Source organism: Corythoichthys intestinalis, chromosome 20, assembly GCF_030265065.1.
Source record: "Corythoichthys intestinalis isolate RoL2023-P3 chromosome 20, ASM3026506v1, whole genome shotgun sequence".
NCBI lineage: Eukaryota > Metazoa > Chordata > Actinopteri > Syngnathiformes > Syngnathidae > Corythoichthys > Corythoichthys intestinalis.
In genome coordinates this window covers 22,965,260-23,507,500 of record NC_080414.1, presented here as the reverse complement: position 1 = coordinate 23,507,500, position 542,241 = coordinate 22,965,260, and the positions used below count along the sequence as shown (strand labels likewise).

Sequence of the window (542,241 nt, the reverse complement as noted above, 5' to 3'; positions counted from 1 at the left end):
GTTAACACTTTCAAAATAAACCATTACCACGCCACTTAAATTTTGTTGTTTCGAGTATTCGTTTAATTAAACTCGAATATTTTTTTCTAATCGAATACTCGAGTTAATCGATTAGTCGTTGCAGCACTAATATACAGTGGAGAACAAATACTTGTTCTCCCCACTGTGTATATGAGTGTATATACATATATATATATATATATATATATATATTGTTCATATACCGATATAAAAAAAAAAAACAATTCATCCAATTGCCGATATCCAAAGCCGATTTTGTAAGCCGACAGAATTTTTTTAAGCACATCGATTATAAAGGCAATTTTTTAATAAATGCTTCAACAGCTTCAAATTTACAATGATGACCTGAGTCTTAAAGGATTAATTCAGTAGAGGTGTGTGAAATTTCTGATTCTTATATTATTCGCAATCCGGCCGTGGAAGATTCGTGAATGATTCACAAGCATCCAAATTCCGATTATTAAAATATGCCAAGTATAGCGAAAGTAAAACACAGCGCGGTCTTCGGGATTCAATGAGGAACGGACCAAGAGTAAACATCATGCTCAACTCACGACACCAATATTCGATTTACAATCGAATCGTAGCCTCGTAATCGAATCGTTAGGTGCCCCAAGATTCCCACCTCTGTAATTCAAACTAGTGCTACCTCACTAAAAAAACACAGAAATTAACTTTATGATTATACACACTCAGCAAGAACAGTACATTATTTTCAAATACTTAAACCCACCAGGACGTCAAGACGAAATGGAAACAAGTGAGAATTTAAGAGAATGCTTGCCATGCTAAAGATAATGCTAACAATACAAGTTACATTTAGAGTGAAAGGATCACTCTGTAAACACATTAAAAGGCTAAAACAAAATTGCATATTCTATCATGCAAGATAAAAAAAAATCTTACAATATTTACAAAACAGGCAAGCCTGGACCTTCCTGAAGCAGCTTGCCTTCAAGCTGCTGTGGGGTCCTTCTGGGGTCCTACTGCCAGTCAGCGGCGGCCACAGTTGCCCACACAGATGCCTGATCAAAATCCTTTTTTTATTGGCTTATTTTTGTGTTAATGGCCCAAGTGCCGATGTTGGAAAAAAGTCCATATATCGGCCGACCTCTTTTTATAACATTATTTATATATTTTTTCATATTTATATTAAATTTACGGCGATCCATAATTTGCTTTCATCTTGGTGATATATCATCATTTCGCACTACTACAAATACAACTATGCTCAACACAGCACATTAGTCACAAATGTTGGAAATATTAGCCTTTTGGGTGAAACTGTCATCAATCAGGATGAGCCTAAAAACACTATAGACATAACAAGTGAAGTTAAATTGACCTTTTAGTTGTTCAAGGTTTCGAGGTACTCGAAGTACCACTCTGTTATGATGACAACAGTTTGGATTGTGTTTGACTTAAGATGTTCCACTCTATCATTTTCATTTTATACAAAGTGGACTATGTATTCAGTTTGATGGATTGACCCCTCCTGCCCACTCCCTCGACACCCTCCTTGGCACACAGTTTGACCAGTGTAGTATAGACATGTGAAACTTAAGTTCCAGGCAGCCAACAAAGGTGCTAAAAGCCCCCACGAAAACCTCAAAATTCTCCAAAATAGAATTCCCGCCTCATGTTTACCCGAAACACGTCTTGCGTCCAGGCGAGGAATGCGCGGGCCTCAAACATCACCGTCCAAAAAGTGGAGTTTGTGCCCCTCCCGCATGTTTGTCGTAGTCCAGCTGTATTTGTCATTTGCTGGAGCTCTGTTTTTTTTATTGACATGCACCCGCTCCCTTTCCCTCTCTGTGCATTTGTTGATTACAATATTGATGTTCTTGCAGTGATTTTTTTTTTTTTTTTTTTTTGCTTTGCTCACTGCTCTCCTCTCCTTACTTTTCTGTGTTTACCTCTAGTGTGACCAGGTGCAGACTGCTCCCATCCCCAGTGTATGTATTTTTATTATTATTACTATTATTATTATGTTATCCCGTCTCTTGCTTGCTTATAGGATTGTCCTTCACCATTGCGGCTTCTTGTTTGCACCCATTCGTTCCGATCAATCCTATACTCCCAGGAGACTAGTCGATCTTTCTTTGTTTGCTTGCCATTAAACTTTATGGAAGGGTGTGGTTTGAGGAAAACACAAAAAGAATGGAATCAGCCTTTATTAGTTCCATAATGGGAAAATTCCAGTTTTAAAGCAGCAACAAAAGTGGTTAGGGCACTAAAAGAATGTCAATTCCTTCAACATCTCAAAGTTTCGGTGTGCACATTTAGGACCCCAGAATGAAAGCAGCAGTGCCCGTGGCAACTGTATATGAATAAATGCGAGATATGTAGAAGTGAAGCTAGTAGTCACCAGCGTTATATGGAAAACTATACATGAATCAACAAATGACTGGTTACATTAATGACATACGACATGAATAAATACACAGAAGTAAATGTGACCAGTAGTGAGAATTCATGTATCACCAGTAGAGGTGTGCAAAATTTCCGATTCTTAGATTATTCGCGATTCGGCCGTGGAAGATTCGAGAACGATTCACAAGCATCCAAATTCCGATTATTGAAATATGCCAAGTAAAGCGGAAGTACAACACACTCAGCGCGCCGCGCGGTCTTCGGGGCGCAACGAGGAAGAACGCAGCGAGAGTAGCTAAACATCATGCTTCTCATTACCCGGCCCCTCGGGTAATGCCAATGCTCAACTCACGGCTCTAGCTCAACTCATCCCACGAGATAAAAAAACACAACAACATACCTGACTGTACTAACGGCCGCCATCTTAAAACAGTACACTTCCCTGCAAGGCTGTTGTAGCGAACCTTCCAAGCAAACCTAATTAACTTTTTATCTAAAATACTCCTAAATCGGTAAAATATTGACTTGAATCTATCTTTAAAATAGTTTTAAAACTTTCACATGTCGAAAGTAGAAAAAAGGGAAATTATGGAATAACGGGAGCAATTTTAACAACTTTAACAGTTGATTCACAACATTAAATTAATTGAATGTAGTTTAAAGCTACTGTTACAGAATGGGGACTGGAGTTTTTTATTTACTGTTATTTTTGTATATTTGTTTACTGCTATATGTTAACTTGATACTGAAATAGTAGTTTGGTTTAGCCTGAGAGGATTTTTGAACAATTTTGGAACTAATGTACAAAACATTTAATTAAAAAAAAAAAAAAAAAAAAGGAGGGGGGGGAGGTGCATCAATAATCGTTTTATAATCGAATCGGAGCCTCTGAATCGTAATCGTAATTGAATCGTTAGGTGCCCAAAGATTCCCAGCTCTAATCACCAGTCTAAAATGAGGTTTGAACAACAAATTACTGTATACGTGATTAAATCTTATCTACAATATACACAAGTGAATGTGAACAGCTGAATCAATAGTCAGCACTATTGTGTATGGCAAAAATGTAATCTATAAACAATCTATACCGTGCACAAGAATTTAATGACAAATTATATGTGAGTAATTAGAGACTCAAAATGGGATTAGAACTGCAAGAATGATCTCTGCTATTTTATGTGACGATAATTCATGGATCAACAGTTCTACCGTGTATTAGCAATGAAATGGCAATAGAAGCATTGTGCTGATTTCAGTTTGGATGGTTCGGCCTTGGCGGAACTCAGTGCCGTTGTAGTTATTATATGATAATATATATTGATTTTCCTTTGAGCTCGCCTGCTGTCTGGCTTCACATCGCATCAACAAATGGATCTTCTTACAAGACTTGATTAAATGCGATCGGTCTGTTACAGCATAATCAATGATCAGTAAAGCGTATTAAGACAAGTGTCATTTTTTTTCTCCTGCTTATAAATCCTAGATGAGGTTCTGCAGTTTACCCTAATTTGGGATTTTCACACTCATAGATGTGAATAACTACGAATGTAGGGGACATAAATACAGTACTAATGCCACATGGTTTTCTGACTTTCAAACGGTATAATAAAAACCAGTGTTGTTTTTGGCAGCCCTTTACATTTTCGTCTTGGTGTTTTGGATGACAATACGCATTGGTCTTAGTCATATTTTAGTAATCTCAAAATGTGTTGGTCTTCGTCTAATTTTGTTGACAAAAACTGAAGACTAATTTTGTCTAGTTTTAGTGGATGTTTACTAAAAAATGGTTTCGTCTGTAAAATTAAAAATTTTTACTCCAAAAATAAATCAATAAATGTTTCCAATTATTTTGAATGAACATTGACAGACGAGCACATATTGTAGCATCTACAAGGACAACGCCAACTTGGTGATAATACACATTCAGCATGAAAACAGTACATTATTTTCAATTAATTATACCCTCCTGGACGCCACGAACTGTATGTATTTAAAAAAAAAAAAAAAAAAAAAAAAACGCTCGCTGTTAGCACTAGCCTAATGCTAACTTGCAAGTTACATTTAGTGTGCGATGATCACTCCGAAAAGTAAGCAAAGACTTTTAAAGGCAACATTGCATATTCTCTCTGGCCAAGAAAATAAATCTTAACGTGTGTGCAAACGTGCATGGAGACTGGAGACTGGGATGGATGGAGTGGCGCAGCACAACACGGGTGACACAACCAGACACTGCTACGATGCAGGCTAACTACGCATAAAATGTCACACATTTTCGTCTCGTTCTCGTCAGACGAAAACTGACATTCATGTTGTAATGTTTTAGTCTCCCAAAACACGTTTTCAGCCCATTATCGTCTCGTCATCGTCATTAAAAAAATTGTTCGTTGGCGAAATATTTTCATTAACATAGGCATTGACTAAAAGAACACCGATTTAAATAACTATAGTTAATTGTCTTCGACCTGCATGTGTTAACCGCATTCAACACGATAAAACATGATTTCATTCGATATCATTACTGTGCAGTTGTATGTAGTAATTCCCTTTCAATAAATAAAAAGTGCATCATAGATTCATATATTTCAGAATGTGCGTGCACTTCTGTGCGTGCACCCTGTGGGTGTACCATCTGTCCCGTCACGCTTGCCTGTCAGTCTGCGGCCTGTTGGGCAGCCAACCCAAGTGCTCCTCGTTTTTTCTTTCTTTCCCTGCTCTGTCCCTAAAGGCAGCACAGTCATACAGTCAACATGAGGTCACTTGAAGCAGCCACTTTGCAAAGTAAAATGACAACAGACCTACAACAATAAGTAGTAGCTTGCACATACAGTTAAATTTAGTGGTATAGGAAATAAACGAATACGCAAGTCAGAATTAACCCCTTTAAGTACCACCAAATCTCAAAATAACCATCCAAAAACATGTATTATACGTCATTGTACTGTCCTCGTCAAGGCGTTGGAGCTAAGTCCTAGCTAGACAGCGAGCTAAGCTCCAAAATGACAATGTCAGACGTCTGTGTGGGTTGCTGACTTTATTCAGCTGCTCATGACATCAACACTTGCAGAATGAAACTAAAATGAAATTAAATCTGTTTCATCTTCAATAACAGCAATTTAAATTTGTGTTTATAACTAGTTGCTGATACAGCAATAACAATCCACACAAACGATTAGCATGTCTCAGTTAGCGTCCGCACATCATCAGAAACAATCACATAAACTCGCCCCAAGTATTCGACCACAATTGAAAACGCACAATGAACAGTAACAAAGGTGTTATATACACACGTTGCCTCTATGAATTCTTCACAAGCAACAAATGTGCACGCAGGCTTGCAGCTGTAAACTATTCCCTCTCTCTCTCGTCTCTCACCCACTACTTCCTGGACGTAAATGCGCTCTTCCTCCTGTGTGCACGTGCGTTCTCTTCGGGAGTACATGCGCTCTTACTCACATGCGGAAGTACTACCTGCTCTGCGCTTCCTGCGCCAACATAAAAGCATGTATCACAAAACAAAAGTCAACATTATAATTTTTATTTCTTTTTTTAATAAACGACTAGAGACACAATGGCCGACGAGACTCCGACGTAGTAAAGTCAAAATCACCTAAATCAGTGAAGAAATCTGACCTTTCAACCAGATTACCGGAATCACGCCAGCCTAACCGCCGAAACCACGCTAGCGCAATTCCAACGACCCAGGCCGGCGGAACCCGACGACCCAGCCAAAAGGCCAAACTCTGTGCGTCAACTTACTTGTAACCCCTTGTACTGACTGAAAAGGCTTCGAAACACAATTTACAATTCATTCCAAGTCTGCAGCAATCATACAGCACAGAGAGACCCAGGCGAAGAAGCAAACTGGATCCAGGGTCACCATATCACAAGTCGACAAAAGATTCCTGACAAAAATGACAACGATTAGTTAAACATTGAGTCTTTTAAAGGCTCCGGTGAGGCGGGCTGTGGTCTGGAAGAAGAGTGTGTTTGAGCGTTGTTTAGAATTATTGTCTATGTGGATTGGGGAGGAGGGTTTCGGGCGTTACTGTTGTCAGGGCAACAAGAGTTGAAGATTTTGCCATCTCAGCGCCATGTGAGTGCTGAGTGTCAACTTCTCAGTCGCGGGTTTCTCGCTATCAGATGTTCCTTGTGGCAAGACAAGATGTCCCGCCATTTGTTCTGGACTGTCCAGAAGAGGTGATTACTGGATTTGGTGGTGCAGACATGAGCTTGTAGGTGTTTTGACTCTCACCTGCTTGTCAGCGTCAATCTTGCTCAGTCAGCTGTATGATGCGTGCGTTGGGCTTCCGCGGTCAGAAGGCGTCCTGTATCTGTTCTGCGCTTATCTGCCCGTTGTCTTGGCGCTGCAAATTCTAATCATTTCAAGTCCAACTGTTTATAATATGAAATATAGGGTGTTCCAAAATGGTTGACACCATTCTAAATCCCCATATCTCGTAAGTTACTTGATGGATCTTAATGAAACAAAATACACTTTATGTTGAAGGTTATAAATTTTGTTGGTTAAATTTACAAAGAAAAGTACTAATATTTGTTGGTTCTATGACAAATTTTCATAAATGTTCAATATGAGCGCCGCCTGTGACTCTGCACACGTCGAGTCGGTATTCCAGCTCGTGCCAAACTCCCTGGAATTTCTCGAAATTTTTGGTGCCAAGTCCTAATTTGTTTTGTTGTTGGTGCCTTTTTTGCAAAATTTGTGAAGAAGGCACGCTGAACTGTCTTCGGTCACTGAGTCCGAGTATACTCTAAAACGTAAAATGCCTTTTCTTTTGAAGTGAACGGCATTTCTTAACTTGTCTTGATAGAAATGCCAAACGTTACACACAAAAACTTGAAATGTTTCTACACAAGCTATGAAAATTTGTGGTCATTCTGTCGAAAATTGTCAAAATTATTGGCCTACAAAATGGGGTCAAAAATTTTGGAACACCCTGTATATTCTGCTTGTTTTTCTTAAACTATAATATAAATGCTATTTATTTTATATTGGGTGTCTTAAAGTAATACAAACAGTCAAACGGTAAATACGAGAAAAGATACTACTGTATTCCCTGATTGATATTATGTATTAAGTGTGTTAGAGTAATACAAACAGTCAAACAGTAAATACGAGAAAATATGCTATTCCCTTTGTCGGATACGTCGGTACCCGGACTACCTGTAGGTATCATTTTAGACCCAAACCTAAAATAACTAAAATCTATGTGTAGAAATGCGATTTTTTTTTTTCTTCTTTTTTTTTTTTTTAAATCTCATTTGGACCATTTAAAGATGACACGTGATATAATTTCGACGTAATATTTTGTTCTCTCTAAAACGGCATATTTCTGTGGTTTGTCAGTGTGTGACAGCCGTTTCCTCTGATGAAATTGCGTGCATAATTCATTCAAGTATATGTGTGTATGTGTGTTCCTTACACAGCCTCCAGCCAAGTTCCTCCTGCCTGAGGTCAGTATAGCCGACTATGGCAGGAACTGCGTGGTGATCGACCTGGACGAGACGCTCGTTCACAGCTCTTTCAAGGTACGTTTTCTCTGAAACTGCATTGAATTTGAACTAGGGCTGCAGCTATCGAATATTTTAGTAATCGAGTAATTGACTGAAAATTCTATCGATTAATCGAGTAATAGGATAAAACATTTTTTTTTAGGTAAAGAGCAATTATAAATATACTTGAGAAAAAAAGACATTTAATCCAATATTGAACCATTTTCAGTCAATCAGTGTCTTTATTTTCGATGTACATTGTTGAAAACAGCCAACAATTGCATCTAAGATGTGACTAGAAAAAAAAATTCACTGCTTTCACTCAAAAGACTTCTAGATCTTATAAAAAAAACTGTTTCTTACCTAAAAATGTAATCACGCTTGATAACACACATCACTTGAAATCTACGTGTTTTTCCCACGTGTTTCAATTTTATTTCCTTTTGTGTCAAGCTATTTTTTTAAGTTCTACTTAAGTTTTAAGTTAGTCTAAATTGTTAGTACTGATAGGATTTTGAGTTTTTGCAGTGTTCAAAATGTATGATACCTGCTGTATTGGAGCACATTAGGGACCAGTGCTACTTGTTTTATTCAGCAATGACTACTGAACTAAAACTGACAGTTAGCTTTATTATGTTTTAATTTTACACCCTCATCACTCTACAGCGCTGTGTTTTTACAGATTAAATAAAGCCTGTATGTAAGACACGTTAGCCACGCATCGACAGTGGTCATAATCAATAGAAACCTAGCCCTCCAAAGAGCTAACGTTACGTTAGCGAGTGACAGTAACGTTATATTTATTAGCGATGAGAAGTCTACTGCTTAAAGATGGCGGCTGTTTACTAACACTGCCCATACGCGGCCGAGTCTGTCATTTCGCATCTAGTCCTAAATGCATGCGATATCTATGAGATGCATCAGACACTACCTGCTACCACACTAGCATCCTGCGGGCGTAGTTTTTAGCAACGTCGGCGTATTTTTTAGCGGCTGTCGGCTGCGGTAAGGTTTTTTTTTTGCTTCTTCCTCTACGCACGTGACGTCAGCGTGTCGTCCCGCATTAAAAGTAGTCCCGGCAAAACGTGATGCTTAGAGCTGGCAAAATTAAACAATTCCTTGAGGTGAATAAAATTACTCGGATCAGTTTTTAAACTCGAGTTGCTCGAGTATTCGTTTCAGCTCTAATTTGAACACTTTCTAACAGCACTCATTGGCAGCCTCTGATAGTAGACATCCAATCCATTTAGACTGGGAGAGGTTGGTAGTGAATGAGCATGTATGATTCTGAAACATGAGCATTCACTGCCAGTGCTCCCAGTTTAAATGTATTGGATGTCAACTGTTGTCAGTGGCAGGCAATTAGTTAAATACTATGATTTTTTCCCCCATTAAAATTAATTATACAAAAATATGTAAAACTAATGTTTAAAAAGAATGTAGTTGGTGTAATTTACACCTGGTGTACACATACTGTTTAATATTGTGCCCTATATGACCCAAAATGTGATTTCTTAATGGGGTTAAGTTGTATTTTTTAAATGACCAAAAATAGTCACTTGCCATTGAAAGGTAGAAAAGTGTTTTTCTTTTTTGTTTTCCATATGTTGTCATTTGTATGCAAAGAATGTCAACATAAGAAATTGCAAGGCCTCCTTGTTATCGGAAGTTACGGTAGTTCACCCAAGCATTGCACCCTTCACCCCTTGTACAGACTAATCCCATGAAAATGATTGGAAATATCCCGTCCGCCATTGCTGAGGTGTGCCACCCGCAGCATGGAGCCAACATCATCCAACAGCAGCTAACATTACTGTTTACATTGAGTGACGCTGGACTGCTATAGGTGGGCAAACACCCCAGTAATGGCGTACATATATCTCTACTCGGATTAGTAAATATCTGCACAGTTTTCCATGGGATCTATAGCTTTTCTGGTGATCATCTGTTGTTTATTACGTGTCAAGATACATCAAGGGCACACTATAACGGCTCACCATACATCTGAACAACATTACAAAACGGTGAACTCGAAATTCAGTAGTGGGTAGAGAGTAATTATCAATACAGCCACTCTGTAAAGGAATGTTGTAAAAGAATTGTCAAGGCACTTCACATAGAAGAAAAATGCATTGTTAAAAGGACAAATACTGTATCAGTGGCATAAAAGAGGCAAGATAACACAATTTTTCCTTGTGATTGTTGTGAACGACGCTGACGAAGGGGGAAAAAAAGTGTAAAAATACCTTAACATAAGAAGAAAACATCCTGTTTTTGGTCTAATTCCATTAAAAATATAACACATTAGACAAATACATGAGACTTGTCTTTATAATTTGATGAATATACTCTTCAAGATGTTGACTTTCTGCAGTTTTTCATGCTGGATGACAGCAAAGTACTGTATGTACGCACAGTGTAGCGGGTCCGCCCATTAGTCACAGTCACATGTAAGCAGCACGAGGTCACGCGCAAAAACACACATGGGAGTGTCCGGCAGGCTGTTTTGCTCTACGGAGCCGTCAAACATCACTCAAACTAAACAAAACTAAACGAGTGACTCACACTGCGGCTTCTAATTTACAGAAATGATTCCCAAATAAATGCACGCTCCTTCATAAATCAACAGGAAATGGCTTCGGGCCACATTATCAATCAAAAGCACTCAAACTGAAAAGCCTGCGGAACTTCCTGTTGATTGACGTCTCTTTGGAAAGGTTCATACGTTCAAGCGAGCTGTTTAAATCCATGCAAATTACAGTGATGGACTAAAAGGAGATTTGTATAGAATGGCTGCAGACAGAAATAGTCATGTTACATAACACACGTATAGAAATGTATACTGCGTGCAATGTATGAGAATGCCAATGGGTGTGCTCAAAATATCATGTGATATTATCATGTGACATTAACAATCAAACGACATTGTGGAATTTATCCATAAAGGTTGAGGGAGCTGTCAGCTGGTGGATATTTTTGATGCCATTATGTAATAAAAATATTGTCATACATTCATTCATACATTCACAAGCTGTGGTATTATTGTTTGGATTATTTTTGTTTTGGATTATTTTTCTTTTTTTAATCATGATGTTTTTGTTTCGTTTTTTTGAATTGTGAATGATTTTCATTTCATCTTAATTCGGATGAAAAAAATCTTTTTCCATTTTATTTCCTTTCATTATTTTTGTTTTTGTTACATATTTTACGAAGTTATGAATTTTTATTAATATTTTGACTGTGTTGTTCCAGTCATTTGTTTCATTATTTGAATTTTATAGTTTATTTTTATTTGACTTACCATGTATAGGAGTAGTACTGCTTTTTGTTTTTTTTTTTTAAAATTTGAATTGTATGTATTTACTTGAACAGTGGTACCTTGACATACGATCGCTTGGACCACGATCTTTTCAATATCCGACGTTAAATTTGACTCGCCATTTGTTTCTTCATCCGACGACTTGCTCAAAATACGACGATTTATAACCGCGCCTATTTGTCTTCCCGCAAGATGGACGCATGGCGGATTTTCTTGTGAGAGAAATCGACAGTTTCCAAAAAGGTTAGTGCAGGTGGTGAAAAGAGGAAAAAGGTGATGCTTACCGTTAAATGAAGATGGATATGATAGAAAAATATGAGCGTGGCGTGGCCATCCGTGAACTGGCTCGACAATACGGCCATATAATGTCGGCGATCTCGATGGTCTTCCTCCGACCTTCGTTCGCCAGTCTTGTCAGTTAAGGTGACAATTATTATGATTGTAACATCGCCAAAAAATCGCCTGCTTCGTCAGGTTTCAATAATTTATTTCTGAACTTTTGCAACACAACATGCCTACTGTCCGGTTCAACTGAACATCAAAAGTGAACGTAAAAAGTCAGCGTAAGAGACACTGTCACATCAGCCACGCGGTGCGTTCAGGTATTCCACGCAAAACACATTTGCCACATTAGAACCCGATTCATTACATTATTTTTATTATTGTTATTGTACTATTATTCCTATTTTTATTTTTGTTTGGCTCTGTGTAATTGCTATTTGCAATAGTACCAGCAATATTAATAAGGATTTAGTGTAGGTTTTTGGGCTGTGGAATGAATTAATGGCATTATAATGTATTCTTATGGGACAATCCTGCTCGACAAACGACCATTTTGACTAACAAACAAGGTCCTGGAACGAATTAACTTCGTATGTAGAGGTACCACTGTATATTTTTTTAAAGATACTATGTTTTCATAATGTTATTTAAAATGTATTTTCTTCCATTCTAATTATACTATTTAAATAAGTTAAAGGGTACCACGGATAGAAACGCATGTGGCGGAAAACACAGACGACTGAAAAAGCAGTTTCAGCTGTTGCACTCCTCTTTAAAATTGCGGTATTTTAAGCCAAAACAACTGTTGTATTCGATAGAACAATATGTCTATATGCTGCCATAGCAGATTCTTGGCGCATTAAGCCCCCGAACTATTTTTAATTTGACCGTTTTACCCTGGAAACCCCAGTTTACGCTTTTGTTTTAACCTAGCCATAAAAAGAAGGTAAGTAATCATATTTATTATTCGAAATGTCTGTCATTTTTAGCTTAGAATCATTCATTGATGTCTAACATTTAGCTAAAAAAATATAACGACTTTAAAAAATTATTCAATTGAATATTTAAAACATTTAAACAAATTACGTCACAATGAAAAAATTGGTATCTGTAAATGGGTCACGGATATCTACCTCATAACTAACGCTTAATTGTATTTTTTTCGTTACTGTCGCATTTTCCCCAATATTTTAGATGATAAATATTCGATCCAAACAAAGAAAAAATGAAAAATAACATTTAAGAGGGTAAATGTATGAAAAAGAAAATCTCGACCACTCCTTATTGTCTGCGATTTCTGCATCGCGACCCTTTTTTCATTACCATGTTTCACCCATAAAATCCCCCCAAAATCCAGCTGTGGCTATTCACAGCTGTGTCTTGACACTCGGTGATACATGCTACATGGAGTTTTGGTGGGTTTGGTGGGTTTTGCTGTTTTGCCGTTTGAAGAACAAAATTTTTTTTTTTTTAAATGTTCTTCTGTTCAAAATTTTTCTTCCCCCAGAAAATTGAGATTTTAAGCTTTCCAATGATGTATCATACATGCTTATCAGACAATTTTGAAAGTTGGCCAAATTGGGGGTCTCAGAGCGGAACTTCAAGTCACCTGAGTGTTTTCCACCATGTAGTTCCTAAAAGATAAATGTCAGTACGAGTTATAATTATTTGATATTAAAAGCCCTCTTAATGCTTTCGTTTAAATTTAAAAAAAAAAATAAAGGAGTAGCTCGCCATTGTTGTTGACGTTGCTGGGCGGTGAAGTCACATGGCCACGCTTCACACTGTCACTCTTTAACTATGTAAGGTAGTGATTTAAATACACCACAAGGTGTCAATGGCGAGTTTTAAATTAAATGGAAAAGATCAAGCCAATGAGTGTGTTTTGTCCCTCAACTGACGCCACAGTTTCCTGTTTAGTGCGGGTCCATTGTGATTTACGTTCATTTGAGTGATGTCGTCACAACAAACAAGACTCCCGGTAATGGCTCCTAGCATCATAGTTTGTCTATTGTGACTAAATATTGCCGTCCAGTGTATTTATTGAGCTAAACGAGTTGCTAAAATGTTTGTAGTATGAGTATGTTTTATGTGTATTTTGAATATCTATTTTGATTGTGAATTTGTGAATGCCAGTTCTCTTCCCATTGTTGTTTAACTGTGTGAGAATAGAGCCTCATTAATAGATTAAAGCACTTTTCTTTTTGTGAACATTGTTTTGAGAGTTATGAATATTTTTTTGTTATATTTTCACTTTATGATACTTATGTTTGTTGTGAAGGAGTTGCCGAAGGCTACGAATCTGAACTTTGTCCACTCTTTCTCTCAGCTTTACACCCCACTGTGGATTAAAGGAAAACTACTGCGTCCATCAAGGGACAAAACGCATTCATTGGCTTGATCCCTAATTAATTTAAAACTTGCCACTGACACTTTGTGGCGTATTTAAATCACTACCTTACATACAAAGTGACACGTTTTTTTATATTTTTTTATTTCTTATTTTTTAAAAGATTGACACATGGAATTCCGCCAGCGTGGCCATGTGACGTCAACGCCCTGCGACGTCACAAAAATGTAGACCTATTATTTAAAATAATTTTACAAATTTTATTGAAACGAAAACAGGGGTTTTAACATCAAATCATTATAACTCGTACTAAGATTTATCTTTTAAGAACTACATGTCCTTCTATCCGTGGTTCCCTTTAAATATATATATATATTTTTTTCTTTTTTCTACAGATTATTTTCAAACACCGTTAATAACTGCTTTTATATACATAATTTTTTTATTTGCATCTACCTAACTCCAGCAGCTGCTGCATGTCAGATGACCGATTTGGGGGGTGGGGGGTGAATCAAAAGCAGCTGTAGCGCCCCCTGTTGTTTGAGTTTTAGACTATTTCATACGACTGTGCAGGAATGTTTAGTGGAAATATTAATAGAAATGGATAACTCTGCCAAGATCTAACAGTGACATTAATAAATAAATAAATAAATAAAAAAGGCAAAAATCAATCTTGTATTTCAGAGGAACACCATTAGACAACCATACTTTTATCGGGCCCATCTTTTATACTCCACTTCAAACTAACCAATCAGTTGAATTTTTCAACCCACATCTTCCGTCTTTCATGCCCGTTTTTATGTTGCCGAACTGCTTCTCCTTCACTTCCTCCCCAAAATCTCGCTTGTGTTTTTTACCAGTGAGTGTCCCCAACACTCATCGGATTGATTTGCTAACTCCACACGTTGCTCTCTTGTGTGCTCCACAGCCCATTAGCAATGCAGACTTCATCGTTCCCGTGGAGATTGATGGAACTGTTCATCAGGTACACGCTCACATGCATATTAAATACAGTTGAGTGCAGCAACTTTTTTTTGCTCCACCTCACAACAAGTAGGGGACAGTATGACTTCTATTCATTTTTATTTGTAGTAATTCATTTTGTTGACTTATGTATAATATTTTTGTTTGATTTTAGGCATTTTATTAAATTTAGAATTTTAGTTTTATTTAGATTTTATTTAGTTTAACATGTCATTTTGTTATTGAAAAGTTTAACTTATTTAATTACTTAATAGATATGTTATAGTTTGGGTTATTCACTATCATCTCTTGCATTTATACTTTTTATTATGTTATTTGTAGATTCTTATTTAGATTTTTTATTATTTAAATGTCTTGTAAAAAATTGCATTTATACACTAGTTTCTGTTATTTGCAATTCATGGTGTATACATTTGTATTGTCCTTCAAATGTAAATGATTTGTATTCATATATTTTCATTATTTCGTAATTATTTAGGTTTATGCCAAATTTTTAAATTGTGTGTTTACATTTTACATTATTGTTTCCATTCATGATTTTTTTTTTTTAATATTCTAAATGATAACTTTTAAAGTGTAGGTCGTAGTATTATGTAGTTGTATATTATTTTACCATTTTTAACGATCTCATGTTAAACTAAAATTATATTTATAAGGTAATTTTAATGTACATAATTGTTTGATTATTTTCATTGTAATGCTTCATATACTGTAGCTTTGTTTAACATTTTTCCAATTGCAATTCATTTAATGAATACATTTTCATCATTGTACATCATGAAATTTTATTGTGAAGTATCATTATTATTATAAGTTTCATTGTCATAAAATCATTAAATGAATTCGAATGTTTTGCGGCCCTCTGGAATCATCTGTGCTGAGTGTCGCCGCGACCCGGTTCAAGTAATCCAGGATAGGCTTTCTGCATCTAACTCGGCCTCTTCTTGATTACTTGAACTCGGAAGTGGCGGAATTCTTCGCAAATCCACACGGGACCACGACCGAGGAAATCTGAAATGCTGCAAAACCTGTCAATATTTCCATTAGTTCTCTGAAATCATGTCATGAATTGAATTTCAGGTGTACGTGCTGAAGAGGCCTCACGTGGACGAGTTCCTGCAGAGGATGGGAGAGCTCTTTGAATGTGTCCTCTTCACCGCCAGCTTAGCCAAGGTCGGCTCGTCCTTCAAATAGCCACATGAAATGAATCAAATGATGGAATGATGGTGTGTTTATGCAAAATTTCCCCTCACATTAATTAAGTCATTGGCTGCCATTTATGGCGATAGACATACAATCCAATTTGACTGGGATGGCTGGCAGCAATCATTCGATCAGTCAAAAATAAGATATTTACATGCCTAAAACTAGAACAAAGTTTACAGAACAAAGAGAAAATGTCCAGCCACCGCAAAAATGTCAAGAAAATCACAAGCACGATAGCTCAATTAATCACATTGGATGATTATTATTTTTTGTATTAATTCATCTATATTAACAAAATACTAGTGGTGCAACGGTTAATCGATTAATTCGATTAGGAAAAAGCTTCGAAACAAATTTCGCTCATTCGAGGATTAGTTTAGAGTCGCGTTGTAATGGTTTGCTTTGAAAGTGTTTGCATTTAGTTTTGTTCATTTGGATGGATTTACTGCCTTCGGGGCGGCTGGATCCAGCTGCTCCCTGTTAAGACCAACATAGTATGTTTTTGTTTGAGCTAATGTTATTTATGCATTCATTATTTAGTTAGAAGTATATTTTTTTCAGATTTTTGGTGGGAATATGTGTATATTGTTTAAAAAAAACTTAGCATTTTATAGCATTTAAGCTAACGGATTTTTGCTGTGCAATTTAGCCAAATGTTCTTTTCTTGTACTTCGATCCTCATTATTATTTCTTAAACCATTTGAGGCTTAGCTCAGGTATTTAAATTTTTTTTCTTGCGTGAAAGCACAATGCTGCATAGTTTGAAAAAACATAAAGGAGTTTTTATTTTTTATTTGCATTTAATGCTCTTTTGAAAGTGCAATCTTGGCAAGCAATCTCATCATCTGATTACTCGTTTATTTGAGTAATTATCCTAATTGATAGATTAATCGATAACTTAAATAAGCTGTATTTTCCGCACTATAAGACGCACCTAAAAGCCTTAAATTTCTTCAAAAGCCCACAGTGCGCCTTATAATCTGGTGCGACTTATATGTGAATTAATATTGAGCTGCTAAAGATCTTACAGCAACTCTGAGTGGAGCTCCATATAATGGATGCATAACGTAACCCCTAGCCTCTACTTTAGTGTCTATTCTACGCTCCTTATAATGCGGTGTGCCTTATATATGAAAAAAGTTTAAAAATAGCCCATTCATTGAAGGTGCGCCTTGCAATGCAGTGCGCCTTGTAATGCGGTGCACCTTATAGTGTGGAAGATAAGGTAATCCCGAAGGCTCATTATATATTTGTAGCCAACTTATCGGTAGTCATTTTGGTAATAGGCTTATATAGATACATACAGCATGTGTAGCCTTCATTATAAGGCTTTTAATTTTTGCGGCTCCAGACATCTTTGTTTTTTGTGGTCCAGTATGGCTCTTCCAACTTTTGTGTTGCCGAGCCCTGCCCTGACCAAATGGAGAGGCATTGTTTAAATAACTAGGTCCATCTAGTGTTAAATCTGAGAGTTGCAACTAGGAGTGGGAACCTCTTGTTACCTCACGATACGATACGATTTGCGATACAAAGCTCACGATAACGATGATCTGACGATATAGCGATACAACGATTATTGATACATTGGTCAGGAAATCATTCTAGGATATTCTTCAAAGAACTAATTAACAATAAAACAAGCTTCTGCTGTGAATTGGAATGAGTTTATCACTAGTAGACGTCCAATCCATTTGAACATTCCATTTGAACATTCGTTCATTCGCTGCCACTCTCCCACTTCAAATGGATTGAACGTCTATGGCCATCAGTGGCAGCCTCTGCCAGGCAATGAGATAATTTTGGGCCATTTAAGGACATTTACCTGTTGATTTTCAGTAACTTCCTGTCGATTTTGGGGTATTTTATCGGTCACTCCTGTTTATTTTGAGTTACAGAACAGAAAGTGACCTGGGAATCACCCAAATGAATAGGCAGTGACTCAAACTCAACAGGAAATGACCTGTAAATGCCTTAAAATGAACAGCAAGTGACCTGTAAATGCCCCGAAAATCAGACCGAATGACTTTGAAAGCTCTGGTTTTGGATGAACGAAGGTTCCCAGTCTAAATGGATTGGGATTGATGGTTATTTTTTTATTTATTTTTTTTTAAACATTGACACCTTGATAAATTATTATAGATATTTTGTCACACCCCTAGTTGCAACAGAATTTAGGTTGAACTCGAGTTTCTTGTGCAGTCAATATTCAGTGATATCTATCATCACTTGCCAATAAAATCACCAATAAAAACCTGTCAGCAGGTCGCTGTAGTTATGAACTGAAACAATTACATTACACTCAACAAGTATTTATCAGTGGAATAATACTAGTATTTTGCCAACATATGGTGTCAACATTATGATCATTTTTTTAGAACCATCCTGAAAAATCCTTATCACTTCTGAGCCAGGAATCCTTGCCGAGAGCAGGGCAAAGTGTGAAATGTAGTTGAATGATTTGAAAAGGAGAAGGTAGCACCACCTGGCGGACAAAATATAATCCACCTCTCCAGTTCTGTTGTGGGAAGAGGCTTGAAAATGATGCAAAATGTCCTCCGTGTGTTGCGTTTTCAGTACGCGGACCCCGTGGCAGATCTACTGGACCGTTGGGGTGTCTTCCGCGCTCGTCTCTTCAGGGAATCCTGTGTGTTCCACAGAGGAAACTACGTCAAAGACCTCAGCCGGCTGGGTCGCGAGCTCGCCAAGGTCATCATCGTTGACAACTCGCCCGCCTCTTACATCTTCCACCCTGAGAACGCTGTGAGTCCGCCAGATTTCTTTGCCAATGCTTTCCGCACGCAGTGATTAAACAAAGGGTCTCATTTTCAGGTGCCCGTGCAGTCGTGGTTCGACGACATGGCGGACACGGAGCTCCTGGAGCTCCTCCCCATCTTCGAGGGCCTCAGCAAGGAGGACGACGTTTACAGCCTCTTACAGAACCTGAGGGACAGGTAGCAGGGAGCGGACCCCCGCAAACCCCCCACCTGACCGGGGGTCTCACTCCCCTAAAGACTCTGTGTACATACTCCATGTTTCTAATACTTCAAACAAGTACTTTTTCTATCAAAGTCATATTTTAGTTACCGGAAAAATAATTTTGTTCCAGAGTGGGTGACTTTTTTTTGTTTTTGTTTTTTTGGGGGGGGACTTTCTCGTGCAAAATTGTTACTTTATCTTCTCTTTCAGAATGAAGTGCCTTCATTACTGTGCTGGTTTCCTCGTGTCGAGTAGGGAGCGCACTTTGTTACTCCAATACCACCCCCTCAAAAAACAAAAGTATAAGCCAAGCGCTAATCTGAATTATTGCCATACTATTTAATGAGAAAATCGGATTTCGTTGGATTCAATTAATGACGCGTTGCCGTTTTGAGTGATTTCTGTTCTTTCCAATGACGGAACATCAGCATCCACTGATTCAATGTTGAGAAAAAATATATTGATTAGCATAGATGATATGAAATTCTATTTATTGGGGGGGGTCAGTAAAGGGTTCTGGTGCATAGTAATATATTGAAAGAAAAAAATTATAAATCCAAAAGGTACTGTACAACATGATTAAAGCTGCAAGTTTGCACACACTCATTTTGTGTCAGTGTGTCTTGTTGTGGAAGACTTGTCATATGTCATGTTGGGGTAGACAATAAGGTAAATTAGCCACTGTCCCAGAGGGCCAGTGGCTTTTGAAGTTCACTGGCCCCACTATCCAAACCACTGGCAGTTCTTGATCACATTAATCACGAAAAAGAACAATTTGCTTGAATAACATTTATTTATTTGAGGTAGATTTAATGAACAGTGCAGCAAAACTGCAAAAACGCGAAACAAGTGCTAAATTATCAGATTCCAATTTAATAGTCACATCCATAATTATTCCATAATCACTCCAGCAGTGTTGTTTTCGTCAACGATGACGATAACGCAAATATTTCGTCAACGAACACTTTTTTTCATGACAATGACGAGACGATACCAAGCGTGTTTTGGGAGACTTAAACATAACGTGACGAATGCCAGTTTTCGTCTGACGAAACGAGAACGAGACCAAAATTCGCAATAGTTTCCGTCACACGTTAACAATGTGTGATATTTTAATGTGTTGTTAGCGTTCATCATAGCAGTGTCCGATTGTGTCACTCATGTGACGTGCTGCGCCTCCATGCAGATTTGTTTTCTTATCTTAGCCAAAAAGAATATGCAATGTCACTTTAGCCTTTAAGGTTTAGGCTGAGTTTAATCACACACTAAATATAACTCGTGGTGTTTGCATAGCATTCGCGTTAGCATTCGGCTAATGCTAACGGCGCGCGTCCTCTTTAACTCTCGCACAATTTTTTACACACAGTTCGTGGCATCCAGGTGGGTATAATTAATTGAAAATAATGTACTGTTTTCCTGGTGAGTCTGTATTATCACCAAGTAGGCGTTGTCCTTGTAGACGCTACAATATGTGCTTTTCTGTCAATCGAAATAGTCGGAAACATTTATTTATTTATTTTTGGATTGAAATAAAATATTTTTTATTTTATATACGAATTTTTTTTTTAGTAAACGTTGACTAAAATTAGACGAAATTAGTCTTGAGTTTTCGTCAACAAAAACTAGACGAAGACCAACACATTTTGGTATGACTGAAATATGACTAATACTAGTAAGTATTATTGTCAAAAAGACGAAAATTCAAGGGACAACACTGCACACCAGTATACACGAATTAACTCAAATCGACTCCACTGATCACTTAAAGCGGAAGTTCCGAATTTTTGACATTAGGCTTAATCTTGGGAGTTACTTATTTTAGTCATTATTTTATTATTTTTATTTCAGGGCTCCGGAGTGGCTAAGCTAGCGCGAGTCAATGGTCCCTTAGCATGCCAATAAAAAACGATATTCACAGATCGAACATAGTCAAATAAATTCAAAATACAGATCGTTGTTCAAAATACCCATGCGGCCAGAACAATGTCACACCAAACGTCTTTTTTTTTTTTTTTTTTTTAAGATGCGTAATGCGACCACAATATGGAAGAGTGCTTCGGCGACTCGACTCGTGCTCATGCTACATTCAAGGAAGGTGGGAAATCGGACTTCTCCTACTTGGATGGTACCAGTTGCGTTCCAAGCGCTTTTTTATTTTGGCCATCAAAAGACACGTTGACCTCCACCAAACATGGCTTCTCGTAAGCGATCAAATGGTGGAGGAAAAACGACAGCTAAGGTAGATAGACCACATTGTAAACTGCCTTTTTTAGTTTTACTGTTGACGGGCTATTACTATTTACTGACGGCTTTTCGATAGGCAGCGCATTTTGTCAAGTGGCGTCGGATTGAAGCAACTTGTGAAGTCAGGGTACTTTTTTTATGACTTTGCGACCAGTTCGAGTGGCGTTCCAATGATATTTATCCTGGTCGGAGGTTGGAAAACTCCCATTTCCCACCTTCCTCGAATGCAGCATCAGTCTACGGATTCTTGATTGAAGAACGGCAAGATAGTGAAACGTGCATTTAGAGGCTGTGGAAACAGACAGAAGAAATGGGCAAATGGGAAAATGAGAGACACAAATTCCTAATGAAAAACAACGAACAATGCAAACTGTGGATAATTAAGAAATCAAAGAAATGACTAAGGCAGTTATGGCTTACGATTTTCAAGTTAGACCATCGTTATGACATTTTCTCCGTCGGCACACGGATGAATTGTTATATTCACATGTTGTGTTCATACAACAGATTTCCTACTTGTTAACTTTTCTCTGCACAGTAAATCTTGTTTTTTGTCTCATCATAGCTGAGCCAATTCCAGCGGTCTCACCACCGGGTCTGAAACTTTCTCTCCCTTTTCTTTTCCTACTTGATTTTGCGTTCCCTCAACTCCTCCAGTGACTTTTTTTTTTTTTTTTTGAGTGGTCTTTTTCTTACCCGGTGCTTGGCCGGGTGCTTTGAGTTTCAGAAACATGTCATCTTGTAGTATAACGTTAGGTGGGTAGAAATACTGACAATCAGCAGCAATGTATGCTGTAAGGTTGTCTTTGATCGGGATTGCGTAACATTATTTAAATACGGAACCACTGGGAATTAATGTGAAATAAGACCTTTTTTTCTTTTTCTTTTTTTTTTCTTTTTTTTTTTAATCGGTGCATTATTTTTACTGGCCCACAGAGCCAGTGGATGGAGTATTCTCATGGCCCTGACGGTTTTAAACATACGTCCGGGCAGGGCCGCCCTAGCCTATACGCAGACTATGCAGCCGCTTAGGCCCCTGACCACTAGGGGGCCCCCAATCTGGCAATTGTTTAATTTATATTCTATTTTGTTTACTGCAGTTTGCTTTATTTGACTTTTGTGAGTTTTGATACTTGATTACAAGCTTGAAAAAATAAAAGTTCATCCTTCTTTTTTTTTTCTTTTAGAAAAAGGTTTGGCACTATCTACTGTAAGTACTGACAATCATTTGGGGTGAGAAGTTTGAAGTATGCAGTGCAACAAAATCTGATTAATATACAAAATATGGATGTATGGGTTGGATTGCATGTATGGGTTTCACAGTAAACTGTGACGAAATGGTGGGCCAAAAATATGGGCCCCTTTGCATTATTTTGCTTAGGGCCCCCAAATGGCCTGGGCCGGCCCTGCGTCCGGGCCATTTATATTGTCGACCCCTGTATCACTACTTTATTCTTATATGATTGAGATTTTATTTTTTTTTTTCGAATTATGTCATTTAATGGAGCGTTATTATCATAAAACTATGAATAATCTGATATTACAGAAATATTAACGCAATTGTTCTTTTTTGGAAAATTTTTGCATTTTTCTGATTATAATATTCCAACTTTATGATAATAGCACTGTTCTAAAAATTCCAATTTTTGGCTCAGATTTGTCCCTTATTTAAAGAACATCTATTATTTCTATTCAATATTCAAAGTGAGCATCCGTTAGCGGTATTTAAATCTGCATATCGTTTAATACACATTTTTGTGACGTTTTATATATTTTTTGGTCTGATAAAACGGAGACCATTAGGCAGCATTAGAGCTTAAGTGCTTATTTGGACAGCGACAATATGCTCTTCGAAACATGAACCCATGGTAATGCAGAATGTCCATAATCAAGGATGGCGCTGCAAGCCGCCTAAATCAAATGGATGTCAAGTGGTTAATGTGCAACCCAGAGGAGCTTAGGCTCCTCATGTGATATGCCTGGTGAACTTTTAGCTTTGGCTCTGCTGAGCCTATTGTTTTTTTTTTCAGCCCTCTTATTGTGCAGGCTTTTCATTTTTTGCCTCAGAAATGAAGTGAATGCATCATCATGGTCGCAACTTTGGAGGCAGCGTCCAAATCAATGAAGGTATGGCTTTTCCATTATTTAGGGCGTTTCATTTGAAAGTGGTGACTTTGAATCAAATTTACATTGTGACTTCACATCAGTGGTGGATGAAGTGAAGATGAAGGTTTTTTTTTGTTTTTTGTTGTTTTTTTAAGTAAAAGTACAGATACAGGTGCAAAAAAATTAAGTAAAAGTTTAAAGTAAAAAAAAGTATTTTCTGATGCAAAAAATTAAATATACAGTGTGTATATATTTGATATTCAATACATAGCTTTCAGAGAGTCAGTATTCAAAGAAAGAACCAGAAAATCAATTGACCGCTGTTTTATTTAAAACTGTGCAGAATGGTGAAACAAACAAGCAATAAAATTGACTGCACTGTAAACAGAAGCTTAACAAGCACAAAAACTCCAAAATTTACAGTCGTTGCTTATATATATATAGCGGTAAACACAGGCAAGGCTGAAAAAGCAGTTTCTGCTCTCGCACCCCTCTATAAAATAAACTGCTGTATTTTAAACCAAAAGAACTGTTTTGTCTGAAAGAACAATATGTCTATATGCTGCCATAGTAGATTCATGGTGCATGAAGTCCCCAAACTATTTTTAATTTGTCCATTTTACCCTGAATTCCCCCGTTTACAGACGTCGCGCAACCGCTTTTGTTTCAACCCAGCCATAAAAAGAAGGTAAGTAATTTATTATTCAAAATGTCATTTTTTGCTTATAATCATTAATTGATGAATATTTCGTTTAAAAAAAAAAACGACTTAAAAAATTATTTACTCGCATATTTATTAAGTTTTAAACAAATTACGTCACAATCGGCCCGATTTCCGATCACGTGATCGGATTGGGAACATCCCTGATTTATATAATTCTGTTTAATCCAGGCTTGTTGTATATGAAACGGATGCAGGATCTGCACACTTGCTGCTTTTATGAAGTAAAACATTTACATGTAAAACCTAGCGCTGTCAAAATTATCGCGTAAACGGGCGGTAATGAATTTTTTTAATTAATCACGTTAAAATATTTTACGCATGCGCGGAACGATCCACTCATGCATTGCCGCGAACAGACTACAATGGCACCCTTTTATGTATATTGAGACCTAAGTGGCAGAGACAAGTGAGTGGAGTGGACACAGGCATTTATTGGAGCCGCGCTATTTATTGGTATAAGCTTTGGCATCTCTTCCACAACAATGACAGGAGATGATCTTTTTCTTAACACCCTGTATTGAACACAACGCAGAGAAGATATACCATTTGCAGCCACCACTGACAGTTATGGCTGGCCAACTTCCCATCATGCATTTGGGCAGTTAAGAACAGTTAAGTCGCTACAGTATCATTTAGTGAAAGCACAACAAAAATAATATTCCTATCTCTCTCAAAAAAAAAAAAAGTTCACAAAAAGATAAGCGCTCAATGCAAAAAGAACTGGCATTCCCAATCAAAATAGCTATGCAAAATAATACTCAGACTTTGGTCAAACTCTATTCAAACATTTCGTTTAGCTCAACAAATACAGTAGGTGGCAATATTTAGTCACAATATACAAACTATCAAAATTACTATAACTTGTAATTAGGGCTGTCAAAATTATCGTGTTAACGAGTGGTAATTAGTTTTTTAAATTAATCCCGTTAAAATATTTGACGCAATTAACGCACAAATGCCCCGCTCAAACAAATTAAAATGACAGCACAGTGAAAGGTGTACTTGTTGTTTTTCGGAGTTTTGCCGTCCTCTGCTGGCACTTGGGTGCGACTGATTTTATAGGCTTCAGCACCCATGAACATTGTGTAAGTAATTATTGACATCAACAATGGCTGGCTACTAGATTATTTTTCGACTGAAAAATTTACAAATTTTATTAAAACGAAAACATGAAGAGGGGTTTTAATATAAAATTTCTATAACTTGTGCTAATATTTATCTTTTAAGAACTACAAGTCTTTCTATCCATTGATTGCTTTAACAGAATTTTAATGTTAATGCCATCTTGTTGATTTATTGTTATAATAAACAAATACAGTACTTATGTACCGTATGTTGAATGTATATATCCGTCTTGTGTCTTATCTTTCCATTCCAACAATAATTGACAGAAAAATATGCCATATTTTATAGATGGTTTGAATTGCGATTAACTGCGATTTATTACGATTAATTAATTTTTAAGCTGTAATTAACTCGATTAAAAATTTTAATCGTTTGACACCCCTACTTGTAATTCTTAAAAGATAAATGTGAGTCTTCCTATCCGTGGATCCCTTTCACAGAAAGAATGTTTATAATGTTAATGCCATCTTGTGGATTTATTGTTATAACAAAAGAAATACAGTACTTATGTACAGTATGTTGACTGTTTATGTCCGTCTTGTGTTTTTCTATTCCAACAATAATTTACAAAAAAATATGGCATATTTTAGAGATGGTTTGAATTGTGATAAATTACGATTAATTAATTTTTAAGCTGTGATTAACTCGATTAAAAATTTTAATCGTTTGACAGCCCTAGTAAAAACAGAACAAAAACAAAAAAACAATTGCACATCCCGCGATGCGACTATTTTACATGTAAACAATGTGATGGTGACGTTCAAACGAAATATTGTGCAGCCCTAGTTCAGGGAGATATGTAGCTGGATATTCTTTTCCAAGTTACAATGAGCAATAAGTGTATTTCATACAATGGAATCATCAGTCACGTGGAAAACAAATGTCTCCCCCTGTGGAATATCAATCAAATGTTCAAATTCTCCAGTTATCATTATAAATATTCCATTTTCATAGTTAGACAGTGTTTTCTTTTGTATAGCTTGCGTTTTTGCAGCGCCTCCCCGTGTATGAATGACGTGACAGGAAATTACAGGTGTGTTCAGGGAGTGGGCGTGGAAGTAAATACACTTCACACACATTCATTCAAAGCACATCAGGTAGAGCCAGTGATTTTTTTTTTTACCTGTACAGCTTCTAAGACAAAAAGGTAGGTTTGTCTTTTACTCATTTGCAAAGAGTACACAGTGTTTTTCATTGGCAGTGCTGTATATTCATAGTAATACTTCTATGGTAAGTACATTTGGATTGATTTATAATTGTAGCGGCAGAGTTGGCAGGTTTGTGTCAGTTAATTGAATTGAAACCCGTCCTGCCTGTTGCATGAATATGGTAGATTGTTTTTTATTTGTTCATTATGCTTTCAATGATATCAGCTTACAGTCCCAGCTGCTGTTCTTTTGTGTGCGCTAACAGTTAAGGTAAACACCACTTAATGAAAAGCCGCGCTTTATTGTTGACATTGCTATTGTGGACTTAGTGTATTCCCCTGGGAACAGAAAGTGGAAAGCAGTATACAGTAAGTATGTATGTACGCAAGTTCATTTTTTAATAGGGGCTTTTATACTGTGTACATATCAATGTTTACATGTATGATGCTTATATGTGTGTGTATAAAGGCATCTCAATACGTGTAAATGTATGTCTTAAACACATAGGCAAAAGAACAAATTCATGCCAAATTCTACAATTATTAACAGGGCTTATAACCTTTACAACTTAGTCTAAACATAGATAAACTCATTTCGAGGGCAATTAAAAACAAACAATTCAGATAATTTGGCTGCAGAAATTTGCACACCCTTTAAATAATGAGACTATTGCAGCATTATGTCAAATGTCAGGAAAGTTTGGGGTACTTAAAAAGTTGGCAAGTTTTTGCTGACCCGGCTTTATCATGGGTTTGACAGCCAAATCTCCATTTATAAGAGGGTGTGCACATATGTGAAACCATATAATCTCAGTATTTTTTTCCTCCCACCCCATTATTGAGTTGTATAGGTTATAGGTCATATTAGCTGTAGAAAGATTTGTAAATGATTCATCTGTGAATCAGTTTTTATTGCCACAAAATCTGACTTTTGGATTGGGGTGTGTAGAGTTTTTATAGAATTAATGGTATATATGCGAAGTTCTTAAGTTATTAAATAACTTGTATCCATTACTTTTAGCATTGCTTCTTATCATATAATTTCACTTGGTGTCATTTATGCCTTTTTTTTATGATATGATAACAGTTCAGCACACTATGATCCTAATGAAGGCGTGTCTGAGATGACCTCATCTCACCCTTACTTTCTCAGAATGGTGATGCAATATGCCACATTCTAGCTGGCGCATTTGCGTTGACTTTGCATTGAGTGCCGTTGCTTATCGAGGTTGCGATCACGAGCGAGTTGAGCAGTCATTAGTGACAATCAGAAGGTTTAATGCTTTACTACAACCATCTGTTCATGCCGGAGAATGATGATAATGGTAAGGTTGGACTAGAGCGGGGCTCAGCAACCCGCGGCTAGTGGCTCCCTGGAGCTTTTTAAAAAATGTTTGAAAATGGAAAAAAGACGCGGGAAGAAATTAGTTTTATATGGTTTTTGTAGGAGCACAAACATGACAAAAACATTCTTTTAATTCATTAATATTGTAATGAAGTTGAGGCGGCATCGTACAACTGAGTAGTCACATGGTGTGTCATTCTCTATAGAAACTGCAGGGAAAATAAACATTTACGGTATTTTCCGCATAATAAGGCGCATCAGAGTATAAGACGCACCTTTGATGAATGGCCTATTTTAAAAACGTTTTCATGTATAGGGCGCACTGCATTATAAGGCGCAATAGTAGTATTAGTAGTCGTAGTAGTGGTTGGCATTGCGTTATGCATCCACAAGATGGAGCTGAGCTAAATGGAATGTCACGCCATGATTAACCAATATTGATCCATTTATAAGGCACATCTGATTATAAGGTGTACTGTCAGCTTTTGAGAACATTGAAGGCTTTCAGGTGCGCTTGATAGTGCAAAAAATCCAGTAATTATTAAGGCTGTCAAAATTATTGCGTTAACGGGCGGTAATTAATTTTTTAAATTAATCACGTTAAAATATTTGACGCAATTAACGCACATGCCCCGCTCAAACAGACTAAAATGACAGTACATTGTAATGTCCGCTTGTTACTTGTTTTTGGGTGTTTGGCGCCCTCTGCTGGCGTTTGGGTCCAACTGATTTTATGGGTTAGTACCATGAGTGAGCATGGTGTAATTATTGACATCAACAATGGCAAGCTACTAGTTTATTTTTTGATTGAAAATTTTACAAATTTTAATAAAATGAAAACATTTAGAGGGGTTTTAATATAAAATTTATATAACTTTTACTAACATTTATCTTTAAAGAACTACAAGTCTTTCTATCCATGGATCGCTTTAAGAGAATGTTAATAATGTTAATGCCATCTTGTTGATTTACTGTTATAATAAACAAATACGGTACTTATGTACCGTATGTTGAATGTATATACTGTATCTGTCTTGTGTCTTATCTTTCCATTCCAACATTAATTTACAGAAAAATATGGCATATTTTATAGATAGTTTGAATTGCAATTAATTACGATTAATTAATTTTTAAGCTGTAATTAACTCGACTGAAAATTTTAATCGTTTGACAGCCCTAGTAATTATGAAAGGTCATTATGTATTGGTAGTAATTGGCTAATTTAGCTAAGATAGATACATACAACATATGTTTCCTTCATTATTAAGCTTATATAAGGCTTTTAATTTTTTGCGGCTCCAGACGTATTTGTTTTTTTTTTTTTTCCCCAATATGGCTCTTTCAACATTTTGGGTTGACGACCCATGGACTAGAGCAAAGAAAAAGTGACACTGTCACTGGTGAAACACTACCCCCAAAAAAGTTGTATTATTACAAATTTGGCAAATTTCTGAAATGGAAGCAAATATAACATTTTATTTGGATTTTCATAAATAAAAATTCCAGCTATTTTCACGAAAGGCTGATCTTGTAATCATGTAACTCTTGTAACAGTCTCATATTATGGTATAAAATTCTGGCTTTGTTTTTTGCATTTTAACCAAATATTTTTAGTATTATTATAGTTTCAGCATTCAAAATTCTTGAACTATCCCTAACCCCCCCACACCCCACAAAAATACCAACTCAACTACAGAAATTTTGGCACTATAAGGCACACCTGACTATAAGTCGCCACCCACCAAATGTGACACGAAAACGGCATTTGTTCATTGATAAGCCACACTCAACTATTAGCCACAGCTGTCCTCACCGTATTATGGAATATCTAAACCAAAGATATTAACCGGTAACACTTTATTTGACAGCGGCACCATACGACTGACATAAGGCCAAATGAACCACCATGAAGCTTTGAACCAATTGGCTGCAAAGCTTTATTGGTTCAAGAAGTTTCATTTGCCCATCACTGCTCCCTTGGGGGAGACGGTTAATCTCTGCTGCCACCTGTTGTCAACACTGTTGTTGTCCAATATGCCTTCTAGCATGCATTGCAGCGCAACAGATATGAATAACAATCAAAATTCATGTTCTGTGCTAATTATTTACTCAGTTACTGTTCCAGTTGTTTCATTAATTGCTAGTAATGGTATTTGGTAACACTTTATTTGACAGTGGTGCCACAAGACTGTCATTAGACAATCATAATTATGACATGACACTGTCATAAGCATTAATGAATGCTTGTAACATATGTCATTTAGAGTTATCCGGCAAATGATCGAACTTTTGAATGGATATAAAATATCCAGTATGGACATAGATGGAGTTAGTGACATAATTTGCCAGATGAAACTTAATGCTTATGACAGATGTCAGTGAGTAATGCCCATGATAGTGTCTTGTCATAATTATGACGTACTAATGACAGTCAACGCCGTTGTCAAATAAAGTGTGACAAAATACCATAACTAGCAATTAATGAAACAACAGGAACAGTTACTGAATAAATAATTTTCACAGAATATGAATTTTGATTGTTATTTACAGCTGTGGCGCTGCAATGCATGCTAGGAGGCATGAGTTACCTCTTAACCCAAATAAATCAACAAATAAGCCGCACTGGACTGTAAGCCACAGGATTCAAAATAAAGGAAAAAAGTAGCGGCTTATAGTCCGAAAATTACGCTAAAGATGTTACAGCATTATTTTTATTACCGTTACAAACATGAAACCAGGTTATCACAAAATTGTTTTTTATATTGCTGTATTGTAACTTTACACTGTATATACAACATTCAGAAAATTTAAATTTTCTTTTTACATGTGATATTAAAATCTTTTCACATAAATTTCGACATGATTCATTTCGGGAATTTACTGTGTAAAAATACAAGTTTATTCTGGTAGCATTCATGAATATTCTTGTGAAATATATGTATATCCCATACAATTGCAAAACCTAATCTGGCATAAACCAAATGATATTAAATATAATTCATGTGTGGTTCAGTCCACAGTACACGTTATGATGAATGAGACCAATAAGGATGCCTTTAGGAGTGTCAACAGAAAGCCCGGCTTGCAGATATGGACCATTAATGTGAGTCATCCTAGAAAGCAAACATCAACCTCCTTTTTTTTAATTTCATTTGAAGATTTTACAATTTGTACTTCTTTTTTTTCAATATCCAACAGAAGCTGCAAATGGTGCCCGTGCCGTCCCATAGTTTTGGCAACTTCTTTGAGGGCGATTGTTATATTGTTCTACATGTGAGTACTTAAAAAAAATCGAAGAGTGAAGTGATGCACTTTCTCGTCTCTAAATGTTTTTTTTTTTTTTTTTTTTTAGAATTTTTTTATATGGTGCCATTGTGTCCCCAGTATAGGTTAAGGTGTATTTTTACTAAATACTAAAATAATAAAAATAAAATAAAATAAAAATATTTACTAAATTTACTTCTGGTAAAGGGTTGATATGGAATTTTGCTATGTCCCCAGTGTGTCTCATTCAAATTCAGTCTATAAAATAACTTAATATACAGTGGGGCAAATAAGTATTTAGTCAGCCACTAATTGTGCAAGTTCTCCCACTTGAAAATATTGCAGAGGCCTGTAATTGTCAACATGGATAAACCTCAACCATGAGAGACAGGATGTGAAAAAAAATCACATTGTTTGGTTTTTAAAGAATTTGCAAATCATGATGGAAAAAAAAGTATTTGGTCTATACCAGTGCTTCTCAATTATTTTCTGTCACGCCCCCCCAAGGAAGACGTAAATGTTTCGCGCCCCCCCAAACTCTCTGCCGCCACTGTAAATATTATCATTTGTCTATAAAATTACTATTATAAATACGCATCTGCCTAACATTGTCCTTTTTTTCTAATAAAGAAAAAAAGTAACATAGATCAACTTATAATAAAGTATAACTTTATTAACATTGTTTTGTTTGTAACAGAGAATACTTGACGTGCATCAATTTGCCTGAATTTAAAAAAAAAAAAATCACATCCAAACTAAAAAATACACTCAAGGTACATTTTTGACCATTTGATACAGAAAAATAAAATGTAATAAAATCAGTAAATAATACCAAATTAAAATTGATTAGAAACATTCACTCATGAGGACAATGTGCCAAAAAATTTGACCGAAAAAACAAATCTGAATAAAAGGGGGAAAAAAGTGTCCTTGAACAGGACAGTTTTTATTTTTGCTGCTCACAGTATTTACCTCCTTTGCAATGGTGTGGAGTTATTTTGCAATTAGCATGCTAACAATGCTCACTGGCTTACTGATATAACACTGACAAAGCAGGATGATTGTTGGCAATATTCGGCACGTTTTCACTGAAAAAATCAAGCGGCTTAACAATGAGATTGGGGTCTAATGTCTTTAAGTGGCGTCTTAATCGATTTGGCTTCTTGCTGTCTGCTATAATTATTTTTAGACACAGTAAACAGTGGTCTTTCATCATCACCCACTGTATTAAAAGTCAAAGCTAAAAGGCAAACTGCACGAAAAAAGCGCATTCACGGCGACCGAGGTAGAACCGTAGGTGAGGGCAGTCGTCGTGACGATCCCAAGCCGAAAATGGCACTTCTCGGGCGGCGACGTGAGAACCAGACAAAACAGTGGGTCGCTGCGTGAGTGAGTCCGGTCGGAAAACGGCTTTCGAAAACGGCGGTGGCACACTGCTCTTCATATCTGTTGTCTGTGTGTGCTGAGTGCTCTTCCTTAGTTCAAAAATACTGCGCGCACTCTGAAAATGAGAGCGCCACTGCCACCTACTGAGTGGATGTGCAAGTACACTTTATTCCAGTACGGCAAAAAAAAAAAAAAAACATGTTCCCCGAGGTCACATGCGCCCCCCCTGGCATTGCTCTGCGCCCCCCCAGGGGGGCGCGCCCCACTATTTGAGAAGTACTGGTCTATACCAAAAGTTCATCTCAATACTTTGTTATGTACACTTTGTTGGCAATAACGGAGGCCAAACGTTTTCTGTAACTCTTCAAAAGCTTTTCACACACTGTTGCTGGTATTTTGGCCCATTCCGCCATGCAGAGCTCCTCTAGAGCAGTGATGTTTTGGTGCTGTCGTTGGGCAACACGGACTTTCAACTCCCTCTGCAGATTTTCTATGGGGTTGAGACCTGGAGACTGATGAGGCCACTCCACTGCACGAGGCTGGGAAGACTGAATCTGCAATAGGTAAAACGCTTGGTGTAAAGAAATCAACTGTGGGAGCAGTTATTCGAAAATGGAAGACATACAAGACCACTGATAATCTCCCTCGATCTGGGGCTCCATGCAAGATCTCACCCCGTGGCGTCAAAATGATAACAAGAACGGGGAGCAGAAATCCCAGAAGCACACGGGGGGACCTAGTGAATGACCTACAGAGAGTTGGGACCACAGTAACAAAGGCTACTATCAGTAACACAATGCGCCGCAAGGGACTCAAATCCTGCACTGCTCGACGTGTCCCCCTGCTGAAGAAAGTACACTTCCAGGCCCGTCTGCGGTTTGCTAGAGAGCATTTGGATGATCCAGAAGAGGACTGGGAGAATGTGTTATGGTCAGATGAAACCAAAATAGAACTTTTTGGTAGAAACACAGGTTCTCTTGTTTGGAGGAAAAAGAATACTGAATTACACCATACCCACTGTGAAGCATGGGGGTGGAAACATTATGCTTTGGGGCTGTTTTTCTGCAAAGGGACCAGGACAACTGATCTGTGTAAAGGAAAGAATGAATGGGCCCATGTATCGAGAGAGTTTGAGTGATAATCTCCTTGCATCAGCAAGGGCATTGAAGATGAGACGTGGCTGGGTCTTTCAGCTTGACAGCTTGATCCCAAATACACAGCCAGGGCAACAAATGAGTGGCTTTGTAAGAAGCATTTCAAGGTCCTGGAGTGGCCTAGTCAGTCTCCAGGTCTCAACCCCATAGAATATCTGCGGAGGGAGTTGAAAGTCCGTGTTGCCCAACGACAGCCCCAAAACATCACTGCTCTAGAGGAGATCTGCATGGAGGAATGGGCCAAAATACCAGCAACAGTGTGTGAAAAGCTTGTGAAGAGTTACAGAAAACGTTTGGCCTCTGTTATTGCCTACAATGGGTAAATAACAAAGTATTGAGATGAACTTTTGGTATTGACCAAATACTTATTTTCCGCCATGATCTGCAAATAAATTTATTTAAAAATCAAACAATGTGATTTTCTGTTTTTTTTCTGTTTTTTTTCCACATTCTGTCTCTCATGGTTGAGGTTTAACCATGTTGACAATTACAGGCCTCTCTAATATTTTTAAGTGGGAGAACTTGCACAATTAGTGGTTGACTAAATACTTATTTGCCCCACTGTAAGTATCAATATAAGGGAAAATTTTTTTTTTTTAATGTTATTATCCTTTATCATTGCTGTTTTAAAATTGAACTATATTCTTTAATTGGGGAAAAAAAATTCTGTTTATCCACAGTGACACTGTCCACTCTGTTGTGTTAGTGCCGTTTCCAACTAGCTGCAGCCTATTGTGAAGTGTTCAGCGGCAACCCATTGTGCATGTAGGAGCCGACTCCTCGGTGAAAGTGAGTGGTGGACGGCTGTTTTGGGTGTAACGGGAGGTTTGAATTAATTTGCGCTGAGAGACGAGGCCCAAAATACAGCCTTGCTCTAGTTTCAGATCACCGTGCGCATTCAATAGCAGAGGGGCAAGCGTACTTATATCTGTGCTATCAGGCAGTTTCGGAGGACGGATACACGCAAATCACGGCCGACGAAACCTTGATAAATGCGCTTTTTGTAATAGGAAAAGTCGCTGTTTTCTTGTGCAAAAATAAGTGCTTTGTTGTTTGGGACAATAGTAAATTGGGAAAAATGAAAAATCAGATTTTGCAGTTTTATGAAGTACGTTTAATGTGATTGATCATAATGTTTCCTCTCCCTTAAAGCTATATATCAAAGAAATTAATTGAATCATTTCAAAAGGTTTATTTGTAAAATGATAGATTTCTCATCAAGTGTCTAGACTCTAGAGGCATTTTAGTTACCATGCTAGCAAAGCTAGGCTGAGGGCTAACTTTAGTACAAAATGTCCCCTATGTTAGTTTCCACTATGTTAAGTCCAAATGGCACCCTATAAAAAAATGACCCAAATGTGATCTTTAAAAAAAACACCAAACTTAATGTATATGTGACGGTGTGCACCCACTACACTTTGTGATTTAACCGTTTTGACCAACCAGATGAGTCAGAACATGGGCACGGCCGACATCCACTACTGGATTGGTAAGGCGTCGTCACAGGATGAGCAGGGTGCGGCAGCCGTCTACGTCTCTCAGCTGGACGAGTACTTGGGGGGTGCGCCGGTGCAGCACAGGGAGGTGCAGGGATACGAGTCTCCTCGCTTCAAGAGCTACTTCAAAAATGGCGTCATGTGAGTCTATAATGTCAGATAGTATTCAAGATGGCCATGCCATTTTGATATTTAGTGGCTTTAAAGCAACACTAGATAGCTTTTCAACCTTTATAAAATATTTCCATAACATTTGTGATAATATGTCGACTGACAACGAGTTGAATGAAATCTTTAGGGGGTCTGTGTCGCTTTCACCAGCACTAATTAACTTCGAGGAGAGTGGCAGGAACCCTATCACGCAGAAAGAAAAAAAAAAAAAAACTACAAATGTTCTAACTTCTTTACAGCATACGTCACTTCCCCCTTTCCCCATTCATTACAAAGACAGAAGTCGATGCGAACGCGTTCGGTGGGTTGATGAAGTCACACGGTTGCCACCAGTCATATGCTATTGTTTAGCCACAACTGGATTCATTACTTTATTACAATTCATCCTTCACACAGCCGCTGGAAACAGAAATGTTTTTTTAATCCATCTGCAGGCGACCGGGAGATTGATTTTTGATGGATGATTTTACAACACTTTGCGGGTGTGCGCTGGTCCTCCTGGGAAACGCAGTCTTCCTCAAGGGCAAAACACTACCGCTTGTGTCCACCGGCGTCGCTAAAATTGACCAAAACAGAAAAACTACCAAGTGTTTGTTTAAAAAGAAGCCCCAAATTACCCTGGATAAGGGTATTACTGTATAAGGTGAATACACTGAAGAAATATATTCGATTTGATGTATTTTGGATATTTTTTGCTATAATTGTCCTAAAATATAATTTTCAGTATTGTGTTTATACATACATACATAATCGTTTTGTTATTGTTAAATACATTTTTAGGAATTATTTACTATAAAAATCTGGGAAATGGAATCCTTGTATTTCTTCATCCCGCCAAAACCAAACCTCCACAAAAATATTGTTTGTGTTGTGTTTTTTAAAAAAAGTAACTAAAATCATGCTAGCGGCTGAACCTTCACCCGCAATATTTATGTGTATTGAAACGTGTTGCCGGGTAAAATTGAAAAGTGTTTTGGATGTGGTAATGCAACCTTGAAAACCAAATGTGGGGTTAAGCAGCGACACGGTTCCTTCTGTGTTTTGTGTGCTTTGTTTTATTGCGCTTGAACTTTGCTCGGTGCTTTCTCTCTGCCGATACAGCTACAAAAAGGGCGGTGTGGCTTCCGGTTTTGACCACGTGGACACCAACACCTACAACGTCCAGCGGCTGCTGCATGTCAAGGGGCGGAAGCACGTCACAGCCACAGAGGTGCGCAAAAGGGCATTGTATAGCAGCAACAGTAGTAGTTGTCATGAGAATTAATGGGACTGTATTTTTTCATGTATATTTTTCCTTCAAAATTGACATTTTATGTACCATAATTTTCGGACTATAAGCCGCTACTTTTTTCCTTTATTTTGAATCCGGCGGCTTATAGTCCAGTGCCGCTTATTTGTTGATTGGAGGGGGTTAATAGGCAACACATGCCTCCTAGCATGCATTGCAGCACTATAGATGTAAATAACAATCAAAATGCATGCTCTGTGCTAATTATTTATTCAGTTACTGTTCCAGTGGTTTCATTAATCATTTGTTATGGTATTTGTTAACACTTTATTTGGAGCAGCGTCATAAGACTGTCATAAGACCGTCATAATTATGACATGACACTATCATGGGCATTACTGAATGCTAATGACAGATGTCATTAAGTGTCATTTGGCAAATTATGTTACTAACTCCATTTATGTCCAGCTCGGATCTTTTACATTTATTCAAAAGTGAGATAGTTTGCCGAATAACACTAAATGACATCTGTTATAAGCATTCATTAATGCCCATGACAGTGTCATTTCATAATGACAGTCTCATGGCACCACTGTCAAAGTGTTACCAAATAACATAACTAGCAATAATAAAACAACTCGAACAATAACTGAATAAATAATTAGCACAGAACATGAATTTTGATTGTTATTTACATCTGTTGCGCTGCAATGCATACTAGGAGGCATATTGGAAAATAACAGTGTTGAAAGAAGGTTGCAGAAGAGATTGACTGTCTCCCCCAGGGGAGCAGTGATGGCCAAATGAAGCTTCTAGAAGCAATGAAGCTTAGCAGCCAATTGGTTCAAAGCTTCATGGTGGTTCATTTGGTCTTCTGACCGTCGTATGATGCCGCAGTCTAATGAATTGTTACCGGTTAAATATTCCATAATACAGTGAGGACAGCTGCGGCCTATAGTCCAGTGCAGCTTATCTATGAACAAATTTTTGTGTCACATTTGGTGGGTTGCGGCTTATAGTCAGGTGCGCCTTATAGTGCGAAAATTACGGTAATTTTCTGTGTTTTTTGTGTGTGCAGGTGGATGTATCATGGAACAGCTTTAACACAGGTGACATCTTTTTGCTGGATTTGGGCAAAGCTATTGTGCAGTGGAATGGAGAGAAGAGCAATAGAAGAGAGAAGCTCAAGGTCAGTTGGAAAATTAAAAACAACTAAATGTATTTTAAATTATATTTCAACTTATTTCATATTCAATATTACATTGTTTTTAAAATAATTTTTGTTAGGCTTATGTAGCACGTCTACGGTATCTTAAAATTGCTATATTATACTAATGCAGAATTAAATGTCCAGCTGATCTGTTTAATATTTTTCCCAGGCCACCTTGCTGGCTCAGGACATCCGTGACCGGGAGCGAGGCGGCCGGGCTCAGATCGGAGTCGTGGAGGGCGCGGATGAGCGCGACTCACCAGAATTGATGAAGACAATGACTGAGGCACTGGGTCAAAGAAACACCCCGGTCAAGGCCGCCGTGCCCGACGATGACTCCCTCCAGGCACGCAATGCCATTGTCAGGCTCTACCAGTAAGCACTCTTTCTCAGAAATTGCTAAACTAATCATAAACTCTACTTAAAATCTGGTACGGTACCAATTTTCTCCTCAGTGTCTATGACGTCAGTGGGAATATGGTCGTTCAAGAAGTAGCGACACAGCCTCTAACCCAAGACCTCCTTCAGTCCTCTGTAAAAGCTTTATACACCTTCTATGGAACTTGGCCACCTCATTGCTGGTTTTATTTGACTTTATCTATGTGTCAGGACTGCTACATCTTGGACAATGGGGGCTCCAGTGTGATGGTATGGAAAGGAAAGCACGCCTCAAAAGAAGAGAGACAGGCCGCTATGAACCGTGCGGTGGTGAGTGACATGCCAGTCAAACTTAACTGTTCATAAGATTCTATTAAACTGAATCTATTTATTTGTTCTTTTGGCTGTTTGCTAGGGTTACATCAAAGCCAAAAACTACCCAACGAGCACCAGCGTGGAAGTGATGAGCGAGGGTGGCGAGTCAGCCATGTTTAAGCACCTGTTCAAGAGCTGGAAGGACAAGAATACAACACAAGGGCTGGGCACCACGCATAGCCTGGGAAAGATAGGTAGGCCCGTAACAATAAACTGCTAACGTAGTGACAGTGAGGAGATCAAAAATAAAATTAAATACAATTCTATTTTGTATTTGAAAACTAGAATAAAACATATATGAGTTGACATTAAATGAATAGGATTGAGTAGTCAAATTAAAAGAAACAAAATACAAATTGATTGGCTATTTTTGCACTGCAGTGTTGTTTTGCCAACAATGACGACAACGAAAATATTTCGGCGATGAGCGCCTTTTCATGACAATGGAGAAACAATAACAAGCTAAAAATGAGTTTCAGAAGATTAAAACATAACGAGACGAATGCCAGTTTTCATCTGACGAGACGAAAACGAGACGAAAATGCGCAATACTGTGATCCCTCGTTTTTCATGGTTAATGTGGGCCAGAACCTGCGAAGTAAAAAACCGCAAAGTAGCGGTTAAAAATGTATTTATTATTTTGTGTGTGTGTGTGTGTGTGTTCAATGTATTTATTCACATTTAGCATCGGAAAGATATATATGAATATAAGACGTGTTTTTTTTTCACTTTTTATAATAGTATAATTAAAAAAGTATAATTAAAAAAAAAACCTTTTATGTATACATATATATATATATTAATATTTTATAGCACTTCAAAGAAATAATTATAAGTTTTAAACATGTTACTGTCCCACTGAATTATTTTAAAATAGGAATAAAGCAGAAAATGCTTGGCTTTATTAAATGCTTCATTGAGTGAGTCCACTCAAATCGGCTCAAGCTGCTCACATACACACATTGAGTTGCCACAACAACTGTTTAGCAAGTTAGACAATGATTGACGCATGCAGCGCTTTGAAGTTTGCTTCTCTGGCAACATTAAACATCACCGTCTGTCAGTCATTGTTAACTTTAATAAGCAACTCCAGTGCACTCACTGCCTGACGGCTCAGGACAGCTCATGTGTTTTTTTTGTTTTGTTTTGTTTTTTTGAAAAAAATTGGCGATGGACTGAGGGCACGAAGTTTGAAGCGTGAAGTAGCGAGGGATCACTGTAGTTTCACTGTTCACAATGTGTGACATTTTATGTGTAGTTAGCCTGCATCGTAACAGTGTCTGGTTGTGTCACTCGTGACATGCTGTGTCCCCCCCTTCCTGACTTACCAGTGTGTTGTCACTTGTCTCCATGAAGGCTTGCACACACGGTAAGATTTGTTTACTTGGCTAGAGAGAATATGCAATGTTGCTTTAGCCTTTAAAGGTCTGTGCTGAGTCTTCTGAGTCATCATCACACACTAAATGGAACTCGTAGTGCATAGACGTCATAATATATTGACAGAACACGGGGCGCGGGGCCGATTCATAGGGGGTATATATTTTTTTTAAAAACTTAAAATTCAAATATTTTCAAAACCAAAGCTGCTACTGACCTAAAACCAAAACAGGCACCTACCTTAGGCATATATGAGTCTCCATGAGCAGTGGCATAAAAAAATGAGAAGATGAGAAAGAGAGATGGCCGCTTCTCCACCAGCTTGACCAGGACATCGAACATAACTGAGGGTGGGTCGCCCCTCTCGAGTTTCATGTCGATCTCCATGTTCTCTCACTGGGCAAACTCCTGCTTGGCCTGGACCTTCCTGGCCAGGTAGCTGTCGTTCGTCGGCGGGTCCGGCCAGTTCCCTGGCAAGCACGGCCAAGATATCTTCCTCATCCTCTTTCTCCTCTAACTTTGGGCGGTCCAGGTCGGCTTGCACGTCCCCAGGGAAGAACCCGACGAGCTTTAGCAAGTGCAGGCGCTGGGCCGGCCTATTGCTGACCATGAAGTTCTTTACACTGGTCCTGTAATTGATGCTGCACATGTTCATCGTTCTCGTCCCTCCCTCTGTATGTTCTTGAGACACCTGGCCCTCAGCTCATCATCCCTGGGGAATTTGTGGAGACTGATCGGGGTCCCCTGCTCCTGGTCAACCGCCTTGTTGGTCAGGTAGAAAGTCTTGCAGCTCCTTCCCCATGGTGGTTAAAAGGAAAAAAAAACCTGCCAGTTTTCATTCATTTTACGTAAATATTTCGAAGTAGCAAAACAAACAGCTTTTTAAGTTGAAAATTCTTTGAAAGCTTGAAAAAGAGAGCTAATTCGAATTGGGATCTCTGGATGCGTGGAATAAAGCCACATCAATATATTCTGAAGTCTATGCGTAGTGTTAGCATAACATTCGAGTTAGTTTTTATAGCTCGTGGTTTCTAGGTGAGTATAATTAATTGATAATAATGTACTGTTTTCCTGCTGAGTGTGTATTATCACCAAGTTGGCTCTGTCCTTGTAGATAGATGCTACAATATGTCCTTGTCTGTCAATGTTCATTCGAAATAGTTGGAAACCTTTATGTATTTTTGGAGTACATTTTTTTTTATTTTACAGACGAAGACATTTTTAGTAAACATCGACTAAAACTACACTGTAAAATATTAAAAGTTGACTTTACTAAAAAAATATATGCAAACTTGCTGCCTTAAAAAAATTAATTTATGTTGACTTAGATGAATTAGATTTGATTAACTTAATTATTGTGAGTTGGCAGTACTCAAATTAACTTAAAAAATTTGGATTATAGTCACTTGTTTTTATTGAGTTGGCAGTACTCAAACTAACTAAAATAACTGGATTACAGTAACTTGTTTATTTTGAGTGTACAGTACTCCCATCATATTCAGGTCAACTTAATTTTCTTGACCTAAAAGAATTCCACAATAGAAATTACATCTGCACATACTAATTTCATTAAAAACACATTATCTAACAGTAATGACCCCCAAAACACAATAAATGGAGAACACTCATTGGATTAATTCAATGGAATTAAAATTTACTTTAAAATGCTCAAAAGTGCATTTAATGAGAGACACTGGCTCCTGGCAGGCTGAACGGTGTTTGGTTAATGCTCAGTATCAATGAACAATCAGTGGATTAATTATAAACCTACTTTTGCAAACATTTTGCACCTCATACAAAGTATAAGTACCTAAAATAACCTTTTGCTACAGAAATTACTGAATAATACCTGAACTGCATCAATGTCCACTCCTATCCTGTAATTTCCAAAGACTAACAGGCGAGATCCTATTATCATAATTTCAGGACATTAACTCAGGATTGAAGACATGGCGTCAAACTAGTTTCCCATTACAACATGAGCTTGAGCTCTGGTAAAGCTAACAGTTCTGATTTCTCCAACAATATTAGTGATCAAAACTGGAACTACAATCAACATTGTGCCATGGTTTAAACTGTGCAGCAGTGATAAAATAAACATAAAAATACAGAACTCTTTTTAAAACACACAACTCAGTTCAAATTCAAATTTCACTTTAACACCTGATACAGTAAACAAGATACTTTGTTTTTTTCACATCACTAAAAGAGTAAATGCAAAACGTGTACTGGAGTTATACACCTGAGAAACCTAAAATCTTACCAAGAATATGTGTCTTATTTTTATTCAAATTCTAATTTCATATTAAGCTTTTTCCTCAAAAAAAAAAAAAAAAAAAAAAAAAAAAAGTAATTTCTATTCAAAAATATTTCATTAGTATACATATATTATTATTTTTTTTTCAATCAAAGAAAAAGTCATGTCAATCAAAAAAATTTGTTTGAATGCAAAAATAAATTTGTAAGTCAAAAAATATGTTTGAAAACTATTTTTCTTTGAAAATTAAAAAAAAAAAATTTAATTCTTTTTTTTTTATTGAAACAACTTTTTTGATTGATGTAATTCTGCGTTTGGACCACATTTTGGCTAGGACATTTGTGTCTTTATTATTCAATCCAAAAATAAGTTGCTTCAAACAAAAAATGTATATTTTCAAAATAAAATCACTTCAATTAAAAAAAAAAACAATTGTAGAAAAAAAGGTTTGAATGTGAAAAAATATTTGAGACTCAGAAATGTACGCTTTATTTTTCATTGAAACTGTTTTCTTTGATCGAAGCAATCCTTTTTGTTTTTGAGCCATATTATGGGTAGGACATTTGTGTCCAAATTATTCAATCCCAATAAAAGTTGCTTCAATCAAAAAACTATTTTTAATCAAAGAAAAAAAAAACTTTTGCAAAAATATTTTTTTGAAAAAAAAATTTTTTTTTTAATTTTTATTTTTTAATTGACGTGTCACTTTTTTTTGAAAAGCAAAAAGTTTTAAACTTTTTTTTTTTTTTTTTTTTAAGGTGGAAAAAGTTTTGAAGGCACTTTTTTTTTTGAAGTGGAAAAAGTTTTGAAGGCACTTTTTTTCGGTTGAATCATTTAGACACGAAGATCCAACTTCAACGCTACTTCTGACATGTTTGAGTGGCAGGTGATTACGCCAATGGCATAAAAGCAGGAAGCAAAAATAATGGCCACCAGGGCTCCATCCAGCCATCGGACTCTGCTCGAGTCCAAGCCGAAAATAGGGCACCGGTACGGGGGTGTGACATCGGCATCTCACCGGTGTGCCGGCGATGGTACGGTGCCCTGTTGCGGCACACTGGCGGACCCCGATATCACTACCCCGGCGCGGAGGCCGGCTGTTGAGTAGACGGCCCGCGACTGACACGACACTCATTCAAAGCTGAAGCGACGGGGCTCCCGGCGCGGGCTACTGGGCAGGCTAGTGTCGGGCCACTCGTCGGCCACTCCCATACCGGCGCGTCGCGACACTGCGGTTGGACCCCGATTGCCAACCGTCACGTCAGGGCAGTGGGTGAAGTTCCCCTCTTGAATCACATTAAGCAGCAGCGCACCATACCAGCGCGGGCACTCCGGTGAGATGCCGATGTCACCCCCCCGTACCAGTGCCCTATTTTCGGCTTGGACTCGAGCAGAGTCCGATGGCTCGATGGAGCCCTGGTGGCCATTAGTCATTCTTTTATGCCATTGGTGTAGTCACCTGCCACTCAAACATGTCGGAAGTAGCGTTGAAGTCGTATCTTTGTGTCAAAATGATTCAATCGGAAAAAAAAAGTGCCTTTAAAACCTTTTCCACTTCAAAAAGAAAAAAAGAAATGCGTTCAAAACTTTTTCCACTTTAAAAAAAAAGTTTTAAACTTTTTCCTTTAAAAAAAAAAAGTGACACGTCAATAAAAAAAATATATATTTAAAAATATATATATTTTCAAAAAAATATATTTTTGCAAAAGGTTCTTTTTCTTTGATTAAAAATAAGTTTTTTTTTATTAAAGCAACTTTTATTGGGATTGAATGATTTAGACACAAATGTCCTACCCACACTATGGCTCAAACACATTTCACATTTCTTTGCTTTTGTGTGCAGTGAAGGTCGAATAAATACTGCTCTGAAAGTTAGTCTTGATATGGGCAAGTAACCATTTGCCTCAGCTTAAGATGTCCTCGCAAATGGGTAAAGAAGTCTGCTTCTGAGCAGGGCTCCACAAAGTTGCACAACTGACGGTCAAATGCAGTTTCTCCACTTTTGCCTGCATCTTTTTGAGAGTGCCATGTCGATAGGTGTACTTTGAGTGCATTAAAAGATTTAAATGTGCAGAGGCAGTCCTTATGAAGACATGGGAGTAGGGCTGTCCGAGTGTGGTATCCATGTTTTAAGCGGTAATGCTTAAGCAAGTAGGCTCTTTTCAGCAGAAAATGTGCAGTACTTGCAAGTCCACTGCATTAGAGAATACTGCTTTGGTTGACCTGAAAAGACATGATAATTTCAGCATTGAGAACTTGTTAGAAAAAAAAAAAGTTACATTTTTTCTTAACAGTCACAAATTAAAATGTCCAATTATTTTTAATCACAAATTAAAATCTGCAATAAATTATTTTAATATTCACAAACTAAAATGTTTAACAATGAGTTATTTTTAAATTAATGTAATTGATTATTTTTGAACATTCAAATTGAGATGTACAATTAATTTCTTAATCCATCTGTAAAAACATTAATGCATGTTTGTTATCCCAACCCACGAAACAAATACAAATATTAAATGATTCATTGATCAGTGTATGAAACATACCTGTAATTGCTGAGACTGAGGTATGTGTGGACTTCTGACCATTTGCTTCAGCCTGATTGGGGGATGGTGAAAAAGAACACAAAATTAAGGCAACAATTTCAAAATATAGGCACATAAATGACCAACCTTAAACACACCAGGTTGTTATGGCGTCGAGTGTGATCTCTGCACTCTTTCTATCTGTATTCCTATATTAGGTTAGACCAAAGTTAAAGTGGTGAAATAACAGGGGGAAATGTGATCTAGTCCTCTGATTTTTGCGATTAATGCATTTTAAAACAATTTCAAATTATCAGTGCAGTTTGATCAAACATGGAGGGGGAGCACTGCACATGAAGAAAAGCAAATGGAAGGGCAGATGACAAACACTCTAAAGCAGGGGTGCCCAAACCTTTTCCTGTGAAGGCCACATGACTTTTCCCTTCTCTGATGAGGGGCCGGGTCAGTTTGTAACAGAAAAAGTGTGACGATTGCAGCAGTGCCTAAATGTAAAAAAATTATTGTTTTTCAGAAAGCCATAATTAAACAACCCTTTCTGAATTCTTCTTGGAACAAAATAAAATAAAAATAATTATAACATAATATAATATCATATAATAATGAATAATAATAACACAATTAATTAAATAGATAATAACCAAATAACCCTGTCTGGGTTCTTCACAGAAAAAAGCCAGGAAATAATAACACTATTGGGGGGGGGGGGGGGGGGTTCAGGGGGCCGGACCAATTGTGGAGGCGGGCCGTATCCGGCCGGCCCGCGGGCCGTAGTTTGGGGACCCCTGCTCCAACGCAAGAACCGATTACGTTGGCGCACATAAGGTCTGACTGTGCATTTAGTTCTTACCTGAGCCGAAATAGACAGGCTGAAGCTGACTTAATTCTAGCACTAACTCTGTAAATAAATCACTTTATCGACATTTCTAACATTTTTACGTGAGAAAGTAGCCGTTTAGATCCACAACGTGCAAATTCGGCGCTACTCAAGCTAGCCGTAGTGATTAAGGCACTTCCTGTTAGTTTCACAAAATAAAACACCCGCTAACGATAGAATTAGTGTTTTTATTTTTAAAACAGGAAGCGAACCTCCCCTCGGTCTAGCTAACTTAAAACCGCTCGGTAACTGTTTTAAATCGGTTTTAAAAACCTCTCCCATCGCCTAAAAACGTTACGAGCCCCGTCTGTCAAGAATTCAAAACGCCGGCCGGCATAAAATGGGAGTCTACCATAAACTGTAGTCTACATTTGTTTCTGAAAATGATGAGGTTCCTGTCACGGTCATATAGCATGCTTGCTAGCGGTGATATTTGATGTAATTGACACTTCTCCTCCCTGGCAGCACACAGGCTACTACACTACAACAAGACAAATCGACGGTTTACAAAAGAGTAAAATATGTACTTACCAAATCAGTGTGCTGAGGACAAGTAAACCCACAATGGCGAAAATAACTGAGAAAGGTGTTGGAAAGAGCGCGAAAGTGGGCAGGGCAGATCTGCGCATGTCTGATAGAACGCCCAAAGGACACTGGGGACAAGAAATTATTTTTTCTAATTTGACTTAACTGGGATATATCAAGTTAAGCAAGTTCTCCAACCCCAAATTACTACTTACTTATTTAAAAGTAGTGTTCACAACAGGTTGATGAAAATTGAGTTTAGTTCACTTATCACATTTAATTAATTTGAATGTTAGCATTTACAGTGTAGACGAAATTAGTCTTGAGTTTTCGTCAACAAAACTAGACGAAGACAAACACATTTTGAGATGACTAAAATATGAAAGACTAATAAGTATTATCATCCAAAAGACTAAGACGAAAATTAAAATGGCTGCCAAAAACAACATTAGTGCACTGAAATTGAACTGGCGACTAGTCCAGATTGTATTGGATTGCACACTGCCAAACTGAGATAGGCTACAGCACTCCCTCTAGTGGTGTATGAGAGCATCACTGCTTTACAACAGTTCGGTTGTATTTAACTTTTAAAGAGTAGTGTTTGTTTGACGTTAGTATGAATGATACATTTTCAAAATAAAGCTAATTTTTTAGCATTTATTCCATCGATGTTAAAAGTATTTTTCGTGGTAGGTTACGATAATGGTACACGGAGAGCTTAGTCATTTTTTTAGTTGTCAAAAATTTACGAAGCACGGTATTATACTAATATGTTTACCCAATTTTCCACCCCCAGCAAAGCTAGACCAGGTAAAGTTTGACGTGCTGCAGCTCCACGGGCATCCTGAGCTAGCAGCGCAGCAACGCATGGTGGACGATGGCTCGGGAGACATCAAGGTGCGATTATGAACACTAAATTGAATGGTATCTCCAAAACACGGCAGACATGATGCGTCCATCAGGTGTGGCGTATCGAGAATTTGGAGCTGGCGGAGGTCGAGCCGAGATCGTACGGACAGTTCTACGGAGGAGACTGCTACTTGGTCCTGTACACGTATCGTGTTTCAAACCGGGAGCAGCACATTCTCTACATGTGGCAGGTTTGTTTATTTGTCTAGCATATTTCTGCTTCTGTTTGTTGACCCTGAAATTATTTCTCCTCCACCAGGGGCGTCACGCCACCAAAGACGAGGTGACGGCTTGCGCCTATCAGGCGGTGCACATCGATAACAAGTATAACGGCACCCCTGTGCAAGTCAGGGTGGTTATGGGAAAGGAGCCTCGACATTTCCTGGCCATTTTCAAAGGCAAACTTATTATCTTTGAGGTGCACCTTATTGTCTTATAATGAGTTTTGTCAGTTTTAGGAAGTAACTAAATATGAGAACTTTTTAAAAACTGTTCTTAGGTAGGTAGCTGTTATATGTAAAATAATGTTTTTAATGTGTCAAAATAATCACATTGAAAATTGAAACTATCCATTTGATAATCTTTTTAAACTTTTACATAAGCACTTAAATCAAAATTTCGACTACTACTAAGTATACTACTTTGAGACGTTTTGTCCCCACTGTCACATGACAGTTAAATAATGTCAAAAATGTACTAAATGAATAAAACTAATACAATATGAACAAATTAACTAAACAAATTCATTTGTTAACACAGCTAAATGTATCAGTCACGATAGTGCATACATTAGTATAAGGTAATATTTAAATATTATTTTTTAAAATATATAAAGCAGGATGTGTAGTTATATACAGAGCCGGCCAAAAGTATTGGCACCCCTGCAATTCTGTCATATAATGCTCAGTTTCTCCCAGAAAATGATTGCAATTACAAATCTCATGGAAGTAATATCTTCATTGATTTTGCTTGCAATGAAAAAACACAAAAGTAAATGTGGGGGGGGGGGGGGGATTAAATCATTATAGTTTTACACAAAACTCCAAAAATGGGCCTGACAAAAGTATTGGCACCCTTTGAAAAATCATGTGCTGCTTCACTAATTTGTGCAATTAATAGCACCCGTTACTTACCTGTGGCAAATAATTAAATCACACTTGCAGCCAGTTAAAATGGATTAAATTTGACTTGGTCTCTGTCCTGACCAAAGAACTGTCTGAAGACTTGAAAAGCAAAATAGTGAGGAAGCATGGGCAATCTCAAGGCTACAAGTAGGGTTGTTCCGATCATGTTTTTTTTGCTCCCGAGCCGATCCCGATCGTTTTAGTTTGAGTATCTGCCGATCCCGATATTTCCCGATCCGATTGCTTTTTTTTTGCTCCCGACTCAATTCCAATCATTCCCGATAATTTTTCCCGATCATATACATTTTGGCAATGCATTAAGAAAAAAATGAATAAAACTCGGACGAATATATACATTCAACATACAGTACATAAGTACTGTATTTGTTTATTATGACAATAAATCATCAAGATGGCATTTACATTATTAACATTCTTTCTGTGAGAGGGATCCACGGATAGAAAGACTTGTGACTTTGTATATTGTGACTAAATATTGCCATCTAGTGTATTTGTTGAGCTTTCAGTAAATGATACTGTAGCCATGCTCCAATGCATGATAGGAAGTGGAACCATGACTGTGCGTAGTGCTATCAATTGATATATCTTCTCTGCGTTGGGAAATAACTTAAGGTGGTAAGAAAAAGATCATTTGCTACCTTGCTTCCCCACATTGCTTCCCATGATACTTCTAATCGTAGGGAGAGGGATTGTAAGGCTTTAGCCAATTAAAAAAAGGCTCCAAAGGCTGCCAAAATTCACTCTACTCATTTTACACTGCCTTTTATCTCTCTATATAGGTAAAGCGGTGCTATTACAGATTGAGCGCGACAATGCGTGGGTGGGTCGTGCAGGGCATGCATTAATTGCGTTAAATAATTTAACGTGATACAATTGTAAAAATATTAATTACCGCCATTATTGAGATAAATTTGATAACCCTACCTTAAGCCTAAACTAAAGACTCTGGATGAGTGTAACATATTATGTTTTTAACGTTAAATACAATTAGAAAACGATTACATTAAAAAATATACTGTATATATATTAAAAATAGGCATGGCCGATATTTTTTTGCCGATTCCGATACTTTGAAAATGACGTGATCGGATCGGGACATCTCTACCTACAAGTCTATCTCCAAAGACCTGAATGTTCCTGTGTCTACCTTGGGCAGTGTCATCAATAAGTGTAAAGCCCATGGCACTGTGGCTAACCTCCTTAGATGTGGATGGAAAAGAGAAATTGACGAGAGATTTTAACTAAACATTGTGCGGATGGTGGATAAAGAAACTCGACTAACATCCAAACAAGTTCAAGCTGTCCCGCAGTCAGAGGGTACAATAGTGTCAACCTGTACTCACCGTCGGCGTCTGAATGAAAAGGGACTCTATGGTAGGATCCCGCTTCTGACCCAAAGACATAAAAAAGCCAGGCTGTAGTTTGCCAAAACTTACCTGAGAAAAAAAATTTTTTTTGGAAAGAATGTTCTCTGGTCAGATGAGACAAAAGTAGAGGTTTTGGGGAAAATGCATCAACATAGAGTTTACAGGGGGAAAAAATGAGGCCTTCAAAGAAAAGAACACGGTCCCCACAGTCAAACTTGGCGGAGGTTCCCTGATGTTTTGGGGTTGCTTTCCTGCCGCTGGCACTGGACTGCTTGACTGTGTGTATGGCATTGTGAAGTCTGAACACTACCAACAAATTTTGCAACATAATTTAGGGCTGAATGTGAGAAAGCTGGGTCTCCCTCAGAGGTCATGGGTCTTCCAGCATGACAATGACCAAAAGAACACTTCAAAAAGCACTAAAAAATGGTTTGAGAGAAAACATTGGAGACTTTTAAGGTGGCCAGCAATGAGCCCAGACCTGAATCCCATAGAACACCTGTGGAGAGATCTGAAAATGGCAGTTTGGAGAAGAAACTCTTCAAAACTCAGAGACCTGGAGCAGTTGGCCAAAAAAGAATGGTCTAAAATTCCAGCAGAGCATTGTAAGAAACTCTTTGATGGATACTGGAAGCAGTTGTTCGCAGTTATTTTGTCCAAAGGTTGTGGTACAAAATGTTAGACTGAAGGTGCCAATACTTTTGGAGTTTTGTGTAAAATGATAATGATTTAATTTTTTTTTCATTCTCTTTTGTGTTTTTTCATTGCAAGCTGAATAAATGAAGCTATTATGACCAAAGCATTTGTAATTGCAATCATTGTCTGGGAGAAATTGAGCATTATCTGACAGAATTGCAGGGGTGGCAATAATTTTGGCCTGCAGTGTAAACAAGAACAAGTACATTCACAAATATAGAATAAATACAATAAAAACTAATTTAAAAGATATATTGTACAAGGTAAAACAACAAGATGGAAAAAAATGAAACCAAAATTGGTAAATGAGCATGGTGAGCTTATTTACGAGTGTAAACGAACACCTGCACATGTGTGTTTATGAAGGGTGGGACTGGTCGACCCGGTGTGGTCAACCCTGTGGACGGAGCCAGACTCTTTCAGGTCCGGGGGACTAATGAGCTGAACACCAAGGCAACTGAGGTACTGGCTAGGGCGTCGTCTCTCAACTCCAACGACGTTTTCCTTCTTGACGGCGAGCACTCGTGCTACCTGTGGTACGGAAAGGTGAGCACGCGGGTCACAGCCGTGTGGTTAGAATTCAAATGTATGCGTTTGAATGCAAAATAGCTGAATCTTTTGATTTCCAGGGTTGCAATGGGGATGAGAGGTTGATGGGCAGAGCCGTTTCTGACGTGCTCTCCAAGCGGGAAAAGCAGGTGGTAATGGAGGGTCAGGAACCTGCTGAATTCTGGGTAGCCTTGGGAGGGAAGGCTCCATATGCTAATGACAAGAGGTAAACATACAGCCTATTGAATTTGTAAATGAAATAATAATTTCATGGTCATCCAATAAGATACATGAAGAAAGTTATTCTTTATTCAGCTTCCAGATGGAGGAGCCTCTTCATAGCCCTCGCCTGTTTGAATGCTCAAATCAGACGGGTCAGTTTAGGATGACCGAGATGGCCGACTTTGCGCAGAGCGACCTTGACGAGGAGGATGTCATGCTGCTGGACACCTGGGAGGAAGTGAGCACTCACACATGTCTAAACATTCCTTGAAGTATTCAAATACTTAATACTAGGGTTGTTCCGATCATGTTTTTTTGCTCCCGATCCGATCCCGATCGTTTTCAACATACAGTACATAAGTACTCTATTTGTTTATTATGACAATAAATCCTCAAGATTTACATTACATTATTAACATTCTTTCTGTGAGAGGGATCCACGGATAGAAAGACTTGTGACTTTGTATATTGTGACTAAATATTGCCATCTAGTGTATTTGTTGAGCTTTCAGTAAACGATACTGTAGCCATGCTCAAATGCATGTTGGGAAGTGGAACCATGACTGTGCGTAGTGCAACCAATTGATATATCTTCTCTGCGTTGGGAAATAACATAAGGTGTTAAGAAAAAGATCAATTGCTACCTTGCTTCCCCACATTGATTCTCATGATATTTCTAATTGTAGGGAGAGGGACTGTAAGGCTAAATTTAGGCAATTAAAAAAAGGCTCCAAAGGCTGCCAAAATTCACTCTACTTATTATACACTGCCTTTTATCTCTCTATATAGGTTAAACATTGCCATTACAGATTGAGTGCGACAATGTGTGAGTGGGTCGTGCAGCGCATGCTTTAACTGCGTTAAATATTTTAACGTCATACTTTTTTTTTTTAATTAATTACCGCTGTTATCGGGATAAATTTGATAACCCTACCTTAAGCCTAAACTAAAGACTCAGGATGAGTGTAACATATTATGTTTGTAACGTTAAATAAAATTTAGGGCTGTCAAACGATTAAAATTTTTAATCGAGTTAATTACAGCTTAAAAATTAATTAATCGTAATTAATCGCAATTCAAACCATCTATAAAATATGCCATATTTTTCTGTAAATTATATATATATGTTCTGTAAAATGTTGGAATGGCGAGATAAGACACAAGATGGATATATACAGTGGGGAGAACAAGTATTTGATACACTGTAAATGGGAAAACCCATTGGCAGTGTATCAAATACTTGTTCTCCCCACTGTACATTCAACATACAGTACATAAGGACTGTAGTGGGCATTTCACTCTACTGTCATTTAAATCTGTCTATGCTGTCCTCACTCCGAAGCGTCTTTTTCCAAAGCTAGACAGCTAGTGAACGACGCCTTAATAATCAGACTTCTTCCTTTTTCATCTGATTTATTAATAAAATAGCCTCAAACCATTGTCCTCATTAGACCGTCGTAAAACTACCCCCAAAAAAAGTACACAAGCATTGCATTAGCAACAACGTTAGCTTAGCACGCTATACAGGTTCACTAAACATAAACAAAAAGCGTCTCATACAAAAAATAGAACATTTCGCTTACTAACATAATATGTACATTCTTTACAACAACCATACTTACGGACAAATCTTGTCCAAGGATCATATAAGCACAACATCACAACGTAGGCGTCAGCCCGAGACGTCCTGCAGCCATAATGAACTGACAAGAAAACAAACCATGTCGCAAAGCGACCACAAGAGTTCGCTGTTAGACAGCACAAAAGCATTGCTGTAAAACTTACCAAAAGGCAGAATAATGTCTGAGCGGGACATGTGCGTTAATTGCGTCAAATATTTTAACGTGATTAATTAAAAAAATTAATTACCGCGCGTTAACGCGATAATTTTGACAGCCCTAATAAAATTAGAAAACGATTTAATTAAAATATATATATATATATTTAAAAAAGGCATGGCCGATATTTTTTTGCCGATTCCGATACTTTGAAAATGACGTGATCGGACCCGATCGATCGGGACATCTCTACTTAATACCTTAATACCTAAATACTATACTTTTAAATGTGGAAAAAAGGAAAAATGAAGCCTGTTTGAACGTGTGCATATGAATCTCACCAGATTTTCTTGTGGGTGGGCAACTCTGCCAACGAGTATGAAACCAAAGAGGCATGGAACTGCGCCCGGGAGTACTTGCGTACTCACCCGGCAGGCCGCGACCTGGATACGCCTATGATTTCTGTCAAACAGGGCTTCGAACCTCCTACGTTCACCGGATGGTTTAATGCGTGGGACCCCCACAAGTGGAGTGTGAGTAAACAAGTCACATGAGGATTTAAAGCAATAAAGATAGTGAAACTGCCTTGCTTGGATCTTGCCAACAGGGGGGAAAGTCCTACAATCAGATTAGGAAGGAACTGAACGACGAGGCGACACTCTCTCAAGTCAATATTGTGAGTTGTGGGAAGTTTGCCGGATATCTTTCAACTCACTTTTTTATATATTACATATTTTAAAACAAAAATGTCTCGAGGCGATTTTTATGTTGTCGTCAAAAATCCTATGCACTATACATTGCACGGTAAATGGCGATATTTGGCTGAAAATGGCAAGGGCATAGGTTTGCATAGGGACGGTGGGGATATAACACTACCAACTTTTCAGGATGCTGAAATTATCCCCACCAACTTTTAAGCAACCTTATTAGCAGTATGACTTCAGTTATATAGGGCATTTAGATTGTCTTCCTATATGTTGTGAGGATAGAATTGATCCTACCATTATTAAGTGAACTACAGTACTTTCATTATGTTCAGACTTACATTGACCCCTTTTCACTCGCCAGTCCATTTTTTTTCCCTCACACGCACGTTTGATTGGGTCATGATTCCCCCCCCCCCCCCCCCCCACACACACACACACACACACAAATTCACAGCCTGATAGAAATACAACATGCCCCATCCTAATGTAAAAAGACATCAATATTGTGGAGGTGGGGAACACACCACTAATTTTGCATCTCCTACAGTGCTTCAAGTCAATTTTACTCACTTAGATTTCTTGACGTAAGAAAAATAGCTGGCTGAAAATAAGATTAACAGTCTTATTTTAAGCAAAAAGTTTGTATATTTAATCTTAAAATAATAAGTTGTCTGTCAGAAATGTTCTTAATGCAAGAATATTGTTCAAAACATTATTTGAAAGCAATTTTTTCTTGATTTAGGTGAAAAATGACCAACTTTTAGATGTATGGGCTCAATACGAATAAATAGTAATATTAACTTAAAGTAACTGGAAGAATCTGACACATTAATCTGTTAACTAGCCTTTAACACTCAAAACAAGATGGAAGAAAATATTTGACTTTATTTAACAAAAAATATCAGACTGAGATGTTAAAATTTTGCAGTGTGAAAGTTAGTATAGGTCAATACAGATTTATTTTGCATTAATCATTTAGCCTATCAATTAATTAGGTTCATATTGGTGAGAAGTGTAGCCCTGACCCCTGTTCACCAAATATGTTTGGTCTTATACTACATGTCCCGTCCCCAGCAAAAAGTGTACATGCAGGTTATGCTGTTATATCGTCCCTAACAATATTGAGACCAAACCTACGCCCTTGGAAAATGATGCAAATTAATACAACTGCAACTGTTGATATTAAGTGAACACCAGAGGTGGGTAGTAACGCGTTGCATTGACTTGAATAACTTTTTAAGAAAAATTTACTTAGAGTAGTTTTACCATGCAATACTTTTTTACTTGAGTAGATTTGTGAAGAAGAAACAATACTCTTACTCTGCTGCTACTTTGATGGGTTGATGTTTTATAGTGTTGTAGTGTTGTTCTGGTTTTGAATTTGATGATTTTTGTGTCATCGTTTTGCCGAAATATGGCCATAGGTCATAGTACGTAATAATAACAGTCCATGTAGGTGAAGTTATGCTGAGAAAAAGATATACCCTTAATAAAAAGAATCAGACATTGTAAGCAGTTACTCACAATGTTACTCGTTACTTGAGTATTCTTTTCAATGAATACATGTACTTGAGTAAATTTTTGGATGACTTACTTTTACTTGAGTAATATTACAGTGGTACCTCTACATACAAATTTAATTACCGTATTGGCCCGAATATAAGACGGTGTTTTTTGCATTGATACATGTATAGAAAACTAGATGCGTTAGTAAACGGCTGCCATCTTAAAGCAGTAGACTCTGTTGTAGAGAACCTTCATAGCGAACCTCAGTAACTTTTTTATCTAAGATACTCCTAAATTGGCAAAATCTTGACTTGAATCTATAAATGATGAAACAGTTTTAAAACATGTCGAAAGTAGACGAATGGGAATTAATGCAATAATGGGAGCAATTTTAACAACTTTGACAGTTGATTCACAACATTAAATGAATTCCAATCATAGCAAAGGTTACAATTTAGTTATCGCAATATCTGCAATACCCCTCTGTCTAGTTAAGTTTAGGATAAAGAATTGGGCAAGGGCCAACTGTCCCAAAATCCCTTTAAAATTCACGTAGTGTGACCTTTTTTTTTTGAGACAAAAAAAAACATGAAAATATCACCAGTTACTTTGCCAAGTAACTTATTATTCTTACTGTATTTTTCGGACTATAAGTCGCAGTTTTTTCATAGTTTGGCTGGGGGTGCGACTTATTCTCAGGAGCCACTTATGTGTGAAATTATTAACACGTTATTATATTATATTCACATGTTGTTTTGGTGTTTTGGAGTGACACTGATGGTTTGGTAAACTTGTTAGCATGTTCTTTATTGTTTAGTTATCTGAATAACTCTTAATAGCTATGTTACATTAACATACTCGCCATGTTTGCATTTGGTTGTTCATGCATCATGTAACATTATCATACTGTACACTTATTCAGCATGTTGTTCTCTATTGTATTTTTATTTTAAATTGCCTTTCAAGATGACATATCTGTTCTATGTGTTGGATTTGATCAAGTAAATTTCCCCCAAAAATGTGACTTATACTCCGGTGCGACTTATATGTTTTTTTTTTTTTTCCGTCTTCATTGGGCATTTTATGGCTGGTGTGAGTTCAGAGGTTGCGCTAGACTTTTTCGTTGTCTGTCATTTTGACTGACAGGGTCATAAAAATCCGGTCATAATCTATTTTTACCCGTCACTTAAATTTTTAAAATGATAATAATGACATATTCAATAGCAGTGTTGGTCAAAAGCGGTGCGTTACTTACTCAACTCTGAATAAATTGAAGAAACTACCAGCCATGTTGTGTCTACTCTCTGCTCTGTTGATTTGTCATCCAAGACTCGGGGTGCGTTCAGGTTTGAGAATAGCGCACGTACTTCTGACTCCAAGCTGTTTGTCCCTGCTCATTCAATTAGGCTACGTTCATACTACAGGTCTTAATGCAAAAATCCGATTTTTTTGTCATATCCGTTTTTTTGGCATGCCCGTTCAGACTGCTTTTGTCCATTGAGACCATTCAAGTATTACGCATGCGCTCTAATTCGCAGTCCGACACGCGCCGATGCGCAGAAGCATCAAAACAAATGACAAGTCATCCGTCATTCCAGGGATATCATATTTTGCTTTTCAAAAGGAGGAGACAAATAATCCCCGTTTAGGCTTATATTCACAGTTTATATGGATCGATAGCATGCACGCACTGTCCGTGCATGTCACACACACATACGGGCAGTTTGCCCCCACTCTCCAAGACGGGCTGCAGCCAGACCCCTCTCCCGACTCTCGGCCGTGTAGGAAATGTTGAAATATAGCTCACATAGAGCAGAGAGAAAACCGATCATTCTCATGCTTATCCTCAACCCATTTTTATTTTTTTATGACTGTTGTCAAGCCCGGCCCTTCCCCAAAAGCCGTGTTCGCTGCAAGCTAGGCGCTAATAACGCACAGCTGAAATCGGATTTGGGACACTGGACGGTACAGTCCGCCGCGACAGTCTGGGAAAATGTGGCCCAGATCGGATTTGAACCACATACAAAAATGACCCAGATCGGATTTGAAATGGTCCACTTCTATGCGACTTGTCCCGTTCAGACCGTCAAGTTAAAGCCTGACTCGAGTCGGAAAAACACGAAAAAATTGCATTCGTGCATTAAGACCTGTAGAATGAACGTAGCCTTAGACAATGCTCTCCAAAGCTTCCTAACGTTTCCGTGTTTGCTACACCTGAATGCTAGTTCGGATATTTTTCCGAGTGAGGCCAATGACGTCATGCATCAAGAGAGACAACAGCTAATTAATATGCTCACTCGCCATCCTGTGGTCTGGGGTGTGAATTGCAACCTGTCAAAATGACGGATGGACTTCAGTTTTTTCCGACACCGTTTTAAAAAAACCGGTCAACGACGGAAAATATTCGGTTAACGCGACCCCTGTGTGACTTATACTCAGGTGCGAATTATAGTCCGAAAAGTACGGTACATTCAGGTAACTGAGTTACTAACGCAATTACTTTTTGGTAGAAGTAATTTGTAACTAATTAATTACTTTTTTAAAGTAAGATTAACAACACTGTTGTCGAGGTAACACTTTACCATTATTAAAAAGAATCACACATTATAAGCAGTTACTCACAATGTTGCCGAATGCTTGAGTATTCTTTTCAATGAATACTTGTACTTGAGTAAATTTTTTGATGATTTTTACTTGAGTAATATTATTTAGAAGTAACGTTACTCTCACTTGAGTCAATTTTTTTTAGTTACTCTACCCACCTCTGATGGACACACATACTCCATGTTAATTCCAATTTCTTTGCCTATATGTACAGTGCCTTGCAAAAGTATTCGGCCCCCTTGAACCTTGCAACCTTTCGCCACATTTCAGGCTTCAAACATAAAGATATAAAATTTTAATTTTTTGTCAAGAATCAACAACAAGTGGGACATAATCGTGAAGTAAAACAAAATTTATTGGATAATTTAAACTTTTTTAACAAATAAAAAACTGAAAAGTGGGGCGTGCAATATTATTCGGCCCCCTTGCGTTAATACTTTGTAGCGCCACCTTTTGCTCCAATGACAGCTGCAAGTCGCTTGGGGTATGTTTCTATCTGTTTTGCACATCGAGAGACTGACATTCTTGCCCATTCTTCCTTGCAAAACAGCTCGAGCTCAGTGAAGTTGGATGGAGAGTGTTTGTGAACAGCAGTCTTCAGCTCTTTCCACAGATTCTCGATGGGATTCAGGTCTGGACTTTGACTTGGCCATTCTAACACCTGGATATGTTTATTTTTGAACCATTCCATTGTAGATTTGGCTTTATGTTTTGGATCATTGTCCTGTTGGAAGATAAATCTCCGTCCCAGTCTCAAGTCTTGTGCAGATACCAACAGGTTTTCTTCCAGAATGTTCCTGTATTTGGCTGCATCCATCTTTCCGTCAATTTTAACCATCTTCCCTGTCCCTGCTGAAGAAAAGCAGGCCCAAACCATGATGCTGCCACCACCATGTTTGACAGTGGGGATGGTGTGTTCAGGGTGATGAGCTGTGTTGCTTTTACGCCAAACATATCGTTTTGCATTGTGGCCAAAAAGTTCAATTTTGGTTTCCTCTGACCAGAGCACCTTCTTCCACATGTTTGGTGTGTCTCCCAGGTGGCTTGTGGCAAACTTTAAACGAGACTTTTTATGGATATCTTTGAGAAATGGCTTTCTTCTTGCCACTCTTCCATAAAGGCCAGATTTGTGCAGTGTACGACTGATTGCTGTCCTATGGACAGACTCTCCCACCTCAGCTGTAGATCTCTGCAGTTCATCCAGAGTGATCATGGGCCTCTTGGCTGCATCTCTGATCAGTTTTCTCCTTGTTTGAGAAGAAAGTTTGGAAGGACGGCCGGGTCTTGGTAGATTTTCAGTGCTCTGATGCTCCTTCCATTTCAATATGATGGCTTGCACAGTGCTCCTTGAGATGTTTAAAGCTTGGGAAATCTTTTTGTATCCAAATCCGGCTTTAAACTTCTCCACAACAGTATCTCGGACCTGCCTGGTGTGTTCCTTGGTTTTCATAATGCTCTCTGCACTTTAAACAGAACCCTGAGACTATCACAGAGCAGGTGCATTTATACGGAGACTTGATTACACACAGGTGGATTCTATTTATCATCATCGGTCATTTAGGACAACATTGGATCATTCAGAGATCCTCACTGAACTTCTGGAGTGAGTTTGCTGCACTGAAAGTAAAGGGGCCGAATAATATTGCACGCCCCACTTTTCAGTTTTTTATTTGTTAAAAAAGTTTAAATCATCCAATAAATGTTGTTCCACTTCACGATTGTGTCCTACTTGTTGTTGATTCTTGACAAAAAAATTAAATTTCATATCTTTATGTTTGAAGCCTGAAATGTGGCAAAAGGTTGCAAGATTCAAGGGGGCCGAATACTTTTGCAAGGCACTGTATCTGACATTTTGAATAAAGTAGATATCCAGGTGCTAAGCACCGCCCTCTGGCGGTCAGGAGGAATGAAATAGAAATATAATTAACATTCCTCTCGCAAAAACAATACTTAACACAATATTTTTCCTAAGATATCACCAATTTTCCACAGCATCTTAGTCAGACTCTCTTCTCTCACATACAACAGAATCTGAACAACACCACTTTGAAATCTGGAGGGGGTGGTTACCAGGCTCCCGGAGGCCCAATGAGCCCTCCGCCGGTCTACAAGAGTCATTTAGGGGAATCGTCCCCTCACGCCACTAGCCCGACCGCATCACACCTGTTCTCTGCAGCCCACGGGAAGCACGTGGCTCCCGAGGTCCTCATCAATAAGCCCGCCTCGGAGCTTCCTCCGGGTGTGGACCCTTGCCACAAAGAGGTCAGAAGGCAAAAAGTGCTTATGCAGTTTTAGGGGTAAGTGATCTCTAACCCAGTGTCCTTAATCTCAGAACTTCCTGTCGGACAATGACTTTGAGCGGCTGCTCGGCGTGGACCGCTTGGAATTCCAGCGCCTGGCGACGTGGCGACAGAATGAGCTGAAAAAGAAGGCGGGGCTTTTTTAACACTGTTGAACTGAATGACACTGATTGAGTTTTATTATAATATTTCAATTCTATCATAAGGGTTGTGACCAAAACAAGGTCTCCTCAAAGCTTTAATTTTTGCCTCGAAACATTTTATCAAAAGTTTTGTAGTATTTGTTGTATAAATATAGCATTTATTTCTAAAATTACTAAGAAAATTGTGTGTGCATTCGTAATAATAGTATTTTAATTAATTGCATGACATACTGTAATTTGTTGCTAATAATACTGTGACACCAAGGAGTGGGAACCTCCGGTTAACTCACAATACGATTTGCGATACAAGGCTCACGATAACAATAATCTCACAAATGATGATACAACAATTATCAATGGGTCAAGAAATTAAATTATATTTTAACAAAATAACTAATAAACAGAAAAATAAGTTCTTTTCGTCCTCCTGCTGTGAATTGGAATGAGTTTATCACTAGTAGACGTCTAATCCGTTTGAACTGGCGGCATCCCTCCCAGTTAAAACAGATTGGACATCTATGGCCATCAGTGTTGTTAATAACGGCGTTACAATATAACGGCGTTACTAACGGCGTTATTTTTTTCAGTAGTGAGTAATCTAATTAATTACTTTTCTCATCTTGGCAACGCCGTTACCGTTACTGAGGCGGGAAAGGCGTGCGTTACTATGCGTTACTAAGTTGGTTGAAGAAAAAAAGTCAGAGAGACGGACTCACGGAGACGAGAGAGCAGAGCAGGAGTGGGGAAGACGCCGTTGCTAACGCGATGCTAGGTGGCTCCAATAATACCTGACTGTAGCCTACAAACTACGCCCACATGATACGGTAGATATCACATATTATAGAACTAGATGCAAAAAATAGACACGGCTGCATTGGCAACATGTTTTAAGGACTACATGCGTTAGTAAACAGCGGCCATCTTAAAGCAGTAGACCTCTCAGGAAGGCTCTGTTGTAGAGATCCTTCCTAGCGAATCTACTTTTTTTTTTTTTTTTTTTTTTTTTTAAATCTAAAGTGGTCCTAAATCGGCAAAATCTTGACTTAAATCTATCTGTAAATCATGAAACAGTTTTAAAACTTACACATGTTGAAAGTAGAAGAGAACTAATGCAATAGCGGGAGCAATTTTGACAACTTTAACGGTTGATTCACAACTTTAAATGACTTCCACACATAGCAAAGGTTACTATCTAGTTATCGCAATACCCTTGTGTCTAGTTAAGTGGAGGGTAAAGAATTGGGATAGGGCCAATTGTCCCAAAAACCCTTTAAACTTCACATTGCGTAACCTTTTTTTTTTTTTTTTTTTGAGGAAAAAAAATAATAAAACATGAGAATTATCACTAGTTACTTTGCCAAGTAACTAATTACTCTTAAATTCAGGTAACTGAGTTACTAACGCAATTACTTTTTGGGAGAAGTAATTTGTAATTGTAATTAATTACTTTTTTAAAGTAAAATTAACAACACTGATGGCCATCAGTGACAGCCAGTGCCAGGCAATGAGTTCATTTTGGAGCATTCACAGGTCACTTCCTGTTGATTTTGGGTTACTGAACAGTATGTGACTTGAATATGTCCCGAAATGAATAGGAAGTGACTCAAAATCAACAGGATGTAGCCTGTAAACACCCTAAAGTGACCTGTAAATGCCCACAAAACTGGGAACTGGCTGCGAATGCTGTTTTCAGGACCATTGACGGCTGTAGCAGTGGCGGTTTTAGGGGTGGAGCCACAGGGGCATTGGCCCCACCTCTAATTTTAATGGCCCTGTTCCCATTTCAGAAGAAAGTTTGGCATTCAGTGAATCCTACTTTTATGAAGTTAGAGAGAATGATGAGAATGAGAAATGAAAGAATGAGAGAAAGTTCTTTGTAGAGTAGACCTGAACGATATAGACAAGTTTCCGAGGTTCGGGTACTTACGCTTTACTTCCACGTTTCTGCTCGTGACTTCCGTTTTACTCTTTCACCAACCAAAAAAATGGAGCTGGTGTGGAATTACTGATTAAAATCCCTCAAAAAGACAATGTGGAAATGTCGCATCCATCTGCCATCATCACGACATGGGAGGACAACATGAAGAAATGGCTGAGAGTCGCCATAACCAAAATAGATTTGTATTTTATTGATTTAATGGCATTGGATGGATCACAAACAGGGACCCCGAAAAGCTCAGAAGCATCCAGCTGAATGTGTCCTAATACGTGAATATGGGAATTTTTGGTTCATGAAGGCAGCTGTGGAACCAAGACAGTGCCAGCACAAAGCAATAACAGGTACAATTATGTTCAGTTTTACTACAATTCCGTGTTGCATCACAGCTGAGACATCATTAGCTTCAACGATAAAGAAATGGAAAGCACTCATCTACAGTTCCTGACAAAAATCTTGTCGCTTATCCATTTTGTAGAAACAATTGCTAATAACCTGACTTTTAATTATTCAATTGGTTTCAGAATTGGCTCATATAAAAGCCAAAACCCTCCTAAATGATGTTGAATGTACAAAAAATATATTTGTTTCACTGAAAAAAGATTTATCATTTAATGAAGACATAAAGGTCAAATTTTGGCAAGACAAAAGTTTGGTCGCCGACAGAAAGTAGTGTGAAAATTGAACAAAAATGTACTTCAAATACAAAAATATGTTACATAACATAAGCGAATTAAGTAGTGGTGCTGTGAGATCCAAATTTAATATTTTGTATGACTTCCATGTGCTTGAAGGACTGCATCCATGCGGTTCGGCAAGGATTCATACAATTTATTGATGAAGTCATCAGGAACATCAAAGAAAGCAGACTTGCATGCCTCCCAGAGTTCATCAACATTCTTGAGTTTCGCCTTCCATGCTTCCTCTTTCATCCTGTTCATGTCTGATGACTGGGCTGGCCAGTCCTGGAGGATCTTGATCTTGTTTGCCTTGAGGAACTATGAGGTCGAGATTAAAGTATGTGATGGACCACCATGCTGCTGCAGAATTGTCCCTTTTTATGGTTAGGAATGTAAGAGGCAGCTAAGATTTGTTGATATTTCAGACTATTTATGTTACCTTCCACCCTGCAGATCTCTCGCACACCCCCATACTAGATGTAACCCTAGACCATGATTTTGCCACCACCAAACTTTACTGTTTTCTGAGTGAATTTCAAATCCATGCAAGCTCCAGTAGGTTTCCTGCAATATTTGTGGTGACTGAAGTGTAATCCAATGGAAGATTCATCTGAAAAATTCTCCTTTTGCCACAAAACAGTCACCAGACATGAACAGGTTGAAAGAGGAAGCATGGAAGACGAAACTCAAGAATGTTGATGAACTCTGGGAGGCATGCAAGTCTGTTTTCTTTGATGTTCCTGATGACTTCATCAATAAATTGTATGAATCCTTGCCGAACCGCACGGATGCAGTCCTTCAAGCCCATGGAAGTCATACAAAATGTTAAAATTGGATCTCACAGCACCACTACTTAATTCACTTATGTTATGTAACATATTTTTGTATTTGAAGTACAGTTTTTGTTCAATTTTCACACTACTTGCTGTCGGCGACAAAACTTTTGTCTTGCCAAAATTTCACCTTTGTCTTCATCGAATGATAAATCTTTTTTTCAGTGAAACACATATATTCTTGTACATTCAACGTCATTCGGGAGGGTCTTAGCTTTCATATGAGCCATTTCTGAAACCAATTGAATAATTAAAAGTCAGGTTATTAGATATTGTCTCTACAAAATGGATAAGCGACAAGACTTTTGTCAGGGACTGTACAACAAGTCATGCACGGGCTTTTTTAACCTAAATGCTGTGTTACACGTTTTTTCTTCGTTTGTTTACAGATGGAAAATGCTGTTAGGCAAGGGAAGACAACTTGATGTGCCTCACAACAACACTTACGTTGATGGACGTATATTGAGACTGCATTCTACCTTGATTATGGAAGGCTCTTTTTATGCTCCACCTTCGTTAATATTTTTCTAATTTTATAAATTGTGATTTATTGACCTGTTTTGCACATGCGCCATTGTTTTATATAAGACAAGAAATAGAATTCTGTTATCCAAAAGTTTTATTGCGATCAATATCTGCAATAAAAAAAAGAATGACACACTATTTGTGTTTATACAGTGCCCTGCAAAAGTATTCGGCCCCCTTGAACCTTGCAACCTTTCGCCACATTTCAGGCTTCAAACATAAAGATATAAAATTTTAATTTTTTGTAAAGAATCAACAACAAGTGGGACACAATCGTGAAGTGGAACAAAATTTATTGGATAATTTAAACTTTTTTAACAAATAAAAAACTGAAAAGTGGGGCGTGCAATAGTATTCGGCCCCCTTGCGTTAATACTTTGTAGCGCCACCTTTTGCTCCAATTACAGCTGCAAGTCGCTTGGGGTATGTTTCTATCAGTTTTGCACATCGAGAGACTGACATTCTTGCCCATTCTTCCTTGCAAAACAGCTCGAGCTCAGTGAGGTTGGATGGAGATTGTTTGTGAACAGCAGTCTTCAGGTCTTCCCACAGATTCTCGACTGGATTCAGGTCTGGACTTTGACTTGGCCATTCTAACACCTGGATACGTTTATTTTTTTAACCATTCCATTGTAGATTTGGCTTTATGTTTTGGATCATTGTCCTGTTGGAAGATAAATCTACCTCCGTCCCAGTCTCAGGTCTTGTGCAGATACCAACAGGTTTTCTTCCAGAATGTTCCTGTATTTGGCTGCATCCATCTTCCCGTCAATTTTAACCATCTTCCCTGTCCTTGCTGAAGAAAAGCAGGCCCAAACCATGATGCTGCCACCACCATGTTTGACAGTGGGGATGGTGTGTTCAGGGTGATGAGCTGTGTTGCTTTTACGCCAAACATATCGTTTTGCATTGTGGCCAAAAAGTTCAATTTTGGTATCATCTGACCAGAGCACCTTCTTCCACATGTTTGGTGTGTCTCCCAGGTGGCTTGTGGCAAACTTTAAACGAGACGTTTTATGGATATCTTTGAGAAATGGCTTTCTTCTTGCCACTCTTCCATAAAGGCCAGATTTGTGCAGTGTACGACTGATTGTTGTCCTATGGACAGACTCTCCCACCTCAGCTGTAGATCTCTGCAGTTCATCCAGAGTGATCATGGCCCTCTTGGCTGCATCTCTGATCAGTTTTCTCCTTGTTTGAGAAGAAAGTTTGGAAGGACGGCCGGGTCTTGGTAGATTTGCAGTGGTCTGATGCTCTTTTCATTTCAATATGATGGCTTGCACAGTGCTCCTTGAGATGTTTAAAGCTTGGGAAATCTTTTTGTATCCAAATCCGGCTTTAAACTTCTCCACAACAGTATCTTGGACCTGCCTGGTGTGTTCCTTGGTTTTCATAATGCTCTCTGCACTTTAAACAGAACCCTGAGACTATCACAGAGCAGGTGCATTTATACGGAGACTTGATTACACACATTTGGATTCTATTTATCATCATCGGTCATTTAGGACAACATTGGATCATTCAGAGATCCTCACTGAACTTCTGGAGTGAGTTTGCTGCACTGAAAGTAAAGGGGCCGAATAATGCACGCCCCACTTTTCAGTTTTTTATTTGTTAAAAAAGTTTAAATTATCCAATAAATGTTCTTCCACTTCACGATTGTGTCCCACTTGTTGTTGATTCTTGACAAAAAAATTAAATTTCATATCTTTATGTTTGAAGCCTGAAATGGGGCGAAAGGTTGCAAGATTCAAGGGGGCCGAATACTTTTGCAAGGCACTGTATGTACATGTGCGATGAGATCATAATACAGTACTATAACTATAACCCAACGAGATGAAAATGACCTTGTAGTATTTCCTTGGAACAACAAAATCTGTGTCAGCCCTTCTGAACTCGACAACTGTAACGTTGGTTATTTCAGTCTCAGTCAATCGACATCTCACGTCAACACAGGCTGACAGGTTGTTAAAATTTTGTCCACGAATGATCAACAAAGTGGTAAGAACAAAAATACAATATTTAGCTAGATCTTTGGGTTTAAAGCTAACACATAATTAACTTATTGTCTGCAACTGGTTCCGATTTAAAGTGCCTATGACACCAAAAACATGTTTATTTCATATTTCACGCGGTATTTTATGCTCCTGAATGAAATGGACCGCTTGGATGTGTGTGAAAGCGATTTATATTTTCAATTTTTGAATCCCGCGCCATGAAAATGAATAACTTCCTTCCAAATGTGCTGCAGAATATTGTTGCTGCACAAGGGAGAGGCGTGTGAGCCTTTTTGGGTTTCAAAATGTTCCCATTCACCGCGGAAATTGGCCAAAACAAGCCCTACGAATGTGGGACCATTGGACTTACGAGGAACTGAGTAAACATCGTATTTTGTATTATGTCAAATACTGGGATCATGGCACACGTTTCAATACAGAGGTGGCTTGCATTTTGTGGCTGATTGTCCACCGGGAAAGCCACTCGGCCGGCGGCTTGTCGCACACCCCCCTCTATACTCGGCTTATTGCACTCTTCTTGTGCCCGGTGTTCTGTCAAGTTTTCAACCCCATCAGAAATTGCAACTTTGTGTTAAAAATAGCAGCGAACACAGCGGTTACAAAGTAAACACTACAAACTTTCTTTAAATAAAGGACTTTTTACTTTCGTTTGATCATGGACGGACAAGTAGAAAAGTTCTCCTCAGACACATCCTGCCATGTTAGCTGCACAACAACTGCACGCTGCTCTCTCACTGTTTACGTCTTTGCCATGAAGTAAAGCATTATTTTACGCCATCTTCGTTTTGACCATGTGCTCCTCCGACGTCGGCCGGTTTGTCCAACGGGCATTCTCCAGCTGCTTCCCCGGCAAACGAGCTCTCCTGCCCGCAGCAGTAGAAGAGCCCGACGAGCAGTAACTTGCTTGCCGCCAGGCGGGTTGCCGATCGGTGTAGACAATCGACAACCCCGCCGCCGTGTGACATGATCCTTGGTAGTTTTGTGTGATTTTTCGCTTTGAAAGCCGAGAATAAGACTTTGAAACATCACTCGGTTCAAGTTAGCATGTCGGCTAGCTGTCACGCTTCCTGGTTTGTTAACGCTCTCCGAAGCCGGGGCAGGGAAATGACAAAAGCCGGACTAACTACGGTGGCATAAAATATAGTTTGGGAGGTGCAAGAAGTGGACAGTTTTGACCATTATGGAGTAATTTTGCCATGTCGTACTGAATAAATGCATTTTTAATAGTTCGTACTCCATTTAGCACAAGACATATTTGTCATGACCATACCATTTATTTAGCAATTGGAGAAAAATACTTCGATAAAAAGAATATCCTGTAAAAATATTAGAGAGATTGAAACACTGACATTTTGCGGCTCTCTTTGTCTTATTTTCCTTGTTCTGAATGATTTCCCCTTCAATGGGCTGAATTCCAAATCGGATGAAACCATGACCCTGCGGACGTCATCCTCCTGTTGGGGACACTAGAGCCCTATAATGGTTGGCGTGGCTAAACAGCAGATTAAAAGACTAATTTCTCGTCATCTGCGCTTTACCAAATTGTTGTATATAGTCTTATTGTCTCAAAATATGATTCTATTCACATAATAATGCTATTTAAGACTTTTTTTATCTTGTCGTAGACACTTTAAGGCGTATAGCGTGGTAGATCCACTCTGGCGCTTTGAAGCTGGACGCTGTTCAAAACATTCCACTTCCAACCATTTCAGGTGCTTCCAGGACTTCACGCACAGCACAAAAAGTCTCGGAGTCTCTTCTACGTCATGCTGAATCCATTTTTTGAGATTCCATGGGTTCCTCTAGTTTGATTTTGAGTTTTATCTTTGTCAACACACTTTTTCAACTGGACTTCATGTTTAGAAATGATCAAAGATGGCACCGCCCATGTTTAGCTGAGGAAACTTGTCTCTATAGGTGAATTTTTTTTAAAAATGTGACCGATGTGAAAAAGAGTTCAATTCAATCAGTCAATATAAACATATTTAATGTGAAAGACTTTATAGAATGGGTCATGTAATAACATGTAGAACATTAAAAGTAACGTCAGTTACTTTTGCCGAGTAATTACTTACTCTTGGATTGGGAGAAGTAATTTGTAACTGTAACTAATTACTTTTTTAACACAGCTATTCAAGTCACCTGGTGAAAATTCTTCTAGTTTTAATATCGCAATGTATCCACAGATTTTCTATGGGGTTGAGATCTGGAGACTGGCTAGGTCACTCCAGGACCTTGAAATGCTTCTTACGAAGCCACTCCTTTGTTGCCCTGGCTGTGTGTTTGGGATCAATGTCATGCTGAAAGACCCAGCCACGTCTCATCTTCAATGGCCTTGCTAATGGAAGGAGATTTTCACTCAAAATCTCTCGATACATGGCCCCATGTATTCTTTCCTTTACACAGATCAGTCATCCTGGTCCCTTTGCAGAAAAACAGCCCCAAAGCATGATGTTTCCACCCCTATGCTTCACAGTGGGTATGTCGTTTTTCGGATGCAGTTCAGTATTCTTTCTCCTCCAAACAAGAGAACCTATGTTTCGACCAAAAAGTTCTATTTTGGTTTCATCTGACCATAACACATTCTCCCAGTCCTCTTCTGGATCATCCAAATGCTCTCTAGCGAACCGCAGATGGGCCAGGACGTGTACTGGCTTCAGCAGGGGGACACGTCTGGCAGTGCAGGATTTGAGTCTCTTGCGGCGCATTGTGTTACTGATAGTAGCCTTTGTTACTGTGGTCCCAGCTCTCTGTAGGTCATTCACTAGGTCCCCCCGCGTGGTTCTGGGATTTTTGCTCACCGTTCTTGTTATCATTTTGATGCCACGGGGTGAAATCTTGCATGGAGCCCCAGATCGAGGGAGATTATCAGTGGTCTTGTATGTCTTCCATTTTGTAATAATTGCTCCCACAGTTGATATCTTTACACAAAGCGTTTTACCTATTGCAGATTCAGTCTCCCCAGCCTGGTGCAGGTCTACGATTTTGTCTCTGGTGTCCTTCGACAGCTCCTTGGTTTTAGCCATAGTGTAGTTTGGAGTGTGACTGACTGAGCTTGTGGACAGGTGTCTTTTATACCAATAATGAGTTAAAACAGGTGCCATTAATACAGGTGCCATTAATACAGGTAACGAGTGGAGCCTCATTTGACCTCGTTAGAAGAAGTTATACCTCTTTGACAGGCAGAAATCTTGCTTGTTTGTCGGTGACCAAATACTTATTTTCCACTCTAATTTGGAAACAAATTCTTTAAAAATCAAACAATGTGATTTTCTGTTTTTTTTTTTTTTTTTTTGTGGCGTCTGGAGTGTGACTGACTGAGGTTGTGGACAGGTGTCTTTTATACCAATAATGAGTTAAAACAGGTGCCATTAATACAGGTAACGAGTGGAGCCTTGTTAGACCTCATTAGACCTCGTTAGAAGAAATTAGACCTCTTTGACAGTGCTTGTTTGTAGGTGACCAAATACTTATTTTCCACTCTAATTTTAAAATAAATTCTTTAAAAATCAAACAATGTGATTTTCTTGTTGTTGTTGTTTTTTTTTCCACATTCTGTCTCTCATGGTTACCCATGTTGACAATTACAGGCCTCTCTAATCTTTTCAAGTAGGAGCACTTGCACAATTGGTGGTTGACTAAATACTTATTTGCCCCACTGTATTAAAGCTGCTTAACATAAATTTAAAATGGCATCTCAAAAAAGTGATTAAAATTATTGTTCAATGTATTGTATCCTTACTTAGACAAATTATGTTTAAATATAATTTGTTACAAACTTTACTGTCTGCTTGACAGTGTCAAGCAAAGATGTTTTTTCGGGAGAAACCTTTTGGTTCCTTTTTTGTTGATTTTCTAAACAGTGACAACTTATGTGACAAACGATATATCGATTCTTCGCGGGAGCATCACGATCACCTTTTGGGCTACAGAGTATCGCGATATATCACCTTTTCGATATACAGTGCCTTGCAAAAGTATTCGGCCCCCTTGAACCTTGCAACCTTTCGCCACATTTCAGGCTTCAAACAAAGATATAAAATTTTAATTTTTTGTCAAGAATCAACAACAAGTGGGACACAATCGTCAAGTGGAACAAAATTTATTGGATAATTTAAACTTTTTTAACAAATAAACTGAAAAGTGGGGCGTGCAATATTATTCGGCCCCCTTGCGTTAATACTTTGTAGCGCCACCTTTTGCTCCAATTACAGCTGCAAGTCGCTTGGGGTATGTTTCTATCAGTTTTGCACATCGAGAGACTGACATTCTTGCCCATTCTTCCTTGCAAAACAGCTCGAGCTCAGTGAGGTTGGATGGAGAGTGTTTGTGAACAGCAGTCTTCAGCTCTTTCCACAGATTCTCGATTGGATTCAGGTCTGGACACAACAGTATCTCGGACCTGCCTGGTGTGTTCCTTGGTTTTCATAATGCTCTTATGCTCTTAATGCACTTTAAACAGAACCCTGAGACTATCACAGAGCAGGTGCATTTATACGGAGACTTGATTACACACAGGTGGATTCTATTTATCATCATCGGTCATTTAGGACAACATTGGATCATTCAGAGATCCTCACTGAACTTCTGGAGTGAGTTTGCTGCACTGAAAGTAAAGGGGCCGAATAATATTGCACGCCCCACTTTTCAGTTTTTTATTTGTTAAAAAAGTTTAAAGTATCCAATAAATGTTGTTCCACTTCACAATTGTGTCCCACTTGTTGTTGATTCTTGACAAAAAAATTAAATTTCATATCTTTATGTTTGAAGCCTGAAATGTGGCGAAAGGTTGCAAGATTCAAGGGGGCCGAATACTATTGTATTGTCACACCCCTATTGGCACCATATGCACTAGTTGAGTGTGAAGTGCTTTAATATAATATCATGACAACACCTTGCTGGTACTGATGGTTTTATTTCAGAAGTAGTGTAAAAGAATAGAAGTGCATGCAGCTGTGGGTGAATCTTAGAAGATTATTTCATTTTTAATACAGAATTAATTACTTGGCATTAATGTAAAAACCCAACAAAAAATGTGGCCTTGTTTGTTAGTGTAACAAAAATAAGTCATTGTTTGTTCAAATGGCCTTCTAATGAATAATGATATAATCTGTTTAGACAAAAATATTTAGAAACGCTATAAAAAGCTTTGGTATAGCTTTTCAGAAAAGATCATCCATATAAATTAAATACTTTTATCGTCAAGATTCTCCTTTCCAACCTGAGCTTATTGCCACCAGTGCGACTAATACATTTGAGTACTTTTTACTTATACATCTCAGCTTTGTTAGTCTACATTATCGCATAAAAAAATACGATAATTGGTAAAAACTGTAATATTTTCTATATACTATTCGGCATCCAGGAGCATGACATGCACGAAAAGGCCTGCTGATGAGATCATGTCGCCGTTCTTGTTCAGGAGCGGAACGTGGCGATAACCTGGAAAAAGAAAAATTAAAAATTAGAGGAAGCAAGATTTTGGATTTCAGATTGTAGTACCGTTCTGTATGCAGGTGAGCGGTAGGCAGTATTGGCCAATGAGATCGTTGGCCGACGCGGTGTCGTAGTCCTCCACCACAAATCGCAATATGGCCAACTCGGGGACGTAAATATGGAACTGGAAGCGCTCATTCCACATGGGGTTGAACCCTACACAGACATGTAAAATTAAGAGTGTAATACGGGACATTTTTGCATGTGTGGGAGAGCTTCTGACCATTGTTGGTGATGTAGTGAGTCTCCTTGCTGGCATTGTCCAACTGGACGCCGTGCACCTCCACCCTCACCAGAGGGTCCACAATGGATTTCTGTTTCTCCACGTTGAGTTTGGGCAGTTGTTGGGCTGAGATCACCTACATAATACAGTCAAGAAAATAAGTATTTGAGCACCATGCTATTTTGCAAGTTCTCCCACTTAGAAATCATGGAGGAGTCTGAAATTTTCATCGTAGGTACAGTGGGGCAAATAAGTATTTAGTCAACCACTAATTGTGCAAGTTCTCCCACTTGAAAATATTAGCGAGGCCTGTAATTGTCAACATGGTTAAACCTCAACCATGAGCGACAGAATGTGGGAAAAAAAACAGAAAAGCACATTGTTTGATTTTTAAATAATTTATTTGCAAATCATGGTGGAAAATAAGTATTTGGTCAATACCAAAAGTTCATCTCAATACTTTGTTATGTACCCTTTGTTGGCAATAACGGAGGCCAAACGTTTTCTGTAACTCTTCACAAGTTTTTCACACACTGTTGCTGGTATTTTGGCCCATTCCTCCATGCAGATCTCCTCTAGAGCAGTGATGTTTTGGGGCTGTCGTTGGGCAACACGGACTTTCAAATCCCTCCGCAGATTTTCTATGGGGTTGAGACCTGGAGACTGGCTAGGCCACTCCAAGACCTTGAAATGCTTCTAACGAAGCTAGTCCTTTGTTGCCCTGGCTGTGTGTTTGGGATCATTGTCATGCTGAAAGACTTCAATGCCCTTGCTGATGGAAGGAGATTTTCACTCAAAATCTCTCGATACATGGCTCCATTCATTCTTTCCTTTACACAGATCAGTCGTCCTGGTCCCTTTGCAGAAAAACAGCCCCAAAGCATGATGTTTCCACCCCATGCTTCACAGTGGGTATGGTGCAATTCAGTATCCTTTTTCCTCCAAACAAGAGAACCTGTGTTTCTACCAAAAAGTTCTATTTTGGTTTCATCTGACCATATCACATTCTCCCAGTCCTCTTCTGGATCATCCAAATGCTCTCTTGCGAACCGCAGACGGGCCTGGACGTGTACTTTCTTCAGCAGGGGGACACGTCTGGCAGTGCAGGATTTGAGTCCCTGGCGGCACATTGTGTTACTGATAGTAGCCTTTGTTACTGTGGTCCTAGCTCTCTGTAGGTCATTCACTAGGTCCCCCCGTGTGGTTCTGGGATTTTTGCTCCCAGTTCTTGTTATCATTTTGACACCACGGGGTGAGGAGGGAGTTGAAAGTCCATGTTGCCCAACGACAGCCCCAAAACATCACTGCTCTAGAGGAGATCTGCATGGAGGAATGGGCCAAAATACCAGCAACAGTGTGTGAAAAGCTTGTGAAGAGTTACAGAAAACGTTTGGCCCCCGTTATTGCCAACAAAGGGTACATAACAAAGTAGTGAGATGAACTTTTGACATATTGTCAAGGTCGCTAGTAAGATAATAGGCTGTCCACAGGTCTTCTTAACAGATATTTATGAGAGGCAGGTCATGAGGAAGGCAAAACACATACTGAATTGTGTACAACATCCCCTTCATTGCTCGTTTGAGGTCCTCCCTTCAGGCAGGAGATTCAGAGTCCCTTGTTTTAAGTTAAATAGGACAAAGAACTTCTTCCTACCCAGTGCAATTCGGTTGCTAAATTTGCACAATTTTTGCACTTAGATGCAAAACTGTCTATGGCATTTTAAATTTGTTGTCTGTGTTATTTTATTGTATGTGTATGAGTTGTTGTGTTATCTGTTATCTGTATGCTTACCTGCTGTAAGACAAGTTTCCCCTTCTTAGGGGACAATAAACTTAAACTGAACTGAACTTTTGGGATAGACCAAATACTTATTTTCCACCATGATTTGCAAATTAATTCTTTAAAAATTAAACAATGTGATTTTCTGGGGTTTTTTCCACATTCTGTCTCTCATGGTTGAGATTTACCCATGTTGACAATTACAGGCCTCTCTAATATTTTCAAGTGGGAGAACTTGCACAATTAGTGATTGACTAAATACTTATTTGCCCCACTGTAAGAGAGATAATCTAAAAAGCATAGTTTGTAGCTACGTTGGCTTAGTTTGTAGCGGCTGTCGGCCGCAGTCAGGTATTATTACTTCTTCTGTATGCACGTGACGTCAAAGCGTTGTGCCGCATTGGAAGTAGTCCGGGCAAAACATCATGCTCAGAGCTGGCAAAATTAAACGATTCCTAGAGGTGGAGGAAATGCCTGGATCAATTTTTAAAACCAGGTTACTCTAATTATTCGAGTAATCTTTTCAGCTTTAGTCTGTATCACTTTCACCGGCAATAATTAACTTTGAGGAGGGTGCCAGGAACCCTGCCACATACAAAAAAAAAATACAAATGTGCTGACTGCTTTACGGCATACCTCACTTCCCCCATTCATTATATAAATGCAATTCGATGTGCACGCTTTCGCATGAATTTTGCAAAGATGGCAGAGCAATAAGAGACTAAAAGTTTTGTCTGAAGAGGAAAAAAAGGAAGGCTACCGGGCAGGGCCTGCCCAGCCTATACGCAGACTATGCAGCTCCTTAGGACCACTAGGGGGTCCCCGATCTGGCAATTGTTTAATTTATATTTTATTTTGTTTACTACAGTTCGCTTTAGTTGACTTTTGTGAGTTTTGATACTTAATTTCAAGCTTAAAAAAATTAAAGTTCTTCCTTAACTTCTTTCTTTTCCTCTTTTAGAAAAAGGTTTGGCGCTATCTACTGTATGTACTGACTATCATTTGGGGTGAGAAGTTTGAAGTATGCAGTGCAACAAAATTTGATTAATATACAAAATATGGACGTATGGGTTGGATTGCATGGATGGGTTTCACAGTACACTGTGAGGAAATGGTGGGCCAAAAATATGGGCCCCTTGGCATTATTTTGCTAAGGGCCCCCAAATGGCCTAGGCCGGCCCTGCTACCAGGATACACAGAATAAACATTGGCCTGGCTTTCACTCGCTGGCGTGATGTAAGCGCTGACCTTTCGGGTGGGGTTGGGGGGGGTTAGCCACAGGATGCTAACCATCATATGCTATTGTTTAGCCACAACTGGATTCATTAACTTATTACTATTCATCCTTCACACAGCCGCTGGAAACAGAAATGTTTAATAATTCTGCAGGTGAACGGGAAATTGATTTTTGATTGATGATTTTACAAAACTGCGGGTGTGCGCTGGTTCTCATGGGGAACGCAGTCTTCACTTAAGACTTAACACTACCGCTTTTGTCCACCAGTGCCGCTAAAATCGACTAAAACTGAAGTTACATAGTGTTGCTTTAAAGAGAGTTCGTTAACCACTGGGGGAAAAAATCTTAATTCTACAGGGTAGAAAAATTACATTGTGAAAATTTTAACTAATTTAGAATTTTTTGTTTAATTTTAATGCTTAAAGCTTCACCATGATATGGAGGATCATCCTCCTCAGCCAGGGTCCTTCAGTAAGGTCGTTGGGATCGAACTGAGAGCTGGGGTCTCGCTGGAATTCCGGCTTGAGGATGTAGCCGCACATGCCGTTGGGTAGGAAGCGTCCCTGGTTGATGTGCATTTCCTTTTGCGGCGTCTGAAAGTTGAGCGCCACTGCCAAGCCAAAGGAAATGTTACTTTCAATGGAAGCGCAGTGTTAGAATTGCGGGTAGGGTGTTCAAAGATGGGGGCACACCTATTTGGCAACCAGCGTTCCACAGGGGCACCGGATTGTAGTTGGATGAGTCTGTTCTGGAGCCGGCCGGGTAGGTTCGGCTCAGCTTGTCAATGTTGTGGTGGATGAAAGCGGTGGCTGTTAGGTTTGGTCGCAAAACATTTGTTTTCAGGTGACACATGACGGAAATTTTTTCGATTAAAAATTAAGAAAAGGAAACTCAACAAAAATTAAAAGCATCAAATGCTCAGTGATGAATGGTTTCTTCTACCATTAAATCATCAAGAAAAGTGTTAACCAAGGGCGTAGGTTTGCATAGGGACAGTAGGGCCATAACACGGACAACTTTTCAGGATCCTTATTTGCATTTTATACAGTAATAACTTCAGTTGTATCGGTAATTTTGATTGTCTTCCCATATGTTGTAGAATTGACCCTACCATTTTCATGATGTTAAAACTTACATTTGCCCCTTTTCACTTGCTGAATGTGTCAGTCCATTTCTTTCTTCCTCAACCCCCGAAACACACAAATACGCAATCACAGCCCTGACTGAAATACAACATGTAGACAAATTGCCGAGCCCTTTGAAGAGGAGGAATATTGGAAAGTTTTTTTGGGCCAGCAGCAGCCACTTTAAGTACAGTGGTCCCTCCCTATTTCGTGCTTCAAACTTTGCGCTCTCAGTCTATCGCAGATTTTTTTCAATTATGAAAAAAAAGATACGGTGTTTCATTTAGAAATGTTAAGATGTATGCATGTATGCATGTACAAATCATTGTTTTGTTTTATATACAGTTAATCTCATTTATCTTATTATTTGCAGTGAAAAAACACATATTAAAATATCCATATTTTTAAAATTATACTTTGGGGAGAAAAGGGAAAACATGTGGTTCACTTGGTTCAAAGCTTCATGGGGGTTCATTTGGTCTTATGACAGTCTTATGATGCCGCTGTTATATAAAGTGTTACCGGAATATGTCTTTTGGTGTAAATATCCCATAATACAGTGAGGACACCTGGGGCTTATAGTCTAGTGCGATTTATCAATGAACAAATGGCGTTTTTGTGTCAAATTTGGTGGGTGGCAGCTTATGGTTCGAAAATTACGGTAAGTCAATGCAGATTCATTTTGCATTGATCGTTTAGCCCAGGGGTCCCCAAACTTTTTCCTGTGAGGGCCACATAACGTTTCCCTTCTCTGATGAGGGGCCGGGGTCAGTTTGTAACAGAAAAGGTGTGACGATTGCAGGACTGCCAAAATGTAAAGATTTATTGTTTTTCAGAAAGCCACAATCAAATAACCCTTTCTGGATTCTTCACGGAACAAAAGTATATAAAATAATAATATAATATAATAATAAATAATAATAATAATACTATTAATTAAATAGATAATAACCAAATAACCCTCTCTGAGTTCTTCACAGAAAAAAGCGAGGAAATAAATAACACTATTGGGAAAGAAAAAAAAAAAAAAATCTATTTTTTTTTTTTCTTTTGTTCAGGGGGCCGGAACCTCCCCGTAGTTTGGGGACCCCTGGTTTAGCCTATCATTTAATTAGGTTCATATTCATTCGCCAAATCTGTTTGGTCTTTTTAAAGTCCCGTCCCCAGCAAAAAGTGTACATGCAGGTTATGCTGTTATATCATCCCTTCCAATGTTGAGACCAAACCTACACCCTTGATGTTAACATTTCGATCCGTTGGGGGTCACCTGAGTTCTCAGCCAAGTTGAAGGCTTTGCTTTCTTTGAAGGAGGACATCTCGTAAAAGTCCAACTTTTCCCTGGCATGTTCGAAACCATTGAAATGGACGCTCTTGCAGTAGACCACGATGTCCGACAGCTCCCTGGCCAGTTTAATTTTTGAATTCTGAAGGGAAAGTCGTGACCAAAGAAAATGTGTGACAAATTAAATTGACTTAAAATGATCATGTTGTAAAAGGTCAGGCTTTTGCTCTCCTACTCTTAAAATGCACTTTCAGTGTACAATGACTTTTTCCTTTTGTTTTAAAATGTTTAGTGAATTTTCGTCTCCAGTTCTAAAATGTTGAAAAAAAAAAAGTTTCCTTCTATTGCCTAAATATTGAATCTGTAGTTTTTTTAAAAGGGCTTTACACACCTTTTGGGGGGCACTTTGTCCGTTCTCTTGCTCCGCTGCCTCATCCTCCTCGGACACCGTCCCCTCCGAAATTGTGTTGTTATTGTTGAATGCGGCGTCCAGTTTGTTCAGCCGCTTTCCCTTGATCAGGAACTTGCCCTTGAGCTCCTGCAGGACATGGAAGCTTCAGTATTCTCCATAACCTGGTTCCAGTAAAACTCCTACTGGAGAGTCCCGAATAAGCAAAAGGACACAAATGCAACCTCACCTCAGGTGACGGGAAGTCAGAGGGCACAAAGTCCCCAAGGGGCTGCGAGACCAAGGCGTCCCCTAGAATGGAGATAATATAGTGGGCCATGAGCTTCTGTTGGTCCACGCTGCAATGGTTCTCCAAGGACAGGATGACCGGGTAGTCTGATGTCTGTGTGAAGGTGACACTACGTTAGTATGCAAGCAAAACAAACATGGAATTCTACAATTGACAGCAAGGGACAGAAAAAGGGTTCATTTAATGAATTGTAGTACCACTACAGTTGGGATAATGCCTGCTGCATTACGGTAAGCGCCAGTGACAGATGCTGGTCTTTCAATGAGAGGAAGCTCAAAGTGTGTATGCCTGTGAGTGTTTTATGATGGTGAAGGGGCTCAGCGGCACCTGCTGTTTGGTAGGGAAAGAAACTAGAGTGCCAGAAGTCAAGTGCCCAAACACAAGTAGCTACAATAGAATAAAATAGGGCTGCAGCTGCCGAATATTTTAGTAGTCGATTAATCGATGGACTAGTTAGTTCGAATAATCGAGTAATCGGATAAGGAACATGAAAAATTAAAATACCTGAGCTGAGCCTCAAACAGTATATTTTTTTCTAAAAAATGAGGATCTATGTACAACAAAAGAACAATTGGCTAACTTACATAGAAAAAGTCCGCTAGCTTAAATGCTGTAAAATGCTAAAGTTTTTTAGAAAGCTCTTAACATATGGTTCAGACAAATATACATATGAACTAAATTATGAATGCATTATAAAACATTAGCGCAAACAAAAACCTAGCTTACGTTGGCCTTAACAGGGAGCAGTTGGGTTCAGCCATGTGAAAAGAGGCAGACCGTAGGGCAGTGTATCCACCCTAATCAATAAAACCAAATGCAAACACCTATAAACCTTTACAACGCCACTTTAATTAAACGAATACTTGAAGCAACAAAATTTAATTTGAATATTTTTTGGGCTTACTTAAATAGAAAAATTCCGCTAGCTTAAATGCTATAAAATGCTAAAGTTTTTTTTAGAATGCTCTTAACAAATGGTTCAGAGACATTTTCCCGCAAAAAAATGGCTAAATATACTTACAAACTAAATTATGAATGCATTAAAAAAACATTAGCTCAAACAACAACTTAGCTTATGTGGGTCTTAACAGGGAGCAGCCGGATTCAGCCATGTGAAATGAGGCAGACTACAGGGCAGTGTATCCACCCAAATCAATAAAACTAAAAGCAAACACTTTCAAAATATACCATTACAATTAAACGAATACTCGAAGCAGCAAAATCTAATTCGAATATTTTTTTCAAATCGAATACTCGAGTTACTCGATTAATCGTTGCAGCACTAGAATAAAACACTAGAAATAGAAGCTCGATTTGTCGCTAGTCGTTTTTAACAAAGCAAGTGTCGCTAGGATAATTATGAAAGTCTCTGATTCAACTCAGAACAACGGAATGAAAATTGAAAAATGTCTCCCACGGTTGTTAGTACGACAAGATCACTGATTCGCTCATTTAGCTGTCAGGTAAAAAGGGATTCATCCTCAGACAGATCATCCAATCATCATGCAGAGAAACAGAGCGTTCGGGCCAGCTGAGCTCTGCCCACTGCCCGTAGACCCCCAGAGATGTACAGCGTCCGATGGGTGGGATAAACCCATCTTTTAGCCAATTACTCGTCTCGTTTCGCTGTAGTGGGACAACGCACTCTCAACTCATTGTTTAAAGGACTGTGAAGCTGTGCGAATGAATGAAAAGCAAGCCACCTCCTAGCCAGTGATAAGAAGCTAATTCTGAACAAACGTTCAGAGAATTGTAGCGCACATTTAAGCCCCTTTCACATACACCTAATCACTGTTAAAATCCCAGGATTCAAACGGGCAGTCCTTATATGTGAAAGCAATTTCCTGGGTCTACTGACACTGAGATTACGCGGACATTTAGCGTGTCGCGTCTTAGTATAATGTCCAGAACCTTCCCGGGACAAGGCGTATGTGAAAGCAAGCACGATGGCTGAGGACATAAATATCCTGGTGGGCCGATCGTCACTTCCTCTTTCTTCGCAGTAGGACAAAAAGCGGTAAACAAACATCACAATTATCAACATCGCAAGCTGGAAATACAGTAGATAAATTGAAAATATAACAAAATTAAATTGCTACTGGATCGTAAAGCCGAGGAAGAGAGTCCATCCTTCATCTTTGGAAATGTGCGGTTTATTTTGTTGCCGATATTAGGGTCCACAAATGCGGAATCAAGGTTGTACTTCAAACCAAAAAAACAACGGAGGAATCCGTTCAACGGTTTAACGGTTTATTAAATACAAACAAAAATAAATGCGATCGCGGAAAAAGGGGAATAACACAATGGATCTGTGACAGTAGGTCAACGGGGAGCCATAAAACTAACCAAAGCTGTAGGCAGAGAGCCGATAAGACAACAAAACAAATACTGTACACTCAAATACCAGCACAACATAGGGGATTTCAAAACAAGGGCGGCAGAGGTGTCGAATGGCGCTCAGTAGGTCTGAACGATATTAGAAAAAACTATTGTTGCGATTTTTTGGGGGGTTTGCGATATATTGCGATATTATATTTTGCGATATTAAAAAAATATATATTTTAAGAAATTTTCACTAGATGACTTGAATAGCTATTTGGAAAGACTTTGGATGACTCACCATCACCACAGTGTACAGCGATCCCTTGTTTTTCGCGGTTAATAGGGACCAGAACCCGCCGCGATAAGTGAAAAACCGCGAAGGAGTGCCCCCCCCCCCATTTTTTTGGTGTTTTTTTTGTGCTCAATGTATTTATTCAGATTAAGCATTGGAAAGAGATACATATAAGACATGTTTTTTCTCACTTTTTCCCCTAAAGTGATTTAAAAATTGTATATAAATAAAGGGTTTTCAAGCACTTCAAATGTCATAATTATGATCAGTTTTAAACATAACTGTGCAACCAAATCATTTTTTAACAAGAATAACGTTCTGTAGTAGAAAAATGCTTGGCTTTATTAAATGCTTCTCATTATCTACCGTAGCTGTGACTCTTGGAGTGACATGTAGAAATTTCAATTCCTCATGGTCACTTCTGGCATTTATTTTATATGTCTCCAACGTCTCCACATACACACACACACACACACACACATATTCATTCCAGGGCGGCTTCCTTGCAGAATCTGTTTAACAAGTTAAACGATGATTGACACATTACTCCGCTTTGAAGTCCGCTTCTTTGGTAAGATCTAAGACAACGAGCATCGTTAACTTTGATAAGCAAGTGCTGCAGTGACTGTGAGGAACAAAGGGCTGGGAGAGGGAGGGTGTGAGGCTGTGCTCAGAGCAGAAAGCAAGGCGTATATGGATTAAAAAAAAATAAAAACTATCGCACGTGCTTGCGATGGGACTATTGCGCACATGGCGATGTTTAAACGATATATCGTTCAGGCTTAGCGCCCAGCAAGTTAATATCTCGGCACCCTTCTTTTGGATCTCCTGGGCTTAAATACTGTACAGTCTTGATGAGCTTGAATTGGCTGCAGTTACGACGTTGGGAACGCTCCTCTGTAACAAAACACGATTTGACCAACATTGTAACAACCGACCAAAAATGACGTAATGTTCGGGTTATAAAATCACGCCAGCAGCCCTTCCACACAGAGAGCGCAAGTGGGCAGCAAAGGACATGTATGTGAAAGTGTCCAATCCGCGTCATTTGCCGGGATATGTTTTTGAAAGGGTCCAGTCAATGACGTACAGACAGCAGTATACATTTGATCACGATTTTTTGAGCTGAGCCTCCCTTGCAGTCTTAGAGCAACTGCCTCTGCTAAGCACTCTGTAGTTGGATAAGTAAATGCTCCAAGCTCTCCTGAGTAACATGATCCCACGCTAAAGAAGCATCTTGTCATTTCTGAGTAAAAACTACAAGGCACCTTGAATGCATAGTCTTTTATGGCCTTGATTGTATCCCTGAAGAGGATTTTGGACGTTAGTGTATATCCGTGGTAGATAACAGGCTCCCCGTTGGGCCCGTCCCAACAGTCCAGCTCTACGCAGCGGCAACTCTTCATCAGAGCTCTGAAATATAAATCAGAAACTTTACTTCAACGCATAGCACCCTCGACAATTTGTCAAAAAATGTGAGCTTTTTTAATTACCTGATGTAGGCTTCAGTGCTGCTTGGTCCTTTGAGCTGGTCTTTGGTCAGATACGTGTTATGTGAAGACGAAATGTAGTAATGATTAAGAGGCTGTGTCATGTCCTGGTAGACGTTCTTGTAGGCCGGGTTTAGAAGGTCACAGTCTTCATGTTGGAGGTACATCTGGAAGCCGTCTTTGCTCATGTGCCTATTCTGTTTGACTAAAGGGACAAACAAGGTGAAGATGAGGAAAATATTCCCGTTTTTACCGATGTGTACCCACTTGTTTCGTCCATCTCGTATTTTTCAATCAGTCTGAGAGCGTCCGACACGGTCGCCTCTTCCCTCTGCTCGTTCAGCAAAAAGTTGAGCAGGTCCCGAACACTCAGCTGACCGTCCGTTTCAGCGTAGTTCGAGTAGATAACGTCTATCTCTTCCCGGTGGGTCAGGAGCTCGTAGAACTTCTTGATCTCCTCGTCTTCCAAGTAGCCCGAGTTGGACTGGTCACATTTCTGCAAGACCATGCGTATTAGTTAGATACTCTCCCAAACAGCTAAATTCTAATATTTGTGTCCACCTTAAAAATTTCTTCTGCATACACGTCATCCACCTCGATGTTGACATGTCGCAGGAAGCGCTTCAGCTCCTTCAAGTTCATTTTGTTGTCAGCGTTCTTGTCAGCTTTGCGCATGCAATCGATGATCCAGCTGGCAATCGGATGCAAGGTTTTTCATTCCACTCACTTTTTAACTTAACATCTGAGGTCATTTGTCAAGGATACTGCTCGCTTTGTTGTTGCCGGCTAAGGTTGCGCATGTTGCTCATGATCTTCTCAAAGCCTTTGACCCACTGATTGGCGTCCTGCTGATTGTCGGCCATCAGGTCTAGGACTTTCTTGCGACCCTTGAAGACGATGGAGAAGCAGCGATCTTCCTCGCTCGGGTCGGTGTGCTTGTTCAAACCCTCGGACTGCCGGCCGTTGCGTACCGAGTCGATGTCGTCGATGGAGACTACATGGAGATGGTGGTGAAGAAAGGAATTGCGAATTTTAAGGTCAGCACAATTAAAGATCTGTCCACTGACATTGACAGTATAATTTTCAGGAAACTTCTTCATTCAAAACATGAAAAGCTGTCAAGGCTAGAAGCAGAAATACGCCATGGCGTTAACTTCCTTCCTCAAACTGGACATTGTCTGCCGTGTGTACAGTGCAGTGTGCCAGAAACTGGTTGTCTTGCCTATCAACAGGAAGCACTTTGTATCTGCTCTTGATACTGTGGCCTTAGACGCACAAGACACTCATAAAAAATGAAAATGGCATGTTGCTTTTTACCAGTAAATATGATAAAAACAGTATTGTATTTGCGTTCTTAGAGTAAAGGAGCAGTTTAAAAGAGAGGAGGACAAAATTGGCTCGCAGGTTGTTTTTTTAAATCGAGTCCACTGATTTACAAGCTCAAGAGTCTTATAATTTAAATAATAAAAATAAAAATAACTTTTCAATTTTTTTTTTCACCTAACATTTTTATTTTAATCTGTTCTAATGCACAAAATATTAGTAATTTATTTGATTTATTTAAAGATTTAATAAAATAAGAATAGGTTTTAGCAATTTTATATGTATTTATTAGGGTTGTTCCGATCATGTTTTTTTGCTCCCGATCGTTTTAGTTTGAGTATCTGCCGATCCCGATATTTCCCGATCCGATTGCTTTTTTTTTGCTCCTGATTCAATTCCAATCATTCCCGATAATCTTTCCCGATCATATACATTTTGGCAATGCATTAAGAAAAAAATGAATAAAACTCGGACGAATATATACATTTAACATACAGTACATAAGTACTGTATTTGTTTATTATGACAATAAATCCTCAAGATGGCATTTACATTATTAACATTCTTTCTGTGAGAGGGATCCACGGATAGAAAGACTTGTAATTCTCAAAGGATAAATGTGACTTTGTATATTGTGACTAAATATTGCCATCTAGTGTATTTGAGCTTTCAGTAAATGATACTGTAGCAATTTAACTGTTCTGCCCAAATGCATGATGGGAAGTGCACCCACTACTGTGCATAGTGGCACCAATTGATATATCTTCTTTGCGTTGGAAAATAACACATGGTGTTTAGAAAAAGATCAACTACTATGTTTCTTCCCCACACTGCTTCCCACAATTATTGAGAGGGGGATTGTAAGGCTTTAGCCAATTAAAAAAATGTTCCAAAGACTGCCAAAATTCACTCTACTCATCTTACGCTGCCTTTTAGCTCTATATATAGGTGAAACGGCGCCATTATAGATTGAACGCTACAATGCGTGAGTGGGTCGTGCAGTGCATGCGTTAATTGCGTTAAATATTTTGACGTGATTGAATTAAAAAAACATTAATTACCGCCGTTAACGCGATACATTTGATAGCCCTACTTTAAGCCAAAACTAAAGACTCTGGATGAGTGTAAGACATTTTGTCTGTAACGTTAAATACAATTAGAAAACGATTTCATAAAATAACATATATGTTAAAAAAAAAGGAATGTCCGATATTTTTTTGCCGATTCCGATACTTTGAAAATGACGTGATCGGACCCGATCGATCGGGATGACATCTGTACATGATGCTAAACGGAGTTTTTGGATCGAAGCAAGGTAAGTACGCAATAATATCTTGTTAAAATTATGGTGTCTTTGATTATGCTCTCTCATGCTCTCACCTCGAGTTAGTTTAGGGGTTTCAAAAAATATATATATATATTTTTTTTAAAATGCCCTCCTGTTCAAAATTTTTCTTCTACCAGAAAATAGATATTTTCAAGCTTTCCAATGTGGTATAACACATTAATATGGGACAATTTTGAAATTTGGCCAAATTGGGGGTCTCAGAGGGGAACTTCAAGTCACCTGAGTGTTTTCCGCCATATATACAATAAGTCACTTAAAAAATACAACAACAAAAAAAACAATAATTACCATCCCATTTTTATGACAGTCTTATTTGCTCTGACATCTTAATGTGGATATAAAAGAAGGCGTTGCTTAACAGGAGTGGTTGCATCCTCTGATGTGTATCGGTAAGCAATTACGCCCTGTCATTTGAGCTTACAAAGCGGCCCCTTGAGATGTTCTGCTTGTGGTCAAGCAAAGTATTAAATTCCCGCACAAGTTGAGATTTCATTACCCGCCCACTCTGCTGCCCTTGTTTGAACCGCTCAAAAGCAGACGAAAACAAGAGCTGACATTCGCAGGGATGAAAGACATTTTGTTAGATGAGAAAGTCTAGAGTCTGACTGTATTATGAAGCAGCTTGATGCACGGAAGAACACCCATGATATCACCCAGTAAGTCGTCAATGGCCGTTTAAAGGGCTGTCATGACTATAACATCATACAGATGAACAGACCGTTGAGTTTGACGCACGTGGTCCAATGTAAGTCTTTGTTTTGAGGGGAATCCATGCGGAGGCAATTCGAAAGGTCAATCATGAAAGGGGAGGGGCAGCATCGAGTCGGTGCTGGCAGGAGGTGCACTTGTAAGCTACCCAAAAATCTGGGCGGTGTACTCAGTTCTCAGCTGACTGCTCACACACATTGGAAGCTTAAAAGGCAGTATTTGTGTAACGATCGGGAATTTGGATGGAAAATCTTGATTCGGAGGCGAGGAAATATGCAAAGGAAAGTCAGCGGTCAGAAAGTCCCCTGTGCCATGAGAGTGAACAACAATCAAAACAAACCCGCATTAGGATTTTGATAGCAAATTTAGAAGCTCCGTTTTACAAAGCCTGTAAAATACGGCATTTATATATATATTTTTTTGTCCCAGTGGTGGTGTTTAAAAAAAACATTGAATTAGAGCCGAAACGAATACTCGAGCAACTCGAGTAACTCGAGTTTAAAAACTGATCCGAGTAATCTTATTCACCTCGAGTAATCGTTTATTTTGACAGCTCTAAGCATCACGTTTTGCTCGGACTATTTTTGATGCGGGACAACGCGCTGATGTCACGTGCGTAGAGGAAGAAGGGAAAAAAACTTACCGCAGCCGACAGCCGCTACAAACGACGCCGACGTTGCTAAATACTAGCCCGCACGATGCTACGTTGGTAGCAGGTAGCGTCTGATGAGTCTCATAGAGATCACATGTATGTTGAACTCGATGCTTAATGACAGACTCGGCCGCGTCCGGGCTGCGTTAGTAAGCAGCCGCCATCTTAAAGCAGTAGAGCGCTAAGCGCTAATGAAGAGCGCTAAGCGCTAATAAATAAGATTAACGGTACTGTCACTAGCTCAAGTAACGTTAGCCCTGCGGAGGGCTAGGTTTCTATTAATTATGACCACTTTCGATGCGTGGCTAACGTGTCTTACATGTAGGCTTGAACATAACATAGCGTTGTGGAGTGATGAGGGTGTAAAATAAAAACTCAATAATGCTAAATATCAAATTTAGCTCAGTAGTCATTGCTGGATAAAACACCAAGTAGCACTGGTCCCTAATGTGCTCCAATACAGCCTGTATCATACATTTATTTTGAACACTGCAAAAACTCAAAATCCTATCAGGACTTACAGTTTAGACTAACTTAAAACTTAACTAGAACTTAAAAATGGCTTAGCACAAATAGAAATTTAATTGAAACGTGGGAAAAAAATCCTAAGTCTCGTGCTAAATACGAGTAGAATATGAAATAATAAAAATATGGCATGACATGGCATAATTACTCCATAATGGTCAAAACTGTCGACTTCACCTTTACTGTCGCACCTCCCGACGATATTTTATGCCACCGCAGTTAGTCAGGATTTTGTCATTTCCCTTCCCCTTCCCGCTTTGGAGAATGTAAACAAAGCAAGAGACCTGACAGCTAGCCGACATGCTAACCCGAACCGAGTGACGTCTCAAAGTCTTATTTTTGCATTTCGAAGCGAAAAATCACACAAAATTTTTTTAAAATTAATTAAAAATTAAAATTACATTAAAAACTTTTAAGTGATGTGTGTTATCAAGCGTAACGATATATGTATATATATATTTTTTTTTTCTTTTTTAATAAGATCAAAAGGTTTTTTGAGTGAAAGCAGTGAATTAGTCTTTTTTTATTCTAGTTACATCTGAGATGCAATTGTTGGCTGTTTTCAACAATATACATCGAAAATAAAAACATTGATTGACTGAAAATGGTTCAAGATTAGATGAAATGTCTTGTTTTCTCATGTATATTTATAATTGCTCTTCACCTAAAAATATATTTGTTTAATCCGATTACTCGATTAATCCATAGAATTTTCAGTCGATTACTCGATTACTAAAATATTCGATAGCTGCAGCCCTACATTGAATAAGAAAACAAAGTCCCCAGAGGACAAACCAAATATTTTTGTGTACTCACACGTGTGCTTGCGATTAAAGAATTTGTTGGAATCGTGCCACACGGTCTTGCAGTCCTCCTGCAGTCGGTAGAAGCGATTCTTCTGCCAGGAACGGGACCGGACCTTGGTCAGCATGCCGCCGACTATAAGGAATTGCAGATCCGGGTCGCCATCTAAACCTAGGGAGAAAACGACAATATTTAAATCAATTTACAGTGATCCCTCGCTACTTCGCGCTTCAAATTTCGCGCCATCAGTCCATCTCGGATTTTCCATTAAAAAAAAAACAAACAAAAAAAAAACAGATGAGCTATCCCGAGCCAATCGCTTAGTCTCACTCTTGCTCCCTCCCTCCCTCCCTCTCCCTGCTCTTCGTTCCCCAGGCAGGCAGTGCAAGTGCACTGGAGTTGCTTATTAAAGTTAAAAATGTTGACTGATGTTAGTGTCTGATCTTGCCAGAGTCATGGGCTTCAAAAGCGCCGCATGTGTCAATCATCGTTTAACTTGTTAAACAGTTGCTGTGGCAACTCAATGTGTTTAAGAGAGACGATTTGAGAAGATTCACTCAATGAAGTGCTGCCTTGGAACAGACAGGCTCTGTGTGTGCATTAAGTGAGCGGGGGGATAAGGAAGCGCGTGCTGGAATGAACGTGTGTGTGTGGCAACGTTCGATAAATGCAACATGTTGAAAGTGATCCTGAGCAGTTTAAAATTTCCACATGTCACTCAATGAGTCACAGCCAAGGGAGGTAACAGAACGACAGTACAGTACAGGGTGTTCCAAAATGTGTGACCCCATTTCGTAGGCCAACAATTTTGACAATTTTCGTTGGAATGACCTCAAATTTTCACAGCTTGTGTAGAAAGGTTTCAAGTTTTTGGGTGTAACGTTTGGCATTTCTATCTTTTCAGGTTAAGAAATACTGTTCACTTCAAAAGAAATGGCATTTTGCGTGTTAGAGTATGCTCAGACTCAGTCACCGAAAACAGTGCAGCGTGCCTTCTTTACAAATTTTGCAAAGAAGGCACCAACTAAAAAACAAAACAGAGAATTACAGCTGCACTGGAACCTGTTACCGAAGACATGCTACAGTGAGTTTGGCACGAGCTCAAATACCTACTCGACGTGTGCAGAGTCACAGGCGGCGCTCATATATTGAATATCATATGAAAATCTGTCATAGGACCAACAAATATTTGTACTTTTCTTTGTAAATTTAACCAATAAAACGTATGACTTTCAACATAAAGTGTATTTAGTTTCATTAGGATCCATCAAGTAGTTACCGAGATATGGGCATTTAGAATGGGGTCAACCATTTTGGAACACCCTGTACTTTATCCTTGTTTAAAATAATTTGGTGGGACAATAAACAGTTTAAAACGTATCATAATTATTACATTTGAAATGCTTAAAAGCCATTTATTAAACAAAGAATATGGCGGAAACAGAGACAAGGCTGAAAAAGCAGTTTCTGCTCTTGCACCCCTCTTTTAAAAAACTGCTGTATTTTAAGCTGAAAGGACTGTTGTGTTTGATAGAATAATATGTCTATATGCTGCCATAGCAGATTCATGGCGCATTAAGCCCCCGAACTATTTTTAATTTTTCTGTTTTACCCTGGAAACCCTCGTTTACAGACGTCACGCAACCGCTTTTGTTTCAGCCCAGCCATAAAACAAAGGTAATAATTATATTTATTTTTCAAAATGTCTGTCATTTTTAGCCTAGAATCATTAATTGATGTCTAATATTTTGTTTAAAAAAAAAAAAAAACAGCTTTAAAAAATTATTCACTCGCATATTTTAAACTTTTAATTAAACAAATGACGTCACATTGAAAAAAATGGTGTCTGTAAAAAAGTCACGGATATCTACCTCATAGCTATCGCTTAATTCTATTTTTTTTGTTACTGTCGCATTTTCTCCGATATGTTAGATGATAAATAATCGATCCAAACAAATTATGTTTAAAAGGGTAAATATATGAAAATGAAAATCTCGACCACTCCTTGATGTCTGCAATTTCTGCATCGCGATCCGTCTTATAATACCATGTTTCACCAATAAAATCCCCCAAAACTCCAGCCGTGGCCATTCACAGCTGTGTCTTGACACTCAGTGATACATGCTACATGGAGTTTTTGGATCGAAACAAGGTAAGTACGCGATAATATCTTGTTAAAGTCATGGCGTCTGTAATTCTGCTCTTGCGTGCTCTCACTTCCAGATAGGGTTTTGCCGTTTAATTATTTTATTTATTTATTTATTTTAATGCCCTCCTGTTCAAAATTTTTCTTCCCCCAGAAAACTAAGATTTTAAGCTTTCCAATGATGTATCACACATGCATATCGGACAACTTTGAAATTTGGCCAAATTGGGGGTCTCAGTGTGGAACTTCAAGTCACCAGTCTTTTAAAAAAAAATTATACTTTGGGGACAAATACATGTCTTATTGAAATCTATTTCCAATGCTTAATCTGAATAAAAAACATTGAACAAACAAGCAAAAAAAACAGTTTTGTTTTTTTTTCGTGGGGGGACGCTACTTCGCGGTTTTTCACTTATCGTGGCAGGTGCTGGTCCCCATTAACAGCGAGTAACGAGGGATCACTGTAACGTGATAACCACCCATACATTTACTGATAGTTCTTGTTCTCTGTTAGGTCACTGATAACTGGTGCCTGTCTAAGCTGACACTGGTTAAGATGCTATGAACTTAACTGAGATTCGAACCCAGAACCGTGATGCAGACAAGTTCACCACCAGGCCACCCGACTGTCCAATTCCCAGTGAGTAGTTTTATTTTTACTAGCATTACATTGTGGTTCACGGCTTCACGCTGCATTATTTAACCTCTTGTTTTGGTATTAGAACAACATGACCCGGTCATACACTATAATGCATGAGTGATTCACATCTTGGGTTTAAAAAAAACACAGTCATGTGGCTTCAACTTAATTCTGCATTCAGCACTATGAGCATTTACTGTAGAATTAGAGATGAGCAGAGGTTTATGCTTAAAGCGCTGATCTCGGCGGTCTTGGAAGGGAGTGTGAGGCCTCTGATGAAAATGACTCAGACTAATCGACAATCACCGTTAGAACAGCATGATTGCTTTTGACTTAAGTGACACATGACTTTTGGGTGGATGTCATACAAACCCAAATAAATGTTCAGTGTCATTGTATGTTTCGAATGAGTTAACATTTTGGGATAGAATGGAAGTATTGTCTCGTCGAGGGCACCCACGGCTGCAAAGCGCTTCCTCGGGGAAAAAAGGCGTCAGGGTCGTAGGCAGAATAACAACATTGCTGACATTTTTCCCCCCACCTTGGCCGGTTAAACCGTCTCAGATTATCAACATGCAGCTGCACCGTGCATGTTGGAGAAAATCAAGCAAGGATGTGCTATTTGAATGCCGGGTTCATCAGAAGAGAATTGCATGCCTTTATACTCGTGTGACTCATGTTTAATACAAATCATATGAGTGTATTTTTTTCCTTCAGACTAACACCGGATTTAAAAATCATGCACTTTCAATCTGACAAATAGTTATAGACACTTAGTTAACACATGTCTTGACTTTTACTTCCGCATTTTATTTTTTTCTTTGAAGCTTGCAAAACAAATTCTGGAACAACCCTTTTTTGTGTCCTTTTTTACTGCTGCTTTTCTAAAGAAATGTTGGAAAATATGATTAGATCAGATCAGACACAACTATGTGCATTTCAGTCACTACAACTTGTTCACTATGCTCACTAATGTAATAAACATTATCGGACTCGGAGGTTGGTTAGGTTAAATGAACTATGTTGTTTGTAAAGTTGATTTTTAAAAAATATCTTTTCGAAAAAACTACAACTTGGAAGTCAACTAGACCTGCTAACTTCATAGCGCTGCATGCGTCAATCATCGTTTAACTTGTTAAACAGTTGCTGTGGCAATTCAATGTGCGTAAGTGAGCCGTTTGAGTGGACTCCCAAAATGACTCCCATTTTTCGACTACAGTACTTTATTCTTGTTTCAAAATAATTCGGCGAGATAGTAACGTGTTCAAAGCTTATCATAATTATTACACTCATTCATTCATTTTTCATGCCACTTTTCCTAACTATTACATTTGAAGTGCTTAAAAAACATTTATTAAAATAAATACAGTGGTACATCTACACACAAAGTTAATTAGATCCAGGACTTTGTAAGTCGAAATGGTCGTATGTCGAGCAGGATTTTCCCATACGAATACATTATAATTAGAGATGTCCCGATCGATCGATCGGGTCCGATCACATCATTTTAAAAGTATCTGAATCGGCAAAAAAATATCGGCCATGCCTTTTTTTAATATATATATATATATATATATATTCTTTAATTAAATCGTTTTCTAATTGTATTTAATGTTACAGACATAATATGTTACACTCATCCAGAGTCTTTAGTTTAGGCTTAAGGTAGGGTTATCCAATTTAACCCGATAACGGCGGTAATTAATTTTTTTGAAATGTACCACGTTAAAATATTTAACGCAATTAATGCATGCGTTGCACGACCCACTCACGCATTGTCGTGCTCAATCTGTAATGGCGCCATTTTACCTATGTAGAGAGATAAAAGGCAGCGTAAAATGAGTACAGAGAATTTTGGCAGCCTTTGGAGCTTTTTTTAATTGGCTAAAGCATTACAATCCCTCTCCCTTCGATTAGAAATATCATGGGAAGCAATGTGGGGAAAAGCAAGGTGGCAATTGATCTTTTTCTTAGCACCTTATGTTATTTCCCAACGCAGAGAAGATATAACAATTGGTAGCACTACGCACAGTCATGGTTCCACTTCCCATCATGCATTTGGGCATGGCTACAGTATCATTTACTGAAAGCTCAACAAATACACTAGATGGCAATATTTAGTCACAAAATACAAAGTCACAAGTCTTTCTATCCGTGGATCCCTCTCACAGAAAGAATGTTAATAATGTAAATGCCATCTTGAGGATTTATCTTCATTATAAATACAGTACTTATGTACTGTATGTTGAATGTATATATTCGTCCGAGTTTTATTCATTTTTTTCTTCATGCATTGCCAAAATATATAGGATCTTGAAAAATTATCGGGATTGATTGGATTGAATCGGGAGCAAAAAAAAAGCAATCGGATCGGGAAATATCGGGATCGGCAGATACTCAAACTAAAATGATTGGGATCGGATCGGGAGCAAAAAAAACATGATAGGAACAACCCTAATTATAATACCATTAATTTGTTCCACAGCCCAAAAACCTACACTAAATCCTTAATAAATGCTGCTGGTACTTTTACAAATTGCAATTACACACAGCAAAACAAATAAATTATAAATAAAAATTGGAATAACAATATAATAATATCAATAATTCCTGTAATAATGTAACGAATCGCGTTCTAATGTGGCAGAATTTTTTTGCTGTACCTGAACGCACCGCGTGGCTGACGTGACAAAGAGAGGGAGCGGTGCAGTTAACTTTCACTTTTAATGTTTTGTTGAGAAAACCTCAACTGCGGCGGACAGTAGGCGTTTTAAGTTGGACAAGTTCTGAAATAAATAATAAAAACCTGACGAAGCTGGTGATTTCTTTGGCGATGTTAGCACAATAATAATTATAAATATTATAAATACTGGCAAACGGTGGTCGGAAGAGGACCAGAGACATCGTAGACATTCCACAGCTGCAATGTTGAGCCAGTTCAAGGCTGCGCACCCAACACTCATTATTTTCTATCATTTGCATCGTCAGTAAGCCTCAACTTTTCCTAGTTTCACCACCTGTGCTAACCTTTTTGAAACCTGTGTTGATTAGCCTGGTACACCAGACTCAACGCTGTTCCAGCTATTGAGTCTGGCCACCCTTCCCACGGAAACAATTTCCAGGGCGGAGCAAGCCACAGCATACAGACAGCGGAGTGGACCAATCAGCGACGGGCAGACGTGACGTTAGTAAAATGGCGACTTCAGGATGACGGACTTGCGCGCGGAAGTAAACATATGAAGAGAGCGGAGTTTATTCGACATGGCTAGCGCGAGACAGATTGTTGTCAGTGACTCGTGTCGATGTGTTTTTGGTCATTTAAAACTGATTTTACCGTGGATTGGAACATATTCTCGGCTCTGCCGTTCACCGTCTGTGTTGCTGAAGGGACGACTTTCGACGCGCAAGAGTGACGTTGCTCGTGAAGAACACGTCACGCAAATAAACGAATCTGATTTGTCTATTGATTTTGTATCTGCTCGAAAAGGCCGTCAATGGGATGGGTCCCAGACTATTTCTCTCTGTTTGAAAAATACAGGGAGAATAGTCTGGCAGAGCCAGGCTATGTGTTGATTTCTCTCAGAAGAAAATCCCTCGTGCGTCCGTCTGTGGTGCTGTGATGTCGTCGTGTTTCGAGCATGTCGTCGGATTTAGGAACAAATGACGAGTCAAATTTTACATCGAATGTCAAAAAGACCGGGTGTCGAAGCGATCGTATGTCAAGGTACCGCTGTATATACATTTTGTAAAAAATATTTTTGGCAACAAAAGTGTAAAATTATCTTCTAAGTATGTCTTTCCAATGCTAAATCTGATTAAATACATTGAACATATCACAAAAAAAACAAAAACAAAAAAAAAATGGGGGGGTGGTGCTGGGGGGCGCTACTTCGCGGTTTTTTTTTTTTTTTTTTACTTATCGCGGCGGGTTCTGGTCCCCATTAACCGCGAAAAACGAGGGATCACCGTATAGCTACTAGGTGTTGTCTTGCGCTTTAATGACATGGTGTCTTCTGTCAAATCCAATCCACTGCTCCAGGCAATGTGGAGGTCGCCCTTAAGAAAACCTAATCTTCACTAAGAAGAAGAAAAAAACTTCCCAATGTCACCATATTGATCCTTGAATCGCTTTAAAAGCCATCCATTTCAAATACAGCTGCATCACCCCTGAATTTCGAGAAAAGTGTGGTAGTGAGGGGTGTGAGTGGGGTTCACTCACCGATACGCTTCCCGTTCTCTTTAGCCACCTTCCTCAAGTTTTCTTTGTGAGCCAGCTCCTCCGCAGGACTCATTTTCTGTCTATTTTTCCAGCACGACATTGCACAACAAAGTTTATCTATCTACGCCCGCAAGGAGACTTTAAAAAGTCCATTCTCGTACCGGGGTTGGTAAAAGGAGCAGAGAGCACGTAATAGAATAGCACATAAGAGCTCTGTCATTGGGCGGGTCCAGGTTCTTGTCTTTACCACGATTTTGTTGCAGCGAGAGTTGGAAAAAGGAAATGTATCAAAAATTCCTCATAGTCTGAGCCCATATTTGGAATCCGTTTGTTTGTATACACACTAGCGAGCAAGAATGCAGCAGTCTTGTGTCAACTTAGTACAAACAGCATAAACAAATGTGTCACGTGACCTAAGAGTATATGAATCACTTTCTATGACAACTGATGAGGTGGGGGAAGTGGAATATTGTGGGAAAAGGTCTAATCAATCAAACTGGTACGTCGTGGTAAAGTAGAATTCCTAATGTGTTGTGATTATATCAAGGGTGTAAGTATGGTCTCAACATTGGTAGGGAAGATATAACAGCATAACCTGCATATACACTTTTTGCATTAATAAGACCAAACAGATTGGGTGAATGTGGGTCATGGCTACATTTCTCACGAATATGAACCTAATTAATTTATAGGCTAAATGATACATAAAGCAAAATACATCTGTATTGACTATACTAACTTTCATATGTATTGGTTCAGGTGATACACCGTTCAATTCAACATTTGTTTTCAAAAACTACTAAAGAAACTTCCAGAATAAATGTCTGGATTTTATTAGCAAATCTAAATGGCAATAGGCCTATTTGAACATAAATTATATTATCATACAGAACAAATACAAACTTAATAATCTAGTAACTATCCAGGAATGGAAAAAATAAACATTTAAGACCACTCAACCATAGACTTCATAATATATTAACGGGACACGGGGCTGTTTAATAAGGGGCCGATCTCCGTCATAGCTTACCTAGTGGCAACACAGACAATGAGGTTTTTACGTTGAAAATTCTTGTGAATAAATGCTTAAATCCCTGAATTCTTTATAGATATGGATATGAAACAGTCTCGATTCTTGGTTCAAAGCAAATTAAAACGGGCAGTTAGCATTTATTTTACGTAAATATGTCAAATGAGCTGCTAGTCTTTAAGCCGCTGTGGCGCCATTCATCACCACAAAGAGGTTTTTACGTTGAAAATTTCTTGTGAATAAGTGCTTAAATCCCTGAATTCTTTATAGATATGAACGTAAAACAGTCTCGATTCTTGGTTCAAAGCAAAATAAAACGAGCAGTTAGCATTTATTTTACGTAAATATTGCGAATTATGACGCCAATGCCATAGCGGTTAATGTCTCCCATTGATTTTTTTCACAACATTTCAAAATTCGTGCATGGTACGAAAAATATAATTACCTTGAATTCTCGAAAAAAATCACTCCGAGACAATCCTTCCTGTTTGTATGCGGGACAGCTTTCGTACTTTTTCAACCTAAATCCGGCGTTGGATCGCTGCATGTGTTTGAGAAAACTGCGACCGACTTCAACCAACTGAAGAGGAGTGTGGGACGGCCCCCTACTTGAAGGCCTGGCACAGTGTCTGAGGAATGTGTCCCGTCAATGTCATTATGAAGTCTATGACTCAACATTGTTGAGAAATTAATATAATATATTTATAATGTATAAATTAGGGCTGTCAAACGATTAAAATTTTTAATCAAGTTAGTCACAGCTTAAAAATTAATTAATCGTAATTAATCGCAATTAATCGCAATTACGACCATCTATAAAATATGCCATATTGTTCCGTAAATTGTTGTTGGAATGGAAAGATAAGACACAAGACGGATATATACATTCATCATACTGTACACAAGTATTGCATTTGTTTATTATAACAATAAATCAACAAGATGGCATTAACATTATTAACATTCTGTTAAAGCGATCCATGGATAGAAAGACTTGTAGTTCTTAAAAGATAAATGTTAGTACAAGTTATAGAAATTTTATATTAAAACCCCTCAATGTTTTCGTTTGAATAACATTTGTAAAATTTTCAAACAAAAAATAAACTAGTAGCTCGCCATTGTTCAGCACCACCAATTCTCATGGTGCTGAAAACCATAAAATCAGTCGCACCCAAGCGCCAGCAGAGGACGACAAAACTCCCAAAACACAAGTAACAAGTGCACATGACACTGTACTGTCATTTAATCTGTTTGAGCGGGGCATGTGCGTTAATTGCGTCAAATATTTTAACGTGATTAATTTTAAAAAATTAAATATCGCCCTTTAACGGGATAATTGTGACAGCCCCAGTATATATATATAAATTAAATATAACTGAAAAAACCTCTTAGTCAGGGAATAACAAAAATAAATAAAATTCAGCCTTTCGTTAGGTAAGACACTACTGCTTTTGTCCACAGGCATAGCCAAACTCAACAAAAAAATGAAAGCTCCTTTGGGCTGCTTTAAAACCACATAAATAAAATAAAAATGAAAATTGGGGAGAAAGGGATAAACCTCAGTTCACTACATTACTCCCAGTTTAATTAACGTTTACAGTAGAAAACCCATACAGGAGAACACTTCTGTCCAAGTAGCTTCCTACTCAAGTTTTGCAGGTTAACAAATTCACACAGTTTAATGTTATGCTTGCGCTGATACAGGTGGGACTTTCAGTAACAAAATTAGTGGTGTCTTCCCCACCTCCACAGCACTGACACCTTTTTACATTACTTATAGTGGCTGCAGCTGCTGCTGGCCAAAAAAAAAAAAAATTCTAATATCCCTCCTTTTCGAAGAGGGCGGAGGAGGCGGCATGGGGCTGGAGCTGTGAGTGTGTGGTGGTGGGGGCGAGGGGGGTCAAGTCATCAGCCAATCAAATGTGCAAATGTGCAGTGAAAAGTGGTAAATGTAAGTCTGAACATAATGAAAATAATTCACTTAATATTGATAGGGTCAATTCTATCCTTACAACATATGGGGAGACAATCTAAATTACCTATATAACTGAAGTCATTATATAATGCAAATAAGGTTACTTGAAAGTTGGTGGGGACAATTTGAGCATCCTGAAAAATTGGTAGTGTTACTGTATGTCCCTCCCGTTCCTATGTAAACCTATGCCCTTGGATTATATATACAGTATATATACAGTACACGCCAGAAGTTTGGACACATCTCATTCAATGCAACACAAATGAAGGTCCCAACCCCATTGCTAAAGCAATAAATTCCACTAATTAACCCTGAAAAAGAATGCCTGTTAAGTCAAAAACCCTATTTGGTGACTCCCTGTTGAAACTAGTCAAGGGAATGGCAAGAGTGTTTAAAAATGTATTCGGAGCATAGGGCGGCTACTTTGAAGACACTAGAATATAAAACATGTTTTTAGTTATTTCACCTTTTTTATGCTAAGTCCATAATTTCACATGTGTTCACTCATAGTTTTATTACCTTCAGTGAGAATTTACAATGTAATTAGTCATGAAAACCAAGAAAACGCATGAATGAGAAGGTGTGTCCAAACGTTTGGCCTGTACTGTATACAGCCACTTTAAAAGCACATATACATTGATCCCTCAATTATCGCTGCTAATGAGGACCAGAACCGACCATGTAAGGTAAAAAATCGTGACGTAGCCTAATTTTACCCTAATTTTAACATACTTTTTTGTGTATATGTTAATATAACATGCATAAAATAATTTCTAAATAATATAAAAAGCACTGTACCTTCATTCTCTCACTCTCCCACTCATATGACAGGTGTGTGTTTGTGTGTGTATAGGTGTGCATACAAAGTACATACATAGATGGAAATGAAGTGTACATGAATATATTTTTAGAAATCTTTTTTATAATATATACAGTATATATTTTTTAAATCTACGATGTACTGAGGGCGTGAAAGTTGAACCGTGAAGTAGCGAGGGACCTCTGCACATACTGTATGTGGGAACCATTGTAGTGATTTGACTTAATGACTTAATTAGCTTCTCGTCAGTTAGGCTGATTAAACATTTATATTAGTAAATGTACTATATATGAATGTTTAATTAATTAGTATATTGTCACCGTCCAATTAATTCTGTTAAGTCAATTTAATTCAACCTAAAAAATATATATTTTGAAAAATGTACACGTCGGAAGAAAACGTAAATCATTATACTGACTACTACAAAACTTTTGATCCAGCACATCCCCAGGAAAAAACTAAGATCTAATGAAACATTTCATGTAGGAAATGTCGGTAGCCTTGTAAATGTGTGAGTGGAAAAGTCAAATTTCAAAACAATGTAATGTGTCATTATCATACCTGACCAGAAACTGTTTAAGTCATGCACACATCTAATTCTATTCCGGAAATCCTTATATTCAATCTTTTTTATTTTGTGAAAACAGAATCATTTGAAAATGTAGGCTAAATTATCCCATTAGTCTATCTTTGCATGCCTTGGTGGTCCACCAGAGTTTAGCAATCCCCAGAGCAGCACACAAAATTTATGCCATGAATCAATTCAGTTATTAGTTATTTTCTTACTTTTTTTTGTATGTTTTCTTAAAAGCTTAGATTGAATTTAATGTGAGCAGGACATCAGTAGGTGACGCTTTTTGGTCATGCCGAAAAGGCGCATATTTCTGGTTGAACAAACATTACTAAAAATCATTCAAGCTCTATATAACTTGTGAGTTGGGCAAGTCATGGGACCCAGTCACTCAGACTTTAAAAATATGTAATATTTTGCCAAAACAATGACCCAAGCTTTATGTTGGCCAACAATCCTCAAATTGGTAACCCTACCTTCTATTGATCTATGGGTACATTGTTAAATCAGAAGTAATATTGAGTTATAAAGCTATGTGTCACCCAACACAACTCACTGTGTCTCCCAGCAGTGCCGTTGGCCTCCATTCTGCCTTGGCTCCGAGTATCTGCTTGGGGCCGAAAGTCCACCACTCTGTCCTCCTCCACCCTATTCCTGATCGTAAAACGTGTGTGTTCTTCTATAGGGAGTTTACTTTTGCCCCTTTCTCCGCTCCTCTCTCTACTCTCTGAGCCGCAGTGTGCAACTGGTAACAGCCCCGTCTGCTCTAGATGAACCGGGTTCCGTCCACACCCACTACTGCCATGCCGGTCTGACAAGTACTTTCATGCAGGCGTGGAGAGGGAGCTCCTGGAATTCAATGCATTCTTTCATTGAAAATATTTTTTGTCACCTCATGTTTGGTGACATTTGGACGCGTGGGTGTGATTAGGGATTTCTCGATTAATACTCATGTTTTCTTTGCAGTCTTTTTTCTTTGTTGTTGTATGTGTACTAACATGTAAACATTTTATTGAAATGATAGGGCATTGGGAAAGGGAATAACACCGGTGGTGCATGAATTCTAAAGGTGATGCACATGAATGACTATTTCTGAAAAGGGTTATGATATTGCTGCTGCAGGTACCACAGACACTAAAAATGAAAAGTGGAGGCCAGAGACTCCATAATGATATTGACGGGTCAGATTTGACCTTCACTGCGCCACGCCTTCAAGTAAGGGGCCATTCCACGATCCGCTTCAGTTATTCGCAGTCTGTTGCAGCAGCACATGCAGCGATCCAACGCCGGATTTATGTTGAAAAAGTATGAAAGCTGTACCTCATACAAACAGGGAGGATTGTCTCAAGAGTGATTTGTTCGAGGATAGGTAATTATTAGGGCTGTCAAAGTTATCGCGTTAACGGGCGGTAATTAATTTTTTAAATCAATCACATTAAAATATTTGACGCAATTAACGCACATGCCTCGCTCAAACAGACTAAAATGACAGTACAGTGTAATGTCCGCTTGTTACTTGTTTTTTGGTGTTTGGCGCCCTCTGTCGGCATTTGGGTCCAACTGATTTTATGGGTTAGTACCATGAGTGAGCATGGTGTAATTACTGACATCAACAATGGCGAGCTACTAGTTGACTTTTTGATTGAAATTTTTACAAATTTTAAGAAAACGAAAACATTAAGAGGGGTTTTAATATAAAATTTCTGTAACTTGTACTAACATTTATCTTTTAAGAACTACAAGTCTTTCTATCCGTGGATCGCTTTAAGAGAATGTTAATAATGTTAATGTCATCTTGTTGATTTATTGTTATAATACACTAGGGCTGCAGCTATCGAATATTTTAGTAATCGAGTAATCGACTGAAAATTCTATCGATTAATCAAGTAATCGGATAAAACATTTTTTTTTTTTTTTTTTAGGTAAAGAGCAATTATAAATATACATGAGAAAAAAAGACATTTAATCCAATATTGAACCATTTTCAGTCAATGTCTTTATTTTCGATGTACATTGTTGAAAACAGCCAACAATTGCATCTCAGATGTGACTAGAAAAAAAATTCACTGCTTTCACTCAAAAAACTTCTAGATCTTAAAAAAAACAACAACAACATATTTCTCACCTAAAAATGTAATTACACTTGATAACACACATCACTTGAAAGCTACGTGTTTTTCCCACGTGTTTCAATTTAATTTCCATTTGTGTCAAGCTAATTTTAAGTTCTAGTTAAGTTTTAAGTTAGGCTAAACTGTAAGTACTGATAGGATTTTGAGTTTTTGCAGTGTTCAAAATAAATGTATGATACCTGCTGTATAGCACATTCGGGACCAGTGCTACTTGGTGTCTATTCAGCAATGACTACTGAGCTTAAACTGACAGTTAGCTTCATTATGTTTTAATTTTACACCCTCATCACTCTACAGCACTGTGTTTTTACAGATTAAATAAAGCCTGTATGTAAGACACGCTAGCCACGCATCGACAGTGGTCATAATCAATAGAAACCTAGCCCTCCAAAGGGCTAACGTTACGTGAGCGAGTGACAGTAACGTTATATTTATTAGCGCTGAGAGGTCTACAGCTTAAAGATGGTGGCTGTTTACTAACGCTGCTCAGACGCGGCCGAGTCTGTCATTTCGCATCTAGTCCTAAATGCATGCGATATCTATGAGACGCATCGGACACTACTTGCTACCACACTAGCATCATGCGAGCGTAGTTTTTAGCAAAGTCGGCGTAGTTTGTAGCGGCTGTCGGCTGCAGTAAGTTTTTTTTTGTTTTTTTTAAATTGCTTCTTCCTCTATGCACGTGGCGTCAGCGCGTTGTCCCGCATTAAAAAAAAGTCCGGGCAAAACGTGATGCTTAGAGCTGGCAAAATTAAACGATTCCTTGAGGTGAATAAAATTACTCGGATCAGTTTTTAAACTCGAGTTACTCGAGTTGCTCGAGTACTCGTTTCAGCTCTATAATAAACAAATACAGTACTTATGTACCGTATGTTGAATGTTGTGTCTTATCTTTCCATTCCAACAATAATTTACAGAAAAATATGGCATATTTTATAGATGGTTTGAATTGCGATTAATTACGATTAATTTTTAAGCTGTAATTAACTCGATTCAAAATTTTAATCATTTGACAGCCGTAGTAATTATTATATTTTTCGTTTTTTCACAAGAATTTTCAATGTAAAAAGCTCTTTGTTGTAAGGCTGCCGCCACATTGTCTAACAGACTAGCATAATTCTTCGACATATTTACGTAAAATAAATGCTAACTGCACATTTTTTTGCTTTTAACCAAGAATCGAGACTGTCTTACATCCATCTAGATAAAGAATTCAGGGATTTAAGCATTTATTGACAAGAATTTTCACCGGAAAAGCTCTGTTTGCATAAGGTGACCGCCACATTGACTAACAGACTAGCATCGTACTTCGACATATTTACGTAAAATAAATGCTAACTGCACGTTTTTTTGCTTTTAACCAAGAATCAAAACTGTTTTGCATCCATAACTATTTAAGCACTTATTCACAAGAATTTTCAACGAAAAAAGCTCTTTGTCTGTGATTCCACTCGGTCAGCTTTGACGGGCACGTCAACAATGCAGGCCCCCTATTAGTCGGCCCCGCACCCCGTGTCCCGTCAATATCAAGTCTTTGTGGAGGCTTAAAAATAAGAACTATTACTGTTGGTCTCTGTTTGCTTTTGAAGAAATCTGGTCCCCTTATCATGGAACTATTTGTGACATCATGTCTTCAAAATGTACCGGTGCTACTCCAAATTAAAATGTTTAAACCGTAAGCCACCCTATCATGGCTCATGTTGAGAGTCAACAGGTCTAAAAGGTGGTGTTCTTAGCACCTTCCACCTCTCATCTTTCTACACTTTGCTCCAACACTTACATCATATATTAAGGCAGTGACAGCCACATTTCAGCAAATCACAACATGTCTGCTGTGACCCCACACGAGGTCTTAACACCTTATTAGACTTGCTGACAGGACAAAATGTGAGTTTCGTAACACCAATTTGATCATGTGTGTAGTTTCGGGTTGTTGAATGAAGTTGCGCACCCCTCTAAAATCTCAATAGCGTACGGCATGAAAGCTATTTTTAGACCGCAAGGCTGCGTGACGTCATCATCGTAAACCGGAAAGGGGTCAACGTAGAAGCGCGCTCGTATACAACCTAGCTAGTACTGCTTGTTTTCTGCCGGTAATCTTTCAAAAAAGAACATGCCAAGTTAACACTGCTGCTATGGAACTTGTAGAAACGACACTAGGCATTAAGACCGTGATGACCGTCCACATATGAAGGATGTTTTCTTCATACTATTCCCAAAGCCAAAAACGCAGAGGGAAAAAATGTAAACAATGGATCGACTTGTGCGGGTGTCCAAAAGACCATTTTAACACCAGCAAGGTGAAGCCATTCACCTTCGTATGCAGTAAACATTTTGTTGGGGGCCATGGTCCTACAGATCGACAATCCTGATCCATTGCCTGCCCCGAAGAGGGAAGCCATATTGATATTTTGACTTATTTTTTTTAGCATGGTGTTTTGTCGTGCTGCTTCTGTCTGACAATGAATGACCTGAATAAGACAACAGCCATGTAGGCCAATTTTTCTAAAATACGGATATTTGAATAAATTAGCCATGTTTGGCCTTGGTCTTTTTGTAGTAAGCCTGTTCATGCCTACAGGTGGCTCTAGATTTAACAGCTTTACCTTTTCTGTTGTAAAGAAACAACCTTGGTAAGAGGGAAGTGTAAATAAGCTAATAGAATTAAGATTTGTTGTCAATGAAAAAAAAATAAGTGTTCGTTGACCGTCACTGAGCAGCATTTGCGATCGCTACACAAAAATAGCAATATAAATTATCCCCAAGAACGGTCAGAGACGTAAGACAACCAGAGGATATAATATATAAGAAAGACAGGGCATATGATGGTAAAGGATTGCTTGTTCAAAGGGAGAATCTCATTGTCAGTGGCGTAAGGCAATGCACACAAGAAAAAAGTGGCGATAAAAAAGCTACCTCTGGATCAGGTCGGCTCTTTTTCCCGTCTTTTTCAGCCCTCGACACTCAAGCCATCTCTTTAACTGAACCTTTGTATGTTTTCCACATGTTTACCAGTGAAATTGGACACAGGGACATCATTTTTGGACAGAATTGGTAGGTTTAGCTCAGTAAAGCATGAGGGACAACCGCAGTTTGTCAAAACTGTTTGGCAAAACAGTTGCTAACGTTATTGATATTAATGAGCAAAGGTGACGTGATACGTGCGGTATGCTATTGAGTTGGTGCACCCACTCTTTCTATAGACAAAAAATAGACATAATAAAGCCTTTTTGTAGCCACTAAGCGTTTAATCTAAACTAGCAGTATGACCCAGCATTGCTTGTGTTTCTGTAATGTGAATGCAATACAACCAAATGGCAGATAAAACACTTTCCTTAGAGATGTAACTATAAGGTAGTAATAGTAAAAGAACACCATGAAGAGGTTAATGCGCAATTGTTTTTCCATCACTGTATAAATGGTAAATGGAGTGTACTTATATAGCGCTTTATCTACATTGTTACAGTATTATGGCGAGTGACATAGAGAAGAATGAGAGAGACAGTTTTTATGTTTTACACTTGCTGCTCATGAACCCAAGAGAAAGTGCCTTTATTGAACAGAAAACGCCAGAAATTAACAACTGCAACCACCACTGTCAGTCATGGTGCGACAACTACCCATGAACCATTGCGGACGTAACACGTAATAAATAACAGTCACTACAATATGAATTTCCAGCTGAAATGAATCCCTTATTAATATTCCGAAAAATTGTACATTTTAAAAAAATTTAGTGTCTTGTTACGGAGAACTCAAAGCCGCAATGTATCATCACAGTACATTTAAATGTGTACATAAACCATTTGAAAATCAACTGCAACATTGCAATCGCAAGAAACTTGTCTTTTGCCTCCACAATCAATCAGGGCTTTTGTATGCACATTTTTGAGTTTGGAATAAATTGCCAGCACTAAAAACATTCCCAGAAACATATAGTACAACTGTGTAAAATTTTGTCAAACTCTTTCGAACTGTTTTGGAGTCCATAGAGAAACGAACACACGCACAGACACACACTAAGTTCCATTTACTGTAAATATATGTATTGATTTAATGTGAATTACTTGCCTGCAAAAGATTAAATTAAACTATACCAGACTACCCGTAGCAGAACGTTAATATAACATTCAAATATTAGAAAGGAAATACTTATTTTAACATTGCTGTGATGGGGGAAAAAATCACACAGGGGGCAAAAATAATGAAATTTTTATCCCAGAGGCAGACACTTTTCTATTTGCGTATCCCAGGAAGGGCACTAATCATAAAAGTCCAATTTCTTTGAACAAATGCTTTTATTTAGCCGTTTAATTGGATTAAAAAGAATCACACATGGGAAAAACACTGTGTATGTAGACATCCATTAATGTTTTTATTTTGCAAGCTCCCAGAAGTGCACGAATAGTCAAGCTCTAATTATGTCGAGAAAAAGCTCTATTAGATCATGTCATTGTGTAGGAGAAAAAAAGTTGCATTGTACATTTACACACTGTGGAAGGGCTGATGTTCAATCTTTTTATTTAATGAATAAGATTTTACAATTAGAAAATTATTAGAGATGTCCATCGGGTCCGATCACGTCATTTTCAAAGTATCGGAATCGGCAAAAAAATACTGGACATGCCTTTTTTTAATATATATATATATATTTTTTAATTAAATCGTGTTCTAATTGTATTTAACGTTACAGACATAATATGTTAGACTTATCCAGAGTCTTTAGGCTTAAGGTAGGGTTATCAAATTTATCCCGATAACGGCGGTAATGATTTTTTTTTTTTTAAATGTATCACGTTAAAATATTTCCCAACGCAGAGAAGATATATCAATTGGTAGCACTAAGCACAGTCATGAATGCACTTCCCATCATGCATTTGGGCATGGCTACAGTATCATTTACTGAAAGCTCAACAAATACACTAGATGGGAATATTTAGTCACAATATACAAAGTCACATTTATCCTTTAAGAATTACAAAAAAAAAGCAATCGGATCTGGAAATATCGGGATCGGCAGATACTCAAACTAAAACGATCGGATCGGGAGCAAAAAAACATGATCGGAACAACCCTAAAAATTATACCTTTCACATACACTTTAAATCTGCTGCACCACTGGGAGTGCACTACTTTTAAAAATAAAAAAAATAACAAGGTAAAAGCATTTCCTTTATTATTTAAGAATAATAGAATTTAAAAGTGTAATTATTACACCAGATTATGATTGACCTTATATTTCTCACACGTCCCTCATTGTTGTTCCACAATTTGGGATTCCCCTGATCACAGGGCAAAAATATGTAAGATGATTGAGTCATGTGCTGTTTTATTTCTATTTTTTTCTGTTGGCTGCTGTGCGTGCTTCCACTATAATGCTGGGTTTGATTTGAACAGCACTTCAGCCGTCGACGCATGGGGCCTCTTGGGCCTGATTAGATTGAGACATTATAAAGGCCCAGACACATGCTACTTTGTATGCCTTTATTATGAGAGTCAGCCAGCAGTTTGCTGTCTGATGAGGGTCCCTCGCTAGTTGCTGGGCTTGTGAAAACAAGCTAAAAGCTACAAAGTGGGCTCAAACAAAAGAGTCCCTCTTGAGTTTTTTTCTTTGTTTTTGCTGTAGTTGACAACCTCAGCAAATTGCGACATCTGCCTTATAGGTTTATGGCAAACAAATCAAATGACACAACTCTTGTAACAGTCCTAGCAGGTTTGAATGCTTATTTATTGTATTTGTGTTGTTAACAGCAAGTGATAGAGACCTCACAATAGAACAACATGGAACTGGTGATTGATAAGGTTTGGTTACACTTTGCAGCACTTGTGTACACAGTGACATCAAAAATTTGAAAAAATTTGAAAAAATTTGAAATTTGAAAAAAATAAGCAAAAAAACTGGATTTCTCTACCACATATCCACAGTTGGATCATTAGTGAACTACAGCCTGTGTCTAAATCCAAAGTCAATATTCCATCAAATGTCCACTTTAACATTGAGGTAATATTTTCCTTTGGCTCATGGCCACCCCTTTCCAAAATGTACAGTATGCCATACCTTGCTGCTCCACTCATTTTCCTATTTCCTATTCAACATTGACTAGCTGTTTCACGCAGAAAACTGCTATTTTGTCTGAACTAGACATACCGGTTTCAAGGTATACCGTGGTATGAAAACGTCATACAATACCCTACCGTAATAGCTATTTTTATGTCCCAAAAACGCATGGAGAAATCCCTCGCTTGCCCTCAGCTATCCTACACGATGGCTGGAGGAGGTGAAATTTTTTTCCCCCATCGAAGAAAACGAAATTGATGGTATGGGAATACTTCGGCAACAGAATGGTAACAGATGGCCGCAGCTTAGAGAAGGAAGGCCACCCGACATGTAAAACATGTTTGCGGAGAGTGGCTGCTGAGGAAGCCATACCTCCAATATCATTTCGCATTTATACAAAATTAAAGGTTAGTAAACACTGTCATGAACGTTGCCCAGCACCATCTAAGAGAGTTAACTCTAGCGTGTTTACTGTGTCTAGCGGTGATAAAACGTGGTGTTTTATTCTCTCTGGCAACTGTCTGTGTTGAGAAAGAGAGTGTGTGTGTATAATGTAAACATGTTAGTAGTCATACACATGTGCTTTTTATGGAAAATAATTCAATTATTTTGGTTCTGATGGTAATAATGTTGAGCTGTGGCTGTGGGACTGTATTAATTTTAATTTTTTATTTATTTATTTATTTTATTTTATGTTATTTTTAAAATGTATTTTAACTTAACATTATACTTGTGTTCTAATTTGCTAATGTGTTTTGAAAAATAAAAATCTTGTTCAATGGAAAAAAGCTTTTTTTTTTTTTTTTTTTTTTTTAACCCAGAGTTCAACCCGGGTTGCCAACTGGCCCTTGAAAAACGTAATCGTCCGGTAAACAGAAACGCTTCAAACTTCGCGCCCTCAGTCCATCGCGGAATTTTAATATAATAATTAAATAAATAAATAAATAAATACACGTGAGCTGTCCCGAACCAATCGCGTAGTCTCACTCTCCCTCCCTCTCCATGCTCTTTGTTGGTCAGGCAGTGTTCTGGAGTTGCTTATTAAAGTTAACGATGATTGACAAACGTTTGGGTTTGATTTTACCAGAGGCGAGACTTTCAAAGCGCCGCATGCGTCAATCATTTTTTAACTTAATAACAGTTGCTGTAGCTACTCATTGTGCATTAGTGAGCAGCTTGAGCAGATTTGAGAGGAGTCACTCAATGAAACATTTAATAAAGCCAAGCATTTTTCTACGATTTTACTGTTGTTTAAAAATAATTCGGTGGGACAGTAACATGTTAAAAACCGCAAAAAAACAAGGGATCACTATAACTGTTTATATTTTGTGTTCTTTAAAATTAATGAGGTTTTGAGCGATCATTTTCGAAAATGTTATTGCTGAGAGGACCTAAATTGTTAAAAAAAAAAAAAACTACATGAGTTTGTTTGCACTTAAAAAAAAAGTATTTAAAAAAGAAAAAAGAAAAAAACCACCAGAAATATACACTCAACCCAGATAGCAGACCGACATTTAATAAACGTTGATTTTCCATCAAAACCATCAGTATGGTTGACATCGAAATTTTCGACGTCAATAGACGTTGAAACAACATTGTTCTTTGGTATGTCAGGCAATTAACATTGTTTTATAGTTGATGAACTAATGTTGACAAATAGTTGATTTATGGTTGACCAGGAAATATGATTGAAAAGTCATTGAATTATGGATGAGCAGGCGTTTTTGTCGAAAACACTACATTGTTTCAGTGTTGTTCCAATATCATTAATATTCGAAATGATGTTTAGGTTTTTTAAGGATTTCAACGTTGAAACAACATTAATTGAAAGCGCAAAAGTGACGTTGGTTCAACGATACAAGATCGACAGCGGAATGTTGATCCAACATCTTTTCAACGTCGGTCTCCTATTTGGGAATAAGGCTCAGGACCTTAAGCGTTTAATTATCCAATTTAAAATTTTGTAGGCCAGATTTAATTCTAGTATATTTAGTATTAAAAATACATTGCTGATAATATTTTTTTCCTTGTGCTTATATAACTCAAATATTTTCATATGTAATTAATTCAGTTTTGAGTAAAATTAATATCATGTTAGAATAATTAAAAAAAAAAAAGACTTCACATACAAAAAATAAATAATTAAAGAGTGACGATTATCGGGCTGGCCCTCTCTACCAATGAGGTGTCCCTTATTTTATTTTTTTCAGGTAGTTGCCAACCCTAGTCTGAACATAAACGTTCGAGAACAGACCACATTTCTGGTGATTTGCTGCCCTCTTCAGGTTAAGAGTAGTGGCCTTCAAACTGGTCTTTCATTTTATTAATCACACGAGAAACCTTCATTACGTGTCAATAAAAATGATTTACAGAACCGTGACATTTGCCTTGGGATGGGCTCTAACTATGAAAGGAAGATAGGCTTTTATAACTAAATACCTACGAGAGAAAAAAATGGTCGTGTACTCAATTTCCCAGAATGCGCTACGCTGGAGGCGAAAATGGCAAATGGTAAATGGTGTTAAAGCTCGTTCCAGGATTGCCAGACTCACCGCTGTTCCAGCGATTATTTCTCACAGTGTTTGAAAAATACAGGGAGAATAGTCTGGCTGTGCCAGGCAAGTTCCAGGATAGCCTCTTTACAGTTTGTGTGTTTAGGAAAATTCGTTGGTTTCACTAAAACCGTAAACAGTGAGTCTTTGCATGATATTTCTTACATAACCGGTTTTTGAGGAGGAAAAAAAAAAAAAAAGCAAGACAAAAAAAACCAACATTTTTGTTGTTTTTGTTGTATGTATTTGGTATGTTGTATGTGTTTGTAGTTGTTACAATATTATTTATTTATTTATTTATTTATTTATTTTGAGTCTTTGGGCATTAGTTTAGTTTGTGTGTAGCGAATGGCGGTCTTTTCAAGCAGGTCGGTTGTCATGGCGAACGTTGTGACGTCACACAGTCAACACTGTCTGACTTCAAAGTACTCACTTTGTATGAACTTCATTTTCCACCAACAAGATTCACTTTTTTCAAACTTTTTCCCCCTCCAAACAAGCATGTAGCCGACTAGCTTGCAAGATGCCAACACTAACATTTGGTTGCTAAGTCCTCCGTTGACCTTTTTTGAGTCAATCATGCTGCAGGAGCAAGAGGAGGACAAGCAGAAGAGACCACCATCTCGATGTGATCTACCAGTGGATAGTCACACTCCTGCTTCTGCGAAATCACAGGTAAGCTTCAATGGGTTCTCAAACTTGAGTCTCTAAATGTGAAGATTTACTTCTCCTTTAAACAGGTCATGAAATTTAAAAAAAAAAAAATATATATATATATATATTTTTATTTTTTATTTTATTGATGGGGGCACTTAGAACATGAATACATCTATGAATAGGTATTTGTAGATTTTTCCTTGTAGTAAGGAGTAATTGGTCTCACAAAATATGAGGACAATGAGCTACAGACACAAATAAACACACATTTATTGACCCATTGATACTTTTTATGCAAAAGGACATTTCTCACGTGTTGGCCAGCACCTTTAAGGAGCTTTACACCAGAGTAACACCATGCAACCTTATGAAGGCAAAAGGGAGGAGCAGCTATCATAACAAATATGTCGAAGAACTCAAACGGGTAAGTACAGCTTTGTCAAAGCACCAACACATTAAGATTTTTTGGGTTTTAACTAGGGCTGTCAATTATTTAAAATTTTTAATCGAGGTAATCACAGCTTAAAAATTGAATAATCGTAATTAATCGCAATTCAAACCATCTATAAAATATGCCATATTTTTCTGTAAGTCATTGTTGGAATGGAAAAATAAGACACAAGACGGATATATACATTCAACATACTGTACATAAGTACTGTTTTTGTTTATTATAACAATAAATGAACAAGATGGCATTAACATTAACATTCTGTTAAAGCGATCCATGGATAGAAATGCTTGTAGTTCTTAAAAGATAAATGTTAGTACAAGTTATAGACATTTTATACTAAAACCCCTCTTGATGTTTTCGTTTTAAGAAAATTTGTAAAATTTTCAATCAAAAAATAAACTAGTAGCTCGCCATTGTTGATGTCAATAATTATACAATGCTCATGGGTGCTGAAACCCATAAAATCAGTCGCACCTAAGCGCCAGCAGAGGGTGACAAAACACCAAAAAAATACAAGTAACAAGTGGAAATGACACTGTGCTGTCATTTTAATCTGTTTGAGCGGGGCATGTGCGTTGATTGCGTCAAATATTTTAACGGGATTAGTCAAAAAAATTAATTACCGCCCGTTAACGCGATAATTTTGACAGCCCTAGTTTTAACAACATTGGTTAAAAGGTCCGAGCTGAGTACAACCAGCGTATTAAAGAGGCGGACATGCTGGAGAGCCACATCATCCAAGCCAGAGCTCAGGCGGCCTCCACAGAGCAACAAACAGCGGAACGCATGAAGGAGGATTTCAAGGATGTGCCTGATCTCCAGGGTCTCCCTCCAGGTGCCAAAAATATTCATCCGATCCTGACTTCATGTGTGCTACAACATGTCATTTCTACCTCTTACAGTTAAGTCAGCCTTTATCTGGCATGTTGATGAAGGTCTTCTCCAAATAAATGACCTGATTTCACCGCTGGACTATTTGAAGCCACCAAAAATACAAATGAAGGCTCCGGCAGTTGGTAGTCTTTCCCTCATAACATTTTCTGAAATGTTGATTCAAGTTGTTTTTGTCCTTTCGTCACATTTTTGCTCCTTGCCAACTCAGTGAAGCCAGATTATACCAGACCAACCATTGCATACACCATGCACGTGGCCACTGAGGCACACGAAAAAACCCAATGGAGGATGGAGTCTGAGAATAGCCAGACGATGGAGTGCAGCTCAATGGCTCTAAAACACAAGAAATCACCCAATGAGGTTAGGAGTAAGATCTTTAATATACAGTACTGTACATCTTAAACAAGCTACTTTCTCGTGGAGAAGATACCGAACAGACCCAAGCCAAAGTGGAAGGATGAGCCGAGTGCAACGGATAGAGCAGAGGGCAATGATAAACTCAAGAAGATGAAGGAACGGCAACACATCCTCCCAAACCCGCGCTTCCTGCCTCCAAAAGCCCATCATGGTGTCACCTCCCTCATCCGCCCACGTTCGGTGAAGAATGAGGACGGGGGGGATGGCACAGAATCGGCGGAAAGGTACATTTATATTTTTGTGTCATTTACCAGGAAATATCAGGAGACGTAAATGAATTTGACTAAATACCTCTGATAGAACAAGTTCTATGTGGCTTGAGGTTTCGCTATTTGTTGCCTAATCTAACTGTGCATTTATGAATAATTTGCCTGAGTCTTCTCTCATTGGAATCCAATTGTTCTACTCTTTCAAAGCCTTAAAGACAATCACATTCAGGTCTTCCTGGCCAAACCACCTGTTGTGCTCTTCACTGTTTACAGTGTTGGACTGGTGTATGAAGTACGCATTACTGTTTTCACTATTCTATTCCAGTTTCTTTTGAATGTGATTCCTAACTTTGTACTTTGTCTTCCTCTTGCTTAGACAACACTGGAGCTGAAAAATATGACCTTTTCCAGCCGCGACATCAGAGTCCTCCCCCCGAACACTTCTTACTTCACGATTGGTTTAGGTCAGTACTTCTCAAATATTGTCTGTGTGTGTGTCAGGAAGAAGTAAACGTTTTGCGCTCCCCCCAACTCTGCCGCCACTGAAAATAGTATAATTTGTCGATAAAATTATTATAAGTACTAGTGTTGCACTGATACCATTTTTTGGCCCCAATACCGATACAAGTTGGCTCTCAAAGGCCAAAATAGTGCTAAATTCGTGAAATTAAAACATGTATAATACTAGCCAACAGTAAAAGAAAAAATAAAATGAATGCATAATGAATAAACTTTTTAAAACTCCGAGTTTTTGCTCTCAAAGGCCAAACAGTGCACCTTTCATGAAATTATAAGTAATAATAATTGGCCACAGCATCCTGTCTCTCTATGGCTAGGTTCATATCGCAGGTCACGAATCCAATTTTTTCGTGTTTTTCCGACTTGAGTGAGGCATTAACCCCTTTCTTGCCAAATGTATCACATTTAATACTTAGAATTTCATGATTTTGAGACTAATTCAGAATTTTGAAATATCTTTCCATAAAAAAAAAAAAAAAATAGATGCAAGTCAACTCATAACATCTGCTGGTTCCTTGAGGAAAAAAACAACAGGATTTAGCAACATTAGAGCGCTTATTAGACATTTTTTTTTCTTTTTTACAAATTTGAAAAAGAAGTTTCATTAAGACCTTAGTTTTCAAATTTTGTGATTCTCTGACAATTGCTTCATATTGCAGGCATTAATTAACATGACGGTCTGTACGTCGCATAGAAGTGGAGCATTTCAAATCCTTTCGTATGTGGTTTAAATCAGATTCAGGCCACATTTGTATTGAATGTGGCGGCGATCTGAACTGTCAAGTCTCCCAAGGCCGCAAATCCAGCCAATGATTGTAATTGACAGGATTTCTATGCCGAAACATTTCCAGACTGCCGCCATTTCTCCTGGTTTGTTTTTCCTCCATATGAAAAAGCTGCCCCGGCAATGGTTAAGAGCGGCTATTGGCCCTCATTGGTCTGGAGAAGGCCAATATCAATAACTGCTTAGCATGCAACGTGATCACGTGTCATCATACAACACAGAGGGTAGTAAGCGTCAGGAGAAAAAAGGCTGCGGTCAAGTATTATAATACTGGACCGGTAAATGGTATCGGTGCCCTCTTTGTTGAAGAAGAAATACACCTCTGCATGACAGTGTTTCCTTGTTAACATTAGAGGAAAAAGTAATCTAGATCAACTTACAATAAAGTATAACTTTATTCAGTTTTTGTTTTTACCAGAAAAGACTTCAAGAGCATCAATTTGCCTGAATTAAAAAAAAAAGTTGCATCCAAACATGCACTCAAGGTACATTTTATGATAATTTGATAATGAAAAAAAAATGTACCTTAATAAAATCAATAACTAATAACAAATTTAAATCGATAAGCTACATTAACTCAGAGCACAATATGCCAAATAATTTGACCAAAAATACAAAAATTAATACAACAAAAACGACAGTGTCAATGAACAGAGGGACAGTTTTTATTTTCGCAGCGCTTGTATTGTCCAGCATGACCGAGACTATGTCTAATGCTCCAGGCGGTATTAGCTCCTTTGCTATGGTGTGGGGTTATTTTGCACAGAGTAACTTGGTATGCCACTTATATGATGCTAAAAGTGCTCGCTTGTTCACTGATGTAGCACTAACAAAGCAGGACGATTGTTGGAAATATTCGGCACATTTTCGCTGTTAAAAAACCTAGCGGCTTATCGATGTTACTGAGGGTCTAATGTCTTTAAGTGCGTCTTTATTGTTTTGGCTTCATGCTGTCCGCTGCCAACATTTTCAGACACAGTAAACATACCGGTATTTCCTCGTCTCCCATTGTATCAAAAGTGAAGCCAAATGCAACATACGCTTTGTCATATTTCCTCATCTTAGCTTTCGGAAGACATCTTCAACATTCCTGTCTAATATTTATTCATGTTGTCGCTGAAAGAACTAGGGGTGGGAACCTCTTGGTACCTCACGATACGATATGTGATACAAAGCCCACGATAACAACAATCTCACGATATAGCGATACAATGATTGTCGATACATTGGTTAGGAAAAAATTCTGGGATATTCTACAAAAAAATAATAAACATAAGAAACTGTTCTCTTTACCCCTCTGCTGTAAGTTTATCACTAGTCGACATTCAATCAATTTGAAGTAGGAGGGTGGCAGCAAATGAACCCCTCCCACTTCAAAGAGCTCCTCCCACTTCTATTGCCATCCGTGGCAGCCAGGCAACAAGGTAATTTTGGGCCATTTCAGGTCATTACCTGTTAATTTTCAGTCTCTTCCTATTGATTTTGAGGCATTTCATTTTGATTTTGGGTTATAGTCAGAACAGGAAGTGACCCGGGAATGAATAGGCAATAACTCAAACTCAACAGGAAATGCCCCGAAAATCGGAAAGAGTGACTGTGAATGTTGTGGTTTCAAACGGACGAACAAAATGCATTCGCCCTTCCAAATCTTAATGGATTGGGCGTCGAGCACCGTCAATGGCAGCCATAGAGTTAACTGAGACACTCCTATGGTTGAAGATTTTGGAAGCAACTTGTTGGTTCCTTTAACATTGACACCTTTTTAAAACGATATCTCGATTCTGGGCACGAGCGTATGGATAACCTTTTGGGATGCAAAGTACCACGATATATCACCATTCTGATATTTTGTCACCCTCCTAGAAAGAACCACTGGTGACAAAATATATTCAATACACTTCATAGTTCCTGCTCTTTGCTGTGTGCTCTTGTTTGGTGCATTGATAATGCGCACACTGAAAATGAGAGCGCCACTGCCACACACTGACTAGATGTGCAATTACACTTTATTCAATTACGGCAAAAAAAGTGTGTTCCTCATGGTCACATGCGCCCTACCCTGGTATCGCTTTGCGACTATTTGAGAAGGGCTGGTTTATGTGATTTCTAATTTAATACGGTTCTGTCTGTTAGCATTCTTTTTATTAGAGTTTATTAGAAATAAATATTTTCTGAGAAGTGAATTAAAACATTTTTAGAAATTGTCAGCTAACAAAATATGTACTAGGCTTCATGTGTGACATGTTTTTGACATTATTATTCCTCTGTTGAAGGGAGATTTCCTGGACAGGGCGGTGTTGTCGCTCCAGGCATGAGTTGTAAGTTCATGGTGCGCTTTGCTCCAGACTCTCTGGCCGACTATGAGGATTGCATAGTAGTGGAAAGTCAGGGTGACAATACCCTTGTGGTCCCCATCCAGGCGAGGAGACCACCTCCCATTCTCACTTGTGAGTCTTCTCTGACATTTAAATACTTTGAAAATAAGTCTTGACTCTTTTAATGCTAACAATTATGGAGTCATCTTTTGCAGTGCCAAGCATTCTGGACTGTGGTTACTGTCTCATCGGTGGAGTAAGATGTGTTGAAATCTATTGTCAGAACATCGGCCTCAGTGCTGGCACCTTCTGTATCTTGCCAAAGAATCAATGGCCAGCTACAAACCCCAGAGTATGCAAAAACATTTGACCTCAGTGGTTATTTTTCTCAATAGTTTTTTAAAAACTCTATTTTTAAAATAATCTCTGTTCACTTTTCTTTGTATCTATCTAGCTGGCGTTTGCAAATATTTATTCTGAACAGGCTCCTTTTGCCGTAAGCCCGTCTTTCTTCGCACTGCAGCCCGGAGAGACCACTGTAGTCGAGGTGAGGCTCTTACGTGATGAACACAATCCATGCTTTGACACTGTTTGATACTTTAATGACTTATTGCATCTCCTTGCAGGCAGTTTTCTTTCCCACCACCACAGAAAAGATTTCTCAGATTTTCACCATCGTGTGCGACAATTGCCAAGTGAAAGACATTTGTGTTCAAGGTGAGACCACTTTATTTTTACTCCCCCAGTGAAACTTAGGGGTGGGAAACTCTGGGTAACTCACGATTTACGAAACAAGGCTCACGATATGGCGATATAAACATTATTGATACATGGGTCAAGAAATCATTGTACGATATTCAACAATAGATATGTTTCCTGAGCGAAATATTGGCGGCGCCATCTTGAAGAATGTCTGCCCCGAACTTCCAGTTTAGAAACATCATTAGTTGCGGTTGAAGTAATCAGTGTGTTGAATTAGTTAAAACTGCAAAATCCAACCAGAGGAACCCACGGAATCTCCCAAAATGGATTCAGTACGACGTAAATGACACTCCGAGACATTCTGTGCTGTGCTTGAAATCCTGGAAGCGCCTGTATATGTAGTTTGAAGTGGAATGTTTTGAAGACCGTCCAGCTTCAAAGCATCAGTGTGGATTTACCTCGCCATACGACTTAAATGGAAACCAGCTGCAGACAAGAAGTTTAGGATGTGATTTAAACCTACAGATATACCTAAAAGATTGTATGATTGTTCTTATCACTTCGTTGATCAGTCGTGAACAAAATTATAACAAACTGTCAGCCTGTGTTGACGTGAGGTGTAGATTGATACGCCGCCCACTTAAGTGACCAAATTTAGGTGAAATTACAAATAACATTACATTTATTACATGACTGAATGCAGAAGGGCTGACACGGATTTTGTTGTTACTAGGAAATACTGCAAGGTATGTACATATAAAAAAAATAGTACCGGTTTGGCCCGAATATAAGACGGCCCTGATTATAAGACGACCCCCTCTTTTTCAAGACTCAAGTTTGAAAAAAGACTTTTTGAACACCAAATTAATTTTTATACAGAAAAGAATTACAGTACATCTGAAACAAATGATTATACTGTAACTATATATTTGAGAGAAAAAGCATGTTATTTTGCCTCATTCAAATCCAAATATCTAAACATTTTAATATGTAAACTAAAGTGCAATCACATTCTGAAATGAATGACTTCTGGTCTTTGAAATGTAAATAAACCAATCTATTGTGATAAAACAACAAAATTGCAATAACTGCATTAACTATCAAAGTGAAGTCTAACTGTAACTGTAGTTTTGAAACACATCTGAATAAGGAAAAACATTGCAATAAAAAATGCAAACTAGTTAAACTTGAGAGTAGCTGAGATCTGTCATGACAGAACATCGCTTCAATGATATCTGGCGCCATCTAGCGTCGTGAATGGGTATAACGTCTAGACTGCGAGTATAAGACGACCCCCACTTTTTCAGTCTTATTTCAATGCAAAAAACACCGTCATATATTCGGGCCATTATGGTATGTCATTATTTTTTTATTGAAGATTTTGATCGCAGTAAAACATTTGGACAACATGAGTCCATTTCTTGTTTTATTCAAAACGATTGGTGTATGTGCAAAACAGGTCAATAAATCTCAATTTATAAATTTTTTAGAAAAATAGCATACGAGAATGTGATATCAAGACAGTACAGCTCCGAAGCCTCGCTGGGTAGAATGCACGTAGTCTCAATATGTCCATCAACGTACAGTAAGTGTTTTTGACATTGTTGTGAGGCACATCAAGTGTTCTTCCCTTGCCTATCAGCGTTTTTTCACCTGTAAACAAACGAACAAAAAAACTTGCAACAATTGTATTTCTGCGTTGAAATCCTACACTTACTGATTAGCAACAGACTAGCAGCAGATAGCATATGTGTTGCAGTCACAGCAGTACAGCAGTTGTAGTAAATAATATTAAACATCATAATTACAAAGCCTCTTCGTAATAACTATCAAAGGCAACAAGTCGTTTCATGCGCAAGATTTTAGCTTTAGTATTTTTTTTAGCATCGGACACATGAAAATGCAGGGATATGACAAACATGTCGTCCATAACACCAGTGGAAACACAACTACTTAAACACCCGGTATTTGTGGTGGCACGAGCTTGGTTCCACATCTGCCTTCATGAACATGTTGCCCTCCCCTGTCTTGATGATGGCAGATGGATGCGGTACTTCCAAATCATCTTTTTAAAGGATTTGGATGAGTAATGTTACTCCAGCTCCACTGTTGTTTTGGAGGGAGAAATTCTAAAACGGAAATATCATAAGGAAATAAAGCGGAAGTACCTCGGTAACTTGTATATACAACTAATAAACAGAAAAATAAGCTCTTTTCATCCTTTTGCTGTGAATTGGAATGAGTTTATCACTAATAGACGTCCAATCTGTTTGAACTGGGAGAGTGGCAGCGAATGAACATTTGTTCATTCGTTTGTAATTGGATGTCCAATCCAGTCAAAATGAATTGGATATCTTGCTCCGTCAATGGCAGCCAGTGAGCTAACGTAGACAATATTCCAATGGAAGATTTCGATAGCAACCTCTTGCTTCCTAAAAAAAAAAAAAAAAAAAAAAAAAAGAAAAGAACAGTGATACGATTTTAAAACGAAATGTTGATTCTTGGCGGGAACATCTCGATAACCTTTTGGGCTAAAAAGTATTGCGATATATCACCTTTTCACTATATTGTCACACCACTAGTAAGACTCAGATACTTTATAATCTTCTGCTCGTAGGTGAGGGCCAGCTTATCGCTCTTGAGCTGTTGTCTGTTTCTGGCAAGAAGCAGCACTCCGTGTTGGGGGAACTGCACGACATCACCGCCGACCACTTTGTCCGATTCGAACCCTGCAACTCTCATTCGGTGCAGCAGAAGACTGTGGTCATCAGGAACAACGTGTACGTCTTTACACTGACTGAGAGATGTGTTATTTAATATACTAGTAATATTTTACCATTTTTTCTGAAGCCACTTGGAGCTTCCTTTCCACTGGCAGATCATGAAGCCTAACATACTGCCGCTGCTTTCGAACCAAGTCCCCGAGCCCTGCCACATCCAGTACCACCTTGACAAAGACAACATTTTTCAAGTTACCCCTGCAATGGGAATTTTAGCCCCGTGCCAGGATCGAGAGTTCACAATCACATTCTATCCCAAGGAGGTAAAAGATAAATATTTTAATCCACCAAGCTGCATAAGGGTTGCAAGTGAGCTGAGTCTTTGGAAATATATAGACGAAGACGAACACTCCAGAAAAGTGATTTGAAGGAAGTCTTTTTTTTTTTGTTATTTTTGAAGAGGCAGCATTACCACAGCGTGTGCCATTTGGTCCTGAGTGACATCCCCCAGCTGCCGTTGGAGTCTTGCAATGAGGGGTAATGCGTCATCCTAGTGATGCATGTTGGTTCCTGTGAAGCTTGTTTTTTCTGCTCGCTTTAATTGGCATTTTTCACGGCAGGTCCGGTTCCCTGCAGCCTGTGCGCATTGGCTCCAACGTAACTGACGCCACTGTCATGGAGATCGAAGTCAAGGGGACGACTGTGCCCTTCAACATCCTGCTGGAACCGTACGCCCTCATCATCCCTGGTGAAGTCTATATATTCACCACAATTCAGCGACATTTTAAGGTGCTTTGTTGTTATCAGTCAATCATGAATTTTCGCAACAGTATATTGTTTCACTGTTATTTTTTGGTCTCAGATGTGGAACCACAGCAAAACAACTGTGTTCTTCCAATGGGATGCAATGAAGGGCAGTCGTCACAAAATAGAAGTAGAGCCTGCATCAGGAAAAATAGGTGAGTCTAAGGCCGCATTAAAACTAGCACTGTTTGTTCCGTTTTAAACGGACCAGAGTTCTTTTTCTGAGATAGTCCGCTTCGTTTTGTAAATGTGAACGCACATCTGAACTCTGGTCCGCTGGAAGCAAGGCTACAGAGCAGACGCTATTCAAAATCAACAATGGCAAGATTACATACGATTAGCCATGGCCAAATGTTGTTTTGCTGTGCTAAGCAGTTGCATTAGATACACAGAATCGGGTTCTACTGTGGCTGTGGTTGTGTTTTGCATGCTGTTGCTGAAAGTACCTTGTGAAAGAGACAGTGGAATAGACAGACGTAGCCTCTCAGGGCAGCCGTTTCGTGAGTTTCACTCTCCTGGAAGTGTCGACAATTTGACAGTCCAAAAAGTCACGAAAGTGAGAACAATTCCGCGACTGTGTGACTTGGGGTACCACGCGGTTCTCCTTCGTGGTTTAATTTTCCACAATGCATTTTTTCATACACTCCAGTTCGCTCGGCATTGAGTCTGGAGTGAGCGACCCCGCTGCTGGCCGAGCGGCGACTTGCTATGCTATGTTACATTATGTACAGTGTCACAGCACCAGGCTGTGATGCGCCACGCTCCCTCCCCTCCCAAGAGGGAGGTATTTCCTCTTCTATTTGTCCAATCAATGAGTGCGTCTTTTGTCCACGTGATGCTACTCGGAAAGTTCATTTGACGCAGTGTGAATGCTGAACCTTTTCAACAACTCATTTGCAAGCGTTGCTGCGTGGTAGCTCTACAACCGGACCCTGGTCCTCTTGGTCAAGTGTGAAAGCACCCTAAGGTGTTAATCCTTCCGAAAAAGTGACAATGATTCAACAAGGCTTTTTTTACCCCTTCCATTTTTACAGAAGCGGATGGGTGTTTAGTTTTTAACTTGATTTTGACTGGGAGCAAACCAGAGAAGGTGGTGACCAGTCTCCTTTGCCGTATCGAGCACCGGAGCGAGCCTGTTACTTTGCTGGTTGAAGTCGCTTTTAAGGTAAACAGAACTAGAGGTCGACCGATATGGAATTTTCAAATGCCAATACGATATCTAAAAGAAGTTTCAGCCAAATGCGGATTTTGTAAGCTCATATTTGAAGCTGATATACTTTTTTTTAAAGCACATACATTATCAAGGATATATATTTTTTAAATGCTTCAACAGCTTCAAATTTACAATGATGACCTGAGACTTAAAGGATTAATTAGGTCAAGTGCTACCAAACCACTGGACGCTGCACTTCTCCTTATGATTACGGTTCTCACACTCAGCAAGAACGGTACATTATTTTCAAATAGTTAAACCCAACAGGACGTCACAACGAGATTTAAACAAGTGAGAGTGAGAGTTTAAGAGGATGCTCGCCATGCTAATGCCAACGCGAATGCTACGCTAACGCTACAAGTTCCAGTTAGAGTGTAAGGATCACTCAGTAAACACCTTAAAAGGCTAAAGCAACATTGCATAATCTCACATGCAAGATAAAAAAAAAAATCCTACAATATTTACAAAACAGGCAAGCCTGAAGCTAATTCCTGTGGCAACCTGCCTTTAAGCTAATGCTGGGTCCTTCCAGGGTCCTACAGTCAGTCAGCGGCGGCCCCAGTTGCCCACAGAGATGCCGGATCAATATTCTTTTTTTTTTTAAATCGGATTTTTTTTTTTTTTTTTTTGTAAATCAGCCAATGCCCGATGTTGGAAAAAGGTCTATATATCGGCCGACCTCTAAACAGAACCCTACGTGGGATCCATCAAGGCACATAAGAATCAATCATAGCAATTGCATTACTTTTCCATGTCCAATAATAAGATTGCACGTTTCACAAACATTGAAAGAATATTTGGATTTTTTCTGGGAACTTCTGCATTTTTTAAATAGTTTTTTACAGTATTTTGGTGGTATTTTTTTCCCACTTTTATGCTCAATGTCCTGTATTTTGCAATGTTTTCCCCCAGGGTCCAAGCATGACCGTCAGTGCTCCCAGTGTAGACTTTGGTCTTATGAGACTGGGAGACCAGAGCCAAAAGAGGGTGAACCTCGAAAACGTCACAAAGCTAGCGGCTTCATGGAGGCTGGAGGAGGTGCACAAGACTCAAGATAGCGGCCCAGAACCACAGGTACAATTGATTCACACAAAGTAACAACACACTTTTGATAGATTATGAAGCATCTTTTTTGTGTTACTAGCTGATCGTGGAGCCATGCAGTGGTGTGCTGCCTCCTATGACCGGCTGTATAGTTAATATCCACTTCAAACCGAAGGTCTGCCAGAAGCTTGAAACGGAGCTAGAGCTATTGGTGGAAAACGGAACAGGATGGTAGGTACAATAATTCAACAATTGCATGTACTCCATCTAATTCTGTCATGCTATATGTGTGTTCATTGCAGTCACTTGCAGATTCGAGCAGATGTGCAGTCTCCTCAGCTGTGTCTTCTCAGCTGCGAGCTCCTCCTCTCTGAACTTTACATGGGCGTGGCTGCACAAGGAACAGTCACTCTCTTTAACCAGACACTTCTGCCGTCCAAATTCTCCTGGGTGGTACGTGTCATTTTGTACAGTGAAGAAGATAAGTATTTGAACATCCTGCTATTTTGCAAGTTCTCCCACTTAGAAATCATGGAGGGGTTTGAAATGTTCGTCGTTGGTGAGAGATAATCTAAAAAAGAAAAATCCAGAAATCACAATATATATTTTTTAAATTATTTATTTGTGTGATACAGCTGCAAATAAGTATTTGAACACCTGAGAAAACAAATGTTAATATTTAGTACAGTAGCCCTTGTTTGCAATTACAGAGGCTAAACGTTTCCTGTGGTTTTTCACCAGGGTTGCACACACTGCAGGAGTCATCTTGGCCCACTCCACCACACAGATCTTCTCTAGCTGAGTCAGGTTTCTGGGCTGTCGCTGAGAAACAGAGTTTGAGCTCACTCCAAAGGTTTTCTATTGGGTTTAGGTCTGGAGACTGGCTAGGCCGTGCTAGAACCTTCTTAAGGAGCCATTCCTTAGTTTTCTTGGCGGTGGGCTTCGGGTCATTGTCATGTTTGAAGACCCATCCACAACCTATCTTGAGTGCTGTGACTGAGGGAAGGAGCTTGTTCCTCAAAATCTCACAATACAGGGCCCCAGTCATCCTCTCTTTAATACAGTGCACTCGTCCTGTCTCGTATGCAAAAAAACACCCCCAAAGCATGAGAAAGCTACCTCCCCCGTGCTTCACAGTAGGTATGGTGTTCTTGGCATAGTACTCATTCTTCTTCGTCCAAACACGGTTAGTAGAATTATGACCAAAAAGTTCTACTTTGGTCACATCTTACAACCAAATTTGCTTTCATGACTCCTCTGTGTCATCCAAAAGCTCATAAGCAAACTTAAGACGGGCCTTGACATGTGCTGGTTTAAGCAGTGGGACCTTCCGTGCCATGCATGATTTCAAACCATGACATCTTAGTGTATTACCAATAGTAACATTGGAAACGGTGGTCCCAGCTCTTTTCAGGTCATTGACCAACTCCTGTCATGTAATTCTGGGCTGATTTCTCACCTTTCCTAGGATCATTGAGACCCCGCGAGGTAATATCTTCCATGGGGCTCCACTCCGATTGAGATTGACAGTCATGTTTAGCTTCTTCCATTTTTGAATGATTGCTCCAACAGTGGACCTTTTTATAAACAAGCTGCTTGGCAATTGCTGTGCATCCCTTTCCAGGCTTCTGGAAGTGTACAATTTTGTCTCTGGTTTCTTTGGACAGCTGTTTGATCTTGACCATGTTACAAATTTGAGTCTTACTGATCGTATGGGGTGGACAGGTGTCTTTTTGCAGCTAATGACCTCAAACAGGAGTATCTGATTCAGGATAATACATTGAGTGGAGTTGGACTTTTAATAGGCGGACTAACAGGTCTTCAGGGTCAGAATTCTAGCTGATAGACAGGTGTTCAAACACTTATTTGCAGCTGAAACTCTCAAATAATTAATTCATTCACTCATTTTCCATGCCGCTTTTCCTCATGAGGGTCCAGAGGTAATCGTTAAAAAAATTATGTATTGTGATTTTTGGATTTTTCTTTTTAGATTGCAGTATCTCTCTCACAGTGGACTAGGATGAAAATATCAGACCCCTCCATGATTTCTAAGTGGGAGAACTAAACAATAGCAAGGTGTTCAAATACTTATTTTCTTCACTGTACATGTTTTATATGAGTCATTGTGGTGTAATACTAAAAGTAGTCTTTTAGTAATGGTTCACTTTCTCCTAAAGAGAAGTCAACATCCCAGACCGCTGATAATGGAGCTAATAATGTTTAAACACAAAACATTACACCATTTACAATCGCAGCCTATTTGTAATGTCAGTTGTACTCCTTCACAAACAAGTACATTGTAATAATGGGTATTAATGACCTCCCATGGAACATCAGATAATCTGGAATACTCACATTTAATTGGCTAAAATAAAACCAGCATTGATAAAATGTCTGCTGCTAGCATTGCTCGTGCACTCACCTTACCCAATCACACTCCTATCTGACCTATCATCCCTCTTCTGATCCTTCGGAATCGCTTTCCCACAGTGTCCCCTTGGTAAGAGTAGTCATATGGACATAGCAGTGCTACTTACAGTACATTAGGCAGCATATCTATTCAATCATGTTTTGTTATAGTATTCCTTCTACTCCTTCGTTCTTTGTGGGCCGAGAATTCTCATCTGGTCAGCTGCATCCTCTGAATAAACAATGCAATACTTGTTTAAACACAATGGGAATACATCAAACCCCAATGTGGCACATTAAAATGGTTCCAGCCTTTAAATATTCATAATAATAATAATGATTTAAACAAGATTCTTTCTGCTAAAATGCACATGACAAATGGATGTCTATCACTTTAAAATGTCCCTCCTTATTAAGATTTATTCCATGTTTCTTTATTAATGTTACCCTCAGGCTGAGCTCAAAGGTCAGCAGGCATCCCTCTGTTCAGCGAGTTTTCAACCCCCAAAGGGCACCCTTGGACCAAACGCCTGCTTGGACATCACAGTCTCCTTCATGTCTCACACGGATGTAAGACACTCTCATTCCTCACACATTTTTTTCTTTCGGAATACTGATTGTTTTTTTTTTCACCCCAGTCTGCCCTGAATGACGTCATTGCACTCTGCGAGGTGGAGGGCATGAGCTCACCTCTGGTTCTCAGCATCCTAGCACCTACCACCCAGAGACTACGAGTATCCTACTCTCTCCCCAGGGACAGGTTTTAGCCTTCACCTTTGTGTCTAAACCAGGGGTGTCATAGCCGCTTCTCAAAGGCTACTATGGGTGCAGGTTTTTGTCCCATTAATCAATGAGGTTTCTGCTGAAACATGCATGGAGACTCCGACTGCGACCAACTGACTATGCTTGTAAAACACCAGAGTGATCAATAAGTGTCCTATTTATCTGTTTAAATGTAAACCTGCACTCACAGCGGCTCTTTTTGGAATATTTGGGATGCCCCTGATCCAAATATTCAATTCACCATGAAGAAGTCATCACCATTCTCCTCCTCTTTACCAGCAATTCGACTCTGGACGACACAGAGAACACGGAACCAGAGTTGATTGTAGACTTTGGCGAGGTGCTGCTGGCGAGACCTGTCACCAAGCAGCTGCTGATTACCAATCACACTGCCATTCCTGCAACCTTTACCATCCAAGCAGAGTTTTTCAACTCGGACGCGTCAAAGCCCTGCAACCATTTGAAGATAAGGTGGTGTCCTGATTACTCACATATTCATTTAATCCATTTATTTTCCTATAGTGCTTCCTGAATCCCAGTCTTGACTCACACTTTCTAATGCAGACCCCAATACATGAGAAAACCACTTCACTCAGTCCAAGCTAAGAAATTAGAAGAGCAGTCACATAAGGGTATGCATAATTTGTCAAAGTTATGTTTCAACATGATGCTGAAATCGGAAACAAATTAATTTTTAATATTTGTTGGCAGACTTTTTGAGCAAACTGCTGTCTCAGGGAAAAGGCGCAGCGTTCTTCATCGTGCCAAGCGCTGGAACACTGGAACCCTTTGAGACCCAAACTGTGAACGTGACCGCCTACAGTGACATGTGGGGGGAGTACAAGGATAATCTCATATGCAAGGTATTTCACAAATTTAACAGTGGTAAAAATTACTTGAAAATTAAATTTCCTAGACATAATAATAAACATATTGTTGTATAAAAACCTTCCATAGTGGTGCAGCAGTGACTGTGTTCTTGCAACAGGTTGGGGACCTTAAGCCCAGCCTCCTCCCTATGCAAATGAACGTTAAAGGCTGCCCACTCTACTTCCAAATCACAGGTCCACGTCCTGATGACCAGCACCAGGGACCCAACGTCCAGTGAGTGCCACATTCTCTTCCTGGCATATAAAAAACACTATATGAGTGTTAGACAAGTTTGTCATTGTCGATCACATCTTTAGGTTTGGTACTCGATTATCTGGGGGTGACACTATCACCCGCTCTCTTCGCATTAACAACCCCACCTGGTTTGGTAAGTTCCATTTTTTTCCTCCGCATATACAGTGGTATGAAAAAGTATGTGAACCTTTGGGAATTCCTCAAATTTCTGTAGAAAATCACCATCAAAAGTGATCTGATCTTCAAAATCACACACATGAAAAAAACAGTCTGCTTTAATTAAAACCACCCAAAAATTTATAGGTTTTCATATTTTAATGAGGATAGTGTGCAAACAATGACATAAGGGGGGAAATAAATAAGTGAACCATCACATTTAATATTTTGTCCCCCCCTTTGGCACTTCAACCAGACGCTTCCTGTAGCTGCAGATCAGTCTGGCACAACGATCAGGACTAATCTTGGCCCATTCTTCTCCACATAAATGCTGTAGTTCACTCAGATCCCTTGGATGTCCGGCATGAATCGCTGTCTTTAGGTCATGCCACAGTATCGCAATGTGTTTAAAGTCTGGACTTTGACTTGGCCACTTCAGAACGTGTATTTTATTCTTCTGAAACCATTCTGAAGTTGATTTACTTCTGTGTTTTGGATCATTGTCTTGTTGCATCATCCATCCTCTTACTAGCTTCCACTGTCTGACCAACGGCCTCAAGTTTTCCTGCAAAACATCCTGATAAGCTTTTGAATTCCTTCTTCCATTAATGATTGCAAGTTCTCCAGGCCCTGAGGTAGCAAAACAGCCCCAGATCACAATGCTCCCTCCACCATGTTTCACGGCGGAGATGAGGTGTTGATGTTAGTGAGCTGTTCCATTTTTTTCCGCACATGATGTTGTGTCTTATTCCCAAACAATTTAACTTTGGTTTCATCAGTCCATAAAATATTTTGCCAAAACTTCTGTGGAGTGTCCAAGTGCCTTTTTGAGAACATTAAATGAGCAACAATCTTCTTTGTAGACAGCAGTGGCTTCTTCCGTGGAGTCCTCCCATGAACATCATTCTTGGCCATCGTTTTACATATAATTGATGTGTGCACAGAGCTATTGAACTGTGTCAGTGATTTCTGTGTCTTTAGCATACACTCTAGGGTTCTTTTTTACCTCTCTAAGTATTCTGCGCTGAACTCTTGGCGTCATCTTTGGTGGACGGCCACTCCTCGGGAGAGAAGCAACAGTGCCAAACTCTCTCCATTTGTAGACAACTTCTCTGACTGTCGATTGATGAACATCCAGACTTATAGAGATGGTTTTGTATCCTTTCCCATTTTTATTCAAATTAAGAATCCTTGATCGCAGGTCTTTAGACAGCTCTTTTTACTGAGCCATGATACACATCAGACAATGCTTCTCATCAAGAAAATTCTTACCAGGTGTGTGTTTTATAGTGGGCACACTGGGCAGGTCAGCTTTAAACCAATTATCAGTGATCGGGCACAAACCTGACTTAAACTGTTTGGTAAAAATTGGTTTCAATGCTCTAAGTCTCTTTAGGCAGAGGGTTCACTTATTTTCCCCCTTCTGTCATTGTTTGCATGCTATCCTCATTGAAATATGAAAACCTATAAATGTTTGGGTGGTGTTAGTTAAAGTAGACACTGTTTTTGCATCTGTGTGATTTTGACAAAGATCAGATCACATTTAATGATGATTTTATGCAAAAATGTGAGAAATTCCAAAAGGTTCAGATACTCTTTTATACCACTGTATGTTTCAATCAAACAAAGAACTGATTTTAATTTTTTTGACAGATATCCGTCTGGACTGGGAGATGTACAACGTCGTTCCAAAAAACCGCAAACTGGTGGACCTCCTCATGTCATATGGGGAAAGCTTCCCGATCAAGGATGCCAATGAAAGTTTGAGGGGCGTGTCGAGGCTTTCCAGCGGAGATAATACTTGGAGGAGTCGCCTGTTAAGCTCAAAAACTTCTCTCCGTACTCCCACTGTGAGCATCAACACCACAATACTTATTTATTGGATATTAAAGGAGACAGACTGTATTTGCTTTCTAATGATTAGGGTAATGAGTTCTCAAAGGACACACAACACAGAATCCCCCTAGTGGTGCTCAAATTAACTCTCAATTAATAATTAAATTTGAACTGTACTAACAGTGCATTAATCAGGTGGGTCATTTTTTTGTATGGTGCCATTTGGATTTTGGACGTAACACAGTGGACACTAACTGATGGGGACATTTTGTGCTAAAGTTAGCCCTCATCCTGGCATTGCTAGCATAATAGCTAACATGACTCATTCAAGTCAACTAATTTCTTTGATATATATGTATACACAGTAGCTTTAACAGAGTGGACACGTTGGGATCAACCACACAGAACATACTTAATGAAACAACAAAATCTGCTTTTTAATTTTATGAAAAATAAAATTGCTTACCACAGTTGAATTTCCTGCCACTGGTGTGATGTTATCACTGAAGAGGGATGTCATCAATAAATGGGGCATTTTCTTAAGGGGACACAAACACAACTGAGTGGACACTGGACAGTGACACAGGGTACAAAAACAAAAACCTTAAAAATAATAATAATTAAATACAATAATATATTTCAATTTAAAAATAGCACATGATTAAAGATAGTTTATTCAAGACAATAAAATCCTAACAATTATTTTTGATTGTTATTCTACTTTTATTAGTTATTTTATAGACTGAATTCGGATGAAACACACTGGGGACAAAGCAAAATCTCATAACAACCTTTTTAGAAGTAAATTAAATTTAAAAAATGTAATTCAGGAGCCTGTACCCTTAAAGTCACCAAAGACTGCAATCGATAAAACACAAAAAATAAGTTAAACGGGTATTTGTACAACATTAGTGAAAATACAGCTTAATTTATGATGGAGACACATATGTCACCCTATAAAAAAATGACACAAGTACATTTTAGTTGTACTCAAACTACAAAAGATTCACGTGTAATGTTTTAAGAATTTTTAAAATTAAATTTCAAATATTTAGGAACAACTTTTGGGTGTACAGTGATCCCTCGCTATATTGCGCTTCAAACTTTGCGCCCTCAGTCCATTGCAGATTTTTTTTTCAATTAAAAAAACAACAACAGTATTTTATTCAAAAATGTTAATATATATGTATGTATCAATTAAATAATCATTGTTTTCTTTTATACATATATATACTGTATATCATAATTATTACATTTGTAGTGCTTAAAAGCCATTCATTGAAATATACATACTGTATACATAGCTTTTTTTAAAACATGTATATCTTTCCAATGCTGTTATCCCCGCCAAATGCCTGGAGAGACTGGTCATCAAGCACATTAAAGCTGCAATACCGCCTTCACTTGACCCATACCAGTTTGCATACAGAGGGAACCGTTCAACTGAGGACGCCATCGCCACAGTGCTGCACACACTTCTAGTGCACCTGGAGCATAAAAACACCTATGCACGGCTCCTCTTTGTGGACTACAGTTCTGCTTTTAACACCATCCGGCCGTTCAAACTCCGGTCCAAACTTCACCAACTGGGCCTCAACACTGCCCTGTGCAATTGGACTGTGGACTTTTTGACTAATCGCACACAGAGTGTCACAGTGGGCAAAAACACCTCCTCCACTCTCACCATCAACACCGGGGCCCCTCAAGGGTGTGTTCTGAGCCCTCTGCTTTACACCCTGTACACTCATGACTGCTCCGCCTCCTCTGCATCCAACCTCATCGTCAAGTTTGCCGACGACACCACAGTGCTCGGACTCATCTCCAACGACGATGAAACGGACTACAGAAGAGAGGTGCAACATCTGGAGTCATGGTGTCACAAAAACAACTTGGCTCTAAACATAAAGAAAACCAAGGAGATCGTGGTGGATTTCCGTAAGGGGAGTCACATCATCCATCAGCCTCTTACTATCGGCAACGATGTGGTGGAGAAGGTGAGGAGCTTCAAATTCCTGGGGGTAACAGTGACTGAGGACCTGTCCTGGGGGGACCACATCTCCACAGCGGTGGGCAAGGCACAACAACGCCTCTATTACCTGAGGAAGCTGAAGAGCACTAACATCCCCAGACCACTGATGGTGAACTTTTACAACTGTGCCATCAGCAGTGTTCTGACATACGGATTTTTAGTGTGGTTTTCCAGCTGCACTAAGGCAGACCAGCAGGCGCTCCAGCGCGTGGTGAAAGCTGCCGGGAGAATCATAGGTATGACTCTCCCTGAGATCAGCACCATCTACTCCACTCGCTGTTTGAGAAGAGTGCACAACATCCTGCGAGACCAGTACCATCCTGCTCACAACCTTTTCCACCTGCTGCCCTCAGGGAGAAGGTACAGGTCCATACAGGCCAGAACATCACGACTGTCCAACAGTCTGTACCCACAGGCTGTGAGGCTACTGAACTCTGCCCCTCTCCCCTCTCTGCCCCCCTCTTACGGACAATAATCCACATCCACCAACAACAATAACTCTGAGCTGGTTTGCATTGTTGCAGTATGTCACTATCCACTATTTCCTCCTCCCTGACACTTACCCGTTGGTTGACAACCAGTAGGCTGTACTTGATTATACTTGATTAACTTATCTGGGTTTTGCACTGATTTTTGCCTGTTTTCAACTGGTATATTTTTGCTCTGCACTTTAGCACTGCCACGACCTCATGCTGCTGTTGAATCTTTGCTGTACATATGTCCAAAACTGTGTCAATGTTTACACTTGGTACTGATGGGTATTTATTTTATGGGTTTGCACTTTGCACTTTACCAACTTAGCTGTATGAGCTGGATGGATGCTCCAAACAAAGTTTCGTTGTGCTTTTTTGTAACAATGACAATAAATATTCTGAATCTGAATCTGTTAAATCTGAATAAATACATTAAACCCCCCCACCTCAATTAAACAAAAAAAGTAAATAAATTACGCCTCTACTTCGCTGCGTTTCGATTTTTACAGGGTATCCCCATTAACCGCAAAAAACAAGGGATTTTAATTTTCTAAATTCTAAATTCTAATGCTGTAATAATGCTCAAACTGTGCTGCCCCACCACCCAAAAAAAATCAAAACCCCTTTCTTGGCCTTACTACACTAACATATTTTAATGCTGGCCCTGATGGTGGTACTCAAGCACTAAATATTCTTGTAAGTGGTACTTTGTGTAAAATGTTGAGAACCACTAGATTATGTTAATTTCTCTGTTAGTTTTCTTTTATAGTTTATTTCCCACCTCAACCTCTTGCTTTCAGAACACAGAGACGGATGACCAAAAAAAACCTGCAAAGAAAAAAATGTTGTCCGTCCACATTCGACCTCATGTGGGAGAAAAGTCAGATGAGCCATACTGTGTCACACCACAGCAAATTGTAGGCACAACACCGTTTAATACTATTTCTTGTCTTACCTGCAATCGATAAGTGTTTTATGCCTGACAGGTGATCCCAAAAAAAGGCTACAGCACCGTGCATATGGCTTTCACTCCACTTACCTTGCCTAAAGGATCTTGCGAGGCTAAATGCATTGGCTTGGCACTGGGCTACATTAGTTTAGACTCTGAGGTAACACATTCAATTTAATAATTGACAACTGTTGAAGTGTCTGAAGTCACCGTTATCTTTCTTGTTGTGTCACAGGTAGCTGCCTGTGTTCCTGGTAAGGTGACACGGGACTATGCTTTTGATTTGGAGCCCATAAGAGTGGATCTATATGCGATGGTCAAGCCTGCAGTGTAAGCCATTGGAAAATGTCCATGCTCGAAATATGCCCTTCACTAGAAAATGAATAATTTTGTTTGTCCGGGCTAAAGGCTTTCAGTACAGATGGAAGATGACAGCAAAGTGTTGGAATTTCACACCTCGGCCGGTGATTTAATGAAAATCGAGGAAGACGTGGTCAGTTCGACGCAAATACAAATACTACCGAAGAGCCCGCAATTCACAGTGTTTGTGAAATTTTTGCAGGTGTCACTGGAAGACTTTGACAACGTGCAGAGCTTCCTGTTAAAAAATACCACCGAGATGCAGTTGCGCTTCAGACTCAAGACTCAGTCACCATTTTCATTGATTAGAGTGCCGCCTCGAGCCGGGTCTCGCGTCTCCAGCAAGTCGTCAATCTCTGACCCCCAGATGCTGATTCTACATTCCCAAAACAGCATACTGGTACAGCCAAAAAAAATCAAGTTCTTTGCTCAAAAAAACAAACAAACAAACATGTTCAAAATTTAGAGGAGAATACTGGCAGCTATGATTACCAGAACATTACCATAAAAAAACAACTGTAAAACATACTAAAAACTGTAGTGGTATTCAGTAACCGCAAATTTTACAGTAGATTTTTGTAATTGTAAATGTATTTAATTTTATAATTATTTTATACTGTGATTCGTATGTAACCGGTCTACAGTAGGTGTTGACGTCACTGTCGTCCTTTTCTTGTTCTTTCCCCTTTCCGAACGGGATTTAAACCCACACCGCCCTCTTGGTAGTCAAGTGTGCTGACTAGCGAGCTACTAAAGACCAGTTGGAGGAAGTGCTGTACGTATAGAAGGTTAGGAAAACATTGTTTCCTGAGAACGTAAAAGAGCAGATGAAATTAAATTGGGCTGGTGGCTCAGTAGTCAGCACTCTCAACTGCCGCAGTGACACTGCAGATTTAAACCACATCAGAACGGTTACACATGCATTGTTTTGACAGTGCTTGCTGTAAAACAACAGTAAAAATGTCGTTAGTTTGACGTTAATTTGTTGTTAATTTGACATTTTTTTCGGTTTCCAATTATTCTTACCCGTACAATTCTGGCAACCATATAGCTACTAGTATTTCACAGTAAATTCGACTTTAATTGGAAGCGGGGTTGGTTCTTCAACATGGTTCCTCACTCACATGCATTCCTCACTCTTGGTCCAGGTAAGGGTGGCCTTTTGCTGCTCGCCATTGCTTTTGGACTACAACGAACATCCGGCAGACAGCGTGACAGTCGTCCAAAGTGATAGTGGATACAAGCAGCTGAAGATTCAACAAGATCTCCTCATTCATTATAGCAACAACAGTCAGCAGGTAGGAAGGCACCATTGTGACAGTTTAGTGTCCTCTTCAGGAAGTTGACCCTGTGCCTGTTTCAGATGGTGCCGCTCTGCGCACACGTGAAGCTTGCAACACTGTCTCTGTCTACTGAAAACATCAATTTTGGCTTCTGCTACGTCGGCCATATGCAGGCGAAAGAAGTCAAGCTGTATAGCCTCGGTTGCCAAACTCACTGGTCATTGCGCATAGGTACGTGCCATGAAGCATGGTTATGATCTCATGATGTCAATGCAACTGAAGGGCTGGTTTAGGGCAGTACTTCTCAAATAGTGGGGCGCAGAGCGATGCCAGGGGTGGCGCATGTAACCTTGGGGAACATAGAATAAAGTGTAATTGCACAATCACTCAATGGGTGGCAGTGATGCTGTCATTTTCAGAGTTCGCGCAGTATTTTTGCACCAAACGAGTACACAGCAAAGAGCACTGGAGATACAGTGGTATGAAAAAGTATCTGAACCTTTTGGAATTTCTCACATTTCTGCATAAAATCACCATCAAATGTGATCTGATCTTTGTCAAAATCACACAGATGAAAAAAACTGTGCTTTAACTAAAACCTCTAACTAAAACCTTTAACTTGCTTTAGCTAAAACCACCCAAACATTTATAGGTTTTCATATTTTTATAAGGAAAGTATGCAAACAATGACAGAAGGGGGAAAGATAGGTAAGTGAACTATCACATTTAATATTTTGTGCCCCCGCCCCCCGTTGGCAGCAATAACTTCAACCAGACACTTCCTGTAGCTGCAGATCAGTCTGGCGCATCGATCAGGACTAATCTCGGCCCATTCTTCTCTACAGAACTGTTGTAGTTCAGTCAGATTCCTGGGATGTCTGGCATTAATTGCTGTCTTTAGGTCATGCCACAGCATCTCAATGGAGTCTGGACTTTGACTTGGCCACTCCAGAATGTATATTTTGTTCATCTGAAACCATTCTGAAGTTGATTTACTTCTGTGTTCTGGATCATTGTCTTGTTGCAGCATCCATCCTCTTTTTAGCTTCAACTGTCTGACAGACGGCCTCAGGTTTTCCTGCAAAACATCCTAATAACCTTTTGAATTCATTCTACCATTAATGATTGCTAGTTCTCCAGGCCCTGAGGTAGCAAAACAGCCCCTCCACCATGCTTCACGTTGGGGATGAGGTGTTGATGTTGATGAGCTGTTCCATTTTTCCTCCACACGTGATGTTGTGTGTTACTCCCAAACAATTCAATTTGGTTTCATCAGTCCACAAAATATTTTGCCAAAACTTCTGTGGAGTGTCAAAGTGCCTTTTTGCGAGAGGTGAGAGAAGCAACAGTGCCAAACTCTCTCCATTTGTAGACAACTTCTCTGACGATCGATTGATGAACGTTCAGACATTTAGAGATGGTTTTGTATCCTTTCCCAGCTTTATACAAATCAACAATCTTTGATTGCAGGTCTTCACACAGCTCTTTTGACTGAGCCATGATGCGCATCAGACAATGCTTCTCCTCAAGACAATTCTTACCACATGTGTATGTTTTATAGTGGGCAGGGCAGCTTTAAACCACTTATCAGTGATTGGGCACACACTTGACTTAAAATGTTTGGTAAAAATTGGTTTAAATTAGGGGTGGCGTGGCTCAGTGGTAGATTAGTTGTCCCCCAACCCAGAGGTTTTGGGTTCGATTCTCTGCTCTGATGAACTCGCCTAAGTATCCTTGAGCAAGATACTGAACCCCACATTGCTCCTGGTGCTGCGTCACCAGTAGGTAGATGGCGATGTAGTGTAAAGCGCTTTAAGCGCCTTGAAAGGTGGAAAAGCGCTATATAAGTATAACACCATTTACCATTCAATTGATCTTTAAGTCTCCTTAGGCAGAGGGTTCATTACTTATTTTCCTCTTCTGTCATTGTTTGCTTACTATCCTCATTAAAATATGAAAACCTATAAATGTTTGGGTGGTTTTAGTTAAAACAGACACTGCATTTTCATCTCTGTGATTTTGACAAGGATCAGATCACATTTGATGGTGATTTTATGCTGAATTGTGAGAAATTCCAAAAGGTTCAGATACTTTTTCATACCACTGTATGAAGAGCTAAGACGAAATATGACAAAGTGTATGTTGCGTTTGGCTTTGACTTTTAATACAGTGGGAGGCGAGGAATGACCATTCTGTTTACTGTTCTAAGATGTTTGCAGTGAATAGGTGGGAGCCAAATCAATTCATACGTCACTTAAAGACATTAGACCCTAATCAGATTGATAGGCCACCTGATTTTTTTTTAGAGAAAACGTGCCGAATATTGGCCAACAATTGCCCCGGTTTGTCAGCGTTACATCAGTAAATTAGCGAGCACTGTTAGCAACATATAAGGTGGCATACCAAGTTGCTTAGTGCAAATAACCTCAAACCATAGCAAAGGAGCTGATGCTGCTTGCAACAAAAAAACTTTCCCTCTGTCCAATGACACCATCGTTTTTGTTTTATAAATTTTGTTTATTCGGCCATTGTTTGGCATATTGTCTTCATGAGTTAATGTTGCTAATCAATTTGAATTTATTATTATTTATTGATTTTATTCAACTTTATTTTTCAGGATCAAATGGTCAAAAAATGTACTTTGAGTGTATTCGTACAGTTTGGATGTGACTTTTTTTTTTTTTTAAATTCAGTCAACTTGATGCGCTTTAAGTCTTTTCTGTTACAAACAAAACAATGTTAATAAAGTTATACTTTATTGTAAGTTGATCTATAGTAATGTTTTCTTTAACATTGAAAAGGTCACAATGTTATGCAGAAGTGTTCTTATAAAAATTTTATAGACATAGTACTTTTTACAGTGGCGGCAGACAGTTGTGGGTGGCGCGCGAAACGTTTTAAATTTAACGTTTTACTACAACTCTTACTTCTGTATCGTTTATGTGTGCCTTGATTACCCACAGAGTCGAGTGAAGACACCCCCCAAGTCTTCAGCGTGACGCCCTCTTCGGGCCTCCTCCGCTCCAAGGACCACCAACCTACTAGTGATCACTGCCAACGTCTGGAGATCGGCTTCATCGCCAGGTAGTAGATGGCAACAGGATCAGACTACTTTACTTAGGTACTTTACTTAAGTACTTAGACTTATGTTTGCGTACGTGTATACTGCGTTGCAGTGAGGTGAAGCAATACCATGCCACGGTGGTGATCACCTCCATCCTTGAGAGGAATCCGCTCCTTTTGCAGCTCAAAGGAACAGGATCCCGAGAGATGTAGTCGTGAATGGCCTTTTTTTTCTTCAGCTATTCAGTTGTTCGAATAGCAGTCTTGACAAATCCACAATGTACAATCCACCATCAGCTTTTAGTAATTCCATTTTATTAAATTATGTCTGTATTTTTTTAATCTAATGAACATTCATTTAAAACAAAGGAGTTACTATCGTAAGAATTATGGTGATGGAGATAGGAAGATCGTAAGTTTACAGGTAGTCCCCGACTGTACGACGCTGGAGTCTCGTCCACCGTTGTGTCTGCAGTCATTTTTTTTAATTTTATTTTTTTAAAGTTGTGTAAACAGTACTTAGTTCTTGTCATGTTAGGATCCCCTTTTCCCACAGCAGCGTAGCCACCGTCCTGCAGTTCCTGACAGTGTCAGGTCCCACCTCCTTGCTGCTGCTGCTTCTCCCCCGGCGCAGACTCCTCTTGCGAGTCCCCTTCCAGTTTTTTGAGTTCGGACGGTGGGCTCGCGTTGAGAGAGGCGACGCTGGCGACCTAAGTGGCCATGAAATCCCACCTCTCTCGCCTTCCTACTCTTTCCACAACGCCCTTTTCTCTCAGCAAGGCGACTAACTCGCGACTAAAGTCCGAATAGTTTTTTTTTTTTTTTTTAAGCCTGAATAGTCATTGAATGTAATAGCATTTAACACAACGTACCTCACAATATTTTATTTTTTACTTTATTTTATTAATATGACAAATAATACATGTTTTTTGACAGTTATTTTGAGGTTGAGGGGTTGTTTCTGGGTACTTAAAGTATTACCGTATTGGCCCGAATATAAGACGGTGTTTTTTGCATTGAAATAACACTGAAAAAGAGGGGGTTGTCTTATATTTGCAGTCTAGACATAATACTCATTCACGACGCTAGATGGCGCCAGATATCATTGAAGTGATGTTCTGTCATGACAGATCTCAGCTACTCTTCCCATTCCCGACGCTAAATGGCGCCAGATATCATTGAAGCGACGTTCTTCCATGACAGATCTCAGCTTCTCTTTTTAGTTTAACCAGTTTGCATTATTTTATTGCAATGTTTTAATTATTCAATGTTCCTTATTCAGATTTGTTTCAAGACTACAGTTACAGTTAGACTTCACTTTGATGGTTAATGCAGTTATTGCAATTTTGTTGTTTTATCACAATAGATTCGTTTATTTACATTTCAAAAACCAGAAGCCATTCATTTACGAACGTGATTGCACTTTAGTTTACATGTTTAAATGGTCAGATATTAAGATTTGAATGAGGCAAAATAACATGCTTTTTCTCTCAAATATATTGTTATAATCATTTGTATCGGATGTACTGTAATTATTTTCTGTAGAAAAATTAATTTGGTGTTCAAAAAGTCTTTTTTTCAAACTTGAGTCTTGAAAAAGAGGGGGTCGTCTTATAATCAGGGCCGTCTTATATTCGGGCCAATACGGTAATTCCAACTTGCGGGGAAATTCGAGTTACTTTGCCAGGCTCGGAACTGAACTCGTTCATTACCCGGGTACTACATGTATTGTAAACATTAAAACTACTTATATAATTAAGACATAAAAAGCATTAAATGTGTTAATATTTAGACACAAAAAATATCAAATATTACAAAATAGTTAAAATGTTTTTCGAATGATGAAAAATACAGTAATTAAATATTATGAAAATACAGTATTAAAATTGCACAAAACAATTAAGAATATATTTTTTCTAAATATTAAAATTCCTCTGAACTATGAGGAAGATGTGATAAACCTCTATTAATAATTTGTTATTTGCGTCTCAAAAGGGGAATATTGTATTTTCCTTATATATTTCTTGTTTTAATATGCGTATGACATTTGAGAAGATTAAATAATTATTTTAAAACAAACAGCACCTTTGCAACTAATTAGGGTTTTGTGTCAGGATTAACTCAATTTAAAGTATTCCCAACAGGGGAAATTACTTTTAAATTAGAAATAATATGATGGAGTAAAAAAAAAAAAAGGTGGAAGATAACAAAGCATCATAGTAAATATGTAAAGCACGAACAAGGTGCTTCCAATCTTTACAAACATCAATGTGAAAGAGGTGTTTGATAATGAATGCTTGCCCAAGCAGTTCCAATCCTTTGGAATTACCTGACTTGCTCTCTTATAAAAAACAACAGGACGCTTCATGTGGCACGCAGATCAGCAGCATCCCAAAAACAGCACCGGCAAAAAAAAATCCACTGAGGAATGCAAATATCTAATTGATATTCTTTGCACTCTTGCAGCCTTACACACAAGCACAGCAAGGGCATGTTTGATCACAATGAAACACTGCTGTGTGCAACCTAATGTGAAGGTCAATGGCGTGTTTGTCATTATTGTCCTCTGCTATATAGTCGACCACTGCCCCTCACTGTGTGCTTTGGGCCTGTTCCAAGCTAACATGCACAGCCATATTTTGCTTCTCTCCCACTGACACCTTCTCGCCCGCTCTTCCGAGCGGCGTCACCTTGGCTCGAGTCGGAAGTTGACTCACATTGAGGAAAATTGAGTAAAACTGTCCAAAAAAAAGCCAACATCAGTGCACCTATATGACTGACTTTTGTGGAAAATGAGGAAGACACGATGACAACCAACCTACCTACCATTTCTACCTAAACACATGAAAAAAAAAAAAGAAGTGTGATTTTTTTGGGGCATAAAATCAAACCAAAAAAAAATCCATCATAAAAACCTGGCTATTGAACAAGGATGTGTAGACATTATTAACCAGTGTCATAGACCACTGTATTTACCCTTCTGTATACCCCCCCCCCCCCCCCCCCAAAAAAAAAAGAGTAAAAACAGAAACACTGAGCCAAAGTGTCGCGTTAAAGAGTTGGGTAGAGCAGCCAAAAATTTTACTCGAGTAAGAGTAGCGTTACTTCAAAATAATATTACTCAAGTATAAGTCATCCAAAAAAAATGTACTCAAGTACAATATAAAAGTATTTGATGAAAAGAATACTCAAGTAATGAGTAACATTGTAAGTAACTGCTTACGATGTTTATTTTTTAAGCCTTTAATGCCAGCAATATGAAGCAAATATCAGAGAATCCCAAAATTGGAAAAATAAGGTGTTATGTACTTCCCTGATCTAAGTACATGTAAGGCCGAGACTTGAATGGAACAACAGTTCTTTATTCAGTGTGCTTCTCATCATATATGACACAGAGACATAACAGAGATCCCCTTTTATACTGTAATACCACACCCACAGGAAGTGCACACTACGGCAACAGCAGTGTGACATACATATGTCACATAAGGTCCTAATGAAACCTTTTTTTCAAATTTGTAAAAAGAAAAGTCAAAATGAATATGTGTAATAAGTGCTCAGATATCTATAACCCTTGCTAAATCCTGTTTTTTTTCATGGAACCTGCAGATGCATGTGTTGACTTGCATCCATCATTTTTTTTTTTTTTTTTCAAAAAGAAATGTCAAAATTCTGAATTAGTCTCAAAATCATGAAATTTTAGGTGTATCAAATTTGATACATTTGGCAATATAGGGTTTTAAACAATGGTATTTTTTTCAGCACAAAGTTATCTGTAATCCATTACATCACCACATTAAGCAAAAAAATAATTGTATTCCGGCGTGAGAAAAAAAAATTACACAACTGAAGCATCATTCATCTACAGAGCATGAGTGCCCTCTAGTGCAGAAAATAATTCCTAGTTTGAATAGTTGAATAGTGAATACTGTCATTTTCTAGGTATAAGGCACATCTGACTATAAGCCGTCACCCACCAAATTTGTCACAAAAACGGCATTTGTTCATAGATAAGCTGTTCTGACTGTAAGCAACAGCCGTCCTTACTGTGTTATGAGATATTTACATCATAAGATATTAACCAGTAAAACTTTATTTGACAGCAGCATCATAAGACTGTCATAAGACCCAATGAACCACCATGAAGCTTCGAACCATTTGGCTGCAAAGCTTCATTTGACCATCACTGCTCCCTTGAGGGAGACAGTCAATCTCTTCTGCAACCTGCTGCCAACACTTTTATCATTCAACATGCCTCCTAGCATGCAATGCAGCGCTACAGATGTTAATAACAATCAAAATATATGTTCTGTGCTAGTTATTCTTCAGTTACTGTTCCAGTTGTTTCATTCATTGCTAGTTATGGTATTCGGTAACACTTTCGCAGTGGCGCCATAAGATTGTCATTAGACCATCATAATCGTGACATGACACTGACATGAACATTAATAAATGCTTATGACAGATATCATTTTGTGTCATCCGGCAAATTCTCTCACTTTTGAATGGATGTAAAAGATCCGAGCTGGACATAAATGGAGTTAGTGACATAATTTGCCGGATGGCACTTAACGACTATTTGTATTCATTAATACTTATGATAGTATCATGTCATAATTATGACGGTCTTGTGGCAGTCTAATGAAGCCGCTGTTAAATAAAGTGTGAACTATTAACCCAATAAATCAACAAATAAGATGCACTGAACTATAAGCCGCAGGATTCAAAATAACGGAAAAAGTAGCAGCTTATAGTCCAGAAATTACGGTAGGTCCTTCATAGTTCCTATTTTAAAATAAAAAGGATCATATCTCCGGTTTTCTGTGGTCCATCGGTGCCAATTAAAGACTGGGAGAGAGGTTAAAATATGTACTTTCGAGTCATGTTGAGAGCAGCGCTTTGTCAAATACTTTTTAAAAAAATTTTTTACAGTGCTTTAAAGACGGCATGTGATTGAACAGGCCGGTGTGATCAAAGAACGGCAAGCTTGAGTGTGATTGGTATAATGGAGTCATGTGATTATTGCTGCGTCGTCTCATTGGTGAAAATGGTAGAGCTGCTGTTGACGTCGCTGGCAAAAAAAAAAAAAAAGTAAAATCTAAGATGTAAAATAAAGAGGAAAAATGTATCGACTAGTGTAGCGGAGTAAGAGTAGCGTTTAGTACGACTCAGTAAAACTACTCTTAGAAGTAAGTTTTTCTCAAAATGTTACTCAAGTAAATGTAACGTGTTATTTCCCACCTCTGCTTAAATTCAAATTTTATATGCCCTTCCTGAGTGGAAAACATGGCCACAAATGTCAATCAGATTCCTATGTAATTTGTTCCTGTTGTTGTTGCGCGATTTTCTCCACGGGAGGGCAGTAGCGGCTACTTTTCTCCGCGACTAGTTTGGAAACGCGCCAGTAAAACCGTCACCGCTTCCGGGTTGTGACGCATAACTGACGTCAGAGGCGCGTCCCCTCCACAGCTCCGCCGCCGCTGTTTTGCTTGTATAGTCTTCACGGAGGTTAACGCGACGGTGGAAGAAAGTTTTCCCCGGAGAAACATCAACATTCCCGGGTTTGGAAACCACGAATCCTCGGCTCTGGATGCTCCAAGTGGGAAAAAGCCTTCGTTTGTTATTCCAACTCGTCGGTTTCCGGATACCAGCGCACTGTTTTGTTTTGTTTTTTTTGGTGGAACATTTGCACAGCATCAGTTGGGGATCTTCTGTTTCTATATTTTTTTTATATTGAATCTGGGATAACTTCACCTCGTCTCCATTCGTCCTGCAAGGCACATTCCAAGCATGGAGACACCGAGGTAACAAGGTAAGAAATCTCCACTTAGTCCCACGATGTTGTTTCCTGTTGTATTCACTTACTCTTGCAGTAAACTTGCTGCTTTGACAACGCGATTGCTTTTGAGTCATTGTTGCATTCTTACAACTTTCCATTCATTTGTTTCAACACTGTTGTGCAAAATTTATTTCACAGTGTTTTTTTATGATGTTCCAGTCTTGTAGTGCAACTACTTACCACAAGGGATTCTAATAGTGTGTTCTGCAAAAATCAGAGCCCGAAGAGCAAAAACTCTTCTTTTGCTTTTTCCCCTCACGTAATTTATGAAGAATGATTTTTATAAATTTTATAACATCAATAGGCCTGTGCTGGTATGATATTTTGACGGTATGATAACCTTAAGCCAAAATATCACGGTTTCACGGTATCAAGGTATTGCAATTACAACTCTAAAATGTGTTACTTTGAGATTTTTGGGTTTAAAAAAACAAAAATTTTATTCCATTTATTTTTCAAAACATTCTAACAAATTGGAACATAAGTGTAATGTTAAGTTAAAATTAATTTTTAAAAATAACAAAATATTCTAAATAAAAGTAAAATAAATGCATTACAGTACTTTAGTTGAGCCTAAACCCACAGCCACAGCTCAAAACTCTTACCATCAGAATAAAAATAATTGAAATATTTTCCATAAAAAGCACATGTGTATGACTCGTATCACGTTTACATTATACACACTCTCTTTCTCAACAAAGACAGTTACCAGAGAGAGAGAAAAAACACGTTTTACCACCGCTAGACACACTAAACACGCTGGAGTTAACTCTCGCATCTGGTGGGAAACGTTCATGACAGTGTTTTCTTAGCTTTAAGGTTTTATAAATGCGAATTCATATTGGAGGTATTGCCTCCTCTGTAGCCACCCTCCGCAAACATGTTTTACATGTCCGTTGGCCCTCTTCCTCAAAGCCGCGGCAGTCTGTAACTTTTCTGTAGCCCAAGTATTCCGAAGTGATTTCGTTTTCTTCGATGGTTGAAAAAGTTTATAGAGTTTCAACTACTTTAGCCATCATGTAACTCAGCTGTCTCACTGACACTGAGTAACAACCGGTAGGGGAGAGTTGAGCCTTACAGTTGCAAGCGAGGGATTTCGCTGTGCATTTTGGGACATAAAAAACAGCTAGTTCCTTAGGGACGGTATGACGGAATTTTTTTGGCGGTTTTGAAACCTTGATGTTTTCATACCACGGTATACCTTGAAATAGGTAATTGGCACATGTCTAAACAATATTAAAATAATTAACAGACTAGACAGATAAAAAAATGCTAACGTAACTAGACTAATGAGTGACAAAGAACGAGCTAATTTGCGTACCCTTTATTTGAAAAATTAAAATGCATTTATTTTAAATAAGAATTTCAAAGCATGCATAAATAAACATACTTATGTCTCAAATTTTGTATACTAACAGGCTATTAGCTTGCAAATATTACTTCCTCTCTGATAGGGCAAGGGTGGCCATTTCCATGACACAAAAATGGAGAACACTTTGTGGCATTTAGTAAGGAAAGAAAATCACAACATCCAACTCAAAGTGTACTCACTATCATTTTCTACATGATAACATTCATTTTCTTAACCAATTATTGTTGACATTGCCTACCTTTAATTGCTGTCAATGCAGCGAGCACTCAAACAGATAGGAGTGTGTTGCTTTCAGGTGTATCTTCAAAAAGGAGGACAAAAAAGTGTCCTGTTTTAAACTGTGCAGGATGCGGGATAAGGCATTAAAATGAAGGACTGTATTACATAAAGCAGGAGGTATGGCCACATTAAATAGTGCAGTGTTGCTTCCAGACACTTTCTGTGTGAACAGAAAATATGAACACTGATTTCTTTAGTATTTTGATATCACATTTGAATGGTCAATTTGTCGACAAGCTTTTACAAAGCTAAGTTTGAATTATACTTCTCCTTATTGTGAAGACCTGCAAGCTGGAGAAACCAGGTCTGTTGTAAGACGCTTACTACTGCTGCCAAAGGTCACCATGACTCACAGGGTTCTGAATAATGCGTCAAAAGGCCTGGTTTTAGCCGTCTCGTAGTAACGCTACAAAGCCAAAGCAAGTTTGTCTTGTGGGTGGGATGCTTTCACGCTACTCAGCCTCATACATAGACTGTAGCTCAGTTGCACAATGTACACTGGGTATACAGAGTGTTGTTGTAACGCGCATAACTGAAGCAAGACCGGAAACACAAGCGTGTATTCTGGTTTGTGCCTTTAGCCTGATGGCTGGCGTCTGACTGCTTTTAGGCGGCCAGCCGAGGTCGCCAGTCCTTATCTGTGAGAGTTCAGGGGTTGAGCCCCGTCAAGCCCCCGCCTCTGTGCGACCCCCGAAAGAGGAAGCTGTCCCGATTAAGCTTTGTCTGCAACGGCTTGTTTGAGCGTAAAGACAATGCTGTCTGCTGTGAGGACGGCAGCATAGACAACACATCTTTGCACGCCAACTTTGGACAAGTTTCGCTCAGGGCCTCCTTGTTTTACTTATGAATTTTTTGTTTATTTTTTAGAAATACCTAAAAATCTGGACTTAAGTTGCAGGTTTGAGTGCGTAATTTGAATATTTGTTTTGTTATAAAAAATAAGACGGCAATTGCACTGATTTTCTAGTTTTAAAAAAACATACATCATGTTATAACCATCATTTGTCACATTCAATACTAGAGATGTCCCGATTAACCGAGTCAGAGTCACCTGATTTTGAGAATCTGCTGATACCGGGTCCCGATCCGATACAAGAAAAAGTCATTGTTATTTTTTTGAAATTTGAACAAATGTTCCAAATATGTTACTGTCCCACCGTGCTGCCTTCCTAATGTGAATTATTTTTAAATCGGAATGACCTCACAAAATGCTTGTCTTTATTAAATGCTTCATTGAGGGAGTCAACTCAAATCCACTCACGCTTTGATGCTCACGTTGCTGAAACAACAGCCTCTCAAACAATGACTTGCCACAGTACACTCATGACTGGGCTGCAAGTTAACTAAGATTGACACATTTGTGCCTTTGATCTGGCAAGCTCAAAACTACAAACCTGTCAATCATCGTTAACTTTAAGTACCAAATGCAAGTTGCACTGGACAGTTTGGCCGCACTGCTCAGCAGGAAAGAGGGTGTGTCGCTGTACGAGCATGAAGCAGAAGAACATAAATATATTTTTTATAATTAAAAACCCGACCCCTTTCACCCTATTCTGATCCTCTAAAAAATGGTGATATCAGCCCAATTTCCAATCACGTGATTGGATCGGGACATCCTTATTCAATACATATCATTTACTGTCTTGACTAAATAAGGATTGGATTTCCATGAACAATCCAGTGACTTCACGTCTCCCTATTCTATTTCTCTGTTATGATCAAATGTTTTCCCTCCATTGAAAGTACATGCAGTATTTGAATGACATGCACGTGCATTTCTTAGACCGTTATATCTGCTGGATGCTATGAGTTCATCTCTACTTCTTAGTTCAGTCAGGCACTCATGTCCAATCAGCATCATGTCATCACTGTCTTGACTAAGATAATGTATTTCTATTTAAATGTAATCAGGTGACTCGGACTCGGATGTAAAAATATGTAATAGGGACATCCCTATTTGTGACAATTCTAATGATGTCGATCTTAAGTTTTAGAATGAGACGCTATCGTAGCTTCTCTTTTTCTATATGTTTTTGAATAGCATATCATGCAGAATAAAGGATTGTTTGTATATCCGTTCCAAAGAAAGAACAGTTCAATCCTGTGATGCCAGCAGCTCTTGTTGACCAATGCAAGCTGAAGTATAACAAATTAATAAGATGGACTTTTATACATATCTTTTTACAAAGGATGTTTCATTTGTTTTCAATTTTTTACCCCTGTAGAAATGGAAAACTGTCAAGTACCAAAGAGCCCTAAGCCTTGAATTGCTTGACGGCAAAACATAAACACTCTTTCTCTCCTGTTGCTGGACCACAGCTGTTTGACATTCTGTCTCGCCACGAATGAATGAATGCGCTTGTAATAGCGTGTCAGCACATAATGGAGACGAAGGCTTAACTCGAGATTCCTCTCAGGGTGAGAATAACACTTCTCCCTGATCTGAGTGGCGGCGATGCTGTGGACTTTGGGAGAGAATCGTTTTATTTTTAGCTCTGGTTGTGTGGCCAACAGTAATGGCCGACCGATCCACTTATCTAGCCAGCTAATAGTCGTCACTTAGTCAGAGGCGGATCATTTAACACAGTAGTGTCCTTTCTGTAGCTTCACGAATTGTTAATGTATTTATTACCCTGAAAATGATGTGCCACTTGGATTTGTCATGGTATTGTGTACTGTGCTTTATCATGTTGTGGTTTTTCAACTTTCCCAAACAGCTTGCGTTTTCAATGGACATTTGTTAGATTGTGGGACATTATTTGATATTTGAGCACAGGCCACAAATTATTATTTTTTTGAACATTTTGAACAGGAATCACTGATTGTTGTGTTCCTAGTGGGGATTTTTCTGGCTTTTATGAGACATACGCATAAGCATCACGAGTACTGTTTATTAGTAATCTCCTTTGGTAGAGGCCTTCACTCCACTCAGCGCAATTCCTTTTAGGGTCAGAGCACCAGACGGTGTGAAGGCGCTCTTGGAATCACTTCTTATTAGGGCTGCAACTACCTAATATTATTATAATCGATTAATCAGATAATTAGTTAAGCAATTAATCGGATAAATGTCACATTTTTCAATTACCTTCACAATTTATCTTGATGTTTTTTTTCAGCATGTTGTAAGTAACGATGAAGACAAAATGGATGACTATTTCCTTCAAAACTATTTTATTACAGCTTCCTGACTTACTGTAGTCTACAACTTTATTGTTTAAGTACATTAAACTTGTTAACGTTTTTGATAAAGATTCTAAGTATTAAACATAAAAATAATTTCTCAGTCCTGTTCATTCAAATACAAAAAGTGCTAGATCGACATTTTTTTTATTATATTGTGGGCAAAGCGCTGATATAAATTGTCAATAAATTTATTTTCTTTAAACAAAGAACAAAATCGAATAATGAAGAGGCAGACTGTAATGAATCTTTTTTTTTTTTCCTTTATCAAACAGTTGCTCATAAATACAATCCAAATCCAATTTCAAAGCACTCTCTCTTGTATGACAATTTACAGTTTGAATGGGAGCTTGTGATGAAAGGAGACACGAAGCTGTTATTTGAATAGGTTAATGTGTGTGGTTTCTTTATAAAAAGAAATGAGACAACTTTTCTATATAACAATAACTCAAGAGCTAATATGATTCTCCAAAACACATTACAATCACTTAAGACACTGATTAGCATAACTGCTAACTAGCTTAGTGCTCCATGCAAAGTAGTAACATCTCATCAACAAAGAATACAAACAATATAAACGATCAAAATTTATCTTATCTAACGACAGAAGAGACACTCTAACTCTCAACACTTCGTAATACAGTATTATATAGCTATATTATATACATAATAATTTTATTCACCTTGAGGAATCATTTAATTTTGCCAGCTTGAAGCATCATGTTTTGCCAGGCCCCAGACTACTTTTAATGCGGGACAACGCGCAGACGTCACGTGCGTAGAAGAAGCAATAATACCCGACTGCAGCCGACAGCCGCTACAAACTATGGCAACATTGCTAAAAACTACGCCCGCATGATGCTACGGTCGTAGCAGGTAGCATCTGATGCGTCTCATAGATATCGCATCTATACACTACGGTTCAAAAGTTTGGGGTTGCTTAGACCCCAAACTTTTGAATGGTTTGAAACAGCCGTCATCTTAAAGCAGTAGACTTCTCAGCGCTAATAAATAAGATTAACGTTACTGTCCCTTGCTCACGTAACGTTAGCACTGCGGAGGGCTAGGTTTTTATTATGACTGCTGTCGATGCGTGGCTAATGTATCTTACATACAACTTACAAGCTTTATTTAATCTGTAAAAACAGCGCTGTTGAGTGATGAAGGTGTAAAATAAAAACATAAAAAAGCTAACTATCAATTTTAGCTCAGTAGTCATTGCTGGATAAAACACGAAGTAGCACTGTTCTCTCATGTGCTCCAATACAGCAGGTATCATACATTTATTTTGAACACTGTAAAAACTCAAAATCCCGTCAGGATTTACAGTTTAGACTAACTTAAAACTTAACTAGAACTTAAAAATAACTTGACACAAGTCGAAATTCAATTGAAACGCGTGGGAAAAACACCTACCAGTAACTTTTAAGTGATGTGTGTTATCAAGCGTAATGACATTTTTAGGTAAGAAATAAGATTTTTTTTTTTTTTAAGATCTAGAACTTTTTTGAGTGAAAGCAGTGAATTAATTTTTTTTACCAGTTGCATCTGAGATGCATTTCTTGGTTGACTGAAAATGGTTCAATATTAGATCAAATGTCTTGTTTTCTCATGTACATTTATAATTGCTTTTTACCCCCCCTCAAAAAAATGTTCTATCCGATTACTCGATTTAATCGATAGAATTTTCAGTCGAATACTCTATTACTAAAATATTCGATAGCTTCAGCCATACAGCATTATTTATTCAGCAACCCAAACTGAGTGTAGCAGTGAACTCTCTCTCCTGCTCTAATCACTGGCGTGTGCGCAGCCTCATATAACACACAAATTTGATTATCACCTTTGTTTTTTTTATTTTTTATTTTTTATTAATCGATTTTAATTGATTAGTTGTTGCAGCCTTACTTCTCTTTTTCATTGAATTAATTCTCTTTTAGGGAAGTTAGAAACTAATAAATTCCAAACAATAGTTTCGTCATTTAACACCAAATTGGGTTTGCATGTCTTTCGTGATGGAACCTATAGGGAAAAAGTCTCAATGATCCATGCCCAAATTTGAATGAAAAGTCTGCAATAATGTTTGGAAGTACCCATTTTGGATGAAAAAGGGGCCTCAATGGGCTGTTCGTTGTGCTCTGTAGCTCAGATTAAGATTGTTCTGATGTAAAGTGTAAGACTGAAGTAGAGTAAGTCCAATCTGCCTCCTTTAGGGTGACATTCTCCCATCCGCACACCTCGAGGCCTTGTGCACCTCCCTTCCAACACCCTGCCAGCCAGTGACTCATGCAGGGCGACCACAGCGTAGCAGTCTTGGCCGTCGCTCAGCGGACGGACAGGCTGACGGTACACCACCACGGCTGACCTTTTGTTTTTCTTAAAGGAGCCAGTCACCAAAATGTCTCGCTAAATAATCACTCCTCTGCTTCCTGCCCCATGTCGCAACTTCTCGTCCGCTGGGGGTTGTGGCCGCCGTCCCCTCGATGACTTCATCCGCTGTTGATGGTTTTTATTTTGGAAACCACATTTAACATCCCGCCGCAACTTTCTTGCGTCCATTGTGTGAGCACAAGACGAACTCCCTTTGGTCGTGGTTCTTTTTTCGTCTTTGTCACAATCTAAAGTGTTTTTTATTCATTATTCCAGTGACTGTCCAATCTTGTGACAGTCGTGTCTGATTCTTGCACATTTCAAGGTGTCCCTAACCACCTCCCCCCTCCTGACTTTGGCCGTGAATAATAATCAAAAGCAGCATGAGTAAAGCTGCGTTTCAGTGACCATTACAGTGACATTAATATCAATCATAAATGGTTAAAACACATTAACATCATTGGACCACCATTGGACAAGGACATCAACAAACTATCACTAACACCTACAACAGATTTTATGTTTATTTTGGTATACGATCAATCCAAATTGTTGAAAAATAAGCCAGTCATGCATGACCAGCCGTTGTGCATTTTCTCTACATCTGTTCCTTTAACCACTTTACACAGCAACACTGTTTAAACATCCATAACTCATGACGAGTGCAACATCGCCTGCAGGATCCCCTTCAGGCGTCTTGATGATAGTGGCTCCCTGTTGATTTGTTTGTTTGTGCGACCGTTGTCAAGAACGCAGTCAGAGGCTGTTTTTCACCTGACTACGTGCGAGGTTGTGTCATTAGAAATTGACCGTCCCATTTCAATTCGTGGTCCATCATCAGATTAACTGGACATCTGCAGCCAAATTTCACTGCAACATGGTGGGCCAAAACAAACTGCTTTTGTGGAAAATCTTCATAGTGTTGGGGGATGTTTTTTGGCAGAAGGCTGCGGTCTTTTCCATCAGCGGGATTACGCAAAACCTCGCTGCTCTTTGTAGAACTCCCCGTTGAGGATTATTGTGAAAGCTGTTGAAGACACTTCCAGTCATTCAAAATGCCAGAGATAGAAATTTGATGGAGAAACCTCAGTGACTTTCCGGGTAAGAGAGTCTTGGTGTGTTCAGTGAGGAATAGCAGAGCTAGCTGTATGGCAGATGGCTTTAAAAAGGTAGGAAGGGATCATTGGTGTTGTCTCTTTGAAATGCAAGAATTTTTTTCTATGGAATTGTACATTTTGTACTCATGATAAAACAAGTTTATTAAAAAAAATTTACCGTATTGGCCCGAATATAAGACGGTGTTTTTTTGCATTGAAATAAGACTGAAAAAGAGAGGGTCGTCTTATATTCGCGATCTAGACGTTATACCCATTCACGACGCTAGATGGCGCCAGATATCATTGAAGCGATGTTCTGTCATGACAGATCTCAGCTACTCTCAAGTTTAACCAGTTTGCATTATTTTATTGCAATGTTTTTCCTTATTCAGATTTGTTTGAAGACTACAGTTACAGTTTGACTTCACTTTGATGGTTGATGCAGTTATTGCAATTTTGTTGTTTTATCACAATAGATTGGTTTATTTACATTTCAAAAACCAGAAGCCATTCATTTACGAATGTGATTGCACTTTATTTTACATATTTAAATGTTCAGATATTAAGATTTGAATGAGGCAAAATAACAAGCTTTTTCTCTCAAATACTTTGTTTTAATCATTTGTTTCGGATGTACTGTAATTAGTTTCTGTATAAAAATGAATTTGGTGTTCAAAAAGTATTTTTTCAAACTTGAGTCTTGTGAAAGTGGGGGTCGTCTTATAATCAGGACCGTCTTATATTCGGGCCAATAGGTTTTTAAAAAAATTTTTTTTGTGAATTAAGTAATTGTTAAGAAGAGGCTATTCAATGCTCTAACAGGCAAACTAATACTATAAAGGTAAAAGTACAGTAGTCGCAAAGAGTTTAGGATTTCGGGCTTTCTGCGGAACCTTAAAAGCAGTACATTTACATGCAAACTTAATTTGACCTTCTCTAAACTTCTGAAGACATTTCCAACGCTTTAATATTTCAGCACTTTTTCACAAAAGCTCCTTGTTAGAGAACAAAAAGTTGTGCATATAAAGGTTTAGTGAATATCAAATGCGTGGAGTGCACGTTTAGGTTCATCCTGAAATTTCACCTGAAAACTGAATAAACCTAACAGCTTTCACGCAGTGTTATGGATTCTTTCAAGACATTGCATACGTTAGAGGGATCCCCACATACCCGTCCGAAGTCGGTCTGATGTCTTTGGGACTCCACGAGGATGATGTCAGACATGAGATCACGCCATTCACACCACAAAGCAGCTGCAGAGAAAACCTTTCACCTCTTAAGTCTCTAGAGAGTGAACGAAAGAGAGAGAGAGGAGGGAGTTCCCCTGTTTGGATAGTGACGCAACTTAACTGAAAGACGTTAGCGTGGATGGGCTGTGACTTCCCTTTAATCAGTCTTAAAAATACGACTACAGCGGGAGGTTTTTTGGCTTTGTTCGACATCAAAGTCGGGACTCTTCTTCATGTGTTGAAATTGTGCCGCAGGTTGGACTTGATGAATAATTCCAAGTATAGAGACCGGTTTCCCTCTTCCCTTGGGAGCTCGCCCCCTGAAGAGCGTTCGGCCAAAGAAGTGATGCTTGCCAGCCAAGAATTGTGATCAGCATTGGATGGTGATCAGTGGGCACCAATAGCATACCATCATGCCGGGTGGTAGGTTTGGAAGAGGGTTGGGGGTCAAGAAACAGACGGGCCATCTGGTGACTCGCTGGCACCGGACAGAGGCGACTCTAGCTTCAACAACCTGACTGTGCAGTGTTCAGAGACTACCTGTCCTACTAGGACTCTTATATGTGTGCATTTGAAAAACAATGTTGATGGTCACTTTGAGATTTAAAGTTTTTTTTGGGGGGTGGGGGGGTGTTGATGGAAATTGGAGTACTATACATTGTACTTCACAATCTTTTCCCCCAATATTGTTTAATCTCTATTATTCTCACATTTTTAATCTCTATTATTCTCACATTTTTTTAACTAGGTTTTTGTTATTTAAACATGTAGTTATAAATACTTGTAATCTGCAATGGAAAATGAATGTTTGTGATTTTGTTTTAATATCAGTTGTTTTGAGTTAAATAAGGCAAATCAATGCTATTTTTAGTTAGCGCATAGCTGATGTCTTCCATTGTACATTAGCATTAAGCTAGCAGATGTTCAAAAAACTTGTTGTTTAATAATGCAAAGTATATGTAGTGTTATTGAAGTTTTCTTATGGAAGGACTCATTTTGAGGGATGGGTGACTATCTGATAAAGTGTAGTTAATTTGCATCTACACCAAATCTACAAAAGTTTGGTTGATTAAATTTGTCACGACTGACCACCGAGATTGACCTAAAGTATTTTCAGTGTATGATTTTGAATTTGAACTCACCCAGCCTTAATATATGCACATATATTACTTTTCTAGAAAGCAAGTTAGTAAAATTACTGACATTTAGGTACTTATGATCCCAAATAAAGACAAAAGCAGATGTTGTACACCTTTTTTCAAGAGCATGATTTGTAGATTCTTAAAAGTTTTGTCATGCATATCAATTGATATTACAATATTATAAGAGCAGCAAAGATGGTTAGGGCTGCAGCTATCGAATATTTTAGTAATCGACTATTCTACTGAAAATTCCATCGATTAATTGAGTAATCGGATAAAACATTTTTTTTTTAGGTAAAGCGCCATTCTAAATATAAATGAGAAAACAAGACATTTTAACTAGTATTGAACCATTTTTAGACAATCAATGTCTTTGTTTTAGATGTACATTGTTGGAAACAACCAACAATTGCATCTCGAACGTGACTAGATAAAAAAAAAAACAAATTCACTGCTTTCACTCAAAAAACTTGCGATCTTATTAAAAATTTTTTAAAAATCTTATTTCTTACCTAAAATGTCATTAAGCTTGATAACACACATCACTTAAAAGCAGAGGTGGATAGAGTAGCCAAAAACTTTACTCAAGTAAGAGTAGCGTTACTTCAAAATAATATTACTCAACTAATGTACTCAAGTACAAGTAAAAAAGTATCCAGTGAAAATATTACTCGTAATGAGTAACATTTTGAGTAACTTCTTATTTTTGTTAGATTTTTTTTTTTCTCTTAGCAATGTACGTATATGAACTGTTGTTATAATGATAACACATTAAGGCAAAGAAATAAAAAAATATGTGTCATTAAATCAAAGAGAGAAAAAAACAGTAATGAAGCATTATTCGTCCAAAAGGAATGAGTGCCCTGCCCTCTAGTGGTGAAAATAGTCCCTTGTTTGAATAGTGAATACTGTGGTTCCTTCATAGTCACTATTATGAAATCAAAAGGATCATATCTCCGTTTTTCCGGGGTCAATCGGTGCCAAATAAAAACTAGGAGTGAGTTTTAAATCCGCGCTTTCTATTCATGTTGAGGGCAGCGCTCTATGTCAAATACTTCATTTGTTGCGGTGCTTTAAAGACGCAGGATTTTACAGGCTTGCGTGATAATAGAACGGCAAGCTTACGTCTGATTGGTGTAATGTAGTCATGTGATAATTGTTGCGACATCTCATTGGGGAAATTAGTAGAGCTTCTCTTGGTAACAGCATCGCTAGCAAAAAAAAAAAAAAAAAAATCTAATATGGAGAATAAAGAGGAAAAATGTAACGTCTCCTGTGTAGCCCAAAGTAGCGGGGCAAGAGTAGCGTTTTTATCTTCACAAATCTATTCAAGTAAAAGTAAAAAGTATCGGAAAACTACTCTTAGAAGTACAATTTTCTCAAAAAGTTACTCAAGTAAATGTAACGAAGTACATGTAACACATTACTACCCACCTCTGCTTAAAAGTTAGTGTTTTTCCCCGTGTTTCAATTGAATTTCCATTTGTGTCAAGCTAAGTTCTCGTTAAGTTTTAAGTTTAAGTCTAAATTGCAAGTCCTGATAGGATTTTGAGTTTTTGCAGTGTTCAACATAAATGTATGATACCTGCTCTATTGGAGCACATTAAGCAAGTGCTACTTGGTGTTTTATCCATCAATGACTACCGAGCTAAAATGGACAGATAGCTTTATTATGTTTTTGTTTTACACCCTCATCACTCTACAGCGCTGTTTTTACAGATAGTCTGAATGAAAGACACTTTAGCCACGCATCGACAGCAGTCATAATTAATAGAAACCTAGCTCTCCGCAGGGCTAATGTTACATTAGCAAGGTACAGTAAAGTTAATCCTATTTATTAGCGCTACGTTAACTTGTTTTACCTTGTCCCTAGTATCGCTCCTCCACTCTCGGAGTTGACGTGGTGCTTTCAGTGGATTGGGGGCTAGGCCTGGGTTTCGGGGGCGGTCATCGGCCGTGGGTTCCAGCAAGGAGGTAGTGTAATGCAAGTTCTGTCTTTAAGTGAATACATGAAACAGTGTTCTACTTTGTCTCCAGTTTAAAATGCTCCCACACTTTTGACATTTTCTGTTTTTTCTTGCTGCCTTTCTCTTTGCTTTTTTTTTTTTTTTTTTTTTTAATTCATGCGTGGATGAAATGAAATATATGCACGTGACGTTAGTGCATTGTGCCGCATTAGACGTAGTCTCGGAAAAAACGTCAGGCATAGCGCTGGCAAAATTAAACGATTCCCCGAGGCGGAGAAAATGCCTCGATCAATTTTTTAAATCGATTTTCTGAAATTATTCGAGTAATCGTTTTAGCTCTTAAGTTAATAGCTTATTTGCCATGATTATTTGGCTCTGGTGTAGGTCTGCCCTCCACTTTTAGATGTCCTGCTCTCACATCGTTGTTGTTTCCACACACACAAATACACAAGTTTAAAACACATGCACACTGGCGACATAAAAAGACACATTGGTGGAAAAAGAGACAGACAATCTGGCAGAGGGTGGCTATTAGTCTCACTGCATGCTCTATGTGGATAATTACACCATCCAATATATCTGTCTGCCTGTCTGTAGAAGTACACTAGTCTATATTTTACCCCTGAATGCTTCATAACTGCTTGTAATGGAGATGCCACATTTCGCTTTGCCACGTGGACAAAAGTATTGAGACACACCTCTTGATCAAGAAAAAATGAATTCCTATGTTTTTTGTTTAGCGTGAGTAATAAAATTTTTATGGCAGCATTTTTACAGTACTGTTTTTACAATCCAGCACTAAATAAGAACAGTGTTTCCTTATTGTGTGCTTTAAAGCTGGGACCGTATCCCAAATCACATCTGTATCCTGCCATAACCAATAGCAATAGACATACTGTTATCTGTGACAGCGAGCCTCGTTTTCTCCATAAACATTGGAAAGCGGAATACAAGTTGTTCTCTGTAGGAAACAATGCATAGTGAACACATTTTTTTCTGGAGCACAATCATAAAACCTGTGTTGGAAATTTATATTAGCATTTTAACACATTTTAGATATGAAGGATTTTTGGGGGCCAAAATTAAATGTGAGGAAATCAAAGTCGAACATGTGAAAGAAACACCCTAATTATAATTATTTGGGGTTACTTAGAGGCACTTAAATGCAGTGTTGTTAGGTGTTGGAGTATAACGGTGTTAACGTTGTTATTTTTGTCAGTAGTGAGTATCTAATTAATTACTTTTCCCATCTTTGTAACGCCGTTACCGTTACTGAGGATTTGTAGGCGCGCGTTACTACAATTTGGGTGAATGATGCGGAAATGCAATGCTAGGTGGCTCGGAGCGTTAGAATAGCATTCACGTTCTCGCTAGCATTAGCGTTTAGCGTGGTGAGCGTCATCTTACACTCTCGGGCAACTTTTCTTTTTTTTTTTTTCTACATACAGTTCGTGGTGTTCATTTGGGTACAAGTAATTGAAAGTAATAGACAGTTTTCCTGTTGAGTAGGCATTATCATCACCAGGTGGCCGTTGTAGATGCTACAATTTAAAATTGATTTGTTTTTGTTTTTTATTACCAATAATAGTTTTGAATGACGTATCCATAAACCTTGCGTGATTTTTTTTTTTTTTTTTTTAAATCAAAACAACTAGAGCAAAGATAGGAGAAGGACGAGATTTAGAGCCTCACCTGCATATTGAAAAATATATGTACAGTATATACAGTGATCCCTCGCTTCAAACTACACGCCCTCAGTCTATCGCAGATTTTTTTCCAACATACAGATGAGCTGTCCCAAGCTGATCGCGTAGTCTCACTCCCCCACCTCCATCCATGCATCTGCCTGCTCTTTATTTATCAGGCGTGCACTGGAGTTGCTTATTAAAGTTAACGGTGATTGACAGATGTTTGGGTTTGATGTTGCCAGAGACACGAACTTCAAAATGCAGCATGCGTCAATCATCATTTAACTTGTTAAACCGTTGCCGTGGCAGCTCATTGTGTGTAAATGAGCAGCGAGTGCAGATTTGAGTGGACTCAATCAATGAAGCATTTAATAAAGCCAAGGACTTTTCTACTACTTAATTGTTGTTTAAAAATAATTCGGTGGGACGGTAACTTGTTGAAAACTCTAATAAATAACTAATAATTATTCAATTTGAAGGGCTTAAAAACATTAATAGATAAAAAAAAAAAAAAAAAAGACTATACACATTTTTTTTTTATTATACTTGGGGGGGCATGTCTTATATGTATCTTTTCAATAATAAATCTGAATAAATACATTGAACACACACAAAAAATGTTTTGGGGGGAGCGTGCTACTTCACGGTTTTTCAATTATCGCGGCAGGTTCTGGTCCCCATTAACACGTGAATGCCCAGCAGAGATCCATTTGGCCTTTCCCAATACAAATTCCCATGCTCCAGGATTCTCTGGGACTTATAGTTAACCGTGAAAAACAAGGGATCAACGAGTCACGGTTCAGTATACAGTACGTACCTCGGTACGAGGGTCACAGCTCGGTGCGGGTTCAGTACAACAGGAAAAACAAAAATGCTTTTTTATCACAGCATTTGAATGTTAAGTTTGTACACCATTATACTGTTATATAGCTAGAATTTTTTTAAAAATGTAAAAAGTGTGACCTATGTTTTTTAATTTGGAATGAAAAAGACCATTGAATTCAGTTAGTTAATATTAACATTTGATATGAAAGACATTATAGAATGGATTATGTAATAACGTGTAGAACATGAAAAGTAACGTCAGTTACATTGAAGAGTAACTAATTACTCTTACATTGAGGTAACTGAGTTACTAACTCAATTACTTTTTGGAAGAAGTCATTTTTAACTCTAACTACTGTAATTACTTTTTTAAAGTAACGCCAGTAACACACTAGAAACGTCAACGTCGCGTCAACGATCCCGCCGCGATAATGCAGTGAAACACGGCCGTTAAAGTCAATCAGCCACTGCACACCAGTTGCAGTGCGGCCGCGTGTTGGACGCGTCCCAGAAGCGCTCAACGCGTCGCACGCGAAAAGAACAGCGGAGTTTGTTATTTGGCGCGAGACGCGGCCCCCCTGCGTCAATACTACTAGGTGGGATCGGGCAGGCCGGAAGTCACTCATGTAAAAATACGGTGGATCCGGTCGATTTTCAAAATAATATGCAATCGTAACTTACTATATAAATAAAATAAATTGAAATGAGCTAAAACACCAGTAATTAATACGAATTATACACAAATCCTGCTACACAATTAAATTTAATAATTTCTGCGTGGTGCTTTAACTTGAGAAAAAACATCAATAAAGCTTAGAAAAATGTTCATAAGAAAAAAAATGATTGAGGCATTTAATTTGTAATATACATGTTAAAATCTTTGTCATTGGGATTGCTTTTTGCTTTAGCACATGACTTCTGTTTTCTTCTTTCTTTCAAAAAGAAACCTGGCCAATACGCGGGGTCTGAAAGGCAAAGTGTTGTTGTTTTATTAGCTTTAAATACCCGCTATTCTCGCGCGATCTTGCAATCCTCGTGTGAACCGATCGAGCCGCTCCACAGACGCGCTGCTCGTGAAACGCGTCCTAAGGAAATTGACGCCGAGCGTCACTGGTGCGTTATCGCGGCGGCATCGTTGATGCGACGTTGACGTTTCTGGTGTGTTACCGGGGTAAGATTAACAACACTGCTTAAATGGTGCCGACTCTCATCAAACATGAGGGAATGTGTAATTCTGAACACAGCTACATACAAGTTAATAGGGGGTGTGCAGATTTGTGCAAGCAGCTCATTTTATTTGTACTTTTCTCAAAGAGTTGAGTTGTACAGGTTATAGGTCAATTACTGGTGGAAAATGTTTGTTTTTTCCCTCTCTGAATGCCTGAGCAATCCGTGCATGTCACTGTGACAACCTGAGGCGGGAAGGGAGGGTAGGAAAGGGCTTGGAAGCAACATCAAACACAACGCAGTTCCTCCATCGCTGCCTCTCGGAAACCACCAAGACTTGAGGGTATTCACAGGATTCCGCAACGAGCTTGGCTGTCATAAAGGATACGTGACTCTCAGGAGAGGGTTCCTGGTTAAATAACGATTAAATGCCAATTTGATGGAAAGTGCAGACTGTACCACCTGTGTCCTGTTTTCATAATCGTCGAAAAACACACTTCTCGTTTACATGCGCGTGTGGTAAAAAAAAGTGTTTCTATTTTGCAGGGTGAAGTGTCCGCCGCCGGCAGAGAGAAGTTGAGCTCCACGCTCGAGTTCAACAAGGCCACTTCCTGATGATGACAGTAAACATGGGTGAGTGGCGGTGCACAAGCGAGAGCGCACCTTTCTCACACTTCCTCTGGCGGGAGAAAAGAAAATAACACATAAAAAAAAAGTGCGCACCCGGCAGCACCAGATGGTCGTTTTGTTTTACGACATTGTTTTGTGAAATGTGTTCCCTCCGTTTTATGCACTCTGTGTCGGTGCAGTGTGTGGGTGTATTTCCACCGTTTAGACATTTCAGCCCCGAAATAATCAGATCAATATTTTTTCCAAGCATACTAACAAAAGTATGGTTTGTATTTGCCTTGTTTCCACAGATGACGGTCTCCAAAATGGACTCCGACAGCCCAGGAACTTACAAGGTACATATGCTGCATTTCCCCACATAGTGGCTCCATCCCTCAAAGACTGGTTTCACACTAAAGATCAAATTCACATTTAATTCCCATTTAATGCCAATACAGTGGATCCAGTGATGTTTTTGGCAGCCTTTTTAATTTTCTTCCTAGTCTTAGTCTTTTGGACGTTAATACGTATTAGTCTCAGTCATATTTTAGTCACCTCAAAATGTGTTTGTGTTCGTCTAGTTTTTGTTGATGAAAAGTCAAGACTAATTTCGTCTAGTTTTAGTCTGTTCACTAAAATTTTTTCATCTGTAAAATTTAAAAAAATATACTCCAAAAATAAATATAGGTTTCTAGCTATTTCGAATGAACATTGATAGACGAGCACATATTGTAGCATCTACAAGGACAACACCAACTTGCTGACAATACACACTGCATTATTTTCAATGAATTTAACCCACATGGATGCCACGAACTGTATGTAAAAAGAGGACGCTTGCCTTTAGCTTTAGCCTAATGCTACTTGCAAATGCTATGCTAACGCTACGAGTTACATTTAAAGTGTGATGATCGCTCAGCCTAGACCTTTGAAGGCTAAAGCAACATTGTATATTCTCTCTGGCCAAACTAAGAAAACAAATCTTACCGTGTGAGCAAGCTGGATTGACTGGAGACAACACTGGTGAGTCAGGTACAGTCATGTCACAGGCACGTCACGAGTGACACAACCAGACTACGATGCAGGCTAACTACACATAAAATGGCACACATTTTGAACATGGGACGGAAACTATTGCGCATTTTTGTCTCATCCTCGTCTAGTCAGAGAAAAACTGTATCGTTGTGTCGTTATGTTTTAGTCTCTCAAAACACGTTTTTTGCTCGTTATCGTCTCGTCATGAAAAAAGTGTTCCTTGACGAAATATTTTCGTTATAGTCGTCGACGAAAACAACACTGAGTGGATCCTTGACGGGCGAATTTCCTCCATGACCACACTCCTAATTCGAATGACTCAGGTCTCAAATCATCATTTCCCCATTAATATGAAGCGCGCCGCGCCGCCATTACCTGGCTTGATAAGTAGTCCTGACTCCTCACCAATGTATAGCTTTTCATTTCCAACCTTGTCCGAATTCGTTTTTTAACAGTCCAGGTAGTAAGGGCTGATACACATCATACAAATTTCATTTAAAAAAGAAATATTTTATTCGCACTTTAACCGTATTTTTCGGACTACAAGTCGCACCTGAGTATAAATCGCACCAGCCAAAAAATGTGCAATGATGAGGAAAAAAACATACAGGTAGTCCCCGGTTTACAACGTACAAGACTTACATGATTTCGACTTTATGACGCCGGAGCTGTGTGCGCTATTTTGTCTCCAGTGTTTTTAGTCAGTTAGGAAACAGTACCTTATTGTACCTCACAGCATCTTATTTTTTACTTTATTTTATTAATACGACCGTTCTGCCCTTTAGCGGAACGTGTATTTGATGTGCTCTTACGCACGCGAGTAAGAGCACATGTACACACAAAGAAGTTGCACAGCCGAGTGAGAGAGAGTGGAAAGATTACAGCTTAGCTCGCTGTCTAGATAGGATTTAGCTCCAGTGTCTTGGCAAGGACAGTACAAAGACGTATAATACCAGTTTTTGGATGGTTATTTTGAGATTTAGGGGGTATTTATTTAAAGGGTTAATTCCGTCTTACACAGAAATTCGGGTTACGTAACCAGTGTAGGAACGGAACTCGTGCGCAACACGGGGACTACCTGGATAAGTCGCACTGGAGTATCAGTTGCATTTTTGGGCAAAATATATTTGATAAAATCCAACACCAAAAACAGACATGTCATCTTGAAAGGCAATTTATAATGAAAATAGAACAGAGAACAACAAGCTGAATAAGTGTATGGTATGTTAAGATTGCATGACTTGTAAACAATGAACTGAGAACGTGCCCCGGTATGTTAATGGTAATAATTATATCATAAAGAACATGCTAGCTCGCTATCTCGGAACTTTCTCTCTGCTGCTCGACTACTGTTTTCAGCTGCATGTTTCACTACTTGCAGTTTGTAATCTGCAGAATATAATTTTCTTTTCGGTGCCATTATGTTCAGCCCTTCTCATTTGTTTTTATAAGTTACCACCAATGTTGAAACACATGCCTCGCGTGCCCTAACTGTGTTAACTGGGAAAATAACATGTGAAATGAAATAATAATGTGTTAATAATTTCACACATAAGTCACTCCAGAGTATAAGTCGCACCCCTAGCCAAACTATGATTAAAAAAAACTTTGACTTATAGTCCGAAAAATACGGTAAGTAAAAGTATCGGATAAAGAAGATATGGACATTTACAATATAACAGATATTGCTGAAATCCTGGGTGTACTTCCTCTTTAAGAGTAGGGCTAGCTAATTTGGTGTTCTCAGGAAAGCCCAAATAGTAACATACTGATAGTGTGATGCAAAAGTATTACAAAGAGGCATTCCCCCAAATAACACCCCCCCCCAACGAAAAGTGAAATGTTAACTTTCTATGCCCTGTTAGTTTTTGTAGGGCCAAATTATGGAAGTTTTCTTGCCTTGTATATCTGGTATGTGTGTGCACAGGCTCATTGTGTATGCGTATATGTACATATGTGTTTGTGTGCGTAGGTGCTTGCATGTGGATCCTAAGTGAGTCTGAGTTTGGCTGTGGCTGTTAATCCTGCCGGATGCCTTTGCCATGATGTGTCACTCGGCACCAGGAAATCCCCTCAATGTCTTTATTCAGCCGCTCGCGCTCGTACTCACACACAATTTGCTGGCGACTCACAGCTCTGTTAAATCTTAACAACTTCATGTTTGCATGAGACCTTGAAGGTAAAATGACAGCAAATAGCAAGCAATCATAGCCTAACGGGAGCTAGCATGGGAAGCTAACTTAGCAGTTTGCAATTTTACTTAGTGTTCCTTCAGATGGTCTCAAACAGCAAAAACATTTTTGGTGAATTTGATATAATATGCATAAAACACTACATTTTGCATAAACAGATGCATTCAAGTGCAAAATGCCAGTTAGAGGACATGGAGATCAAAGTCTCCAGGTCAAGTGAGGAAACATTGTCCTCTCAAATTTTTGGCAAACTCCAAATTTTTTACGAGCTTTGATAGATTTGAAAAAGTCCCTTAAACTATTTTTGCAGTTTATATTAGCTAGAACCCTGGGAAAAGAGGTTGCTGAGCAATGATGCAATGCCTTTGCAATCGGCCTTCGTTGTGTAATATTTCTAGCTGGAAGCCCTTTCACCTCTTCCTTTACTGCTCGTTGAAATTTTAACCAAACTAGAGAAACAACATCAGAATTTCTGTGCATCGAAAGAGCAGTTGGGTCATATTGACATCGCCGTTGCTTGGCAGTGGTATCGGCCCCCCAGCGTTCCTTGGGGCTGGCAGTTAGCTTTGGTGAGCAGCAGGCACTTATATGTAAAATGGAAAGATGCACAAAAACAAAACATGCTGATCATGCCTGTCAAAATTTAGTCGGAAACATACTAAGAGTTACTCCCAATGTAGAGCAAGGAGCAGGGGTTAATTGGTGCCGGATCCTGCCGGAACAAGATCCGGGACCTCTTGATTTCGGCCTCCCTGTGTTCCGGGACTTATTTGGGCAGATCCGGCACTTCTCGTGTATAGAAAATAATAATAATATAAAAACGTTTTTAAAAAATGTATAAAATGAAATAATAATATGCATAAATTCATTCACAGAACAAATCCCAAGAATTGCATGTTGTTTATAAAAATTTAACGTCATTTGAAAGAGTCTGAGATTTGTTAATGCACTGAAAAGCTGGACCAACAAATCACGCCCCTGACACAAAAAAAAAAAAAACTGGAAATTTGCGGCATCAGAGGAGCAAGCAGCCAGGATAAAACTGTATTTTAACATGCCAAAAAGACAGTTGCATTTACTGTCTTTTTTCAAAAAGAAGGAAGATTATTCAAAACGAGTCAGAAAAGCAACAACTGGCGATGAGGGCAGTTGTAGCGATTAGGGTTGTTCCGATCATGTTTTTTTGCTCCCGATCCGATCTCGATCGATTTAGTTTGAGTATCTGCCGATCCCGATATTTCCCGATCCGATTGCTTTTTTTTGCTCCTGATTCAATTCCAATCATTCCCGATAATTTTTCCCAATCATATACATTTTGGCAATGCATTTAGAAAAAAATGAATAAAACTCGGACGAATATATACATTCAACATATAGTACATAGGTACTGTATTTGTTTATTATGACAATAAATCCTCAAGATGGCATTTACATTATTAACATTCTTTCTGTGAGAGGGATCCACGGATAGAAAGACTTGTGACTTTGTATATTGTGACTAAATACTGCCATCTAGTGTATTTGTTGAGCTTTCAGTAAATGATACTGTGGCCATCCCAAATGCATGATGGGAAGTGGACCCATGACTGTACGTCATGCTACCAATGGATATATCTTCTCTGCTTTGGGAAATAACTTAGGGTGTTAAGAAATGATCTTTAGCCATCTTGCTTCCCGACATTGCTTCACATGATATTTCTAATCATAGGGAGAGGGATTGCAAGGCTTTAGCCAATTAAAGGAAGGCTCCAAAGGCTGCCGAAATTCACTCTACTCATTTTGCGCTGCCTTTTATCTCTCTATAGTGGTAAAACAGTGTCATTACAGATTGAGCGCTACAATGAGTGAGAGGGTCGCGCATACATTGATTGCGTTGAATATTTTAACGTGACACATTTTTTAATTAATTAATTGCCGCCGTTGTAGGGATATTTTTGTTAACCCTACCTTAAGCCTAAACTAAAGACTCTGGATGAGTGTAACATATTATGTCTGTAACGTTAAATACAATTAGAAAACGATTTAAATAAAATATAAATATATTAAAAACAGGCATGGCCGATATTTTTTTGCCGATTCCGATACTTTGAAAATGACGTGATCGGACATCCCGATTGATCGGGACATCCCGATCGATCGGGACATCTCTAATTGTAATCTCAGATATTTTTTTTTTTTTATGCTTTACAAGTTAGACCTGTTGAGAAGTAATTGCTGACTGTGTACTGTAAGTCCCACCTGTGGTTATGCGGGCAATTGCCCGTGCTGTGCAGAGTATAGCCTAAATAATTGTGTAAATTGCTGTCATAACATTGATACCATAGTTATAATCTGAATCTTCATTTTCTGCTTACGTTCCGGGACCTGTGCCCGTCTCGTCATCCCTGCGCTGTCATATGTACTCTGCTTTCGGCACCTTATGATTTACAAATTAAGCACTGGCGAGGAGTCAAAACTAGACTATTACCAAGTAGTCTACATTTCACTCAATGTTGCGTCTTGTCAAACATAACCTTTCTTTTATGCGTATAATTAAAGTATATTTATTCTAATTAAAAAAAAATTAGCAAGAAGAAAAAAAATGATTCCAAGGCAACCACCGAAAAATAAATCATTAGCTGAAAAGCTAACTTAGCAGACCACGTTTTCAGTCAGCGCTTTCAAAGTCGAAAAGGATCAACGTCCTTCTTCCGAAAGATTTTCGGATTGAATTGACGCGATGACAGCGAGCCCTCGCTCCCGACTTTCCCAAAGGCGATCCCGTTGTCTTACTTGAAGTGTTGACAGCGAAGGGCGAACCGTTCCGCAGCCCCCTGCCGTCGCCCTGCAGATGACGACGTTGTCATCCCGTTTCATCACTCGTGCGTTCCTTTAAAACGTGTTGCTGTAGACACACACACAGGCGCACACAAGCAGGCCTCTGTTGTTTGTTTTGTATCCTTGACTGCGAGCACACTGTGGTGTGCGGTTCTCAGGCTGAAACAACACAGAGAGAGGAACAGCAGCCAATGAGAAACTGAATGAAACTCTCTCAACTTCACTGGTGGTAATAAATGTCATGGCGTTCATTTTCTAACATTAACAGTCTGTTAGAAAATGAAATCAACCGCAAATGTAATATATCGTCAAAACCCACACATTCTATTGGTACATGGGCTCGCAAGTCGCTAAGATCAGAGTCTACGTCTTTACTGAATGCGCCTTTAAAATAGACTTAATGTAGTTTGTTGTCAAAATATAGCTAACATATAAAGCAACTAATATAGGAGCTTATAACCTGCTAGCTAGTGAGAGAAATTAACATAGCAGTCTAGATCTTTACGGTCTTGTCAAACAGCTCAAATAGATAGACACAAATGTACTCTGGCAGCCACAAATGAGGCAAAATCTGAACCATATTTTCCACTCGTGTCCCTCCATGTCTTAGTGATTCAATAAAAGAAAAATAAATCGTTAATTTCCTGAAGTGGAATCATTTGTATTCAGGACAGACATAGTGACTCACTTCCTGACATAGCTCCAGTAAGACATGCCACTGAAGCCTGAGGGCACACATTGTTGCTAGTTAGAATGTAACTGACCCTCTGCGGTATGCCAGCTATGTCATTGCGCGATACCCTTTTCTTATCGGTATCGATCGTTTAAACAAGGAGAGGACATGCTAATCGCCTCTTGCCATCACAAGCAGAAATTTCTCGCAGCGCGATCATTTTATGGTTTCTGTGTAACCAGTTAAAAAACTCTCCTGATAAGTGTTCAAAGTGGGCACACACCAGTACTGATGATGAAATAGTATGAAGTTAATATTTGGATGGTCAATATTTGCTAACGGGAGTGGCAAAAGCCAAAACATTAATTACACTTTCACAGTTTGAAGAACGCTAAAGCAGTAATATTTTATAACTAATGTAAACATATTTGATTCAAAATACTCTGTACATAAATAAATGGAAACAGCAATGCAAAATATCAGACAGAAAAATACAAAAATATTGGACAAAAAAATATTGATTACCATACCCAAAATATTTCAGAAAAAATATAAGATATATTAAAACATAATAAAATATGAGTAAAAAAAGTTTTAAATATTCAGATGGAGTTTTAGTATTTGGAAATATAAAATCAGGGAAAAATTGATGATTGAAGAAAAACATATCACATGGAAAATATGTACATAACAATATAAAATACAAAAATATTGTCCAAATTAAAAGAAAAGGCGAAGGGATTAAAAAAAAAAACTCAGTTTAAAATAAAATATATACAGTGGGGCAAATAAGTATTTAGTCAACCACTAATTGTGTAAATTCTCCCACTTGAAAATATTATAGAGGCCTGTAATTGTCAACATGGGTAAACCTCAACCATGAGAGACAGAATCTGGAGAAAGAAAAAAAAAAGAAAATCACATTGTTTGATTTTTAAAGAATTTATTTGCAAATCATGATGGAAAATAAGTATCTGTTCAATACCAAAAATTCCTCTCAAAACTTTTTTTATGTACCCTTTGTTGGCAATAACTGAGGCCACATGTTTTCTGTAACTCTTCACAAGCTGTTCACACACTGTTGCTGGTATTTTGGCCCATTCCTCCATGCAGATCTCCTCTAGAGCAGTGACGTTTTGGGGCTGTCATTGGGCAACATGGACTTTCAACTCCCTCCACAGATTTTCTATGGGGTTGAGATCTGGAGACTGGCTAGGCCATTCCAGGACCTTAAAATGCTTCTTACGAAGCCACTCCTTTGTTGACCTAGCTGTGTGTTTGGGATCATTGTCATGCTGAAAGACCCAGCCACGTCTCATCTTCAATGCCTTGCTGATGGAAGGGGATTTTCACTCAGAACCTCTCGATACATGGCCCCATTCATTCTTTCCTTTACACGGATCAGTGGTCCTGGTCCCTTTGCAGAAAAACAGCCCCAAAGCATGATGTTTCCACCCCCATGCTTCACAGTGGGTATGATGTTCTTCAGATGCAATTCAATATTCAAAAAGTTCTATTTTGGTTTCATCTGACCATAACACATTCTCCCAGTCCTCTTCTGGATCATCCAAATGCTCTCTAGCGAACCGCAGACGGGCCTGGACGTGTACTGGCTTCAGCAGGGGGACACGTCTGGCTGTGCGGGATTTGAGTCCCTGGCGGCGCATTGTGTTACTGATAGTAGCCTTTGTTACTGTGGTCCCAGCTCTCTGTAGGTCATTCACTAGGTCCCCCCGTGTGGTTCTGGGATTTTTGCTCACTGTTCTTGTTATCATTTTGACGCCACGGGGTGAGATCTTGCATGGAGCCCAAGATCGAGGGAGATTATCACTGGTCTTGTATGTCTTCCATTTTCTAATAATTGCTCCCACAGTTGATTTCTTTACACCAAGTGAAGAGTGAAGAGTTACAGAAAACGTTTGTTGATGCCAACAAAGGGTACATAACAAAGTATTGAGATGAACTTTTGGTATTGACCAAATACTTATTTTCCACTATGATTTGCAAATAAATTCTTTAAAAATCAAACAATGTGATTTTCTGTTTTTTTTTTTCCCCACATTCTGTCTCTCATGGTTGAGGTTTACCCATGTTGACAATTACAGGCCTCTCTAATCTTTTCAAGTAGGAGAACTTGCACAATTGGTGGTTGACTAAATACTTATATGCCCCACTGTATATTGCATGAAAATGCTGTATAACCAGTGGCGTTCCTAGTTTACATGGTGCCCTGGGTGACAAGTACAAAGAGAAAAACAAAAAAAACTATCACAGTTAACCCTCAAAATACAAAGCATGACATGTACGTCGCACAACCCAACAACCAAAACACGGTATTCGTGAAGAATCTTACTTTTATTACCGCCCAAAAAACAGTTGAAAGTGCACAACAATTAAATATTTGCAAGCGAATCTTAAATTGACATCACAAACGTTCATAAATATTGTATACAGTGATCCCTTGTTTTTTGTGTGTTCAATGTATTTGTTCAGATTTATCATTAGAAAGAGGTACATATAAGACATGTTTTTTCACTTTTTATATTCACTTTTATATGTGAGATGATAAATAATTGAGAAAAAAAAAACGTTTAAAAGGGTAAATATATGAAAAAGACAATCTCGACCACTCCTGGATGTCTGTGATTTCTGCATCGCGACCCTTGTTATATAACCACGTTTCACCCATAAAATCTCCCAAAAATCCGGCTGTGGCCATTCACAGCTGTGTCTTGACACTCGGTGAGCCATACTACATGGAGTTTTTGGATCGAAAAGAGATAAGTACGGGATAATATCTCGTTAAAATCATGGCGTCTTTAATTATGCTGTCACGTGCTCTCACCTCCAGTTAGGGTTTTGCTGTTTAAAAAATTATTATTATTATATTTTTTAAATGCCCTCCTGTTCAAAATTTTTCTTACCCCGGAAAATTGAGATTTTAAGCTTTCCAATGATGTATCACATATGCATATAGGACAATTTGGAAATTTAGCCAAATTGGGGGTCTCAGAGCGGAACTTCAAGTCACCTGAGTGTTTTCCGCCATATACATTATACAACTAGGTAAGATATTCAAGTTTTTAAAAAAAAGAGATTCCTTCCACAATCAGAATCAAAATCAACCCTAGGTGAGTTAAACTGCGTACTGATCCAATCCCCACCCCCACCTCCTTCTCCTTGTGTTGTTGCATGCAGACAGTAACCGCGGTCGTCATTGCAACGCTATGGGCGCCTATTATAAAAGTAGACAATCACTCGCATGCACCTCTCGTGCATTCTTCTCTAGCAATTTGCCACCCAGGGCGAGTGCCCAACCCGCTCGTGCCAGGAACCGCCACTGTCTATAAGTGTTTGTTTCTTCTTCAGTTAAGTATAGTCGATTAACTGACAAAATATGTACCCTTTTTTTCCTTGTATTTGGGTTTAGTATTTTTTCTGTACCCTTATTAAACTGCACAGACAGTTTTAAAGCTATCAGGATCATTTCATTAGACGGTACATTTACCAGTTTTGCCATGCACTTAATTGCTCCAGTTGTCTGCCTTTCAACATGAAGAAACATATTTTTTGTGTCATGACCTCATAGAGAGCCCAACTAATTTGTTGTGAATGTCTGGCCTCTTAATTAGAAAGAATGCGGTCTTTCCTGCTTGTGCTGTTGCAGTGTACGGTGTGTGCGCTTCGTGTCTGAGCATCAACAAAGCTCCTTTTAAGATTATTGAGAGCCCCACTGGTATAATTGCTTCTATTAAAGTCTCGTGCTTGTGAACGTGGGAGAGTGCGGCTCGATGTGGGTGCTATTATTTCGGCAGTAGCTTGTTTTAGATGAATGAGTACTCATGCTGTAATGAACACCTGTTGTTTAGGAGCAATGCATTAAGAAAATAACACAAAAAATATTGGTAAACGATGCAAATTGTTAAACACAAATATAAGAACATATTGAAAGTTTTTAGGAAAAAGCCATCATTCATTCCATGATGGCCATTGGAGATGCACAAAGCAAAATGTAATGTACACTTGCGAAACCTGATGAGTGCTAAAGCAATAATAAACCAATTATTGCATTTTATTTTATAATTTTCTATAATGTCAACAACAACCTACGATGCTTGTCTCTCATTCGCTTCTTTGATGTCCTCTTGTGACATCATAGGATGTTACAAAGAGAGGAACACCAGAAACACAAATGGAGTTCCACAGTAAGATTTCACTATGTAAACAGCAAACAAACAATGATTGACTCTTCAGAAAAAAACATCATAATTACCGGCACATGACGTAAAGTAATTACCATTTTACATTCTTTTCGAAAATGCTTGCGTTGCTGTTGGTGTGTCTCTTGCGTAGGAGGCATGTGGGCAGGTGGACTTTGACAGAGAAACACGATCTTTCCTGAACAATAAAACTTCCCAAACAGAAGTTACTCTGAAGAAAAAAAATTGCAAGTTTACCTGGATGCCTCATCCTGAAAACTTAATGGTTTTTTTTTCTGTGTATATACAGTGAACCTCCATTCATAAATTCCAGAATCACCCATTATAGGTAAAAATCTGCACTATGGTAATACTTTTACCCCTCCTATATGCTTTAACTCATGATAGACAAGTGTATCTGCAAACTAAATGGGCAGCTGTATCTGAACCTCAATGAATGCGTAACAAGTCTAGAGATCGATTATCGGCCGGGTCATGGGGCCAATTATCAGCGCCGATATTTGGAAATTTGACGTATCAGCCTTTTTTTACAGACTTAAAAGACTTATTAGCTCTAATAAGCCACAGCTTTTACGTGTCAAATTCGCCTCTTGTAGGACGTTTTGCCGGGGTTGCACATTTTGGCAGAACACGTTTTTTTCCCCCTACTCTCATCTCGTCTCAAGCCGTCATTCCTGTTCATTTTGCTTTTTCTGCTCGTTTTGTGAAATATCGACAGTACTGCCATGCTCATTAATGTTCCTCTCGGGTTCAAATTAAAAGGGTTGACAGATGACATGTTTATGTCGCTAGGGTCATACTCTGGAAGCCCGGCAGCGTAACCATGTGACGTCAACAACAACTAACAATAGCGACCTACTGGTTAAACTAAAAAACGAAAACATCAAGAGGGGTTTCAATATCAAATTATTTTAACTGATGATAACGTTTATCTTTTAAGGACTACAAGCCTTTCTGTCTGTGGCTTTCTTTAATCCTACCGGCCGATATGAAAAAAATCTATTTAAAACTGGGTTATTTTGGCTCAGATGCAGCCATGCTTTTCTCACCTGCCTGCTGTCTCCTGCACTAGTATTCACCCCGTCCTCTGATTGGTTAAATGGTAATGATAAATAGAGTCATACTTGTATTGCGCCTTTCCACCTTTTCAAGGCCCTCAAAGCACTTCACACTATATCTTCATCTACGTACTAGGGACGCAGTACCAGGAGCAACGTGGAGTTTAGTATCTTGCTCAAGGATACTTAGACAAGATCATCAGGGCACAGAATTGAACCCACAGCCTCTGGGTTGGGGAATGACTCCTCTACCGCTGAAACACGCCACACCCTATTATTAGCTATTATTTTCTATTTGTGTGATTCAATAAACATGCTTTAGGCATTTCAATTAATTTCAGTGTTTGCACTATTTAATTTTTTACACCTATATTTACGCTTTTACTGCAAATGAATATCTGCTCAAAAACTCTGTTATCGGCCCGTCTAATTAGTAATAATCAGTATCGGTCCTGGAAAACCCATATCGGTCGATCTCTAAACATTTCACAGCCATATAATTCATGCATTGTGTTTTTTTCGCCTTCCCAGATGATGAGGAGGCCCTCAACTCCATCATGAAGGACCTTGCGGCCTTGGGTAGCTGCTACACTCAGCACAACAGCCACAAACCCAAGAGCAGAACCTTGCTGTACAAACAGGTAACCAAGTTCAATTCAATTCAATTCAATTTTATTTGTATAGCCCTATATCACAACAGGTTTGTCTCAGAGGGCTTTACAGAGTCATTTTGATACACAGTCAGACACAGTAAATGAATGAGATGAGTCCATGTCCCTGGGGATCCCCCATCCTTAGACCCTCCATGGCGGCAAGGAAAAACTCAAAAAACCCCATGGCAAAAGAGAAACCTTGGGAAGAACCACAAGTATAACCAACCAAGAAAGTGTAATCTAGTTTGTAGTGAGAGTTTTGAGATTAAAGAATGCTAACATCATTCTTACAGTTGTACCTCTACTCATGACATTAACTGGTTCTGGAAGTAGTCTCGTAACCTGAAAATTCCATAAGTAGAGACATATTCAATGTAAATACCTTAATCCGTTCCAAGCACTACTGAAACGCACCATTAAATATTATAATCGGGGTAAAAATGGAATAAAAAACAGCCAAGCAGATTTGAATCATTCCATATACCTAACCTAACCGCTAATACCTATAATGAAGTAGATAATAGAACATAATGCAAAAGGGAAAACAACATATATATTACCTTTCGAGGAAGGAAATGTCCTCTTTCACGAGATCGATGGTGCCTATTATATTGCCTATCTCACTCTTCATGACACAAAAATACGAGGAGACTTGTGCTCTTTTGGCGAACACATCGACCTGTGATAACAAAAACACCGTCGCGCCTGTGCACGTCATCATACTGCGACACCCAAATTGAAACGTCATTAACAATATGCCAATAGGAGAGCAGAATCACATGACTGAAGCATGATGGGAAAGGGTATGACCAATAGGGGAGCAGGATCTTATGGCGCGACATTTAAAAGTACATATGTAACTTTTACAGAAGTGTATACTGTAATTTTCGCACTATAAGGCGCATCTGACTATAAGCCGGCACCCACCAAATGTTACACTCAAATGGCATTTGTTCATAGATAAGCCCCACTGGACTATAACCCACAGCTATCATCACTGTATTATGAGATATTTATACCAAAGGATATTAACTGGGAACATTTCATTAGACAGCGGCATCATACGACGGTCAGAAGACCAAATGAGCCACCATGAACTTTTAACCAATTGGTTGCAAAGCTCCATTGCTTCAAGAAGCTTCATTTGGCCATCACTGCCACTTGGGGGAGACAGACAACTCTGCCACTTGCTGTCAACAATGTTGTCGTCCGACATGCCTCCTCGCAATTCATGTTCTCTGCGAATTATTTATTCAGTTACTGTTAGTTGTTTCATTAAACACTAGTCATTGTTTTTGGTAACACTTTAATTGACAGTGGCGCCATAAGACTGTCATTAGGCAATCATAATTATGGCATGACACTGTCATGAGCATTAATGAATGCCTATAACAGATGTCATTTAGTGTTATTCGGCAAATTATCTCACTTTTGAATGGATGGCAAAAATCTGAGTTGGATATAAATGAAGTTATTTACATAATTTGGGGAATGACACTTAATGACATCTGTCATAAGCATTCAGTAATGCCCATGATAGTGTCATGTCATAATTATGACGGGCTTATGACAGTCTTATGATGCCACTGTCAAATAAAGTGTTACCAAATACTATAACAAGCAATTAGTGAAACAACTGGAACAGCAACTGAATTAATAATTAGCACAGAAAATGAATTTTGATTGTTATTTACATATGTAGTGCTGCATTGCATGCTAGGAGGCATTTGTTGCCTATTACCCCCAAATAAATCAACAAATAAGCCGCACGGGACTATAAGCCACAGGATTCAAAATGAAGGAAAAAAATAGCAGCTTATAGTCCGAAAATCACGGTAGTATTTTTGTCTCTAATAACCTGAATTTTTTTTTTCTCAACAAGAGGTAATATTTTCCCGTTGAGGCGTGTCGTAACCTGAAAATTACCTTTGTAGAGGCGTTTGTAAGTAGAGGTACCGCTGTATATGTTGTTAACTGGACCCGGTGGCATTTAGAGTAAGAGTAGAGTAATAACATTCCTAAGCATTTACGATTGAACAGGACCCATTGACTCTTTCCAATGAAAGTATGCGGTGAACTATAATGATAAACAAACAACAAGCAAAAAGAGTTTCGGAGGAGGCTATCTTGCACCTGCCTCTCAGCCAATAAGCTGGACTCCTTCTCCTCGTGCCATGACCTCACGCAGACTTGCAGGCTCCTCAGGATTCCTGCTCTCTCGAGTGATGCTTCTATAAATAGAATTGTTGCGATTGTGTCATGTTACTGCCTAAGTGGAGTCATATCACATGATTGCCTTATCTGGATTAGATAGTATGATAGGTGTCTAAAGTCCTGCCTGGGGGATATTCGTGGGTGCTGTTTTAGTTCTTTTTACAGGCCCACCTAATGAAAATGAATAACCTGGCTGTAAAGGGGTGACAATCCTAGGATGTATAGTTGTTTGAATTTCCTGTCGATAATCATCCTTCACAGTTGATATTCAAATTTTCTACTACCTTTATTTTATTTTTTTTTTTTTTAATGTGGGCTCATCTGATTTGATTCATGAGAAGGTATTCGGTCTTTTGAGTTCTATTTAATCAACCTGAATTTGTCTGCCAATACTAGTGCTGGACGATTTTTGAAATTGAATCACCTTCTCCAGGTTTTAGCCATATACAGTGGGGCAAAAAAGTATTTAGTCAACCACTAATTGTGCACAAAAAGTTCTCCCACTTGAAAATATTAGAGAGGCCTGTAATTGTCAACATGGGTAAACCTCAACCATGAGAGACAGAATGTGGAAAAAAATAGAAAATCTCATTGTTTGATTTTTAAAGAATTTATTTGCAAATCATGGTGGAAAATAAGTATTTGTTCAATACCAAAAGCTCATCTCAATACTTTGTTATGTACCCTTTGTTGGCAATAACGGAGGCCAAACGTTTTCTGTAACTCTTCAAAAGCTTTTCACACACTGTTGCTGGTATTTTGGCCCATTCCTCCATGCAGATCTCCTCTAGAGCAGTGATGTTTTGGGGCTGTCGTTGGGCAACACGGACTTTCAACTTCCTCCACGGATTTTCTATGGGGTTGAGATCTGGAGACTGGCGAGGCCACTACAGGACCTTGAAATGCTTCTTACGAAGCCACTCCTTCTTTGCCCTGGCTGTGTGTTTGGGATCATTGTCATGCTGAAAGACCCAGCCACGTCTCATCTTCAATGCCTTGCTGATGGAAGGAGATTTTCACTCAAAATCTCTCGATTCATGGCCCCATTCATTCTTTCCTTTACACAGATCAGTCGTCCTGGTCCCTTTGCAGAAAAACAGCCCCAAAGCATGATGTTTCCACCCCCATGTTTCACAGTGGGTATGGTGTTCTTCGGATGCAATTCAGTATTCTTTCTCCTCCAAACACGAGAACCTGTGTTTCTACCAAAAAGTTCTAAATTGGTTTCATCTGACCCAGAGGTTGCGCTAGACTTTTTCGTTGTCTGTCATTTTGATTGACAGGGTCATAAAAATCCGGTCATAATCTATTTTTACCCGTCACTTAAATTTTTAAAATGATAATAATGACATTGTGGTGACCCATTGTTTAGCATAATTCACTTTCCGTACTTGTGTGTCCATTTGGCCGAGCGCGTTACCGGCTACGACACAGTCACGTGACAGAGACACTTAAGAGCCGCGTGCGTTCCGGCTTGAATAGAGAGTTCACAGAGAGCAGCAGAGCTACAGCGGCTGGACACAGCAATTCGAGCTAACAAGACTCTTAACATTGCATACCGCTTCAACGTATTCAATAGTATTTAGTTTTCATTCATTTTAAATTAATATTCTGTCCGAACAAACTTAACAGAGAATCCACACCGTGCCATCAAACATCAAGCAGATGAATATGTAACTTTTTCTCCGCAGTGACAAAAACAACTGACTGTGGCCCCAGTAGGTAGGCTACATATGGAACAATGAAATTAACAATTCACCTGCTGTGGCCTGAACGCAGTGAATTGCGTGCCCGCTTGTGCAGTCCCTCTTTTTTCACCTCTTTTATCAACACCATCATCGTTTTGGGGCTTTTTGAAGAAACTTCGGACACTCAGTTGCCTTGACATTTTTCCGAGTAAGGCCAATGACGTCATGCATCAAGAGAGACAATAGCTAATTAATATGCTCACTCGCCACCCTGTGGTCTGGGGTGTGAATTGCAACCTGTCAAAATGACAGATGGACTTCAGTTTTTTTTCCGTCACCGTTTTAAAAAAATCGGTCAACGACGGAAAATATTCGGTTAATGCGACCCCCTGATCTGACCATAACACATTTTCCCAGTCCTCTTCTGGATCATCAAAAAGCTCTCTAGCGAACTGCAGACGGGCCTGAACGTGTATTGGCTTCAGCGGGGGGACACGTCTGGCAGTGCAGGATTTGAGTCCCTGGCGGCGCATTGTGTTACTGATAGTAGCCTTTGTTACTGTGGTCCCAGCTCTCTGTAGGTCATTCACTAGGTCCCCCCCTGTGGTTCTGGGATTTTTGCTCACCGTTCTTGTTATCATTTTGACACCACAGGGTGAGATCTTGCATGGAGCCCCGGATCGAGGGACATTATCAGTGGTCTTGTATGTCTTCCATTTTCTAATAATCTTCCCAGCCTGGTGCAGGTCTACAATTTTGTCTCTGGTGTCCTTCGACAGCTCTTTGGTCTTGGCCATAGTGGAGTTTGGAGTGTGACTGACAGAGATTGTGGACCGATGTCTTTTATACCGATAATGAGTTAAAACAGGTGCCATTAATACAGGTAATGAGTGGAGCCTCGTTAGACCTCTTTGACAGCAGAAATCCTGCTTATTTGTAGGTGAGCAAATATTTATTTTCCACTCTAATTTGGAAATAAATTCTTTAAAAATCAAACAATGTAATTTTCTTTTTTTTTCCACATTCTGTCTCTCATGGTTGAGGTTTACCCATATTGACAATTACAGGCCTCTCTAATTTTTTCAAGTCGGAGAACTTGCACAATTGGTGGTTGACTCAATACTTATTTGCCCCACTGTAACTATAATTCATTGAATATTATGGTGAACACCTCATGACAAGTGATTTAGTTGACAATCAATTCCATATCTGCTCTTGAGTTTAAACAAAAATATAATGATTTTCAAATTATAAAATGCTACTCACCCATCCCCACACACACTTTGAAACCTGCAGTTTATAGTCCAGTGTGGCTTATATGTGGATTTTTACAGACTAATGAGTAGGCCTGAACGATATTGGAAATAACTTATCATTGCGATGTTTGGGTGGTAATAATGCTGTTTAATCAAAGTTTGCTGTATATAAAAGGGATCCAGGATTAGCACACTTATTGCTTTTATGAAGTAAAACAAAACTTTAAATGTTAAAAAAAAACAAATAACAGTTGCATGTCCTGCGATGTGACTATTGCGCATGCGCACATTGCGATGGTGATGTTCAAACGAAATATTGTGCAGGCCTACTCATGAGCTGAATGTCTTTTGGTTTCACCCTAATTTATAATGTACACACCCCCGGTTTATATACATAGTGCGACTTAAGTGCATTGCAAACTCTATGCCATTAAATTGTGATCCAATGAAACTTTTAAGTGAGATTTGAGTGCTGATTTAGGGGATTCCACTTCTTCAATTTGATGCCATCATATGGTCCAATCACTATAATATTAAATATTCCAATTCAAATGTATTTAGAAACACACTGAATTCACAACCGTATCTTTACAACATAAAGCTGTGAATCTCTTTCAAGCTCCATAACTCCCCTTCTGTTATTGTTGTTTTTTCCTCAACAGGATTTAAGAGTCAAGTTGGAGCATGAGAGAGAAAAACGGTACGTATCCCAGCCTTAACTCTTCAGTCCGGAGCTCTTTTTGTTTTGCCTAGGATTTTATGATGAGAGAAGGGAATCACAGTTACATGCTTGAATAACCCAGAGAGAAGAAAACATTCTCGCGCTGGCATTTGGCCGAGGCCTTTTGTTTCAAGTTGGAGAGGCTGAAATCTCCGAGATTATGCCGACGTCACGTTTTACGACGGTTTAACACTGACCTTCGAGGCGTATTTTTCGGGAAAAATGTTAGTTCAACTCTCAAATTTTATCCACTGGCTGGGAATGGGAATAAAGTGGTCACTAGGGGTGGGGTGTCCTGGATGACCTCACCTCTCATCCCAAAGCCAGCTCACCCGCGACACTAATGAGGACAAGCGCCTAAAGATAAGTTTCAAATTTGTGATGTTTTGAGTTGCTTTAAGTTGAACTGGATACAAAACAGCCTCTTTTTATTTCCCAATTTGAGTCTTTTTAAAGACGAACAAGAAATCCTTGACGAAAAGGACAGTGGGAACCTTCTAAAATTAATTGTTTTGGCTTGATGCTAAAGAATAGAGCTTGGTGCTTTTGTCCGTTGGTGTGCCTCCAGCAGAACAGGACTCCACACTGGGTCTTCCCGCGTTTTCAGGGCTCCTAATTGGTCGCTGGCGAGGAGGGGACAAGATGTCCATGTTCCCAAGTCGCCTTTGTTCCGCTGTCTAGCTTGTCCTTTATCTTTTTGGCGTGCGTGCGTGTGTGTGAATTCCCCATCGTATTTTACAGTTTCTGCCTGAAAAATATGCCTCAAAAATGCTTTGAGATCACGATAATATATGCCTTCGTCGCAAGTACATTTAGCTTTTTCTTTCGATTTATGTGTCTGGCCTGTTTGTGTAGTTATTATTTTTGAATAGTGCACCGCACGTAGCATGTCACCTTTGCTCATTAATATTCATGACGTTAGCAACTGTTGCGAGGGGGGTCAAACTCGCGTTTGTCCCTCATGCTAGATGCATGTAAATAATTTACGAGTGAGATGTTTACTGAGCTAAACCAACCAATTCTGTCCGAAAATGATGTCCCTGGTGCCAAATTCACTGGTAAAGATGTAGAAGAGCATACAAAAAGAAGAGATGGCTTGAGTGTTGAGGGCTGAAAATGATGAGAAAAAGAGGCGACCTGATCCAGAGGTAGTTTTTTTTTTTTTTTTATCAACACGTTTTTCTTGTGTGCATTGCCATACGCTACTGACAATGACATTCTCCTGTTTCAACAAGCTATCCTTTACCACCATATGCCCTGTCTTTCTTATATACGTATTATATCCTCTGGTTGTCTTACGTCTCTGACTGTTTTTGGGGGTAATTTATATTGCTATTTTTGTGTAGCAATCACAAATGCTACTCAGTGATAGCCAACGCTTTCAATTTTGTCATTAATAACAAATGTTAATTCTATTCTAAAAGGTAAAGCTGTTAAATCTAGAGCATGTACAGGCTTACTACGAAAAGACCGAGGCCAAACCTGGCTAATTTGTTTACCGGTAAATATCCGTATTTTAGAAAAATAGGCCTAAATGACTGTTGTGATATATGAATAAAATTTTAATTTTCCAGGTCATTCATTGTCAGACAGAAGCAGCACGGCAAAACGCCACGCTAAAATATAAGTAAAAATATCATAATGGCTTACCTCTTAGGAGCAGGCAATGGATCAGGATTGTCGATCTGTGGGAAAATGGCCCCCTACAAAATGTTTACTGCATATGAAGGTTAATGGCTTCACCTTGCTGGCGTTAAACTGGTCTTTTGGACGTCCGCACAAGTTGATCCTCACATTTTTTCCCTCTGAGTTTTTGGCTTCGGAAAATGTGTGAAGAAAACATCCTTCATATGTGGACGGTCTTAATGTCTAGAGTCATTTCTACAAGTTCCACAGCAGCAGCAGTTTACTCTGCATGTTCTTTTTTGAAAGATTACTGACAGAAGACAAGCAGTACTAGCATGGGTTTTATGCGAGCACGCGTCTATGCTGACCCCCTTCTGGTCTAAAGATAGCATTCGTGCGGTACGCTATTGTAACTTTCCGGTTCAGCCTTACCTGCAAAGTACAGCATCGCAGATTTTTACGAAATGTTATATGATTATATAAAAGACTAAAACATATAAAGTCTTAAAACATATTTATGTACACTTCATTTACATCTACGTATGTATCTCCACTTACAACCCCCCCACACACATACGTATCACATGAGAGTAGGAAACGTATTATTTGTAATATTTAAACATTATTGTTTTGTACTTTCTAATGATAACATTTGCATTTATGGTGTTTTATATACACTTATGTATTGATTAGGGTTGTTCCGATCATGTTTTTTTGCTCCCGATCCGATCCCGATCGTTTTAGTTTGAGTATCTGCCGATCCCGATATTTCCCGATCCGATTGCTTTTTTTTTTTGCTCCAGATTCAATTCCAATCATTCCCGATAATTTTTCCCGATCATATACATTTTGGCAATGCATTAAGAAAAAAATGAATAAAACTCGGACGAATATACGCATTCAACATACAGTACATAAGTACTGTATTTGTTTATTATGACAATAAATCATCAAGATGGCATTTACATTATTAACATTCTTTCTGTGAGAGGGATCCACGGATAGAAAGACTTGTGACTTTGTCTATTGTGACTAAATATTGCCATCTAGTGTATTTGTTGAGCTTTCAGTAAATGATACTGCAATCATGCCCCAATGCATGATGGGAAGTGGAACCATGCTTGGAAGTAAAACCATGACTGTGCGTCATGCTACCAATGGATATATCTTCTCTGCTTTGGGAAATAAGTTAAGGTGTTAAGACAAAGATCAATTGCCACCCATCTTCCCCACATTGCTTCCCATGATATTTCTAATCATAGGGAGACGGATTGCAAAGTTATAACCGATTGAAGGAAGGCTCCAAAGGCTGCCAAAATCCTCTCTACTCGTTCTGTGCTGCTTTTTATCTCGCTATATAAGTAAATCGGCGTCATTACAGATTGAGCGTGACAATGAGTGAGAGGGTCGTGCAGCGCATATTTTAATAGCATTAAATATTTATACGTGACACATGTTTTAATAAATTAATTGCCACCGTCATCGGGATATTTTTGATAACCCTACCTTAAGCCTAAATTAAAGACTCTGGATGAGTGTAACATGTTATGTCTTTAACGTTAAATACAATTAGAAAACGATATAATTAAAATATATATATATTTAAAAAAGGCATGGCCGATATTTTTTTGCCGATTCCGATACTTTGAAAATCGGACCCGATCGATCGGGACATCCCTAGTATTGATATTATACAGGTACTCCCCGGGTTACGATGTACCCGACTAATTTTTACTTTATGACACCGGAGTCTCGTCCGCTATTTTGTCTCCAGTGTTTTTATTTTTTATTTTTATTTATTTATTTATTTATTTTAATAATGTTGACTTTTGTTTTGTGATGCATGCTTTTATTTTGGCGCTGGAAGTATAGAGGTTGTACTTCCTCACGCGATTAAGAGCGCTTGTACACACGAAGGAGAACGTATTAGCGCACACGCACATATGAGGAAGGGCGCATTCGCACACACGAAGAAGTTGCGCAGCTGAGTGAGGCAGAGAAAGGGTAAAGAAAGTCTGCGCGCACATTTGTTGCTTGTGAAGCATTCACAAAGCCAGCACCTGTATATAACCCCTTTTGTACTGTTTATTGTACGTTTTCAATTGCGGTCGAATACTTAGGGCGGGTTTATGTGATTGTTTTTGATGATGTGCGGACGCTAACTGATACATGCTATTTGTTTGTGTGGATTGTTATTGCTGTATCAGCAGCTAGTTCTAAACGCAAATCTGAATTGCTGTTATTGGAGATGAAATGGATTTAATTTCATTTTTAATTTTAGTTTCATTCTGCAAGTGTTGATGTTATTAACAGCTGAATAAAGTCAGCAAACCACACGGACGTCTGACATCGTCATTTCGGAGCGTACAATGATGGTACAATGACGTATAATACATGTTTTTGGATATTCATTTTGAGATTTGGGAGGGTATTCAGGGGTATTTAAAGGGGTAATTCATACTAAGCCTGTCGCAATATGCAATAATTCCATTTATCGCGCGATATATAAATATGAAGGCGGTAATTTTTCCGCTGCGATTTATCGCCTCGCGTGCACGTGTGTGCGCGCGTGCGGCAGATGTGCTGTTAAAAGTTCGTTACCAACTGCGCAAAATGCATCTTCGTTCCAGGTCCGGCAAAAACTAGCGCCGGAGCCAATTGTTCCCATTATATCCTATTGTTCGACGTATACCGGCCGCGTCAGTGCTCCGGAGTGACTGTGGACCATCTATGGCGCGCCGGTGTTGTTGACGTGTGGGTGCTCCCGTCAGGAGTGACATTTCATGCGGGGCGGCTATTTTTCGGCACAACGCTGGATATTTACAACGAAGTCCGCCAAAACATTGTTACCGACTTGGCTGCTACGAATAACCTCACTTTGACAATGAACAGCTGAATGAAATTAAGAGCGCTGTGCTTCAAACTCGTCCTGTTTATGAAAGCCGTCATATGCTGGTGTTGTGTAGTAATGAGCTGACGTGACTTCAGCGGCGCTTGCTAACTTTTTTAATGCGCGGTTGCACGCACACACTAGATATCATGAAATGGCAAACTAGATGTGCTACGTCCCATGCCATTGGCTACATGAGCCCAGAGTGATTATGGGACATTTAGTCTATATACTACATCGATGAATTCTAAACTGTCATTTGTCACATGAGGTTAAGAAGGCCAAATCAATCCATACCAGTGACTATAGATAATGTTGCAAATATTGTTAATTCAGTACGTGACACAGATGGATTCGGACCATAAATAGGATGTCTTGCTCATGTAGTAAACCTAGCTGCTAAGAGAGCTGTAGCAATCAACGGTGTGCCCTGCCTCACTTTACAAACAGTAAAGATTGTTCTCAGCACTTTTATACAAATTTTTTTCATATCAGTAAGAAGTAAGCACGTAAATATTATGCACTAAAATGCATGTTTATATGATGGCAATTTAATTTTTGCTCGTTAGCAAAAAAACAAACAAACAAACAAACAAACAAAAAAAATGAAACAAAAAATACAATTGTTTTTTTTTTTTTTACAGAGCATTAAATGTATTGAATCGGATCGAAAATTGTGTCCCCTGTATCAAAATTCGTACCGAACCATGACTTAACTGTATCGTTGCATCCCTATGGAACACCATTGCAGAAGCTATGACGGGAAAAGTTTTCATTTTCCTAAATGCTTAAGTTATTAAGTGCAATTTTTTTTTTTTTTTTAAACACATTTTATTTATTCTGTGTTTCTGTGTGGTATCAATATTGTTGTTTTTTACTTAAGAGGCAGGGTCTTTTGTTTTTAGTTGTGATTTCTTAAAAAGTATATTTGAGTTTAAGAGTAAATATTTATCGTGTTTAAATGGGTGTACTTGATCTATTAATATATACTGTAGTCGCACTGTGTTATTGTAAATTGGTTTAAAAAAATTGGGGGGGGGCGCAATAATATCGCATATCGCAATAATTTATGAGAATAATTATCGCACACTAAAATTTGTTATCGCGACAGGCCTAATTCATACTTACACGGAAATTCGGGTTACGTCGCCAGTGTAGGACGGAACTCATTCGAAACCCGGGTACTAGCTGCATATGCCCCTAAAATGTATATGTACAAATTTGGGGGGGGGGGGCTCTACTTTGCAGTTTTTAACTTTACGCTGTCGGTTCTGGTCCCAATCAACAGTAATAGTTCAGGATCACTCTAATACCCCTTTCCCACTGGCCAAAAAACCCGTGTCAACCCACTAACAATCGGCTTTTGGTGGCAGTGGGAAAGGTGCAGGGACCCGCCTCGACCCGTGTCAATCAACCCGCCAAGCAACCCGCGTTAAAATCACCTCGGCTCTGATCGTCATGCAGTGTGAAAGCAAAACCCCGGGTCAATAGTCAACACCCTAATCTACGTGGTGACGTAGGCTCTTACGTGATGCGTCGTTACAACATGCCAGTCGCCTCCCATTTAACACGCCCCACAACCGTAGTTACGTCGATGCTAACAACAAAGCTAGTAGAAGAATTCACGTCATTACGTTGCCCCAGCACAAGCAGAGTGTTGATCCTTTGCCGCATTTCGACCATTTTGAGGGCAGTAAAAAGCATGAAAACAGAGAACACAAACGGAAATTAGGCTTCCATAATGCTCTGCATTGTTTACTTCCTTGAACTGAATGAATTTGGTCGCACTTGTCGACATTGCGACATTAGCGTGGTGACATCACGTAACCTTACGCACGGCTGAGAAGGGGTGGGGGTTAGACGGGTGAAGAAAAAAAAAAAAAAAAGACACGGCTTTTTTTTGTCAATGGGAAAAGTGCCAAATGCCAATTGCTAGTGGGTTGCATCGGCTTGGAAAAACGCGCGTTGACCCACTAGTTTCAGTGGGAAAGGGGCATAAATAAAGCCAATGAAAATGACCGTAATTTTCATTGTATTTCAAGATGACATGTCTATTGTATGTGTTGGATTTTATCAAGTGAATTTCCCCCCAAAATGTGACTTATACTCCGGTGCGACTTATATGTTTTTTTTTACCCTCTTCATTGCGCGTTTTTTGGCTGGTGCGATTTATACTCAGGTGCGACTTAAAGTCCGAAAAATACGGTGCATAAAAAATAAATAGCTATAATAATTTCTGTAATAGTAGTTATTTTGTAATCAATATTTTATTTAGTATATTTGTTTCATTTATATTTTAATTGTATGTTCAACTTCCTTCATTTAAAATATTTTTTTTTCTAAAGCATTCTTTCATACAGTCAAAAATATCAATAATAATTTCATTAATATTACATGCTGAGATGCAACTGATGATGTAACTGTACATGTCTTATTGAGTCCACCAGCAAACAAATACCTTTTGATTACCATATTTTCAATTACAGAGCAGTTATACTGTATTTAAGTTTTATTCCAACGCCCCTGGTCAGTTTTCATATTTGCATGTCAGTTCGGAATGTTAGAGTTTATTGAAATTATGGCCTCTGCAAAGAAAAAGAAAAGTGTTTTACGACAGCTTGGAACAAATGAATCCGCTTCCCGTGATTTGGCTGCCGTCTGTCAGTCTGCCTGACTCAGTAGAACCGCGTCGCCCGTCCACAATGGGATCTAATTGGACTGTCTCTCTTTTCATTGGCAAGCATTTCAGGACAGGAAATGGGACCTGAGTCTTTCTTTTTTCTTCTGGTTTTGCCTCAGGACTCGAAGGAGCACCCTTTTGCTCTTATTGAATATGTAATCAGTTCACCTATGATTTTTGTGTGTGTCAATTGAAAAATAGTAACCTTGTCCCACTTTGTGCAGGCAGCAATCTAAATTTCAAAATTTTAGCTTTTTTTTTTTTAGAAACATAATTAACGAACTACAAATACAAACAAAATCGCTGTAGTTCTTGTTCCATAAATCTGTGCACTTTGGGGTGATTTTTCGGCAGTGGAAAACTTGCGCTCCCACACGCTTGCTTTTGACAGGAAGGAAAGGCATATCTGTTTGGAGCAGCATCCTCTAAGCAACGCTTTATCACAGACATCATCTGCGAGAATAAACAGACATGACGAGTGTTTAGCTGTGATCCATAGGCCTGCCTCGTTTTCCCAGAATCTTCTCATCCAATTAGGACACCAGTGAGCGCTCATTAAGATATGCCCAGTCTCGTTCTATGAAGGGAAGTATGTGGATAAAACAAGACATTCTATTTTTTTTTTTACTTGAAATAAATTCAAAAAGCATTGTTCTAACGTAGTGGTTCTTAACCTGGGTTTGCTCGAACCCCCCGGGGTTTCGGTGAGTCTAAGGGGACACCCAGGGCCCTATTTTTGTACGCTGACAAAATCAAGGCAAATTGGCGTTTTAAAACTGGTTATGTACTAGTTTGCTCCCAATTTACGGGGTTTATTCGGTTTCTCTCAACTGCTAGTCCCCTATATGATGGGAAGAGCAACTGGTTTGCTCAGTGGTAGGTTGACTCACGCTTGATAAGAGGAAGTACAACAGACCTACAGGTACTATGTACTGTGCTCGCATTTTATAACATGAAAATGTTGCGACAATATAAAAGAGAATGTAGACGTGAAAGCAAAAAAAGGAACTGTGAAATGAGTTTCATTTTCCAACGTGCAAAGCAACATTAAAAGACAAAATTATTTGTAGTCAGTTTTGTTTTTGTGTGAAGATTTGAATGGAATATTCAATATGCACATTGTTGCTGGCCAACTACGTATGAAATGCATGTTTCAGGCATCTCTATCTGTGAAGATAAAAACACTAAGCATAACGTTTATGACCTGCTTAAAAATATGCACGCAGAATGAGAAGAAATTGGAACTGGAATTTGCTTAGATACTGGCTTGCTAGGCTGGCTATATCGGATTTGAATTTGAAAAAACTAATTCCGAAGGGTTCTGTAATTGCACACGTTGAACTCGTGGGGTTTGGTAGGTTTATCAAGGTTAAGAACTAGGCCTGCAAAATATCGTTTGAACATCGCCATCGTGATATATTCATGCGCAATAGTCCAATCGCAGGACGTGCAATTGTTTTTTGTTTTTTTTAACACGTAAACTTGTTTTGCTTATAAAAGCAGTGTGCGGAGACATAGCCTTCTGGATTCCCTCTATCTAAATCAATCTAGGGCTGCAGCTATCAATTATTTTAGTAGTTGATTAATCGATGAACTACAACTTCGAATTATCGAGTAATTTGATAAGGAACAAAAAAATTAAAATAAAGAGCTGAGCCTCAAAGGGTATGAAAAAAGAGCTGAGCCTCAAAGGGTATGAAAAAAATAAATGAAGATCTAAGTACAACAAAAGAACAATTGGCTAACTGGCATAGCGAAAGTCCGCTAGCTTAAATGCTATAAAATGCTCACGTTTTTTTTGTTTGTTTTTTTTTCTCCCTCAACAGTGCTCTTAACAAATGGTTTAAGCACATATTTCCACAAAAAAAGCTAAATATACCAATAAACTAAATTAGGACTGCATTAAAATAAACATTACCTCAAACATAAACTTAGCTTATGTTGGTCTTAACCAGGGATCAGCTGGATTTAGCCATGCAAAATGAGTTATGCAATTTCACTGTTGCCACTAAAGGGCAGTGTATCCAACCAAATCAATAAAACTGAATGCAAACACTTTCAAAACAAACCATTACAACGCCACTTAAATTTCAACCTCTACTCGAAGCCGCAACATTTAATTTGAATCTTTATTTTAATCAAATTAATACTATTATATATAGTAATATACTATAATATTAATGCTAGATATTTTTTTTAAGAATGGTTTTGAATCATGTTGGAAAGTTGAAGTCAGTGTTCTGAATCTGTTTACATTCCATTCTTTTGCACTAGTTAATGCTATCAGCATTTGACCTCATTGTTTGTGATTTCTTGTTGTTATTTACGTGTTTATTTGTACTGTAAAAACATCAAAAATTTGATTTCTAAATTAGTGAAAAAAGGAATGGGGGTTATTAGATTAGTCGACTAATCGTAAAAATAGTCTGCTGACCAATCGGGAGAAAATTACTCGTTTGGGACAGCCCTAGTTGTATAGTGTACCGGAACATATTTCCTCCACACCCTTCTCACCTTTTTAACCCCTGACCTATTTTCATGCCTGTACTCGGGTTTCTACAGTCCGAAAGCAGCTTATAATAGTTGGTTTTGATGAAAAGTTCGACATTTTAACATCCTGACAAAGTTGGCTACACCCCCCAGTGCCTATCCAACCCCTTAAAAAACCCTTTTGATGCTTTCACGGATAGTAACTTTCCCAAACCTTTTAAAGCTACACGCCCCCTTCAACATCTTAACGCACCACATTTTACCCAGACACTGTTTCAACTGTCACAGACTGTGTTATCGCACACTTAAAACACCCAAAAAACTGCAAAAAACCCTTAAAAAAGTTCTCGTCCAGTTTTCTCTTTTTCGACAAAATGCAACCCCCTCAACAAAAAGCCTGCAAAACGCATTGCTTCTCCAAACAAACAATTTGATTGGCTGAGTCATGTTGCAACACACGCGATTGTGTGTATTTCCTCTGTGCATACTTTACTACCGTAATTTCCCAAAAGTAGGCGTGGATTAAATTGCAAAAATGCACTGAATAAGAAATATCGGACAGAAAAGTGAATAAACGTGCTTTCCTTTTGTTTTAGGCCTGTCAGCGTTATTTTCCGTAAATATCTCAGCTTATCTTTCACTCTATAAGAGACGAGGGAAAGACAGACATCCTGCTGCGTTTTGCTGCTGCTCCACTTTTTCTTTCGTTTTTTTCCCCCTTTACCACCCCGCTTCCTATCAGGAAGTTTCCCATCTGCCTTTGTGTGTGTGTGTTTGCTGAGGCTAGGATGATGAGGGGGAGGCCCAGTGGTGTTGAAACAGCAGCCGACACGCACCCTGATTACGCGCTTGTGCACAGATTTATTTATTTATCTATTTTTTCCCAGGCATTTATGTGGCACTGATAAGAAAGCACATTCGCTCACACACGTAGGCGCATAGCATACGTGCATTTAATACAGCGGTTTAAGTTTGTTCCTGGTATCATTTGGCATCCCTCTCCAACATTCTGGCAAGAGTTTTTGCACCACTTCTTCCTCCTGCACACTCTAAAACAGTGCCTCCCAACCCCTTTTCAGCTGAAACATACATTCTGCATTGAAAAAATCTCAAGGCACGCCACCAGCTGAAAATCTTGAAATTTCACTGTAGCCTATATTAACAATATAAAGTCATTCCCATTGATTATTTATCTCCAGGAATCAAACACAAAAACAATATTTCAATATTTATTTTTTTATTTTAACTCAGGTGGTGTGAAACCTGGGCATGTTTGAATGAACACAGAGCTGAGAACCTTGCAGGAATAGAAGATAAACAAATTAGAAGGTTAAATGATCTCAGTCCGTTCAATCAATTCAAAAGTTAGAACTTGAGGTTCACGAAACGTAAAAATAAGAAATATAACGACTTTAATCTGGTGATTTTACGACCTTTTTTCTCCCAATATGTCTAATGTTACGCCCAAAGCAATTTTGCGTACACACATACGTACTAGACATGTGCCGGTATGAGATTTTGACGGTACGATAACCTTGAGCAAAAATACCGCGGTTTCACAGTATTGCAATTATAGGTCCAAGTGTTGTGCATGTGTTATTTTGATATGTATGGGTTAAAAAAAACATGTTTGATTGAAAAGGGTTTTCTTTAAATTTTCAGAACATATTTGCAAATTGTTCCATGAATATAATATTAAAATAAATTAATTAACAAAAAATAACAAATATTTTAAATAAAATTAAAATAAATAGCATCTATAGACTAGCTACAGCTCAGGCTGCTCAAGATTAGAGCAAGAACAAAAATAATTGCTATAAAAAAGTAAAAACACTTCTAAATAAAATTAAAAAATATACACTGTACGACTTTTTTGTTTTTTGAGGGGGGAAAACGCTCAAGTGAGGTTTCACCATTCTTAGCCATTGTGTCAACTCTAGTCTACATGTCATGCCTTTGTGTTAAAAAGAAAAAGAATTCATAAGTTATTAAGTTAGTTAAAAATGTAAAAGTAGGTCAAAATGTAAATATTGTTGTGTAAAGGTTATCACATCTTAAAAAACATTGGGAGTGAGACCTCTCCTTGTCCAGCAAACGTGGATTTGTGCTTTGGGCAAGATCATCTGTCGCAATTAGCGATCTTTGAAGCTGTTCTTTTCCCGTTCATTCAAGCTTGTTTCTCAGCGGCTGAGATTTATAAACACGACGAAATTGCTCTTCCAGCTAAGACTAGGCTAATATTCATCTTTGTAAGATTTTAGTTCGTTTGTACTTTGAATTTGAAAGGAAAATGTGTGTTTTATTTTTAGTGAACTTTTTCATGGCGTTCATGGATATAACTTCACACGTGTTAAAAATACTAAATGTATACATTTTGTATATTTCAGTTACCATGATTTGAGACCTCCATAAATTCAAGAAAAGTACGCCTCGTGTTTGGAGTGTTTCTTTTTTGGTTCGCTGGCTGTCTAGCAGAATAGCGTTACTGACACACACAGCAACAACCAGAGACGGAGGGGTGAGCGCTACCGCTCCAAGACAAATCTGGCTGCATTTTTGGGACATGTAAAATAGCGAATACCGTACTGCGGTATGACGAAAAATTTGAGTGGTTTTGAAACCGTGACGTTTTCATACCACAGTAAACCTTGAAACCGGTAACCGGCACATGTCTGATACATACCTTATGTATACGTACCCTAACTAAACAACTTTCATCTCATAATATGCTGATTTTGCTCTCATAAAATTACGATTTTAATCTTATAATATTACAATGTTTGATTAATTCTTGTAATATTACAATTTTCTCTCGGAATTCGGGCTGCAAATAACGATTGTCTTTATAATCGGTTAATCGGACAATTAAACGATTAATCGATTAATCTGATGAATTAAACTTTTTTCCGAGTTACCTTCACAATTTGAAGTTGTTTTAGGCATGTTGTAAGAAAATTTGAAGACAGAATGGATGACTATCCATCAAAAATATTTTATTCCAGCTTCCTGACTTAACTGTAGTCTACAACTTTACTTTTGTGAAGTTTGTTCAAGTTTCTTAATAAAGGTTTTGAGTATAAAACATAAAAATAATTTTTCAGTGCACAAATCAGTCAAAAGTCCTGTTCATTCAAATTACATTTTTTTTGTAATATTGTGGGCAAAGCGCTGGTATAAATTGTGTCAAATGACTCCTTTATTTTCTTTTAACAAACTACACAACAAAATTGAATGAGGAAGTCGACTGTAATGAATCAGTTTTCTTTATCAAACAGTTGTTCATAATTACAATCCAAATCCCATTTCAAAGCACACTCTTTTGTATGACAATTTACAGTTTCAATGGGCGTTTGCGTTGAAAGAAGACTAAGCTGTTGTATTAATGGGTTGATGTGTTTTCTTCATAAAAGGAAATGAGACAACTTCGCAATCTAACAAAAACTCAACTGCTAGCTGGTAATATGGTTCTTCAAAACAAGATACAAACGGACTTAAGACACTGATAAGCATAATCGCTAACTAGCTTAGCGCTCCCGCAAAGTAGTAACATCTCCAAGAATGCGAACAATACAATTGGCTTCATTTACTCACTTCTGACGGAGGCACACTGGATCTAACGACACAAAATACAATCTAACTCTCGACACTTCTTAAAATTATTAATTCAGCAACCCAACCCGAGTGTCGCAGTGAACTCTCTCTCTTGCTCTAATCCCTTACTTGTGCAGCCTCATATTGCACATAAACAAGGACCCTGCTTATGGCTGCCGGTAAAAATGGATTTTCCGGTTTGTTGGCAACCAGTTTATCAATCGTTTTTAATCGATTTAATCGATTAGTTGTTGCTGCCTTGCTCGGAATATTACAACACACGGCTTCTTGGCAGATAATTTTGGCACATTGGTTGGGAAACACTGCTCATTTGGAATTGTTAAAGAAGCCTTTGTCTACAATTTAAGGTTGAAATCATTTATTTTGACTTCTTCATAGGGTTGTGAGCAGGGTGTGCCACCTCTGTCAGGTTGCTGAAATGGGATGTGTAGCTTTAAACAGTTGTAAAAGAAAATATTGAAAAGGCTTTTTCTGGGTAGCTGAGAGATTATGTTTGTGGAAAGGGGGTGTCATATAGGGAAAATGCTGTCTATAAAAAAGCCTAAAGCTCTCAGAAATTCAAAACAAAGCCTTTTACATACGTTAATAGCAGTTTTCCTGACGCCTTTTCAGTCGCGCATCCTTATAAGAGCTAGTGCACCCCCTTTCTCCAAACCCATACTAAAAAGGTCAAAACGATGCCTTTTGGATAATTTAAGTGCTTTCTTTAGGAAACCTTTCAAGCTTTGTACATCAGAATTAGCACCCCCCCCCTCCTTTCCCCTGCCTAATCACTAGGGAAAAACACATTAAAAACACTTTGATTGCTTCTGACAGCAGAGCATCACTTAGCATCAATCGCATATCAATTAGCGGCAAGGACAGTCGTCTCAAAACACAAGCAATTTCTTCTCTCCCGATCTGCTGCAATATGTTTTAAATAGCTGCAAATTGCCGATGTGGAACCAAGCCTCCACTGCAGTATTTAATTATGTTCCAAAATAATTGCACGAAAATGAAATTGTTGTTACATAAGTTGAATTTGAAACATTGGAGCACCCTGTAGTGTCTTACAAAGGAGACAAGCCAAATATGCAATTTTCCCTCAAATTGCAAATGGCGATTTAAAAATCAACAGTGACGCAAACAATCAATTCCAAACAATTGTCTGATGTAATTAATCAGCAATGTATTAGAATGTTCATCTATAATTTAGACGTAAATACGCACAAGGTAAGGTTTGTGCTGTTTATGTTTAATTTTCAACAACAAAAGGTCTCCTTAATTCCCTTCTGCTCACTGATATTTTTTTGGTTTAATATATTTGCACCTCTCCTCCCTCCTAGGATCATTCCATTTCAGAGGCCACTTAAGATCAAGGAGCTGCTCCAGAAGGTCACAGAGGCCTTTGGCCAGCAGATGGACATGTTCTTCATGGAGAAAGAGGTAATTTGAGATATGTTTTTATGGAACAAATTAGTGTCGATTACACAACAAGTGACATACAGTATAGTGCACTTCTATTTCTGAGATTAAACAACTACCAAATGATCTATGATTGTTGTTGTATGAACACAGATATTAAAAAAAATACTAGAAAGGATTCAAATCTACAGTGATTTATGATGAATGAAAAAGCTCATGAATCATCGATTCTTTTTTCTGACAGAATTGGTTTTGTTTTTTAAATTTTTTTAATATTACTTTTATGACCTTCCAAAGCAAAAACGACACAAACAAAAACGTAAAAGATCAACTGCTGAAATATTTTTAAAAATCCAAATAAAACCCAGTGTTGTCACCGATTACTTGAAAAAGTAATTTAATTACTGATTACTGATTTCGCTTTAAAAAAGTAATCTAATTCCTGATTATTTCATTATCAAAGTAACTAAGTTACTCTAAAAGTAATTTATCACTATAACCAATTTTCCGCCCTTAGCAACATAGGAATGACAACAGAAAAATGTCATCGCATGTAATTGACTTTCCGAGAATTGAATTTAACGGAGAAGATCAGAATTTTCCACATAAGGCTTCATCTTTGAGTTAGCGGGGGGATAATTAGTTGATTGAATTGATTTCAGCCATCATCGACTCGCGCTAGCTTAGCCACTCCGGAGCTCTCAGACTAACAAATAACTGACAAACTGCACGAAATTTGTTCAAATCAACTCCAATGGCTAATTATACCCCTGAAGACTCAAAGATTAAGTTGACTAAGATTAAGATTATGTTGTCTATAAAAGTTGTAAAGCAATAAAACAAAAAACAAAAATGAATGAATTTTAGAAGAATCCTATAAAGTATTTCATAGCAGTTAAAAATTATTTTTCAAACAGATCATGTGACAAGCACCTTAGAGACGGTCCTTCCCTTTGCTTTGCCAAAACTACATCTGACGATGGATATTTAGAATTTCTTTAAACCTAAGCTTTCAAAAGCTTCAACAACAACCGAGCTTGAAGCCAGGATGGAACACGAACAGTGTCCATATCTATATATACGGCAGAAAACACAGACATGACTGAAAAACCAGTTTCTGCTCTTGCACTCCTCTTTAAAATAAACTGCTGTATTTTAAGCCAAAAGAACTGTTGTGTTAGATAGAACAATATGTCTATATGCTGCCATAGCATATTCATGGCGCATTAAGCCCGCAAACCCTTTAATGCCAGCAATATGAAGCAATTATCAGAGAATCCCAAAATTTGAAAAATAAGGTCCTAATGAAACCTTTTTTTCAAATTTGTAAAAAAAAAAGTCAAATGAATATGTGTAATAAGCGCTCAGATATCTATAACCCTTGCTAAATCCTGTTTGTTTTTCTCATGGAACCTGAGATGCATGTGTTGACTTTCATCCATTTTTTTTTTCCAAAAAGAAATGTTAAAATTTTGAATTAGTCTCAAAATCCTGAAATTTTAGGTGCATCAAATGTGATACATTTGGCAATATAGGGTTAATTTGTCCGTTTTACCCTGGAAAACCCCGTTTACAGACGTCGCACAACCACTTTTGTTTCAACCCAGCCATAAAACAAAGTTAATTAATCATATTTATTATTCAAAATGTCTGTGATTTTTAGCTTAGAATCATTAATTGATGTCTAATATTTCGGGGGGGGGGGGGGAGACGACTGTAAAAAATTATTCACTCGCATATTTTCAACTCTTAAATTATGTCACAATGAAAAAAATGGTGTCTGTAAAAAAGTCACAGATATCTACCTCATAACTATCGCTTAAATGTATTTTTTTTCTTACTGTCGCATTTTCTCCAATATGTTAGCTGATAATTGATCCAAACAAAGAAAAATTGAAGAAAAAAAAAATCTGCTCTTGTGTGCTCTCACCTCCAGTTAAGGTTTTGCTGTTTAAAAAAATTTTTTTTTTCAATATCCTCCTGTTCAAAATTTTTCTTCCCCCAGGAAATTGAGATTTTAAACTTTCCAATGATGTATCACACATGCATATAGGACAATTTTGAAATCTGGCCAAATTGGGAGTCTCAGAGCGGAACTTCAAGTCACCTGAGTGTTTTCCGCTTTACATAGAACATGCCAACATTTTGGACACACCTCATTCAATGCAATACAAATGACGGTCATCAGCATGTTTTGAAATCTAGCCTATCTACAGGTCTTCTCCTATGGATGATTTCACGTGCCCTCATATTGCAAAAATGCACTCGGAAAAGGTCGCACAGCATCTTTTTATTTTTTTGCCTTTTTTGTTTTTCCAAGATGCTGCTGCCCCTCAAAAGCCAGGAGGACTTGGACCAAGCTGTATTTTCTCTCAGCGCCAGCACGGTGACCAACGGTCTGCTCAGGATACTGCTGAAGACCCCTAAGAACAACCATGTGAGACCCCATCTGAGATTACATGACTTATTTCATATACAACTGCAACACGAGAAGTTACCCTCCTTTTAAAGCTGATATGCATTTAGAGTCAACAACTTGAGAACCACTGTTAGCTGAAATGAGCCACTCAGAGGAAATGCAACTTCCTGTGTCCATATCGTGACGTGTGGGTGACATTTACTCACTTCCTGTCCATTCCCCCACCTCCTCACGTTCATTATTTTCCTGCAGTACCTACAAGTGAACAGCAGGGACAAGCAAAGCGAGATGAGGTCGTCACGGTCGCTCGGGGATCTGAAAGGCTCGCTGCTGAAGGGTTCGGAGAGAGTGCGCAAACATTCCACAGGTGCTTATTGTTAACATGTCATGTTTTTCCTGGGAGCGTTCTGATTTATTTTGACGTCACATAACTTTCTGTTCCTAGGGTCCCTACACACAGGCCGTACATCGCCTCCCCCAGGAAGCGTCCCTGAGGAGCAGCAGCAGATTGCTCGCCAGGGCTCCTATACCAGCATTCACAGTGAAGGGGAGTTCATCCCTGAGATGCAAGACCCGAATGTAAGAGCACAGATCCAAAATACTCGTAGTCAAAGATTTTTAGACACTTTTAGAGCAGGGGTCTCAAACTCGAACTGTCTGCGGTCCGCTTGAAATAGATTCTGGTTGAGTGTGGTGCTCACACTCACACAAGTGCTCAGCAAAAAAAGTTTCCATGCAAGTATTAAAAAAATACACAAGTACAGTGATCCCTCATTTTTCGCGGTTAACGGGGACCAGAACCCACTGCGATAAGTAAAAAACCACGAAGTAGCCCCCCCCCCCCCCAATGTATTTATTTAGATTTAGCATTGGAAATATATATATAATATAATATATACATATTGAATACGTTTTTTCACTTTTTTCCTGAAAGTATAATTAAATAAAACCTTTATGTATATTTTTAATAAACGGTTTTTAAGCACTTCAAATGTAATAATTACAGTGCCTTGCAAAAGTATTCGGCCCCCTTGAACCTTGCAACCTTTCGCCACATTTCAGGCTTCAAACATAAAGATATAAAATTTTAATTTTTTGTCAAGAATCAACAACAAGTGGGACACAACCGTGAAGTGGAACAAAATTTATTGGATAATTTAAACTTTTTTAACAAATTAAAAACTAAAAAGTGGGGCGTGCAATATTATTCGGCCCCCTTGCATTAATACTTTGTAGCGCCACCTTTTGCTCCAATTACAGCTGCAAGTCGCTTAGGGTATGTTTCTATCAGTTTTGCACATCGAGAGACTGATATTCTTGCCCATTCTTCCTTGCAAAACAGCTCGAGCTCAGTGAGGTTGGATGGAGAGTGTTTGTGAACAGCAGTCTTCAGCTCTTTCCACAGATTCTCGATTGGATTCAGGTCTGGACTTTGACTTGGCCATTCTAACACCTGGATACGTTTATTTTTGAACCATTCCATTGTAGATTTGGCTATATGTTTTGGATCATTGTCCTGTTGGAAGATAAATCTCCATCCCAGTCGCAGGTCTTGTGCAGATACCAACAGGTTTTCTTCCAGAATGTTCCTGTATTTGGCTGCATCCATCTTCCCGTCAATTTTAACCATCTTCCCTGTCCCTGCTGAAGAAAAGCAGGCCCAAACCATGATGCTGCCACCACCATGTTTGACAGTGGGGATGGTGTGTTCAGGGTGATGAGCTGTGTTGCTTTTACGCCAAACATATCGTTTTGCATTGTGGCCAAAAAGTTCAATTTTGGTTTCATCTGACCAGAGCACCTTCTTCCACATGTTTGGTGTGTCTCCCAGGTGGCTTGTGGCAAACTTTAAACGAGACTTTTTATGGATATCTTTGAGAAATGGCTTTCTTCTTGCCACTCTTCCATAAAGGCCAGATTTGTGCAGTGTTCGACTGATTGTTGTCCTATGGACAGACTCTCCCACCTCAGCTGTAGATCTCTGCAGTTCATCCAAAGTGATCATGGGCCTCTTGGCTGCATCTCTGATCAGTTTTCTCCTTGTTTGAGAAGAAAGTTTGGAAGGACGGCCGGGTCTTGGTAGATATGCAGTGGTCTGATGCTCCTTCCATTTCAATATGATGGCTTGCACAGTGCTCCTTGAGATGTTTAAAGCTTGGGAAATCTTTTTGTATCCAAATCCGGCTTTAAAGTTCTCCACAACAGTATCTCGGACCTGCCTGGTGTGTTCCTTGGTTTTCATAATGCTCTCTGCACTTTAAACAGAACCCTGAGACTATCACAGAGCAGGTGCATTTATACGGAGACTTGATTACACACAGGTGGATTCTATTTATCATCATCGGTCATTTAGGACAACATTGGATCATTCAGAGATTCCTCACTGAACTTCTGGAGTGAGTTTGCTGCACTGAAAGTAAAGGGGCCGAATAATATTGCACGCCCCACTTTTCAGTTTTTTATTTGTTAAAAAAGTTTAAATTATCCAATAAATGTTGTTCCACTTCACGATTGTGTCCCACTTGTTGTTGATTCTTGACAAAAAAATTAAATTTCATATCTTTATGTTTGAAGCCTGAAATGTGGCGAAAGGTTGCAAGATTCAAGGGGGCCGAATACTTTTGCAAGGCACTGTACATGTTTTAAAAGTGTGACCGTCCCATCGAATTATTTTCAAACAAGAATAAAGCAGAAAAAGTGCTTGGCTTTATTAAATGCTTCATTGACTGAGTCCACTCAAATCTGCTCATTCTTTTAAGGCAGAAAACACGGACAAGGCTGAAAAAGCAGTTTGTGCTCTTGCACCCCTCTTTAAAATACACTGCTGTATTTTAAGACAAAAGAACGGTTGTGTTTGATAGAACAATATGTCTATATACTGCCATAGCAGATTCATGGCGCAATAAGCCCCCAAACTATTTTTCATTTGTCCGTTTTACCCTGGAAAGCCCTGTTTACAGACGTCGCGCAACCGCTTTTGTTTCAACCTAGCCATAAAAAGAAGGTAAGTAATTGTATTTGTTATTCGAAATGTCTGTCATTTTTAGCTTGGAATCAATAATTGATGTCTAATATTTAGTTTTAAAAAAAAACGACTTTAAAAAAATTATTCATTTGCATATTTTAAACTTTTAAACAAATTACGTCACAATGAAAAAATTTACGTCTGTAAAAAAGTCACGGATATCTACCTCATAACTATCGCTTAATTGGATATTTTTTTGTTACTGTCACATTTTTCCGATATGTTAGATGATAAATAATCGATCCAAACAAAGACAAATTGAAAAAAAAAAAACATTTAAAAGGGTAAATATATGAAAATGAAAATCTCGATTACGCCTTGATGTCTGCGATTTCTGCATCGCGACCCCTGATATATGTATTACCATGTACCCCCACAAAATCTCCCAAAAATCCAGCTGTGGCTATTAACAGCTGTGTCTTGACACTCGGTAATACATGCTACATGGAGTTTTTGGATCGAAAAGAGGTAAGTACCATATTTTTCGGACTATAAGTCGCAGTTCTTTTCATAGTTTGGCTGGGGGTGCGATTTATACTCTGGAGCGATTTATGTGTGAGATAATTAACAAATTATTATATCATTTCACATGGTATTTTGGTGTTTTGGATTGACACTGATGGTTTGGTAAACTTGTTAGCATGTTCTTTATGCTATAGTTATCTGACTAACTCTTAATAGTAGAGATGTCCCAATCGATCGGGATAGATTGGGTCCGATCACGTCATTTTCAAAGTATTGGAATCGGCAAAAAAATATCAGCCATGCCTTTTTGTAATATATATATATATGTGTATGTATTTTTAAATTAAATCGTTTTCTAAATATATTTAACGTTACAGACATAATATGTTACACTCGTCCAGAATCTTTAGTTTAGGCTTAAGGTACCGACAACAGCGGTAATTGATTTTTTAAAAATGTATCACGTTAAATATTTAATGCAATTAATACATGCGTTGCACGACCCACTCACGCGTTGGCGCGCTCAATCTGTAATGGCGCCATTTTACCCATATAGAGAGATAAAAGGCAGCATAAAATGAGTAGAGTGCATTTTGGCAGCCTTTGAGGCCTTCTTTTTATAGGCTAAAGCCTTACAATCCCTCTCCCTACGATAGAAATATCATTGGAAGCAATGTGGGGAAGCTTATGTTATTTCCCAACGCAGAGAAGATACATCCATTTGTAGGACTAGGCAAAGTCATGGGTCCACTTCCCATCATGCATTTGGGTTGAATGGCTGCAGTATCATTTACTGAAAGCTCAAAAAATACACTAGATGGCAATATTTAGTCACAATATACAAAGTCACAAGTCTTTCTATCCATGGATCCCTCTCACAGAAAGAATGTTAATCATGTAAATGCCATCTTGAGGATTTATTGTCATAATAAACAAATACAGTACTTATGTACTGTATGTTGAATGTATAAGTCCGAGTTGATGATTATCGGGAAAAATTATCGGGAATGATGGGAATTGTATCGGGAGCAAAAAGAAAAGCAATCGGATCGGGAAATATCAGGATCGGCAGATACTCAAACTAAAACGATCGGGATCGGATCGGGAGCAAAAAAACATGATCGGAACAACCCTACTTAATAGCTATGTTATGTTAACATACCGGCCACGTTCGCATTTCGTTGTTCATGCATCATGTAACATTATCAACTGTACACTTATTCAGCATGTTGTTCTCTATTGTATTTTTATTTTAAATTACTTTTCAAGATGATGATATCTATTCTATGTGTTGGATTTTATCGCGTAAATTTCCCCCAAAAATGCGACTTATACTCCAGTGCGACTTATATATATTTTTTCTTCTTCTTTGGCCATTTTATGGTTGGTGCGACTTATACTCAGGTGCGAGTTATAGTCCAAAAAATACAAAAAGTACTCAATATTATCTCGTTAAAATCATGGCGTCTTAATTTATGCTCTCAACTCCAGTTAGGGTTTTGCTGTTTAAAATTTTTTTTTTCTTTTTTCTTTTTTTTTTAATGCCCTCCTGTTCAAAATTTTTCTTCCCCCAGAAAACTGAGATTTTAAGCTTGCTAATGATATATCACACATGCATATAGGACAATTTTGAAATCTGAGCACTGAGGGCACGAAAAAAACTTGAGGGGCGCACAAACATTTACAGTCAAAAATATTTTCCCGTGGCTCGCGCACCAACCGTCATAAACTTCTTTAAATCACGCCCCTTTCAACATTTCGACAAAGTTGGCGTCAGAATTATGACACTATTGACACCTTCTCCTTCCCATGCCTTCAAAAAACAGTCTTGCACCTTGACCATCATGACTCACACTCAATTTTTGTTGTCACATTTCAGTTGTTGGATCCCTTCGGGAGTGCGGGCAATTCACTGTCGAGCAGCTGTCAATCCATCGACCAAGCGCTTGACAGGTGAGCGGTCGCCTTCCTGATGCTCTGGGCTCATTAGATGTGTTGAAAAGTCAGCGTGGAGCGAAGGGAATGGGGTCATGTTTGCTGTTACCATGGCGACTCTTTTATCTGAGTGCCCGGATTCCAGCGCCATTATCATTAGAGGAGAAAGACACAGGACATGAGAGTGGGGCACTAACGAGGGGAGTGAAAAGAGAAAAGGGAGGCTCGGAGAGCGAGCGAACAAGCAGGCGGCGAGCGGAAACGGCTTCTACCTGCACGAGGCTTATCTGCGCTCCAGGCCATGAGAACAATGGCAGGAAACCGGCGCATTGGAACTTTTCCCTGCGAGCGGGCATGCGTGCCCCCCTTATCCAGGGTCTCGTGGCCCCCGTGACGCCCCGCGGTCAGCAGAGACGTCACGCTTCTCTGACGGGTCAGCCGGAGGAGGGTAGAAGGCGAGAAGAGCCAGATTTAGTGGTGAAATATTACACAGGGTTGGCGCGGACCCAAACCCCAGCACATGCTCACATTCTCAAGTCAAAACAAAACCTTCTGGATATTTTAGAGCAGCTTATAACGTGTTAAGTAGGGGTGGGAATCTTGGGGCGCCTAACAATTCGACTACGGCTACGATTAGACAAAACAAGATTAAAACAAGCTATTTTCATCCTTCTGCTGTGAATTGGAATGAGTTTATCTCTCGTAGACGTCCAATCCATTTGAAGTGGGAGGGTGGCAGCGAATGAACATTGGACGTCTATGGCTATCAGTGCCAGCCAATGCCTGGCAATGAGTTCATTTTGGTGCATTACACGTCATTTCCAGTTGCTTTTCAGTCACTTCCTTTACCTTTTGGGGCATTTTGGGGTCACTTCCTGTTGATTTTGTGGCACGTACAGGTCACTACCACTTGATTTTGGGTTACTGAAAAGGAAGTGACTCAAATACTGTAATTTTCGCAATATAAGGCACACCTGACTACAAGCCACCACCCACCAAATTTGGCTCAAAAATGGCATTTGTTCATAGATGAGCCGCACTAGACTATAGACCCCAATCACCAACGTCACACAATCACTTGATCGCTGTATTGTGCCGCCATATTGTCCATCATTGTGTGTCCGTATTGTCATTGATCGTAGTTTCTAAAGGTGGATTCACTTAAAAAATTATGGAAGCCCCAGTGCCTTCGGACGCTGTAAACTTATTGGATGAGTTGCATAAAAGCCGTTATTTGGAAAAGCTTCGGTCGATCCAGTCGCCAGATCCATATTTGATGCCCAAACCGATGTTTCCTCCCGTCCGGTCCCATCCCGTGTGTCAGAGCTCGTCCTGAGACCACAAAATTTCCAATCATACTCCAGTTTATGTCACGATGAGGAGTCGGGTACCCAAAATCGGCACTGGCCCGAATATAAACCGACATTTGGTCAGCTGAGCGTCACCGTTGTCACGATTGTAAAATGAAACTTGATCGACAACGGGCCGGTGTGTGCCGAAAAATAGCTGCACTGCGTGAAATGTCCCCCCTGATTGGAGCGCCTATTTATAACGCTTTATTGACGTGAAAACATCAAATGTTTACATGGACACATTACAGTAATGGATTTACGACTGCAACATCAGTTTTAAATAATTAAATTACACAAAATATTAGTACTGTTTTTTAGTAACAAATCGTGGACTGGGCCACATAACCATCGTTGAACAGAAATGTATTCGTCTACAGGTTTTCACGACCATATCCCAGTGACAATCACACAGGTATGACATTTATTAGTTCAAGCAGAGTTAAATAATACATATTCACAGAAAAGAAAGTGGTTTCCGTGTGGGCGCTCCCATCAGGGAGACATTTCACTTAGGGTGGCTATTTTTTGGCACAACACCTGTTGTTGGGCTCACCTTCTTGCTGCGCGACCGTGGCGACGCACTTGGTAGTCTCCGTCTGATGATGTCTGCGATCATGTTGGCATCATATTGATGTTTTCGCCGCTGTCTAACTGACGGAGATAAACAAACTGTGCTGCTTTCGAGATTTGCCCTTTTAACAATGGGCACACAGCAACTACTAAAATCGTTTATCTTCTCTGTTACTGCAACCAACCGCGACTCATACCTTCACCATTTTGATTAATCAATGTTATCAGGAAGGTTTTTGGGTTTGTTTACGAGGCGGTGATTCCTTAGACAAGCAGAAAAACATGCAGTAATAGGAGGAATGTACGTAGCGGTAATATGTAAACACGACGAGTTGACGGACAATATGGCAGAACCAGTCGGGGGGCGGAGTTGTGACGTAACGTGATTGGGGTCTATAAGCCGCAGCTGCCCTCACTGTCCAAAATACAGTCAGTAATGGTTAATAAAGGTTAAGAGGGGGGAACTTAAGCACTTATAATTTCTTAGTTAAGGGATATGTGTACTACACAATCAGGGTCCAAAAAACATTCAGTAATGTTTAGGTGAAGAAAAAAAAAAACATGTGTATATATATATATATATATATATATATATATATATATATATATATATATATATATATATTTATAATACATAACATTAATTCAAATATACATTAGTGCATTAATAAATAGTTATTAATGTATACTTTTACTAGTAAGTGATTGTTATTTCAGAATGAGAAACATTGCTCTATGAGTGCTTGGGTGCTGCTAACCTAACATTAAGTAAGGTATTATTTCACGTGAACATACCTAATAAGTATTACTTAACCTTAATTAACCATTACTGAATGTTTTTTGGACCCTTAATGTAAAGTGTAGCACATGTGTCCCTAAACTAAGAAATTATAAATGCTTAAGTTCCCCCTTAACCTTTATTAACCATTACTGAATGATTTTTGGACCTTATTGTATTTTATATATATATATGTATTATATTTACCTTATTTTAAAGTGTAGCACATGCATCCCCTAACTAAGAAATTATTAATGCTAAATTAACAAACCCTAAACTCTAACCCCATATAGGCCTATATATATTTTTAATTTTACCAAACCACTCGTTACTGTCTGGTTATGCATTAACTAATGCATTAGCTAATTCATTAACTCATTTTAATTAATATATTAATAAATGTTAAATTATAGTAATTATTGTAATGTTACTTAAACATTAGTTATTGTCTAAAAATGCATTAACTAATGTCAATTAAGGGACCCTTATTGTAAAGTGTTACCGAAGCTTTGAATCATTGCTTCAAGAAGCTTAATTTGGCTATATTGAGCGAGACAGTCAATCTCTGCTGCCACCTGCTGTCAAAACTGTTGTTGTCCAGAATGCCTCCTAGCATGCACTGCAGTGCTACAGATGTAAATATCAATCATAATTCATGTTCTGTGCTAATTATTTCTTTAGCTACTGTTCCAGTTGTTTTATTAATTGCTACTAATTGTATTTGGTAACACTATTTGACAGTGGCGCCATAAGACTGTCATTAGACAATCATAATTATGACATGACACTGTCATGAGCATTAATGAATGCTTATAACAGATGTCATTTAATGTTACCCGGCAAATTATTTACTTTTGAATGGATGAAAAAGATCTAAGATGGACATAAATGGACTTAGTGACATAATTTGACGGATGACATTTAATGACATCTGCCATAACCGTTCAGCAATGCCCATAATAGTGTCATTTCATAATTATGACTGTCGTATGACAGCCTCATGACGCCGCTGTCAAATAAAGTGTAATCTATTAACCCAAATAAATCAACAAATAAGCCGCACTGCAATATAAGCCGCAGTACTCAAAATGAAGGAAAAAAGTAGCGGCTTACAGTCCGAAAATTAAAGTATGTCCCCAAATGAATAGGTGACTCAAAATTAACAGGAGGTAACCTTTAAATGCCCTAAAATCAACAGGAAGTGACCAGTAAATATCCGCAAAAGACGTGCTGTGAATCCTGTTTTCAGTGCTATGTCCAAACCAGCCAAAATGAATTGGATGTCTAGCGCCATCAATGACAGGCAGTGAGGTAACTTAGACACTATTCTAATGGAAGACTGATAGCAAGATGGCAACCTGTTTGTTATTTAAAAAAAAAAAAAAAAAAAAAACAGTGACACCTTTTTAAAATGACATATTGGTTATTGGTGGCAGCATATTGATCACCTTTTGGGCGAAAAAGTGCCGCGATATATCACCTTTTCGATATATTATCACACTCCTTGTGTTAAGTCACATACAGTACCTCCTTGAACATTCAAACAAGAACCAGCGCACTCCTTTTCCCTGCACAAGCCCTAAAAAGGGCCTTTTTCCGGATACTTTCAGAGCTTTATTCAATATTCTGATAGAGATGAAAATGAGATGAAAAATGGAGCTTGAATTCGACCTTGAAACCATATTTATAACCCACCATTATTCTATTCTTATATTCCTTCTGTTTGAATCAGTTTTATCCACATGCAACATGAGCTTACGCAGGTCTTCTTATCACATTTAATTCAGGACATCCACATCAGTTAAGACTTAAAGCTTTGTAGCGCCAACGCAAAAAGTTATTTTTTTGAAGAACTCCGCTCGACTCAGGAGCAACTGGAGCCAGACTGTGTTTGAAGATAAGGGCAGTCGCGGGGGAAAAATGCGTGTGGAATAGCAAATCATTTTTCTTTTCCGTCTGTACTTGTCGTTGCAGCCCGCCTTTCTCGCAGAACAACCGTGACAATAATTACCTGAACCTCAGCTACGAATACAAAGGTGAGTTTGCGCTGAAGTGGCATACTGTGCTCACACACAGATGGCACAGAGAGGCTAAGTCAGATTCTCAATAGGAATATACTGTAGGAATGAAAATCAATCGGATTTGCAGATATAAGAATAATAAAATGGAGAAATTGCATGAAAGCTCTTAAAACTTCAAGCAAGCTTAAATGTGTTTTTCACATGTTTTTTTTCTGGAATATACAATACATTCATATTCACCAAATCGTGATATAAATATTTAAAAAAAAAAAAAAATAGAAATTTAAAAAAATATGTATACACAGTGAGGAGCGGAAGTATTTGCACTCCTTGTGATTTTGCAAATTCACCCACTTACAAAATAGGTAGAGGTCTGCAATTTCAATCATAGATGCATTCCCACTTATAGAGATAGGAACCCTAAAAAAATAATAATGATCCGGAAATCACATTATATGATTTTTCAATAATTTATTTGTAATTTGCTGGGATTCATAAGTATTTGCACCCCTTACAATCAGCAATAATTATGACACTCAAAGAGTTGTCAGTCTACCTTAAAAAAAAAAAAGTCCACCTTTACTCCATGAGTAACCACCCATTTGAGCTCATTCTTGTCACATGTGCACCCCGCAATCAGTCCTAAACCGACTGCTACAATGGGTAAGACCAGAGATCTTTTGAAAGGCATCCGAGAAAAAATTGTTGAGCTCCACAAAGCTGGATAAGGCTATGGGACAATTGGAAAGCAGCTCGGTGAGAATAAATCAACAGTTGTAGCAATTGTTAGAAAATGAACAAAGATAAACATGACTGATAATATACCTCGGACTGGGGCTCCATGTAAAATTTCTCCTTGTGGGGCATCACTCATGATGAGAAAAGTGAGGGCTCAGCCTAGAACTACACGAAAGGTCAGTGACCTGAAGAGAGCTGGATGCACAGTTTCATATACTGTCAGTAGTACACTATGGTGCAATGGTTTAAAATCATGCATCGCTCAGAAGGTTCCCCATGTGAAGGCCCGTCTGAAGTCTGCCAGGGACAATCTGAATGATGCAGAGGGGTCATGGGAGAAAGTCATGTGGTCAGATGAGACCAAAGTAGAACTTTTTGGTGAAAACTTTACTCGTCAGGTATGGAGGAAAAAGAAGGATGAGTACGATCCTAAGAACACCATCCCCACTGTGAAATACGGGGGTGGAAACCTCATGCTTTGTGGCTGCTTTTCGGCAAAGAGGACGAGACGACTGTACTATATAAAGCGGAGGATGAATGATGGAATGCATCGTCAGATTTTGAGCCACAACCTCCTTCCCCCAGTCAGAGACCTTAATCGTGGCTGGATCTTCCAACATTACAATTATGCGTAAAAAGCAAGGTTCTGGAGTGGCCTTGCCGATCTCCAGACCTCAATCCATTAGAAAATCTTTGGATGGAGCTGAAACTTTGTTTCTCAACGACAGCCCTGAAACCTTACAGATCTAGGGAAGATTTGTATGGAAGAATGTGCCAAAATCCGTATTTCCATATGTGAAAACCTGGTGAAGAACCACAGAAAGCTTCTGACCTCTCTGATCTCAAACAAAGGCTTCTGCACTAAATATTCGCACTGACTTTCTCAGGGGTACAAATACTTATGAACCCCAGTAAATTACAAATAAATGATTGAAAAATCATACAGTGTGAGTTCCAGATTTTTTGTTAGATTATGTCTCTATAAGTGGAAATTCATCTATGATTGAAATTTCAGACCTCTACCTATTTTCTAAGTGGGTGAACTTGCAAAACATGTAGGCACTCTGCATTCCGTTACTTTAAATCTGTAAAAATTGTCAACATTCAGGGTTGGAAGAAGGACAGGCAGGCGAAGATTGCGACAATGCAGGGCCGTTGTGGCCCACTTTTATTTAACAAAATCAAAAAGGAAAACATTAACAAGCAAAACGAACCAAAACTTCTGTCTTAGGGGATCATTGACACGCCGTGGAATGCCTCTCAGGTGCTTGTTTGCTCCCATGACTCTTCTATTTTTATATGGGAAAGTGCCTTGACTGCAATTGCCTCATCAGGTGTTGCCTAAAGAGGTAATTGCCGGCCGGTGTTATGGTCGTCGCCCAGGGGTGTTGCCGTCCATTGTGCTGACCCCTGTGGCGAGTCCTGTGGGACTGGGATGCCACAAAATGTATTGCATTATTCCAGTGGAATTCTTTTTTTTTTTTTTTTATTCCTCCAACATCATACAAATAATGTATTCTCATCATTGCACAGCTTTCCCATTGGTGCCAGTAATTGTCAGCTTTTTCTTACGTGAAACAGACAACAAAAAGAACAAAATACACTGTCTTTTTCTTTGTTCAAAGTAGTCCGTAACACAGTATTTTCCACAGATCAGAGATTAGTTTGTCGTCTTTTTGCAGTTTTTAAACTGTCATTTTAGGCAATTTTAAACAGTTGGGGGTGGTAGTGCCAATTACTCGTGTTTTTTTCATTTATTTTAATTTTATTGCCTCAGACTACAATACTTTGGTGAACATGAATGTAAAAAAAAGTGATGCACTTCATTTTCTCCTATAATCTAAGGAGGTGCTACATTGTTATGAAAGTTCCTACAAAGAGGCTCACTATGGCACGTGTTTGCACACCCACACACACACACAAGTACAGATACACTCGCACTCTGCCTAATGTAAATCTGTGCCTGCCGAGCGCTCCAATGTTTGTTTATCATTCCCCGTGAGTCAATTTTTCCTCTCCATTGCGCCGCCAAACACAAAAAATAACTCTCCGTCGCCACGGGAGATGGCCGCAAACATGAGGGGGTGCGGAGGGGGGATAGGCTGCGTCATCTGACAGCTGCTTTCAATTGCCAATGGCTTTCGCCGCTCTTCTCTTTTGCACATCTACGTCAGTACTCATCCTCCACCTGCCTTGCGTTACGGGCCCTCTGGGCTCTGCGCTAAAGGCTAAGCTAGCAATACATGACCTCACTTTCCTCCGTGGGAACTCCACCGTCCTTGTTCCTGTTTCAGTCTGAGAAACACAACGCAATTCAATTCAATACAATTTAATTTTATTTGTATAGCCCTAAATCACAACAAGGTTGTCTCAAAGGGCTTTGCAGAGGCAATATGATACACAATCAGAAACAGCAAATGAAGCAACAAAGATGAATAAATAAAGTTCAAGTCCTGGGCATCCCCATCCTTAGACCCTCCAGGTCGGCAAGGAAAAACTCCAGAGTCTTTTGGAGAAAATGAAAAACCTTGGGGAGTACCGCAGTCAGGAGAGATCCACTCCCAGGACGGATAGACAGGAAGCACCAGGACTGCTAATGGGAATTAGCAGGCGAAGTTACAGTCCGTAAAGATGCAGTGGAGCAAAGGAACAAGAAGAGGTCCACCTAGCCAGATGAGACGGGGGTAGCAACGAAGACATCCATCCAGCCAGGGGTCCGGACAGTCAGGAGGTTGCAGCTGAAAAATAGCACCTCCCCAGAGGGGAGGGGGGAAAGCGGACACCGGGTGACTAGTGATGAAGAGACTAGACAATTAGATATTAACATTGGAAAATAGAAATAAAGTAAGACAAGTGGTAGGTAGAGTGAGAAAAAGGAGATAGAACTCAGTGGCTGTACCTCCCCCAGCATTATAGCTTCTAGTGCAGCTTAGACTAAACTGTGAGTCTACTCCGACTTCAAATAGCCTGACTATAAGCTTTGTCGAATAGGAACGTTTTTAATCTAATCTTAAATGTGCAGACTGTCTCGGCTTCTTTAATATTAACTGGAAGCTGATTCCATAAAACAACGGCTTGGTGGCTAAAGGCTGTAGCGCCGACAGTACTTTTAGAAACCCTGGGAACTACCAATAGACCTGCATTCTGAGAGCGGAGTGTTCTGTTGGGGCGGTATGGAACCAGAGCATCGGTGAGATAAGATGGCCCCATTAATGGTCTTAAATGTAAGAAGGAAGATTTTAAATTTAATTCTAAACTCGACTGGAAGCCAGTGAAGGGCCTGGAGCACAGGGGTGATGTGCTCTCTTCTACTGGTTCCTGTTAAAAGTCTTGCTGCTGCGTTTTGGACTAGCTGAAGACCTTTTAGAGAACTTTTAGGACAAGCTGCAAGTAGGGAGTTTCAGTAATCCAATCTCGAATTAATTAATTCGAATTAATTTTTCTGCATCGTTTTCAGATAAAATATTTCTAATTTTGGCTATAACGCACACTTGGGTCATGCACAAAAAACTTTAAAATTTGCATACCACCTCAAATGTTGACACAGTGTAATCAATTAACACAGTTTAGCTTGAAAATGTAAAGTACATGTCAAAGCCTGCATGTGTCTTACTTTTAGGTCGCCATGGGAAAGGTGGTACTTTTCCTCGCCAGTTCCAGTTGCCCAATCGGAGCAAAGACTATGGTGATCGTAAGTATAACAAATATCCAATTAGCCGTTCTCACCTACAGGAGATATCCTGCAGAAATACCACATGAGAGCCTCAACTAAAATACTGTCACTTACTGATGGTGTCAAAGGAGCTAATGTAAAGAGTGTTATGTCTGTGTGAAAGTGCGCACAGTTGGTGGCAGTATCTAACCTTTGTTAGATTAGATAAATAGGGCCTACTCACAGTATGGCCCGGCATTGCTCAGGCTTATGTAACGTGAATGCAATGCAACTGTATTGCAGATAAAACATACTTTCCTTAGAGATCCAGCTATTAATGTAGTAATTGTAAAAGGATACCGTAAAGGTGTTAGTGCGCAGTCGCTTTTCCATCACTGTGTTCAGTATTGTTGTGAGTTACGTGACGAAAAATGACACTTTTTTTATGTTTCACACTTTCTGCTCTTGTGCCTCTTATACCACATGACCCCAAGAGACAGTGCCTTTATTGAACAGAAAACACAAGAACATAACAACGGTAACCACGACGCTCAGTCATGGTTGCCACAACTACTCATTAACCATTGCGAGCGTAACACAGTCGCAGTAACAGTCGCAAAAGTATACAGTACAGTATATAGCAGGAGTGAGCCACATTTTTGGTGTGGAGTGCCACTTTCAAATTTTCTTGTCAATCAGTGTGCCACACCAAGATTAATCAAGCACATCCGATTTTTTATATCCGACAGCTGTGAAAGAAAAAAACATGGACATACATTGAATTTGTATAACTACCATTCTTCTTTATCAATTAACTAATAAATAAATGCAAATTGTAGAAAATATCAAAACTTGAAAATAAGTGCAACAGTAATAACAGCTGTATAGCAGCATCATCTTATGTAAACATATCACACACACACACCCCAGCTAGAAAAGGGGAACATGTGTGATTCTCAGTGCAGGTCTCTCACAGTACTGATCGGGCTGTTTTAACCTTCAAAGTCAGAACAGGCGACTCTTACAATTTGTCTTGTTCACGAGCAACTTAAACAGTGAATTATATGCACAATTTTAGATTTTATATTACAAATATAAAAGAAGCCTACCTTAATATGATCCCTGACCCTGTTTTCCATTAATTTTCATGTTTTGTCTCATAGTGGCGTTTTGACACTTGTTGTGTGACACTCAACGCTCGAGAGCAGGGGTGTCCAAACTTTTTGCAAAGGGGGCCAGATTTTATGTGGTGAAAATTTGGGGGGGGCCAACCTTGGCTGACGTCCTTTATGTCGGACAATAAATTAAACACATTTTAGCAATCCATTCTTTGTGTCACATTTGCTTAATTATTTTTTTGATTATTACTTTCAACAATCTCGCAACTAACCTTTGTGGCGTTCGCTACGGATCTTCCCTGTAATCTTGTCGTACATGTCAGCGTGTCTTGTTTGGTAATATCGCCTCACATTGAACTCTTCAAAAACAGCAACTGTCTTTTTGCAAATGAGGCAGACAGTTGTTGCGTATTTTAATGAAGAAACAGTCCAATTTCCACCTGTCCTTGAAGCGTCGGCCGTCGCAGTCAACGTTCTTTTTTTTTTTTTGGTGATTGTCGCCATTTTAGAAAATTGGGAGTAAAGGCCACACGGGGTAATGTTGCTTAGAGTGCTGCTGCCTTTTCGTGGGTAAATGAGGAGCAGCATTTAGTGTGTAAGATACTTCATATGCTGGTAGCAGTACTGCTGACCAATTTATTAAGTCTGTGTGTGGGCCAGACGTTAATTTTATGACAGATGCTGAGGGCCGGATGAAATTTGTCCAAGGGCTGCATTTGGCCCCCGGGCCGGACTTTGGACATGTCTGCTCTAGCGGCATAATGCACAAACAGAGCTAGCGGAAGTAACCTGCCAACCAGTTGTTACCGGCATCCCCAAGGAGCCACTGTCCCCTACAATATATCCGACTTACTAGTTAACCGTAGAAGAAGAAGAAGTGGGCGTCTGGCCGAGAAAACGAGAGGGAGCGAAGCAAGGTGTTGAGAGAGAGTTGCGCGGAAAGCGCCGTGAAAAGAGGCTGTGTCCCCCGCTGGTTTTTGTTTTGCTAATAAATGACAACGAGCTATGTTAATCGCCGATCCACTCCATACTACAGTGCGGAGTTGAAAGCACTGCAATTACCAAAAAGTGCAGATTGGTACACAGTGTTCTTCCGCCAGCTCTCTGATTGGTTGGCTTCGTGACATGTTAGTAGCATGTGCTGAATTGAGCGCGAAGAGAAAAAAAAACGAGCACAGGAATCAGAAATTGATGAAGTGGAGGTGTGATTAAAATCCATTATTGCTCGCATATAACGCCAAAGGCAGAGGGGATGAGAGGGGCGCTCCCGTAAAGCCCCTAAATGACAGGGTGCGCAACCGAAAATATCTTAGTTTCAGGTAAAAATGCGCTTTTTTTTTAAAAAAAAAATTGCCATACGCTCACGTGTCACTGGTTAACCCTTCGCGTGCCAGTGCTGACACGCGTGTCATAGGTTGCCGACCCCTGCTATACAGTATATGAATATCCAGCCACAATGAATCCCATAGTAATATTCTGGACAATTGTACAGCTTTTTTTTTTTCAAATCCAGCGTCACAACACATTTAAATTTGTACATGAAACCGTAAAGTTTGGAAGCCAACTGCGACCAACCACTCTCAAGAAATGTGTATTTTGTCCAAAAGATGGCGATGTCGCCTCCACAATCAGGGATTTTCTATGCAAATTTTGGGAATTTTGAATGAATTTTCCACACTAAACGGAGGCCTACAGAAATCAAACCCATTTAAGAACACTCTCAGAAACATAAAGTACAACTGTGTAAAATTTTGCAAAATCCGCCCAGCCATTTTGGAGTCTATAGGAAATGAAGTACACACACAAAGTTCTATTTACCTACATATGAATATAGATATGAATAGGCACCTACTGGAACTCTCACAGTATGAACGGGCCTAGCGTCTCACTGTGAAATGGGTTAAAAAGTAGATAAATCCCCAGTTCAACAGTGTAAAAGAGGCCTCTCAGCCTTAGCAGTGATTTACATTTCCCTCTATTAAACCTGGACATGTTTAAAAAAACACAACCGCCCTAGCTTCCCCTCAGACAGGAAGACAGGCAGCTAGGGAACCGGAGCGTCTCCGTTTGGCCAAGAGGCACCTGTAAAGCAAATACGTGCACAGGTTTATCCCCACATGTGTCAAAAACCGTCAATATGTCCAATGCTTCTTTTCTCGTAGGTCGCAGGACACTTCCGCGCAGCTTCATGCCGCAGGAAAACCTGTTCCAGCTGGTTCCCTCTAGCCGTACGCGCAGCTATAATGGCGACAGTGGAGTCGGCCTCCAGTACGGCGAGCTGAGAACGTTGGGACGCAACGCGGACAAAAGCTGCCAGCGCGGCACGGCCAAGTGTACGTTAGCTAATTATTTCTACCGTTAATGTGTTTGAAAATTAGCACATAGCTATACTAGTAGCTAGGGACTGGCTGATGGAGTGGGGTATTCAACACCAACGCGTTATTGTTTTTGTTCACGCAGCCCCGCGGGCGCCGGTCAACTGGCGACAGGGGAAGCTGTTGGGGCGGGGCGCGTTCGGTGAGGTTTACCTCTGCTACGACGCTGACACGGGCCGCGAACTGGCCGCCAAGCAGGTGCCCTTTGACCCTGACTGTCAGGACACCAGCAAGGTGAGCGATTTTAAAGCAAGTCATTAAAGGGATCCACAGATAGAAAGACTTGTAGTTCTTAAAGTATAAACTTTATTATGAGTTAAAATAATTTGATATTGAAACCCCTCTGGAAGTTTTGGTTTTTTTACAATTTGTAAAATGAGTTTAACTAGTAGGTCGCCATTGTTGTTGACGTAGCAGGGCGGTGACGTCACATGGTTACGCTGCCGGTTTTCCAGAATATGACTCTAGCGATATGTCATCTGTTCAACCCTTTCAATTTGAACCCGAAAAGAACATTGATGAGCATGACAGCACTGTGGATAGTTCACAAAACGAGCAGCAAACGCAAGATGAACAGGAAAGACGGGATGAGACGAGAGTAGAAACAAAACTATGTTCTGCTACACCGGCAAAACGTTCTACAAGAGGCAAATTTGACACCCAAAGTACAGTGGTACCTCTACATACTAAGTTAATTCGTTCCAGGACCTTGTTTGTAAGTCGAAATGGTCATGTGTCGAGCAGGATTTTCCCATAGGAATACATTATAATTCCATTGATCCGTTTCACAGCCCAAAAACTACAGATGTCCCGATCCGATATTTGGATCGGATCGGACGCCGATATGGGCAAAAAAATGCGCATCGGTATCGGATCTGCCAACACGGAAAAATTCCGATCCAGACTTCCGATCAGTTTTTCTTTTTTAAAGTCCGGTCCGGGTTTTCCAGCGCATCGATTTACATAATCCATTCCAGTTTTTGCTTCGGTTTCCCTAAAATCCGATCCGCATTTTACGGCACACCTTCAACACACTACATTTACATTACCGTCTCCCAATTTACCGAGAGACTTTATCGGTAAAAATGTCAGCTTGAATGTAGTTTAAAGCTGCTGATACAGAATGGGGACTTGAGTATTTTATTTACTGTTTTAAAATGTTAACTTGATACTGAAATAGTCGTTTATTTAAACCTGAGAGGCTTTTTATACAATTTTTGTAACTAATGCACAAAACATTAAAAGCATCTAATAGCTTGGGGGGTTTGTGGGATTTTCCACTGAGGTTGTTTGTGTGTTTTGCTTTTTAAGACAGTTTACAATATTATTTGCACGTTTTACTGACTGACTATGCCATTTCTATTTGTTATTTATAATGTTTTGTGTTTGTCACTGAATAAACAGGTCAGTTTCTTGTTACCAACCGTTGTGTGTTATTCAAACTCACCTAATTCAGCTGGCTAGTTGTTATCAAGAGTACTAAAACCTTTTTCAACATGAGTCTGACAACTAAGTAAGGAGGCTAAATAACTTTAAACTTTAACACATGCTCAGATAGGCCGGTATCGGTATCGGCCAGTATCGGTATCGGATCGGAAGTGCAAAACAATATCAGTATCGGATCGGAAGTGCAGAAACCTGGATCGGGACATCCCTACCAAAAACCTGCACTAAATCCTTAATAAATACTGCTTGTACTATTAAAAATGGCAATTACACATAGCAAAACAAATAAATTAGAAATAAAAATCGGAATAATAATATAATAAAAATAATAATAATAATTCCTGTAATAATGTAACGAATCGGGTTCTAATGTGGCGGACGTTTTTTGCTGTACCTGAACGCACCACGTGGCTGATGTGTCAGAAAGAGGAAGCGGTGGAGGTTAAAGTTTCACTTTCACTTTCAATGTTTTCTTGAGAACACCGTCAACTTTTGTGTTGGATAAGTTGTGAAATAAATGATAAAAACCTGACGAAGCTGGCGATTTCTTTGGCGATGTCACCACAATAATAATTGTCACTTAACTTATAAAGTCTGGCGAATGATGGTCAGAGGAGGACCGTGGAGATGTATTGTTGAGCCAGTTGACGGATACGCACCCCACGCTCATATTTCTGTATAACTTACATCTTTATTTTGAAGGTAAGTGTCAGCTTTTTGCTTGTTTCACCACCTGTACCAATCTTTTTTGAAAGCTGAGTTGATTTCTCACACAAGAAAATCCGCTGTGCGTTCGTCTGCTGTGCTGTCATGTCGTTTTATTTCGAGCATGTCGTCGGATGTAAAACAAATGGCGAGTCAAATTTTACATCGGATGTCGAAAAGATCGTGTGTCGAAGTTCCAGTTGTTTCATTAATTGCTAGTTATGGTATTTGGTTACGCATTATTTGACAGTAGTGCCAAAAGACTGCCATTAGACAATCATAATTATGACATGACACTGTCATGAGAATTAATGAATGCTTATAACATATGTCATTTAGTGTTATCCCACAAATTATCTCACTTTTGAATGGATGTAAAAGACCGGCCTGGACATAAACGTGAGTGTTAGTGACATAGTGTTAGTTAGTGACATAATTTGCCAGATGACACTTAATGACATCTGTCATAAGCAATCAGTAATGCCCATGATAGTGTCATTTCATAATTATGACAGTCTTATCCCTTACCCTATTAACCCAAATAAATCAACAAATAATCCGCACTGGACTATAGACCCGACTCACCTACGTCACAAAATGACGTGTCGCTGTATCCGGCCGCCATATTGTCCGTCATTTTTTAGCCCTATTCTCAATGGTTTCAATTAGTCGTGCAATTTATAGAGCAATTCATGGAAGCCCCGGTGTTATCTGACGCTGTAAACTCATTGGATGCGTTGCATAAAAGGCGTTATGTGGAAAAGCTTCCGTTTATCCATTCGTCAGATCCATATTTGATCCCTAAATCGATGTTTTTCAACCCGCTGTCTTCGCCGTCTTTGCCTGACATCTGCTACCCTGATATTTACAACTATCTTGTCCACACAAAATCAGCCTATTCTCACGAAAGTTTGAAAAACTTTGAGAGCTTGGACGCTTATGAATACTTAGTTACTGGTTGGGTGAAACAGGTCCTCGTCCACGAAAATTCGGCAGGAATCTATCTTGTGCTCGGGAAGGTGAGTTACGAAATTTTCAATTCAAAATCTTTTGTTCTTGCTAACATCCACTGTCAAGTCTAATGTATTTCATGTCATTTGTCAATGGAGCTAGGGCTTTTAATGTTTATATGGTTTAGCGATAGCACTCTCGCTACATACATATATAATATGTAATAAATATGAAGTGCGATAGCACTACTCCAGATTGTCCCTAGTTGAATGTATTTTTTGGCTTTTGACCTCAATAGTGAAATTGTAAATTAATTGTATGACAACTGTCTTATTATCCCCTTATAATTATATATTTTCAGCTAGTTCATTCACAACGTCTGAGTGTATGTTGTCGGCGATTAGCCTAGCAATGATCTTAATTGTGGTTGTCAGCCCAAAACCCTCTAAATATATATTAAATGCATCTTACCAGATATAAAATGACTACTACATAATCTGTGGTAGTCGTTTGGAGCCCAGTTTTCTCGTCGAATTGCAGCAGTCCATCTCGCTCTCCTCTCCGGGTCTCTCGGAATACGGTAAAACTTCAAGTCTCTCCGTCTATCTTCTCTGTTTTTGCAACCGACCGCCACACACAACTTCACCATTTTGATTATTAATGTTAACGAGCAGAAAAACACGCCATAATAGGAGGAATTTACGAAGCGCTAATGCATTAACATGACGAGTAGACGGACAACATGGCGCGGGGGCCATCTTGTGAGTGAGTAGGGTCTATAAGCAGCAGGGTTCAAAGTGAAGGAAAAAAGTAGCGGCTTATAGTCCGAAAATTACGGTAATATCCAATAAGGGTGTTTTAAATATGCTACGTGACTAATGTGGTCTAATGTGTTGTCTAATCTATGTCATCACCCCGTGAGTCCATTGCGCAGTTAAAACATTGTGCCCTCCGTAGGTCAAAACATGTACTATATATTATTGATTCTTTTAAATCAATGGCAATATGTTATGTGTTTGTAATAACATGTTTTAGTAAACAACAACAATTGTGGCTTTTTAGAGCCTACAAGTCTTTAAGTCCGATGTTCCTTTTAATAAGCCACACTGAACGCCACATTTTTTATTATTTTTTGTGCAGGAGGTGAACGCTCTGGAATGCGAGATCCAGCTGCTGAAAAACCTGCGTCACGAGAGGATCGTGCAGTACTACGGTTGCCTGCGGGACATGGAGCAGAGGAAGCTGACCATCTTTGTGGAGTTCATGCCCGGGGTGCGTAGATAAAAAAACAAAAAAAAGACTACGTAATTGCAGCGGTAAAATGTCATTTACGTCCACGTCTGCCCAAGACGCTCGCGGAAATGTCAGCGGCCCTCCTCAAACGTGCTTTGTGTCTGCCCAAATGCTCGCTTTATGGGATTATTTTCCCCAAAGACAGAGGAATAGTATCCCTCTGTCTGTTTTTAATATTTATTGAGGCACCGTTTTTATCGCCTGTCTCGACATTTACGCTGCAGTGTTCTGCCAGACGAGGCGATAACACCCCCACTGTTCCTTTAGGTGCGATATTTTAACAGCTAAGATTTTGAAAGTGGCAGCAAGGGTGTCTTGTGTTTAGCGCGTGCGCCACACAATTCTGAGGTTCTGGGTTTGAATCTAGGCTCAGGCTTTGGTGTGAATGCTAGTGTTAATCCTTGTCTATCTTTTTATGCCCTGCAATTGATTGACCAAGCCAGGGATGGACTATAAGGATAGCCTCAGAGACAAGCGCTATAGAAAATAAATGGATGGAAGATGTGAAAAGTGGTTGAGGGTGCATCAATTATGCACTTTTTTATGTGATAGTTATCTCCACTAAAGAAAACTCTCCGTTGCACTTTTTCTTTATATGACTGGATTTTACAAAGTGATATGAAAGACATAGAGGAAAACAAATAAAGCATCAAAACAGTAAAGCTATAAAAATAATTTATCATATGAAACTTCTTTCTCTTTATTTTCTTAGTTTTATGTCTTCTTATATACATGACTTTATTGTTACGACTTAAATTTCTCGTATATCTACAACTTTGTGCTCAGTCCTCTTACGACAATTCTTTGAATTATTTAACAACATTACCTTCGTAATATTCCATCTCTTCTCTCAACCTTTTGACTTCATCATGTTACAATATTATCATTGTAATTTCACAGCTTTTTTTTATCATAAGTATTCTTGTATTATTACATCTAATAACAAATGTATTATTACAAACTAACTCATCTTTGGAGTGTTACAACTCTAGGCTTGTATCATTAGAACTTTATCCATAGACTCCACTATCAGTTGACAAGACCACTCCCACAGACATTTTGCCACGCCTTCCCGTAGGGGGCTGACCCAGGCAGAGCATTTGGCTTTCACTGTGATAAACTGAAACACACATTGCGTTCTAATGCTGGATTTAGGTGAAAATAGGACGAAGGTTTTACCGCAAGCAGGCAGGAGTGTCTCGAGTGATTTGGTCAAGGATTTAAGGTAATTATTATATTAAATAGCACCAAGCATGCACATGGAAACGTTGTGGGAAAAAAAAAAATCAATGGATAAAATTAGTGTAACTTTGGCGTGAAATATTCACGTAAAATGAATAACTGCCCGTTTTTTGCTTTTAACCAAGAATCTAGACTGTTTTACGTTCATATCGATAGAAATTGCACGATTTAAGCATTTTTTAAAGGATTTTCAACTTTCAACTCAGCTCTTTGTTTTGTGAAGGCTGCCATGTTGGATTTTGTTTCTCTAGTCTACACAATACGGAATTCAACCTAAATAATTTGTGATTCTGCGATTGGCTGGCAACCAGTTCAGGGTGTCCCCTGCCTACTGCCCGTAGTTGGCTGGGATAGGCTCCAGCACTTCCACGACCCTCGTGAGGAAAAAGCAGCATGGAAAATGAATGAATGAGTAATTTGTGATTGTATATAGAAAAATGCACATTTTGCTTTTGTTGGGTAAAATTAAGATGATTCTGCATGCTTTCCTTCAGTATTAAGTAGAAGTGGGAATCTTTGGGCACCTAACGATTCGATTACGATTCAGAGGCTACGATTCGATTCTAAATCGATTACTGATGAAGTTTATGCTTTATCATTGTAATACTGTAATACAGTAGCTACATCCATACACTGGTACACTACAACTTCTGCACTATTTATTATATTTAACTTAATACCTGTATTATAATGACTTTATCCTTTTAATTTAACGATTATATACCATGGCATTTTCTTCGGAAGTTAATTACAATAATTGCTAATATTATGACTAGATAATTTAACAACTTAAAACTTTTCCCCCATACTTTGTCGACTTAATTCTTGTACTAAAATTCTATAAATAACTATTTTAATAATGCAAATAATTTTTGCAGGATGTATTCAGATTTAACTCTCGCAACTTTAATTTTTTTCACAGTGCCCAATAACCCTTTGTAAAATCCATCTTTAATCCAAGAGAAATAGAAAATCATTTGATTGCCTTGATGGAGATAATCATGATTATAAATTTTAGCAAGTTACTCAGATACCAAATTGTGTAAAACCACCAGTTAGAACTTTTCAAGCACGTTCAAAGCTCATTTTCTAAAACATTGAACTCCCGAGCTCACGGATTTCTCCTCCTCCTCCTCTTGCCGTCCTTGTATGTGGTCAGGGTTCAATAAAAGACCAACTGAAAGCCTACGGGGCTTTGACGGAGAAGGTGACGAGGAGGTACAGTCGGCAGATCCTGCAAGGCGTCTCCTACCTGCACAGCAACATGATCGTCCATAGGGACATCAAAGGTAAAAAAAAAGACACATTTTACTAGATTTTCCGCTTGGAAAATTGGCTTCCGGAGCTCGTCCGCATCTAAAAAAAAAAATAAGTCCAACGCCGGACGTGAAATGATTTGGTTTAGCGGTTCAGAAGCGCTTTGAGTCACTTGACTTGAAATGTAGTGTCTAGCCTGGAAAAAGTAGATAGCGGGTGGCCTGTTTTGAGCGTGTGTGTGGCTCGGAATTTTCCACTTAGAAATGTAACATGAGAGTTGTTCTAAGTACTAGCAATGAAACAATCTCCAGAGGACATGGTTGATTGATTTAGCTATAACTTCATTTTCCCAACAGTTTACTCCTGTTGCATTACAGCTTTATGACTTGATGTACAGTGCCTTGCAAAAGTATTCGGCCCCCTTGAACCTTGCAACCTTTCGCCACATTTCAGGCTTCAAACATAAAGATATAAAATTTTAATTTTTTGTCAAGAATCAACAACAAGTGGAACACAATCGTGAAGTGGAACAACATTTATTGGATAATTTAAACTTTTTTAACAAATAAAAAACTGAAAAGTGGGGCGTGCAATATTATTCGGCCCCCTTGCGTTAATACTTTGTAGCGCCACCTTTTGCTCCAAGTACAGCTGCAAGTTGCTTGGGGTGTGTTTCTATCAGTTTTGCACATCGAGAGACTGACATTCTTGCCCATTCTTCCTTGCAAAACAGCTCGAGCTCAGTGAGGTTGGATGGAGAATGTTTGTGAACAGCAGTCTTCAGCTCTTTCCACAGATTCTCGATTGGATTCAGGTCTGGACTTTGACTTGGCCATTCTAACACCTGGATACGTTTATTTTTTAACCATTCCATTTTAGATTTGGCTTTATGTTTTGGATCATTGTCCTGTTGGAAGATAAATCTCCGTCCCAGTCTCAGGTCTTGTGCAGATACCAACAGGTTTTCTTCCAGAATGTTCCTGTATTTGGCTGCATCCATCTTCCCGTCAATTTTAACCATCTTCCCTGTCCCTGCTGAAGAAAAGCAGGCCCAAACCGTGATGCTGCCACCACCATGTTTGACAGTGGGGATGGTGTGTTCAGGGTGATGAGCTGTGTTGCTTTTACGCCAAACATATCGTTTTGCATTGTGGCCAAAAAGTTCAATTTTGGTTTCATCTGACTAGAGCACCTTCTTCCACATGTTTGGTGTGTCTCCCAGGTGGCTTGTGGCAAACTTTAAACGAGACTTTTTATGGATATCTTTGAGAAATGGCTTTCTTCTTGCCACTCTTCCATAAAGGCCAGATTTGTGCAGTGTACGACTGATTGTTGTCCTATGGACAGACTCTCCCACCTCAGCTGTAGATCTCTGCAGTTCATCCAGAGTGATCATGGGCCTCTTGGCTGCATCTCTGATCAGTTTTCTCCTTGTTTGAGAAGAAAGTTTGGGAGGACGGCCGGGTCTTGGTAGATTTGCAGTGGTCTGATGCTCCTTCCATTTCAATATGATGGCTTGCACAGTGCTCCTTGAGATGCTTAAAGCTTGGGAAATCTTTTTGTATCCAGATCCGGCTTTAAACTTCTCCACAACAGTATCTCGGACCTGCCTGGTGTGTTCCTTGGTTTTCATAATGCTCTCTGCACTTTAAACAGAACCCTGAGACTATCACAGAGCAGGTGCATTTATACGGAGACTTGATTACACACAGGTGGATTCTATTTATCATCATCGGTCATTTAGGACAACATTGGATCATTCAGAGATCCTCACTGAACTTCTGGAGTGAGTTTGCTGCACTGAAAGTAAAGGGGCCGAATAATATTGCACGACCCACTTTTCAGTTTTTTATTTGTTAAAAAAGTTTAAATTATCCAATAAATGTTGTTCCACTTCACGATTGTGTCCCACTTGTTGTTGATTCATGACAAAAAAATTAAATTTCATATCTTTATGTTTGAAGCCTGAAATGTGGCGAAAGGTTGCAAGATTCAAGGGGGCCAAATACTTTTGCAAGGCACTGTTACTGGCTTAGAAAAGGTTAGCATTGCAACTTACTTTGCTGTATCTTTAATAACTTCATATCCGTATACTTGTAACTTGCGTTCTTATGATTTTATTCTTATAACAGCTGTTTCATCTAGGGATGTCTCGATCCGATCACTTGATATAAAATCGGGCCAATTGCGCCATTTTTCAGAGGTTCAGAATCGGGTGAAAAGGATCGGGTTTTCAATCCCCAAAAAAAAATTTTTATTTTTTTATTTTTTTGCCTCGTGTTAGTAAAGCGCCACAACCTCCCTCCTGATAAGCAGTGTGGCCAAACTGTCCAATGCAGCTTGCGTTTGGTTCTTAAAGTTAACGATGATTGACAAGTTTGTGGCTTTGATCTTGCCAGAGAAGCTTGGTAGCTCTACAATCAAAGGCACGGATGTGTCGATCATCGTTAAATTTGCAGCACAGTCATAAGTGTGCTTTGGCAACTCATTATGTAAGTGAGAGTCTGTTTTCAACAGCATGAGCATCAAAGAGTGGGTGCACTCACTCAATGAAGCATTTAATGAGGACAAACATTTTTCTACGTTGTTCTTGTTTAAAAATAATTCACATTATGAAGGCCGCATGGTGGGACAGTAACATGTTTAGAAATTTTGTTTCAAAAAAAAAAAAAAAAAAATTTTCGTAATGGGATCAGGACTCTGTATCGGCAGATTCCCAAAATTTGGTGACTCGGGTGCAAAAATATGAGCTCAGGACATCCCTAGTTTCATCATTGTATGATAACTTAATTCATGTGATACTCTAAATTAGTTCCACATTGTTACACATGGATTAACTTTATTCTTGTAATTATTTTTTTTCCTGTTACATTTTAACGTTTTTATTCTCTTTTCGTTGTGTCTTTGAATTAATTTTAAAAAACAACAACTTTATTTTACAGTAATCAACTTTGCGCTTCAAACTTCGCGCCCTCAGTCCATTGTGGATTTTTTTCCAATTAAAAGAAAAAAAAAATTCAAATGAGCGGTCCCAAGCCAATCGCGTAGTCGTACTCTCCCTCCCCCCTTCCTCCCTCGCCCCCTCACCCTGCTCTTTGTTTATCAGGCATGCACTGGAGCTGCTTATTAAAGTTAACGATGATTGACAGATGTTTGGGTTTGATGTTGCCAGAGACACAAACTTCAAAGCGCCGCATGCGTCAATCATCGTTTAACTTGTTAAACAGTTGCTGTGGCAGCTCACTGTGTGTAAGTGAGCAGCTTGAGCGGATTTAAGTGGACTCACTCAATGAAGCGTTTAATAAAGTCAAGCATTTTTCTAGTACTTTTTTCTTGTTTAAAAAGAATTAGGTGGGACAGTACAGTAACATGTTAAAAACTTAACTCACATAACTCATAATCATTCCATGTGAAGTGTTTAAAACCATTTGTCAAAATATATACAGTATATATATATATATATGTATATATATATATATATATATATAATGTGTGTGTGTATATATTAGGGGTGTCAAACGATTAAAATTTTTAATCGAGTTAATTACAGCTTAAAAATTAATTAATCGTAATTAATCGCAATTCAAACCATCTATAAAATATGCCATATTTTTCTGTAAATTATTGTTGGAATGGAAAGATAAGACACAAGATGGATATATACATTCAACATACAGTACATAAGTACTGTATTTCTTTATTATAACAGTAAATCAACAAGATGGCATTACCATTATTAACATTCTGTTAAAGCGATCCATGGATAGAAAGACTTGTAGTTCTTAAAAGATCAATTTTAGTACAAGTTATAGAAATTTTATATTAAAACCCCTCTTCATGATTTCGTTTGAATAAAATTTGTAAAATTTTCAATCAGAAAATAAACTAGGCGCTCGCCATTGTTGATGTCAATAATTACTTAGCTAAAGCCTATTAAATCAGTCGCCACCAAGCGCCAGCAGAGGGCGGCAAAACTCCGAAAAACACAACAAGTACACCTTTCACTGTGCTGTCATTTTAATCTGTTTGAGCGGGGCATGTGCGTTAATTGCGTCAAATATTTTAATGGGATTAATTTAAAAAAATTAATTACCGCTCGTTAACGCGATAATTTTGACAGCCCTAATCTATATATATATATGTATATATATATATATATATATTTTTTTTTTTACTTATTTAATATACTGTATACTTTTTTTTTATTATTATACTTTGGGGTGGAAATAATGAAAAAACATGTGTTATAAGTATCTCTTTCCAATGCTAAATCTGAATATATGCAATGAATCTGAATAAATGCAGTGAACACCAAAAAAAAAAAGTTTTTTATGTGTGTTCAATTTTTTTGTGGGTTAGGTCCACATTTCCCGCGAAAAACGAGGGATCACTCTATTTGATTTTATTTTCTTTGTTATAACTTTGATTTTGAAGTTTGACTTTATTATCACAATTTTCCAATTTTAATCTCATAACATTTAAATGCTATTTCTGCACATTCTGAATTTTATTATCCTAGTTCTACAACATTATTCTGGTCGCACAACCTCTTTATTTTCTTATTATTAGAACTAATTTGCATGACTTCCGTTATTTTAAAGTTCTAGTCTTATCAAGTTACAAAATGATAGTTATTAAGCATTTTTGTCCTCATACTAATGGACTACTAATCTCACAACTTGAATCCCATTATGTTATGAATGTATTCTTGTGATATTACAGTTTTATTCATGTAACATTAAGACAACTACTTCTTGTAGCACTGTAGTTGTGTGTGTTGTGTTACTACTTTACTTTCATAACATTGTAAGTACTACAACTTCATTACCGATGTTTTGCATCTTCATTCTTCTACATTTACAAATGTCCACCTCTTCTTTTGCAATTTAATACCCTCAATACATAAAAGTTTTATGAAAATGAACTTCTTGATGGATGTAAAATGTTATCACTGAGAATCTGTATTTCCTTTTCTTCGCTGTAGGTGCCAACATCCTGAGGGACTCCTCCGGTAACGTGAAGCTGGGAGACTTTGGGGCTAGCAAACGCATCCAGACCATCTGCATGTCCGGCACAGGCATCAAGTCAGTCACGGGCACTCCATACTGGATGAGCCCTGAAGTCATCAACGGCGAGGGTTACGGACGCAAGGCAGACGTCTGGTAAGATGTGGTCAGCAAGGCTGGCTCACAGTCAAGCAGTTACCAAAAGCTATGAACCATAATGCTTGGCGTATTTAATTTTTTTTTTTTTTATTTTATGTGAAAGGAGTATTAGAACACAATGATTTCATCGGTATGTTTTGTGGCTGGTAGTGAACAAATACTAATCAAGGCTTTGTGAAGGAACTAGAGCGCCCTCTGCTGTCTTCTGCTTCCTCTACATTTGCTACCACGTTCCAAAAGCATGTTTGTTCACCCAAAAGAGTCCTGTGACTGGCTAAGCTCACTCTTTATATTACAAGCATTACAGAAAATGGATGTATTGTGCTGTACTATAAGGTTGGATGTTATTTGTATTGTTACATAAGTGTATCAGTAGTTGTGCAAGAGTATATTTTTGTCCAGTAATCCCTCACTTATTGCTGTTAATGGGGACCAGGATTGACTGCGTAAAGTAGGGGTGCCCAATACGTCGATCACTATCGACCAATTGACCCCCCACCTGCAGTTAAGGTAGATTTCCTTGAAAAGTAGATCTTGGAGCAAAAAACGATGAGCACCCCTGGCGTAAATGGTAAAAACCGCACAGTAATGTCACTCCCCCATTTTTAACATACATTTGATTTTGTGTATATACAGTGAGGAGCAGAGGTATTTGCACCCCTAAGTTCACTCACTTAGAAAATAGGTAGAGGTCTGATATTTCTATCATAAATGATACCTGAGGATAGTACCACTTATAGACACAATCTGAAAAAAAATCTGGAACTCACATTGTATGATTTTTAAATAATTTATATGTAATTTACTGGGGTGCATAATAGGTACCTCGGTTTTGAGGTCACGGGGTTTGTCCTAACACAGAAGGGTGCCGCCCTGAGGGAGGGGGGGGAGCAAGCTGGAGACACCCATGTGATTTTTGTTGGCTATGTGTGAGCATGTAGGTGGAACTAAGTACACGTGTGTAAGCAAAGGCACATGTAAAAAACGGTCAAAATGACCCAGACACTTCAGTTATGCAACGCTGCGGCCATGGAAGATGTCCTCGAATGGAAAATTGTCCTCGAAGGTCTAGACGAAAGTCCAGACGCCAGGTGCTGAAGATGTCTCGGAAGGTCTAGTTACGCAATGATGCAGCCATGAAGCAAGGCAGTTGTCATCCCGACCCTCTTTACTCTTTGTAACACTTAAACATTATACTACAACCTAGTATAGCAAGCAATAATCATTTACTGGTTATATCAATAAGAGAAAAATATGGCAATATGTATTATTTATGGTATATATGAGCACAAGCAAATATTCAATCAATCAAGCAAATATTTAATCAATCAACCCTCGATAATTACCTCAACATTGTTTATTTCACACTTTTGTGCTTTCAACAATAGGAACATTAGCCTATACAAAGCTAATATTTGACGCTTTTAACACACATGCCCCGCTCAAACAGATTAAAATGACAGCACAGTGTCATATCCTCTTGTTACTTGTGTTTTTTTGGTGTTTGTCGCCCTCTGCTGGCGCTTGAGTGCGACTGATTTAATGGGTTTCAGCACCATGAGACTTGTGTAATTATTGACATCAACAATGGCAAGCTACTAGTTTATTTTTTGTTTGAAAATTTGACAAATTTTATTGAAACATTAACAGGGGTTTTAATATATTTTTTTTTTATAACTTGTACTAACATTTATCTTTTAAGAACTACAAGTCTTTCTATCCATGGATTGCTTTGACAGAATGTTAATATTGTTAATGCCATCTTGTTGATTTATTGTTATAATAAACAAATACAGTACTTATGTACAGTATGTTGAATGTATTTATCTGTCTTGTGTCTTATCTTTCCATTCCAACAATAATTTACAGAAAAATATGGCATATTTTATAGATGGTTTGAATTGCGATTAATTACGATTAATTAATTTTAAAGCTGTGATTAACTTGATTAAACATTTTAGACGTTTGACAGCCCTAGTATTTCATTTAATAATTTTAATTTTCACGACTTTTTGACTTGCGTTTTTGCCTTGTGGTCTTCAGGAGCGTAGCGTGCACTGTGGTCGAGATGCTCACCCAGAAGCCACCGTGGGCCGAGTACGAAGCCATGGCGGCCATCTTCAAGATCGCCACGCAGCCCACAAAACCGGCGCTGCCGGATGGCGTGTCCGATGCCTGCCGGGACTTCCTGCGCCAGGTCTTCGTGGAAGAGAAGTGGCGGCCCACCGCCGACGTCCTTCTCGGACACCCGTTCGTCCAGAGCGGCTTCGGCCCCAAATGACTCGACTCCCAATGACACTTAGTGTGAAAAAGAGCAGCTGTGATTGGCTGCGGTTGGACTGAAAACGCTACTTATCCGCCTCCATTAGCAGGCAATATTTTTATACGGCAAAGCAAAAAAAAAAATCGGCCTGTTTTTCCTGTTTGTCATCAAGCCTTACAATAGGGTCGGCGGCTCGGAGATCCCGCCAAATGGCTGCATCGGAGCCAAGACTGGAGATACGGCACGTATCATTTTTCATGCAGTGCGTTTTCCACGTTAAATCAGGTCATTGATGATGAAGCTCCTCAACACACTTCAACAAAGTACCTTGATAAATCCGCAAACAGAAGAACATTTTTCCAAAGGTGCCTTTTACTCAGAACCGATTGCTTTCAATACAACAGGGCTTTACTCTGCATTCCTTCATCATGCGGGCGGGTTCACGCCGTTACATTTCCGATAGGAACTAGAGGTGCAAATTATCTACGATAATGTCTAATATTGGTTTGAACATACCAGAGAGATCACCTTGAGGATTGTACATTGCACTTTTTGATATGACGCCACCTTTTTTACTCAACACGCCAGATAATCAGTAGTTATTTTTCTACCTTTTTTTTTTTTTTTTATACATGTAAATTTCAAACAGTTTTCAAAGCAATACTGGCGACTCCTCTCATTAGGCACCCATCACATCCATTCCAGTCTACTGACAAGTAGCCAAAGACAATGTTGAAGCACATTCAAGTCTTGTCGTTGTTTATGTACAGCATGGCCTTCAACAGTGTTCTTTTGTTTTCATTGCAGCCTCGTTCTACATTTATGGCAGCTTCCAAATTCGATGCAATCCGAGTTCAATCACGCCATTGCCTTTACTTTGCTTCCCACACTGTATATGAAACAAAGCAAATAAGCCCCAAAAAAGGTAGGGGGTAGTTTGGCACTTTTGAAAAGGAACGATCAAATGTTTTTACTTCACGCTCGTCTGTGCCTTACCTGCTTGGAACAAATCCTGATAGAATTTTATATGGATATAAAATTAAAAAAACAAAAAACAAAAACTACATATATATATATATTCTGTAAATACATATTGTTCTGCACTTTTGTATGACATTTTGAATACATGAAGAGAAAACTGTGTTCCGCAGTCGATTGTAATGTGACTTAGACCAGGGTTTGGATGATTGTCTCTTTCCGAGGCTTTCGACCGGGACACGCTTCTGTTTTTGTCTGAATGACAAAGCCTATTAAAAAATGTATCAAGTCATTCATCTTTTGTACATTTAACTTAATAAATCAAAGGTCAAAGTCGGCTTTTTCTCTGTTTTACATTCCACAAACCCCCCAATATTGTTTTTTTTTTTTTGGGGGGGGGGGGGGGGGGGTGAAAAAGCGTTACTTCGAAATATTACTCAAGTAGTCATCCAAAAATGTACACAAGTACAAGAAAAAAAGAATTCGTTGAAAAGAATACTCAAGTAATGAGTAACATTGAGTAACTGCTTACAATGTCAGATTTTTTTTTTTTTTTTTTTTTTTTTGTAAATAATGGCATATTTTATACTCAGTACAACTTTATCCATATGAATTGTAATTCTTTTACTGTACTATAACCTATTACATGACCATATTAGGCCAACAAGATGACAAAAATCATGGAATTCAGATCAGAACAACGCTGGAAGCATCATCCGCCCAAAGAGGATGAGCGCCTTCTAGTGGAGAAAAAAATTCTGATGGTAATATTTCAATGCAGGTGAGACCAAATGCCACACTTTCTTGTGTCTATGTGTAAATAACTTGAGTTGCACTTCCAAATTCGTTGTCAAGGCAGTGACAAATGAGGGCTGCGTTTCAATCGCGGTTTAAATGTGCCCTCGCTCACTTAACCCTAGAGACACTCCCCCTTGAGAGAATCCCGCCGCCATCTAAAGGGCTGTTCCATTTCCCTAAACAGCGAAGTGAACTTGGTGAGATTGACCCTTAGAGGGCTTAGTGATTGAGTCAACAACGATGGTCACTCCGGAGTTCCCTATATCCCACAATGCATTGCAGTGGTGCACGGAAAATATGTCCATACGGTGGTGATAGTGAAGCTCAAACACTGTTCGCTGCTTTATATACAGTGCCCTCCATAATTATTGGCACCCCTGGTTAAGATGTGTTTTTTAGCTTCTAATAATTTTTTTTTTTTAATTCAAATAATATGGGACCTTAATGGAAAAAAAGAGAAAAATCCAACCTTCAATACAAGTGCATTTATTCAGTGGGGGAAAAAATCCCACATAAATAATTATTTGACATTAAATAATGTGTGTCACAATTACTGTATTAGCATCCCTGGTGTTAATACTTTGTACAACCTCCCAGTTGAAGCCTGGGACCGTGTGCTTTGGTCAGATGAGACCAAGATTGAGCTTTTTGGCAACAAACACTCTAAGTGGGTCTGGCGTGCCATGAAAGATGCGCATGCTGAAAAGCACCTCATACCCACTGTGAAGTATGGGGGTGGGTCAGTGATGCTGTGGGGCTGTTTCGCTTCCAAAGGCCCTGGGAACCTTGTTAGGGTGCATGGCATCATGAATGCTTTGAAATACCAAGACATTTTAAATCAAAATCTGTTGCCCTCTGCCCGAAAGCTGAAGACGGGTCGTCACTGGGTCTTTCAGCAAGACAATGTCTCTAATCATATGGCCAAATCTACACAGAAATGGTTCACCAGACACAAAATCAAGCTTCTCCCATGGCCATCTCAGTCCCCAGACCTTGTTTTGCTGGCAAAAGGGGGTTGTACAAAGTATTAACACCAGGGGTGCTAATAATTGTGACACACATTATTTGATGTCAAATAATTATTTCTTTATGTAGGATTTTTTCCCCACTGAATAAATGCACTTGTATTGAAGGTTGGACTTTTCTCTTTTTTTCCATTAAGGTCCCATATTATTTGAATCAAAAAAAATTATTAGAAGCTAAAAAACGCATCTTAGCCAGGGGTGCCAATAATTATGGAGGGCACCGCCCAAGAAGAAAATGAATTAAGCTGCCAGCACGGTGTTTGAATATTATACCAAACTGCCTTTCGAAACTAAAATTCATTAATTGTTGTTAAAAAGTAAAAATAAAATAATTAGACACTATGTGGCAGTTATGGTAGAACGTATGGAATCACAGGAGTGCAATAACAAAAAAAAAAAAAAAAACGAATAAATATAAAGAAAAATAAATGAATACATAAAAAGTAAAGTAACTTTTTTATTGACTCCCTTTTGTCATAAAAATGGAAAAAAAAACTGACATTGATTCATTGATGTTTCTAATTCGCTTTTCCATTTTGCTTTTAACGAAAGGAATGGTCTGTCAATCAAATATCGTTGGGAGGGACTGAAACTACACTTCAAATAGGTTAAATGTGTTTCAACAACAAATCTGTCGACAATTTATAAGGTATAGACAAAAAAACACATATATAATGAATTGCCCAAATCAAATTTGATACAAAACTAATAATTCTGATAATTCCCAGGTACTGACGTATTGCCATCATGCGCGGAATACGTCTTCCGTCTTAGTGACATGAGTCGCCATATAATTTGTGTGATTTGGAACAATTGTGCCACCAGGGGTTAGCCAGGCCTGGCCAAGGCTCCCCCCAATGAATTTGTTGGCCACCGCACTCGCCAGTATAATGTCAGATTGTTGTAGCTGCGGAACTCAAAATGTTGACTGGACTATTAACATTACACAATATAATAGTATACAATGTAACAATCAACCAAAGTATATCAGTAAGCGTGTCCTGAAGTCTTTCTGACAGTTTTCTGCTGGCCTGCTTATTACTACAAACATACACTCACTGGTCACTTTATTAGGTTCACCTGTCCAACAGCTCGTTAACACCTTTTTTCTAATCAGCCAATCACGTGGCGGCAACTCAGTGCATTTAGGCATGTAGACATGGTTTAAGACAATCTCCTGCAGTTCAAACCGAGCATCAGTATGGGGAAGAAAGGTGATTTGAGTGACTTTGAACGTGGCATGGTTGTTGGTGCCAGAAGGGCTGGTCTGAGTATTGCAGAAACTGCTGATCTACTGGGATTTTCACGCACAACCATCTCTAAGGTTTACAGAGAATGGTCCGAAAAATTAAAAATATCCAGTGAGCGGCAGTTCTGTGGGGGGAAATGCCTTGTTGATGCCAGAGGTCAGAGGAGAATCGCCAGACTGGTTCGAGCTGATAGAAAGGCAACAGTGACTCAAATAACCACCCGTTACAACCAAGGTAGGCAGAAGAGCATCTCTGAACGCACAGTACGTCGAACTTTGAGGCAGATGGGCTACAGCAGCAGAAGACCATGCCGGGTGCCACTCCTTTCAGCTAAGAACAGGAAACTGAGGCTACAATTTGCACAAGCTCATCGAAATTGGAAAAACGTTGCCTGGTCTGATGAGTCTTGATTTCTGCTGCGACATTCGGATGGTAGGGTCAGAATTTGGCGTCAACAACATGAAAGCATAGATCCATCCTGCCTAGTATCAACCGTTCAGGCGGGTGGTAGTGGTTTAATGGTGCCAATTGAGCATCGTTGGAACGCCACAGCCTACCTGAGTATTGTTGCTGACCATGTCCATCCCTTTATGACCACAATGTACCCAACTTCTGATGGCTACTTTCAGCAGGATAATGCGCCATGTCATAAAGCTGGAATCATATCAGACTGGTTTCTTGAACATGACAATGAGTTCACTGTACTCAAATGGCCTCCACAGTCACCAGATCTCAATCCAATAGAGCATCTTTTGGATGTGATGGAACGGGAGATTCGAACATGGATGTGCAGCCGACAAATCTGCACCAACTGTGAGATGCCATCTTGTCAATACGGACCAAACTCTCTGAGGAATGCTTCCAGCACCTTGTTGAATCTACGCCACGAAGAATTGAGGCAGTTCTGAAGGCAAAAGGGGGTCCAACCCGTTACTAGCATGGTGTACCTAATAAAGTGGCCGGTGAGTGCAGACTTCATAACCTATTGATATGACACGGGAAACAGAGCAGATTCTTTGGGGGCCTGTTTTCAAAAACTTCAAATTGAAATATTGTCAGAACCAAAGCTGCTACTGACCTAAAACCAAAACAGGCACCTACCTTAGCCATATGTGAGTCTTCATGAGCAGCGGCATCAAAAAATTCAAAGTCGTTCCCTTATAAAATATACAGTAAAGCGTTTCGGGTTCATCAACATGTTGTGCCCCCCCCGCCCCAAAAGTCAAACCCCGCCTATGTTTTTTCCATGATTTTCTTGCCTGTGAGTGAATGAGGGCAGGTGTGTTCCATTTACGTCTTTCGCTCCCCCTTCGCCCACTTTCCTTTCGCCCTCCAAGTGGCCCCTATGTGACGTCATAGCAAGTGCTTAGGGCAAGTGAGCAAGGGCAACTCAAACCGTGATTGGAACGCAGCCAAGACTATAGTGATCCCTCGCTACTTCGCGCTTCAAACTTCACGCCATTGCGGATTTTTTTTTCAATTAAAAAAAAAAAAAATACAGTGTTTTATTTTAAAATGTTTTAAAAAATCTTTGCTCCTCATCTCCACATGTGACTCGTGTAATCGGGCATTTTCGGGAAAACTGTTGGGGGAAAAAAAAATATCCAGAACTAAGTAGACATTTTGGTCATTTCTGGCTCAGTCTAAGAAAAGTGGAAGGAAAGTTTTTTTATTTATTCATTTATTCATTCATTTATTTTAAGCATTGCAAAAACAACCCCCCCCCCCGGAAAGAATTGAAACTTTAAAGCAGGGGTCCCCGAACTACGGCCCGCGGGCCGGACACAGCCCGCAGCCACATTTGGTCCGGCCCCCTGAACAACAACAACAACAACAAAAAATTGTTTAAAAAAAATTTTTTTTTTTTCAATAGTGTTATTTATTTCCAGGCTTTTTTTCTGTGAATAACCCAGAGAGGGTTATTTGGTTATTATCTATTTAATTAATAGTGTTATTATTATTTATTATTATATTCTATTGTATTATATTAGGGCTGTCAAACGATTAAAATTTTTAATCGAGTTAATTACAGCTTGAAAATTAATTAATTGCCATTCAAACCATCTATCAAATATGCCATATTTTTCTGTAAATTATTGTTGGAATGGAAAGATAAGACACAAGACAGATTTATACATTCAACATACGGTACATAAGTACTGTATTTGTTTATTATAACAATATATCAACAAGATGGCATTAACATTAACATACATAACATAACAACATAACATTCTCTTAAAGTGATCCATGAATTGAAGGACTTGTAGTTCTTAAAAGATAAATGTTAGTACAAGTTATAGAAATGTTATATTAAAACCCCTCTTAATGTTTTCGTTTTATCAAAATTTGTAAAATTTTCAATCAAAAAATAAACTAGTAGCTCGCCATTCTTGATGTCAATAATTACACCATGCTCACTCAAGGTACTAACCCATAAAATCAGTTGGACCCAAGAGCCAGCAGATGGCGCCAAACACCAAAAAAAAAGTAACATGCGGGCATTACACTGTACTGTCATCTTAATCTGTTTGAGCGGGGCATGTGCGTTAAGTGCGTCAAATATTTTAATGTGATTAATTTAAAAAATTCATTACCGCCCGTTAACACGATAATTTTGACAGCCCTAATTATATTATTTTTATTTTATTTACTTTTGTTCCGTGAAGAATCCAGAAAGGGTTATTTGATTGTGGCTTTCTGAAAAACAATACATTTTTCCATTTAGGCACTCCTGCAATCGTCCCACTTTTTCTGTTACAAACTGACCCCGGCCCCTCATCAGAGAAGGGAAGGGTTATGTGGCCCTCACAGGAAAAATTTTGGGGACCCCTGCTTTCAAGACAATAGTATTTTTTTTATTTTGATTAAAATCTTTAAAGACTGACATTAGATTTAGAGAAAATGGATTTTTTTTTTTAATCTAACAGAATTACTCTGCTCTCTGTTCAGTAACTATAAAAATAAAGAAATATACAGTAATTTTCTTATAATGATTAAACTTTCATTGCAATTTCCAGGGTTTACTGCCTGTTAAATCATTTAGGTGAAAAGCACTTAAAATTATGCAATGAAATGTAATCTATCATGTAGAACATTTTATGGCATCTCCTCCACAGCTTTGAAATTTACTGTGTTGTCATTGTCACCATCCACTGCAAAGAGAGCATTTCTGATTAATGATGATATCTGATTATGATCAGTTTGACAGTGTTTACTCACGTTATCGCAACAGTGGGGTTATAATCTAAGCATCGGATTCGGCATGCGAATTCTTGAGAAGCCATCGGTTCTTGTGCTGGCTGTGTCCAAAGCCCTCGTCGTAATTTCCTTTACTTTGGAATAGTTGTCGGTAGTGGAATATGCAGTAGAATTCCCCGTGTAAAGGTGCATAATTGATCATGCTACAAATTCAGCAGAAGTCATTGTGTGTCATTAAAAAAAAAAAAAAAAAAAGTCATTTTCAGTACAAAACATCCTCACAAGGATCACAGGGGTGCTGGATCATATCCCAGCTGGCATCAGGCTAAAGGCAGACTACACCTTGAACTGGTCATCAGACAGTCACATTCAGTGGGGCAAATAAGTATTTAGTCAACCACTAATTGTGCAAGTTAGAGAGGCCTGTAATTGTCAACATGGTTAAACCTCAACCACGAGAGACAGAATGTGTGTGTGTGTGGGGGGGGGGGGGGGGGGGGGGGAAATCTCATTGTTTGATTTTTAAAGAATTTATTTGCAAATCATGGTGGAAAATAAGTATTTGGTAAATACCAAAAGTTCATCTCAATACTCTGTTACGTACCCTTTGTTGGCAATAACGGAGCCCAAACATTTCTGGAACTCTTCACAAGCTTTTCACACACTGTTGCTGGTATTTTGACCCATTCCTCCATGCAGATATCCTCAAGAGCAGTGATGTTTTGGGGTTGTTGGGCAACACGGACTTTCAACTTCCTCCACAGATTTTCTATGGGGTTGAGATCTGGAGACTGGCTAGGCCACTCCAGGGCCTTGAAATGCTTCTTACGAAGCCACTCCTTTGTTGCCCTGGCTGTGTGTTTGGGATCATTGTAATGCTGAAAGACCCAGCCATTTCTCATCTTCAACGCCCTTGCTGATGGAAGGAGATTTTCACTCAAAATCTCTCGATACATGGCCCCATTCATTCTTTCCTTTACACAGAACGGTCGTCCTGGTCCTTATGCAGAAAAACAGCCCCAAAGCATGATGTTTCCACCCCCATGCTTCACAGTGGGTATGATGCAATTCAGTATTCTTTTTTCTCCAAACACGATAACCTGTGTTTCTACCAAAAAGTTCTTTTTTTGTTTCATGTGACCATAACGCATTCTCCCAGTCCTCTTCTGGATCATCCGATTGCTCTGTAGCGAACCGCAGACTGGCCTGGACGTGTACTTTCTTCAGCAGGGGGACACATCTGGCAGTGCAGGATTTGAGTCCCTGGCGGTGCATTGTGTTACTGATATTAGCCTTTGTTAATGTGGTCCCAGCTCTCTGTAGGTCATTCACTAGGTCCCTCCGTGTGGTTCTGGGATTTTTGCTCCCCGTTCTTGTTATCATTTTGACGCCACGGGGTGAGGAGGGAGTTTAAAGTCCGTGTTGCCCAACGACAGCCCCAAAACATCAATGCTCCAGAGGAGATCTGCATGGATAAATGGGCCAAAATACCAGCAACAGTGTGTCAAAACCTTGCGAAGAGTTACAGAAAACGTTTGGCCTCCGTTATTGCCAACAAAGGGTGCATAACAAAGTATTGAGACGAACTTTTGGTATTGACCAAATAATTATTTTCCACTATGATTTGCAAATAAATTCTTTAAAAATCAAACAATGTGATTTTCAGTTTTTTTTCTCCACATTCTGTCTCGCATGCTTGAGGTTTACACATGTTGACAATAACAGACCTCTCTAATATTTTCAAGTGGGAGAACTTGCACTATTAGTGGTTGACTAAATACTTATTTGGCCCACTGTACATGTTAACAATGGTATCATAATACCGTGGTACGTACCTCTACATACAGAATTTTCAGGTTATGACACGCCTCAACAGGAAATGATTGCCTCTTGCTACGAAAGAAATTTCAGGAAACGAAAGGCCAAAAATACGGTACTGGTACTGTACTCTGGTACTCGTAGCTCCCAGAGTTTAATGAACATAACATACTTATAGCTGCTCTGCCATTGACTATTGCCTAGTATTCCTGGCAGGATCCAATTGGCTAAGAGGGACCTTTACTGTATGTGTATGTGTGTATGCCAGCGTCTTCTTCATTCACCCCTCGTGTTCCAACAACTTGACAGGAGTGTATTTGCGGTACTTTTATTCTTGTTTTAAAAAATTTTTTTTTTTTAATTATGCACAACTCTGATTTTATGTCTATTATGCAATATTCGAATTGTAACGTATATTTGCTACATGTTTTGATGCATTTTTATGCATTATAAAAGATTTATGTCTGAATGTTGGGGGTGTTGTAATGGAATAGGGCATTTAAATGGAAAATGCGTCCCTACTTAGAGAATTTTAAAGTGAGAAACGGCTTCCAAAACCAATTAATTTCGTAAGTAGAGGTAACATTGTACAGGCATCCCTCTTGCAAAGTGCAGTGCTACAATGCCAAACAGTTATGGCTTTTAATATGCAAACTAAATTTGTATAAAATTAAATAAATGCAAAAACAAACCTGTTACTAGTAGAACTTTTATTTAGAAAAAAAAAAAAAAAAAAAAAAAACGACAGGAAAAAACACTAAGTTTTTCTCTTGTGTTAATAGTCGTTTTGACAATTAAAAAATACTCAGTGGCGCCTACAAGTTGACAACATATCAGATGCTATGGTAAATTTGCACTTTCCTAAGTCTTTATGATTGCTTTTGTCCTGTATTTGAGCACAATGCAGAGAGCACTCACTGGAGTGTGTTGTGTTCAGATGCAACTCCAAAAAGGAGGATAAATAAGTGTCCTGTTAGAGCAGGAGTCTCCAAACTATTACGCTGTGGGTGCAGGATTTCATTCCAACAAAACAAGATTACACATTTACACCAATCAGGTGTCTTACAATTGTAATCAGCTGACTGCAGTCAGGTGCTGCTTGTTTTAGCACAAACCTTATTGGTTAAACTGTCTGTGCACAATCTGTAGGAACAAAAACCACGACCCACAGCAGCTCTTCAGCGGTTCGGAGACCCCTCTGCTAGAGATTGTGCAGGACATAGAATGAGGCATTAAAATGGAGGAGTGTAATGTAAAATGCAAGACGTACGGTCACTTTACTGGAGCTGTTAATCACTAATTTGATATGTTTTGGTATATCATAGCATATGCTGGATTTTCTAGCCTACTGTTGCAACAAAAATTTGGATAAAATATGGTTGCCCAAAGATGTTGTGAATGAAACAAATTGGAAACAAATATGGGCGTTGAATTATGGGGCGCCGTTTGTAAAGCAGCACATGCTGAAAATTACAACATTTTCTCACATTTAGCGCCACAGTGTTTAAAATGGTGTGAAATTTTTAGAGTCACTTTTTTCTTTTTTTGCACATTTACAACATTATTTAGCAACTTAAATATTTATTTTTAAATAAGAAGTTTTGGGCCTCAATGTTTAAATCGAGAGCTAAATATTTAATTTGAATCTTAAATTTATATCCTATATGCTAAATGTTAAATTAGGAAACGGTCGGAACTATTTAGTTTAATATTAGGGCTGTCAAACGATTAAAATTTTTAAATGAGTTAATTACAGCTTAAAAATTAATTAATCGTAATTAATCGCAATTAATCGCAATTCAAACCATCTATAAAATATGCCATATTTTTCTGTGAATTATATATATATTCTGTAAAATAAATTGTTGGAATGGAAAGATAAGACACTAGATGGATATATACATTCAACATACGGTACATAAGGACTGTAGTAGGCATTTCACTCTACTGTCATTTAAATCTGTCTATGCTGTCCTCACTCCGAAGTGTCTACTTTTTCCAAAGCTAGACAGCTAGTGAACGACGCCTTAATAATCAGACTTCTACCTTTTTCATCTGATTTATTAATAAAATGGCCTCAAACCATTGTCCTCTTTAGACCGTCTTAAAACAACCCAAAAAAAGTACACAAGCATTGCATTAGCAACAACGTTAGCTTAGCACGCTATACAGGTTAGCTAAACATAAACAAAAAGCGTCTCATACAAAAAATATAACATTTCGCTTACTAACATAATATGTACATTCTTTACAACAACCATACTTATGGACAAATCTTGTCCAAGGATCATATAAGCACAACAGAGACGTCGTGCAGCCATATTGAACTGGCAAGAAATCAATAAACCATGTCGCAAAGCGGCCACAAGAGTTCGCTGTTAGACAGCACAAAACGCCTTGCTGTAAAGCTTACCAAAAGGCAGAATACTGTCGGAGCGGGACATGTGCGTTAATTGCATCAAATATTTTAACGTGATTAATTAAAAAAATTAATTACCGCGCGTTAACGCGTTAATTTTGACAGCCCTATTTAATATGCAAATTCACATGACTGGAGACCGGAGGTAACAAAATAAAAGCTGGTGGAGCAGCTCAGACTGTCTGTTTACGTTGCTTGAATATGAATAAAACCTACTCAACGGTGGCAGTCTGCTCTTAGACATGAGCCATTGTGATAATAACAATATATAAGTAAAATACATATTTAGGAGAAACTATTTAAAGAGTGTTTTGTGTGCTCCAGCTTTTATTTTGTTACTTTCGGTCTCCAGTCATGTTAATTTGCATATTAAACTAAATATTTAGTTCCAACTGTTTCCAGATTTAGTATTTAGGATATAGGACACTGGTGTCAAACTGATTCCATAAAGGGCCAAGTGGGTGCAGGTTTTCTTTCCAACCAATGAAGAGGACACCTTTTGACCAATCCGATCTCTCACATGCGTAATCAGGTAAACTTTGTCAGGTGCTGCTTGTTTCAACAGAAAATTAATTGGTTAAACTGTTTGCACGGTATCGGTTGGAACAAAATCCAGCACCCACTTGGCCCTTTGTGGAATTGGTTTGACACCTATGATATAGGATATAAATTTAAGATTTAAATTAAATATTTAGTTCAGAATTTAAACATTCAAGTCCAAAAACTTCTTATTTAAAAATTAATATTTAGGTTGCTAAATAATGTTGTAAATGTACAAAAAAAAAAAAAAAAAAAAAAAGGTGACTCTAAAAATTTTAACACTACGTTTTCAACACTGTGTGGCACTAAACGTGAGAAAATGTCGTAATTTTCAGCATGTGCTGCTTTACAAACGGCGCCCCATATTGAATACACCCAGACTGCGATTCATCATTAAAACAAACTCTTTCACGTTCGTTACAATTCCTGTATTTTGAACGTAAATAGGGTATGTTAAATATTGTCTACTAATTGCACTATGTACAACTTTATTATTAATGAAAAAAATATTGGATAAGATACATACCTATATTAAAACAACATGAGCATATGGCGAGTAACCTAACGTTCATATGATCTTGAACGCAACTCTGCTGATCAGTATCATGGCGTTGGCTTCTTGGCTCGTAGTCAAGTCATTTCGCTGTTGTTAATCCGGTCTCTTTTCAGTATTTATTGGCAATAGTGTAGAGTAAAACATTATTGAACTCTACGGCCATGATGAAAAGAGTAGTTTCAGGGGTTCCATTGCAGCATTTTCGAAATGGATAGTCATGGAAATCCGGACGGTTTGCACGGACAAAAACCATATCAACCTTTGGAACGAGGTAAGAGTCATTAACTTTTATGAAACGAGGACTAAAAAAAAAAGTTTATATACCAAGTTTACAATTCATTTTTTTGTGTGCTTTTGTGTTGTGATGCAGTTGAGATTTATCTGCCATGTTCCTTCCAATGAGCCAACAAAGGCAAACATCAAGTTACGAGTTTTGAATATTATCTGCCTGTGTTAAAATTGTATGTAGGCATGTGCCGATTACCGGTTTCAAGGTGTACCGTGGTATGAAAACGTCAAGGTTTCAAAACTGCGAAAATATTCTGTCATATTTTGGGGTGAAAGTGGGCCGGTGTTCTGACAAATTTTGCAGTTGCTCAAAAGGGAGTGATGAAGACAAACATTTTTCCAAATAGTTGGCTGCATGATGACGTTGGCAGTGGCGGACTTTGCAGTTTTGGGCCCTAAGGCGAACATATCCAGGGGCCCTCTTCATGGGTCAGGGGTTATAAAGGTGAGAAGGGTGTGGAGGAAATATGATCTGGTACACTAGGGCTATCCTAAAGCGACAAATTTTCTTCTGATTAGTCAGCCGACTAGTTTTACGATTAATCGACTAATCTAATAATTTTCTTTTTTTACTAATTTAGCAATGAAATTTTTGTTGACGCCTATTAATTCACAAAACTATTTTGGAACACTTAAATTCTTTATTAAAGTACAAATAATCATGAAAATAATTAATCACAAACAATGAGGTTAAATGCTGATAGCATTTACTAGTGCAAAAGAATGGAAAGTAAACAGATTCAGAACACTGACTTTGCCTTTCCAACATTATTCAAAACAATTCTTAAAAAAAATTCTAGCAATATTATAGTATACTACTATATATAATAGTAGTATAATAATTATAATAATTATTCATTGCAATCATATTTGTCATGAAGAGTGTCATTTGAAAGGTATTCTTAGTGTAGAATCTGTATTATGTAGTATTTACTCAACATATTATAATATTAATCCTGAAGTATGTGGGATTAACTCCAGAAATCATTATTTATATGACGAACATGATGTGCTTTTGCTGTTGACCAGCTGTCGAGTGTTATTGTATGACTGATTGGAACTGTACTACATTGTATCGCCACAGGGTGTGCTGTTGTGTATTTTATGTTTGGTGTGAAGAAGAAGAAGAAAGTTAAAAGAGGCATTAGAGGCTTGTTCTCAACTTCTCCCTCACTGCACTTTGGTTCTCAGGGAAAGCACGTTCGCTCATGTGTTCGAAATAAACGATAGCCGACGTGCAGAGTAGCAAGCGAGCTGTAAAAATAGCGTGCTTAGTTGTGTGAAAACCGCGGGAGAGCTAAGTGCAGCTAACGAACAGCTAAGCGGAGCTAAGCGATGCTAAACGGCGCTAAATGAAGCTAAGCGACTGATACTCAGTCCGTCGTCGTGGGACAGTCCATTGTAGTGCGTGTGTGGGGCGGAGAGATAATATAAATGCAGCATTCAAATGGCTTTCTTTTTTGTTTTGTTATTTGTTTGTTTGGTATGTTGACATAATTATACATGACGAATAATTGGGGGTGCTGCGGGCTCCGGTGGCCCAATCCGTTGCTCGTTGGGGCAAGGGCAGCTGGTTGGGGGCCCCCTACTGGTTGGGGGCCTAAGGCGATCGTCTACTTTGCCTGAATAGTAGGTCTGCCTATGGACGTTGGCAAACACTATTTTTTGGGTGACCAGTGCAGGATGTATCAAGCCTCTTGGCCATTGTCCGTTGCTCAAAAGGGACTGACGAAGACAAGCATTTTCCAAAATAGCTGGCTGCATGGATGACACTGACATCAAAAGATTTGAAACGGGATTTGAGAACAATCAAAGAAAGAAATTCTGCCACCACACTATCAAAAATGTCCAATTTACCCTCCACCCTTTCATCATTCAAGGTAATCAAATCACATGCAGTACCCATATTATTGTATAATTTAGAACGATTGCAAATCTTCCAGTTCAAACTTTTGTTCTGAAATGCTATGCATTGGTTTTGTGATTGGTTTCTGCTTGGTTCTAACATCTCACCTTAGAGTTTTCTTGCACTTTTTACAGCAGAAACAACTTTTGTGGAAAATGTATTTGTCTGTGCTCATTTTTTCCATGGGATAAACTGGCTTCAGACAGGCTGAACATGTCTCTTGATCACTCGGTTGGAACTGATGAGACAGTGAGACAAGGTAGGTGAAAACCAATGTTCTGTATTTGTCAATAAACAACAACAACAACACATTTTATTATATTATGAATCTCATTATCTGTCATAAAAAATGAAATTCTGTACACAACAGTCGTCAAAACTCGTAGGAAATCAAGTTGAAATGCATAGTGTTATAAAATTAAGGATTTGGGTTGACAGGCAAAAGAATCTCTGGGTATGTGGTGACCTGATGCAAAGCTGGACTGGTCACTATCACATCGGTCGATGTCATTCTGGTTTCAGGCTGAGTGGTAACAAAGGTGGACGTGGTCGACGAGTAAATCCTATTGCCGTGGGCGTCCAACCTCTCGTAGTTTCCTTTGACTGTCTTGGCGCCTAAGATTCGACTCCCGTCCATGTCCGTTTGCACCTCCAGTACACTGATTTCTCGTTGTGGGAAGTAGCCGGTGGGCTCTTTTCTGTTTACAGCAGGGCTGTTACATTGAACCATTTTGGTTGAGTAGAATTTCTCTGGGCTGTGCTGGCAAGATGGGCATATTGTGGCCTCTAGAGGCAGAGGCTGTGGTTTATCAGATTTTTTGGCAACTGACTGGATAGAGATAAAAGCGGGTGAACAAGGAAGACCTTCTCTGGGCTTTGGGGTTATTGCAACGCTTGCATTCTGGCCACATGGTGGCGCTGTGGTGCCTTCTTTCACCTGCAGGGATTCAGTTTTGCTTGATCCTATGCTTATCTTTTTGCTAATGTTACCTTGCGCACTTCCTAATGACTCTTCAAACAGGCATGACAGACTGGCAATATCAGACTCAGATTTTAAATTAGAGACAGAACACAGAGCCTTTTTTATGGCTTCCTCAATGTCAACAAGCCGGGCTAAAGTTTGTTCCTTAAGAGTCATAATTTCTTCACTGGCTCTTTCAAGATCTCCAAAAATATGCGCCATTGAGGATTTATTCCCTTTCGCTGATGATGGCGTCTTTGTTTCTTTGTTTTTCGCCTGCTTAGGTTTCTTTTTGTTGGGTGAGACAACCCAGTCAGGGACATCTTCAAATACTTTTCTCAGTGACCTCACGTCAACGTTACTGGTGTCCTGTTCGATCTCTTCGACCCGACCGAGGATGCCCCGCAGTTCCTCTTGCTTCCGCAAGTTGTCAAAAATCTCCATGGCTGCACCGATGTTGCCCCGTATGATCTCGTCCATGTGGACTGACAGACGCTGACGGCGTTCATCCTCGGTTTCCAGCTTTCCCCTCTTTGCCCTTAACTCAACTTTGCCTTCCTGCTTAATTTCTTGCTCATTGTTGTCATCTTTTTGTTTCCTTGGGCTACTACAAGAGCTACTAAGTAGTGGGGATTGTGGTTCTTCATCTACTTGTGTAGAAATGTCTGACATTTTGTTGTCAGGTTGAGATATTTTCACTCTTTTCGGCTTTATAGGTGGTCTCATTTTTGAAAGATCATTCGTGCCCCCTAATGTTTTGCATGTCTCATTGCAATCTGCTCCCTCAGTGGTCTTCTTTATGACCAGGATATCCTGTGAGACATTTTCCAGGGTTCTGTCTTGTAAGTCTAACTTTTGTTTATCTCTGTCAGACGTTTCCAATGTGGTCTGTGGTCCTTGGCTTTGTTCTGTTTTGCCATTTTCGTGAGGCTTTTGTAGTTCATTACTCAACTTTCTCTGACTCTCTAGATCATGTTCAGCTTCTTTATCAATTTTTATTTTGGATATATCTGTAGTTAGTTTGTCAGTATTTGTATCATTTGTATGTTTTTCTGCATTTGTTGAATGGTTATTCTGCTGTTTGACCTTCAAATGCTCAGGTTTTGGTGGGATGGCGGGCTTGGGTCCAATAGGCTTTCTATTTTTCTGTGTAACAGTACTTATTGGATTAACATTTGCACTTGTTTTCTCATCTGTGACATTACTTGGACTTGGTTGAGTTGGGAATGCCGTAGCACAAATTTCTTGATTGATTACTTTGCTACTTGGAAGTTCAGCTGTAGTTTTTGCCCTTTCGTTTGGAGGTTTTGAGGCCTGCCGGTATAACATGGCTGCTCTAAAATCTCCTCTTGTAACATTCATGTTTGATCTCCCTAAGGAGTCCAATGCTGATTTGAGATTGCCCTGAAAGACAGTTTCCTCTTCCTTTTGTTGTGTCTCTGGACCATCTGGAGAAACCACAGTAGCTTGGAAGTACTGTACTTGGACATCGTCTTTGCTATATATATTTATGGGGCTTGTCGCTGTGTGGATTTCCTTTGGAACAATTTGGTTATGGTACTTTATTTCATTTTGAGTATGTGGTGCAGAATTAGTACTCCAACCTTGTTCCTCAGGTGTTTTACTGTTTTGAGGTGATGTGTTCAGTTCCTTTTGTTTTAGTTGTGAATAGTTATCAGGTGCTGAGATATCTGGTGTCTCAGTGGAAGCGACTGATTTGGATTTCTGCTTTTCTTGTGATAACTGATGTAAAGATTGTGCTTCCATTGTAGCTTTTTGGAGGCTATTGATAGCAGTTTGAAGGTTAGATATTTCATTTTCATCTGTCACCTTGATGAAGTCAGGCTGGATAACTTCGTCTCCACACATTGTCTCAAATTGCTCTAACCTGAGGGGGTTTATTGATGCTTGAGATTGGCTACCACACTGGATAAGTTTATCTTCATTTCTTTCAGTAGAAACATCCTCATTCACTGGAGATGAGTGAATGTTCTCAAAGGTTACATTTTGAGACTTTGAGATCGTAGTTGAAACGGGAAAATCTTTATTGGCAATGTTATTGGATTGTGTTTGTCTTTGATTTTCAGAGAACATGTTTCTCAGTTTCTTTATATCCACTGGTACCCACTCTGGAGTACCCTCATCTGCGAAATCACCTCTTTGTTCAGGATCAATATCTCTGCATTGTCCCGTTGTTTGTTTAAGAGAAACTTCCTGCTCTTCACATGTTGACTTTGCCTGAAGAGTTTTCAGGTACTCCAGGTCCCCCTTTTCAATGCAACTTCTAAATAGTTTCACATTCCCTTTCATTGTCACTTCACAGTTGACTGATTCTTGACAGGGACTGTCTGGAAAGATTAAGGGTGATTTTCTTTCATCCGTCTCTGCAAAATACTCTTGAGGACAATATCGCCGCACGTCTTGCTCATCTGAGTACTTGTAGAGCGAATAAATGACGATGTCTGCAGATTTCTCATCAGCCTCCTGAATGATCACTCCTTTCCTTAGAGAGTTGTCTTGATTGAGAATATCCTCCACAAGTTGAACCACATTAACAGTGTTACATTCCATGTCCTGGGTGCCAGTGAACTGATGTTGGTGCACTGGCACATTGACTAATGTGCTCTTAATGCTTCCATTGCAAGCCTCCATTAGGTAAGTGACCTGAGGCTTTAGGTTTGCTCGTGGTAGCAGTTGGAGTATGAAGTTTTGAAAATTACCCTCAGAAACGTCATCATAATTTATCGTAGCTCCACTCTCTGATAATTTGTACTTGGCCTTCTTAGCTCTCATGGTCTCGTTCACCTCGATTATTGCGCCATCTGCACGAATGACATTAAATCGATCAAGAGAGGTCAGAGATTCCTTCAGCGTCTCCACCATTGTCTCAACTTGGTCCCTATTCTGTTGTTTGATTTTGTCAAACGGCATTGATTCAAACAAATGGGTTCTATTCTTGACCTTGGTGGTGAAATCACCTTCTGGTATTATTTTGGGCTTTTCCATATAAATGTTGGAATGTTCTATGTTTTCAGCTATGAATGGGTTGTTTTGCATGAGATATGCTCTAGTTTTTATACTTTCTGCATGTTGTTCTTCAACTTCCAGACCGGGTAGTTTTTCATTTTCCATCTCTGTGCTATGACCAGCATTGCATGACCCTTCTTTGGGTTGTGCTTTCAAATTGACATCGTTGGCTTTGACTTTGCGCTGTAAATTTTGGTCATTTTTCCCCCTCCCCTGTTCTTGGACCAAGCCAGTCAAAATACTAGGAGTTGAAACTTCAACCTTTTCTGAATTTGGCTGGGAGGTATCCACACTCTGACTCTCAAATATCCTTCTTGTTTCATGGACATTTATTCTCTTAACATCCTCCTCACACTCTCTGTTGGAATCCGGACAAGTTGCCGCTGTCTGGTCAAGATAAAGCTTCTCGCCTGGATCCTCGAAAACAGCTGATGTTTTACCGACACTGCCTTTATCAATTAATTCTTCAGTCATATGCATCCTGGGGGTGAAAGCTGATACTTCATCTCTCTGGGAACAGCTCTCAAATATCAGGCATCTGGAGCGGACCTCTCCCTCGTATCCAGTTTCATCAGCTGTCACCTCTGATTCTGAGCTCAAAACCTCTGCAAGTTCCTCATCTACAACCTCATCCAGCATCTTCAATTCCGGGTGCGTGTGCTTCAGGAGTCTTCTCAGTTCACATTTCTGCCTCTGGTGGTGTAGACTTTCTTTGGCTGTTGGTAATTGTGAGAGTTGTTGTGACTGTGTCTCAAGGTTATCTTCTGGTCTGAGCCGGTGGTGGTCTTCGTTCTTCAGTTGGCTGTTTTCAGCCATCTTGGAAGAACAAAGCAATGTAGTCATCATTTGGTACTAATTCTGTTGATGAGGTGCCATGCTTCAGTGCGTGCAAACATGTTTCAGTTAATGAGAAGCAACTATTACCTTCCAAGTACTACCTGGTTGATGGGCATTGTCAGTTTGTTAGCCAAAATCCAAAGAGATCAACAATTGAAGGCACTCCAAATGTGAACCAAACTGATGAAGCAAGTGTTTACTCTATAAACAACATGTCGCTATTTTGTCAGTACAGCGCAAATTCCATGCATGAATTCTGTTTTGGAAAATCATGTGTAACTGACCTTCATTAGTTTTACGTGTCTCCCAGGTTCAGAGGAGCTATCTTGTGCCTAGTGGGAAACGGAACATAGCTCAAGTGATATTTTTATAGAGTGATCAGCACTGAAATCTAATGCTCATAAAACTAAACAATTTTTTTGCCCGGGTCCTGAAACAACAGGCCGACAAAAATATCAAAATTGCAAAAGCACAATTCCTCAATGTAAAGTGTTTAAAAATAGTACTTAAAAAACTGGTATAAATACTGTTGATGGTCAGTATAGTCAGATTGTTACCGGTTTTAAAACTGTCCGTTTCTCTTCTTGCGTTGCCACTTTTGACAAGTAGAGTGCAGATAAAGCTTTGACTGAGACGCACGGTTTCTCACTTTCTTGGACAACGGAGTTTTCTCTGAAGTCTGGGACTGACCTGCATTTTTCATCTGTGGAAAAAAACATAACTTGTCATGTAGGATATAAAAATCATTCAGACATCAAAGCAATCACAGTGCCATCATGACATGACTTGTATTTTGCAACTGCTCTGGGAAGCTTTTCCGTAGCAACCGCTGTGCGTCAAAGTTAAAAATATACCATTTGTGACAGTAAGTGGAGTGAAGTGACTCCACTGACACACATATGGCCCAAGATAAAAAAACACAAGGCGCTAGTAGTGACTAAGCACCGAAGAGTGAAAACATTAATGGCCAAAAAACTATCATCCTAGATGATCATTTTAATTACTTAGAGGTGTCAAATCATTCAGCAGTTAACAGCAAACAATACAAATTAATCAACAGTAACCAGATCACTGTCTTCAGGTTTTGAGATAAACTTTTTGATCCACTACAAAGTGGTCCTCTATCTGAGATGCAATTCTTTTCCTATAACAGTGACCAAACCCGTTTTGTGCATAAGTTTGAATGCGTCGTAGTCTGTCTCTAACCAATGTTAATGCAGGAGTAATCATAATTTTAGTAAATATTAATTTTGTGAAAAATGACATAAATGTAAAATTGTCAATTTGGCGGTAACCGTCCTACGTGATGACGTACATCCATTCTGCTATGCAAACTATTTTATAATCTTATTTATCTTTGCAGCCTTGAAATATTTTAACTTTATGGACTTGAATATAAAACGACCACAGTTAGTATAATAAGTGAGCATGGATCCTGCCGCATGGTGACTTGATGTTCCACTCATGCCATTCCTAACCTCAAATGTCATGTGTTGGTGACATTGTAAACTAAGGACTCCCTGTAATCAGTCATGGGTTAGTCTAGATTTGCATTCATTTTATTATACTGAAAGGTGTCCCTCAAGGACATATTCAACTCCCATTCCATGGTATACTTTTGTGCTAAGAATCGTACATGGAACCCGATCACACGCATGCTTGAAAGATTGATAGATGATTCTGATTGCAATCATTAGAAAAACTAAACACATATCACGACTCACCACCAATGAACTGCTCCCTAAAATCAGTTGTGTATGCCCTTTAGTAATATCCCGTTGATTTCCCTGCTGCTCCTATGAGCTATCTGGCGCGAGTGACAGCTGACCATAGCTCAGACACCCTCGCAGTTATTCTGGGGCTAGCAGGCCAACTATTTCCGTCCCGTGCCAGAGTAGTCTGCCATGGTTACACCAGGTGGAGTCAATCACTGCTTCTTGCAAAGTCACATCGTTCCCCATTTATTTCATACCACCCACTACTTTGACCAACAGTTACACTTAGCTTTCTAGGGAACGTGAACCAGGCTAACTGTTGGGTTTTCTACCAAGTGTGAAGATAACGCTTTATTTGGACGGGCTATTTACAGAAAGCAGTTGATTAAATGCTAAAATGTATCATAAGAACAGTGCAAAGGTTTGATAGAAGTTGCATTTTATTTTTTGCCTTCTTTTTTTTTTTTAATGACTGTTGATCTGTGAAAATGTTTAAAGGGAACCTTGGACTTGTAGGCTCTAATAAGCCACAAGTGTTCTCTTTTACTAAAATGTGTTATAAGAAACACATATATTATTGCCATTGATTTAAAAATCTATTATATTTAGTATATGTTTTGACCTACGGAGGGCGCCATGTTTTACGTGCGCAATGCACGCTGGGGGTGATGATGCAGTTGGGCTGGATTGGGAGAATAGCTGTGCTAGCTAGCAAGTGAAGCTAGTATGACTGCATGATGTTGTCACATTCTGCTGCTGGTCAGATTGTTATGTTACAGAGCTGTGGGGTGAGTTCTTAACGTCGTACATGCATTCAATTCCAGCTCATCAGCAGTGTCTTTAAACCGATCCTAAGCGGCTTGCAAAGATATTGACTTGCTGCTATCGACAGTTTGTATATCCCTTTGTTACTAGTTGCATCATTGCCTTGTTTTTTTCGTTTGTCTGTTTCTCACTCACCACGGTTTTCCCTGTTTTTTTAAAATTAAAAAAAAATTTTTTTTAAATTGATCCCAATTTACTGTCATGGACCCTTTTTGCGGATCCCTTTTTGCGATAGTGTGTTTTTTTGTGTGTGTGTGCAATCTAGGGCTGCAGCTATCAATTATTTTAGTAGTCGATTAATCGATGAACTAGTTAGTTCGAATAATCGAGTAATCGGATAAGGAACATAAAAAATAAAAATACCTGAGTTGAGCCGCAAATGGTATAAAAAGAATAAATAAATGATCTATGTACAACAAAACAACAGTTGGCTAACTTACATAGCAGTAGTCTGCTAGCTGAAATGCTAACATTTTTTGCAACGATCTTAACAAAATTATCAGACATATTCCCACAAAAAATAGCTATATATACCTATGAACTAAATTACGAATGCATTAAAAAAATAGCTCAAACAAAAACTTATCTTATATTGGTCTTAACAGGGAGCAGATGGATTCAGCCATGTGAAATTAGGTAGACTTGAGGGCCATGTATCCACCCAAATCAATAAAACTAAATGCAAACGCTTTCAAAACAAACCATTACAATGCCACTTTAAATTAACGAACACTCGAAGCAGCGAAATTTTATTCGAATCTTTTTTTCTAATTGAATACTCGAGTAAATCGATTAATCGTTGCAGCACTAGTGCAACCCCTATGTTATTGTTGTCTGCTTGCTGTCTGAAATGAGCCGTGTTTTCTAATTCTGTGGTCAAAGCAGCCGCACTTTCTTTTCAGTTGCGTTTCCTTTGCAGGTTTTACCGCACAGACAGAACGCATGTGGGTTGCGATTGCTTTATAAGGAAAATCATGACTCCAATGTCTTGTGGAAGTATAGTCCTGTGGTCTCCGTGCTCGTCTGTTGTAAGAGAAATGCGGGTTTGAATCTCGCTGCAGACCTTCATTTAATTGCTTTTGCTGCTTGTTTTTTGAAATATCGACAGTGTTGTCCTGTTCATCACTTCCGCTCGGGTTCAAATTGGAAGGGCAGAACCGACAACATGTTTATGTAGTTTACAAGTGACACTGTGGAATAGTGCTGCAACGATTATTTGATTAACTCGAGAATTCGATTAGGAATCAAATATTCAAATTAAATTCTGTCGCTTCGAGTATTCGTTTTAATAAAAGTGGTATTGTAATAGTTTATTTTGAAAGTGTTTGCATTTAGTTTTATTGATTAGGGTGGATACACCGCCCTCTGGTCTGCCTCTTTTCACATGGCTGAATCCAACTGCTCCCCGTTAAGACCAACGTAAGCCAAGTTTTTGTTTGAGCGAATGTTTTTCCAATGCATTCACAATTTAGTTTATAGGTATATTTAGCCGTTTTTTTGTGGGAATATGTGTCTGAACCATTTGTTAAGAGCATTGTAAAAAAAACTTAAATTAAAACTTAAATGCTATTAAATAGCATTTAAGCTAGCAGACTTTTTCTATGTAAGTTAGCCGAAGAAGCCAAAGAAAAGCCAAAAGCCCCCCCCAAAAATTTATACCATTCGAGGCTAAGATCAGGTATCTTATGTTCCTTATCCGATTACTCGATTATTCGAACTAACTAGTCCATCGATTAATCGACTACTAAAATATTCGATAGCTGCAGCCCTACTGTGGAAGCACAGCAGCGTTGCCGAATGACGTCACCGCCCAGAGTGCATTGCGTCGTCAACAACAATAGCGACCTACTAGTTAAACAAATTTTTCAAATTTTATTAAAAAGAAAACATTAAGAGGGGTTTGAATATCAAATTATTATAACTCATATTAATATTTTTAAGAACTACAAGTCTTTCTGTCTGTGTTTCCCTTTAACAAAGGGCAAAGTCTGGGAGGAGTTGATTGTGTTGTTTATGATTTTATAGTACTGTAATACAAAGTAAATGGGATGGGCCCATCTGTTTAATGCACCCAGGTCGTAGGTCATATGGAATGTTACGCTCTCATTTATTTCAGGAAATGAGAATTTGTTCTTACTCACTAGCTTCAGAAGTTGCAGTTCTTTCAACACTGCCAGTTGTTTTCTTTCTCTCTGTAAGGGTTTGCGTCTCCACCTGAATGGGCACAGTAAAAACTATTGGCACACCTGTCCAGGAAGTACCGTATTTTTCGGACTATAAGTCGCAGTTTTTTTCATAGTTTGGCTGGGGGTGCGACTTATACTCAGGAGCGACCTATGTGTGAAATTATTAACACATTATGATATCATTTCACATGTTATTTTGGTGTTTTGGAGTGACACTGATGGTTTAGTAAACTTGTTAGCATGTTCTTTATGCTATAGTTATCTGAATAACTCTTAATAGCTATGGCCACGTTCGCGTTCGACTTTTTTTACATTGAAATGCATGCTTTTAGTTTGTGGCGCTTTCACGCCCACGTGAGGGCGCAATCGCACTTGTTTACGTGCAGACCGCTCACACGCCAGAAGAAGACTGACAGCTACGCAGCTTGAGTGAGTGTGCGAGTTAGCGAGAAAGAAACACGGCTGCGAACCTATGTTAATTGTTTATGCTTGGAAAAAATCTCTACAGAAGCAACACCTGTGTGTATCATCTTTTCTGTTGTTGTTGTGTGTTTTCCACCCGCGATCGGACACTTAAAGCCAGTTGTGTGGTTGTTTGAACGATGTGCTAATGCTAGCGAACGCATGCTAACCGTTTGTGTCATTGCTGTAACAGCACCTAATTATCGTTTATTTACGTTGATGCGAACCTGTTAGGTATCGAGGACGAAATTGATTCCGCAAATTATACGGACGTCAAGCATCGTCATTTGGGAGTTTAGCTCGCTGTATAGACCCCAGTCACATGACGTCACAACTCCGCCCCCTGACTTGAGCCGCCATAATGTCCGTCAGCTCGTCGTGTTTACACATTACCGCTACGTACATTCGTCCTATTATGGCGTGTTTTTCTGCTCGTTAACATTAATAATCAAATGGTGAAGGCGTGTGTGGCGGTTAGTTGCAGTAACAGAGAAGATAGACGGAGAGACTTGAAGTTGTACCGTATTCCGAGAGACCCGAAGAGGAGAGCGAGATGGACTGCTGCAATTCCACGAGAAAACTGGGCACCAAACGATCACCACAGACTATGTAGTAGTCATTTTATATATGGTAGGATGCATTTAATATATATTTAGAGGGTTTTGGGCTGACAACCACAATTAAGATCATTGCGAGGCTAATCGCCGACAACATACAGTTTCAAATTCAAGATGCTTATTTCTTCCACCATCATTATTTTTTGAATAATATTTAGCTGGTACCAAGTGAAAGAAGCTGGCCTCGTCTACGGATCATCAGTTAAACAGGGGTGTCCAAACTTTTTGCAAAGGGGGCCAGATTTGGTGTGGTAAAAATGTGGGGGGCTACCTTGGCTGATTTACGTAGAACAATATATTTAAACAAATTATAGCAAGCCCTTCTGTGTGTCACATTTGCTTTATTATTATTATTTTTTTAATTCATAATTTCAACAATCTCGCCTTTGTGGCGTTCTCTTTTGACCCTCAGGCTCTTGCGAAATACTGCTGCTGTGAATTGAAACTAGCTTCAAGTTGCTTTAATTTCTCGCTGTGTATCTTCCCTGTAATTTTGTCGTACATGTCAGCGTGTCGTTTGGTAATATCGCCTCACATCGAACTCTTTTGAAAACAGCGACTGTCTCTTTGCAAAATGAGGCAGACACAGTTGTTGCGTATTTTATTGAGGAAATAGTCCAATATCCACCTATCCTTGAAGCGTCGGCCATTGCAGTCAACTTTTTTTTTTATTGATTGTCACCATTTTAGAAAATTGGAAGTAAAGGGTCACACGGGGTAATGTTGCTTAGAGTTCAAACTTTCGTGAGAATAGGCTGAGTTTCTGTGGACAAGATAGTTGTAGATGTCAGGCAGAGACGGCGAAGACAGCGGGTCGAAAAATATCGATTTAGGCATCAAATATGGATCTGGCAAATGGATCGACCGAAGCTTTTCCACATAACGCCTTTAATGCAACACATCCAATGAGTTTACAGCGTCTGAAAGCACCGGGGCTTCCATAAATTGCACTATAAATTGCACGATATATTGAGACCATTGAGAATACGGACACACAATGACGAACAGTATGGCGGCACAATACAGCGACACGTCATTGTGTGACGTTGGTGATTGGGGTCTATAGCCAGGACCGAGCCGTAGCGTCCTGGTGAGGACAGTACATTCGCATTTCGTTGTTCATGCACTGTACACTTATTCAGCATGTTGTTCTCTATTGTATTTTTATATTAAATTGCCTTTCAAGACGACAGATCTGTTGTATGTGTTGGATTTTACAAGTAAATGTCCCCCAAAATGCGACTTATAGACCCCAATCACCAACGTCACACAATGACGTGTCGCTGTATTGAGCCGCCATATTGTCCGTCATTGTGTGTCCGTATTCTCAATGGTCTCAATTTATCGTGCAATTTATAGACCAATTCATGGAAGCCCCGGTGCTTTGACGCTGTAAACTCATTGGATGTGTTGCATAAAAGGCGTTATGTGGAAAAGCTTCGGTCAATCCATTCGCCAGATCCATATTTGATGCCTAAATGGATATTTTTCGACCCGCTGCCTTCGCCGTCTCTGCCTGACATCTGCTACCCTGATATCTACAACTATCTTGTCCACAGAAACTCAGCCTATTCTCATGAAAGTTTGAAAAACTTTAAGAGCAGCCCTCTAAGCAACATTACCCGTGTGACCCTTCCAATTTTCTAAAATGGCGACAATCAATAATAATTTAAAAAAAAGTTGACTGCGATGGCCGACGCTTCAAGGATAGGTGGATATTGGACTATTTCTTCAATAAAATACGCAAAAACTGTGTCTGCCTCATTTGCAAAGAGGCAGTCGCCGTTTTCAAAGAGTTCGATGTGACGCGATATTACCAAACAAGACACGCTGACATGTACGACAACATTACAGGGAAGATACGCAGCAAGAATTTAAAGCAGCTTGAAGCTAGTTTAATTTCACAGCAGCAGTATTTCGCAAGAGCCCGAGGCTCGAAAGAGAACGCCACAAAGGCGAGATTGTTAAAATTATGAATAAAAAAAAATAATAATAAAGCAAATGTGACACACAGAAGGGCTTGCTAAAATTTGTTTAAATATATTGTTCTACGTAAATCAGCCAAGGTAGCCCCCCACATTTTTACCACACCAAATCTAGCCCCGTTTGCAAAAAGTTTGGACACACCTGTTTACCTGATTCGTAGACGAGGCCAGCTTCTTTCACTTGGTACCAGCTAAGTATTATTAAAAAAATAATGATGGTGGAAGAAATAAACATCTTGAATTTGCAACTGTATGTTGTTGGTGATTAGCCTCGCAATTAACTTAATTGTGGTTGTCAGCCCAAAACCCCCTAGATATATATTAAATGCATCTTACCAGATATAAAATGACTACTACATAGTCTGTGGTGATCGTTTGGTGCCCAGTTTTCTCGTCGAATTGCAGCAGTCCATCTCACACTCCTCTTCGGGTCTCTCGGAATACGGTAGAACTTCAAGTCCCTCCGTCTATCTTCTCTGTTACTGCAACCAACCGCCACACACGCCTTCACCATTTTTATAATTAATGTTAACGAGCAGAAAAACACGCCGTAATAGGAGGTATGTACGTAGCGGTAATGTGTAAACACGACGAGCTGACAGAGAATATGGCGACTCCAGTCAGAGAGGCGGGGTTGTGACGTCATGTTATTGGGGTCTATACTCCGGTGCGACTTACTGTATATATGTTTTTTTTCTCTTCGTTGGGCATTTTATGGCTGGTGTAACTTATACTCAGGTGCGACTTGTAGTCCGAAAAATACGGTACAAGAAAATTGTAGAGTTGATACATTGCACTGCTGCCACACTTGGGGAAGACGTGGGTGCAGAAACTTTGAATATTCACTAAATTTCCCCGCAAGTTAGTTTCCCTTTTAGACTCTAGTCACAATCTCGGTACCAGAACTTTTTTTTTTTTTTTTTTTACGAGAGGAACTTTTTTTTACCTTTTGTGGAGCATTCACTTTCTTTGCATCACTCTTGCCGGGATGCACTGGAGCGTTGGGAGCCTTCTGCTCCTTTGCTAACATTTTAATCTCTCCATGCGTCACTAGCTCGACATCTTTGGAAGGCTTTGCGTCGGTTTCCACTCTAAAAGTGTTTTCCACCTTATTTCCCAACTCAAAACATGCTTTTAAGGCCTCGATGGACACATTGACATTGAGTTGGAGACTCCCCGTCGACTTGCTGCGACTCAAACTGGTTTTGGGCCAAGAGACTTCCCATTTCTCCTCTCTGGCCTTTGGAGACTCCAGCTGAGGTTTTGTGTTGTATTTTGGGCCATTCACAATTGGAGGTTCTGCTGTTTTCTTCTGTCGGGGAAAAATGTCAGGTTATTTCATAATTAATTACATAAATATGTTGTTACCTCATGAATTGATGGCTTCCCTTTTATGACATCGTTTTCTTTAGAAGTGGTACCAGTATTTTTGGTTGTAGCTAGATATCTGTTTGGGTTGCAACAGTGCATTAAAAATCAAGGCAAGATTAGCATTGATTGATAGATATGGACAGCGTTTCTTCCACCTTTCAACCAATTTGGACACAGAAACCGTCCTACTGAGAATCCTGGCATCCTTATAGGCTGGCTTGTCATACGACGAGTTGACACTACGTAGTGACTGGCTTCGTGTCAGCACGCTCTTCCATTCCATGGTCCAATTTCCACTGTTGTCCGCTGTTCTGAGGTAAACAGTTAGAGTGCTTTATTTGCATGGCTGTTAATAGAAAGTTGTGGTAGTCTTGGGCTGGATTAACAATACAGACTCAAGTTCCCACTTTTTATTTAATGCAAAAAACAGGTCTTGAAGAGTAATGCAATAAATGTCAATTGTCTCATACGTACTAAGAGGTCAGTGTAGTTTGATGATGTGAAACAGGTATTGACAACATGCAGTATGCAGTATATGATCAGTGTTAGATTATCTTGATTTTTATGATTTTGAGCAGCCTAAATACTGTTAAATCCAAACCAGGAGTTTTGTTCCTTTTTTACACAGAGCACTATTACAGTTATGTCGCTTGAGAGCTAAAGAAATACCGTGTATCACTTTAACCATGCCGCGTAAATCCCTAGATTTATTAGTTTGTAGAGTACACCTTGAATGCTACAATTCGTAATAAGACTGAAGATATTGGAAAAAAATGATAATTGCGACTTTTAGGGGGTTGGCGATACTTATTGCGATATTAAAACTAGACGAATTTTCACCAGATGACTTGAATAATTGTTTGGGAAGACTTTGGTTGACTCACTATGACCACATTGAATTCATTAGAGTTGTCCGAATCCGATCACGTGATCGGTAATCGGGCCGATTGCTAGGCCTGTTGCGATAACAAATTTTAGTCTGCGATAATTTCTGATAAATTATTGTGATATGCAATATTATTTAAAAAAAAAAAAAAAAAAATTACAATAACAGAGAGAATACAGTATTTATTAACAGATCAAGTACACCCATTTAAACGCGATAAATGTTTACTCTTAAATTCAAAAATACTTTTTAAGAAATCACAACTAAAAACAATAGACCATGCCTCTTAAGTAAAAGACAACAATATTAATACCACACAGAAACACAGAAGAAATAAAATGTCTTTTTCAAGAAAAAATAAATAAAATTGCAGTTAATAACTTAAGCATTTAGGCAGATGAAAACTTTTCCCCTCATAGCTTCTGCTATGGCGTTCCATGTGTAATATTCTGATTGAATGTTTTCCGAGGCACCCTGAAGCGCAGGCAACGGTGATGTCTTTTTTTTTTTTGTTCACGTTATGCGGCACATCCTGCAGAGAGCCACAGGTTGAGGAAGTGTTGTTAGTGCCGTGTGTTAATAAAAAACGAAGTTGTCAGCATGCCGTGTGTTTGATATCATTGCCAGAAAAACGCATATAATAGGACACCATACAGCTTCTTTTTTAATGTTGTCCATATAATGATGACCTGCTGCATCATAAATCACTTTGTGACTTTCCATCTCCATGATGGAGCGTTCTTCGTCCATGTTCGCTGGTTAAACCGTGAATAAGCAACTGGGCTGTTGACTCCAGGCCCTGCTGCGCCCATTTTGACGGATGCGGATCCAGCAAAAAAAAAAAAAAATCCCTAAACCATTAGACGTGGCCGGTATACGTTGAAAAATAGGATATAATGGTAACAGATTGGCTCCGGACCCGGAACGAAGATGCATTTTGCGTACTTGGTAACAAGGAAGCCGAACTTTTAACAGCACGTCTGCCGCACGCGCGCATGCACGTGCACACAAGGCGATAAGTTGCAGCGGAAAATTTACCACCTTCATTTTCATTTACCGTGCGATAAATGGATTTATGCATATTGCGACAGGCTTACTGATAGCATCATTTTTCAGATGATTGAATAGGGATCGGGTTTTATGTTTTTCATGCTTGTACAGCCTCTCACCCTACAACCTGCTAAGCAGTGCGACCAAACTGTTTTGAGGCATGAAAATCACTCACCTTTCGGCGAAATTCGCCATTTTGAATTCAAAAAGGGTGACTAACGTGAATTATGTAGATCCGAAGAGAATTTTTTTAAAAGCGGGGGGCGGCAAAATTCCTTCAAACAAACAAACAAACAAATTAACTAACGGCGTTTCATTGAAGTTACTAAGCCTGTAGCGATATGCAATGAGTCCATTTGTCGCAAAGTAAATAAAAATGAAATGAAAATACTATAATACTACATAATTCAGATTTTACACTGAGAATAGCTTTAAAATGACACCCTTTTTGAAAAATATGATTGGCAATGAATATTCTAATTATTATAATATTATATATAGTAGTATACTATAATAGTAAAGCTAGATTTTTTTCTAATTGTTTTGAATCATGTTGGAAAGGCGAAGTCAGTGTTCAGAATCTATTTTCATTCCATTCTTTTGCACTAGTAAATGCTATTAACATTTGATCTCATGGTTTATGTGTGATTAATTGCTATTTATGTTTATTTGTACTTTCATCAAGAATTTAATTGTTCCAAAATGTTTTGTGAATTAATAAGCATAAAAAAAAATTCATTGCTAAATTAGTACTAAAAAAACACACACTGACTAATCGGGAAAAAATTAGTCGTTTGGGACAGCCCTACTGGAACATATTCCCTCCACACCCTCCTCACCTTTTTAACCCTTGACCCATTTTCATGCCTGTTTTTTTCTTGGTCACCAGTGCAGCTGACGTTTGGTACTTAATGTTAATGATTATTAACAGGTTTGTAGCTTTGATCTGGCCTCGGTAGCTCTACGATCAAAGGCACAAATGTGTCAATCATTGTTAAACTTGATACACAGTTTGAAGTGTGCTGTGACAACTCATTCATTGTGTAAGTGAGAGGCTGTTCTCGGAAGCGTGAGTGTTAAAGCAAAAAAACTTTCTTTTCGGTATGGGATTGGGAGTCTGGATCGGCAGATTCCCAACATCAGGTGACTCGGACTTGGATGCAAAAATATGTGATCGGGACATCCCTTGGGTGCATATAATACCGTTTAATCCAGGCTAAGGGGGTTATCGAGTTTAGGGTTTATCTGTGAATGATGAAGATTGGTGTATATAAAAGGGATCCAGGAAGTCTTGTCTCTGCACAATTGCTGCCTTTATGAAGAAAACAAAGGTTTACATTAAAAGCAAATCCCTCCCAAAAAATCATCCTGCGATAGGACTATTGCACGTGCGCACATTGCGATGGTGATGTTCAAACGATATATTGTGCAGGCCTAATTCGTACTCTTATTCGATTTGTATAGCTATGACGCTGTGAGGCTCACAAGATAGGAATTATTCCAAAAACGACCTGTGCTAAAGGATGCCAGTTGGTATGCAACTTAATGTAAAACTCTACCAAGTCATGCTCCATTTGTCTATTTTGCGGCCAGACTGGTGAGTTATTAAAGAATCTTACCTTTGGCAAATGTCACTTTGCTCCCCGAGACGATCCGATGTCCTTCTGCAGCGTCACACAACTAGTGAAGCAAGATCAAAGTCCTGACAAATGCTGACTCTGTGAAGTTATTTGGTAATAACATTGGCATCAAAATCTCGGCATAGATGAAATCAGATGACTTTTGGAAGCTTTGGAGTGACTCTTTACGGTAGCAAATAGGACATCTGCAACATTAAGGAGAGCACACTTGTACCTGACTGTGTGCTCATTCAGTAAGTAGGTTATAGATTGACAAGTTTACTGTAAAAGATAATAAACTGTGGGCGGGGCTTCACATGCACGTGTGCAAGTTACTCTCATCTTCCAAATTGCTTGTCGACGTAGGCTTTGTTATCTTGTCAGTAAGTGAATATGTGTAAGAGTGGACTATATGTATCCAGGGAGTATTTTCAAACATGACACACACAAGACAATCCAACTACCGTAATTCTGGACTACAAAGCGCACCTGATTATAAGCCGCATCGACCAAATTTTAGAAATAAATCCACATATATGCCATACCTGACTATAAGCCGCATGTGTCCATATCTTAACATTGGATATTTACATAGATGTTACACAGAAATATTTGATTAATCAAAAATATATTAACCAGATAAACACGCATCAATATCACCAACTCATGTTGTCTGAATGCTTCGAAACAAATTTTAAAAAACAGGTCACTACATTTGCTAATTGTGCAAGTTCTCCCACTTGAAAGTATTAGAGAGGCCTGTAATTGTTAACATGAGTAAACCTCACCATGAGAGACAGAATGTGAAAAAAAAACAGAAAATCACATTGTTTGATTTTTAAAGAATTTATTTGCAAATCATGGTGGAAAATAAATATTTGGTCAATACCAAAAGTTCATCTCAATACTTTGATATGTATCCTTTGTTGGCAATAACGGAGGCCAAATGTTTTCTGTAACTCTTCACAAGCTTTTCACACACTGTTGCTGGTACTTTGACCCATTCCTCCATGCAGATCTCCTCTAGAGCAGTGATGTTTTGGGGCTATCGTTGGGCAACACGGACTTTCAACTCCCTCCACAGGTTTTCTATGGGGTTGAGATCTAGAGACTGGCTAGGCCTTGAAATGCTTCTTACGAAGCCACTCCTTTGTTGCCCTGGCTGTGTATTTGGAATCATTGTCATGCTGAAAGACCCAGCCACGTCTCATCTTCAATGCCCTTGCTGATGGAAGGAGATTTTCACTCAAAATCTCTCGATACATGGCCCCACTCATTTTTTTCCTTTAAACAGAACAGTTGTCCTAGTCCCTTTACAGAAAAACAGCCCCAAAGCATGATGTTTCCACGCCCATGCTTCACAGTGGGTATAGTGTTTTTCGGATGCAATTCAGTATTCTTTTTCCTCCAAACACGAGAACCTGTGTTTCAACCAAAAAGTTCTATTTTGGTTTCATCTGACCGTAACGCATTCTCCCAGTGCTCTTCTGGAAAATCCAAATGCTCTCTAGCGAACCGCAGACGGGCCTGGACGTGCACTGGCCTCAGCAGGGGGACATGTCTGGTAGTGCAGGATTTGAGTCCCTGGCGGTGCATTGTGTTACTGATAGTAGCCTTTGTTACTGTGCTCCCAGCTCTCTGTAGGTCCCCCCGAGTGGTTCTGGAATTTTTGCCCACCGTTCTCATCATTTTGATGCCACGGGGTGAGATCTTGCATGGAGTCCCAGATCGAGGGAGAATATCAGTGGTCTTGTATGTCTTCCATTTTCTAATAATTGCTCCCACAGTTGATTTCTTTACACCAAGCGTTTGCGGATTCAGTCTTCCCAGCCTGTTGCAGGTCCACAATTTTGTCTCTGGTGTCCTTCGACAACTCTCTGGTCTTGGCCATAGTGGAGTTTAGAGTGTGACTGACTGAGGTTGTGGACAGGTGTCTTTTATACCGATAATGAGTTAACACAGGTGTCCATAATACAGGTAACGAGTGGAGCCCCGTTAGACCTCGTTAGAAGAAGTTAGACCTCTTTGACAGCCAGAAATCTAGCTTGTTTGTAGGTGACCAAATACTTATTTTCCACTCTAATTTGGAAATAAATTCTTTAAAAATCACACAATGTGATTTTCTGATTTTTTTTCTCCACATTCTGTCTCTCGTGATTGAGTTTTACCCATGTTGACAATTACAGGCCTCTCTAATCTTTTCAAGTAGGAGAACTTGCACAATTGGTGGTTGACTAAATACTTTTTTGCCCCACTGTATGTCTAATGATCCATTTTGTTATTTTTAACAAGAACTTATGACGCTCGTTTGTGGGGGGGGGGGGGGGGAAATCCATAAACAAGCCGCTTCCTTATAAAAGCCGCAGGGTAGAAATAGAGAAAAAAAGTAGTGGCTTATACTTCAAAAAATACGGTATTTGTATAAAAGCTATTTAGAAGTCAAATGACCATATGACAAGTTTACTTTAGAGGAAAAATAAAGGCGTACTATAATTCGATGTTGCATTATCTAACGCTGCAAAATAAAACCAATTCACAGGAGAAATTTATTTCCTTGCATTTATTTGGTTTGGCTGTGAAATGATATCAAGGTCCTGTTTGGAAGCGGGTAAATACTAGGGTTGGGAATCTCTGGCATGAAGCCGATTCGATATGTATCTAGATACACAGGTTACGATTCGATTAAAAAACGATACATTTTTAAGGCCGAGCGATTCGATACGTTTCGATACAGTGTAAGAACGATACGGTTCGATAGAGTGAAAACGATACGATAGTAAATATTTGTTGGAAGTTGTATGCATCCTTCTGCAGCTGGAAACTGGACATGTTTAAATCCGAATTGTTTTATACACTCCCAACAGCATGTAATAAATAATTTTTCTTCCTTCACAGTTTAGTCGGTCAATGGGCTTATTTTACAAGGATACTCATGGACAATTTGGTTTCCAGCTGCTGGGGATCATATGCAACTTTTTTTGGAACACCCTATATATTACTTATCAGACTTGGAACAATTAAGGAACTATGCGTAAATAATACACTTCACTGGTCCTTGGCATACATCTAATGGTGTTTGATAAACCTCTTCTTCTATCAGCTTTACAGGTGGAGTTTGTTGGCGTCCTGCCCTGGGCCGTCCCGCCGCCGGTCTTGGCCCCCGGGATTTTCGGCCGGGGCTTGTCCGGTTGCGTCTGGCTGTGCGGGGGGTCCCGTCGGGCGCGCGCTGGTGTCGTGGGCGGGTGGGGGGGCCGTGCGGGTGCCGGTCCGGGGCCGCGGCCCTTCCCCGGCCGGCCGGGTTGGGGTTGGGGTGGGGGCCGGGGGGTGTATGCGGCAGCCATGGTTCCCTCCCAGGTCCGCCCGGCCGGAGCCGCGTCTCCCTGTACCGGGTGCCGGGGAGGTGCCCTCTGGTGCCATACCGCGCGCCCCTCTTGGCCCGGGGGTGGGTTGTGGGGGGTGCGCTTCTCTCCCCTTGGTCTGTTTCCGGCCCTGTCTGCCTCCCTGGGCCGCGGCGGCCGCGGCTGCCCCCCGGCCGGCGGGGTCGTTAGCGGGGCCTCTTGGGGCCCGCGGGGCCTAGGGTGAGGCTTGTTGTCCCTTGCCGGTGGGGTGGACGCCCCCTGGTCGCCGGCGCTTGGTGTGGCGCCTGCTCGGGGTGCGGGGTGGGTGCTCGGTGGGTGGGAGGGGGGTGGGCGGTCGCGGAGGTGCCGTGGGTGTTCTGGGGCGGGGATTGATCGGGGCCCTGACGCTTCTTCCGCCCTGGGGCCGGTGGTTCTGGTGGACGGGGCCACGCCCGCGGGAGCCTGCCTCTTAACTCACGCACTTCTCACTTCGGCACTGTAAATATTTTTCACCCTGGCACTTACATGCTCATACATTTCTCCGGGGAGAGTTGGGACGGGGCTTTACAGTCCCAGCCCGACTCCCCCCTGTTTTTAATGCACCACACACCAAGGTTGTGGGATGGTTGGGACCTGCTGGGGGGGGGGGGGGCCTCACGGCTGCCTCCTCACCACAGGCCCCGCCATCCCTGCACCTTTTTTAAATGCACCACACACATCATACTCCACAGGAGAGCTCTGGCAAAGGGCGGTGGGACGGGCGGCTGGACAGAAACTCCATGCTGCGGTCCCACTGCCCCAAGCCAAGCTCTCCTATTTTAATGCATACATTGCACTACCCTCCCCTCACACCCCCATCACGGTGCTGGGTGATGGCTGCCAGTCGGGAACCTGGCAGCCACAGTAATAGGGTGGTAGGTGGGTCCCACACTTTTTCTATATGGCGTGGCTCCCGGGGTGTGGCCTCCCCTCTGCCTCGGCTGCCGGCCGCGGGAGTGGGTTGGGGGGTCGGGTCTCCGATCTTGCGTCGCCCCATGGCAGTCCCTGGGCGTTCTCCTGCCTCCGCCTTCCCCTCTCTTCTCTGGCTGGGCGTCCGCCCTGCGCTCTGTCGCGGGTCGCTGGCTGGGCGCCGGTGTATCAGCGGGGTGTCGCCTGCACCGGCGGGGGACCCTGCCTTGCCTGGGGCTTGGTGGGCCGCTGGGGGTCCCGTGGCGTGCCGTGCCGGTTGGGGGGCTGTGGCTCGTGGTCCGGGTGGGCGGGCGGGGGTGGGTGTAGGCGTGGGGTTGGTGATGCGTCCCCTCCTGCCATCCCTGAAGGCCGGTTGATGGGCGCGCGGGTGGCCCGGGGGACCACCCTGGGTCCCGGGGGGGGGTGACGGTGGCTCCTTTGCTGGGCGGTTGGAGGAGGGATGGGCTGCGCATGGATCCCCCCGCCCCCCCGCCCGCCCTCCCTCCCCGGGCTGGCTGGGTGTGGGCCGTGGCCCTGGGTTGGTGCCCGCGCGGTCTCTCCGCCCGTCTGCGTGGCTGTCGCGCGCCCGGTGGGGCTTGCGTGCTGCTGGATGTGGTAGGGCATGCTCGGGTTGGGGGTTCCGGTGCCGGGATTGGCGATGCGGCGGCGTAGGGTTGGTCGCCAACGGGCTTTCACTCATAAGAGATTCACACGATTACTGGGTTCTAGATCACAGAACTGATTTGTGTACACTCTACCCCTTTCAATCACTTAGTTTATAGTCTTATAGACACCCCCACCCCCATTCTCCTCTTTCACTGGCCAATAGGCCCCCACATGGTGTAAACCGGAAATACATCTCGCTGACGATAGCAAAAAAAAAAAAAAAAAAAAAAAAAAAAAAAAAGTAAATATTTGTTGAGTGTGTTTGTACAGTATTTTAAACATATAAAAAGACCACATTTCTAATATAGCAAAATTAAACAACCACATTTCATATCAATGTTATGTTTTATTTTTTTTAATGAAAAAAAAAAAACAAAAGGCTTACTATATGACCGTCATTTTGTTGGATGGGATTGATAATGAAATAAAACTCCAATGACAGACAACAATAAAGTGCTGTAATTCAATTACTGTATTTCCTGGTGTTTTTAACACAAAAGGTAAGTAATTTAAGTGGAAACTTTCAACGTAAACATCTTACAAAAAATTTAGCAGCTCTAGAAAAAAAAAAAAAAACCTGCTAGTGCTTTCATAAATAAATAATAAATTATGCTTTACGACTGGTATAATTGGGGGAATAAATACATGGCATTTTAGACAGACAGGTCAATAATCATTACTTTACCCTAATACACAGCAAAGTCACTCACTTATGCCTGTGCTTCTTCATTTTTTATTCCTCATCACTGTCCATATCTTTTTTGAAGGGCAGATTTTTTTTGAGGAAGATCAACTAATCCACATGTTTAAGAAGACTGCGTTTCGTGGAAACAATATGCCGCCCTTTCCACCATTGTAGTGGGTTATTTTTCAGGGTTAAAAACTCACTATCTCTGTATACCTACTGCTCCACACTTCACACAAGCTCTGTCCCATGCGAACAGATCTGACTGCCTTCATCACTTCAAAGTCCGACTTTTGTTTTCCTGGGTGTGTTGAAAATCAATCGCTGCACGTCGCTGGCGTCGCTGATCACACTGTCCATTGTTTTAGCATGTTGCTTTGTTGCCACTAGTTTTGTTTTGGGCTGTGAAGAAAATGCTACGGAGCATGCGTTACAGTGGTTTCGTTAGCTCTCGCGTTGTTATGACACGCCCGTGACGATCGTGTAATGACGGCGACTAGTCGCGGTTCTGCCGAAATGCATGGGAAGTTGAGGCAACCACGACTGTGAGTAGTGCTTGTCCGTATTATATCATGCGTGCGGTCTCGATCTAAGTGTGCGCTGTGTGGTGAATGACGCGCACTTGTGTCATTCACTGAATGACATTAGAAGCCGATTCTTGTGCTCACGATAGCCGAATTCTATCTCTACTATCGGTTCATTGAATATTTAATGGCTAATCACTGTCGAATGGTAACTTTACTATCGATACATCTGTATCTCTCACCTGGAAAACCGGATATCCGGTCGTATCGGTTTATCGTTCTCAAGCTTAGTAAATATAAACTTCAGGTTTCCTCTACAGGTGCATTAATAGTTTTTGACCACATGGGAGCAGTAAAGAGAAGCAACATCATAACAATAACACTTGATTTTTCATTTTCTCAAACACACTGGATGTATTCTGTTAACACCTCTCACCTTTTCTCAAAGGATTGCACATTGTTGGGTGCATTTCAACATGATGCTATTACCACTTTTGCTCAGTTAGTTGGATGCTTTGTGTGGTGCTTCCCACAGCTTCACACATACACATGTGAAATGCAGTGGAGCTGTGGGAGACAATAGCAGCTTTGTCAGCATACACAATTCCTTCCCTCTCTCTCTCTCTTTAGTCTTGCTTTTCTACTAATAAGTCCTCTGACAAAGAGAGAAGCACTCGCCCCTGAGGCGAAAAAGGAGAGCGAATCCTCCTCTGACTAGAACCCTCGCACCCTCCCTCGGCCTTAGAGGCGATGCACACATTAAAGGGAATACGTGATGTACCGCCTTTGGACTGTGAACCCTGCGGTGTTATTTGGGGCCAGTTCGCCGGGCTCTTGTCTTGCATTTTTTAAAACCGACTCACTGACATTGGCCAGCTGTTCAGCGAGAAGGGCTTTGTGTAAATTCCTTCAAAAACACATATTAGCCCACTAGTATTCAGGAATGAATGTTTTTGAATTGCCTGTATCCAGATAAGTGTCAAATTGCACAGCATATTAAGAAAAGTGTCTTATCTGTCTTTTTCTGAGAATGTGCCAGATTCCACTTCTACTGTTATCTAACAACTTTGAGTTTTGGCTCATGACGTGGTCGGTAAAGCAGGGTGAAGATCTAGAGTCACATTCAAGCGACTGGCAATAATGTGTTAAAAAGTACCTTTAAAAAACAATGATTTCAGAGGCACGTCCAATTTTTTTTTTTTTAATGTTGGATGCACCTATTAGTGGAAAATCTGCTCTTGTTGAAAAGACCCTTTGTTTTTCCACAAATGCTGATCACTTTTTGTCCTTTTTTTTCCTTTCAGTGTTGACAATGTATGACAACCAGCAGAGGGTGCAAAAGACCACAAAAACGCACACCGGCGGCTCCTGTGGAACATGAACCAGTGAGGTTAGTCCAGGCCAAATTGTGGCCAGCAATGAGAAAAGAGTTCAGTTCAGTTCGGCACTGCCTAGTAAACAAACCACATTGTGTGTAGTGACTGAGAAATTGGTGTACAGGACCTCATTTTAACACTTCCCAAGTTTGGTCTGTTACGTTATTTCTTGCTACAGAGCTTGAAACCCACAAGTCATGTAGTTAAATGCGTACACACGCACTGATACACCTGCTACCTCACATGTCCGATCATGAGTTTATGCACATTGGATGATAATAATAAGACATTGTGTCATCAGAGGGATCTACGCGTGTGTGTGTCTGTGACTCACTCTTGTGCGTGTATGTGATTCATACTAGCGACGTGACTAAATATTTTGATCAGAAATAGAATGTGCAGTCTTTCAAATGCATTTGCGTTGATGGAAAGAAAAGTGTTTTTAAGACGTCTGAGTAGAACTGGGAAATATCGCCTAATTCATTTACTTTTTCGCTTTTTTAGTTTTTTATTTAAACATATTCTGTAATAAATGTACCTTAGGCTACCCGTCAAAAGTATTTTATGTAATTTTTAGAGGTGCACGGGTCTGATAATAGGAATTATGACGGAACGGACGCGTACCGAACGAGTTGCTGACGTAATGTAACCCTGACTTTTCGAGGCTGTGAGTCGATCGGGTTAGTTTCTTTGTGTAGATTAAATTTACTCCATCTTCTCTAGTATAATGAGGACCAACACGGTAGGACAGTATAACCCAGAAACGTCAACGGCGCGACAACGTGGCCGCAGCGAGAACGCAGTGAAACGCGGGCGTTAATGTCAATCAGCCAATGCACACCAGTCGCAATGCGGCCGCGTGTTAGACGCGTCTCAGAAGCGGCTCAACACGACGCACGCGAAAAGAACGGCAGAGTTTATTATTTGACGTGAGACCCGACCCTCCTGCGTCAATACTACTACCGGTAGCTAGGATCGGGCAGACCGGAAGGCACTCGTGTAAAAATACGGTGGATCCGGTCGTTTTTCAAACTAATGCCCCTTCCCACTGAAACTAGTGGGTCAACGCGCGTTTTTCCAAGCCGATGCATCCCACTAGCAATTGGCATTTGGCACCTTTCCCATTGACGAAAAAAGCCGTGTCTTTTTTTTTTTCCACCCGTCTAACCCCCACCCCTCCTCAACCGTGCGTAAGGTGCGTGACGTCACCACGCTAAGATGCGCTTCGACAAGTGCGACCGAATTCATTCAATTCAAGGAAGTTAACAATGCAAAACAACACGGAAGCCTCCTTTCTGTTTGTGTTCTTTGTTTTCATGCTTTTTACTGCCTGCAAAATGGTCGAAATGCAGCAAAGGATCAACACTGTGTTTGTGCTGAGGCAATGTAGGCGACGTAAATTTTGGTTTGAAATTGAAAGGAGTCGTGTACGCCACAGAAGGAGGAGAAGAGCCTTTGTTTCGTCTGTTATGGCTATTGCTAACGCTGCTACACCGACTGTTCGCCGTGTGTGGATCCGGGCTAGAGCACATGGTTTTTGTTTTTTGTTATGACTCATCACGTACTAGCCTATGTCACCACGTAGATTAGGGTGTTGACTGTTGACCCGGGGTTTTGCTTTCACACTGCATGGCGATCAGAGCCGAGGTGATTTTAACGCGGGTCACTTGGCGGGTTGATTGACACGGGTCGAGGCGGGTCGCTGCACCTTTCTCTCTGCCACCAAAAGCCGATTGTTAGCGGGTTGACACGGGTTTTTTGGCCAGTGGGAAAGGGGTATAATATGCAATCGTTACCCACTTTTTGAGTCCATCAGATCTCTTGAGTGGTAGATCGGGGCACGGTTGACTTGTCTATGTTGATTTACTGCTGTCTTCCCTGCTATAATAATAACCAACACGGCCCCGTGTTCAATACAAAACCCTCCTACCACAACAAAATAAGTAGGGACTAATATTCACATAGGAACTAAAGTTAAACAACATAAAATATACAAAATAAATGAATAATACATCACATTTGTAAAATATAAACACATAATAAAATAAATAATAGCCCATCAAAAATAAAATAAATTGAAATGAGCTAAAACACCTGTAATTAAATAATAAGAATAATACACAGATCCTGCTTACACAATTAAATGTATTAATTTCTGTGTGGTGCTTTAACTTGAGAAAATCCACCAATAAAGCTTTTGAAAACTTCATTAAAAAAAAAAAAAAAGATTCATTGAGGCATTTGATTTGTAAAATACATGTTAAAATCTTTGTCACTGGGATTGATTTTCTCTTTAGCACAGGACATTTTTTCTTCTTTTTCAGAAAGAAAGCTCACCAATACGCAGGGTCTGAAAGGCAAATTGTTGTTGGATTATCTTCTAATACCTGCTACCTTTTGAGCAGAATTCTAGCTTTGTATAGGCTAATGTTCCTATTGTTGAAAGCACAAAGGTGTGTAATTTATATTTTGCATTTTGTTTTCTTACTTTACCGAAAATGAACCGAACCATGACCTCAAAACCGAGGTACGAACCGAACCGAGATTTTTGTGTACCGTTACACCCCTAATTATCGGGCCTATTAATATTAATTTTGGCACGGTGTCGGTGGATATGGGTTTGGGTGTTTGTTCCACTCTTGTTTTGACAGTGTGCAAAGTTTTGTTACTGTTCTAGAGGCCTTATTTTTCCATCACTGAGTGATGAACCTTACTATGGCAATTAACAAATGTTTGCACTTTACAGTGTTACGGTATGTTTACAAGTTCTTGAGAGGCCTTTTGGTTATTGATAGACTTGCTGTCTTATAATTGCCAGGTTAAGAAAGTTGTTTCATGGACCAAGATGACAAAAGTCTCCTATCCTGTTGAACCAAATGTTTTATCTGCTGACAAAGCACAATACCTGTTGGGTTTATGTTTGTTTTAGTTCTTTGCTTATTGTTCAGGGGAACACATCGTCAATGATATTGACTGATTGTGATTGACTGAAAGTATATTTATTTGAAAAAAATATTTTTGGACACTTTATTTGAAGTCAAAACTGTTCTTGTCTTTGTTTTGTTCATTATAATAATGTTAATGTCATCATGAAAATTCTGGTTAGGTCAAAGGCAAATCTATGCTGAATCCACCACTAGTATTTTTGACCTACAGATGTTCAAAACCTCAGGTGAATATACATTAAAAATTATGTATATAATATCGGTTATCATATCGGTATCGACCTTATGGAACATGAAGTTATCGATATCGGTTTCAAAAAATAGATATCGTGCACCCCTAGTAATTTGGGGGGGGGGGGGGGGGGTCCAAGAGTGAAAGCATATGGAATGTATGTGTCTCATATGTATGACACTTAAAAAGCTTAGAGTATCTTATTATCTTTGTAAAAAGAATGACACACGCGTGTTCAGGAGGTTTTTACTTCTCTTTGGCTAAAGTTTAAAATAGCACGAATTGATTCCCTGGTTTCTTTTTCAAGTTGAATCGTTTACTACTACTTCGCATTTGTTTGGTTCAGTGCAATGGGACATTGGATTTCATTGAATCAGAACTAGAAATGAGGTGTTTTAAAATGTTTTTGACCTGTTGCAAATAATACAATTTTAACATGAGAAAGTGAACCTTCAAAGGTGTTTATACGATTTAAGAGTAATGTATCAAAAGTTTCTAACATTTTGATAAATTACTGCTTTTCCAACTAATAATTAGCCAGTGTCTTTGAGAAAGTTCAGCCTGACTGTCGTTCCCTGGCCCCTTTCTTATCATATGGCAAACAATGTCAATGTGATTCAATAAAGCAGCTGGAAAGGGCATTGCTGACTGTTGATCGCCTTTTCTTCTTTTTTTTTTTTTTTTTTTAAGTTTAGGCGTTAATGTACGTTCACTGTTAAATTAACACTCTAATGATGTACATGTATGGTGCGGGTCCACTGTATTCATTTGTGCTCACTTGCTGCATGCAATAGGAAATCAATGTCATTTTTTTTCCCAGTAAAGCTGAAGAACACGCGCTCTGCTTCCCGCAACACATGCCTGCCATTAGTCGGAACACCCTCTCTGTTTTCCCACATGCTCACAGCATGAGTAGAGTGTTCACTCAGTCCTTCTGCAGGTGTGCGTGTGTGTGTATGCGCCTTTGTGTATGTGCGCCTGAGGAGCAACGTGCTTCAGTACAGCTGAGTGGGAGTGACCTGGCCTTAAGCCCTCCTCTCCTTTGCCGGAGCAAACGCCGCCCACCTCATTAGGATTGCACGGACCGTGGCGAGGGCTCGCCTCGCATGTGTTTGTGTGTCAGCGGGAGTGCACGTTTCACACGTGTGGCCACCGCAGTGGAGGAGCTCTAAGCTGCTTTGGCGGGTTTAGGAGGCCCGGCGTTCACCGCACGCCCCAAGGGGGTGACGGCATGGTGGAGCACCGGAGGTTAAGAGAAGCTGTCCCGCCAAGGCACTGAACTTTACGTGGTCTTAAACAAAAAGAAAAAGTGACGAGATGAATCAGTCAAGAAATTGCTGATGTGTTTTGTTAACGCTTGCCTAATTATCAAGAAAGAGGCTTTGTTTATTGGTCTTTGCAAGAATGCAATTAATGGGATGTGTTTCGGTTCTGAGTAACTGATTGCTTATTTATGCTGCATGCTATAAAAAATGGATAAATAAAAAATCAGATCACAACTGTTGCGAGGGCAACTGAATGCCACTTGTAATCAGATTCTGGGGCCAATCGATCTGCTGACAAAAGCTAGCTCAAACACAACTTTCAGAGGGTGTCATTCTCTTTTTGACACGGTGCGAGAAGGGTCTGTTTTCATTTGAATGACTCATATACAGTGTTGTCACAGATTAAAAAGTAATTTAATTATAGATTAGGCCTAAAGAAGTAATCTGGTTACTTTACTGATTACTATCAAAGTAAGTTACTTTAGAAATAATTTATCTATAAAATGTACGTAAAGGCTGGTTGCAAACTGTAGAAATGCTGGCTGTCTCGTTACCTGTAGGCTTTGTTTAGAGTTGTGTCGCGTTGTGCTGTAATTTCAAGTGGTTCCTTGAATTGGATGAGAGTTTTTAGCGGTCGATAGTCTTTTTGAGCCTGCGCAAAGTTTGCAATTAAGAGCACAAATGGGTGGTGGGTAGGTGGTTACTCATGGGGTAAAGGTGGACTTTTTTAAGGTAGACTGGCAACTCTTTGAGTGTCATAATCATTGCTGATTCTCGGGTACACATACTTATGATCCCCAGTAAATTACAAATAAATGATTGAAAAATTATACAATGTGAGTTCCGTATTTGTTTTTAGATTATGTCTCTATCAGTGGAAATGCCTCTACTGATTGAAATTTCAGACCTTTACCTATTTTCTATGTGGCTGAACTTGCAAAATCACAAAGGGCGCAAATGCCATATTGGCCCGAATATAAGACTGTGTTTTTTGCATTGAAATAAGACTGAAAAAGAGGGGGTCGTCTTATATTCGCGGTCTAGACATTATACCCATTCACGACGCTAGATGGCGCCAGATATCATTGAAGCGATGTTCTGTCATGACAGATCTCAGCTACTCTCAAGTTTAACCAGTTTGCATTATTTTATTGCAGTGTTTTCCTTATTCAGATTTGTTTCAAGACTACAGTTACAGTCAGACTTCACTTTGATGGTTAATGCAGTTATCGCAATTTTGTTGTTTTATCACAATAAATTGGTTTATTTACATTTCAAAAGCCAGAAGCCATTCATTTCCGAATGTGATTGCACTTTAGTTTACATATTTAAAGATAATCAGATATTAAGATTTGAATGAGGCAAAATAACATGCTTTTTCTCTCAAATATATTGTTATAATCATTTGTTTCGGATGCACTGTAATTATTTTCTGTATAAAAATTGGTGTTCAAAAAGTCTTTTTTTTTTTTTTTCTTTTTTTTTTTTCCAAACTTAAGTCTTGAAAAAGAGGGGGTCCTCTAATAATCAGGGCCGTCTTATATTCGGGCCAATACGGTACTTCTGCTCCTCACTGCATATTATCTGTAACTTCAACGTAGTTCCTTGAGAAGAATTACTACTTTCATATTATCCATGACTTTAGTGGAATTGTGTGGCATTACTGAAAGAGGATTGAATAAATATAAGCATGTTTTACCAGGGAGTAGCTGAGGGGAAAAAAATGCAAACGGGCCAAACTTGTGAATTGCAAGCCTATTATCTATCAATAAATGTTCATTGTTTTGTTGTCATATACTGTACGTTGTATTACACTGAGATGCAACGACAGACTTCTGTCCTGCCCAAGTTTCTTAAACTTAAGTTTTGTCAATGTACAGTTTTAATTTAAAAGTGGAGCTATCCGCTTAGTGAACTTGCAAGTTTTCTAGATGGAAGCACGCACACACACATCCCCCAGTGTGCAGAGAGCGCGTGTCTTCCTGCAGAACTTGGATGTTCCTCCCTCCTCCAATTCAGTGCACGTCCAGAGCCGGAATATCAGGTTTCCTGCCTTGCTTTGCACACTTTGTACTCTCAAGCCTCACCTTTTTGTTCCTGCTCCGTCAGCACACAGCGGCACCACATCAGGGCGCTCTCCGAGGATATTACCCACTGGCTAAAAGTGTCGCCACTGTTGTTCCGGTTGCTAGGCGATCATAATTAACATTGCAGGAGTTGTATTTGAACAATACACAGGGAACCCATACTAGTCAGAATCCTTTTTTTTTTTTTTTTTTTTTAATCCCATGTGTGCACACGTTTCATTCACGTTTCATATTCTTTCCTGCGCATGGAACCCCAGATGACCTCCGCCATGGCGCCAGCTGAGGCCTGGCACTGCAAGCAAGGAAGAGGAGGTGGAGGAAAGGCGGGGTAAGGGAGGGTACCAAGGGAGAGAGGATGACGAAAAAGGGGAGAATTTATGAAGTTATTATAAGGAAATAGAGGACGAGCATAAAACAATGAATGGGTGGATCTGGTTTAGTTTGGAATGAATTGCTCCTGTGCGCACTCTGCTTTTGATCTTATGAGGCCGCGCCGGAGGTGAAAGCTGCCAATGCAATCAGCTGCGCCAGAAAACAAGTTTGTTGTTGCATTGTAGGTCAACTCAACCATTTTCCCCCCCGCTCTCTCTCTTTTTGAAATGCGATCCAAGTCCGTGAGACGTCACAGGGTGCAGATTCTGGAATGCTCTGCGTAGATGGAGGCTGGGCCTTATCTGTAATCACTCAGGCGGTGACTATTTGTTCTGCAAAACGGCACATATCTTACATAAGCAGACGTGTGAGAAGCCACAACAGTAATGTTTTTCAAAAGTAGATCTTGATTAGGTGTACGCCTTCAGACTTTAAACATTTTTTTTTTTTTAATTGTGAGATGCATATAATGAAACGTATGTGTTTTTAGTGATCTTAGAGTTTAATGTCTTTCAGATTACACCACATATTGATGAGTTGGCGAATATAAAACTTGAACAGGTCTACGACTTAGGGCTGCAGCTATCGATTATTTAACGGGTATGTCAACCCCTGGGGAAATGTTAATATTCCATCTGTTATCCATAAACTCATGCCTTTTGTATTCATATCATGACACTTCGTGTAATTACACACAAGAAAATGAGAGAAATTTGGATCGATTGTCAAGCTAAAACGACCAGTGTAGGTTCACTATCCTCTTCCCCTCACTATCCACTCGCTCTCGCTATATGATTGGCCGAAGAGTCGAAATGCTCTCCCGTGATTGGCCGAGAGTCGAAATGCTCTCCCGTGAAATGCCTGTTTAAAAATGTTCCCGTTGTTACTTCTTGCGTTCGCTTAAAAGTGCTCATTTAAAAAGGAAAATCGATGGATGATACTACACACAGAGCGTATTATTAACAAATGCTAAAGTTGTATATTCATATAGCGAGAATAAGGAACGTCACTGACAAGCGCAGGCCCCCGCGCGAGTGGATAGTGAGGGGACTAGGATAGTGCGCCAACACCGGCGCCTGAGATCTGGCAGATTGTGTGCGTGACGTCATTACAAGTGAAGAGAGTGCCACCGGCCACTAGGGGGGCAGCACCTGTCTGCATCAATATAATTCCTTCTAGTGAGGGGAGAATTAGGGGTGTTTTGAGCTGTTTATGTAGTTGCATTGTGTTCATCCTGCTCTGCACATATTCCAGGTTCCCTCATGAAGAAACACCCCTCCTTGTCAATAAAAGAGGATTCAGAATTGACAGTGAGAGGGGTGTTTCTTCAACAAGAGAAAGGCTCAGTGCTTTAATACTGAATGGCGGCGATGATGGCAGACAATTTCGTTTCTAGTTCCAGCGACGAATCCGACGTAGAAGGACGTAACAAATGTTCATCTTATGGTGACGAGGAGAGTTACGAAGCTTTAATTGGAGTTTTAGGTTACCAATTTGAGCACAAACGAGCGCAAATGCAGCGTAATGAAACGGTCATTGAGGGGGGGCAATGACACTGATGAAACGTCGGATATGATATGTTTTTTATTATAGAAGAGTACTCACTCTGGCCATTTCCAGCTTAGCAACTACCCTCCTTTGCTTTGCCTGGGATGGTGAGGTGGTCTCATCAGTGGCAGTCTTCGTCCTCTTTCTTCGTGTCTTGGGACATTTAGATGGCTGTGCGTGTATGTTGGGCACCCCATCTGCTTTGAGCAGCAATCTTTTAGCAAAACCCGATTACACTTGTCCATAGTTCGAGAAGCTTTCAGGTGGAAAATGCGCACCATGCAAAACCGTGCCAGAAAAGTTAACCCTCTTTGCACAGACGAACTTTACCCATTGTCTGCGTAGTCCAGCTCTTTTTTCCGCGTTCGGGAACTCATGGATACTATATTCTGATAAATAGCTATTTGTACACCACATAGCACAGCAGTTTTGAACCATTTTAGTGATGTTTTGGTCAAACAAACCCGAACGATACTCTCTCGTCGATAAAAAACAATGGCATCTGGCGCCGCCTCGACTGTCATTCACTTATAGTGACGTCGCCGCACCATTCAGCTGTTTCCGGAACGCTTTCGGAAATGTTCGTCATTTTCGATCTATTTTCGATAATTGCTCATTAATGTGATTTTTTTTGTTAACTTTATCAATATTTGTTATCTTGGCACATAACGGTTCTATTGGGTGTCTCACACCCCCTTTGCGTTTTCATACCCTTTAAGTAATCGATGAATCTGTTGATTAGTTAGTTCAAATAATTGAGTAATCTGAATAAAAACACTAACCCAATGTGTTGCAGAGCAAATTTAAGATGTAGAACAAAGACGTGTTTATGCTCGCAATAACATTTATTATGGTTTGCTAAGAATGCACTTTCCGAGTTAATCACAGCTTAAAAATTAATTAATCGTTGTTAATTGCATTTCAAACCATCTATAAAATATGCCATATTTTTCTGTAAATTATTGTTGGAATGGAAAGATAAGACACAAGACTGATACACTGTATATACATTCAACATACTGTACATAAGTACTGTATTTGTTTATTATAACAATAAATCAACAAGATGGCATTAACATTATTAACATTCTGTTAAAGCGATCCATGGATAAAAAGACTTGTAGTCCTTAAAAGATAAATGTTAGTGCAAGTTATAGAAATTTTATATTAAAACCCTTCTTAATGTTTTCGTTTTAATAAAGTTTGTAAAATTTTCCATCAAAAAATAAACTAGTAGCTCGCCATTGTTGATGTCAATAATTACACACTGCTCATGGTGCTGAAACCCATATAATCAGTCGCACCCAAGCGCCAGCAGAGGGCGACAAAACCCCCAAAAACACAAGTGGCAAGGGGAAATGACACCGTGCTGTCATTTTAATCTGTTTGAGCGGGGCATGTGCGTTAAATACGTCAAATATTTTAACGTGATTTAAAAAATTAATTACCGCCCGTTAACGTGATAATTTTGACAGCCCTAATTAAAATACCTGAATTTAGCCTCAAACATCATTAAAAAAAAAATCATGAAGATATAAGTACAACAATAGAACAATTGGCTAACTTGCATAGCAAAGGCCCGCTAGCTTAAATGCTATAAAATACTTTTTTTTTTTTTTTTTTTTTTTTTTTTTTGATGCTCAACAAATCATTCAAACACATATTCCCACACACAAAAAAACGTTAAATATTTCTCGAAACTAAATTACGAATGGATGAACAAACATATTAGCTCAAACAAAAACTTACAACCTTATGTCGGTCTTAACAGGGAGCAGCTGGATTTAGCCATGTTAGACGAGTTATGTCATATGCACTGTTGCCACTAAAGGGCAGTGTATCCACCCAAATCAATAAAAGTAAATGAACACTTTAAAGACAATTCGTTACAACGCCAATCTAATTAAACGGATGATTGAAGCAGTAAAATTTGATTCGAAGCTTTTTTGTATTTAAATTACTCAATTTAATCGGTGCAGCACTGCTACAATTGCTTACCATTGCTAACACAACCTGCACCACAGGATAATATGTTAGAGACAATTAGCCCAGTTATGTCTGTGATTGCAGCAAATTCTTGAATTTGGCCGAGTTGAATTGATGTCATTATGTGTGTACCCAACTCTAGTTATGCTTTGACAGATTTGGTTTTAACCGCACACCACACACACAAGGACTTGTGATCGTAAATTATATCGAGGGTTAACATTTTCCATAAATCGGCAAGGAAGAAATACTCATCACATTCCACACCACAGGAGAATTACTCAGGATAACCTTTCACGGACAAAAAAAATTAAGTGATTGTTGATGTCTTTTGTTCATTTGCATTCAAATTAACTCATCTAAATCTATCTGTATTGTAGCCTAACAATGGAAACTAGAAATTAGAATGTAGAATTCAACTAAAATTTTCTTCCTAAGTCAAAAAACAAGCAAATAAAAAACTGTATTGTGCGATTACCTTCAAAAAATATTTTGAAAAGAGACACAGCATGTGAAATCCTGCATCAGATATGTATAAAATCCTCATTTCAGCCTCCATTGGCCTTGGTCAGCTAGTCGTCTTCACCTTTAATGTATTTGGCCCGATTTAGTCTGCCGGAGCTTTATGGGGGCCGTTTGCTAGTTCTGCTTTCTCAAGGCCGATCAGCGGCATGCACCTGGGATATTAGTCCACTTTGATATCATTCGCGGGCCGCAAATTTAATCTGCAGCCTGTTGTTATGGCTAGTAAACCTTTCTCATTGTTTGGTTACACCATGACTTAGCCGGGGAGGAAGCATAAGGTGAACAGACATTGAACCGATCAAGATTGTTTATAGCATTTAGTCTGCTAATTCATTTTCAATCAGTGCTTCATACTAGCCACGTTTACATGCTGACTTTTATTCATACCGATTCAAATCATTCCGAATGGAAATTTCACATCAGCTGTTTACATGTCACTTCATCTATTCCGATCCAGCGTTTACATGTGTCTGCCTTTATTCCGAAAGGACGTTTGACAACTGCCGTCTGACATGCGCAGATTAATCAAAACAAAGCGTCACGTTGCAAAACATGGAGATCGATCGTCAGATCAGCTGCTGTTTTAACTTTTCGAGTGGAAACAAAACTTCAGAGTGATACGCCGTTCATTTAAAAAGTTGTGTGGGTGCGCTGTGCGTGTGCTTGGAAGCCATGTTGCAAGTGACGTTACTTACGTCACCAAGTGACGTCACCACGTCAGTACGGACCATGTGCAGAAAGAATGCAAACAGACACCATTCTGCTTCCCTGTTTACATGATATAATTTTACTTCTAATCGGTTTGGGAAAAGGAATATTCCACCCCTGTGAATCGGAATGAAATTCAAAAAAATCCCCCCCAAAAAATCCATTCGGTTTGGGCCTGTTCATTCCGAATGAGGTGTTTATATGGAACACATTTATTCGGTTTGAACAAATATTCCGATTGTAATTGGAATATTTGGCTCCATGTAAACGTGGCAATTGTTTTTGGGCGGCAACTGCTCATTGAGAAGGACTTTGGCTTGATTTACAGCAGACATGTCCAAAGTCCGGCCCGGGTGCCATATGCGGCCCGTGGTCAAATTTCATCCGGCCCCCAGCCTCTGTCATAAAAACTGACCCGCACACAGACTTAATAAATTGGTGAGCAGTACTGCTACCAGCATATGAAGTAGCTTACACACTAAATGCTGCTCCTCATTTACCCACTAAAAGGCAGCAGCACTTTAAGCAACATTACCCCGTCTTACCCTTTATTCCCCATTTCTAAAATGGCGACAATCAACAGAAAAAAGAAAGTTGACTGTGACGGCTGCCGCTTCAAGGATAGGTGGAAATTGGACTATTTCTTCTCTAAAATACGCAACAACTGTTTCTGCGTCATCTGCAAAGAGACAGTCACTGTTTTTAAAGAGTTCAATGTGAGGCGATATTACCAAACAGGACACGATACGTAGCGAGAAATTGAAGCAATTTGAAGCTAGTTTAATTTTACAGCAACAGTATTTTGCAAGAGCCTGAGAGTCGACAGAGAACGCCAAAATGGATAGTTGCGAGATTGTTGAAATAATTAATTTAGGGCTGTCAAACGATTAAAAATTTTTAATCGAGTTAATCACAGCTTAAAAATTAAGTAATCGTAATTAATCGCAATTCAAACCATCTATAAAATATGCCATATTTTTCTGTAAATTATTGTTGGAATGGAAAGACACAAGACTGATATATACATTCAACATACTGTACATAAGTACTGTATTTGTTTATTATAGCAATAAATCAACAAGATGGCATTAACAATAACATTCTGTTAAAGCGATCCATGGATAGAAAGACTTGTAGTTCTTAAAAGATAAATGTTGGTACAAATTATAGAAATTTTATATTAAAACCCCTCTTAATGTTTTCGTTTTAATAAAATTTGGAAAATTTTCAATCAAAAAATAAACTTGTAGCTCGCCATTGTTGATGTCAATAATTACACAACGCTCATGGTGCTGAAACCCATAAAATCAGTCGCACGCAAGCGCCAGCAGAGGGCGACAAAACAAAAAACACAAGTAACAAGTGGACATAAAACTGTGCTGTCATTTTAATCTGTTTGAACGGGGCATGTGCGTTAATTGCGTCAAATATTTTAACGTGATTAATTTAAAAAATTAATTACCGCCCGTTAGCGCAATAATTTTGACAGCACTAAATTAATTAAAAAAAAAATAATAATACAGCAAAAAAACAGAATGGCCTGCTAAAATTTGCTTAAATATATTGTTCTACGTAAAGGACGTCAGCCATGGTCGGCCCTCCACATTTTTACCACACCAAATCTGGCCCCCTTTGCAAAAAGTTTGGACACCACTGATTTACAGTGCAGGTATAAATGCCCAGTTCCAATTTCCATATGTATTTGTAGTGATTCATATCAAATACAGTGTATCACAAAAGTGAGTACACTCCTCGCATTTCTGCTGATATTTAAGTATATGGCGGAAAACACAGACAAGACTGAAAAAGCAGTTTCTCCTCTTGCACTCCTCTTTAAAAGAAACTGCTTTATTTTAAACCGAAACAACAGTTGTGTTTGATAGTACAATATGTCGTTATGCTGACATAGCAGACTCATGGCACATTAAGCCCGCGAACTATTTTTAATTCACCCGTTTTACCCTGAAAACCCCCATTTACAGACGTCGCGCAACCGCTTTTGTTTCAACCCAGCCATAAAATTTATTATTCAAAATGTCATTTTTAGCTTAGAATCATTAATACATGTCTAATATTTCGTTTAAAAAAAAAAAAAAAAAAAAAAGCGACTTTAAAAAATTATTCAATCGCATATTTTAAACTTTTAAACAAATGACGTCACAGAAAAATGGCGTCTGTAAAAAAGTCACGGATATTTACCTCATAACTATGGCTTAATTGTATTTTTTTTTGTTATTGTCGCATTTTCTTCAATATGTTAGATGATAAATAATCGATCCAACCAAAGAAAAATTGAAAGAAATAAAAAAAGTTTAAAAAGGTAAATATATGAAAAAGAAAATGTCGACCACTCCTTGATGTCTGCGATTTCTGCATCGCGACCCTTGTTATATTACCATGTTTCACCCATAAAATCCCCCCAAAATGCAGCTGTGGCCTTTCACAGCTATGTCTTGACACTTAGTGATACATGCGACATGGAGTTTTTGGATCGAAACAAGGTAAGTACGCGATAATATCTCGTTAAAGTCATGGCGTCTGTAGTTCTGCTCTCGCGTGCTCTCTCACCTCCAGATATGGTTTTGCTGTTTAAATTTTTTTATTTTTTTTAAATGCTCTCTTGTTCAAAATTTTTCTTCCCCCAGAAAATTCAGATTTTAAGCTTTCCAATTATGTATCACACATGTATATCGGACCATTTTGAAATTTGGCCAAATTGGGGGTCTCAGAGTGGAACTTCAAGTCACTTGAGTGTTTTCCGCCATATCTTTTCATGGGACAACACTGACAAAAAGAAAATTTGACATAATAAAAAGTAGTCTGTGTGCAGCTTAGATAATAGTTTATCTATTTTCCCCTCAAAATAACTCAAAATATAGTCATTAATATCTAAACCCCTGGCAACAAAAGTGAGTACACCCCTTAGAAACGTACATCCCTAAATGTCCAAATTGAGTACTGCTTGTTATTTTCCCTCCAAAATGTCATGTGACTCCTTACAGGAGTGCTGTCAGCATTGCTGCAGAGATTGGAGAGGTGGGGGGTTAGCCTGTTTGTGCTCAGACCATACGCTGCACTCTACATCAAATTGGTGTGCATGGCTGTCATCCCAGGAGGAAGCCTCTTCTGAAGACGGTACACAAGAAAGCCCGCAAACAGTTTGCTGAAGACAAAGCACATGGATTACTCGAACCGTGTCCTATGGTCTGAAGAGACGGCGGGCTTTCTTGTCTTTTGGACATTTAGGGATGTGAATTTTTTCATAGGTTTGTACTCAGTTTTGTTGCCAGGGGTTTAGATACAGTTATGGCCAAAAGTTTACATACACTTGTGAAGAACATAATGTCATGGCTCTCTTGAGTTTCCAGTTATTTCTACAACTCTGATTTTTCTCTGATAGAGTGATTGGAACAGATACTTCTTTGTCACAAAAAACATTCTAGAAGTTTGGTTCTTTTATGACTTTATTATGGGTGAACAGAAAAAAGATCACATCTGCTGGGTCAAAAATATACATACAGCAGCACTAATAATTGGGAACATGTTCCTTGGCCATTTTCACTTCAATTAGGCGCTTTTGGTAGCCATCCACAAGCTTCTGGCAAGCTTCTGGTTGAATCTTGGACCACTCCTTTTGACAGAATTGGTGCAGTTCAGTTAAATTTGATGGCTTTCTGATATGGACTTGTTTCTTCAGCATTGTCCACAAGTTCTCAGTGGGGTTTAAGTCAGGACTTTGGGAAGGCCATTCGAAAACCTTAATTCTAGCCTGATTTAGCCATTCCATTACCACTTTTGATGTGTGTTTGGGGTCATTGTCCTGTTGGAACACCCAACTGCGCCCAAGACCCAATCTTCGGGCTGATGACGTTAGGTTATCTTGAAGAATTTGAAGGTAATCCTCCTTCTTCATTATCCCATTTACTCTCTGTAAAGCACCAGTTCCATTGGGAGCAAAACAGCCCCACAGCATAATACTACCACCACCGTGCTTGACGGTAGGTATGGTGTACTTGGGGTTAAAGGCCTCACCTTTTCTCCTCCAAACATATTGCTGGGCATTGTGGCCAAACAGCTCGATTTTTGTTTCCTCTGACCACAGAACTTTCCTCCAGAAGGTCTTATCTTTGTCCATGTGATCAGCAGCAAACTTCAGTCGAGCCCTAAGGTGCCGCTTTTGGAGCAAGGGCTTCCTTCTTGCACGGCAGCCTCTCAGTCCATGGAGATGCAAAACACGCGTGACTGTGGACACTGACACCTGTGTTCCAGCAGCTTCTAATTCTTGGCAGATCTGCTTTTTGGTGGTTCTCGGTTGAATCTTCACCCTCCTGACCAATTTTCTCTCAGCAGCAGGTGATAGCTTGCGTTTTCTTCCTGATCGTGGCAGTGACAAAACAGTGCCATGCACTTTATACTTACAAACAATTGTTTGCACTGTTGCTCTTGGGACCTGCAGCTGCTTTGAAATGGCTCCAAGTGACTTTCCTGACTTGTTCAAGTCAATGATTCGCTTTTTCAGATCCATGTATGTATATTTTTGACCCAGCAGATTTGATCACTTTTTCTGTTAACCCATAATAAAGTCATAAAAGAACCAAACTTCATGAATGTTTTTTGTGACAAAGAAGTATCTGTTCCAATCACTCTATCGGAGAAAAATCAGAGTTGTAGAAATACTGTAACTGGAAACTCAAGAGAGCCATGACATTATGTTCTTCACAAGTGTATGTAAACGTTTGACCACAACTGTATTAATGGCTATATTTTGAGTTATTTTGAGGGGAAAATAAATTAACTCTCTTACGTGAGCTGCACACAGACTACTTTTCATTGTGTCAAAGTTTCATTTCGTCAGTGTTGTCCCATGAAAAGATATACTTAAATATCTGCAGAAATGCGAGGGGTGTACTCACTTTTGTGATACTGTATGTGTTCAGTCTTTATTTATTCATCTATGCTTTTGCTGTAGTTTAGAAATGCAGTTTTAAAAACATATACAGTATGCTTATATTAGGTAACACCTTATTTGACCTCGATGTCATAAGCAGTGTTGTTAATGTTACTTTAAAAAAGTAATTAGTTGGTTACAAATTATTTCTCCCAAAAAGTAATTGAGTTAGTAACTCTGTTACCTCAGTGTAAGAGTAATTTGTTACTCGTCGAAGTAACTTATGTTACATTTCATGTTCTACATGTTATTACATGATCCATTCTGTAACGTCTTTCACATCAAATATGTTTATATTAACTGATTTAATTGAACTGTCTTTTTCATTCCAAAAAACTTAGGTCATGCTTTTTACATTTTAAAAACATTCACCTGTATGAGTGTAATGGTATACAAACTTTAACTTTCAAATGCTGTGAGTATAAAGCCTTTTTTCCCCCTTTCGTACTGAACCCACACCTAACCGTGAGCCCCGTACTGAGGTATATACTGAACCGTGACTTGTATGTACCGTCACACTCCTAATATATGTAAAGATACATTTTTCAATATGCATGTGAGGCTCTGAATCTCTCCCCTCTCCTATTTTTGCTCTAGTTGTTTCGATTTAAAATAATAATCACACAAGGTTTATGGATATGTCATTCAAGAAAAGTTTAGGGCAAGTGACTATTTTTGGGAATAAACAACAAACAAATTATTTATACTGTAGCATCTCAAGGATAACACCCCCATTTGGTGATGATAATGCATACTTGACAGGAAAAAAGTCCATTATTTTCTTTTTTCAATTAATTGTACCCACCTAAACGCCACAAACTGTATGTTCAAAAAAAAAAAAAAAAAGAAAAAAAATTGCCCTAGAGTTTAAGATGACGCTCGCCACGCTAAATGCTAATGCTAGCGAGAACGCAAATGCTATGCTAACCCTCGGAGCCATTTAGCATAGCGTTTGCAGTGGCGTCACCCCCCGCTCTTCTCTCTGTGTCTCGTGTGTCATTCAACCAAATTGTAGCAACGCACGCAATCATATCCTCAGTAACGGTTATGGTGTTGCAAAGATGGGAAAAGTGATTAATTAGATTTCTCACTACTGACAATAATAACGCCTTTAGTAATGCTGTTATACTCTAACGCCGTTATTAACGACACTGGTCATCACCTCCAAATTCCATATAGTCCTTGTCCGATCCGTGTCGCTCCATTCCGAATGACGCAACAAAGAGGTTCCTACTTTAATCAATGCAAGGTAGTCCACATCATCCGCTCAGCTCGGGTTCTGCTTGAGTCCATCCTCTCCGGTATGTCAAACCAAAAATATAGACGAGGTCTATTTTCCGGTCTATCAACCTGCGTCCGGATCAAGACCTGCTGTTTGGCATGCACCAAACAGAAAATAAAACATGCACTTCTCCGTTTTGTGCATGTATCCTCGAATGTATAGACCGGATGAGACGTATGCATTAAGTATTGGGCTACACAGCCCGCACCTGGGCAGTCCGCAACTCATCGGAGCTGAGCTTTGACGGACTCTGTGGTATTTCAGGGTAAGACTGTCATAAGACCGTCATAATTATGACATGACACCGTCATGTACCTTAATGAATGCTTATGACAGATGTCATTAAGTGTCCTAACCATAACACAGTTCTTAAACTCTAATCCCAACTGAAAGACATAAAAAAATCTCAATACTGCATCACTATTGACATAGGCTAAATTCATACCGTAGTTCTTCGAATCTGATTTTTTCATGTTTTTCCGACTCGAGTCAGGCATTAACATGACTGTCTGAACGGGATCGGTCGCATTAAAGTGGACCATTTCAAATTCAATCTAGGTCACTTTCGTATGTGGTTAAAATCCGTTCTGGGCCACATTTTTCCTAAATGGCTGCGGTCTGAACTGCCAAGTCCCCCAAATCGGAATTCATGCAGCAATTACATCAGCAAAAAGCAAGAGAGACTGGGTGCTACGATAGCGATGGAGCTGGTCATTAGCGTTAGCGCCTAGCTTGAACGCGGCTTTAAGGGAAGATGCGAGCTTGACAACAGTCATAAAAAAAGAAAACGGAGGGGGATAAGCTTGAGAATGCTCGGTTTTCTTTCTGTGCTCCAAATGAGCAAAGTTTCAAAATTGCTTACACGGATGGGATTCAGGGCAAACTGTCCGTGTATGCGTGCGTCATGCACGCACTATCAATCCATATAAACTTTGAATAAAAGACTAAACGGGGATTATTTATGTCTGTTATTTGTGTCCTCTTTTTGGAAATCAAAATATGATCACCCTGGAATGACGTTGAGCCAGCATTTGTTTTGATGCTCTTGCGCATGCGGGTCAGTTTACACAGCGCATCTCGGACTGCGAATTAGTGCGCATGTGTGATACTTGAATGGGCTCAATGGACAAAGGCAGTCTGAACGGGCACCCCCCCTAAAAAAAAAAAACACGACGCAAAAATCGGAATTGTGCATTAAGACCTGCGGTATGAACCTAGCTATAATGTACTCAATGACACTCAATGACATCTGTCGCAAGCCCTAATTTATATTCATGACAGGTGTCATGTCATCATTATGACACTTTTATGATACAGAGTTCAAATAAAGTGAAACTATTCATTGTATGTGGCTGTAGCGCGTCACATTCTTAAAAGAATTGTCGGTTGTACAAAAATAAAATTCTTAATAAATATAAAAAATTCAATATATGGTTGTTTTTTTGTGTTTGTTTCCTGAAAAATCTGGAAATTACGAGGGGTATTAAAAAATTAATGCACCCAACTTTATTATGTATAAACAAATTATAAAAGCAACATGTATTATACCGTATTAGCCCGAATATAAGACAGTGTTTTTTGCATTGAAATAAGACTGAAAAAGAGGGGGCCGTCTTAAATTCGCGGTCTATACCCATTCACAACGCTGGATGGCGCCAGTTATCGTTGAAGGGATGTTCTGTCATGACAGATCTCAGCTACTCTCCCCATTCACGACGCTACATGGTGCCAGATATCATTGAAGCGATGTTCTGTCATGATAGAGCTCAGCAACTCTCAAGTTTAACCAGTTTGCATTTTTTATTGCAATGTTTTTCCCTCTTCAGATTTTTTCCAAGACTACAGTTAGTTAGACTTCACTTTGATGGTTAATGCAGTAAATGCAATTTTGTTGTTTTATCACACTAGATTGGTTTATTTACATTTCAAAAACCAGACGCCATTCATTTACGAATGTGATTGCACTTTAGTTTACATATTTAAATGTTCAAATATTAAGATTTGAATGAGGCAAAATAACATGCTTTTTCTCTCAAATATATTGTTATAATGTTTCAAAAGTACTGTAATTATTTTCTGTATAAAAATTAATTTGGTGTTCAAAAAGTCTTTTTTCAAACTTGAGTCTTGAAAAAGAGGGGGTCGTCTTATTTTCGGGCCAATATGGTACTTCAAAAGAAAGGTACAAGTGTGAAGATTACATTTTTACTTCTCCACATAGTCGCCACCTCTCTCAAGAGCTACAGTCCACCTATGAATGAGGGCATGTATACCAGTGTTGTAGAACTCAGCCGTTTGATCTCTAAGCCAATTCTTGACAGCAGTTTTCAGTTCATCATCATTGCCATATGGGTTGCCCCGGAGTCCTTCTTTCATTGTTTCAAATCTTTTTAATGGTTTTTCCATAACAAAGCAACATATAATAAACAATATAGAACAACATAGAATAAACAAAAACAGACTATTAATGCTATCCAAAAACTGACACTGAAGCAGCAATCAGTGCACACACTCAAACAACATAGACTAACCATACACAAGTACATAGTCTGGGATATCAGATACGGCTACTTAATTTGATGATTCCACTCCAGAGATTCAGGGGGAGCACAGGCTCTATGGGTAGGTAGGAAGAACTGGGCAGCACCCAAGAGTATTTCATGAGGGGCACATAAGTTCAGCATTATTTTCAAAACAATATATGGGAATCTGAATACCTTGGAATATAAAGCAGAGAACTCATTATAGAATGAGTAAATAAATAAATAAAGGGGAAGCAAGGTTGTTACACATTGGATGGTCGCTAAAGCTAGGTTTTAAATTCAGTCTGAAAAAAGGTTATAAATGGATGCCATGTTTTTTCATAGGTCTGGAGAGAGCCATTAGAAACATGTCTCAAGTGTTCCAATTTTAGGTTGGCCATGACGTCTTCAATCAAGCTCTTAAAATATGGAGGCTCAGTTTTTTTCCAATTAAATAAAATCATGCGCCTAGCGAGTAAAGTAATAAAAGCTATTGCACTGGCCTGGTGAAATGAAACTAACATATTTGATGGGACAATCCCAAACAACGCTGTTGTGCAGTTTGGCGCAATATCCTTGTTGCATAAGGAGGACAGTGCATTGAAAATCTCTCTCCAGAATGCATAAAGCTTGGGACACAACCAAAACATATGGCTCAAATTAGCTGGGGTAAGGCCTTCTTTCATTGGACCAAAGAGATGTTAGTCTGACGGTGCCAAATCAGGAGAATATGGCGGATGTGGTATCACAGTCCATCCAAATGAAGTGATGACCTCCGTGGTCCTGATACTTGTGTGAGGATGTGCATTGTCATGCTGGAGAAGCACATTTTCCATGTCCAAGTTGGGCCGAACACGTTGAATTCTTGCTTTGAACTTCCTAAGAGTCTCAATGTATACCTCAGTATTAATGGTTTCCCCCTTCGGCAAAAAATCCACAAGGATTACACCTTGAGAATCCCAAAAAACGGTGGCCATAATTTTGCCAGCTGACTTTTGATTTCGATTTCGATTACAGCTCTTTGTTTCTGACGAGCTTCAAGAGGGGCAGCCATTTTGGAATCTAGTTTAAGCTTTAAAAATCTGAAAATAAGAAAAACACATACCGCAATAAGGTGTGTCCTATCATGTTTGTGCCAAATATAAACACGATTGGTAAAATCCTGTACGAGCAATGCACTTGAGTGCATTACTTTTTGAATGCCCCTCGTATTTATTTTAAGAAGGCGCCGGTAAGTTTTACCAATAACATCAAGATGGCATTAATGCTGTACATCTGATCTGTCCATTTAATGTCAAGCACTTTGGGAACAATAAAAACTTGTCATTAAATGCCCAATATAAGTACTCTCCTTTTACACTGCACTTTCATGGACAGATATCCAATATTTATTGGGTTTTCCCCACATTTTTAAAGAGTCCTGAGTCTGAACTACAAATATCTAATTTCAGTCAATCATTGTTTCCAGCCAATGTTTTTAACAAGCACACACAATCCATAAGGACTTGACATTTGAAAACAGAGGGTCACTATTCGAGTCCTGCTCAGTTGTAGGAGAAATACTGTCTGTTTTTAGCGGAAATTCAGCCTTTTGTAACAGTCGAAAAATTAAAAAACTGACTAAATTTCTCTGTATGCGACGGCTAACTGCTTGTCGTCCTTCTAAGTTCTGGCCCGACATCCCAGCTGCCTCACTCCCACCCACGACTTTTCCTCGCAACTTACACACCACAGCGCGCTCCCTCCTGAAACAGCACTTCGGTCACATTGGTTATTAATACACTGCGTCGCCCACCGAGTGTGCTCAGCACAGGAGTGAAAATATCTGACAGGCTCTATTTATAGAGCCTGAAGGCAGACGGGTAGGAATCCACGGCAACGTGATCCAGCCTTTTCTGGAATCGTGTTCCACAAGAAAGGGTCTCTGCAGGAACAGAGCGCAGGTCAACACAGGCGCTTTTGCCATGAGGGGGAAAGTGTGCAGAGACTGGGTAAAGCTCAAGCAATAAGCACCTGCGTAGGGTCCATGTGTGACGTTGGGCGCGGCGCATAGATGAAAGACAAGTCAAACATGTGAAGTAATGTGACAGTAGGTGTGGATGTGTCACTCAACAATTCCACACTACTCTTGCGGTTGTGATGACATCCTGAAGGAATGCGTGTGTTGTTATGAGCTCATGCTTCTCAACAGGGGCCATGTTTAAATTGCACGCCAGCTGCATGACGTGAATTGTGTCAAACGCAGGTCAGCTCAGGCTGCGTGGACGTCATCTAGTTTTCAAATTCGGTTCTCACGTTGAACAGAAAAAGGCTTAGAGTGGTCTTGCCAAATGAAGAATTGAGATTTATCGGCATCTAAGAGGTCGCGCCCTGCCCATTATTGATCAATTTATTGATCAGGGGGCCTTTTTCAATAGGGTTGTCCATTTGGCGAATAGAATGTTCATATAACCCGCCACCATAGATGTTTGCCGTTAACGTATCACCCTGGGAATACTCAACAGACCTTTGGTCAAACTGTCAGGCTTTATTGTCTTGTGTTAAAAGAGATATACGATGCAATTTTTACACTAATTTAACTCGTTCCCAGGTGTCTTAATAAAAGATGTGCCACATGTTTTAATCCACTTTAAGAGTCATAGCGACAAGAGAAGTTTATAGAATTGTTACCAAGAAGTCTGGACTGTAAACCAAAACTTTTTTACCTTAAAGTGATCCTCTAACTTAAATACATGTAGGCTCTAATAAACCACAATTGTTCTCTTGTACTAAAATATGTTGTTAGAAACACATAAATTCATGGCAATATTTTATAATATTTAGTACATATTTTGACCGTTAGTTGACGCCATGGTTTGCGGGCTCGCAGTGATGACGTCAATGGCATCTATCCAAATGTGTAGCGTGTTCAACAATTGCTTATTGCTGCCTAAACTCGCGAAGTAAAATGCCACGATGTGCTGCTTTTGGATGCAATTTCCAGTCAAATGGAAACAAGGGGAGTGAAGTGAGTGGTCAAGGTGGAATTATTATTTTTAGTGAATAAATGTGCATAAGTGGAAGGTTCTCCCCCTTTTTGGTCCCTGTATGCACGTATCCTACCCACCACGCGTTGCACCTGGCGCCCGAACATGTATCCTGGATCCTCAGTCAAGCAAGGTCCCACCGCGTCAGCAATATTGGTTTCGGATCTGTCCATTGTTTTGATGCGTCGGTCCCACCGCGGCTTTTCGGATCAGTCTATTTTGTGGAATCAACGGCCTGATCGCGGCTGGAACATTGCATTGGGATCGGTCTAATTCCTGGATCTTCGAGTGAGTAAAAAACGCGGATTTGGATTACTATTGCGATCTTTTTTGTTGACTATTCTTCGTGGGAGTTTTCCCAAAATCATACTAAATAATTAAAGCACACTACAGTGACGACAGTGACTGACGTGGACCTTACAACAATGTTGGAGTTCGTCAGGGAACACGGGTTTGCGTACTGCTGAGCTCCCCAGTGAAGAGTGGTCAAGGTGGAAATATTATTTTTTGTGAATAAATGTGCATAAGTGGACGCTTCTCCTCTTTTTGGTACTTATATACACGTATCCTACCTACCACGCGTTACAATGTACAAGACATGGATTACACAAGGTGTGCTCTTTGGCCTGTACTGTATGTAAAGCACACGACAGCTCTGGATGCTAACAATCTACATAATTGTTTTGGGATGTTTGAAAACGCAATATGCTTACCTTGAATATCTGCTAATAAAACCGGAGTTCCCAACACTCTCGCTCCGAACCCGAGTTCCCAATAGCACTCTGTCGCTCTATTGCCATTGAGACAGCGTAGTGCATCACCAGTTTTGCCCAACTTTTGTCTGATCAGGTATTTGCTGCACGCATTTTTCCCTGAAGCTCGTCTTGTGAACGACCGACAGTTCTGTCCTGCTCTTCATTTTTCAGATCTGGTTCAAATAGGAAGGGTAGAACTGACGACATGTTGGGAAAGCTAACTATTGACTAGGGATGGGAATTGATACGATTTTTACGATTCCGATTCCATTATCGATATTGCTTAACGATTCGATTCTTTATCGATTCTAATTTCGGGAAAAAGAAGAACAAACATTTTGAGTGGCATCAAGTTTGTTTAATCAGAAGTCACAACCTTACTAACTCACAACGAGGTCAAAAGAGGCCCAAAGCCTCAATGTTAACTGTGGCAATAAGTGGCAAATGCACAAGAATGTGTAACATTTTACTGAAACATTTTTCTAATAGAAATAAAAAATATTGGTATATTTTGGCATATAGGTCGTTGTTCTGCCTTTGGCAATGTCCCCAAACTTTTTCCTGTGAGGGCCAAATAACTTTTCCCTTCTCTGATGAGAGGCCGGGGTCAGTTTGTAACAGAAAAAGTGTGACGATTCCAGGAGTGCGAAATGTAAAAAAAATATTGTTTTTCAGAAAGCCACAATCAAATAACCCTCTGTGGATTCTTCACGGAACAAAAGTAAATAAAATAAAAATAATAATATAATAATAATAAATAATAATAGCACTATTAATTAAATAGATAATAACCAAATAACCCTCTCTGAGTCATTCACTGAAAAAGGCCAGGAAATAAATAACACTACTGAGGGAGGAAAAAACAAAAAAAATTCAAAATGCTTTCTGGAATTGTTCAGGGGGCCGGACCAAATATGGAGCCGCAGGCCGTAGTTTGGGGACCCCTGTTTTTATTTACCAGTATATTGAAATGCATGCCTTTTAGTTTTTATGGCGCTTTCACGCTCAAGTGGTGGCGCCCTTGGGCTTCCTCATGCGAAGAAGAGCGCGAAGAAGAAGAAATGCCGCATCCAAGCCAGTGAGCGAGTTAGTGAGAAAGGGAAACACTGCCACGAGCCTACGTTCTTTGTTAATGTTTGTAAAATATCCACAGAGCCAACGCCTGTATGTATCATCTTCTGTGTTGTTGTTGTGTGTTTCCACTCGCGATCGGACACTTAAATCCAGTTGTGTAGTGGTTTAAACGATGTGCTAATGCTAGCGAACGCATGCTAACTGTTTGTTATGACTGTGTTAGCAGCTAATCATCGCTGATTTACGTTGATGCGAACCTGTTTGTTATTGGGGACGAAATTGATTTGTTTCATTTCTATTTTTAGTTTCAAGTGATGGTTGAATAAAGTCAGCAAATTATACCAACGTCTTCTGCATCGTCATTTGGGAGTTTAGCTAGCTGTATAGCCAGGACTGAGCCTTAGCGTCTCGGTGAAGACAGTGCAGTGTATTCCCTCCCGATGCAGTTATTTCCATCTCGCAGTGATTGAAAGTCGCTTTGTTGTAATTTTTCCTCGTGAAGTGAAGACACACTTTCGAGCATTCGAACCTACGTCATTGTTATGTTTACGGCGGCAACGCTCGTGCTAAACTATCGTAACCTTTCATTTTCACCCTTTTTCCTGGTGAAGTGTAGCCAAACTTTGGAGCGAGTGGTTCTTGGCGCCATGCTAGTTTGATGCGTCTGGACAACAAGACACGTCACGACGCAATATGCGTCTTTAGGGATCGTTAAAGGGATCGTTAAGGCTTTTTCATTGTGATGTCGAGGCCTCGAAACACTCAGAACCGGTTCTGAATTGGAATCGAATTTCGATTCCCATCCCTACTATTGACATGCTGGAATTTCGGCATCAGGGGCAGTGACGTCACGCACTGCGACGTAACAAGAATGGCGACCTATCACTTAAAATAATTTTACAAACTTTATTAAAACAAAAACATTAAGAGGGGTTTTAATTCCAAATTATGATAACTCATACTCACATTTATCTTATAAGAATTACTTGTCTTAAAAATAGAGGATCCCTTTAAGTCAATCTTGATGAAAGATGACGCGAATTTCCGGCTATTTTTAGCGTCGCTTTTAACTTCATTTACGATCCATCTTTGAATCTGAACACGTATTTTTGTTTGTGTTGTTAATTACCTGGAAATGCATTAAGTTGTTGGCAGATGACTACGTTTGTCTAATGAAGCTCTTCAATTCACTTCAAATTGTTTCCTTGCGACCAAATGACGGCAAAGCAAAACTGATATTTGACAAATGCTAACCATTATCTAACCCCGAAGTGGGGACCATTTCGATTAAAACAATTTTTTTGAAAACCAGAGGGCTCCTTTTTTTATGTTACCACGTAAATCTATTTCATATCCTCCTCTCATCATGCTGTGTCCTGTTTTTTGATGCTTAAGCACAACTGAATTGATGTTCAGTGCTTGTGACACATCTGTTGCCCCCTGTAGTCCACGCTTCTCTTCCTGCTCCTCTTTTTTTAAAAGACACACACAACTCACTGGTCTGTGTCTCTGTGTCACACATACACAGTGGCGAGCAGACGGACTGTCAGACTGCACGTCTGCCTTTTCTGGTGACGCCGCCGTGTACTCGCGACTCATGAGTCTGCGTGTGTTCTGCCCGAGCATGTGGAGCAAGTCACGTGTTTGCGTCGTGCCTGTCTGCTCACCTGGTGGTTGCCATGGGAACAGCCAGACAGCGGCAGACTTTGCACCCGCCTCCCCTGGGGCGATTGCGAGAACACAGAGGAGGTTTAAGGTCAAGGAATCACTGTAGTGGAGGGGAGGAGGGGGTCTCTTTGAAATCACATTGCTTATGCTTTTTATAAGGCTGTCAAATCTGCAAGACTTAATTTTGTGTTACTCATATACTTTTCAAAGATCTCATTTGTTAAATAAGTAGTTTTCATCTTTTTAAAGGGATCCACAGATAGAAAAACTTAGACTTCTTAAAAGATAAACGTTATTATGAGTTAAAATAATTTGATTTTGAAAACCACTGTTATAAATTAGGGCTGTCAAACGATTAACATTTTTAATCGAGTTAATTACAGCTTAAAAATTAATTAATCGTAATTAATCGCAATTAATCGCAATTCAAACCATCTATAAAATATGCCATATTTTTCTGTAAATTATTGTTGGAATGGAAAGATAAGACAAGATGGATATATACATTCAACATACGGTACATAAGGACTATTTGTTTATTATAACAATAAATCAACAAGATGGCATTAACATTATTAACATTCTGTTAAAGTGATCCATGGATAAAATGTTATATTAAAACGCCTCTTAATGTTTTCGTTTTAATAAAATTTGTAAAATTTTCAATCAAAAAATAAACTAGTAGCCCTATTCTGTCCTCAATGTGTGTGAGTACACAAATTGACAGATAGCGAACATAAGTTCCAAAAAGAAATCAGACGGTGTGGCAAAGTTGCATGGGCTTTACTGAAGTCATCTCTTTTTGACAGGAGCACGTTTCTTGTATTTTTGTAAAACTGAAAATAACAGGGCAATGTGTCAATAACTTGCATAAATCACAAAATAACATAAAATGTACACACACGTGTCCATTTGAGCAGTAGCACTAGCCAATTAGCTCACAAGCATCTAACAATGTAACTGCATTTCACCATATATGTGAACAAATTCAAATACACATCATCAATAACTATCTAATGCTCATGAATATAAACAAAGGAGGAATATAACTCACAAGCGATGCATGTATAAGACACAAACAGTGTGATGGGGCTATGAGAACTGCCACTGAATACTGGATGCGGACGTTAGCTGGTCTGAATAACACTGTCTATTAGTGTGAGTTCACGTCGAAATATAATCACGTCAGAAAAGCGCGCCGAAACCCAAATAATCCGCTGCACTGAATCGCCAGCAGAGGGCGACATTACGCCACATAACATATGCAAGTCACACCCAAGCGCCAGCAAAGGGCGGAAAAACTCCATAAAACACAATTAACAAGTTGGCCTTTCACTGTACTGACATTTAAATCTGTCTGAGCGGGCATAGTGCGTTAATTGCGTCAAATATTTTAACGGGATTAATTTAAAAAACTAATTAACGCCCGTTAACGCGATAATTTTGACAGCCCTATTATAAATGTTTTAGTTTTTATACAATTTGTAAAATTAGTTTAACTAGTAGGATTCCATTGTTGTTTATGTCACAGGGCGGTGACGTCACATGGTTACACTGCCGGGCTTCCAAAGTATGACTCTAGCGACATAAACATGTCATCTGTTTAACCATTTCAATTCGAACCCAAGATGAACATGAACTCATTCACTCCCAGCCCTTTTCACTGGAGCAAGGCCTTTCGCTCCCGGCCGTTTTACTGGATTTTGACTGATTTTGCAAGGCCCACAGAAAATTCTGTTCTATTGCTATATAAACATGAAACTCACCAAAAGAAAGATTATACTCTTCTTTCTGAAGAAAAAAGTTAGTTCATATCTTTTTCCATTCTTTAGAAATCAGCATTAGAAAATGGCTTAGTTTGAGCAATTTTCCAATTTCTGATGAAAAAACGGAGAAATTGAGCTTTTTGTGAAAGCATACGTTTCAAACATAACTTTGACTTATACACAGCTATTTTTTGCTTTAGTTACATCCCAAACATCTGAATAATGTTTTCCTTTTACAAAATAAGATAAATAACAAGACGAATAGAGCTTTTGATCGCAAAGTAACAATTTATTTACACATAACTAAACTATTGAACTGTCGAACTATTTGCGCACATAACAACGGGGAAGGCTCTCGGCTGCTCCCGTGGCTAATCTGATGAGTCCGGATCAAGATTGGTCTCACTTTTTTCATCATCTTCATCGTTGGTTTCAACCTCGGGCTAAGGAGTTGAACTCCGCAGAACGCGTGTGGAACCTGACGCTGTTGTGGACGTCACCGTCTGTCTCATCAAGATAAATTTTTTTGAATCATTCTTTGACGATGGTTTCGTTGTCTTTTCAAAACACTCCTCCAGTTTCATTTTTTTCCCGATCGTTCTCCACATTTTTCTCAAATTATCAGGCGTCTTCACAAGATCCCTCCAACTTCCGTTTCCTGACTATTTTTCTTCACTTCCTTTCTTGGCCCTAGATGAGTTCTTACTAAATGCGCTACTGACCTCCAGTGGCCAGTTTTATTGCTTTAAAATGGGGTTTGGGCTTTGTGCATTATATTTTAGCTAGATCGGAACCTATAGATGCCTCTTGTCAAAAAGGGAAAAAAAACAAAAAAAACCCGCAAAAGACGTATAAATACGTTTTTGGGACACTGAAGCAATTAAAATGTGCTATACCGGCGAAACGTCCTACAAGAGGCAAATTTGACAACCAAAGTACTACCGTGCGCTTTCAGCTTTTGTTGAGATGCATACAGACAGAACATACTAAAGATGCCTTAAGAAAATACTTACACGTAGTAGTATCAAATAATGGTGGTTTAAATGTTACGTGACTGATGTGGTCAACAGATCAACAAATTGGTTTAAAGCTACCGCAAGAAAACACAATGCTTATGAGGGAAACAAATGCAAAAAGTATTTTGAGGCAATGAAAAGGTAATAAAAGACTCAATAAAAACACAGTAAGTGTTAATAAGTACTCACTGCTTTTAACTGATGAGGGCATGTGTTGGAAGAATTGCAGTAACCCCGTAGTATTCGTCGAGTGAAAGTGACAATCTGCGTCATCACCCCGAGTGTCCGCAAAACATGGCGCCCTCCGTAGGTCAAAACATACTAAATATTAAATTTTTTAAAAACAATTTCAATATTTTATGTGTCTCTAATAACATATTTTAGTAATAGAGAACAATTGTGGATCCTACAAGTCCTTAAGTCTGAGGTTCCCTATAACTGTTTCCAACAGTTCCACGTGTTCATTTCACACCATAGAAGCAATTTAAAAGTACTTTTTGACATTGTATCCCTTTAAAACACTGTTATGATGTACAGCGGGCAAATAAGTATTTAGTCAACCACTAATTGTGCAAGTTCTCCCACTTGAAAATATTATAGAGGCCTGTAATTGTCAACATGGGTAAACCTCAACCATGAGAGACAGAATGTGGAAAAAAAACCCCAGAAAATCACATTGTTTGATTTTTTTTTTTTTTAAAGAATTTATTTTCAAATCATGGTGGAAAATAAGTATTTGGTCAATACCAAAAGTTTATCTCAACACTTTGTTATGTACCCTTTGTTGGCAATAACGGAGGCCAAACGTTTTCTGTAACTCTTCACAAGCTTTTCAAGCACTGTTACTGGTACTTTGGCCCATTCCTCCATGCAGATCTCCTCTAGAGCTGTGATGTTTTGGGGCTGTCATTGGGCAACACTGACTTTCCACTCCCTCCACAGATTTTCTATGGGGTTGAGATCTGGAGACTGGCTAGGCCACTCCAGGACCTTGAAATGCTTCTTACGAAGCCACTCCTTTGTTGCCCTGGCTGTGTGTTTGGGATCATTGTCATGCTGAAAGACCCAGCCACGTCTCATCTTCAATGCCCTTGCTGATGGAAGGAGATTTTCACTCAAAAATTTTCGCTGCATGGCCCCATTCATTCTTTCCTTTACACGGATCAGTCGTCCTGGTCCCTTTGCAGAAAAACAGCCCCAAAGCATGATGTTTCCACCCCTATGCTTCACAGTGGGTATGGAGTTCTTCAGATGCATTTCAGTATTCTTTCTCCTCCAAACACGAGAACCTGTGTTTCTACCAAAAAGTTATATTTTGGTTTCATCTGACAATAACACATTCTCCCAGTCCTCTTCTAGATCATCCAAAGGCTCTCTAGTGAACCACAGACGGGCCTGGACGTGTACTGGCTTCAGCAGGGGGACACGTCTGGAAGTGCAGGATTTAAGTCCCTGGCGGCGCAATGTGTTACTGATAGTAGCCTTTGTTACTGTGGTCCCAGCTCTCTGTAGGTCATTCACTAGGTCCCCCCGAGTGGTTCTGGGATTTTTTCTCTCCGTTCTTGTTATCATTTTGACGCAACGGGGTGAGCTCTTGCATGGAGCCCCAGATCGAGGGAGATTATCAGTAGTCTTGTATGTCTTCCATTTTCTAATAATTGCTCCCACAGTTGATTTCCTTACACCAAGCGTTTTACCAATTGCAGATTCAGTCTTCCCTGGTGTCCTTCAACAGCTCTTTGGTCTTGGCTATAGACCCATAGTGGAGTTTGGAGTGTGACTGACTGAGGTTGTGGACAGGTGTCTTTTATACCGATAATGAGTTAAAACAGGTGCCATTAATACAGGTAACGAGTGGAGCTTCGTTAGACCTTATTAGAAGAAGTTAGACCTCTTTGACAGCCAAAAATCTTGCTTGTTTGTAGGTGACCAAATACTTATTTTCCACTCTAATTTGGAAATAAATGCTTTAAAAATCAATGTGATTCACTGTTTTTTTCCACATTCTGTCTCTCGTGGTTGAGGTTTACCCATGTTGACAATTACAGGCCTCTCTAATCTTTTCAAGTAGGAGAACTTGCATAATTGGTGGTTGACTAAATACTTATTTGCCCCACTGTATATGAATGTATCCAAATGTCATTTAGCCATTTCAGTTTGTATAAATTCCTCTTTTGGGTTAAACTAATTGGTTTGAAAAGTGATGATATAACATGCAAACCAGTTTTAATTATCATATATTTTGAGCGTTTGTGGTTTGAATGTGCCCTTTAATTTGACTTGGCGGGCTCTTGTATACCAACACTTAACACATGCGCGTCACAAGACTGTCTCCCTCTATGTTGAGGAATGTCATCTTTGAGCAGATAAAGACAAAGGTGCTAATGTTAGCGCAGAATGGAGATCTCTCTGTAAATGAACTAATGACAGCCTCGCAGCAAATCTGAGATCCGAACACTCAAGCTTTGTTGTCTCTCAGTGCTGTCAGTGTCTGATCGTTTGCATTCTTAAAAAAAAAACAGGCAGCACTCACAATCGCTTCTGTTGTGCTTTTATTTTTGCCATCGTGTCCTGAAGAAAACCCACAGCTGGAGATTTTTTTTTAAAGTCAGCACTGCTGCAGTTGTTCTTATGGTTGCCACCCCCCCCCCCCCCCCCGCCCATCTCTTAATTATGGTTCCAGTTTTTTTTTTTTTTTTTTTTTGTCATGCTGATGCTGAATAGCAAGATGTTCCAGGCTTTATCGCACCAGTTGCACACTTCTCTCCTTTGTGTTTTGCCAGCTGCCCTCAGAGAAGGAGGAGGCGGTGCGAAGGGGTGAATGCGGGTCTTGTGTGGTGTGTGTATGTGCACTATATGAGGTTAATGGTGTGTAGTAAATGATGTTAAGGCTATCTGAATAGATTTGTTGTTTTAAAGCAGACCTAAATGTGTCCCATGAGAGCATGAGGCCCCAAACATTGAACTTCTTAAATTCTAATCATAAACATTTGGTCAATCATGCCATCAAATCATATTCGGATTTTTTAGCAGCTATTCTTTAATAGCACCAGCATTTTTTGCATGTAATCTGGAATCTTGGATTGTTACCCATCATAATTATATTTTGAAAATGTCTCACGATTCACTGATGAAAAAAAAATGGAACTACAGTGGTACCCCTACATAAGAAGTTAATTCATTCCAGGACCTTGTTTGTAAGTTGAAATGGTCATTTGTCGAGCAGGATTTTCTCATGACAATACATTATAATTGCATTAATTCGTTCCACAGCTCGAAAACATACACTAAATCCTTAATAAATACTGCTGGTACTATTACAAATAGCAATGACACGGAGCAAAACAAATAAATAATAATAATAATTCCTGTAGTAATGTAACAAATCGGGTTCTAATGGTGAATGTATTTTGCGTGGTGTACAGGAACGCATCGCGTGGCTGACTTGACAGTTAAATTGGACTTTTTACTTTCACTTTTAATGTCAAGCTGCGGCGGACAGTAGGCGTATTGTGTTGCACAAGTTGATGGAATAAATGATTAGAAACCTGATGACACTGCCAATTTCTTTGGCTATGTTACCACAATAATAATTGTCAACTTAACTTATAGAGACTGGCGAACAGCGGTCGGAGGAGGACTGTCGAGAGTAGACATTCCACGGCCGTATTGTCGAGCCAGTTCACACCACGCTCATATTTTTCTATCATTTCCATCTTCATTTCAATGGTAGGCGGCACCATTTTCCTTTTTTTCACCACCTGCACTAACATTCTTGAAACCCATGTTGATTTCTCTCACAAGAAAATCCACCATGCGTTCGTCTTACGGGAAAACAAAGAAACTGCGGCGCTGTCATAAATCGTATTTCGAGCATGTCGTCGGATATAGAAAAAAATTGCGAGTCAAATTTTACGTCGGATGTCGACGCGATTGTGTGTCGACGCGATCGTATGTCGAGGTACAACTGTATAATGAAATGACATTCAGAAATATCAAAAGGCTGGAAATCATAAGATGTACAGAAAATACATAATACATACATATTTGGAAAAAAAAAAAAATCGTTCACCCAAAAAATACAAGATACAAAAGATGAAAAATGAAAAAAAAATAAAAAGTACAGTGGTACCTTGACATAGGATCGCTTCGACACACGATCTTTTTGACATCCGACGTAAAATTTGACTCGCCACCATTTGTTTCTACATCCGACAACATGCTCGAAATACGACGACATGACCGCACCGCAGACGGACGCACGGCTGACTTTCTTGTGGGAGAAATCAACACAGGTTTCAAAATGGTTGGTATAGGTGGTGAAACAAAAAGGTGACGCTTACCTTCTAAATGAAGATGCAAATTATAGAGAAATATGAGCATGGAGAGTGCATCCGTGAACTGGCTCAACAATACATCTCCACCGTCCTCCTCCGACCACCGTTCGCCAGTCTTTATAAATTAAGTTGACAATTATATTGTGGTTACATCGCCAAAGAAATCGCCAGCTTTGTCAGGTTTTTATCATTTATTTCAGAACTTATCCAACACAAAACGCCTGCTTTCCGCCACAAATGACTGTACTCAAGAAAACATTGAAAGCGAAAGTAAACTCAACCGCCCTGCTCCTCTGTGTCACATCAGTCAGAAAAAAACGTCCGCCACATCAGAACCCGATTTGTTACATTAGTACGGGAATTATTATTATTATCGGATTATTCCGATTTCTATTTATAAATAATGTGATGTGTGATTAATCGAATAATTGGATAAAACATTTTTTTTAGGTAAAGAGCAATTATTAACATACATGAGAAAACAAGACATTTCTTCTAATATTGAACCATTTTCAATCAATGTCTTTATTTTCGATGTACATTGTTAAAAACAGCCATCAATTGCATCTCAGATGTAACTAGAATAAATGGACTAATTCACTGCTTTTACTTAAAAAACTTCTAGATCTTATAAAAAAAAAAAAAAAAATTATATATATATTTCTTACCTATTACGCTTGATAACACACATCACTTAAAAGTTAGGTGGTTTCCCATGTGTTTCAATAGAATTTCCATTTGTGTCAAGCTATTTTTAAGTTCTAGTTAAGTTTTAAGTTAGTCTAAACTTTAAGTCCTGATAGGATTTAGAGTTTTTGCAGTGTTCAAAATAAATGTACGTATGACACCTGCTGTATTGGAGCACATTAGGGACCAGTGCTACTTGGTGTTTTATCCAGCAATGACTACTGAGCTAAAATTGACAGTTAGCAATCACTCTACACCACTGTTTTCACAGATTAAATAAAGCCTGTATGTAAGACACGTTAGCCACGCATCGGCAGTGGTCATAATGAATAGAAAACTAGCCCTTCGCAAGGCTAACATTACGTGAGCTAGTGACAGTAATGTTAATGTTATTTATTAGCGCTATGTAGTCTACTGCTTTAAGATGGCGGCTGTTTACTAACGCCGCCCTGCCTGTCATTTGGCATCTAATTCTACTTACATATGATATCGATAAGACGCATCAGAACTTGGCTACCTGCTACCACAGTAGCAAGCATCATGTGGGCGTAGTTTTTACTTAGCAACGTCGGCGTAGCTTGTAGCGGCTGTCGCCTGCAACAAGTTTTTTTTTTTTTTTTTATTGGTTCTTCCTCTTCGCACGTGACATCAGCGCGTTGTCCCGCATTAAAAGTACTCCGGGCAAAACGTGATGCTTAGAGCTGGCAAAATTAAACGATTCCTCGAGGTGAATAAAATTACTCGGATCAGTTTTTTTACTCGAGTTGCTCGAGGATTCGTTTCAGCTCTACATTGATTAATAAACTCGACTCAAGTTGTGCTTAAACAGTGAGAAAGTATTCAGTTTCATTTCCTATCAAAGAGTCTTGACCCGGATATCCAAAAATCCACTTAAAAGTTTGGGTCGTGGGTCTTCTCAGCCTTTTATTTGCTTTGCTGTGCCCCCCTCCTCTCCATCACAACTGCAAGCCACTGGCAGGCTGGGCTGAAGCACTGAGCAGAGGCAGCAGCAGAAATGCAAATCTGAAAGCAAGAGGAAGAAAGGGAAAAAAGGAGCCTCAAACACACTAGATAGTATCGTGGGAGAGAGATGCATAAAGGCATGGTACCGAGATGACCACATGCGCAAAAAGCACGAGCGAGGCATCCCACCGGCGGAGATACTCTTACATAAAGCAACTCGGGCTGCCGCTCGCCTCACTCTCACATGGGGGGAGCATGTGAGAGACACTGTGACTCTCCTTCCCACCGCTTTGTCTCGCACCGTGCCAGACAGCCACACAAACATTCCGGCCAACGTCTCCACCTAAACACACCCGCTTAGCCTTCCCCTCAAGTCACCCCGATTGCTTTTTCTGTCTCCCCTGACCTGTGTTTGTACCACCCCTCGTCCTCACTTCCCCTGGGCCTCACAGGGGATGGCCTGAGGTCACTGCGATGTGCAGCTGCGGGGGCGACAACAGGGTGGGGATGGAGGGCGGTAGAAAGTGCTGACTGCACAGGAAAAGGGCCACCCACGTGACGTCACGTTCGCAGCATTGTGTCCGTGACAGACTCCCATCTGCCTCTGGGACATTCCCGACAAGCCTGCTACAAGGAAAACAACCCTGCTTGGAATGTAAGCACACAAGTAGTACGGAGTATGTCAAGTATGTAGAAGTTGGATTGCTTCCCTTTATAGGGAGTGTGAGTATTTACAAGTCATTGTACGGAGGTTAAACAACTCTAAACCACTAATACAGGGAGTCCTCGGGTTTACAGTTACAAACGTGCAACACGAGTCGTGGGCTGTCTTTGGGTTTGTCATGCTATACTTCTGCGGGGACTTTGGCAGCTAGCCAGTAGCATGAGCCAACGGTTCACTGCTCCTCCTCCATAAGTAGCTCTAATTGACATCTAGAGTGAATTAATCTACTGTTCTCTGAGAAGGGTGAAAAAAGGAAGCAGCTGTGACGCTTCCTGTCACCTATGTAGACAGTTGACTATTCTCCCTGCGAGGGAAAGATCCCTGGGATTGTTTTCGGTCTCTATACATATTCTGGGCGTGCTTCCCAGTCAGCAGGACGCCCTTAGCACAGCCAGACGATCGTGAGCGCCTGTTCCCCACTCGCGCTACCCACGAACCCGCTGGCCACGCTCCGCCGGGCCCGTGCACTGGCCGCCAAAAGCCAGCGAGTCACTCCCAGGCAAACACGGTGAACTAGACGGATTATCTTTGTCGAGGGAAGAGATCGAGACAGATTATCACATAAGCGTCCTCACCATCAGCATTCTGACTCCCTCCGGGGAACCTTACAACACTCTGTTGATTTGTGCAGATGATTATCGGCGGAATACGGCCGTAAGAATGCTCTTCGGAAAAGAGCTTCCACTGAAAAAAAAAAACAGTGACAACCATCCGATGAAATCGGACTGATAATCTAATTTCTGATTGTCCGACATAAATTGCCGGAACGCGACTATGAATATTTGATGAGAATGTGGGAATTAAAGCAGCCTCAGCACGGGTAGGCTTTTCCATCTCAACAGTTTATAGTGGCTCTTGAACATTGTCAGCATTTTTTTCCCTTCACCCCCCCAGCCCCCCTTCACTTACCACCACAACCATTGCTCTGGGAAAACACACTTGCATTGTAGCAGGCATTATTGGCATGTGTTTGCTGTTCACAAAAAGGCCAGCCGTTGCCGCCAGGCATCATAAGGTGAGAGGTCAGAGGACAGAAGGGTGCCAGAATGTGACGTTATCATGTCTAGGGACAATGTTTTGTTTTTACACAGCTTAATGATTGCCTCGAGTTGGCTACACGCAGACTGACATTAGGGTCTAATTTGACCATATTTCCTCCCTTGCGATCTCGTTTAGGCTATTAATATCGTAACAGAGGAGCCATTGTTGACAACTTTGACAGATTTGGTTGTTATATTCCACAACTATTTAAAACTGTTTTTAGCATCCCTTCTAATTTTCGTCTTAGTCCTTTGTATGAAAATATTTATTAATCTTAGTAATATTTTAGTCATTTCAAAATGTGTTAGTCTTCGTCTTGTTTTTGTTGACAAAAAAATTTCGTCTATTTTTAGTCGATGCATCCTCAAAATTAGGGATCTCCCCGATCCGATCACGTGATAAGAAATTGTGCAGATCGCGCCATTTTTCAGAGGATTGGAATTGGATGAAAGGCATCTTTTTTATTTTATTTTTAAAAAAAAATTAAGGGCTAAAAAAAAAAAAAAAATCCAGAAATACAGTGGCGTTGCCAAAAGAAATAAAAACAGACATTTTATACTCCGCAACACAAAAGAGGAAGTACATTCCCCAGTTTACAAACGAGTTCTGTTCCTGCACTGGCGATGTAACCCGGATTTCCGCGTAAGTCAGAATTAACCCTTTGAATACTTCAAAACACCCTCTAAATGAAAAAAAGTTCATCCAAAAATATGTATTATACGTCATTGTACTGTCCTCGCCAAGACCTTGGGGCTAAGTCCTAGCTAGACAGTGAGCTGAGCGCCGAAATGACGATGTCAGCCTTACGTGTAGTTTGCTGTCTTTATTCAGCTGCTCCAGGGCATCAACACTTGCGAAATGAAATTAAAATATAATGAAATAAATCAGTCTCATCTTCAATGACAGCAATTCAAACTTGCTTTTACAAGTAGCTGCTGATACAGCAATAACAAACGATTAGCATGTACCAGTTAGCGTCCACACACCATCAAAAACAATGACATAAACTCGCCCCTAGTATTGCCAACAATTGAAAACGCACAAACTGTGTGCGTGTGAGGTGGGCACTTCCTGCGCCAAAATAAAAGCATGCATCACAAAACAAAACTCGATATTTAAAACAAAAAAACGACGAAAATCAGGCATCGTGGAGTTGCATAAGTCGGGTCCGCCATAACCCGTGCACAGTGGTACCTCGACATAGGATCGCATCGACATACGAGCCTTTCAACATCCGACGTAAAATTTGACTCATTTGTCTCGACGTATGCCGACATGCTCAAAATATGACGATTTATGACACCGTGGCAATTTCATTGTTTTCCGCAAGATTTTTTTGTGAGCGAAATCAACATGGGTCCCAAGAGGGTTAGTGCAGGTGGTGAAAAAGTGACGCTTATCATTGAAATTAAGATGGAAATGATTGAAAAATATGAGCGTGGTTTGCGCGTCAGTGAATTGGCTCGACAATGCGGCCGAAATAAGTTTGCGATCCCGACGGTCCTCTTCCGACCTCCATTTGCCAGTCTTTATAAGTTAAGGCGACATTTATTAGTATATTAACATCGGCAAGGAGGTCACCAGCTTCGTCAGGTTTTTAATCATTTATTTCAGAACATGTGCAACACAACACGGCCACTGTGCGCCGTGGCCGACGCCAACAACAATATGAAAATAGAAAGTAAAAACATCCCACTCTTCCACACCTCTCTCTCTGTCGTCAGTCAATAGGTGCGTTCAGGAATAGCATGCAAAACACATCCGCCACATTAGAAGGCAATTTATTACATTATTATTATGATTATTGTTATATTATTATTATGCGGATTTATATTTATAAATTATTTGTTTTGCTAAGTAGAATTGCTGTTTGTAATTGTACCAGCAGTGTTTATTAAGGATTTAGCATATGCTTTTGGACTGTCGAACAAATAAATCAAATTATAGTGTATTCTTATGGGAAAGTTTCGACTTGCAAACCTAGTGCTGGAAGTAATTAAATTCATATGTAGAGTAGGGCTGCAGCTATCGAATATTTTAGTAATCGAGTAATCGACTGAAAATTCTATCGATTAATCGAGTAATCGGATAAAACAAATATATTTTTAGGTGAAGAGCAATTATAAATATACATGAGAAAACAAGACATTTCATCTAATCTTGATCCATTTTCAGTCAATCAATGTCTTTATTTTCGATGTATATTGTTGAAAACAGCCAACAATTGCATCTCAGATGTAACTAGAATAAAAAAAAGACTAATTCACTGCTTTCACTCAAAAAACTTTTAGATCTTATTAAAAAAAAAAATTTATATATATCTTACGTAAAAATGCCGTTATGCTTGATAACACACATCACTTAAAAGTTAGGATTTTTTCCCCACGTGTTTCAATTGAATTTCTATTTGTGTCAAGCCATTTTTAAGTTCTAGTTAAGTTTTAAGTTAGTCTGAACTGTAAGTCCTGATAGGATTTTTTGCAGTGTTCAAAATAAATGTATGATACAGGCTGTATTGGAGCACATTAGGGACCAGTGCTACTTGGTGTTTTATCCAGCAATGACTACTGAGCTAAAATTGATAGTTAGCATTATTAAGTTTTTATTTTACACCCTCATCACTCCACAACGCTATGTTATGTTAAAGCCTGTATATAAGACACGTTAGTCACGCATCGACAGTGGTCATAATTAATAGAAACCTAGCCCTCTGCAGAGCTAACGTTACGTGAGCTTGTGACAGTAACGTTAATCTTACTTATTAGCGCTTAGCGCTCTACTGCTTTAAGATGGCGGCGGTTTACTAACGCTGCCCAGACGCGGACAAGTCTGTCATTTCGCATCTAGTTCAACATACATGTGATCTCTATGAGACGCATCAGACGCTACCTGCTACCAACTAGCATCGTGCGGGCAAGTATTTAGCAACGTCGGCGTCGTGTGTAGCGGCTGTCTGCTGCAGTAAGTTTTGTTGTTGTTGTTTTTTTGCTTCGTCCTCTACGCACGTAACATCAGCGCGTTGTCCCGCATTAAAAGTAGTCCGAGCAAAACGTGATGCTTAGAGCTGTCAAAATAAACGAATACCCGAGGTGAATAAAATTACTCGGATCAGTTTTTAAACTCGAGTTGCTCGAGTATTCGTTTCAGCTCTAATGTAGAGGTACCAATGTACTGTAACCAGTACAGTAATGTAACATGTTTGGAATTTTTGTTATAACAATAAAAAAATTAAAAAATACAATCAGGTGACTCTGACTCTAACGCAAAAGTATGCGATTGGGACATCCCCACTCAAAATGTTTTTGTCTGCAAAATTAAAAACTTTTAGTTTGCTTTAATTTTAGAGCACAAATTATAGTGTCTACATGAACAATGCCAACTTGGTGATAATAATACACACTCAACAGGAAAATGGTTCATTATTTTCAATTAATTATACGCACCTGGACGCCTAAGATGACGCATACCACGCTAAATGCTAATGCTAACGAGAACGCAAATGCTATGCTAACGCTCTGAGTTACATTGAGTGTGTGATGATCACACAAGAAACATTCTATCTCTCCAATATAAGAAAACAAATCTTACCATATGTTTCAAGACAAAAAAGCCAGGAGCCTGGGGAGGACACCGCTGAGTGGGCCTGGGTGCAGCACATCACATGAGTGACACAACCAAACACTGTTACAATGTAGGCTAACTACATATACAAGAAGAAAATGCCACACATGTGACGGAAGCTATGGCACACATTCGTCCCGTTGTCGTCTTGTCAGACGAAAACAAGCATTTGTTGTGTTATGTTTTAGTCTGCCAAGACACGTTTTTAGCTCATTATCATCTCATCGTCATGAAAAATGTATTTGTCGACGAAATATTTTCGTTATCGTCTTTGTTGATGAAAACAACAATGCTTTGAAGTATAAATTGACTTATGAGTTGAAGAAAAATACATCATGCGTGGGATCAATTTCACATTGTGTAACATATAACAAACAGATGACCGGTGGCAGACTTTGCCAAAGAGTTTTACAATGCAAAAGTAATTATTTATGTCTTGTACATGTTGGAAACTTTTGATCCCAGATTAAATTACAGACTACATCTCCTTACTTAAAAACAACACAATGCATCATGTCCAGTAAACTTGTAGGATGCCAAAAGCAGCTTTTCTTTGGAATGCCTTTGAGTCGAGTTGTCGTAAACGTGTTTTATGGCAGCAGTGAGTGCAGTGCAGTCGATTTTGGAGGTCGCATAGATTCAAAGGAAGTGCAAGGTAACGCGAGGCTAAGGGGGGGTGCAAAGTCACTGTCTTGGTTGGAAGCAAGCTTTTGACCGCGTAATAAAGTAAGAAGTGCAACGGTATGAGACATAAAGTCAGTAATGGGCGAGGCGTTGACACAAAGTGGAGTGAGAAATAATGTCGTAGTAAATCTTGTCTTTCTTTCTCCTTGTGGAATTTTAAGTACACTGGAAAGTCACAAAAGTAAAGTTACTGTGTCGTTAGAGCCCGTGACATACCGTACAACGACCCGAATGTGACTGAAGCTGAAGAATTGTAGACTAACAATTTTGCGACTACTTGCAGTCAATGTTGTTTTCGTCAACAATGACGATAACGATAATATTTTGTCGACGGACAATTTTTTCATGATGATGACGAGCTAAAAATGTGGCTTGGGAGTAGACGTGCCAATTACGGGTTTCAAGGTATACCGTAGTATGAAAATGTCACGGTTTCAAAACCGCAACAATTTTCCGTCATACTGTCCCTAAAGTGTTAGCTATTTTTATGTCCCAAAAATGCATGGAGAAATCCCACGCTTGCAGCTGCAAGGCTCAACCCTCCCCACCGGTTGTTGCTCACTGTCAGTGAGTCAGCTGTGCTACACGATAGCTGAAGGAGGTGAAACTTCTGAACTTTTTCCCCCATCGAAGAAAACGAAGTCGCTGGTATGGGAATACTTCAGCTACAGAAAAGTTACAGAAGGCCGCGACTTAGAGGAGGCAGATCAGCCAACATTTAAAACATGTTTGCGGAGGGTGGTTGCCGAGGAGGCAATAACTCCAATATAATTTCGCATTTATACAAAATTAAAGGTTAGTAAACACTGTCATGAACGTTTCCCACCAGCTACGAGTGTTAACTCCAGCGTGTTTAGTGTGTCTACTGGTGGTAAGACATGTTTTTCTCTCTCTGGCAACTGTGTTGAGAAAGAGAGTGTGTGTATAATGTAAACATAATGCGAGTCATACACGCATGCTTTTTATGTGAAAATGATTCAATTATTTTTATTCTGATGGTAATAATGTTGAGCTGTGGCTGTGGGTTTACTCTCACCACTGTTAATTTTATTTAGTATATTTCAGTTATTTTATTATTATATTTATTTCAACTTAAATAAAAAATTTAAGAAAACGTATAATGTTAAGTTGAACAATTAGTAGTTGAAGATTAAAAAAAATAAATGAATAAAAAATTTAAGAAAACGTATGTTATTTTTTAATTTTTTTTTAAATTTTGGGTTTAGTTTATCATACCATCAGGATATCATACCGGCACATGCCTACTTCGGAGACTAGACCATAAAAGGAACAAATGCCATTTTTTTTCTGATGAGATGACATCTAGATGAAAATGTAACAGTTTCTGTCATATATTCACAATGCGTTATTGTACATGGAGTGCGTTAGCTTGCATCATAGCAGTGAGATGTGTTGCGCCTCTACCTTACTCTCCTCAGTTTAGGGTGGTTCCCAAACCGGTCCTCAAGGACCCCTGTGGGTCCTGGTTTTTGTTCCTACCAATCGAGCACAGACCGTTTAACCAATGAGGTTTCTGCTAAAACAAGCAGCACCTGACTACAATCAACTTATTACACTTGTAAAACACCAGATTGGTACACATGTGTCGTCCTGTTTTGTTGGAAAGAAATCCAGCACCCACAGCGGCCCGATGTGGAATAGTTTGGGAACCCCTGGTTTAGGATGTGTCTAAAGCTAGGCTGTGCTCCATTTTGCTTTTTCTCCAATGCAGACTCTTGACTCTTGACACCTTGTCCAATGCAGAATCTTGACTCTTGACAAGGTGATGATGCTGGAACTTTGGTTTGGTGCAGTTCCAGTGAGATTTACAAAAATGACTTCCTGAAGAAAACATCAAAATTCCCTCAGTCCTTGATTATATGGGGCTGCATGTCAGGCAAAGGCACTGGGGAGATGGCTGTGGTTAAATCTGTAATAAATGCACAAGTTTACATTGAAATTTTAGACAGCTTTCTTATCCTTCAATTGAAAATATATTTGTCATTTTCCAAGATGACAATGCATCGTGCCACAGAGCTAAAACTGTTAAAGCATTCCTTGGAGAAAGACTCATCCAGGCAATGTCATGGCCTGCAAATAGCCCAGATCTCAACCCTATTGAAAACCTTTTTATCTGAGTTTGTTCTACATGATAAAATGTCTGAGTGAGTGTTTTTTCCGAGAGTGGTGATTCCATACTTTTTTCTAGGGGTTGTATTGTCACACCCCTCATCAAGATGAACACCTAATATTGTGTGAATTCTTGTTTTCTCATGATTCCATATTTTTTTTCCCCTCAGAATGGGGTGATTCCATATATATATTTCCCTGCACTTGCTCATTAAAAGTAACATTTTCTGACCACCACAATGTTTTTTATTCAGTTCTTTTAGTGTTTCTGAATGCTAAAGAGGTGCACTTTTGAACAAATTAATTATTTTTTTCAAGCTTTTTATCGGAGTTTATTCTACATGATAAAATGTCTGAGTGAGTGTTTTTCCGAGGGTGGTGATTCCATACTTTTTGCTAGGGGTTGTATTGTCACACCCCTCATCATGATGAACACCTAATATTGTGCGAATTCTTGTCATGTTTTGTTTAAGACACCTTAAACTGTTTTGGTGAGATTTTTTTGACAATGATGACACAATTAGTGGAAAGAATAACAATAAACAACCATTTTAGTATGTCTAAATGAAACCTTCCAGAAACATTTGACCTTCTATTGCTCATGATATACATTTAAACATATAATAAACATTAGCCCTACATATATCTATATAATTTTCTTGAATTTTAGAATTTCCCCTGGAGGACTTACTGATGAGAGAATCTCTAAGATGAAGAAGAAAAGCTCCATTGTGTTGTCACAGCTGCCGGTGCTGCCCGCCGGTGACAAATGGCCTTAAAGATTGTTAACAGTGGTGAAGAGTTATGGTGTCTACTCTAGGTCATATGGTTGCCGCAGCAACCATGACATCAGCACAGACATTGTGATGCATGAAAAACTCTTAATAGCGGAAGGGGCGGGGGGGTGATGAGTCGCTTGGCGACCCAGACTCAAGAGTGTCACAGGGTACACTATCATTTTCAGACCACCTCAATAAAGTTTTTTTCACTCCCGGCCCATTTGCTGATTACCTTTTTCCGACCCTGTTAATGAATTATGAACATTGTGTAACCTGTTACATAAATGCAAATACAAGACACTGATAGAGATGGAGGAATGCAACTCTTGGAGCAGACACCACGAATCCCATGATATGTTCACACAGCAAAGGATGACTTGTGGCCACGTTGCGTAATGGTGGAGGGTTTAGATTTGACATGGATTACGGTTAATGAAAGAGTGTAATTACTGTGAAACACAGGTTAGGATTTGGGGATGCTTTGTTACATATGGCATGGGGTATACAAATTTTACAATATTATCATAAGATTTAAATTTGTGTGTTTGTGGCATGAATTTATGCTTTTGTCAGTTTTAAGTTATTTCAGAGAGCAATGCGTGTTTTTCTGTCTTTTCATAGGCTCTCTTTGTGTGGGAGTGTGTGGACGTAACCTGCGTAATATATCAAGGTGCAACTATGACTCAAGCTCAGATAGACTTGACAATAGCTGACTGGCAATGTGATGCTTCAAGAGAGCACTTGAGTGAGAAATGTGCCATTTTATGAATGAGACTCACAAAGCCTTTATTATGTGATGACAGTGTTAGTCATAACAGTCAGGAGAGGCAAATTACTCTGATGACGATAGCGATGCGAGATGTTGCTTATGTCAGTGGGATTTTTCTTAGAGTAGAGATAGAAAATTAACAAATCGGCCTTTTGGGGGATGAGTATGTCCAAAAACTCTTTCATTTTGGTACGAATATGTATCCTGGTGGAAAAATATTTTAAAGAGTTCCTAAAAGTCACATTACTTTCACTTGGCATGGAAATGTCTCAATGACCGATGTAGAGCTGAAACGAATACTCGAGTAACTCGAGTTTAAAAACTGATCCGAGTAATTTTATTCTCCTCGAGGAATCGTTTAATTTTGCCAGCTCTAAGCATCACGTTTTGCCCGGACTACTTTTAATGCGGGACAATGCGCTAACGTCACGTGTGTAGAGGAAGAAGCAGTAAAGAAAAAAAAAAAAAAAAAAAACTTAACGCAGCCGACAGCTGCTACAAACTACGCCGACGTTGCTAAAAGCTTCGCACGCATGATGCTAGTGTGGTAGCAGGTAGTGTCTGATGCGTCTCATAGATATCGCATGCATGTAGGACTAGATGCGAAATGACAGACTCGGCCGCATCTGGGCAGCGTTAGTAAACAGCCGCCATCTTTAAGCAGTAGACTTCTCATTGCTAATAAATATAACGTTACTGTCACTCGCTCACGTAACGTTAGCCCTTCGGAGGGCTAGGTTTCTATTGATTATGACCACTGTCGATGCGTGGTCAACGTGTCTTACATAGAGGCTTTATTTAATCTGTAAAAACACAGCACTGTAGAGTGATGAGGGTGTAAAATTAAAACATAATAAAGCTAACTGTCAATTTTAGTTCAGTAGTCATTGCTGAATAAAACACCACGTAGCACTGGTCCCTAATGTGCTCCAATACAGCAGGTATCATACATCTATTTTGAACACTGCAAAAACTCAAAATCCTATCAGTACTTACAGTTTAGACTAACTTAAAACTTAAAACTAAAAATAGCTTGACACAAATGGAAATTAAATAGAAACACATGGGAAAAACACGTAGCTTTCAAGTGATGTGTGTTATCAAGCGTAATTACATTTTTAAATAAGATTTTTTTTTTTTATATATAAGATCTAGGAGTTTTTTGAGTGAAAGCAATCATTTTTTTTCTAGTCACATCTTAGATGCAATTGTTGGCTGTTTTCAACAATGTTCATTGAAAATAAAGACATTGACTGAAAATGGTTCAATATTGGATAAATGTCTTTTTTCCTCATGTATATTTATTAAGGGTGTAATGGTACATGTATTTGTATTGAACCGTTTCGGTACGTGGTCCTCGGTTCGGTACGGGGGCGTACCGAACGAGTTTCTGACGTTATGTAAAGTGCTGTCAAATTTAGCGCGTTAATGGGCGGTAATTAATTTTTTGAATTAATCACGTAAAAATATTTGACGCATTTAACGCAACCGTGGAATGCCCGCTCATGCTTCTCATAATCCCACTGTTACCTCCCACGGACGGCTGCTAAGGGCGTAACATAAAACGAGCCACGCACACAAGTTGCAAGTGGACACAAATTTATTCACACAAGTGGAACTCGCAATGAACAAAATATACAAAATGCGGAAGAAGCTGGCTTCAGCGTAAGCCCAGGCCAAAAAAACAAACAAAATGAAACTAAACTTGAACCCCACCCGCTAAGTAAACCCTGATCGTAAAAAAAAAAAAAAAAAACAATACAGCCACTACCCTGGCTTTTACACTAAACAAAACGGGTTGAACGAAAACGGCAGTTTACCTCTACTGCTGCTGTGCTCTTATTTACAGTGGTGAAAAAAAACGATCCAATAACGAATGAACACAAAATACCTCACTGAAAAAGCAGGAGTGGAGCAAACAGCTGGCGAGGAGGTACGCGGCATGTATGCTGTCAAATGCGAAGTTGCGAACTCTGAGTGTTGACCGTAAAATGACGAGCGGTCAGATGACTTTTGTCAACGTTGCCTTTATTTGGTTAACAAGACTCAGGCACAATACAACACACACGCGGGTATGCGAGCTAAAACAACGGCCTAATAGTATTACCCAGAGCCGTATTACCGTGTATCGGATTAGCTGCCGTAAAGCAAGTGTCGTTATTGCCGCAAATGTAAACAAAGCGCTGCATAATGGATACATGTCAGACAGTGGCTAGTTTGGGTGGCCTGTCAGCGGTGGTGACGTCGTCTGCCCGTCCGGCGTCAATCAGAGTACGTCACGTTGGGAGGGGAGGCAGCCAGCTGGCGGACACGGCGATCAGATGACTGACAGTCTCAAAAAAGATAACAATTCAACGGCCAGGGCCGTCGCACCACTCAGAAGTGCAGTGAGCAGCGTGGGTAGCAGTTAAATGTTTACATGGGAGATGGTTGGCCCTCTGTGTGGGGAATTCAAATTAAAAAAGAATATAAATGGAACAACACTTCAGTGTTGCAACTGTTCAAATTTGCACATCAGATATTTATTTTAAAGAAAAAGTCTTAGCCAAAGTTTTTATTTTGTTTTTCAAAATATCGACATTTCAGAATATTGTATTTTCTATTTTTTGAGCAGAATTCTAGCTTTGTATAGGCTAATGTTCCTATTGTTGAAAGCACAAAAGTGTGTAATAAACAACTAGCTGTACTTACTGTACCGAAAATGAACCGAACCGTGACCTCAAGATCGAGGTACAGTGCCTTGCAAAAGTATTCGGCACCCTTGAACCTTTCGCCACATTTCAGGCTTCAAACATAAAGATATAAAATTTTAATTTTTTGTCAAGAATCAACAACAAGTGGGACACAATCGTGAAGTGGAACAAAATTTATTGGATAATTTAAAATTTTTTAACAAATAAAAAACTGAAAAGTGGGGCGTGCAATATTATTCGGCCCCCTTGCGTTAATACTTTGTAGCGCCACCTTTTGCTCCAATTACAGCTGCAAGTCGCTTGGGGTATGTTTCTATCAGTTTTGCACATCGAGAGACTGACATTCTTGCCCATTCTTCCTTGCAAAACAGCTCGAGCTCAGTGAGGTTGGATGGAGAGTGTTTGTGAACAGCAGTCTTCAGCTCTTTCCACAGATTCTCGATTGGATTCAGGTCTGGACTTTGACTTGGCCATTCTAACACCTGGATACGTTTATTTTTGAACCATTCCATTGTAGATTTGGCTTTATGTTTTGGATCATTGTCCTGTTGGAAGATAAATCTCCGTCCCAGTCTCAGGTCTTGTGCAGATACCAACAGGTTTTCTTCCAGAATGTTCCTGTATTTGGCTGCATCCATCTTCCCGTCAATTTTAACCATCTTCCCTGTCCCTGCTGAAGAAAAGCAGGCCCAAACCATGATGCTGCCACCACCATGTTTGACAGTGGGGATGGTGTGTTCAGGGTGATGAGCTGTGTTGCTTTTACGCCAAACATTTCGTTTTGCATTGTGGCCAAAAAGTTCAATTTTGGTTTCATCTGACCAGAGCACCTTCTTCCACATGTTTGGTGTGTCTCCCAGGTGGCTTGTGGCAAACTTTAAACGAGACTTTTTATGGATATCTTTGAGAAATGGCTTTCTTCTTGCCACTCTTCCATAAAGGCCAGATTTGTGCAGTGTACGACTGATTGTTGTCCTATGGACAGACTCTCCCACCTCAGCTGTAGATCTCTGCAGTTCATCCAGAGTGATCATGGGCCTCTTGGCTGCATCTCTGATCAGTTTTCTCCTTGTTTGAGAAGAAAGTTTGGAAGGACGGCCGGGTCTTGGTAGATTTGCAGTGGTCTGATGCTCCTTCCATTTCAATATGATGGCTTGCACAGTGCTCCTTGAGATGTTTAAAGCTTGGGAAATCTTTTTGTATCCAAATCCGGCTTTAAACTTCTCCACAACAGTATCTCGGACCTGCCTGGTGTGTTCCTTGGTTTTCATAATGCTCTCTGCACTTTAAACAGAACCCTGAGACTATCACAGAGCAGGTGCATTTATACGGAGACTTGATTACACACAGGTGGATTCTATTTATCATCGTCGGTCTTTTAGGACAACATTGGATCATTCAGAGATCCTCATTGAACTTCTGGAGTGAGTTTGCTGCACTGAAAGTAAAGGGGCCGAATAATATTGCACGCCCTACTTTTCAGTTTTTTATTTGTTAAAAAAGTTTAAATTATCCAATAAATGTTCCACTTCACGATTGTGTCCCACTTCTTGTTGATTCTTGACAAAAAAATTAAATTTCATATCTTTATGTTTGAAGGCTGAAATGTGGCGAAAGGTTGCAAGATTCAAGGGGGCCGAATACTTTTGCAAGGCACTGTACGTACCGAACCAAGATTTATGTTTACCGTTACATATATTTATAATTGCTCTTTACCTAAAAAAAATGTTTTATCCGATTACTCGATTAATCGATAGAATTTTCAGTCGATTACTCGATTACTAAAATATTCGATAGCTGCAGCCCTAGACCGATGTTTGATATAGAGCAGGGATCTGGCCATATTTATTTTGGGGCAAATCTGAGGGCTTGTACTTAAACTACTACAAGGCTTTTTTTGCTGCCTAATGTGGGCGAAGCACGACGTTACAGTTTAATGATTTGGAGGATTCGTCATAAAATAGGGGTGTGAAAATCAGCCCCCAGACAACTAATCTCGCAGATGGGTGGAAATCCGGAGGACATTTATGATAACAGGAAGCCCAAAAAAGTATAAATGGCTCACGCCGGAAATTGAATGAATGTGAGTCACATTTTGGGCCTGGAGCGCTAAGATTTGTCAGAACCGATCTCAATGGGCATGTGGGTTCATGCTTAACCATGTTGAGCAATAGATACCAAAAGTGAGAAGTTCAAAAAAGGAAGCGCCCTCCCTAACAATAAAAGATGGAGGCGCTTATGTCATCCATATGACTTGGGGCAAGCCTATTTATAGCCTGTGCACAGGGCCCTTACATATCAGCGCCAGCCACAGTGGCCTTTTTATCCTCCACAGACAGCGTAGCCTTATGGCTTGTTGATGTGGCTGCAAGTTAACGACTCACATGGCAGATGACTGCGAAACCATGACCCTGAAATAGACGTGAACTGGACAAGACCTAACTGTTGTGGGGATTGCGTGTGTGAAGCCGACTAAACTTCAATGAGGGCTAATAAACAAGTAAAATGAACAAGTGTGTCACAAAAAACTGCACTAAACGATGGTGCGCCACGCCGGAAACCCTTTGTTCACAAAAATCTGCAGAGTCGTGTCTGCTTAAAATGTGGAAATGATAACTCTTCTCCAACAACGGCCGTCATTATATAAAAAGTGCACCAGTTCAAACTTTCAGTTTTGGTCCAACTCCATAACCTAAAGCTACCTTGGCGTATTAAGTTACTTTTCTTTGAGATGCCCTTTGGACCTCCTGTCACATAGCCATTAGCAAATAGAGTATGTCAGTTTGGCCTATTTGTTTATGCTCTGCAACACGATAGCCCTTTTGGGATGCACTCTACCGAGGGACGTCTCAGGAACAGAAGGCGGGATGTCGCTCTCACCCTCTCATTATTATTCTGCCAACTGCCCTGCTGGTTACCATGACACCATAGGGGAGACTCCGGGAAGCCAACCCTCAAGACATATGGGACAAACACCTTTGAAAAGAAAAAAAATGACAACAATAGAACCAATCACTGAGCAGCCTGAATGGATTCAGTTTCCACGGAAGCTGCCACTGACCTGCCCTATATTTTCACCAGGTGGGACCATAATGCAGGTGATCTTGGATGCGTAAAAATAGACACAAATCTCAGCTGCTGTATATCCAGATATGGTTGACTAAATATCAAACATGGTGATACAGTTAGAAACCATTCAATAGGAATAAAAAAATAACTAGAATCATTGCTGTCAAATGAAAATCCAGTGGTTGCCAATCATGCAATCAAGCCAAAAATTATGAGTTAACTAGCTTTTTCACACTATAACCCCTTTCACATACACCTGAACACAGTTTAAATCCCGGGATTTAAATGGGCAGCCCTTATACAGTGGGGCAAATAAGTATTTAGTCAACCACTAATTGTGCAAGTTCTCCCACTTGAAAATATTAGAGAGGCCTGTAATTGTCAATATGGGTAAACCTCAACCATGAGAGACAGAATGTGGAAAAAAAACAAAAAATCACATTGTTTGGTTTTTAAAGAATTGATTTGCAAATCATGGTGGAAAATAAGTATTTGGTAAATACCAAAAGTTGATCTCAATACGTTGTTATGTACCCTTTGTTGGCAATAACGGAGGCCAAATGTTTTCTGTAACTCTTGACAAGCTTTGCACACACTGTTGCTGGTATTTTGGCCCATTCCTCCATGCAGATCTCTCAAGAGCAGTGATGTTTTGGGGCTGTCGTTGGGCAACACGACTTTCAACTCCCTCCACAGATTTTCTATGGGGTTGAGATCTGGAGACTGGCTAGGCCACTCCAGGACCTTGAAATGCTTCTTACGAAGCCACTCCTTTGTTGACCTGGCTGTGTGTTTGGGATCATTCTCATGCTGAAAGACCCAGCCACGTCTCATCTTCAATGCCCTTGCTGATGGAAGGAGATTTTCATTCAAAATCTCTCAATACATGGCCCCACTCATTCTTTCCTTTACACTGATCAGTCGTCCTGGTCCCTTTGCAGAAAAACAGACCCAAAACATGATGTTTCCACCCCCATGCTTCACAGTGGGTATGGTGTTCTTCAGATGCAATTCAGTATTCTTTCTCCTCCAAACACGAGAACCTGTGTTTCTACCAAAAAAGTTCTATTTTGGTTTCATCTGACCAGAACACATTCTCCCAGTCCTCTTCTGGATAATCCAAATGCTCTCTAGCGAACCGCAGACGAGCCTGGACGTGTACTGGCTTTAGCAGGGGGACATGTTTGGCAGTGCAGGATTTGAGCCCCGGTCGGTGCATTGTGTTACTGATAGTAGCCTTTGTTACTGTGGTCCCAGCTCTCTGTAGGTCATTCACTAGGTCCCCCCATGTGGTTCTGGGATTTTTTCTCTCCGTTCTTGTTATCATTTTGACACCATGGGGTGAGATGTTGCATGGAGCCCCAGATCGAGGGAGATTATCAGTGGTCTTGTATGTCTTCCATTTTGTAATAATTGCTCCCACAGTTGATTTCTTTACACCAAGCGTTTACCTATTGCAGATTCAGTCTTCCCAGCCAGGTGCAGGTCCGCGTCATTCCCGGGATATCTCTCCATGCATGAAAGCAATGACGCGAGTAAATTCCGTGTCACCTTACACGGGAATTTACTGGGTTATGTGTGTGAAAGGGGCATTTGCTTGATGACGATAATGCCTTGTGATACTGCAAAGGATAGCCATAGACAACACTTTTCAGTTCTTTCGTACGACTTTTCATTGGTCTCCATATTGTAGAGCTTCGCTTATTGTGGGTGGGTCTCTAGGGTATCTCGAACATTAAACGTGATCCGTAACAGGCTTTTGGCTAGAGATAGACCGATCATCAACTGGGCTGATTATCGGTTATGATATTTGGAAATTCCGACCGCCTGGTATAAAAAAAATAATTTAAAATAGGGTTGTCATGTCACGATCCGATCGCGCCATTTTCGCAATTGGGTAAAAAGGATCGGGTTTTTAATTTAAAAAAAAAAAAAAAGAACAAAAACATATTTATGTTTTTCTGCCTCATGCTCGTACAGCCTCTCACTCTCCATCTTGCTGCTGTTCTTGGTCACCAGTGCAACTGATGTTTTCTTGTTAAAGTTAACGATTATTGACAGGTGTTGAAGCTTTGATCTTGCCAGAGAAGCTTGGTAGTACAACATTCAAAGACTCCCAATGTGTGAATAATTGTTTAGCTTTAGTTAAACACTTGCGGTAGTGTGCTATGGCAGCTCATTGTGTATGTGTAAGTCAGCAGCTGTTCTCACCAGTGTGAGCGGATTTGAGCGGACTAACTCAATGAATCATTTAACAAAGACAAGCATTTTTCTATATTATTGTTCGAAAATAATTCACATTATGAAGGCGGCACGGTGGGACAGTCATATGTTTAAAACTTTGTTGTCGTTTTTTTAAACACTTTTTTTCGAAATCGGATCAAGACTCAGTATCGGCAGATTCTCAAAACCAGGTGAGTCGGACCCCGTTGCAAAATTATGTGATCGGGACGTCCCGACTTAAAACTGGGTTATTTCATCTTAGATGCAGCCATGCCTCTCTCTCCTGCTTTCTGTCTCCTGCACTAGTATTATCCCTGTCCGGGACCCCTAATTGGTTAAATGGTAATGGTAAATGGAGTTGTATTGCGCTTTCCCACCTTTTTAAGTCCCTCAAAGCGCTTCACACTATCTTACTCACCTTATCTACCTACTGGTGACGCAGCACCAGGAGCAACGTGGGGTTTAGTATCATGCTCAAGGATACTTAGACGAGGTCATAAGTGCTTTCTTTTCTGTGGAAATTTTTCAGAGAGCTATTTATTTAACCTTTTATTCAACTTTATAAGAGATGTTTCTGAGTCCAGCAAATCCAGACACTTCCGGAGATATTATTTTCTATTTGTGTGATTCAATACACATGCGAGCGAACTTCAGTGTTTGCATTTTTAATTTTTTTCACGCCAATTTTTTACACTTTTACTGCAAATTGTCCAAAAATCAGTTATTGGCCCCTGTAACTACTAATAATCGGTATCGGTCCTGAAAAACTTAAAATAAGACAAAAATGTGTTTATTCATTCATTTTCCATGCTGCTTTTTCCTCACGAGGGTCGCGGAGGTGCTGGAGCCTATCCCAGTTAACTACGGGCAGTAGGCAGGGGACACCCTGAACTGGTTGCCAGCCAGTCGCAGGGCACAAGGAGACATACAACCATTCACGCACACATTCATACCTACGGACAATTTAGAGTGTTCAATCAGCTTACCATGCATGTTTTTGGGAGGAAACCGGAGTTCCCGGAGGAAACCCACGCAGGCACGGGGAGAACATGCAAACTCCACACAGGAAGGCCGAAGCCCGGGATTGAACCCTTGATCTCAGAACTGTGAGGCAGAATTGCTAACCACTCAGCCACCGTGCCGCAAAATGTGTTTATATTATTAAAAAAATATTGAAAATAGACACTCACCTTAGAAACTTCAAGATTTGCATTCTAGAGTTGTGTTTCACCACACATTTATAAGCAGGTTCATCATATGCGTTGAGAAAATGGCTAAAAAGACTTCCAAGTTGCATGATTTTGATAGGCTTCCAAAATCTCTACCGATTGTCTCCTTGGTGGCAGGATGGCGGTGCAAATTTTCATTTAAAAATCAAACTGAGGGTCAGAAGTCAATTTATTTGAATATAGGATGGTTGCTAAAGACCTTTCCAAAGGCAAACATGTCACCACGGGGTGGCTTTGCTCAGTAGCAGAGCAATCGTTCCACTTCGATTCTGCGTCCTGATGAACTCGTCTAAGTATCCTTGAGCAAGATACCGAATCCCACGTTGTTCCTGGTGCTGCGTCACGAGTAGGTAAATGAGAATATAGTGTGAAGTGCTTTGAGGGTTTTAAAAGTGGAAATGCGCTATACAAGTGTAACTCAATTTACTCTGTTTACCACCATCCTTGGACATTTTCTCACATTTTATGATTAAATTTTCTCAAATTTGAAGGGTGAAAATGTAATTATTTCACCACTGTCAGATTTCAAATATCTTTTCAGTACAGATTCAATGTCAGTAAATTAAAAAAATGACTACCAAATGCTTCATCAAAATTCTTCAATAATGGGGATTCCCTATCATTGTTGATCCTTGGTATTTTTTATCTGAAAACATTGACTTTTTAGTTAGGGTACCTATAACAGTTTCTGGCAAAATACTTTAAAAATGAAGTGGATCTCACACTAAAAGGACAAGAACAAGAGTGTCGAACCTGTAACATGTTTAATGTTGTTCTTTGATGCTGAGCCTGACTTCCGTGCTGCCAAGCTATGCTAAACCCGAGCCAAGACCACTTGTCTTCACCTCATTGTCTCTACAGTTATCCGTGTCCAACCTTCAGTCGTGACTCACATGTGCCTCCCAAACGCCCAAATGCAGACAGATTCATGACTTGCCGATCCAAGGCGGGTGACACAGTGAGTCATCCTCACAGCACATGCCTCCTCCGTTGCGGTGTGGGCTCAGCGTGTGTTGGCCACCCCTCTGCTTTTGTCATCAGTTCTGCATGTGCTTGAACGTACTGTTCGACAATCACAGGGAGAGGATGTCATTAAAAATGTAACATTTACGGTACAAATGAGGCATAGTGAAACATAACGGAATGTTTTAGTACACTTCTGACCTCTCATACCTGCTGGCACACTTGTCAACTACCAATTTGTCTGAACATCTGTAATCATAAATGAGCCTCATTGTTATTGCTGTTTGATCTTGCCCACGGTGTTCCTCAAAAAAGTGCTTTATGTACATGATCAGTTAAGAACAAGCGCATATTGGATGCGTTGACTGTGTACAACTGTATGCCACACGGGCACCAGCCATTCAATGGGAGCTTGAAATCCTTAACTTGTTTAAAGGGCGTACAACACGAGGAAAAAAAAGTCTTAAATAGGATTATTATGTGAATTAGAATAATATTTTGAGACGATTCGACTATATACAACAATTTAACAGTCTTTTAATCTGCCGGTTAGCCACGCCTACCATTACAGTATAGGGCTCTAGCGTCCCCAACAGGTGGATGACGTCAACGGAGTCACGATTTCATCTGATTTAGTATGCAGCCCATTGAGTGGGAATTATTCACAGCGACGAAAACGACGAAAAGAGCTGCGAAATGTCATTGTTTCAGTCTCTCAACTCCAATATTTTTACAGGATATTCTTTTTTTATCCCAGTAGTTTTTCCACAATAGCTAAATAAATGGCGTGGTCATGACAAATAAGTCTTGTGCTAAATGGAATATGAAATATTAAAAATGCATTTATTCAAGACGACATGGCAAAATTACTCTATAAAGGTCAAAACTGTCGACTTCACCTTTAGTGTCGCACCTCCCGAACGATATTTTATGCCACCTAAATCGGGCTTATGTCATTTCCCTTCCCCGGCTTCGGAGAATGTAAACAAACCAAGAGGCGTGACAGCTAGCTGACACGCTAACTCGAACCGAGTGATGTTTCAAAGTCTTTGAAGCGGAAAATCACACATAACTAGCCCGGATCATTTCACATGACGACTGGGTTGTCGATTGACTTCGCCGATCGGTAAACCGCCCGGCGGAGAGCAATTTACAGCTCGTTCCCCTGCTAATATGGACAGGAGAGCTCGCCGAGGAAGCAGGTGGATAATGACCACTGAACATTTACATGCCAATTCATGATCAAACGTAAGTAGTCCTTTATTTAAAGAAAGTTTGTAGTGTTTACTTTGTAATCGCTGTATTCACGGCTATTTTCAACTCAAAGTTGCAATTTCTGATCAGTTGGAAAATTTGACAGAACACCGGGCACTAGAAGAGGGGAATAAGCCGGTATACTAGTAGTGCTAGTAGTAGTGCTAGGCGGGGGGATGTGCGACAAGCCGCCGGTCGTCGGCCGAGGGGACAAGGAGCATGTCACAAAATGCAAGCCACCTACATCTAAAAATGATCCCAGTATTTGACATAATACAAAACACGATGTTTACTCACTTCCTCGTAAGTCCCATGGTCCCACAGTTGTAGGGCCTTTTTTGGCCAATATCCACCGGTGAATGGGAACCTTTTGAAACCCCAAAAAGGCGCAGACGCATCTCCCTCCTACAGCAAGATTTTTCTGCAGCCGTTGGGCTGGCGTGATACGAAAAATAAACGTATTAATGCGCTAAATCAGCTGAATCCTTAGTCCTTCTCAGAGGTTGCGCTAGACTTTTTCGTTGTCTGTCATTTTGACTGACAGTGTCATAAAAATCCGGTCATAATCTATTTTTACCTGTCACTTACATTTTTAAAATGATAATAATGACATATTAAATAGTATTTAGGTTTCATTCTTTTTTAATTAATATTCTGTCTGAACAAGCGTAACAAGAGGCAAACAGACAGCGGAGTGCACCAATCAGCGACGGGCAGACGTGCCGTTAGCAAAGCGACGAGGGCAGGACAAGGGACTTGCGCGTGGAAGTAAACATACGAGGAGAACGGAGTTTATTCAACATGGCTAGCGCGAGACAGACTGTTGTCAATGTCTCGTGTCGATGTGTTTTAGCTCATTTAAAACTGAATTTACCGCGGATTGGAGCATATTCTCGGCTCTCCTGTTCGCCATCCGTGTTGTGGTAGCGACGACTTTCGGCGCGCAAGAGTGACGTTGCTCGTGAAGAACACGTCGCGCAAATAAACAAATCTGATTTGTCGATTGATTTTGTACCTACTCGAGAGGCTGTGTCCCAGACTGTTGTCTCAGTGTTTGAAAAATACAGGGAGAACAGTCTGGCCGTGCCAGGCAAACACTCAGTTGCCTTCACATTTTTCCGAGTAAGGCCAACGACGTCATGCATGAAGAGAGACAATAGCTAATTAATATGCTCACTCGCCACCCTGTGGTCTGGGGTGTGAATTGCAACCTGTCAAAATGACGGACGGACTTCAGTTTTTTCCGTCACCGTTTTAAAAAACCGGTCAACGACGGAAAATATTCGGTAAACGCGACCCCTGGTCCTTCTCATGCAACAGTACGGCTGTATAGTGAAGAGGACTCCTTCCTCTGTACACGTCACAGCGCCCTCTTTCTCAACTCGAGACTGTTGCCGGAAATCACTCATTTTCATGGCGTGGGATTAAAAAAACTAAATAAATATAGCGATCGCTTCCACACACATCCAAGCGGTCCATTTCATTCAGGAGCATAAAATACAGCGTGTATTATGAAATAAACATGCTTTTTCGTGTCACAGGCACTTTAATATCAACCCAAAACTAATGTATAATGTAAACTAATGTAATGTATAAAACGAATATAAGCTAAGACAACCTTTTCAGCTAGTGCCTGCTACTGAATTAGTTGATTTGTCTTTATGCGTTTTTGACTGCTAGTCTACCGCAGTCCTCCTCCTCCTCCGCTTTGTGTATATTATTTTTTTAAATGATGTGTTTGTTCTGTTATTGTACATTACTGTCTGTATCTAGGTGTCTGTTTCTGTGTAAATACACACCAAAATGCAATGGAAATATTTCAGGCCTATCCAATCAGAGTCCAGCTTTTTTTTCTGGTGGGTGTTGTGGTTGACTCACTTCTTCCTCCGACTGACTTTACAAATGATGCGTTTGTGAGAATTGCCCGGCAACTACTAAAACATAGTAACCTATACATGGGACTGCAGGAGACTTGAAACATTGTTTTATCAGCGAGTGAATGATTCATGCTCAAATGACTTTCCTAAAATAAAACTGATGACGTCGTAGTTGGGTTTGCTTGCAGGTCAGTCGGATCCAAGCAAAAATGAGGGAGGAAGCTGATATTCTAGAGTAAAGCTTCCCTTTTCTCTTGACTCCTGGTCTGCACTCGTGTGTCATTGTTAGATTCTCTGTGCTAAAAACAACTCAACCACACGGCCAGGCTTTCATAATCACCATCGGTATAACACCGTGGGAGGCTGCCGCTTTTGATTGCGTAAGATTCCTCGTAGCAGCAAATCAGCTCTGCCTGAGCTACTGTAAAATATTAGTACGCCCTTACCCCCCTGAAACACATCCAGATGAAGAGCGAGGGTGCCATTTTTTTATGAAGAGCAGCCTCTTCTCCCGCATAAAATAGGTTTATAGTCTCCTCTAGATGGGCTCATCAAATATACTCCATCTGTATTATTCATAACTGCTGTTCAGAGATATGTGCGTGTGTATAAATCTATTCCCGACTGTATGAATGTTGATGGTTTGCATGTTTTATTGACCCATCATGTGTATTCTGTGGCACCTGCAATGGAGTCTTCTCATTTAATGATTCACAGGGCTTCCCCTCAATTAGCTGATCACAGAAAAGTGGGTCTGCGGTTTGGCGTCAGGCTTCCAATGAGGTTAAAGTTCACCCGTCTCCACAGGGAGCTATTTATGAAACCACGCAGGGAAAGAGAATTCCCAAGTCCATTATTTAATCGTCTCTACAAAGCCTTTTCTGATAAGAACAGGGGTGTTTTATTTCAGATTGATTACAATGACCAGTTTTGAATTTACATTACTTTACAAATCCAGGCAAGACTTGCCGAATGTTATCATTTTGTGAGGTGTGTCTTGTAATATTTCTCATTTTTGGTGCCAAAAGAAGAAGAATTCTGATTACAAACAGCAGTTTACTTTGATGTTGCTGAGAGGGGAAATACAGCTTTTTTCACAACAGTGCATTATGTTGCTTGCTGATACAGTGCCTTGCAAAAGTATTCGGCCCCCTTGAACCTTGCAACCTTTCGCCACATTTCAGGCTTCAAACATAAAGATATAAAATTTTAATTTTTTGTCAAGAATCAACAACAAGTGGGACACAATCGTGAAGTGGAACAAAATTTATTGGATAATTTAAACTTTTTTAACAAATAAAAAACTGAAAAGTGGGGCGTGCAATATTATTCGGCCCCCTTGCGTTTGTAGCGCCACCTTTTGCTCCAATTACAGCTGCAAGTCGCTTGGGGTATGTTTCTATCAGTTTTGCACATCGAGAGACTGACATTCTTGCCCATTCTTCCTTGCAAAACAGCTCGAGCTCAGTGAGGTTGGATGGAGAGTGTTTGTGAACAGCAGTCTTCAGCTCTTTTCACAGATTCTCGATTGGATTCAGGTCTGGACTTTGACTTGGCCATTCTAACACCTGGATATGTTTATTTTTGAACCATTCCATTGTAGATTTGGCTTTATGTTTTGGATCATTGTCCTGTTGGAAGATAAATCTCCGTCCCAGTCTCAGGGGTTGTGCAGATACCAACAGGTTTTCTTCCAGAATGTTCCTGTATTTGGCTGCATCCATCTTCCCGTCAATTTTAACCATCTTCCCTGTCCCTGCTGAAGAAAAGCAGGCCCAAACCATGATGCTGCCACCACCATGTTTGACAGTGGGGATGGTGTGTTCAGGGTGATGAGCTGTGTTGCTTTTACGCCAAACATATCGTTTTGCATTGTGGCCAAAAAGTTCAATTTTGGTTTCATCTGACCAGAGCACCTTCTTCCACATGTTTGGTGTGTCTCCCAGGTGGCTTGTGGCAAACTTTAAACGAGACTTTTTATGGATATCTTTGAGAAATGGCTTTCTTCTTGCCACTCTTCCATAAAGGCCAGATTTGTTCAGTGTACGACTGATTGTTGTCCTATGGACAGACACTCCCACCTCAGCTGTAGATCTCTGCAGTTCATCCAGAGTGATCATGAGCCTCTTGGCTGCATCTCTGATCAGTTTTCTCCTTGTTTGAGAAGAAAGTTTGGAAGGACGGCCGGGTCTTGGTAGATTTGCAGTGGTCTGATGCTCCTTCCATTTCAATATAATGGCTTGCACAGTGCTCCTTGAGATGTTTAAAGCTTGGGAAATCTTTTTGTATCCAAATCCGGCTTTAAACTTCTCCACAACAGTATCTCGGACCTGCCTGGTGTGTTCCTTGGTTTTCATAATGCTCTCTGCACTTTAAACAGAACCCTGAGACTATCACAGAGTAGGTGCATTTATACGGAGACTTGATTACACACAGGTGTATTCTATTTATCATCATCGGTCTTTTAGGACAACATTGGATCATTCAGAAATCCTCACTGAACTTCTGGAGTGAGTTTGCTGCACTGAAAGTAAAGGGGCCGAATAATATTGCACGCCCCACTTTTCAGTTTTTTATTTGTTAAAAAAGTTTAAATTATCCAATAAATGTTCTTCCACTTCACGATTGTGTCCCACTTGTTGTTGATTCTTGACAAAAAAATTAAATTTCATATCTTTGTTTGAAGCCTGAAATGTGGCGAAAGGTTGCAAGATTCAAGGGGGCCGAATACTTTTGCAAGGCACTGTATGTCTCTCTAAACTAGTAAAGAAAGGAACCTCCTGCAGATTTCTGGCTATCAGGTAGATCCAAAATTTGGATTGGATAAATTCATGCTTGATGTGTGAATAAGTGTGCTTTGACTAAGCCTGTCGCAATATGCAATGATTCAATTTATCGCACGATAAATAAAAATGAAGGCAGTAGTTTTTCCGCTGCGATTTATCGCCTTGCGTGCACGTGCGTGCGCGCGTGCGGTGGACGTGCTGTTAAAAGTTCGTATTCCTCGTTACCAACTGCGCAAAATGCATCTTCGTTCCAGGTCTGGCAAAAACTAGCGCCGGAGCCAATCGTTCCCATTATATCCTATTGTTCAACGTACAGTGCCTTGCAAAAGTATTTGGCCCCCTTGAATCTTGCAACCTTTCGCCACATTTCAGGCTTCAAACATAAAGATATGAAATTTATTTTTTTTGTCAAGAATCAACAACAAGTGGGACACAATCGTGAAGTGGAACAACATTTATTGGATAATTTCAACTTTTTTAACAAATAAAAAACTGAAAAGTGGGGCGTGCAATATTATTCGGCCCCTTTACTTTCAGTGCAGCAAACTCACTCCAGAAGTTCAGTGAGGATCTCTGAATGATCCAATGTTGTCCTAAATGACCGATGATGATAAATAGAATCCACCGTCAAGTCTCCGTATAAATGCACCTGCTCTGTGATAGTCTCAGGGTTCTGTTTAAAGTGCAGAGAGCATTATGAAAACCAAGGAACACACCAGGCAGGTCCGAGATACTGTTGTGGAGAAGTTTAAAGCCGGATTTGGATACAAAAAGATTTCCCAAGCTTTAAACATCTCAAGGAGCACTGTGCAAGCCATCATATTGAAATGGAAAGAGCATCAGACCACTGCAAATCTACCAAGACCCGGCCGTCCTTGCAAACTTTCTCCTCAAACAAGGAGAAAACTGATCAGAGATGCAGCCAAGAGGGCCATGATCACTCTGGATGAACTGCAGAGATCTACAGCTGAGGTGGGAGAGTCTGTCCATAGGACAACAATCAGTCGTACACTGCACAAATCTGGCCTTTATGGAAGAGTGGCAAGAAGAAAGCCATTTCTCAAAGATATCCATAAAAAGTCTTGTTTAAAGTTTGCCACAAGCCACCTGGGAGACACACCAAACATGTGGAAGAAGGTGCTCTGGTCAGATGAAACCAAAATTGAACTTTTTGGCCACAATGCAAAACGATATGTTTGGCTTAAAAGCAACACAGCTCATCACCCTGAACACACCATCCCCACTGTCAAACATGGTGTTGGCAGCATCATGGTTTGGGCCTGCTTTTCTTCAGCAGGGACAGGGAAGATGGTTAAAATTGACGGGAAGATGGATGCAGCCAAATACAGGAACATTCTGGAAGAAAACCTGTTGGCATCTGCACAAGACCTGAGACTGGGACGGAGATTTATCTTCCAACAGGACAATGATCCAAAACATAAAGCCAAATCTACAATGGAATGGTTAAAAAATAAACGTATCCAGATGTTAGAATGGCCAAGTCAAAGTCCAGACCTGAATCCAATGGAAAATCTGTGGAAAGAGCTGAAGACTGCTGTTCACAAACACTCTTCATCCAACGTCACTGAGCTCGAGCTGTTTTGCAAGGAAGAATGGGCAAGAATGTCAGTCTCTCGATGTGCAAAACTGATAGAAACATACCCCAAGCGACTTGCAGCTGTAATTGGAGCAAAAGGTGGCGCTACAAAGTATTAACGCAAGGGGGCCGAATAATATTGCACGCCCCACTTTTCAGTTTTTTATTTGTTAAAAAAGTTTAAATTATCCAATAAATTTTGTTCCACTTCACGATTGTGTCCCACTTGTTGTTGATTCTTGACAAAAAAAATAAAATTTTATATCTTTATGTTTGAAGCCTGAAATGTGGCGAAAGGTTGCAAGGTTCAAGGGGGCCGAATACTTTTGCAAGGCACTGTATATCGGCCGCGTCAGTGCTCCAGAGTGACTGTGGACCATCTACGGCGCGCCGGTGTTGTTGACGTGTGGGTGCTCCTGTCAGGAGTGACATTTCACGGCTATTTTTCGGCACAACGCCGGATATTTACAACGAAGTCCGCCAAAACATTGTTACCGACTTGGCTGCTACAAACAACCTCGCTTTGACAACGAACAGCTGAATGAAATTAAGAGCGCTGTGCTTCAAACTCGTCCTGTTTATTAAAGTCGATTGTCATATGCTGGTGTTGTGTAGTAATGAGCAGACGTGACTTCAGCGGCGCTTGCTAACTTTTTTAATGCGCGCACACACTAGATATCATGAAATGGCAAACAAGATGTGCTACGTTCCATGCCATTGGCTACGTGAGCCCAGAGTGATTATGGGACACGTAGTCCATATACTTATACTACATCTATGAATTCCAAACTGTCATGACTGAATGGAAGTTAAGAAGGCCAAAACAATCCATACCAGTGACTATAGATAATGTTGCAAATATTGTTAATTCAGTACGTGACACAGATGGATTCGGATCACAAATAGGATGTCTTGCTCATGTAGTAAACCTAGCTGCTAAGAGAGCTGTAGCAATCAACAGTGTGCCCTGCCTCACTTTACAAACAGTAAAGATTGTTCTCAGCACTTTTATACAATTTTTTTTCAGATCAGTAAGAAGTAAGCACATAAATATTAAGCACTAAAATGCATCTTTGTGTGATGGCAATTTAATTTTTGCTCGTTGGCAAAAAAACAACAAAAAAACGAAACAAAAAATATAATTGATATCTTTTTTTACAGAGCATGAAATGTATTGAATCGGATCAAAAATCGTGTCCCCCGTATCAAAAATCGTACCGAACCGTGACTTAACTGTATCGTTGCATCCCTATGGAACACCATTGCAGAAGCTAAGACGGGAAAAGTTTTCATTCGCCTAAATGCTTAAGTTATTAAGTGCAATTTAAAAAAAAAAAAAAAAAAAAACACATTTTATTTATTCTGTGTTTCTGTGCGGTATCAATATTGTTGTTTTTTACTTAAGAGGCATGGTCTATTGTTTTTAGTTGTGATTTCTTAAAAAGTATTTTTGAATTTAAGAGTAAATATTTATCTTGTTTAAATGGGTGTACTTGATCTATTAATATAAACTATTCTCACTGTGTTACTGTAAACTGGTTAAAAAAATGGGGTGGCGCAATAATATCGCATATCGCAATAATTTATGAGAATAATTATCGCACACTAAAATTTGTTATCGCGACAGGCCTAGCTTTGACGTCACAGTCAGAGAAACATTACAGTGGTACCTCTACATACGAAGTTAATTCGTTCCAGGACCTTGTTTGTAAGTCGAAACGGTCGTATGTCGAGCAGGATTTTCCCATAAGAATACATTATATTTGGGGTTGGGCATCGTTTGAATTTGAGCAATTCTGATTCCATGTTTCGATTCCGGTTCCAAACGATTCTCGATTCCGATTATTTTAATAGGCAAGAGAAAAAAATTGCACAGTTTATGTTAATTTCTTCTCCATTATATTTTAAATTATATGAACTTTGAATTAACTTTGCTATGAATTTCTCAAAGGGCTATTTTTAACTTGTACATAAATATCAGTCTTTGAACTTGAATATGATGTTTCTTTCCACAGGAGTGCAATTACACAAAGATGTTTATTTTTCAAACACTCACGGAGAAAACATTTACACATATTCTTTTGCCTATGTTTTAGAGTGTCATATGCTGCAGGCATCGTTTGTTTTAAGTGGTATTTCTACAAGTTAGTTAAGGGCTGCAGATGTCAGGCAGGGAGTGTTTTGTCCCTTGAGCTAAGTTTGATTTGTTTTCTTAACTGATACATTGTTCATCCGTCCACAAGATGTCACTATTATAACTCCGGACTCTACAGTTTTTCTTTGGTTTTGGAAGCAGCAGGCAAAAATAACTTGGTTGGAAACTAACTACATTAGTTGGAAAGGAATCCTTGAGGTGTACAGACACTACACACCTCCCCTGCGCTACACATCGTTGTGAACCCACGATAAAAAGAAATCTGTAAGTTTGCACGTTTTAACAGAGGGTCTGATATCATTTCGGTGTGTTTATATTGTTACTTTGTTGTCATTTATGTGAAGTAAAGCAACACGTTTTTGTGCTAAGCTAAATTAGCGCTTCATATGATTTGCTCATAACGGAGCTAGTCTTCACGTGGCTTCTTCATGGTGTTCGGCAGCTATTTTTTCCCGGTCGGCAGTCAGGGCATCGAAACTTGGAATCAAAATAAAGACATTCGAACGGTTCCAGGAGAACCGGAGTATTAGTCACGGATCCCATCGATGTTCGATGCCCAACCCTAATTATAATTCCATTAATTTGTTCCACAGCCTGAAAACCTACACTAAATCCTTAATAAATACAGCTGGTACTCTTACAAATGGCAATAACACATAGCGAAAGAAAGAAATTATGAATAAAAATCCTAATAATAATACAGTATAGTAATTATCATTCCTGTAATAATGTAATTAATCGGGTTCTAATGTGGCGGATTTGTTTTGCGTGCTGTACCTGAACGCATGTCATGGCTGACATGACAGTAAGATAGGTGTGGTAGAGATTTTACTTTCTCTTTTAATTTTCTGTTGTTGGCTTCAATCAGTGTTGTTAATCTTACTTTAAAAAAGTAATTAATGACTGTTACAAATGACTTCTCCCAAAACGTAATTAGTTACTCGGCAAAGTAACTGACGTTACTTTTCATGTTCTACACGTTATTACATGATCGATTCTATAACGTCTTTCACATAAGTATCTTTATAGTAACTGATTGAATTCAACTGTCTTTTTCATTCCCCCCAAAAAACATAGGTCGCCTTTTTACATTTTTTAAATATTTCACCTATATAATAGTGTAATGGTACACAAACTTTAACTTTCAAATGCTGTGAGGAAAAAAGCCTTTTTTTCCTGTTGTACTGAACCAAGACTTGTGTGTACTGTCACACCCGGAATATATATATCCTTTTCAATATGCAGGTGAGGTTTGAATCGCTTCTATCTTTGCTCTAGTTGTTTTTTTTTTGTTTTTTTTTAAATCACACGGTTTATGGATATGTCATTTAAGAAAAGATTAGAGCAAGTGACTATTTTTGGTAATAAAAAACAAAAACAAGCTATTATTGTGTTGTAGCATCTACAAGGACAATGTCCACTTGGTGATGATAATGCATAGTGAACAGGAAAACAGTCCATTATTTTCAATTGTACCCACCAGAATGCCACAAACTGTATGTAAAAAGTTTCCCGAGCGTTTAGCATGACGCTCGCCCAGCTAAATGCTAATGCTAGCGAACGCGAAAGCTATGCTATTGCTCCGAGCCACCTGACATCGCGTTTGCAACGGCGTCACAACCTCCTTCCCCTCCTCCCCTCTCCCGCTCTGCTCTCTTCGTGTCTCTCAGACATTTCTCGCGTCATTCAAGCAACATAGTGACACATGCCTTTACATCCTCAGTAACGGTAATGGCTTTGCAAAAATGGGAAAAGTGATTAATTAGATTACTCACTAATGACAAAAATAACGTGGTTAATAACGCCATTGGACTCTTAATGCCGTTATTAACTCATTCACTCCCAGCCATTTTCACCGGAGCAAGGCCCTTCGCTCCCGGCCGTTTTACTGGATTTTGACTGATTTTGCAAGGCCCACAGAAAATTACATGGAACCCACCAAAAGAAAGATTAGACTCTGTTCTTTCAGGAGGAAAAAAAGTTCATATCTTTTTCCATTCTTTAGAAATCAGCATTACAAAATAGCTTAGTTTGAGCAATTTTCCAATTTCTGATGAAAAAACAGAGAAATTAAGCTTTTTGTGAAAGCATATATTTCAAACATAACTTTTACTTCAACACAGCTATTTTTGGCTTTAGTTACATCCCAAGCATCTGAATAATGTTTTCCTTTTACAAAATAACATAAACAACAAGACAAATAGCAAAGTAACAATTTATTTACACATAACTAACTGAGAGATGACGCCGTTGTGGCTGCGACAGCCGGGGTAAACTTTTCCCTCATCGCTGCCTGTCTCTGCTCGGCGAGCAGCACGGACCCAACGGCATCTTCCGCTGCACTGGTGGTCCCGGTCGTTCTGGTCGGTCGTCCAGCGCCTGGCATCCCGGGTGTCCTCCCGGTTGTTCTGCTCGGTCGTCCGCCACTTGGCATCCTGGACGTCCATTCGGTCGTCTTCCGCTTTCGCCCCGGCCGTGCGGCCAGCCCTTCGTTCCGTTGAATCGGGTTGCGGGTCTTACCAAATGCGCTACTGCCCTCCAGTGGCCAGTTTTATTGCTTTAAAATGGATTTTCAGTGTTGTGCTTTGGAACAAAGTTGAATCAGAACCCAGAGATGTCTCTTGTGAAAAAAAAGCGTAAAAGACGTATAATACATCTTTGGGACACTGAACCAATTAAAAATAAAACGTATTTATACGTTTTTGGGAGCAAATGAGTTAACAACACTGGCGTTATCTGCAGCGGACAGTAGGTGTATTGTGTTGCACAAGTTCTAAAATAAATGGTTAAAAACCTGAAACTGGCGATTTCTTTGGCGATGTTACCACAATAATTATTGTCACCTTAACTTATAAAGAGTGGCGAGCAAAGGTCGGAGGAGGATCGTCCAGATCGTAGACATTCTACGGCTGTATTGTCGAATCAGTTCATATTTTTCTATTATTTGATTTGTCTCTCAAGAAAACCCGCCGTGTGTCTGTCTGGAGGTAAAAAAAGAAACTGCGGCGCTGTCATAAATCGTCATATTTCGAACATGTCGTCGGATGTGGAAAGAAATGGCAAGTCGAATTTTACATCGGATGTCGAAAAGATTGTGTGTTGAAGCGATTGTACAGTATGTTGAGGTACCACTGTATCATTATTTAAGACCGCCTGCCATGCCTCACTGAACTCAGTGAAAAAGTAAAACTGGCAAGAATCTGAGAAATATATGTAGGCGCAATTGAAATCTGGATGAATAGATAATAGGCTTGTTGTATATTACACCAAAGGGTGACTATCAAGGAATACAATTTGAACCTGATCCAAATATTAGTGAAGTCTTTCTATGGCTGAGGTCCAGACTGTTGAATCCTATTCAAATCATAGCATAGCACATCATCTTGTCTTGTGTGTTTGTACGACTTAAAGCTTTCCTTGCGGGAGATGCCGCATCTCCCCGGAGCATGTCTGGTATGTACACACGACTGCGGGGGGATACCTCTCCTTATGCTTTACAGAATGTGTGAATCACGCAGACACAAGAATGTGTGCCTCCACCCCTGGAAAGGCGCCCACGTGTAGCAAAAAATACTCATGGATGGGAAAAACAACTCACTTGACATTGCAGATAAGTCAATTGTTTACTTTAGTGTACACATCTGCTGTAAGGCAAACTGCTTATTCTTATTCATTCTGTATAGTGTTTTTAGTGATATTTGCCTCGTGAATTGTACACAATCACGCTGTTTTGATACATACAGTACTGTCTTCCAAACACATCTTTAACAGTGTCATTCAAAACTTTGTTTATTGCAATTGTTTCGACAATTTGTGTATACCCCCTGTTCAAATGAACTGAAAATGAAAACAATAATCTTATTGTTCGGGGTTTCACAACTAGATATGCCCCAAAGTTTACTATGACACTACAGCCCCTCGCAAAAAGTATGGAATCACTAGTCTCGGACGAGCACTCAGTCATACATTATATTTCATGTAGAATAAAGATGTCCCGATCGATCACGTCATTTTCAAGGTATCGGAATCGGCAAAAAAATATCGGACATGCCTTTAATATATACGTATATATATATTTTTTAATTAAATCGTTTTCTAATTGTATTTCACGTTACAGACAAAATGTCTTACACTCATCCATAGTCTTTAGTTTTGGCTTAAAGTAGGGCTATCAAATCTATAGTGTTAACGGCGGTAATAACATTAAAATATTTAACGCAATTAACGCATGCGCTGCACTATCCACTCACGCATTGTCGCGTTCAATCTATGATGGCACCGTTTTACGTATACATAGAGCTAAAAGGCAACGTAAATTAAGTAGAGAGAATTTTGGCAGCCTTTGAAGCCTTTTTTTAATTGGCTAAAGCTTTACAATCCCCCTCTCAACAATTAAAAATATCGTGGGAAGCAATGTGGGGAAGAAAGGTAGGAGTTGATCTTTTTCTTAACACCCTAGGTTATTTCCCAACGCAGAGAAGATATATCAATTGGTACCACTACGCACAGTCATGGTTGCACTTCCCATCATGCATTTGGGCAGAAGTTAAATGGCTACAGTATCATTTACTGAAAGCTCAACAAATACACTAGATGGTAATATTTAGTCACAATATACAGTCACATTTATCCTTTAAGAATTACAAGTCTTTCTATCCGTGGCGTGGATCCCTCTCACAGAAAGAATGTTAATAATGTAAATGCCATCTTGGGGATTTACTGTCATAATAAACAAATACAGTACTTATGTACTGTATGTTGAATGTATATATTCGTCCGAGTTTTATTCATTTTTTCTTAATGCATTGCCAAATGTATATGATCGGGAAAAATTATCGGGAATGATTGGAATTGAATCGGGAGCAAAAAAAAAGCAATCGGATCGGGAAACATTGGGATCGGCAGATACTCAAACTAAAACGATCGGGATCGGGAGCAAAAAAACATGATCGGAACAACCCTAATGTAGAACAAACTCAGATAAAACGTTGAAAAAAAAAAAATTTGTTCAAAAGTGCAACTCTTTAGCATTCAGTAACACTGAAAGAAATGAATAAAAAACATTGTGGTGGTCAGTAAATGTTAATTTTATAGAGCAAGTGCAGGCAAATATACATGAAATCACTCCATTCTGAGGAAAAAAATATGGAATCATGAGAAACAAACAAAGAAATAACAATCAAAAACATCTCTAGTATTTAGTAGCACCACCTCTGGCTTTTATGGCAGCTTGCAGTCTCTGAGGCATGGACTTGATGAGTATTCTTCATCAATTTGGTGCCAACTCTCTTTGACTGCAGTTGCCAGATCAACCTTGCAGTCCAATGCAGATTCTTGACTCTTGACAAGGTGATGATGCTGGAACTTTTGTTTGTTGCTGTTCCAGTGAGATTTACACAGATGACTGCCTGAAGATGACATCAAAATTCCATCAGTCCTTGATGATATGGGGCTGCATGTCAGGCAAAGGCACTAGGGAGATGGCTGTGGTTAAATCTGCAATAAATGCACAAGTTTACATTGAAATTTTAGACAGCTGTCTTATCCTGTCAATTGAAAATATGTTTGTCATTTTCCAAGATGACAATGCACCATGCCACAGAGCTAAAACTGTTCAAGCATTCCTTGGAGAAAGACCCATCCAGTCAATGTCACGGCCTGCAAATAGCCCAGATCTCAACCCTATTGATAACCTGTTTTGGGAAGTTGAAAAAAAAGGTCCACAGCAAGGCTCCAACCTGCAAGGATGATCTGGCAACTGCCATCAAAAAGAGTTGGCACCAAATTAATGAAGAATACTCATCAAGTCCATGCCTCAGAGACTGCAAGCTGTCATAAAAGCCAGAGGTGGTGCTACTAAATACTATAGATGTGTTTTGATTGTTATTTCTTTGTTTGTTTCTCATGATTCCATATTTTTTTCCCTCAGAATGGAGTGATTCCATATATATTTCCCTGCACTTGAGCTATAAAATTAACATTTACTGACCACCACGATGTTTTTTTATTCATTTCTTTTAGTGTTTCTGAATGCTAAAGAGTTGCACTTTTGAACTAATGCATTATTTTTTTCAAGCTTTTTATCTGAGTTTGTTCTACATGATAAAATGTCTGAGTGAGTGCTCGTCCGAGACTGGTGATTTTTGCTTTTGCTAGGAGTTGTATAATCAGTCGGACATTTTTAAGTTTAAATCTCGACAGTAAAAATTATGCCTTTTAAATTTACCCTGAAATTTCTGCCAAAAGCCCCAAACCCCTAACTTTTTGTATCTGCAACAAGACAATAAAAGCATTTGAACGAACTACCTTTTTCTTCATAACGGAGAGATTGAGGCACTTGTTTGTCTTTGATAATGTACCCAACACATACCCTGTTCACGGTCTCTCATTACCTCCTAAATGATTTCCTGGAGGGATTCGTGTCTCGAAGATGACCCATATTGTAAAAGTGTGGCGATGGGTATAGTGGTGACGTAAGGTGATAGCGCTAAGCAACCGCTTACCTGGAAAACCGTTTGACTAAGATCCGTGGACAAAATTGCAGAGTGTAAGCGCCGGTGACCTACAAAGAGCTTGAAGGATGCGTTTCCTGTGACAACACAGATGGACTGTGTGGGAGGAGGAGGGCAAAATAGAGATCTGCAGGTTTTCTTTGTACTGCCAGAGGCTGTTTTTTTGTGTAACTATCAGGGGTCAAGATTTGCCAAGAGCATGCACGAGCATATGATTAGCATTTTCCCACTGCGGATATGATATATCAAAAGCGCGCAGCAATCAGCGAGGAGCAGAGTAATCAGCCAGGCGACGGGAGGACATATGGCGAGATGATTAGACCTGCAGTCCGAATTGAGACGCCTCTCCCTTCAGGCCTGGATGACAACCACATGCGTCTCCCCCGTGTTTATGATTCAGGGTCACGCCAAGGAGGAGGAACACGCTTTCGCTATAGGTTGGCTGGCGTACTGCGTGTTGTTGTTTTGTAACAGGCTTCCAGCGTGTTGATGTAAGTGGCCCAGGCAGTGTGGGTCAGCACACCTAATCCGCTGTGTGATCTGGAGCCATTTGATTGACTTAACGCAGGTCACTCACTGAGGAGACTTGGAAGTAAGCGCTGACCTGGCTTAGTTCCGTTTGTATGAGCTTAAGTGATGTAGTTGTGTTGACGCTAACGCTTCAAAGACACGTGACAGGCTGATTGGTTCCCCTTTAAACCTCGACTTGCAGATTTAAATTGTTCAGTGACCAAGCTTGTAACTTAATGTACTGTAGTTGTTTACTGAATCCATTTTAGCAGATTTGATATTTCACCCAAAACAATGGACATTTTACATTGAACTTCACATTGATGGACTGCCACTTCATAATTTGATTCAGTTAGCAAACTGTACATATTTTAAACCCCTTCAGATTTCTGGAAATCTGTCTTATCAATTGATATTTCACTGGAACACAGCGGACATGTTAAGCTTGACAAATTCTACCTACATACAGTGGGGCAAATAAGTATTTAGTCAACCACTAATTGTGCAAGTTCTCCCACTTGAAAATATTAGAGAGGCCAGTAATTGTCAACATGGGTAAACCTCAACCATGAGAGACAATGTGGAAAAAAAAAACAGAAAATCACATTGTTTGATTTTTTTTAAAGAATTTTTTTGCAAATCAAGGTGGAAATTAAAGTATTTGGTCAATACCAAAAGTTCATCTCAATACTTTGTTATGTACCCTTTGTTGGCAATGATGGAGGACAAACGTTTTCTGTAACTCTTCACAAGCTTTTCACACACTGTTGCTGGTATTTTGGCCCATTCCTCCATGCAGATCTCCTCTAGAGCAGTGATGTTTTGGGGCTGTTGTTGGGCAACACGGACTTTCAACTCCCTCCACAGACTTTCTATGGGGTTGAGATCTGGGACTGGCTAGCTAGGTCACTCCAGGATCTTGAAATGCTTCTTACGAAGTCACTCCTTTGTTGCCCTGGCTGTGTGTTTGGGGTCATTGTCATGCTGAAAGACCCAGCCACGTCTCATCTTCAATGACCTGGCTGATGGAAGGAGATTTTCACTCAAAATCTCTCGATACATGGCCCCATTCATTCTTTCCATTACACAGATCAGTCGTCCTGGTCCCTTTGCAGAAAAACAGTCCCAAAGTATGATGTTTCCACCCCCATGCTTCACAGTGGGTATGGTATTCTTCGGATGCAGTTCAGTATTCTTTCTCCTCCAAACACGAGAACCTGTGTTTTTTCGAAAAAGTTCTATTTTGGTTTCATCTGACCATAACATATTCTCCCAGTCCTCTTTTCTGGATCATCCAAATGCTCTCTAGTGAATAGCAGACGGGCCTGGACGTGTACGGTACTTTCTTCAGCAGGGGGACACGTCTGGCAGTGCAGGATTTGAGTCCCTGGTGGCGCATTGTGTTACTGATAGTAGCCTTTGTTACTGTGGTCCCAGCTCTCTGTAGGTCATTCACTAGGTACCCCCATGTGGTTCTGGGATTTTTGCTCACCGTTCTTGTTATCATTTTGACGCCACGGGGTGAGATCTTGCATGGAGCCCCAGATCGAGGGAGATTATCAGTGGTCTTGTATGTCTTCTTCTTTGTGTGCGCAAATACATTCTTCTTCGTGTGAACTTGCGCTCTTCTTTGTGTGCACAAATACGTTCTTTTTGTGTACATGCGCTCTTACTTGCGTGTGTAAGTACTACCTGGTCGACGCTTCCTGCGCCAAAAATCAATAAAAACGAAAAAAAAAAACAACAACAACAACAACCACTGGAGACTCAGGCGTCGTAAAGTAAAAATTAACGTAAGTCAGGTACTTCTTAACCCGGGGACTACCTGTGTTGTATGCAACCAGTGTTGTTAATAACGGCGTTACAAAATAACGGCGTTACTAACGGCGTTATTTTTTTCAGTAGTGGGTAATCTAATTAATTACTTTTCTCATCTTGGCAACGCCGTTACCGTTACTGAGGACGGAAAGGCATGCGTTACTATGCTGGTCGAAAAGTCTGAGGGGAGACGGACTCACCGAGACGACAGAGCAGAGCAGGAGTGGGGAGGAGTATGAGGAGGCAATAAAGTTGTGACGCCGAGCAAACGCGATGCTAGGTAGCTCCAATAATACATGTTGTAGCCGATAGCCGGACAAACTACGCCCGCATGTTATGGTAGATATGTTAGACATGGTAGATATCACATGTACTGTATATAGATGTAACTAGATGCAAAATGACTGACATGGCACTAAATGCGTTAGTAGACAGCCGCCATCTTGAAGCAGTAGACTTTTTAGGACGGCTCTGTTGTAGAGAACCTTCCTAGCGAACCTAAGTAACTTTTTATATAAAATACTTCTAAATCGGCAAAATCTTGACTTGAATCTATCTTTAAATGATGAAACAGTTTTAAAACTTTCATATGTTGAAAGTAGAGAGAAGGGAACTAATGCAATAATGGGAGCAATTCTAACAACTTTTAACAGTTGATTCAGGGTAAAGAGTAAATTAGGGTAAAGAATTGGGCTCGGGCCAATTGTACCAAAAACCTCCACAAAAAACTTCACATAGTGTAGTCAATGTTTTTTTTTTTTTTTTTTTTAATTGAGGGAAAAAAAAAAAAGTAATTATCACCAATTACTTTGCCAAGTAACTAATTACTCTTACATTCAGGTAATTGAGTTACTAACGCAATTACTTTTTGGGAGAAGTAATTTGTAACTATAATTAATTACTTTTTTTCAGTAAGATTAACAACACTGTATGCAACATATGCAAGCAACAAAGTTCCATGAATATGAAAAAAGTTTCAGAGTTAAAAAAAAAAAAAAAGGTTGTTGCCTGAGACCATGCACAGCTATGAACTTGGATGTCAATGTCTATTAAAGTTTGGACAAGCTTAGAAAAACATTGAACTTTTTCCTCTGATGTAATTAAAAAACAAAACAGTTATTGCTTTTAAATAAAGAAATAGTTGCTGACTAAAGACTGAGTTATGCTCCCGCGTTGTGGTGACGGCGCAGCGACTACGGCGTCATTCGACATTTGATGGTTCTCCGGCCAGGTGACGCGTTGCTCTGTAATTCACCGCCAAGCCACTAGAGGGGTATTGTTTTACGTTTGTACGGATTTGGGGAATGCTTGCTGACTTCCTCATGTCTAGTATAACGGAGAAAAAAATAAACAATGCAAGATGGAAGGCTTGAATGTGGATCTTCAGCTCATTGAATTGAATAAATGTTGATCATACAAATGTTGAGGCGCAGGCGACGCAGAAGAAGGTTTTGATGCCTCGTCTGTCCAACTTTTGATGCCGCACAGAGTTCTTCTAGCCTCGGGTGAAAACCAGCTAGCTGTGGCGGCTAGCTTCAAACTGGTGTCGAGCACTGCATCCAGCGCAAAGCCCTCCAGCCCGATTTGTTTGCTGTGTCCTACAACCAGCCATTTGGAAGCCACAGCACATTTCTGGCGTCTATGGAACTTCCCAAACTGCGTTGGAAGCCTTGATGGTAACGTTATCATAAAAAACACCGAGGCACTCTCAATCAGTAATGATGTATCGTATGTGAACTGTCTGTTATTGAAAATTAAAGATCAAAACAACTCTTTTTGACACCAAACCTGTGCTTTATTCTTCATATACTTGAAGTGTGACACGTAAATAAGTCACAGACTCACAGCAAACATATGTACACAATAAATGATGAAGTGCACCAACCAAAAATACGACATAAAGTGATAAAAAGCTGGTAGTTTTTGGCTAACTGGGTCACCGCTTCGTGTGGCCACTCGATTCAGAACACACACGTCTCGGTGGTTCTTCCATTTTTTTATTCAGTCGCTGACCTTGTCATTTGGCAAACTTTGTTGTCTTGACGAGACTTGCTCTGCGATGATACTCCCGTCGGCTTGGTCCATTTTTGCGTCTAGAAAACAACAGTCCGAGCGAACCAATCACAGTCCATTTCTTCCACGTCATATGCGTTGACGCGATGCTAGGGTTTGAAAAATCAAAAGGACCGCGTCAGGCTACGGCGCAGGGTCGTAAATCGGGTTTTCCTTGACGGCGCAGGTCTGACGCGGAAGTATAACTCGGCCTTAATGAAAACATGCACAACTTAGCCATCTTACATGATATGATTCAAAAGCAACCGAGATCATACTTTCACTTACAAAACCAGAGACTTGAACCCGGACCAAAGCACTGTAAGGCAGGCATGCTAAGACCACCATGCTTTTCAAATGTATTCCTATTATTATTATAAATCAACTCCTGTTTTACATTCATCTCATTCTCTTCTGATTGAATGTGAGCATCCGAGTCCTGACTGACCCTTCCTCTCCAGAGGGCTTCATATTCCCTCAAGAGGACAAGCCATCACTCCTTATTACACACTCCGGGAGGGGAAATAAGTAGGCCACACTGGCATTATGTGTGTTTTCTCATGCCGCCAAGTGGGTTTGAAGCAAAGCCGACAAGGGCTGCACGTCCGCCGGGGATGTCAGAGGTGGTAAATAGACAGTGGCATGTCTTAATATACACCTCACTGACACTTTGCATGGAAAATACAACAAGTGTACTCTCATTTACTGCAGAGGTTATAAAGCCATTGATACAATGGAGGAACATTGCACTTTACTTGCAAATACTGTAGTTGAACTGCTCTAGTATTCCATGTCTGGCTCAAAGCTGTCCGTTACATATTATCTAGCTCATCGCCACCTTCCTGTTTCAGCATCTGTTCATCGTGAGGATGTGTTCACGGTACTCACCAATCAGGTATGGTGAAAGCGATCCAAGGTAGCTGACAGTCAACAGATGGTCCACTGACCTTCCAGTGTGCGATTAGGCTTTTTAGGAGAGGATTTAAGAAGATCTCTCAGTTACTGCTTATTATTCCATCCACACTGGCTCACCATCATCGTTGGCACGCATCCCGCCGCTTGCATCTGTCTCATTAGCAGACGACGCCTATAGCCAAGTAGCTGAATGTGAATATGATCCACTTTTTAACTAAATATGCCACTGCAATATTTAGTCAAATATTGCTAGGAAGTCTTTTGTCTGCTAATCCCGATAATCTTTGTGGAAATCCCTCAGTATCTACTTGGATTAAGTATTCAGCTGAAGATCCAGCTGGACGTTATTAAATGTTAAAGCAGCATAAAGCCTAATTAGGCCAAGGAGTCCACTCTTGGGATGGTCCTGGGCGACATTCCTGACCGCCAAGCTGAGAACTTCGCAAGTTCCCTTTTGAGGCTCCATTAATAAAGCACCAGGCTGTTTCTGCACAAAAACATTTCGGGGAAAGTGATAGTTCATAGGAATGAACAATGGCTATTCCTCTAATTGACACAGTGCCCCAATTAGTGGAACATGCAGTTACGAAAAATAAACGCCACCCTCAAATCGACAAACCAACAACTACAACATCCTACATTTAAATTAATTGTTACTTTAACTTGCCTTTTATTCACATAAATTGATTCCATTCCAATTTATTCTTGTGAATTTTAATAGTGCTGCAGACTTTTGTATCCGGTTCTTTGTTAGCGCCATGCTCTATCTTGTTGCCGGGAAAGACTCTTGGGCAAAGGTGAGGTCGCAATGGAAGCATTAAAAAAATAGTCCATACAATTTCTCTTTCCCCCATTATAAGATAGATACAATGGTGCATTCATCAGGCTACACTCACTGCTAATTTCCCTGTAGGCAACGTGCTCCATTTCACTCCCACTGTGTCTGTCTTTAAAAGACCCCCCCACCCAAAAAAAGAAAAAAAGAGAAAAATCCACCCCCACACAACCTTAGCCCCCCCCCCCCCCCCCCCCATCTTATCCACTTCCTCCTGTTCAGGAAAATGCTGATATGTGCCTAAGAGTGCTTATTTTTCTCATCCATTACCAGATTAATTAAAGTGTGGCTCTTGCCAATGCCCAGATGGATCCTCAATACTTCAAATGAGCTTAATCACCATGCACTCCCTAATCTCAGGCTCATTTAAGGAATTGCCTGGAACATACATATGACTGGACTTTTGCAATTTTCTACCAGAAAAGCTTTATCTGGACTAGTTCTGCTCTAGCGCTCCATCAAGTGGAGCTATTTGACGTGGGGGCTTTCACCCCCCCCCCCCCCCCACCCTCACTTTGGATACGGCGCTTAAAGATTTCACTGTGTTGTGTGACATGTAATGCCGAGCCCGTGCACGAAGCTCTGCTTGTGTTCCTTGGAGATAGCACTAACTCACGCCGCCCGTTTAGACGCAGTGGCGTGTACGACTGTGGCGAGTAGAGGCTAGGCGTTCCTGTAGCTCCTTTTGTTGTCCGCGTGTCATGACGGATTTGGTCATCACCGCCAGTGAGCGAGACTGACACGGGAGCACGCAATATGCCTCCAGGAAAACACAAACTCGGCCTATTGTGCTTATTTCGCACTCTCTGTTGCAGCGTGATCGCTAATCTAATACGCAAGGCCCACTGAAGAATCGTACAGATTTAATCAACATAGTGAAGTGTCATTTTTATTCACATTGCTGTTCTAAGTCAAGGATTCTCAAACTTTTTGAGTCCAGAAAACCTTGTTGTGTGAAATAGTTGTAAGTAGGGACATACCAAAAACAAAATTCTTGGCCGATACTGAAAACGGAAAGGCCGAATAAGACACATGTATACAATTCGTTTTTTATTTATTTATTTATTTTTTTACAGTGATCCCTCGCTACTTCGCGCTTCAAAATTCGCGCCCTCACTCCATTCTCTCGCTTCTTCCCTATCCCTGCTCTTTGTTCGTCAGGCAGTACACGTGCACTGGAGTTGCTTATAGAGCTGAAACGAATACTCGAGCAACTCGAGTTTAAAAACTGATCCGAGTAATTTTATTCACCTCGAGGAATCGTTTAATTTTGCCAGCTCTAAGCATCACGTTTTGCCCGGACTACTTTTAATGCGGGACAACGCGCTGAAGAAGCAATAAAAAAAATAAATAAATAAATAAAAAAAAACACTGCAGCCGACAGCCGCTACAAACTACGCCGACGTTGCTAAAAACTACACCCGCATGATGCTAGTGTGGTAGCAGGTAGTGTCCGATGCGTCTCATAGATATCGCATGCATTTAGGACTAGATGCGAAATGACAGACTCGGCCGCATCTGGGCAGCGTTAGTAAACAGCCGCCATCTTTAAGCAGTAGACTTCTCAGCGCTAATAAATATAACGTTACTGTCACTCGCTCACGTAACGTTAGCCCTTCGGAGGGCTAGGTTTCTATTGATTATGACCACTGTCGATGCGTGGCTCACGTGTCTTACATACAGGCTTTATTTGATCTGTTAAAACAGCGCCATAGAGTGATGAGGGTGTGAAATTAAAACATATTAAAGCTAACTATGAGTTTTAGCTCAGTAGTCATTGCTGAATAAAACACCAAGTAGCACTGGTCCCTAATGTGCTCCAATACAGCAGGTATCATACATTTATTTTGAACACTGCAAAAACTCCTATCAGTACTTACAGTTTACACTAACTTAAAAATTAACTAAAACTTAAAAATAGCTTGACACAAATGGAAATTCAATTGAAACACGTGGGAAAACGCGTAGTTTTCACGTGATGTGTGTTATCAAGCGTAATTACATTTTTAGGTAAGAAATGTTTTTTTTTTTTTATAAGATCTAGAAGTTTTTTGAGTGAAAGCAGGGAATTTTTTTTCTAGTCACATCTGAGACGCAATGGTTGGCTGTTTTCAACAATGTACATCAAAAATAAAGACATTGATTGACTGAAAATGGTTCAATATTGGATTAAATGCCTTTTTTTCCTCATGTATATTTATAATTGCTCTTTACCTTAAAAAAAAAAAAAAAAAAATTTATCCGATTAATCGATAGAATTTTCAGTCGATTTCTTGATTACTAAAATATTCGATAGCTGCAGCCCTAGTTGCTTATTAACTCATTTGCTCCCGGAACCGTATAAATACGTTCTATTTCCAAATGCTTCAGTGTCCCGATTACGTATTTATACGTCTTTTGCGTTTTTTTATACAAGAAGCATCTAGAGCTTTCGATCTATCGCCAAAACAAAAAACAAGCCTCAAAACCCATTTTAAAGCAATAAAACTGGCCACTGGAGGGCAGTAGCGCATTTGTTAAGAGCCCACAACTCAATTCAAACAGTACAACTTTATTAGGGAAGCTAGCAGAGCCCCTCCGCAGCTTGCTGCTCACGTCCACCGCACGCTCGAGGGTCCTGCACGGAAACGCGCACGGCCAAACCAGTTCCCCCCCAGGAACATAAGTTCCCCTGGTGAACGAGACAGTGGTCACCACAAAAAAAGACTTAAAAAAAAATCCATCTTTACGGGACAGTCGGCAATGAGGGAAAAGTTTAACCGCTGTCGCAGCCACCAAACGTCATCTCTCAGTTAGGTAAGTGTGAATAAATTGTTACTTTGCTATGAAAAGCTCTATTTGGCTGGTTGTTCATGTTATTTTGTAAAAGGAAAACATTATTCAGATGTTTGGGATGTCACTGAAGCAAAAAATAGCCGTGTTAAAGTCAAAATTATGTTTGAATTTTTTGCGTTTACAAAAAGCTCATTTTCTCCGTTTTTTCATCAGAAATTGGGAAAAATGCTCAAACTAAGCTATTTTCTAATGCTGATTTCTAAAGAATGAAATAACGTATGAACTTACTTTTTTTTTCTGCTGAAAGAAGAGAGTCTAATCTTTCTTTTGGTGGGTTCCATGTTTATATAGCAATAGAACAGAATTTTTTGTGGGCCGTGCAAAATCAGTCAAAATCCAGTAAAATGGCCGGGAGCGAAAGGCCTTGCTCCGGTGAAAATGGCTGGGAGTGAATGAGTTAAAGTTAACGATGATTGACAGATGTTTGTGTTTGATTTTGCCAGCATCACAAACTTCAAAAGCGCCGCATGCGTCAATCATCGTTTAACTTGTTAAACAGTTGCTGTGGCAACTCATTGTGTGTAAGTGAGCAGCTTGAGCAGATTTGAGTAGACTCACTCAATGAAGCAATTAATAAAGCCAAGAATTTTCCTACGACTTTATTCTTGTTTAAATCATATACAACAAATGGTGAATGGACAATTTTGATGTCAGTATTGCAGTTGAAAGTAAAGCCATATTTCATTCAAACAGCAAGGATCAGTTCCGTTTATGTGTTGTAGTTAGATCAAAATATACCTATCCTATAATATTTATTTACTGGTTAGTGTCATTTGATTATTCCCATGCCTGCAATTTATTTTAATAGTTCTAGGCTATCGTCGAATTCCAGGGTGGATAGAATAAATAAATCATAAGAGGAATCTCATGCTACAGTTAATAGAACAAATAATAGCATATTTTGACTCCAGTATTCACCCTATTCCCTGTTTGGGGCCTTCATACTGGGTGCCCCCAGGGGGAGGGGGGGTCTCAGCGGCCATGCCCGCAATACTCTGATAATACCCTTCCACAGCCAAGCAGTGTGCTTCTTGCCTCCTGCCTGTTAAACAATTTCTCACCTGTTTCTCCCCGTTTCTTTCTCGAGGATGGATTTGTTTTAAGTGGAAAATCGGCTGATTCATCAGAAAGGACAAAAGTCCTATTGACGCCATCCATCTCTGACAATAGCAAAGCCGCAGGGATAAATCATTCATCCCGCTGTCAGTTAATGTAACATGCATGCACAGGACACTTAATGGATACTCGTTGTTGGAAGTGGTGTGGTGGGGGGGTGGCCGGGAATCGACCCGTCCTAGAAGCCTTCGAAGTGGGGCGGGTGGGTTACCATCGCACGCACGTGCGAGTGTTTGCTGACGAAAACGGCATTGGCCTTGCCTTTGCTTTCTGCGTGGCTGACCATGTTCAAGCCCTGGGGGGGAGAGGGGGGCAAGAGAGAGTGGGGTCACATTCTGCAAGTCGACTGGATCTGATGTGCTGCGATCACCCCGGAGGCTCAGGCAGGGCCGTGTGCAAGGCCTGCTCCCCTTCCCCTTCAAGCACCTACCCCAAAGCACCATCTGCTTCTCCACTACCGAGCCACCCAGGATGGGGTGTAGGAGAGTGGGGGCACGGACATGATATATAGCCTCTCACCCCCTCAAATGTATCCTGCTAAACAAGGTTTTTCACCTAAATCCGCCACGTACGTAAACGCTATCGGATGGTAGATCCTGATTAACACAATGTGGAGAATGTAATGGCCTGTTCAGTCTCCCGCTGAGATTTGGGATGGAACTACTATAGCTCGGCCCGACACAATATAATCCCGCTTTTAACAAAATACGAGCACCAGAGGAGGTGCAGATGATTGTTCATTAGCGCACTCAGTGGGGGCTTCTCCTACACAACCAAAGAGCTAAGATTAGGATTTCCTGTAAACCATACAGTGAACGACAGCAACCTAGTCAAAATTCACTAAGCATTTTTGACCATTTTGTTCAAATAGCATTGTAAAAATAATTGGAAACTGGATTATTTGTAATAGTTTCATATCGGTTTTGCCAGGTGGCATTTATAATGAGTAACAGAGTGAGGAATGATTGCATAATCCTATTACATGTAAGTTTTTTTATGCAGCTGTGCCTGAATGTGACCAAGGGCACCAAGTCAATTTGTTTATATCTGTCCTTTGGGGTGATGGTTATGAAGAATTGGTGAGAGGAGTATTCAGGTGCCAAATCATTGCATTTGCCTGAGCATGGATGGGTTATTTCTAGTAATTTTTAAATTTATATCCATTGTGCAATGTAGAAGTTATCATGAATAACAAGCAAAAGGAGTAATCACATTCATTGAACGTGTAATTCTAGATGGATTATTTCTTGGTGTTTTTAGTTGGTGGTTACAATAACTGCTGAGATAATCATGCAACACAAACATTTCAGTGACTGTCCACACTTGTTTTAGTCGGCCGTGGGTTATTTCCAATCTTTCTGTTAATTTCTATTTTGCAAAATGACGTAATAACTGCAAAAAGGAGCGATTTCATAATCATTAACAGCATTGATTCTACACACATACACTATACGTACGGGTGTTTTATTTCTTTATCTTTTATTAGGGATTAATTTTAGTAAAAAACTATTTCTATTACTCAAAGTGGCAATTCTCATGAAGAAATTGCAAATGAGGCGATTGCGTTGATTATTCAGAATACAAATTTGTATTCGTCCCGTAGCGTCACGTTACACACTGAAACGACACAGGACCATCCAATAGTAATGATTTAAATTATATATAGTTTAAAAATGTAATTGAATGTATTTTTACATGATGACACATCTAATAACAAAAGTTTGTTTCCCCCCATACCACAGAACTATGAAATTATAAAACGCAACTTTAATGGTGTATTTATTTAATTAACCTTGGCACTTTTAGGCAAGGCAAATTTATTTGAATAACACAATTTAACACAACGTAAAAGTGCTTCCCATCACATTAAAATCAGCAAAAAACAATTTTAGTCCCCCCTACACTTTGTCTAACTTTCTCTAAAATGGGAGAGGGAGTACATTTAATTGACACTAATCCACAGCTGGCTGAATACTGAGAATATTTCTAAAACAACAGTATAATTTAGCTTTAGCAGTATGTCATCTCTTTGTAAATGACTGCTAGCTTGCAATTGCGATAAGTATAGTACGTGTTTATGCAATTAAACAATTTTTTTTTCATCGCAACAAACCTCTGTCTTTTTCACGTTTATGCTCCTCTTCTTTCTGAAATGCGACCCGGAGGGCTTTTGTCTTTTTATGACGTCGTCACCGTAATGTCGCTCAATTGCGGAGGCTAAAAATAACACCTTCAGGTAGCTCGCTGGTCTGCGGAGGGGTTGAGTGAGATTAGAGACTGTGGTGAAATTACCGCGTCATAGGAAACAGTGAAACGGGCAGAAGCTGCATTAGAAAAATGATGCCATTATTATTTAAAGACTTATTATGATATATATTGTTGTTCTTTTGTTTTATTGTCTGATATAATTTTTGAAACACTGCGATCATCAATATTAATTGAATATTTTTCTTGACACCCTTTTGGACACTACAACACCCCTAGCATTTAGCTCGCCTTATGGACCGCACGGGTCTGCGTTCCGGGCATTGCGGTTCGATGCATGCAGTCTACGGCGAATACGTTCGAGTTAAAAAAAAAAATAAATAAATAAATAAAAATAAAAAACGATGTCGGAGTTAGTTCTCCTTTACTCCATTGGACGGTAGAGGTGATGCACCTAAACCAACAAATGACATTAAAGTAATTGAAACACTTTAGTGAGTATTTATTTTTGCACTATTTGAAGAGATTCTTTGTCAGAACCTCGGGAGTCGTAGAACATTTTGGAAGATGTTTGGACACTTGTGAGAAGGGACCATATTTTATTTCCGCCTGATAATTAAAAAAAAAAAAAAAAAACAAATAAGGCAAAGAGAAATAATTGGGAAATAATGAAATAAAATACAGTGATCGCTTGCTACTTTGCGCCCTCAGTCCATCGAAGAGTTTTTTTTCAAAAAAATAAAAAAAATAATAATACAGATGAACGTTCCCGAGGTCTCCTTCTCTCTCCCTCCCTCTCCCTGGTCTCTGTTCGTCAGGCAGGCAGTCCATGTGCACTGGAGGTGTTTATTAAAGTTAACGATGATTGACAGATGAATGTTTGATCTTGCCAGAGTCACGAACTTCTGAAGCACCGCGTGCGTCAGTCATCGTTTAACTTGTTAAACCGTTGCTGTGGCAACTCATTGTGTGTAAGTGAGCAGCTCCGAGCAGATTTGAGTAGACTCACTCAGTGAAGCATTTAATAATGCCAAGCATTTTTCCTACTACTACTTAATCAATAATTCAGTGGGACAGTAAAGTTTAAAACTTATCATAATTATTACATTTGAAGTGCTTAAAAACATAAGTGAAAAACACGTCTTATATGAATTTCTTTCCAATGCTAAATCTGAATAAAAACATTGAACACACACACACACACACACACACACACACACACACACACACACACACACAAAAATAAAATATATATATATATATATTAGGGCTGTAAAAATTATCGCGTTAACGGGCGTTAATTAATTTTTTAAATTAATCACGTTAAAATATTTGACGCAATTAACGCAATAGGCCCGCTCAGACAGATTTAAATGTCAGTACAGTGAAAGGCCAACTTGTTAATTGTGTTTTATGGAGTTTTTCCGCCCTCTGCTGGCGCTTGGGTGTGACTTGCATATGTTATGTGGCGTAATGTCGCCCTCTGCTGGCGATTAAATGCAGCTGATTATTTGGGTTTTGGCGCGCTTTTCTGACGTCATTATATGTCGACGCGAACTCACACTAATAGACAGTGCCAGTGTCACTGGACAGTGCTATTCAGACCAGCTAACGTCCGCATCCAGTATTCAGTGGCAGTTCTCATAGCCCCATCACACTGTTTGTGTCTAATACATGCATCGCTTGTGAGTTATATTCCTCCTTTGTTTATATTCATGAGCATTAGATAGTTATTGATGATGTGTATTTGAATTTGTTCACATATATGGTGAAATGCAGTTACATTGTGAGATGCTTGTGAGCTAATTGGCTAGTGCTACTGCTCAAATGGACACGTGTGTGTACATTTTGTTATTTTGTGATTTATGCAAGTTATTGACACATTGCCTTGTTATTTTCAGTTTTACAAAAATACAAGAAACGTGCTCCTGTCAAAAAGAGATGACTTCAGTAAAGCCCATGCAACTTTGCCACACCGTCTGATTTCTTTTTGGAACTTATGTTCGCTATCTGTCAATTTGTGTACTCACACACATTGAGGACAGAATAGGGCTACTAGTTTATTTTTTGATTGAAAATTTTACAAATTTTATTAAAACGAAAACATTAAGAGGCGTTTTAATATAACATTTCTATAACTTGTACTAATATTCATCTTTTAAGAACTACAAGTCTTTCTATCCATGGATCACTTTAACAGAATGTTAATAATGTTAATGCCATCTTGTTGATTTATTGTTATAATAAACACATACAGTCCTTATGTACCATATGTTGAATGTATATATCCATCTTGTCTTATCTTTCCATTCCAACAATAATTTACAGAAAAATATGGCATATTTTATAGATGGTTTGAATTGCGATTAATTGCGATTAATTACGATTAATTAATTTTTAAGCTGTAATTAACTCGATTAAAAAATTTTATCGTTTGACAGCCCTAGTATATATATATATAATATATATATATGGCGGTAAACACATGACTTGAAGTTCCGCTCTGAGACCTTCAATTTGGCCAAATTTTAAAATTGTCCTATATGCATGTGTGATACATCATCGGAAAGCTTAAAATCTCAATTTTCTGGGGGAAGAAAAGTTTTGAACAGGAGGGCATTTTGAAAACAAACTTGTTTTTAAACAGCAAAACCCCAAATGGAGGTGAGAGCACGCGAGAGCATAATTAAATACGCCACAATTTTAGCGAGATATTATCGCATACTTACCTCTTTTCGATCCAAAAATTCGATGTAGCATGTATCACCGAGTTTCAAGACACAGCTGTGAATGGCCAGAGCCGCATTTTTGGGGATTTCATGGGTGAAACATGGTAATATAACAAGGGTAGCGATGCAGAAATCGCAGACATCAAGTAGTGGTCGAGATTTTCTTTTTTATATATTTACCCTTTTAAATGTTTATTTTAAATTTTTCTTTGTTTAGATCGATTATTTATCATCTAATATATCGGGGAAAATGCGACACTAACAAAAAAAAATACCAAGCGTTAGTTATGAGGTAGACATCTGTGACTTTTTTACAGACGCCATTTTTTTCATTGTGACATAATCTGTTTAAAAGTTTAAAATATGCGAGTGAAATTTTTTTTTAAGTCGTTCCCCCCCCCCCCCTTTTTTTTTTTTAATTTAAACCAAATATTGGACATCGATTAATGATTCTGACCTAAAAATTAGACATTTTGATTAATAAATATAATTAGTTACCTTGTTTTTATGGCTGGGTTGAAACAAAAGCGGTTGCGCGACGTCTGTAAACGGGGGTTTCCAGGGTAAAAGGGACAAATTAAAAATAATTCGGGGGCTTAATGGGCCATGAATCTGCTATGGCAGCACATAGACATATTTTTCTATCAAACACAACAGTTCTTTTGGCTTAAAATACAGCAGTTTAATTTACAGAGGGTTGCAAGAGCAAAACTGCTTTTTCAGTCTTGTCTGTGTTTTCCACCATATATTTTCACTTACTTAATGTGGCTGGTTCTGGTCCCCATTAATCACGAAAAACGAGGGATCACTGTAATGTATTAAAAAACTGACATAAAAAAAGTCATTGTATACATGTGTACTTTTTGGCATTTCGTTTTTTCGGCCAAGTGTCTCAAATATTCGATTCGGTTTCGGCCAAGAATTTTGCTTTTGGCACAGTCCTAATTTCTAGTTATGCTGTCTTATTCGTGTTATTTGTATTCGTTTTGTTTATTCTGTTGTGCAAGGTGATCGTTGTTCTGAATAAGCCTCAGTGGGCCTGAGCACATTTCAAATGGCCTAGTAGTGACTACAACTCAAGAGCTTCTTTTTGTTGGTAAACAAAGGAATATTTATTTCATGGGGTGCGAACGTAGATGATTTTTGCGTGTCTCAGAGCGAACACCAGTGGAGCCTAAAGTCATTAATGTTAATGCATGTGTGTGTATGTGTGTGCTTGCATGCATCCCTCACTATTCCCCACGTGGCTCTATATATAGGGCCGTAATGATAGCCAGCTCGGGGAGATGAGAGCAGTGAATTAATAAGCTCGGCAGAAGATCTCCGCAACCCGGTCTCTAGACAATGCTCAGGCTCTCTGCAGGGGAAAAAAAGCAGAGATGAGATGTTAAGAGTCTCCTTTTTCATCATTTCTCCCCCCCCCCCCGCTTGAAAGCTCGAAATGAATTGAATTCAGGCAGGAGGCACAAATGGTTCCATTTGAGGCAGAATTTTATTTCTGGCCCCCAAATTGTGAAGCTAACGTCTGATTTATTGATGAGCTCGGTGACCGTTCTTAACTTCTCGGGTCGCGTCCTGATGAATGGAGTCTGAGGGGTAAAATGTGGATGAAAGGCGGCGCTGCGCGTATCTCTAAACATTCGCCATTAGAATGCATCTCTCTTTGGTGATGAATTAATATTTCAAAAGAAGCACCTATATGGCCTGACACAGTTTTAAGTCACCAGATTCAATTTCTGCACACTTTGTAGCCTCTTTTGGTATGACACAATGATTTTACTACTTGTAGTTGTTTTACTTCGACTGGTATTCTTGGGATCACCACCACACTGCTACTTTACTACTATTTCACTTTTCTCACTATCACTACTACCATTGTACTTATTAACTCTTCTTCTGGTATTTTTATCACTACTATTAGTAGTACTGTTTGCTTACTTCTTAATCTTATTAAAAATACTACTAAAGTGGTACCTCTATTGACAAAATTAGTTGGTTCTGGAAGTAGTCTCGTAACCTGAAAATTCCTTAACAAAATGCCCTAATCTGCTCCAAGCACTACTGAAACGGCACATTAAATTTTACAATCATGGTAGAACCGGAATAAAATGACAAACACATTTGAATCATTCCATATACTGTACCTAACATAACTGATGATACCTGTAGTGAAGTAAATAATAGAACATAATGCAAAGGAAAATCGAAAAATAAAATACAGTGGGGCAGATAAGTATTTAGTCAACCACCAATTATGCAAGTTCTCCTACTTGAAAAGATTAGAGAGGCCTGTAATTGTCAGCATGGGTAAACCTCTCAACCATGAGAGACAATGTGGGAAAAAAAAAAACATATTTATACACGTGTGTATGTACGTATGTATATATGTATATATACTGTATATATATATATATATATATATATATATATATATATTAGGGCTATCAAACGATTAAAAATTTTAATCGAGTTAATTACAGCTTAAAAATTAATTAATCGTAATTAATCGCAATTAATCGCAATTCAAACCATCTATAAAATATGCCATATTTTTCTGTAACTTATATATATATTCTGTAAAATAAATTGTTGGAATGGAAAGATAAGACACAAGATGGATATATATACATTCAACATACGGTACATGAGGACTGTAGTGGGCATTTCACTCTACTGTTATTTAAATCTGTCTATGCTGTCCTCACTTCGAAGCGTCTACTTTTTCCAAAGCTAGACAGCTAGTGAACAACGCCTTAATAATTAGACTTCTTCCTTTTTCATCTGATTTATTAATAAAATGGCCTCAAACCATTGTCCTCTTTAGACCGTCGTAAAACTACAAAAAAAAAAGTACACAAGCATTGCATTAGCAACAACATTAGCTTAGCACGCTATACAGGTTCACTAAACATAAACAAAAAGTGTCTCATACAAAAAATATAACATTTCGCTTACTAACATAATATGTACATTCTTTACAACAACCATACTTACGGACAAATCTTGTCCAAAGATCATATAAGCACAAAATTATCAGCCCGAGACGTCTTGCAGCCATAATGAACTGGCAAGAAAACAATAAACCATGTCGCAAAGCGACCACAAGAGTTTGCTGTTGGACAGCACAAAAAGCCTTGCTGTAAAACTTACCAAAAGGCAGAATACTTTCTGAGCGGGACATGTGTGTTAATTGCGTCAAATATTTTAACGTGATTAATTTAAAAAATTAATTACCGCGCGTTAACGCGATAATTTTGACAGCCCTAATATATATATATATATATATATGCGACATTAGATAATTTCTCGCGGCACACCTGACGATCTCTAACGGCACACTAGTGTGGAAAAACACCGGTTGAAAAAAACTGACTTATGGTATTAACACAACTCTCTGAATTATGAGTAATTTCTGATATTGACAAGAATACTATTTTTACTACAATTACTACTAACACGACAAGTACTACTTCTATATACAAATTAATGTAAGCAGTAATATTAGCAATAATAATTTAATATGAAGTAATTGCTGTAATTGTTGGAGTCGGAGTAACAGTAGTAAAATATGATGGCTACAGTTGAGTGAGTTTTAATGTGGCAGTAAATAGTTGTTTGTCTCATTATGTGCCTTGTGATTGACAGGCGACCAATCCAGGGTTTTGCTCAAAGTCAGCTAGGATAGCCATCAGCTCCCTAAACATGAACATAATATAGAAAATGCATGAATACATTTTTTGTTACATAATATTCTGTATATTATAGGATTAGTGTGCAACGCGTTAATGTGCTGCATCCTCTTATTTTCCCCTATAAGCTGCATTTAATGAGAGGTCAGAGAATTCATCCGAACGGAACCCTTTTTAATGAAACCTATTTTATGCATTGTGCGCGTGTATATGAAGTCATAATTCCTGTATTTAAGACATATATCCCTGCAACAAGGGGGGGGAATAAAGCCAATGTGATTTCGCACGTGGCGCTGAGCCTAGCAATTTAGTCGGCGGTTCCTCTTTAAGAGTTTGCACAGTCATCAGTCATGAGAGAACAATGTGCTGTGGTGTGAAGCGGAGGGATGCTGTGTGAATGTGGTTAAGCTGGCTAAGAAAAATCCATCCATTTTCCAAAGCGCTTGTCCTCATTAGGGTCACGGATAACTGGAGCCAAATCCAGCTGACTTGGGGCAAGAGGCGGGTTCACCCTGGACAGGTTCCTAGCCAATCGCAGGGCACGCATAATAGGACAAATAACCTTATACACTAGTATTCATATCTATGGACAGTAAACCGAAAATGCAGGTTTGTGAAATAAGAGAGGAAGTTTTTTCTTTTGAAAACACTCCTTCTTTGACCATCAATCTTTCTATGATGCCACTCGAAGAGCTTCATTATCTTGTTGCAGTACACTAGATGGACCTGTGATCTAAAGTGCTAGGATAAAAAAGTAGATGGTGTTATTTGTCAGTCTTCTGTTTATTTTGACCGTATCAGAATGTATTCCGCATTTGTGTCTGAAATCTTTCAAAGATAACACATAAACTGTTCAACTCACAGCCCATTTACAGTGCCTTGCAAAAATATTCGGCCCCCTTGAACCTTGCAACCTTTCGCCACATTTCAGGCTTCAAACATAAAGATATGAAATTTTAATTTTTTGTCAAGAATCAACAACAAGTGGGACACAATCGTGAAGTGGAACAAAATTTATTGGATAATTTAAACTTTTTTGACAAATAAAAAACTGAAAAGTGGGGCGTGCAATATTATTCGGCCCCCTTGCGTTAATACTTTGTAGCGCCACCTTTTGCTCCAATTACAGCTGCAAGTCGCTTGGGGTATGTTTCTATCAGTTTTGCCCATTCTTCCTTGCAAAACAGCTCGAGCTCAGTGAGGTTGGATGGAGAGTGTTTGTGAACAGCAGTCTTCAGCTCTTTCCACAGATTCTCGATTGGATTCAGGTCTGGACTTTGACTTGGCCATTCTAACACCTGGATACGTTTATTTTTGAACCATTCCATTGTAGATTTGGCTTTATGTTTTGGATCATTTTCCTGTTGGAAGATAAATCTCCGTCCCAGTCTCAGGTCTTGTGCAGATACCAACAGGTTTTCTTCCAGAATGTTCCTGTATTTGGCTGCATCCATCTTCCCTGTCCCTGCTGAAGAAAAGCAGGCCCAAACCATGATGCTGCCACCACCATGTTTGACAGTGGGGATGGTGTGTTCAGGGTGATGAGCTGTGTTGCTTTTACGCCAAACATATCGTTTTGCATTGTGGCCAAAAAGTTTAATTTTGGTTTCATCTGACCAGAGCACCTTCTTCCACATGTTTGGTGTGTCTCCCAGGTGGCTTGTGGCAAACTTTAAACGAGACTTTTTATGGATATGTTTGAGAAATGGCTTTTTTCTTGCCACTCTTCCATAAAGGCCAGATTTGTGCGGTGTACGACTGATTGTTGTCCTATGGACAGACTCTCCCACCTCAGCTGTAGATCTCTGCAGTTAATCCAGAGTGATCATGGGCCTCTTGGCTGCATCTCTGATCAGTTTTCTCCTTGTTTGAGAAGAAAGTTTGGAAGGACTGCCGGGTCTTGGTAGATTTGCAGTGGTCTGATGCTCCTTCCATTTCAATATGATGGCTTGCACAGTGCTCCTTGAGATGTTTAAAGCTTGGGAATTTTTTTTTGTATCCAAATCCGGCTTTAAACATCTCCACAACAGTATCTTGGACCTGCCTGGTGTGTTCCTTGGTTTTCATAATGCTCTCTGCACTTTAAACAGAACCCTGAGACTATCACAGAGCAGGTGCATTTATACGGAGACTTGATTACACACAGGTGGATTCTATTTATCATCATCGGTCATTTAGGACAACATTGGATCATTCAGAGATCCTCACTGAACTTCTGGAGTGAGTTTGCTGCACTGAAAGTAAAGGGGCCGAATAATATTGCACGCCCCACTTTTCAGTTTTTTATTTGTTAAAAAAGTTTAAATTATCCAATAAATGTTGTTCCACTTCACGATTGTGTCCCACTTGTTGTTGATTCTTGACAAAAAAATTAAAATTTTATATCTTTATGTTTGAAGCCTGAAATGTGGCGAAAGGTTGCAAGATTCAAGGGGGCCGAATACTTTTGCAAGGCACTGTATAAGAGAATGTGTACACTTAACCAACCACCTTCCTGAAGTTCTGCACAGTTACAAATACAGTGGTACCTCTAGTTATGAAATTAATAGGTTCTGGAAGTACTTTCTTAACTTGAAAATTCTGTGAGTAGAGACGCGTTTTCCATGTAAATGCCCTATTCTGTTCCAAGACCTCCAAAATTCAGCCATAGATCTTTTATAATGCATAAAAATGCATCAAAATACATAACAAATGCATGTTACAATTAGATGATTGCAACATAAAAATAAAACCAGAGTTGTAAAGAGTAAAATAAAAGTTAATACACTCATGTGAAGCTTTCGGAACATGAGGGGCGAATAAAGATTTTGCTGGGATTAGACATGTGCAGATTACCAGTTTCAAGGTATACCGTGGTTTAAAAATGTCATGGTTTCAAAACCGCAAAAAATTTCCCTCATACCGTCCCTAAGTTATTAGCTATTACCACAGCTACTACCAAAAATGTATGGAGAAATCCCTTGCTTATACCTGTAAGGATCAACCCTCCCCCACTGGTTGTTGCTCAGTTTCAGTGAGTTAGCTGTGCTACACGATGGCTGGAGGAGGTAAAACTCCTGATCTTTTTTCCCCAATCGAAGAAAACAAAATAGCTGGTATTAGAGGCGTGCGAAATTTCCGATTCTTAGATTATTCGCGATTCGGCCGTGGAAGATTCGAGAACGATTCACAAATATCCAAATTCCGATTATTGAATAATACCAGGTAAAGCGGAAGTAAAACACAGCGCGGTCTTTGGGACGCAATGAGGAACGGACCAAGAGTAAATATCATGTTCAACTCATGCCGTTAGATAAAAAACAATCATACCTAGGGATGGGAATTGATACGATTTTTACGATTCCGATTCCATAATCGATATTGCTTAATGATTCGATTCTTTATCGATTCTCTTATCGATTCTAATTTCGGGAAAAAGAAGAACAAACATTTTGATTGGCATCAAGTTTGTTTAATCAGAAGTCAAAACCTTACAAACTCACAACGAGGTCAAAAGAGGCCCAAAGCCTCAATGTTAACTTTGGCAATAAGTTTTACTGAAACATTTTTCTAATAGAAATAAAAAATATTGGTATATTTTGGCATATAGGTCGTTGTTCTGCCTTTGGCAATGTCCCCAAACTTTTTCCTGTGAGGGCCACATAACTTTTCCCTTCTCTGATGAGAGGCCGGGGTCAGTTTGTAACAGAAAAAGTGTGATGATTGCAGGAGTGCGTAAATGTAAAAACATTATTGTTTTTCAGAAAGCCACAATCAAATAACCCTCTGTGGATTCTTCACGGAGCAAAAGTAAAATCAGAAGTCCAAACCTGACAAACTCACAACGAGGTCAAAAGAGGCCCAAAGCCTCAATGTTAACTGTGGCAATAAGTTTTACTGAAACATTTTTCTAATAGAAATAAAAAATATTATTATATTTTGGCATATAGGTCGTTGTTCTGCCTTAGGCAATGTCCCCAAACTTTTTCCTGTGAGGGCCACATAACTTTTCCCTTCTCTGATGAGAGGCCGGGGTCAGTTTGTAACAGAAAAAGTGTGACGATTGCAGGAGTGCGTAAATGTAAAAAAAATATTGTTTTTCAGAAAGCCACAATCAAATAACCCTCTGTGGATTCTTCACGGAGCAAAAGTAAATAAAATAAAAATAATAATATAATAATAATAAATAATAATAGCACTATTAATTAAATAGATAATAACCAAATAACCCTCTCTGAGTTATTCACCGACATGTAAAACATGTTTGCGGAGGGTGGCTGCCGAGAAGGAAATAACTCCAATGTGATTTCGCATTGATGCAAAATTAAACGTTATTGAACACTGTCGTGAATGTTTCCATCATCTACGAGCGTTAACTCCAGCGTGTTTAGTGTGTCGAGCGGTGGTAAAATTTGTGTTTTTTTCTGACAACAGTTTTGTGAAAAAGAGTGAGTGTATAATGTAAACATGGTACGAGTCATACACACATGCGTTTTTTGAAAAATAATTTAATTAGTTTTGTTCTAATGTTAATAATGTTGAACTGTGGGTTTTAGCTCACCTGAAGGTCTGCATTTATTTAAATTTTATTTCATGTTAGGCTTTTTTTTTTGGTAAATTTGGTACAGGTATTTCTTTAAATTTGTTTTATTTGAACTTAACATACTAATGTTCCAATTTGCTAATGTGTTTTGAAAAATAAAATTCCTGTTCAATGGAAAAAGGTTTTTTGTTTTTTGTTTTTAAACAGAGATATCTCAAAGTAACACATTTTAGAGCTGCAATTGCAATACTGTGAAACCGTGATATTTTGGCTTAAGGTTATCATAGCGTCAGAATATCATACCGGCACATGCCTAGCTGGGATACACACAAATACACATACACTAGAGGTCCCTTTTAGCCATTTGGATGGCAGGAATGCTCGGCAATAGCCAATGGCAGAGCAGCTATCAGTATGTTATGTTCTGTAAACTCTGGGAGCTGCGAGTACCAGCCATACTGTATTTTTGCCTTTCGTATCCTGAAATTTCTTTCATAACAAGAGGCAATATTTTTCCGTTGAGGCGTATCTTAACCTGAAAATTCTGTATGTAGAGACATTTGAAAGTAGAGGTACCCATGTACAATAAATAAATGTATAGTTAATCAAATTATAAGTCACATGAATTGTGGAGAAAGTTTCAGATTGATTAATCTTGATCTTATTTTTGTCCATATCTTACAAACATGCAGTAATTGAAAAAGTGTGTGTAGCCTTTACATCCACTGCAGGAAAAGAATGTCTCCCACGTTTATGATGTCGAACCACATGAGCCAGCGTCCGACAACAGAGGGTTGAGCTAAGGATAAGAGGCCTCAGTTGCTAGGAGTGATAGACTGTCTGCGTTGTATGTGTGGGGGCTGGCATGTGTTTTCGTGTGTGCTGAGTTTTATTTTGGCAACTTGGTGGTGAATGTGTTGCCTCCCTGTCAGTGACATCACATGCCCCCCTCTCCACACCCACACCAGTTATGCGCATGTGGATCTCCAGTCAACTACATGTGATGATGTATCGCTTTTTTTATTCATTTCAGCGCTGTGGTTTGGACAACCACATTATTATCCGCACAAGAATGTGGTTCACCGAATTACCCATTAATAATATTTATGGTTAACTCAATTCCTGCCATTGATAACAATAGATGTCCAATTTATTAAACTGGGTGAAACTTCTATAAAAGCTCATCTTTCTGTGCCATTGACGGCATTAGACGTCCAATCTATTTCGACTGGGAGGGGCAGCCAATGAGTTAATATTGTAACTTAGTAACTTTCTTTGTAATATCGACTAAATTTTTACAAAAATGAAATGTTCGTGTAAAAAATGTAATGAAAAAGTGAATCCCTCTTTACAGTGTGAATAATAACTTTGCATTATCATTCAGCTTCCTTCCGTCTATCCCATCTGCAAAGCTTTTTTTTTTCACCATTCCATCAGAGACTCTTTTAATATGAACCTAGTGCCTCTTCATCATCATCTCTGTAATCCCTTTTCAGCAGCAAAAGAACATTCTGTCAGTCTTTGAAGAGCAGCCACTACATTTCATTTGCATTTAGAGACTATTCTAATCCTCTCACAGCACTTTTCGCCAGACTTAAGAAATCTCTTGTCCAGTGGATGAACCACACTGAAAATTGTACAGAATTGTTTGAATTTGGAAGGAAAAGAAAGCATGATATGTCTCTTTAAAACCTGTAAAAGTTGCCATGTTAAGTGTAAATAGTAAATATGGATTAATTCTAGTTGTGCTATGGATCCGGTCCTGACAATTCACAGGTCAGAACGAGATCTCTCTCAACATCTGCTCGCAGGCAAAGTCACATTAAGACGCTAATCAATGAATCAATATTTGCTCTCCCGGATGCCTGACAATGTGCAACATACCTGCTATGCCGCTTTTGCTTTAACCTCCCTAGAGATCTGACAATTCCACACTATTTAATTGTTTTGTTAATCTGAACACGCTGATAAGTATGATGTGAACTGGCTCCCTCCCTCCCTGGGACGTCAAGACGGCGACCTGTTTGCTCGGTGATGACCATCTGTTGTATGGACGGACTTTAGAAAAAAAAAAAACGTGCCAGTGTTAGCGGGATTAGTATTGTGAATCTGTCGCTAGCAGCTGAGTTAGACACGCACAGGCAAAGGGCAACAATACGATCAAATGGCTAACAAGCTGATTGTTGTGAGAACGATAACCATTTAGAATTACATGCACACGGCTGGCGTAACACCGACAAACAGCGAGTGCCAAATAAAGTTGGAATATTCATGAAATCATAAAATATGATCATTTAACTAGAAACTGCAATTTCTGGAGAAATAATGATGGAGCTTTTCTGTGGTAGATAGAGATCTATCATGTCACTTTCTGTTGATTTGGGAACATTTCGGGGACACGTCCTGTTGATATGAGATCACTTCTTGTTGATTTGGGAACCTTTCGGGAACACGTTCGGTTGCATGGCTGTCAAAATCAACTTGGACTTGGCGTCGACTTGATTGGGCGCCATTTGAATGTCAATGGGCTGTAATAGTAGGTTTTTGGTCAAAATCAAATCAAAAGGTTTTCTACCATTGAAAATGAATGCAAAATTCGGACGTACACGGCCGTCAATGGCATGGAGGTGCATGGCTATCAATGGCATCGACTTACTTGGTTGCCAGTTTAATGAAAATAGGTTGTCATGGTAAATGGTCAAAAATCACAAAGACCTATCTTGTCCTGCCGTTTAAAATGAATGGGAAATTTGGACGTACACGGCTGTCAATGGCATTCCATTAGAAATGAATGGGCAAGTTTTTGGCAAAATTTTGGGGAACCGTAGGTTTTTGCCAAATTCTGTATACAACTTTTATACCCTTTACCATCCTGGTATTTTGATGTGTGATTCATGTGATTTGATAAAAAATTGTAGGACAGTAGCATTTTGAATTTTTTCCTTTAAAAAAAAAAAAAAAAGGCGTTTACTAGTGAACGGAAATTTTGGGGGGAGTCATTAGATAAATTCCCTGCATCGTGCGAAAATTCTCGTTTTTTCAATATTTGAACGGTGCCGATCGGTCAAACGGTTCGGGATGTGCGGCGTGCCGAAGAAATTCCATTCAAAAAAAAAAAAAAAAAAAAAAAAAAAGACATATGGGCGTTTGCGTTGCAAAGCTCCATCTAATCATGAACCAGAAGTGTTTTTTAAATAAATATTTAATTTTACTCATTTAGTACATACTCAAAATATGCAAGAAAAAACATGTTCTTACAATATTTTTTTTCCAAAAGAGCCCAATAGTTTCATTTTTTTTCTGTGAAAATATTTTCTGAAAAATTGCACATTTTTTTTTCTCAGAATAAAAATGTTCTCACAGAATTTTCTTTCTCAGAACAACAACGCAATTTAACACAACTTTTCGCCGACAGAAGAATAAAATTAACTTTAAGTAATCATTTTTTCGTCAAGACTTTTTCACCCCAAGAAAAATACATTTCTCAAAAAAAATGTTAAAAAAAGTTTTGTTGTATGAAAAATACACTTTTTCTTCTTCAAAATCAATTTTGTCACCTTGTCTTTCAAGTTTGTGATCTAAAACAGGGGTCCCCAACTGCCGGGCCGCGGACCGGGACCGGTCCGTAGCGCATTTGCTACCGGGCCGCACAGAAAAAAATAATTTATGACTGCCGATAATTTATGACTAACGACTGCATTCTGGCCCAATTAACTCTGGCCTTTGCCCATTAACTTACCAATATCCCCATCTACTCTAGATATAATGCTACAGAATAGAATGTCGTCATAGAAATCCACTAATTGGACTGCTAGCAGTACATCTTGTTTTGTATATCTACAGTATGTGCGCTTGCCCTCGATAATAACGTATGACGTAGGGCGGGTGCATCACATTTATTCAGGGAAATTATTAACCCCAATACTAGAATGACTAAAAAAAGGTGTCTTTCGACAGATTTTTTACTGGAAAAGGGCACCTGATGAGCCAGAAGATGAGCCTACAACCTCGAAGAAAACAAAATCTATGCTACTTCCCAATCTCCAAAGACCCATGAACTGCGAAGGAGTGGATTATGTGTCTGTGAATAAACCGACTGTTTCGAGCATGTCTGTGCAACAGGAGGATCAGCTTGTAGAGATCGCAAATGACGGTGACCTTAAACGCACATTTGAGACAACAACTCTACCAAGGTTCTGGATTAAAGTAATTCCGGAATATCCTGACATCGCTAGGAGAGCACTGAAAACCGTGGTACAATTTCCAACATTGTATCTTTGTGAAGCGGGCTTCTCTCACTCCCCCATCATACCGAGATCGGACCATATCGTCTCAACGAAACAAGCTTAGGCCTCCCACTGATTCAGCGGGTGAGTTATATTTTCCCTGCACTTAACACGACGGAGCTAAAAACAAACTTTATTTTATATTTGCTGTATTTTTGTGACACACATTGCCAGTGTTCTGACAAATTTTGCATGCGCGTAACGTTAAAAATGGCCGCCAATGCAAAGATTCCAAAGTAAACATTTCAAACTTTCTTTCGAGAAATGAATATTAACTTAGGTTTGATCATGGACGGACATGTAGGAAAGAGTCCAACTGAAAATAAAAGAGGGCTTTTACACCGCCACGAAAGCTTTGGGAGCAAAATTTTATAAGGGTGCAAATTTTGACAGAACAGCGGTCCGTAAAAAAAAGACCCAAATCACACTGGTCCGTGGTGCAATAAAGGTTGGGGACCCCTGATCTAAAACATGCCAAGCGGTAATAACTGATTTCAACACAACAAAGCAGGAGGATTATGGTGCCAAATGACCTTTCCAAAACAGCTCAAATACTACCTATGAAGGCTGAAAATTGACATCTTCTCACCCCTGCCATTGCCGTTCATACAAAACACTGAAAAGGAAACAGGCTTTTGAACGTGGAAAGCCATTCAGAGAAAATGCTGCTGAATTAATGCATTTGCCTGTCTTATTGAGCCTACATAAGGAAAAAAAAAATCCCACCCCAGAATCCAGTCACTCTCGTGTCAGGTATTTAAGAGCCTACATAACCACCTCTCCCACCAAAAGAACCTTTTTATTCAAGGCCTCCCACCAACTACAGTCACAGCAGCTCTTAGCTTTTCAAAGGGGACCGTAATCATTTTAATATGAATGCTGTTAAGTACCCCCCAATAATCACTTTGATGAAATAGAGGACATTTTAAACAGCTTTTCACCCCTGCCTTTCATCATTTTTTCTTGCTTCCATCCCTACTGACTAATTTCTGGCATTGATGTGCCTCATCATTTAGTAGATACACACATAATGCCATCCAACTTCATTGCCACCAGCTCCAAATTGATGGGAAAAAGCATTCAAAGTGGGAAGAAGGTACTCAAATTGTTGATTCTTTCAATGAAAGCCTTGCAGGTTTCTGGCCTCTTGATAGGTCTGTTTTAAATGAATATATATAAATACAGAGATCCCTCGCCAATTCGCGCTTCGAAATTTGTTGATTTGTTTGAAGTCATTTGCTGGATTTTAAAAAGTATTCATAAAAAATAAAAATGAAAGATATACAGTATGTCATTTCATTCTGAGGCGTGAGAGAGAATACAGCAGCAAAACTTAACTGTACATGACTCAGTGGCTTTGCACATACCCACAGGCACTCATCCGAGGCGCATGATTGGTTCCTGGTGCAAGATTGACATTTGACAAAACCAATGAGCACCATCAAAGCCGCCCCTACTATGACCGACACGACCAGTTAATAAGAGTTGCGAGTCTGTGAGCTCATTGGCTGCGCACCATCGGGACCTTAAAAAAAAAAAAAAAAAATTTGACAAACTAAACGGCCAATAATAGTGGCTTTATCAAGTGAGCTGATTGACTCCGCACATCGTAGCCTCGCACAGCTTTTTTACCTTGTTTTATCTTAAGTGAGGATTTTGACAACAAGACCTCAAGGCTTATTTTTAGTTGGACTTTTCAGCAATTTTACAAGCGTTGAGAGCATCCAAAGCCCACTACAAAACCTCCACAACATCCGGAGGAATTTTAACCTATTTTTAACAATTTTTTTAACCCAAAAATGGGGCACCCTATCTTGCAAAACACCTCCATGACTATTTTTACCCACTTTTAGAGCACCCAAAGCCAGCTACAAACTTCCAACACCTCCTGAGGAAATTTCAACAGATTTTACCCACAAATGGAACACCTCTACGACTTTTTTCCATGTTTTACCTGCTTTGATAGCACCCAAAGCCAGCTACCAGTGTTGTTTTCGTCAAAGATGACGATCACGAAAATATTCAGTCAACAAACACTTTTTTTTCTAACAATGACGAGACGATAACAAGCTAAAAACACATTTTCGGAGACAACTTGACGAACGGTGGTTTTCGTCTGACAGGACGAGAACGAGACGTGCAATAGTTTCGGTCACATGTTCACAATGTGTGACATTCTATGTGTAGTAAGCCTGCATTGTTGTAGTGACTAGTAGTCTCACTCGTGACGTGCTGTGCCCCCCTCCCCTTCCTGACTCACCAGTGTGTCGTCTCCAGTCGCCATGCAGGCTTGCACTCAGGTAAGATTTGTTTTCGTAGCCAAAGAGAATGTGCAATGATGCTTTACCCTTTAAAGGTCTATGCTGAGTGATCATCACACACTAAATGTAACTCATAGCGTTAGCATAGCATTTGGCTTAGCATTAAAGATGCACGATAATATCAGTCGCCGATCATTATCGGCCAATAATGGCAATTATGACGTCACACAGATAATCCAGATAATAAAAAAATTCAACCGATAATGCAATCCGATAATTATATACTTGATTTAGCCTCCAAATGTGCACAACCGAAGAATTCAGCACGCCGCCTCCTCAACCCCTCCCCTCTCTGAAGCCCCTCAGGGAGGAGGGGTTGAGGAGGCGGAGTTACACGACAAGAAATAGTTGAATATTATGGCGGCTGTTACTAAAAAAACGACGCTCTCGCCATCTGCGAAACATGTACTGCAGAAGTTCCACGAGGCCGAAAGAAAGCGTCCTCATTTAAAACCACTAACCCAGCATCCATTTAAAACTGCATCACAAAGATTTTTGGAACAAATACGAGGCTGCTCTATTGTAAACACTAAAGCCTGAGTTATACCCCCGCGCTGCGGTGACGGCGTAGCGACTACGGCGTCATTCGACATTCGATAGTTCTGCGGTGAGGGAACGCAATGCTCTGTAATTCGCCGCCAAGCCACTAGAGGGATGTGGCGTTATGTTTGTACGGTTTTGGGGCATGCTTGTTTACTTCCGCTAGTCGGAGAAAAAATAAACAATGCAAGATAGAACTCTTGAAAGTAAATATTCTGCTCATCAACACTGAATAAATATGGAACAAACAAATGTTGACGGGCAGGCGACGCAGAAGACTGTTTTGAGGCGGTCTGGCCGACTTTTGATGCCGCACAGAGAGTTTTAGACTCGGGTGGAGAGAGCTAGCTGTGGCGGCTAGCTTCAAACTGGCGTCGAGCACTGCGTTCAAGGTCTGCAAAGCCCTCCAGCCTGATTTGTTTGCCGTGTCCTACAACCAGCCAGTGGGAAGCAATAGCAGATTTCTAGCGTCTAGGGAACTTCCCAAACTGCGTTGGGAGGCTTGATTTTAAGGTTATCATAAAAAGCACCGAGGCACTCTCAATCAGTGATGATGTATTGTGTGTGTGAACTGTCTGTTATTGAAAATTGAAGATCAAAACAACTCTTTTGACACCAAATCTGTGCTTTATTCTTCATATACTTGAAACATATGTACACAGTAAATGATGAAGTGCACCAACCAAAAATACAACATAAAGTGATAAAAAGTTGGCAGTTTTTGGCCGACTGGGTCACCGCTTCGTGTGGCTACTCGATTCCGACCACCCACGACTCGGTGGTTCTTCCATTTATTTATTTTTTCGATCGCCGACCTTGCCATTTGGCAATCACAATAATAATTTCTTGACGAGACTTGCTCTTCGATGATACTCCCGTCGGCTTGGTCCATTTTTGCGTGTAGAAAACAATGTTTGATTCTATTGTACAATGGCGGGGTTTTCGCGGTAAACCGGAAACAACAGTCTGAGCGGACCAATCACAGTCCGTTTTCGCTACGTCATACGCGTCTACGCGACGCGAAGGTTACAAAAATCGAGAGGTGCGCGTCAGGCTACGGCGTAGGGTCGTAACTCGATTCTTCCTTGACGGCGTAGGTCTGACGCGGAAGTATAACTCAGGCTTAAGTTAAACTACGGGGCTGGTGACGATACTGAGTCGGGTTGTTTGGGAAAGCAGCCCAAGGCAGGTGGTAAACTCGCATCTAAGGCTAAACACCGGCACGACTGGAGACCGATAGTCAGCAAGTAGCCATCTTCCGACGGAGCCCGCCGCTCTGGCCAGTCCGGCAGGCCGCCGCCGCCTCGCCATTGGCTGGGCGGGCAGAGCCCGGTTCCCCGGCTTCAGAACCTCCGGCGAACACCCCGGTTTCTCGAGCGTTCCCTCACGGGGTGTGAGCAGAGCCAGGCACGGAATACGCCGCGGCGAACCGGCCGGTGCGGGCTGATTATCCGGTACGAACATAGCCGCCGCCGAGACGAGACACAATTTTTTTTTTTTTTTTTGCGAAATGACTCGAGCGCCAAAGCCCTGGATAAAAAAATAATGCAGTTTATACGACCACCATTCTTCATGAAAAACATGCCAATCACATTTTCACCACGTACATTTGGAAAAGTGATGTCCAGTAAGCAAGCTTATCATGACGGCACAGTGGTTAGATGGTAATTTAAACATGGAGAAAACGAAGTCAGCCAGTCAATAATGCATTCAGTATGTAAAATGACGAGCGGTCAGATGACTTTGTAACGTTGCCTTTATTTTCGGCTTAACAAAACTCAGACACAAAACAACACGCACGGAGATGCGAGCTTCAACTCCATCCAAATAGTACTGCCGTGTATCAGTTTAGCTGCTGTAAAGCAAATGTCGTGAGTGCCGCAAATGTAAACAAAGCGCTGCAGAACGGGTACATGTCATCTCGCTCTTTTTGAGTTAATCATTTTCACAGTGTGCAACAAAGCATATAACATTAGCAATCACTTTTCAAATTAATTTAACTCATTTGTCTGCTCAATTACAGTCACAGTAGATAATCAGAACTTATTGGCACTTATTAACACTTATTAATTTAAATATGCACATTCCTGTTGTAATGAAATAACAATAATATTCTGTAGCCACAAATATTATTCAACATCTTTTCTTCTTCCAAGTTTTTTTTTTTTTAGGATGAAGTATAATAATAATGTATTGCTTAAAATAAGGCTGTTAGGATTATTTTCAGCTAGCTATTTTTCTTCCAAGAAATCTGAGAGAAATACACTTAAAGCGCTGGCAGATAATTTCACTTATTTACAATAGATTTACACTTAAAACTGACTAGTTTTAAGGAGGTGTGTTTTGCAGTGTATTGATGTTATATATGTTAGGAATGGCTCACTTTTAAAGGCATCTTTGTGCAACTTAGGTATTTACTCTGTGAGTAATTGTTGCCAAAAGTTTACCATTACACAATGTCAGACAATCTGTCATTATTTAGATATTGGAATTGACGACTTGTTCATATTTTATGTTGAACAAAAGAGCAATAAATGATATTTTTGGACAGTAATATTTTCTTTTGTGTATACTTTAAAATTTTACATAAATCTTTTAATAGAATTATCGGCTTGACATTATCGGTTATCGGTTGGAATGAGGAGGAAATTATCGGTTATCGGTATCGGTTGAAAAATGTATTATCGTGCATCACTAATTAGCATCCTCCTAAACTCCCGGACAACTTTTTTTTACCTTCAGTTGGTGGCATCTAGGTGGGTATAATTAATGAAAATAATGTACTGATTTCCCGACCAGTGTGTTTAACCACCATATTGTAGATACTACAATATGTGCTCACCTGTCAATGTTCATTCGAAATAGTTGGAAACCTTTTTTTTTTAATTTTTGGAGTAAATTTTTTAAATCTTACAGACGAAAACATTTTTGTTAAACGTCGACTAAATCTAGACAGAAACTAGTCTTGAGTTTTCTGCAACAAAAACTAGACGAAGACAAACACATTTTGAGTTGATTAAAATATGACCAAAAACAACACTGCCGGCTACAAACTTCCAACATTTCTTGGGGAATTTTAACTTTTTTCTTTTCTTTTACCCGCAAATGATGCATCATATCCCTGCTACATGCTTGTGAGTGGACCGCCACGACATACAGGAGATGTGCCAAATTTCCCCTACGCATCACAAAGTGACTGCATAAGGACGGTAATTACTGTAAATAGTTTTAAATACTGTACAGTAAATCTGAAGTATACAACATGTTAATAGATGTAAGTAAATAGTTTGCTTCGAGCTTTTGGGGGGGTTGGGTGCAAATCCTTCTTCACGGGTTTTCACTCTTCACGGGGGGTTCTGGTCAACAATACGTGCGAAAAACGAGGGATTAATGTATATACGGTGGTACCTCTATATACTAAGTTAATTCGTTCCAGGACCTTGTTTGTGAGTCGAAATGGTCGTATGTTGAGCAGGATTTTCCCATAGGAATACATTATAATTCCATTAATTCGTTCCACAGACCAAAAACCTACACTAGATCCTTAATAAATACCATTGGTACTATTACAAATGGCAATTACACATAGCAAAACAAATAAATTATAAATAAAAATCACAATAATATAATAATAATAATAATAATAGTTCCTGTAATAATGTAACGAATCGGGTTCTAATGTGGCGGAGGTTTTTTCCAGTACTTGAACGCACTGCGTGGCTGACGTGACAGAGAGCGGGGAGCTTGAGAATTTCAATTTCAACGTTTTCTTGAGAACAAAGTCAATTGCGTCGGACAGTAGACGTTTTGTGTTGAGTAACTTGTGAAATAAATGATAAAAATGTGACGAAGCTGGCGATTTCTTGGACGATGTTACCACAATAATAATTGTCAGCTTAACTTATAAAGACTGGTGAACGGTGGTCAGAGGAGGACTGTGGAGATGTATTGTTGAGCCAGTTCATGAATGTGCACCCCACGCTCATATTTTTCTATGATTTGCATCTTCATTTAGAAGGTAAGCGTCACCTTTTTCCTTGTTTCACCACCTGTACCAACCTTTTTGAAACCTGTGTTGATTTCTCACACAAGAAAATCCACCGTGCGTTTGTCTGCAGTGCTGTCATGTCGTCGTATTTCGAGCACGTTGGATGTAGAAACAAATGGCGAGTCAAATTTTACGTCGGATGTCGAAAAGATCGCGTGTCGAAGCGATCGTATGTCAAGGTACCACGGTATATATTTTTTCCAATTAACATTTTTTTTCAAACAAATAGATAAATCTCCCGTATAGAAAGAAATAAGTCATTCATATTTCTTTCAGTAGGCTAAAGAATTGCAATTGTGATTGTTCCACTCATCTCCCATTAGTATTATTTAAAATTTAGGCGTAAAAAAATCAATGAATGTTTGGGTGCAAGCCAAGGCTTGCCAGCTCTTAACATAGTGTCCTTTTCGAGATGTAATGATAATTTTTCAGTCATACAATTGTACAATCATATGGTAGAGCAGATTAAAATCTGGCTTCATCTCCTCAAAATTAATTTAGTATGAGAAATGGAAGTACGCATTATTTTCATTTTCAATCTGTCTTCCTGTCATTAAATTTCAATAAAAATTAGGTCTAATCTAGTTGAGTTTGATCAACCCACCGTGGAGCAGATGCAGACAACTATTCACGCTCTTATTCACATTGATGGATGATTCCAAGTCAAGTGAAATATATTTATCGCCTTAAAATATCTAAGATCCCAAAGGGCTTCACAGACAAATACCAGTTGAAAAACAGTAAGCATTAAAACTAGTAAACAAATAATGAACAATAAATCAAATCAGTAAATACAAATCTGTAATAAAAAGCAAATATTTTTATAATTAAAATGTTTTTACTAGATTAACCCCTTCAGACCTGAGCATACTGCTGAAGGACATGACGCGTTTACGTCTCTAAATCAATAAATACACTGAATTCAGTTGCTATTGCCACTTCTGGGAGACGACTGGACGGAACTTTACCCATTGAAATCAAATCATGAGATTTAGCACGCCCTCTTTGCTATTTTTGTGGCTGAGAAAAAAACGCAACTTCAAAAATGCAAACGTAAGTGCTCATTTCTCATTAAAAACAATGTAACTTTAACATTAAACATAACCAACAGGAGCAGTAATTATATAAAATATATATAAAAAACTTTGTTCTGGTATATGAGTAGAGTAAAAATCTGAAGATTTTTTTTTTTTTTTTAATTTGCTCAGCCGAAAAAATTCTGAAGGAGTCTGAAGGGGTTAAAATTATTTTTTTTCAGGTTTTCACCATTGTGTTTTCTAATTTAAAAAATATAAATAATAATAGTTTTAAAAATACTACATAAAATATTTATATATAAAAGGTTTAAAAAATAATTTGTGCCATTTTAGGTCAAAAATGTCTCTAAACAATTCCTCAACTATCAACATTACATTAATTTGCTCAGCAATTAGTTGTCGATTAGTCATGGTATGCAGTCTAGTCTGGTATGCAGTTTGCATATGTTTTTACTTGTAAATTCCAAGTCTCCAAGAAGCCAACATACATGTTTTTGGTCTGAGGTTCAAACCACAACCTCAGAACTACAGGCAGATGTGCCAACCACTTGTAACCATGCTGCCTGTTTTATTTATACAGTACATAAATCTTATGAACAAACAAAACTATCGTAAAATCGTTGTTTAAAATTCTGATCTTACTACAAAGTGGCATTAATTCATGACAAAAAGCAAATCCTACTCAGACTATTAGTGTCATGTTGGCGTTCTAGTGTTTATGTGACAAAAAAAGTTACTAATTTGGGTATGATATGAATAATTTGTTATGGAAATTTAGCAGCGTAGTGCAATCTGCTTGCAAAAAGTACTTGACGCACTCACAGACGCCTGCTTTGTCAAGCTCAAATCCCTTTTAGCGTTGCGGCGCAATGATAGCGATAAGAGGCAAGCAGTGCAAATGAGTCTTTGTTGACTTATTTATCACTTTTGTGTTACCTTGGTATATCTCGAGCTTTCTGTCTCTCTGCCTTTTGGCGGTTGCACTGCCTTGTGGTTTATTCATACCGCATCTCATCATTTATTAAAAATTCAGTCAGTGGGGCAGGCGAAGAGAGCATTAAGGAGCGAAGTCGACAGCCTGCTTGGAAAATCATCCTTCCCCCGGTGCCAAGTGGAGCTCCTCCTGCCCTCGCGCCAGAAGACAAAGGGAGGATGGTGTCAGCCGTCTGAGGAAAATAACACTCGCTCACATCTAACATCAAATGCATACATAGTTTCGACAATCCACTTATGACTGACTTCACTCATTTGTTTGTTTTGCGAAGAATGCTTTTGTTTTCCTCGTCATCTTTACCATCCTCACACATACATGGAATCAATTTGGAAAAAACTATCCTTTTCGTGGCTTTTCGCATTCTTTTGCATGACTCCCCGTGGACCAAAGTGAGCAGGAAGAGCAACAAAGCACAATAAAAATTCTTGAAATCTCCCAAACATCATTGGGAAAGGGCAGACCCTGAGGTAACCTCTGCGAGGAATGTCACAGGACTATCAGATAGTCAGTGGGAAGACCGTGGATCTCCCGAAACAGGAGCGCTGACGGCGCCTTTCCGAAGTAAAAATGAGGAACATCAGTTGTGATAAAGGAAATGCCAAAGACAATATGACAACCAAACCTAGGTCAAATTGTTGTGGGGCCAATTGTGTAAGACAATACACTGTCCAGTGTGAGGTTTTAGCCTTTCTTTGTCGGCTATTCGTGTAAGTGAGACATAACGTACACAAAAGCCGCTTTTAGGGCACTTTCCTGGGTTTCCCCTAGGATTTTTTTTTTTTTGAAGCTGTGGTGGTGGTGGACTGCATTGAAGTCGGACAGCCCCACAAGTTTGGCCGTGGCGAAATTAATATCATGACTGAGATTTTTTTTTTAACAACATTAATTATTTTCCAAGATGAACCATAGCAAAGATCTATTTGAAATATATACAGTGGGGCAAATAAGTATTTAGTCAACCACTAATTGTGCAAGTTCTCCGACTTGAAAATATTAGAGAGGCCTGTAATTGTCAACATGGGTAAACCTCAACCATGAGAGACAATGTGGGGAAAAAAAAAAACAGAAAATCACATTGTTTGATTTTTAAAGAATTTATTTGCAAATCATGGTGGAAAATAAGTATTTGGTCAATACCAAAAAGTTCATCTCAATACTTTGTTATGTACCCTTTGTTTGCAATAACGGAGGCCAAACGTTTTCTGTAACTCTTCACAAGCTTTTCACACACTGTTGCTGGTATTTTGGCCCATTCCTCCATGCAGATCTCCTCTAGAGCAGTGATGTTTTGGGGCTGTCGTTGGGCAACACAGACTTTCAACTCCCTCCACAGATTTTCTATGGGGTTGAGATCTGGAGACTGGAGACTCCAGGACCTTGAAATGCTTCTTACGAAGCCACTTCTTTGTTGCCCTAGCTGTGGGTTTGGGATCATTGTCATGCTGAAAGACCCAGCCATGTCTCATCTTCAAAGCCCTTGCTGATGGAAGATGATTTTCACTTAAAATCTCTCGATACATGACCCCATTCATTCTTTCCTTTACACAAATCAGTCGTCCTGGTCCCTTGGCAGAAAAACAGCCCCAAAGCATGATGTTTCCACCCCCATGTTTCACAGTGGGTATGATGTTCTTCGGATGCAATTCAGTATTCTTTCTCCTCCAGACACGAGAACCTGTGTTTCTACCAAAAAGTTCTATTTTGATTTCATCTGACCATAACACATTCTCCCAGTCCTCTTCTGGATCATCCAAATGCTCTCTAGCGAACCGCAGACGGGCCTGGAAGTGTACTTTCTTCAGCAGGGGGACACGTCTGGCAGTGCAGGATTTGAGTCCCTGTCGGCGCATTGTGTTACTGATAGTAGCTTTTGTTACTGTGGTCCCAGCTCTCTGTAGGTCATTCACTAGGTCCCCCGTGTGGTTCTGGGATTTTTGCTCGCCGTTCTTGTTATCATTTTGATGCCACGGGGTGAGATATTGCATGGAGCCCCAGCTCGAGGGAGATTATCAGTGGTTTTGTATGTCTTCCATTTTCTAATAATTGCTCCCACAGTTGATTTCTTTACACCAAGCATTTTACCTATTGCAGATTCAGTCTTTCCAGCCTGGTGCAGGTCTACAATTTTGTCTCTGGTGTCCTTCGACTGCTCTTTGGTCTTGGCCATAGTGGAGTTTGGAGTGTGACTGACTGAGGTTGTGGACAGGTGTCTTTTATACCGAAAATGAGTTAAAACAGGTGCCATTAATACAGGTAAAGAGTGGAGCTTCGTTAGAAGAAGTTAGTCCTCTTTGACAGCCAAAAATCTTGCTTGTTTGTAGGTGACCAAATACTTATTTTCCACTCTAATTTGGAAATAAATTCTTTAAAAATCAATCAATGTGATTTTCTGTTTTTTTTTCCACATTCTGTGTCTCATGGTTGAGGTTTACCCAAGTTGACAATTACAGGCCTCTCTAATCTTTTCAAGTAGGAGAACTTGCACAATTGGTGGTTGACTAAATACTTATTTGCCCCACTGTGTGATAAATAAAATGGCTACGAGATTAAATTTGCTACGAGGGGGGAAAAAAGTATTATTACTTAGGGGTAATATAGCTGTAAATTGCTACGCACTTTACGTACATGTACCCTAGCTGGGAGCTACGACAAAGCATTAGCATAAATAATGGATAATATTTTGATGTGGATGAGTCAAGAGAAAAAAAAGTATTAACTATTACTAGGAGAATGAATGTCAAATTGATAGTATTGGAATAAAAATCATATTATTACGTAGAGCTAATGTAGCTGAATAAGTAGCTACATTCTTCACGTAGCGCGTTGCCGCCTCCATTACAATCAACAATCTTGAAAGCATCTTGTGTTTTAGAATCGGTTTAACAAATAAGAAAATCCTTAATATTTTGCTCATCTAAATCAAATTGTAATCAGTAGAAGGATTTATACTAATGCTTTGTCGTAGCTCTCAGCTACAGTACATGTACGTGAAATGCGTAGCTGATTACAGCTACATTACCCCTTCTTAATAATACGATTGTTTTTTCTTGTAGCACTGGTGCGACTTACATCTCTTCTTTTTCTTCATTTGGCCCTAATATGCACTACATTACCACGTCAAAAACAGTCCTTCTGTTAACGGACCCTCGTCCATTGACAACTTAAATCTTTTCTAAATACTTCAAAATACTCATCTGAAATTACTACCCAGTGACATCAGCAACGAACAAATGCTATGCTAAGACGCAACGATTCGGGTAAAACACACGCCAAAAAGAACCGAAACATAAGGTCATTGTCAATACTAAGGTCCTTTTCACAGGTTTAAACCAGAACTACCTTCATTAACTTGAAATACCTTTCTGCGGATATTTCTCCAACATAGTCAGACTCATGCTTGCGACACGAAAACTGATGTGATTTTCAAAATAAAGCGTTTAAAGGAACAATTTGTATTTGATGTGCTATTTCAGATGACTTCTGGCAAATAGTGCGTAAATAATGAGCTATAGATATTCGTTTAGACGTATTATTAAATTTTACAAATTATAAATTAGAATGTATCAATAAAAAAAAAAAAGCAAAAAAAATAAACCATCTCATTTGCAAGGTGTGGCAGCTTTTGTTTTGGTGTGGCGGTGCACCACAATCTTTAATGTTTAGGGGAAACTCTACTTTAACATTAGACCAAGAGGACAAGAGTCTGGTTTGAGAGCTACTTTGCAACAACACATGCAAATAACTTGTTGAAAAGGTTCAGTATTCACACTGCGCTAACCAAACTTTCCGAGTAGCATCACGTGGATGAAAGGTGCACTCATTGATTGGGCAAATTTAGCACAAATAAGCACAGCCTGCCCGCTTGCTTAAAGCGAACAGAGACACACGATTTTTGAGCGGACCAGAGTTCATTTGTTTTGCCGGAACTAGTTCCAATGTGTGTTCACATTTACAAAACGAAGCGGAAGTGTACTATCTGAGAAACAGAACTCAGGTCTGTTTAAAAAGGACCAAACTGCTATTGTGAAAGCGCCCTTAAACATAATATACCTCTTTGTGAATACAAACCGGCAAACTCTGGCGCGGACCAAACAGCTGGTCCGAGACCTTGCCTGAAACGTGGTCTTGGTTTGCTTCAAAGCGGACCGTTGTGCGGTTTGCTATAGGCGTATAAGCGACTGCACCATGGTCTGGACCAGAGCTGAAATCCTTTTTGTACGTAACAGGCTTCCGTGGCAAGGATATCTAGTTTGGTTAGCATCACAGTCTTTGGTTAGACGTGATATGATTTTCGGTTGATAAGTATTGGTTAAGCAAATCCCTTTTTTGAAAGTTATTCTCATCTCATAAATTCCCTTAGAATATCTCCAACTCATACTCATCCCAAAATCCCCTCTCTAAACTTGAATTTCCGCAGAGTAACCACAAATGTTTCCTCCCTTTTGTCTAACCCTACTTATGACAATTTCTGGGAGAATCTCGTTTTTCCCTTCAAAATTTTTCCACTATTAGTCAGATGAAATAATGTAGCACTGATTATATGGGCAAGATAAGTTTCTGTTCAACCCCAAAAATTTCAAGCGCACTCTGTCTAATGTTAACTACAAAAGCAAAGTTTGGTTATGTAATTTAAGCCGCGCAGTCCATCGACCTTTGGCCGGCAACTTGCTCCATGCTATTTAAGGTTGGCCTTCCCTGTGGTCTTTTACTGTCCATCAGCTGTCTTGTCTTGACGCAGGGTATATAGTCAGCTCACACAGAGGAAACGCAGTAAATAATCACTTGGCTCCATTGCTTGAGCCTGTCTAGTTCACCGGATATTTTCACATGAAATAGGACATGTTATGGAAAATTGACTTTTTAATGACTTGTATAAAAATAGCTTAAGTCTCTGGAGTGCCTGGCTAATCATCATGTAAGGAATTAAACATGAATCTTTTATCTGCTTATTTCTGATGATACTGTGACTAAGAAACTGTGACCAAAATATTCTGATTTTTGCCGAATTCTGACGTCACAATCCCGTTCTTGAATACTTACTTCACACTATGTTTACCTGCCCTTGACCTTTGACCCCCAAACAATGTTTTTTTCTTCAACAATAATGATAATGAAAATATTTCGTTGACGAACAATTTTTTCATGACAATGACGTGGCGATAACAAGCTGAAAACTTGAGAGCTCGAAAGCTTGAGAGACTAGAAGATAACGAGACGAATGCCAGTTTCCGTCTTACGAGACGACAACAAGATGAAGAGGCAAAATAGTTTCTGTCATATGTTCACAAATGTGTGACATTTTCATGCATGTAAAGTACGTCAGCTTGCATCGTAGCAGTGTTTGGGTCATGTGAGATGTGCTGCGCTTATCCCTCACTCTCCTCACCGGAGTTTAGCATGTGATTCAAGCTAGGCTGCGCGCCATCTTGCTTATTTGGAAACACATGGTAAGATTTGAGACAATATGCAATGTTGCTTTAGAATTTAAAGGCTTGTGCTGAGTAATTATCAGACACTTCATGTAGCTTGTCACATATAGCATTCGTGTTAGCATTAGCATCAACTTTAGCATGGCAAGCATTTGTCTTATACTATGCTTGGACAACTTTTTTTTTTTTTTTTTTACTTGGTTATTGGCTTCTAGGTGGGTTTAATTGAAAATAATGTATTGCTTTTCATAATGCGTATTATCCTCACAAAGTTGGTGTCCTTGTAGATGCTGCAATATGTGCTCGTCTGTCATTTGAAATTGTTGGAAACTTTTCTTTATCATTGGACTAAAACTTTTGAATTTTACAGACGAAAACATTTTGAGTATCTGTCGACTAAAACTGGACGAAATTTGTATGAAATTTCATCGACTAAGAGGCAGTTTACATGTCGACTCTGCGACACAAGGACACAATGACTGAGTAGCGGAATGGCCTCGCATTCATATGGTGTCGGCGAAGACAGAAGGCAAAGACGCATATGTCTGAATCCTGCTTTCAAAGTGGAACAATTCGATTCGGGGGGTCGCAGCGCATTCATATGAATGGAAACCGCCTTCGATTTGATGACGTAAGCACCCGCATACGTCACATTGGGCGCGCGCAGCGGTGCTATTAATCAATAAAAACAGCAAATGGCGGATCGTCGGTTTCTAATTTACTGTTTTTATAATTTAAATATGTTGAATGTTTCAATTTGGAGCAAGAGAAAAATGCCATTGCTAAGAGGGCGTGGGTATGTTTGTCTTCCGGGCTGAGGAGTCAAAATGCATCATTGGCTTCCACCTTGTAAATCTAAACTGCCCCCTAGAGCCTGGCATGAATACTACATCGTTTTCATGTGGAATTGCGACATTGTTCGAATGGAGACGGAACCATATAAAAGCAAATTTGAAATTTTTCGTATTCTCGGAGAGTCACTATGTAAACGGCCCATAAAACTACACAAAGATGAACACATTTTGAAAATATGACTAAGAATAATCAGTATTTTTCGTTCAAAAGACTAACACTAAGACAAAAATTAAAAGGGCTGCCAAAAATAACACAGCCCCAAAGTATATAAGGTGCCTATGACCTTTGACCCATAAAGTATATATGGCAGGCTATACAGTCGCTGTTGGGACAGAGGTGGATCCAACCGTTAAAATTCTGAATAAATTCAAGGATTTGCTGTGTGTGCCAAGGTGTAATTCTTCATCCTTTGGGTATTTTGACAAGCGCATGTCAGACACATTAAGACACACAAGAACTGTTTTAATTTATTAAGAGGAAAAAAAGCAGAACGCTTTGAGCATTCCGAGAGTGAAGAGTGGTGAAATATGGTTCTGTCTCTGCTCAGATCATAACCTCGTTTGATTAAGGAGGGTATTGAGAAGCAGGTGAAAGGTGGCTACGCTGAAGAGTTCATTAAAATAACTAAGCTGCTAATGCATTCATGCTGTTGTGGGGCCGGATTTGTCCTAATGTATGGATGTTAAGGGGGATCTCTCTTTGATGTATGTCTAGTTGTTGGTGTGCGTGTGTGTGAAAAGAGAGCCTTCAAAGCAAGAGTGGAGCAAAAGAGACCAACATGAATGAATGCGGGAGTCAACTCTTCAAAACAGTTTTCAAATTAATTACAGTGTCACAGTGCTACTTTTAATTATAAACTTTAATTTGTCTTGTGATGATCTGTTTACTCATGTAATATAACAAATTATAAGTTGTGATAAGTTGTCGTTATACACTAATAAAAATACAGTAGAATATGTGTAAAATCATCATTTTTGTTATTTTGTACATATTTGGACATATAACTGCTTAACCAAAATAATAACTTGTCTTGACTTGCTTAAAATTTAGCTTATATATATATATATATATATATATATATATATATTAGGGCTGTCAAACGATTAAAATTTTTAATCGAGTTAATTACAGCTTAAAAATTAATTAATCGTAATTAATCGCAATTCAAACCACCTATAAAATATGCCCTATTTTTCTGTAAATTATTGCTGGAATGGAAATACATTAATGATATTTTTGTTCCTAATCAATATTGTAATGTCCACTTTTTCGCTGATGATTGTATTCTATATGCGCCCGGTTCTTCCCCATCTCTAGCTCTGAGTCATTTACAGACTGCTTTTGATAGCCTACAAATATCTCTTCATAATCACAGATTAGTTTTAAATGCTGAAAAAACTAAATACATGGTTTTCTCCATTTCCACCATGACTGACAATAACTTACCCGGAATCAAATCCCTAAATGGTACTCAAATTACTCTCACTGATTCATACAAATACTTAGGAATTTGGATTAACAGTAATTTATCATTCAAAACTCATATTCATCATCTAATCCGTAAATTTAAATTTAAACTTAGCTTCCTGTATAGAATTAAAGGCTGTCTGTCAACTTCTAACCGAAAAACCATAGTATTATCTTCTTTTGTTTCTGTACTTGATTATGGGGACATCCTGTACTGTCATGCAGCTCCATCAACTCTTCAACAGTTAAACCCGGTCTATCACAGTGCACTACGTTTCATCACCAATGACAATTTCCACACTCATCATTGTACCCTTTATCAAAACGTTGGTTGGTCCTCACTACAATCAAGAAGAAATACCCATATCATGTTATTCATCTATAAGCAGGGGTGCACATAAGTGGTCCGCATGTGCGCATGCGTACTGGACGTAGACAAACGCGCTGGCCCTCAACGGTTTCCATACGCTTTTGCGTACCGATGGCTGACCACTGTATTTGCGGCGGACACGAGAAAATAACTTCTCAAAATGTCGAAGAGGCAGGCCACACTGAGTAATTACTTCCGTGTTCCCCCACCCCTGTCAAAAGACAGACCGACGACAGAGACGTCACCGGAGCGACCGAAAAAAAGGACTTTTGCTGAAAAGTGGCTAAAGGAGGTACCATGGCTAGAAGCAAATGATGCTCGCACGGAAATGCGGTACAAAATGTGCCGTGAGAATCCCAATGTCGCCGATAAGAGCAGCGCATTTTGTGTAAGGTCAAAGAATTTCAGCCATCCAAACTTTGAAAAGCACGAAAAAAACACAGAGCATGTGGCAATTAAGCAAACTATCGATGTCAGACACGACCCCACTCGCCCTATGGACAAGTCGCGGAATAAAGGTAATGAACAGCGACATGCACTGACAAACGTGTTTTTGCTCGCATTTTACAAAGCTAAACACGCACGTTCAATGAGGTCTTATGAGGAGGACATCCCACTTTTAAAAAGGCTTGGAGTTAATGTGGGAGCCTTATAATACTCTTTATTTTGAATTGGTGCTTTTTATTTCTTTACATTTCACTTCAAAGTAATGGCAATATTGTTGTGCCAGTTGATGTTAATCAAGCATTAATTGTTAATATAATTAATTAAAGTTAATTGGCTCTAAGTAAAGCTTGTCATAAATTTATCGCATCAGGCGGGTCGGCTCTCAAGCTCAATGAGGACCAAGTCACATCTCCAGGTCCTCCTCTGAGAACCTGGGCAAAAAAATTATGTGCACCCCTGTCTATAAGGCTTTACTGTGCAAACTTCCGAACTACCTCACATCTCTCCTGTCATTCAAATCCAGTAACTATATAACACGATCATCCAACTACTTAACCCTAAACATTCCATTCACTCGCACTAATGTTGGCAGAACTGGTTTTAGCTACTATGCTCCTCTTAAATGTAATGAATTGCAAACTACTCTTAAACTACAGTCAGTCATTGATCTTGGTGATTTTAAATCTCTTTTGTCTGATGTTTTTACTGATTATTGTAACTGTTTCCATTAGTTTTTTGTTGTTGTTGTTGTTTGATATTTGCGAATGTTTCTTTGTACTCAGGCCTCTCTTGTAAATCTCAATGAGACTGCCTGATAAAATAAAGATAAAATAAAATAAATAAATAAATAAATAAAGATACGACAAGATGGATATATACATTCAACATACGGTACATAAGGACTGTATTTGTTTATTATAACAATAAATCAACAAGATGGCATTAACATTATTAACATTATCTGTTAAAGTGATCCATGGATAGAAAGACTTGTAGTTCTTAAAAGATGAATATTAGTACAAGTTATAGAAATGTTATATTAAAACGCCTCTTAATGTTTTCGTTTTAATAAAATTTGTAAAATTTTCAATCAAAAAATAAACTAGTAGCCCTATTCTGTCCTCAATGTGTGTGAGTACACAAATTGACAGATAGCGAACATAAGTTCCAAAAAGAAATCAGACGGTGTGGCAAAGTTGCATGGGCTTTACTGAAGTCATCTCTTTTTGACAGGAGCATGTTTCTTGTATTTTTGTAAAACTGAAAATAACAAGGCAATGTGTCAATAACTTGCATAAATCACAAAATAACATAAAATGTACACACGTGTCAATTTGAGCAGTAGCACTAGCCAATTAGCTCACAAGCATCTAACAATGTAACTGCATTTCACCATATATGTGAACAAATTCAAATACACATCATCAATAACTATCTAATGCTCATGAATATAAACAAAGGAGGAATATAACTCACAAGCGATGCATGTATTAGACACAAACCGTGTGATGGGGCTATGAGAACTGCCACTGAATACTGGATGCGGACGTTAGCTGGTCTGAATAGCACTGTCTATTAGTGCGAGTTCGCGTCGTCATATAATCACGTCAGAAAAGCGCGCCGAAACCCAAATAATCAGCTGCACTGAATCACCAGCAGAGGGCGACATTACGCCACATAACATATGCAAGTCACACCCAAGCGCCAGCAGAGGGCGGAAAAACTCCATAAAACACAATAAACAAGTTGGCCTTTCACTGTACTGACATTAAAATCTGTCTGAGCGGGCCTAGTGCGTTAATTGCGTCAAATATTTTAACGTGATTAATTTTAAAAATTAATTAACGCCCGTTACCGCGATAATTTTGACAGCCCTAATATATATATATATATATATATATATATATATATATATATATACATAATAGAGGCTTATAGTCCGAAAATTACGGTAGTCATCAATTTTGTCTTCATTGTTACTTACAACATGCCTAAAACAACTTCAAGGTAAGTTTGAAGGCAATTTTAAAAAGTGACATTTATCCGATTAATCGTTTAATCAAAAATCCGATTAATCACTTATGAAAATAATTGTTAGTTGCATCCCTAAAACATACAATATGTAACCTAGTCCAACCTTTTCATAAAGCGGTTGCGCAGGCTGCCAAATTTTCAGGCTGACATTTCAATAATCACCAGTTGCTGTCATCAACTGGGAGTTGACGTTTGCTCTTCTGTCAACTCATCCTTAAGCGTCATATTTGCACAAATTGACATTTGCACAGCACACATAATATTTCAACTTGGAGATTATGTAAAGACTCAATAATTATTCTGTGAAAAACAATCGCTGTGCACTGTGTGCAGTACACACTCGCTTTCTCACCCAAGAGACATTTCAAAATTTTTTTTAATAGAATGAATCTAATAATACAGCACTTGCATTACTTTCTATACATTTGTACTTGGAGATTTTTAGGTGTGTTTACAATGTGTGTAACAAATGGGGGTTCACGCTACAGTTCGTGGAAGTTCAAATTTGGTTCATGACTTTATGTCCTACTTGGGAGACGGCCCCGAGTATAATGACAGATGACAGAAACCAAATAAAAGGCTGTCATGGTAACACGCTGATAGTTGTGTTCACAACCGGACCGACGGCGGCGAAGACGGAACACTTTGGCCGAGGTGAAAGCATCTGGCTTCCAGCAATGGTAGCTCCATGGTAGCCTTGCAGGCGACATGCTTTAATAAACTCGAGTGACTCATGAGGCATCCTGCACAGCTTGAAGTGCAGCATGTGTTACGCCCTCCAGGTAAAACCTCATCACTGGAGGTAAAAAGAAAGCCGCCGTATTAAGGATGGGTGACGACTTCAAGCTCTCGGCACCTCGGGACACGATTAGCCAGCAACGGTGCTGTCAGCACAGCTTTGAAGTCATTACTGGGGAATTAGTGGAGTGGTTGTAAGGCCCGATAACGGCATGTGTGACAACTAAAAGTCATTTGAATAAATTGTCATGTTGCTGAAAGAATAATAGTGTTTTTTGTCATATGTTTTTGATGGCTACAGGTCAAACCAGGTGAGAATAAGGTGTGATGCTTGGGTGTATGTGATGAAATCTTAACAATGTCCTTGATTATACAATTGTTTGGAGTTAACAATGGTTCACGTTTAGGTAATTTGAGCAACACCCAAAAAAGAATTTGTTGGCACAAACTGTGTGATGTATGTAGTGTTTTTCATTTGGTGTCTGGGTACATGTTTTGTAATTGTGGCCTAAACATGTTTTCACACTTCATTTACTTTAATTAGGACTGTGTTAATTAGAGCTGGGAATCTTTGGGCACCTAACGATTCGATTACGATTACCATTCAGAGGCTCCGATTCGATTATAAAACGATTATTGATGCACCCCACTCCTTTTTTTTTTTTTTTTTTTTTTTTTAATGTTTTGTACATTAGTTCCAAAATTGTTCAAAAATCCTCTCAGGCTAAACCAAACTACTATTTCAGTATCAAGTTAACATATAGCAGTAAACAAATATACAAAAATAACAGTAAATAAAAAACTCCAGTCCCCATTCTATGTCAGCAGCTTTAAACTACTTTCAATTAATTTAATGTTGTGAATCAACCGTTAAAGTTGTTAAAATTGCTCCTGTTATTCCATAATTTCTCTCTTGTCTACTATCAACATGTAAAAGTTTTAAAACTATTTTAAAGATAGATTCAAGTCAATATTTTACCGATTTAGGAGTATTTTAGATAAAAAGTTAATTAGGTTCACTTGGAAGGTTCGCAACAACAGCCTTGCAGGGAAGTGTACTGCTTTAAGATGGCGACCGTTACTAACGCCCGCATCTAGTTTTTTGTAGATGTGCTGGTAATGATACCGAAGCTATAATGCATCTATTCCTATATAATTGATATCTACCGTAACATAATGTGGCTTGTAGCAGCTTTTCGGCAGCAGTCAGGTATGTTGTTGTTTTTTTTTTATCTCATGGCATGAGTTGAGCTAGAGCCGTGAGTTGAGCATTGGCGTTACCCGAGGGGCCAGGTAATGAGAAGCATGATGTTTAGCTACTCTCGCTCCGTCCCTAATTGCGTACCGAAGACCGCGCGGCGCGCTGAGTGTGTCGTACTTCTGCTTTACTTGGCATATGTCAATAATCGGAATTTGGATGTTTGTGAATCGTTCTCGAATCTTCCACGGCCGAATCGCGAATAATCTAAGAATCTGAAATTTTGCACACCTCTAGTGTTAATGTAGGTTAATGATAGGCTGTGGTGCATTCAAGTCCAAAATAACTGTAACAAGTTTTAAGTAAAAGCTATTTGAATGGATTTTACCCTTTAGGGGTGAGGGGGGGGACTATTTTTGTTGGTTTTTCAGATTTTTTTTTTTTTCATTTCAGGGACTCGGATGCAATTCAGTATTCTTTCTCCTCCAAACACGAGAACCTGTGTTTCTACCAAAAAGTTCTACTTTGGTTTCATCTGACCATAACACATTCTCCCAGTCCTCTTCTGGATCATCCAAATGCTCTCTAGCGAACTGCAGACGGGCCTGGACGTGTACTTTCTTCAGCAGGGGGACACATCTGGCAGTGCAGGATTTGAGTCCCTGCAGCGCATTGTGTTACTGATAGTAGCCTTTGTCACTGTGGTCCCAGCTCTCTATAGATCATTCACTAGGTCCCCCCGTGTGGTTCTGGGATTTTTGCTCACTATTCTTCTTATCATTTTGACGCCATGTGGTGAGATCTTGCATGGAGCCCCAGATCAAATGTCTTCCATTTTCTAATAATTGCTCCCACAGTTGATTTCTTTACACCAAGCGTTTTACTTATTGCAAATTCAGTCTTCCCAGCCTGGTGCAGGTCTACAATTTTGTCTCTGGTGTCCTTCGACAGCTCTTTGGTCTTGGCCATAGTGGAGTTTGGAGTGTGACTGACTGAGTTTGTTGACAAGTGTCTTTTATACCGATAATGAGTTAAAACAGGTGCCATCAATACAGGTAACGAGTGGATCCTCGTTAGACCTCGTTAGAAGAAGTTAGACCTCTTTGCCAGAAACCTTGCTTGTTTGTAGGTGACCAAATACTTATTTTCCAATCTAGTTTGGAAATAAATTCTTTAAAAATCAAACAATGTGATTTTCTGGGGGTTTTTCCCCCACATTCTGTCTCTCATGGTTGAGGTTTACCCAATGGTGATAATTACAGGCCTCTCTAAACTTTTCAAGTGGGAGAACTTACACAGTTGGTGGTTGACTAAATACTTATTTGCCCCACTGTATGTGATTTCATGAGTTTGAACTTTTATTGTGTTGGGAACACAGTTGGTAGAATAAATACAGTTTAATAAATAACACTTGGCCATGATTTTGGGCAACAACATTAACTACGCATTCCGGTAGTCTATTTAGCTATGAATGCATAGCAGGAGCTACACTTGCAAAATTGGCAAATACATGTAATGTTTTCTTTACCTTCACTTTTCTTTGAACTTTCCCCGCCGTCAGCAGAAACGTTTCCCCTCTCTTTTCCATCTCGCTCACTTTAAAGACGTGTTTTTGGTGAAATCATGCATTCCGTTTGTGAGAATCACCTCAATTGGCAGACGTGATGGCATGTGTCTGATGTTATGTAGCGTCTTTGCATGTGAGACCAAGCAGTAAGTTGGACGTCATCACATGATTCATTCCAGCTTTCCACATTTGACCCGCAGCTGCCAATGGAATCCGATGATGTATTCCGCTTTTTCTTTTCTTGCTCTCTGTTTTCTTTCATGATTTTTTTTTTTGTTCTTGGAACATTGCGTTCCCGCTCGTCCACCGGGTTGCTTTGATACCACAGCTGTAAAAGCCGTGCCGATGCCAGCAATAACTTGAAGAAGATTGAGAGGATAACAACTGGGAATGCCATCCAGTGTGTCTGTATTTGCCCAAGGGAAGATGCTTCGGAATAAAAATCTTAAAGTGGATTGCTCCTACTCACTGTTCAAATGGTGCTCACAGATTTTTGGGGATGATTGAATTGATTATGGTAAAAAAGCCAACACAATTTTTGCTAAGCTTACCATTATTGGTGGTTTTGTAAAAATCAATTTTAGCTCTATTTCAACATTTTAGATGGTTCATTCTCAGCTTTGTATCATTTCCCAGGAGGAATCCAATTTCTCAAGAACTCTGGCAAATATGGGATTCTTCATGGATGACATTTTGATATGTCACAGTTGGAAAAGCAATAACACTAATGATAGCTGAATTCCATTTGTGCTCTTTTTAAAGGACTGAACCTTTAACAGGGTACTCATTAGTAGTAGTTGTAATAGAGTACTCTTTGGCTGCCATTGACGGCAGTAGACGTCCAACTTTTTTTGACTGGGAGGGTTGGCAGCAATTATTATTCAATGGCAGTGAAATATGGGCATTCACAGCCAGCTCTTCCAGTTTAAATCACTTTAAATGGCAGGGAATTAGTTAAATACTATGGAATTTATCATATAAAATGATAAATATACAGCATATATATTAGAACGGTCTAAAAAAATGAACTTTGGAAAATTGCTGCTCCACAAGGTTATATTTGTTCCTTTCCTAGACAATAAAACACAACACTAAACTTCTTGTTCATAGTCCTTTAGTGTCCGCGCTCAAGCCCTCAAGTTGTCTACTAGTGACCGCTCTCTATGCGTTGCCCCCAGGGTGAAGGATAACCGCTAAACTCTCAATTAAGTAACGCAAAATGAAAACAGAAATACGCAGTTCTGACGGCCTAAAAACGCACAAAGAAATGTGCGGTTTATTTATTTCGGATCCATTTGTCAGTTCATTGTGGGAAAGCAATAGGGAAAAACCATTGTGGAGGGCACAGACAGCAATTGTGTACTGAATAGCACCAAACTCAGCACGTCTTGTACCTAAAGATGAACAAAAATAGCCTCGTGGAGGAGAAATTCAAAAACTGAAAAATAACCATTATCCGATGGACCGGTCTGATATACAGTACAGTGGGGCAAATAAGTATTTAGTCAACCACTAATTGTGCAAGTTCTCCCATTTGAAAATATTAGAGAGGCCTGTAATTGTCAACATGGGTAAACCTCAACCATGAGAGACAGAATGTGGAAAAAAAAACAGAAAATCACATTGTTTGATTTTTAAACAATTTATTTGCAAATTATGGTGGAAATAAGTATTTGGTCAATGCCAACAGTTCATTTCAATACTTTGTAATGTACCCTTTGTTGGCAATAGTACGTTTTCTGTAACTCTTCACAAGCTTTTCACACACTGTTGCTGGTATTTTGGCCCATTCCTCCATGCAGATCTGCTCTAGAGCAGTGATGTTTTAGGGCTGCCGTTGGGCAACACGGACTTTCAACTCCCTCCACAGATTTTCTATGGGGTTCAGATCTGGAGACTGGCTAGGCCACTACAGAACCTTGAAATGCTTCTTACGAAGCCACTCCTTTGTTGCCCTGGCTGTGTGTTTGGAATCATTGTCATGCTGAAAGACCCAGCCACGTCTCATCTTCAATGCCCTTGCTGATGGAAGGAGATTTTCACTCAAAATCTCTCGATACATGGCTCCATTCATTCTTTCCTTTACACAGATCAGTCGTCCTGGTCCCTTTGCAGAAAAACAGCCCCAAAGCATGATGTTTCCACCCCCATGCTTCACAGTGGGTATGGTGCAATTCAGTATTCATTTTCCTCCAAACAAGAGAACCTGTGTTTCTACCAAAAAGTTCTATTTTGGTTTCATCTGACCATAACACATTCTCCCAGTCGTCTTCTGGATCATCCAAATGCTCTCTAGCAAACCGCAGACGTGCCTGGACGTATACATTCTTCAGCAGGGGGACACGTCTGGCAGTGCAGGATTTGAGTCCCTGGCGACACATTGTGTTACTGATAGTAGCCTTTGTTACTGTGGTCCCAGCTCTCTGTAGGTCATTCACTAGGTCCCCCTGTGTGGTTTTGGGATTTTTGCTCCCCATTCTTTATATCATTTTGACGCCACGGGGTGAGGAGGGAATTGAAAGTCCGTGTTGCCCAACGACAGCCCAAAAACATCACTGCTCTAGAGGAGATCTGCAGGAGGAATGGGCCAAAATACCAGCAACAGTGTGTGAAAAGCTTGTGAAGAGTTACAGAAAACGTTTTGCCTCCGTTATTGCCAACAAAAGGGTACATAACAAAGTATTGAGATGAACTTTTGGTATTGACCAAATACTTATTTTCCACCATGATTTGCAAATAAATTCTTTAAAAATCAAACAATCTTATTTTCTTTTTTTTTCTTTCCACGTTCTGTCTGTCATCGTTGAGGTTTACCTATGTTGACAATTACAGGCCTCTGTAATATTTTCAAGTGGGAGAAATTGCACAATAAATGGTTAACTAAATACTTATTTGCCCCACTGTATATACTGTATATTATTGTTAAATTATCGTATTTTTTGGACTATCTCACCTGAGTATAAGTCGCACCAGCCAAAAAAATGTGCAATGATGAGGGAAAAAAAAAAACGTATAAGGCACTGGAGTATAAGATGCATTTTTGGGGAAATTTTACTTGATAAAATCCAACACATAGAACAGATATGTCATCTTGAAAGGCAATTTAAAATAAAAACACAATAGAGAACAACATGCTGAATAAGTGTACAGTATGATAATGTTACATGATGCATGAACAAAAATATGCGAACGTGGCCAGTATGTTAACGTAACATAGCTATTGAGTTATTCAGATAACTATAGCATAAAGAACATGCTAACAAGTTTACCAAGCCATCAGTGTGATTCCAAAAGATGTGAAATGATATAATAATGCGTTACTAATTTCACACATAAATCGCTCCAGAGTATAAGTCGCACCCCCAGCCAAACTATGAAGAAAACTGCGACTTATGGTCCGAAAAATACATTGGCGGCAATAATCAGTTTTATTTTGGTTTTTATTCATTTTATTTTGCTTTTATTGCCATTCATTTATGAATGTATTTATTTATGAATGTATTTCTTAATTATATGGATATCATTTTTACAAACTAGTAATCTGATTACTTATTTTACCTCGTGTCTGTGCATTACTATTTTTTTATAATGTTGAATGAAGAATATTGTAGTCATTTACGAAGAGCATATGGATAGTAAATGTTTGAAAAGTTCTCACTACATGTTCGTTTCCATGGAAACCGCTCATCTCTCTTCCTGCTTTGATCTCGAGTCACACGCGCTAAGTGTTTTGGGACTGACGAGTGTTAGCTAGGATTCACATTCGAGCCGAGTGCAGCCACTTGTTGAGATGTGCGAGGGAATATTGATCTGTGTGCATCCATGAATGAACATATTTTTCCTTCATTCTGGAGGACTCCAGCGATAGGTTAGAGCCGGTACACGTGCGGCCGTTTTGTAGCTTTGCCAATTGCAACAGCAGGTAGTTGTTGCGCCCGCTCGTCCTCGCGAAGTCGGCAACCTTTTTTTTTACATCATATTCGTGTTGCATATATATGCCGTGAGGTGACGTGTTTATTTAGCATCTTTGGGATATATGTTGTCAGTCCGGTTGAGTGTAAAGTGCTTAGTTGCCGCCACGTTTTGTAGCGAAAGTGAACGCGTGTGTGTACGGCGTACTTCCGTACTTGCTCTCTGTGGTGTGTAAATACACCTCGCTTGCTCCCTCGTGAGTGCGCGCATCATGTTCACTGATGCTGATTGATTGTCGGTCTCTGTACCCACCTAACGTTGTACTACAATACAACATGTTTCTGGAACCCCCAGCACCCGGCCAAGCACCGGGGGGAAAAGAAACAGTCAAGAAAGAGAAAGTCAATTTAGGAATTGAGAGAAAGCAAAATCCAATATGAGAAGTTTCAGCCCCATTGGCGAGACCGCTGAAAGTGGCTTGGCTACGATGAGACAGAAAACGAGATTTACTGTGTGCTGAGCCCACACTCTAATTTGTGACACGCTGACGTTACACAAAAATAATAAGAAATTATAAACATTTTAGAGCAAAAACTCTCATACTAGATTCATGTTTTTGCACCGTTTTGCTGCACTTTTCAATAATCTACCTAAAAAAAAATGTTATTCATATTATTCAAGCAAATTGTTCTTTTTCGTGGTTATGGGACCAATAACTGATGCGTTGACCTGGGCCAGTGATTTTGACTGTGGGGCCAGTGAACTTCAAAATTTCCCTTATTGTCTACCGGTGGTTAAAGGACATTTTCGATTTTTTTTTTTTTTAAACATAAAAGATTTAAGTAGCTTAAATGCAATTCATAAGATAACAGTGAGTTTTGATATCTTCGGTACAGTTTCCCTTTAAAAAAAAAAAAAAGCCAGCGAAGACCTTTTTTTCCACCATGCACCAAATCTGTCACTCAACAGTCACGTGAATAAAGAACACTTGTGCCTCCTTGCAACATTTCTACTTTTTGTGCGCAGGCACACACAAGAAGGAATAATGAAGTCTGCTTTACAGTAGCGTGTTAATCGTTCAAAGGCTTTTTGGAGCGAGCGCACCCCCCACCCCTCCCGCACTCTCCCTCACCCCTCGCTGAGAGTCGCTCGCGGGGGCCTCGATCTGATGCGGACCGCATGCCGAGCTCGTGTGTGACGCTATTGACTTTTACATTCAGTCTCGCAGGAGAGGTAAAATAAGGTTGTCTGCATTCTCGCGCACAAAGCCCTCAGTGAGTTTTGGCACGCCGAGCCAGATCTGTGTCTCGAAACAAAACAACCTTTGGTTTTGAATTGACAGTTTTTGCTGACCCGTAGATGTCATGGCAGCTGCGTGAATGGTGATGTCATGTTGGAATAATCAAAAGGCTGAGTGGAATGAGAGCCATGGCAAAAAGGAGCGTCTCACAGACCGAGCATTAGCATAGAGGCCAGACAGGTCCACTTTCAAACCCAATCAACCTCGCTGTCATCTTTCCTGTTGCTTCCAGTCAATCTGTATGTCATTCTTTCAAGTGGCAGTTGAAACTCATTTGCTTTTTAATCAAACATAGCGGAGAAAAAAATGGCAACACCAGATCAAAAAATCATATTGCTTTTTAATCAAACATAACGGAGAAAAAAATGACCACACCAGATCAAAAAATCATATGTGAAATAACAGCCTTCAGGAATGGATTATTAATATTTTTAATTAAACAGTTTGAAAGTACGTTAATGAATCCTAAGCAATCCAAAACGCAACCATCAGACATGTTACGTGGTCAAGTATACAGGGGCGGATCTAGAACAATATTTATGGCGAGATGGAGTGCAGGAACTTTTTCACAAGGGGCAAAAAAAGTGGCAAATATTTCATAATGATATAATACATCATCGATTAGTTGGACATTGATACAATTAGAGATGTCCCAATCCGATATTTGGATCGGATCGGACGCCAATATGGGCAAAAAAATGCGCATCGGTATTGGATCGGCCAACACGGAAAAATTCCGATCCAAACTTCCGATCCATTTTTTTTTAGTCCGGTCCGGGTTTTCCAGCGCACCAATTTAAATAATCCATTCCTTCAACACACTACATTTACATTACCGCCTCCCAATTTACCGAGAAACTTTATCGGTAAAAATGTCAGCTGTGTGGGATCATTTCACCTTAAAGGACGACAAATACGAAGAGGCAGAGTGCCACATTTGCCACAATAAAGTCAAGCGTGGTGGTAAAGCTGTAAGAAGTTTTAATACAACCAACCTAATCAAGCATTTAGCGAAATACCACCACAAACAATATGAGGAGTATGTTAAGAAAACCGAAGACAAAAAGAAAAGTCCTACGCAACTGACACTGGCAGAAACTTTTGCTATGCGTGACAGACTGGCACTCGACAGTCCCAAAGCCCAGGGAATAACAAGAGGCATTGCCGAAGAATTCATTCTGGATGACGAGCCATTATCTCTCGTGAGTAAAGACGCACCATCTAACACTTAGAACCACGGTACAACATGCCCAGCCGTCATTACATCCTTGGGCGATTCGGCCGTGGAAGATTCGAGAACGAATCACAAACATCCAAATTCCGATATTGAAATATGTCAAGTAAAGCGGAACTAATACACAGCGCGGTCTTCGAGACGCAATGAGAAACTGACCGGATTGTGTCCTGAAAGTAAACATAATATTTGTCATAGACCCGGGTAATGCCAATGCTCAACTCACGGCTTTAGCTCAACTTATGCCGCTGGATAAAAAACACAAGAATACCTGACTGCTGCTGACAGCCGCTACAAACTACGTCAGCGTCGTTTTTTTGTAGATAATAGATATCATATGTATATAGAACTAGATGCAAAACGACAAACTCGAGTGTGTTAGCAACATTGAAGTATTGAAAACTAGATGCGTTAGTAAACAGCCGCCATCTTAAAGCAGACTTCCCTAGTGGGCTGTTGTGAACCTTCCAAGCGAACCTAATTAACTTTTTATCAAAAATACTCCTAAATCGGCAAAATCTTGACTTGAATCTATCTTCAAAACAGTTTTAAAACTTTCACATGTCGAAAGTAGACAGAAGGGAAATTATGGAATAACGGGAGCAATTTAACAACTTTAACAGTTGATTCGCTAAATTAAATGAATGTAGTTTAAAGCTGCTGATACAGAATGGGGACTTGAGTATTTTATTTACTCTTTTAAAATGATACTTGATACTGAAATAGAAGTTTATTTAAACCTGAGAGGCTTAATACAATTTTTGTAACTAATGCATGAAACATTAAAAGCATCTAATAGCTTGGGGGATTTGTGGGATTTTCCACTGAGGTTGTTTGTTTGTTTTGCTTTAAGACAGTTTACAATAATATTTGCACGTTTTACTGACTGACTATGCCATTTCTGTTTGTTATTTATAATGTTTTGTGTTTGTCACTGAATAAACAGGTCAGTTATTTGTTACCAACCATTGTGTGTTATTCAAACTCTCCTAATTCAGCTGGCTAGTCAAGAGTACTTAAACCTTTTTCAACATGACTCTGACAACTAAGTAAGGAGGCTAAATAACTTTAAACTTTAACACATGCTCAGATAGGTCGGTATCGGCCAGTATCGGTATCGGATCGGAAGTGCAAAACAATATCGGTATCGGATCGGAAGTGCAAAAACCTGTATCGGGACATCGCTAGGTACAGTATTCTGCCATGATTTGATACAAAGGCCTTCGATTGATTTAAAACAACACTGAGTAACTTTTTCAACCTTTATAAAATTCATAACATTTGTGATAATATGTCGACTGACAACTAGTTGAATGACACCTCTTGTATATCTTGTTGGGGTCTGTATCGCTTTCACCGGCGCTAATTAACTTTGAGGAGGAAGGCAGGAACCCTGCTGAGCCACACTAAGCCACACGGTTGCTAACTGTTATATGCTATTGTTTAGCCACAACTGGATTCATCACCTTATTACTATTTGTCCTTCGCACAACTGCTGGAAACAGAAATGTTGTTTAATCCATCTGCAGGCGACCGGGAGATTGATTTTTGATTCATTGATGATTTTACGACACTGTTCGGGTGTGTGCTGGTCCGCATGAGAAACGCAGTCTTTCTTTCTTCAGGCAAAACACTACCGCTTTTGTCCACTGGCGTTGCTAAAATCGACTAAACTGAAAAGTTCCAAAGTGTTGTTGTAATACATTTAATACAAAAATTATGAAGACATTTAAATACAATCAGTTCCAATTTACTTAAAACTGTATAAAATACAAATCTGTTTTGATGTGTATGACTTTTTTTTTTTTTTAAACAAATCTGAATATCGAAATTATAAGTTTTAGTTTTGATCGAACTACATTCAATTATGTACATATATTTACTGTATATTAGAGATGTGACCAAAAATTCGGCGCCGAAAACTTTCGGCCTAAAAAAAACTAAAATTGGCATTTTCGATTTTAGTTTGAAAGACCGAAAGTTTACTACCGAATATTTCGAAGAACCATACGTAGTCCTCTTGTGATGACACAGTCAAAACATGGCGAGAAGCAACGTTGCTTCTCGTCTCGCATCACATTAAATACAGTGCATTTGAGCCCATGTGTGGGTAGTTTGGAGTTTAATCAAGTGAGCAGTATACAAATAAAGTAGTATTTACAGTGGGGCAAATGAGTATTTAGTCAACCACCAATTGTGCAAGTTCTCCTACTTGAAAAGATTAGAGAGGCCTGTAACTGTCAACATGGGTAAACCTCAACCATGAGAGACAGAATGTGGAAAAAAAATACAGAAAATCACATAGTTTGAATTTTAAATAATTTATTTCCAAATTAGAGTGGAAAATAAGTATTTGGTCACCTACAAGCAAGGAAGATTTCTGGGTGTCAAAGAGGTCTAACTTCTTCTAACAAGGTCTAACGAGGCTCCACTCTTTACCTGTATTAATGGCACCTATTTTAACTCATCATCGGTATAAGACACCTGTCCAAAACCTCAGTCAGTCACACTCCAAACTCCACTATGGCCAAGACCAAAGAGCTGTCGAAGGACACCAGAGACAAAATTGTAGACCTGCAACAGTCTAGGAAGACTGAATCTGCAATAGGTAAAACGCTTGGTCTAAAGAAATCAACTGTGGGAGCAATTATGCTGCCAGACGTGTCCCCCTGCTGAAGAAAATACACGTCCAGGCCCATCTGCTGTCCACTAGAGAGCATTTGGATGATCCAGAAGAGGACTGGGAGAATGTGTTATGGTCAGATGAAAGCAAAATAGAACTTTTTTTGTTGAAACACCGGGTCTCGTGTTTGGAGCAGAAAGAATACTGAATTGCATCCGAAGAACACCATACCCACTGTGAAGCATGGGGGTGGAAACATCATGGCTGAGAAGACTGAATCTGCAATAGGTAAAACGCTTAGTGTAAAGAAATCAACTGTGGGAGCAATTATTAGAAAATGGAAGACATACAAGACCACTGATAATCTCCCTCGATCCGGGGCTCCATGCAAGATATCACCCCGTGGGGTCAAAACGATAACAAGAACGGTGAGCAAAAGTCCCAGAACCACACGGGGGGACCTAGTGAATGACCTACAGAGAGCAGGGACCACAGTAACAAAGGCTACTATCAGTAACACAGTGCGCCGCCAGGGACTCAAATCCTGCACTGCCAGACGTGTCCCCCTGCTGAAGAAACTACACGTCCAGGCCCGTCTGCGGTTCGGTAGAGAGCATTTGGATGATCCAGAAGAGGACTGGGAGAATGTGTTATGTTCAGATGAAACCAAAATAGAACTTTTTGGTTGAAACACAGGTTCTCGTGTTTGGAGGAGAAAAAATACTGAATCGCATCCGAAGAACACCATACCCACTGTGAAGCATGGAGGTGGAAACATCATGCTTTGGGGCTGTTTTTCTGTAAAGGGACCAGGACGACTGATCCGTGTGAAGGAAAGAATGAATGGGGCCATGTATCGAGAGATTTTGAGTGAAAATCTCCTTCCATCAGCAAGGGCATTGAAGATGAGATGTGGCTGGGTCTTTCAGCATGACAATGATCCCAAACACACAGCCAGGGCAACAAAGGAGTGGCTTCGTAAGAAGCATTTCAAGGTCCTAGAGTGGCCTATCCCATCTCTAGATCTCAACCCCATAGAAAATCTGTGGAGGGAGTTGAAAGTCCGTGTTGCCCAAGGACAGCCCCAAAACATCACTGCTCTAGAGGAGATCTGCATGGAGGAATCGGCCAAAATACCAGCAACAGTGTGTGAAAAGATTGTGAAGAGTTACAGAAAACGTTTGGCCTCCGCTATTGCCAACAAAGGGTACATAACAAAGTATTGAGATGACCAAATACTTATTTTCCACCATGATTTGCAAATAAATTGTTTAAAAATCAAACAATGTGATTTTCTGATTTTGACTTTTTTTGTTGATGTTTTTTTACTATCAGTGCTGACTGGAGTAGCAAGCGTGTCTCTCTCATTCCACCCTTATGGATCTGCCCCTGCAAGAATATATGTTTCAGGAACAACACGTCTGGCACTCTCCACTCGTGCCCACAATACCATGTTGACAAGTAGACTTGTTGGAAATCACTTCAGTAATGACATAATCTTCTTTCAAATGTTATGCAGTATTATGCAAGGGACTATGTACTATTGATTAAAAAGTCTAGACACCCCTATTCCAGTGTCAGGTATTGTAGTACAACTCGTTTTTTATTATGTTTACACTCTTAGGGGTGTTACATCCACTGTATATCTCTACTATAACTCCAGGTCGCGATCAATTAAATATTTATATTGTTTAGTGTTTTCCCAACTTCGTAATTTTGATCTGAATCTAAAATGTAGTTTTTGTTTTAGATTATACACGTGATTAAAAAATGTTTCCTGTTTTTTTTTTTTTTTTAATGAAAATAGGTACCATAAAAGATACATGGATTGCAGCCCAATTAGCAGAAAAATATTAAGAAAAAAAACAATGTCCTGTTCAAAGAAATGTCCTAAAAATATATTTATTTTCCCCTCTAGAGCTTCTCTGCTTCGCCGTAATTGGGGTGTGACCTAAATATCTGACGGGAAGCTGCACTTGAGCGAGTGCGCCGCCTCATTGACCTACATATGGAGAGAGCATTGGCGGAGCTTTTGTGCAGGAATCGATACGTTACGGTGTAGCGTCCTTGCACTTGGCCTTTATCAGAGGGACTCGTCTCTACTACATGCTTTTGAAGCCTCTACTCTGTTGTCCGCCAATTAAGTGTCATTAAGTAAATATTTATAATTAAAGACGTTAGTGGGGGGGAGAATGCTAATTACCATTTTGACAAGTAGGAGTGCAAAGGTTCAATTGCAAATTGGTGTGTTGTAATTAAATTCGGCAGGAACAAATTAGCCCCAAGTTTGACGCGGCTGGTTCTCCTTTGATAACTGGACCTTACCTGATATAATCCACATCTCACTAACTTTAATATTACACAAAGGCGCAGTACAACAGCACACAGTTGCGCCAAGCAAATTGTCTAAACAGCAGTTAAGTGATATTACCTGTTGGAAGCTAAATATTTCTGTGTTTTCGCAGGTGGAATATTGCATGCACATTTTCATTTGACCTATTTGTTTATTTTAAGTGTGTGTTTGTGTGTTAACAGTGTTTGTCTCCATGGCTATTTTTCTACTGGAGGCTTTTGCATGTGGAACAGTGGCGACAGTGCCCTACTGATTACATCTGAGATCATATCTAATGCGCCGGCAGATACTGTTGATGGCTGGCAACAGGGCGCCTAATGGAGTGGTGTGAAACGGAAAATGTCACCAATTGTGTCCACATTTTTCCTAATGAGGAGTGCTTAACGTAAAGCTGCAAAATACATGAAACACCGGCAATGTGTATGTTTGCATAAAGCTCTTATTTTTAATCTATCTTCGCATTAATTTTGTAAATTCCTATGTTAAAATGAGCGGAAGTTAAGTGTGACCGCAATTTATAATCAAGATTAGTTTGTCCCATTATTTAAACCAGGGGTGTGAAAACTTTTTAGTTTAAGGTCCACATTTCAGTGTTAAATTGACAGGGCTAGGTCATAATGGTCGATTAAAACAATAAAATTAAAAAAATAAAAATAAAAAATGGATGAACTAAATATAATATGTATGAAATGTACATTATTTAACATATTATTTTAAATCTTTTTAAGAATTGTTTATTTTTCACAAACCAGATACTTAATAAAATAAATGTTTTAATATGTTTGCATTTTACGTAAAATTGTTTTATTTACTGGCAAAATAATTACAAAATTTTTAATGCTAGCTTAATCCTTAATTATAAATTAACCAAACTGTTGCCTAAAAAAAGATTTTTATATTTTAACATTTTTATTTTATAATATAAAAATATTTATATTTTAATTCTTGTTAAAAAAAAATACTATTATAGTTTGGGTTTTATACAATATTTAAATAATCTTTGAAGAAAAATATCATCATTTACTTATAAACTACCATTGTACTTAAATCTATACTGAAATCACTTATTGTCGTGATTTCAGTTAAGATGGCTTATTTAATAATAATAATACAATAAATGCTAAATTGATTACAGTGATCCCTCGCTATGTTGCGCTAATTTTATTAATTTTTTTCAATTAAAAAATAAATAAATAAATACAGATGAACTGTCCCGATCAGATCACGTAGTTTCACTCTCCCTCCTGCTGGTTTTTTTCGTCAGGCAGTGCACTGGACTTGCTTATTAAAGTTAACGATGATTGACAGACGTTAAGGTTTGATCTTGCCAGAGATGCTCGGAAGCCGAAACTAAAAAGCTACACAAGCGTCAATAATCGTTTAGCTTGTTAAACAGTTGCTGTGGCAACTCAGTGTGTGTAAGTGAGCAGCTTGAGCGGATATACTAGTATATGGCGGGAAAACACTCAGGTGTCTTGAAGTTCTGCTCCGAGACCCCCAATTTGGCCAAATTTCAAAATTGTCCTATATGCATGTGTGATACATCATTGGAAAGCTTAAAATCTCAATTTTCTGGGGGAAGAAATTTTTTGAACAGGAGGGCATGTTTTAAAAACATTTTTTTACTTGAGGTGAAAGCATGAAAGAGCATAATTCAAGACACCATGATTTTAACGAGATATCATCGCGTACTTAACTTGTTTCAATACAAAAATTCCGTGTAGCATGTCTCACAGATAGATAGTCAAGATACAGCTGTGAATGGCCACAGACGGACTTTTGGGATATTTTGTGGCTGAAACACGGTAATATAACCAGGGTCGCAATGCAGAAATCGCAGACATCAAGGATTGGTTGAGATTTTCGTTTTCGAATATTTACCCTTTTAAACTTTTTTTTTTTTCTTCTTTGTTTGGATCGATTATTTATCATCTAAAATATCGGTGGATATGCGACAGTAACAAAAAAAATTTACAGTGATGGTTATGAGTTAGGTATGCCTGACCTATTTACAGACACTATTTTTTCATTGTGACATAATTTGATTAAAAGTTTAAAACGTGAGTAAATAATTTTAGGGCTGCAGCTATCGATTATTTTTGTAGTCGATTAATCGATGAACTAATTAGTAGGGATGTCCCGATGCAGGTTTTTGCACTTCCGATCCGATACCGATATTGTTTTGCACTTCCGATCCGATACCGATGCTGGCCGATACTGATACCGGCCTCTCTGAGCATGTATTAAATTTTAAAGTTATTTAGCCTCCTTACTTAGTTGTCAGACTCATGTTGAAAAGGGTTTTAGTAGTCTTGATAACAACTTGCCAGCTGAATTAGGTGAGTTGAAATAACACATAATGGTTGTTAACAAGAAACTGACCTGTTTATTAAATGATAAACACAAAACATTATGAATAACAAACAGAAATGACATATTCAGACAATAAAACATGCTAATAATATTATAAACTGTCTTAAAAAAGCAAAACACACAAACAACCTCAAACTTTAAACTATTACACACTCCCTTTGATTTGCTTGCCCAGCCCGAAAAAACAAATTTTATGTTTTATTTGTAGGCACGAGCCCGAAAAAAAACAAAATTTTATGCTTTATTTGTGAGGACTCAGGAGCGATGCGTGGTTACGTTTTGTGTGATCACGTTTGGTGACGCCAGTGCATATATGCATAATGATAACAAATTATAGCCTGTCTTTTGTAACAAATTCTCCCAGTTAAACAAGACTGTAAGATGGATATTCAATAAACATTTATATATTTTATATTTGCATGTGTGTTCTAACAGGTGGATAGTGGATTTGACATTTATTTTAATCTCCTCGAGTTGGCAGAAAAAAAAAGCAGGTTTTCTCAATGTTTAAATACTCAGCATATTTTTATCATTATAAATGCATTTACACAGCGAAATAACGCCTGAAAAGTACATACATACATACATACATACATCGTTTTAGTATAAATATATGAATATATATTTTTTGAAAAAAGTCTGCCCGATGCGTCTAAATCCCACTTTACTCACGAGAGATAATGGCTCGTCATCCAGAATGATTCCTTCGGCAATGACTCTTCCCTGGGCTTTGGGACTGTCAAGTGCCAGTTTGTCACGCATAGCAAAAGTTTCTGCCAGTGTTCGTTGCGTATGACCTTTCTTTCTGTCTTCGGTTTTCTCCTTATACTCCTCATATACTCCTCATACTCCTTGTATTGTTTGTGGTGGTATTTCGATAAATGCTTGATTAGTTTGGTTGTATTAACACTTCTTACAGCTTTACCACCACGCTTGACTTTATTGTGGCATATGTTGCACTCTGCCTCTTCGTCTTTGTCGTCCTTTAAAGTGAAATAATCCCACACAGCTGACATTTTTACCGATAGTCTCTCAGTCTTTTGGGAGACGGTAATGTAGAGTGTTGAAGTGTGCAAAAATGCGGACCGGATTTTAGGGAAACCGAAGCAAAAACTGGAATGGATTATGTAAGTCGGTGTACTGGAAAACACGGACCGGACTTTCAAAAAAACTGGATCGGAAGTCTGGATCAGAATTTTTCCGTGTCGGCCGATACCGATATGCATTTTTTTGCCCATATCGGCGTCCGATCCGATCCAGATATCGGATCGGGACATCTCTACTAATTAGTCCGAATAATCGAGTAATCGGATAAGGAACATAAAGAATTAAAATACCTGAGCAGAACCTCAAACGGTATAAAAAATGAATACCGGTAAATGAGGATCGATAAACAACAAAAGAACAATTGGCTAATTTACATAGCAAAGGTCCGGTAGCTTAAATGTTGGAAAATGCTAACTTTTTTTTTTTTTACAATGTTCTCAACAAATGGTTCACACACATATTCCCACAAAAATCAGCTAAATATACCTATAAACTAAATTACGAATGCATAAAAAAAAAAAACTTTAGCTCAAACAAAAACTTAGCTTATGTTGGTCTTAACAGGGAGCAGCTGGATTAAGCCATGTGAAATGAGGCAGACTAGAGGGCAGTGTATCCACCCAAATCAATAAAGCTGAATGCAAAAACTTTCAAAAGAAACTATTACAACGCCACTTTGATTAAATGAATACTCGAAGCAGCAAAATTTAATTCGAATCTTTTTTTCTAATCGAATACTCGAGTTAATCGATTAATCGTTGCAGCACTAAATAATTTTATAAAGTCATTGTTTTAAACTAAATATTGGACATCAATAATGATTTTAAGCTAAAAATGATCGACATTTCAAATAATAAATATCATTACTTGCCTACTTTTAATGGCTGGGTTGAAACAAAAGCGGTTGTGCGGTGTCTGTAAACGGGGGTATCCAGTGTAAAACGGACAAATCAAAAATAGTTCGGGGGGTTAATGTGCCATGAAACTGCTAGAGCTGCACATAGACATATTGTTCTATGAAACACAGCAGTTCTTTTGGCTTAAAATACAGCCATATATACTGCCACATTTACTGCCAAATACAAGGCAGAAAACACAGACAAGGCTGAAAAAGCTATTTCTGCTCTTGCACCCCTCTTTAAAATAAAGTACTGTATTTTAAGCCAAAAGAACTGTTGTGTTTCATAGAAAAATATGTCTATGTGCTGTGACAGCAGTTTCATGGCACATTAAGCCCCCGAACTATTTTTAATTCGTCCGTTTTACCCTGGATACCCCCGTTTACAGACAACGTGCAACCGCTTTTGTTTCAACCGAGCCATAAAAAGAAGGTAAGTAATCGTATTTATTATTCGAAATCTGTCATTTTTACTTTAGAATCATTGATTGATGTCTAATATTTAGTTAAAAAAACAAACAAACAAAAAAACGACTTTTAAAAATTATTCACTCGCATATTTTAAACTTTTAAACAAATTACGTCACAATGAAAAAATTGGCGTCTGTAAAAAAAGTCACGGATATTTACCTCATAACTATCGCGTAATTGTATTTTTTGTAGTTACTGTCGCATTTACCCCAATACTTTTGATGAAAAATAATCGATCCAAACAAAGAAAAAATGTTTTAAAAAAAATAATTAAAAAACGTTAAAAAGGGTAAATATATGAAAAAGAACATCTCGACCACTCCTTGATGTCTGCGATTTCTGCATCGCGACCCTTGTTATATTGCTATGTTTCACCCATAAAATCCCTCAAAAATCCGGCAGTGGTCATTCACATCTGTGTCTTGACACTCAGTGATACATGCTACATGGAGATTTTGGATCGAAACAAGGTAAGTACGCGATAATATCTCGTTAAATTCATGGCGTCTTTAATTATGCTCTCGCGTGCTCTCGTCTCCAGTTAAGGTTTTGCTGTTTAAATTTATTTTTTTAAAAAGCCCTCCTATTCAAAATTTTTCTTCCACCAGAAAATTGAGATTTTAAGCTTTCCAATGATGTATCACACATGCATATCGGACAAATTGGGGGTCTCAGAGCGGAACTTCAAGCCACCTGAGTGTTTTCCGCCATATACATAAACGTTTTTTTGTTTTTTTTAAAACGTCGTATATGTATCTCTTTACAATGCTAAAGTTGAATAAATACATTAAACACACCCAAAAAAAATGTTTTTTTGGGGGGGGGGGCTACTTAGTGGTTTTTCACTTATCGCAGGGGATTCTGGTCCCCATTAACCGCGACAAACGAGGGATCACTGTATTTATCAATTATCATGAAGTACACCCCAGCTGAAGAAACCCCAAATCCTTAACAATACACAGTTAGTTTAGGGGGGCTTATTTGCAGATTCATCCTTGCGCCGCATACCCACAGTGAACTGCTACCTCCATTTTTCAGTTTAAACGTTTTTATTATCATTATGGGTGCTTGTTTTCTTTTCTTCCCACGCACTCTTGGCTCCCTCGAAGCAACTGATAAAGGAAATATTTCAAATTCTGAGGGAAAAATGCCTGCTGTATCTCTTTGTAAGTGTTTATCAATGCATTAAATGATCACAACTCAAACAAAAGAAGACAAAGGCACTCATCAAAATCCATTAGGTCTAATTCCCCTGCGGTATTAGTAATTGATTGCGACACGTCCACCTCCTGTTGATGACAGCCTCTTCCCGCGCTGTGAGCCGTGGGTGAGCGCGATTGATTTAGGACTTCCTCCCCGCGTTCGTCTCGCCAGCCTTGGCAACAACAATAATGTCGGCTCCAGCCTGATGTTCCAGTGTCCTTGTACCCCCCCCTCCCAACCTTCCATCCCTCCAGGGATGCTCTACACGCGCCCTGTAATTAGGAGCATCCTCAGGCTCTTGTATTGTCCAGGGGTGAGTAGTAGTTTAGTAGGGTGGGAGGTTAGCAGTACTAGAGAAAGAAAAAAGGGCACCCTGCTTGTTTTACACCACGCTAATAGGGATTTTTGTGTGTCTTCTTAATTAAAGTGTGTGTTTATTCAGATTGTGATATAAAATGGAGCCTGTAAAGCTGCAGTTGCCAATAAAAACAGAAGCAAATGAATAAAAATACAACTCGCATTCCTATGAATGTCGACAGTCCCATTTTGGTTTAATATGAGATAGTGAAAATCCCAGAAAATAAGTGTTAAGTGGTTATACAATGGTACCTCGACATACGATCGCTTCGGCACGCAATCTTTTCGACATCCGATGTAAAATTTGACTCGCTATTTGTTTCTACATCCGATGACCTGCTCGAAATACGACGACATTATAGCACCGCAGACGAACGCACGGCGGATTTTCTTGTGTGAGAAATCAATACAGGTTTCAAAAAAGGTTGGTAAACAAGAAAAAAGGTGACGCTTACCTTCTAAATGAAGATGCAAGTTATAGAAAAATATAAGCGTGGGGTGCGCATCCGTGAACTGGCTACGTCACGTTTTTATCATTTACAGTGGGGCAAATAAGTGCTTAGTCAACCAAAAATTGTGCAAGTTCTCCTACTTGAAAAGATTAGAGAGACCTGCAATTGTCAACATGGGTAAACCTCAACCATGAGTGACAGATTGTGGAAAACAAAAAGACAAAAACACATTGTTTGATTTTTAAAGAATTTATTTCCAAATTAGAGAGAGATGAACTTTTGGTATTGACCTAATACTTATTTTCCACCATGATTTGCAAATAAATTCTTTAAAAATCAAACAATGTGATTTTCTGTTGTTTTTTTCCCCCACACATTCTGTCTCTCATGATTGAGGTTTACCCATGTTGACAATTAAAGGCCTGTCTAATATTTTCAAGTTTGAGAACTTGCACAATTAGTGGTTGACTAAATACTTATTTGCCCCACTGTATTTCACAAATTATTCAATACAAAACGCCTCCTGACCGCCAAAGTTGATGGTGTTCTCAAGAAAACATTGAAAGTGAAACTCTCAAGCTCACTGCTCTTGGGTGCGGTGCATTCAGGTACAGCAAAAAATGTCCGCCACATTAGAACCCGATTCGTTACATTATTACAGGAATAATAATAATTATTATTATATTATTCCGATTTTTATTTTTAATTTATTTGTTTTGCTATGTGTAATTGCCATTTGTTATAGTACCAGCAGTATTTATTAAGGATTTAGTGTAGGTTTTTGGGCTGTAGAACTAATTAAAGGAATTATAATGTATTCTTATGGGAAAATCCTGCTCGACATACGACCATTTCGACTTACAAACAAGGTCCTGGGACGAATTAACTTTGTAAGTAGAGGTACCACTGTACTGAATGCTTTTTGTCGCTAGGGAAAGTTGACAAAAGAATGTCACAGACATGTTTTGAAAGACACCTGGGAATGGTTTTGCACAATATGTCTCCTTTCAACGCGATGGCAAGGCATGAAAGAAGAGAGGGAGGTCATAAAGATTGTCGTTTCCGACACCGCAGACAATGTGTCGTGTTTTACAGCGTTGGGTCAGCGCGGTCTCCGGTGAGCAGTCGGGTCACATCGCGGTCACGTACATTTACTGATGAACTCAAAAAAAAAAAAAAGAACGACAAGAAGGGCAGCTGCTGGGGGTGCTATTTGAACCGGACGCTACTTTCACTGTCAGTACAGCTCGCCGACCTGGAGACGTTGGAGTGGAGAGGGGAGGGTGGGATGGGTTGTATTTAGCAGGAAAAGCTTCCTGTGCGTGGGCCTCATGGCGCCGAGCGGGGGACGGGATCTGCAATCCAACTTGCTGTCTTCACAAAAACACCACAAAGCGCACACACTCACATACACACACCCTCTGGCACAGACTCTGCTCTTAATTTCCTGCCTGCAATTCTGGCAGCTGGTCAGAGAAAATGCTGTTTCCTCTACAACAATTACACCTCTCAGATCACGCGTAAATCATCGCACAACGGGGATGTTACGCAAGGATTGAGCGACAATTGTTCAGGCTGATGCAAAGACAAATACACGGAGTGACCTTATCTTCAAGAGCTAACATAGCCTAGAAATGGTTTCGATTTCAGGGTCAATCCTGTGTGGCGACATGCTTTTTTTCTGGCCTTGAATGATCCATGTGATCAATAAAAGCTCTTACAAGCTCACAGGGCTGTGAATACTTACAGCGGTATGAGAAAAGTATTTGCTTCACCTTCATGCTGAAATGTTTTGTTTTATCAAGACATATTTAATGTCTCAAACACAATTATAAATTTTTGCTAAAGCCCACCATGACTGATCCAAAACTTACCCTAAAGTAGAAATCATTGAGACTATGTCAAGATCAAGACTGAGTCCTGTGGGAGTTATTCTTGAGACCAGACCAAGACCTTCAAAATTTGTCTTTAAGAGTATGATGCTACAAAAACCAAGTCGGTAAAACATCTGAACATATCAGCCTTATAGGTACAGTATATAATGAAACATCAGTCAATAATTGAACCTACAAAGTGAAATAAGTTAATTCATCATGCCACAATGCAATTAAATTGAAGAACAAATGAGAAATAAATCAATTGATGTCTTTATTTTCTTGAAAAGATTACAAAGCCATTTCCAAGGCTTTGGTAAGTCTAGTCAGTTATTTTCTAGAAATGGAGAAAACTGACAACAATGATAAACTTTTTAAAAACTTTTTTGGGACCTTCAAATGTACGTCACAATAATATATTTCAATTTAGTGCCCATTGGTCGTCCTCCTGTCACAGATTGCATGGGCATTATTACAGAGCTTTTCTTTTTAAGTCTCCGCTCAGCCAGCAGCAGGGCCTTCCCCTCCCAACTCAATGCCGAGCAAACTGGAGAATATGAAAAATGCGTAGGGAAAAATTAAACCACGAAAGTGAACTGCGTGGTACCCCAAGTCACAGATGTGAGCAATCAGTTTCACTTTCATGACTTTTTCACAAGTCAAAATTGTCGCCACTTCCAGGAGGGCGAGTCTCACAAAACAGCTGCCCGGAGAGGCTCCACCTGTCTCAGCCACTGTTATGCAAATGTCCCCTGGTTGTGCTTTCCACTTCCAAGAAATATACGCTGCACGACACCATGTTTCTATTTGTTATTTTCCAAGTGGTGAGTGTTCAACTGACCAACGATTGTAACTTCCCGAGTAACGATGTCAGGCTTTCGTTATTGTTTTCAATAGATCCCAATCACCAACGTCACACAATCACGTGATCGCTGTATTGTGCCGCCATATTGTTCATCAGTGTGTGTCCGTATTGTCATTGATCGTAGTTTCTAAAGGTGGATTCACTTGCAAATTTTGGAAGCCCCGGTGCTTTCAGACGTTGTAAACTCATTGGTTGAGTTGCATAAAAACCGTTATTTGGAAAAGATCTCGGTCGATACTCCAGTTTATGTCTCGATGAGGAGTCGGGTACCCAAAATCGGCACCGGCCCGAATATAAACCGACATTTGGTCAGCTGTGCGTCACCGTTGTCACGATTGTAAAATGAAACTTGATCGACAACGGGCCGGTGTGTGCCGAAAAATAGCTGCCCCGCGTGAAATGTCCTCCCTGACGGGAGCGCTTTTTTATAACGCTTTATTGACGTGAAAACATCAAATGTTTTCATGGGCGCCTTACAGTAATGGATTTACGACTGTAAGATCAGTTTTAAATAATTAAATTACACAAAATATTAGTACTGTATTTTAGTAACAAATCGTGGACTGGGCCACATAACCATCTTTGAACAGAAATGTATTAGTCTACAGGTTTTCACGACCATATCCCAATGACAATCACACAGGTATGACATTTATTAGTTCTAGCAGAGTAAAATAATACATATTCACGGTACAAGAAAGTCGTTTCCGTGTGGGCGCTCCCGTCAGGGGGACATTTCACGCAGGGCGGCTATTTTTCGGCACAACACCTGTTGTTGCGCTCACCTTCTTGCTGCGCGACCGTGGCTACGAGCTTCGTAGTCTCCGTCCGATGATGTCTGCGATTGTGTTGGCATCATATTGATGTTTTTGCCGCTGTCTAACGGCTGTCGACACAAACGCACCATGGACTGAGATAAAACAAACCGTGCTGCTTTAGAGATTTGCCCTTTTAACAATGGGCACACAGCAACTACTAAAATGACTGTGTAGCTTCTCTGTTACTGCAACCAACCGACACACATGCCTTCACCATTTTGATTAATCAATGTTAACGATTGTCAGGAAGGTTTTTGGGTTCGTTTACTAGGTGGTGATTCCTTAGACAAGCAGAAAAACACGCAGTAATAGGAGGAATGTACGTAGCGGTAATATGTAAACACGATGAGCTGACGGACAATATGGCGGCACCAGTCAGGGGGGCGGAGTTGTGACGTCAAGTGATTAGGGTCTATAGATTTATTTAAATCACAACGATGCAACTACTCATGAAAGCTGAATGTGCCCTCGCTCTTACATGGTGCGTTCGAATGAGGAACAAAAAAAAAAACGCTCACAAAACGGACTCGGACAAGCTGGCAACAGAACATATATTTGTATATTTAGACAGATGTATGGCTCTCGTGATAACATATTTTAAAAATGGTGGGTGTTTTGGCTCTCTCGGTCAAAAAGGCTACCAAGCCCTGGACTAGCCCATCTCGTGTAAAAATAACAGCATTGGATAATAAGAATATATCACCAGTCAAACGGAGTCGTGCCAGTGTGAGGGTCTTGGGCTGATTTGCTCATTCAGGACCTGGATGACAAGACATGATTAACAGAACCATGAATTCTGCCATCTACTAATAATAAAGGGTGTGGCGCTTATCAAAAGCTAACGCTGTTGGCTAATGCTTATCTGTGTATCCAACAAAACTCAATGCAGTACTTTGTACTTATTTGCTTTGACATGATAGGCAGTGTTGTAGAACCCATGGGGGATGCGGATGTTTTTGCATGATACTGCCTCTGCGTGATCGTGTTTCACAGTATAGTCCGCTTGAAAGTGGCTCTGGCTCTTCGCCCAGCCTAACTGATTACAGCATGGATGTAGAAACTCTGACTGGGGGCTGAGGGTTATGATATGCTAAGAGACCAAGAGGTAATTTAACAGTTGGGTATAAATGAAGAACGAGTCTCTCGCAGACACATTTTCAGAAATATGTGGGTGAAAGATTTACTGAGTTGTAAAATTTCACATTTTAGTGGATGGGCATTGGGCGGGCACTCCACAGTCCCAACTATTTGTATACAAGTCATTAAAATGTCAAATTTCCATAATATGTTCCCTCTAAAAGTGTGCTTTATAGTTCTCTCCCTACCCACCACTTGACTATTTCTCCTGATGTTAAACACCGGAGAAAGATTTGGGAGAAGTAATCTCCGCCGGATGGCATCCGACCAGCTCGCGGCATGTCAATCCTCCTCACAGTCCGATTCAAAGGAAATGCTGCGCATCAGCAACCCTGCAACCGGCAAGCAATTCGGCCACATGAAATCTCGGAATTAAGCGGCAGAGAAATTGAACCTCATTGAGCGGATTCCGGGCAGCCGACGGAGCGGCTTGCAATAATTACAGACCATTCAAAGCCTTCACACGAAAGCAACGTAAAAAGGTTATTTCCATCCCAGCCTGGCATCTACTCAGAATGACGGCCATGTTAGAAATCTTTTGCACCAATAAGGGAAAGGGCTCATCCACCTGTATCTCGCTTCCTGGTTCTTTTTACAGTGGGGCAAATAAGTATTTAGTCAACCACTAATTGTGTAAGTTCTCCCACTTGAAAATATTAGCGAGGCCTGTAATTGTCAACATGGGTAAACCTCAACAATGAGAGACAATGTGGGGAAAAAAAAACAGAAAATCACATTGTTTGATTTTTAAAGAATTTATTTGCAAATCATGGTGGAAAATAAGTATTTGGTCAATACCAAAAGTTCATCTCAATTTTTTGTTATGTACCCTTTGTTGGCAATAACGGAGGCCAAACGTTTTCTGTAACTCTTCACAAGCTTTTTACACACTGTTGCTGGTATTTTGGCCCATTCCTCCATGCAGATCTCCTCTAGAGTAGTGATGTTTTGGGACTGTAATTGAACAACACGGACTTTCAACTCCCTCCACAGATTTTCTATGGGGTTGAGATCTGGAGACTGGCTAGGCCACTCCAGGACCTTGAAATGCTTCTTACGAAGCCACTCCTTTATTGCCCTGGCTGTGTGTTTGGGATCATTGTCATGCTGAAAGACCCAGCCACATCTCATCTTCAATGTGCTTGCTGATGGAAGGAGATTTTCACTCAAAATCTCTCGATACATGGCCCCATTCATTCTTTACTTTACACAGATCAGTCGTCCTGGTCCCTTTGCAGAAAAACAGCCCCGAGCATGATATTTCCACCCCCATGCTTCACAGTGGGTATGGTGTTCTTCGGATGCAATTCAGTATTCTTTCTCCTCCAAACACGAGAACCTGTGTTTCTACCAAAAAGTTCTATTTTGGTTTCATCTGATTATAACACATTCTCCCAGTCGTCTTCTGGATCATCCAAATGCTCTCTAGCGAACCGCAGACGGGCCTGGACGTGTACTTTCTTCAGCAGGGGGACACATCTAGCAGTGCAGGATTTGAGTCCCTGGCGGTGCATTGTGTTACTGATAGTAGCCTTTGTTACTGTGGTCCCTGCTCTCCGTAGGTCATTCACTAAGTCCCATGTGTGGTTCTGGGATTTTTGCTCACCGTTCTTGTTATCATTTTGACGCCACGGGGTGAGATCTTGCATGGAGCCCCAGATCGAGGGAGATTATCAGTGGTCTTGTATGTCTTCCATTTTCTAATAATTGCTCCCACAGTTGATTTCTTTACACCAAGCGTTTGCGGATTCAATCTTCCCAGCCTGGTGCAGGTCTACAATTTTGTCTCTGGCGTCCTTCGACAGCTCTTTGGTCTTGGCCGTAGTGGAGTTTGGAGTGTGACTGACTGAGATTGTGGACAGATGTCTTTTATACCGATAATGCGTTAAAACAGGTGCCATTAATACAGGTTACAGGTAGAGATGTCCCGATCCGATATTTGGATCGGATCGGACGCCGATATGTGCAAAACACGGAAAAATTCCGATCCAGACTTCTGATCCAGTTTTTTTTATAGTCCGGTCCGCACCGATTTACAAAAAATAAAATAATCCTAAATCGGCAAAATGTTGACTTGAATCTATCTTCAAAACAGTTTTAAAACTTTCACATGTCGAAAGTAGACAGAAGGGAAATTATGGAATAACGGGAGCAATTTTAACAACTTTAACAGTTGATTCGCAAAATTAAATGAATTGAATGTAGTTTAAAGCTGCTGATACAGAATGGGGACTTGAGTATTTTATTTACTGTTTTAAAATGTTAACATGATACTGAAATAGTTGTTTATTTCAACCTGAGAGGCTTTTTATAAAATTATTGTAACTCACGCACGAAACATTAAAAGCATCTAATAGCTTGGGGGGGTTGTGGGATTTTCCACTGAGGTTGTTTGTGTGTTTTTCTTCTTTAGGACAGTTTACGATGTTATTTGCACGTTTTACTAACTGACTATGCCATTTCTGTTTGTTATTTATAATGTTTTGTGTTTGTCACTGAATAAACAGGTCAGTTTCTTGTTACCAACCGTTGTGTGTTATTCAAACTCACCTAATTCAGCTGGCTAGTTGTTATCAAGAGTACTAAAACTCTTTTCAACATGAGTCTGACAACTAAGTACAAGTAAGGAGGCTAAATAACTTTAAACTTTAACACATGCTCAGATAGGCCGGTATCAGTATCGGCCAGTATCGGTATCGGATCGTAAGTGCAAAACAATATCTGTATCGGATCGGAAGTGCAAAAACCTGGATCAGGACATTTCTAGTAACAAGTAGAGCCTCGTTAGACCTCGTTAGAAGTTAGACCTCTTTGACAGCCAGAAATCTTGCTTGTTTGTAGGTGACCAAATACTTTTTTTCCACCTTAATTTGCAAAATACATTCTTTAAAAATCAAACAATGTGATTTTCTGGGTTTTTTTCCACATTCTGTCTCTCATGGTTGAGGTTTACCCATGTTGACAATTACACGCCTCTCTAATCTTTTTAAGTAGGAGAACTTGCACAATTGGTGGTTGACTAAATACTTATTTGCCCCACTGTATTTGTTTTTGTTGTCATCTCATCATTTATTTATTTTATTTTTTTTAACTGGGTTACTTCATTCATTTCTGTCTTGATCTCCATCGGCCTTCTCTTGTTTTTCTCTCCTAAATGCTCATTTCTAAGCTTTGCCATTGAACTGTTTGTCCAAATGTGTTCTTCTCTGTGTATCCTCAGTTCCCAATCCATCAAGCTTGACTTCTTTGCTTCCAAGTGCAGCATACTCACTGTCGCATGGGCCCGATTGCGCAGAGATCAATACACTTCTCAGGGGGCGACAAATGAAGGAAATGTTGAAAATGGAAACGCTACAGCAAACAGCCCATGCCGTCTTGTCTAATGGTCGGAGCAGCCTGATCTGAGCTCAGGGAGCTTTTGCGGCGAGATTGGACTCAGTGGCAAGTGGCTTGCATTAATGTGATTAGAGCTCTTTGAACCCTCGCAGGGGCACAGGGAAACCTTCACTGATCCAACCTGTGCTGGTATGGATGCCACATTTAGACGCATGGATTCTGCTCTTTACTGGAAATTGCAATACAATTAATGATGTCAGTGGAGCATTAACTAGCCCAGCCTTGATGACTGACATTAGATTTTTGTGTGCAACCTATGTAAACCGTCAAGGAATCTACAGCTTTCCTATCTTGAGGAGCACAATTAAGACATCATTTATCAGTTGTTTTCGGGGGGGGGGGGGGGGGGGGCATTTAATGCAGCAAATGTTCCGGGTGGATTTGCACAGTGCACTGACATGGAACTGATCAAACGAAAGCTGCTGTACCGTAGCAAGACCCGTATAATTGGCAACTTGTGGGGATTTTCCGGTGGGAATCACTTGGTCTTGGGACATAATTGACCAGTGGCATAGCTACAGTGGGCTCAGGTGCTCATCTGCATGGTCTCTGCTTCAACATATTAGCAGAGAACCCCGCCCAAGTCCTTATCCACATCGCTGTTGTGTAAAGAGACGCCGTCTAATCCTATCTGGACGGCAAATCCCCTCCCACTGGGGTCTAGACTGTGTGGAAACAGGCGCCGGACTGACCCTCTCCTAAAGTTTTGGCTACACTAATTTTTTCACACACAATGGTGAGTGCTTTCATCTAATAACGTATTGAGTTTATAGGACACACACATTGAACACGAAACAACGTACACCTTGGACTGGTCTCTGGTCAATCGCAGGGCACATGTATACAAACAAGCTTTCACATCTTGGGGGCAAAAAAAGCTGATGGATTTTCCAGACTCTACATTGGAAGGTTAAAGGGAACCAGGGACAGAAAGACTTGTAGTTCTTAAAAGATAAATGTTAGTATTAGTTATAATAGATCGGTATTCAAACCCCTCTTAACTCATTCACTCCAAGCCATTTTCACCGGAGCAAGGCCCTTCGCTCCTGGCCGTTTTACTGGATTTTGACTGATTTAGCAAGGCCCACAGAAAATTCTGTTCTATTGTTATATAAACATGGAACCCACCAAAAGAAAGATTAGACCCTTCTTTCAGCAGAAAAAAAAGTTGATATCTTTTTCCATTCTTTAGAAATCAGCATCAGAAAATAGCTTGGTTTGAGCAATTTTCCAATTTCTGATGAAAAAAACTGAGAAATTGAGCTTTTTGTGAAAGCATACATTTCAAACATAACTTTGACTTATACACAGCTATTTTTTGCTTTAGTTACAACCCAGACATCTGAATAATGTTTTCCTTTTACAAAATAAGATAAGCAACGAGACAAATAGAGGTTTTGATAGCAAAGTAACAATTTATTTACACATAACTAACTGAATGATGACGCTCTTCTGGCCACGACAGCCGGTTAAACTTTTCCCTCATTGCCGTCTTTCTCATAAAGATGGATTTTGTTTTGAGTCTCTGCGGACTCTGCTCGCGACTCAAAGGCATTGTCCGCTGCACTAGTGGTCCCGGTCGTTCTGCTCGGTCGTCCAGCGCCTGGCATCCATTCGGTCGTCTTCCGCCAGCGCCCGGCCGTGCGGCTTGGCCGTTCGTTGCCGTTGAATCGGGTCGCGGGTCTTACCAAATGCGCTACTGCCCTCAAGTGGCCAGTTTTATTGCTTTAAAATGGATTTTCAGCTTTGTGCTTTGGAGCAAAATTGAATCACGACCCAGAGATGTCTTTTTTGAAGAAAAAAAAAAACGTAAAAGACATATAAACATGTCTTTGGGACACTGAAACAATTAAAAATAGAACGTACTTACACGTTTATGGGAGCAAATGAGTTAATGATTTCGTTTTTATAAAGTTTGAAAAATTTGTTTAACTAGTAGGGTGCCATTGTTGTTGACGACGCAATGCGGGGACATAACTGGGCAGCGCTGCCGTACAGTGTCACTCGTTAGTCACATAAACATGTCATCGGTTCTGCCCTTTCCATTTGAACCTGGGCAGAAAATTGATGAGCAGGATAGCACTGTCAATATTTCACGAAACGAGCAGCAAAAGCAATTCAATAAAAGTCTCCAGCGGGATTCAAACCCGAGTTTCCCGTGCAACACAAGAGCACTTAAACCATAGGACTACTTCCGCGTGATGTTAGAGTCATGATTTTCCTTAGAGAGCAATCACAAAACACATGCGCTGTCTGTCTGTGCGGTAAAACCTGAACGGGAAACGAAACTGAAAAGAAATGCGACTGGCTTGACCATGTAATTAAAAAATGCAGCTCACTTCAGACAGCAAGCAGACAACAAGAACATAGGGATTGCGTAAAAGGGTTTATTGAAAACACAAAAAATTCAAGCAATCACGAAAAGGGAGACACAAAAAGGTCAGTGACAGTAGGTAGAGATCGATTAAAGAAGAAAAAAAAGGGGAAACCGCAGTGAGAGGCAAACAAACGAAAAAAAAAACCAAAGCAAAGATACCACTAACAATAAGGGATATACAAATGGCAGCAAATCAATACAAGCCGCCTAGGATCGGTTTGATTGGGAACCCATCCCACATCTCTGTAACAAAACAATGTGACAAACTCTTACTGGCTTCGCTGGCTAGCTAGTACAGCTTTTCTCCCAGTCAAGGCCAACCACCTCATCAGCCCTCCGTAGGTCAAAACATGTACTAAATATTATATTAGATATAATATAGATTTCTAATAACAAATTTTAGTAAAAGAGAACAACTGTGGCTTAGTAAACCCTACAAATCTTTAAGTCCGAGGATCCCTTTAAAGCAAAGATTTAAACCTAGAACCAATGTTTCTTTTCTTTTTTTTATTATTATTATTATTATTTTAAATCTAATAATTTGCATCTACCATATAAACTGTTATTTTGAATAAATACATTTCTGTTCATATACTAATTTGATTAATCCAATGTTTATTGAGTACTTTTTAATCATGCAAGTTTGATTCAACTAATATATATTTCTTTCAATTACTACACTGATGGTTAAAGTCTGGAATTTAATGATGGAATTTAAATGGCATCATAAAATGTCTAATTAATGCACTTTAATTAGTTTTAATTAACTGTCATGTTCACTATCATTATGACTTTAGTACTGTGTTGGTTGGTTCCTAATTACATACAAATTAGGGTCTCATTCTGAAGAAACATGTCAGAATTTAACGAAGGACATCTTGTATACATAACAATGATACAAAAATGCAGCGTTTTGCACCCTGTGTGAAATTATTAACACAAACTCCTGAGGTCAGAAGAAATAATTCCATCACATCAAACTATTTTTTCATTTATATTAATCCCAAATCAGCACCATGAATTGGGATTATTTCCCCCCCACCCCGGACGGATAAGAGCTGCTCTTTATTCCTCTGAGGGCTTATGCTCATAGTGGATCTATCTCGGCTCTGCAGAGCCCATAAATTGTGGCTAAAGAGGGGAGGCAAACACAGTGGGCTGCCGGTGTGGGAATCAGGCGACATAATCCTTTGTCATTATCTGACAGGCCCAGCCAGCACACATCTGCTGCTGGGTGCAGTTTCAGGGGGGAGAAAACAAGCGCTCCTTAGGTTAAGAGGGTCAGGGACACTCCTTCCGAGACTCCGGTGTTCCTCGACGACGGCCGCCCAACCGCTGATAGCTTTATCTAGCCGTGGCGGCTTAGCAGGCGCCTAATTGTGCCTGAGAAGTGATGCTCGGGGACAAAAATAATAATACAACTTCCTGAGCTGCTGTCATGCAGGCGGCGAGACTGATGAGTCAGGTTAATGATGGAGAAAAAGGGTGAGTCATGTTCTAAAGCGAGATCACGGAACCTTTGAAAGTCGTGCGCAGGAATTTTTTTCCACTCAATTTCCTCTGATTTAGATTGGATTTACATTTTGTGTTTTGAAAGAATAGCCGAATGATAGCAGCTTTCGTCAAGAAAACGCTGAGGCAGATTGATGACGATTGCCATTGTTCCGTTTGATGAGGTAAATAACGCATTATATAAAGTGATTTTTGTCCACACTTGGATTTACGCCACTATGACGCAGCTGCCGATTGTGCCACTTGAGAGCAAACAAAACAGAATGGTGGCACTACAACCACAAATCCAGTCTTAGTGGCTGAGTCGTAACAAAGACAATCGCTGTCGGAAAACAAATAGTAAAGTGAAAGACAAATAAAAAACAACAGAGGGGGAAGCTGATCCTGTTTGTTTCTTAAAAGGGGAGCACTGGAAAGGCAGCGTGGCAGGAAAACAGTCAGTGGAAAGGATACTAATCTAGACCTAATCCCCTCAGCATCTGCCACCGATGCATTAATCAGACAGAAAGGAAACATGTTATTTCTCTAATACAACACCCCCACCCACACATGCAAACACAGCCCTTAACCAACACCACTGTTGTTGAATTTAGTGTTTTTTCACAAAATGAAACATAAAACAATCTCAGTTTTGCTATATTTTAATAACTCAAAGTCCAATTTAACTAATTCCTTCTCTCAATTAAAAGTCTTCTAGATTCAAAGTCAGTCATAGGAGACATGTGGACAAACAGTAAATGTTCACACTTCCATTCACACAAGTACTTTACAGTACATTCAAACCCATTATTGGATGTTTCAATTTTCATATTAACTCATTGGCTGTCATTGACGGTAATGAACAAACCAGAGTTGCTCTATAAAAGAACAGTTTTTTACTTTGTGCCCGGTTGGTCTGAACAGTTTTAATGTTTCACATTGAGAGTATGACATACTCCCATTGTGATCATTCAACATACCTCGTTTACTATGACAAAGCAGCGAACAGGAAGGAATTATGGGGGAAGAGAAGAAAAGGAACACAAGAGAAGAAAGAAAAGAAACAAACAATAACAAGAAATACATTGAACGTGTACACTAACTACTAATATGTTGGTGCTATCGTCAGCTAGATGTATTTCCGGTTGACACTATGTGGGGGGCCTGTTGACCAGGGAAAGAGGGGGACGGGGGTGGGGGAGTCTATAAGCTAAGTGATTGAAAGGGGTAGAGTGCGCACAAATCAGCTCTGTGATCTACAACCCAGTAATCGTGTGAATTCCATGTGAGTGTAAGCCCGTTGGCGACCGACCCTACACCGCCCCATCGCCAATCCCGGCACCAGGACCCACCACCCGAGCGCGCCCTATCACATCCAGTCGCACGCGAGCCCCACCAGGCACGCGACAGCCACACAGATGAGCGGAGACGCCACACGGGTGCCAACCCAGGGGCACGGCCCCCACCCAGCCAGCCTGGGGAGGGAGGGTGGCTGGGGGGGCAGAGGAGCCATCGTTCCCCCCTGGGATCCAGGGTGGTCCCCCGGGCCACCCGCGCACCCATCAACCGGCCTTCAGGGATGGCAATAAGGGGCGCACCCCCACCCCCACCCCCGTCCGCCCACCCGGCCCACGAGCCACAGCCGCAGCCCCCCAACCGGCACAGCACACCACAGGATCCTCAACGGCCCACCAAGCCCCGGGCATGGCAGGGTCCCCCGCCGGAGCAGGCAACATCAAGAACAAGAACAATTTTTTTACATTGACCACACAGTAATGTTTAGAGGTGGGAATCTTGGTGCACCTAACGATTCTAATACGATTCAGAGACTACGATTCGATTATAAATCGATTCCTGATGTACAATCCCCTCCCCCCAGCTATTAACTGCTTTTAATGTTTCGTATATTAGTTGAGCGCCTTGAAAGGTGGAAAAGCGCTATACAAGTATAACACCATTTGCCATTTAGAAAAATTCTACAAAAATCCTCTCAGGCTTAAATAAACTATTTCTGTATCAAGTTCAAAGCAGTAAATAAAAATAGTAAGCAGTAAATAAAATAGTCAAGTCCCCATTCTGTATCAGCAGATTTAAACTACATTCAATTAATTTAATGTTGTGAATCGACTGTTAAAGAAGTGAAAATTGCTCCTGTTATTCCATAATTTTCCTTCTGTCTACTTTCGACATGTGAAAGTTTTAAAACTATTTCATCATTTAAAGATAGATTGAAGTCAAGATTTTGCTGATTTAGGGGTGTTTTAGATAAAAAGTAAATTAGGTTCGCTCTTAAAGTTCGCTTCAACAGCCTTCCAGAGAAGTTTCTGCTTTAAGATGGCGGCTGTTTACTAACGCCAGCGGGTCTGTCATTTCGCATCTAGTTCTATATACATGTGATATCTACCGTAGCATTACGTGGGCGTAGTTTGTAGCGGCTGTTTTTTTATCTAGCGGCATGAGTTGAGCATGATGTTTACTCTTGCTCCGTTCATCATTGCGTCCCGAAGACCGCACTGACTGTGTTTTAGTTCCGCTTTACTCGGCATATTTCAATAATCGGAATTTGGATGTTTGCGAATCGTTCTCGAATCTTCCACGGCCGAATCGCGAATAATCTAAAAATCGGAAATTTCGCACATATCTTGTAATGTTGAAATATACCACTTACAACACTCAAAATAAGTAGAGTTGTCCGATAGTGACTGTTCAACAGATTACCAATATCCCGTTATTGTCCAACTCCAAAAATCCGATAACGATATCAAACCTATATATGCGGTCTTGGACATTGAATATATTATGGCTAATTGTATTATGATGCGCCACTGGTTGCTTTAATAATGATAAATGTAACAGCTTTAAGGTTTTCCAACTAAATGTTCTGTGAAAAATAAGAGAACAGCTTCAACTAAAGTTATGGAAAAAGTGCCTATATTGCACCACTATCTGTATTGTTGAAATCAAATATAGTGCAAACATAAGGTTTTTTGATCAATTGCAAGTGCAAAGTGCCAATAAGGCATTGTCATATCACATATGAGAGACACACACGGTGCATCTGGCTCAAAATAACAACATGAGTTTATAATTCATTATTTTTTAATCATTTATTGTTCAATTCATTTTTGGCACCATGAATTCAAATGGTCTACTCACATAACAAATCCCAAGCATATTGGCCAGCCCATGTACAAAGACAGAAGGCTTCTATTCTACATTCACTTTGAAGGAAACATGCTTATAGACCCAAAAATGCCGATATTATCAGATATCATTTTAAAATGCTTTTATCGGCCAATATTATCGGCTACCCAATAATATCGGACAACTGAAACTAAGTAAACAGATCAACAACGTTCTTACTGTTTTAAAGGATTCATTGTTATTTCATGGACTCATTAGCTGCCATTAAGCCAACCCTTCCAGTCTAAATTCATTGGACATCTACAGGGGTTGGAAAAATAATGGAAACGCCTAACATTTTGGCATCATAATCATTGAACATAATTGTTAAAGAATGCCATGGGAACATTCTAATGATGTTCAAAATCTAGTATGGCTGGCACAATCCCTAGACCTCAACATTATTGAGCACTTATGGTCAGATTCAATTTCCGAAGATTTCCACCGTCATTGTCTCTAAAAGAGTTAGAGGGTATTCGAACTGAAGAAGGGCTTAAAATTCATTTGGAAACAATTCAATGAATCTATACCAGTGATTCTTAACCTTGCCAAAGGTACCAAACCCCACATGTTTTACATGTGGATTCACCGAACCCCTCGGAATTACAGTAGATAATGAAGCCATTTTTTTCAAATTCAAAACTGATATATCTAAGCTAGCAAACTAATAATTTAGCAAATTCCTGTTTAAAATTCTTTTCATTTTAACAGCATGTTTTATAAACAGGTCAAAATTTGACACCATGCTGCCCATTGGTCTATTGTATTCCCTCATACCAAGTGCGAGTCAATCTTCCACTGAGCAAACTAGTTTCTCCTCCCATCAGATCAAGGACTAACAGTTAAAATAAATGCATTAAGCCTGTAAATTTGGAGCAAACCAGTCCAAAACCTGGTCTAAAAAGCCGCTTTGCCTAGATTTAATCAGCGTATAAAAATAGGGCTCTGCATTTCTTTACCTTCGCTGAACCCCTTAGACTTACTCACCGAACCCCTGGTGGTTGATCAAACTCAGGTTAAGAACCACTGATCTATACCTTGTAGAATTGAGGCTCTAATTGCGGCAAAAGGCGGACCTACATAATATTAAATTAGTTTTTGTTGATTTTTAAAGGTGTTTCCATTATTTTGTCAAACCTCTGTATAGCCGTCAATGGCACTGAAACATAATCATTAAATACCAGTCAACCCAGTTAAAATTGATTTGATGTCAATTAAAGATGTCCCGATTGATCGTCCGATTGATCGGGTCCGATCACGTCATTTTCAATGTATCGGAATCGGCAAAAAAATATCGGACATGCCTTTTTTTAATATATATATTTTTTGGGGATTAAATCATTTTCTAATTGTATTTAACGTTACAGACAAAATGTCTTACACTCATCCAGAGTCTTTACTTTTGGCTTGAAGTAGGGCTTTCAAATTTATCGCCTTAACGGTGGTAATTTTTTTTTTTTTTTTTAATCATGTTAAAATATTTAACACGTGCGCTGCACGACCCACTCACGCATTGTCGCGTTCAATCTATAATGGCGCCGTTTTACCTATATAAAGAGCTAAAATGCTGCGTAAAATGAGTACAGTGGATTTTGGCAGTCTTTGGAGCCTTTTTATGATTGGCTAAAGCCTTACAATCCCTCTCTCATCAATTAGAAATACCGTGGGAAGCAACGTGGGGGAAAAAAGGTAGTAGTTGATCTTTTTCTTAACAACCTACTGTATGTTACTTCCCAACGCAGAGAAGATATACCAATTGGTGGCACTACGCACAGTCATGGTTGCACTTCCCATCATGCATTTGGGCAGAACAGTTAAATGGCTACAGTATCATTTACTGAAAGCTCAACAAATACACTAGATGTCAATATTTAGTCACAATATACAAAGTCACATTTATCCTTTAAGAATTACAAGTCTTTCTATCCGTGAATCCCTCTCACAGAAAGAATGTTAATAATGTAAATGCCATCTTGAGGATTTATTGTCATAATAAACAAATACAGTACTTATGTATTGTATGTTGAATGTATATATTCGTCCGAGTTTTATTCATTTTTTTCTTAATGCGTTGCCAAAATGTATATGATCGGGGAAAAAAAAAAAAAAGCAATCGGATCGGGAAATATCGGGATCGGCAGACACTCAAACTAAAACGATCGGATCGGGAGCAAAAAAACATGATCGTAACAACCCTAATGTCAATTGCGATCAATGGCAGTGAATTAGTTATTTTTTTATTTAATCAAGGTCTTAAACACCTTGATCAAGATTATGCCGTCACGCTGGATTAAGTCTATATGTACACTTGCTTTATAAAGGATTACCGACGCGCTCGTAATTTGATTGTAAAACTTTTTACACGCCACATATTTCTGGCTACCGTTGCCTTATTAGATTCTCTACACACCATTAACGCCGTCGTGTGTGTGTGGGAGGGTGTGCGAGCAGGTTAAGCAGACTTTTATTTTTATATTTGCATCAAGAGCAGCAATATCTTGCTGTCCGATCACGTCTTCACAGAAGCGCACGCACTGAATCCATAAGCATCCTTTTGTTTTTAATTAATTAGACTGCGCCATTAGCATACGTGTGACAGTTTACGGGTCATTACACCGTTTCTCGCCAATCAAATGCTTGGTGCACTGCATCAATTGTGTCTGAATGGCAGATAAAGGCCATTATAGGTAGTTTAAAAGGGACATATGATGGAAAAAATGACTTTTAGAAGAATAAATAAATAAATAGTTGTGTCTCTGGAGAGCCTGCCCACCTATCAAGTCTTGTCATGTCCTTGTCATCTTCCTATTTATGAAAGTGTGTCTGTTAAGTAGCATAAAGCAAAATTCAAATAATAACCGCCTCAAGGTTCTCAGCACATGATGTGATATAAACATCTGCCCCCCTGAAAATTATGGAAATTCATTTGTTTTATTAATGTTTCAAGTTAAACATTGTTAGCGAGCTGATCATTGAAGGCGCTCGTCACGCCGCCCTTAATCATCGGGAAACTCGTCGCGCTGTCACCGCATTCCCAAACCCCCATCAGTTACGAAAGATGCCTTTGTTGGGGTCCAATTCCACAGATGAAGGATGAGCCGGTGTGTCTGTGTCGAGGATCTTTGGGATGGATGTGAAACACAACACTGTTGAGCGTCTGCCGGCGCTAATCTGTGGCCAGAAAAACAGGCACTCCTGTCTGAAAAAAAATGTGATCGGGAGGTTCAGCAAAAACTAAACTCACTTGTGGAAACACAATACATTGATTTCGTCACAATTTGAAGCTGTTTCCACTTGTTTTAATAAACGTGTGTCTTTTGCACTGTAAAAAAAATTGCGGTTAAAAATATTAAATTTACGGTAAAGTACTGGCAGCTGTACTTGCCTACATTTTACTATTAAAAAAGCTGGAATAATTTGACAATCTACTGTAAAAATATAATATATTAGGGCTGTCAAACGATTAAAAATATCAATCGAGTTAATTACAGCTTAAAAATTAATCGCAATTAATCGCAATTCAAACCATCTATAAAATATGCCATATTTTTCTGTAAATTATTGTTGGAATGGAAAGATAAGACACAAGATGGATATATACATTCAACATATGGTACATAAGGACTGTATTTGTTTATTATAACAATAAATCAACAAGATGGCATTACATTATTAACATTCTGTTAAAGCGATCCATGGATAGAAAGACTTGTAGTTCTTAAAAGATAAATGTTAGTACAAGTTATAGAAATTTTATATTAAAACCCCTCTGAATGTTTTCGTTTCAATAGAATTTGTAAAGTTTTCAATCAAAAATAAACTAGTAGTCCGCCATTGTTGATGTCAATAATTACTTACACAATGCTCATGGGTGCTGAAGCCTATAAAATCAGTCGCACCCAAGCGCCAGCAGAGGGTGGCAAAACTCCATAAAACACAAATAACAAGTGGGCATTTCAGTGTACTGTCATTTAAATCTGTCTGAGCGGGGCATGTGCGTTAATTGCGTCAAATATTTTAACGTGATTAATTTTTTAAAAAAATAATTACCGCCCGTTAACGCGATAATTTTGACAGCCCTAATATATATATGTATATATGTGTATGTATGTATGTATGTATTTATGTATATATATATATATATATATACAGTGCTGCTCAAAAGTTTGTGAACCCCCTCAACATTTTGGAATTTTCTATTATTTCAACCTGATTTCCTAATCAATCAATTCAGTAGTTTTTTTGTTTGTTTTTTTAACAGTTGTGTTGTCGAGACTAAATTAAAAAGAGTTTTCATCAACTGATGTAGGTGCAAAATTGAACTGTTTGGTCACAACCAAAACCGCCATGTCTGGCGAAAAGTCAACACTGCATACCACCAAAAGAACCGTCTCCCAACAGTGAAGCATGGAGGTGGGAATGTCAAGATCTGGGCTTGCTTTTCATCCTCAGGACCTGGACAACTCCACATAGTCCAGGGAATCATGAATTCTGAGGAATATTGTCAAATCCTAGAACATAACCTGACGCCATCTGTTTTGAAGTTAAAGCTTGGCAGAAGGTGGATCATGCAACATGATAATGATCCAAAGCATTCCAGCAATACAACCAAGGAATGGCTGAAAAAGAAGAAGATTCGTGTTCTGGACTGGCCCAGTCAAAGTCCTGACCTAAATCCCATTGAAATGCTGTGGCGGGACCTGAAGCGAGCAGTTCATGCCAGACGCCCATCAAACCTCTCTCAACTGACTGCGTTCTGCAAGGAAGAATGGGCAAAAATCCCCCAAAGTAGATGTGAGAGGCTGATTAGTCACTACAGAAACCGTTTGGTTGAGGTAATCTCTGCAAAAGGAGGCGCAATATCCTATTAACTGAAGGGGTTCACATACTTTTGCACACATGATATCTGAGTTTTTCTTAAATCAACCACTTTTGTTAAATAAAGAATGACAATATAACTATTTCTTTTGTTTCAGTCCATTATTTGGAATGTCAGTATTGTGGATTTGGGTATAACTTAACATTTAATAAGGTTATTTTAGTTTTTTTTACAAAAAATCTGACCATCGCTGTGGGGTTCACAAACTTTCGAGCAGCACTGTATATATATACATATATATATATATATATATATATATATATATATATATATATATATAATATATATATATATATATGTATAATATAAAGGTGGCACGGTGGCTGAGTGGTTAGCACGTCTGCCTCACAGTTCTGAGATCAAGGGTTCAATCCCGGGCTTCGGCCTTCCTGTGTGGAGTTTGCATGTTCTCCCCGTGCCTGCGTGGGTTTCCTCCGGGATCACCGGTTTCCTCCCACATCCCAAAAACATGCATGGTAGGCTGATTGAACACTCTAAATTGTCCGTAGGTGTGAGTGTGTGCGTGAATGGTTGTGTGTCTCCTTGTGCCCTGCGATTGGCTGGCAACCAATTCAGGGTGTCCCCTGCCTACTGGCCGAAGTTAGCTGGGATGGGCTCCAGCACCTCCGCGACCCTCATGAGGAATAAGCGGCATGGAAAATGAATGAATGAATATATATATAAAAAGGTAGTAGTTGATCTTTTTCTTAACAACCTATGTTACTTCCCAACACAGAGAAGATATACCAATTGGTGGCACTACGCACAGTCATGGTTGCACTTCCCATCATGCATTTGGGCAGAACAGTTAAATGGCTACAGTATCATTTACTGAAAGCTCAACAAATACATTAGATGGCAATATTTAGTCGCAATATACAAAGTCACATTTATCCTTTAAGAATTACAAGTCTTTCTATCCGTGACTTGTAGTTCTTAAAAGATAAATGTTAGTACAAGTTATCGAAATTTTATATTAAAACCCCTCTTAATGTTTTCGTTTCAATAGAATTTGTAAAATTTTCAATCAAAAATAAACTAGTAGTCCGCCATTGTTGATGTCAATAATTACTTACACAATGCTCATGGGTTCTGAAGCCTATAAAATCAGTCGCACCCAAGCGCCAGCAGAGGGCGCCAAAACTCCATAAAACACAATTAACACGTGGGCATTTCAGTGTACTGTCATTTAAATCTGTCTGAGCGGGGCATGTGCGTTAATTGCGTCAAATATTTTAACGTGATTAATTTTTTAAAAAAATAATTACCGCCCGTTAACGCGATAATTTTGACAGCCCTAATATATATATATGTATATGTGTGTATATATATATATATATGTATATATATGTATATATACACTGTATATATATATGGCGGAAAACACTCAGGTGACTTCCGCTCTGGGTCCCTCAATTTAGTCAACTTTCAAAATTGTCCGATATACAAGTGTGATACATAATTGGAAAGCTTAAAATTGGTGATACCTTTCATGTTTTTTTTTTTTTCATTAAAAAAATAAAAAAAATAAAAAATAAAAAAACATAGTAACCTTTGCTATGTTTGGAGGTCATCTAATGTTGTGAATCAACCGTTAAAGTTGATAAAATTGCTCCCGTTTTTGCATTAGTTCCCTTCTGTCTACTTTCGACATGTGAAAATTTTAAAACTGTTTCATCCTTTAAAGATAAACTCAAGTCAAGACTTTGCCGATTAAGGAGTATTTTAGATAAAAAGTTGCTAAGGTTCGCCCGGAAGGTTTACTAACACAGAGCCTTTCTGAGAAGTTTACTGCTCTAAAATGGCGGCTGTTTACTAACGCTACTGAGTCTGTCATTTCGCATGTAGTTCTATATGCATGAGATATCTAGGCGTAGATTGTATGCTACAGTCAGGAAATGTTGGACCCACCTAGCCTAGCATCGCGTTTGCTACAGCATCTCAACAAACACTCTTCCCTCTCCGTGTCTGACTTTTCTCGCATCATTCAACCAACATATTAACGAACATTGTCTCGTTGCAGAAACGGTGACCAAATCAGAACGGATGAAAAAAATAAAAAACGTAATGCCCGAAAAACGTGCAGATTTTGAACGTAACGTACGGCGTACACATTTAAAAATCAGTGCTCACTTGTACAAATTACGACAAGACCGTACAACTTGACATGTATGAATTATAGTGGACTGTCACAGTTAGGTAGTAGCACTCTGTAGCACTGGACGTCCAACTATCAATGGTCAGGGCGAAACTATGTGCTTTAGCGAAATCATCTTCGATGGCTTTGCATGCTATTTCATAAATGTCGGGGATTACGTTGTTGTTGTTGGAGAAATATGTCCGCGAGGGAACAATGTAACGCGGGTCAAGCGTTGCAAATAAATTAACGAAGCCCGCCGTGTGTTTTCACTGGTGTCATCTTCGGGGTTGTCCTGCCCTGAGAAAGTGATATCTGTGAGTGATGCCGAGGTGCCGGAGTCATCTTATAAAAGTGTTGCCATTAGGATGGGGAACAAGCGCTGAGCAATGCTTGCATTTTTTTTTTTTTTCAATATTTTCTGTCCCTCCGCATTGTAGTCCACGGGAAACCAAAATGTTGCCACACCGCAGATTTGAAAGAAGCTGGTGCTTCCTCAAAATTCGGTCTCTCCACTCCTTCGCTCGCCATAGCTATTTGTTTTCTTTCTTCTTTCACTTTCACTTCTCTTTTAAGCGAGAGCGGGCGTTAAGCCTGAGTTATACTCCCGTGTTGCGGTGACGGCGCAGCGACTACGGCGTCATTCGACATTCGATAGTTCTGCGGTGAGGGAACGCGTTGCTCTGTAATTCACCGCCAAGCCACTAGAGGGGTGTGGCGTTATGTTTGTACGGTTTTGGGGCATGCTTGTTGACTTCCGCTAGTCGGAGAAAAAATAAACAATGCAAGATGGAACTCTTGAAAGTAAATATTCTGCTCATCAACACTGAATAAATATTGAACATACAAATGTTGAGGGGCAGGCGTCCAGAAGACGGTTGCGAGGCGGTCTGGCCGACTTTTGATGCCGCACAGAGAGTTTTAGACTCAGGTGGCGAGAGCTAGCTGTGGCGGCTAGCTTCGAGCACTGTGTTCAAGGTCTGCAAAGCCCTCCAGCCCGATTTGTTTGCCTTGTCCTACAACCAGCCAGTGGGAAGCCATAGCAGATTTCTGGCGTCTATGGAACTTCCCAAACTGCGTTGGGAGCCTTGATTTTAACGTTATCATAAAAAGCTCCGAGGCACTCTCAATCAGTGATGATGTATCGTGTGTGAACTGTCTGTTATTGAAAATTAAAGATCAAAACAACTCTTTTGACACCAAATCTGTGCTTTATTCTTCATATACTTGAAGTGTGACACGTAAATAAGTCACAGACTCACAGCAAACATATGTACACAATAAATGATGAAGTGCACAAACCAGAAAATACGACATAAATTTGATTTCGTGATTTGGTGATTTCGCGCTAAACCGGAAACAACGGTCTGAGGGGACCAATCACAGTCCGTTTCTGCCACGTCATACGCATCTACGCGACGCGAAGGTTAGAAAATTCGAGAGGCGCGCATCAGGCTACCCGCAGGGTCGTAACTCGGGTCTTCCTTGACGGCGCAGGTCTGACGCGGAAGTATAACTCGGCCTTTACTCGGCTTCTATTACACAGGTGCTTGACAGCGATCCGACGGGGCGGGAATTTCTCCACAGCGGTGGAGCGGTGCTTCACAGGCACACAGAGCTCGATCAATTCATTCCACAAGCGTTCGGAATACATTAATTGCAAAACCGGAAAAACGCGGTTCATAAAGGCGTATTGAACCGTACAGGGTGAACCGTACGGTTCGGCTTTGAACCGCAAACCGTTGCACCGCTAAATTGAACACACATTGCCAAAGGCAAAACGCGAACGTGGCCGTAGCTATTAAGAGTTATTCAGATAACTATAGCAAAAAGAACATGCTAACAAGTTTACCAAACCATCAGTGTCACTCCAAAACACCAAAATAACATGTGAAATGATATCATGTGTTAATAATTTCACACATAAGTCGCTCCTGAGTATAAGTCGCACCCCCAGCCGAAATATGAAAAAAAACTGCGACTTATAGTCCGAAAAACACGGTAAGTATTTTCGTACAAAAGACTAAGGCGGAAATTAGAAGGGATGGCAAAAACAATACTGTTGCAAAAATATTTTTCTAGCATGAATTTCATTAAAAAAAAAAAAATACTCGCAACTCCCTCTTCGCCTCACCCTGCCGACCTTCCTCCCAGTACACAAATATTGCTCGTTACATTGAGGTTTATGTAGCTGTTGACCCTCTGCCTTCCTTCTGGCTTCTTCTTCATCTCCTCCACATCGATGCTTAGTTACAGAGGGGCCGATAAATTACTGTGGCTCGGATGAGGTGGGATGGGGGTCCACTCACACACATTGATGATTGTCTTCTCAATTCCACATTTTTACCGCTCTGCCTTCCACCTGGAGATTGCTCCATCAATCAATCCAATTTTCAGTGTTATCTTCAAATACGCGTTGTTGGCTTCGGACTCACCTAAAAGACACACTTTTTGTTGTTTTGGGAAAGGGGATTCGGAATTCCCTCATGCAAAGAGGCGTTCTATGTGACGGTGCAGAGAAAGAGTGGTGTTTGTCTTGGTGTTGGTGGGTTCAGTCAGTCTTAATATAGTGGATGACCTCAGTCGTGTCCTCTCCTGGTTTCCTACTATAGACACACTGTGCACACATGGACTCTGTGCACTGGAGGCTGCCGATAGAAATAGAATTGCTGCAGGGATTCCACTACCAAATGACCTGGAAAACATCGGCTGCTCGACTCGTGCGAGGAATATCGTGTACATTACATCCTGTATATCTTGACCATTCTGGTAACATGACACAGGAGAAGAAAAAATGGCGTTTTGGGTGTTAGTTTATGGAAAATGTTTGGAGAAAAAAAAGAGGTGTCAAAGTAAAAGTTATTTAAACTGACACCCGGATGTGTCAGTGGAACGAAATTAACTGACAACATGTGTTTGGTATGTAGTCAATGCAGAAGTGTTTGTGTACTACTCTAGTAGGGTGCATTTACACTTGTAGATTCAAGTGACAGTTCAGGTTTTTATTTTGTTTTATTTTTGCACGTTTGAGATACATGCCATCGTAGTGTAAATAGACAAAAAAACGTAATTTTCGGACTATAAGGTGCACCTGACTATAAGCCCCCACCCACCAAATTTGACACACAAATTTGTTCATAGATAAGCCGCACTGGACTATAAGCTGCAGTTGTCCTCACTGTATTATGGAGTATCTAGAGCGAAAAGATGTTAATCAGTAAAACTTTATTTCACAGCAGCATCATAAGACTTTCTAAGATCAAATGAACCACCATGAAAGCTTTGCAGTCAATTGGTTCGAAGCTTCATTTAGACATTACTACTCCTATCAGGGAGATAGTCAACCTTTGCTGCCACATGCTATTAACACTGTTGTTGTCCATCATGCCTCCTAGCATGCATTGCAGCTATACAGATCTAAACAACAATCAAAATCCATGTTCTGTGCTAATTATTTCTTCAGTTACTGTTCCAGTTATTTAATTAATTGCTTCCTATGATATTTGGTAACACTTTATTTGACAGTGGAACCATAAAACTGTTATAAGACCATCATAGTTATGACATGACACTGCCATGAGCATTAATGAATGCTTCTGACAAATGTCATTTTGTGTCATCCAGCAAATTATCTCACTCTTGAATGGATGTAAAAGACCCGAGCTGGACAAAAATGGAGATAGCGACGAAATTTGCCAGATAATACTTAATGACATCTGTCATTAGCATTAATGCCCATGATAGTGTCATGTCATAATTATGACTGTCTTATGGCAGTCCTATACCCCGCCGTCAAATAAAGTGTTACCCTTTAACCCAAATAAATGAACAAATAAGCCGCACTGGATTATAAAACACAGGATTCAGAATGAGGGGGAAAAGCAGCGGTTTATAATCCGAAAATCACGGTAAATTGAATTGATTCTATTCATTTCAAAATTATTCCTGGGAAAACTTCCTCTTGTAAATCTAATTTTTACTTGTTGACTTTTTTGTTCTTTTTTCCTTTTGCGTTAATTTCCTCACAAAAACATACAAAAATGTAATAATGTAATTTTAAGTTTTCCTCTGAATATTGCAGCTATATATATATAATATATACCGTATATATACATATAACAAAAATGTATTTCCCTTCATAATACTAGGATTTGCAAATATTTAAATACTCATTTAATACATAGACTTAATATTTGTATTGACGGGTCACATCCGTCAGCCACTGCGCAACGCCTTCAAGTCGGGGGCCGTCCTACAATCCACTTCAGTTATTCATAGTCTGTCAACACATGCAGTGATCCAACGCCGGATTTAGATTGAAAAAGTTCGAAGGCTGTACCACATACAAACAGGAAGGATTGTCTCAGGAGTGATTTGTTCGAGGATTTAATGTAACTATAATATTTTTCGTACCATGCATGCATTTTGAAATATGAAAAAAAAAATCAATGGAAGAAATTAACTGCTACGGACTAGCATCATTCTTTGACATATTTACGTAAAATAAATGCTAACTGCCCGTTTTTTTTTTTTGTTGCTTTTTTAGCAAAGAATCAACTGTTTTATGTTCATTCTAAACAAAGTTCGTGGATTTAAGCATTTATTCACAAGAATTTGCACCGTAAAAGCTCTGTTTACATATTGCGGCCACCGCATTGACTAACAGACTAGCATCATTCTTCGACTTATTTACGTAAAATAAATGCTAACTGCACGTTTTTTTCTGCAGCTTTTAACTAAGAGTCAAGACTGTTTTACGTCCATATCTATAAAGAATTCAGGAATTTAAGCATTTATTCATCCGAATTTTCACCGGAAAAGCTCCGTTCACGTATTGACGAAATGACTGTCATCATACTTCGACATATTTACGTAAAATAAATGCTAACGGCACGTTTTTGGTTTTTTTTGCTTTTAACCAAGAATTGACTGTTTTACGTCCATATCTGTAAAGAATTCAGGGATTTCAGTATTTATTCACAAGAATTTTCAACAAAAAAGCTCTTTGTGTGTGATTCCACTCTGTCAGCTTTGACGGCCACGCCAACAATGCAGGCCCCGTGTCCTGTCAATACCATTATGAAGTCTTGGTTTAATAATATTATAATGCATTGAAGGAATTGTTATTGCACACTTGCCAGCTCTATTCTCATACAATTACATGTATAATTTGTCTTACATATTCTGTCATGATCTTGAATGTTACCCATAATAGTTCTGCTCAAAAGTATTTCCCACTAATATTTGATTTTTTTTATCTACATTTTTAAATGATCTTCTAGTTATCGGAAATATTTCCATAATGTCAAGTGGGTATCCTTTAACACAATTTACAACTTTATTCTCCTAAAACTTTAGAAATATATTTTAATATTATGACTACTACAGTGCAAAATGTATATGTATTTATCTTAATCAGTCACAACTAAAACAGTATGAAGTTTAAACTGTAGAAAAAAAATGCAAATTTTCAGTCTTCATTCTGGTAAAATGTTTTTTTTACCCCAAAATATCATAATTTATTTTCATAAAATGATGTATTTTTCCCTACAAATGCATGACTTTCCTCTCATATAACTGCATTTAAACTTGATTCTCATTCATAGTTTTGGCCATTATCCTCTGTTGTACAGTCTCTTATCAGCTTCTTGCATTTCAATTATATCAAAACCTGGTTTTGCACAAGTTCCCCATGTTTAAATCTCGTGTTGCATTATGTCAACAAATTCACTCGGTGGATGCCAAGAGGAACTGGAGGCTGCTCTCTTGGACCAATTCCAACTCAACATTCCTGTCCCGCTCCCGCAGGCCAAAAACGTTGTCGAAAAATAATGATGTGTATTTCGTTGACCGTGCATAGGAATTTCCTCACACACGCGGTCTTCGTCGTGCTTATGTTGTTTGTGTGTTGTGCAAGTGGAAGTCGGCGTGTGGGGTCTTTGTGTCTGCCAGTGAAAGACCTGCATGGGTGATTAATGGGTGGGGGGGTTTCTTGTGTGAAGCGGTGGTACACAATCGTCCGGGGCCGGACCGCAGCCCCGCTAGGCTTGTCCTTCACACGAGGAGAAGGAGAAAGGCGGGTGGGGGTGAACAACTATTCCCTCTGCCCATCCATCCTCCTTTTCATTTTTTTTTCTCTCTCTCTCTTTCTCTCCACCCTCTTCCTCTTTTCCGCTGGGCCCCCTGTCCTCAGCCAAACTGTGTCCCGTCCACTCTCACTTTTGTAGACACGTCATTAAATGAGGGGAAAAAGTCGAGGTGCTGAAGCAAAAACACTAGTTCAGCAGCAAGTGTGGAGGGAGGGCAGGCGGGAAGGGGGGGACTTTTGGAGGTTGTGGACCCCAAGCCGTGAATCAGCCGCCCCACCTCCCTGCGGCTTGGGTATGCGGCCCCTCTTCTTCCCCGGGTGTTAAACAAGTCTTTTTAAATGGGCTTTAACCTGGGTCCGCCCAATGGGGCCATTGTGGGAACGGATGTGTGGACACTGGTGCTCGGTAAACACTGCTACTTGTCCCTTTTCTCACATTCTCTGCCCGTTTTTTGCCTGCCAGTACGGAAGTCAGGGCCACCTTAGAGGGGCCATATCATGAATAATTATATATTATTGCAGGAATACAGTAGTATAGTAGTTTGCTAATCTGCTTGCAGCCTGCTTAGAGATTTTTGGATTCAAATCTCAGCTTTGTTCCGTGCACTGTAAAGCCTAAGTAATATGTTTACATAACTTAAACCTGTAAAACTGTTATAATTACTCATTCCAGAAAAGTAAACCTTACTAAAAAACTTTTTTTTTTGGGTGGTGTAAGAACATGTTGGTGCATTTTAAGTAGGGATGTCCCGATCCAGGTTTTTGCACTTCCGATCCGATACCGATATTGTTTTGCACTTCCGATCCGATACCGATACTGGCCGATACCGACCTATCTGAGCATGTGTTAAAGTTTAAAGTTATTTAGCCTCCTTACTTAGTTGTCAGACTCATGTTGAAAAAGGTTTTAGTACTCTTGATAACAACCAGCCAGCTGAATTAGGTGAGTTTGAATAACACACAAAGGTTGGTAACAAGAAACTGACCTGTTTATTCAGTGACAAACACAAAACATTATAAATAACAAACAGAAATGGCATAGTCAGTCAGTAAAACGTGCAAATAATATTGTAAACTGTCTTAAAAAAGCAAAACACACCAACAACCTCAGTGGAAAATCCCACAAATCCCCCAAGCTATTAGATGCTTTTAATGTTTCGTGCATTAGTTACAAAAATTGTATAAAAAGCCTCTCAGGTTTAAATAAACGACTACTTCAGTATCAAGTTAACATTTTAAAACAGTAAATAAAATACTCACGTCCCCATTCTGTATCAGCAGCTTTAAACTACATTCAATTCATTTAATTTTGCGAATCAACTGTTAAAGTTGTTAAAATTGCTCCCGTTATTCCATAATTTCCCTTCTGTCTACTTTCAACATGTGAAAGTTTTAAAACTGTTTTGAAGATAGATTCAAGTCAAGATTTTGCCGATTTCGGAGTATTTTAGATAAAAAGTTATTTAGGTTCGCTTGGAAGGTTCACAACAACCTATTAGGGAAATCTTCTGCTTTAAGATGGCGGCTGTTTACTAACGCATCTGGTTTTCAATACTTCAATGTTGCTAACGCAGTCGAGTCTGTCATTTTGCATCTAGTTCTATATACATATGATATCTATTATCTCGCGTAAAACGACGTTAACGTAGTTTGTAGCGGCTGTCAGCAGCAGTCAGGTATTCTTGTGTTTTATATCCAGCGGCGTGAGCTGAGCTAAAGCCGTGAGTTGAGCATTGGCATTACCCGGGTCAATGACAAGCATTATGTTTACTTTCGGGACGCAATGCGGTCAGTTTCTCATTGCGTCCCGAAGACCGCGCTGTGTATCAGTTCCGCTTTACTTGACATATTTCAATAATCGGAATTTGGATGTTTGTGAATCGTTCTTCCACTGCCGAATCGCTCAAGGATGTAGTGACGGCTGTGTTGGATGGTGCGTCTTTACTCACGTGAGATAATGGCTCGTCATCCAGAAGGAATTCTTCGGCAATGACTCTTGTTATTCCCTGGGCTTTGGGACTGTCGAGTGCCAGTTTGTCACGCATAGCAAAAGTTTCTGCCAGTGTTAGTTGCGTAGGACCTTTCTTTTTGTCTTCGGTTTTCTTAACATACTCCTCATTTTGTTTGTGGTGGTATTTCGCTAAATGCTTGATTAGGTTGGTTGTATTAAAACTTCTTACAGCTTTACCACTACGCTTGACTTTATTGCGGCATATGTTGCACTCTGCCTCTTCGTCTTTGTCGTCCTTTAAGGTGAAATGATCCCACACAGCTGACATTTTTACCGATAAAGTCTCTCGGTAAATTGGGAGACGGTAATGTAAATGTAGTGTGTTGCATGTGTGCCGTAAAATGCGGACCGGATTTTAGGGAAACCGAAGCAAAAACTGGAATGTATTATGTAAACCAGTGCGCTGGAAAACCCGGACCGGACTTTTTAAAAAACTGGATCGGAAGTCTGGATCGGAATTTTTACGTGGTCTGATCCGATACCGATGCGCATTTTTTTGCCCATATCGGCGTCCGATCCAAATATCGGATCGGGACATCTCTAATTTTAAGTCAGCCTTCTGGTGACATGCTTCTTTTTTTTCCCCTCAATAACTAAAATAAAAATAAAGCATTCAATTTATGAATTTGGAAGTAATACCTTTGAAAGTCTTGAATAAGTATTCAATTTTCATATCTGGGTCTTTAAAATTGATTATGTACCGTAAATTTTGGACTATAAGCCGCTACTTTTTTCCTTCATTTTAAATCCTGCGGCTTATAGTCCAGTGCGGCTTATTTGTTTATTTATTTGGGTTAATAGGTAACAATTTATTTGATGGCGGCGTCATAAGACTGTCATAATTATGACATGAATAAATGACATGTTATAAGAATTCAATGTTCATGACAGTGTAATAAGACTGTCATAAAACCGTCATAATTATGACATGAATAAATGACATCTGTTCATAAGCATTCATTAATGCTCATGACAGTGTCATGTCATAATTATGATTGTCTGATGACAGTCTTGTGGCGAAACTGTCAAATAAAGTTTTACCAAATACCATAACTAGCATTTAAAGAAAAAACTGGAACAGTAACTGAAGACATAACTAGCATAGAACATGAATAGAATCAATTCAATTTACCGTAATTTTCTGATTATAAGCCTCTACTTTTTTCTCTCATTTTGAATCCTGCGGTTTATAATCCAGTGCGGTTTATTTGCTGGTTTATTTGAGTAAATAGGTAACACTTTATTTTACGGCGGCGTCATAACAATGCCATAAGACCGTCATAATTATGACATGACACTATCATGGACATTAATGAATGCTAATGACAGATATCATTAAGTATCATTCAGCAAATTATGTCGCTATCTCCATTTATGTCCAGCTCGGGTCTTTTACATCCATTCTAATGTGAGATAATTTGCTGGATGACACAACATGACATTTGTCATAAGCATTTATCAATGCTCATGGCAGTGTCATGTCATAACTATGATGGTCTTATGACAGTTTTATGGTTCCACTGTCAAATAAAGTGTTACCAAATACCATAGGAAGCAATTAATTAAACAACTGGAACAGTAACTGAAGAAATAATTAGCACAGAACATGAATTTTGCTTGTTATTTACATCTGTAGCGCTGCAATGATGCTAGGGGGCATGTTGTACAACAACAGTGTTGACAGCAGGTGGCAGCAGAGGTTGACTGTCTCCCCCAAGGGAGCAGTAACGGCCAAATGAAGCTTCTTGAAGCAATTCATTTGGTTCATTTGGTCTTATGATGCCGCTGTCAAATAAAGTGTTACTGGTTAATATCCTTTGGTGTAAATATCCCATAATATAGTGAGGACAGCTGCGGTTTATAGTCAAGTGGGGCTTATGTATGAACAAATGCTGTTTTCGTGGCAAATTTGGCGGGTGGCGGCTTATAAACAGTGAGTTAGTAACTTATTTACATGTCACACTTCAAGTATATGAAGAATAAAGCACAGGTTTGGTGTCAAAAGAGTTCTTTTGATGTTTTATTTTCAACAACAGACAGTTCACACACGATACATCATTACTGATTGAGAGTGCCTCGGTGCTTTTATGATAACGTGAACATCAAGGCATCCAATGCAGTTTGGGAAATTCCATAGACGCCAGAAATCTGATTTGGCTTCCCACTGGCTGGTTGTAGGACACGGCGAACAAATCGGGTTGGAGGCCTTTGCAGACCTCGGATAAAACGCTGGACGCAGTGCTCGACGCCAGTTTGGAGCTAGCTGCTACAGCTAACTGGTTTCCACCCGAAGCTAGAACTCTCTATGTGGCATCAAAAGTTGGACAGACCGCCTCGAAACCGTTTTCTGTGTCGCCAGCGCCTTTATTCAATGTTTATAAGCTGAAGATCCACATTCAAGCGTTCCATCTTGCATTGTTTATTTTTTCTCCGTTAAATTAGACAAGAGGAAGTCAACAAGCATGCCCAAAAACCGTACAAACATAACGCCACACCCCTCTAGTGGCTTGGCGGTGAATTACAGAGCAACGCGTCACCTGGCTGGAGAACCATCGAATGCCAAATGACGCCGTAGTCGCCGCGCCGTCACCGCAACGCGGGAGCATAACTCAGGCTTAAGAGTCTAAGATGACGCTCGTCAAGCTAAGTGCTAATGCTAACGAGAACGCCTCTACTTGGCCTGTGGTCTGTGTCTTAAAAAGTCTTAAATTTAACTTGAGGAAACCTGTAGGAACCCTGTTGTTTGCAGCAGAGTCGATTGCTCTAAATCTGCAAGGGAAGCCCAGCTTCCCCTAAAATGTCCAAAAATACTGTAAGTGATCAAATGAATACTGCTGTGTAAACATGTCATTGACTAAAAATGTGCTACAACGCTCTCAACTTTTGTTCAGAATTAGCTTCTTATCACTGATCAAGATGCGGCTTGCTTTTCATTCATTCGCGCTGCTTCACCGTTCTTTAAACCATGCGGACGTGGTGCATCTCCAGAGTTGAGAGTGCATTGTTCCACTACAGAGAAACAAGACGACTCATTGGCTAAAGGCTGGGTTTATCCCGCCAACAGGACGCCGTGTGTCCCTGAGGGTCTATTGGTAGTGAGCGGGGCTCGAGTTCTCTGCATGATGCGAATCCGTGATCTTGTCGTATTAACATCCACAAGAGGCATTTTTCAATTTTCATTCCATTGTTCTGAGTTTAACCAGAAATTTTCATAATTATTCTAGCGACACTTGCTTTGTTAAAGACGACTTGCGCAAATCGAGCTTATTTCTGTCGTTTTGTTTCCATTGTAGCTGCTTATGTTTGGAGACTGGACTTCTGGTACTCTAGTTTCTTTCCCTACCGAGCAGCGGATGCAGCTGAGCCCCTTCACCGTAACAAAGCACTCACAGGTAGACACACTTTGGACTTCCCCTCATTGAAAAACCAGTATTTGCCACAGATTTGCAAATATTAGTCATATATAAACAATAATTCACATAATGACGTGTTCTGACTGGTGTCATCAGTTGGTGAATGAAAAGACTACAATACAGTACAAGTGAAAGCTCAATTGCCTTAGCACCCGTGTTATTGTTAAATAAAGTAAGTACAATTTAGGTCATATCTTAGCTAAACAAAATTCTAATATTTGAGTTATCTGTCGTCAAAACATTTGATTTAGTTTATTTATATTATCATTTCCACTTAAAGCATTTTAAAACTGTGGCAGATGTTGCTCTTCTAAACTCTGTGAAAAATGGTGTCTGAAAAGTGTAATGAACCTTTGGAATTGGTTCCCCTGTGTGAAATATGATACAGGTGGTTAAGCCACTGGGATCTCTTTCAACACATATTGATTTTGAACCTGTCTTCTCCATGACAAACGGTGTCAGTAGTTTAACACTGTGCAACTTAACATGTCAAGAGTCAGATTTTATGGATATATCGTTTATAAAGTATAGTTTGTTGCTGCCGACAAAGGCGTGCATGACTCCCTCAGTCTGCTACACGGTCACAAATAGCCAGATTACATAAGACAAGTCAAACAAACTGCTGTGTGAACGCTGCCCTGGGCTGATTTGCCGACAGGGGCGACACACTTGTTTCTACGGGTGACAACTCATGCAGCTACTGAAGCTCATCTCAAGCCCACACGAGAGCCTCACTTTCTGGAAGGTTATCAATTCAGTTCAATATTAGTCATCCGGGCGGGCGGCGGATTTCCTCATAAACTCGCCCGTCGCGTCTCCTTCCCATCAGTCTGTATTTCAACACTTGACACTATGATGAAAGACAATGAGAGAGGAAGTTTATGAAAATATTCTCACGTGTTGGATTATCCTGTGACGTGATAAGGAACTTTCAACAAACTGACGTAGATTTCTGTTGCTATGACACCATTAGGTACAGTAAATATATATTGCTGCTTCCAGGAGTTAAAAATCATTAGCTCAGCTTCCACTAGTAGAATGAATGTAAAATATTTTCAGAATACTGAGATAGGCTTATTTAACTATACAGTGGTACCTCTACATACGAATTTAATTAGTTCCAGGACTTGTATGTTCAAATGGTCATATGTCAAGTGGGATTCTCCCATATGAATACATAATAATTTGATTAATTCGTTCCACAGCCCAAAAACCTACGCCAAATCCTTAATAAATACTTCAGGTACAATTACAAATAGCAATTACATATAGCAAAACAAATAAATTAAAAATACAATTTGGAATAATAATATTATTAATTAGGGCCATCCCACATGATTATTTTTCTCCCGATTAGTCTGCAGACTTTTTTTTAACAATTAGTAAAAGTATTCGATCGAACACCAGCAGAGTAGATAAATAAATGTCACGTATCACTGGAGTGAAGTACATGAAAAAAACTTAATGATGAACGTTTATATGACGCTATAATTGAGTATTAGGAACAAATAATTTTAAAAGGACGAGACTAAAGTCGTACTATTGCTACGAGAAAATTATCACTTAGGGGTAATATTCCTGTGAGCCGCTACGCACTTTACATACATGTAGCTTAGCTGGTAGCTACGACGAAGCATTAGTATAAATTCATCTATTGATTATAATTTGATGGTTATGAAGCAACATAATAAGGATTTCCTTATTTGAAAAATCGATTCTGAAACACAAGATGCTTTCAATATTGTTGATTTTAACGGATGTGGCAACGTGCTACGTAAAGTACGTAGCTGCTTATTCAGCTACATTAGCCCCTAATAATCCGTCGTACGGCCCACATAAAGGCAACTTCAATAAAATATGTTGTTATATGGGCTTACGATCTGCCAGTTTGTTGTCTCCTGTCGTCTTCCAAAATTATACCTGGGTGACATTGTTTTAGGTGTTCGTTCACGGCCGACGTGCTACCGTGGTATGCAAACTCGGCATTGCAGGGACTACGCACGACAGTGACAGCCTCCTTTGTTTCGTGAAAATAAATTCATGCTTTGGCCACTCTGGTCTGCTTTTTGGGCTTTGTGCCGCTTTCCCCGCTTGCATCCCGAGTGTCTGCCATTCTCAACTTTCCATGCATCTACCGTATTTTTCGGAGTCGCACCTGTGTATAAGTCGCACCAGCCCAAAAAATGCGCAGTGAAGAGAGAAAAAAAAAAACCATAAGTCGCACCGGAGTATATGTCACATTTTGGGGGGAAATTTACTTGATTAAAATCCAACACATAGAACCGATATGTCATCTTGAAAGGCAATTTAGAATAGAAATTCAATAGAGAACAACATGCTGAATAAGTGTACAGTATGATATTGTTACATGATGCATGAACAACAAAATGCGCACATGGCCGGTATGTTAACGTAACGTAGCTATTAAGAGTTATTCAGGCAACTATAGCATAAAGAACATGCTAACAAGTTTACCAAACCATCAGTGTCACTCCAAAACACCTCAATAACATGTGAAATAATAGAATAATGTGTTAATAATTTCACACATAAGTTGCTCCAGTGTATAAGTCGCACCCCCAGCCAAACTATGAAAAAAAAAAAAAACTGCGACTTATAGTCCAAAAAATACGGTATATGTATATTTTTAAATTGGCCTTTAACCGTCAACGGTATATTGCGCTCATCGATGCATTTACGTCATTGACAACGTCGACTAGTCGGGACGGCTTTAATAATAATGTAACGAATAGGGTTCTAATGTGGCTGCTGTGTTTTGCATGCTGCACCTGAACACACCGTGCGACTGTCAAGAGATTGAGAGAGGTGTGGCAGAGATTTTACATTCTCTTTCCAGGTTCTGTTGTTGTTGGCATCGGCTACAGCGAACAGTATCCGTGTTGTGTTGCCAAAGTTCTGAAATAAATGATTAAAAACCTGACGAAGCTGGCAACTTCCTTGTTGATGTTACAATAATAATAATAATGAGAGTCGTCCTCGAGATTGTGGACATATTCCAGCTTGATTGTCAAGCCAGTTCACTAACGTGCAGACAACGCTCATATTTTTCTATCATTTCCTTATTAAATTCAATGGTAATTTTTTTCCTTTCTTCACCACCCGCACTAACCTTCTTGAGATCCATGTTGATTTCTCTCGAAAGAAAATCCGCCGCGCGTCTGTCTTGCGGGAAAACAATGAAATTGCGATGCTGTCATAAATCGTATTTCGAGCATGTTGTCATAATGTCGGGACAAATGATGGGTCAAACTTTACGTCGGATGCCGAAAGGATCATATGTTAATGCGATCGTATTTCGAGGTACCACTGTAATTAGTTTGTTAAAACTCAACCCTATTGCCTTTCTACAGTACAATGATAATATTTGTAGCTGTATTTTTATCAGTACTTGCCCCAGCAGTTGCTTACAGCCGAGCACTTCCTGTGCTTCAGTGGGCTCTCACATTTCTTTGAAAGCACGTGTGTAGCATGTAAACATTTCAACCAGGAAGTGCAAGGAAGAGGTGGGGGGAGGACGGGAAAAAAATTGATGAGCGGTTTCACTTTTGTCTTTTACTCACACGGGCTCATATTCCTTCTTGCACTGCGCTCCACTATGTCTTTCAGGAATGTGATGTAGCCATAAAGAATGCCCATGCTGTTGTATTGATTTCAGAGCAATGCAGGAAGTCCTCAAGTGCTATAAATATAATAATACAGACCATATTCATTCAACAGACTTCCCAAATGTGGCTTTTGCTCGTTTAATTCTGGATTCTGAAACGTACACAAAGTGGTGCAAATCATTTTTGGATCTCTCCATTGGTTTCCTTTTGGGTTGAGGTCTGGAGACCTTTTGGCTTGGGGTGGTGTTCTTTGGCTCATACTTACATTTTTTTCATCTTCCAAGCTTAACTTTGGTTTCATCTGCCCACAGCACTTGGTTGGGAGCTCACTAGCAAACTTTCAAGGGTTTACATGCGCTTTGTACTGTGTGAGATTCGAGTGTTTCTGTTTTCTTAGCAACTGAGGCCCCAATTGCTTTCAGATCATTAACACGTTACTGTCGTGTACTTTGAGGTCAATTCTCATCTTCTCTCCATGAGGCAGTTTGCTCACAAAGCACAGAAACTTTGAAAGTGTTGAATGTTTTCTATAGACAAGTTTACTGAGCGAAATATGGGTGGCGCCAGCTTGGAAAATGTCTGCTCCGAACTTCCGGTTTACAAAGAACAACATAAATTGTGGTTAAAGTAAGCAGTGTGTTGACAAAGTTAAAACTGCAAAATCAAACCAGAGGAACCCACGGAATCTCCAAAAATGGATTCAGCACGACGTAGATGAGACTCCGAGACGTTCTGTGCTGTGCATGAAGTCTTACTGTATCACTTCGTTGATCATTCGTGGACAAAATTATAACAAACCGGTCAGCCTGTGTTGATGTGAGGTGTAGATTGATACGCCAGCCACTTGAGTGACCAAAATGAGGTGACATTATAAATAATATTAGATTTGCCGAATGCAGAAGAGCTGACACGGATTTGTTGTTACAAGGAAATACTACAAGGTATGTATATATAAACAAAAATAATATGTCATTATTTTTATTGCAGATATTGATCACAATAAAACATTTAGTCATGCTTCCATTTCTTGTTTTGTTTAAAAGATGGGTGAATTCCCAAAACAGGTCAATAAATCACAATTCATAAAATAGTTTTTAAAAATGAGAATGTGATATCAGACAGCAGAGCTCCGGAGCCTCGCCAAACATTCACCCGACATGACGTCCTCCAGGCGGGTTTTTCTCCCGCTGTCCTCGGTAATTCCAACTGCAATAGCGTATTTTAAAGTTGCTGCAGTTAAAAAGCTCGTAGTTGGATCTCAGGATCGAGCTGACGGTCCGCCGCGAGGCGAGCCACTGTCTGTGTTATAGAACCTTGTTATATTTATTGCACCTGACCAGCAACAGATTTATCCAACACTTGGAGTGCAACAAAAATAAACAGTAAACAATATAATAAAATAACATTTAGCAATAAACAATATAAAGTGAGTTTAATCAATTAAATCTAACTCTCACAACCTGAGACAACTGGTCAAGTAGACATAGCCTACTGTACTTCAAGTATTTTGACTTGAAATAGTTTCAAAGGACAAATTTTCCTCTGAATGGTCTGCCATCATATCCCTCTGCATATGTTTTGCGTGTGTGTGTTTGCCGCACTCGCTGTTCCGGTTTGTATGTGAAAACACCGGCTCTGATTGGCTTACCATGACACATGACTCAGCCAATCACAATCACTTCCATCGCATCTATCCAGGTGGTGCATTCAGGTAGCCTCGTCCCCCTATTCCTCCCGTCACCCTCAAAGCGTCTGCCGTCCTCAAGATGGAAGCAGCATTCTTGCGGGCTGACAGTGGGGGATGGGAACAAGGCTAGCATTCAGGTGTAGCAAACATAGAAACGTTAGCCAGCTTTGGAAAGCATTGTCTCATTGAATGAGCAGGGACAAACAGCCTGGAGTCATAAGAAGTACGTGCTGTAATATTCTGATACAGAATTATCCGAGGCACCCTAAAGTGCACACTGCGCCAATATTTTTCTCACATGATGCGGGAGTGAGTTAGAGACACGGACTGCCGAGAGCCGTACGTTTGTGTTAATGTTGAAGTTATATGTGCTATTAAAGAAACAGAGTGCCAGCACGTCCTGTGTGGTATATCTTATTTAAGAAAAAGCACAAAACAAAACACATGCGCTATTCTCGAACCTGAACGCACACCAAGTCTTGGATGACAAATAAACAGAGCAGAGTAGACTCGCTACGGCTGGTAGTTTCTTCAATTTATTCAGAGTAAGTAACGCACCGCTTTTGACCGCCAGTAACGCTAACGGCGTTGCAACGGCAGAAAAAATAATTAGTTAGATTACCCCGTTACTGAAAAAAATAACGTCGTTATTTAACGGCGTTATTTATAACGGCGTTATTCCCAACACTGGTTGTGAGGCACATCAACTTGTCTTCCCTTGCCTAACAGTGTTTTCCACCTGTAAACAAACGAGCAAAAAACTTGCATTTATGCGTGGACATAATTGTGCCATCCAACACGTACTATTAGCAACAGGCTAGCAACAGACACAGTAGTTGTAGTAATTAATATTAAATATCATAATTACAATCATCATCGTAATAACAATATCAAAGGCAACAATTCATTTCATGCGCAAGATTTTAGCTTTAGAATTTTTTGAGCTCCGGACACATGAAAATGCAGGGATAGGAAGAACATACCTTCCATAACACAGTGGCAACATGGCTACAAAAACACCTAGTCTTTGTTGTGGCATGACCTTGGTTCCACATCTGCTTTCATTAACATGGTGTCCTCCCCTGTCGTGATGATGGCAGATGGATACAGTATTTCCAATTGTTTTTTTAAGGGATTTTGATGAGTAATATTACTCCAGCTCCACTGTCGTTTTGGATGGAGAAATTCTAAAATAGAAGTTGCGAGCAGACATGCGGAAGTAAAGCGGAAGTATAAGATCTGGAGATTCCACTACATGATATTTAGAGGTGTGCGAAATTTCTGATTCTTAGATTATTCGCGATTCGACCGTGGAAGATTCGAGAACGATTCACAAACATCCAAATTCCGATTATTGAAATATGTCAAGTAAAGCGGAAGTAAAACACACTCAGCGCGCCCCGCAGTCTTCGGGACGCAATGAGGAACGGAGCGAGAGTAGCTAAACATCATGCTTGTCATTACCCGGCCCCTCGGGTAATGCCAATGCTCAACTCACCGCTCTAGCTTAATTCATGCCGCGAGATAAAAAAAAAACCAACAACATACCTGACTGCTGCCGAAAGTTGCTACAAAGTACGTCCATAGTACATAATGTTAAGGTAAATATCATATTTATATAGGACTACATGCAAAATAGACTCGTTGGCGATAGCAGCACATGTAGAGAAAGCTAGATGCGGGCGTTAGTAAACGGCCGCCATCTTACAGCAGTAGACTTCCCTGCAAGGCTGTTGTAGTGAACCTTCCAAGTGAACCTAATTAACTTTTTATCTAAAATACTCCTAAATCAGTAAAATATTGACTTGAATCTATCTTTAAAATAGTTTTAAAACTTTCACATGTCGAAAGTAGACAAAAGGGAAATTATGAAATAACAGGAGCAATTTTAACAACTTTAACGGTTGATTGACAACATTAAATTAATTGAATGTAGTTTAAAGCTGCTGATACAGAATGGGGATTTGAGTATATTATTTATTGTTTTTAACTGTTAACTTGATAGTGAAATAGTCGTTTATTTAAGCCTGCGAGGCTTTTTTTTTTTTTTTTCCTATTTACAGTTTTTGTAACTAATGTACAAAACATTAGCAGCTAATAGCGGGGGGGGGGGGGGGGGGGGGTGTCATCAATAATCGATTTATAATCGAATCGTAGCCTCTGAATCGTAATCGAATTGTTAGGTGCCCAAAGATTCCCACTTCTAATGATATTAATATGCCGCATCCTCCTCGTTGTCTTGGAAGTATGTTTTCCATCAATATTTATAATGTATATCGATAAATTTTCTCTTGATTGGAATAATGTTTAGCGACGTCGCGCCTGTTACGGCAAAATCAATTTCGCATCTGAAGAGTAATCAGTTAATCAATCACACGTCGGCAGGAAGTCAATGTACTGGTTAGCGCAAAACAAAAATATTTTCCAGCTCTTGTGTATAAATGACGTCATTTGGCTCAGATAACAACACATTTTCACCAAATGCAATGGATTCTGATGATTAACCTTGTGCGATTTTGCAATGATTTTATCCATAAGCACAAAGGTGCCTTTAGCTCTTGATGCTTTGAGTGTGGTCATTCTTTTTGATGGTCTATTAAGCAATCAATAATATTGTGTCAGAGGGAAGTCTATAGCGCATCACGGCGTATGAATAAAACATAGAACAAATGTCCTGGGAGAAGCAATCTAGAATGCATTAGCTCAGACAACCTTGTGATGTTGCCAAGTCCAAAAAACAAAAATACACACACAAAAACTGGCAGCTCGTTGTAGCCCTTTAAGCCAAATGCACAAAGTACAGAAAACACACACGTACAGTATGCAGTAAGCAGAGAGGGCGACTCGGACATAGTGCTTGTTTGTTAGCCGATGAATGGGAGCTTTGAGTCCGGAGCGTTTCTTGTCTCCAAGGAATGGCGACAACGGCGGCGCAAGTCGGACAATTTATGAGCCGCGCCTGTCTCCGCGGCCAGCCGCGATATCTGGACGTGGCCGCAGTCCGACAAACGGCGTTCCTGTCGGGGATGGAGCAGAGGACCACAATCGCAAAACTTAGGTCTAAATCTGTCTAATAATCTTAGATCCACCACTTTTACCTTTGAGGTTCTTATGGCAGTTTTTTTATTTACAACTTTTGTGGGTTATATAGTGACCTTTTTTTAGCCAGTGCAACTCTTTTTTAAGTTTAAGTTTTAGGGTCTTTTATTTAATTTTTTTTTATAGTGCCATTTAGACGTAACAGCCCCATTCAGACTTATATCCTGGTAAATTCCTGTGTAAGGTGATACGAGATTTACGCATGTCATGGCTTTCAGACATGGGAAGATGTCCCGTGAATTACCTGGGTTGAACACTTTCAGATTTGTCCCGAGTCAACGCTCTCTGTGCGGGGAGGGCGGCTGGCGCGATTTTATCACCCCGACATTTTGTCATTTTAGGTCCGCATCGGCCACAAAATAAACCACACATTTCCAAAGAGGGACGATGGACTGTCTCTTCCTCTGCTGTACGATCCATTTGCAATTTAATTATGTTATGTTTCCAGTTGAATTTAGCTAATTCTAGTTTGCCATGTTGATAATTGCAATGGTTGTTTCTCACTTTTTGTCTCACGATCAGCCAGCCATGATATTTACGTCATTAGCCTTGGCGCTGTGACCCGGGAATTCAACTACTGCTTTCACACATGCCACGTCACGGGTAAGTCCCGGATATTATACTAGTAGGATGCTACCCGGTAAATGTCCGCATCATCTCCGTGTCAGTTGACCCGGGAGATTGCTTTCACACACAAGGGTTACCCGTTTAATCCCAAGAATTAGCCGGAGTTCAGATATGTGTGAGAGGGGCTAAGCAGAGGGGACTTATATGCTAAAGTTTGCCCTTTAGCCTAGCTTTGCTAGCATAATAGCTAAAATTGCTTTGGATACTTGATGAGAAATCTATAATTTTAGCAATTAACATTTTTAAATGATTCAATTCAATTAATTTTGACACGTTATGATCAACCACACTGAACGTACTTCATAAAACAGCAACATTTATTTTTTTACCTCCTTTAAAAATTGCTTACCACAGTTGAATTTCCACAAAAAAAATAAAAAATGTGATTTTTTTCTTAAAGGGACACTAACACAACTAAACTAAAGAGTTGTCCACAACGACAAAATCATAACAATTATTTTGTTTTGTTTTTTCCTGCTTATATTACTGTAATTTCCGGACTATAAGGCACACCTGACTATAAGCCGCCACCCACCAAATTTGACACGAAAACGGCATTCGTTTGTAGATAAGCCGCACTAGACTATAAACCGCAGCTGTCCTCACTGTATTATGGGATATTTACACCTAAAGATATTAACCGGTAACATTTTATTTGACAGCGGCATCATAAGACTGTCATAATTATCGCTGTAACTGTCACGGACATTAATGAATTCTTATGACAGATGTCATTAAGTGTCATCCAGCAAATTATCTCACTTCTGAATGGATGTAAAAGATCTGAGCTGGACATATGTGGAGTTGGTGACAAAATTTGCTGGATGACACTTAACGACATCTGTAATAAGAATTCATTAATATCAATGACAGTGTCATGTCATAATTATGACAGTCTTAATACGCCGCTGTCAAATAAAGCGTTACCTATTAACTTAAATACATCAACAAATAAGCCGCAGGATTCAAAATGAGGGAAAAAAGCTATTAGTTATTTAGTAGTTATTTTATATACTGGATTTGAATGAAACACACTGGGGACACAGCAAAATTCCATAACATCCTTTTAGCAGAAATAAATTAAATGAAAATTAAATGAAATAGAATTTATGAGCCTGTGCCCTTGAATTTATTATAGACAGCAATTGATAATACACACACACAAAAATAATAAGTTGAATGAGTTTTTAATCAAACTTTAGTGAAAATACAGCTTGATTTGTACTATAGGGTCACAAATGTCAACCTACATAATATGACCGTTTTACTGTTGTCTTATAAACTGTGCATCTTGTGGGAAATTTACAAAGTGTTTTTTCTCAGTATTATGGTAAACTATGCATCTTTTGGAGGGGCTTTACAGTTGTCATATTTTAACTCTTGAACTTGATGTGGGATTTACAATAATTTCATTTTACTTGTTCAACAGGAGGAGTTTATTATATATTTTGGGGGGGTATCGAGTAATGTCCTATTTTAAACTATTTTTATGAGACTTTTGAATGAATGATTGTCTTATTTCAACCTGTGTAACTTTTATGGGACTTTTAGTGGTCTTATTTTAAGATATGCAATAAATTTATGATGTCGTATTTTAACCCCCGCACCTTTTGGGGCTTTACAATAGTTGACCTACCCAATTTTGAGGGGATTTATGATAGTTGATATATAAACTACAAAACTTTACTGGAGGTGTAGTTTGGCCATTGCAACCTTTTAAGGTTTTTGCAGCAGACTTTTTTTGTAACGTGCAGCTTTTTGGAAGATTTACGCTTATGTTTGAGATTTCAAAACTGATATACAGTTGTCTTACCTTTAAAATATTTGTGGAATTTCTGAAAAATTTAAGAGGGGATGTATGAATTCTGGATTTTATCTTCTGCAACTGTTATTGTAGTTATTTTAATGGGCAGTCGATGAAGGCAGATTCTTTGGTGTCTAACAGCTCCTCTGTGTACTGATTTGCTGCTTGCCTTAGAGAAGAAAAGAAAGAGTGAATCTTTTATCTACTTTTTTTCTGTTCCCTTTTTTCTTCTGGGTTAAATCCATGTCCTTTGAGTGAGCTCATCACATCCCAATATTTCTCCGTTGTACCTTCTGTCAAAGCAGTCATTACTCCTGGTTATAAAAGGTTCAGATTTGTTAGTACATCATTACATCACTGATTTTTAAGCGATCTTATCGTGTACTTTCATGATGCCTGCACTTTAAAAATGGCATAAATGCAACGGGTGTTCACGTTTCAAGACTGAAAGTCATCGTATTGTGATACAAATCCTTCTACTCATCAAGTGTTTTATTTCTTCTGTCTGAGACCCTCATGCCACGATGAACTCTGCATTGAAACACAATGCCGTGGCCCTCCATCACAGTCATGTCTGGGGCTACAGGTGACCAGCTGTCTGCCTGTGTTGCGCTATCCTCCGGGACAGCTGGAGCCATCAATCACAACCTCCCTCCTCCTTTCTACTTCCACTATCCTTGAAACAAGTCGTGTTCGTCTGGCCGCTCTGACCGCAACAGCATCAGGCTGCCTCATCTGGTCCTGCGTCACTCCTCCAGGCAGGGAGGGGGCGGGTGGTGGGGGGAGAGACTGTTCTGGACTCCTACCAACCACAGATGTTGTCACGAATTTAAGCTTTGATAATGTGGCTAAGAAGATGGTAGAGAGCTGTAAACAAGGAAAACATACACACATAAGAAAATAAGTATTTGAACACCCTGCTATTTTACATGTTCTCCCACTTAAAAATCATGGAGGGGTCAGAAATTTTCATCCTAGGTGCATGTCCACTTTGAGAAAAGAAAAAGAAAAATTCAGAAATCAAAATGTATGATTTTTTTTTAACAATTTATTTGTGTGATACAGCTGCAAATAAGTATTTCAACACCTGAGAAAAGGAATGTTAATATTTGGTACAGTAGCCTTTGTTTGTAATTACAGAGGTCAAACATTTCCTGTAGTTTTTCATCAGGTTTGCGCACACTGCAGGAGGGGTCTTGGCCCACCCATCAATCAGGTTTCTAGGCTGTAGCTGAGAAACAAAGAGTTTGAGCTTCCTCCAAAGGTTTTCTATTGGGTATAGGTCTTGAGACCGGGTAGGCCATGTTAGAACCTTGTTATGCTTCTTACGGAGGCACTCCTTGGTTTTCCTAGTTGTGTTTTTCGAGTCCTTGTCATGTCGAAAAACCCAGGCACGACCCATCTTCAATGCTTTGACTTAGGGAAGGAGGTTGTTCCCCAAAATCTCAGAATATAAGGCCCCAGTCATCCTCTCTTTGATACAGTGGACTCGTCCTGACCCATGCGCAGAAAAAAAACCCCAAAGCATGATGCCACCAGCCCCATGCTTCACAGTAGGGATGGTGTTCTTGACATAGTACTCATCATTCTTTTCCTCCAACACGGTTAGTGGAATTATGACCAAAAAAGTTCTATTTTACTCTCATCCGACCACAAAACTTGCTCCTATGACTCCTCTGCATTATCCAAATGGTCATAGGCAAACTTTAGACGAGCCTTGACATATGCTGGTTTAAGCAGAGAACCTTCCGTGCCATGCATGATTTCAAACCTTGACGTCTTAGTGTACCATAATTTCCCGAATATAAGGCACACCCGTGTATAATGCGCACCCCAAATTTACTTGTAAAATCTAGGGGAAATTATTGTACCCGTTTATAACGCACACCCTAATTTTAGCACCAATAAATAGAAGAATACAAGAAAACAGAGCTCGTGTACGGATACAGACATGTCATTTCACTGACTGGTGAAACACAGCACAAGCATAGCACATTGGTAGTTCAAAACGTTACCATAAACTGACAATATTTACGGTACAAATATGATTTGACAACTTCTCGAGCTTACCAGAAAACAAAACAGATGTCACTTTTAAAGGCTGCTGTATAACTTGCTCGTTTCATCATGATGAATAAATGTTTCTTCCATGGATTGGTACGGTAAAATGAAAGTGAGAACGTTTAAGTCGGAAATCCGTGAGAGCTCATCGCTGTCAACACGACAGTAACAATAGGAACTATTGTTATTTGGGTTTGAGTTTCCCGACGGACAGATATAGTTGACGGACACACACAGGAAGTGTGTTGTTACGTTTGTTATGGTCCGAGTTTCGGAGCTGCAATAAACGTTGACTCAAATGAGTTCAAGAAACTGAATTCTGTGCTTTATGAAGAGTGAAAAAAGCAGAATTTAACACAGACGAAATCATTCGGCCGATTAGAGTGAAGTATTACCGAAACAAAATGGTGACGTCACGTACCGTAATCGTCTGCAACGGGTCACCGCATACGTTTCTTCAACACAACGTGGCCGTGTCAATTAAAAAAATTTGGTTCTTATATGTATGTAATATATACATTTTTCTGTCTCCGTTCATGTACCCGTTTATAATGCGCACCATAATTTTAAAGTTGATTTTGGGGGAAGAAAGTGCGCGTTATATTCGGGAAATTACAGTATATCCAACAGCAACCTAGGAAACGGTGGTCCCAGTTCTGTTCATGTTATTGACCAACTACTGTCATGTAGTTCTGGGCTGATTCCTCACCTTTTTTAGGATCATTGAGATCCCACGAGGTGATATCTTACATGGGGCTTCACTCCGATTGAGACTGACCGTCATGTTTAGCTTCTTCCATTTTCTAATTATTGCTCCAACAGTGGATCTTTTTTGACCTAGCTGCTTGGCAATTGCTCAGTAGCCCTTTCCAGTCTTGTGGAAGTGAACAATTTTGTCTTTTGACTGCTCTTTGGTCTTGACCATGTTGCAAGTTTGAGTCTTAGGGTGAATCCCATTTCATCCCTTGGCCCTCCCCCTTACCCCTTCCCCCTACCACTTGGCCCTTCAAACGGAGCAATAAGGGGTAGGGGCTTGAAACGTTAGCCCTACGAATTGGGACACCCCTTCACACTCACGTACGTCATAAGTCCATTCCGCCAGTTATGACGTCATCAAAAAGCGACAGAACCAAACAGACACGCCTACATCAGTTATCACAACTTAAAACTGTTAAAATAGTTAAATTAGGGATAAACAGAGCTACTTACATTTGTGTACTTCTTTCCTTGGCTCCGCCATTTTGGAAATGATTCTCGGGGTAATCGCTTTGCACCCTGGGAAATTTCGCGTAACCCTCCGTTTGGAGTGAGGGTAGTCATGGCCCTCCGTTTGGAGGGGTGGAAAGCCCTCCCCCTTACCCCTACCCCTGCACATTAGCGTGAATTGGGACAGCCCTACCCCTACACGTGAACGCGCAAAACGGAGGGGAAGGGGTAAGGGGTAGGGCCAAGGGGTGAAATGGGATTCACCCTTACTGATTGTATGGGGTGGACAGGTGTCTTTATGCTTTAATTGACCTCAAACAAATACATCTGACTAAGGATAATACAGGGAGTGGACTTTTAATAGGTGAACTAACAGGTCTCTCTGGGTCAGAATTCTAGCTGATAGACAGGTGTTCAAATTAGTGCTGCAACGATTAATCGATTAAATCGGGTATTCGATTATAAAAAAAATATTCGAATTAAATTTTGTTGCTTTAACTATTCGTTTAATTAAAGTGGGTCCGTAATGGTTTATTTTGAAAGTGTTTGCATTTAGTTGTATTGATTAGAGTGGATACACTGCCCTTCGGTCTGCCTCTTTTCACATGGCTTAATCCAACTGCTCCCTGTTAAGACCAACGTAAGCTAATGTTTTTTAACACATTCATAATTTAGTTTATAGGTATGTTTGGCCCTTCTTTGTGGGAATACGTGTCTAAACCATTTGTTAAAAGCATTGTAAAAAAAAAAAAAAAAAAAAAGTTTGCATTTCATAGCATTTAAGCTAGCTAACTTTTTCTATGTAAGTTAGCCAATTGTTCTTTTGTTGTACATAGATCCTCATTAAAAAAAAAAAAAAAAGATTTATAATGTTTGAGGCTCAGCTCAGGTATTTTAATTTTTCATGTTCCTTATCCGATTACTCGATTATTCGAACTAACTAGTCATTGATTAATCGACTACTGAAATATTCGATAGCTGCAGCCCTAGTTCAAATACTTATTTGCAGGTGTATCACACAAATAAATTGTTAAAAAAATCTTGCACTGTGATTTCTGGATTTTTCTTTTTAGATTATCTCTCTCACTGTGGACATGCACCTACAATGAAAATTTCAGAGATGAATGATTTATAAGTGGGAGAACTTGCAAAACAGCAGGGTATTAAAATACTTAGTTTCTTCACTGTATATGTAAATAGTACGAATATACTAATAAAGCTAAAGCTTTAACTTAGACAGCACAAATAAATGCACCTTATGAGCACCTCAATCCTTGTGACCGACCGATTCCTCGCAATGTTTTGTTTCCCTGAAGCAAAACTGTTGTGATTTCCAGATTACACTTGTTGTATTTCACTTGAGTGCCCCAATACTCACATTATGAATAGTTTTACGACGTCGTAAAATGATAACATAGCCGCAGCGTGACACGTGTATTCAATGGCCGCAGATGGAACACATTGAAGACCATTATTGTGCTCCTCCGAGGGGCCTGTGGGGGCGGAGGTTGTATTCCACTGTGAACTCTTTGGCACACTTTTAAAAGAGAAGGGGGTCTTAATGTATGCAAGCCTGTCTTGGTGGCTTTTTGGCAGCCCTTCCCCCTCTCCTGTCAATATCCACCCTACACACAACTCCTTTTCTCATAAGTCGTATAAGGGTGGATCAACGTGTGAGTTGCAATGTTGCCTGGAACTTCTTCCTTGTTTATTAAAAAAAAAAAAAAAGTGCTGACAGGCGACTTCAGAGGCTGACATGAAACGGGGCTCCAGTTCTCTGCTTCCTGTTTATCTCGGGAGGACTTGGCCAAGGACACCTCAACAAACAAACCGATGCGGAGAACTCACAGCGGGGATGCAAGAAGCCTGTTTGCCTGTTGTCCAAACAACATTGCTGCACATGTGCAGGGCTGCTATAATTAGATTTGAATGCGGAACCGATAATCCGCATGTCTGGATGCTCTGTTCAGACAGAGAGCTAATTGTTAACATTGGTGATTATTTTCTGGAGAGATGTCGTCAGTGATGGATGTGACTGCGGGTTTTCATGCGTGGCTCATTGTTGTGTCTTTAAGAGCGGAGGGAGAGTAGGGGAAGCTGGACGGGTGGAGTCTGTCTGAACGCTCAGACTTGCCGTCTCTTTGCCGAGCACAACGCCTTGGACGTAGCAAACAAGCTACTGGCGACCCCTCAATACACAACTGAGTGCACAAACAAGGGACATTAATCTCACTAATCGGGCCTAGTTTGAGTATTTTAACCTTTTTTGGGCTATAGCCAGCTCAGGCCCGATTGTCAAAGATATTTGTAAGTGAGTGCTGGGTGTGTAAAACGTGATTTTTTTATTTTTTTTTTGCCTCGATCTACTCTGAAACCAGTCAGGGCGGACAACTGTAAATGTTCCACCTGTTTATTACGCTTATGACAGTAAATCCACGTGTGCAGTTAGTTGAGTTCGGTAAAGTCATAGTTTATGACAAAATATGAAAGAGAAAGGTTACAGTTAGTTGAGCTCCACGTGAGTTATCAGGTTTTGACGTTGGAGACTTTTGTTTTGTCTCCAGGTACATTTCCGGAATAACGAGGAGTAAGAGTGCTTGGTTTCTGTTTTGGAGACAAAAAATGTTGCAATGTGGATTCCAGGGGTGTAGTGAGGACTTGCACTTTGTAGAGAACAATGTTCGTAGGGGTCCTTGAAATCCATGAAAATGCTTGGTTTTTTCTGTCGCGTCTTCAAGTTTCGAAAAATGTTTGAATTTTGCGTAGTCCTTAAAAATGCTTGGAAGTGTTTCTCAGCACCTTGTCTAAAACTACAAATTAAACGACAAAACTTAACTCTCAACTACAAAATTAGAAATAAATTTGTTCTCTCGCTGCTATAGACAAGTTTCCTGAGCAGAACATTCGCAGCGCCACCTTGGAAAATTTCTGCTGCGAACTTCCGGTTTAGACAAAATATCAAGAGTTGCGGTTAAAGTTAGCAGTGTGTTGACAAAGTCAAAATCAAATCAAAGGAACCCTCTGATTCTCCAAAAATGGATTCAGCACAACGTATACAAGGGTCTGGGACTTTCTGTGCTGAGCGTGGCTGTGCAAACTCCTGGAAGCGGCTAAATGTATAGTTTGAAGGGGAATGTTTTTATCATCGACCAGCGACAAAACGCCACTGCGGAAGTACCCCGCCATACCCTTACATCGGAAACCAGCAGCAGACAATATTTCAAGAACGTGGATCATTCTCTAAACTTAAAGACTAAACCTAAAAGATTATATGTTTGTTCTTATCCCTTCGTTGATAAGAAACCCACTGAAGAACATCCTTTCCCGGAACTTTGATTGTGTCGTTGTAGTAGCAGCTACAGCAGCAGCAGTAGTTGTAGTAAAAATTATTAAACTTCATAATTACAATCATCATCATAATATCAATAGTAGAGGTGTGCGAAATTTCCGATTCTTAGATTATTCGCGATTCGGCCGTGGAAGATTCGAGAACGATTCACAAACATCCAAATTCCGATTATTGAAATATGTCAAGTAAAGCGGAAGTAAAACACTCAGCGAGCCGCGCGGTCTTCGGGACGCAATGAGGAATGGAGCGAGAGTAGCTAAACATAGCTAAACATCATGCTTGTGCCTGGTAATGACAATGCTCAACTCACGGCTCTAGCTCAACTCATGCCGCGAGATAAAAAAAACAACATCAACATACCTGACTGCTGCGACAGCTGCTACAAAGTACGTCCACATAATGTTACGGTAGACATCATATTTATATAGGACTAGATGCAATATAGTCTCGGTGGCGTTAGCAGCACATCTACAGAAAGCTAGATGTGGGCGTTAGTAAACGGCCGCCATCTTAAAGTAGTAGACTTCCCTGCAAGGCTGTTGTAGCGAACCTTCCAAGCGAACCTAATTAACTTTTTATCTAAAATACTCCTAAATCGGTAAAATATTGACTTGAATCTATCTTTAAAATAGTTTTAAAACTTTCACATGTCGAAAGTAGACAGAAAGGAAATTATGGAATAACGGGAGCAATTTTAACAACTTTAACGGTTGAGTCACAACATTAAATTAATTGAATGTTGTTTACAGCTGCTGATAGAGAATGAGGATTTGAGTATTGTTTTTAACTGTTAACTTGATACTGAAATAGTCGTTTATTTAAGGCTTTTTTTTTTTTTTTTGGTAACTAATGTACAAAACATTAAAAGCAGCTAATAATAATAATCGATTTATAATCGAATCGTAGCCTCTGAATCGTAATCGTAATCGAATCGTTAGGTGCCCAAAGATTCCCACCTCTAATCAATAGCTCAGGCAACAAGTCATTTCATGCGCCAGATTTTAGGTTTTGTCTTTTCGGAGAACATACCTTCCATAATACAGCGACACCATGACTACAAGATCGCCCGGGACCCTCGATACATGTACAGCCTGCAGTTTCGACTTCTCACTCCTTTGTTACCAGCACCCATCCTTTGTATTACAGAGCATTGAGGCACTGGCTTGGTTCCACATCCGCCTTCATTTTGACAAAATTCCCGTGTTCGTGTATGAGGACACATCCAACTTTGTGGCTATGCAGGTACTGGAATGCCTCAGAACTTTTCAGGTTTTCGGATGGTGTTTCCATCCACTGCCATAGAGTCAATAAAATATGATAATATTTTACTTGTGGTCTACCTCGACCATTTCTTTAAGTTGTCTTCCCATGTCGAAATCGCAGAATGATGCCGTATTTCCAAATAATGTTTTTTCAGGGTTTTTAGTGAGTGATGCGACTCCAGCGCCATTGCTGTCAATGTTAAATAACGTGAAGACGGAAGTCGTGACCAGAAATCAGAAAGTAGAGCGTCACATTGTCGCTCCCATACAGTGCATTTGAGTCCATGCATGAGTAGTTAGGATTTTAATCAAACTAACAGCATACAACTAGAATATTTAAATGCATGCATGTGCATTTGCTGTGGTTTAGTACGATACTTTTATCGTACGACTGGTTCATTTTTTTTCATGACCGCCACACCCCCTCTGCCCCTCTCACCGTTTAATCCGGCCAGGAGTAGGGTGACCACCTGTCCGGGTTTAGGACAGACATTCAGCCTTTTCAGTGATATGTCCGGCGTCCGGAACAACCCATTAGCTGGACGCTATTTGTCCGGCTTTTAAAGAAAATGGGCCGTGGTTCAGTTTATGTGACGCAATTCAGCCCCACAGTTGTCACAAGTGGTCTATGAATGGCAATGAGAGGCTTCAGATAAAATCGTTCAATATCATTGGTTCAATAATATGTGACAAGACTTCACGCGTAGCTATCTGACGACATCATTTGGTCGCCGAGATTTTACAACAGTGCTAGCAAACAAGCCTAAACGGCGGACATATTTTGACATTGAATGGACGAAAGAGCACGATTTTCTCAGTTGAGACTCGTTCCACAGTTCCTGCACGCTTTGCGGTGAGACGTAGACGTGAGCAGCAGGGGTAAAGCGGCCGTAGAACGTCACGAGGAGAACGCGAAACATAAAAGAATGAGGCGAGCAGCAGGTGCGTCGACATTGAAAACATTTTTTCAAGAACCATCATCGCTTCCGGATAACAAAATGCAGCTGTAAAGATGTTCCTCTCATAAAGGGTTTACTTCTTTTGGGCAGTTCAATGCTCACATTGTTTTTACACAAAAATCTTCTTAAGTATTTTGTTTGATACAATTGTTCCTTGTTAATACCGTTTCAGAGTAAGATTTGTTCCGGCACTGTACACTAAATAGTCGAAAAAGGTTTGACTTTTTATTGGTATTTTTTACTATTTAGTTACACAAATATGATCTATAGACTGTCCTGACGAAAATACACCACAAATCTAATGTATTTTATTTTTTAAATAAGTCCTCCATTTTGACCTTATGAGAGTGGTCCCCCTAGCCGGGAGCCACTTCGCTCGGCTATGTCACCGCTAGGACTCGGCCTAGTCGCCTGACTCTCAATCGATGAGAAAACAGCCACTTATTTTAAGGAGTAGGACAGTGTAAAGAGTGAGAACGGAATAGTTTTTCATTGTTGTTGTGAACTACAGTTCCACATAAACGTACATCGAGATATCATTTACAGGCATGAAAATGGGTCAGGGGTTAAAAAGGTGAGAAGGGTGTGGACTGTGGAGGAAATATGTTGCGGTACACTGTACAACTAGGGCTGTCCCAAACGAGCAATTTTCTCCCGATTAGTCAGAAGACTATTTTTACGATTAGTCGACAAATCAAATAACCCCACCCCCTTTTTTTTTTTTTTTTTTTTTAATACTAATTTAGCAATGAAATTTTTGATTACTCTTATTATTTCACAAAAACATTTTGGAACATTTAAATTCTTTATTAAAGTACAAATAAACACGGATATAACAACAGTAAATCACAAATAAACAATGAGGTCAAATGCTGATAGCATTAACTAGTGCAAAAGAATCGGATGTAAACAGATTCAGAACACTGTAAACAGATTCAGAACACTGACTTCGCCTTTATATATATATATATATATATATATATTTTTTTTTTTTTTTTTTTTACTTGCATACCATTTGCAGCCACTACTGACTGTCATGGTTGCCCAACTTTCCATCATTCATTTGGCCAGAGCAGGAGAGGTTCTTTTTCTTAATACGCCTAATTGAACACAACGCAGAACATACTATATACCATTTGCTGTCACCATTGACAGTCATGGTTGCTCAACTTCCCATCATGCATTCGGGCGGAGCAGGAGACGTTTTTTTCTTAACACGCCTCCAGAAATCGTTATTTATATGACGAAAATGACGTGCTTTTATCATGAAATGTTCACCGGAAGTACGTTCGCTAAACCGCTAACACTAAGCTTTACACTCCGCAAAAAAAACTCATTAAAAAACATCTCCCAACCCCCGCCCCTTAAAACTCCTCGGATCTACACAATTCACGTAGGTCACCCTTTTTGACTTCAAAACGGAACATTTCGCTGAAAGGTGAGGGATTTTCATGCCTGCATTTAGTTTAGTAATTGGAGGAGTACAAGCCATTTTTCGAGTGTCAGACACTTCAAGAAATCACATTTATCAAAGTTTCCTCAGCTGTAACTTACGTGTCTCCTTCCACCGACCAGCATTCTAACACTATGCCAGCATCTCTGCTATGGGACGCGCTCAGAGTTTGCCACAAAACGCTCACTGCCACTGGGAACGCACTCTCCCAGGGGTGTTAAGAATCAGCACCTTTTCTCGAGCCCTGGGGTCGTAGAACATTTTGGAAGATGTTTCCATACTTGTGAGTACCCTATTTAATTGCTGCGTCTTCGTAAAAAAAAAAAAAATAACGTTTAAAAAAAAGGTACTGAACAAACTTGAAAAGTGGCCTTGAAAGTCCTTAAAAGTCCTTTAATTTGGACATGAAAAAGGTGTATGAAGCCTGAGAGGAACGTCTTCCTTCTGCGTCTGATCTGAAGTTGTCGTGTCTAAGTCATGCCTCATAAATAAATTTCCACCTGAGACACAGCATTAGGAAAATTTTGCGTTTTTAAGAACAGAATATTTTTCTTGTTAAAAATACTTTAAGTGTGTCTTGTAGGGCTGCAGCTATTGATTATTTTAGTAGTCGATTAATCGATGAACTATTTAGTTCGAATAATCGAGTATTCGGATACGGAACATAAAAAATGCAAATACCTGAGCTGAGCCTCAAACGGTATAGAACAATAAATAAATGAGGATCTATCAACAAAAGAACAATTGGCTAACTTACATAGCAAAAGTCCACTAGCTTAAATGCTATAAAATGCTTTTTTTTTTTTTTTTTTTAAACAATGTGCTCTTAACAAATGGTTCAGACACATATTCCCCCCAAAAATGGCTAAATATACCTATAAACTAAATTACGATTGCATTAAAAAAAACAAGCTAAGTTTTTGTTTGAGCCAATGTTGGTCTTAACAGGGAGCTGCTGGATTCAGCCATGTGAAATGAGGCAGACTAAAGGCAGTGTATCCACCCAAATCAATAAAGCTAAATGCAAACACTTTCAAAACAAACCATTACAACACCACTTTAATTCAACGAATACTCGAAGCAGCAAAATTTAATTCAAATCTTTTTTTCCAATCCAATACTCGAGTTAATCGATTAATCGTTGCAGCACTAGTGTCCTGTTAATGGCCTCTATTGGGAACATTCTTATAATAGCAGTCCACACGAAAAGCAGTTCTAATACATTTCCAGGGGATGTTCCAGAGTAAGTTTTGGGTGTTCATGGGGCGACACATAAAATACAAACATTGTCACCAGTATTTTCACACGAGATGACATTCATCATTTACTTTTAGGAACGCTAATGGGACACTTGAAGCTGTCACTCAGCTGGGTGTGCTTGCTTGGACTCCTGTGGAGGTTGGGGGAGGGTTTCCTCTTCTGGGTCATAATTGGGGCCCTAAAGCTCATCAAGTGTCTGAGAAAAGCCCCTCTCCACCCATTAGCAACAAGACAATTAACATAACTCTATGTACACAAGTTACAGGAGTGGAGCACCTGTGTTGACTTTGGCGGAACCCGTTGTCGCTGCTGTTGCATTTGAGGCCAACTGGGAATGAAAGCAAAGTCGCCAGGGGTGCTAGATTTGCAAATACGCAAGAAAGGCAAGGGTGTGTGTGTTTATGTGTGTGCGCGCATCTGGGGAAAAGTCTTACGCACGCTCCCATCAATGACTTGGAACATTAAATGAACTGAGACAGGCACAGCATCCCAAGAGCTACTTTGGTGCACTTGAAATTAATTGCAGTTTGTATATAAATCAATTCTAGATCTTGCTGTCTTGTGGTACTGTAATTTATTTGAGTAAATAGGTCTTCAGAAGCACTCCTCTTCTCATTTATACAGAAGCAGGTACTTCTGAGTGTCATTGCTGCATTGGAAACAAGTTGAGTCACATGCTATTGCGACACAACTTACGTCACTGTTCTCATGTAATGAAACTCAACACTTACCAGCACAAGTCTATGAAATTGAGCCTGGAAAGGAAGAGCAGCTACACATAACCTCGGGAAAGTCACACTTTTTGAAATGAAACAAAAAGTTGTACAGGTACAACTGTGGGAGTATATTTTTGCTGGAAAAAAAGACATTGTACAAAATATAGCTCTCAGATCTCAACCCTATTGAAAACCTGTGGAGGAAATTGAGAAAAAAAAAGGTCCAAAGCAAGGCTCCGACCTGCAAGGATGATCTGGCAACTGCAATCAAAGAGAGTTGGCACCAAATTGATGAAGAATACTCATCAAGTCCATGCCTCGGAGACTGCAAGCTGTCATAAATGCCAGAGGTGTTCATTCTTTGCTTTACACAGATCAGTCGTCCTGGTCCCTTTGCAGAAAAACAGACCCAAAGCATGATGTTTCCACCCCCATGCTTCAGAGTGGGTATGGTGTTCTTCGGATCTAATTCTGTATTCTTTCTCCTCCAAACACGAGAACATGTGTTTCGACCAAAACGTTCTATTTTGATTTCATCTGACCATAACACATTCTCCCAGTCCTCTTCTGGATCATCCAAATGCTCTCTAGCCAACCGCAGACGGGCCTGGACGTGTACTTTCTTCAGCAGGGGGACACGTCTGGCAGTGCAGGATTTGAGTCCCTGGCGGCGCATTGTGTTACTGATAGTAGCCATTGTTACTGTGGTCTCAGCTCTCTGTAGGTCATTCACTAGGTCCCCTCTTGTGGTTCTGGGATTTTTGCTCACCGTTCTTGTTATCATTTTGACGCCACGGGGTGAGATCTTGCATGGAGCCCCAGATCGAGGGAGATTATCAGTGGTCTTGTATGTCTTCCATTTTCTAATAATTGCTCCCACAGTTGATTTCTTTACACCAAGCGTTTTACCTATTGCAGATTCAGTCTTCCCAGCCTGGTGCAGGTCTACAATTTTGTCTCTGGTGTCCTTCGACAGCTCTCTGGTCTTGGCCATAGTGGAGTTTGGAGTGTGACTGACTGAGGTTGTGGTCAGGTGTCTTTTATACCGATAATGAGTTAAAACAGGTGGCATCAATACAGGTAACAAGTGGAGCCTCGTTAGACCTTGCTAGAAGAAGTTCGACCTCTTTGACAGCCAGAAATCTTGCGTGTTTGTAGGTGACCAAATACTTATTTTCCACGCTAATTTGGAAATAAATTCTTTAAAAATCAAACAATGTGATTTTCTGGTTGTTTTTTTATTTCACATTTTGTCGCTCATTGTTGAGATTTACCAATGTTGACAATTACAGGCCTCTCTAATATTTTCAAGTGGGAGAACTTGTACAATTAATGGTTGACTAAATACTTATTTGCCCCACTGTATATTTCCCTGCACTTGCTCTATAAAAGTAACATTTACTGACCACCTCAATGTTTTTCATTCATTTCTCTTAGTGTTTCTGAAGAGTTGCACTTTTGAACTAATTCATTATTTTTTTTTCAAACTTTTTATCTGAGTTTGTTCTACAGTACATGATAAAATGTCTGAGTCAGTTCTCGTCCGAGACTGGTGATTCCATACGTTTTGCTTGGGGTTGTATACGCAAAAAAAAAAAAAAAAAAAAAGTATTCATACAGTTGTTATTAGAGATGTCCCGATCGACATGCTGATCGATCGGGTCCGATCACGTCATTTTCAAAGTATCAGAATCGGCAAAAACATATTGGCCATGCCTTTTTTTAATATATATATATATTTTTTTTTTTTTTTTTTTTAAATTAAATTGTTTTCTAATTGTGTTTAACATTACAGACATAATATGTTACACACATCCAGAGTCTTCAGTTTAGGCTTAAGGTAGGGTTATCGAATTTATCCCGATAACGGCGGTAATTAATTTTTTTTTTTTAATGTATCACGTTAAAATATTTAACGCAATTAATGCATGCACTGCACAACCCACTCACGCATTGCCGCGCTCAATCTTTAATGGCGCCGTTTTACCTATATAGACAGATAAAAGGCAGCGTAAAATGAGTAGAGTGAATTTTGGCAGCCTTTGGAGCCTTTTTTTTAATTGGCTAAAGCCTTACAATCCCTCTCCCTACGATTAGAAATATCATGGGACGCAATGTGGGGAAGCAAGGTAGCAATTGATCTTTTTCTTAACACCTTATGTTATTTCCCAACGCAGAGAAGATATATCAATTGGTAGCATTACACACAGTCATAGTTCCACTTCCCATCATGCATTTGGGCATGGCTACAGTATCATTTACTGAAAGCTCAACAAATACACTAGATGGCAATATTTAGTCACCATATACAAAGTCACAACTCTTTCTATCCGTGGATCCCTCTCACAGAAAGAATGTTAATAATGTAAATGCCATCTTGAGGATTTCTTGTCATAATAAACATGTTGAATGTATATATTCGTCCGAGTTTTATTCATTTTTTTTCTTAATGCATTGCCAAAATGTATATGATCGGGAAAAATTATCGGGAATGATTGGAATTGAATCGGGAGCAAAAAAAAAAAAAAGCAATCGGATCGGGAAATATCGGGATCGGCAGATACTCAAACTAAAACGATCGGGATCGGATCGGGAGCAAAAAAACATGATCGCAACAACCCTAGTTGTAATCATCCATTTTTAAGAAATTCGACCTGTCCAAATTTATAGGTATTTTAGACGTTGTAATGATATTTATTATTTGAAACATTTTTTTTCCCTAGGACAACAATCCTTATTATTCCGAGATCATACTTTTTGTCATGTTTTTCAAAGAAGAAAAAAAGCTAAACCCACAGTTAAAGGGAAAAAACAGTACTGTTACAAAAATTTACTAGGAATACTTAATTTACAAGAGGTTCAAGCAAAGACTCAGTCGCTCACTCATCAAAAAATACCTTATCTTATTCCAGTAGCTTATGACTCAATTAAAATCGTGACTTGTGTTCTTCGCAGTGACCAGTACCCCCCTCCTCCCCTTCTCGGCGCTTTCTACCTCACCCAATGATGTCAATGCTTCTGTTCTCCCTGCAAACTACAGTCACGCAGGAGGAGGAAGAGGCGGAGGCAGGAAGCAGCGTGGGCCGCCTCCTCTGCTGTGTGTCACGGCCTGCGTCACAGCCACACGCCGGGAGGGAGTTTTCCACTGACGAGACCGAGAAAGAGAGAGAGAGACGGGGAAAAAAGCCCGAGCGACTCGCCGCTGTGCTCCAGACAAGAGGACGCGCTCGAGCCGCACAGAGGAAGACAATAGCTCGCCGAACCCCGGGTGTGAAGATTCGTGTCCTCGGGGAGGATCAGAAAGTGAACCTTCCACGTTCCGCTTTATGGTTTCCCACGCATTTATTCGGATTAATCCCATTATTTGCCACTCATGTTGATCGGACAGCCGGACACTTGCTGGTGAGTACTATGTTCCATTGTAGTGAAACGTGCAAGATTTTAACCTCTTTAAATTTGTCATTCGTAAATTTCGGGTTGTTGTGGAAGTAAATAAAGGACACGCGGTGAGTTTGTTAGCGTCACAGTTGGACTCAATTCGGCGAAATTATCCAATCAATCATTGAATGGGATTGCTCAACGGTAGGATCATCATCATCAGAACGAGGTATAAGTTATGTGTTATTTGTGCCTTTGCGCAAGGCACTTAAACTGACACCGCCACTGTCACCTGCACCCCGCGTGATTCCTGCCATTTAAAAATCCACTTAAAAACACCCCACTTTGCTTTCATTGTCTCCTCCACCTTACACTAATTCATCTTCATTAGCACAATACGCGCAAATTTATATTCATGATCCCAATCTGCTTTACTTAACGTCAACTACACGCGCGTTTTTTGTTTTTGTTTTGTTTTGTTGTTTTATTATGTGGATTGTGGTTTAGTTTGTAGCTTCATTGTGTGTTTGCTCCCCGACTGGAGAGCACTTTTAAAAAGCGTCTCTAGCGCGACCTCACCCGGATCATTTTTGGAAATCATGCTTTCTGGAATGACACACACACACACGGGAGGAGAATGATCCTTTGTTTACTGACACAGCTTCCTTTCCTTGTGCTTTTCCTCCCACCAAACACTCTTTCCCCATGTTTTTACTTGGAATGCTCAGTTAGTAGCTGGTATGGTCCTATTTGGGGAATTTGTTCCATTGACACACTGTGATGATGAGCAATGGATTGGTTGTTCAAACTGTGGTCTGCACGCCACTGATGGCCCAGCGGGAAATTCCAGAAGTGGTTCATGAGTCATTTTAAGGATTTTTTACATGTTGGTTTATGTACAGGATTTAAAATGTTTCTTAGGGATGTGCTACAATTGTCATAAAATAACAGGGCTGAAGAATAAAAAGGGCAGTTTTTGTTGAAAGGAAATGTAATTTCATTGAAACGAAGACGGTCTTGGTTTGGAAATAGGAGGGGGAAATTAATTGTAGGATTGGGGAATATGTAGTAACAAAAAATAAAAATAAATGTATAATAATGGGGAATTTGCAAAGCAAATGCAAAATTATTTGGTGAAAAATGTCATTTTTGGGGTGTGGAAGGATAATTTTTTTCAATGTTTCAATCTGATCTGCATTTCACAACTTTTTTTTTTTTTTTTTTAATTCAGTGCAATTTTATCCAGATTTTTTGTGTGTGTGTGGGTTTTAATTATTTATTTGTTTGTTTTAAATGTTTTAGTGTATTTCGTGAATTAGGTGAAAAAAAATAATTTTGGGGGAAGTGGGGGTAATTTTTCAATCAGCATTTGACAACTTTTGGTGTTTTTTTTAAAAATTCAGTTTTCAATTTTCTCCAGAATTTTTTTTTTTTGTGTGTGTGGGGGGGGGGGTCTTTAATTTATTTTATTTATTTATTTATTTTGTTTGTTTGTTTTAAAGAAGGTGAAGAGCTGTTTAAATTTGTTTTGAATATAGTGAATTCCATGAATTGGGTGAAAAAAATAATCATTTTGGGGGAAGTGGAGGTATTTTTTTTTTAATGTTTCAATCAGATCTGCATTTGAAAACTTTTGGTGATTTTTTTTTTTTTTTTTTTTTAATTTAGTTTGCAATTTTATCCAGATTTTTTTTTGGGGGGGAGGGGTCTTTTATTTATTTATTATTATGTATTTATTTATTTTAAAGCAGGTGAAGAGCTGTTTAAATTAGTTTTAAATATAGTGAATTCTGTGAATTAGGTAAAAAAAAAAAAAAAAAAAATTGGCGGGGGAAGTGGAGGTATTTTTTTCAGTGTTTAAATCAGATCTGCATTTGACAACTTTTGATATATATTTTTTTTTAATTCAGTTTGCAATTTTATCCAGATTTTTTTGTGTGTGTGTGGGTGTTGTTTGTATTATTATCTTTTTTTTTATTTGTTTCAAATTGGGTGAAGAGCTGTTTGAATCAGTTTTAAATATAGAGAATTTGTCCATTTTCTCAATTCTGGAAATTCTTGCAATTCAGTGCAAAAAGATGCACTGTTAAAAAAAAAAAAAAAAAAAAAATGTTGAGTGAACTCAAACGTTCTGATGAAATATATCAAGTAGAAAATTCCACTCGTGGTATTAGAAATGGGTTCGTTGTCCCCTGTACATTGGAATTCTGCATGGATGTGGCTCATCTTGTCACACCTGAAGTCCTACCGAGATCTTCTAGGCACAATGTTTAACATCACCAATTCTTAAAATGTGATAGATCCTTCACATGTGTGTCTTAAATATTGAACAAGTCTAACAATTAGGATCACTGGTCCTAAAAGAAGAAAAAAAACTTACTCAGCACACTGCAGGATAATCACAGGATCATTCAAGCTAATCTTTTACTTGTAGAAGTATCTGATTGTTAAGCTTTTGGAGATTTTGATTAAAAGAGGGCGAAGATGCATGTTTTATTGGACCTTGATTTAGTAACTGAATCAACAGTGCCTCTGCAGGTTCCACTACGCCTGTTCTTGGCAGAATACTGTAATGAATTCCAGACAAAAGTTCAATTCTTTCGGGTGGTGTACACACAGCGGACTCAATGAGCACACACTTCCGTGGAGTGTTTGCAGTAGCAGTATTGGGTTCAAGCGAGGTTGCCTCGCTTCATTTCGGTCACGCAGGATGCCTCCCTCTCTTTTGTGCTTCGGAGACGGGAGGGATGGAAGGGGGCCGGCTGAAAAGAATCTTCCCCCATTCCCTCCCAACACACGGCAGTAGCGAGCTCCCATCTGCTTTGTCCCGTTTGGGCTCTGAGCGCAACCTCTGAACCCATAGGGACCACCATTCCCACTTTGATTTGATTGAGATTTGGGATTTTTTTCTTTCTTTCAAATATCTCTTGATCTGGTTGGGAGTGATTTAACTTGATTTGAAAAAGTCTATGAAATTGTATGATTTTTAAATGACTCAAATATTTGAATTGGTTGACCAATTGTGAATGAGCTGCGCGACTTCATCTCCTTCCCTCAGTCTTGCCAATCTCCATACACTCAATACTGTCTCGACACTTCACCTACTGCATCTAATGTCTCTTGCGCGGCTTAAAAACGACATGTGAGCTCCACGTGCAGGCTAATTCCCCAGTCAGGTGTGTCCTGTGTGCACTCCTCGCCCGGTGCTGTCGGATTTTCCGAGAAAAACCCACATCTGGGTTCGATTGAGATCCTTTACAGGGAGAGCAGCGCTGCCAGAGATGGAATTCCTGCGGCTTTGGAGACATGACATTATTTATTTGCTTTGTGCGATGCAGCCTCCCTTTTCCCACTACCTCTCCTTTTTGGTAAACGGTGCCACGGGTCGAGGCAGGGGAACAGAATGTTTCTCTGGCAGTCTCCGGTGGGAACAACACTCGAGCAAAACAGGAGCTCTGTCCCAGCATCGTCCGACAGGCAGAGTTGTTCCACACTTCAAAATGACGTCAGTCCGACTATTACCGTAATTTTCGGACTAGAAGCCGCTCCTTTTGTCCCTCATTTTGAATTCAAGGATTCGTGGATTCAAGGATTCTTTTATTGTCTCATCAGTTCACATTTACATGTTAATGGTGAGAAATTGGAACTCAGGTCTCGTTTTGAAAGCCATTATAAATGCAAACTGAGTATAAAAGAGCAAATTGTAAGGTGCATAGAAACCTGCGGCTTATTTGTTAATTTATATGTTTTAATAGGTAACACTTTATTTGACAGTGGTGTCATAATTATGAAATGACACTATCATGGGCATTGATGAATGCTCATAACATATGTCATTAAGTGTCATCCGGCGAATTATGTCATTATCTCCATTTATGTCCAGCTTTGATTTTTTTGCATCCATTCAAAAGTGAGATAATTTGCCGGATGACACAAAATGACGTCTGTCATAAACATTCATTTATGTTCATGGCAGTGTCATGTCATAATTATGATGGTCTTATGACAGTCTTATTTCAAAAGTGTTACCAAATACCATAAATAGCTATTAATGAAACAACTAGAACAGTAACTGAAGAAATAATTAGCACAAAACATGAATTTTAATTATTTACATCTGTAGCGCTGCAATGCATTCTAGGAGGCATGTTAGACGTCAACAGTGCTGATAGTAGGTGGCAGCAGAAGTTGACTGTCTCCCCCAAGGGAGGAGTGAAGGTCAAATGAAGCTTCTTGAAGCAAAGAAACTTTGCAGCCAATTGGTTCAAAGCTTCATGGTGGTTCATTTGGTCTTATGACAGTATTATGATGTCGTTGTCAAATAAAGTGTTCCCAGTTAATATCTTTTGGTGTAAATTAGGGGCGTGACGAAATATCGAAATGGTGATTTATCGTGATACTTTGTATCCCAAAAGGTTATTGATATGCTCCTGTCAAGAATCAAGAGATCGTTTTAAAAGGTTGTCAATTTAAAAAAAAAAAAAAAAAAAGGCTGCCAGTGACGGTGCTCGGCGCCCAATCCATTTAGACTGGGAACGTTCGTTCATTCAAAACCAGAGCATTCACAGTCATTCGGTCCGATTTTCGGAGCATTTACAGGTCACTTGCTTTTCATTTTAGGGCATTTACAGGTCATTTCCTGTTGCATTTGAGTCACTGCCTATTCATTTGGGTGATTCCGAGGTCATTTCCTGTTCTGTAACGCAAAATAAACAGCAAGTGACCCCAAAAATACTCCAAAATCAACAGGAAGTAACTGAAGATCAACAGGTAAATGACCTCAAATGGCCCAAAATTACTCATCGCCTGGCATTGGCTGCCACTGACGGCCATAGACGTTCAATCCGTTTGAAGTGGGAGGGATGGCAGCGAATGAACGAATGTTCATTCGCTGCCACCCTCCCATTTCAAATGGATTGGACGTCTACAAGTGATAAACTCATTCCAATTCACAGCAGAAGCTTGTTTTTCTGTTTATTAGTTTTTTGTAGAATATCTTAGAATGATTTCCTGAGCAAAGTATCGAAAATCGTTGTATCGCTAAATCTTCAGATCGTTATCGTGAGCTTTGTATCGCAAATGGTATCGTATCGTGAGGTACCAAGAGGTTCCCACTCCTAATGTAAATATCCCATAATCAGGGCCGGCCCTGGCCATTTGGGGGCTCTAAGCAAAATAATGCAAAGGGGCCCATATTTTTGGCCCACCATTTCGTCACAGTGTACTGCGAAACCCATACATGCAATCCAACCCATACGTCCATATTTTGTATATTTATCAGATTTTGTTGCGCTGCATACTTCAAACTTCTCACCCCAAATGATTTTCAGTACTTACAGTAGATAGCGCCAAACCTTTTTCTAAAAGAGGAAAGAAAGAAGTTAAGGAAGAACTTTAATTTTTTTAAGCCTGTAATCAAGTATCAAAACTCACAAAAGTCAAATAAAGCAAACTGTAGTAAACAAAATAGAATATAAATTAAACAATTGCCAGATTGGGGGCTCCCTAGTGGTCAGGGGCCCTAAGCAGCTGCATAGTCTGCGTATAGGCTGGGCCGGCCCTGCCCATAATACAGTGAGGACAGCTGCAGTTTATACTCCAGTGCGGCTTACATATGAACAAATGCCGTTTTTGTTTATAGGTTTATAGTCCGAAAATTACGGTAATTCTGGGATGAAGTTACAAATAGTGCGCAAAGAACTGGTTTACGCACCAATTTAAGAAAACGTGGCATGTCCAAGAAACTCAGTTACCGCTACACCTGAGTAAATTACTGATAGACTACATCATTTTACATTTCAACTGACCACAATTAGTTAGCAAATGTCCAGAGGTTTCGCAGAGATTATCCCAAAAAATTGTCCTACAACGTGGGTAGTCTTAAGGTATTTCTGATCGTCTTTATAAATGCGGTCAACAGTCGTAAATCCGTGTGTGTGCTCAACACAAACTTTGGCGAAACCACAGAATCAGCAATTGTGGCATTAACTGAAACAGCTGCCAATTAGGAAGCTACCTGAAACTCGCACTGTTGGCAGACAAAAACACTCTAAAACCAGTTTAAGATGTTATAAATCAGTAATTGCCATAGTGCATCCAAGGCAACTATGGAAAGGGCTGACACTTGGTCTCCTGCCATGTGTTGAGAGCACATATGTCAGTCGTTCCATTACAGCTGTGAAGCCGTAATTCTTTGGGATCTCTTCGTAGAAAAGTCTAAGGAATTTGTCCTCCCGTCACTTCGAAGAATTTGTCTCCCATCTCTTCTAGTGACGAAGCGAGAGGTGCGGTGCCCTGAGGCCTTGAGTCCCAACCTGCCTTGACATGTTTATACACACACTCACACACACTCCCGGGCTCATCATTATCACATTTTATGAGCCCTCACTCACTCAGTTAGACAGTAAGACAGACAGAGGCTGTGCAGGGTTGTCAGTCTGCCATGTAAATGCTCTCAGCTGGCTAAGATTAGTGCCACTCCCCCCCCCCTTACACTCACACACACTTTATCGTTATCAGCTGCAAAAGGGCAGAACAAGGCGGCACAAAGGGGACAAAGTCAAATGTCTTGTTGGTCCCTTGGATCAATGGCTGAGGGATTGACTTCGCTCTCTTGTCCCTGCGTGCTACATCTTTCTCTTTATCAGAATTTCAGTGCATTGCTTCGTCACTTAACTATAACTGGGATTTAAGCTATATCTAATTGGCATTCTAACTAATTTTGACATTGAAAAAAACTAACCAGTGCTGCAACGATGAATCAATTAACTCGAGTAATTCGATTAGAAAAAAACTCCGGATCAAATTTTGCTGTTTCGAGTATTCGTTTAATTTGAGCGGCATTGTAATGGTTTGTTTTGAAAGTGTTTGCGTTTAGTTTTATTGATTTGGATGGATACGCTGCCCTGTAGGGGCAACAGTGAATATGACATAACTAGTTTAACGTGGCTTAATCCAGCTGCTACCTGATAAGACCAACATCGGGTAAGTTTTTGCTTGAGTTAATGTTTTTAATGCATTTGTAATTTAGTTTACAGGTTTATTTAGCCATTTTTTGTGGTAATATATGTTTTAACGATTTTTTATGTGCATTGTAAAAAAAAAAAAAAAAAAAAAAAAAAAAAACATTTTATAGCATTTAAGCTAGCTGAGTTTTGCTATGCAAGTTAGCCAATTGTTCTCTTGTTGGACTTAGATCCTCATTTATTTATTTATTTATTTTAAACCGTTTGAGGCTAAATTCAGGTGTTTTAATTTATTTTTAAACCAGAAACTGCAATAGGGCTTTGCTGTGGTCGATATTGAACTATCATCTCACTTTCTGTATATTTGGGGACATTTCAGGGACAATATAAGGTCACCTCTTGTTGATTTGGGGATATTTCGGGGACACGTCCTGTTGCATGGCTTTCAATAGCATCGGCTTACCTGGGCACCAGTTGAATGTCAGTAGGCTGTAATGGTAAGTTTTTAGTCAAAAATCACAACCACACAGGGTTTTCTGCCGTTGACAATGAATGGGAAATTTGGACGTACATGGCTGTTAATGGCATGGACGTGCATGGCTGTCAATGGCATCAACTTCGGCGCCAGTTTAATGTCAATGGGCTGTCATGGTAGATGGTCAAAAATCCCAATGACCTATGTTTTCCTGCCATTGAAAATGAATGGGAAATTTGGACGTACATGGCTGTCAATGGCATCCCATTAGAAATGAATGGGACAGTTTTTGGGGAATTTCTGGGCAACCTTAAGTTTTTGGCTAATTCTGCATACGTTTATGCCCTTTGCCGTCCTGGAATTTTTGATGTGGAAATTTGGTCTAAAATTGTTGGACTAAATACATTAAATTTTTATTTTTTTTCTCATAAAACCCACATTCACGGACGAACGGATAATTTTGGGGGGTCATTTGAAGAATTCACTGCGTTGCATGAAAAGTCCGGTCACTTTGATATTTGAATGGTGATGGTCGGTCAAACGGTATGGGCTGTGTGGTGCGCCGAAAAAAATGCCATTCAAAAAAAGAGGCAATTTTACTATCTGGGCCTTTGCCTTGCAAAGCCCCGTCTAATGAAAGTGCAACTCTGCATAGTTTGAAGAAACACTCTGGGAATTTTTATTTTGTATCCACATGCTCTTTTTTAAAGTGCAATCTTAGCAAGCCTTTGTTTTACATCTCCAAAAATTTTAATTCTGCAGCCCACAACATGCTCCTAATCTGATTACGGAGTTATTCGAACTAACTAGTTGATAGATTAATCGACTACTAAAATAATTGATTGCTGCAGCCCTACTCCTAACACAACATGCACCTTGTGGAAATCCGACAATCAGCCCTGTGGTTAGAAAAAGTTAAATGCTCAAATTCTACGCAATTATCAGTTTTCATGACAGAACTGATCTGAAGAATTACACACTGACAACATTACACCTCAAATTCTACTGTCATTATCTTTCTCATTAGGTGTGCGCGTGTTTAGTTTAAGCCTCCCCACTGACAAAAAACAGAATATCAGTTTTTACAAGCATTGTCGCTAAAGTCACGCTAGAACATTGATAATCGGGTAGGAATGACATGACGCGCCTCTCTATTGGATCCATCTCGTGCCTTTTTAGTGACAAATCTCCTCTCGCTCTGAGATTTATCTTCCCTGAGTGCGCATCCCTTTTTTTAACCCACCAGTGATGGAATGACAGCGATGCATAATTTAGAGGGGAGTCGCGAACGTGCCACGCTGCCACTCGGCAATTTCCTTCAGGACACCTCACCGAAGCCTACTTTCCTGTCACTCTCTGTCATTAATATGATTATTGTCCACCGAATAAGTCATTGAAGCTTTATTGTCTTCTTCTCCTGCGCGTTCCACATTGACCACAAACTAGGATTAACCTCTCGCCATTGTTTCTGCCCGTTGAACAGGATTAGCAAATCAATGTGTCAGGTAGGCTGCAGTCAAGAGACAATGACCCACTTCTGACACCGCCACTCCTCCTCCTCCTGTCTCCCTTCTGGCTCACTGCAGCTTTTAATTAAAAAGACTTTGCTTAGCCGGCGCTATCCGCTCCCTGGAGGATTCCTCACAGCTTTGTTTTTTTTGTCTTTTTTAGCTGTTTTATTTTGTTTCTCTTGATTCCGCACCGGGTTGCATCATGCAGTTAGCTTTTTGTACCAAGGTGGTCTCCACGTGCTAAGCCCCTTTGTCTGTCGCAAGGTGATTCATTCATCATGTGAGCGGCGTAAGCCCCGAAAGGGTTGTCAGCCTCCCGCCCTTGAATCTCTACTTTATCCTTGTCGGAGGGTTGGCTGCCCTTTTTTTTTTTCCTTGCATAATTGCTCCCCTGTCGGAATGCACAGTGGACTAGTGGTTCGCACACCAGACAGTTCAGAGGCTCTAGGTTCTGAAGTTTGCATAATCTTCCCGTGCCTAGACGTTTTTTTGTCCTTAGGTGTGACATAGTTATCATGTGACAGACTGATGGCCAGTATCGTCTACCTTACCTCTTGCGATTTCAACACCCAAGACGCAACTGAGGACAAACGCTCAAGAAAACGGCTGGGTGGGCGCTCCCCGTTGCGTCTCTCCCCACCCTTGCAGAATGCTGACACTTGCATAACACACCCTGATAAGACACAGGCGGCATGCAGGTCACACTCTTCTTGGAACTCACGGGGAGAATCTCGTTTAGCCGCCTGCTTACTTAGCCCAAGGTCGCTTTGAAGCCGCGAGTCTCCCGACAGGCCTGGCTCGGCGCTCGCCTCGTCTTAATAGCCGACGTGCTGCAGAACAGACGTTTAACATGCCACGTGAATGTTAGTTACCCTGCAATTATCCGCAGAAAATCACTCTACTTTTAAACAATAAGCAAAATTGCAGGTATCTCCACCGACCAAAAATAACAAGAATGTTCGCCGTAACGGCGTTTGAAAAACCGTGGCAGCTGTTAGCGATTAAGCCGCCACTTTGAAAACATCGTCAAACGATGGCTTTATGGACAAAGTCGTAAAAAAATCTTTTCCTCTCCCCTCACTTCCTGTCAAAGTCAACCTATCCTGTTTCAGTCTGTTCGTTTATACCCCATATTAATCTAATATTCCAAGCTTTGTCATTTTTATTTGGTTGAGTGACTCCATAGACAAGTTACACAACACAACCAGCAAGAGATGCCTCATTGGTGTTCTGTTAGGATTTTGCAGTCGTAAACACGGACAGGTTTACGACTATGTGCCCCAAAAGTTTTCCTGGCATTCCCCACACCACAGAATAGTCATTAAAGATGATCTTTCGGCAATATCCGATAATGGGGAAAAACCCTCTAAATAGGCCTGATTATCACATATGCAATCAGCTTTAAGTATAACAAAGGCACTGTATAAGCATTATATTAGCTCAAAATTAAACTAAGTGTGCATACAGTGGGGCAAATAAGTATTTAGTCAACCACTAATTGTGTGAGTTCTCCCACTTGAAAATATTAGAGAGGCCTGTAATTGTCAACATGGTTAAACCTCAACTAGGAGAGACAATTATGAGAGAAAAAAAAAACAGAAAATCACATCGTTTGATTTTTAAATAATTTATTTGCAAATCATGGTGGAAAATAAGTATTTGGTCAATACCAAAAGTTCATCTCAGTACTTTGTCATGTACCCTTTGTTGGCAATAACGGAGGTCAAACGTTTTCTGTAACTCTTTGACAAGCTTTTCACACACTGTTGCTGGTATTTTGGCCCAGATCTCCTCTAGAGCAGTGATGTTTTGGGGCTGTCGTTGGGTAACACGGACTTTCAACTCCGTCCACAGATTTTCTATGGGGTTGAGATCTGGGACTGGCTAGGCCACTCCAGGACCTTGAAACGTTTGTCATGCTGAAAGACCCAGCCACCTCTCATCTTCAATACCCTTGCTGATGGAAGGAGATTTTCACTCAAAATCTCTCAATACATGGCCCCATTCATTCTTTCATTTACACAGATCAGTCGTCCTGGTCCCTATGCAGAAAAACAGCCCCAAAGCATGATGTTTCCACCCCCGTGCTTCACAGTGGGTATGGTGTTCTTCAGATGCATTCAGTATTCTTTCTCCTCCAAACACGAGAACCTGTGTTTCTACCAAAAAGTTCTATTTTGGTTTTATCTGACTATAACACATTCTCCCAGTCCTCTTCTGGATCATCCAAAGGCTCTCTAGCAAACCAAAGACGGGCCTGGATGTGTAATGGCTTCAGCAGGGGGACACGTCTGGCAGTGCAGGATTTGAGTCCCTGGCGGCACATTGTGTTACTGATAGTAGCCTTTGTTACTGTGGTCCCAGCTCTCTGTAGGTCATTCACTAGGTCCCCCCGTGTGGTTCTGGGATTTTTGCTCACCGTTGTTGTTATCCTTTTGACGCCACGGGCGAGATCTTACATGGAGCCCCAGATCGAGGGAGATTATCAGTGGTCTTGTATGTCTTCCATTTTCTAATAATTGCTCCCACAGTTGATTTCTTTACACCAAGCGTTTTACCTATTGCACATTCAGTCTTCCCAGCCTGGTGCAGGTCTACAATTTTGTCTCTGGTGTCCTTCGACAGCTCTTTGGTCTTGGCCATAGTGGAGTTTGGAGTGTGACTGACTGAGGTTGTGGACATGTCTTTTATATCAATAATGAGTTAAAACAGGTCCCATTAATACAGGTAGCGAGTGGAGCCTCGTCACACCTCGTTAGACCTCATTAGAAGACAGCCAGAAATCTTGCTTGTTTGTAGGTGACCAAATGCTTATTTTCCACTCTAATTTGGAAATAAATTCTTTAAAAATCAAACAATGAGTTTTTCAGTTTTTTTTTTCACATTCTGTCTCTCATGGTTGAGGTTTACCCTTGTTGACAATTACGAGCCTCTTTAATATTTTCAAGTGGGAGAACTTGCACAATTAGTGGTTGACTAAATACTTATTTGTCCCACTGTACATGGAACCACATTTTGATGGTGTTCCCTCGTCAGGAGCTCTTTTTTTGTGTTGTGTATGTGCATGTGTTTGCCTCTCAAAGGATTGATTGTTTTTATCGCTGAGGCAGCAGTCCCTCTCACGGGAGCGCTGAAAGCACGCAAGGAGGGCTCGTGTAACGCAACATCTTCCAGGAGGAAGCAGACTTCTTTGTCTGCAAAGGGGGTCACATGAGAACACGTTTAAAAGCACGACAAGGGGAAAACGGTTGCTAGGAAAGCCAAGATTGGGTAGCATTCCTTCTAATCAATGCGTTTTGATGGGATTTCGAAGAAGGGGTGAAGGGGTTTGCTCATTGTTGACTTATGCAAATAGAGACTGATTGATTACTTCCTTTGGCTCACTGGCTGTAAGCAGTAGGAGATGGGCCGCTCGTGCGCTCACATGGGCAAAGCACGGGGCGGTCGGCACGTATCGACGAATTGTGCGTGTGCGAGGCTGTTTTTTCTAGAATATTGCTGAATTTTTGATGGTTCTAAGGCAAAGCGAGTTTCACGCTTTACAGACATGCGAGCTACCAGAAAGCATTGTGTGTGTAGATTATATCCTCTCTATTCTATTGACCCAGATTGTTCTGATTTTGTTCCTAACAGATTGTCCACGCTAGCACCATGAGCGGGCTTCTCAAGAGGAAGTTCGAGGAAGTGGGCGAGGACCCGTGCTACTCCTCACCCTCGCCTTCCTCGCTCTCATCGGCCTGCTCTGCTTGGGACTCGGAGGGCGAGAGTTGCTACTCGGACACCCTGGATTCCACCCCCAGCAATCCCGGCTCCCCAGCAACGCATTTCAACAGTGAGTCAAGCTGGCCGACGGAAAATATTTTGCGTCTTTACGACTGTCGAGGCTCTGATCATAAAAACCCACAGAATTGGTAGGGAGGTGAAGGAATTTTATCCGCTGGCAGCCCCATCAAACACTTGAATCCCGCTTTTATTTCATGTGTTAAAGCGGGCCAGAGGGCTGATTCCCTTCATACGGCGGCCTTTAGCTTTGGTCTGTCTGGATGTCCGGTGCGAGGCCATTTGAGGACAACTTGGTACTTGGCAGAAGGCCATTTTGTTGTGGTCTGCACAGAGACATTGAACTAAAAGAATTTATATGATTGTCATAGCCAGAAGTAAAATCTGCACTGTATCATTTTGTTCTTACTGTATTGTACCTCTACTTACAAACATCTCTACATACAGAATTTTCAGGTTAAGACGCGCATCAACGGGAATGTATTGCCTCTTGTTACAAAAGAAATGTCAATTTCAATTTTTTTTTTTTAACATGAAAGTGCAAAAACATTAACCATTTTAAAGCCAGTACTTATTTCTCAAAAAGCCTATGCAACTCACAGCTGACCTTGAGATGCCCTTTTGCGCAAGAAGGTGCAAAAACATTAGCTGTTTCAAAGGCAGTACTTATTTCTCTCAACAATACGATAAAATTTACACTAGTGGAATGAATTCCACATTTTCTGGAAACAAACAAACTATCTTTAGAAATAAGACTTCTTTTAACCAAAATACTTTCTGTACTGTTTCGCATGTTGGTAGTGTTACCGCTGTACTTAACCCTGGTTTTAAAAGTTCTGCATCATTAGTAACTATTGTACACCACCAAACAACACACAAATTGACATGTCCCTGCCTGTCTCATACACAAATTTATTTTTGAGTCTTTTGAACAGGAGTACCGTATTGGCCCGAATATAAGACCACCCTGATTATAAGACGACCCCCTCTTTTTCAAAACTCAAGTTTGAAAAAAAGACTTTTTGAACACCAAACATTTTTTTACAGAAAATAATTACAGTACATTCGAAACAAATTATTATAACAAATTAATATATTTGAGCAAAAATATTTGAGATAGAAAATTTTGCATTTGAACACTTAATTTTTCATTTAAAAAGTTTTCTTTGATTGAAGCAATCTTTTTTGTGTTTGGGCCATATTATGATTAGGACATTTGTGTCTACATCATTCAATCCCCAAAAAAGGTTTTTCAATCAATATATATATATTTTTTTTCAATCAAAGAATAAAATTTTTTTGGGAATATTTTTCTATTTTTTTTAAAATTAATTATATGCTAAGCAAATGACTGTCGAAGGTGCTTGAAAAATAATTTTGACCCATTACAAAAATACATTTTTTTGTTCATGTCATTCATTTTTGTTGCAGTTTTATTGCTTTTAAAACTTATATATATATATATATATATATATATATATATATATATATAGGGAAGTCAATTACATGCAATGACACTTTTCGGCCTCTAGGGGGGCCTGGAGCCCCCTTAAAATCCGCTTATGATTAATACTTTTTTTTGCTTGTATAACCCTTAGCAAAAAGTATGGAATCACCAGTCTCGGACGAGCACTCACTCAGACATTTTATCATGTAGAACAACAAACTCAGATAAAAAGTTTGAAAAAATAACGAATTACCGTATTGGCCGGAATATAAGACGGCCCTGATTATAAGACGACCCCCTCTTTTTCAAGACTCAAGTTTGAAAAAAGACTTTTTGAACACCAAATTAATTTTTATACAGAAAATAATTACATCTGAAACAAATGATTAAAACAATATATTTGAGAGAAAAAGCATGTTATTTTTCCTCATTCAAATATTATTATCTGAACTTTTAAATATGTAAACTTAAGTGCAATGCAATCACAATCGTAAATGAATGGCTTCTGGTTTTTGAAATGTAAATAAACCAATCTGTTGTGATAAAACAACAAAATTGCAATAACTGTATTAACCATCAAAGTGAAGTCTAACTGTAACTGTAGTCTTGAAACAAATCTGAATAAGGAAAAACATTGCAATAAAATGATGCAAACTAGTTAAACTAGTAGCTGAGATCTGTCATGACAGAACATCGCTTCAATGATATATGGCGGCATCTAGCGTCGTGAATGGGGAGAGTGGCTGAGATCTGTCATGACAGAACAGCACTTCAATGATATCTGGCGTCATCTGGCGTCGTGAATGGGTATAATGTCTAGACCGCGAATATAAGACGACTCCCTCTTTTCCAGTCTCATTTCAATGCAAAAAACACCGTCTTATATTCGGGCCAGTGCGGTAAATCTCTTGCTCAGTAACTTCAGCTGCATCCATCATAACGTTTTGCGTCCGTTAAAGGTCTCCGGGCGGCAGACGTGTCTTAAAATCCATTCCGCTACTAGCGGCTGTCATGAAGTTATTCGGGAAAATAATCGTTTTTGAACATTTATGAAATATAATGGAATGAATCATCACGTGTCAAATCTCGATGCATTTAATAATCGTTTTTTTGGCACACCGCGAGTCAGTGTGCATCGTCAAAATATATCTTCGCCAAAAGCCGGAAAAAAGTTTGACCAAAGGGGCAAACGAGGCTTCCAGGAAAAGCGGCGGTGGCCACTTGCCAAAATGCTGGAGAACACACGGACCGTTGTGCGAAGGGCCGACTGGGCGCGCACCCAGCACAGGTGCTGAAAGAGAAAAGAAGGCGTGCAAACACAAACGGGGGCAGCACGTTAGTGCGTCATTGTAAAGGAAGTCGACACTATGTGAAGGTGCTCATTAGTTCGACTAGGGCAGAGATTGAGTACCCTCTAGGGATGGGCTTCTCAACTGGTTCCACCATGGGAACCACCCCGCCTCCCATAGATATGAAGTCACAGCTAATTTTAATCCAAGCTGCAGCAAACTACTTAAATACAAAGCACAGCAGATTTGAAATGGAACAATATGCCATAAAACTGTTAGAAATAATAGAGGAAAGGTTGTTCTGGAGTACACAGATGGATCGAGTTTACCTCAAGTGCTTCCATTCCTGTCGTTTCTAGGAATTTGGTGACAGCTGCTGAGAAAACACTAGGACTTTTACTCATGAAAGCTAATGACCAGCACATGTGGAGCGGAGTCATGTATTTCCATAGCGGGGGTGTGAACGGTGGATGGGGGGATCCCGCGTCTGGCACTTTAAGAGTAGGATGGAGGGGGCTGCTTGTTGGAGGATGTGGAATTTCTAAGCAAGCATCCAATAGTTGTTCTTCCACTTGCAAGAACATTTACCTTTTGAGCTTTGGCCTGTTACGGCACCGTTTTGTGGGAACGTGTCAGCTTGCAGGGTCTGCCCTTTCTCCCCTCTGAATCCTTCTCAAGCGTTAATTCCCCTTATTGAGCTGCAAAAGGTTCTTTTCGGTGTACGCGACAAGCCCAAGCGGATCGTTTTTTACGGCGGGGTCACTTTTACAGGATGTAAATGCACTCAAATTCATGTTTCGGTGTTAATTGGGTGCAAGATAAGGCTGTGAAAGAGCAGGGCAATGAATCAGAGGGGCGTCCGTTTTACTAGGCTCTGCTGCAGGCATTGGAAATTCTACTGGAGGGATATTACGCCCTCTTTTGGCAGAAATAAAAAGTGTAGGCGATGTACTTGGTCACACATGAGATGGTACTGCTTTAGTTACTGCTACATTCTCCTATGGAAGATGTCAACTTTTTTTCTTCTCTCCACAGCAACATCCATCCTCAAGAAATCCAAGCGTGCTCGCCGGAGTAATGTCACCTTCGACCAGGTGACGGTCTTCTTCTTTCCGCGGTGCCAGGGCTTCACCAGTGTGCCCAGCCGAGGGGGATGCACCCTGGGCATGACGCCCCGGCACAGCGCCCACCGCACGTACACGCTGACTGAGTTCGCCGCGGAGCAGCGGTTACTACGCCGGGAGAAGCTCCTCAACCGACTGCGGGAAGAGAAGCTGGAGGCTCTTAAATTAAAGGTGAGTAAAGAAGCGCAAAATTCCACTCCTCATATTTTAACTAATCCAACTACAGCATACTGAAACATAACGTTTCTCGGTCACTTTTCTTGTCCTGAGACTAAATCTGAAAACTAAAAAAATAAAATAATACTTGAAAATGTTGATAAAAATTATGGATAAGCACAGGGTTTCATCTAAAATACCATAATTTTCATAATAAACTGCTACTTTTTTCTCTAATTTTGAATCCTACAGTTTACAGTCCAATGCGGTTTATATGTTAATTTATTTGGGTTAATAGGTAACTCTTTATTTGACAGCTGCGTCATAAGATTGCCATAAGACAGTCATAATTATGACATGACACTATCATGGACATTATTGAATGCTTATGACATATGGGGTGCAGTTTGTAAAGCAGCACATACTGAAAATTACGACAACAATTTCTCACATTTAGCGCCACACAGTGTTTAAAACGTGGTGTAAATTTTTAGAGTCACTTTTTTTTTTTGCACATTTACAACATTATTTAGCAACTTAAATATTCATTTTTAAATAAGATGTTTTGTACCTGAATGTTTAAATACAGAACTAAATATTTAATTTAAATCTTAAATTTATATCCTATGTCCTAAATGGTAAATCTGGAAACGGTTGGAAGTAAATATTTAGGTTAATATGCAAATTCACCTAACTGGAGACCGGAAGTAACAAAATAAAAGCTGGAGCACACAAAATACTGTTTAAATAGTTTCTCCGAAATATGTATTTTACCTATATATTGTTAGTATCTAAATGACTCCTGTCTAAGAGCAGACTGCCACCGTTGAGTAGGTTTTATTCATTTTCAAGCAACGTAAACAAACAGTCTGAGCTGCTCCACCAGCTTTTATTTTGTTACTTCCGGTCTCCAGTCAGGTGAATTTGCATATTAAGCTAAATATTTAGTTCCGACCGTTTCCTAATTTAACATTGAGGATATAGGATATAAATTTAAGATTTAAATTAAATATTTAGTTCTGGATTTAAACATTCAGGTCCAAAATGTCTTATTTAAAAATGAATAATTAAGTTGCTAAATAATTTTGTACATGTGCAAAAAAAAAAAGTGACTCTAAAAATTTAGACCGCGTTTTGAATACCGTGCGGCGCCAAATGTGAGAAAATGTTGTCGTCATTTTCAGCATGTGCTGCTTTACAAACGGCGCACCATAATGACGCATTTCATTAAGTGTAATCCGACAAATTGTGTCAATAACTCCATTCATGTCCAGCTCCGATCTTTTACATCCAATCAAAAGTGAGATAATTCGGCATATGACGCAAAATGGCATCTGCCATTAGCATTCATTAATGCTCATTGCAGTGTCATGTCATAATTATGATGGTCTTAAGACAGTATTATGGTGCCACTGTCAAAGAAAGTGTTACCAAATACTATAACTAGCAATTAATGAAACAACTAGATCAGTAACTGAAGAAATAATTAGCACAGAGCATGAATTGTGATTGTTATTTACATCTGTAGCGCTCTAATGTATGCTAGGAGACATGTTGGATGACAAAACTGTTGACAGCAGGTGGCAGGAGAGGTTGACTGTCTTCCCCAAGGGAGCAGTGATGGCCAAATGAAGCTTCTTGAAGCAATGAAGCAATTGGTTCAAAGCTTCATGGTGGTTCGTTTGGTCTTATGATGCCACTGTCAAATAAACTTTTACCAGTTAATATCTGTTGATGTAATTATCCCACTATACAGTGAGGACAGCCATGGCTTATAGTCCAGTGCATCTTATCTATGAACAAATGCTATTTTCGTGTCAAATTTGGTCGGTAGTGGCTTATCGTCTGAAAATTACGGTACATTGTTTCACTTATGCAAACCCACCCAAAGTCAAAATTGAATCTCAAATGATTGTTAAAATGAAAATTTAAAATGTACTCATTAAAATTCAAACATAATATTTGAAACATTAGTTATTTGTAGAACAGGCACGCGACCCTGTTAGCATAACATTTTTAGCGATGAATCACAAAAGTTTTCTGAAATTGGTATAGCAAATTTATGTCATCTTCTATTTTCATCTTTCTCTAAAATAGTTGTCCTTAATCGAATGTAACTCATGTTTTTCAAGAATTTTAAACACCAGATGTCCTCCACTTCTGGAATAACCTATAGGATTAGAAAGTTCTCCATTGACCGGTTTTGTCGTCTCCAGCTTACCAAGAACGGAACCCAGGATAGCGAAGAAGCCGAGCGGCTGACGGTGGACGATATTCCCGAACGGGACGTGGACATGAGCGGCGCCAATTTCGAGGAGGGCTCCTTCCTCCAGCCGTACCCGTCCAAGCGGCGCTACGCTCTCCTCAAAGCCGCCGGCGTCAAGAAAGTGGACAAGGAGGAGAAGAGACAGCTGCATGAGCTCAGAATCTCCAGGGAACGTTGCGGATGTGACTGTCGGGGGTTCTGCGAGCCTGAAACTTGTGCCTGCAGCCTGGCTGGCATCAAGTGCCAGGTGAGAGAATTTTCAAAATTTTGAATTAGGAGTGGGAACCTCTTGGTACCTCACGATACGATACGATTTGCGATACAAAGCTCACGATAACGATGATCTGACGATATGGCGATACAACGATTATCGATACACTGGTCAGGAAATCATTCTGGGATATTCTACAAAAAAACAATAAACAGAAAAACAAGCTTCTGCTGTGAATTGGAATGAGTACATCACTAGTAGACGTCCAATCCGTTTGAACTGGGAGGGTGGCAGCGAATGAACATTCGTTCATTCGCTGCCATCCCTCCCACTTCAAACGGATTGAACGCCTATGGCCGTCAGTGGCAGCCATTGCTAGGCAATGAGGTAATTTTGGGCCATTCAAGGTAAGGGTGTAACTGTACATGTATTTGTATTGAACCGTTTCGGTACGTGGTGCTCGGTTCGGAACGGAGGCGTACCGAATGAGTTTCTGACATAATGTAACCCTTACTTTTCGAGGCTGTGAGCCGATCGGGTTACAGTTTCTTTCTGTAGATTATATTTACTCCTTCATCTCTACTATAATGAGGACCAACACGGTAGGATAGGATAACCCGGAAACGTCAACGGCGCGAGAACGTGGCCGCCGCGAGAACGCAATGAAACGCAGGCGTTAAAGTCAATCAGCCAATGCACACCAGTCGCAGTGCAGCCGCGTGTTAGACACGTTCCAGAAGCAGCTCAACACAACGCACGCGAAAAGAACGGCAGAGTTTATTATTTGACGCGAGACGCGACCCTCCTGCGTCAATACTACTACCGGTAGCTAGAATTGGGCAGATCGGAAGTCACTCGTGTAAAAATACGGTGGATCCGGTCGATTTTCAAACTAATATGCAACCGTAACCCACTTTTTGAGTCCATCAGCTCTCTTGAGTGGTAGATCAGGGCACAGTTGACTTGTCTTTGTTGATTTACTGCTGTCTTCTCTGCTATAGTAATAACCAACACGGCCCCGTGTTCAATACAAAACCCTCCTACCACAACAAAACAAGTAGGAACTAATATTCACATAGGAACTAAAGTTATACAAAATAAAATTTACAATATAAATGAATACTACATCACATTTGTAAAATATAAACACATAATAAAATAAATAATAGCCTATTCAAATAAACACCTGTAATTAAATAAGAATAATACACAGATCCTGCTTACACAATTAAATGTATTCATTTCTGTGTGGCACTTTAACTTGAGAAAATCCACCAATAAAGCTTTTGAAAACCGTTCATAATTTTAAAAAATGATTCATTTAGGCATTTCATTCGTAAAATACATGTTAAAATATTTGTCATTGCGATTGCTTTTCTCTTTATCACAGGACTTCTTTTTTCTTCTTTCTTTCAGAAAGAAAGCTGACCAATACGCCGCGTCTGAAAGGCAAATTGTTGTTGGATTATCTTTAAATACCCGCTACTTTTTGAGCAGAATTCTAGCTTTGTATCGGCTAATGTTCCTATTGTTGAAAGCACAAAGGTGTGTAATAAACAACCAGCACATTTCTATTTTGCATTTTGTTTTCTTACTGTACCGAAACTGAACCGAATCGTGACCTCAAAACCGAGGTACGTACCAAACCGAGATTTTTGTGTACCGTTACACCCCTAATTTAAGGTCATTTACCTGTTGATGTTCATTTACTTCCTGTTGATTTTCGGGTATTTTACGGGTCACTTCCTGTTTATTTTGAGTTACAGAACAAGAAGTGACCTGGGCATCACCCAAATGAATAGGCAGTGACTCATACTCAACAGGAAATGACCTGTAAAATCCCTAAAATGAACCGCAAGTGAACTGGAAATGCCCTGAAAATCGGACAGAATGACTGTGAATGCTCTGGTTTCGAATGAACGAACGTTCCCAGTCTAAATGGATTGGGCGTTGTAAATATATATGTATTTATGAAGTTTGGCACTTTTCACACATTTTTTAATTCACTTCTCCTACACTCCACACATAACGACAGAAAGAATGGCTCAAATGTGTACATTGTTTTGAAGAAGAAAAAAAAGCGTTTTACAACTGCAATCTGAGTGTAAAGCAGGAATTGTGTCTATAGTTAAGAAGGACTGAATCAGGGGCATGGAGAATGGATTGTGGTCATTGTGTCTGAAGTTAATGTATGTCTAGTGGTTGCATTTCCATATGAACGGCTGTTGTCTGTCATACAACGACTTGCCAATTCAGAAGCACTTGGGTCATTTTTGCCACCTCTGGGTTTTCCGGGGGAGAGGCCATATTGGCCATTGTTTGGGACTAGTAGGAGTACCAGAATTCTCTGGGACTTTTAGTGTTAAAACGTTATCTCGATTCTTGACTGGAGCATATTGATAACCTTTTGGGATACAAAGTATCACGATATCGCACTATTTCGATATTTTGTCACACCCATATTTTAAATAGTCATGTAGATTCAGGCTGGTTAACTAATGGGTTTTTCTTCTCCTAGATGGACCATTCGTCGTTCCCATGTGGCTGCACGAAGGACGGCTGCGGGAACACGGAAGGCCGCATCGAGTTCAACTCCACGCGAGTGCAAACGCATTACATCCACACTATCATGAAGCTAGAGCTGGAGAAGCGTCTCGAGGAGCAGTCAAGCACCGAGGAAGAGGCGGCGGATACCAGGCCGACGACCGGCGCCCCTCCGACGACTCCCGCCCGGTCCTACCCCTTCAATTCCGAGCTGGCGTCCAATGGGGACAACAGCTGCAGCAGTGACATGACGGACTTGTCGGAATCGTCGGCGCAAAGCGACGACTCTGAGGGCAACGGGAGCCCGTGCGGGCGGCGCGAAGCGCTGGACGTTGATGAAAAAGGCCTGAGCCGCATCCTCAGCTTCAACGACACGGAAAACGGGGACGATAAGGACGTTCGTTCCCGGCCGGCGCCGGAAACATTCGGCAGTTTCAGCATGGCGGACTTCGCAGACGAGAACGACAATGTCGACACGGCGCAGTTGGACAATCGGGCCGTCTCAGAACTTTTAGACGAGAACGCCAACCAGGGCAACGGGCTGTTTCACAGCGGCAGCGTCCCGCACACGCCCTCGCCAACCGTCGACCGCTCGGCGAGCTACAACATGGACCTCAGCCTCTCGTCCGAGTCGGACCTTGAGTTCTTCGACGGCTTTCCCTGCCTGGGGCCAAGCTCGCTCTACAACTCTCTCAAGGAGTACGAGCACATGGACAACTTTTTCCACTTCCAGCTGCCGAGCTACCCTAGCTTGCCGGCGTCGGGGGACCCGGGCACTTGCCTCTTGGAATCTCTCATCGGACTTTCCGAATCGGTCCCCGAACCGCCTCCCGCTTTTACGGACAATCAAATGTTGGAGGAAGCCATGAAGTTGTCTGTCATGGAGTCGGTAAAAGTTTGACTACGCGAGTAGTTCAAATTTGAGGATTTTTGGTGATTCATGTCGGAATTCGGAGGAAGCTGTGATCTTCTTTGCCTGAAGTCCAAACTAGCCTTCAATGAGTTTGATTCACGGACACCAAAACACACCATGAGAACGCTCAACCAAACCCAAGAACGGGAGCAGAAACGAGCCGTAACAACACAGCTGAATGTGCACCTCAGGGATTCTTTTTTTCATGGTTTTCGGACGCCATAGCTGCGATGTTTTTGCCTTCTTGGATGCCTCCCTTCTCGTCCACGTCCTTCAAATGACGTGGCTGGGGGAGCTCCTATTTTTGTTTTTAATAATACTCCCAAGAGGCTCGCATGGTACAAAAATAAAAGGAAAAAAAATCCCGCTCGATCAGCACTTTATCTGGACTCAAAGGCATCGTTTTGATCGCGTGGGATGTGTTTTACTGTTGAATTCTGGTGTTTTTCAGCTTAAATGATCCTAAAGCTGTACTGTTTTTTTTCTTTATCACATAAGTTATTTCCTGCAAGGATTCTAATTTATTTCCCACTCGGAAGCACTGTGCTTTCATGTCTTTCACAACCGTCAAGTGCAATCATCCTCATGCCCGTTTGTTTTTTTTCTTCTCGTTTTATTTAATGGAATCCTTAACGGAAAAAGGCCATTGAATTTATTTAATATGTGCTGACTAACTTATTATCTCACCAGTTATTTAATTCTTTTGGCAATAAAAATGGAGCCGTTGGAAGCCAAGCAAGAAAACTGTGGAAGAGGGGGGGGGAAATCGCTAAATTATGGCATTTATTGTATTTCTGCCGATGTAATGTAACCATAGAGAGAGAGAGATGACTAATATTTTGTAACTAACTTATGTAGGTTGACAAAAAGAGAATTCTAATGAAATCACTGACAAATTGAGTATTTTATTAAGCGGAAACATTTTCAATCGGGGGGAACAAACTTTATGATATATGAACTATATTACATTTATGGTCTAAAGTATTTTTCACGGGCAGTTTTCAGCGTCGTGTCGCTCCCAAAAACAAAAAAAACGATCGATTTGATTGTATTCTGAATTTTCCTCGGAAGTCTGTGACTCGAGTTACAGCGTGTTTTATCCATTTAAACAAGGGGAGAGGGGTTGCCTGATAAAAACTGCATATATTATACAATTTTTATCACGCGTGCAGAACCCTCAATGCAAAGTTGTTGCCTCGTTTTAAAGGAGACATATTATGCAGATTGTTTTTCACAATTTAAAATATATTATGAGTGTTTTATTATGCAAATCACTCTGTTTCGGAGGGGGCAGTTTTGGGAAAATGCAGCTTTACGTTACCATGACAACCTGTGTTGTCGGAGCCTCTGACTCGGTTTAATTTCACACCTAATGGGGTGGTGAGGCATTTCAGATTAGCTGTTTGTATGCAATCATTTAAAGTCGATTTTTTTCCCCATACTATGTCGCCTTTAAAATACTTTTCCCAGCAAGTTAATGTGATGGAAGGGTTCCAGAGTCGATGTACATATCTCACCTCTGTTCAGCAGCCTTTCGGCACTCCCTTTCATGCAGGGCGGGGGAACATTTCGACCTATGTTCGGGTTTTCCGTGTCATCGCATCAACTGTGTTCCCTTACTTCTGCTCTCCAACTCAATGCATGCAGGTCCCTCGGTTTGCTTGTTGAAAAGTGCAGCAAATTGGAAATGTATTCGCTCTTTGCCTTTTTTTTCTCTTTTTTGTATTCATTTAAAATTTTTATCCGATGATGCCGTGCAGTTCTCTTGTTCAAAAACAACGTGGAAAAACAGTGAGTGTTTATCAATGTCATGTATTAACTGTACCGCTCCCCCCTTTCTCCACTTCAAAGAACGTGTCTTACATGTTTGGGAGGGGGGGATTTTTGGGGCCTTTGTTGTTTATGTACATATTTCTGCTTAAACGCTCCTGCAGAGCAAACAAAAGCTGCTTTATTTTTTACATGCTCTCACTTTAACCTGCTGTTTGACGGTCTTTTCATCCAAGCCATTTTGACAGCCTGCCCCTCGATATAATAAAACATTTTCTAAACGTTTTGACTCCAGCTTGCTTATTTCAGCTTTAAGATACAGTATGTATTGTTTCAAAACAGCCCTAGTACAGAATACAGTGGTGCCTTGATTGTAGGGCTGCAGCTATCGAATATTTTAGTAGTCGATTAATCGATGGACTAGTTAGTTCGAATAATCGAGTAATCGGATAAGGAACATGAAAAAACAAAATACCTGAGCTGAGCCTCAAAAAGTATAAATAAAAAAAAAAAATGAGGATCTATGTACAACAAAAGAACAATTGGCTAACTTACATAGAAAAAGTCCGCTAGCTTAAATGCCATAAAATGCATATCTGTCAACCACTTTCAAAATAAACCATTACAATGCCATTTTAATTAAATGAATACTCAAAGCAACAAAATTTAATTCGAATATTTTTTGGGCTAGCTTACATAGAAAAATTCCGCTATCTTAAATGTTATAAAATGCATAAGTATTTTTCTTTTACAATGCTCTTAACAAATGGTTCAGACACATATTCAAACCAAAAAAAAAAAAACTGCTAAATATACCTGTAAACTAAATTATGAATGCATTAAAAAACATTAGCTTGAACAAAAACTTAGCTTACGTTGGTCTTAACAGGGAGCAGTTGGATTCAGCCATGTGAAAACAGGCAGACCAGAGGGCAGTGTATCCACCCTAAACAATAAAACTAAACGCAAAAACCTTCAAAATAAACCATTACAATGCCACTTTAAACGAATACTCGAAGCAACTGAATTTAATTTGAATATTTTTTTCTAATCGAATACTCAAGTTAATCGATTAATTGTTGCAGCACTACTTGATTTAGAAATTTATTTCATGAACATCCATCCATCATCTAACGCTTAATCCGGGATCGGGTCAAGGAGGCAGAAGCTTTAGAAGGGAAGCCCAGACTTCCCTCTCCCCAGCCCAGAGACATCGTCTCTCCAACGTGTCCTGGGTCATCCCCGGGGCCTCCCGCCAGTGGAACATGCCCAGAACACCACTCCAGGGAGGCGTCCAGGAGGCATCCGGACCAGATGCCCGAGATCCTCAGCTGGCTCCTCTTAACCCGGAGGAGTAGCGGCTTGACACCAAGTCCCTCCCGGATGACTGAGCTTCTCACACTATCTCTATGGAGGAAACTCATTTCGGCCTCTTGTATCCAGGATCTTGTTCTTTCGGTCACGACCCACACCTCATGACCATAGGTGATGGAAGGAACGTTGATCGACTGGTAAATCGATACGGACACCAATACGGACAGGTGCAGAGTCCGCATCGCTGCAGATGCTGCACCGATCTGCCCGTCAATCTCCCGCTCCCTCCTACCTTCACTCGTGAACAAGACCCCAAGATACTTTAACTCCTCCACTTGGGGCAGAATCTCATCCCCGTCCCAGAGAGGGCACGTCAAACGTTTTCCGACTGAGGGCCATAGTCTTGGATTTGGAGGTGGTGATCTTCATCTCGACCGCTTCACACTCTGCTGCGAACCACTCCAGTGAGAGATGGAGGTCATGGCTTGATGAGGCCAACAGCATCACATCATCGGCGAAAAGAGATGCAATTTGAAGCCACCAAACCTTTCACACTCAACGCTACGGCTGCACCTAGAAATTCTGTCCATAAAAATTATAAACAGAATCGGTGACAAAAGGCAGCCTTGGCGTAGTCCAACCCTTACTGGGAACGAATTCTACTTACTGCTGGCAACTCTGACACCGGTCGTACAAGGACCGAACAGCCCTTACCAAGGGTTTCAGTACCCTGTACCACCGGAGCACCCCCAACAGGACTCCCCAAGGCACACTGTCGAACGCTTTTTCCAAATCCACAAAACACATATCGACTGGTTGGGTGAACTCCCATGCACCCTGGAGGACCCTGCCAAAGCTGTTCCACTGTTCCACGGCCAGGACGAAAACCACACTGCTCTTCGGTAGATGGCAATATAGTGGAAAAGCGCTATATAAGTATAACACCATTTACCATTTACCATTCCTGAATCCGAAATTCGACTTCCCGATAGACCCTCCTCTCCAGCACCACTGAATAGACTTTATCAGGGAGGCTGAGGAGTGTAATCCCTCTTTAATTGGAACACACCCTCCGGTGCCCCAATCCAGGGGCACTGTCCGCGATGTCCATGCGATGTTGTAGAGGCGTGTCAGCCACAACAGTTCCACAACATCCAGAGTCTTAAGGAACTCCGGGCGGATATCATCGACCCTCAGAGCCTTCCAACCGAGGAGCTATTTTATGACCACAATCTCTAAAATTTTATTTAAGGTACAGGGTTCCCGTGGGTGCGTAAAAAGACTTTAAATGTCTTAAATTTAAAGTCTGGATAATCAAAGTCTTGTCTTAAATTGAATGGAAAATTGCAGTAGGTATTACATTTCCAGACTGTGTTTAATGCCAGGGAAATCACTGCAGTCTGCAGTAAAACTTCTAATGGTGTATATTTGTTTTATTAACGGACGTGACTAAATACGAGCGTTCGGGATTCATATGCTATAGGTACGTTGTCTGCAACCTCAGCGTACTCAGAGGCGTAGCAAGGGTCCCCGGGGGCCCCAGGCAACAAGCAACATGGGGCCCTTCTGAGTCACGTGACACACATACATACTCGCGCAGTATAATGAACACAAAGGTGGTGGTGGGGGGGGGGGGGGGGGGGGGGGGCGAGTGCGCGCTGCGTGCACGTGCGGTGATCTTGGCCATAAAGTGGCGAAAACTAAGCACTTCACACTGACTCATATGGATGTACTTACAATCTTTCATGGACGCACGCAAACATTTTAACAGGTGGCCGTCCTCTTCACCTTACGCCTATTTTCGCTCCCAGAATACGAAGCGCTTGTGACATAGGACAATAACAGGACTGGTTGCTATGGGAACGTACGCATACCCAAGGAACCTTGCTAAAAGGAGTATTAAAATTGCTAATAAAATCATTTAGGATGATTTTAGATGCATTTATGTTATATTTTTCTTATAGCGTATTCAACGAGGAATACGATAGAACGATTAATAGACTTTTTATGAAAAATCACCATTTCTTTAAGTAGTCACATGAATAATGAGGTGGCCTGTGAACATCAACGTTTAACTACTCGGAATGTTATTTAATGTAAAGGAATGCCTAGAATTAAATGGTGCAGCATGATTCTTTGGAGTCTGCAGCATGCAAGAAAAGAAGTCTCAGTGATCTGCCACTTTATTATATTATTATTTATTATTATTAGAACTGACTGTAACCAATGATTATTCAAAATTGACTATTTTTAAGACTTTGAAACTGGGTTAAAAACACATAAGGTGACAGTGAATTTGAACTGCAAGTTGCAATACACTGTAAATGACCACTAATGGGAAATTTAACCACCAATAAGCACGTGAAAACATAATTTCTCAATAGTTTCGTTACATTAAGTGCAAAAGTAAAAATATATTTAGGCTGTTATATGTAATATATGCGGTAAAATGCATATATTAAATTAAAAAAATGATATATATGCACACACCTATTATGTACAATAAACATACTGTGCTGTGCACCAGTTTTGTTTAAATATATTAGAGGAAAGACATTTTATAAGCATTCATTATCAATTTTAAGGTGCTGTTAGGACGCATCTTCACAGTAGATGGCGGTGATGCGCAAAACAAAGCTTGACGCCACCAGCAATTCAGCAAAGAGAAGAAAACTGCGGAAGTTTGCACCACCATACTGTAGATATCATATATGGTTAGACAGCAATATGTTGAGTCAGCTGCGTAATTCACAAGCTTCCATCTTGCGTCATAAAAGTTACTCTGTTTCTTCCGATATTGGAAAACAAAAACAAAAAAAACGAACGCAACTTTTTTTTTTTAGTGGGTATAAAAAAAAGGGAAGGAATTAATCTTTTCCCGATTAATAATTGGGAATTCAACCACGGAAAACTACCTTTAATTCGTTTATCCCCCGATATGGATTTAGTCAACAGAAGTCGGGAAAAAAATACGGCAAATATTTGTTTTCTGTTGCTTTTGACGCATATCATATCTAGCACAGCGTTCGCGCATGCGCGCGCTCTCATATACGTTCTCTGAAGTGACAGTCAATCACAGCGAAGTTTCTTTTTTTTAAGTTAACAACATTTTAAACTTTCTGGATGTGCCGTCCAATGGATATCCACGATAACACTATATTTTATGTTTTTTCGCGGCTCGGGAGTGAAAACACACCGGTAAAGGAAAACGATTTGTTTGGCGTGCTTCTCTGTTTGTTTTTGTATGTAATCGTCTTTTTGTGCGCTTTAAAGCAGGATCTAAATTGCTTAAATTACGTCAGCGCCAATTTTGTCACTTTTGGTGGATTACATGGACCAGAAAAGTCCACAAAAGAAGGATTCCCCCCCCCCCCCCCCCCCCCCCCCCCCCGCTACATTTGGCTGCTTATGACTGCTGTCCGTCCACCTGCACAGAAAAAGTCTTTGATAGAGGTAAGAAATGCTGCCTTTTTAAAAAACTACATATTCCACTAAATGTATATTTTTTTCTGGAAACCCCACAAAACCCCAATTGTACTCAATGAAGTTTTCAAAATATTAGGTGCATCGTACTTGTAGGCAAGGCAAATTTATTTATATAGCACAATTCAACACAAGGCAATTCAAAGTGCTTTACATCACATGAAGACCATAAAAATCACATTTAAATCAACACAACGTAGAAAATCCAAGACAAAAGATCACATTTAATCACAGAATAAAAATAAATAAATATAACAAAAATAAAAATAAAACAAAAACTACTACTACTAATAATAATTGAAATCAGCAATGGAGATAAGCACAAGAGGAATAGAAAGCAGATAGCTTGAAATACATAGACAGTTATGGATATGCAGTGCTAAACAAAAGCGTTTTTAGCCCTGATTTAAAGGAGCTAACAGTTTGAGCATACTTCAGACGTTCGGGTAACTTGTTCCAGAGGTGAGGAGCATAATAACTAAATGCTGCCTCACCCTGCTTGGTTCTTGTTCTTGGAACATGCAGAAGACCGGTTCCAGACGACCTTAGGGGTCTAGATGTCTCATAGGAATCTAACAAGTCAAGCATGTATTTTGGTCCAAGGCCATTAAGTGTTTTGTAGACGAGCAGTAGTATTTTATAGTCTATCCTTTGACTCACTGGAAGCCAGTGTAGCGATTTCAAAACCGGTGTAATGTGGTCCAGCTTCCTTGTATTTGTGAGGACTCTGGCTGCAGCATTCTGTACTAGCTGCAGCTTCCTGACTGATTTTTTATCAAGACCTGTAAATATACAGTTGCAGTAGTCCAATCTGCTGAAAATGAATGCATGCATAAGTTTTTCCATGTCTTGTTGAGTCAGAAGCCCCTTAATTCTGGTTATATTTTTTAGGTGGTAATAAGCGGATTTAGTGACTGACTTTAGATGGCTATCAAATTTTAGGTCTGAGTCAATAATTACGCCAAGGTTTCTGACTTGATTTGTAACTGTAAGTGACATTGTACTAAGTTGGCTGCTTATCTTTGACCTTTCCTTTTTTGGCCCAAAAATGATCACCTCTTTCTTCTCCACATTTAACTGGAGAAAATTCTGGCACATCCATTCATTGATTTGATGAATGCATTTACTCAGGGAGACTAAGGGACTATAATCATGTGGGGACACAGAAATGTACAGTTGTGTGTCATCTGCATATGCGTGATAGGAGATGTCATACTGTTCCATTATCTGAGCTAACGGAAGCATATACTGGACTGTCTCAGAAAATTAGAATACACAATATTCTAATTTTTTGAGACAGTCCTGTGTATATATACAGGACTGTCTCAGGAAATTAGAATACACAATATTCTAATTTCCTGAGAAGAATGGTCCAAGAATTGACCCTTGAGGGACTCCACACGTGAATTTGGTTCGTTCTGACTGATAGTTTCCGATTGACAAAAAGAAATCCCTATCATGTAAATAGGATGTGAACCATTGAAGAATAGTGTCAGTAAGCCCTACCCACTGTTCCAATCTGCTGAGTAGTATGTTGTGATCAACCATGTCAAATGCGGCGCTGAGATCCAATAGTAGCAGAAAAGATGATTTGCCTGCATCGGTATTCCGACAAATATCATTTAGGACTTTGATAAGCACGGTCTCGGTGCTGTGTTGTGGCCGAAATCCAGACTGAAATGAGTTAAAAAGATTGTTTTGCATCATAAAAGTCTGGATCTGTTCAAACACAACCCTTTCGATAATTTTCCCCAGGAATGTCAGATTGTATCGTGGTCTATTGTAGCCTGAAGACAATTGTCATGACTGGTCAGTAGAGCCTTCAAATTAGGTGAAGATGACCCCCACCCCCCAACCGGGGTACCAAATGAAGTGTCTCAAATGGTCAAAATATTAGGTGCACCCTGGACCTAGTTTATGTGGTTAGTCTATCATAGCAGATAGACAAATGTCATGTGTATCCGGAGTGCCTCGCCCTCCAACAACCCCCAAGTGTACATAATAAAATGGTTAATGGTCAAAATAAAAGGTACATCCACAGTCCTGTTTTGTCTATGTAGACATTGCCAATCAGTACTAGTCATCCCCCACCCCACCACCATTATATTGTTTCACTAACTTTGTGCAGCTGTCTTTTCGACTCAGGAAAGTCTAATGGCTACTGTTTTGACAAGGTGCACATAATCTATATTTGCCAGTAGACTCCCATTTCAGATGTATCTGTTGAATAGACATGTGCTGATTACCGGTTTCAAGGTATACTGTTGTATGAAAACGTCAAGGTTTCAAAACCGCAAAAATTTTCTGTCATACCGTCCCTAGGGTATTAGCTATTTTTTATGTCCCAAAATGCATGGCGAAATCCCCCACTTGCAGCTGTAAGGCTCAACCCTCCCCCACCGGTTGTTGCTTAGTGTCAGTGAGTCAGCTGTGCTACACTATAGCTGGAGGAGGTGAAACTCCTGAACTTTTCTCCCCATTGAAGAAAACGACTTCGCTGGTATGGGAATACTTCGGCTATAAAAAAGTTACAGAAAGCCGCGTCTTAGAGGAGGAGGGCCAACCGACATGTAAAACATGTTTGCGGAGGGTGGCTGCCGAAGAGGCAATACCTCCAATATGATTTCGCATTTATACAAAATTAAAGGTTATTAAACACCTTCATGAATGTTTCCCACCAGCTACGAGAGTTAACTCCAGCTTTTTTAGTGTGTCAAGCGGCGGTGAAACATGGTGCTTTTTCTCTCTCTGGACATTGTCTGTGTTGAGAAAGAGAGTGTGTGTATATAATGTAAACGTGATACGAGTCATACACACATGCTTTTTATGGAAAATAATTATATTTGTTCTGATAATGGGTGTGACAAAATATCGAAATCGTGATTTATCGTGATACTTTGTATCCCAAAAGGATATCGATATGCTCCTGTCAAGAAAATCGAGATATCGTTTTAAAAAGGTGTCAAGGTTTAAAGAAAAAAAAAAAAAGGAACCATCAAGTTCCTATTAAAATCTTCCATCATAATCGTGTCTCAGTTAACTCTAAGGCTGCCATTGACGGTGCTTGACGCCCAATCCACTTAGACTGGGAACGTTCGAAACCAGAGCATTCACAGTCATTCGGTCAGATTTTTGGGGCATTTACAGGTCACTTGCTGTTCATTTTAGGGCATTTATAGGTCATTTCCTGTTGAGTTTGAGTCGCTGCCTATTCATTTGGGTGATTCCCAGGTCATGTCTTGTTTTGTAACTCAAAATAAACAGAAGGTGACCCATAAAATGCCCCAAAATCAACAGGAAGTAACTGAAAATTAACAGGTAAATGATCTTGAATGGCCCAAAATTACCTCATTGTCTGGCATTGGCTGCCACTGACAGCCATAGACGTTCAATCCGTTTGAAGTGGGACGGATGACAGCGAATTAATGAATGTTCATTCGCTGCCACCCTCCCAGTTCAAATGGATTGGACGTCTACTAGTGATAAACTCATTCCAATTCACAACGGAAACTTGTTTTTCTGTTTATTAGTAGTTTGTAGAAAATGCTAGAATGATTTCATGACCAATGTATCGATAATCGTCGGAATATCGTCAGATAATCGTTATCGTGAGCTTTGTATCGCAAATCGTATCGTATCGTGAGGTACCAAGAGGTTCCCACTCCAAGTTCTGATGGTAATAATGTTGATCTATGGCTTTGGGTTTAGGCTCACCTAAAGGACTGCATTTATTTTGATTGTATTTACATATGGCGGAAAACACAGACAAAATTGAAAAAGCAGTTTCTGCTCTTGCACTCCTTTTTAAAACAAACGGCTGTATTTTAAGCTAAAACAACTGTTGTGTTTGATAGAACAATATGTCTATATGCTGTCATAGCAGATTCATGGCGCATGAAGCCCCCGAACTATTTTTAATTTGTCAGTTTTACCCTGAAAACCCCCGTTTACAGACATCGCGCAACCGCTTTTGTTTCAACCCAGCCATAAAACGAAGGTAATTAATTATATTTATTATTCAAAATGTCTGTCGTTTTTAGCTTAGAATCATTAATTGATGTCTCATTTTTCGTTTAAAAAAATAAAAAGACTTTAAAAAAATTATTCACTCGCATATTTTAAACTTTTAAACAAATTATGTCACAATGAAAAAAAAATGGTGTCCGTAAAAAAGTCACGGATATCTACCTCATAACTATTGCTTATTTGTATTTTTTCTGTTACTGTCGCATTTTCTCCGATATGTTAGATGATAAATAATCGATCCAAAGAAAAAAAGTTGGGGAAAAAAAACATTTAAAAGGGTAAATATATGAAAAAGAACATCTCGACCACTCCTTGATGTCTGCGATTTCTGCATCGCGACCCTTATTGTATTACCATGTTTCACCCATAAAATCTCAAAATAATCCAGCTGTGACCATTCACAGCTGTGTCTTGACACTCAGTGATACATGCAACATGGAGTTTTTGGATCGAAACAAAGAAAGTAAGCGATAATATCTCGTTAAAGTCATGGCGTCTGTAATTCTGTTCTCGCGTGCTCTCACCTCCAGATAAGGTTTTGCTGTTTAAAAAACATAAAAAAAAAAAAAAAAGCCCTCCTGTTCAAATTTTTTCTTCCCCCAGAAAATTGAGATTTTAAGCTTTCCAATGATGTATCACACATCCATATCGGATAATTTTGAAAGTTGGCTAAATGTGGGGTGTCACAGCGGAAATTCAAGTCACCTGAGTGTTTTCCGCCATATACTGTGAAACTGTGATATTTTGGCTTAAGGCGACATATGCCTCCTGTTGAAGTGTGCAAAAAGGCTAAAATATAAGGCACATCTTAGGTTTTGAGTCAGGAGTCAGGACAGTGTGCATTATCTACAAATCTGTTTGACTTGGCCTGTTTCTAAATGTTAGCTATTAAAAAAAAAAAAAAAAAAAAATCCCGCCACGGTGCCGGGATTGGTGGCGGGGCGGCGCAGGGTCGGTCGCCAACGGGCATACACTCACAAGGGATTCACATGATTACTGGGTTCTAAATCACAGAGATGATTTGTGTACACTCTACCCCTTTCTATCACTCAGCTTTTAGACTCCCCCACCTTCTTCCCCATCTTTCCCTGGTCAACAGGCCCCCCACATGGTGTCAACCGGAAATACATTTAGCTGACGATAGCACCAACATATTAGGAGTTAGTGTAGTTAGGCATTAAATGTATTTCTTGTTGTTGTGTTTCTTCTCTTTCTTCTGTTGTATTTCTTTTCTTCTGTTCCCCCATAACCCCTTCCTGTTCGCTGTTTTGTCATAATAAATGAGGTATGTTGAATGACCACAAAGGGAGTATGTCAGACTCTCAATGTGAAACATTAAAACTGTTCAGACAGCACATAGACTTCCATTCTCCGTGTCAAACAGCTGAGCAGGACAGGTAAAAAAAAACAAAAAAAACTGACTTTTCCAGCATCTGTTCATTCAGCTTATTCTGGGGAAAAAAACGGGTTAAGGCTCGTTTTCCGTGGTGGATTTACCAATTTTTAATCGGGAAACGATTAATTTCTCTCTCTTTTTTTTTTTTTTTTTTTGTTAACGCCCATTAAAACAAAAAATGGAATGAAGTTAGTTTTCCGTTTTTTATTTTCCAAAATTACAAGAAAAAAACGAATAGCCGGAATGTAAATGGACCTACTCTATAATGTTGTTTAGTGAATGGCCCCGACGCAAAATGGCCGACAAGTGACAATGCCCGTTCTTTGGTTTTCAGCGCGCGTCAGTCATCTAGCTGTGTAGATTACCAATACGTATGTCCAAAGCGTTTCCTGAATAAATTGCGAGATTGAATTCTTAGTCCTGTGGAAGTACAGCGACACAAAACATAAAAAATGTTAAAGGATTTGGTCAGAGAGCGACTAATTGCAGTGGCCGACGAAATATTCGAGCTATTTGGAAATACGATAGTGTCGTACGAGGAGCAACTCAGCCACGCGAAAGTGGAGATTGAACGACAAAGACGACAACTGGAAGCTGTTTGCAAAACTCAAATTGTCGTACGCGTCGAAGGTATGCGAACTAAACATTTACTGAATAGTCACAACAACATTTATCTAATAAGGGCGTACGAAAAGAAAACGTTTTGAAATGCGTTTGCCTTCGCAGACGTCCAGCAGCTAATCGATCGACCGGATCGACCGACACAAATGGGGTGCTCCAATCTGAAAGAAGAGGACCCTTCGCAACTCTCCTTTGTTAAAGAGGAAAAGATGGAAGCTGATGTTACAGAGGAAAAAGTGGAAGCTGATGTTAAAGAGGAAAAGGTGCTGATGGATGACGGGCCACCTGAGTCGTCCAAGCTTCATCATGAGAGTCCAAGTGACACCCATTGTGGAAGACCACCACCAGAACATCTCTTATCTCCACTCTCACACAGAGACGGCATGGAAGAATCCTCAAGTGTCAAAGACAATAAACATCTGAAATGTTCTGCAAAGGATATACATTATGGAAACAAGGAAGCTTCACAAACAGATTTCAATAGACACATAAGGAAAAGAGAAAAAGCAGTTCCCTGCTCAATTTGCGGTAGAAAATTTTCTCTGAAAAACTTGAAACGACACATGAAAAATCACACAGGCGAAATGTCAGTTTCCTGCTCAGTTTGTGGTATAAAATTATCTCAGAAAGAAAATTTAAAACGACACATGAGAAAACACACTGGCGAAAAACCCTATGTTTGCTCCCTTTGCGGCAAAGCGTACTCATGTGGCGAAAGCTTAGCAACACACATGATGACACACTTTAAAAAAAAACCTTATCCTTGCACAATTTGCAGCAGTGGCTTTGCAAAAAGCTGGATTTTGGACAAACACATGAAAAATACACACGGGAGAAAGACCCTTTACTTGTGCCGTTTGCAGTAAAGGATTCATCAAGAAGTCAGATATGGTTCGACACATGAGAATACACACTGGAGAGAGACCTTATAGTTGCTCAGTTTGCAGTAAAACATTCACACAAAGGTCAAAGATGAATGATCACATGAAAGTGCACACAAAAGAAAAACCTTTCCCTTGAGGGAGTTGCGACGCAACGTTTGTTAGTAATACACATCTGCAAACACACATGAGAAAACTACTTCACATGTTCAGTTTGCAATAAAACATTCATTGCGAAGTCAGACATGGTTTGACATGAACAAACACCGGAGAGAGACTATATAGTTGCTCATTTTGCAGTCAAACACTTCAGAGAAAGTCAGATTATACTAGTGAGAGGATGCAAAAGAGAACACTTTTTCTTGTGTGACATATTGAAAAAGAAATCCCATCTCGAAACTATAAAACCCTAGATGCTCAATATGTGGCTGCCAGCCCTCAGGGTTCATATGGAATGGACGTCCATCACAGTCAAAGTCAAGGAAATGTAGTCATTTTAGTATCGTTTATTTCTACTGTTCAAATTTACAGTTTAATATTCATCAGAGTATGTGTTGTGGTAGTTAGCTTATTGCATGTTAAGTATTTCATATTTAAAATAATTACTTGCGTTGAATTTTTAGGGTCTTATTTCTGCACTCTGTTCCAGAGCCCTTTTTCCCTTAAAGAATGCTGTGCAATCAGATGCCACGTGTGTTAGATGTGTTTTACACATAAATAAATCTGCTTGCAATGCAGCCAGTTTTTCAACCTCCACATGTTTTTGTTACTATGTGCGCGTGTGTACTCACAGGCTTGTTTTTAAAGCCATGAATCAACCTGCCCAATCTGGCAACACTGCGTATGTATTAAAGATGCACGATAATATCGGTTACCGATAATTATCGGCCGATAATGGCAATTATGACGTCACACCGATAATAGAGATTTTTAAAAATTAAACAGATAATGCAATCCGATAATTTTATACTTTCTTTAGCCTTCAAATGTGTGCAACCGACACAGTTTTGTCGAATTCTGGGCCGGCACCCCAGCCCCTCCTAAAGGTATTTTTTGTCTAATTAAGTAATTAATTTGTAAGCATTATGAATATTAATATACAATGATTTGATTTTGGAATTTACTAATTGCTCAACTTTGATGTGGAAAAAGTAGTGATAAATTGTATTTTTGCACAGTAACATTTCCTCTTTTTTATAATTTAAATTTGTATATATGTATATCTTTTCAATAGAGTTATCGGCTTGACATTATTGGTTATCGGCTGGAAGGAGGAGGTGATTATTGGTTATCGGTATCGGTTGAAAAATGCATTATCATGCATCACTAGTATGTATGAATTTTTGTGTGCACTCAACTTAGACTTTTTAGCAGAGGTGGGTAGATAAGCCAAACCTTTACTCAAGTAAGAGTAGCGTAACTTCAAAATATTACAAAAGTAAAAGTAGTCATCCAAAAGAAGTAGTCAAGTACAAGTAAAAACGTACTCCGTGAAAAAAAATACAGTACTTAAGTAATAAGTAACTTTGTGACTAAGCTTACCGTGTGATATTTTTTAAACTGGTATATTTTTTTCCCAGTACAACATAATCTACAGTACTTGAACTGTTAATATTATACAGTACTATAATCTATAACATGATCATATTATGGCCACAAAAAAAAAAGTATTCAAACTAGAAAAATGAAACATTACTCGCCCAAAGAGCAAGCGTGCCCTTAGTGTAGAAAGAACACCCCCATGAATTTAAAAGTCTATCAATGTCAAATCGCTGCCAAATAAAAACTAGGAGAAAAATTCAAACAAATCTGCGCTTTCGAGTAATGACGACTATGTCAAAAAGTTTAATTTTTACGGCGCTTTAAAGATGCTACGTGATTAACGGTCTTCACAAATCTACCCAAGTAAAAGTAAAAAGTATGGGGTGGTAAAATTACCCTTAAAAGTACATTATTCTCATAAACTTAAGTAAATGCAACACATTACTAGTACTACCCACATCTGCATATGTGAATGTTTTGTCACACAATGAAAACAAATATTTGCAAAAAAAATTATTTGCAATAAACTGAGCAACGTGTTTTTCTTCATTGTGCATTTATTGGAGGTGTTAGTGATCCAACATGAGTCATGATAACAAACAATCAGAATTAAGTGAATATTAATGCATATTTTTTACATGACCATGAAGGTCCCCCGCCCCAAAACTTTTTTGGGGAATCTGACTGCATACTTTAAAACATTTCGTAGTTGTGTGTATGCATGTGTGCAGATAAACTGCTCTGATGAGCATATCTTCCACTGCAAATGGAACAGCTTTCTTACATATGCACCCTTTGATGGAATGCTGACCTGGAGCAACAAACCCCCCCCCCCCCCCCCCTTGTCGCACAACGAACATCGAAAGCCCCCCCCCCCTCCCCCCCCGTGTGTATAATCATGTGTAATTTTAGTTTCCTTACGAGATCTTCCACCACAAATGGAACAACTAAATGGTTTTTCGCCTATGTGCGTTCTTACATGGGACTCCCTATGTCCCCTTTAAGTGAATGTTTTGTTACAAAATGAGCAACAAAAATGTTTTTCCCCTGAGTGTATTTTCATGTACGCTCTCCAGTTTTGTTAAAAAAAATAAAAATAAATGGCTTGTCGCACTATGAGCAACGAAAAGGTTTCCCCCATTTGTATGTGATTTCCTTTAGAGAAAAACTCGAAGCGCAAATCCAGCCAATGGAAAGGTTTTTCTCATGTGTGATCCCAAATGGGACTTTTGGGAGAATGTTTTATTACACAACGAAAAATAAAAGGTTGTTCTCCTGTTTACGTTCACGTGTTTCCAGATGTCCTTTTCGATAGAATGTCTTATCACGCAATGAGCAAACTAATGGTTTTTCTCTACTATGTGTTCTCGTGTGATTCCAAGTGTGTCTTTTGACAAAATGCTTAATTACACAACGAGCATACGAAAGATTTTACTTCTACGTGTGCTCTCTTATGTGATTCCATGGTTATCGTATGCAGGGCCGGCCTTGGCCATTTGGGGGCCCTAAGCAAAATAATGCAAAAGGGGCCCATATTTTTGGCCCTCAATTTCGTCACAGTGTACTGTGAAACCCATACATGCAATCCAACCCATACGTCCAAATTTTGTATATTAATCAGATTTTGTTGCACTGCATACTTCAAACTTCTCACCCCAAATGACTGTAAGTACTTACAGTAGATAACGCCAAACCTTTTTCTAAAAGAGGAAAGAAAGAAGTTAAGGAAGAACTTTTATTTTTTTAAGCTTGTAATCAAGTCTCAAAACTCACAAAAGTCAAATAAAGCAAACTGTCGTAAACAAAATAGAATACAAATGAAACAATTGCCAGATTGGGGGCCCCCTAGTGGTTAGGGGCCCTAAGCAGCTGCATAGTCTGCGTATAGGCTGGGCCGGCTCGGATCGTATGATGGAATGTTTGACCACTGGTTGCACAGCTAAAACTATTTTCTTCTGTGTTTCATCATGTGTGTTTTCAAACTTTGCCTAAAAAAAGTTTTTCTGCACAATGAGCAACTAAAGGGTTTTTTCCCCAGTGTGTGTTCGCATGTTTTACCATGCAGTCTTTTAAGGTAAACGCTTGTCCTAGACACTGATCCGTTGCTTCGTCAGAATGCTACGTTAACTTGTGATTTCGCATATATGGAGCGCTAGATGCCTAATGTGCGCTGTGAATACACCGGGGGCGAACATAATCACTTTTTTGCCCATTTTGTGTCAGTGATATTACTTGGAGATGGCTGTAAGTTGTCCAATTGTCAACCGATTTTCTTATGGCTTTCCCCCCCCCCATATACGACAGACGCAGTAAATTATACTTCAAATAAATGTTTTTTCTTTTTTGTAGATATATCATGATTTGCTGAGTTAACAGTACTTTAGTAAATGAAAACCCTGTGCTTAGGTTTTGTTGAAAAATCCGCCAGAGAAGTCTACTGCTTTAAAATGGCCGCTGCTTAATAACGTCGCTGTGATAGTTTCTGTCTAGCGCTCTATATATTTGATATCTATGCACCAACTTTTCTTCATGTTTCACGGCAGTTTGTAAACTCTACGCTCAATACTGCCACCCACTACCCACTGATCCGTTTAAAAAAAAAAAAAAAAAAATCCTACGCAGGTCATCTAGTCCTGTTCAACAAAAATGAATACAATTTATGCAGATTCATCTTTTTGGATACATTTTAATTTTCTACTCATTTTAAATTTTATAATCACACGTTTATTACCAGCACCAGAAAATATAATTTTCCTTATAACCTTTGTAGTATTCCGTGTTCACTATGCTATTTCATGTTTGTACTTTACGTCTAAATCCTGTTTTAATTACATTTTGTTACACACTTTACAGACTAACAATTGCTTAATTTATTCAACACTAACCTTCTAGTCTATGACCTGTTAGTAAATTAACAAGAGTATGATGTTTAGTTTCCTCTTGCAAACAGCATTTACAACTTTTCAAAAGAATACAATACATGGTCAGATTCAGAAATTGCTTTCACAATACTGTCAACATTTTTCCTTTCCTTTTGCCGTGTGCAGCCAAACTGTTCCTCTGAAAACAGCTTATACCACAAACTGAGCATCTATAAGTTTTTTTCTCCTGTATGCACTCGCATGTGCACTTTCCAGTTTTGCTTAAAAAAGAATGACTTGCTGCACAATGAGCAACTAAAGGGTTTTACTCCTGTGTGTATAACCATGTGTGTTTTCATTGAGTCTTTTCGATTGAACGTTGAACCGCAAACTGTACAACGGAAGGGTTTTTCTTTCCTGTGTGTTCTCATGTGTGATCTTAGCTGACGTTTTACACAGAAAGTTTCATTACACACAGAGCAAGCTAGAAATTTGTGTCTCGTCATGTGTTTAACCATGCTGCCTTTTTTAGTAAATGCTTGACCACAACCTGAGCAAATAAATGTTTTTTCTTCCTCATGGAGTATCTCGTGTTCTACCATGTTTGGCTTTTGTGTAAATATTTTACAACTAGTTGAGCAGCTGAAATGTTCGTTATTTCTTTGATGAGTTCCATAAGTTTGTGAAGTTTTCTTGTTCAGTGTTGTGTCTTCAAAGGAACTCAACTGTGCATTGCCTCCCTCACTGTTGCTTCCCAAAGTTTCTTCTATGATCTTACTATCTGACGGTGGAGTAAAATGGATATTTTGTGTTCTTTTTCCACAGTGTTCTATGCTTGTACTTTGATGGTGATACTGTGAGCACTCAGGGGTTTCGTATGCATCATCTGTCTTCACAGAGATGCAAGCCAGTGGCATTCTATTGACATCAGCCTCCTCCTCTTCCTCCTTGATATTATGGGCCTGAATCGGTCCTTCTTCAACATTTTGATTCTCTTGCTGCAAACTGGAGCTCGTCAACTGCGGTAGAGGTAAGGTAGGTTCTTCCCGACGAACAACCATCTGCTGGGGACCTGTATGACAGCACAGTACATGAGTACAGTAACTGGTTAGCTCCAAAAAGGGTTAATGCGTTTTGGTTGTACTTGGGGTGGCATTTCTATGACACCAAAAAGAGGACACTTTGCGGTACTTAGGCCATGTCCACACGTAGCAGGGTATTTGGCAAAAAGATATTTTTCTGCGGTTTGGCCTATCATCCACACGCACATTTAAAAACCAGGGTCCTTATGAACGATGGGGAAAGTGAAGAAGTGCGAATTCTGCGTTTGTGGCGCCATCATGTGGACATTGATAACCGAAGATTTAACTGGAAACGTCACTGACTGCGACAACCTTTGTCCTCACGTTACACATTAAACCAAGGTTTACATTTGGACAGTTGTTAATCTTACTTTAAAAAAGTAATTAATTACAGTTACAAATTACTTCTCCCAAAAAGTAATTGCGTTAGTAACTCAATTACCTGAATGTAAGAGTAATTAGTTACTTAGAAAAGCTAACTGGTGATAATTTTCATGCTTTTTTTGTTTTGTTTTTTTTGAGGAAAAAAAAAACGGGTCACACAATGTGAAGTTTAATGGGTTTTTGGGACAATTGGGCCTAGCCCAATTCTTTACCCTAAACTTAACTAGACTCAGGGGTATTGCGGATATTGCGATAAAGTAATCTTTGCTATGTGTATAAGTCATTTAATGTTGTGAATCAACCATTAAAGTTGTTAAAATTGCTCCCGTTATTGCATTAGTTCCCCTCTGTCTACTTTCGACATGTGTAAGTTTTAAAACTGTTTCATTGTTTAAAGATTTAAGTCAAGATTTTTTGCCGACTTGTGTTTTTATCTAAAATGCTCATAAGTTTGCTAGGAAGTTTCTCTACAACAGAGCCTTTCTGAGAGGTCAACTGCTTTAAGATGGCGGCTGCTTACTAATGCATCTAGTTCTTTATACAGTGCCCTCCATAATTATTGGCACCCCTGGTTAAGATGTGTTTTTTAGCTTCAAATATATATATTTTTTATTCGAATAATATGGGACCTTAATGGAAAAAAAAGAGAAAAATCCAGCCTTCAATACAAGTGCATTTATTCAGTAAGGGAAAAAATCCCACATAAAGAAAAAAATATTTGACATCAAATAATGTGTGTCACAATTATTAGCACCCCTGGTGTTAATACTGTGTACAACCCCCTTTTGCCAACAAAACAAGGTCTGGGGACTGAGATGCCCATGGGAGGAGCTGGATTTTGTGTCTGGTGAACCATTTCTATGTAGATTTGGCCATATGTTTAGGGTCATTGTCTTGCTGAAAGACCCAGTGACGACCCATCTTCAGCTTTCAGGGAGAGGGCAACAGATTTTGATTTAAAATGTCTTGGTATTTCAAAGCATTCATGATACCATGCACCCTAACAAGGTTCCCAGGGCCTTTGGAAGCGAAAGAGCCCCACAGCATCACTGACCCAACCCCATACTTCACAGTGGGTATGAGGTGCTTTTCAGCATGCGCATCTTTCGTGGCACGCCAGACCCACTTAGAGTGTTTGTTGCCAAAAAACTCAAACTTGGTCTCATCTGACCAAAGCACACGGTCCCAGGCTTCAACTGGGACCGTGTATTAACACCAGGGGTGCTAATAATTGTGACACATATTATTTGATGTCAAATAATTATGTCTTTATGTGGGATCCCCCCCCCCCCCCCCCCCCCCCACTGAATAAATGCACTTGAAGGTTGGATTTTTCTTTTTTTCCATTAAGGTCCCATATTATTTGAATTTAAAAAAAAAATGTATTAGAAGATAAAAAACACATCTTAACCAGGGGTGCCAATAATTATGGAGGGCACTGTACATGTTGCTAATGCCGCCGTGTCTGTCATTTGCATTTGTTCTATATTATGTGACATCTACCGTAGCGTCGTGTGGGCGCAGTTTGTAGGCTATCGGCTACAGTCAGGTAATATTGGAGCCACCTAGCATCGGGTTTGCAACGCCGTTACAACTCCCTTGCCTCCTCCCCACTCCCGCTCTGCTCTCTCGTCTCTGTGAGTCTGTCTTTCTCAGACTTTTTTCGCGTCATTCAACCAACATAGTAACGCAAAGTAACGCACGACTTTCCCGCCTCAGTAACGGTAACGGCGTTGCCAAGATGAGAAAAGTAATTAATTAGATTACTCACTGCTGAAAAAAATAACACAGTTAGTAACACCGTTATATTCTAACGCCGTTATTAACAACACTGCATTTGGAGTCAATTAAACGCGCTTTTTTGCTTCAATTTTTTCACAAACTATTGCTGTGCTTCTTATTGAAGAATTGGTTTTATGGACCATTATTTTTATTGTTATGAATGTACTTAAAAATGAATGAAAGCGGTTGGCTGTGGAAGGTTTTTTTTTTTTTTTTTTTTTAAACAAACGCAATTTTTCCCCGACGCATTAGGGCAGAATCCTCGTTTTTTTTTTTTTTTTTTTAAACCCTGCTAGGTGTAGACATGGCCTTAGTGAGAAAGAATGTAACATTTAGCTCGCAAGCGTACTCCCCACAGCAATGCAATTTTCCAAATGTATTAATTTCCCGTACTAATGATCCTTTCAAGGGTCTTGTGGGTGCTAGAGCCTATCCCAGCTGTATTCTCAAAAAAAAAAAGGTGGACTGAAGTGCTGGCCAGTCACATACATGTAGCATATCTGACGTTAAGGTATAATAACTCTAAATTCCGATTCCGAACATTGGCTACCTGTAGCTGCTTAATGCAATGCACTCACGAAAATACTGGAGTGTGATGCCTTCAGGTCCAACTTTCTTTTTTAATTCAAAACACATTTTACTTCCTTATTAAATATACATCCTTTTTAATATTCATTTAAGTTTTATCAACAGACCTTCCACTCGTAAGACAATTTGAGTGTTGCAAACAGCTTCCGATTGACGTCGTATTCTCTCGTTCTCCTCTCTCACGCGACAAAGTTGCTCCTCGTACGACGCTATGGTTCTTTCAAACAGTCCGAATATTTCTTCAGCGGCCGCAATTAGTCGCTCCTTCACCAACACCTTTAACATTTTGTACGTAATTTTAAAAAAAAATCACAGGAACAATAGGACCTTGTACGCCAGTGCCGATAAATGCACAAACTTCCGCCTCTTCTTGTTGCTTCTTCTTCGTGTTTAGCCGCGATTTGTAAATTGTATTCGCTTTACTGCCACCTATTGGAATGCAACTACTACTGCTTCGGCAATCTAAATTTACGAAATAATGAAGCTGAAACGTTGTTTTCTCTTGTACTGTACTTTTAATGTTGTATTCATGAAACATGTATACAAGGTAGAAAATTATCACGGATGTTTTACCATAAGCTTTTTTTTTTATACCAAACACCCAATGTTTGCTCAAACAATAACATCTCTCAAGACATCTAATACAAAAAACACATGGTCTGTTTTAGATGCTGCAATATTGCAGTACACTACTGTAAGACATGATCTCCATCTTTGTCATGAGTCCTCAAGTGTACAGATAAACTTCTTCGATGCGCATAGCTGTTGTCACAAACGGAACATCTAAAAGGTTTTTCTCCTGTGTGTATTCTCATATGTGAGTTCAAATATGACCTTTGTTTGAATGTCTTACTACATACTGAACAAACAAAACGTTTTTCCTCCGTGTGTGTCATAATGTGTGCTCTTAAGCTTTGACTAAAAATAAATGTTTTGCCACAAACTGAGCAACTAAAGAGCTTTTCTCCCGTATGTATCCTCATGTGTGATTTCATATAGTCTTTTCGAGAAAATGCGGAACCACAAACTGAGCAAAGGAATGGCTTGTTTCCGTTGTGTGTTCTCATGTGAGATTCCAGATGTGCCTTTTGTTTGAAAGTTCGACTACACAACGAGCAAACAAAAGGTTTTTCTCCTGTATGGGATATCATATGCAAATCCATGCTTGACTTTAGAAAGAATGTTTTACCACAAGTTGAACAACTAAATGGTTTTTCCCCGGTGTGTTTTGTCATGTGTGTTCTCAAGCTTTGCTTAACAAAGAACGTTTTACTACATAGTGAGCAACTAAAGGGTTTTTCTCCCGTGTGTGTTTTCATGTGTTTTACCATACCATCTTTTAAAGTGAATGCTTTATTGCAAACTGAGCAACTAAAGGGTTTTTCTCCGCTATGGATTCTCATATGTGCTACCATGTTTGGCTTTCTAGTAAACAATTTACCACATATTGAGCAGCTGAAATCTTGAAATGTCTGACGTTTCTTGGAAGTTTTCTCCCTTTTAGACCATCCTAACAGTTTCTTAACACGTTCACAGTCTTTGTTGTTCCTCAAAGGTTCTTCCATATCATCACTGTCTGACAGTGGAGCTAACAGGTGGTTTGATGGTGGTCCTCCACAGTGGTCTCCACTAGGACTTGGACAATGAAGCTCTGAAAACTCAGGTGGTTCGTATTCATCAATGTCACTCTTCATACAGACGCAAGTCAGTGGCAGCTCACTGACATCAAACTCCTCCTCTTCCACTTTAACATAGAGGAGTTCTGGATCCTCCTCTTCCCTCTTCATGTAGTTCAGCTGTGCGGTCCCCTCTTCTTTAAAATGGGGGGCTTGAAGAGGAAGTTCCCCCTGAAGGACTTTAATACAAAGAAAAAAATCCACGAACAAATATGGTAAGAGTTGCCAACATTAAAGCTATTTTAACTGTTTTTGTTACCCTCACAGTCTTTGTTGCTTACCGCAGTTTTCTCCCATGTTATCGCTGCCTGACAGCGAACCGAGAAGTCTGTCTGCTGGTGGTCCTCCATACTGGTGTCCACTTGGAAAATGAAGATAACGGGTTTTGTCTTCATGCTTCATTAAGACATCAATCAGATGAGGTATTCAATCTGTTCCTTTTCAATTTACATGAGCTGGGTATCTTCACACTGCAGTGAAAAGGTCGGAGAATCAGGCAAGAGCAAAGACTAGCAATTATCTGATTGCAGGACCACAATAAATTATCAGGAGCATTACACAAGAGCAAAAATACAAACATTTTCATGCTTTAAAAGATTACTTCACTGTCACATGCCTGGCTCAAAGCACATGACATAAATGTTGGAGGCCAATCCAATGGCAAAGGTTTATTGAAACCAAGACTTGGGAAAACAAAGTACTGTAATGTGTATGTGCGAGTATGTGTGCTTATTTGTGTCTGCAAAAGTGAGGTATCTGAAAAGAATATCCAAAACCAACAAAGGAGCTAAACCAATACATGTGTATTTGGACGGGAGATCACTTTTATATGTGATTGGAAGGCCAAGTAAACCCAGGGACAACTTTCCTTAGTGCACTCAATATTTTTATTTACGTTTGCATAATATATCATATTCACATATGCATGCTTTACTCTTAAGTAGTCGCTTGACGGTAAATTAACTTACTTCGACAATAACATGAAATGTAAATGTAACTGGGTAGCACGTCAAAAGGTATACTATATGTTTGTCTTACCTCATAAAACTGACATCATTACGTTTTGCACGGCCTTATTGGGTAAATGTAAGTTATTCGGTCTAGTTTAGTTAAGAACCTTCGACCCGTCACATATACCCATTTTGAGTGTTTGAAGTGGGCGCTTCCAATTGTCGTCGGGGTCGTTCCTCCATTTACGAAAATATTGTTGTTTCCCAAAAGATACAACAGTGGATGTCACAATTAAACGTTTTCTTACCAGCAATTTTTATGTTCAACGTCCGCGACACACAGTCATTTGCTAAATTTGCTAAGCATATGCTTTTCTTCTTCGCAATAAACTGATGCTTTGAAACTACCACGGTGAGTCACTGCCGCCACTTGGTGATATGCAAAATGGTATGCAGTTTCTATAATTATTTATTTATTTATTTATTTGGGTGGTCATTTTGGTCAGAAAATGAACTCACGAAAAATAAGCACAGAGTAAAACATCACATTAAAAATTAGAAATTTGTTTTAGACCTTGATGGTGGTGTTTGTTTTCTCCAAATGTTTGTGTTTGTCTGCAAGCGTTTTCTGAATGAGCCCCATGTCATATGTAAACATTTGGGTATATGGAAATTGCTGTTTAATCTCATCTTTGAACCTATTCATTTCTTTTCACTTGCAAAGCAAAGACCTGGAGGGCTTTAAAAACTAGTACAAATGTCTATGACTCGGATAAAAAAATTCTTACCAACATTTATCTTTTTTCACCCTCCACATGTCCATAAGCTTTCAAGGACTTCTTACAAGTAATCACATTAACAGGTTTGCACAAGAATACAACTGCAGTACAAATAATGCGCAAAGATGCAGTGAATTACTGTAAAACAGTATTTTCTATCGTTTTCATTTGTCAAAGTATTTCAATATTTCCACCACAAATGGAAGAGCTAAAGGGGTTTTCTCCTGTAGGTGTTCTCATGTGTGTCCATGTGATTCCAATTGTGACTTTTGTTAGAATGCTTTATGGCACACTAAGCAACCTATAGGTTTCTCTTCTGTGTGGGTGTTATCAAGAACTAATAGAGGAATGTTTGGACTTTCTTGAACTACTTTTGAACTATACTTTTCTCTTACACCCAGTTTGTCTCTTTTATTTTATATACCAAAATCTGAGATAAAAATATTATGTCTATTATTTAAAAAAAAAAGTAGTCTTTGTAATATAAATCAATTTACAGTAATTTGTCCTTTTGCATCACTGCAAATGACAAAAGTTCCAACACTCCAGATGTCAGTGGCTCATGTGTTACTTATATAATTATTTTGACAAAGTATATTTTTTTTCCAGTAGATTTTATTTGAAACCCTGTATGGACCCCTGTCAGTCTGCAGCCTATACGTCCTGAATGATCTGTGGGTGAAAGCGATCAAAAGAGAAATTGGTCAGACAGATTCACATGCTTCTCCTCAATAAGAGACCAAGTTTAGTATGGGTGTGCTTACAGAGTAAATCCAGTCATGGAAAGAAGAGACTCTGGTGAAGACGGTGGGTTTGGAAAGTTGGTTGCACCTCCCGGATGGGCCGTAGCTAACCACCCCGTGGATCCTCCATTCTCCGTCGGTATAGCAGTTTAGGGGTCCCCCAGAGTCGCCCTGTTGGGACACCCACAATCATGCCACAATGAGTGGTGTGAAGGAAGTGGGATAGAGTGTGGAGGGTTCTGCCACACCTGACAACCAGAAACGACTCCATCGCCACCGGCGCACAGCATGCTTCTCAGGGCGATGCCTCCCCACCAGTCCTGCTGGGAACATACTGCGTGCTCCACCACTTTGATGGGGGACACTTGCAGGATGTCAGGGGTCATGCTTGATGCTTCATCTGGCCAAATGCAGGAATCGGTGCAGTTAGATCAGTCTTTCACTTAGTGATGGGCGATACCAGTGATTTTGGATTCGATCCGATACCAAGTAATACCAAGGCCAAATATTGCAATCCTGATCCGATATCGATACCGGTTCATATTTTATATATCTATATCTATATATCTATATATATATAGATATATAGATATAGATATATGTGTATATACAACCCTGCAGAGTTGTCAGCCATTCTGATGATATCTAATGTACAACAACAGCAAGCACTCAAAAACTAATAAAAGTCTCTTTGTGTCAAATATGCATTGCAATGGAAAAACTGCTGCTTTTAATAACTAGCAAAGCAGTTCCCCTACAAACTCACAAACCAATCCATCAACAACAAAATCTGATTAGTCAGTCTCACTCTTTAAACATGACCCTTAAATTCATATGCACAGAACATTTCCCTGCTACACGTGGTATTTGATCACATTTTAATCTACCTAAGTTAAATATTTTGAATCTAATTAAAGAAGGAATTAATAGTAGCATGTTACCGCCCTTTAATGATAGATCATTAAAAACAAATCCTATACACAATAGTCACTTGCAATTAAAAAAAAAAAAAAAGAAAGGAATAATAGCTAATGTTAGAAATACAGTAAGGGGAGATGTGTGTATTTAAAATGTTAAGTAATAATTCATATATTTTTTAAACCCAACTTGCTTGCTAGTAGTTCACTTGACTATCCTATGGAATGTGACGTGGGCTGATTTGTCCTCATTGTATCAAAAACTAATTAAATGGAGAGTCACATTTAGGTTACAGTAATACTTCACTGTTAAATATGTCACTATGGTCATTTTACTTTTTTTATATAATGCGGTATGAACTTTGCTTTTCACAAACAAGATGTAGCTATAACTTTCCATTACAAAGCATATTCAATAGTGCTGCAAAGTTCTTTTTATGTGAGATGACAAAAACGCCATATTTATCGTTTCATATTGCACATCAGCCACTAATGCTTATATCGTCTCTGATGATCTATTAGCACCTACGTTACCTGGATAACTCCTGCCTTTCGCAATCGCCCCTTCTAAAATACTTTGCTTTGCTTCGGCGGCGTGCTCTTGTCTTTTCTCGTGTCCTTCTCGGCTTGAGCGGCATGTTTTTCATTTAATTCGTCGTGTGCTTCGGGATGCATGTTTCTTAAGTGTTTCGTGAGGCTTTTGGTATAACCAGAATATCTGACAGTTTCGGCACAAACTGTGCACTTAGCCTCGTTGCTATTTATTAAAATGAATTATGTCCAAACCAGACTTCTTTGACAATCCGTCGTCGATGCACAGCCATGCTACCAGGTTGGTAGTATTAGCTTTCAAATGTTTGTTTGGTGTGACTGTGTTGGTGCCTCGTGAGAGGGGCGGAGGAAAAGCATGCTGATCGACATATGATAGGGACGTAAATGGGGGCGGGAGCAGACACCGGTGCTCTGCTTACTTACAGTATGTGCGTGCACTGCTTACGTGCTTGTAGAACACGAAAGGCAAAAGTCGTACAAAAAGTGCACAAAAATATACCCAAAAAACAGACAAAGAAAATATAATATATTTATTCCAAATATCGATACTTTTGCTTGGGGATCAATACCTAAAACTTAACGCGCTGGATCAAAATATTGATATTTTGGTATCGATCCGCCCATCCTTACTTTCAATGAAGATATTTAAAAGTATGCGGAGAAAGTCCTCCTTTTTACTTTGCGCTTCAAACTTCGTGCCCTCAGTCCATCGTGGATTTTTTTTTTCAATTAAAATAAATAAATAAATGCAGTATTTTATAGAGCTGTCCCTATCCGATCACGTAATCTCTCACTCTTGCTCCTGCCGCTTTTCTTGGTCAGGCAGTGCACTGGAGTTGCTTATTAAAGTTAATGATGATTGACAGACGTTAAGGTTCGATCTTGCCAGAGACGCTTGGATCTCGAATCTTCAAAGAGCCGCATCCATCAATCAATGTTAAACTTCTTAAACAGTTGCTGTGGCAACTCATCGTAAGTGAGCAGCTTGAGTTGATTTTAGTGGGCTCACTAAATGAAGCATTGAATAAAGCCAAGCATGTTTCTAGTTTATTCTCGTTTAAAAGTAATTCAGTGGGACAATAACATGTTTAAAAGTTATCATAATTATTACATTTGAAGTGCTTACAAACCACTTATTAAAACGTAATATATATACATTTCTTATATGTATCTCTTTCCAATGCTAAATCTAAATAAATAAATTGAGGAGGGTAGGGGTGAGGGGCGCTGCTTTGCATTTTTTCACTTATCGTGGCAGGTTCTGGTCCCCGTTAACCGCGAAAAACGAGGGATCACTGTAATGTATTTGCTTTCTGGTGTTAATTTGTTTTCTATTTAACTTTCATTTCAGTTTCATTGTTTTATATCATTTTGATTGAATTTTACAGTATTCAAATCTGTTTCTTTAGCATTTCATTTTCATGGTATTTTAGTTCAATTCAGTTTTGAACTTCATTTGTGACATTATATCAGATTTATTTTACATTGTATTATTTCATTTTTAAATTTCATTTCCTTAAAAAGATTTCATATTTTATTTTTTTTCTAGTATTTGTTTTTATTCATTTCAATTAAATTTGATTCCATCCAAGTTTTTAAATTTCAATTTTATTCTCATCTTAATTTAACTATTTTATTTGGGTTTCCTTTAAAATTTTCTTGACTTACAGTCCATGATCCCCCAGCCGGTGATGTAACAGGTGAAGTTGTGAGGCAGCATTTCTCCTGCCCTGGGCAGGTTACCGATAGCGACAAAGCCGTTATGATAAACAGGCTTGGCCAGCCTCAGGATAGCAATGTCATTTCTAATGGAGAAGCAAACATATCCACATTAAAATTATGGATTAAGGGGCTCGATGCAACTGGATGGATTTGAACAATACCCAATGCCAAGGTTGCCCGTCCACTGGGGATGCATGTGAATCTTTTCAACCTGAATGAACTGCTCGCTCCCCTCGTATTCATACAGGTTGTATTCTCCTACCACTACACGGTACTGGCTGACATCCTTACTAAAATGCATGTAACAACACAGTACATCAGCAAAAATGTTGGTTCCAACAGAATGGCATGTGTTTTGTGGTTTTGAAAGTAAAACCAAACCTGAGAATACAGTGAGCTGCCGTCAGGATGTAAAAAGCACTCACGAGGGAGCCTCCACAGATGTGACTAAATGAACCTTGGTTGTAGGAATCTAGCTGCAGGGAAGCCTAGAAGAAAATGGCAAATTAAGCAGTTTTATGACGAATTTTAGGGTGTTGGGGCTCACCTGCCATTTCCAGGTGTTTGGTTTGGCATTACTACCTCCAATGACTCTCTGGTTGTTCACGTAGTGGTTGAAAGGTACCTCAGCACCAATCAGGCCTATTTTTTTTTAACCAAATAAGTTTTTCATGTAATGCTACAAATATTTTGTTGCATTAAATAGAATATCTTACCGACACAGCAGAGGAAAGTAACAAACCAAATCATGTTGGAAGACTGAATGGAGAATTGCGTTTCAACATTTTATATTACTGTAGTGGGACCTTCAGTTAGATAACTACAGGGCGCGTTGCCAATGCGCAAACACCTTTTTAAAGTTTAAAAAAAAAAAAGTCTTATGTTTTACATTCATACGGATAGTCATCAGCAAATTAATGTATTATAATGTACCTTATACCATGTTTTTGTATGTTTCATTAGCATTCTAAATTTGCAAAAATGACCTATTATCATAGATGGGAAATGAACAGGTGTCATGTTATTTAGAGTCAACTTAAGCATCTGCCAAAGTATATAAAAATTCCACTTTGATATGCCTTAGGCAAGGTTAAGAACTGTGAAACTGATTTTATTTGTTGCTGATTTTTAGTAGTTTAACCAAACTTATGTGTGTCACGAGCTTTTTGTTTTCATTTCAGAAACAAATATAGTACAAAAGAAATACATTTTATTATTCATTTATTTTGTGACTTGAGTTCGAGTCCTGTTTTTTATTAGCAGTAGTGCGTTTTTTTCTGTTTTGGTGTATACTGTAATGTTAATTGAAATTGATTAAACTTTGTCTCTTTCTGATTACTCATTTATTTTCAGTAACAATTATTGTTTACTCGGCGACTGCTTAGCGACATGGCTTCATAGACTAAAGCAAACAATCCCAGAGTACAATTCGCGCACCAATCAAACTCAGTGCTTCTCCATTTTTTCTGGCATCGCTATTTATTACTTCTGCCTTGACCTGACCACCTGACTCTCTGTCAAGTTAGCCGCCTAGCTCCGCTATCCCTGCCTCCAAAATCCAAAGTTGACATTATTGTAGGAGTCAAACAGAAGTGATGGGCCTCGTCCAAGGTTCATTTTTGTCCGATGGGGAGGCTACGAGTGGCTACCATGTTAATGGGGTACGTGCTTTTTTAGCTGTAGTTGGAAGTAGGTGTATTTGAACTTGTATAATTACTCATGGTCTTCATCTGTTAAGTGTCACCTAAGTACTCTGCAAAAGTTAATTGTAACGGTGCTTGCAGTGCAAAGTAGTTATATTAACGTTCATAGCCATGTCCGGGTTTGTCACCGTAGCCACTTATACTGACGTGGTAATTGGCCCATATGTTAACTCTCTTGTTGCCATTATTTAAAAAAAATAAAAATCTAGGGACCCATGGTATGGGCGCCGTTTGTAAAGCAGCACATGCTGAAAATTACGACAACATTTTCTCACGTTTAGCGCCACACAGTGTTCAAAATGGTGTGAAATTTTTGGTCCCTTTTTTTTTGTGTGTGTGCACATTTACATTATTTAGCAACTTAAATATTTATTTTTAAAATATGAAGTTTTGGACCTGATTGTTTAAATCCAGAACTAAATATTTAATTTAAATCTTAAATTTATATCCTATAGACCAGGGGTCCCCATCTGCCGGGCCGCGGACCGGTACCGGTCCGTGGCGCATTTGCTATCTATCTATGTGCGCTTGTCCTCCATAATAACGTATTGCTAGGCCGCGGGCGCAGCACATTTGTTCCCGGAAATAATTAGCCCCCACACGAGCGAAGATGACTGGAAAACATATGTCTTTGGAGATATTTTTACGGCGAAAAGGGCACCCGACGAGCCTACAACCTCAAAGACCCACTGTTGGGTCTAAACTTACTATTGTACTAAGAAAATAATAAAGGACCTGAGGGAGGGACGGAGGAAGGATCAGACTTGAGACGGAGATAAAATTAACACTGGTGGCCACCAGAGAAAAATGTTAGGTCTAAACTTACTTGTATCTAGCAAAATAATAAAGACCTAGAGGAGGACGAAGACAAGGATCAGAACGGAGACAGAGATAAGGTTTTACACTGATGGCCGTCAGGAGAAAAGGTTGATGCGGAGCGAGTAGCTCACAACAAGCTTATCTGCCCTCCCCCTGAGGAGCGCAGCCTTTTATTGCACACACGTGAGTTTCGTTTACTGAGAACAGAAACAGAAATGAAACATTATGGTGACGTTTACTGAAAACAGAAACCTTACTCTTTTCATTGTGTAAACACTAAAAAGCATAAGTGAATAGAGAAAACATAATCATAACACCTAGTTTTAAACACACATAATTGCATTAACTATTGTAAATATTGTGAATATTGTTAATACTGTTATTGTGCAAAAGCATTAAAGCACATCTCACACCAACGAACTGCGAAGGAGTGAATTCGTGACCCGTTTGTGAATAAACCGAGTGATTCGAGCGTGTCTGTGCAACAGTAAGATTACAATTACAGACATCGACCGACGGAGTACAATTTCCGACATCGTATCTTTGTGAAGCGGGCTTTCCTAATTAATGTTTAACGACAAGGCGAAGTCGTTAATGGGGAGAGCGGTGTGAAGTTGTGTGCAGCTTACATGGCAGGATGTATCTGAGGAGAACTTTTCTACAAGTCCTTCCATGATCAAACGTAAGTTAATATTCCTTTCTTCCAAGAAAGTTTGTAGTGTTTACTTTGAAATTGCTGCATTTGCGCATTTTGCGGCTATGTTTAACGTTACGCGCATGCGCAGAACCGCACAGTTGCAATTTTTGACGGGTTGCAAAATTTGTCAGAATACCGGTCCGTGGAAAAAAAGACTCAAATAACACCGGTCCGTGGTGCAAAAAAGGTTGGGGACCCCTGCTATAGACCCCAATCACCAACGTCACACAATCACGTGATCGCTGTATTGTGCCGCCATGTTGTCTGTCATTGTGTATCCATATTGTCATTGATCGTAGTTTCTAAAGGTGGATTCACTTGCAAATTATGGAAGCCCCGGTACTTTCAGATGCTGTAAACTCATTGGATGAGTTGCATAAAAGCCGTTATTTCGAAAAGCTTCAGTCGATCCAGTCGCCAGATCCATATTTGATGCCCAAACCGATGTTTCCTCCCGTCTGGTCCCGTTCCGTACGTCAGAGCTCGTCCTGAGACCACAAAATTTCCAATCATACTCCAGTTTATGTCACAATGAGGAGTCGGGTACCCAAAATCGGCACCGGCCCGAATATAAACCGACATTTGGTCAGCTGAGCGTCACCATTGTCACAATTGTAAAATGAAACTTGACCGACAACGGGCCGGTGTGTGCCGAAAAATAGCTGCCCCGCGGGAAATGTCCCCCCTGACGGGTGCGCTTATTTATAATGCTTTATTGCCGTGAAATCATCAAATGTTTTCATTGACGGATTACAGTAATGGATTTACGACTGTAAGATCAGTTTTAAATAATTAAATTACACAAAATATTAGTACTGTAAATTTAGTAACAAATCGTGGACTGGGCCACATAACCATCTTTGAACAGAAATGTATTAGTCTACAGGTTTTCACGACCATATCCCAATGACAATCACACAGGTATGACATTTATTAGTTCAAGCAGAGTAAAATAATACATATTCACGGTACAAGAAAGTCGTTTCCGTGTGAGCGCTCTAGGGCTGTCCCAAACGACTAATTTTCTCCCGATTAGTCAGCTGACTATTTTTACGATTAGTCGACTAATCTAATGATTTAAAAAAAAATTGAATTTTTTTTTTTTTTTTTACTAATTTAGCAATGAAATTTTTGTTGACGCTTATCAATTCACAAAAAATATATTGGAACACTTAAATTATTTGTTAAAGTACAAATAAACATGTAAATGACAATAATAAATCACAAATAAACAATGAGTTCAAATACTGATAGAATTAACTAGTGTAGCATCCTGATTGGAAAGATGGTCTCTTAAACTGATGGTTTACAACTTTTATTCCATCCTTGATGTAAACACACTGTAAGAGCTACGGTGCACACAAATAAAACAACGCAATTAGAAATTAACAAAAACTTTTCACCTTTTTCCTTTGAAACCTTATTTATATATCAATGAATTGCCTATATGAATTGCCTTTACCTTAAATTATTACCTTATCATTGACAATCTCTCCCTTGAGTGCAATCACTGTATATACTGTATATATTTATGACCTTTTAACCTTATATAAATTTCTATACCATAAAATAAACCATAACATGAACTAAACCTTTCAATTAGCATTAAGAACAATACTAATAGCACTTATAGGCCCATTGTCAATGAAACATCATTATTTAGTAAGGCGACAGCACCCTCTGGTGTACAAAAAAATGAAAAAACAAAAAAAAATTACAAACTAGTTGGCGGCGCTTGGTGTTTATTTACAGCCGACGTGCAGCCAAGCTTGGAAGTGAAGAGACAGGACAGAAGAGTGTACCCTCCTTTGTTTCTTTGAAATAAGTCAATGTTTTGGACACTCTGGTGCGCTTTTTTTTGGCTTTGTGCCGCTTTCCCCGCTTGCATACAGAGCATCCAACATTCTGAACTTTCCACACATATATTTTTTTAACCCTTCATTAACCGTCGACGGGATGTTGTGCTCATCGCCGGATTTACGTCATCGATGACGTCGACTACGTCGACTAGTCGGGACAGCTCTAGAGCGCTCCCATCAGGGGGGACATTTCACGCAGGGCGGCTATTTTTCGGCACAACACCTGTTGTTGCGCTCACCTTCTTGCTGCGCGACCGTGGCGACGAGCTTCGTAGTCTCCGTCTGATGATGTCTGCGATCGTGTTGGCATCAAATTGATGTTTTCGCCGCTGTCTAACGGCTTTCGACACAAACGCATCATGGACCAAGATAAACAAACCGTGCTGCTTTAGAGATTTGCCCTTTTAACAATGGGCACACAGCAACTAATAAAATGACCGTTTATCTACTCTGTTACTGCAACCAACCGACACACATGCCTTCACCATTTTGATTAATCAATGTTAACGATTGTCAGGAAGGTTTTTGGGTTCGTTTACTAGGGGGTGATTCCTTAGACAAGTTGAAAAACACGCAGTAATAGGAGGAATGTACGTAGCGGTAATATGTAAACACGATGAGCTGACGGACAATATGGCGGCACCAGTCAGGAGGGTGGAGTTGTGATGTCACGTGATTGGGGTCTATAGAGCAAGTCGGACATCCGGGCATTAATGACGTCACCAGCCACAACAAAGCGTCGCCATATTGGAAACGGGGCAAAAGACGAGTCACAAGCAGTTGCTCTGTCGTGCATTGTATTACAAACGCGTTGAACTTTAGTCTTATTTGCGGTCTTTTTTCCTTCGGAATGACTAAAAGTTGCTGTGTTGCGGGTTATCACACAAGGAAGAGTTCGGAGCCACATTTTAAATTCTTTATTCTTCCTCGTGAGAAGAAAAGGACAAGCAAATGGCTGAAAGCAATTAATCGAGGAACTGTAAAAGAAGCCTGTGGGAACCTAAATCCAAGCACATTTACGTTTGCAGCCGACATTTTATTACTGGTGAGTAAACTTTAATTTTTGCCCCAATTAGTTGCTAGGATTCAATAGACTAGGCAGTGGTTATTATTACCGTAACCGGCAACTCGCAAAGCGTTATTTTTCTTTTGCCGTGAACTGCTCTGATTAGTCAATCGGTATATTATTGGCCTGGTGGGAATTGGTTATTTTGCCGTGACGTGTTCACGGTTAAATAACGCTTGGAGGCGAATTACCGGTTACGACAGAAATAATCACTTTGTATTTACTACCAATTTTCTCAGTTCCACACAGTACATATTCCACGTAATTGATAAAGGTCAACTTACTGGGTGACTGTATGAGGTAGTTGATGTTCCCGAACGCCACTGCAGGCCATTACTTTGTTTTTCCAGCTATCAGCTGCGACTTTGTATGGGCAGCTTTGTAAGCCAATAAACGCTAATTTTAAATTGTATCGCCTCCTCGCGTCTGTCGGCAGTGACTTGTGATAATAGTAAGCCACATTTAAGACGTTTTTATGAAAAAAGACGCAAAACACACCTGAAATATATGAATTTCAGATGTTTGTCTACGGAATGTTCAGCTGTTCGTGCCCCCTTCAAAAAATGGCGACAGTTTGCTAAGCGAGATGACGTCATCGTGACATCACACCGACTTCCTCCATATCCTAAATGTTGAATCAGGAAACGGTCGGAACTAAATATTTAGCTTAGTATGCAAATTCACATGACTGGAGACCGGAAGTAACAAAATAACAGCTGGTGGAGCAGCTCAGACTGTCTGTTTACGCTGCTTGAAAATGAATAAAACCTACTCAACGGTGGCAGTCTGCTCTTGGACCTGAGTCATTGTGATAATAACAATATATAGGTAAAATATAGAGGTGCACGATAATTATCGGTCTGATAATTATCGATCTGATAATAGGAATTATGACAACATCCCAATAACTCCAATAGCATTATATATTATCGGGCCTATTAATAATATTTTTGGCACGGTGTCGGATTGGGATGTGAGCGTTTGTTTCCACTTCTGTTTTGCCAATATGCACTTTTTTTTTTTTTTTTAGTGTTCTAGAGGCTCTATTTTTCCTTCAATGAGTTATAAACTTTAGTATGGCAATTAGCAAATGTTTGCATTTTATAGTGTTGTGTTTACAAGTTCTTGAGAGGCCTTTTGGTTATTGATAGGCTTGCTGTTCTATAATTGCTAGGTTAAGAAAGTTGTTTCATGGACCAAGACAACAAAAGTCTCCTCTCCTGTGGCACCAAATGTTTTATCTGCTGACAAAGCACAATGCATGTTGGGTTTATGTTTGTTTTAGATCAGTGCTCATTGTTCAGGGGAACACATCGTCAATGATATTGACTGATTGATTGTGATTGACTCAAATTATATTTATTTGAAAAAATTAATATGTGCACTTTTTTGAAGTCAAAACTGTTATTTTCTTTTTGTTCATCATAATAATGTTCATGTCATCATGAAAATTCTGGTTTGGTCAAAGGCAAATCTATGCTGAATCAACCACTAGTATTTTTGACCTACAGGTGTTCAAAAACTCAGGTAAATATACATTGAAAAATTATATATATATTATCGGTTATCGTATCCGTATCGGCCTGAGGAAAATATTTAGTTCTGGGTTTAAACATTCAGGTCCAAAACTTCTTATTTAAAAATGAATATTTACGTTGCTAAATAATGTTGTAAATGTGCAAAGAAAAGTGACTGTGTTGTGTGAAAGTGTTGTCGTAATTTTCAGCACGTGTTGCTTTACAAACGGCGCCCTATATCATGGCATATCAATGAGAACATACAAACTCCACATTTGGAGGTGGCTGGAGAATGAATTCAACAAGGGATGTCACAATGAATTGTAACAATCTGACAGTTTAGAATTTTTTAAAGTAATGACTAGTGCTGCAACGATTAATCGATTAACTCGATTAGGGGAAAAAAATTTAATGAAATTTTGCTTCGAGTATTCGTTTAATTAAAATGGCGTTGTAATGGTTTGTTTTGAAAGTCTTGGCATTTAGTTTTATTGATTCCGGTGGATACACTGCCCTTTAGTCTGCCTCATTTCACGTGGCTGAATCCAGCTGCTCCCTGTTAAGACCAACATAAGCTAAGTTTTTGTTTGAGCTAATTTTTTTTTTTTAATGCATTCATAAAGTAGTTTATAGGTATATTTAGCTGTTTTTTGTGGGACCACCTGTCTGAACCATTTAAGTACATTGTGAAAAAAAAAAAAAAAAAAGGAAAAAAAGTTAGCGTTTTATAGCATTTAAGGTAGCGGACTTTTGCTATGTAAGTTAGCCAATTGTTCTTTTGTTGTACATAGATTCATTTTTTAAATTTTTATGCCGTTTAAGGCTCAGCTCAGGTATTTATTTTTTTTTTTAATGTTCCTTATCAGATACTCAATTATTCAAACTAACTAGTTCATCGATTAATCGACTACTAAAATAATCGATAGCTGCAGCCCTAGTATTAACACAATTTGTTAAATTCAATGACAAACTCTCAATGCACTGGGACTTCCTTTTTTTTTTTCTTCCAAGATTCAAGATGGGTCCCCTGCTTTCAAAGCTGGTTTGGAGCCATATTTTGACTTCATCATCTCCATTGGAAACACAAGACTTGTGTGTAACTCGATGAATAGCAAACCTTACGTTGGTTAGGACATGATTGTGCGTTAACATCACGTGTTTCTCTACAGAGTAAAGAAGGCAACTTGCTGAAAGACCTGCTGAAGGCTAATGTGGAGAAGTCTGTGACGCTTCAAGTGTACAGCAGCAAGACACAGCGGATGAGGGAGCTGGAGGTGACCCCCGGTAATATGTGGGGGGGCCAAGGTCTGCTGGGGGCAAGCGTCCGCTTCTGCAGTTTTGAAGGGGCTGCTGAAAATGTCTGGCATGTCCTGGTAAGCAAGGACAAAACATTAATTCATAAAAATAAGTTATTTGACCCAAAAACACTGAAATGCATACACCGATTGTTGAAATGATTGGAGGCGGTTTCGCAAAAGCCATATTTTAAACAACACAAACAGGTCACCACGAGTTGAGCGGCATCCAACTAATCCATTTCATTGCCAGGATGTCGAGGCCAACTCTCCCGCAGCCTCCGCTGGCCTCATTGCGCATGTTGACTTTATCGTGGGAGCTGACCAGCTGTTGCAAAGTGTACGTCTATTTTGATCCACGGTAACATTTCAACTCTTTAGCCAACAAAGTTTTATTTTTTGCAGTCGGATGACTTCTTTTCCTTAATTGAAGCTAATCAGGGCAAAGAGCTGAAGTTGCTGGTGTACAACACGCAGAGTGAACGGTGCAGAGAAGTGGTGGTGACTCCAAATGAGACTTGGGGAGGGGAAGGAAGGTACAGTAAATTCTAGAGATGTCCCGATCGATCGGCGTCCCGATCGGTCGCCATCCCGATCGATTGGGTCCAATCACGTCATTTTCAAAGTATCGGAATCGGCAAAAAAATATCGGACATGCCTTTTTTAAATATATATATTTTAATTAAATTGTTTTGTAATTGTATTTAATGTTACAGACATAATATGTTACACTCATCCAGAGTCTTTAGTTTAGGCTTAAGGTAGGGTTATCAAATTTATCCCAATAATGGCGGTAATTTATATTTTTAAAAATGTATCACGTTAAAATATTTTACGCAATTAATGCATGCGCTGCATGACCCACTCACGCATTGTCGCGTTCAATCTGTAATGGCGCCGTTTTACATATTTAGAGAGCTAAAAGGCAGCGTAAAGTGAGTAGAGTGAATTTTGGCAGCCTTTGGAGCCTTTTTTAAATTGGCTAAAGCCTTACAATCCCTCTCCCTATGATTAGAAATATCGTGGGAAGCAATTTGGGGACCAAAGTTAGTGATCTTTTTCTTAACACCCTATGTTATTTCCCAACGCAGAGAAGATATATCAATTGGTAGCACTACGCACAGTCATGGTTGCACTTCCCATCATGCATTTGGGCAGAAGTTAAATGGATGCAGTAACATTTACTGAAAGCTCAACAAATACACCAGATGGCAATATTTAGTCACAATATACAAAGTCACATTTATCCTTTAAGAATTAAAAGTCTTTCTATCCGTGGATCCCATTCACAGAAAGAATGTTAATAATGTAAATGCCATCTTGAGGATTTATTGTCATAATAAACAAATACAGTACTTATGTACTGTATGTTGAATGTATATATTCGTTGGAATTGGAATTGAATCGGCAGCAAAAAAAAAAGCAATCGGATCGGGAAATATCGGGATCGGCAGATACTCAAACTAAAACGATCGGGATCGGATCGGGAGCAAAAAAACATGATCGGAGCAACCCTAGTAAATTCTTATAAAAATGCATTTACAGTCTGTTTAAAATGTGTTTTAATACATTTAAAGCAAGTGGGGTATTTTCATAGCCACATTTTCACCCATTGCAGGTGGGTTCACTAAATATTTGTCATGAAGAACAAACTTAAAACTCCCTGGTGATGCATCTTTATTTTTCATTGACATTTTAGCTTAGGTTGTGGTATCGGCTATGACTATTTACATCGTATTCCAACACGTCCGCCTTCAGCCAGCGACCTGCCATCTAAGGTAGATGATGACAAGGTATGCTTCATTATGAGTAAAGTTGTTTGCTTTTGATTAAGCAAGTCTAAGTGTGTGTTATATTCCCAGGTGCCTTTGCTAAGTAAGGATAAGCTTTCGGAGAAGCATCCATGTGAAGCCGCACAATCAGCAGACTGTGGTAAGCATACATCTTTTTTTGTTATACTAGTTAATCATTATAAAATAAAGAATTCACATGATTTTTTTAAGGACCTGTTTCTTGACAATTTTCAGAATCATCATTCATCCCCCAAACACCTCCTGAATTAAACTCTGAGCTTCTGATAAGTGAACAGGTCCACAATGTAGCTTGTGACAAGGAGGACTGTGGGGGTCTGGTGGTCGCCACAGGGACGCGACCTGATGTAGAGGTGGGACTTGCTGAGGCTAGTTTAGATGCCACGACGTGCCAAGAATGACTGGCATTGCAAAAATTCATTGTCATTGGAACTTCTTCGTTAATGCATTTGCTAATTTGCACATTTTACCTCAAAAGACTTTCTTGGAATGTGGGCTTTCAGTTAGAACATTCACTACACTGTTTGCAATCTCAGGCATCTACTGAATCGCCTTTTTGCCTTTTTTTTTTTTTTTTTGCCTGCTTACTTGCATTCACATAGTAAGAATCACCTTTTTGCCTTTTTTTAACCTACTTACTTGCATTCACATAGTAAGAGAATCATTTCAATGCCTAAAGCTTTCATTTAAAAATGTTTTTTTTTTTTTTTTCAAATTGATGAAAAAAGTATGTGTGTAATGCTGCTAATTTAACCTCCAACCATAAAAAACAATCATTGAATGAACTTGTGTTAATTGGTTGTTGCCTTGCATGTGAATGAGATGAGTGAATATTCGCTTAAGAATTTAAATAAAAAACCTTATTTGATAATAAGCTGTTCTGCAATTAAAATTATATGATACTGCAATTTTGTTAGAAAGTTGATATAAAATAACTTGTTTAGAAATTCAAATTTTAGTAGGCTACTATTTTCAGCAGCGTTTATAAAACCGACTTGAGACAGCAGGTGTCAGCAAAACATCTTTTTTTTCTTTTGCCATTGGAACCTCAAACTGAAATACACAATAGACTGTTTCATGATGAATTTAGGCTATGTTATACCTTTTTAAGTCATGAAAAAATGCAGTGCCATAATCCATACATGGTGTTTTTTTTAAATTTTTTTTTTTTTATGCAACCGTATTATGCTCCTTGTGTCATTTGATCCACACAGTCATGTGATTTCCTCCCCATTTTCCGTCACGTCCCCAAGATGACACCCATAATGAAGAGAACTAGGGTAGTGTGAGATGTTGCAGAAGCAGGCGAATGAGCCTCAATTATTTAGCAGGACACTTCTTGACTGAAAAGGGGGATGGGCAGGAAGTGAGAGAAGCATGTGGTTTTGAAACACAAAAATAATTTGTCATAATCTGCACGGAGAAAGCAATAGCTCCTCATTTTCTTCTCATCATCTGCTTTTGCACCATCACTAGGTTTTGATCTTGCTATAGAATAACTGTATCAACTGTTAACCTTTACTTTCTTTAACATTAATTTGAAATGGCTATCAGGAGTTTCATAAAATTCCTGTCTTAACACTGCATGTGGAGCTGAACTGATTTCTTATGTAGTTTAATATACTACAAGGACGTTTAACTATTAAAGCTGAGTGATCACCAATCATTTTTTTGGCATCTCATCTCCAATTTGCATAGACTTCATAATGATATTGACGGGACACATTCCCCAGACACTGCGCTACGCCTTCAAGTAGGGGGCCTTCCCACACTACGCTTCAGTCGGTCGAAGTCGGTCGTAGTTATTCTCAAACACATGCAGCGATCCAACGCCGGATTCAGGTTGAAAAAGTATGAAAGTTGTACCGCATACAAACAGGTAGGATTGTCTCAGGAGTGATTTGTTCGAGGATTCAAGGTAATTATAATATTTTTTGTACCATGAATGCATTTTGAAACGTTGTGAAAAAAATCAATGGGAGAAATTAACAACTACGTCATTGGCGTCTTAATTTGCAATATTTATGTAAAATACTGTAAATGCTAACTGCCCGTTTTTTTGCTTTTAACCAAGATTACGTTGTTACTAGGGTTGTTCCGATCGTTTTTTTGCTCCCGATCCGATCGTTTTAGTTTGAGTATCTGCTGATCCCGATATTTCCTGATCCGATTGCTTTTTTTGTTGTTGCTCCCGATTCAATTCCAATCATTCCCGATAATTTTTCCGATCATATACATTTTGGCAATGCATTAAGAAAAAAATGAATAAAACTCGGACGAATATGTACATTCAACATACAGAACATAAGTACTGTATTTCTTTATTATGACAATAAATCCTCAAGATGGCATTTACATTATTAACATTCTTTCTGTGAGAGGGCTCCACGGATAGAAAGACTTGTAATTCTTAAAGGATAAATGTGACTTTGTATATTGTCACTAAATATCGCCATCTAGTGTATTTGTTGAGCGTTCAGTAAATGATATTGTAGCCATGCCCAAATGCATGTTGGGAAGTGGAACCATGACTGTGCGTAGTGGTACCAATTGATATATCTTCTCTGCGTTGGGTTGCATAGGGTGTTAAGAAAAAATTACTACCTTTCTTCCCCACATTGCTTCCCACAATATTTCTAATCGTAGGGAGAGGGATTGTAAGGCTTTAGCCAATTAAAAAAAGGCTCCAAAGGCTGCCAAAATTCACTCTACTCATTTTACGCTGCCTTTTAGCTCTATATATAGGTAAAATGGCACCATTACAGATTGAACGCGGCATTGCGTGAGTGGGTCTTGCAGCGCATGCATTAATTGCGTTAAATATTTTAACGTGATAAATTTTTTAAAAAATTAATTACCGCCGTTAACGGGATAAATTTGATAACCCTACCTTGAGCCTAAACTAAAGACTCTGGATGAATGTAACATATTATGTCTATAATGTTAAATACAATTAGAAAACAATTTAATTAAAAAATATATATATATTAAAAAAAGGCATGTCCGATATTTTTTTGCCAATTCCGATACTTTGAAAATGACGTGATCCCGATCGATTGGGACATCTCTAGTTGTTACTGTATTATCTATAAAGAATGCAGGGATTTATGCATTTATTCACGAGAATTTTCAACGTAAAAAACTCTTTGTCTGTGTTTCCACTCAGTGAGCTTTGATGGAGATAGGCCCCCTATTAACCGGCCCTGCGCCCCGTGTCCCGCTAATATAATACGAAGTCTACGTTACAGAATATTTTCAATTTGCTAGTCAACTGCCATGACCAAACTGACACCCTGGACTGCACTGATAAAATATTAATGACAAATTGATTTATCAACTTGGTTTCAAATTTCATCACTTGATAGTTCAAAACAAAATAATTTGTCATTGAACTCCTAATCTGCTGTTTTGCCATAAATCACTACCTGTTCTTCGGTGGCTATATGGTTATGTGAGTGCACTAATTGTTAACATTTTATCATTTTTCATCGACTCAAATCTCCTTTGTGCTATCTGTACGCAGGTTGCTGTCCTTGTATGAGGTAGCAAATCATTTTTTTATCATTTTGCGTATCCCAGTAAGCTTTTTTTCACACATATAACAGCTTTCCATTGAGGCATGAAATGATTTATCATCAAGTATTGTAATCAATATTTAGTGCATTACAACTCATAGATCATTGTTCAATGATTTAAGCACACCAAATATATTAAATTCAACTGTACTGTTTTTTTTTTTTCTCACAGCAAGCAAAATGGCCCAGGCCTTAACTTTGCACTCCCATTGCCCTTTTAGCTTTGCAACACATAGCATTGTTAGCCTGAGGCTAGGGGAGAAACCTCCGAAACAACTGCAGAGCCTCGCCGTCATCGCCCCGCGTGCTCTCTTTTCTTTTTTTTTTCTTTTTTTCTTTATTATGTTGAGAGTGTTTCGAAGGAAGCGATGACGCATCTGCACCCGCTTGTCATCTCGGCTTTATTTCAGGCTCACAGGCACCAGCATCGTGTTCAGCACCACCGCCTCACGCCCGTGTCTGCAGCATGACAAATTGTGGATGAGATTAACTTGCAACAGTGGAAAAACGATAGGGGAAAGACATGTGGGGGGAACAAGGTTATGAAGATTTTATCATAACCGTTTGGAAATTTTGTAGGAATTTGTACAAAAAGCACATAGTTGCACACAGACAACTGACCATTTTTAAGGCTCTTGAAAAGATTTAATTATGTTTGCAATCAGAAAAATAGTTACTTGGTGGTAATATCATGCAGTGGGGCAAATAAGTATTTAGTCAACCACTAATTGTGCAAGTTCTCCCACTTGAAAATATTAGAGAGGCCTGTAATTGTCAACATGGGTAAACCTCAACCATGAGAGACAGAATGTGGAAAAAAAACTGAAAATCACATTGTTTGATTTTTAAAGAATTTATTTGCAAATCATGGTGGAAAATAAGTATTCGGTCAATACCAAAAGTTCATCTCAATACTTTGTTATGTACCCTTTGTTGGCAATAATGGAGGCCAAACGTTTTCTGTAACTCTTCACAAGCTTTTCACACACCGCTGCTTGTATTTTGGCCCATTCCTCCATGCAAATCTCTTCTAGAGCAGTGATGTTTTGGGGCTGTCGTTGGGCAACACGGACTTTCAACTCCCTCCACAGATTTTCTATGGGGTTGAGATCTGGAGACTGGCTAGGCCACTCCAGGACCTTGAAATGCTTCTTATGAAGCCACTCCTTTGTTGCTCTGGCTGTGTGTTTGGGATCATTGTCATGCTGAAAGACCCAGACATGTCTCATCTTCAATGCCCTTGCTGATGAAAGGAGATTTTCACTCAGAATCTCTCGATACATGGCCCCATTCATTCTTTCCCTTACACTGATCAGTCGTCCTGGTCCCTTTGCAGAAAAACAGCCCCAAAGCATGATGTTTCCACCCCCGTGCTTCACAGTGGGTATGGTGTTCTTAGGATGCAATTCAGTATTCTTTCTCCTCCAAACACAAGAACCTGTATTTCTACCAAAAAGTTCTATTTTGGTTTCATCTGACCATAACACATTCTCCCAGTCCTCTTCTGGATCATCCAAATGCTCTCTAGTGAACCGCAGACGGGCCTGGACGTGTACTGGCTTCAGCAGGGGGACACGTCTGGCAGTGCAGGATTTGAGTCCCTGGCGGCGCATTGTGTTACTGATAGTAGCCTTTGTTACTGTGGTCCCAGCTCTCTGTAGGTCATTCACTAGGTCCCCCCGTGTGGTTCTGGGATTTTTGCTTACCATTCTTGTTATCATTTTGACGCCACGGGGTGAGATCTTGCATGGAGCCCCAGATCGAGGGAGATTATCAGTGGTCTTGTATGTCTTCCATTTTCTAATCATTGCTCCCACAGTTGATTTCTTTACACCAAACGTTTTACCTCTTGCAGATTCAGTCTTCCCAGCCTGGTGCAGGTCTACAATTTTGTCTCTGGTGTCCTTCGACAGCTCTTTGGTCTTGGCCATAGTGGAGTTTGGAGTGTGACTGACTGAGCTTGTGGACAGGTGTCTCTTCGACAGCTCTTTGGTCTTGGCCATAGTGGAGTTTGGAGTGTGACTGACTGAGCTTGTGGACAGGTGTCTTTTATACCGATAATGTTAAAACAGGTGCCATTATTACAGGTAACGAGTGGAGCCTCGTTACACCTCGTTAGACCTCTCTGACAGCCAGAAATCTTGCTTGTTTGTAGGTGACCAAATACTTATTTTCCACTCTAATTTGGAAATAAATTCTTTAAAAATCAAACAATGAGTTTTTCTGTTTTTTTCGCCACATTCTGTCTCTCATGGTTGAGGTTTACCCATGTTGACAATTACAGGCCTCTCTAATCTTTTCAACTAGGAGAACTTGCACAATTGGTGGTTGACTAAATACTTATTTGCCCCACTGTAATTGAAAAACACTGTTAGTTGTTAATTGTTGTTTTCATTAATGAATATCTTTAAGGTTGGTCGCGTCTTTGAACGCAACAAAGCAATTCATTTTGACCATATCGGACAACGTCGCGTGTGACGATACTGCTTTGAGTATGAGTTCTTCTATGGTTTTCAGCAGTGGATCAATTATGCATCCCACTGGCAAAACAAAGAAAAACAGTAAATACATCCTACTAAACAAAGCAAAAACGTAGTAGCTGCGCATGTGCTGCGAGGCATGTTAGTGTTGTGCAACACGCAGTAAACATACCACAGCCAGGGAACAAGCGCCTCGGTGTGTTTTCCAAGGTTGTAATTACATTCGTTCTTCGAGGCCTAAATTCATTAGGAGGCTGTTTTTTGTCTGCTGTCGTCATTAAAACCGCAGGTTACCGACAGCTCTGTTGCATTGCCCCAAACAGCGCCTGAAGGCGTTCATGGCAACACAATATTTGTTCGTTGCTGCTTGTTATTTCTTCTCATTAATCCTGAATCTGTGACTTGCAAATATTAAGTAAAATGTTGACCCATCAGTTTACTATAGCACTTGTTCTCATTAGGATAAATATAAATGGACCGCATTCCAAATGACGTTAGGTGATAAACATTGTACTGGACTGAGCAACAACCCTCATAAGGCACTTTATTTGTGCAAGAAAACATTTGCATTCACACCAATGTGTAATCAAAATAGCATAGAAGCACAAGTTGGATATCTTTCTAACACCTTTTGAATTTCTAATTTTGTGGAGCATTTCCACCTGTACCTCATTCTCAAATTCATCGTTGTAAATTTTTAAAAATATCTCACTGGGTTCTCAATAGGGTTGAGGTCTGGGCCAAAATATTTTTTGGCTTAATTTGTGAAATAAAAAAAAAAGAAAAAGAAAATATATATATATATATTAGGGCTGTCAAACGATTAAAATTTTTAATCGAGTTAATTACAGCTTAAAAATTAATTAATCGTAATTAATCGCAATTAATTGCAATTCAAACCATCTATAAAATATGCCATATTTTTCTGTGAATTATATATATATTCTGTAAAATAAATTGTTGTAATGGAAAGATAAGACACAAGATGGATATATACGTTCAACATACGGTACATAAGGACTGTAGTGGGCATTTCACTCTACTGACATTTAAATCTGTCTTTGCTGTCCTCACTCCGAAGCGTCTACTTTTTCCAAAGCTAGACAGCTAGTGAACGACGCCTTAATAATCAGACTTCTTCCTTTTTCATCTGATTTATTAATAAAATGGCCTCAAACCATTGTCCTCTTTAGACCGTCCTAAAACTACAAAAAAAAAGTACACAAGCATTGCCTTAGCAACAACGTTAGCTTAGCACGCTATACAGGTTAACTAAACATAAACAAAAAGCGTCTCATACAAAAAATATAACATTTCGCTAATTAACATAATATGTACATTCTTTACAACAACCATACTTACGGACAAATCTTGTCCAAGGATCATATAAGCACAACAGAGACGTCGAGCAGCCATATTGAACTGGCAAGAAAACAAACCATGTTGCAAAGCGACCACAAGAGTTCGCTGTTAGACAGCACAAAAACCCTTGCTGTAAAACTTACCAAAAGGCAGAATACTGTCTGAGCGGGACATGTGCGTTAATTGCGTCAAATATTTTAACGTGATTAATTTAAAAAATTAATTACCGCGCGTTAACGCGTTAATTTTGACAGCCCTAATAGTATATAAAACACTCAGGCGACTTGAAGTTCCGCTCTGAGACCCTCAATAATTTAGCCAACATTCAAAATTGGCTGATATGCATGTGTGATACATCATTGGAAAGCCTAAAATCTCATTTAAAAAAAAAGTTAAACAGCAAAACCCTATCTGGAGGTGAGAGCACGCGAGAGCAGAATTACAGACGCCATGACTTTAACGAGATATTATCGCATACGTCCCTTGTTTCGATCCCAAAACTCCATGTAGCATGTATCACTGAGTGTCAAGACACAGCTGTGAATGGCCACATCTGGATTTTTGGGGGATTTTATGGGTGAAATATGGGAATATAACAAGGATCGGGATGCAGAAATCGCAGACATCAAGGAGTGGTTGAGATTTTCTTTTTCATATATTTACCCCTTTAACGTTTTTTCCCCCATTTTTTTGTTTTTGTTTGCATCGATTATTTATCATCTAACATATCGGAGAAAATGCGACAGTAACAAAAAAAAAAAAAATACAATTAAGCGATATTTATGAGGTAGATATCCATGACTTTTTTACAGACGCCATTTTTTTCATTGTGACAAAATTTGTTTAAAAGTTTAAAATATGTGAGTGAATAATTTTTTTAAGTCTTTTTTTTTTTTTTTTTTTTTTTTTTTTTTTTTACGAAATATGAGACATCAATTCATGATTCTAAGCTAAAAACGACAGACATTTTGAATAATTACCTTCGTTTTATGGCTGGGTTGAAACAAAAGCGGTTGCGCGACGTCTGTAAAGGGGGGTTTTCAGGGTAAAACGGACAAATTAAAAATAGTTCGGGGGCTTAATGCGCCATGAATCTGCTATGGCAGCATATAGACATATTGTTCTATCAAACACATTTTTTTGGCTGAAAATACAGCAGTTTCTTTTAAAGAGGAGTGCAAGAGCAGAAACTGCTTTTTCAGTCTTGTCTGTGTTTTCTGACATACACTTTTTTTTTGTACAAAAGTTGGCCACCCTTACATTCCCCGAGTATCCACAGGATTGTTATTGGTTATTCCTAATGAAGTGGCTTGTGAGTACTGAAGAATTTAAAAACTGACTTCTCTCCTACCCGCCCTTTAGTTGCCCTTTACATCTGAAGGCAACTGTCAGTTCACACGCCTCAGCAGAGCCCCCTCAAACCTATCCCCTCTGCCACCCTTCAACCAAGCATTTTTTTCCTGCTGAGTGTGTGACATATTTGTCGTGACACCGTCACCATAGCCCGGGCTTGGTTCTGACCCGATTTGCGTGGGCAGGGGGGGTAGGTGGCTGCCTCTTAGAGCTAACCTCATTTTTCTGCCATGTTTCACCCTGCAGGGACAGTCCGTGCCCACGATTGCCCTATATATACTTTGTATATACAGTAAAGTGTACTGTATGTGTATACATTGTATACAGCAGAGCACTCTCATTTCACAATGCACCAAAATCTGACATTTGCAAAGCAATCATAGTTTGACAAAGGTGTGAGATGCTATCAAGTGTCTTCAAAATGGTGGAGGCGCACACGTGAAGCATTATTTGTTATCACAGCAGTGGGTCATGATTTATCAGCCACAATGGTGACTTGTCTATGTTAGAAAAGAAGCTGATCCATAATAGCTGAACAAATGTGTTTTTACGTGGTGTGATGCTTGATGGTGCAATTTGTATAATGGTGTTTTACGCATTGGCTTTAACAGTAAAATCTAGCTCTACCCAGTGAGGTCAATTCCACTATCATTATTTACATTTCATGATATGATGAATGGGAGCAATGAGTAATAGTTGAGGTTGTTTATAGACTGGATGCACAAGTTGGAATATACAGTTGCGTTGCAGTGGTACTTAAATTTATAAATAATCCGATTTACCATTTTTATTTTTGCGATACAAGGCCCCTCCTGAAAGGAATGGAACCAGATGACCACCTGTAACAGTAGACAGTTCATGAACAGACAGGCAAAACACTGCAACGTTTTGGGCTGGATATCTCCTCGTCAGACGTCTTACTTTTTATCTCATTAGATTGTGTAGGTGTACTTAATGTTGTGGCCTGAGCTTGGCTGGATATTATTAGCAAGTCCCGACTCACGTCACACTGTTATTTTTACTATTGCCCCCTTGTGATGTGCAATAGTTTGCCTTTCAAGTGTGAGTCATCAATGGAGCCCTAGTTTGGGGGATACACACTGCTGTTATCAGGTCGGGCCAGACAGCAGTCGGCCCACATAGACTACTAATGCGCCATCAAATCAGTGGCCATCTTCAGATTTAATGTATGGCATTAAGTGGTTATTAGTGTGCTCGTGAGCAGATGTGGGATGATGACGTTAGGTGGTAATGACGGTGATTGCATGAGAGGACAGGTCTCCAGGGCAAAAGGATTCTGCTTACCCAGTGAGAGAAGTAAACACAAAAACCAGGTGTGCGTGTGTGTGTGTGTGTAATGAGTGTATACTTATGTGTATGTGTGCTGAAGTGTTTCCACCATGGTCACATCAGTCATTTGGCTCCACCTACATACGCAAAACACAAAGATGGACACTCGAAACGGGTTTTCGAATTAACCGCAGAGCTCTGGAGGAGTTGAAGGCACTGTCAGTGGCACTGAAACATGGCCATTCATTTCAACCCTCCTCATTCAAATGGATTGGATATTCATCCCTGTCAATGGCAGCCAATGAGTTAATTAGAGCCAATTTAAATTGTGACAGTTGTGTGCTGACTCCTATTTAGCGTGAGTTATATTTGGGATGGGTTAATTCTGAACACGCATCATTGGTGGCGAGGCATTGACAGTATTTATCCACATAGACAACCCACCTAATATTGACTTAATTTCAGTGGAGAGTAATGTCTATCGTACTTATATTCAACTCTGTAAAAAAAATATATATATATATATATAACATAAACTTGCAAGCATGTTGTTTCAGTCAGCAAACTTAATTTCTTTTAAAACATTGTTTTTGAGATCTTCATTTGTGCTTTAACTGATGCTAATATCACTTGTTGCCATGCCAACCACAAAACCACACGCAGGTAGTGATTAAACAGCACTGCAAGGCCTGCTAAAAATTCACAAAGTGACTGATAAATCGACACACGTTAAGAAAAAGGCCAATATTGGTGAGGGAGAGAAGCTGAGGTGGTCTCATTGTTTAGTCTGCCAGTATCAGCTGCAGTAATGATGAAAGGAAAGGAAGCAGCTTATTATGGAATGGGTGTGACCATCGTAGCCTGCCTGAAGGGTTCATGAGCTGCCAGATGCTCCCCCAACCTTGTCATGACTCTTTATCCAACGTGCAAGCTGACTTTGACATGCGAGGACATCTAGAGTGGATAGAAAAAGTCTACAAACCCCTGTTCTTAGATTGTTTGGGATATAAGCAAATGAGATCAAGATAAATGATTTGGAAGCGCTTTGCACCTTTTAATGTGACCTATCTTGTTCAACTACATTTGAAATGTTTTTTTTGCAAGAATTTTTTCCCCCCATCTTAAATAGATAAAAATGTATGATTTTTAAATCTTTTTTAATATACAAAGCAAAGCAACTTTACTTATAAAGCGCCTTTCACAGACAGGCGTCACAAAATGCTCTACATGTACATTTAAGTGTCTTGAAACAGGACACGACAACAACGTGCATAAGCGGGAGCCAAATTCAAACCTCAGACCTTTTAACCCACTCGACCACTTTCTCCTCTGTCGCCCCCATATACAACTTTTTCTGAGAGTCTGCGACCCACAGAAATTTACTTACACCTTCTCAAAACTATAAGGCTTATCTGTGGAAGCTTATTTCAATTGTGTAAAATAATGTATTTTTCTAAACAATACACTTGTTTTACTTGCTTTATCCTTTTTTTTAAGGTAATTACACGGTAATTTTGCAATTTTCTAGCCTTGCTGCATAGATGCTTGGAAGCCCACTCTTGCTGCCGTCACAGGCGCTTATCTTCCTCTGCTTATTCAACGTGGACACTGCAGCCTTTTATCTTGCTTTGTGATTCAATAATAAAATGACTATAATGTCATCTCTGCAGCGCACACAAACAGAAATGCACATGGCAGTTTTATGATTCGTAGATAATGGAAAGCGCAGGCCTACGCTTATGTGGGGCAAATCATCACATGTTCATGCAGG

The 542,241-nt window shown here is 39.3% G+C and overlaps 12 protein-coding genes and 2 long non-coding RNA genes across 22 annotated transcripts in view; 8 read left to right on the top strand and 6 right to left on the bottom strand.

Annotated features, from left to right (window-relative positions):
* The window catches only part of ctdspla (CTD (carboxy-terminal domain, RNA polymerase II, polypeptide A) small phosphatase-like a), a 79,988-nt gene extending 60,367 nt beyond the window's left edge, over positions 1-19,621 (top strand). For 2 of the 3 annotated variants that reach the window (XM_057824061.1, XM_057824060.1), the window contains exons 3-8: positions 1,944-1,976; positions 7,840-7,941; positions 14,785-14,841; positions 15,921-16,013; positions 18,621-18,806; positions 18,876-19,621. In XM_057824061.1, the coding sequence (XP_057680044.1) occupies positions 1,944-1,976; positions 7,840-7,941; positions 14,785-14,841; positions 15,921-16,013; positions 18,621-18,806; positions 18,876-19,001 (597 nt within the window). In that variant the 3' untranslated portion in view covers positions 19,002-19,621. The remainder of the gene's footprint in view (positions 1-1,943; positions 1,977-7,839; positions 7,942-14,784; positions 14,842-15,920; positions 16,014-18,620; positions 18,807-18,875) is intronic. The other variant, XM_057824062.1, reaches the window with a different exon arrangement.
* A 3,477-nt stretch (positions 19,622-23,098) lies between these two features.
* vill (villin-like) lies at positions 23,099-60,209 on the top strand. 2 transcript variants are annotated; one of them, XM_057824950.1, is made up of 20 exons: positions 23,099-23,393; positions 30,727-30,816; positions 30,912-30,986; positions 34,964-35,154; positions 36,286-36,394; positions 37,491-37,601; positions 37,792-37,997; positions 38,078-38,156; positions 38,232-38,330; positions 38,416-38,569; positions 46,754-46,854; positions 46,920-47,057; positions 47,126-47,284; positions 50,441-50,620; positions 50,704-50,849; positions 50,939-51,083; positions 52,968-53,156; positions 53,231-53,299; positions 59,469-59,702; positions 59,773-60,209. In XM_057824950.1, exons 1-20 carry the CDS (start codon positions 23,355-23,357, stop codon positions 59,884-59,886), a joined length of 2,628 nt encoding a protein of 875 aa, XP_057680933.1. In that variant the 5' UTR covers positions 23,099-23,354; the 3' UTR covers positions 59,887-60,209. The 2 variants fall into 2 exon arrangements, with proteins under 2 accessions (XP_057680933.1, XP_057680934.1); XM_057824951.1 differs by lacking the exon at positions 23,099-23,393 and adding an exon at positions 26,316-26,368.
* On the bottom strand, positions 43,623-44,928 carry LOC130908968 (uncharacterized). The gene is made up of 3 exons (XR_009061677.1): positions 44,685-44,928; positions 44,559-44,610; positions 43,623-44,232 (listed from the first exon to the last, which is right to left on the bottom strand). It is a non-coding gene; the product is annotated as an uncharacterized LOC130908968 (long non-coding RNA).
* Positions 60,210-70,776: 10,567 nt separating the features above from the next.
* plcd1a (phospholipase C, delta 1a) lies at positions 70,777-99,319 on the bottom strand. Of its 2 annotated transcripts, none has more exons than XM_057825115.1 (15): positions 99,136-99,319; positions 87,191-87,349; positions 82,584-82,812; positions 82,380-82,509; positions 82,086-82,314; positions 81,822-82,023; positions 81,597-81,741; positions 77,655-77,807; positions 77,408-77,554; positions 77,002-77,158; positions 75,303-75,419; positions 75,042-75,220; positions 71,595-71,730; positions 71,378-71,527; positions 70,777-71,317 (listed from the first exon to the last, which is right to left on the bottom strand). In XM_057825115.1, the coding sequence occupies exons 1-15, from the start codon at positions 99,164-99,166 to the stop codon at positions 71,226-71,228; spliced, it is 2,256 nt and encodes a 751-aa protein (XP_057681098.1). In that variant the 5' UTR covers positions 99,167-99,319; the 3' UTR covers positions 70,777-71,225. The 2 variants fall into 2 exon arrangements, with proteins under 2 accessions (XP_057681098.1, XP_057681097.1); XM_057825114.1 differs by lacking the exon at positions 99,136-99,319 and adding an exon at positions 94,184-94,587.
* A 9,952-nt stretch (positions 99,320-109,271) lies between these two features.
* On the top strand, positions 109,272-136,974 carry dlec1 (DLEC1 cilia and flagella associated protein). The gene is made up of 38 exons (XM_057824110.1): positions 109,272-109,996; positions 110,280-110,402; positions 111,111-111,267; positions 111,335-111,448; positions 111,535-111,686; positions 111,753-111,967; positions 112,160-112,244; positions 112,329-112,416; positions 115,529-115,702; positions 115,786-115,922; positions 116,025-116,117; positions 116,197-116,287; positions 118,890-119,052; positions 119,123-119,315; positions 119,453-119,529; positions 119,613-119,781; positions 119,855-119,951; positions 120,831-120,961; positions 121,922-122,083; positions 122,154-122,284; positions 122,356-122,506; positions 124,916-125,032; positions 125,101-125,222; positions 125,525-125,716; positions 125,810-125,877; positions 125,957-126,108; positions 126,234-126,349; positions 126,433-126,503; positions 128,180-128,376; positions 131,665-131,781; positions 131,851-131,973; positions 132,049-132,143; positions 132,222-132,306; positions 132,376-132,573; positions 133,322-133,471; positions 133,537-133,687; positions 136,420-136,540; positions 136,633-136,974. Exons 1-38 carry the CDS (start codon positions 109,901-109,903, stop codon positions 136,730-136,732), a joined length of 4,974 nt encoding a protein of 1,657 aa, XP_057680093.1. The 5' UTR covers positions 109,272-109,900; the 3' UTR covers positions 136,733-136,974.
* Positions 136,975-141,969: 4,995 nt separating this feature from the next.
* Positions 141,970-228,587, top strand: map3k22 (mitogen-activated protein kinase kinase kinase 22). 2 transcript variants are annotated; one of them, XM_057824112.1, is made up of 19 exons: positions 141,970-142,331; positions 149,403-149,535; positions 159,221-159,307; positions 159,595-159,639; positions 171,810-171,919; positions 177,752-177,789; positions 192,434-192,533; positions 194,833-194,949; positions 195,184-195,298; positions 195,377-195,510; positions 200,301-200,374; positions 205,031-205,092; positions 209,435-209,506; positions 212,748-212,918; positions 213,046-213,194; positions 217,203-217,334; positions 219,757-219,886; positions 224,839-225,016; positions 227,063-228,587. In XM_057824112.1, exons 3-19 carry the CDS (start codon positions 159,289-159,291, stop codon positions 227,298-227,300), a joined length of 1,884 nt encoding a protein of 627 aa, XP_057680095.1. In that variant the 5' UTR covers positions 141,970-142,331; positions 149,403-149,535; positions 159,221-159,288; the 3' UTR covers positions 227,301-228,587. The 2 variants fall into 2 exon arrangements, with proteins under 2 accessions (XP_057680095.1, XP_057680094.1); XM_057824111.1 differs by lacking the exon at positions 149,403-149,535.
* Positions 228,588-239,938: 11,351 nt separating this feature from the next.
* LOC130908561 (uncharacterized) lies at positions 239,939-441,385 on the top strand. The gene is made up of 4 exons (XR_009061614.1): positions 239,939-240,138; positions 267,068-267,153; positions 366,141-366,553; positions 441,287-441,385. It is a non-coding gene; the product is annotated as an uncharacterized LOC130908561 (long non-coding RNA).
* Positions 242,439-259,651, bottom strand: LOC130908559 (xin actin-binding repeat-containing protein 1). Of its 2 annotated transcripts, XM_057824113.1 has the most exons (8): positions 259,603-259,651; positions 256,203-256,358; positions 256,045-256,123; positions 255,623-255,988; positions 251,568-251,640; positions 247,444-247,589; positions 247,171-247,218; positions 242,439-246,865 (listed from the first exon to the last, which is right to left on the bottom strand). In XM_057824113.1, exons 2-8 carry the CDS (start codon positions 256,328-256,330, stop codon positions 242,480-242,482), a joined length of 5,226 nt encoding a protein of 1,741 aa, XP_057680096.1. In that variant the 5' UTR covers positions 256,331-256,358; positions 259,603-259,651; the 3' UTR covers positions 242,439-242,479. The 2 variants fall into 2 exon arrangements, with proteins under 2 accessions (XP_057680096.1, XP_057680097.1); XM_057824114.1 differs by lacking the exons at positions 251,568-251,640; positions 255,623-255,988; positions 256,045-256,123; positions 256,203-256,358; positions 259,603-259,651 and adding an exon at positions 248,611-248,691.
* A 26,121-nt stretch (positions 441,386-467,506) lies between the features above and the next one.
* Positions 467,507-492,625, top strand: csrnp1b (cysteine-serine-rich nuclear protein 1b). The gene is made up of 5 exons (XM_057824115.1): positions 467,507-467,917; positions 480,478-480,676; positions 484,396-484,655; positions 486,857-487,153; positions 489,636-492,625. Exons 1-5 carry the CDS (start codon positions 467,519-467,521, stop codon positions 490,560-490,562), a joined length of 2,082 nt encoding a protein of 693 aa, XP_057680098.1. The 5' UTR covers positions 467,507-467,518; the 3' UTR covers positions 490,563-492,625.
* A 10,258-nt stretch (positions 492,626-502,883) lies between these two features.
* Positions 502,884-506,287, top strand: LOC130908797 (zinc finger protein 41 homolog). Its single transcript, XM_057824597.1, has 2 exons — positions 502,884-503,193; positions 503,290-506,287. The coding sequence occupies exons 1-2, from the start codon at positions 503,016-503,018 to the stop codon at positions 504,048-504,050; spliced, it is 939 nt and encodes a 312-aa protein (XP_057680580.1). The 5' UTR covers positions 502,884-503,015; the 3' UTR covers positions 504,051-506,287.
* Positions 506,288-506,500: 213 nt separating this feature from the next.
* LOC130908430 (zinc finger protein 182-like) lies at positions 506,501-512,687 on the bottom strand. The gene is made up of 2 exons (XM_057823837.1): positions 512,412-512,687; positions 506,501-509,540 (listed from the first exon to the last, which is right to left on the bottom strand). Exons 1-2 carry the CDS (start codon positions 512,587-512,589, stop codon positions 508,699-508,701), a joined length of 1,020 nt encoding a protein of 339 aa, XP_057679820.1. The 5' UTR covers positions 512,590-512,687; the 3' UTR covers positions 506,501-508,698.
* Positions 512,688-512,811: 124 nt separating this feature from the next.
* LOC130908724 (zinc finger protein 501-like) lies at positions 512,812-515,362 on the bottom strand. 2 transcript variants are annotated; one of them, XM_057824466.1, is made up of 3 exons: positions 515,239-515,362; positions 514,262-514,450; positions 512,812-514,159 (listed from the first exon to the last, which is right to left on the bottom strand). In XM_057824466.1, the coding sequence occupies exons 2-3, from the start codon at positions 514,380-514,382 to the stop codon at positions 512,994-512,996; spliced, it is 1,287 nt and encodes a 428-aa protein (XP_057680449.1). In that variant the 5' UTR covers positions 514,383-514,450; positions 515,239-515,362; the 3' UTR covers positions 512,812-512,993. The 2 variants fall into 2 exon arrangements, with proteins under 2 accessions (XP_057680449.1, XP_057680450.1); XM_057824467.1 differs by lacking the exon at positions 515,239-515,362 and adding an exon at positions 515,019-515,199.
* Positions 515,363-516,195: 833 nt separating this feature from the next.
* Positions 516,196-520,393, bottom strand: LOC130909039 (chymotrypsin-like elastase family member 2A). The gene is made up of 8 exons (XM_057825093.1): positions 520,360-520,393; positions 520,191-520,285; positions 520,025-520,131; positions 519,805-519,933; positions 519,590-519,726; positions 516,701-516,852; positions 516,474-516,623; positions 516,196-516,381 (listed from the first exon to the last, which is right to left on the bottom strand). The coding sequence occupies exons 1-8, from the start codon at positions 520,391-520,393 to the stop codon at positions 516,364-516,366; spliced, it is 822 nt and encodes a 273-aa protein (XP_057681076.1). The 3' UTR covers positions 516,196-516,363.
* A 715-nt stretch (positions 520,394-521,108) lies between these two features.
* On the top strand, positions 521,109-531,173 carry LOC130908796 (Golgi reassembly-stacking protein 1-like). Of its 2 annotated transcripts, none has more exons than XM_057824596.1 (8): positions 521,109-521,304; positions 528,316-528,396; positions 528,474-528,677; positions 528,853-528,939; positions 529,005-529,135; positions 530,299-530,377; positions 530,462-530,531; positions 530,627-531,173. In XM_057824596.1, the coding sequence occupies exons 1-8, from the start codon at positions 521,239-521,241 to the stop codon at positions 530,809-530,811; spliced, it is 903 nt and encodes a 300-aa protein (XP_057680579.1). In that variant the 5' UTR covers positions 521,109-521,238; the 3' UTR covers positions 530,812-531,173. The 2 variants fall into 2 exon arrangements, with proteins under 2 accessions (XP_057680579.1, XP_057680578.1); XM_057824595.1 differs by having other exon boundaries at positions 530,299-530,392.
* The last annotated feature ends 11,068 nt before the right edge of the window (positions 531,174-542,241 follow it).

What these genes read in the sequence shown, in the direction of transcription:
- vill (XM_057824950.1), top strand. Translation starts at nt 23,355, where the DNA reads ATGGTCGCAACTTTGGAGGCAGCGTCCAAATCAATGAAG. An exon ending in CAGCGTCCAAATCAATGAAG is followed by an intron (nt 23,394 to 30,726) that starts GTATGGCTTTTC and finishes TGTGTGGTTCAG; the next exon opens with TCCACAGTACACGTTATGAT. An exon ending in GCATAGCCTGGGAAAGATAG is followed by an intron (nt 38,570 to 46,753) that starts GTAGGCCCGTAA and finishes TTCCACCCCCAG; the next exon opens with CAAAGCTAGACCAGGTAAAG.
- plcd1a (XM_057825114.1), bottom strand. Translation starts at nt 94,283, where the DNA reads ATGTCGTGCTGGAAAAATAGACAGAAAATGAGTCCTGCGGAGGAGCTG. An exon ending in CTTTAATCGCAAGCACACGT is followed by an intron (nt 82,813 to 87,190) that starts GTGAGTACACAA and finishes ATCTCCATGTAG; the next exon opens with TCTCCATCGACGACATCGAC. An exon ending in AGCACTGAAGCCTACATCAG is followed by an intron (nt 81,742 to 81,821) that starts GTAATTAAAAAA and finishes TTTATATTTCAG; the next exon opens with AGCTCTGATGAAGAGTTGCC.
- dlec1 (XM_057824110.1), top strand. Translation starts at nt 109,901, where the DNA reads ATGCTGCAGGAGCAAGAGGAGGACAAGCAGAAGAGACCACCATCTCGA. An exon ending in TGCAACCATTTGAAGATAAG is followed by an intron (nt 125,717 to 125,809) that starts GTGGTGTCCTGA and finishes TTTCTAATGCAG; the next exon opens with ACCCCAATACATGAGAAAAC. An exon ending in TAACAACCCCACCTGGTTTG is followed by an intron (nt 126,504 to 128,179) that starts GTAAGTTCCATT and finishes TTTTTTTGACAG; the next exon opens with ATATCCGTCTGGACTGGGAG.
- map3k22 (XM_057824111.1), top strand. An exon ending in GAACCTTGCTGTACAAACAG is followed by an intron (nt 171,920 to 177,751) that starts GTAACCAAGTTC and finishes TTTCCTCAACAG; the next exon opens with GATTTAAGAGTCAAGTTGGA. An exon ending in GAGCATGAGAGAGAAAAACG is followed by an intron (nt 177,790 to 192,433) that starts GTACGTATCCCA and finishes CCTCCCTCCTAG; the next exon opens with GATCATTCCATTTCAGAGGC.
- LOC130908559 (XM_057824113.1), bottom strand. Translation starts at nt 256,330, where the DNA reads ATGGAATGGAAGAGCGTGCTGACACGAAGCCAGTCACTACGTAGTGTC. An exon ending in AACTGCAACTTCTGAAGCTA is followed by an intron (nt 247,590 to 251,567) that starts GTGAGTAAGAAC and finishes TTTTTTCCACAG; the next exon opens with ATGAAAAATGCAGGTCAGTC. An exon ending in AACGGACAGTTTTAAAACCG is followed by an intron (nt 247,219 to 247,443) that starts GTAACAATCTGA and finishes GTTTCCCACTAG; the next exon opens with GCACAAGATAGCTCCTCTGA.
- csrnp1b (XM_057824115.1), top strand. Translation starts at nt 467,519, where the DNA reads ATGATGTCAATGCTTCTGTTCTCCCTGCAAACTACAGTCACGCAGGAG. An exon ending in GGACAGCCGGACACTTGCTG is followed by an intron (nt 467,918 to 480,477) that starts GTGAGTACTATG and finishes TGTTCCTAACAG; the next exon opens with ATTGTCCACGCTAGCACCAT. An exon ending in TGGCTGGCATCAAGTGCCAG is followed by an intron (nt 487,154 to 489,635) that starts GTGAGAGAATTT and finishes TTCTTCTCCTAG; the next exon opens with ATGGACCATTCGTCGTTCCC.
- LOC130908797 (XM_057824597.1), top strand. Translation starts at nt 503,016, where the DNA reads ATGTTAAAGGATTTGGTCAGAGAGCGACTAATTGCAGTGGCCGACGAA. An exon ending in AATTGTCGTACGCGTCGAAG is followed by an intron (nt 503,194 to 503,289) that starts GTATGCGAACTA and finishes TTGCCTTCGCAG; the next exon opens with ACGTCCAGCAGCTAATCGAT.
- LOC130908430 (XM_057823837.1), bottom strand. Translation starts at nt 512,589, where the DNA reads ATGTTAAAGGTGTTGGTGAAGGAGCGACTAATTGCGGCCGCTGAAGAA. An exon ending in AATTGTCTTACGAGTGGAAG is followed by an intron (nt 509,541 to 512,411) that starts GTCTGTTGATAA and finishes GCTGTCATACAG; the next exon opens with GTCCCCAGCAGATGGTTGTT.
- LOC130908724 (XM_057824466.1), bottom strand. Translation starts at nt 514,382, where the DNA reads ATGAAGCATGAAGACAAAACCCGTTATCTTCATTTTCCAAGTGGACAC. An exon ending in TAACATGGGAGAAAACTGCG is followed by an intron (nt 514,160 to 514,261) that starts GTAAGCAACAAA and finishes TTTGTATTAAAG; the next exon opens with TCCTTCAGGGGGAACTTCCT.
- LOC130909039 (XM_057825093.1), bottom strand. Translation starts at nt 520,393, where the DNA reads ATGATTTGGTTTGTTACTTTCCTCTGCTGTGTCG. An exon ending in TACTTTCCTCTGCTGTGTCG is followed by an intron (nt 520,286 to 520,359) that starts GTAAGATATTCT and finishes AAAAAAAAATAG; the next exon opens with GCCTGATTGGTGCTGAGGTA. An exon ending in CAAACACCTGGAAATGGCAG is followed by an intron (nt 520,132 to 520,190) that starts GTGAGCCCCAAC and finishes ATTTTCTTCTAG; the next exon opens with GCTTCCCTGCAGCTAGATTC.
- LOC130908796 (XM_057824595.1), top strand. Translation starts at nt 521,239, where the DNA reads ATGGGCCTCGTCCAAGGTTCATTTTTGTCCGATGGGGAGGCTACGAGT. An exon ending in GTGGCTACCATGTTAATGGG is followed by an intron (nt 521,305 to 528,315) that starts GTACGTGCTTTT and finishes TTTTCTTCCAAG; the next exon opens with ATTCAAGATGGGTCCCCTGC. An exon ending in CGCACAATCAGCAGACTGTG is followed by an intron (nt 530,532 to 530,626) that starts GTAAGCATACAT and finishes GACAATTTTCAG; the next exon opens with AATCATCATTCATCCCCCAA.